The 485665-nt window shown below is 50.7% G+C and overlaps 31 protein-coding genes, 1 long non-coding RNA gene and 5 other non-coding genes across 58 annotated transcripts; 24 read left to right on the forward strand and 13 right to left on the reverse strand.

Annotated features, from left to right (window-relative positions):
* Positions 1 to 5012: 5012 nt before the first annotated feature.
* GRB2 (growth factor receptor bound protein 2) lies at positions 5013 to 57994 on the forward strand. The gene is made up of 6 exons (XM_074607970.1): positions 5013 to 5153; positions 10142 to 10347; positions 45745 to 45842; positions 51615 to 51737; positions 54168 to 54336; positions 55697 to 57994. Exons 2-6 carry the CDS (start codon positions 10270 to 10272, stop codon positions 55880 to 55882), a joined length of 654 nt encoding a protein of 217 aa, XP_074464071.1. The 5' UTR covers positions 5013 to 5153; positions 10142 to 10269; the 3' UTR covers positions 55883 to 57994.
* SLC25A19 (solute carrier family 25 member 19) lies at positions 57992 to 68710 on the forward strand. Its single transcript, XM_074607965.1, has 7 exons — positions 57992 to 59460; positions 60084 to 60230; positions 60657 to 60812; positions 61594 to 61764; positions 62740 to 62923; positions 64089 to 64219; positions 65441 to 68710. Exons 1-7 carry the CDS (start codon positions 58963 to 58965, stop codon positions 65639 to 65641), a joined length of 1488 nt encoding a protein of 495 aa, XP_074464066.1. The 5' UTR covers positions 57992 to 58962; the 3' UTR covers positions 65642 to 68710.
* Positions 60702 to 75960, forward strand: MIF4GD (MIF4G domain containing). Of its 2 annotated transcripts, none has more exons than XM_074607969.1 (6): positions 60702 to 60812; positions 71920 to 72056; positions 72850 to 72959; positions 73260 to 73415; positions 74158 to 74250; positions 74997 to 75960. In XM_074607969.1, exons 2-6 carry the CDS (start codon positions 71975 to 71977, stop codon positions 75222 to 75224), a joined length of 669 nt encoding a protein of 222 aa, XP_074464070.1. In that variant the 5' UTR covers positions 60702 to 60812; positions 71920 to 71974; the 3' UTR covers positions 75225 to 75960. The 2 variants fall into 2 exon arrangements, with proteins under 2 accessions (XP_074464070.1, XP_074464069.1); XM_074607968.1 differs by lacking the exon at positions 60702 to 60812 and adding an exon at positions 69713 to 69816.
* Positions 75961 to 76136: 176 nt separating this feature from the next.
* MRPS7 (mitochondrial ribosomal protein S7) lies at positions 76137 to 79582 on the reverse strand. Its single transcript, XM_074607967.1, has 5 exons — positions 79467 to 79582; positions 78899 to 79090; positions 78526 to 78589; positions 77415 to 77582; positions 76137 to 76936 (listed from the first exon to the last, which is right to left on the reverse strand). The coding sequence occupies exons 1-5, from the start codon at positions 79520 to 79522 to the stop codon at positions 76715 to 76717; spliced, it is 702 nt and encodes a 233-aa protein (XP_074464068.1). The 5' UTR covers positions 79523 to 79582; the 3' UTR covers positions 76137 to 76714.
* Positions 79583 to 79588: 6 nt separating this feature from the next.
* GGA3 (golgi associated, gamma adaptin ear containing, ARF binding protein 3) lies at positions 79589 to 101525 on the forward strand. Of its 4 annotated transcripts, XR_012589965.1 has the most exons (18): positions 79589 to 79671; positions 85173 to 85257; positions 86013 to 86088; positions 86614 to 86712; positions 87511 to 87634; positions 88605 to 88708; positions 89123 to 89203; positions 90373 to 90510; positions 91553 to 91634; positions 92137 to 92253; positions 94260 to 94523; positions 95174 to 95241; positions 95644 to 95966; positions 96488 to 96753; positions 96937 to 97106; positions 97829 to 97939; positions 98734 to 98954; positions 99126 to 101525. XR_012589965.1 is itself a non-coding variant. In XM_074607961.1 (17 exons), exons 1-17 carry the CDS (start codon positions 79632 to 79634, stop codon positions 99234 to 99236), a joined length of 2259 nt encoding a protein of 752 aa, XP_074464062.1. In that variant the 5' UTR covers positions 79590 to 79631; the 3' UTR covers positions 99237 to 101525. The 4 variants fall into 4 exon arrangements, 3 of the variants coding, with proteins under 3 accessions (XP_074464062.1, XP_074464063.1, XP_074464064.1); XM_074607961.1 differs by lacking the exon at positions 98734 to 98954 and having other exon boundaries at positions 79590 to 79671; XM_074607962.1 differs by lacking the exon at positions 98734 to 98954 and having other exon boundaries at positions 79616 to 79671; positions 86013 to 86092.
* A 355-nt stretch (positions 101526 to 101880) lies between these two features.
* On the reverse strand, positions 101881 to 116013 carry NUP85 (nucleoporin 85). The gene is made up of 19 exons (XM_074607964.1): positions 115777 to 116013; positions 115605 to 115698; positions 115366 to 115528; positions 114324 to 114394; positions 113761 to 113804; positions 112930 to 112999; positions 111842 to 111963; positions 111328 to 111462; positions 110620 to 110742; positions 110105 to 110236; positions 108676 to 108782; positions 108302 to 108385; positions 107606 to 107671; positions 107001 to 107152; positions 106794 to 106911; positions 105317 to 105417; positions 103404 to 103555; positions 102667 to 102753; positions 101881 to 102075 (listed from the first exon to the last, which is right to left on the reverse strand). Exons 1-19 carry the CDS (start codon positions 115807 to 115809, stop codon positions 101974 to 101976), a joined length of 1956 nt encoding a protein of 651 aa, XP_074464065.1. The 5' UTR covers positions 115810 to 116013; the 3' UTR covers positions 101881 to 101973.
* A 6554-nt stretch (positions 116014 to 122567) lies between these two features.
* Positions 122568 to 130542, forward strand: SUMO2 (small ubiquitin like modifier 2). Its single transcript, XM_074607971.1, has 4 exons — positions 122568 to 122826; positions 124448 to 124579; positions 127730 to 127801; positions 129360 to 130542. Exons 1-4 carry the CDS (start codon positions 122806 to 122808, stop codon positions 129420 to 129422), a joined length of 288 nt encoding a protein of 95 aa, XP_074464072.1. The 5' UTR covers positions 122568 to 122805; the 3' UTR covers positions 129423 to 130542.
* A 6813-nt stretch (positions 130543 to 137355) lies between these two features.
* On the forward strand, positions 137356 to 148845 carry JPT1 (Jupiter microtubule associated homolog 1). The gene is made up of 5 exons (XM_074607655.1): positions 137356 to 137588; positions 140598 to 140740; positions 141359 to 141456; positions 143395 to 143422; positions 147857 to 148845. Exons 1-5 carry the CDS (start codon positions 137533 to 137535, stop codon positions 148003 to 148005), a joined length of 474 nt encoding a protein of 157 aa, XP_074463756.1. The 5' UTR covers positions 137356 to 137532; the 3' UTR covers positions 148006 to 148845.
* Positions 148846 to 150210: 1365 nt separating this feature from the next.
* On the forward strand, positions 150211 to 156464 carry NT5C (5', 3'-nucleotidase, cytosolic). Its single transcript, XM_074607865.1, has 5 exons — positions 150211 to 150434; positions 154843 to 154943; positions 155028 to 155088; positions 155860 to 155974; positions 156061 to 156464. The coding sequence occupies exons 1-5, from the start codon at positions 150246 to 150248 to the stop codon at positions 156201 to 156203; spliced, it is 609 nt and encodes a 202-aa protein (XP_074463966.1). The 5' UTR covers positions 150211 to 150245; the 3' UTR covers positions 156204 to 156464.
* A 900-nt stretch (positions 156465 to 157364) lies between these two features.
* ARMC7 (armadillo repeat containing 7) lies at positions 157365 to 159355 on the reverse strand. The gene is made up of 3 exons (XM_074607866.1): positions 159060 to 159355; positions 158835 to 158978; positions 157365 to 157865 (listed from the first exon to the last, which is right to left on the reverse strand). Exons 1-3 carry the CDS (start codon positions 159142 to 159144, stop codon positions 157528 to 157530), a joined length of 567 nt encoding a protein of 188 aa, XP_074463967.1. The 5' UTR covers positions 159145 to 159355; the 3' UTR covers positions 157365 to 157527.
* Positions 159356 to 164957: 5602 nt separating this feature from the next.
* SLC16A5 (solute carrier family 16 member 5) lies at positions 164958 to 174601 on the reverse strand. Its single transcript, XM_074607596.1, has 5 exons — positions 174410 to 174601; positions 173257 to 173504; positions 169080 to 169223; positions 167205 to 168068; positions 164958 to 165543 (listed from the first exon to the last, which is right to left on the reverse strand). The coding sequence occupies exons 2-5, from the start codon at positions 173474 to 173476 to the stop codon at positions 165302 to 165304; spliced, it is 1470 nt and encodes a 489-aa protein (XP_074463697.1). The 5' UTR covers positions 173477 to 173504; positions 174410 to 174601; the 3' UTR covers positions 164958 to 165301.
* Positions 174602 to 182559: 7958 nt separating this feature from the next.
* Positions 182560 to 193184, reverse strand: KCTD2 (potassium channel tetramerization domain containing 2). The gene is made up of 6 exons (XM_074607402.1): positions 192833 to 193184; positions 191179 to 191287; positions 190417 to 190508; positions 189627 to 189722; positions 186655 to 186780; positions 182560 to 186062 (listed from the first exon to the last, which is right to left on the reverse strand). The coding sequence occupies exons 1-6, from the start codon at positions 193127 to 193129 to the stop codon at positions 186033 to 186035; spliced, it is 750 nt and encodes a 249-aa protein (XP_074463503.1). The 5' UTR covers positions 193130 to 193184; the 3' UTR covers positions 182560 to 186032.
* Positions 193185 to 193206: 22 nt separating this feature from the next.
* On the forward strand, positions 193207 to 196495 carry ATP5PD (ATP synthase peripheral stalk subunit d). The gene is made up of 6 exons (XM_074607403.1): positions 193207 to 193342; positions 193884 to 194012; positions 194704 to 194800; positions 195679 to 195750; positions 196095 to 196157; positions 196292 to 196495. Exons 2-6 carry the CDS (start codon positions 193891 to 193893, stop codon positions 196421 to 196423), a joined length of 486 nt encoding a protein of 161 aa, XP_074463504.1. The 5' UTR covers positions 193207 to 193342; positions 193884 to 193890; the 3' UTR covers positions 196424 to 196495.
* Positions 196496 to 202508: 6013 nt separating this feature from the next.
* On the forward strand, positions 202509 to 202581 carry TRNAR-UCG (transfer RNA arginine (anticodon UCG)). Its single transcript has one exon. It is a non-coding gene; the product is annotated as a tRNA-Arg (tRNA).
* A 204-nt stretch (positions 202582 to 202785) lies between these two features.
* TRNAR-CCU (transfer RNA arginine (anticodon CCU)) lies at positions 202786 to 202858 on the forward strand. The gene has a single exon. It is a non-coding gene; the product is annotated as a tRNA-Arg (tRNA).
* A 3943-nt stretch (positions 202859 to 206801) lies between these two features.
* On the forward strand, positions 206802 to 206874 carry TRNAR-UCG (transfer RNA arginine (anticodon UCG)). Its single transcript has one exon. It is a non-coding gene; the product is annotated as a tRNA-Arg (tRNA).
* Positions 206875 to 207682: 808 nt separating this feature from the next.
* On the forward strand, positions 207683 to 207755 carry TRNAR-CCU (transfer RNA arginine (anticodon CCU)). The gene has a single exon. It is a non-coding gene; the product is annotated as a tRNA-Arg (tRNA).
* Positions 207756 to 208543: 788 nt separating this feature from the next.
* TRNAR-UCU (transfer RNA arginine (anticodon UCU)) lies at positions 208544 to 208616 on the reverse strand. The gene has a single exon. It is a non-coding gene; the product is annotated as a tRNA-Arg (tRNA).
* Positions 208617 to 209226: 610 nt separating this feature from the next.
* Positions 209227 to 212132, reverse strand: MRPL58 (mitochondrial ribosomal protein L58). Its single transcript, XM_074607129.1, has 6 exons — positions 211923 to 212132; positions 211499 to 211535; positions 210777 to 210836; positions 210018 to 210100; positions 209740 to 209909; positions 209227 to 209446 (listed from the first exon to the last, which is right to left on the reverse strand). Exons 1-6 carry the CDS (start codon positions 212088 to 212090, stop codon positions 209362 to 209364), a joined length of 603 nt encoding a protein of 200 aa, XP_074463230.1. The 5' UTR covers positions 212091 to 212132; the 3' UTR covers positions 209227 to 209361.
* On the forward strand, positions 210043 to 271302 carry HID1 (HID1 domain containing). 2 transcript variants are annotated; one of them, XM_074607126.1, is made up of 20 exons: positions 210043 to 210161; positions 210765 to 211025; positions 247563 to 247712; positions 250099 to 250269; positions 253035 to 253148; positions 256004 to 256110; positions 257239 to 257355; positions 258105 to 258327; positions 258725 to 258781; positions 258878 to 259018; positions 259434 to 259524; positions 260208 to 260359; positions 261659 to 261737; positions 262372 to 262536; positions 263715 to 263942; positions 264433 to 264566; positions 267653 to 267733; positions 268118 to 268209; positions 268544 to 268702; positions 269141 to 271302. In XM_074607126.1, exons 2-20 carry the CDS (start codon positions 210990 to 210992, stop codon positions 269202 to 269204), a joined length of 2361 nt encoding a protein of 786 aa, XP_074463227.1. In that variant the 5' UTR covers positions 210043 to 210161; positions 210765 to 210989; the 3' UTR covers positions 269205 to 271302. The 2 variants fall into 2 exon arrangements, with proteins under 2 accessions (XP_074463227.1, XP_074463226.1); XM_074607125.1 differs by lacking the exons at positions 210043 to 210161; positions 210765 to 211025 and adding an exon at positions 239124 to 239343.
* Positions 213202 to 235857, reverse strand: CDR2L (cerebellar degeneration related protein 2 like). The gene is made up of 5 exons (XM_074607128.1): positions 235432 to 235857; positions 222773 to 222885; positions 221280 to 221428; positions 220154 to 220318; positions 213202 to 218351 (listed from the first exon to the last, which is right to left on the reverse strand). The coding sequence occupies exons 1-5, from the start codon at positions 235508 to 235510 to the stop codon at positions 217466 to 217468; spliced, it is 1392 nt and encodes a 463-aa protein (XP_074463229.1). The 5' UTR covers positions 235511 to 235857; the 3' UTR covers positions 213202 to 217465.
* LOC141751004 (uncharacterized) lies at positions 235734 to 237934 on the forward strand. Its single transcript, XR_012589843.1, has 2 exons — positions 235734 to 236576; positions 237242 to 237934. It is a non-coding gene; the product is annotated as an uncharacterized LOC141751004 (long non-coding RNA).
* Positions 271303 to 274233: 2931 nt separating the features above from the next.
* OTOP3 (otopetrin 3) lies at positions 274234 to 279297 on the reverse strand. Its single transcript, XM_074607625.1, has 6 exons — positions 278907 to 279297; positions 278021 to 278157; positions 277206 to 277264; positions 276449 to 276567; positions 275167 to 276098; positions 274234 to 274404 (listed from the first exon to the last, which is right to left on the reverse strand). The coding sequence occupies exons 1-6, from the start codon at positions 279295 to 279297 to the stop codon at positions 274234 to 274236; spliced, it is 1809 nt and encodes a 602-aa protein (XP_074463726.1).
* An 8954-nt stretch (positions 279298 to 288251) lies between these two features.
* On the reverse strand, positions 288252 to 293388 carry OTOP2 (otopetrin 2). The gene is made up of 6 exons (XM_074607925.1): positions 292983 to 293388; positions 292372 to 292508; positions 291650 to 291708; positions 290845 to 290978; positions 289508 to 290397; positions 288252 to 288422 (listed from the first exon to the last, which is right to left on the reverse strand). Exons 1-6 carry the CDS (start codon positions 293386 to 293388, stop codon positions 288252 to 288254), a joined length of 1797 nt encoding a protein of 598 aa, XP_074464026.1.
* Positions 293389 to 296762: 3374 nt separating this feature from the next.
* On the forward strand, positions 296763 to 307192 carry USH1G (USH1 protein network component sans). 2 transcript variants are annotated; one of them, XM_074607708.1, is made up of 3 exons: positions 296763 to 297096; positions 304790 to 306031; positions 306778 to 307192. In XM_074607708.1, exons 1-3 carry the CDS (start codon positions 296933 to 296935, stop codon positions 306779 to 306781), a joined length of 1410 nt encoding a protein of 469 aa, XP_074463809.1. In that variant the 5' UTR covers positions 296763 to 296932; the 3' UTR covers positions 306782 to 307192. The 2 variants fall into 2 exon arrangements, with proteins under 2 accessions (XP_074463809.1, XP_074463808.1); XM_074607707.1 differs by lacking the exon at positions 306778 to 307192 and having other exon boundaries at positions 304790 to 306035.
* Positions 307193 to 324916: 17724 nt separating this feature from the next.
* On the forward strand, positions 324917 to 330815 carry FADS6 (fatty acid desaturase 6). Of its 3 annotated transcripts, XM_074607748.1 has the most exons (8): positions 324917 to 325026; positions 325279 to 325339; positions 325493 to 325643; positions 326422 to 326588; positions 327124 to 327304; positions 328132 to 328319; positions 328909 to 329088; positions 330091 to 330815. In XM_074607748.1, the coding sequence occupies exons 2-8, from the start codon at positions 325283 to 325285 to the stop codon at positions 330238 to 330240; spliced, it is 1074 nt and encodes a 357-aa protein (XP_074463849.1). In that variant the 5' UTR covers positions 324917 to 325026; positions 325279 to 325282; the 3' UTR covers positions 330241 to 330815. The 3 variants fall into 3 exon arrangements, with proteins under 3 accessions (XP_074463849.1, XP_074463848.1, XP_074463851.1); XM_074607747.1 differs by having other exon boundaries at positions 324922 to 325026; positions 325279 to 325643; XM_074607750.1 differs by lacking the exon at positions 325279 to 325339 and having other exon boundaries at positions 324941 to 325026.
* A 2657-nt stretch (positions 330816 to 333472) lies between these two features.
* FDXR (ferredoxin reductase) lies at positions 333473 to 344555 on the forward strand. 6 transcript variants are annotated; one of them, XR_012589922.1, is made up of 14 exons: positions 333481 to 333547; positions 334534 to 334646; positions 335758 to 335853; positions 337113 to 337235; positions 337804 to 337917; positions 338440 to 338541; positions 339878 to 339985; positions 340198 to 340282; positions 340937 to 341136; positions 341456 to 341627; positions 342106 to 342279; positions 343006 to 343172; positions 343310 to 343430; positions 343621 to 343752. XR_012589922.1 is itself a non-coding variant. In XM_074607715.1 (13 exons), exons 1-12 carry the CDS (start codon positions 333502 to 333504, stop codon positions 343134 to 343136), a joined length of 1464 nt encoding a protein of 487 aa, XP_074463816.1. In that variant the 5' UTR covers positions 333473 to 333501; the 3' UTR covers positions 343137 to 343172; positions 343310 to 343630. The 6 variants fall into 6 exon arrangements, 3 of the variants coding, with proteins under 3 accessions (XP_074463816.1, XP_074463815.1, XP_074463817.1); XM_074607715.1 differs by having other exon boundaries at positions 333473 to 333547; positions 343310 to 343630; XR_012589923.1 differs by adding an exon at positions 341837 to 341930 and having other exon boundaries at positions 343006 to 344555.
* Positions 344556 to 351375: 6820 nt separating this feature from the next.
* On the forward strand, positions 351376 to 366492 carry GRIN2C (glutamate ionotropic receptor NMDA type subunit 2C). Its single transcript, XM_074607547.1, has 13 exons — positions 351376 to 351691; positions 355786 to 356209; positions 357874 to 358469; positions 358991 to 359105; positions 359695 to 359906; positions 360034 to 360202; positions 360553 to 360706; positions 362000 to 362125; positions 362219 to 362448; positions 362628 to 362788; positions 363344 to 363531; positions 364074 to 364306; positions 364703 to 366492. The coding sequence occupies exons 2-13, from the start codon at positions 355802 to 355804 to the stop codon at positions 366122 to 366124; spliced, it is 4014 nt and encodes a 1337-aa protein (XP_074463648.1). The 5' UTR covers positions 351376 to 351691; positions 355786 to 355801; the 3' UTR covers positions 366125 to 366492.
* A 3457-nt stretch (positions 366493 to 369949) lies between these two features.
* TMEM104 (transmembrane protein 104) lies at positions 369950 to 415569 on the reverse strand. 2 transcript variants are annotated; one of them, XM_074607549.1, is made up of 10 exons: positions 415456 to 415569; positions 413979 to 414088; positions 411836 to 411957; positions 409833 to 409914; positions 408411 to 408513; positions 407917 to 407997; positions 403360 to 403459; positions 402288 to 402393; positions 386245 to 386338; positions 369950 to 373666 (listed from the first exon to the last, which is right to left on the reverse strand). In XM_074607549.1, the coding sequence occupies exons 2-10, from the start codon at positions 414021 to 414023 to the stop codon at positions 372906 to 372908; spliced, it is 1494 nt and encodes a 497-aa protein (XP_074463650.1). In that variant the 5' UTR covers positions 414024 to 414088; positions 415456 to 415569; the 3' UTR covers positions 369950 to 372905. The 2 variants fall into 2 exon arrangements, with proteins under 2 accessions (XP_074463650.1, XP_074463649.1); XM_074607548.1 differs by having other exon boundaries at positions 402288 to 402396.
* An 81-nt stretch (positions 415570 to 415650) lies between these two features.
* On the forward strand, positions 415651 to 420803 carry NAT9 (N-acetyltransferase 9). 5 transcript variants are annotated; one of them, XM_074607742.1, is made up of 7 exons: positions 415656 to 415733; positions 416426 to 416512; positions 417296 to 417405; positions 418335 to 418475; positions 418697 to 418756; positions 418925 to 419019; positions 419110 to 420803. In XM_074607742.1, exons 2-7 carry the CDS (start codon positions 416436 to 416438, stop codon positions 419254 to 419256), a joined length of 630 nt encoding a protein of 209 aa, XP_074463843.1. In that variant the 5' UTR covers positions 415656 to 415733; positions 416426 to 416435; the 3' UTR covers positions 419257 to 420803. The 5 variants fall into 5 exon arrangements, with proteins under 5 accessions (XP_074463846.1, XP_074463843.1, XP_074463844.1 ...); XM_074607743.1 differs by having other exon boundaries at positions 415657 to 415733; positions 416431 to 416512; positions 419110 to 420754; XM_074607744.1 differs by having other exon boundaries at positions 415708 to 415743; positions 419110 to 420754.
* Positions 420804 to 422584: 1781 nt separating this feature from the next.
* NHERF1 (NHERF family PDZ scaffold protein 1) lies at positions 422585 to 432782 on the reverse strand. Its single transcript, XM_074607926.1, has 6 exons — positions 432342 to 432782; positions 425972 to 426133; positions 425025 to 425178; positions 424413 to 424453; positions 423830 to 423928; positions 422585 to 423725 (listed from the first exon to the last, which is right to left on the reverse strand). Exons 1-6 carry the CDS (start codon positions 432732 to 432734, stop codon positions 423561 to 423563), a joined length of 1014 nt encoding a protein of 337 aa, XP_074464027.1. The 5' UTR covers positions 432735 to 432782; the 3' UTR covers positions 422585 to 423560.
* Positions 432783 to 434881: 2099 nt separating this feature from the next.
* Positions 434882 to 451601, reverse strand: RAB37 (RAB37, member RAS oncogene family). Of its 3 annotated transcripts, none has more exons than XM_074607487.1 (9): positions 451254 to 451601; positions 445171 to 445281; positions 438598 to 438639; positions 438378 to 438444; positions 438239 to 438291; positions 437742 to 437807; positions 436923 to 436979; positions 436582 to 436658; positions 434882 to 436473 (listed from the first exon to the last, which is right to left on the reverse strand). In XM_074607487.1, the coding sequence occupies exons 1-9, from the start codon at positions 451311 to 451313 to the stop codon at positions 436368 to 436370; spliced, it is 639 nt and encodes a 212-aa protein (XP_074463588.1). In that variant the 5' UTR covers positions 451314 to 451601; the 3' UTR covers positions 434882 to 436367. The 3 variants fall into 3 exon arrangements, with proteins under 3 accessions (XP_074463588.1, XP_074463587.1, XP_074463589.1); XM_074607486.1 differs by lacking the exons at positions 445171 to 445281; positions 451254 to 451601 and adding exons at positions 440728 to 440838; positions 442874 to 443088; XM_074607488.1 differs by lacking the exons at positions 445171 to 445281; positions 451254 to 451601 and adding an exon at positions 442874 to 443035.
* A 5474-nt stretch (positions 451602 to 457075) lies between these two features.
* Positions 457076 to 460709, forward strand: LOC141751243 (CMRF35-like molecule 7). The gene is made up of 7 exons (XM_074607688.1): positions 457076 to 457240; positions 458077 to 458406; positions 458740 to 458872; positions 459393 to 459508; positions 459810 to 459850; positions 459958 to 460068; positions 460339 to 460709. The coding sequence occupies exons 1-7, from the start codon at positions 457198 to 457200 to the stop codon at positions 460411 to 460413; spliced, it is 849 nt and encodes a 282-aa protein (XP_074463789.1). The 5' UTR covers positions 457076 to 457197; the 3' UTR covers positions 460414 to 460709.
* Positions 460710 to 466317: 5608 nt separating this feature from the next.
* LOC141751384 (CMRF35-like molecule 7) lies at positions 466318 to 468409 on the forward strand. Its single transcript, XM_074608031.1, has 4 exons — positions 466318 to 466491; positions 466878 to 467213; positions 467677 to 467755; positions 467983 to 468409. Exons 1-4 carry the CDS (start codon positions 466458 to 466460, stop codon positions 468356 to 468358), a joined length of 825 nt encoding a protein of 274 aa, XP_074464132.1. The 5' UTR covers positions 466318 to 466457; the 3' UTR covers positions 468359 to 468409.
* A 3943-nt stretch (positions 468410 to 472352) lies between these two features.
* Positions 472353 to 473407, forward strand: LOC141751338 (CMRF-35-like molecule 4). The gene is made up of 3 exons (XM_074607929.1): positions 472353 to 472463; positions 472583 to 472927; positions 473098 to 473407. The coding sequence occupies exons 1-3, from the start codon at positions 472424 to 472426 to the stop codon at positions 473250 to 473252; spliced, it is 540 nt and encodes a 179-aa protein (XP_074464030.1). The 5' UTR covers positions 472353 to 472423; the 3' UTR covers positions 473253 to 473407.
* LOC141751339 (CMRF35-like molecule 6) lies at positions 473401 to 474444 on the forward strand. Its single transcript, XM_074607931.1, has 3 exons — positions 473401 to 473613; positions 473742 to 474161; positions 474257 to 474444. Exons 1-3 carry the CDS (start codon positions 473574 to 473576, stop codon positions 474439 to 474441), a joined length of 645 nt encoding a protein of 214 aa, XP_074464032.1. The 5' UTR covers positions 473401 to 473573; the 3' UTR covers positions 474442 to 474444.
* Positions 474445 to 474452: 8 nt separating this feature from the next.
* Positions 474453 to 480188, forward strand: LOC141751337 (CMRF35-like molecule 2). 2 transcript variants are annotated; one of them, XM_074607928.1, is made up of 7 exons: positions 474453 to 474802; positions 474931 to 475275; positions 476026 to 476167; positions 477013 to 477119; positions 477636 to 477688; positions 478282 to 478419; positions 478681 to 480188. In XM_074607928.1, the coding sequence occupies exons 1-7, from the start codon at positions 474763 to 474765 to the stop codon at positions 478816 to 478818; spliced, it is 963 nt and encodes a 320-aa protein (XP_074464029.1). In that variant the 5' UTR covers positions 474453 to 474762; the 3' UTR covers positions 478819 to 480188. The 2 variants fall into 2 exon arrangements, with proteins under 2 accessions (XP_074464029.1, XP_074464028.1); XM_074607927.1 differs by lacking the exons at positions 478282 to 478419; positions 478681 to 480188 and adding an exon at positions 477800 to 478069 and having other exon boundaries at positions 474658 to 474802.
* The last annotated feature ends 5477 nt before the right edge of the window (positions 480189 to 485665 follow it).

The following is a 485665-nucleotide window of genomic DNA, read 5'->3' on the forward strand; positions in this document are numbered from 1 at the left end:
TATGCATTCTGTTCCTAATGCTGATGAACATTGTGGCATTAGTTTATTGTATGGCATTAGGCAAGCCTTCTATGCCTCTGTTTCCCCATTTAAAAAATATGCATATTTATATTGTTTATATGTGTATACATCTATTATATTTCTTTGATATTGTTGCCCTTAACACTAACACAAAGCTGCAAACTAAAATTAAACTAAATCGTCAGTATACAGCAAAGTAGTTGTCTGATTCATTCACTATCCTACTCTCTAAAGAATAGACACAGAAAGCAAATTTGGACAATTGTTTTTTTTCCTTAGCTTTGCTGTCCGATTCTCTGATTAGTACTGTCACACGATGTTCCAGATACAGGCATGGGGGGAAATTCTGTATCTAGACCAGAATCCTAGATCTTGAACTAAAGTTTTAGAGAAACTCTAATAATAGTTAAGTCTTGTAGATTCCATCAATGGGCCAAGGTTGTTTGGTGACCATTTTAATACTTAATTATGAATGAAGGGGATTCATTGCCTTTTCTATCTGTAAGTAGGATCTGCAGGTCTGTTGCATGTGACCTGACTTAAGACTAGCACCTAGATGCTAGGTATTCTCAAGTTATTTAGCATCTTCCTAGAGCACGTCATACTCATTGCTCTTTTGTTGCATCAGGTGTATATGTGAAGCAACTTATGCTCCAAGACAGACTCAAACAGGTAGTAAATAGAATAGTTTTGGATTTTATGGCTAATGTCCCTGGCTTGATTATTACACTGAGGCCAACATGGGTTGACGTGAGGAGAAAAAAGGCAAGAAGGTAATGTTCATGCAACAAATATCAACAGCTCCATTCCCAGCATTCCCTTCTTGCTATGCCTACATTCCAGGCATTCCCCTTTTTGCCGCACCCACTTTATTCCTGCTCATCTCAGACAGAGGTACATAGCAAGTCAGTTCCCCTACAGCTGTCAGAACTGTCTTATGGCATTAAATTTTCAGCTTGCAAGAAAATTGATCAGGGCTGTCTTGAGTTATCTATGTCTGTTCTACATTCCCCATAGCAGATTGTCCGAATTGTTTTCTATGGGAGGAAGCTTCCTCTCTTGGTTCATCCATCAGACTGCTTAAATACAACTATGATACCACATACAGTGTTATGCTATGTGAACCACAACAATATAACGCGAAATCTCAATGTGAAATTTTAAGCATCTTCAGATGTGTTGAACCAGTTAAGGTTTTGCTTTAAAAAAAAAAAAAAATCACTACAATTCTTTGAAATCAGGAAATGCATCAGAGGAAGAAAGGTGCATGTTAGCCATGTATTTTATCACAATTACTGTGCCAGATGCCATTTAAAAAAAATGATTACAGCAGACACAAAGTTCCTTAAATTGGCAATTGTGTATTGTAGTTCATGATGACTGCAGATTCTCATGTCTGAGGAGAATGGGCTTAGGAGCAAATGTGGAGACTACAGAAAGGATGAAGTGAGACATCTTGGAGAGCTCCAGCAGAAAAGCTTCCTCTGCCTGTGGTTGAGCAGATGCAGAGGCTGAAGCATGTGGAATGTAGGGTTAAGCCACATCGTTGTAAGCAATTTCTTTGCATTTCATAAGTTTGTCAGGAAGCTGATCTGCTGTGAAATACCGTGCTGATGAAGCAAGGACTTGCTCAAGGCCAGAGGTTCCTTTGTTAGAGCTGAGATGTGATGTCAGATTCCAGCAACCACCGAGTAGTTCCTACTCATGAATGACACCCTCCTGTTTTATCTTTGATACTGACAGTATCTAAAGTACTCAGATGTTAGATTTCTTACTTTTGATTGATTAGAAGCCTTAAAGAATTTGGCCTCATGCAACTTTGCATCAACTTAACCTCTATGAACTAAGGAACTACCAGTTAAGGATCACTTTGATCTCCACTCTAGCTTGGATTTTTCTTGTTGCAGCCTCTGCTCCACCTGAGAGATATGATCACATTCTGGGCTCTTTCTGTGTCTTGCATTATCACCAGAAAGATTCTGCTGTAGTTAAATTTGCTCACAATGCACGCAGAATATGGAGACCACACTAGCTCATTCTTTCATTACTGTGTCAGTTCACAAGCTTTTAACTTGTGTTTGCCAATAGAGAGAACAGATATGAATCAAAGCTAGAGCAAATATTTTCTGACTGTGAACCCTTTCTAAGTTCAATAGCTCTCCCAGTAGTTCCCAGTTGCTCTTTTGTTTGAGGCAGAGGCCCCTGGGCTCCAATTTAAGCTCTGACGCTTAGTTTTCAAACCACCTTTGAAGTTGCATGTGTTGATGCTCTCAGCAAGTGGGAGTGAGAGGTCACTTTTTTTATTCCTTTAAAAGAAAAGAAACAGTCTAGAATATCTTCCTGGTTAGCATTTAGCTTCTTGCGTCAGCCCTACAAGGAAGTACATTTACTTCATACAGTAGCACTAAGATGGTGACAAAAATTAGGAACGGGTACATCGTATCTCTTTAGTAGATTAGAGTTAATAGAGTTGCTCGTCTGGAGAAGCAGTATGTTAAGACAACATATGCTAAGTTCATGCATTTGCTGTGACAACACTAGACAAAGTTAATCTTCAGATGACAAACAGTGGGAGTTCTGAGTCCTAATAATGCAAAAGTTTCCATAATAATTAAATTCCACTGCAAGGACACAGGCATTAATGGAGCATAGTTTAAAGACTGTGTCAAGATAAGGCACGTATTATCACTAGGGTTTGTCTTCAGTAGCATTTGTGTTAACATAACTGCTGTTACTGATGTTAAACTTCATGTCTTCAGTAACTATTGTCTTTAGTCAGTAGCATGGTATTAATACGAATATTCCAAGCAGCAATTTTAAACCCTGAGTGGCTGCTTACACAAAAATACAGTTTTTAACAAATATTCCTCTGATCTACTTATAGCAAAAAAGTATTTATTTCCCCAGACTGTTCTGATATGTTTAAAAAGGTATCCATAAGAAATGTCAGACACCAAGATTTTTTTCTTACCCTTAGTGCTTCTTAAAATACTCAGAGCTAATCTTAGGTTATACTTTATCACCACAAACTGTCATAGAAAATTCAAGCAATTCCTAGACTACAAAAAAAAAAAAAAATTAAATTGATCCTCTAGCAAAACAATGTCTCTGCTGCCTTTTTCACCCTTGCTTTCAGCTGTGCCAGGGTTCCAGCTTTTGCTGTAGTGAAGCTGCACTGTATTTGCACAATAAGTTGTATATTTTTATAAAGCATTAACTTGTTTGCAAGCTGGGAGAACACTCTATGTTAGTTGGTTTGCAAGCAAGTATATCTTAGCAACTCCTTTATCAGGAATATCTTGCCTTAACACTTTGATCTCTGCTATTTCTAAAATTTGTTGCTTGTTTGATTTTCTAGGACTGCCCTTTTAAAGTTGGGCAGCTGCAGCCTCTTAAAGTAGCTATCATTCAACTGGCAGCTGTTAGCCGTATCTGGCTTTTCAAGTCCAGCTAAAAGTAGCTGCTATAACTTTTCTGAGAAGATGTTATTTAACTTATAGAAGGCTTATGACCAACTTCTAAATCTTCATTTTGAGGTCATACATGAAACCGGAGATTCTGTAAGCCTGTTCCAGGAACAAGTACTGGGGACTTGAGGGATCTTAGAATCTAGCTCGGATTTCATCAGTCTTTGTCATCCTAGATGAATCATTTCTGCATCCTCAGAAAGAACGCCTGGAACATTTGTAAGATCCTCAACTCCTGTAGCTCTTTTTCTCCACCCTTTCTAATTTTTGAATGAAGTATTGTGAGAATTCACACCTTCCCCCAACACCCAAATCTGGAGAAAATGATCTTGCTAAGGGTTTAAACCACAAATTTCATCCAAAAATAACCTCTCGGGAATCTTTATCAAGCTGCTTAAGTATTTGTAACGAGAATGTCAGCAGGCAATGTTTGCAGGGTTTGTAAACCAAATTGTCTGAGGTAGCAGTATATATTCTGATGTTATTCTAATCTTGGCATGGATGAAACTGTGACACCCCCCTGCAGAGTACAGCTGGGGTGATCTGTGGGGGGAGGTTGTGTGAAAGGAAAAAAAAAAAGCGGGGGGGGAAGACAGTGGGTTTAATTGGAGGCTGAAAATATGGATCTCTGTCATAAAACAAAGTATCGATTATCTACTGTGCCTAAATTAGATGTAGCCTTGGTCCAGAATAATCCTAACTTGACCTGAGCCCAGATGTGAACTCTGCAGCGTCCTGGGGTACCTGCTGTGCTTGGACCCCACCAGGGTTTAGGCCTCAGCATCTTTTTGGGGGTGTGGGAGTGGGGAGCAACCTATTGGGGGGGGGGTAACCCCTATAGTTGGCTCATCCTTTCAGGGGAGTGGGAATACGCTTGTAGAAAGCCTCTAGGTCAGAAACAAGGTTTCCTCTCCAGAGCCAGAGGAAAGCTTTTTTTATTCGGTGGCTTTATCGAGGAATCGAGCCCTGGTGTTTACCTAAACAACTGCTTTACTGTACGTTGTAATTAGCCTTTTCAAGCTAGAAGAATGTTAGGAGGGTCATGTAGTTAAACCCTGGAATTAGTCGCCTGTGCAACCTGAATTTTGCCCTCTGTGCATGTTTTAATTGCCATGTGTGATCACGCTGTGTTTTTCCTACAGCCTGGTGCCTTCATCAGCGTTCGGGAAGGATGCTCGGTGTTGAGTAATGGCTCTACCAGCAAATCCTTTACCTAAACCCCGAGTGGTTTCACCTCCAGAAGCCTGTACTCGTGGCCTCCTCCCCCGGGGAGCTAATGCAGCCCCGGTAGAGCACGGCCCGTACCGGAGCGACGCTCGGTACCTCGCCTGCCACCGCTCCCGCTCGCTCCTGCTCAGACGGCGCTGCGCACGCGCGGTGAGTCCTCGCCCTCCCGCCCGGATGGCGCAGGCGCAGCTCCCGCGGCGGGCGGGCCGCCATCGCGGAGGGCGGCTGACAGGGCCGCTCTCGCGAGAGTTGCAGCGGGAACGGCGGCGGCGGCGGAGCAGGCGGCGGCGGCGGCGGCGCGGCGGGCGGGGGGGGGGCCGCGGGACGGGGCCGTAGCGGCAGCCGAGGCGGCGCTGGAGGGGCGGCCGGGCCGGGCCGCGGCGGGCCGGGCAGGCGGCGAGGACCCTCGGGCGGGGCGGCGGCCCCCAGCGCTGCGCGGTGAGTCGAGGGGGTGTGTATGGAGGGCGGGCGGCGGGCCGCCGACCCACCCCCCCCAGCTCCGGTGAGGCGCGGGGAAGGCCCTTCCCGGCGGGGCCCGGTTCCCCTGCCCACCGCGGGCCTTGCAGGGGTGGGGGACATGGCGGCGGGAGGCCCCCGGTGCCGCGGCCTGGGCCCCGGGGGTGTTCCGCCTCCCCCCGCTGCGCTCCGCGGGAGCCGCCTCAGCGCTGCCCCTGCGCCCCGGTGCTGTGGGCCCGGGCTCTGCGGGGCCGGCGGGGGTCGGAGTGAGGCCCCGGGCTGTGGAGGCGTTATCTGCTGGGCGAGACTGCCTGTCGAGGGCCGCGCTCCCTGTTTGGGTCCGCCGGACGGGTTTTGGTCTTGGGTCGTTTCCCTCTTTGCCGTGCGTCTGTGGAGGGTTGGCCGGTGATGGTTATTGGGACTTATTTTTAATATTCCCCGGAAGAGTTCCATAACTTCTGGCCGCTTCCCGAGGTTAAAAGGTTGTGAATACCCTGTAGGCAGGTTAGCATCCATACCTCTCTTTCTCCGAAGACCTTTCGGGTCATGTTTCAAATGTGAGTTGCTATGATAAGAGGGAGACTTTTTTTCTCTTAGCCTCTTCTTTCTCTTCTGAACTTCCTGCTTGAGATTCAGTGTTGGTTTTGTGGGATAAGGTTTAACTTGGCAATATAGTTTCAAATAATCTGCAGAAGACAAGGATGCAGTCTTGTTAACTCCCACAACGTCTGACTCAGACATCTCTTTTATAACCTAAAGAGAAAAATACTCTGTAGAACAGTTAATAACTGTGAGAGCAATTCATAGATAAGTATAGTGTTTAGGGAAGTTCATTCCTTGTTTTGAAATTATTAAATGTCTGTGGTCAAGTGCAAAAATTTGAAGGGTCACAGATTGTTAATCATCTTCAAACACAGTGTTGTTTGTAGTCCATTTCTGGGCAAACTTAGGATATTTGATATGAGAATTTGTGCCATCTTTTATGATGATTAAGTAATGTAGTCTTTTAAGTATTTCATAATACCAGGCAACCTTGTAACATTTGAAGCTGCTATATGCAGTTTAAAATAAGAAAAAAAAAAGTGTCAATAAATAAATTCTGGCAGAGGTGAAGTTTTCTATTGTCTGATAAAATAATTTGATCAGGTAAAAATTATCTGTGCTTTGTGCTGTAGCTTAGTTTTGTAAGTGATATCTTGACTCGTCTTCTAACAAGATATTCTTGAGGAAGTTCGTATGTATTAAGCTAGTAGATCACGAGTAGCATTTATGACCCTGAATGTTCTAGCTTTTATATGTTGATAATTTAATTTACATTTTACCTCATTCATTTATTATGTTATACTTCCTTATTTGGCAAATTTGAATTAGTGCTCTGCCCTTACAATTTTTTCTTTCTATTCTTTTGTCTAGAGCCTGACACTTAACATTTCTGCATGTCTTCCAGATGATGTATCCACACATTTTTCTTTCCGCTACCCTCAGTAATGTTTTGTCCTATAACAGCTGATGAAGCTTAGGATTTGATTCTTTGCAAAATCTTCCACTGAATGTATCTTCTTTCTTCCCTCGCTTTGGCTTTTCTAAACTGTCTGTTCTTCTGTTCCTGCCCGTATCACTTTCCAGAAGAACAGTAAAACAGTGGAAAGAGAACAATGAGAAAGCTCTCTCTTGCTAAAAAAAAAAAAAAAAAAAAAAAAAGCTGTTGGTAAGAGCAGTGTAAAAAGCCTACTTTTGCCTGTGTTTTTTGAAATAGCTTTTGGAAAGAACGTGAGAATTGTCTCTTGTTGGCTACAGGAGGTTTGTATTTATAATTACTTGTATTCCATCCTGAGCTGCAGCACTGTATTGCTAATAAAAACTTACTGTTAGCTGCATCTGCTGCCTTTTCTTCCTCTTCACCCTGTCAGATTTCTTAAGAGGAAGAGAAGTATCTTTCTCCAAATCACAGTAAGGCAAGAGATAAAAAACATACTGATATTCTTAGAAATCTTAGTCATTTCTCTTAGGATCATCTGATAGTTCTTGTAATGGGTATTCATTGTATTCACGTTTCGACTGTTATTCATTCATACCTGTCTTACTCAGTTTGAAGTCTGTGGAGCTGGGGTATTTGCAGTGTGTCCTGTTGCACTGCCGTGTGCCTAAAGCAAATACCTACAGCTGTGCTCTCAGTGGGTAGAGACCTACCACTACTTCCCCAATAAGCTTGTTTTTTCCCTTCTTGTGCGGTGGGTTTGTTTGTCTTTTAATATTATGTGGCTGAATGTCTATCAGAACTTATTTAATAAGATCAGTGAAGAGCAAATGCTTTCTAAGTTACTTAAAGGGAGTTGATGTTCTAAGTTTACCTTTTCTGACATTAGCTGTGTAAGTGTCTTGGTTTAATATTTTCAAAGCTTTTCCCTAATTTATGTGTAACTTTCATGCCTAAACTTCAGCTATGCTTTAGCCTAAAGTCAGGATGGTTAAAGTTTTGTTCTACACTGCAGCTGTTGTTAGTGTTGTTACCTAGAAACATCACTCCTTTATATGCTGACAATATATTATGATGGTGGTAGTAATATGAAGGCACATTTAAAGAAAATTGCGTGATGAATCTCTCTTTCATCTTGAATTGTGCTGGAAAATTTCCCAATGTTGTACTATTGCTAGGCTTAGGGAAATGCCGGTATAAGTTCTTGGAAATGCTGCATCAGTTTCTCTAAGTTGTGTGTTAACTCCTTCAGTTAAAAAAAGTTCTTAGATGCTACTGCAGTACCAGCTAGTAACACTTTTGTACCCCAAAGAAAGGAACATTTAGCAATTGGCAGTAATTTCTTTCTTTAAATGTCTTGAGCTTATAATGTATTCTTTAAGTTGTGCAACTTGCTCTTAAGTTCTTCAGTTTGGAAGTTAGGGTTTTCAAGCAGTATTCCCTTAGCTGATGGTGTTTGCATGCCCATATGATGGTACCCATCTTCAAATGTAGCATTGTGCTGTTTGAAACACGAAAACCTTGCTGCCAGCAATATTTATCCTTTAAGAAGGAATAGAAACCAATGACGTACAGGACATGTAGACAGTATGCTTGAACAACTGTTTGCATTTTCCATTGCTTTATATGCAATCATTCGTGTTGCTCCTTGATATTGTTGTAGTAGTAGAAAATTATAAATACCATCAGTTAAAAAACCGAGAGGCCTGGTTAGAAAGATGAGGAGATGGTGAGCTGAACACAATAGATGCCGGCAAGGGGAAAATGCTCCCAGCGAAGGGAAGTAATTGTTGCTGCTTGTATGAGTATGCTTGTGTGGTGTGGAAGACTGACATCAGAAAGACAGATGCTTTTTCATCAGCATTGAAGCTAAAATGAAGTGTTTTAGAACCATGAAAATGTAACTATGATGTGCTTCATGGTTTTAGTTCTGCATGTCGGTCAAAGCTTGGATCCAGTATATTCATTTCCAGTAGCTGCAGTGGCAGAGGCGGATTGTTTAGTTGCGATCTTGGTGGCTGTTGACAGCTTTGTCAGTCTTGCTGATGCTTCAGCAACGCTGTGTAGGCATACCAAAGAAAACCCCGAGCCCTGTCCACACGGGGACCTCACTAAGCTCGTCTTTTTTTTTTTTTTTTTTTTTTTGATGAAGGTAAATCCTGTAAATACCTCTTCTCATTCTGCCAGTTCCCTGTGATAGAAATCTCAGTTCTGGTGTTTGCCTTGGGCTTCATTATTTATAGGGGAGCTGGAGGTTGGGCAAACACGGGGCTCATGGAATATAAGCATGTTAATTGCTGAACTGCATTTATGTAACGCAGGTTTTTCTCTGAAATGAGAAAATACTATTGCCATCTGCTGCCTTTGCATATAGCAGGGCTCTTTCTGGGCCATAACCGCAGAGACCAAATTAGCAGGTGCGTGGGTTCGCTGGTGTTTGTCAGGTCTCTTCGGTCTTGAATTGCCATTGACAAGTACCAGCTCTCTGCTGGTTCTTCACAGGGGTATTCATGATGGTTTTTAACTTACAGACTGTCTTACTCGACTTTTTTCTGATCCCTTGCCTTCTCTGCTATCAAATGTAGCTGGAGTTAGATTAAATCCTTCTTATTCTAACCTGAGATCAAGATAGAAGCCTTTTAAATGGTTTCAGAGTGTCTATATATGCCTTGCCAGGTTTGATGTCACTTCTTCTCTGGGCCCATAAGAGATGCTGAACTCAAACTTACTGATTTTCATGCTGTGCTTATGGAGATTTTTTTTTTAACATGTTCTGCTGCTCAGGACGCCGGAGTTTCAGGATGGGTGCTTTTGCCCAAACTTTTGTCTCAATGTGATGTTATTTTAGGACACTTTTTGGTAGGCATTTCAATTCCAAGAAATTCCTATTATAGAGGACCCTCAGGATTCTTCTCTGCTTTGCCTAGCTTACTGTATTTAAATTGATATGAGCTGTATGAATGGAAAAAACCCCAAATTATCTGTGTAAGCTGCATCTCCAGCATGGCCTTTCCTAGTGGGGGAGAGGAGTGCGTGGCCCTTTCGCACCCTGGGATGGAGCTGGGGGGGTTCCGGGGTTCTGTGTCCCGGGAGGGCCGTCCCGCCGGTTCCACCCCGCTGTCGTTACCGGTGCAGGAGCCGGTGCCTTCCCGGGAGAGGCGGTCCCGCTGCCGGGCGGGAGAGGGGAGGACCGGCCCTCCCGGGGCGGTGAGGCCAGGGCGGGCCCTGCCCGCCCGGCTCCCCCGGGGCGAGGGGCTGGCGGCTCCTCCCGGCGGGCCGGTGCTGGCCGCGGTGCCGCCTCCCGGGGCCGTCGTGGCGGCCATTGGCCGCGGGACGTGTCACTCGGGGAGCCGGGCCTGGGCGAGCGGCGGCGGGAGGAAGCGGCGGCCGCGCCGCGCCGGGCGGAGGGAGCGGCCCTGGGCGCGGCCCCGGCCATCGATCCGTGCCACTTCCCCTAATGGCCCGTCTCTTCCTCCTCCTCCCCCTCCCCTAGGGCGGATCGTCCCCCGGCCTCCCTGTATGTGAGAGACGGGGCCGGCGCCTCGGAGGGAGCCGGGCCGCGGGAGGAGCGGAGGCTTCGGGGAGCGCTTCCTTCCCAGCGCCGTGCGCGGCAGCCCCAGCATGGAAGCCATCGCCAAGTACGACTTCAAAGCCACCGCGGATGACGAGCTGAGCTTCAAACGGGGGGATATCCTTAAGGTAAGTGGAGGGTGCGGGCTCGGAGGTTCCCTCTTTCGCTCTCCGCCTTTCAGCTTCTCTCCCGAGTCTCTTCCTGTCCGTCAGACCTGACCCTCTTCTGCGTCCCCAGCAAATGCCATCTCCCGTTTAACAGGGTACCTCAAGATTTCTTTAAGAGCAAGGAGGGGGTGTTTTGTTTCTGTGTTAAGCATGCATCCAAAAGTCTCTCATTTATCTCTTCTGAGACTGGAATATTTGAAAACTTAGTCATGAACATGGTAGCAAAGAAGCAGAAGTACAGGATAACCTCTACACTAAATTCCCTTCTACAAGAGGAAACCCCTTAAACTAATCAAGATCAATTTTGTATTCCTTTCCTTTGCCTCCTGCCAAGGATTCCAATATCAAAGAACAGTGATTAGATTATTTCTCAGTAGATAATCTTTTAGCATCAGGCTGTCAAATATTGGTGCTGAGTTTTATCTTCAGTCCTGATGAACTCGAGTGATAAGCTTGTGGCTGAATATTTAATGGGTCTGTGAAGATATAAGTGGATGTTGGAGTGCATTAGAGGAATTTTGGTCTATAGTTCTTTCAATGTATCAAAGCCTTTTTAGGCTTCATCTTTGCTATATTAAAGGAATTTGAAAAATACTTGAATTTCTAAAACTTTATTTGAAAAAAAAAAAAGGACATGCAGAACAAGCCCAAAATTTTATCTGGGGGACAAGTAAAATATAGTGATTTGGCTTCATTGAAGCATAGCTCTGAGCTTTGTTGCTTCCAAGTAATACAAAACATATTGCAGAATGTTTTAACGGAGTTTCATTCAGAGTCAGTATTTCTCCATAAATGTATAAGACGGACTTTACCTTCCTAGAGGGATGTATTTAGTATTAAAGTATTTTAAGCTGCTGCTTTCTAAAATGCTTTGAGTAGAAACTGTTTCGAGAGGTGCCTATTCTGCAGATGCGAGGCTGTATCTTTGTGTGTGCTGACAAATCAAGTCCTGCAGACCTCAGTGGGATTACTCATCTGCTCAGAATTTTTGCCAAGGAAGGGTTGGATTTTACTATTTTAAAATAAGTTGGGAAAAACAACCTCTGTGTGTAAACTTAAAATGCATCTTTTATAGCTGATATTTCAATAACATAACTGTGGCTTTGTTAAAAGTGCAGGAATATTGTGTGGCCATCAACAGCTAAAGGTTGCAAAAATGCATCCTGCTGTGAGATTGTTAACTTTTAAAATAATGTATGTATCATACATGCCAGGCCCGTAATTGGCCTAAAAATGCCTGTTAGACCTGTACACCTCAATTCCAGTGTTTATGTAAACTACCAGAATATTTCCTTTTGCAGTTTTTAAACATCCCAGACTGTCAGTATTTTAGAAGTCTTCTGTGATAATCTTTCTTTTTCTTAACCTGAGCTGTATTATTCTATTTTGGGTTACTATTAGCTGCCTTTAGCTTTTGTAGTGCATTTGAAGTAGAACACAGCTGAAATAACCTTGTAAAAAATGCTGAACAGGAAGGAAAAATATAGTATGATGAAATATAGTTTATTTTAAAGTGTATTTATAATTATTTTTGTCTAGTTTGGTATAGGAGTTTGCTGAAGTACATGAAAAAATGTCTTGTAAAATTTGTGTTCATTTAAAATATTTACTTCTCTAAGAATTAAAGGAAAAATAACTTTTTTTTAGACTTTTGAAAGTTTAGTCTGTGCTAAAACTTTCAACTGTGTACAGTGTCCCAGTTGCTAACAGTAAGACCTTCTTGAGTCCTTGCCACTTGATGTCATCCCATAGATAGAAATTTTGTCACATGGTGGTATGTATGCTGTTACACTACAGTAATCATTGTATTTTTCCTAGAATACAGAGCGGGATTTTCCTACTCTAAGGATGCAGCATGGTAAGGTTCAATGTCTAAAACTGGCAAATTTCAGACAAATAAGCCAACAACAATTAGAATTGTTACAGTTCACTTTACTCAGACTGACAAACTTGTGGCGCGTTGTCATTTTGAAAGTCTGGTTCACTTCAAGTGTGTTTCAGGTTGTGGAAATTAATTTCTGTCAGACAAGCCAGATCTGTTTTATTAGTGCTTTGCTCATGACAGAAATCTCAGGGTATCCCATTCATGTGCCTCACGTGATCTGTCTTATTAATCCGGTCAGTCTTGCTGCCCTCAAATGAATTGGGAAGAGAAATAAACTTGTAACGTGTTGAATGCACCTGTGTGCCTTGCTCTTTAGGTATCCCTTGCTCAGATGTACATGTAACTTGATGTGTAGTGAAGACTTCTTTAAATCTAGCTATTAGATACCTGTCTTGGTGCACCTCTGGAAAGTCAAGTTAGTTTGATGGCATAACATGATGGCAAAAGATTGTTTCGCAGAGAAACATTATACCTCGGCCACACTAAGGAACGAACAAAATTTATAACGCTTCAGTTCCCACCCTTTAAAAGTTCATGTTTCTCTTTATGGGGAGAGAAGGCAAAGATGCACCCTGTCTGACTCCCTCTGACTTCAGCAGATAACTTGCCTGTGATGTCATGGTGCCATTACTGCTGCATACCCACGTATTCGGGACTTGATTGAATAGCATTTGAAGTGTAGCCATTAAGCTGGTTGTTAGTAATCTTGTGGCTGGTTTCCAAAAGTGAGTGAAGATAGTTGACCTTTGGCTTGCAATTGTAAAACAGCTGAGTGAAGAGGAAAAGTGCTTGGCCTTTTCTTTTGTGGGCACTATATGGTAAAAGCTGCTTCTATGATTTTTGTAACCCTGGCAGTATCTGCATCCCCTTACCCTTTTGTCTGGTGGTCCTGTAGCAGTGTGTGGTATTGCCATGCAGGAGATGCAAACCGACAGCTTTAAACTTCTTAAATACACTAAATACTACCTGCTGAGCCTTTTCCAGAAAAAGGAAAGGTTGCTGCTTCCTTACGTGTCTTCTGATTACAGTACAGTGCTGCAGCTCTCAAGATCACTGTTTTCATGTGCTGGTGGTTGTTTCACAAAAGCTTGTTGGTGACTGGCATCTTACTGGGGGCGTGAAGATAACCTGTCCTGTTATTTAAAAAAGTGAAAAAAGGAAACCAAGGGGTTCCTACTTGAAATTTTGATTTACTGTTTCTCACTTTGAATAGCTGGTGATTGTCATGATGCTTTTTCAGCCTTTTCCCCTTTCACTTGCTGTATTTATTGAAGTTGGCAGTAGTTAACTTCAGTCTCTGTCCATATTTGTTATTCAGGTTTTATGTCCCCAAAATCTGTTGTATTTCTAGCAGCTTCTGGTTTTGTTGGCCTTTGTGCTAATTGGCAAGTATCCAGAACTAAAGTGTGTTAATACTTGCTGGTGGTTTGTCAGGAGCAGGGGAGAAGGGAAGAAAAATCTTCATTCTTTGTCTCATCTCATCATTTCTTTTCTCTGTTCCTCCTACACCTAATCTGAAGTGTACAGTTAATACCATGATGCTGCGATAACTGTTTCTGCATGCTTAATGCAGAAGCACTAAACATGTTTATGGATATCTTGAATGTCAGAATTGTGGTGGGTTTTTGTTTTTTGTTGTTTTTTTTTTTTTTTTTTTTTTTAAAAAGCTATAGACCACTGCTTCGTTTCCTCTTTCTCCTCCTTCTGTTGTAGGGTTGGGGCATAGCTGGAAAGTGATCTTCTGAAGAACTGAATAAGTTCCTGTTCTCAGTAGTTGTCAGTATAATTAATTCAGGGGGACTTAGAGACGTTTTTATGAGTAAAACTATTCAGGTGGTGTTTTAAATAGTGGACCTTCATAATCTTTAATTTTGGGATTCTCACTTTTGTGTGACGTGCAAACCAGCTGCCCTATATGCTAAAAGAAGGAATTCCTTCGCAGGGTTTTGATCATTTGACAGTTTTGTTCAGCAAAGTCAAGGTTGGTTTTCTTTTCCCTACTCTGATCATGTACTTGACAGTCGGTGCAGGTTCAGTTCACGTGATTGCTTACCACCAGACTTATTTTCTTTCTGTCAGCCTTTAAGAGGATTGAGCGTTTGCAAACAGTTGATGCTGAGATGGCGTTTTCAGTTCCTGCATGAAAAACATTTTTCTGTGTCTGGATACAGTGAAACAGTTTTGAATAAAGGGAGGAGTATGGTAAGCAAGGGGAGCACGATCTCCTCTTCTTCCTCATCCCTTGTCTTTGATTTCACCTGTGTTGGCTGTTATGTCATGGTGTCTGCTAGAGCAAAGAAATTCATGGCTTGCTGAAGAGTAGTGCAAAGACTTCCTCTGTTTTGGGTAAAATTGTCTTCACTCTTATCCTTCCTTTCCTTTCCTCATGCACCTCCTTCATCTTTCCCCATTTTTTAAAGGGGATGGACTCAGTGTGATCTTGATGTTTTTAATAGTGAGAAACAGTTTTCTGAATTAATGATTCAGGCAAATTGCAAGCACTGTGCGCTTTATAGTGAAATAGGTCAAATATTAGAACAGGTTGCCCAGAGAAGCTGTGGAATCCCCATCCTTGGAGATACCCAGCCAAGTCCCTGAGCACTGTGATCTAATTAGGCTTGTTTTGAGCAGGAGGGTGGAGTGGGTGACTTCCAGAGGCCCTTCCAGTCTACGTTATTCCGTGACTTAGCTGTGAGTGTCAACTCTATCGTATGTGATGGTTGATACACTTAGGTCATGTTCCTTGGCTGATGGCCTTGAACAAAGATGATATTTTTCATCAATGTGTGATCGATATTGCCATCTAAGAAGACGAAACTGTCAGAAAATTAAAGATACTCATAAAGACAAGTACAGTTATCTCAAATGTACTTGATTTGTCGTTCTGGCAGTTGGAGATCAGTGTTACAAAAAGATGCTGCTATGAGAGCTTGCATTCTTCTGTCTGCCCAGCTATTCATGGGTATTCAATGCCTATGTTTTTAGTATGAACTTCTCAAATGTTCTTCCTCTTATGTATGATGGTTATCTGGAGGAGGGATGTGTTTTATTAACCAACTGTTCTAGGCATTGGGGGGAAGGGTTGTGGGAAGGAACTACATGACCTCCACAAGGTGCATGTGCCTAAAAAAGAAAATGCTCATGTTCTGTATTGTGAAAGAGTCTGGACCTGCTTAGAGCTGAGATTGCATTGCTGAAGGTGTCTGTGCAGAAGCATAAACGTGGAGTATTCCAGACTGAAGGTGTAAAGTGGTGTTTGAAAGCAAGGAGTAAACACATTCCTTCTTAAAAATGGCATCTTTGTTTTTATTTAGTAGCTATTTGTGCTGATTATTTAAACTCGTCACTGAAAGCAGAGAAGAAGTAGCTCTTGTGAGCTGTGTGCTACCTGAAGCCTAGTGGAGTTTTGAATGTCAAACAGGACACCGATTAAAGCTAGTGGTCAGCTCAGCTAATTTTATTATATTGACTTAACATGTATTGCATTCTATTATAACCGTGGAAATGATGCTATGTTGAAGCTCCAGCTGCCTTTTGCCAATTTAATAGAAGTGCTATTGTTACAGCTTCTCTGTGAGGTCCACCTTTTCATAACACTGGTGTGACAGACTTCTGAAGAGTGTGAGCATAGACATATCAGCAAATCAAATTTTGTCTTGCTAAATTATCTATCTGCTTTGTTTAATGTGTGTCGAACTGCAACCAATCTGATGTGCTTCTGTTCTTATTTACTAGCAACACAAAAATGTGTTGAACCTCTTTGGTTCAGTGACATGTCTCGTGATAACTATCTGATGAGAGAATGTCTGAGAATTTCAGGTTAATAAAATCTGTTATTCTGAGGGACATCCCAGGTGTTAATGGGCTACCTTTAATTTAGAGGTTTTTTTCGATGGAAATGTAAAGCTTGATCACAGATGGGGGAAGAAAAGACGGATTATGACTTTCAGTGGCATGTATAAAGGAATGATGCTGTCATAAATGTAGTATTCATAGTTTTCCAGTCTCTATGCAGAGCCCTGCTGATTGGGGGGGGAAAGAGGGATCCTGCCTGTAGTGAAATTCAGGCTTTTCTGATTTTTTACTCTAACCGATAAGGATCCAACTAAGCGAGAGGAGATAAGGAATCCAATCTGTCTGTGTATAGCTCAGCCTGGCATAAGCAGTGAACTATATGACCCCTTGGTAAAATCCCTTGTGCTTTAAAGTTGCCAGTGGGTGTATACCAGAAATCAATAACTAAAGCCTAAACCTCAGGAAAAAAAAGCACTGGCAAACCTAATTCTGTTTCTTTGAAAATTAAAGACAATTAAGCATTAGTCCCTTAACAACACTGGAGACAAAAATCTTATAATCTCACATGGAGCAAAAAAGGAATGTAATTTACCAAATGTGATGAATTTTACAATATAAATCTAAACTGGAAGAACTACAAAAGATAACATTAGGACACTTTCACGGTTGCTGTGAGACTGAACTGTTGTATTAATTTAAGGCTATTATACTGATGATGCCAGATTTCCATACTTTACTTGACAGCAGAGTGTTGTTAAAGCAGTAAGCAGAACTGAGAGGAGTCTGTCTCACCTCTCTGCACAAAGAGAGGATTATGGGGATGTCCGCACTGCGTAGTCAAGAGATGGGACTGTATCTTCTGTAGCTATATCCAGGCTAACTTTCAGGTAGCTGGAATAACGATAACCCATTATGGAATTCAACATGATTTACAAAACTTACACAGGACTGTGGATGATTTACTTCATGCATTAATGTCTGAGCTAGCTACCCTGGAGGCCTTAATTCCCAAGACGTGTAGCAAAGAACAAGCCTGTTTCCCTTCTTTCAGTGCGGGTGGGATAGGTGCTAGCCAGAGAGATGAAGCTGTGACTTGTGAATGTAATGTTTAGGTAGAAAGGTGGCCAAGGAAATGCATTTTTTCTTCCTCTGATGCCTAATCTTAAGGACTTAGAAACTGATCTTTTGTGTAATAATCCATGTCACTGGGGCACTGGTGAGAAGAGGCACTAGGTCTCAATGTTTTTTATTTTTACTTGCTTTATTTAGCATTTTATTGGGAAAGCTGCCTTTGATCTCTGACATTTCCAGTTTTCTCTGAAGATTCTGTTAAATTCAAAATGCAAATGAGTAGGGGACTTGTATGCATTCTGCATTTCTACGCAGATCAGCAAACTGATACTGCAGTAGTTTGATACACAAGTTCTTATCTGCAGCTTTATCCCACAGCAGTTCTTGCTCTTCGTTTCCTTTGCTGGCCCTGCAGCAGCAGTTAACGTTATCTCCCAAGTCGGGCAAACATCACTGACTAGAATATACGCAAGGAAATAAAAATGTGTTTTTTTGATGCTTTGGGCCTTGGGAGAGAAAGTACGATAGGAGAATACTATCGATTTTTTTGTTATCTACAGTGTGGGGAATGCTGTATAAAGTTGTTCTTTCCCTCAAACATCCATATCTTTTTTGATGGAACAGCAGCATCGTTGATCTCAATCTGCCAAGCTTCAAGCTGCACTTTGTTTGTCACGTTCTAGGCTCATGGCCTGTTGCTGAGTATTTAAAGCGCTGCTCATGAGTGGTACGTGCCTTCAACTTTGAAGTCATCTTGTAACACCTCATAAGAGTAGGTGTTCAAATGGAATAGAAAAACGGTTGTGAAGCAGACTGTCTGTGGTGAAGCCTGAACTTGTTCCCATGTCTTCTATGCATGATTGGTGCCACCATCTGACAACTCAAGTGAGAATTGGTTTAACAAACTTTAGAATGTGTTTTTTCGTGGTGACATGTGTTAACACATGGGGTTGTACAGCTGAGCTCTAATAGAGCAAAAAGTGAACTGACAGTCTCCAAAACTGCTCATGATAATTATTTTTAGGATATTTATTATATTCCTGAAACCCAGATGCTCTTCTACAATACTTCCTGATTAGTTACTAGATGCATCGGAAATCTGCATTTTAAATGGTTGTGTTCCTAATTTTCCTCAGACTATTTCTCTCTCTACTAAAATAATAGTCTTTTTCTTTGGGTACTAAACAAAAGCCCATTTAAAAAAGTCTTAAATATCTCAAAGAGCCTAAGAGGGTTTTTTCCCTTAGGGAATGATTGCTCACTTGGGTTTCTGTACCTGATCTTGGATCCTTTTGTCTCCAGTTTTTTGAGGTTATGCAAACAAACAGACAGTCCTGTTATTGAAGATTCATCAAATTGGTTGGTTTTTTGGTCGCTTGGGGGCAGGTCAGGATGGTGACTGGAATAAGGCAAAAGTTAGGACAGCTATTTTTGTCTCGGAAGCAGATTGTCAGCCTCTGTAGAGTAATTAATTTATAACTGTGATGTTCCAGCGTTACTGACCTTTATAAATAAAATACAGAAAGAGAATACTTAACAGAGTAGATTTATTCTGTTTGTACCTGCTGAATTTAGCTTCTTTGCATGCATTCATGTCAGAATGCACGCTTTGTCGTGAGCTGCTTGTTGGCTCCACTGCAGCTGGACCTCATGCAGAGAGCAGAAAGCATTTATTTTTTTTCAGTTCAGCTGAACTGTAATTATACTGTTAGTCTCTAAAACCTCTTATTTAAATAATTTGTCTCTGGAATTCATGCTTACTGCATTGAGCCAACCTACTTCTTGCTGTAACTTGTACTAAAACTCTACAGGTTTACATGTGGAGGAAAAAAAAAAGTGCTGCTGTTATGCAAAATTGTTTCCCTTGGGAGGAAAGGGGGGAATTCTTCATGAGTTATGTATGAGCCAGCAGGTTCCACTAATCATAGCAGCTCTGCTAGTGCAGAAGACTTGTGGTCTAAGCTAGTCAGCCCTCTGGTTTGTGAGAAATTGGCACAAAATTTTAAACCATGCAACTCTTGCTGAGATTGAGTATGTTTTTCCATTATAAATCCTTATGTGCAGTCAAATTTTGAATATTCTTTTGTTATCTACACTTCTTTAGCGTAAATATGAAAGTGATATTTTAACTGTTTGATCTTGCTTTTACTTTCTGCTGTTAACAGTAGATTTTGGTCTGCTTGGAAAGAGCTATGCTTAGATTCCAAGTTTGTAAGTGAATTTATTTCAGAATACTAGGAAGGATTTTAAGGTGCAGAAGTGTGCGTCTTTCACTAGTTCCTCTGGAAAATCTGCCACTTCTATGTAAGAGGTATTTCCCTGAGATCCTGTGTTGTTCAGGTCTCGAGTTCTAATCTTTACTTCTACTGGGGGCATAACTAATCAGGAAAAACTGCCAAATACTTTGGGGGAAGTAGGGGAGAAAGCAAACAAGTGTTTAGAGTGTGTCCTACAGTTGCAGAGGAAGGGAAGAAACAAATGCAAGGAGGAAAATGCGGAGGAGGAAGTGGCAGCTGTAATGGAGACAACTACAATGAAAACTTTTAAAGGTGAAACTTGGCATTTAAAATATCATTTTTCCCAATCTTTGCCTACAAACAGTACTTGAATTCTGGTGAGAGGAACATCAGCTTGACAAAGGTCCTTGTTGAGGCAGTATCAGGAAAACCTGTTGTGCGTATATTCCACAGCTAAATTTTCTATTTCTGTAATGTTTTGCATGTCCTTGAAGAATACTTTGTCAAGACCTATCCTTAGCCCTGGAAGTGATAAAGCATGGACTGGCAATTCAAGCTTTCTTCTGACCGCTGGAATGGAAGAAGCAGAAGTTGCTTCTGCTTCCTCCTTGCATTCACTTCTGTTTCTTAAAATATATTTTGCACCAGTGCCTCTGCCCTACCTCTAATGAAACTATAGTTTGTCGAAAGCTGATGTGTGGCTTTGTCTGTTTTGACCGTTTGTACCAGGGTACTTAAACCTTCTTCCAACATCAAGCTGTCTTGATGCTTCCTTACTCCCTAGCAGGAAGTGATACATTCCTTGTTTGGCTTTTTTTTTTTCCTGAAAATTGCCTTTTAGGTTGAGAGTGTAACTTGCTCTATGCCAGGATGAATAGATGAAGACTGTTGTGATTTTATGTAGGAAGACCCAGGTTGAAACTAACAACTGTCTTTACAGGGTCACAAAAAATAGAGTTAACCAAAATGATTATAGTTTACCCAGCTTTCCTGGCTTCCACCCCTTCTTTTGCAGCTTGTGTCTGGAAATCTTGCAAGCTGTTACTTTCAGTTTATTTAGGTAATGTAAAAAGAAAGACCTTAGGTAAAAAGAGGCTTCCAGTGTTTCTGTAAACTTTCTTACGTTTTGTTTTCCTTGAAAAGCTTGTGTTTCATTCCACCTGTGTCTGGATTGCAAATATCTGCATGATGCTGCAGTAAGATTAGGGACACTGTTGATGCTCTTTGCCTTCTGAGTAATAAGTTTCTCCTAAAGCTTATTTGTTGAGAAGAAAAATTATTTTTCAGCTTTCAAAAAAGCTGACGTTATTAAACATAAGGCAATATGTTGATAAAACGGCCACTGTACAGCCTGGTCAGCTACTGAAATCTACCCTGGGTGACACTTGGGAGTTGCAGATTAGCGTCCTGTGGAAGCGTCTGAGCTACCCCACGAGAACTTAGTTCTAGGCCCTTTTGGGCTCCCTAGTTTAAAGGCCTCACAAAGCAAATACGATTATACCATTTTCTTAGTTTACTTTGAATCTAACTGGATTTAGCTGGTTTTGTTCAGGATTGCAGTCAAAAAATGACAAGTCTGGCCATACCTAATCAAACTCTTGCAAAACCAGCTGCTTTCCCTCAGTCATGTTCCCCAAAACTCCTAATTTACTAATTGGGTGGTGAGGGGACATCATCCAAATGAGTGGAGCTAGCTCTCATGTCCCAGTGCAGGGAAGAAGGAACGCTGTGGGAGCATGCTTGGCTTTGGCAAGGTTTTTCAGCGCTATCATAGACAGATTTGAGCTGACCTTTTACACAGCCCTTGTACCATGTTGCCTGAGTAGCCTTCTCCTACTCGCTGTTCGTTGCCACAGATAATATTAAGTTTATTATACCTTTATAATGGATTATGCTTTAGACTTTTTCCTGTGGAAGTAAACTCTAGCCTTCTTGATGTTAAAATACTGTCATGTACCATTCTGGGAGCAATTCCCATCTGAAGTGAATTATATGCCATTTTTATGATCAAAAGTAACAGAAAACTCTTTATGCATGTAATGTTCCTCTATTATTCTCTGAATATCTGTACTGTTTGCCATTAGAGACTGGGCTAGATGGAACCCTTGAGCGTTGGCTGTATTGGATGAGATATTTAGCACTTCCTCCTGGTGTAAGGCTTTGGCTTCCTATAGCCAAGCTTTAGTGTCTGTCTCAGCTGGAGGCTGTATTTGGACTATGGTGTTTTAGCAGCCACTGATGGCCACACCTTCTGTGCATCTTTCTAAACCCGTTTTGAGTCCATCTATACATTATAGCATTAAATTCCCATAATGTAAACATGTACTGCGTGGAAAAAGTTATTACCTTTGTTGGTTTGAAACATGCTACCTGGGAATTTTCTTGACCTCTTTTTCCTCTTCCGTCCCCCTCCCCTTGCAAGAGACAGTAGGAAAACATCTCTCCCTGTACTTCTTATGGGGAGAATAGATTTGCAAATGTCTTTTTGTCTTTGTTGCTTTCTTTCCGAGAAGAAAATTGGGCAGTCTGATCTCCTATAGTGCAAAATACGTTACATATTTCGATTTATCCTTGTTCCTTTCTCAACTTTAGTTCATTTTAGTATTTAGTATTTTTTGAGATGGGTTGAGTGTAGGTACTCAGACACAGAACACAGTACTGAGACACAGAACAGATTTCAGTGTCAAGATACTTGTTTTGATTCTTTCTTAACAGAATATTAGGTAATATTTCTAATTTGTTTTCAGATTAGTACCCCCATGATTCCGGGATATTTGCTGAGGAATGAAGTTTAAAACCTATAGCTTCATATAGTTGCAGTTCTTTGGGGTTCTTGGTTGTGTTTTTCCTCATGCATGTTATTTTGCATATTGTATTTAATCTGACATTCATCACTTGGTCTTCTAGTATTAAAAGCTATCTGTGCAACTCATCAGTTGTAAGGTTTGAGTATGCTCAATTACTGTCTTTGCGAATTTTGCCACTGCAGCCCTCAGATGGCTTGTGAAGCTGTTGAAGGTGCAGCCTCTCCTGGGATCCCTGTGGCACAGCCTCCTTCCCTGTGGACACTGACTCTTTGCCTTCTGCGTTAACCTTATATTAAGCCACCGAGGGGGGGTGTTTCTGTGTTGTTGATGAGTACGTTTATGGAGATGAGTAGCTGAAAACGTTAGATTTATTTTTTTTAAATGATGCAACCCACATAAAACCTAGAAAAGCCTGAGTCTTGGCCTTGCAGCTATTCTAGTTTATCTCAATTAGTGATTCATCTGTCTTCTGTACAGAGTTATGTTTTTGTTCTCTCTTGCCACTGATTAAATGGAGGTCTGAGGTGAAGACTGGTTTTCGCTTTTATAGCTTTGCCAGAAGAGCCCAGCTTCCAAACAGCTGCTTGAAAGTCAACTTAATTGGATAGCTGCATTTCCAGGGAGGTTTTATGGCTGCATACTAGCAATATTGCCGCAAACCAGCTGGGACCAACTGGCATCTGTCATAATGCAAGATATCTATTTAATATCTTTAGATAAAGCCTGATCCTGGTTTGTGAGTACATTAGGGAGATGGCTTCCACATATTGAGGTCTTCCCAGAACTCCACTTTTGGGAAGGTTTTTGAATGCATCCATGCTAACGCATGGTTTAAAAATCCCATTTTGTTGTGTAGGAATGATTGATCCCTGCTCAGGGCCCTGGGGGGGAGTTTTTTGTGGTCAAGGCATTGATCTCCTGATTGGAATCTCCCAGTAAGGGAGAGTTTTAGTGCCTCAGCTTTTACTGAGACTTACAAGGGGGATATTGCGCTACTATAATATACTTGGGAGCTTAAAATTAGTGTGTGGTCAAATAATATACCCTAGAGTGTCAGTGACCTGCATTATGATATCCCTTCCACGTTATTGCAATGGAGCCATAACGAGTTCTATTCTTGTTTTAATTTGTTCTTGACCTGGAACAGGTCTTCTAATTTGAGACACTAATTAGGAGATGGTTTTAGTTATCTCTGATCTTTTCTATAAAGAATTTGGTGCCTCAGCTGTCTTGATTCTGGAGCAAGTTACTGCTTTTGGCATTTAGTATCTGCATTTCTGCATTATTCATGTAAGGACACTCTTTGATTTTCTTTTTTGCCTATAAGCCAAGAAAGCAGCAGTAGACTTCTCTTGTAGAGATCGCTGGTGTTTCTAATAGTATGTTACGTTTTAAAAAACAAAACCGAAACAAACAAACCCCCCCCCCACCCCCAAACATTTATCTTACTTATAAATTTTATATTTCTCTGTTCCTCTGAGATATTGTGGGTAGTGCATCTTTTTAAATTAAAAAATGATTCCTTTGTTAGTATAGTGTTTTTCTTAACTTTGGACAAGTGTTTCTCTTCTCAGTCTCACTTGGTGTGAGCAAATACCATTTAGATCTTCTGTTTTCCTTTTATGGAGAGAATTGAACATGAACTAATGCTATTTTATTAGCCCTGAGTGAAAGAGGAACTTGATAATTTAAGGGGATTTTTTCTTAAAGTGTCACTTTGACAAGCAGATGTTGCCCCTTTTTTTTTATGCTCCTCGTTTTCCCCTCTTTCCTTCTCTACAGTGTGTGATTCAGAAGTTTACTTTCAGTAAGCCCTCACAACTGTGGTTTTAGGCTTTTTCTGAGGTAGAATGTAAGTTAAACTTGCTTTAGGGTTCTTGGGCCTTGCACTTTCCCAGTTGAAGCCAGAGTAGGAGCACTGTTCCGACACTGGAATGAGTATGTGTTCCAGACCATCAGGCAGGTCTCTGACATGCATGTCGTCCATACTGTGTGGTGGTCATCTTTCCTTCTTCATCAAAAGAGGGGGTTATTGGTATCTTTCTACTTTTTGCTATTCATAATGGCTTTTGGCATTCCGTGTGGGCTGCTTTTTGGGGTTAGATGTAGAGCATTTAAACCTGATAGCTTTCCTTGTTTTAAAGGAATGATCCTTATTCTTCAACATCTAATTCCTTGTTTGTGGTTCACGTGTCCTCTCCAACTCTATTGTTAGTTATCAAAGCATGTTCTTTCAGTCTACTGAGAAGTGCATATTTTAACATGGTGGGGTGTGTGGCTTGCTTTTCTCTTTGAACAGTTCATCTTTCCTGTTTTGCCAGAAATTGTTGGGCTTTTATGGTTAAATTGAGACCATTGTAATTCTGAATTTTGTTATTCCAAGAGTACAGAATTGTGGGTGTTTCATTCTGCGTGCTATTGGTTCTCCAGAAATTGAACCATAATCTAATGATGAGTTTGGAGAAGGAAGAAAAATGGATTAGTGTTAGAATGAATCAACACTTTTAACTAAGGCCTGTTGTGACCCAAAAATAGGCTAAACTTAAATGTCATTAAAAGATTTCTGGGATATAATAGTTCTTTATGCCATAGCAGACTGAAAACAATTATACATTTTTTTCTTGAGGTTACCATGAATTAAAGATAAACATGAAACATTAGTACACCAACCCTACTCTGTGTTTTTATAGAATTCGATGCATTCGCCCTATTGACGTTTAGATACACTAAAGGCAGGAGTCGTGATGAAAGCACTGAAGAAGCTTCGTGCAGGAAAGGCTGGTGTTTTTGGCAGTTGTGTAAAAGCTGGGGTTGATTGTGGATAAGTGCCTTGCCCAAGTCCTCCTGATAAAATGACTGAGGGTACAATGTTAAGAATACTGACATACAAGTTGTATTCCTCGTGATCGAAGAGCTGAGGAAACCTGGAAAAGAAATGAAAGGTTTATATCTGAAATAAGTTGTTTTGGGCACTTTGTAGATTTCGAAAGGTAACTGGGCATAACCAGTTGGTACAATTTAACAATTTTAAAACCCAGTAAAAGTAGAAACATTTCTTAAAACAGCCTGTGAAGCAGAGTTGTGATTAAATATGTTTTCACAAAGGTTATTTAGCTGCAAAATCCACTGAAATCCATTTCTTCTGGGCTTTTTCTTTTTTATCTGGTATCTTTGCTTTCATGACTGCCTTTTTGAAACTTAAGTTTGCTTCCTGCATGCCCAGAAGTTTGAATTTGGACTGTACCTGGTGTCTTTGGCTAACAAGGGTCTTTCAGTACATCTGTTATTTGAAGTCTTTATCTCTTAGCAGAACCTGACCTGGTGGAAATGACCAAAATTGCTGGGTGGAAGCTCTGTTATATCTCATAACAACCTCCAGCGGTGGCTTGAATAGTCTGTAAGAATGGACTGTTTGAACTGTCTTTGAAGTTCAGGTTTATTAGTGCAACACCAGCATCATCCTGGTTGTTTGGTGATTTTTTGTTTTGTTTGTGTTTTGTTGGGGTTTTTTTAAGTGTGACTGACCTGCTAGGAGCTGCACCCGTCCATTGAGACATGGGCGTGAGAAAACGGCAATGTGCCATCTCAGGCCTTTGAAAGCAAGTCCCCTAAAAATCTTTTTTCCATTAAAGGGCCTCTTTATTATCTTCTCTTTTCTACCTCATTCAGTGTTACCTGGACAGGAAAATCACTGGTGCAGTTTTACTGTACAACATTACATTAGCATCTCCTGTCTTCTTGTTTGGCTCTGTGTTACGAGATTGCAGACATGTGAAGTGTTTTTAAGTGGATATCATGTTCTAGAGACGATTGTGCAAACTGCCTTCAGTTTGCTTAGTTTGATATGTACGCTTATGCTCTCATAAAGATTTGCAGGATCTCTCGGTGTGCTTTGCATTATGCAAATGTGACAGGAATGAGTCAGACGATATTCAGCATTCTGATCAGAAACCATTTGCGAGTATCTTCCTCTTGTGTGTGCGTGTCCCACTAGAGAGGAAGTCTGAGCAGCTTTGCAGTTACTGGAAAACAAGAAGAGTTCCTGTCTCAAATGCTCTTGCTCTCTGAAGATCAGCCAGACCAAGTACCTGCATGTTTCCTCTCTAGTTCAAGATGTTGCTAGACATAAATCAGTAAAAACAGATTAAATAAACTGTATCAATCAAAAATATGCTAAATTAAAACTGTCATTCTGCAACTGACAAATCTTTCTTCTCTGATGAATATAGTTGCAGTTCCTTAGTGGTAAATAAGTGGTTTAGGTGCCTTATGTGGTTTTTTTAACACTGTGGAAAACTGAGTTCCTATGTCATGCTAAGCCAAAATGTTGTTAGTTGTGTGTGTTGAAATTGCTTTGTTTCATGCAGGGAAAGATAAGCTTCATTAATTTCTATTTATTTTAGCCAATGCCGATTTATAACTGAATTTATAATCTAGTTATGAAGGTGTCTTGATATAAGCAAGGGTTTGTTTACATTTAATTGAATTAAGATTCCGATAAGGAGCAAAAAATCATCCCTGCCAGGAGGCTGAAGTTAACACTATTTTTGGTTTTGCTGTTCTGTTTATGTGTATGGGATTGTCTGAGCAGCCCCGCGGAACTGATGTGATTGGATCTCCTCTTCCAGCTTTCATCAGTGAACCACCCCAAAATTAAATGAGTTATAAGTGCTTTTGCAGATCTGCGTGTCTTCCCCACAAAGGAGAGTTAAATTTAACATTTTAAATGCACTGATAAGAGGTGAGGCACCAAGTTATGCATATGTACAAACAGGGTTGAAGCAATAGAGCGAGCTTTGCGTGGATACCAACCAAATTATTTATTGTGGCTGCGTCTATATAATATGTTACAAAATCATGAGGGCTTGTGAGAGTGTGAACAGGCGTTTTGTGGGCTGAATTAAGACATGCTGTAAAATTGCGGGCTAAGAGCAGATGCATGCAAACTGCTAATGTGCACTAAGAGTTATGAGAGTAATTAGTCTGAGCTGACAGGTGAACCCGCTTGGTAAGAGATTGGATCTTGTGGTGCCCTTTTTTTTTTTCTTTTGCTTTTCTCATGTCTTTGCATAACTAGCTTATGATACTGCTACATTTCGCATTGAATCTCAAAGGTCTCATGTTGCAGGCTTTGATTTAGAGAACCCAAGGCTTTTGCTGACTTACAGGGTACAGCTTTTTTTTCTGAAAAAAGTCAGGAGCTCTTAGCTGCTGGAAAAATAATTTTCCATTTATCTTACAGCTACCAGTCTGTTTTTAATTCCTTGGGTGATTTCTTGCTTACCTCTGTTTCCCGTAACAGTGTTATTTAATCTCAAGGCATCTTCCTGATCCTATTTAGTGCTAAACTATAGCATGCTTTTTTTTTTTTTAAGTTTCCCTATTCCTGATTCTTGGCCAGGTTCCACTGAGGTAGCTGGATAGTGGCCACCATAATCACTCTCGGATACCTTGTATATCTGAGGCTGTTTCATGCTTCCCCTCTCCCCCTGTCTGTATTCATACCCTGCAGAATAGAAGGGCCAAGGGGTCATTCCATGCTGCATCTCTTTAATATGCTGTCTTAAACCAAGATTAAAACTGTCCTTTCCTGCAACTGCTTTCTGTCAAGCTGGTTGCAGATGCAAATTGCTACCTTAACTGTGTTTATCCACCTTATAGTAAAAATCAATAAGCAGTCTCTAGTCATGTGCAGTTTTGAGATCTTTATTTTTCAAATGGTTGGTTCTTTACTTGCTGTGTTTCCAATTAAAGCATCTGGGAATGGTATTGGCTAGTCTCAGTAAATTAGTCTCTAAACTGGTCTTTACTATTCCACAACATATTAGAATTACATTGGTGTATTACTTATTGTTTATGTAGGATGGATTTGCAGATGCCTGATTCTCCCTTCCAATATGTTATATTAGAATTGGTTAAATAGGTACAAATCTAGCAAAATATTGACTTACAGCTATGGTGAACCTTGAAAAGCTGCCTATTCTAGGAAATTGGCCTCCTGTTATCTCCGATTTCATACTTTTTCCATCTGTCTCAAAATGAAGAGATTAGGGCTGATCCTAGCTATGTGTGTGAGGCAGATTATGGTAATCTTATTACTCTGATCTCATTACACTTAGTCTCTAGATTTGAAAATGTCCTGGTTTTAACCCTTTCTTCAACAGTTACCAAGAAAATTAGTGGAAAAGGTAGTTGAGGTGTGTTCTGCAAACTTCAGGCTGAATGTTTATATCATCGTGAAATAACGGAGCTCTCAAAGACTTTCCTAGAGTAATACACTTAGTTGTTTTTGGTTTGGGGCTTGGTTTGTTGGGGTTTTTTTCTGCGTAGAGAGACTATCTAAAATGATAAGTAAATGAACTTATTTCAGTTTCAAAGGATGAAATTCACCCTGTATAAAAGCCAACAAATAAGTAATGGTTATTAAGAATTCTATTTTCATTTTTATACTTTGGGGAATCTAAAATAAGAGCACCTTCTGGAGATCCTTAGTTCATGATAGGTCAGAATTATTTTTTTCTATCTTTTTCTGAAAAGAAATGGAATTTCCCAGAGCTTTGTACCAATGTTTGACATGCAAAAATATAAAACTTAATATGCCTCCTGATCTCATTACAAGTACACAGAAGTTAATGTAAGATGCTGGAAAATATGTAGCTGTGTATTTTAAATGGAGGGACAACTGAATTGGAGCACTGAATTCCCTAGCTTTTCAGTATCTACAGCACAGCTTCGCTGTTGTTCCTGGGTGGTCAACTTAAATTGATTGCAAAGGGTTAACTTCCTAGTCTGTGATGGAGAAAGGGGCTCTCTTGTGCACTGGGCTAATAAGTTTTACTGAGACCACTAATGCAAACGTTGTCAGGTGGACTCAAGGATTACAAGAGGTCTTTGTCTTAAGTTTGTGGAGGAAGCTACGTCCTTTCTGCACAGTTTCAGGCACCAATTACAAAATAAGTGTTACTGCTTCTTCAGGCTTGTAAATGAAAAGAAAGCAAAATGACAGCTGTTAATTGTGGGAGTTGAAAAGCAAATATGATTCTCTGTCTTTAAGAGATTTGTATTTCACAGTAACTCCTGTTCAGATAGATTCATATGATATTTGAGATTTTATTGTACTATACCGATGGACTTCTAGATTAGATACCACAGGGAGCTCTCTTTAGAGCATTTGAATATTGCTGTGACTGTTCTACTGGTCGTCTTTGACCATCAAGCATATTTGCAAGTTCCTATCCCGAAGTTGCATTTGGAGGACAGGGGAGAGGATCAGAAAGGAAGGGGAAAAGTTGTATTAGTATGTCAAACAAAGCTGGGATAGAAGGAAGCAAGTTCCTTCTCCTTCAGTGTCTGTTCTGTCATTTTTATAGGTCATCCAAATTGGACCATTTTGTAGAACGGTATGTATTGTTACACCTGGTTTTGCTTAGAGAGAAGCACGCGATGCAGGAACATCTTTTAAGTTGCTGCCCCAAGTGCTGGAGTACATTCAGTGTGTAACTCTTAATTAGGCTTCATTGTTTTGTAGTACAGGGACCACTTGAGCTTTTCCTCTACTTGTTAGTTCCTGTGCTCTGTTGATAAAAAATTCACGTAAGTGACTGAGCTCCATTGAGACTGAGCAAGTTGTGGAAAAAATGGAGCCCTTGCAAATTATGGGGTTTTTTCTTCACCCTGTTCAGTCTTGGCTAACTTCTCAAACACTTGGGCCAGCACAGGGTGAGGGTGGAGAGCGCAGAGGTGAGAATGAATGGCTTGGGGGAAGAAAGCACTGGGAGAAGCTTAACTTAGCTCTGTCACAGACTTATGGAATCACTGCCTTGGGGACATGTCTTCACAAACAGGATATTCTGTTTTGTGTGTCACTTGTGGTAGTGCGGACATTTGTACAGTTGCACTGTGAACTGGACAGGGAAGAGAGCTAGCAGTGGAGAGGGCGTTGTTGGTTTGTTTTTGTTTGGGTTTTTTTGTTTTGTTTTAGCTAAGGTTGTCTTTCATTTGGTTTTAAAGTAGTTGTGCTGCCTGCACTGGGGGAGACTAGCTTTGGCGTGGGAGTCGGATCAGCGTACCCTAAGCTGGCACTGCTGCTGAACGCTTTTACTGCTGTCAAACTGCAGTCTTAGTTCCTGCCTTGGGCTATACATTTGGCTGAGTCTCATGATGGCAGAGCAGCGTTCTCTTGGCGATTATAGAGCAGCCCTTTCTTTTTGTAACTTGAATTATTTTTCTTGCTGTTCTCAAAAACTCCTTAAAAATTTGCCTCACCAAAATGCTGCTTCTATTGTGCATTCACACTGGGTGGTGATGGTTGTTTTGCTTTGAGTGCTGAGTTGCTGGCAATGTTTTAATATATTTTTAGATAACAGTGAAGTATTTGTTTTTCAAATGAGAGGTAGGAAATTGCAAAGAATAAAGAATTGCATGAGCTGGCTTAGTGATAGCATGCCTGTTCCATTTGGGGTAGTGGAGGAGGAAGGGGGAATAGATGGTGATGTAAGGGCTGTTGCAGTGACACTCCCCCATTAATAACTTCTGTGAGGAGCTGCAAAGGGTGGAAGGAAAAATAAAGATGTTGAGGATTCGGTGACTTTGACGCTTGACATGACTCATATCTTCTCTGCTGTAAGAGAAGGATAATTCAAATTGAGTGTAGTGAAGCCTTACTGTAGAAAACGCAAAATTTTTCTTCCCCCCCCCCCGAGCTTCATTCTTGACAAAGCAGGAGTTAGACTGCAGTCAGTCTGAGTAAAGGGTTGTCTCTATAAACGAGAACCATAAGACTCCTGCATAAAATTCTAGCAGAGTTGTGGGAGCTCTGCATTCATGGAGCAAGTCTTTAATTTGTGGTATCTGTTGGTTTAAGGCAACTGCAATAAGCCTTACATCTGAAAGATTCACATAGCCTTGAGATTGGAGACTGATTTTTTTCTTAACATAGTAGAAAATTGGAGGGGCTTTCAGCAGTACTTTAAGTTCTATTTTCTGGTCTAATTATCACTAGTTAGTCTTTTCTGCTCTGCCAGTGTGTGAAGTCTGCTTAATAAAGATCTCTGTCTTCTGTCCCACAAGCATTTATATCATTTTGTTCTCCATCAACTTGCCTGGTAAATTTTATGGCCAAAGACAAATTATGCTTTCCCAAAAGCACAAATGCAACTGCGGTTGCCCTTCCTAACAACAGTAGGAAATACGGCTCCTTTGCATGGTGTGACAGTTGTTTGTGGAGGGATTCTCAGATCCTGGCCAGAGCACCGATGTTGCTTTGCAGAAATTGCTCATAAAATCCTATGCGGACCTTCTAAAAGTAATTTTCATTTTTCATCTCAAAATGAGATTTCGATGCCATTTACTTCACTTTCGGTAGGATAGGGATTGAAATGCAAGGGTGGGGATTTATAGATGCATTTTCAAGTTGGGGAAAACGTAGTTCAAATAGATGGTGATAATACTATTCTTAGATCACTAAGGCTGTAAAACCTTTCTGGCGCTAACAGGAAATGGCAGACTTCAGCTTCATCGGCCAAAGTCATCAGCCTTTGCAGCTGGGCTCTGAACTGAATAGTGGTGACATTTGGGACAGCTGTCTCAAGGTAGTGGAACGTGGGCTTTTCCTTCTTCTGTACTTTCAAATGCAAATTGTGGAGTATGCTCTAGGGACTGGTGGAAGCGTACATGTGTTTTAGATGTGTAAGAAATTAGTAAATATTGATTGTTCAGTTGCTGCAGAAAGGATGTTGCACTTAATGCTCACCTGACATCCTCTGTCTAATAGGTTTGAGTTTTGTGCACTGGTATTAACACGTATTTTTTAAACATCTAGTCATAAAGCCCTGCGCTTTCCCACGTGTGTAGTTTCGCAATGTGTAGTTGGATGGAAGGGATGATTTTTGCTATGCATGTCAGTGATGTAACACGTAAAGAATTAAACTTGTCAGAAGGACCAACAGCAGTCATTCTTGAAAGTGCGGAGCAGAAGAAAAGATCTGATCGGCCCACCAAGTATTATTTGTAAGTGTGTCCCTGAACTTGGTAGCAGTTTCATGCATGAAGTCTGTGGGTTTTTTTCTTTCTGTGCTGCAAAAATCTTCAGATGTCTCTTGCCAGGATCAGGATGAGGATTAGCTTAACCTGGCTGCCTGACCTGCAGGTAACTTTTCTTTCCATCTTATTCATTACAGGCTCCAGCTTCATTTTGTATACAGCTTGAAAAAAAGCTGTTGTTACCCAAATTAAGTCTTATCATCAGAAGACACAAATACCTCTGTAAGCCTCAGCTGAGTCCCTCACTCCCGCTTCCCCATTTCCCCTCCTCCCACTCACAGTCAGTTGAGTCTTGGGGTTTTTGCTGCCCCTTTGCATGACCACCCACGTGCACCTTCTTGAACTCCTGTCCTCTTTTTGCCATAGTCTGCTCTGTTTAACTATGCCTAGATAAAACTTCAAGCAAGTGAAGCTATTAATTCTTAAATCTGTAAGTTTTGGGGTTGTTTGTTGCACAAGAATTATAGAGCAGGCCTTTTTCTGGTTTTTTTTTGTTTTTTTTTTTTTTTAAACTGGAACGAAGGGTGTTTCCTTCATGGCAGCGCCTGCTCAAGCAGTCCTGCCCTATTCCTTTCCTTCCCCTCTTCTCAGTCGCTTGCTTCAGTTCCAGAGCTGTACCCTGCACTTGCTGATAGAAGTATCTGTGTAGCCAACCAGTCAGCTGAGGCAGGTGAAAAATACACCACCTCCCTGAACTGTTTTGCAGATCGGTTCCCCAATCTGTTGAACTACACGAGTGCCTGTAACCACTGCTTGGAGGGCACGTGGGAGGGTGCAGCCACACAGCAGCGACTGCATAAACCAACTCAAACAGTACTGCTGCCAACCATCTAGCCACCGCAAACTGATAGTCTAGCCTCTGAGTTTGTAGCTGGGTTAGGAATTCATGCTCAGTATGAATTAACTGGTAAAATTGTTAATTCTGAGGTCAAGAGGTGTGCAGTATCACTATTAACAATTTAATTGCTGACTGTTTTGAGAGATGCCTGCAAACATCCTCATTCCTGGATGCAGGCTTAAGTCATCTGGATTTTGGCTTATAGCTCTGTCTTCAGTTGAATAAGTGTTTTGCCTTTCAAGGTGTAACTTAACAACTGTGGGTTTTGAGGACGATCAGTAAGAGACTTGAAATGTACAAAAGTTCAGTAATACCAGAATAACTAAAGTGTTGCATAGCTTTTCAAATATATATATTTTTTTTTTTTTTAAATATGGCTTATCAGGTATAATTGACCTAGGGAACTTTGTTCTGTAGATAATTAGTTGTCATATTATTCCTGATATCTTTCTGGCAAATAGCTGACTAAGACTGTTTCACATTCTGTAAAATTTACAATGCTAAAAAATATTAAGCAATCAATATTAAATGCAAGTTATACTACTAGAATCCTAAAGCATTTAAATGCTAAAGCCAGATGAAGGAAACTTAAAGTTTTTAATGCTCTGTTAACTTGTCCACACTGTAAAATGAATGCAAATAAATACTGTGATAAAACAGTTTAAATAAAACCATGCATTTAAAGGAAAAACATTTTGACGATTATCTATCTTGTAAATGTGTGCCAATTGCACCGAAACCCTTTTTTTTTTTCCCCACATAATGTTGCTGATAGCCAGCAGGAGTCTGCCTCTTGTCTTGATCTTTGGAAGCATGTTGGACCTTTTTGCTCATGTGGTTTCAATAGCTTTTTCACTGCAAAACTATATAGAGCAGCTGAAGATCAAGTTAATTTACTTCCTTTAAAAGCAAAAAATGAAAGTCTGTGTTTTGAACACTTGAAACTTTTCTCTAAGGCCTTTATGGGTTGTATCTTTTCTTAATGTGTTTTAAAATGTAGCAGACAGTGTTTCTAATTGTATTTCCCACGGAAATGTAGTTGGGTTTTGGTAGTGGTTTTGGGTAACCTTTACATTTTTTCCTTCTGGCTTGCTTTGTAGCTGGCAGCTAACATTGGTATCCGTCTTGCTGTCTTGTTAGTCACTTAAACTTGCTGGTGTATCCTGGGGTATCAAGCCTAGGAGTCCACTGACATTGTCAGCCTGTTTTGTAAGCAGCCAGGGAGACCTTATTTAGCTAAAACCTGCTTACTATGGGAGGGATTGTAAAGATATTTAGAAAACCACAATCAAGCTTAGGGTAGCACTGTTGCACTTGAAGGCTCAGTGTGTCTTTCCACAGTATAATCTTAGGTATAATACTGCATTAATGAACTGGGTGATGAAATAGGGCATGCTTATAATATTTGTGGTGATGATTAGTTGAGTTGGGCTTATGCACACTGAAGATACAATTTAAAACTATCTTGATGGTTTGAAGAAATGTATTCTAAAATCAGGAAGATGTTCCACAAGGGTTAATGTACTGTCATACACGTAGGCAGAGATAATCAGCTGCGCCAATAAAGGATGAAGAATAACTAGCTAGGTATCAGTTCCTCTGAAAATACCCCAAACCTCACAGTGGAAAACTGGTTGAAATCAAGGTGGTGTCATACTCTTAAGACAAGCAAAACTCATGATGAGATGTATAGACAGGGCTGCAGTACCTATACAACATGCAAAGAAATTCTTCAACTCAATGCATGTAAGGCCTTGGCTGTGAAGCACTGTAGTTTGAAGTCCATGAGGCATCTGTAAATCTGCCCTCTAGTCACATACCCTAAATCTCTGATCAAAGATTGATTTAAGTCCAGGCTGTTCTACTAGCAGTCATCTTTCCTCCTGCCCAGCTTTTCCAGCGCTGGAGTAGAGGTGCCTTACATGGTGTGGTATTTTTGCAGGATGCCAAGTGAACTGAGCGATATTGAGCTTTGGTGGCTGCAGTCACCTTTGAAGGTTTGCGTTACACAGCTGTTCGTAAGCAGTTTGTCTTCCTTAACACATCCTTTTAAGACTTTAACCTGCTATTACCTATGTACATCATAGCAACTTTATTGTGTACAAACATTAGAATGGGTGTATTAGAGAACCTCTTACATGGAGCAGTTGCTCGGTGTCACTCCGCAAATAACTGTTCCTATCTCGTTAAAAGAGAGAGGTAAATTGCTTGAGTTTGTGTGCTGGGAAAAGTGGTAATTAAGAATGAAAGTACAGGAGTGGAGTGTTGGACTTGATGGTTCCTTAGGTGGTGAGGTATAGAAGAGATTATGGTACATATCCTCCATGTGGAATAGAAAATATGACTGTCTTAATTTCAGCATTTCTTATCTTTCATTCTTGATAGAGGAGTTCTGGGGATTTTATATTTTTAGAGATTTGGGGTACTGAGCATGAGATGATTAAGGGCTGGTTGTTTCTCTTGCAATACGCTGTTCTTCAATGAAATGCAAGCCTTTTCTTGTCCTCTGCTGAATGTTTTAGTCATATTGACTGCTGTGGTGCGTTTAAAGGCAAGGTGTTGGACAACCAGCAAGGGACTCTGCGTTCTGGTCCTCTGGTCCTAGCTCTGTTGGATAATCACAGAGGAATTGTCCTGGTCTGTGAGACAGGTGTATCTGCTTCCTCAAAGGTGGTGATAAATACATTCTCTGGCACTGCATTTTAGAAAGAGATATCAGGACAAAATAGGACACATGCAAATAGAAGAACTATAGGGCATTCAAGTAAAATTGTTATGCAAAGCAGATTAAGACTGGATTTCACAAGCAATGAATCTAGTTGATTTATGGACTGTCATGCATGTGTATTTCCCTAGGGTATTTTTCACTTTTACTGTATGTGACCACCTTCATTTGTATTGTAAAACTAAAAGGGCAACCACTGCTGGAATGACAAGCATATGTTATGAATGCTTGTTCTCCATTACCTTTTTCGGTTTTTTAGTTTGGTACACACCATCAAGTAATGGTTTACAACAGAGCTGGCATGAGAGAAGTTGTGTGAGTGAGAAATGTACAATTTTGAATGCTTGCAAACTGCCACAAGACCACTGCTGATATTTCTGCAGTGTTCCTCTGTTAATCTTGAACACAACTCTGAAACACTTTCATTGGAATGCTTGATAGCTTTTTTTGTTATCATTTTCTGGTAGAGTGACTTTTGACTTTCATCCCTCAGAGCTTGTGCCAAGAGCTCTTACAAAAGCCTTACAATTTCATTAAAGGCCTGAAAAGTTGCAGTTGGTTATACTTGGATAAATAGTCTAGAGCATATGATAACAAATGTATTTTATGCTTGGTGTACACGCTGCTAAACTTGAAGGGATAGCTGGAAACAGCCCCTCTTTTAAGAGGGCTTGGAATTAATAGCATTTGTGTTAGCAGATACAGGAATAGAAACCAGGAGAATTTACTCTGACCGCTAGGTAAAAGTAGTTCTTTCAAAATTTGTGTTCTCAAAGTTGAGTTTTAGATCCTTAAGGCAATGTATACTCTGTTCTTTATGTACACATGTGCATATATGTGTTTGGGTTATTTTGGGGTGTGGTTTTGGATTTTGAACCTTTCCCAAATAGAGCATGTTTTTACTCATAATTCAAAGTTGTTTTCTTTCCTTGGTAAAAAAGAGGGGAGGATGGCATAGAGCTCTCTAGGCTTCAGAGCCTAACCTGTTCTTCAGTTTGTGTGCTTCACTTTTGGGACCTTGCTCAAACCTAAATTAAGCAGTGCTAATCTGTTTACTTTTAAATAAAAGCTCAATGAGGAAAGACACCTATTTGCAAGCAAATGACCATCCCCACTAGTACCTGAGTAAACTAATCCACACTGCACAATGGAAAACTGATGAAATGCTGTGCTCTTCAATGCTTCCAAATTGGATGTGGATTGGATTCGAGATTAAGGAAGGATGTTTTGTCTTCTGTTTCCGTGATAACATCCTGAGCACTACAGCTAGTTATAAAAGGTGGCTGGTCCTGGTCTTTAGTCAGTGTAAACTAACCCTTCGTCTGTTAGGGAAAAACAACACTCCCCTTCCTCTTTTTAAGAAACTGCTCTTGTGAAGCCCGTAGCATTCTGCTCTCTACGCGTGCAAGCCAAGCGTGTGCAAGCCAAGCTGTGGAGCTTAGGCTGTGATAACGATCTTCTCCCTTTTTTGCACTCCATTTTGATCAAGCACTGAAATGAGACCGTGTGTTCCCTGCACCATCCAAATGTCGAACAGTCATCCTTACGTTATGAAAGTTCGTCAGAATTAGCATTCACTTAAGCACCATAAAAGTTGCTGAACATAAAATGAATCTCACTTCTGAGAGTTCGTGCTGTTACTGAAACACTTGCGTGTCTTTTAGATGAGGGAAGCCTAATGAGAACACTAGCTGTAGCTACTTCTAGCTCTGTAAAGCTATATTTGTTCGAGTCGTAAAATCACCAATACTGACTTTTTACTGCAGACTACTGTTCTTTCTATAATGGAGATTTTGCATCAACCCTCTTGAAAACACGCACGTTGTAGCATCTATAGCTTAACCTTTATACAAGTGGTAATAGTGGGAGGACTAATTTGAAGAAAATTCTGTAATCGCTGCGGCTGACGTCTCGCTATCCTTCACAAGCAAAGTAGGCAGAACTGGTGAACTTGTTATCATTTTACCTCTATGTGTTTGTGTTAGTGGAAACTTCCTACACAGGGGGAAACTTCATTGAAGACAAGACCTGTGGCAAAGTTCCTTTGTTTGGAACGTTGTTGACTCCTTCCAGGATCTCCATCAGACATTGTGGAGATCACTACAACATACTTTAAAATACTGTGGTTTTTTTCCTTCCATCTCTTTGTGCCACGTAAAACAAAAACGGTGAGCCATAGGAAAAGAGAATTGTTGTTTATATTGTTCTTTTTTTACTTCTTTCTCTCTTTCTTCTATTATCTTAAATAAATAAATAAGTCTTCATAATTGAAGGCTTTTGCCAGAAGGGAGGTAGTAGTACAAGACTTGCAAGGCCTGAGAGGCAGGGTAAGGTAGTCTGGGCTGAGTTCTGTCCTTGTGGCTAGACTTGGTTGTACCTCAGCTAACTTAAAGTTGCCTCAAGTATTCTTGTGTTACATAGAAAAAAAAGAAAAAGGAAAAAAAAAAAAAGAGGTGGTTTTGACGTGAAAACTTGAATGATAATTCCTAGCTACACTCCTCTCTTTGGACTTTGCTTTGTTACAACGTATTTTACTGTACTTGCCAGACAGGGTTACTGTGGATTTCTTGACCATTGTATCTCTCTCTCTATCTGGAGTTTTGCATGGTGAAATATTGCGTGGAATTGTATTTGCAACTTGCCTTTATCTCATGTAGTTAAAGGTAACATCATTTCCTGTAATCCTACCCAGTTACTTCTCCGCATCAAGGCTTTCTGAAGGTTTGGGGAATTATGGATTTACCTATAAATGTTTATATGGAAGGAACCTCCAGTGAGGAGTAGATTTGTGCAATGGACTTGGATGACAATATTATTTACAGTTTGGAAAGAGGCGCTTAGATCCTAGAGTGGCCTTGTCCTGTGGCTTTCGCTGTCATTTTTGGTTTGTTGTCTCTCAGCTTTGTCTTCTGTTTTGCTTTGGACTAGTTTCCAGGTTCCTTCAAGATGAATAGAAATAACTTAGTTTCTTTGAGAAGAAAATATGTCTAAAGACAGCACTGTGTAACCCAGACACTAGCTTTTTGATTTGAACAGCTTCAAAATTTGCTGTCCTCGATTCCTGCTTTCAGTTGCTTGGCCACGCTGTGGTAAACGCTGTCAGAGTGAAGTAGAAATCGTCACTTCAGATAAGGCTTCTGACAAAAGCACCACTTGAGGAGTAGGGAATAAGGGCCCTTGTACCTCGTGTGTGTTGTGCTGGGAAGAAGTTCTGAATTTTTTTATTTTTTTTTTTAGTTTGTATTTTGTGCTCTTTTTGTGCCTTTATAAAGATCAGGGTAGAAGTGTTTCTGTAGTAACACTGAGAATTGGGGTGAGGGTGAGAATGAAAACCTGTATCCATAAAACATTATTGTATTCTATTACAATCTATATGCATTATTTAGGTATTATAATACTTGGTAGTTGAGTGCAGTTTAAGAAACAGTCTTTCTCTGACTGTTCCCAGTGATGCTTGCTCAGTGGTTTTTAAGCTTCCCACAGCTTTTTATATCTGTCTAGAGAGCGAGTATTCACAATCTTAAAAGCATGTCCAAACATGGTGCTTTAAGTTTTGATCTGAAAAATGTGGATATTTTGCATTTCCTATGCGTGATTGTGACAAATTGAATTTAAGGAAAAGCCTAAAATACTTTAGCCGTTATGTGTTCTTGAGCTAGTGACCTTAATTGTCTGATGTATCTTTTTGCATTGAATGTTTAAATTGAATGTTTAAGTTAATTTTAACTGCACTGTGTGTCATGATGAGTAAACCAAGAAAAGCAAAACTCCGACGTGGCTTGACCTGAATTACAATGCCATTTTGACGTGCAGATTACCCTAGGTCTCCTTAAGATGCCGTTTCCACTGCACAGCCGCCTTGTTGATGGTGTTAAGCAGCCAGAGTGAGGATTTTGTGCAACCCGAGGATGAGGCAGGGAGCTGCAGGTTATCAGGCCACGTCGTGGGTTGTCTTCTACAAAACCCTGAAGAGATGAATTTGCATGTTCTGTGGTGCCATTTGCAGTAAGTTTGTGGGGAAGAAAAATGTTATATAATGGACTGTGTTGAATTTGCTCTGTTGAATCCAGGTGTGGCTTCCCGTAAAGCAGTGGGTGCTCACTGGTCTTGTAGCTAGTCCGTATTTTTTTTTGGAGCAGGAAAGGAGCCATTTTTCTCTAAAATGAAAAGCTGTGTTAAAGCACCTCTGTGGTGGGAGGGTGAGAACCGTCCTCCCAACCACCATTCCTCCCCGGGACAAGTAACTTCCAGGCTTAAAAATTCAGTTGCAGAATTGCTGCCTTGGAATCATTTGTTCACTTCTTAAGTTTTAATTTCTGCCCTAGTTTGAGTGTTGTGAGCACTTTCCTTGAATTCCTAAGACTTTGGGAGCGTTTCTAATACGCTGCATTGTTTTCTTCGTGGTGGTGTCAGTGCAACTTTGTGAAGGAGGAAAGCCGCGTTGGCAGCTAACAGGTTGTACTTGTTACCTTCTGTTTCAGTTAGCACAGCTAGAACCCGAAAACCTTACAGTTCAAGGAAAAGAGGGGGCTCAGCCAAAACTCACAGCCCTCACTGAACAAGTTTCTTGGGGTTTGTCTCTCCAAAATCCAAGCATTCTGATGAATTTGACTAAATTTGCAAGCACATAAGTACGTTTGAGGCCTTATGTTTAGTTTCATGTTTGCATATGGGAGTCAGCTTGAGAGTTGAGATGCCAGATCTGCTTGTTATATTCTGGTTTAGTGCTTGCGTGTTCCTGAAAGTTGTTTTTAGAAGATCAAAACTGGTGTGCAGCAATTCACAAGGTGAATTCTAAGCTGTGCTTAGAAATATTCGCCAGGTATGGGGTTGAAAATGGCCGGGAATGCTTGTTGTGTGTGAGCTGTTCCGGCTAAAACTTGGTGACTGCCTTGCTGTGCGGCTCTTGGGCAGTGCCACTTCTCCATTTCCATGGGAACAGATGGGCTTTTGTTGGTAAGAGATCTATTATCAAACTGGGAAACTGATGGGCAGTGGTTGAGCCACTATTACTGGAAAACAGGGCTGACTGCAGACTGAGGACGTCACATGGCAGTACATGTTCAAATGTAGTGGCTAAAAATATATATTCTTCCTTCTTCCTCCTCTCAGGCACAGATGCCCCAGTGTGAAAGGAACAGTCGCTCTGGCGTAGACTTGATTAGATCTACAGCAGACATGGGGATTGGCTGCAAAGGAATGCTTTATGTTTTGAGCTATACAAAGAGCAGCAGGTTTTAACAGTTGTTGAGATAAGTGTTTGTGACATTTCGAGTTTTTGTAGACTCTGAAGGCTGTCTCAGTTTGGAGCAGTGAATTTTAAGTTTCATCTTGTTGCTTAACTTATTTGTATTTATTTGTACTTGGGGAAGTTTTCAAGGCAAAATCCAGTGGTACGTGCAGTACTTAGACTAAATTTTATAGCTTTGGTAAGTCTGGGAAAATCTTACCATAGTTCATTTAAGAATCTTTATTTTTCTTAGAGGCATAGCACTGGTTTTTAAGTATCCAGATGATAAATTTTAATCCTAATTATTATCTGGAAATCACTCGGAGGACAGTTGGAGGTATGGGATAGACGGATTTACTGGATGTTTTTTTTAAAATGTTTTGCAGCAAAATTGTTTCATTACATAAAGTCAGTTCTTTCATTTCGGTGGGTTTACAATTTAAAAGAAAAGAGGGCAAAGTCAGATGTAAACGTCTAAGCCAGATAACAGCAGTGCAAAGAGTTCTTATGTGTGTTCCCAACTTTTTAGTTGTATTTCACTAATGGCTGTTAGTGGCATAAGTTTTGTGGAAGCTGAAATTTTACATGACTGTTGTGTAGTTGTCATAATAATAGCTACCTAACTTCATAGCAGCCATCAGAATTCCAGCCTCGTGCATGTGACTGCAAAGTTGTCCTGAACTTAAGGTACTTCAGTACAAGTCATTTTTGCTTGACTATAAACGTTGGGAGCACCTCCAGTGGTGTCTATTTGAGACGCTGTCAGAAGAAACGATTTTGTAGATACCTGTTGTGGAGGTGACTTCTTTTGAAATGATACGTGAACAGGGAGCTGTGTAAAGAAAACAGCAAGTTCTGTTGCCTCTGGAAGAACGCGCAGTGGAGGAGCAACCCAGCAAGGGGAAAACAAGGGTGCTTACAGGGTGACTGTGTGTGTATAAGCCCTCTGGTGTATAATCCAGGGCATGGATAGTCTGACTGTCTGCCAGGGCGTGAATGGAGCTGTGACAGACAGTTAAAATGATCCTAGAAAGGACAACCGGCTATGAAGGTACGTCAGTCTGGGTGTGAAGCAGGAAAAAGTCCTTGGAGCAAACAAAGCCACTGGGGGGGCGGGGTGGGGTGGGGGGAGAAGCTGTGGAGGATTCATTATTATGCCATAAGTGCCCTGAACAGGTTGTACATGTATACATGTAGGCAGTTCACCTTACTATGCCTTTTATCCAGCGGTTTTGTTTTTTTTTCCCCGCTCACAAAGCTTACTGTGTGCCTCAGCAATGCTCCCTCACTGGCATTGGCTTCAGGCCAAGCAGTAATGAGTTACCCCAAGCCCTATGTGATTTGCCTCCTCCAAATCTATTAGCATATCTTCAGAGCAAGATAAAACTCATTAGAATAATTTACATTTGGGCATTAGAATCTCTAATAATTTGTAATACCTACTGCCAAAAGCACAAGTATGTGGTATTGTCCTTCATATGAAGCTACAATTTACCCTTTTTTTTTTAAATCTTCAAAAAAGAACAGACTACTATATCCCTTAATTGTTCTCTGATGGTAATGAAATGAGTTTGTAGTACACAATCTTACCAAAGATTTGATCCATGCCATCTTTGATAAAGGAGTGCACACCATTGCGTAAGATTTGGCTTATTAGAAATCACATCAAAATGTGTCACGTTTCTGTTCTATTGTATTGTAAATTACTCTGGTGATGGCGGCTGAGGTATATAACAATCGAACTTCCTGGTCATTCGAGCTATATGCCAAAATCTTTGCATGGCTGAGTTGTGGATCTGGGCTTCAACCTGTACTCTCTGTCTCTATGTAATTCACTTTTTTACGTATCTGTTTGCAATTTCCGTCTTCCCTGCTCAGTACCCCAGAGCTGCCTGCTGGTGTCATCTACCTGTATTTTATATTCTGGAGTTGAATCAGTTTCTGCACAGAAGGCTGTCTCGCAGTTGGTACAGTGGTGGTGAGACGTGCACTGTTTTCTTGCTTAAAGGCCCCTCAGCAGCCATCAGCTGATCTGCGCCAACTCTCCATGTGCAGCTTTTTCTCTCGGAGCCTCTAACAGCCACGCTGGAACTGCTTGCGGCCTGTGGTCACGTTATCCTTGCTAAATGCCTGAACCGTAATGTACGCTAGAATGATGCTTGTAAATAAATAAACACAAGCCCAAGGTAGTAACTGCACCAAAGATAGCTTGGAATATTTTTATTTTAGGGTCTTTTAAGTATTAAAGTCTCTTCAACTGAAAATATCCTGAATTGGGCTGTAAAGGTGCATATCTTTGCTCACCTAAAGTTCTGTAGGTGTGGACCTGCTACTGTGCCGGTTCCCCCATGGAGGTGCTGGCACCTGGGGCTGCACACCCTGCCCTCGGCCCCTTCGGCTGGGGTTAAGGAACAGGCAGGTAACTGTGACCCACTGGAATTTGCTGAGGAGATTCAGATTCTTTTCTTTTTTTGCTTTACTGGATTTCATTTCAGTAGCTTTTGAGGTTTTTCTCTTTTGTATGTAGCAGTGAGCAATGAGGCAGATTAGGGTCTTGATATGACACTTACTTTTGAAAGGCAGCAAACATTGATCTGTAGAGTTTAATTTTCTTGAAGTACTCCCATCAGCTATAAGACTTTTAAGGCCTGCGCTTGCAAATTCTTGTCTGCTTTTCCTTTTATTTATTTTTAATTTCCTCTCATCACCATTCCAAAAAAAGAAACAAAAGAGATGGGGGGGAAAAAAAAAAGTCGGAAGCGGCAATAACTGCTTATGAAGATTTTGGGTTTTAGGCAGATATCTTCACCGTAACGGTGTCTGTATGTAATATGTGATCTCTGGATCTGTGTTCATGTTGTCTTTCTCTTTGCATTTCCTCATCTTCCTGTATTCAGGCAATCAGGCAATGCTAATCATGTGATACTTTTGTGACTTGAGGCTTTAAGTACATTAAGTACATTTCTTTCTTTCTTTTTTTTTTTTTTTTTTAACCTCGGATACAGCTTTTTGTTGGCCATTGTCGCAAAGTTAAAAAGAACTTCAGAAAGCTGAGAAGGAATGAAAGTGCTTGGGGAAAACGTTGTGGTGCTTAATTTTAAAGGGGGGGCAGGTTCTGTGTGCTGTTTACTTCTAGAACCAAGTAAAACTTTTTTGAGGAGAAGTAGTTTCAAACTATAGCATGGCTTTATTTACAGAACATAATAATGCTTTATTCAAGAGACTAGTTTCAGTCAGCACACCAGGCTTACCTATTGCACTGTACAATTTGACAGAAACTCAATGAAAAATAAAGCACTGAAGATTTTAGAGCAAGTATGCTTTGAAGTATCAACTTGTGCTTTTTAAAGCAGCCTATTCACTTGGCTCCTCTCTTGTGACTCCTATCTTTCATTCATTTTAGAATAAAGTTATAGTAAGAAAAGTATGCCTTAAAAAAAAAAAGAAAATCTTTGTTCATCTACATTTGCTGTTTGTATGTGTTTAACTTGCTTTATTAACATAAAAAAATGCTCAACAGGCAAGTCACTGTTTCTGCCGTCCAGTTTAACCTGGTTTTAACTTGTATCAGCAAAACCAGCTGAAGCTGCCAGTTGTATCTGCGTTGGGCCTGTGCTAATGTTGTCATGAGGGAGTTTTTTTTGTAAAATTCTCTATAATACAGATGTTGCCTTGAATCCTTAATTCTAGGCAACCAGTGCAAGTGTAGAAAAGCTGGATGAAATCACATTTAGAATCATAGAATCATAGAATCGTTGAGGTTGGAAGGGACCTTTAAGATCATCGAGTCCAACCTTTAGCCTACCCTGACAAAAGCCACTTCTAAACCGTGTCCCTAAGTGCCCCATCTACCCTTTTTTTAAACACCTCCAGGGATGGTGAATCCACCACCTCCCTGGGCAGCCTATTCCAATGTTTAATAACCCTTTCAGTGAAAAAATGTCTCCTAATATCTAATCTAAACCTCCCCTGACGTAACTTGAACCCGTTTCCCCTCGTCCTATCACTTGTCACCAGGGAGAAGAGGCCAGCCCCCATCTCTCTACAACCTCCTTTCAGGTAGTTGTAGAGGGTGATAAGGTCTCCCCTCAGCCTCCTCTTCTCCAGGCTAAACAACCCCAGCTCCCTCAGTCGTTCTTCATAAGGTTTGTCCTCCAGACCCCTCACCAGCTTTGTAGCCCTTCTCTGGACACGCTCCAACACCTCAATGTCCCTCTTGTAGTGAGGGGCCCAAAACTGAACGCAGTACTCGAGGTGGGGCCTCACCAATGCCGAGTACAGGGGGAATTTATGCTGAAAGCATTAGGTTTGTCATCTGAATTCAGGAAAAAGTGATTGTTAGAAGTCATAAATAATCAGAATTTCTTGCCTTGCAGATTTTGGACAGGATTTTTCTGGTGATGACAGCCAACTTAATCTTTGGCGCAGACCCCAATCCAGTTACGTTGTTAAAAGTACCTGTGGACTGACAGTGACTTTCTTACTAAAGTATGGGGTTTTGGCACTAAAGTCCTTCGGCTATTTTAAACTACTTGTCCAGCTTTTTATTCACCACAGTTCTGAATGCTCATGAGATGCGGTGGAGTGGGATGACTAGCACCATTTTTTATAGCTTCATCTTACAAGAGCAGTCTTTGAAACAAGAATGGGAAGAATAAATTAGTACCTTCATCAGTTTTGCTGTATCTTGAGATGTGGTAAGCTTTTTTTGTGTGTGTGTTTCCTTCAGGTTTTGAATGAAGAATGTGATCAGAATTGGTACAAGGCAGAACTCAATGGAAAAGACGGCTTCATTCCCAAGAACTACATAGAAATGAAACCACACCCGTAAGTAGAGCTTTGGTGATAGGCTCCCCTGATCTTACTTTGTGCATCCTCTCAAACAGAAGGGAGGTTTGCTGTACTCTGCAAAGCGTACCTTAACCAGATCTACCAAAATGTATGGATAGATAAAGGATGGCGATCGAGTTGTATCTCTGGCTGCAACTTGCATTGTTGTGCACTGTAACTCATTTCACAGCTGGCTATATAGCAGAGTATTTTGGAAGCTTCTCTGGTGGTTGCTCCGGTGCTTTGCTGTAGTGTCAGACTGACTGACCTTGGGGGTAGCAGGCCTAAACCAGCAGAAAACACTTTAGTAGAGAGTTGTCACCACCACTGCCCTGGGGAAAAACAGTGATGGTTTTCCTGTGATGATTCTTTATTTTACTTAGCGAAGCAGATAAGAGTAAAAATTGTGGCATTCAGAGCTCACCAGAAAAATATTTAAGGATATTTGGAGCTGTACTTTAGTATGTCTGTGTCACATCCTGACTATAGAATCACAGAATAATTTAGGTCAAACAGGACCTCTGGCATCCATCTGGTTCAACACCTTCCTCACAAAACAGGCCAACCTCAAAGGGTGCGTACTTTTATGTGAGTATAGTTGCATTGATTTGCAGCTGCAGAGAACTGTATTTGAGTAACTACTTTGAACATTTCCTCTTAGATATAGAGAATCTGGCATATGAAAACAGTAGCATTTCATGTCTGTGTATTTTCTTCATGTCACTTCATGTATTTCTGCTGTCTTCTACTAAACTCTGGTTCTGTCAACCTTTGGGATCCTTCAACATCTGAACAAGAAAGCAGCAACCTCTGGGTAACCAGGTTCAAAGGGGAGAAAAGGTTTAGGAAGGAGCAGCAAAACCTGTAATTGGGGTTTTTACAAGGAGCTGTCCACAAAAACTGATGATTGATTTGTTAATTGTTGCCTGTAATTATATCATGAAGATATTGCAGTTAAATCCAATAAAGAATTATTTTTCTAAGGGCTCTTGAAATAGGAGGAAGCTTTTGAGGGACTCTGTCCCAGGAGGGAGAGGAGGTATACTGCTTTAGTGCAGCCAAGTGGGAATTGAAGCAAGCACGCACAGGAAAATTCTGAAATTGTTTAAAGCCTCATCTGCTGCAGTAACATGTCTGTTTACCCTGATCGTGCTAGTCAGCTGGGGATCACAAATGTACATTGCAATTTCTCTCTCTCATTGATTTGAATCATCATGCATCTTCTTATAACAGCAGGCATTTGAGTTGTACTGCGGTGATGTCTCATACGATGATCACTTTGTTCTGTAATCATCCGTGGTATTTTGTTTTAGAGAGTTGGAACTGTCAGTTTTTTGCTTTTTCATATCAAAGGGGAATGAACAATATCTGAGCCTGCAAGTGGGAGAATTTGGTAGTGTTTTTTAAGTGTAGTTAATTTGACCTTTTCTGAAGATGTTTAAACTGCTGATGGCAGCTGGATGGAGTTAGTGCCATGTGTCAGCAATGCTGGGAGTCTTAACTAGTGCATTAACAACCCTGGGAAATTATGCAAAAGTTTTTATAGTGTAATGTTAGCTTAGCTGTAATGCAGAGCTCTCTAAGTAGTCCAGCAGGTCATACAAAAAAGCAAATTACAGGCAGCTGACAAGGTGTGAGAAAGAGAATGCTCCTTTTCTCAGACTAGTATCAAACTGTGGTGTGAGAAGGTGGCACAAGAGCTTTTCAAGACGATTTGGAAAGAGACCAACTGAAAATGGCTTTAAATCCTGTCCTAGGATCTGAGACTTAAATCCTCCAGCCCCATAGCTAGTCTTAAATGCAGTGTTTCTTCTTGCTTTTATTTTGCAAAGCTTCCAGTTTGCTTTGTAACTACTAGCAAATGAAGCTGAAAGGAAAATGTGGCACCTGTCTGTCACCAGCTGAGTCACCTGAGTTCTGAAGGGTTAATCTAAATTGCCACATCCATTAAGAAAGTAAAGATTTATGTAGACATAGGCATGATACTCAGAGAAGAGCTGCAGGAAGCTCTGGGCAGGGAGGCTTCCTGTGAAGGCACAACAGTGCAGTTCAGTGGCAGAAATACCTTTCTCTCTTTAGGGAAGTATGGGAAGAATTTGCTGTTTATGAAATGGCCTGGATCAGGCTCATGGTGTGTGTATCTCAAGTGTTTGTGTTCATAATCAGCTTTCCTTGAAAATATTGCTGAAGTCTCACTTTGCAGTATTGTAACTTTCATGGAGGAAATCGACCTTGCTAAATGTTCGTGCTAAGTAAAGCCAAAAGAATTCCAAACTACCGATCGAAATGAGTCTGAACGCAATGTGAACTTCGTGTTGTACCAATCAGTGCATCTCCCTCTAGCCGTGCAGCATCAGCAGTAATGCCCGGATTTGGTTTTGCAGTGCTGACTGGGTGAGTTTCACCTACGTTACAAAGCTAGTTGGAGACAAGTGTTATCAAGTTTAGCCCTTCAGCAAGGAAGCTGTGGGAATGTTGTGGTCAGTTTATTTGGCCTAATTCTCTTGGATATGCTGTGATTTTTTTTTTTCCAATCATTTTGTAGAGAAGATTCATATGTGCACAACAGTTCTGATGCTTTACAAGTGTGTTATTAAGTAGACAGTAGTCCTTCAAAATAACTTTCTTTGTTTCTTTCATCTATGGTGGTGTTTTTTCATCTTCTTTATATTTAGAGTTTGAGATCCTTTTACTCTGAATGGCTAAAGTGCTAGTGAAGTCATAAAACTGCAAGGGAGTTGAAGAATTGTGAAAGATTTTTAGTCTTGCTATTTAAAGTGCCTTAGAGCTGGCAGAAAACTTCATTTTGGAAGTGTTACTTCCTTTAATCGAACATTAATTGTACACTTCTACTTTGTAGTGATTCAGTAAAATTTAGGGGGAAAATAGGGTATACTTCTGAGGCTTCAGGAAAGATTGTATAGAAGGTGAGTTGAGCTCTTTCAGGCTTTCCTTCTATTTTACAGAAATGGGTGAGGTGTTTTGGTTTTGTTTTAAGATGTGGCTTTCATTTCGAAGTCACGTGTGAGTAATAGATAATTATTTGAGAACTAAACAGAATTAAAACACTTTCTAAACAAGAACTGTGGCAAGATATCTAAATTCGTAATATAAAGCTTGCTTTATGTAACATTTGTCAGAGGCAAAATTCAAGACTTCCTTATCTTTCTGAAAATTGTGCCAGAAGCCCAGGAAACAAAATATTACCTTTGAATTTTGAAAGAGTTTCATGTAATGGTTTCTCTTGGTTGATTTTTGAAGGCAGCAGAGTACAGTGATGGACAGGTAGACAGTCCCTCTGCTGTCTCTGCCACCACCCTGAGTACCGAGAAGCGTCGCAGATGCTAAACCACCAGGAAAATTACTAAATGCCGTGAAGTTCTTTAGCACTGGAAATAGGATGCTTGTGGGAGAAAGCTTTTTCCTTTCCATTCCAGGGGATAAAAAGTACACAACAAGCCTTGCAAGCAAGTAAAACATGTCTAGGTGTTCATGGAAACTGAGTTTGTAAACAAGATGTATCATTTTCAGTGCCAAAATGCTTTTCATAATGGAGCTGCATAGCTAAATGGAGTGAATACTCCTTTTACAAGGGGGATGTCCTAGAGTTGTTTTATTGAGTATGTTGCATATAGTAGAAATATGTCTGTGAACTCATCATCCTTGGTAGAATATAGGGATGTGGTTTTGTGTAGCCCTCTATGGTGAGCAGATACTGAAGACAGCCATTTAGAGGAACGAAGGCTGCCAGTAGCTGGAGAGTCTGGAAATCAAGTAATCGGTCCTCCTTCAGCTCTAGAGATAGGTGCTTCTGAGAGAGGGAGATCTGGTGACTTTGTGACTTCATGAAAGCTTCAGCTTCTCTTAAGAACAACTGTTTCAGGGAGGGTTCTGCAACTTCTGTCTTTTTGCTGCACCCAAACCTTCACTGTAGAGAGTAAACTTTGTGAGTGGAGCTCTTGTTATTAAGTGCGCTCCTCTAAGGTCAGTCATCTGCAGGGTTGGAGGCTGTGGTAAGTGCGTGCTTCTATCCTGTGTGATCTGTTACTCAGAACTGAAAGCTGTACTTCTTGGTTGTCAAGATGGTTCTGCTTTTCCCACACCATGTGACCTACCACTCAGCCCTTGCGTGCCTTTAATCTTGGGTTAGTCTTGAAATGCAAATGCAAATGTGGGTAAGAATCCCATGACCAGGGGCTGTTGGTCAGTGCTGACAGTCTGGTTGCCTGGGGTGGGTTCAACCCTCGGTGTCATGGAGGTGGTCAGCCTGCGGCTTTGAGTTCTGTGCAGCTGTCAAGAATTTCAGATGTGGCTTCCATGGTGCAGCTGTTTCATGTGACTGCTTATGTGAAAGCTGCTAGATTGTCCCAGCTGCAGGAGAAAGCAAGAAAATAGGCTACTGAAACAAGTATTATCAGCATCTTTCCTAGAACTGAATTGCATGCCAGCTCAGCACTCCTCTGCAATGAAGCAGAGAGACCTTGAGGGAACTTTCCTGACTTGGTCTGCATGTAACTCTGCTCCTGGCACCTGCCACAGCTTTCTGGCACATGATGCCTGTCTTTGACCACAGTGTTCTCGTAGGGGTCAGAAATATTGGACTCTGGGCTGCAGGAACAACCAGCTGCTGAATGAAGCTACTCATCTTCTCTGCTGTCTTACCACCTGATCTAAAAGAGACCAGAAATTGGTTTTGATAGAAAATGCTCTTTTCATTTGTGCAGGATGGGTCAATCCATAGACAGGATCTTGTTTCTACAGCTGTGATGTTTCTGAAGAGAAACCTGTGAGTGAACTCCCAGTGTTTCCTTTGCATTTTGCAAATACTACCTTTTTTTAAAAAAAAAAAAAATAAAAAATATATATCTACCCACTAAAATAGTGGAGTTTGTGCCTAATCCTTAATAACTTAAATTTTCCATAAAGTCTGCTCTGCAAATTGTGGCTAAGGCATGGGTGGGTTCTCCTTAGAAGGCATAAGTAATAAAGGAGACTGTGTAGTTACTCCCCACTGATTCTGTTTGTGTACTAATAGTGAAATAAATGCTGCTATATCAAAGGAAAGTTCAATAGTGACCAGCCGCCAGTGCAGGACTTCTTTGTTGTCTCTGAGTTGATGTTATCATACAGTTTGGACAATTAAAACTTTGCATGTAGAGACATCAGACTTTATTCCTTACTGATAGAGGAAGGGACTTGACTTTCTTGCTTCACCTAGGCATTTAATCTGTTTTACTTTAGGTTATGAGGCCTGATAACTAAGATATCAGTGCAGACCACAGCAGACATTTTAACTTTGTCCAAGGTTGTAGCCAGTTCCCAGGGTAGTCGTCTTAGTCTCACGAAGCAGGACTTTGCTGTGAAGCAATTGGGTACACTAGGTTCTTGTGATGTTTTATATGCTAAACTGCAGATACAATGGGGTGCAAAACAATATGAACAATGCATTAAATTTTGAGCAAGTTTTTTTTTTCACCTGTGAAAATGAATCTTGTAATTTGAGGATTTTACTCTTACCACATTTCTTCTTTGCTAAATTGGGTGAAATAGGGCTATGGGAAGCACCTATTTATCAAGTCAGCGGTTGCTTCATTGCCAGGACAAAACGTTGTGAAAAGCTGCATGGTTCAGCGGCCTGTATTGGAGTGAGAGTGAGATGCAGTGTAATTATTTCTGTTAAGAATCATTTAATCTCTGTGAATATCTACATCTGGCTCTTCCATTAAAATTCTTAACTTTCCCTATTGTCTTCTTTTCCTCACTCCACAGGTGGTTTTTTGGAAAGATTCCCCGGGCGAAGGCTGAAGAGATGTTAGGCAAACAGAGACACGATGGTGCCTTCCTCATCAGGGAAAGTGAGAGCGCTCCTGGGGACTTCTCCCTCTCAGTCAAGTAAGTAATCCCCAGAAGCAATTGTGCGTGGTAATCAGGCCATCTACTGCTCATTTGGACTTGTGGATAAAGGACAGGTGACTGTCAATGCTGAGGAGCAGGAATAATCTGCCAGATGCCCTGTAGCATTCCTGTTCTTCCAGTGATACTTATTTATTCACTCTTTAATAGAACAAATACACACGTTCTGGTTTGTAATGAGCCTACAGGGCTGACCAGGTGGCATGTTGTTGTCTGGCTTATGTAGTGTCAGGCACTATCTGTTGATTAGTTTGTGGATCCATTCTTCCTCCTTACTGCCACAAAGTGCCCGGTGTGTATATGTTCTCTCCCATCCTCCTTCATTCCTCTTTTACAGTACAAGTTCTTACTCTTTGTTTTCTCTTTGTGTAATACGCTTCAAATATGTTTTTCATGTCTGCTTGGCACAATCTTTGGGGATACTCATGTTATCTAGGACTGGGACTTGGAGCTGTAAAAACAGTTCTCATCCTTGAATAACCTTACTAGAAGTTCTGGCTGTCGTCCAGCAGGAGTTCCTGCTGGTTTAGCATGGCCCACAAATACTATGCTACTGTCTTGCCCACTTGATGTCACTGTAAAATAGAGGTACTAAGAACTTGAAAGGGTATATGATGTGATTTAACTTGGGTTGGGGGTGGGAGGGATTCTGTCCTCAGCAGTTGATTTTTGCCTTTTTCTTCCGTAAATTTCCCTTTTCCTAACAGAAATTAACGGGGTTTTCTTCAGAATCCTAACAATTTTTGATTATTCATGCACAATTCCTAGTTTGCTCTACTTTCTGTGGCTACCAGTGATCTGTCTTGGCAGGATTTTTTTTGTTGTGGTCATCTTTGGTCTGTAACCAGATTTTTATCATCCTGTACAGCAGCACTGAGTCATGACAACAAACTGGATTAAAACCACTGATTTTGAGATGTTTATATTTCTGTCTTGGATACAGTCATCTAAGCTGGAATACTAGATATGAATGGAAGCTTCATTCCAGAAAGCGCATTCCTTTAAGAAACATAAAGTTACGATAGCATAGCTCTGCCTGCCTGTAACATAGTGTTGCCATCTGGTGGTGATTTCTCAGTTGACTTTATTCTCCCGTGTTTCTTTAATTTAGAAGAGTCTTTTTCCTCAGCAGTGGTCTGCAGGATTTGAAATGGTGAGAAGCTCTCAGGTTGAGGAAGAGAGAGCAGAGGCAGTACTCATGAGTTGTTTCATGTTAGCTTTGTAGCCAAGATAGTGTCTACTTTTTCAGCCAATGTATAGAAGCTGTGCATACCAAGTGGGGAACAGTTGTCTTCTGGTTTTGGTGTTTTAGACTGAAGTAAAAATACCCCGATGTGCCATTCGTCTGGAAGATCCCAATGGACCTCATCATAGTTTCCCTTTTTTCAGAATAAAGTTGTTAGAAATGTAGCTTCAGCAGAACGCCTTCATTTGTCAGAAAGAATTGTTAAGGCAGAATTGAAGTCACTGTGTTACGTGTGCAGCATCACCTTTTGAGTTTTTTATGTTTTCCTTTGTCTATTTTTTGGTGATTTTGTTTTTTTTTCTTTAAGGATCAGAGAGATCCTTTTGTTTTGCAAGACAGTCTTTTGCATAAGTCCAGACTGGCTGCCAAAACAGACAATCCTACCCTCCCTGTGGCGGTGTTTTCCCAGCAGTTTACCTGTAATGGGACTGGTGCTTACGAATTGCAATATCACACACAGCCAGTGGTGCTGTGTGAGGGAGGGACTGAGACGGGGAGAAGTACAGGACCATAGCAAGAGTAGCACAAACCTAAACTGGCTCAGGTCAGTTGTGAAATCGCTGTGTGTGAAGAGCTAAACCGAAGCACTTCTACTGTTTGACTTCGAAATCTTGCATTTGGGAATGTGGAATGGAAGGCACCGTGGTGCAGCTACTTTAATGTGACCTTGTACGTGTACTGCAAAAGTCGATGGTATGTGTCCAAGGTGTTCTGTGCACTGTCTTCAGCAACTTGAGTGCCTGCATACATACATCAAAAAGTACATGGACTAGATACCAGCTGTGTGGCAGTGTAGTGTAAAATAAAAAGTTGAAATATTGCATGTAATCCAGGAGAAAGTGCTGTGAGACCAGAAATCCTTGACCTCAAACTTCTGCAGATTCAGAGTGGTTGGAAAAGCTGGTCCTGTTATAAGAAAAGCACATATGAAGCTTGCAGGACTTATTTCAAAATTAATTCAGTATTCGGATTAACAAGTGGTTTTCAGACATCTGTTTTACAGCAGCCAAATGTTATCTATATTATCAGCATTGTTTACAGTTTTCATTGTGCCCTGAAGGACCTTTTTGTTCCAAACTCTGTGCTGACAATTACAGAAGAGGGGTACTCAGTGACTAATAATGTGCTTCTTATTTTTTGTGTCCTTCACTCCTTCCTCCTAGGTTTGGAAATGATGTGCAGCACTTCAAGGTGCTTAGAGATGGGGCTGGCAAGTATTTCCTCTGGGTGGTGAAGTTCAATTCTTTGAACGAGCTGGTAGATTATCACAGATCCACATCTGTCTCCAGGAACCAGCAAATATTTCTCCGGGACATTGAACAGGTGCCACAGGTAAGAGAAGTATCCTCATAGAGTGCGCTTTTCAGACTATTGGAACCACAATCTGAAGTGAGATTGCATCTTAAAGTAAATAGGATGGAGAGAAGCCGAGTGACATTTTTCTTGTCTGTGGAAGTGTATCTTTAGATACCACAGCCAGAATTATACTGGGAAATAAGCTGGATGTTTGTGCAAAGCCGCCTGCCAACTCCCTAGTCTTCCCTGGGGTTCTGGACAAATGTTACTGTTGCTGCTTGAACATTTGGCTTCTTTTAATGTTTATAGATACTCTTGCAGGAAGGTCATCTGATTCCTGTGACTTAAAAATGGGTTTACTCCTGTTTTAGGACACAGTAAGAAAGGATAGTTCTACTTGTACTGGCTTGTAGCCAGAACTGTACCCCTCTGTAGCCAGTGAAGCTTTGGTACTGGTCTCTCCTGAAGAGGTGGTTACAGGTAGTAGCATATGGAACATCTCTAGCCTGCTGGTTCGGATCTAACCAATGTTAAGAGAAACAAAAATGTACTGCTAAGTGCCAGCAGAGCAGCTTGTGTGTATCTAGCTTTGTTTTGTTCCATTTCCCAGGGCGATCAAAATACATGTAACTGTATCTTTTCTCAATTTTGGATAAATTCTTTTGCCTCTATGTGCAGCATTCTAGTTCTAGCTTGAAGACAAGGAGTGTGGAACTTGTACTGTTCTCCAGGTGCCACAGTTTGTCTGAATTAACATGTAGCTCTGCGCTGTCGGGTCAGTGATAAACAGAGGATGAGAACACAGCTGACTGAAAATGAGAAACATGAAGATACCTTCCTAGCCTCACAATTTTAAGAATGCAAATGCATTTTAAATGAACTGTTAGCTTTTCCGTAAGAGTGGAAGTCTTTGCTGACCAGGCAAAACGCTCTGTGACAGAATTTCTTGATATTGGAGAGTTTTAAGGAAAATGTGTAAAATGCCAACATCCAGTTTTTAGGGGGAACTTTATGTATTACAGCATTAGGTAGATTAGTAATATTTATGGTCTTGGTGAAAACAGGGTGAATAAACAAGACCATTATATTGCAATAGAATACAGATTTACAGTAGGCCATGAAGACTGGAAAACAGTAGGAAAACATCTGAGTCATCTGCTGTCTTTGTTTCGGCTCTTTCACAGAAACTTGACTTTTTTCAGAGGTCTTCTATAGACTGTGCTTTCCTGTTTTATCATCTTGTTACAGATGTTGGAAGCTGGCTTGCAGGGAAATGAAACAGCCCAAATGTTTATTGTTAAACTCCGGTGTAAGTTAAGCTGCTGCCTGAGGGAGCAGGTGTCTGTAGTGCTGTGGATGATTCTCACTTTGTGTATCTTTTTCTTTCCCCTTTCAGCAACCAACGTATGTTCAGGCCCTGTTTGATTTTGATCCTCAGGAGGAAGGAGAGCTGGGCTTCCGCCGTGGAGACTTTATCCAAGTCCTTGACAATTCTGACCCCAACTGGTGGAAGGGAGCCTGCCACGGACAGACGGGCATGTTTCCACGCAACTATGTGACCCCAGTGAATCGGAACATCTAGAGATAAATATTAGAGATTATTTAAAGAAACCAGAGAAACAGTAAATACACATACAGAGCCTAACTGCAGCCAGTGACCTAAAATCACACGGCGATAAAACCTGAGTCACCTTTCACCGTGAGGTGATCCTCCTTCACTCAGTACGGAACTTCAGGGGCCGGGGGGGGAAAGAGTTCAACTTACACACCAAAACTTATCTTTAAAAAAAAAAAAAAAAAGAGAGAGAAAAAAAAATGAAAATAACAAATTTCCTCAGCTGCTCCTGGGTTACCCCCTTTCATTCACTCTTCTTGTTTCCCCGTCCTCCTCTGTCCATCAGTGCATGAAGTTTTAATGCCATATAAAGTCCTAGCCATGCAGTTAAAGGAAAAGGGAGAAACTCTGCTGGTATTTTCTCTCTCTGCAAACGGTCTTCATTTGACATGAAGGGACATGAGAGAAGAACCAAATCCACAGTCCTGCCTTTAAAAAAAAACAAAAATCATCAGTCTCTGCTTTTGCCTTCAACATTCAGCTCTTCTTGCCTGGGAAAGATGAGGTGTTAATCTAATTTTTATTGTCTCTTCTCCTTTGGCACTTTCTTCTGAAGCTCAGCAGCTTCCAAGCAGGGGAAGGGAGAAGAGTTGCGTGGCTTTTTGTTTGTTCTGTTTATTTCTTTTGAGTTACAGAGCTGCTTTGAGAAACTCCAACGTACAACTGAAGTCTGTTAATGCTGTGCTGACAGCTTTTTTGTTTTTTCTTAAAGGTGTACGGTTGAGCACATTCTGTAATTTTTTCCATAGTGCCTTTCCCTTATTTTCTTTTTTATTATTTTTTAAGTTAAAAGGACAGTCCAGAGCTTTTCAGAGGGTTTTTTTTTCTGCCTATGTGTAAATAAATACTTTTCGGGGAAGGATGTAAAGGAGGGTGGTTTTATCAATGGACACTTGAGAAAAATCTACAAACAGAGATGGAGCTTTAATCTTAAGATTTGTCTTACTGTTCAACTTTCCTTATTCCAAGGAAGATAAAATCAAGGCATTCAAGTGGCAACTTGGGCCACTCAGAGGTGGGGAGCTGCATCCAAGAGCTTCAAAAGAAGTAAGAGAAAGGGGGAAGTTATGACCAGGGAAAATGAGAAAGAGTATTTTGGGGTGGGAGGGCTAAGGGGGGAATTTGAGAAATAATAGCCCTGAGATGTCCTATAAAATGTACATTCCTTTGATGGAAAACTTTATAATGCAGAGAAACCTCAAGAAATAGTGCTTGAAAAACCTTTATGCTATTAGTGAATGTTTCTACGTGATGCATGTAATCAGCCTGTCTCTTTGGCCTGGATAGGGAATATTTGCAGTCGTGTTGCTCTTGAAAAGTGGGGTCGGCATCACTGTTCTCCCGTTTCTCCTCCCTCCTCAGGTCAGTGTTACTGTTGAAGTAGATTCCCCCCACCCTGCTCCCCATTCACAGCAGGCTGTGTGATGACTGTAATCCCCGCACCATAACGGCATTTATTGTGGCCATTTGCTCCTCCACCAGAGGAGTGTGACATTAAATTGGACAGAAAGGAAAGCAATCAAGCCGCACCGCTCTCTGTGCCAATCTTTAGTTGTGTTATTTTTCCTTCTGATGGCCATTTGGCTGGATCTCTTCACCCCACCAACGAATCCAAAAACTGCAGCGGAGATCTCCTCCCGCCCTGCCTGAGCACGGGCAATCTTTTGTTGGAGGGTGCCTTTTTTTGTACTACGTGTTACAAATGTTTTATTCCTGAGATGGACTCTGCCTTACTCTTTAATTTTCCAGCAGATGAAAGAGAGAGCTATCCTGTAGAGTATTACTTTCTCCCCCTCTCCTTGCTAGCTGTCACTCACTTTCTTCCTTCTTTGTAAAGTGATTGGAAAAGGAATCTATGGCATTCTACACCTGGACCATTTGATTGTTTCCTTATTTTGGAATTGGTGTATATCATGCAGCCTTGCAGACATATGTCTTGTGTGTGTATATATATTAAAAAAAAAAAAAAATCAGTGTTTAAATAAAAAAAAAGGCCTATGTACTTAATCCTTTAACTCTGCAGCAGCATTTGGTAGATAGTAATTAACTGTGAATAATAAATATACATTGAATTCTTCACTTGAGCATCTGTCCGTTATTTCAGTTAACTGACCAAAATATAACTGATTGACCTAATTTTTAGGCTGTTGAATTGCTACGGGAGGGAAAAGCTGTAAGGTGTGCTCTGGCCTGAAGCTCTTGTACTCTTTAGCGTTATAGTTCAATCTCTGTGTTTCTGGCTGAATTCATTACTCTTTCAAGCAAAGTCACTGGAGAGCTGTGTCACTTGACACGTGTGACAGTGAGGAGGGGGGAAAGGAATGGTCGTGTCGCTTCCAGGACGGAAGGCCATGTGTTTGTTGGCTGAGTGGGAGGGCAGCACTTCACTATTTCTTCCCTTGCTTTATTTTCTAAGCTTTTTGCCGAACTGCCCAAGCGTCCCCGTGGTACAGACTGCAGTGTTGTGAGCAGAGCGATACACTGGTTCTTTCTGGAGTGCCTTGCTGAAGGCTGGAGGGGTCGATGGACGGGTGACTCGTGTAAGCCCCGCTATCGTGGGAGCTGTCGCTCGGCTCCATCGCTGCTGTGCGGGTTGTTTTTTGTTTTTTCTTGCCCGAAGAAGTGGAGCCGCTCGGTTGCGCTAGGAAGGTGCATGGGTGGTTCTGTGGGCTGCTGCTTGGGAGCTGCCATTCTGCTGGCTCTGCAGCTGCTCCCCTGCCTTCGCTTGGGTGCAGAAAGCGCCTGTGAATTTTGTAGTCGATTTTTAATAGGAAAAGGCCCACACGAGGGTTTGGGTTTTTTAACAGTTGCTCTTAGTCATTGTGCTCAAATACAGATGTAGTCAAAGTCTCTGTGGTTGCTCAGAAATGCCTGGGTATTCCCATGGTTTTATTTTGTGCCAGTAAAGTCAATATAGAAATGATTTGCACCGCGGTTTGGCGCTCTTGGCTTTTTTGTAATGCTATAACAGAACATGTTGCTCAAAACTGGGTGCTATTCGTACCTTGGGTATCTACTGGAGAGTGGAGAAAAATCCTCCTTTCCTTATGCCTTATAGAGGGATGAAAAATGTCTGTTGTGACTGTGACTGCATGATGTCAAGGCCCCGGTGGGAGAACTGCTGTAGGCATGGCGTTTCTTCACGGGTGTGTTCCAGGTGCTGGGTCAGCAAAGCTGGTGGTGGGCTGCAAAAAAAAACCAAAAAAAAAAACCCCAAAAAACCCCCCCAAAAAAACAACAAAAAAACCCCACAAACAAAAAACCCCAACCCTAAATCCCGGTTTATTTGTCTGCCAGCCGCCGCATCCACGGGAGTTCAGGGCCCTCCGTGCGGGCGCTGCTTCCCGACGCCGAGCCCCCGCCATTTCGGGCACGGCGCTCCCCGGGGCGCCGCTGTCGGACTACATCTCCCATCGGCCCCCGCGGCGGCGCGCAGGCGCAGTGCGGCGCCCGGGCGCCGGCGGCGGCGGGTGGGGCGGCCGTGGCCGCGGTCAGGCAGCGGCCGGCGGCACCGCCCGCGGTTTGGCACCGTATCTCCCTCTCCGGTACCAACCGCGGGGCAGGGGGGGCTGTGGGGAGAGGGGAGGCTGCTTATGAGAGGGTAGGGATTGTGGTGAGGGGGTTCTGTGTGGCCCTTGGGGTGATGGGGTGGCTGTGGGCCTTTGGGGTGAGGGGAACTTTGGGATGGCGGGTGTCTGTGAGGTGAGGGGAGCTTTGGGATGGCGGGTGTCTGTGAGGTGAGGGGAACTTTGGGATGGCGGGTGTCTGTGAGGTGAGGGGAGCTTTGGGATGGCGGGTGTCTGTGAGGTGAGGGGAGCTTTGGGATGGCGGGTGTCTGTGAGGTGAGGGGAACTTTGGGATGGCGGGTGTCTGTGAGGTGAGGGGAGCTTTGGGATGGCGGGTGTCTGTGAGGTGAGGGGAACTTTGGGATGGCGGGTGTCTGTGAGGTGAGGGGAGCTTTGGGATGGCGGGTGTCTGTGAGGTGAGGGGAGCTTTGGGATGGCGGGTGTCTGTGAGGTGAGGGGAGCTTTGGGATGGCGGGCGTCTGTGAGGTGAGGGGAACTTTGGGATGGCGGGTGTCTGTGAGGTGAGAGGGGTGAGGCTATAGACTCTTGGTGTGGGAGGGAGCCTTTTGGTTGAGGAGGGCTCACCCTGTCGCCCTGCCCAGGCTGCGGGGACACCAGGAGGCATGGTGGGCTATGACCCTGAGGCTAAGTGCGTCTCCGTGGTGGAAGCAGCTGCAGCAGGATCAGCATCTGGGTTCGTCACTCGGGTCCTTGTCAGTCCGCTGGATGTCATCAAGATCCGCTTTCAGGTACCTTTCTCTTGGCATGCTCAGGGACGGGGTGAAAGAGCCCTTGCGTAAATACAGGTTATGCAAGGTAGCAGGGCTATCTTGTGTCCACCGCTTCTATTTATATAGCTTAACTTGTGTGTTTGAATGGGATCTTGTGTTTTTCATACTTTGTTTTTCCTCTGTTTTTATGAATGATCTCTACTATCTAACTGAATTTCACCATCAGTCCCTACTGATTGCCTTTGTGTTGCATGCATGTTTTTACTCTTTTAGAGCCCTATGTAAATAACATCTCAAGTCAGTTCTACATGTGATTCTGTGGGAAGGCAGAATGTCATTTCTTAGCATTGGTTGGCTCACAGGGCTATGAATTCCTGAATTGGACACTTGAACCTTCTTGAAATGTGACATAGAATTGAAAATATTTTCTCTATTTTCCTCCAGCTTCAGATCGAGCAGCTCTCCTCCAGAAGCCCAGGGGCTAAGTATCATGGCATCCTGCAAGCTGTACAGCGCATCTTCCGAGAAGAGGGGTTGAGAGCCTTCTGGAAGGGACATGTTCCTGCTCAGTTGCTTTCAGTTGGCTATGGAGCTGTTCAGGTAAGGTGACCAGACATCTTCTGGGCCCAGCATACATACATAGGACTCTGCTTTGCTCCTCTTCAGACTGGCTGCATAGGCAGATGCAGAAAGGTCCAGGTTTAAACTGTACTGATGCAAGCCGGCTCCAGTTTCAAAGATGTGTAGTTGTATAATGCGGATGTATGATTCTTAAGTTAATATTCCTGAGCTTGCTGAGCAGCATGCCTGGAGTACAGCTGGAGCAAACTGAGTTCTGTCTGTATCTCGTGTCATAGAGAAGCTCTGTTAGTTCCGGACTCTTGGCTTATGTTCATGTTCCAAGCCTGTGTAGTTTTTTGCTTTGGTTCACGCTGTCACCCTAACAGCTTGTTAGTAAAAAAAACCAGTTAAACTGATGATGATGTTTTACACAGCATTGTTATGCTTAATTTGTAAATATTAACAACGTGTTTTATGAGCAGTGGTTGAAAGAATAAGGGGAAGTATATCTGTAATACAGCAAACACTCTTCAAGATACATAGAGCATTAGCATAGGTTTTTCACAATTCTAAATGCAAGATTTAGCAGAAGTGTTAAGAACATGCCAAGCATTCCCCAGGCTGCTCAGTGATTATTACAAGGTATTCTTTGAGCACATGCTGCACCAGTTTGCAAGTTGGGAGGGACTTTTCAAGGACAGAGGGAGAAGGTGGCTACAAGAGGTGGGTGGAGCTCTTTTGGTGAAATGAGAGAGGAGTGGGAGATCCATGTCAAGGATAAGGATTGACTCCTTGACCTGTGTGTGTTTGTTTCTGTAAGTTCATGGCGTTTGAAAGCTTGACAAAACTGGTGCATAACGTCACCTCATACAATGCCCGCGATTCCTTTGTGCACTTCGTCTGCGGAGGACTGGCTGCTTGCACAGCCACTGTTGCAGTTCAACCTGTTGACACGCTACGCACGCGCTTTGCTGCTCAGGGTGAGCCTAAGGTATGGTTGAGTATTAATGCTTGAAATTATCATCCATAGCAGTAGCAATATTTCATGTGTATGAGTATAGGTAGTTTGAAAAGTACATAACAGTCTGTGGGTTAGCATAAAGGACCAGGTGGTGTTATTGGGCAATGTTTGCACTGTTGCCAAGTTATCCTCTGTGCTGTTGACACGGCTTTCTTACTTATGTTTTGCTTCTCCTGATTGTGTTTGACTCCTGACAGGTGATCCAGAAAGGAGAAACTGTCCTTAACAGGATAACTCAATTTTCATTTTGGCTGTTGGCCATTTGTAGAATGCACTCCCCTGGCTGTCAAACATTGTGTGTTTGAAACTTTCCACTTGCACAGAGTCATGTTTAGATAATGGTGGCGGTGATACTTGAAACCAGTCACCTTTCCCCTGCGTTTCATGTTCTTATTTATGCAAGAATTGGTCTCCATGCTAATTAGGTCTGTAATACCTAGATTTATATGGGTTTGTATCAGAGCCATTTCTGGTTTTTGACTTAGCCTGCAGTAGAATCACAATATATATCATATGAATTCTGTTGCAGGAGCAAGCAGAGCTGTTCAGAGGGAAATGAATAATCATGTCTGTGATGCAAGAGGTCTTAGGCCACAGCTTTCAGCTCCCTGCCTTGTTTCTTCCCCTCAGAAGCACAGCTTCAATGTGGGATACAATGTCATCCCAGGCCTTTCAGTGCAGAGCTAATGATTGTTCAGTTAGTCTCTTGTGGCTCAGAGGTAGTTTTAGGTTGTCAGCTTACTTATAAGAATCGTAAGGGCTTAGCTGAGAATACTGTGTGAAGATGTGCGAAATCACTCTGTTCATCGCTGTGTGCTGAAAATCAGTCGATTGTATTTTGGCAGTGGGAAAGGCCTGCCCTTGTTACTGGGAAATAACCTGACCTTTGGTTTGTTGTTTCTAAGCCTGTTTCAGTAGAGAGTCAGCCTCTTCTTTATTGTCTAGATCTATTGCAACCTTCGCCATGCAGTGGTGACAATGTACCAGACAGAAGGGCCTCGGACATTCTATAGAGGTTTGACTCCCACAATCATTGCTATCTTCCCGTATGCTGGTCTCCAGTTCTCCTCCTACAACATCCTGCAACAGTTTTCTGAATGGGTGATTCCAGCTGAAGGCGAGAAAGGAGGTAGGCCCTTGGGACAGTGATGTCTGTGATCTGTAGAGAAAGAACGGGTGAATGCTAGTTTTGAAGACTGATGTAAGCTCAGTTTTCTGTCCCGTCGTCCTTTTTGATGTAACATTTGAAAAGTATCTCCATTTCCCATCTCTCATTCTTATTCCTGCACAGATATTGTGAAAGTGAAGTTTACAAACAGCTCCTGTTATGGAATAACCATGATGGAAATGTGGATGGATGGGAAAGTGAAGTGTCACAGGCCAGGGTACTCTTTCTTGAGCTGTATCACATTACTGATGCTGTAGGGAGAGGACAGTGCTGGCATAATCTGTCTCTGTTTCATTAGTGCTGTGGGAACAGGACTCTTGGATTTCCTCAGGAAATCTGCCTGCAGATTCCAGCACAGCTCTTACAGAGGAGGATTCATGTAGCCTGATTTAAAACTGCCGAGCTCTTTATTTGATATTTTTATGTTGATTTCTGGCTCCGTTATAAAAGAACCTCATCCTGATGTGACCTGTCAGCTTGACAGTTCTAATTACTAGTGCCTCCCTGAGAGGGACTGTATGCAGCATCAGTGTGTTTTGGTTCCTCAATGGAATTTCTTCAACGGAGGAACTAGACTTTTCCATATCATGTCTGCATACTTACTTTCAGGTGGCAGAGGCTGATGGTGGCTGTGTGCTGGGAAGTCACGTTTGTCAAGAAAGTCTACTATCACAAAACTCATCTCCCACAAGCCTCTGAAATCATCAGGCAGTGTCAGCTTGTGACTTACTCCAATTCAATATGTCAATATGAGCAATCAGGAGTGCAAGATTTCCAGTGACATGGCTTTTACTTGGGGGGCATAAAACCTTTTCCATCCATTAGCGACAGGTTCTCTGGTGACTGGGGTTTTTTTGTGCAATGCCACTTGGTAGAGCAAAAGTATAAATCAGTGTGATGAACCAAGAAGAGCTGTTACCCTCTGGCTCCAATGGACATTGTGAGCCTGATACAATAAATACAAATTGAGGTTCTGTCGCCCAAACTACGCAGAAGAGATGATGTAACTTTAAAGGGCCTTCTTGTGAAAAGTGATTTTAACTTACCTCTCATGGTCTTTAATCAGAACTCCCTGCTAATCCTCTTTTTTCCTTCTCCGCTATCCTCTCCCCTTTCTGCTTCTCAGGCAACGTTAAAAACCTTGTTTGTGGCAGCTGTGCTGGAATCATCAGCAAAACTCTCACTTACCCTTTTGACCTGTTCAAAAAACGACTGCAAGTGGGTGGCTTTGAGCATGCCCGGGCAGCCTTTGGGCAGGTGAGAAGTGTTGGAATTGACTGATTTTCATAAGTATGGATTCACATCAAGACAGTCCAGAGCCAGTCATCACCAAAATGCGGTGATGATTCACCAGTGGTACCTGTTGTGTTCATGTTCGGGTTGGGAGCTCCCAGGGAACTTCTGGGAGCTGAGCATTGGTCTCGTGTCATAACGGGAATAGCTGTATGAATATATTGGGTTAATTTTATGACATTGTCCAACATACCCATGCTCTGCCTTCTCATCCGTCCCATCAGGTTAGCTGTCTCAGAGCTGGGGATGCGTTAGGCAGGCAAAGGGGTTTCGACTTACTTTACTTTCCTAGTTGCAGCTTGGTATTTCTGATTCAGGACCAAATTACTATCAGAGGATGACACTAGCTTTATGCTGGGATCGCCTGGCTGTCAGGATCCTTTTCTGCAATTAATATTTCGATAGAAGGAATGGGCACCAAGTGTTCAGCACATGTCTTAAGTACCAGAACATCTTGAAGTTTAAAGCAAATTAAATACTTCCAGTGCTTTCTGGCACCATCCTTAACCATCTTGAAATATACTGTAAGACAAATACAGATCTTTCAAGGAGCTATCTCTTCTTTCCATGAAATGTGAAAACTTTCTTTTTTTCCTTCAAATTCCTTGGATCTGAGAAGCAAATCAGTCTGTACCTCAAGAAACTGTGGGATAGGAATTTGAAGTCTTAACCTACTGCTTTGGATGCTTTTCCTCTTCCAGTGAGGTACAGAATTTGGTTTTAATATTGGTGTGTCACAAGATGTTAAACCTTCACAGTGTGACACAATGACATGCATATAGTTAATTTCGAGACTTCAAAGGGCTGTAGCTTTGTTTTCTTTCTGTCAGAAAACTGAAAAGTTCTCCCTCCTTACAGAGTGAAAGGGATGGAAAACAGTAGCAGCACAGTCTGAAATAATTACTTCACAAACTTGTACCATAAATAATACATGCTGTTGTAGCATAAAGATTTTATGGCCATTCAATTAGAATGATCTGCGTAAGCCATTGCTGATGCAAAATATGTACTTTTCCTTTACCCCACTCTACAAACTGACTCTCTGAAACTTTCAGTTATAATAATAGCCAGAAAGGCATCCCCAGGCTGCCATTTAGATTATGTTTTTGTGGTATATTTTGGGGCTCTCTATGTTCTTTTCCAGGTAAGCGCTCTTGTTTAAACTTTTCACTATTTCTCTCACAGGTACGGATGTATAGGGGTCTCCTGGACTGCATGAGGCAGATCCTGCGAGAGGAGGGCCCGGGTGGATTCTTTAAGGGCCTTTCGCCCAGCTTGCTGAAGGCTGCTCTCTCTACTGGCCTTATCTTCTTTTGGTACGAGCTGTTCTGCAGCCTCCTGTGTACCCTGAAGAGCACCGACAGCACTACGAGGAAGGAAGGCTGAAAGGGGCATGTATGTGGCTACCCGGTGTTCTCCTGGAGGAGGGGAAACTGATGGCCTCGCTCTGTCATGAGCACGTGGGAAATGTCAGAGCTCCCAGAGCTCCACCAGCCTGTAGGAAATCATCTCCTGGGACCAAGCAGAAGGAGAAGGTGACTGCAGTTCTGCTGAAGACACTGAACTGCTTTGCTGGAAGCTGTTCAACTGAGCACTTTTTTTCTCAGTCTCCTCTAATATCAGCACACATTTAGTGGGAGGAGTGAGAAACCAAGCAGACAACTAGAGGCTGTGCTCTGAAAAGGCACCCCATAAAGTGGGTGAATTCCTGTGCTTGCCCTGGATCACAGAGAGGGATCCTGGCCTAAGTGCTGCTTCAACAATGTCACGTCACTTCCTGTCGCTGCATCCGCACAGCTTTATTTCCTTGCTTATGGCCTGCTGTTTGCACCATATTCTTTTCTCCGTCTTGCACAGGCAGCTCTGTCCTGCTGTTGTGAAGTCAGTTAAAACCTCTTTAGTGTGCATAGAACTGCGGGTTTTCCTTTTACTTGCTGTCAGCTGGTGCTTCTTGATTACCACTCGCTGGCTGCACATTCTCAGCCACCTTAAACAGAATATTCTAGTGGATCACGCTGACCCAAACTTTCTCTTTCTTTAACTCTGGTTAGCTTGATTGTATCCTAAGTGCCCATTTATCTTCCTGCATGTCTTGCCATACATCTCTTAGGGTTTTGCATTGCCTCTGTCACGCTTTTTACCTGCAGGTTAAGAATCCCACTCGAAGGGGATTCAATGCACAAGCCCAATTCTTACTTCAGGGTTCTTTGCTTCAATGCAGTGAGTAGCCAAGTGCTGTGTAGAGTTTTAGAAATATTTAGTCTTAAGTTGGAATAATGAAGGAAAAGTCCTGTGGAAACTAGTAAATGTCTTTTTTTTTTTTTTTTTTTAATACCACCTTTGAATGTTTCTAGCAAGTATTTCTGTAGTGACCTCAAAACATTTCTGAAACTCAGTCCTACACTGGTGCTAACAGATAAAAATGTTTTGACAAGTTTAGCTGGAGTGAGGAGAGTGAACATCAAACTGGAATTGGTTGGCTTAGCGTGGTGTTTGACGAGAAATGGATGATTGAATTAGAGCTGGAAAAGCATTTATCTGGAGTTTCAAAGATTTTGTGAATGGTTAAAAAAAAAATCCCAACTCCTCTGATTATGCAACAGGGCAAAAGGAAAACTACTTTCTTCCTCCTCTTTTATTCTGTGTTTTTTCAAGCTGAGCAGGGTGTGGCTGGACCAACGTGTGGAAGGCAGACTTCCGAGGAAGAGCTGCTGTGATAAAAAAGCATCTTAGTCATCTGGCAAGCGGTGGATAGGGCAGAGCACTGGAGTTATTTAGAGAATGGTTTGATGGCTCTTCTCTTAACGGAGAGCTTTTCGTGGCTCTTCTGCAATATTCAGGGTGTTAGTTCCAAGTGGCTTGGCCAAACTCCAGCGTGACCAATTCCATTCTGTTGACACAACTTCTCCTGGTGGTTTTGAGCATATCAGCATTGCTCACTTGTCCTGAGCTATTGTGAGAGGCTGTTTTTAAAGAGCAGCTGTTTCACTGGTGGCTGAGATGTCTAGAGAGATTCCTCGCAAGCCCAGGCCACGTAACTTTGTGTCTGCTGTGGTTTGAGATCTTCGAGTGCACAGTGGCTGTTTCACTGCAGGTGACTTTGAGAGCTACATAAAATTAAATTCACTGAGCAGTGCCAGTGTCAGGCAGGAGGCTAATACGTGAGCCTCGAAGAGGGAGTGATAGCTGCATGTACTCTAAAAATGGGCAGTTTTGCTTAGAGGAGAAAATGCAAAGAATGTGGAGTAAAGTTTCCTAAAGTGCCTCAATCCTATTGGCATTTTCCTGTTATTTAGGCTCTTGTGAGATTTCCCCAAAATGTCCTTAACAACATTTTGCCTTTGTTCATTTGTCATCTGTTCTTGGAAAGACATCATAACCAGTAATGAACTTAGCCTCATGGCATCCTTCTGAAGGAGAGATTTTTGAAATGGCTCATTTCAAAACAGACAGAAACAGGTTGGGGTTCTTACTGTCTTTTGGCTGCTGGTAGAGAGGAATGGTATCATGATTAGCAGGGAGAGGACTGGCTGCAGTAAAAAATTTTCTGTGCTGACCTAGTCTTCCATAGGCAATCGGGACTCATCCAACCTGTCTAAACATTGCAAGACTCTTGTTTTCCATTTTATGTCAGAGCTGCTGTTAAACTGCACAAAATAGGAGGAAACTGGTTAGGAACTCAGCAGTGGGAATTGCGGTCTCTGAAATAGGGGGTGAGTTGCTTTGGTTGCCACAGTGGCAAAGAATAGAGAACAGAAAACTGCTCTGCTAAAATGATGTTCGAGTGTGCCGTGGAGCTTGAGCTGATGCAGGCAAACTGCTTTAGGAGCCTGCAACTTGGCTGCTCCGCAGAGAGGGCAGCAACGGAGAGTCTGGAGCAGCTTCAAGTGACTGAATGTCGTGGGTGACTGGCTGTGAGACTGCACCAGAGTTTGCCCCTTGGGATGGCTGGGATTTCGCTCGCATGTAATCCTATCAGCAGGGATTTGCCTTGCCTGCAAGTCACCTCACAAGCCACTCAGCAGTTGCGTTTGTTTTCTGCTAGTGCCTTTTACCATCAGAATAAAGCACTTTAGTGGGCAAAGCATTCAAGGCAAGTTGCAGTGTGGTTGTTGGGAGATCCACCGTTGCTCTTAGCTGGCCTCAGACGAGAGAACATTGACGCACAAGTTGTGTGCTGAACACACTGTGTCCTGCTCTCAGGACGCTCATCCAGAGCTGCATAGCAGCATTTTTGAAAATAATTGAATGTTTTACAGTCAGGCTTGGAAGAGATTGTATTTGATTTGGGTTTAAGTTTCTCTTGTGATGTAGAACTGTAATTTTCTGCGGCATTTTGCTGTGTTGCCTGGGTGGATCTTCTGCAGCTGCTGTTGTCTGAAAGCACCCGAGCACAATGCGCACAATGCGTGCCTGCCTTTGAGAAAAGGTACATTAAAGATTTTGTTATGCTCATGTCTGGCTGCAATTTGTTTATTGTTTTCCTCCTAGTGCCTACGCTCAGCTGGACCCCACAGGGCAGCCGTGTCCCTCCTGTCACACAAAAGGGCAGATAGTCGGAGCCCTGAGTGTGGGGCTGCAGGAGCTGGCTGGTTTTCCCTTCCCATCACTGGCTCCTGGGTGCTTGTCACCATCAGACAGAGCTGTCCTGTCCCCTCTGCGATGCGGGCTGATGCTGTGGGTCTCACTGTTGAGAACTGCACCAAGGGGGATCGGCCGAGGGGGTTTCTGCAGCCCCTGGGGTCCCACCACTGTCCCTGAGGGGGACTGTCGGAGCCACGGTGGCTGCTCCTGAGCCATCCACCTCTGTGGATGAGTTCAGGCTCTGTTTGTATCAGCCAGGTCATGCAGCGCTGCAGAAAACGTTCCCAAACTGCTCATTCTGTGTTTCCAGAGGCTGTTATGCGGTTTCGGCAGCGTGGCTGCTCTGCCATCCTCTAAAGGCTGCAAAGGCTTCTACCCCTGAGGGATCTTTCCCTGTGAAATGACTGGGAGTTTAGAGAGAAATCATGAAGTTTGTTACGCATCACTCGGCTCTTGTTGCAGTGCATCTCCCCTTTACCAATTTATTTTTTTCTTTACCGATTTTTTTACGCCGCTGGGCTGCGGCCTGACCCGGCCCGGAGAGGAGGGCAGAATAAACGCGGTTTTCGTCCGGAGAGCTGCGGAGCCGTGGGGTTTCCCCTGGAGAGCCCGGCCGGTGCTCGGCGGGGGATCCCCGCGGGGACCGGGGCGGGCGGCGGGGGCGAACCGCGGGGCAGCGGCGCAGCCGGCCGTGCCCGGGCCGCGGGTGGGGACGCCCGGGGGAGGCGGGAGGCAGCCGGCCGTGCCCGGGGGGGTTTCCCGGAGGAGCAGCCGGCCGTGCCCGGGGATCAGCCCCGCCGTGGCCCGGTGCTCGCAGGCGGTGGCGCTGCCGTCGCTCTCCCGCCCCGTCCCGGCCCGTCCCTCCCCCGTCTCGGGCGAGGAAATGACCTAAGAGGAAACCGGGGCCGGGGCGGCGGGGCCCGGGACGCTCCGGCGATGCCCCGGCGGCCAGAGGACCCAGCGGGGGCGGCCGGCAGGTCGGTGGGGCTGCGCCCGGCTCCCCCTGCCCTGCTCGGGGACACCGGCGGGGGGGGTGGGCTGCCTTCCCCGGGAGCCCCCTCTGTCCGGTGGCCCCGCGGCTTGTGCCGCCTGTGGAGCGGTTCCCCGCGGGGCTGGAGGGAGGCGAGGCGGCGGCGGGGGTTCCGCGGGGCTCCGGTGGGCGAGGAGCCCCGGGCTGGAGGCGGCTGGGCAGGGGTGGGACGGGTGGCCCCCGGGCGGCCGCTCAGCGGCGGCAGAGGAGACCCGACCCGCTGCTCTTCTCCCTCCCCTGTCCGTGGCTGGGGCACGTCCAGCCTGTCCCACCGGCTGTGAGCCCCTTAGGGTAGGGCCCTGGCACACCGGCCGGCTGGTCGAGGACCTGAACCCCAACCACATCAATCCCTGTGACCGTCGTCTAGTGGGGACCACTTGCAGAGAGGAATCAGCACCCATGGGTGATGCTGTGCCCAGTGTCACCCACTGCCACCAGCCCTTCAGGCAAGGTGGTGCTGGCAGCAGGATCTCTAGTGCAGATGAGGCCTGTCTGTTTTGCACGTCATGGTTTGCTCTGGGCAGAGTTATTTGGCACAGCAGTTCAAAGCAGCCGTGCCTGTCCCTGGAGCCGTGAGGATAGATGCTCTGGGAGAGGCGCTGGGCGGTGGTGTCAGAGACGCTGCCGGACGGGCTCGGGCGCTTCCTGCTTCACTGTGTGGGGCGCTGAGCTCTTGCCAGGTTCCTTCTGCACGGCGATGCTGCTGGTGGGACACAGGGCTGCTGGTGAGCCTGGGCTGGTGAGCTGGCAGTGCAGAATGGCGTGAGTGCAGGTACGGAGGGAGGGAGATGGTGCAGAAGGAGGAGAAGTTGGCTGGGAAGGCGTTTACCAACCAGACGCGGCACGGAGGGTACCCGGCTGCTTGGGAATCCATCAGAACAAGAAAACTCTGTGCAGGTCCTAGGGCAGGTAACCCTGCACAGGTGAGAGCTTCGGCTGTGAGAGCAGCGTGAGCAGGTTGTCACCCCAGTGGGGCAAGGTCTGCCCTGGGCCTCGTGGGGAGGGCAGAGATGGGCCTCTGCCTGCCAGCGAGCTCCACACTCTGCTCTGGGTCACCACATGTTGTGCCATGGCTTCATGGCAAGTGGCGTGTCCGAGGGGTCAGGCTGCCTGCAGTACATGTCCTGTGCATCTAAAGGGCAATGTGCTCTTTGGCTTTAATCCGGGAAGGGACCTGTTGCAGAGAGGGGTGAGTAATGGCCCAGGAATTTTGACAAGCTGGCAAAACTCATTTGGCCAATTGCCTTCTCCTGTTTGTGCTGCTCTGGCTAGCCTGGCATTTTGCATCCAGCAGATCATCTGGTGTGCGCGTCAAAGCAAGCCCTTCCTCTCTGTGCCGTGCATACCCTCTTGCTGCCTTTGCTGTACCAAGAAGCAGAAGAAAATTAACCTAGAGATTCTTTAGGAGCACCGTTGGTACTGCAGAGAGCTCTGCTTGACTGCAGGGGGGTGAGACGGGAGCTGTTGGTGTTGGGGATTTGGCTGCAGAGCTTGCTGTGCCTCATGGTGGGCAGAGGGAGCCTGGCTCCGGTGCAGGGGAGGTGCTCTGCTCGCTCCAGCGAGTGTGCCTGGGATGCTTTGGAGCCGGTTTGATTCTTCACAGGCTTTTGTGCGAAACCAGCTGAATTGGTGTTTCAAAGGCACAAGGGAGCGTCTGCGTGGGGTGCTCCTGCATGTGCTTGCCCGTGATATGGCCACAGGGAAGACTTCTGAGGGGAGATGGGTGTATTTGGGGGCTGCCTTGGTGTACTGTCCGCTTTGAACCTGCAGATGAACAGACTGAAACACATTTTTCATATCAGAAAAATGTAACAGCTCTGAAGATGAAGTCCTATCATAGGCTGGTAGGAAGCAAGGCTTAAAAAGATGTGGGAGTGAGGTTTTTGCTCTGATCTAGTGCCGGAGTTGTGTGCCTTAATAACAGGAGTTTCCTTGGGGTGGGGGGCTGTCAGGGTAACAGCCTGTGCTCCAGCACCAGGTGGGATTTGCCAAACGGCTGGGTGAAGGGCTGCCTCTCTGCCCAACTAAGCTCTGTGTGCTCTTTCCCCAGGGACTGTCACTAGCCCATCCGTTGCCCTGACTCTTGCCCTTGGACAAAGCCAGTCATGGGGGAAACGGGCAAAGAAGAATATAAAATACAGTCATTCGACAGCGAGACTCAGAAGCTGCTGAAAACAGCCCTCAAAGGTCAGGAGGCTTTTTAGTAGCTCCTTTGCCGTGCGCAGCTTGACTGGCGGATGAGGCTGGATGCTTGGACCCCTTTAAGGAATAATATTGCTAAGCATAGAAAAGCTGTTTCGTAAACGTTGTTCATCTGTGATGGGTCCCATTGGTGAATCTTCTCTAGTCTTTGCTCCCCGCCTCTTCTTGTTCCCTCTCACCTTCTCCCCGATGTTTAATGGTACAGCTGTTCAAACTCAGGTTTTCCCCGATTTCTGTGTGCCTGTCTGCTCTCTCTGTGTACTCTCTCTGTATACCTGCTCTAACCCAGCATCTCTCCCCAGATTTGGCCTCTCTCCCCTTTCCAGTCCCTAGTTCCTGCTCTCTGCCCCTTCCCACTGTGGGGCCGTCTCGTCGTCCTGGCCCCCGGGGCCTCCTGCTCTCCGGTCACGTCTCTATTCAAAGCCCAGTGGGAGTTTGCACACCTGGCTCCCACTAACCCAACTTTGAAGCAGTGCTGCGATTTCAGATTCAGATCAACTTCTTGGTTCCCCACGTTACCTGCTTTCCTCCATCACTTTCCCATCGTGATGGCTGTGCCTCCAGCCTGGGAGGACCGTGCACCTTTGGAGATGGTATCTCCAATGCAGCTGGTGTGCAAGAGGAGCTGTGTCTCTTGATGTAGGAGTGAGCGTGAGGTTTTGCACCATGTAACATGGTTGTACTGGGCCCTGCACTGACCTCGGTTGCTTTTCAGGTACCCCAAAGCAAGCAGGGCACAAAGGGTGCTGGGTCCTGACAGTGTTTCTCTTCTCTGCAGACCCCAGCAATGTGAACCTGGAGAAAGTGGCCAATATTATAGTGGACCAGTCCCTCAAAGACTGCGTGTTCAGCAAGGAGGCAGGGCGTATCTGCTACACCATCATCCAGGTGAGAGCTCCTCGTGTCTGGGCAGTGAAACAAATTAAGCGGTGCAGGTTGTCCCTAAGCTTTGTCCCAGTCCTGTTCTCTGACTCCTCAGCCACCTTTCCTCTTCTGCCACTTGCCCCATGCAGTGGCACCACCCGGAGGAGCCGCGGGCAAGCGCAGGCTGTTAGATACAGCTTTCCTGCCTCTCTGGGCGATCGCAGGAGGGTCTCTTCATGGTCCTGCATCACCCAAGTGCCAGCATCCCCCCACCCCTCTCACACCCCCATTTCATCCCTCCATCCTGCTTTTGTGGGCTTGTAGGCAGAGAGCAAACAAGTTGGCCAGAGCATTTTCCGGAGGAGCCTGCTGAACCGGCTGCAGCAGGAGTACAAGGACAGGGAGGACCTGCGCTCCCGCTCACTTCAGGCATGGATCTGCTACGTCACCTTCATCTGCAACATCTTCGACTACCTGAGGGTAAGGAGGCGGAGCAGGAGCACCCGGCTGCTGCTGCCCAGGCGTGCCAGAAGGGCCTGGGCATCCAAAGACCCCAGGGCAGGGCTGTTGGATGGGTGTTGTACAGAGCCCCAGGGCCGTGGGTCAGCCGTGGGGGCCAGAGCCGGTTCCCAGCATGAGGATGCTGCTGGGGCTGGAGCTACTTACGGGCAAGCGAACAAGCTTAGAGAGGCAGAGACGTCTCCGGGAACAGTTGCAGAGTCTGAGCTTCCTCGTTTTGTACCCAGTGTTTGAAATCCCCTGATTTGCCTGCTCCCAAACGTCCCAGATCAAACCAGTTTAGTTGCTGTGAGGTTCTGGGGGAGACTGTGGCTGCTCGCATCATTTCTAGCCCGTGTACTGAGAGTTTGTCTGCAAGCCTTTGCTGCACTGTGCGTACTTGGATGCCTTCTTGCTGTAGATGTAAAAATGATGCAAGAAGAGCTACAGGCAGGAAAAATGCTGTTGCAACAAGTGTATTTACCATGACTACCTGCTTACATTTAAAAATAGATGTTTTTTACATCATTTGTTCAGCTTCTGTGTCTCCTGGAGACTCGAATGTCTGGTCTCCTATATAAATCACACAAATACGCCATTTGGCAGCACAACAAAATTCTGTTCCCTTCTCCTTTGAAGAGCAGCGAGGGAATGACTATTTAAAATAGCTGCAGAGTTCTCCCTTTCTGGCCCTAGGCTGACAATGGCTCCTGCCTCCTTACAGGTGAACAACATGCCCATGATGGCTCTGGTGAACCCCGTTTATGACTGTCTGTTCCGGCTGGCGCAGCCCGATAGCCTGCGGAAGGAGGAAGAGGTGAGTGCAGGGATGTGGGCTGCTAATGTGCATCTCGTCCTGCCAGGGACCAGCAAAAAGCACAGCCCAGAGGGGGATGTGGTCCCCGCATCCTGGTGTGGAGGAAAGCTGCCTCCGCGGTATGTGCTGGAAGGAGACCCGCCGGACAGGAGGGTTTGCAGCCTAGAAGGAAGCAGGATGGAGATGCAGGTTGTGGCTCCCTGGCACAGGCTGCATGTCCTCCCTCCGGGCAGCTTTTCTCCCTATTGGGCCCTTTGGGGTTTTTTCTATTCTAGCACAGTCCTCCCACCCTTGCAGCCCATCAACTTTCCCCTCTTCTCCAAAGACCCAGTTAGTGCCCCTGTTTCCTGCAAAAAAGTGGACCTTCTCAGAGCTTCAGCTTCCAGCCACTTCCCTCTGTGTTCTTGGAAGCACCTCCTTACTCTGACCTCAGCTTCAGCCTTGCCAACTCCTCATGGACATCTTGCAGAAAATTAACAACTTTCCACCCATTGTGGATGCATTTCTCTGGAAATTTTGTGTGAGAGCCAGGAGAGTTTGGGATATGCTTTTCCAGTGCTTTTGGCACAAGAGACATTCAGCTTCTCCTGCCTCCTGGATCGCAGTGACTTGGCGAAAGCAGAGCCATCCAGAACAGAGGGAACAGGATGAGCTGGTCTATAGGTGACCGATGGGGATCTCCACAGAGATGTGACAAAGCTCCCCATTCCTTTGTACTCAGCCATCTCCTTCTCTTCCTTCTGAAGGTGGACTGCTTGGTCCTACAGCTCCATCGCATCGGCGAGCAGCTGGAGAAGATGAACTCCCAGCGGATGGATGAGCTCTTCTCCCTCCTCCGAGATGGTTTCCTCCTGCAGGAGGGGCTCAGCTCCCTGTCCCAGCTCCTGCTGCTGGAGATCATCGAGTTCCGGGCTGCTGACTGGAAGATGACGGATGCTGCCCAGAAATACTATTACAGCGAAGTGACGGATTAACCTCTCCACAGCAGAGGTGGAGAGATGTGCCCAGCACTTTCACCAGCAAGCTTCATACCAAGTTTGAATTTCTTTTCACATTAATGTTTTTCTAGCACTTCTTGTAAATAGGATTTATACTGACTAGAGCCTCTGGGCACGTAACTGCCAGGCGGCAACTGGTGCTAGCCTGACTTTGGAGGTTGGGAGGGGTGGGAAGGGCGGGGCATATTTAACCCAGCAAGTTCTCCCACTGATTTGGTGTAATATTGGGGTGCTGTCAGCAAAGGGCAAGGAAGGATTCTATCTCAAACCTGCATTTTAGATGGGTGTTACGACAAGTGCAGTTAGGGCTGACAGCGTTTTTGTTCACCTGAGAGCCTGCAGAGCTGCGGGATGCAGGGGGGAATTCTTTCACAGCCCAGGTTCTACCTGGTTCTCTGGCACAAGTCACAGAAAACACTGTGGTCTCACAATCAGCTCAACCAAGTGCTATTTTTCCCAGACTCCTAGCACACTGGCTGCACCGGCATGCACACAGCCTCCCCCACGGGTCACAAGCCGACACCTGCAGCAGGACAGGTCCCTGAGCAGACATAGCTAGGAACAGGTTTTATAAGTTTTATACAATAACTGTCATGTTTTTTCAGAATTTAGCAAGTTTCCACTATGGTATGTTTCTTATAAGAATGGGAGAGGAAAAAAGGAACAAAATAGTCTATTGAAGGATTTTTTTCTAATAAAATTTTTCCGCTAACACATGTCCTGCTTTCTCTCTATGTAGCTGCTGAGCTATGAACAATACTTAAAGGCCTGATTGAAGCCTTAAGGCTGCAATACTACTTTTCTCCTCTGCTGTAGGTTGTCAGTGTGGCTTTACACAACAGGGTAGCTGGAAAGAGCAGTGTGAGATTCAAGCAACAGAGACAAAGGTTTGGAATCGAGAAACCTTCCCCATAAAACTGGTTTTATTTTTTGTGTTAACATTCCCATCAAATCTGTGCAGACAATGTTGCTGATGACCAGAACCAAAAATCAAAAAGGGCCTTTTACTGCCTTTTGTACCAATCAGGCTAAGGCTAGTTATGGTATAGAAAAAAAATCCAGCTCTGCTTTTAGCTGTGCAGCCAAAAACATTGCTGATGATTACAGGAGCAGAGAGACTTAAAAGTCCCCAGGAAACAGGTAAGTGGAAGATTATTTTGTACAGCATTGCTCTAAGAAAAACATGTAAGGCTTGTCTTCACAGGAAAGTGATAGAGAAACAACTAAAGCATCCACACAGGGGTCGGTAACTCTTTCAGATTCACCCTTCTCCCATCCAAACAAGCACAAAGGAAATGAACTTTGTGGGGATGGGATGGGCTTTCCCTGGCTTAGTTCAGAAGCTGTGTGGAAGGGATCTTTAACCTTTCTCTCTTCTCCCCAGCTTCTCCCAGGCAGGCGGCCCTGGGGCCTCTGCTCTCCAGGCCGTGGTGCTGGTGGCATCACGTCCCATGCACACAGAGTCCCTACCACCAGCGGAAGTGGGCGTAAGCCCGGTTGGCCTCTGCCATCTTGTGCAGCACGTGCTTCTTCTTGATGATGGGCCCTTCGTTGTTGAAGGCCTGGAGCAGCTCCTGGGAGAGTTTCTCAGGCATAAGCGTCCGACGGTTCTTGTTCTCCCTGCACTCTGTGATTAACCACTTCATGGCCAGGAAGCGCTTCCGATTGTCCTTCAGAGGGACCGGGACCTAGGAAAGGTTTAAACCGTAAGTTATGGCACTGTGAGGGTGCAGTAACCTGCTCTCCTCCAGCAGTCACACAGGCCCAGCTGGACACGAGCAGATTTACACCGTGCTGTGACTCCAGGCCCAGCATGCTGCTCTCTGCAGCGAGACCAGCTCCCAACAGCTGATCTGTGCCAATTCACCTCCTCTGTCCATAGAAACTGGCCATCGCTACCAAAATACAAATTCTGATCAGCCTTGGGTACTGCTGGCAGACACTGGCCTTTGTAAGGACTTCTGCCCTATTCGGGAACTGGATCCAGGCTGGTTTGTGCTAGCAGAAGTGGGAGGTGGTCACCATTCCCCTGCACTGAATGACAGAGAAATGCCTCCACATCTCATTTTTCCATCAGGTCTTGAGTGTTGCAGAACCCATGTTGCATCTGCTTCCCTAGCTAATTCTCTCCTGACCAGATGCGCTCCCAGGCCACCCCTCTTTCACCTGGTAGGTTTTGCCTCCTTTTGTGATGCTGCTGAGCCCAATGATGGGCTGGCAGTTTTTCAGAGCCTGGTGGAAAATAACGTAAGGGTTGCATTCAATTGCCTCCTTCTCATCTTCTGGAGCTTTGTGGTACTTCTCCAGCTGCTTCCTCTTAATGGCCTCTAGAGTCTTGGGACAAAGACAAGACAGAAGACATGCAGAGCAGATGGATTATCCTACTCCATGAAATTACATCACTTTTACAAGCACACCATTTTCACTTGAGCAGCTGCTTTTCTAGCCCTATAGGCAACAGGCCAGTCAGGGATTCTCTAACTCAAGTTTCACTTCACCCTCTTACAGCTCTTCAGTCTCTTTATCAGACATTGCATTTAGGGTGAGGGGAACGAATAGCACAGACCTGGGCCAGGAGACAGGGAAGGGCCAGGGACAAAGCGGAGACAGAAATGCAGGTCTGTGTGCTCTAAGCATCCTCCCCTCCAAAGCCTGGACTTGAGAGCCCAGATCCTGTGTGTTTTCCTGTCACAAGGAATCAGCAGTTACTTGAGGAACATTTGGGCAACGTGTGTCCCCGTTTCAAGGGCTGGGACCACCAGCTAATATCAGTTACTGTAGGTCACAGCAGGGGTCAAAGCTGTGTCATATAGGTGACATGCTTGTGGGACTTCATTGACAAGGCCTGCAGAAGATAAAGCAAGAGCTGGAAGTAAGATCTTTTGAGAAAATTATGCTTTTAAGGGCAGACTGAGTTTAAGGTTTAGTGGTGGACTTGGTAGTGTTACGTTAATAGTTGGACTCAATGATCTTAAGGGTCTTTTCCAACCTAAATGATTCTATGATTCTACATGAGGTCCAAAAGACACTGAAGAATGGAAAGAACTTTCTCCACTAAGCTATCACCACCTGGTCTGTGAGCTGAATGAGTCTGGGGCTCTTACAAAATGTACAACTGTTCAAGGAAATAATGGTGTATTGTGTATGTAGAGGGAAATGTATAAGGACGCAGAGATGACCTGAATTCTGGTAATTCCTAATTCCAATGGGCTTGACGTCCCAGCCTTCCATTTTGTATTGTTTTAACATAATAGCAAGAAGAAACCTGAGTTCTCACCTGAGCCATGAGGCTTCTGGCCAGCACTTTATTTCCATCCTTCATCATCATATTGGTGAATTTACTGTAAACACAAAGCCAAAAGTGATCTGTTTTAAATTCCGATTTTATCATCCACAGAAATAAGCTCCCCCCTTGTGGTGTTTCCATGGTTAAGTCTGGGTGCTGCTAGATCTGCTGTAATTACCTCTAATCACTGTCAGTCAATGGACTGGCTTTGTGGGAAAAGATTAACCTGAATAAACGGATTGTGCTGTAACACAAAGAAACATGCAGCACAGCAAGTGGAGGCTGAGGACAGCAGAGCTCCCAAGCGCTTTGGCTCCATGGGACCTAGCTGTAACAGCAGTGGAGACGAGATGCTTTCTCTGACCTGATCATAGGGTCACTGAACACAGAGCTGGAGACACTGGGAGGAGCAGCTTTTATGGGTTGAACAGCCTTAAGCTCCAGTTTTTCCTTTTCCTCCTCAGACAGCTCCTCCAAAGGTTTCTGATACAATTCCTTGTTCACTTCTGGCTCTAAGAAACTGGGGTTGTAGCGACTCCATCTCACCTGCGTCAGCCTGCAAAAGACAAGAGAAGGAGGGTTGTAAACTGACACAATTTGTCGTGAGGGGGACACGGGCAGATGCCAACACATCTCAGAAGGACACGTTAGACTTGAGAGGCGTCTCCTCTTTCCCCTCCATCGCTGCTTCTCTACAGCAGCAGAGCCAGAGGCGCAAATCAACAAGAAGGCCCGTAGTTTCGCTGCAAAACCGCCAGGCAATGCCCACGCCAGAGGGAGGGGCAGCGCCAGGCCTCCCCGCCGGGCCCTTCGGGTCCCCATGGGCCAGCCTCCCCGCAGGCCTGACGCCGCCAGGTCCCAGGCTGCGAGTGGCTTATCCGTGGGTGTCCGGGTGCAGCGCACACCCCGCCCGCTCCCCCGGCCCCGCTTACCGGGGCAGCCAGGCCTGCAGCCGCCGCCTCAGCCCCGCCGCGCTGGGCGCCGCCATCTTCCCTCCGCGCCCGCTGGGGGGGGGTGGGACGGTCCTCGGCCAGGCCCCGCCCCTCCCCGCGCGGCGCTCGCGCGGCCGGGGCGTGGCCTCGGGGCGGGCCGGCAACATGGCGGAGGCGGAAGGGGAGAGCTTGGAGTCGTGGCTGAGTGAGTACCCCGAGCCCCCCGGCCCTCAGCACCGCTCCCCTCAGCCCGTCAGCCTTCTCTGGCTGGGGTCCCTTAGCCCCCCCGACCCCGTTCCCCCCGGCCTGGCTCTCCCCGCTCAGCCCCATGGCCTCATGGCATCCCTCCTCCCGCCGCTCCCCTCAGCGAGGCGGCGGCCCCTGAGCGGGCTGGGGCCGTGGCGGTGCCGTCCGTGGGGGGCTGTGAGCACTCCGAGGGCGGTTCCCCGGAGCAGGGACCTCCGGCTGCGCGGGATTGCGCTCTCCGGGGCGGGGGGAAAGGGCTGAGGCCTCCCCTCAGCTCGCCCGCCCGGGTGTCCAGCGCCCTCGGGGAGATGTAGGACTGCGGTTGTAGGGGCGCAGCAGCGGTTCGGGACCGCTCGTCAATTTGGTTGTTGGGAGGTGTGAGGAAGGGGCAGGTGTAGCTCATGTTGCTTGTGCACCTGCAAGGCTGTGGCTCTTTCTTTGACCATGATGGTATGTGTCTGTCCCTGCTGTCTCTTCTTCCCTCGCCTGGGTTTTGGTTGGCTAAGCGTACAGCCATAGTGCTGTTCACGAGGTTCAGAACTGTAGGGATTTTCCAAATAAATTGCATTAATGTGTTATACAACCATGCTTTTCAAGCAAACAAATTGTGCTTTATGCCTAGCTGTGTTTTCAGGGTAGAAGTTATGGATGTCCATTCCATACAGACTGGAATATTCAAAAATCCTTTGTGAAGATAAGGTATTTTTTTATCACAGAATCTCCAATGTTAGGGACAGGGGAAAAAAATCCCATGGCTTGTTCATCCACAGCCCTTGCTGAGTATCCCCTCATCGTGTGTCTGTCCGTGAACTGGCTGGCTTTTGGTCTGTTGGCTGTACAGAACCTGACCCAGCACTGGCAGATCCAGAGGTGATTCTTGAATGAATCAGTCATAACAGTAATTGTGTTTCGTATATTGCATGCACAGGGCCTCCTGCTGCTGTCCCTGGGAGGTTATCCTGCATATCCCTAGCTTGTAGATTTTCTTCTTTTTTAAATAGTTATTTGTTTGATTACAGCAGTGAGCGAATTTCTTAAGTAGTCAGCCAACAGCAGAAGATGGTCATTACCTTAAATACCTTAGACTATAAAATGTGTTATCCTTTTGGAGTTACATTCCATAAACAAGCTTAAACAATTCTCATCCTTACTTGGTATTTTTATATAAAATTCAAACACATACATGGTATCATCATCTGTTATGGGAGTTGCTGGCTAAATGATGTTTGCGGCTCTTCTCATTTTAGGTCAGTCCCTTTTGTCCTCTTACCATTTTTGCTCCTCCTCTGAACTCCCACAGTTTGTCAATATCTTTTATTGTAGCCAGCGAGACACATGAAGAAACACCCACATTCCTTCCTTTTAATCTTTCTCTAAGGAGAACTGACTCACCAAGTTCAGCTTGTGTGTGAAAATATCTCTAGTAGGAAGGATATTTTAGGTTGTATAGCCTGGAAAGCTTCCTGGCTGTTTGTTTTGTGGGGTTATTTTTTAATTGTGGAAGTTAAGAGAGAAGTTATCTCCCTTGGCTAAGCAGTAGGATATTCTGCACCAGAGAACATATGCTAAAGGGCAGTGTTGCAAAGGCCTTACTCACAGTAAGAAATAGTGCGGTGAGCCTGATTGCAGAGGTGTACGCATTTTTCAAGGCTCGAGTGTGTTGCTCTCTCATTTAAGAGGATGCATTTATGCCAGGTCACTGCTACAGTGATTTGTGCTGGTGTGATTATATTGCTCCTCCCATTGTAGGGGAGCACAGAGCATTTAGTGTACGTAAATTACTGGAGGAGTCACGCAGACCAGGAAGGCAGAGTGCAAAGGCTGGTGCATCTGAGTGCTTTCACCAGCCCTCCTGAGGTTTTCTTTCTTGTAACCATCACAAAGCTGCGCCGTGTCTAATGCTAACCTTGAGGGTGTGCACCTGCTGTGCCCTTACTAAAGGGAAGGGCCAGAATTGCTCAGCAGCACAGCCAACTTCCCAGTCCTGGAAAATTTCTTATTGTCAATGATTTTTTTTTTCTGTATTGGTGATATGTGGCCTTCCACATTGCCCTGTCTCTGTCATCAGGTGGAGTCATAGACCCATGAAGTAACATCATCCTCATGTCCTAATACTGCAGCAAGACCTGCACTTCAGCCAGTGATGATCTAGCATCTTCATGTCTCCTGCCTCATTTCAGGCAGCTGGGATGAGGAAGGTGATCCTTTCTATTCTGTCTCTGCCAGCGGGCTCTTCTTCTGCATTTAGCTGAAATAGAAGAGGAGGTTAGAAAATAATGTCAGTTGTACAAACACAGCTGGATCCTTTGACTTTAATGCTGCCTTTTTTACTGCATCCAAAAGGAAACTTACTGTATCACACTCATGTCGGGCTTAGGCAATGTCCAGGCATGTAATAGATGCAGATGGATTAAATAATATGATGGTCTTAATTTTGTTTTTCCTTGTGTTGTCATGGGTCAGCATTCTCCTTCTCCTCCCGGGGATACAAACAGAATCCAACTGTTAGACTCCAAGCTTGGGCTAAGGATTTCCGATTCATATGCTAAGCCTGACCTGGGGAAACCCTTTGTTGGGATGGCTTTTGTCTCATTTCAGTAGAGAAGTAAACCCAGGAAAATATGAGCATTCATTACCAGTCAATTAATGGTCTGTGGTTCTCTGCATTCCAATGTTGTTTCTCTATAGAGAAAATAAGCGCCTTTGTTTCATATCTAATGATGCATCTGAATGTTTACTCATTAGCGTTTCAGGGTTTAGCAGAGCAACTGAGGGCTGGATGGCTCTGACACTTAGGCCAAGCATGAAACAGCTTTATATGTCCTAAGCGCAGGGGTGTCTGAAAGCTAAGGCAGAGATGGTGGCAGGACCGGGGTAGTGCTGGGACTTTTGTTCCCAGGTTGCTAATTCAGATTCAATTGGTTGCCAATGTGAAATGGGATTTTTAGGATGGGACCTGGTGGACAAGTGTCTGTGAAAGCAAACTTTATATTTGCTACCAAATGGGCCTTTGTTGGCAGTTTCAACAAAGAAGCCAAGGATTTGATATTTCAGAGAACCAAACTCTTCTTCCTGGAACAAATCCTTTTATATAAGGGCTGAAGGATATTTATAAGGCAGTGCAGAAGAGCTCCTTGGCCACATTTTAAGCATTCTGCATAAAAATAGGGGATTTTAGGTTATGCCTTCATAGATGTGGTGCAGCTTTATGTAGGGGTGTCCTGAAAAGGTTAAGCAAGGTAATTTAGCTCACCTGGGATGCTGTGCTCATGTGGCTGTACTGAGATAGATATCCAAATCAGTTTAGCTATCTATACAGGCTGGTGCATTCTGTCATGCAAGCACATAAATTTCCAGAGCCAGGGCAGGACATCTGGACAAGCTGGTTAACTTTTATGAACTGGGCTTTCACATGGAGATTTTATGAATGTTAGAAATAGGGAGTTTCTTCATGTGGATCATAACATCCCTTCAGTAATCTCTCTCTCTCCTTCTGACACTTTATTATGTTTATGTGAGAGCTTTTGGTGCAAAACCTGAAATGAATCTGAACCCAATCTGAGAGTGTGAAATAATCCAGTGTCATTCCAAGAAATCTTGGGAGATGTTTGGAACAGCTTTAAAATTAACACTTGGAACATGAAAATGTTGGTTACATTTTCCTGTTTGTACCAGATCTCTTTCCTAATTTTAGGATGTGCAACCAACAAAGAGTTCATTTAGTTGAGTGTCCTTACTTGTTTGTGTTCTTCCTGTATTTATTATATAAATTCCATTAACTCCAGCCAAGAACCGCATTTCTTTCATCTAGACCTGCAGAGCAGCAGAGGTGCTTTGGAGCACCGAACCATGCACAATACCATTTGACTTGCACGAAGAGGCTTTAGATTGTTGTAGGTCTGTGGTTTCATGATGCTTCCAGGGTGTTCAGCAGTTGTGAGCGTGGTAATAAGGTTTAAGTGCCTCATGTTTTGAACAGTTCCTTAGCTCTGCAGCAGCTGCGTTTTAAACTAAGCCTGCCTTGAATCTCTTGACTTCAAAAAATAGCTTGGTAGCTTAGCTTGTACAACAAGATGTGATCCTACCATTAGTCCTCCCTGGCCTTTTGCTTATCTTGGGGTCCCATGAATGTCAGCAGTGGGCACAGAGGTTCACCTCTGCCGGTGCAATCCATGGAACAATTTACAAAATTGCTTTACAACTATTCTTTCACAAGGAGGAAAATAGGAGCAAACCTTCTAGGACTGCCACAGTAGGAGGACTAAGGTGCACCATGAAAGTGATGTTTCAGAGTAGATATTTAAGACCTGTTTTTATCTGTTTTGCACCTATGGAAAGGTAAAAGGATATGTTTTAATGATGATAAAAAATGACACTTTGTAATGTAGCATGTGTTTATTTCATTATGCTTCCCTCTGTGATGAAAGTACAGGGATGTGTGCTGTTTTTTTCACTGACCTTCTTTCCCTGTTCTATACTATCTGGCTAAGCAATATTTTCTGTGTCTATTTCTATTGTATTAAAATTTTGAGGAAGGCTTCTTAAATGCCAGCCCTTAGATGTATAGCTACAGTGTGTTGTTTCTTCCCTTACAAGAAAGAAAAAATCATCACGTCCAGTCATCTTGGCTGGAAAATTAGGTTAAAGCAGGAATCTTGTTTACTGTAAATTCAGTGCTCCATCAGAGTTAAGTAGAATACATGGAGAAGATGCCTTCATAACAAAAAAAGATGCTGATAGACTCACTATTCTGCAATCAGTACAATAAGTGAGGTCCTGGTATCCACGGGAGGATCCTTCAGGAGCCTGAAATAGCCCAGTCAGTAAAGCATCGGTCTTCCTGTTTGAGCATACAGGATTTGAATTCCCGATCAGGTTGCAGGCTGTGGTGTTTATTACTTACAAGAACATCTCAGTGTATAATAATAAATTTCAGTTCATAATTCCCAGGAGAAATGCTAAGGCATCTAACAAATCAGCTGGCACTCTAAAAACAAGCATTAATGTTAAATGACTTATATTAAACATCTGATGTTCCAGGTCTTCTACAAAACTCCCAGGGAATACAAAAATAACTTCCTGTGTAGAAAGTGTGAGGGTTTAGCCTTTAAGGAGTTTAATGGTATAGCCAAATAGAAAGAGATAACATTTCAGGCAGAGGGAAACTGTGTGAGCTCAAATATTGTATCTTGTACTCTCATTTGGAGTATGGAAATAGCGTGTTTCTAAGTACTTGAGATTTGGCACCTGTTTTTTTGGAAAGCAGTGATTCTTGCTGGATATTTGGATGCCTCAGCCTGGGGACACCCTTTTCCCTGAACAGACATACGGTGTGTGAACTTCTTTCTCCTTTTTTTATAGTTGGCAACAGATGTCAAATGTTTTTCTCTAGGAAATGCATGACCTTTTATACTGTTTCTTTTGCTTAATTGGTAATATGTTCTCTTTCCCTTACCAAAGATAAAGCCACTAACCCGTCTAACAGGCAAGAAGACTGGGAATACATCATTGGATTCTGTGACCAGATCAACAAAGAACTTGAAGGGTGGGTGTCCCAAACCACTCTAGACTTAATAGATTAACATTCACAGTTTAAAATATATAAGTTGATCATCAAACTTATGTGTTTTCTTTTACATATATATAGATAGATATTGCAAGGATGATTTGGCTACAAAAGAAACAAGATGCTGTGAAGTGTGGTTTCTCTTCTGTGAAAGGCAGCGTGGCTTATACACAGACCGAGCACTAGGAAAATGGAAATTCTGAATCTGCCTCTAATGTCAGCCTCTGCAGCTGCAAGATTCTCAGCTAGCCAAACTCAGTCTGTTTGCTAGTTGGTAAAATGGGGTTGTAACTCTTAGTGCCTGATGGGGCTTCATGTCTTTAAAATCTTCACAAGGCTTAACTGAGGAAACCTCCTGGGTCACAGCATTCCTGTAAGCTAAGGAATAAGTGTTTTCTTCTGGAAAAAGGAAACTAATGCAAGAGAAATTAAGTGATTTCCTGGGTTGGGGACTGTACTGGGAGTTGTTTGGCCCCTCCCAAGCAGGAATCTGGACCTGCTGGCTCGGACTACCAGCCGTCGCTTCCTTTCATACGTGTAAACAGGCTTACAAAGATGCCCTGAACATTTCTTGTTAGTCTTTGTACGCTGATGGAAAGATAAAAGGTACTAAATGGTATTTCCTTTCAATTATGTGAAAGATATCTTGTTTAAACAGCAGAATTTGTGAAAGTCTGAAAATACATCAATGTGTCCACCTGTTTTGTTTGTAATGGGGACCTGCTTTGTTTCAGGCCGCAGATAGCTGTGAGACTCCTGGCTCATAAAATCCAGTCGCCACAGGAATGGGAGGCAGTCCAAGCTTTGACAGTAGGTAGTCCTTACCTCTCCTGTTAAATCCACTTATACACCATTTGACATCATCTGTGCAGAGTATAAGGGGACACAGTGTGTCAGTGGGGTTAGTGGGGCTGGTGGCTGGTTCTGGGGCTGAATGTCCTGATTTGCCTTTGCTAGGAGGGATTGGGCAGTGAGAGGGAGCACAGTGACATAATTGAAATGTCCAATTTGCTCATTAGCAATAGAGCAGTCAGAAATAACTCTCATTTAGTTTAGCTGCTTTCATTTGTTATCTTCAGTCAAGATTTGGGTTCATTGTTGTGAGACCTAATGGTGAGGTAACTCTGACCCATGTGTATGTGGTGGAGGGTGGGAGACCAGCCTGTCTTGATGTGTCGCCCCTAAAGAAGGGAGATTCATGCCTGTCTCACAGAGCAGGAATCCGTGTCTTACTGGCATGGGTCCATCAGTTCCCCTGTAAGCAGAACACAGGCACGCTGTTACTGAAAAGTTTTGGTGTTCATTTCAGCCCCTGTTTTTGTTACTTGAATGCAGGTGCTGGAAGCTTGTATGAAGAACTGTGGGAGAAGATTTCATAATGAAGTAGGGAAGTTTCGCTTTTTAAACGAGTTAATAAAAGTTGTGTCTCCAAAGGTTAGTCCATGAGCCTTATGGCTGTCTTTACGTTTTGATAGGCCTCCGTAAGCTACAGGCAACATCCAAAATGTTTGCGGTGCTCTGTCTGGCTCATTGCATTTATTAGCCTATACTCAAGAGCATTTGTTGGCTAAGGTTTGGGGGTTTTCTATGTTCTGCTTACTGTTTTTCTCAGTAAGTTGTACTTACTTACCATCAGTATATAGTCTCTGTGCTGTTCTAATCCTTCATGTAACTCAAGGGCTTCTAAAGCTTAGGCTGTGTTTTTTTTAAAAAACAAACAAAACCCCAGCATCAATGCAGCAGGGGTGTGATGCAGAGGTGAGAACAAGGGACTTAGCAACACACCATGGAGTTCTGATCCTCAAATCTGGTGTTGACTTGCTGTGTAAAGAGTGCTTGACTAAGTCCCTCAACATCCACGATCAGTTTAATGTCATGAAAAATAGACAGAGGCACCCCACAGCATCATTGATGCAGCCAAGTATTCCAAGATTCTTTCCCGTAAGACAGTAGCAGGGGGGTGGTTATCTGTAGTGCTGTAATTTTTAAATAGCAAAATCCTGAAACAAACAGAACAGCTGCTTTTTCTTTTGCTGAAGATGATAGTCACAGCTTCTCTTTACTGTTATTTCAAATATGTTAGAGGAACATTTTTTCCTCTTAATAAGACGTATCTTAGGTCATGTTGGATTATACACCTTTTAACACTGAACTCCCATTCTCTGGGTTTGGGCTTTATTCTTAAAAAGAAATGAAGACTGTGGAAAGTTGAGATCTTTTTCCCACTCTTAGTACCTGGGAGACCGGGTCTCGGAAAAGGTGAAGACAAAAGTAATTGAATTGCTGTATAGCTGGACAGTGGCATTGCCAGAAGAATCCAAAATCAAGGATGCCTACTACATGCTGAAGCGACAAGGTAGGAAGTCAGTTGCTCATTCGTGCATTCTCTCCAGCCTGTGCTTTAAGCAGGAATGTCACAAAATATACAGCTTCTAATTACATGGGGTCAAGGCAAGCTCTGAGAGGAGACAGAACAAGGGAGAAATTCCCTGAAAAGCTTCTCGTTATCCTTAAATGCCTTGGGCTGTCTTGGGTTGGCTTTTTTAACTAGTTTAGTTAAACACCTTGCAAATATTTTTGTTTTGATTTGCAGGGGCTTTTTTTGAGTTTTTCTGGAACTTGTGATCTAGATTTCAACAAGTCTAATTTAAAGTGAAATAAGAGCCTCCATGTAGCCTTTTGTGTTCTTTTAACTAGATCACTTTACAATTGTACCTTTAGTTTGACTGATACAAATTTCCTATGTAGGCACAATGAAAAAAGCTCAGCTGAGAAGCATGCGGCTTCAACACAAGAAAAATTAGTTCTAGCAAAGCTCTTGAGATAGAACACGAATCTAGGGGTTTGACAATGGAACAAGCAGGAAGCTTGGCTCTTTCCCCGCTTGTGGTTGGGAGTCTGCTCATCACCCCATTTTGCATTGCTGTCTGCTTTCCTGCTCAGCTCATTTGTGCAAACAAATGTCATGCCCTTGCGTTTGCACAAAGCTGGGTTGTCTGAGACTTTGCTTAGTGGTTCAACAGCTAATGTGAAAGGGGGAAAGACAAATAGTGGAGAGCTATTGATTATACTGAGCTATTAGAGGAGCAGTATGAACATGGCAACACAGTTGCTGGGGTTTTGGCCTTTATCAAAGAAGACTTTCTTTATTTTTCCAGCCAGCGTGCTCAGTGATTTTGGTCCTATATTGTTCATTAGAACAGTGCGCTAGTATCAGTGGACGGATTGTCTGCGTGTTCACTTTGATAGCAGCCTGTGAATAACTGGGTGCACTGCCTGGTGTGACTGCATGTGCAAACCTATGTGGGTTCCCTTTCTGCTTTCAGGGATCGTTATGTTTGATCCTGTGATTCCTGCAGACAGAACGCTGATTCCTTCTCCACCGCCTCGTCCCAAAAACCCTGTGTTTGATGATGAGGAGAAATCCAAGGTACGGTGAAGACTTGTATTGTAATCACTAGTTAAAAGTGATTACTCAATGCATATTTGGAATAAGGAAGTAAAGTATACTGATTTGGCTTTTATTTTTGGGGTGGTGGTGTGTACTTTCACAGAACTCATTACTTTGTCCACCTACCTAACCTGAAGTTAAGAAAAATTATCTAGTGTCAGAAGTCCCTGAGATTTCACAGATATGTGTTGTGTAGAAGCAAGAATACAGCAACTCACGTAAAATAATAAACCATAAATGACTCCTGCTGAAATCACTGTAACTATGAAAACAGTGTAAGCTTTTTAATAGTAGGCTCCTTTCCCCTGAATTGTTCACTTAGATTCCTTTTGCTGCTTCCCTTTTCCAAAGGATCTTTATTTGTTTTCTGAATATCCTCTTCTCGTCTTACAGCTTCTAGCTAAACTGCTGAAAAGCAAAAACCCAGATGATTTACAAGAGGCCAACAAGCTTATAAAATCCATGGTGAAAGAGGTAAGAAATTCCTGTAGAATTGGTCCCAGTCAGCAGTCTGCTTTCCAGATTTTAAATAATTTGACTCCAAAATGGTGGAGAGCTTTAGGATCATGTGAATGGCAACACCTGGGTTTTTGAGGCTCTTGGGAGCATTGTGTTAGTACGTTCCTTAGTTAAGTTGTGGAGACTGAATGAGACTGACCATCAGTGACGTCCAAGCTTTTATTATTTTTTTAAAACACATGACACCACCAACTTGCATCTAGTCCCCATGGTTAACAGCATAAAGGGGTGCCATCTGATGACTTAGTATTATATGAATGTATTGAAATTTTGACTCCAGCTCACAACTGGGAGATGTTTGTATCACAAAAATGTCTACAATTATTGTCTCTGGTGGAGGGCAGAGCAAGGAGGGGCAAGGATTGAATGCCCCTTGTTGTAATTAACTACATTCTCATCACTCAAGGCGGTATTTCAGGTATTTTCAGGGTTTGGTGGGAGCATCGCAGTACCACCCCTGGACACTGAGGACTGAGTCATTGGACCGGTCTTCTCACAAGCAGGCTTCATGGAAACACCTTCCTGTTTGTAGAGCTGTGATGCATCCCCCCATGGCAGTCATTGGAAACCCTCAGTCCAGGAAATGACTCACTGTGTTTCTGGCAAAAAAAAAAAAGGACAGCTTCTAGACTGAAGAGGATGTATAGGTTGCTGCAGTGTTTCCATTCAAGCTTCTCCTGTCCCCAGGGCAGACTTTAGTTGGAATCTCAAATCAGAGATGGGTGGATGTTTTCGACCAGAGAGTGCGTGTTGTTCCTAGTAAATGTTTTGCTTCAAACACATCTTTTTCATAAAACAGTATCAAGTGACAAAAAAAAAAATCTTGTGAAAAGGTCAGAAAGGAACTTTTGGGAATTTTTCTGTTTTTAGTGGTGTAATTACACATTAAAGTGTATTTAATGAGACTTTTTGGAAATACAGGGTTTTCTGTCATTTCAGAATGGTGGTGAAAAGATAATAAAATAAGCAAAGCTTCACATGAATGGAGAGTTTGGGGTTTTTTTTTCTAGCTTAACTTTAAGTAGACATTACTTGACATGATTTACAGATAATACCTGCTGTTGTGATACTGTGGCCCTTTACAGGGAAACTCACTTTTTATGTCTGTGTTTTACACCCTGAAGGATGAGGCTCGGATTCAAAAAGTGACAAAACGCATGCACACGCTGGAGGAAGTAAATAACAACGTGAAGCTGCTGAATGAGATGTTGGTTCATTACAGCAAAGAGGACTCATCAGAGGCCGATAGAGAGCTCATGAAGGTGGGCCTGAGGTGCTCCTTCTTCCCTGAAATCCTGCAGTCAGACCTTTCTTCTTACAGGCTTGAGTTTTACAGAGAATTGCAAATAGGGCAGTAAAATGGAGCGCAGTGGCGAGAAACAAGAGCAGTTGTTGGAAACAGCAGGAAAGAAAATAACCATGTTTTTAACACCTTTCACCAAAGGACTCGGTGCCCTGCAAGGACAGTTGGTAATAGTTTGGTTTTGCACATGCTTGAAGCGAGGTACAGCTGTTCTCCAAAGATACAGTGGCAGAATCAAGAAGCTGCAGTTTTCAGTTTTCTCCTATTAGGACACACTGATTGCAGATAATAACTGTCCCTCACAGCACTGCAGATGGGTAAACTTAAGGCTGAATGGGACATAAAATACATCCTCCCCTTCAAAGGAAGAGTTTTAGCTAGTGTTAAAAGGTTAGGAGAACATCAAGAAGGTAAAAATCAAAATAGACACCAGGGATGGTTGGATGGGCTCAGGGCCTTGAAGAGTAACACCTTATCTAATTAAAAAAGTTAAACCTACTTGTGTTTAACAACAAGCTCCTGAAACGATGGTAAGGAGCTTAAGAAACTGGCTTGTTTCTGTGAAGCATTTTCTTCTTGCCACCTTTCTTCTGTGTGGTTGCAGACTCTCTGAGTACAGGTTGCAGCAGAATTGAAGCATAATTGTTGAAGCACAATTCTGCTCTTCCTTGGGCTTTTAGGAACTACTGTAATACAAGGAAGGCACATCTCTTCTGGGCTGGAGCTGGCTGTAAGTGCTGATGCGAGGAAGGACTGAGAGATATGTGGAAAATGCAGATTGTGTTTAGACTCCCAGGCTAATGTAATGCTTCACGGCTCTGTAATAGGGCAGGGACAGGGGATCTTGGTCGTCCAGCCACACTAACGTGTTCAGCACAGGGAGACTGGTTTCTCTGTTCTGGGTTTTCCAGTGCGTGCCTGGGGAGTCGTTCTGTGCTGACTGGTATTGCTGACAGTGGCTCCTGGCTGCTGAAACCCTTTGTCCTAATCTGTCTTCCTAGGAGCTCTATGAAAGGTGTGAAACCAAAAGACGGACATTATTCAAGCTGGCCAGTGAGACAGAGGATAATGACAGCAGTTTGGGTAAATTAAGTTCTACTTTTCCTTTTTTAATTGCTTTTGTGACCTGTGACTGTGCAAGGGTTCAGCAAGGGAATGGCTGCTGTAAAGATGCCTCTTGACTGTGAATACACTTCACTTTGAGCAAGCAGATAAAAGACAAGATCCTTGCCTCTTTATGCCTATCGTTTAAATTCAGGCAAGGACTTGACAGTAGAGTTGGTGGTTAGGGGAGGCTGGGGGTGATAATGGGGGACAGCTGCTGCTTTGGGTGGAAAAGGGAGTTGCTGTGGGGGAAAAAAGCCTTGGACTCATTTTTTCATTGTTACTGTAATGTGCACAGACATAGAAAGGTCAGGATATTGCTTGGAGAAGTATGGCAAAGACAGAGAGTAATGGAGCTCATAGCCAAATAATTATGCTTTTTTTCTTGCTGATTATTTAGTTGATAGCAGAGTACTCTCAGGATTAGCGGGAGCAAAGTTACTAAAGTCTTGGGGGTTGTTTTTGTCTCTCTTGCATGTAGGGGATATTCTGCAGGCCAGTGACAATTTATCCCGTGTGATAAATTCCTATAAAAAAATAATAGAGGGTCAAGTGATCAATGGTGAAGTGGATCTCCCTGTGATGTCTGTAGTGCAAGGTGAGTTCCTGGGAAGCCAACTGTTTAATTTTGAACCCTGCAATTCAAAGTCTTTTGGATGGGGTTTCCTATTAATGGCGGTGAAGTAGGCTATTGGTCGTTCTTGTGGCCAACAGTTTGCAAACCAGAGGGGCACAAGACAGCTCCTAAACACTGGATAGGCAATTCTGGACATGAGCAACAGTGTTGCAGCTTTATATTTTCCATTTCCATGTTATTGAAACTTTTGATAACATCAGTAGCAAACCTGCATCTGAACAGTTTGTGTGGCTGGAAGTTCTTACACATTTTCCTCTCCACGTTTGTCCTGTTTATTAATGGTGACATGTAAGAAGAGGATGATTTTATCAAAAAGACAATAACAGCAGAGTGGGAGCCAGGCCGGGGTCCTGCTTTGCCAGCAATTCCATTTGCGAATTTGCCAGTCGCCCACTTTACACTTCAGTTTCACCATTGAAAGCTCTGGACACGTGTGGCAGAATTACCCTTTGAGAGTCACTTACACACTTCTGCATGGAGAGCAGCAGAGGAATGCATATGCTGTCTCATGGTATCTTATTGGGACAAGACTGTCCTAAAGATGAAGGGAATTCTAGATCCAGATAGTATGAATCTTCCTCAGCTCTCTAGTTCTCTGGTAGCCTTTGTTTATTGTAATTCTTTAGGATCTCCCAAAGCCTCACCGGAGCTCAAAAGATTTTGAAAATACTACGCATTATGCTACAAGAATCCTAGAATCATAGAATTGTTAGGGTTGGAAGGGACCTTAAAGATCATCTAGTTCCAACCCCCCTGCCATGGGCAGAGACATCTCCCACTAGATCAGGTTGCTCAGAGCCCCGTCCAGCCTGGCCTTAAAAACTTCCAGGGATGGGGCTTCCACCACCTCTCTGGGCAGCCTGTTCCAGTGTCTTCACCTCATGGTGAAGAACTTCTTCTTAACGTCCAGTCTGAATCGACCCATCTCTAGTTATAATCCATTCCCTCTAGTCCTACCATTACATCCTAAAAAGTCCCTCACCAGCTTTCCTGTAGGCCCCCTTGAGATACTGGTAGGCCACTATAAGGTCTCTTCGGAGCCTTCTTTTCTCCAGACTGAACAACCCCAACTCTCTCAGTCTGTCCTCACGGGAGAGGTGCTCCAGCCCTCGGATCATCCGCGTGGCCCTTCTTTGGACACGTTCCAGCACGTCCACATCTTTCTTGTAGTAGGGGCTCCAGAACTGGATGCAGTACTCCAGGTGGGGTCTCACCAGAGTGGAGTAGAGGGGGAGAATCACCTCCCTCGACCTGCTGGCCACAATTCTCCTGATGCAGCCCGGGATACGATTGGCTTTCTGGGCTGCTAGTGCACACTGGCGGCTCATGTTGAGCCTCTCGTCCACCAGCACCCCCAAGTCCTTTTCTTCAGGGCTGTTCTCAAGCCAGTCACTGCCCAGCCTATATCGGTGCTTGGGATTGCCCCGACCCAGATGGAGGAGCTTGCACTTGGTCTTGTTGAACTTCATGAGGTTGGCGTGGGCCCACCTCTCCAGCCTGTCAAGGTTCCTCTGGATGGCATCCCTTCCCTCCAGCGTGTCAGCTGCCCCACAGCTTGGTGTTGTCAGCAGACTTGTTGAGGGTGCACTCTATGCCACTGTCCATGTCACTGACAAAGATGTTAAACACGACCGGTCCCAGTGCTGATCCTTGAGGGACTCCACTTGTCACTGGCCTCCACTTGGGCATGGACCATGAAGCACTGGGGAAAGAGCAGCGGTTGGAGCAGATGTTGATTTTCAGATAGAAATTTCCTAACTATCTGTCTTGGTTTAAGTAGCTTGTGGACAGCAAATGGCTAGGTAGAAAGCATGTGGGCTTTCTCTGTTATAAAGAGCCATAAGCCATGATTAAATGAGTATCTGTGTTATCTAAACCACCTCTCTGGTAATTTCTTCTGTACATGGGGTTTGCTCTGAGCCCTTTGCCTTCTTTTCCTAGTAGTGCTCTTCTCCTGTCCGCTGCAGGGAGTAACTCCACAAGTAATCTCAACACCCTCATTGACCTTGCTGGATTGGATGTCACCAGCACCCAGCCACCTCCAGTGCCACCCGCCACCCTGACGCCAGCCCCCACAGTAGCCCCAGCAGAAATCCCCATTCTCCCACCTCCTCCCCAGACGTTTGCACAGTTGCGGAGCAGTTCCTCGAGCCAAGTGGAAGCTGCACCCGCTCAGCAGAGCAGCACGGCCAACTCCCTCTCCCTGCTGGATGAGGAGCTTCTGTGCTTAGGTAAGGCTCTGAGGGGCCCAGAAAAGGGCTACTCAATCCATGCCTAACAAAGACTGCTTTCTTCCTTCAGCATGAGTGTGAGGGCTGGCTGCGCATGTGGCATGCCTAAAAGGAGCACGAGATGCCTTTGGCTTCTAGAGAAGTCCAGGGGACACTCCCTTGCATCATCCTGAATATAAGACCTTGTCAGTGAGTCAGTATTAAGAACTCAGATCTTCCCGGAGCGGAGTGCAAGTGAAATAACTGTTGAGTGTAACTGCAGTCTGATATCTGTAGGTGCCTGGACGTGCAGGCTGCAGTTCGGTACAGATCTCACCCCTGCCTTTGCGGCTGTGCTAAAGGGCAACGTGCCTTAGAGGGGTTGTATATAGGAGCCTGCAGAATGCCTGCCTGTGCAGCCCAGATACGAACAGCAGAAAACACTGCAAATCAGGAAGGGTTAGAATTGCTGTGTGCAGGGGGTGACTGTCAGCTACTGCTGCTGTCAGTCTTTTTTCCTCATCATAGGCTTGCAGCTCGTTTCAGTCTTTTACCAGGTTCTTGGGCTCTGGCAGAGCTGTATTAAGTAGTTTGGTACCAAAACAATTGCCAAGGGACGACACCTAACTCATTTTCTTCTACAGTCACCTACTTGTTATTTTTCCTTTCAGGCCTGAATGACCCAGCCCCTACAGCAGTGAAGGAGACATCAGAAAACAACCAGTGGAGCATGTTTGAGGTACAAAAGGAGTGTCTTGGAGGAAGGGGAGGGAGGGATTGTCATTGTGGGAGGTCTCAGGACACGCTCTGTCACCTTGGAGAAACGTGATCACACATACAGGCAGAGGGGCAGCTGTTCCTGAGGGGAAGTTTGGCTTAGCCTTAAAATCTGGGATAGCTGTGTCTGAACAGAGTAGATATCCCTGAACCTGGCTTTCTCAGTTTCCCATCTGACCCCCATGATGTTAGCACTTCCTTTGCTTAAATTACAGATCAGATGTAGTCCTGACATAGGCCACAGACTTTGCTGCTTGCCACCCAGCACCTGTTTTTGCGGTAAATCTCTCTCCCTCTGTAACAGTGCCATCTCTACAACAGGGGGTAGCAGTGAGTTAGAGCGTCTGCTTGTCCTCTCTTTCAGAATGACCAGTTGGACCTGGATTTCTTTAATCCGAAGATGGTGACTGTTGCTTGCAACCCTGCAGGGAACCCTCTTCTCCATCACACATCACAGACGACGTGTGGAACGTCAGTGACGTTGCCTTCTGCTTTCACAGCCTCTCAGACTGCTCCCAGCATCCCAGCACCAAGCTCGGCACCATTTGTATTCTCTGCTGGACCGGCTGCCCCTGCAGGGCCTCCTAAGACTATTCCAGCTGCTCCTGGGTACTTCAGCTCATCTGTGGGGAGCAGTATGTCACATAAGATGGATGCATTGGGACAACTCCTTGAAGAAAACAAAGGGTAACTCAAAGTCCTGGACTTTGCTTTGTCTCTGCAGTTAGAAAGCTGAGCTTTCTGCAGGGTCGGGTTCAACTTTCTGGTTTGGTAGAAGTGTGTGACTGGGATTTTTCTTCTCGGAGGGTTTCAGTTTACAAACTAGTATGAGGGTCCCACCTCCAGGAGGGAAATGCCGGGTCTGCTACGTAGAGCGCAACAGCTGTTCTGTTGCCCGGTCCAAATGCGCGGTGTAAAGTTGAACAGGCTGCTAAGTACAGAGGCCTTTGCCCATCTTAGCTTTGCCCACCTTCGCAAAGGTGGGACTCTGCTTTCTTCTTGACTTAGAGAAGTGATGCCTAACCCTATCACCACCACCACGTCCTCGTAGCTCTCCTCCTTACATGAGACTGTAATGAGACACAGGCTCCAGTTTGGCTCTGGGCCACTGCTTTGTCCTCATGATCTGCCGTTATCTCTGGGTTTGTGGTGAAATGCCTGCTTCCCTTTCAGCTCAGTTTCCCATGTTTTTTCTGTCTCTCTTCCAGGACTGCCACCCAAGGCATGGCAACACCTGCAGTGTTCCCTGGGGTTACTTTGACAACCACTGTCACCTCTGCTCCGTTAATAGCACCTGCAGGGCTGCCAGCCACTGTCCCTGGAGCCCCTCCCGTTCCTTTCCCGAACAGCTGCACTGCTGGCTCAGGAAGTCCTCTCTTCCAGCCAGCATCGTTCCAGCAGCAAGGCAGTCCCATGAAAGCACCTGAAATTTCTTTGGCCAATGTCCATGTTCCCTTGGAATCCATTAAACCCAGTAAGTATCTCAGGTTTTTCACCTTTCTCTGAACATTTTTTAAAAGTAAAGCTTCTTGCCAAAGCTTATGAAGCAGAGAGGAAGGATGAGATGTCCGAGCCGAACAGTCAGATTACCTAATGCTGCTATAGCTCGTCTTCTGCAGCATAAACCTGCATTTGTCTCCCCTTCTCTCTCTTGTAGGTAGTGCCCTCCCGGTGACAGCGTATGACAAGAATGGCTTCCGGATCCTCTTGCACTTTGCCAGGGAGTGCCCGCCGGGGAGGTCAGATGTGCTAGTCGTGGTGGTCTCAATGCTGAACACGGCACCGTTGCCTGTGAAGAACATCGTGCTGCAGGCTGCCGTGCCAAAGGTAGGGACACGTGGCTCAGACCCTCGGCGACCTGAAACTGTGCTTTTGGGAAGGCTTGGGTATGAACTTAGGGATTTGGGACAGCCTGATTCTACCTTTCTACAGGCTGTGCTCTGCCTGTTTCCAAAACATAAAGGTGGCTGTGAGAGGCAGAAAACACTGAATAGGATAAGTCAAGATATGCAGGTCATTAGTGTTCTATTTTTCTTGCTGTCTAAGCTCAATCCAGCTGTGTCTGTTCATGAGGGTGGCTCAGATAGCACAATGGCAGGACTGTTACATGGATAGAGCCACCCTTGAGGTCTTTAGAATCAGAATTTTTAACAGACATCCTAAATCTGACAATATGTTCCATTCTACTCTTGCTGCACCTAGATAATTTTGGATGGCCGGCTTTGTGTTTTGAAAACTGGCCCAATCTCAGCTATGATCTGCCTACCGTCCTGAAGGTGCTTGCATTAAAACCTTTGACACAGGAGCACTCAGGAAGGTGCTGTTGGTGTTCACCTGACCAGTGCTTTTACCCTGGGATGTCTTGTCAGTCTCCCTATTCCTGTGATGTTGTGCGAGCTGGGCTGGCTCTTGTTTCCTCATCCTCGTATGTGGATTGATTCTCTCCAGTTTGGATGTGTGCTGTTATCTCCCCAGCCCGTGCATCCATCTTTCATTGTCCCCAAGGTAGGAGATAATCCCTGAGGTTCCGTTTTCTTTTTCATTTGCAGTCCATGAAAGTGAAGTTACAACCACCCTCTGGCACAGAGCTGTCTCCATTTAATCCCATCCAGCCGCCTGCTGCCATCACGCAAGTCATGCTTCTGGCAAATCCTACGAAGGTGAGAGGGGCAGTGGGATTTAACCTGTCTTTTTCAGACAAATTTGATGTAAGCTGAATTCTACAGGGGAGCTGGACCAAACATTTCAGCAGATAAAGCTGTTTATTCCTAACTTGCCCTCCAGAGGTGGTCACTGCTTAATGTTGGTGTTTCAGTTCAGGGCTAGAGGGAGGCTGTTCAGTCTCTTCCCCAACAGACTGTCAGCAAGGAAAGGTATGAGAAGGAGCTCTACATTTCTCCCAGCATCAGTCGTATGAGGCTCCACTTTAAAGCTAAGTAGCAATCAGAGCTGTATCAGGAGTTTGTCTGACTCCCTTGTGCACTGGAAGTGCCTGGCTTTTGGTGATAATTAGATTGATGTCAAATTAGCTGGTGCTGTAGAAATACTTTTGCTGTGCTGAGGCTATAGCCTGACAGGCCTGAACCAACAGACAAATGTCAGATCATGTCTGTTCTGTTATTCTTGGAGGATGTACCTGGGACCAGTGAAATGACGTGGTTAACACTTTCTGATCGTGCTGGGAGCATCTGAGTAGCTGCGTTTACTCATTTAAGTAGCCTGCTTCGTAAAGCTCAAAGCCGTATGCTGAAGTAGTTTATAATTATTTGACAAATGTAGATGTTACTACTTGAGAATTACAGCAAAAGAGTCCTCAAAGTATCAGCAAAAAGTTTTGAGATCCAAAAGGATAAACGTCAGAGGGGTTTGGTGGGTTGGTGAAAAACTTTTGTGAGGTACATGGAGATCCCCTCAGTGAAGGACTGATTCCATTTCCTCCTTCCTGTTTTACCAGGAATTTTGCAGAGGAGGAACTGTTTTATCTTCCTCCACGTGATGAGGAGTTTAATTTTGAAAATGCTGAACTATTCCAGCGGCATTCCTCAGGCTCACTGGAGAGCAGCTGAGCAATGGGTGCTGGCCACATATGTCCAAACTATTATCACAGGTTATTTGTGCTTTTCTCCTACTGGTCCCTGCTAAGCAATAAAGCTTTTGTGGTATAAAAACTGTAAGGTAAGTAACTCAGGTTTGCCAAATAGCTGAACTGCTCCACGAACTTACCTTGGCCCTCTTCCCCCCTGCTATGTGCAACAGAAGTCTTGTGCCCCCTGTAGAGCTGTAACAGTGAAGTGTATTGTTCGGGAGCTGTTCTCATGTTGCTTTCGGGTTTTGTCTTTCCTGCAGGAGAAAGTGAGGCTGAGATACAGACTGACCTTCACGCTGGGAGACCAGCCCAGTACAGAGGTTGGCGAAGTGGATCAGTTTCCCCCGGTAGAGCAGTGGGGGCATCTATGACCTTAGGACACTGCCAGAGACTCTGTGACAGGACCAGGAAAGGATCCCGCAGGACTGGAATGAATGTGACGCGGGGAGGGACACACATGCTATCCACTGGTGACGTTCAGCTTTGTTTACGTGTCCTGACCACTCTGCTTGTAGCTTTAGTCCAGAATGTTTTGCCCCACGTTGAAGGGGTCCTGGGACATTTATGCCAAGCATGAACTGAGCGGCAGCCAGTAACGGGCAGCGCTGGCTGCTTTTATCTTGACCTCTGGGTGAATCTGGTTCTATCTTCCACTCTATTAAACTTGAAGTTATTGTATTTTGAGGGGAGACCTGTCAGCAGAAGGGGATTTAGTTGGCTTGTTCCCGTACTGCTGTCCAGAGATACCTACAGGCTGGCGGGGTAATGATGCCACCAGGAGCTTCCTCAGCGCAGAGCCCTTACACGTGCCCTTCCGCGGACTTTTACCTCCTCAGTGCCAGACTGGACCCGCTAAGCATGTTGAGCAATAATGCTGGCTCCGTGAGGGAATGCTTATTTTTCACACTGAAACGGCGCTTAGCTCCCTTCCTTCCCCTGCGCTGCTTCATTCCCAACAGCCAACGTAAGCAGACCCTCGCTCTGTGCTGCGCGACACTGCTGTATCTTTAGTTGCTATATTTATTTTATACTGCTAGCGGCCTCCCTGTTGTGTCCATTTTGGGCAGCGGGGGCTGAGTTTTGTATGCAAATGGTTACACTGGTTATTTTTCTGCCTTCATCGCCTTCCATAGTGTGGGGAAAAGAGGAAATGCGCAGTGAGGAGGTAAACAGGGCTGGAAAGGAGCGGTCGGTATTGGTGGAGGACGGCACCTGGAGTGCAGAAGCGTCTTTACAATCACTAATCAGGTGCAGTGACTGAATCCAGGGATAAGGAGAGATGCCTCTCATGTCCCCTCATGCGGGCAGTATTATTATGTAGTTGAATACTGTGTTTTATTGAGATGAGTAAAATGACATACAAGATGTAAATAATAGAGCTATAGGATACCTAAATAGAAACAAGCAGATGGTGAAAGGAAAGAAGGCTCCACTGGGCTGTGATGATGCATGTGCTCGGTTTAACGCCCTGTTTTATTTGTTCCTTGTATTAAGTGGGTAAGTGCAATTGTCTCCACAAGGGGGAAAGCAGTTTTTCTGGACATCAGCGTTCTGCGCTCACGGGGGGCAGGAGAGCTGACCCCTCTAGCTACAGTCTCAGAAACTAGGTGTAAATCACTTGAACTTGGTTCCTTCTCCCTCCCAATTTCCAGTCTCAAGCAGTGCCTCAACTAGCTTTGAGACAGACTGTTTTAAATTAACAGGTGGTTGGTTTTTTTTAACATCCATTGGCAAAAGCACAGATAGGGCGGGTCCTCGGACGCGAAGCTCAGCATTTCTAGCAGTGCTGTCAAGCAACAGCTCTTCCCAAACTACGAATGGGAGCAGTCAGCTCAAGTGCTGAGAAAATCGGCAGGAGACCCCTGCCTGTTGTAGGAAGAAAACTCTGGAGGAGAAAGTGCTGCTGGAATTAATTATGGCTGTAAAATCCATTACTGCAAACGCAGCTTGGAGTTATTTATAGTTGAATTTTCTTTACTGTGTTGCGAAGTAAAAATCACTAGAGGTGGAAAAACTCAGCGGATTCGAAAGCCTGAGGTCCTACTCAGGGGCTCCAGGCAGTTGTAGAAGCCCCTGAAGGTGGAATCAAAGTTTGGCCAAGGAACTTGCTGTAAATTCCTGGTCTGAAGCTCACGAAGACCCCAGCCTCGTCAGCTCCCCGTCAGACAAGGCAGGCGAGAGGGATGGGGTACGTTGTTTGGATCCTTAAAGAAAGCAGTTTTAAATCAATGGACTGGGATAGGGGACAAGGAGAGGATGCTTTCTGCCTCAGACATGTTCTTGCCAGCACTTTAGACACAGTAGGCGCAGGGGTAGTGCTTAGGTCCCGGCAGCGTGTCCCGAGGAAGCAGGTTTCACTGCTTTAGATGCCTACACGTGAATCTCACTGTGACTCTGAGGAAGTCAGAAGAGCGCACGTGCTCTCTGCGGAGCAGCGTTGTTCTCGGTGTTAACGGCAGCGCACTGCCCGCGCCGTACAGCCAAACGGAAAGATGCTGTAGTCTTGCTGCGTGGCAACGCGTTGTTAAAAGCTTTGGAAATTAAACTATGAATGTTCCTTGTCTGTAGGGTGAGGTTCCTGCTTCATACCGAAGAGCCGTAACTGTACATACATCTCAAATGCATTTGTTCTCTGCATGTTAAATAAATTGTTTTCCCTACTTTGCGCTGTGGATAGCTCTTACTCATGACTGCTCCTGGAGACCAGTGCCGTTTCTGGAAATCCTAAAACTCAACCCATCAGCTCAAGACCATCCAAACTAAGCAAAAATGGAGACGTTGCTGTTTTCTAAAACCCCAGCGGTTTAAAAGGTGGGCTTAATTTCAGTCCTGGGCGTTAAAGCAACTGAAAAAGGCAAGGTAACACCATTGGTAACGCGGTTTACTTTGCCAGGGGAGGGCTGCCAGAGCAAGTTAGAACAAGCAACCTTAACATTTTGATGCAGCTCCTTCTCACAAGTTACGTTTATATTTCTTTAAAGTTATGTTTATGGAAGACAAGAACGAATCCCCAAGCAATATGCAAAACAAAACATTTATTCTTAGAAAAGCAGTCAGGTTTATGTACAGTGAGCCACACAGGATGAGTAAAATCACATATTGCTGTCTTCACGATCCTTCCAACGTGCCTTCTTTGACGATGACTCGTGCAAGATTTCGTGCAAGAGCAAGTCTCAGCATTTCCACTTTCACAGTCTCCACGTCCTCATCCTAAAAACGAGCAGAGTTTGGGTTACGCTGCTACACGCAGTAATGAGCTGGCAACAGGTTCTTTTTCAGAGTTTTGGAAAGTACAGATGCAGGTCATTAAGAGGAAGAGCGTCTATGTATTTACCTGTCACAGGGACCTCCTGAGAAGAGCAAAAGCTACATTTCCTACTTTTAGATCAAGACAAGAGAGCATTGCCAAGCCTTTTCTTTTTTTGGCAGCTGCAGGGGTTTGCATGTGGAGCAAATGGCTCCCTGTTCTGCGCCTGGAACGTTTCATAGCTCGAGCTGTTAGACGGCAGCATCTCAGCTTTTCATTTGCAATTACTTTTCTTGGAAAAGCATCTCAGTCCAGTGACAGCGGAACAGTGAGGAGTGGCAGCACTCCTGTACTGGCTTTGCGGATACTTAAGTATCCGTCGATGATGCCTCATTTGGCTGGCCTTTAAAAATAACACCACATACCAGCATCAGGAACGCAGCCTCTCCCCTTCTCTGCCCCCACGATGGAATATAAATTTAGAGTTTGCTTTCCCTGACCCTCCCCACAGCCCCACCGATTCGTTATCCGGTTGTCCTCAAAAAAGGAGCTACCTGGAATTTCTGCTTATCCGACTTCTGTGCTGTCAGGTCCTCCAGGCACCGCATCAACTCGTAAGTCTGCTCTGCTGAAAATACCACCTGTGGAAATCAAAGTATTTCCTGAAAATAATCAAGTTTAAGGACATCACAGAGTCTGAGAAGATAACTCAGTTGAGAGGAAGGGAACACTTTCACGCTCCCACAGATCCGGTCTGACCCTTGAAATCACAGGATCAGAGGCTAATTCAGGCTGGAAGTGACTTTGGGTGGTCTCTAGTGCCACCTCCTGTGCAAAGCAGGGCCAGCTGCGAGGTGAGGGCGGGTTCTCTGGGCTTTATCCGGTCACGGGTCTGTAACTGCTAAACTGTCATTTTCTTGGTGGATCTTAAAGCAAAAAATCAGCTTCAAAGAAGGAAGCATGCTAGAAAAATCTTCAGGCCAAGTACCAGAAGGAACTGGATGCAGCGTGTACTTAAATTATCGCATGTATGTATTCTACTGTTGTTTTCTAAAAGCAGGGAACCAAGTTAAGAGTTGATTGTCCTATCCTGGGTCCTGTGTGCTCCCGCTGACAGGACACTTGGAGAGTTTTGCAATTCGGGAACTGCCACGAGCAGTTCTTTTGCACTGGAAGTGCAAGTCCTCGCCTGGGGGCAGAAAGGGGGGTCTCCGATTTGAGGCACCTTCTCAGGAAGAAAAGAAAAGAAAGGCGCGAGGGGCTCTTTGTCTTGTGTGACCAGGCTGCTCACCTCTTTCTGCTCCAGCAGGGGAAGGGCATCTGTCAGCAGGGTCATCCAGAAGGAGCAAGGAGCAATGTGAGCCGTCATCAGCATCAAAAGCAACCTGGCAGCTTCAGAGAACCGCTTCTCCCCGTACAGCCGGTGGAACTCTCGGTACTTCCCTACACACGGGTGTTGGTGAAGGGTAAAAAGCGTCAGTGTCTGTCAGTCAGACCCGGGTTACTGGTGGCAGGAGGTCCGTTTGCTCCCACGAAGGCTGTGGTAGAATCACCCCCACCTGAAATGAGTCTCCAAAGCAGCCGAGTCTGGGGGAATGGGAATCTCGTGCATGAAGAAAGGTTCAAATAGAGGCTGGCTGAAAAGGCAGCCAGAACCTGTCACTGTTCTTGGTAAGGTCTCCTGCGCGAACCAGCCTGTTCGCTACCTGATGCTGCCTGGTGCTGCGTGTTTGCAGGGAGAGCTTAGAGACACCAGTGGTGCCTGCAAAAACCAGGAGCAGGCGGGGAGAGAGAGGCAGGGGGTGAATGTTGGTTTTGATATTGCAGAATATCAGGAGGTCTGAAAGGCTTCATTGTCCTCCTGACTGTTTAAATGGAAACTGAGATCTTTGTTAATGTGGAGAGTTCTGCTTTCGTTAAGAATGTTAGATCAATATCCAGCACGTGAGAACTGGCTGAGGATGAAAGTGAGTTTTATTCCGTGGCTTTGTTTTATATCCACTGAACTGTCAAAATACTGGAAGTAATAATTCCCATTCCCCTTTAACTAATGCTTGAGCTCAAGATGGGAAAGTTTTCCAGCAAAAATACACTGATGTGTCTAAAACCTCCAAAGGAAAGACAAGCAGAAATATTTTCAGGCCTTTTAGGATTTTTTATAAAAAGCAGAAAGGGAGGTAATTTCTCTACAAACACAGATTATAACACAGTTACACAACTAAACTACAAATCTTTGGGGCTGATGCAGGGGTCACTGGGTGACGCTGGGCATACAGAGAGAGGAGGGATTACCAATTTGGTAAGTTACAGTTAGCTTCTAAGCTTCATTTGGGATAAGGTTTAAATGAAGGAAATACAGTTCCAGTTTTGCAAGGTTGGACCAAATGGGAACAGATGAAATTCAGGATCACCCTCACCGCAGTGCTGGTGTCAGCCAGAAGGGGGTCGGTCCAATTGCCAACAGCTATTCCAAATTCCTATTAGATTTTGGCCCCAGTAATTGGGCTTGCTAACAGCCACAGCTCCAGAGAAAGGTGCGTTTCAGCTCCATTTCCTGCCTTGCTCCGTTAATCAAAGGCCCCAGAGCAGCTGCAGCCAGATGGGCAGGTTACCACAGCCCGCGCTTGTGCCAGGCAGGAGAAGGAAGCTGCGGTATGTAAAGGAAACAAGCTGGGGGCCCTCCGCTGTTACTTGGCACAACTGCTACAGTGAAAGGGTAGGAGAGATCTTGTGTTCGAGTGAGCTTGAAATTGGCACGCTGAACCAACACAAGATGTTGAGATTTTGGAGAACTTTACGAAGTTAGTAAAACTATCACGCTGTCAAAGTAACTTAAACCAGTGGTTTTCTCTTCTAAGGAAGCCCCCTAAGGTCTTCCAGATTGTGTTTGTTAATATTTCAAAGTCTCTGTGGATAGTGACACAGTCTGGAAAACGACTAAGAAAGGGGAGGCCTACAAGTGGCGGAATTCAAGACTACCCTGCTCGAAGCAGTGCAGAACAGACGCCTACTGTGAATGCAATGGGAAATGCAGTCCCCCGGTAGCAAGAGGGCTGCATCCCAAATCACCTTCGCTCACTTGCCTTCCCCTCATCACTGAAACAGGATGTAGCCAGATGGAGGAAGAGGCAAATCCAAATAATTCTGTGGAGTGAACTGTGTTCTAAATAACAGATTAGAATGAAAACTGTAGATGCTTCTTACCAAGAAACGTTAGCCGGTCACTAAGCAGCATGGATGGTCCCAAATTATCAATGAGGTCTAAGTCAGAGAAGCATCCCCTTTCACAATAGTCCTTAAGGAATCTAGGGAGAAAGTAAAACACAATAAAAGCTTAAAGGGGAGAACATCGTCCGCATTCATTTTGCATCTCCTATTCCCTTCCCAGAAAGCTTTACTGTACAACTGAGTTCCATCTTAATCAACCTCCCATGAGGCTTTCAGAAGACATCAACATGTTTCCTCAGAGTGGCCAATGAACGGGTGTAATGTGTGTTTAACAGACGTTTTATTTATTCTTCTAGATTTTGTGGTAGTTGAGATCTATTCTTTAAAAGGAATAAGTGAAGGAAGGAGCACAGGAAGCTGAGGCTGGTGGATGCATAAGTAACACTCCCAGATCATAACAAAAGCTCTATTTTTCTGCTGTGTAAAAATGTTGATAAGCAGCAGGAACAAAAACAATTCTAAAAGCTTTTCATCTGTTTTGTCACAGCCTTCATTATGCTGCTTTTTTCAGAGCTGCTTCCTGTGATGGTTTTCTTTCACCTTCTGTTGAAAGAAATATAATGATTCCCACTCCCTCAAAGAACTAATGAAAAAAAAAAAAACACCAAAAACCCAAACCAGCAATCTCTTACTACTCCTTTTTTTTCACTGCTGAAGACAGAGTATTGCCTGGCCACCTACCCAGAGTGTAATTTCAAAATTATACTCTAACTATGCAAAGAGATTGATACCTGCCTATTTCCAATTAGCAAAAAAATACATGACATGGATGGCTAGAGATTAAAAAGCATGAAGAGAGTTGCCGTATCTTTTGTCTAGGCCTAAGCTAAGTGTCAGCATCCTCTTGAGTTTTATAACAACCTTCCCACCCCTGCAAGGTCAGATATTGTGACAAGCTTATGCAAAACCAGGGACATGACAGAACTTTACTCTTTGTTACATATGTTCTAGCTGTGGCTTGAGATTTTTTTTGCGAATGGTGGCTTAAGTAACGACTCCTGACTTGTCTGAGATTGCACTGTGAACTAGACTGGTTAAAATGATCTGCTGAATAAAGGACAGAAGGGGAATATCCTCTGCCCAAAGCAGTTCCCTGTACAGCCCATCAAACGGCCGTGTCACAGCACGTGAAAGGGCAGTGCGTAAGACAGAGAGATTGCCAGAAGAAATGTTTATCAAAGCAAGGTCTAAGAGGATTGGACTGTTAGATAAAGCCAATCTGTTTCATCTCCTGATTTCATGAAGTAAAACAGTGTAGAAAAGAAACAGCTATGGGTACTGTAGATGAGAGTACCCAAGGATGTAATTTTCTAGTCCAGAAGCAGGTACTTGGTCTGAGGGAAAGACAATCCCAACCTGCCCGCAGCAGGAGCACGGCAGAGCGGCTGCCTTCACCCCTTCCGACCGCCCCGCTACAGCAGCAGCAGCCTGAGAGCTGCTGACTCAGACTCACCGATCGGATATCAGTGTAGCAAAAGCCGCATCCTTAGCTCTGATGCTCCAGGACAGGGCAGAGCCCAAGCGATTATTCCGCAGAGCTTTCATGGCCATGATTTTACAGATGCTACGAACTTAGGAGAAAACACAGAAGAGGGAAATAATTAGCTTCAGTAGTTTCACTTGTATCGCTACAAAACGATGAGATTTAAGAATCAATCACCTTGTTCATGCATCTGTCTCTGCTCGCAGATCCTCAGCACTTTGAGGGCCTTCTGTTCTGTGTTAAGGGGTATCCGTTCAATATGAAGTTCCAAATACACCCTGCCGTATTCTGGACAGTGGTCAAAGTAATCTACCCCCAGCTGCCACAGGCTGAGAGGGGGAAAAAATCATCAAGAATTCCAATTGTATAAATCTTACAATAAGCAGAATGATAAAGCCACGAGGAGAAGCTGAGTCCGCATTAATAACAGTTAGCGCTGATTAACTTAGTATTCAGCTTTTACCAGCTGCCTATTATGCAACTGTGGAATACCTGCCTCTCACGAGTGCTTCGGTGCAACTTGCTCTGTACCAAAATAGCCACAGTGGCAGGAGTAATTCTGTCCTGGTCAATACGCTTTGATGGGTTCTAACAGCGAGCTTTTGTCTTTCATTCAGGAAAGGGAACGTGCTGGTGGTGTACGATCCCTTAGGGACACCTTTGCTGAAATTCTAACAGCGGCTTCTGTACGTTTTGCTGTTTTACTTCATTAACACGTATTTAGTTGTTTTGGTTGCCTCCCTGTTAGTCTGTCCTCTGAGTTCAAAAAAAAAAGTTGTTACCTGTGATGGGAGAAGAGTCCTGAGGCATACTCTAGCAGAAGGAATTCACGCATATTTGAACCAAAACTGGGGAAAAGAGAGAAAAGAAACAGGCATTATTATTTGTACCTCACTGGGAAAAAAATGCTGATTTTATTTCACAAGTACTTTTAATTTATGCAGCATGTTTTCTCATGGGCTATCTTAATAAGCTTTGTACCTCAGGCCTAAGCATGCTGGTCAGCTTTCTCCTTGGGGAGACCTGCCAAATATTTACAGCACTTAACAAATATAACTGAGAGAAAGTGCTTTAAGAAGCTGAAACTTCAAGGGAATTCAGATAGCAAAATTTGATTGCTCAAACTTAAATTTATTCGGAACATAAATACAGAACTCTTTTTAGATGAGTTTCTCACTATTCCAAATAATCACAAAGATTTGGGCCCTTGATTGTATTTCAGATAAAATTATATTTTAAAAAAATATCCCAACACTGTACTGAGGCACTGTAGAGTAGCACGTCAAATTCATCAGGTCAGCAACTGCTGCTGCTGCTCAGAGCATCTGGGCTGCCTGTAACTTCAGAGGCACATGCAGCACCTTTACTCTCCATCCTCTGTATATGCCCAAGTTGCTCCTTTTCGACCAAAACCCACATGCTGTTTCAGTCATCCTTGCTGCTGGGCGTCTGAATAATCAATGCAAAGAAATACTTACTAGAGATTGTGAGACTGCAGGATTTTACAGTGATCGAGCAGGTCAGTCAGATGAGCCACAAACCACCAGTTGCTCAGGGCAATGCTGTATTTGAAGCAAGCAAAAGAAAGAAAAAAATAAGCCTACCACTGCCAAGGAGTGGGTCAGGTTTTCCACAGGCGTTTCTTACCAATACAGAAACTGTATTACACAGTAAAATGTCTGGTTACAATGTCCCAGACCTAACTGCTGCCTCCTTCACATATTCTTGCTAAATTCTTTGAAAGGATGATGAGGTGGGCTGTACCCATATCCTCTACCCCAAGTACTACTGGAGTGAATGCACACAGAAGCAATACTGTAAAACTAGAGAATCAAAAACCTTAAAACTCAACCTGCATTCCTTGATCACTTGATGCATCTCAAATTCAAAGGCTGCCATTAAAATCGTGTCTAGAGGCTCAGGGCTGCTTTCTCCACCCAGGAACAGGTCCATACTAGACTGTGGAATGAGATTACAAGACATGATAAATGCAGAAGTTGTGAGATGGTAAAAGGAAGACATTTGGATGCAGCAGCCTCGTTTAGGTTATTTTATGGGAAATAGTAAGTCATAGAGGCTGAACACATTAATAAAACAGATTTTTCCTTATTTTAGCATAAAGAAACCAGGAAAACTATTTGCAGGAATAAACCGGTAACATTAGACACTGAAGAGACTGGGTCTTCAACAATTATTTGTCCACTGTATCAGTCTCCCAGTCCACTTACAAATTCCCCCATCAGAATGAATCTTGCACTGGGGAAGAAACCGCTACAGCACGATGACCAATGTCAATTGCTACAACGTGTTTGAAATGACGGACAAAAAACCTCTAATCACTGTCCATCATGATACAGAAGAGATACATCATGTCTTGGAAAGAGTGAAGAAGGATGGAGAACATCGAAGGTGGGAAACTCTTTTTGGGTGGTCACCAACAGCTACGGTAATCTATGATCGCGTGCTCCACCCAGCAGTGATGCTGTTAGCCCGTTACTTGTAGTAATTTTCTATATGAGACTACAGGCAATAGTCAAATGCCTTGAAGAACTTCAAGGGTTCTTGACGTATTAGCAGGAATGCTCGCATAAAAACAAAGGGAAGACTGTAAAGGAATATGGAATATTAGTGGTTTGGTTTAAATAAAATTAATCGCTTAGTGTTAGGCTGCATTGCCGTACTACTTATATAGAACTCAGCACAAGTAGCTAAAGTTGCTGAAGCCTTAGGCCGCAAGCTGTGAACTTTCACCTAGATAACTTGAACTTGTTTCGCACTTCTACTTAGTTACACAAAGGAAGGCCCTGAGACCGCTACAAACCAGGAGATAAGGAAGCTACTACCGTTAGCAAAGGCTGCAACCCGACAAGAACAGTTAACGGCCCCGCTGGAGACAGAGAGAGAATCCAATGAGGAATAAGAAGACCCCAGACCATAAACTACCATTGGACCAGGTGGCATGTGTGAGGCACTGAAGAGCGCAAGGGGCGGATGCATAGATCTTAAGGGTATAATTGCCCAGGAATTTCTTTGTTTTGGGTCCCTCTGCAGAAGCACCCAGCTTGAGCTCTCCTTGCTGCTGTATCAGTCAAATTATTTTAGGAGGGATTTTTGCCAGAGACTCTGCCACGGCAAACCTAAGGCAAAGGAACTTCTTTAACATAGGAAACGTCTTACAGGTACGTAGCTGCTGTAAGATGTCAACCCTCCCAAAGTTCTTCTTTAAGTAACCCTTGTGTGCAAGAAACGGTGAAGAATGTAAGAATAATTCTACCGCATACCTGTGCATAAAACCGCAGTTCCATTGGCTTCACGGTTGGATGGGAATACAGGAGTCGGGTAACCAGAAAGTGGTACCAAGTAGTCATGAGTTCCTTTTTCTCCAGTATGGCATCCTCATCTCCCAGCAGGATCTAATGGGAGAAAAACAGGAGTAATTCTGCAAATTCAGCAATGTACACAGCTGCATTGTAACTCTTCAGAGGCATTACTCCGATTTTGCAAAGTTGAGAATTGAATCAAAATTAAATAACAAAGGACAAAGACCTTCTCAGAGCTCAGCTTCCTAATCAGTCTTGTGGCCTTGGACACAAAGAGAAAACAATCCGCCCAGGCTTGCAAAGACTGTTGCAAAACAAAGAACGCAGTACAGAAGACTGGCCTGAAATCTCCCGATTTAATGAACAGATCATCCAGCACACTCAAGTTACTTATGGCTACACGGGGCTCCTGAAATACACGAGGATGGATACAATACTTGTCCACAGTTTCTTTCCTTCCCAGCAAAAAAACACACCTTGCAGATGGATTCCATGTGGGAATTGGAAGCAAAAGTTCCATCCTGTAGATAGCGCTGACATTCTTCATGCCAGTGCTGCCATTTCAGCTCCATCTCGGTCAGTGTCTGGGTGTTGCTAAGCTGAACAAAGAGAAGATACATAAAATAAAGGAAACACCAAGTCAAATCACAACAGGCGCTTGAGCTGAACTCAGTCATTCATTCTAAAAAGCTAAAAATGGGGCTGCCATCAAAGTTTTCCTGGTTCTACAGCTTCATTTGAAGTCTCTTATTCCACCCACCTAAATAAGACAAAGGAGAGCCTATGAGAGATTACCATGATGCAGCTGCAATTTTTCCTCCACAAGGAGATCACTGCAACAGAGGGAAACCCTGCTGGAAAAGTCTTAAGAGAATGTTCTGTACAAGAAAATTCAGACGAGAAAGTTTTAGACAACTGGATAATGTGTCCTGCTGCAAAAATGATCTTTCTAACTATGTAATTTTGTCACCTAACAGGTTTTTGCCTGTATGGTTGGGTCTTTTGAGCAAGTCAAGAACACAAGTATTATTACTGTAAAGGATTAAGACTGAGATATTTTAATGGTCAACAGGCAGGATGTTACAGGAGCCGCAGCAGAGATGAAACAGACTGGACTAATCCTGCCATCCCTCTTCTCTCTTTTCCCAGTGGAACTGCATGAAAAAAATCCACTTTGTACATACACTGGGCATAGGCATCTTCTTCATCAAGTCGTCCAAGATTTTGTACATGTTCACTGATGTGGGATTGGCGCTGGCTTCCTTGGAGAGCAAGTGCCGTGCTTCATCCATTCGGCCTTGCAGCACAAAGACATCCACCTGAAAAAGCCACCTGTCTGTGAGCACTGCACGGCGCAAGGCTACAAAATACCCAGGAGGAGTATCAGAGGGGAACTTTAACTTGCGATTCAGGCAAGTTAAGTGGAGTTAAAATGCTTAAACTGTAGGCCCTACTAATTCAAGTACACCGTGTAAGTCTTGACCTCTATAAATCATGAAAGTTGAAAGGATCAGGACGGGAATGAGGGCAGGATGATCATAAGAATGGCTTCATCTTAAAACCTATGCAGGCAGACAGTAGCAGTGTCCTAGCTATTAGTTCCTGGGACGTAGTCTAGTGCCAAGTGGGGAGGAGGAAGACAAAACACACAAGCGTGAATTCTCATGGTTGAAGAATCTTATAGGTGACTATACTCACCACGTTCCAGAAGAGCTCGTGTTTCGATGGATTTTCACTGCTCAGAACTTCACGGACCATGTTGTCCACATCACAGACATGAAGTCGAACCCAGTCGAGGAGGCGAAGCAGCAGGGGACCAGCTTTATGCAGAGGAGATTTCATTCTTTTAGTTCCCAACTGTTTGTTCCCAAACTGCTACTTTACATGCTTCTAACCTTAATGGTCTGACAATCACTAGATGAGGTTTACTGATTGGATTTCTACATGCCATACTCAAATTAAAAAGAACAGAGTTCCTTAAGTCATCAGGCGGTGGGAGAACCAGGCTGCTGACAGATTTCTCTGTGGCAAATTTTAGACAGAACAGCAGCAGAGTCCAGCAGAAAACCCTAACCAGTTACTTGAAGAAATAAAAGGTGAGCGATTGAGATCATAAATCTTGCAATGACAAAAGACACATAGAATGTTTCTGTTTAATTTAGCATTAACTCATTATTGTTAACTGAATATGAGGAGGAAATCTGGCACTAGGTGATTAACTTTTCTTAAGTAATCTACAATTTGTGAATCTGTCTTAGAGTTCTGGGACTGTGCAAGAAGCATATTTGTTTGTATAATCTGATTTCCTTAAAAAACATTTACTGCTTTAAAATTATGGTGTAAACAAACTGACTTCAAAAATGGCATCCTGAAGTTAAACGGTATCCTAAATGACATCCTAAAGGAGTTGCACCAGATAATGCATAAATGTTAGTTGGCATCAATGTATTTGATGCTTAAAGATGTGTTTATCCTTAGAAGTCAAATAAATTGGCAACAACTTTTGATATCCCTCTTCTTCACTACCTTTCTGTTAAAAAGACAATTTAAATTGTAGTGAACTACATGAGGGGGAAAAGTAGAAAGCAAATCTAATAGCTTGACATAATTCAATATGAAGAAGGCAATTTACTGAGGCAGAAGAGGTATTAAAAGGCTTGTTGGCACTTGTTGTGTCTCTAAAACATATTAAAATATGACAAAACGGATGCTATACACATTTTAAACAAATAAATAAGCAAACAAAAAGCCCTTCAGTCTTAACATCAGGATAGTTCACTGCTCACCTGCAGCTGCTTCAACAAACAGAATCTCACACAGGTTCCAGATCAGCTCCATTGCAGAGAGAATAGAAACCTAAAAAAAAGCCGGGCCACGTTTCAGATTCAGCAATTCTTCCAGGTGGGGTTTTTTAACCATATAAAGGCATCTGCTGTCCATAGCAATCAGTGAAGCTCAGTTCTTATAGACAAGAGAAATGTCATAATGACATTTCAGAGACACAAATTAAAATACAGAAACAGACCCCACTTCTCTACACCCATTCAGCTTAGAAGATATTGAAGCTGTTTGTGTATTGAAATGCAATGATAATCTGTCATCGGTGGGCAATACTAAATAGTACAGAAAGTGTTATTTTTAGCCGTTTTGCACTCCTGAGATTTAACAATACAAACAGCAAAGGAAGAAAGAAAGGCCAATGAAGCAACATCACTGCAGCTAATAGGACAAAACTACTGTGAGCAATCTGCTCTTCCCATGACACTCTCCCAGTGTCTGGAAGTTCATGGTGAACATCTAGAGCTTGCTACGAGGCTCAGATGCAGTTCACCGGAGTGTTTCAGAGGTGAAGTTTCAGACAGGCAAGTACTGGCCCACAGCTGCCTTTAAGATGACAAGAAAACATCACACCTATAACACTGAATACATGTTTAAGAAATGGCACTGAATCCAGATGTTTTAGAAATAAAGGAGCTAACTATTCTTGGTCATGAAATGCATGCAATATACTAAGCCAGAGTTAAATCTAAAATGCCTTACTGCCAGTGTTGGCCTTCATAAATTTACTAGCTGGTGACTGATGTTCAGTTGTGACTACATGACACGACTGCAGTTACCTGAGTGCTGTACTGGCTCTGCAGGGCAGGGTCCCGGGCTGAAACTGAGGGAAGAATAAGGCAAGTCAAAGAGCAACGTATTTACCTTTCACAGCCCTTTTGGGGCTCATAAATAAAGACAACAGTACCTGATCACTCATCAAACACAGACCTAAATGAGTGCACACATGGCAAAGCTAACTTTTATACAAAACTTTACAAGTTTTTTTTTTTTATAAATCCTGTACAAATCTGGGTATGGCCGCATAGCACGGATGGAAGGGAAGAGCAAAATCTCCCACTTTTGGGGGGAGCAAGCTGTTAATTTGGACTCAGTTTCCCATAAAACTGCAAAGACTGCAAGTCCCCAGAAAATCAGTTATAACACAGTGGAAAAAAATAATCTCTGAGACCAGATTTACAAATCAACTTGTAAATCTCCTGAAAGGAAATGAAGTCTTGATAATTACTGAAATCTATGCATGCTATATTACAGTAGTTGCATTAACTTACAATTGAAATGCTACTTTTATAATCACAAATAGCATTTCCTTTTATTGCGGTAAGAGAAGAAACAAACTTACTAGCTGCCTGGTGCATGTCCTCCATACAGGCTCTTATCACCGATCGGTAGTTTTTACTCACTTGAACCAATCTGCCAAACACAAAAAGGCTTTGTTTAGAGAGAGCTGTTTGAGTTTCCGTCTCATGCCTGTTGTCTGCTAAAGCCTTGCGGGTTTCTCTGCAGCAGTGGATGCTCCCAGCACTTGGGCACGTGGGAGCATGAATCCTGTGGGAGCCAGCAAGGCTGTGTGTAGCGGTTGCTGGTGGTATGGTTTAACCCCAGACAGCAAGTAGGACCACACAGCCGCTCGCTCACTCCCCCAGGTGGGATGGGGGAAAGAATGGGGAGAGTAAAAGTGAGAAAAAAACTCCTGGGTTGAGATAAAGGCAGTTTAATAGGCAGAGCAAAAGGGGCGCACACAAGCAAAGCAAAACAAGGAATTCATTCCCTGCTTCCCATCGGCAGATGGGTGTTTAGCCATCCCCAGGAAAGCAGGGCTCCATCAGGCATCACAGTGACTTGGGAAGACAAATGCCATCACTTTGAACATCCCTCGCCTTCCTCCTTCTTCCACAGCTTTACATACTGAGCATGATGTCATACGGCGTGGAATGTCCCTTGGGTCAGTTGGGCTCAGCTGTCCTGTGTCCCCTCACAACTTTTTGTGCCCCCCCCCCCCCCCCGACTCCTCGCTGGTGGGGCAGTGTGAGGGGCAGAAAAGGCCTCGACTGCTCAGCAACAACCAAAAACATTAGTGTGCTACCAACACTACTGTCATCCCAAGCCCAAAACCACAGCACTACAACAGTTACTAGCAAGAAAGTCAACCCCATCCCAGCCATGACAGCTGGCTATGTGCCCAAAGGTGCTGGTCAGCAGGGTTACTGGAAGGATCAGGGCTTTGTTTTGTAAAATTACCCTAAAAGTGGCATTTTTTTCTGCACCGCTACTGAGTACTGCGGTTCTGACCAGTCTGGGTTGCCGAGTCAATGGCATTTGCCTGGCTGGAGAAGGAGCAGGTCGGCGGGGTCCTTCCCCCCTCCCGCTCCCCACCCACTCACTGCGCCCTCCTCGACTTCCCCGCCAGCTCCTCCTCGCTCCGCTGGAGCCCGATGAAGATCCCGTGCGACTCGTTGAAGAGTTTCCTCAAGGTCTGGATGTAGATGTCCTGATCCTTGCGGACCACGAAGACGCGGGAGGAGAGCTGCCCTCCATCCCCGCTACCTGCAACGCAACACACCCCGGCTCAGCGCCCCGGGCGGCAGCGCCCGGCCCGACCCCCCCCAGGACGGGGACCCACCTCTGCGGCCGAAGAGGGTCTCGCACACCAGCACCTCGGCGGGGCCCCAGGCGAAGCACAGCTGTCTGGCCGACGGGTCCGCACCCGGCACCACCTGTGAGGGGACGGCGGCCCGTCAGAGGCTCCCGCACCGCCCCGCGCCGCGCCCGCACCCCCCCGTCCCGGCCCTCACCATCAGCGGCGGCTCCGCGTCCAGCTCCTCCATGGCGGCGGCCGCGCTCCCCTCACGCCTCCCGCCCGCCGGGCCGCGGGGAGGCCCCACCGCGGCTGCCCGCGCCGCTGCCTGCTCTGCGCCCGCAGCTCCGCCGCGCTCCGGCTCTTCCCCGCCGCACCGCCGGCACCGGCTGAGGCGCCGGCCCGGGGCCGAGGGAAGGGACCGGCGGAGCTCCGACGGTTCCGGGCAGGCGCCGGCCGCACGCCCCGGAAGCGCTGCCGGCTGCAAAGGCCCCGCCGGGGCGGGACGGGCCGCGCTCTCGCCAGTCGCTGCTTCGGGCGCTTCCCTGGGGCCGCCCGGAGTCCCGTCAGGCAGCGGCTGTGCGTTGCTGGCGCGCGGGGCGAGCTCCCCTCCCAGCGGCCCCGCGAACTCCCCAGGCCTCTGCCTCCGCGGCCCGTGGGTGCTGCCCCTCGCAGGGCCCGGGGTGAGAAGAAGAAGAAGGAGGAGGAGGAGGAGGAGGGAGGGAGGGAGGAAGGGAGGGATGAAGGAGGCTGCCCCTTCATCTACTTCATTTTCTTGTCTCGGTGGTTTAAGCGCCGCATGGGCGCTCGTGCTGCGTGGTGTTAGACAGCACTGTTTTCGTGTGCGCTCCATTGCCTCGTAATAACCAGTTTCTCTTATTTCTCTACGCGCTTCAAACACTTGCAGGTGGATGAGCCTCCAGGTTGATGAAGGTGACATTCTCTGGAGCAGAGTTGCTGGAGCTCTTGGGCAAGCTCATTGATAAAGCTGGCAAATGAAATGGTGTGCAGAGAAGAGAAGGCTCCGGGGAGACCTTAGAGCGCCTTGCAGTATCTGAAGGGGGCTACAGGAAGGATGGGGAGGGACTTTTTACCCAGGCATGTAGTGATCAGAGGAGGGATAATGGCTTCAGACTGGAAGAGGGGAGATTTAGATTAAATATCAGGAAGAAATTCTTTGCTGTGAGGATGGTGAGCCCCTGGCCCAGGTTGCCCAGAGAAGCTGTGGCTGCCCCATCCCTGGAGGGGTTCAAGGCCAGGCTGGACGGGGCTTGGAGCAACCTGGTCTGGTGGGAGGTGTCCCTGCCCAGGGCAGGGGTGTGGAACTAGATAATATCTTCAAAGTCCCTTCCAACCGAAACCATTCTATGATTCTGTTACTTCAGTGGGTTGCCTGCGGGTTGGAGAAGGACTCATGATGAAGCATTAGATCGGTCACAGCAGGTCGGGGAGAGGTGCTGTCAGGTGTCAGAACAACTCTGCTGTGCCTTATTCGCGTACCCAGGGTCGTGAGATTTTTTTTCCTTCTCTGCCTAGCAGGGGTCAGGGTGGTGGTTCAGACCCCCTCGAGAGGGGGCAGTTTCCCTGCTGAGGCTGCTGGAGGCTGCCTAATCCGCTCGCTGCTAACTTTTGCAGCTCACATACCGATGGAATTGAACTTGAGTATCTATGTTAATAACTTGGTGTGATAAAACACTAACCGCACGCTGCACCTTTCCTTCCAGTCTGCTCTCCTTCCCATCTCTGCACACTCCTCGCTTTTTGCCTGTTCCTCTCAATAACAAATGTATTCAGTGATACACTTTTTAAGAAAAATATTAGCAACACTGTCTTGCTGAACTCACAGCCAGAAGCAGCCAGTCCCCCTCAGACTGGTGGTTTTCAGAGAAGCTCACTAAGAATTAATTTTTCAAGATAGCTTAAATAATTCGCTGTCCTCATATGACAAATGCTGCAACACTCCACTGCTGGACTGCCTTTTTTTACTTTATTGGCTTCTGCATCCATCATTTGCAATAACAGTAAAGCTAGCAGTTATCTGTGGTAGGAGCACGCTGTGCTGAGAAAAGGAAGTGGTGTCTGTTCAGGTCAGTCGGGAGGAGCACCTTGTTGCAGGCCTGAAGAACTTAAATCTTGAGAAACCCACTTGAGAAACTAGGACTCATCAGTTTTAAGAAAGCTCATCGTCTGTTGTGGGTAAGATCCTGCATTTGGGGGGAATTTTGGGATGTGCATGTATTCAAATCTCTGTTGTACAAAGTCAGATTCATCTACTGTCTTGCAAAATGGCGCTGCTCTATGCTGCAGACTGCTGAGGATGTTAGTGCTGATATCTAGATCCAAAATATCCTTCCACGCGTTACTAAAATGGCTTCAGATACAAATCAAAACTGGGTGTCTGAAAACCCAGCAGTGAGGGGTCTTCTGCCACCATTCTTCAAGGGTAAGGTGCTCCTCCTGTAACTGCATCAGTTTCTTGTGACTGGTAGAAGGACACTTCTAATGGCTTATGCTTTCAGACTGGAGAAAAATACAGAGCCCACTGCTTGTATGGGCATCGTGATTAAAAGCTACTAATGAATTAAAATGCATAATTACTATAGAGCTGGGTAACTTTCTTCATGGAAATTGGAGACTTGTCTACCAAGTGAGGTCCTTGTCAGAAGGATGGGAGTCGCTATTTGTTTTCCATGTAGTGAACCTATGGAGTTCTCTCCATTTGAACTCGTTTGTGTATCAACCGTGATAGCAGAACTTGCCACCTGAGGCTTTCCTGGGGACTCTCAAGTACCTGGAGCATCCCTGTGTTCTTTCACTGTGACGTGTGTGTTTCTCTTACTTTCCTTTTATCCTTTTCCACATAACACTTGTCTCTCTGGACCACTCTGTAGGGAACCATAGCCCTACCTGCAGGGAGAGGCAGCCAAAGGCTGATGGTCAGCATTTACCAAGTACAACGATGCTAGAGAGTGCTCATCAGTCTCACTGGCCTTATTGTGGAGAGAGAAGTGTTGATGGCTGAGGTGGTGGATCTAGGAGAGGGACAGTGTCTTCTGCTCCAGGATCCCACCTGTGTAGAGACACTAGAAGCTCGTCTAGGAACTATAACTCTTTGATCCTCTCCTGCTGTCTCTTGGCACGTCTTGCTTACTCACTAAAAATGCAAGTGGCTTTTCATGTCTGGAGCCACTGATGCTCTTGAACTGATAAGGAAAGTGGCTGGTTCCTGGAGAAGTCATCTCGGGAAAGGTGAGTTTTAGTATGAAATCTTGGAATCTCTTAGTCTTCCTTTGAAGGTTGGCTGGAGGCCTGCACACGTCCAGAAGGGAGACCTCCTTGCACGCCTTGTCAAAAAGGCTTCTGTGCCGGTCCAGTCCATGTAATTAAGTAGAATTGGGAACCACCATGTCAGCATGGAACTTCATACTGCTCAAAAACGCTTTGGAGTGCAGGCTATGGGTCTGGTGAGGAAGGCAAAGAAAAACTGTTACTTTTTTCCAGTCAGAAAAAAAAAACACCAAAAAACACCAAGAAACCACAACAAAACAGCAAAAAAATCAACGCCTGATGAGGAGGGGAATTACTAAATTGCAAAATAGGAGGTTTGGAAGCTATTTCATGACCTGGGGAACAGAGGGATGGATCAGCATCACGATCAGGGAAGGCACAGAACAGGCAGTGCCCCAGGCAAAAAGCGTTTTCTGTTCCCGGTGCTAAATGAGTATTAACGAAGAGCAAGGCCTGAATAAGCCACTCGGACCTTCAGGGTCCAGGCTGAGAAAGCAGCTTCAGCCCTACTCGCTTGCTTACTCATTCAAATAACTATTTGCTTCCTATTCTGTGCAAAATAACACAGTTTTGAAGGGACTGGAGGTGCTTTTGTAGGCTTATGCTTGCTAATGTGCCGTAGCACACACTTGTGTTACTCCACTTGTAGCTGCCTTAATGTCTTAAAAATCTTAATGTCTTAAAATCTCCATGTGAAAGGGAAGGTATGTTGAATGCCCGTGTTTCCTGCCCTCTTCAAAAGAGGGTGGAGAAAAAAGCCTAAGAGACTTGTAAGATCTAGATATATCGTGTTTTTTCCTTTTAAAACTGCTGAATGAAACAAGGCATGGCAATATTTTAGGAAACAACACGTGGAATTTTTTGTTTTCCCAGAGGTGGAATTTCTCTGGTATTCTCACGGTGACGCTTCCCCATTCACTTCCCTTCAACTCCGTGCGTTGAAGAGGAGGAGCTCAGAGAGACAAAAAGCTTCGCCTTTGCTCCCCTCTGCTGCAGGACAGGGTCCTTTGTAGTTCCCAGTGTGGCTTCTCCCCTGCCGCTCGCTCCGAGCGCTGCTGTCTAGCTGGTTATTTCTGCGGGTTTTAGCACTCTGCTTATTGTTAGCTCCACTGAATGTCATGTATAATGTGAGTTTCCTCTGTTGCTATGAAAGAAGAAAAGCCATATAAACATGAGGTTTGTAGAAACCTGCTCGGTGATTGGTGGCAAGACCAATGGTGGTACAACTGAAACAGTTTTCAGGGTTTTTTTGAGCACGTATAACTTCCGCAGTGGTAGCGAAATCCCATACGTTCTCATAAAATTTAGCATATTTTCCTGCCTCCTTTTCAGCACATTTGTTCTATTTGTGATGCTGGCCTTAATGTATGTCTCATTTAATGCCATTCCTGTGCTCAGTTCTTTCATGCCGCTCTCAGGCCTTGACCAGTTTCATCCCATCTCCCAGAGAAATCCTCCTCCTGGACCTGCGGCACAGAGGTCTTCAAAGAGGGAGGGGGAAGAAGCGACGAGAGCAAGATAAAACAGGACCATCGAGCAACATCAGTCTTGTGACGCCCTTCCTCACAGCGGTCGCTTCTCTGTGATCTTGCATCATTTCTGAAAATAGAACTTAAGGTCCTTTGGGAAATTACACTTGTCTTTTGTTCTGTAAAGTCCCCCATGCGTTTTGAGTCTCGCTTAAAAAAAGCCATGTACGAAGTGGAAGAATAGAGTGGGTTTTAAGATGCTTTATTTCCTTGTCCTCACATATAGTCCTGCTTCTTGGTGGTGATAATGGACTTCAGAAGGTCCGTTATCCATTGGCATTGACCACTGCTCTTCAGAGATAAAATAAAAGGTGAAGGGAGATTGTAGGAGACTAATACACCATCGGACTGCACGAGCGGGATTTGTACAGAAGCATGTTGTTTTCTCTCGCCACAGGTGCTTCTTGCCATCCAGTAGCTTAAATAAAAAATAATAACATGACTAATTAAATGCAAGGAATACAGGCAGGACGGACTAACTGGAACAGTCTTTTGATGATAAATCAAGGAAAGTGACACAGGTAGGAGTGGAAACTAGGGTTTGAGACTTGGATACAATTTAGAACAGTGTCTCAGCTGCCTTCCTGGGTCAGACCAAGCTCTTCCACTGCCTCTGATTTTTTCCAGACCTGACTCATAAAGACTCTTGAGAAGGGGTAAACTACTAAAACTAAAAGGTTCTATGAAAATCTAGATGAGATTTAATCTTTCAGAGCACTGAAGCAGAGGGAAAATTTTACAATATATGGGAGCCTAGTCTACAAGGAGCTGGTAAAAGACTTCGCTAGCCGTGTTTTGTGGAAGCTCAGACGCCTGTGTGAGCCATCTTCACTGCCTCAGGTAGGGCTGAGGCTGTCTTATTTTCTCAGCTGAGGACTCGGGAAGAGGTTCGGCTTCCTGTCGTCTTCTTCAATTTCTAGACAATTGCAATAAAACAAAAAACTCCCTGTGAGTCCGCGCTTGGAAGGGAGGTGCTGGGATGTGAAGCAATGTGACAAAAAGCAGGGGAGGGGGATCGGAATCCACAGTGAGAAGCAGCCTGGATTGGCTCCTAAATTTAGTTTCTCCTCAGTTGATGTTTCACTGCTTGAATAGTTTATTCTGGACAAATCCCATCTTATAACTTCTCCGGAATGGTGCAGGAGGTGCGTTACGCGCAGGCCTGGGTTTTGTCATGCCAGAGCCGAGGGCACAGGTGGCCACGCGGCCACCTCTGCGTCATTCACCACACGGTGCCGTGCCGGTACCGACGGATGCCACCTGGTAAATCCATCCCCAAAGGATTTACAAGGGTCATTTTTGTGGTGTTTCTTTTCCACCTGTGTGCCGTAGAGAAATAGTTGACAAATGATGGCAGCGGGTGTAACATTGATTGAAAAAAAGGCTCAGAAACTGTTTTGTGGGAACCTGTTCAGTGAAATCCCTGGAGTTATTGAGGATTTCCTCCTCCCCTCCATTGGAATGAACTTGAAGGAACCGCACCATTAGTAGCACATCCTCTTAAGTTATAATTTTTGAGGTGCTGCATCATGGCCTTAGCTTGTGGAAGGGTCTTTGTAAGCCTTGACTGCAATTGTTTTAATTATATTCATGATGCATTTTTCACTTGCAGCCGAGAAGTGCAGCGGGTCTCGGTTCCCTCTGCACAAACCACACGTATTTTGGGGCACACTCATGCCTCACCTTCCTCAGGGGGGAAGGCCGGGGATTTCGGAGGCACAGAGGACGGCTGTCAAACCTCACAGCCCCCATCGCCCTCCTCTGCACAACAGCGAGGGCCATGAGCAGGGGGTGAAAACGTGTCAGGCTCGAGGAGGCCGAGGCGGAGGGCTGAGGGAAAGGTGCCCGCGGGGAGCGCGCAGCAGGCCCCGTGCTGAGGTGTTGAAGGGGGTGGCGGCCCCAAGGAGGCCGGGCCTGGGGGCTGGCGGGGAAGGGGGTGGTGGCGGCGGCGGAGGACCCTTCCCGGCCGGCGGCCATTTTGCGGAGGACAATACCCGCCGCACGGGCAGGGCCCGCTGCGCCCGCCGGGGCGGGGCGGGGCGCGCGCCCGCCGCGCGGGCCAGGCCGCCCGCCCGGGGCGCGCGCACGCTCCGCCTCCGGCCGACCCGCGTTATGTAACGGCCGGGGCGCGCGCGCGCTCCCTCCCCCTCCTCCTTCCCTCTGTCCCCGCCCCCCCTCCCCCCGCTCCCGCCCGGCGGGGCCCAATGGGCGGCGGGGCCGCGCCGGAGGGGGGGCGGGGGAGAGCCCGGCGGGCGCGCGCACGCACGGGGCAAGGCGCGGCCCCGCGGCGGTGCGTGCGCGCTCCCTGCCCCCCCCCCGCCTTCCCCTCTCTCTCTCTCCCTCTCTCTCCTCTCTCCGCCGCCGCGCTCGGTCGGTTCTTCCCCCCCTTTGTGAGGCGCTCGGAGTGGCCCGGACATCGCTGACTCGCCATGGCCGACGAGAAGCCCAAGGTGAGGCAGGCGCCCTCCCGCCCCCTCCGCCTCCCTCCCCGCCGCCTCACTTCGCCCCTCAAGGCGGCGGCGGGAGGCCAGGCCCCGACGGCGGGCCCGGGCCCGGCCCCAGCCAGCCAACGGCCTGGGCTCCGCCGCGCCGGCTTTGCGCGCCATTTTCCTGCGCACCCAGGGCCGCCGCCGCCTTCCCGCCCCGCCGGGGGAGGGGGGCCTGGGCCGCGGCCGCGGCCTCCCGGGGCGGGCGGAGGATCCCCGGGGAGGGCGGCGAGGAAGGGGGGGGGCCCGAAGGGGGCGAATCCAGGCTCCCTTCCCGCCCTCCTTAGGGAGAGAGAGGCAGGTCCGGAGGCGTTTGCTGCCGTTGCCTTCCTCCTCCTCCTCCTTGCGGGGCCGGATCCGGCCTCCCCCGGGCCTCCGGGGCGCAGCATCCCTGCTGGTCACCGGCCTTGGGCCGGGGCACTCGCCAGCCCCTTCCCGGTCGGCGCTGGCAGGAGCGCGGCGGGGCCTTTCCGCCCCGCTCCCTGCCCCCTTTGTGCCGCCTCCCGCCCCGGCGCCCCCGGCCGCGGGAGGGGCCGCCCGGGGGGGGCTCCCGCGGGTCGAGCCCAGCGGATCCGCGTGGGGCTTCGCTTCGCAGCAGCAGGAATTCTAAAAAACAAAACAAAAACCCAGCCACAGCGAACACCCAAGCCCGCAACCAGCCAACGCCGCGCTGCCGCCGTTCTCTTTTCATCCCCAACCCACCTCCCCCCCCCTTTTTTTTTTCTCTCCCTCATTTTTAAACTGAGTTTGAAAATACTAACGGCGTGCGGGGATCTGCCCCGCGGCGGGGACCCGCACCCCGCTGGGCCATCCCGCAGCCTCCGGCCGCTTCTCCCAAAGAAAACAAAGATGGAAATGCTGCCGGGCTCCTCGGGGGAGCTGGGCAGCGCTGGATCTGCGCCTTCCCTCTCCCCTGGCAACTCGGGATCAGAGCAGGAGCCACGGAGTTGAAAGTTGTTTCTCTGCAGTTTCTGCATGTGGCTTCTAATGGAAGCGAGAGGATCGGACGGCTCCTTAAGCAGGGCTTTTTCTTAAACGTTTTCTGAAGGAGAAAGCTTGGTTCTTCTCGTATTTTGTTACCTTTTCAAATACAGTCCTGTAAGGTATCTTGAAGTTTGCTTCAGAAGTACCTCAACTGGTACGAAAAAGTTTGAGATACAGTAAGAAAGAGACTTCCTAGTGGTTGAGATCATAGTTATAACATAAATAACTTTATTCCTTTGATTGGGAACTGTAGTGTTGAATATTATTGTGCCCTTGATAGAAATAACTTTTTCTTTAATTTGTTGTAAAACAGCTGGCCTAGTAAGTCTTCACTGCTACTTTGCATGTTAACCACTCTCAAGAATGACAGCTAAGATTAGTAGGGCTTGGGGGTTTTTTATGTGTGACTTTTTTTTATGATTTTCAAACAAAAAGTACTGACACTTATTTCCTAATTCAAAGTTTTCAAGTTGGTAAACACCTATAGCATCTGTATTTCCTACTTTTTGATGACCTGTTGCACTTTGGTAAAATGTTAACTTCTTGTTTCTTCCCTTTTAAAAGAGTGTTGGTTTTCTTTTTTCTTTTATTTCCTCGACAGGAAGGAGTGAAGACTGAAAACAATGACCACATTAATCTGAAGGTGGCAGGGCAAGATGGGTCTGTGGTGCAGTTTAAGATTAAGAGGCATACACCACTTAGTAAACTAATGAAAGCCTATTGTGAACGACAGGTATGGTTCTTGTATGATCATCAGGAGAACCAGTGTCTGGGGGAGAGGGGATCTCCAATATAGATGAAGACAGTAAAGTCTTAAAAGTGCGTAAATATGCAAAATGATAAAGACTTAACAGAAACTAATTGTGTTGTGGAAAGTATATTGTTCTTAGGATCTCTTATAGAGTGGACTGACAGGGTTGTGACAGGAAATAGGTAAAATAAAGATCTGTTGTTATCTTTGTGAAATCTGCATTGGAAATGTAATGTAGGCTGTTGGGAGGCAACTGTTACTCTACTGCTCAAAAATATCAATATGGAAAGAGTGGGCTAGAACCTGCAATATGAACGTAGGATAGAGAGCTGCGTAACTATCAGAGGTATTTTAATAACTCTGAGTAACTTCTTGGTCTGGTCATAGGTTTCTGATTTGTTAGCTTAGTATTATTGTATTAAGATGAGAGAATATCAGTGAGTATTTCAGGGTTGAGAGGTGTCTAATGTCTAGCTTGAGAAGGAACTCGTACATCTAATGATGAGCTTTGTTTTTTCTCTTGTGGCCTAGTTGTCAAATTAATCCTCTGAGGAACAAAACAATGTATTTTGCTAGTGCAGTGGCAACTGCAGCCACCCTAGCAGGTTGCAGGCAGCTATCGCAAGTTTTAAAAACGCTCGTATAAGAGTAGTGCTATTTAACACTTTCTTACGAAGCTTTTGATTAGGAAAATTTTGTCTCTGTTGTCCGTGATTTTTTAATGAATGTCTGCCTTTAAAAAGTTCCATCTTCACAAAAGTGTTTGGAATTAGGGAAGGTTGTTTTTAAACACAGATATTCAGCGATACTATCGAATACAATAAAATCAGTATAAAATACTGAGGTAACTATTTCACCACCAAGAAAAACAAACTAATTCATATAGAGCAGTAAAACCTCTGTGATACAAATAAAGACAGGGAAAATCGGCTCTTACTGAACAGGTGAATATGGTCTTATTATGGGTATTCTGGGGATAAATTAGTGAATGTTTGAGGCTGTGGGCTCATTTTTCCTACCTCTGTCATGCAAACTCATGTTATATTATGTAAATCGCTGTGTATTGCTTTTTCCAAACATAAAGTGTAGTTATATCTGTCTTTTTGGGAGTTTGAGGATTGGTTAATTGTTTGTAAAGTCCTAGGAGAGATGATCTTAGAAGTACCATTTATACTTCAGTTACTTGGATGCAAACAAAAGTAAGATTTTAAAACTTTTCCCCTAAACTTCTCATCTGCTTTAAAGAAAAACCAAAACCTACAAAAAAAGCCAGGTGTCGATTGGAGAGAAAAGAAAAAATCTTTAGAATGGGAGACATTTTTATGATTTTGGTTTTAAGCTAGAAGGTATACAAAGGGTATTTCTGTGGAGATGGACTTGTCTTTGAATTTTATTTCTTGGCTGCTTACTTCTCAAACTTTTATTTAAAAGCATTTGTTCTCCTTATCTCTAAAAGTTAGATTCTGTTCATTTTCCTAACTAGGCGTACCAGATCTTAAAATCCTTAAGCTGTGGACTTTAGATTTAATTTTGGAGAGGTGGAAGCTGTGGATAGTAGAGAATTTAGCAGCTTCAAAGAATGAAAATCATGTATTGCATGTAGTAGACCTAAAATGGAAGTAACTAAACCTTGAATGATACATTTAGAAGATGAAGACTATTTGTGATTACTGTAAATGGGGGGGGGGGGTGGAGGGAGGGTGGAAATCATCCATGGAACATACTTAATTTTTTGTGGATACTGATCTCACCAAGGTACAGGTTTTCAGTATCTTTTCAGCTATCATTTATTCAGCTCATAAAGTTGTCAAGAACCTGCAAAAAAGCAACACTTTTGGAATAGGAGATACATATTTTAAGAAACACAATGTCTGAGAAAACGGCTCAAACCAAATGTTGCTGTGCAAAAATGTGTTGCTGCCATGACACTTAGCCACATGGTTCTCTTAAACAGGGTGATATTCTGAGTGAGCACTGCAGAATCTTAGTCATGCTAGAGAAGGCATTTTGCTGTGAACTATAAAGTCTTACCAAAAAGTTTATTCATATTTATTAAAATATTTTTCCTGACAAGTCAACTTCTCACAAATAGTTACTATATTAAGTTTTCTTTGCATTACATCTGCTCTTGCATGGCTAAAATGAAGGTTTCTTTTCTAATTCAGAGGTGCCAGAGAAGCACCATGCAATCTATCAGATTTACCTCAAAACCAAGTAGGCTTCTTGAATTTTTAGACACTCTGTGGAGGGAGTAGATAGAACTGGGAAAGAAGTAGACACCAAGGTTCTTGGTGCTGGCTGTATCCTCCAGCTTCAGTCATCTTCCTTTGTAGAATGTAGCGTGCTGTAGAATACCTTTGAAAACAGAGTTGTGAGTTTGAAGCTTTATGTTACTAGTAGAAGGGTTTGTTGCTCTTTAGTAATCTTTTTGAATCTGTTGGCTCAAGCAAGAATGAGTAGTAGTCTTCCGGGGGTGGAAGAGGTCAGCAAAACTACTGTTATGTGGTAGAAATGTTAGTTTGAAATACTACTCAGTAGTTTCTGGAAGTAGATGCCTTTTTTTATTGATTTTGAAAGTTTCAGCTGTGCATGGAAAAACTTTGATCCGTTGATTTCTTCTAACTTTTTGTCCTTGAATTCCTATTAACTATTGGCTACTCTGCTGCTGCAGACTAATAGATAGTAGTTGCATTTCTGGAAAAAAAATTAGAATACCTTTGCTTTTGGGGAAAATGAAAAAGGAGTATTGAATATTAGTGTTTGACATCTGTTACCTAAAGTGTTGCACTTAATTTTTAAGTGAATTATTGTTAAAATGCACTATAAAAATCCTGGGCTTTGGGGTGAGGCTTGCATGCTAGAAATTGCTTTATTTTAACTTACAGTCAGTGGGGGCACTGTTGTTCTCTTAGTTATTGGACACAATGCAATTTTTAATACAAAACAGATTGCAAGGATTTGTAGTGAAATGCCTTAAAGACAGTGCATGAGGGGAGTATGAAAACTATATCATGTGTTATGAATGGTGGCTTTTAATGATTATGCTGCAATTTCAGTGACAAGTTCAAGAGAAAACTAGTGAGTACTTTTACAGCAGACTTACTTCCCTTTGTGTTACTTCTCTTTGTCCAGGGGTTGTCAATGAGGCAAATCAGATTCCGGTTCGATGGGCAGCCAATTAATGAAACAGACACACCTGCACAGGTAAACAACAGAAGCAAGATTAAAGAACTGTATTTGAAATTTGCTGCAGGAGTTAATGCTTCTGTTTCATATATAATACTTATGTAGTTGTATATATTAGTGATAGAACTTCATCTTTTTTTTTACCATTATTTTGGTATAATTACTTTAGAATTATTGGAAATGGAATCTAAGACTACTTTAGTGTTTTGAGTAGTAAGTAGGTATCACTGTAGTAATAAAATAAGAAAATGAAGTATAGTGTACAGATGGTGAATCTTGTAAAACCGTCACTCTATTGAGTCACAGCTCTGAGATGAGAATGGGTAAGTTAAGAATTGAGTTTTTCCTGAAGCGATGACTTTATTTTTTTATAAAAGTTTGCCAGGATGTTATCAAAGGTCCTGTTTGTAATACAAAAGTCATTTTCTGTTATTTTAAGCTCTGTTTCAGCAGCATAAAATTTAAGGCATACTATGAAGTTTGGGTTGTCTGTTTGTAATTGGTTAAAATGAAGGCCATTCCAAGAACAGAATGGTTCGCTGTTGACTCTTGTGTATTTTTCTGTACTGCTCCACGTAACTCTGTTTAATCAGCCTTTCCAAATGATACAGTTTTTTATGCTTTTCAGAACCACTTGTTACAAAATAAGGGACTGTTGTTTTTAGATTTATAGTAGATCTGTATTTTCTAAGCATTTGCTCCCAAGAATGTGCCTCTTATGGCTGCAATCGATGCAGTTTTTTAACTTGGAATACTGATAATTGAGGCAACAGGGTGCTTTTCTCTCCATCCGTGTTATGCTGAAGCTAAGGTTCAGTCTATTTATAGCTGCGGTAAATGCCATAAACCAGTTTGATTTCCTGGAGCAGAAATTGAGACTGTTTAGAAATATAACTGACATTAGTTATAGCAACTCCATCAGTCTTGGTACAGGTTTTGTCAGTAGGTAACATTAACATCCCAGGAATATCAACGGTGAAGATTACAGTGAAAAAAGAGAATTATATTAATGAAGTATTGCTGTTCCTGGACAGCAATTTGTTACATTGTTGACCATGTAAAGTGTTTTTAATTTTTTTGTGCTTGCTGATGTTTGGTTTTACTGCCTGGTTGGGCTAGGGACCTTAATTATAGTCTGCTTTCTTTAGTGCTGTAGCTGAAGCCACTTGCACATTTGAACAACAGCAGCAAAGTGGAATTGTGGCAATGTTCTAAGGTAAAACTGAGGAAATAAATAGGAGAAAGAAGATGCAATGGCAAAGTAGGCAACAGAATGAAAATATTATGAATGCTGATCTTTTCCATAGGAATCATACAATGCACCCTGAAGTTACGTAGTAGAATTCATTCTAGGACAACGGTTATCAACTGGCATTTTTTTTTCCAGGCAATTTCTTTGCTTTTGAGTTACAGTGAGGTAGGTTAAATGTACAAAGTGATGATGATGGAGGGGAGCGGGGCTGGTCTAGTTAAGTTGCATAAAAAATAAACATGAAGATAGGAAGTGTAAGAACAACCCAGCCTGTAGTAGAGATCTGAGAAGAGTTGAAAGCCTTTTTTCTCTTTTCTGCTGTAGTTGGAAATGGAGGATGAAGATACAATTGATGTGTTCCAGCAGCAAACAGGAGGAGTTTACTAAAAAAAACAAACACACAAAAAAAGAACCTGCTACTTTCCTCTCCAGAACTGTGCTCCCACAGACGACACATTCACAATTAGAAAAATGAGACTTGGTTCAGCCACATCCTGACTACTGCAGTATAGTTTTCTCTCTTCTCTCTCTGATTTTTTTTCCTATTCCTTCTATTGTACATAAAGTAACTGGTGTATGTGCACAGACATAATGCATATTTTTTTTAACTATAAATGGCCAATGGTATGTTTTGATCAACATTTAATGGAGATGGGGTGGGAAAACAAACTGGTTCTGTGAAAATGCCCCTTTCTCCGTTAGTGGCATGCTCCTTCTACTTTTATCTTTATATTCCAGTAAGTTATTTTGCTCTCACTGTTTAAAAACAAAAACCTTGCATACCTTGTTTGATTGGATAATTTCAATGTTTTTCTTTTATCATTGTAAAACCAAGGACAATTTTATAACTTTTTTGTACGTAGCTGTTACATGTAGAGCAATCTCTGTCTAAGTAGGGGTAAATTACTCTTAAAAAAAGAAAAAAAAATCCTAGATAGTTTTCCCTTCAAGTAAAGCGTCTTGTTGTTTAAATAAACTTCTTGTTTAAAATAACCAGTTTTCTTTATTTTTCTGTGGAATAATAGTACTCAGCACTTGTATTTCTTTCTCTGCAGCACTTTATGCTTCTCAATTCTCAGCTTTCTCTGCGGTAAGTAAGCATAATCCCCCTTTTACAGTCAGAAGACTGTTGGAAAATGAAAGGCTTCCTTGAGACCTCTCAGTCAGTCAGTAGTTGAACTGGAAATAGAACTCAGTTTTGTCTTCTTTTGAATTTTTTTTTGTGTGTGTGTGTATGTTCTGCTAAGCCAAAAATGTTTGATTAGGCAAACTGCAAAATACTGCATTACTTATTAATGCCTTTGATTTGAGCTCTTTTTGTCAGTCTTTAATAGAAACATCAATATTGTTGTTACAGTAGCTTATTTAAAACTCTGTATTTGAATGCTTTTTGATGTAAACATTAAGTTTAAAAGAGCAAATAATTTCGTTACCCATTCAGTTTACCATGGTATCAAATGGGAGATACTTGGAAATGTAAAGCAAAAATAAAAAATTGAGTTCTGTTTTTGGGTGTATTAGCTCTGGTGGCGTAGATTCCAAGCTGTGCTTTACCATTGGGGTGTTTCTGCTTAAAAGGGAAAAAGGCTTGAAGTACTGAAGGGAGCCAGTGACAAGGATTTTTTTTTTCTTTGTTAGTCTTTCCCACAAGGCTGCTGTTCTTGAGTTTCCTCATGGGGAAGTTTAGAGGTGGTGGTGAAATCCATGGATGTTCGTGAAAGATTATATACCTGCCTGCTCAACAGCCCCAAAGCATTCTCTGATGTCCTGGGAATGTTCTAATATTTTGTAGCGTTTTCAGTAGGTTAGTGCTCTTTTAGGCATTAACTCGTTAGCGGAGCTCACTTTTAGGTGGTAGTTTTTCTAACAGTTAGTTCAATAAGTGATTATTACGTGAGAGGTCTGTGCCTGATGGATCTGGAAATTCTTTAGCTTTGTGGTAAAATGACGGCTCTGTGCATTTAGCTGATGGACAGTGATCTATTTGACTTCTGTCAAGATTTTCATGCATTTGATATTGAATTAATTGCATCTAATGGAGGTATAAGAAAAATAGTGTCTCTTTTTGCAGTTGCTTTTGACTATGTAGCTGAAGAATGTAATCTTCTGTACGCGTTGTTTTAATTCTAGGAAATTCTACTGCTAAGTAGATTATTTCTTATTCTGGTATGTATCATGTAGACTTCTGTGGTATAGTGCAAGGTTGGAATTCCCTCTTGTGAACAAATGTTTTCATATCCAAACCCACAAAGGCCTGGAAAAAACTACTTTGCCGGGGGGGGCTGGGGGGAAGGGGGTGGCGGTGAATATATTTCAACACCTTTCATAGGTTAGATGTGGAATACATTGCTCTCTGGCTTTAGAATCTCTGGCTTCCGACCTGGCTAGACTGCTGATAACTGTATAAAATTCTTTCAACTTGATGTCATGCCAAGACTTTTCCCAGGAGAAAGCCATCTTTATCTTGTTTGTCCAAAAAAAGATGTTTGGACTTGCTTTAGTTTCTGAAGAAAGGGTGAGGTCTCCCTAAATACAATGTTTTTTCAGCCCAACTTAAGACTGTGAAGCTCAAAACTTCCTGTTGTATCTTGCCTGCTGTTTTTTCTTTCCTCAGGCAATGTAAGTCAAGTGACAGGTGCTGAACAGCACACTTTCAAAAACAGTGTCTTAACTTCCTGAATTAGTAGAGTGGTACGTCATCTGTCATGAACTTCAGTGCAGGATTTTTATAACATAGTGTTCAGTTAATAAAATTAGACCATCTAACACAAATTTTCATTAGCTTACCAAAATTCCTCTGGACAAAAATGAAAAACATAAGGCTTTCGTACCTTTTGAATTGACGTGACAGCTTTGGAAATACTCCTTAATTCAGCATAAATTGAAATTTCTTCTGGTATTTGGCAACAGGCTATTAAAAAAAATGGAGAGGCATCGATCAACTAAATTTCTCCATTTCTAACACCTTTCTGCCATTCGCCTGAGCTTGCTCCTCATATTTCTGAAATAGTTCCTCTAACAGTGCTGAATGGTGTTTATGTAAGATAGTGACTGCAATCAAAAACTGATAAAATGGTCTTTCCTGAGAGATGTTTCTTTGATTAGATCAAGAAACTCTCTAAGATCTTAAGTGACTTAGTTCCTTAAGAGCTTCAAACATTTAATTTCAATTAGTCTACCAAACTGTTAAGTGGACTGGCACATTCTGGTACATGTTTGTGTACACAGCAATGCAGAAATACTAACCTGCTTTTTTTTTTTTTTTAAACTAATTTTTTAGAACTCTTCTTGCATGGTCTTGCAAATACTCTCCTTATGACAGAGCCTGTTGCTTGTCAGTACTGCTCCTCTGCACCTTAGAGAATTTACCTGCTGACTCCTGTTTGCTGGGACCTAAGTGGTTTTGCTGCGACTTCACTAAGAAAGCTACTGCTGAGGGTGGTGATTCAGAAGTGGTACAAAGTACAGGGATATAAACAATTTGGATCAAATATTTGGAGTTCTCTTAGCTGCTTGGCCTGGCTTGATTTGTAACAGTTCTCATGTTTAGGTAGCCTAATGGACTACTGAAGTCCAAATGTCGGAGGATAAAGGAAGACTGGGCAAAGAGGTCTTGTCACGCTAGTTGGGAGGTAAGTTTTTCATGTTTATTAAACAGCTGGGATCTTTCAATAGCCTGGGCAAATTATATTATTACCCACAATTTTCAAATAATGTATTCTAAAGTGATTGCCATGCAATTTAGTTACTACTCCTCTCATGGTTTTTAAATGAAAAAGAATGGAGTAAGTCATAATTGGATGCAATACTCTAGCAAGTTCTTGTGAATGAGAAGACCTTGCCTTTAGCATTTGCTGGGTCTCTAATCCCTCAAAGAGTTTCAGTTTCAGTGGTGGAATGCACACTAGCAGTTATTTAAAAAGATGTAACCAAAATTGTTTGTTTCAGGCACCTAAAGTAAGGCATTTTTATTCATGTACGGGGGTGACAATGACAGATTGAAAGCACAGCTGGTTTTGGTGGTACCTTTAGTTAACACCTGAAAATTGCTGCCTTAGTTTATCTGCACAGTGGGGATAATATTGATCCTTACAAGAGCCCTATTAAATGGGTATTAAGTGGCCTGAGATGCTGGTTCAACGGGGGTTCTGGGAGGGCAAGGCTGTTTGGAAATGGAATACGCTAAACTGCCAAGAGTGTAAGGAAATACTCCAAGTGGTAACGTGAGATTCTTGTACTGCCATAGGGAGGTGTTCGCAACAAAAGAAAACCCCCTGAAGTAGTACGAGGATAATTGCTGCTTCAAGATAACTACGATATCAAAACAGATACAGGGGCTCTGCCAAAGGTTATGGTCAAAGCCAGATTATTTTCTCGCAGGAATATTCCTTTCCTAGTACCTTCACTTCAAGACTTGGGAGGCAGACGATGTAATGCAAGTGCTGTCGTTCTGTCAATTGGTTCCATTGTGACTGTTACTGCAACATTAATGAAAAGGTATAATGTGACTGGCTTAAAGAAATAATACTTTCTGTGCTTCAGCCACTTGGAAAGAATTGAATTTCTAAGGAATAGCAATTTGTTTTCAAAGCTAAAAATGAAAAAATAGATGCTTCCTTGATCATCTTCTATTAAATTGAAAGTGAACAATAAATTGAAGGATTTTTATTAGAATTTTAGATTGTGGCCACTTCTCGGTACACTTGTATCAGCTGGTGTGATGGACTGTTGTGGAGTAATAAAAGACAATCTAAAAGCATTTAAATAACTTGAATTATTCTTAATTGTATTACCACTGTAATCTAATACGTTTCATTCTCTGGATTACTGAGGTTTGTTCATTCTGGCTGTTAACCAGTTGCCACGCTGAACGTGTTCTGATAGTGAATAATTTAATCCTCTCATTTATCTTGCTTTTTTGTACTTAGTGTCAGAATGAATTGGTAGTACAGCACTTCTCCCTGGTGGTTAGGAGGTAGGAGCGTGAGGATAAACAGGAGATGGAGGACTGGATTTTGATCCCTGTTTTCAGGGATGGTTGGCCTTCAAAATGCTTAATTACAGAGGTTTCCTGTTTTTTTTCACTAGTAGCATGGGACCGATGGTCTTATTCTAACATGGAGATGGTGGGGGTCCAGCTGGTATTTAAGAACTGGTTTGAGTCCCTTTGAGGGGAAGAGTTTTCCTCTCTTTCTGAAGAACTTCAGCTTGTGCAGGAGGGATCGAGTAGGGCTGGTGGTGTTCTCGCTGTTAGCAGGGATCCCAGAAGTAATGAGGGTTGGTGGGGTGCTGTAGGAAGACAACAGAAATGTATGAGTTGACGAGGAGCTGCAGGCGGGAATGAGGACTATGGGAAGAGCTGTAGGTTTTAACAATTTATCCTGATATGAGGATGATTTTGGAGCCCTGGGGAAGACGAACGCTGTGGAAGTCCAAATAAATGGTAAATAGATTCTTGCTCCTTAGGAAAGGAATATTGTCTGGGTGAACATGGCTGCAAAAGACACCCTTTGTAGTGAATTTTGTGCTGGTTTTGGTGGCTTAGATCCCTCCCTTTCAGCATCCAGTCCATAGATCTCATTAAAGCACAACTGATGCCCTGCAAGAGCTCTTGATTAAGAAAACTTCACAGTTTAAGGAAAATTGGATAAGACAAAAGTGGAATGAAAGGAGCTCTTTGAGGACTGTCAGGACACCGACTTCCCCTTCCAGGGATGCTTACCTTTTTTCTACTGAAGAACACTGCTTTGGAGTACACTGCCAGACGTGGTAATACTGGATGCCTGGACAAAAACAGCAGCATGAATCGGTCACTCTGCTTTTTATGTTCTTCGGAACTAGACCTCTGCAGCTCCGAGAGATGTCTGGGCATTGCAATTCAAGTCTCCTTCCCAGGTGGTAACTTACTGTTATGGACTTTACCTGAAGATGTAGAGAGGCACCAAAGCAACTTTCACAACTTGCAAACTACAGTATCTACTTGGTAGGACAAACGTTTGAATCTGTAGGACACCAGTCTTCCACTGAACTTCCACCCTGCATCCTTTCATATGTGAAAGCCTTTGACCAGCTGCAAATCCAGCTGTAACAAGGATTATTTATTAGCTGATGCTTACTTCTTTTCTTCAGCTGTGAATTAATTGGAGGAAGAAGAGAAGACAGATTGAGTCAAAACGTCTTTTTTGTACGATGTGCTTGGAATAAAGAAAGCAAGCACTTTGTGACTGCTACAAGTTTCAGAGACTGGTGTGAAGAAGAAACCCTTGGTCATGGGAGGATGACCAAGCTGAGGCATTTCTCAAACCAATGGTATCTCTCCTTGCCTAACCCTTGCATTTCCTGCAGTCTTGTTCAGACTTCCAGATGCTTTTTGCATTCGTTGCCGGATGAATTTCAACAACAGGTGGGATTGTTTGGTATCTAGAGTTTCTCAGACAGCTGCTGAGAATTGTTTTGGTCAAACATCATCGTTCCGGGAAGGATGGTTGAGCCCAGTTTCTGTAACAATCTTCATAAACCCTTTCATCTTGTTATGGGTAAATAATCAGCAGAGCAGCTTTTATTTAAAGACCATCCTGCAGTCTGGACTGCAGTGGGGTCCCTTAGAAATACTGAAGCTTTAGAATTTTAAAACTAGCTTTGTCAGAGGGAACGGGTTTTTCTTCATTGTGCATTTAAAAAATGGCTCCGTATGTCTCAGGGGTACAGATTTAAGAGTCAAATCCTGTGGGTTTGAATAAAAAGCATTCAGATGACAAAATACTTCTGAAAGTTCCCGAGAGAGCAGATGCTTACCTTTACGCAAGTAGGTATCATTTGACTTCTTAATGCCCAAGCCTAAGGGATAATAGAATTAAAACAACTGTGTCGTGTTACTTAAAATTTCCCTTTAATCTACATCTAAAGATGTGACGTGACAGAGAGTTCCCTGGGGACCTGAATAATGGTTGGGGCTTTTTTTTTTTAATAAGATTTTTTTTTTATAGATTAGAAAAGATAAAATACCATGGTCCTGTTTGTGTAGTTTTAGCAGTTCAGCTCTTTTCTGAGTTGTGTTAATATTAAGGCTGGTGGTAATTCAGACACTTGACCTCATGTTGGACATAGAGTGAAATAGCAGAAACAAACGTTGCATTTTCCAGACCAAAAAGAAATATTTTCTGGAGAAAAGTGTTTTGGGGGTATTAAAGGATGTTATTAGGGTGAACTGGGAGGGGTGGATTGAACAGATAGGGTGTTTCTTTCCCCCTTCTCCATCTTTATGCAAGTACTGATTAAAATAACATTTGCAGTGGGAGGTCCTGATGCGTTAATTTTTGAGTAAAAGTTCTGGTGATCAAGGAAGCATCTGCACGTCTGAAAGCTGCAGGGAGTTCAGTAAGCTACCAATTCCCAAATCAAAGGTGGGTTTGACAGGTCAATGTCTGACATCTGGTAATTTAAATGCTGGGCTGTACGAGTTTTGTGCTGGCACTTGGTGGAAGACACGTGGCACAAAAGCTTGCAGCCTCCTGCTGTTAAGACACAGGTGAGCAGTGTTGCTGGGCTTTATTCCATTACAATTAGGCGAGTCCTTATTTTATGGGGTACGATCTGCTGCTCCAAAATTGTCTGAAACTGCAAATTATTGTGTGTTCACCTGAGGTTGACAGGGTTTCACGCTGTCCCTGCTGCAGCAGCCCTGCATCTCCCCGCAGGCCCTTGGGTGTTTCTCCAGCCTCTTAACGCTGCCTTGCACGGACACCTCCCACACCTTGATGGCCTCAGTGTTGTTCATCCATGTGCTTTGGAGTGCCACCATGACATCCTCTGAGGCAACTTGAAGGCTGGTGGGGGTCAGGCCGCCTCCCAGCACAGCGATGAGGGTCTCGGCGGGGATGGCCAAGCGGAGTGGGCGTTGGTGACCGGTTGGTAGCTGAGGTGATGTCCGCGGAGGTGGCTTTGGGGACACGGCGGGGTGTGTGTGGAAGGGCGGTGGAGGGCGAGTATCCACCCCCTCGCCGGGACTCTCCTCGCGGCGCGGCCGCCCCTGGCCGGGGAAAGGCCACCGCGACTTTTGTCTGGCCTCACGCGTGGCTAAGCCAATCACAGCGCGCCTGACATGAGCGGCGGGCCTCCCGCCAATCATCAACAAAGGGCGCCGCCGCCCGGGCACAGCCAATCACCGCGGAGCAGACGTATTGCTTCGCCAATGAGCTTTTACAGATGAAGCAGGGCGCCTCAGAATAGACAGTGAGGCGGGCCAAAGGGCAGAGTGGCAGGGCGCGGTCGAATAGGAGCTCGGGATTGCGTTTGAATCATCCAATGGGAAGGCTGCTGAGGGGCGGGCCGTAAGGTTGGTATAAAGTGAGCGGCCGGGGCGGGCGGCGGCTGCAGTTGTCACCGGCAGCAGCGGGGCAGGCAGGGGGGAGGGTGAGCCGTTGCCGGGACCGTCACTCCCCATTGGCCTCTCAACGGAGCCCTTTCCCCTTCGTCCGTCTCCTCCGTCCCTGCCGCCATGACCACCACCACCACCTTTTCGGGCATGGACCCCAGTGGCAGGAACAGCTCCAGGTCTGGGGGGGAGCTCGGGGGCCGTCGGACCGGGAGGGCGGCGGGGCTGAGTGCGTTCGCAGCGGAGCCGTCGCTCCCCCCTCGCCTCAGGGCCCGGCCGGGTACGGGGTGGGGGGGGAGGCGGCTCTGAGGGGGGTGACGGGACGCGATGCCGGGTCCGGGGGTGACGAGGGTGGGGGCCGCGGCCGCCGGTCGGGCCGGGGCTTGTTCCTCTTCGCCTTTCCCGGGCGGGTCGGTGGGAGGCGGCGGCGGCCGCACCCACCCGGGGGCAGCAGGGTGGGTCGGCCGCGCTGCCGGGGGTGGTGGTGGGGCGGAGGGGGGGGGGCCGTGCCCTGCCGCAGCTGCCTGGGGAGGGTGTGCGGGAGCTGCAGGGGTGGGAGATGGCGAGACCCACCCCGGGCCGCCCGGGTGTGCGTGTGCGTCCCTGCCTCTCCCGAACAAAGAAGGGAGGCGACTCCCTGCGCGGCCGCGCAGCCACAGCGCGGGGGCGGGCGGCGGCGGGGGGGGGGGGAGGATGGCACCGTGCACCCCCTGCTCCCCACCTCACCCCGCCGCCATCCCCTCCCCGCGGCGGCGGGCACCGTCCCCGTCCCTCGGCCTGGCGGGGGCTGGGTGGGGCCGGGCGGGCTCCATTGTCTGCGCTCCGCGGCTGCCGCCGGCGGCTCCGGGCCCCGCACGCCGCTGCCTCGGCCGACGCCTCGCCCCGCCCGGGGTGGCCGTGCCGAGGAGCTCCTTCCTGCTGCTGGTTTGACCCTCGGCTGGCAGGGAGCATGCTCCGGGGCGGGGGGAGCCTTTTCTCTCCCCCGCCCTCCCCCGTCTCCGACCCTCGGCCCGGCTCCCGGGGGGCGGACGGGGGCTGGGGCGCTGCGTCTGGCATTTGTTGGGGGGGGGGGAAGCCGTAGTCTGTCTCGAAACAAAGAAAACTTGGCAGGTACGTCTGGAAAAGGTGCACGGCGCTTCGTCGGGCGTCCACGTTTCTGCAGGAGTAACAGCTGGCTCGGAGAGGATCGTGTCTTTTTTCTCCCCCCCCCCCTTTTTTTTTTCTTCCTAAACCATAGCGGCTTTTTTTTCTATAAGGTTTTGGCCTGACAAAGCGGATGTATCCTGTTTGCGTTTCGCTTTTTGGGGTGCATTTTAAAACAAAGCAAAAAAAGCCAAGCCCAGCCCTTCACAAGAGTGTTTGCTGGATGAAGCTGCGGGTGAATTTTCAGTGTGCATCACTGGGGATCAGCTGCAATTTTAAGAGCGGTTCATTGCTTGACGTGGTAAATAGTAGCTCTGATGAAGTATGTTACAACATCTCAAAACTGTGAGAGGCTTCTAATAAAATCTGTCAACCTCTAGCTGAGGTTGGCAAGAGACATCATTCTTTATCAGTTTCAGTGATGGCTTTTTTTCCTAAGATGTGGAACAAGCCCTCCTTTGAGCAGCCTGTTCTTCAAATTAGGAAGTGCAACAGATGTAACTAAGAAAATAAACCTATACAAGGCCGTTTCCTCAAAAAAAAAAAAAAAAAAGAAAGATAATGGAGTGATTCACGACCATATCCCTTTAATTCAGAAAGGAGACAAAGCAAGTCGTAAAAATGTTCTTGGATTCTTAAAACATATTATACAATCTATCGGGATCCTCCCATTAGCAGCTGAGCATTAGTAATTAGATCTTAGGAGGAGAGTTTTGTAAGGAAAAGTAGTTTGCTAGTTAAGTAACACTAACTATCCATGCCAAACACCTTTGTGAATTTTTCCTTCCGTTGTGGTGTTTGGGCTCTCTAGGCTGGAGAAGCGTTTTTGTGTGGCATCTGGAATGTAATAGGCACAAAGTCTCAAAAGACCTGAATGCTATTACTGATGGTGATGAGATGTAACATCAGAGATGTTCTTTGTGGTGAATTCCTAGGTTTGGTGCCTTAACAAGCTGTGTGCTGTTCTCTGTTGCGAAGTTTGAACTTTAATTCAATAAACTATTTGAAAAGAAGATGAAGTGTGCACTTTTCTAGCTTGTTCTGGTCTTCATTTCAGAGCACTGGATGCCTTGAAAGCCCAGTTCTGTTGGTGTATTCACATCTCTCTGGGGGTTGTGACAGTTCTCATATGGCCTCATACATTTTTGTTCTCCTGGCTTTTCTCTAGCTTCTCCAGTTAACACATCAGCCTTGAAAAGATCTCATGATTTAGAAAATAAGATCTGAAGAAATTTACAAGTCAAGATTTATTTTGTTGTTGTTAATTTGTGCAAGTGGAAAGCAGACCACAATACAGCTCATGAAGTACCAGACAGGCTTCTTTCGTGTCTGTCTAATAGAAGATTGTTAGATTTAGGTTATATATCTCGAGCTTTGTGCACGTGTGTCTTCTAATAATAGTCTAACTTAAAACTGTTTAATTGCACCTTTTAAGTCCAGTCCAGTACTGTGCTGCAGACTTGAGGGTTTTTCCGATGGAACAAATCTAGATAAAGGCTGCAGCCCCGAGTCATCAGTGATGCAGCCAGTACTTTTGGCTCATATGCCAAACTTTAGTCTTTGCTGTGCTGCCGGTTTGAAGATTAATGTTAGCCTTCGCAGGGTTCTCTTTAAAAAGCTGGAATTCAGTATGCCCACATGTTTTTTTTTAATCTTTAATTGGCTCAGACTGAAGACTGGTAGCAGCAGCTTTTACTGACACTGAGTGCAGCAAGGGCACAAGTAGCATACAGGAGCATTTTATTTTTGTAAGTGTCGCTAAAGAGAAGAGTAGTGGAGATATGGTGCCTGGGTTGAATGCTGGCAGGCAGCTTGCCTTTATAGTTCACATCATGCACCGAAGACACGATGGGTCTGCGTCATGCATTAAAAGCGTAATGCAGTCATCTCGTTTGCTTTCTGTTTGGACAGAATTTAGCCTGAATGACTGGCCATTACAAGAGCCAATGATTATCTCTTGGCTTATTGTCTTGTTTTATATGTTGGAGTGCAGCTTAGCAATGGTAGTGGTACAGGCAAGGTTGTAAAGCTGACTCTCTCTCCAGAGTGCTGCGTCCTCCTGGTGGTGGATCCAACTTTTCCTTGGGTTTTGACGAACCAAAAGAACAACCCGTGCGAAGGAACAAAATGGCATCCAGCATCTTTGGAACTCCTGAAGAAAACCCACCTTCCTGGGCTAAATCATCGGGTAAGAATGTAGTGCTTTGTTTCCAGATCTCCTGACGTGCGTTAATTCATTTTTTGTATCAGCCTGAAGCTGCCGGTGGTTCAGTGTGGAAACCAGAATTCACTTCCTACTTGGTAGTGTAGCGCTATAGATGATGTCGGCTTGCATGGGGTTTCTTATTTCTCATTTCAGATTGCTTCCAGAGGGTTTTTTTTTTTTTTATGAAGTCTTGGGCATAGATGTTGCAAGCAGAGAATTGTATTTTGAATGCAGTTTCTCCAAGTTAATCAAGTCACAGTAAGATGAACTCGTGTCTTAGTATTTGGAGTAGCACTAATTGGTCGTGCTTAATCAGAGGAAGTTTAGCTTTGTGTTGTACTCGCAGCTGGGATAAAGCTTCCATTTCAGCAGAGCGCTTCCAGTATCCCAGGTCTTGGGAACCCTAGTTTCCATCTGTTTAAATGGCACCCTCAACGGCATGAGATGCTGTTGTAAGCTTTCATTTAAAAAAAGCTTTCATTTAAAAAACATACAAACAACACGCCAAACGGCCAAACTCCCCCAAACCCTGACTGTTTATGATCGGTTTTCCCAGTAGGTTTGTCTTGCAAACTGATTAGAATCAATCTCTGCTTGTAGGGACTAAGCCAGGTGAAATCAGAGAACACTGTGAATCATCTGGACCACAAAGAAGAAACTCAACTGATGCAAACTGCGGAGACTTTGTAGATCCTAAGGTCAGTCCGTTAACTACTGAAGAGCCTGATAATGGGACAATTCGTGCTCTGTGTGTGATTACTTTATCACTGATGTTCACACAGTTGGAAGCATTGTAGGATTCGAATCTGTTCTTTTCCTGAAGGTTCTCTTTTACACGTGATAGTCTCACAGTGTTTTGATGAAGGGCTGGGTTTTTCTAAAAGGACTACTTTCTAGAGCTCTTAACTCTTATGGATGAGACAGTAACAAAGTGGTGTGAAATCCAGCTTCAGCCATGTGTAATTGTGTGTTTTGATAGATTTAACAAACAATAGTTACCTACAACAAACTCTGTGTGGATCTTTTGACCGACAAAGGACTTGGTTTCACATTCCAACAAGTACTCAGTAGCATGAATGCTTGTTTTATTTCAGTTACTGACTTTAATAATACCATCACTTTTTATGTTACCTGCCTGCTTGGTGGCAATACGGAGCATGATGTGCAGTGTTAACATGGGTTTTGCTTGCTGAGTGATTACATTTAAAGGGGAAAACAGGATGAAGAGTAACAATTCCTCTGAATTTAGGAAAATTCAGGAACCTAGGGTAGACTGCACTTGCATAAACAAATTCTAGAGGGGGAAAAAAAGAGACCTTGTTATTTAAAGCTCTCCAGCTTTAGGTTTTCTGCAGAGGACTGGGTAGGTAAATTGTTGATCTCAAATGCTATGGGAGATACCTTTTCCCTCATGGGTTATAAACTCTTAAGTTTTATTTTTATAATTGCCATAATTCATCACTTTAACCCATTTTTGTTATTAATAGGCGCTTTGAGCCATGGAATTGTTCTTTGTTGCAGAAAATGTCTTGTTCCAATTTAGCAAACAGAAGTGAGATTAAATTTATAGCTGCTACCACGGAAAACAAAAATAAACTGTTTAGTCTAATTCTATTTTCTACTTAATTGTATTAAATACTGTGGTTCTCAGCTTTGCAAACAGATTCTTCCAATGCGGAATACTTTAATTTTATGCAGTAGTTACAGCCACAGACAGCAGAAGCTGGAGCTCATGTACTGTAGCCCAGTCTGGGACTTATGGCAATACATTTGCATGAGTTCCTGTGCATTTATATCCTGATGACTGCAGTTTCGCTATGTAATTAGCAATATTAAATCTATGAAAGTTGATGAAAGCGCATGTAATTCAGGAGCCTTGGCTGCTGCTGGAAGACTTTCTCTATCTTTGTATCAAGTTGCAGCCTGTGAACAGATTGAGTATGAAAAGAATGTTTTGCTGTTTATGTAATGAAGGAAACTTTTATCAGTAACATTGCAAAAAAACCTCATCTGTATTTCACAAATGCAGTTAAGTATCCCGGATAGAACAAAAGCTCTTGGCCTTGCTAACAGATAAAAGTTGGAAAGAGTCGCTTAGCAGAAAGCAGGGGACGCTGAACTATTGGTAGTTGCTCACAGTGTAACTTTCTTGTCGCTGATCCTCGGCAGTTCCGATGTTCTGGTTACTGTCGGTGCTGCCTCGTGGAGGATGCTGTTTACAATAAAGTGCTCTTGCTCACCCACATCCTTCATAGTGTGGGAATAACAAGTATGCCACATGTTACAGGTCATCAGGATTTCTTCAGTAGTATCTGTTTAAACTTTTAAAAGGATGTTAGGTAAATAAACAGCTAATGAAATTAAATTAGTCACTCTGTAAGAACTGGTGCTTACAAACCCATGGTATTAATCTGCAGAAATAGGTATGCAGAACCCACAGTGCCACTCCGATATCTGTCCCGAAGAGCATGTTACTGGTCTAAAAGTGCTTCATGGGGTCTGTCACTTGGGAAGTGTTGCTAGACAGAGCAGCGTGCCCGACCACCCTGGTCATAACATGGAGTACTGAGAGCCCTCTCTGGAGGGGGAAGATATATTGTGAAGCGTGAGATATAATGTGTTTCTCTCTCTTCTAGGGAGGAGATGGCGGTGTTGAAACTTCTGGTGAGTAACTCCTTCGGACTCTTCTAGAAAAAGCCTTTCTGCAGTTACGTGCTTTTGAAATAGAAGAGGATATAGGATATATCCTCATGTGTTAGGAGAGAGACAGCTTGGGGTTGTCCCTTGAATCCATCGGGTCAATAAGTGACCTGACTATCTCAGTGGAAGCATGGATATGGAATGAAACGGCGGAGGGCCTGTTAGTCATCAGGTTAAAAATGAGAACAGTCTTGTTCATTTATTTTGCCAGCAGCAGTTGGTGTCAAGATTTGTTTAAGTACTAGAAGGCAAGGTGGATACCATCTTGCAAAGAGTTCAGTGATTGAAACTGCTGTTATAGTTAGTAGCTTATAATTAAATAGTACAGTCAACTTAGTGGATTTTAGTTTAGCAATTATTTCTTTCCTGTTGTCTTCTCATACAGGAAGCACCACATTCACAGAAATAATCAAAACCAGCTGCTACATCTGAAAGTGTGCATTAACTAGCTTTTAAGATCCTGTTGCTTTTTAAATGCTGATTTTTGCCAAGGCAGTTCATATGCATACTGCAAATTTCATGTAAAGGGAGCCATTTCCCCTAGCAGCAGGCATGTTAACCTTGAAGTGTTTTTTCTAGCTGTGAGGCTGGAAATCTCTCCATTGTAAGATTCACCTTAAGAATAGCTTACTTCCTGATGGGAGGAATGTGTATGTTGACCGGGTACTTTCTAAGTGCTACTTTCAACACCTAAGAGTTGTGGGAGATCACTAGAGCCATTAGCAGTTCCATGTCCTGAAAAGACTTCAGCTGGGAGGGTGTGAGGTTTTCCAGAATGTTTTTTAACTACCTCCTAAGTGGTATCTGTTCCCAAAATAAGTTTTGCTTCTTTAGCAGGCCGCTCCTCATGGAACTATACAGGCTTCTTTAGGATTTCTTTCCCATGTCTGTCTGGTCTTAATTAGCACCGGAGGCGTTTAGAGTTTATGCCTCGAGTAGGAGGATGTGGTTTGATAATAGAAGTAAACTGATCTAAGGGCTCTGCTGCTTTTCCTGGTGCTTGTTTAAACCAGCTCACCATGGGTCAGATGAGAGCCTGCAAGCAGCGGTGAGGCAAGAAGAGGTGGATGGGAGGATGCAGAAATAGGGCTGCCTGGTGAGGGTGAGCAACAGCTGACTGAAACTTGGAATACAAAATGATATTCCTCACTCCTAGAACAAATTCCTGTTTTCACAGGTGTCATACTTGTTGGCTTTTGGTTTATTTTTCTGGTAGGTGACAGTGGAGGAAGTTCTGTCAAGTACCAAGGAGATGTATGCTGGGAGGTGGTTTAAAAAAAAATAAATAGTGTTACTGAAGAGTAACTGGGATTGTCTCCACTGTTGTGGCCGTGACTAAAAGTTACATTTGTGAAGATGGTCAACGTGAAATAAAAATGACAGGCAAATGTTTGAATGTTAAACTTCCACTGGTGTTACTTAGGAAGGAGTATAAAGTTTATGCTTCCTGGACATGGTGTCTGTGGCAGATAGTGAGAATTTTAATGAATTGTTAAATTAATTTATAGCGTTGTTAGCTTTGGGTATCGTAGCTTAATGGAGCACAGAGCCTTGTTGAGGCCACTGTGCCACACCACCGCTTGACGTTCCTGCTGTGTGAGATGGCAGACGTGAGCTGGTGAACATCCCACCTGTCGCACTTGGGATTTCATACTTGATGTTGTAGAGCTGTCTCTGGGGCTTGAAAGGGACTGAATGAATACGCCTCCAAATAAAAGCTGTCTGCTTACGAGTTCATAGCATAACTAGACGCTTAATAGGTTTCCATCATTAAAAAAAATGTTTGTTCTTCTGAATTTGGAAATCATTTTCTGTATGTAACTGATTATAAAACCCCAGGTAGGTGTCAGGTGGGGCACATGTATTTGTTTAATCACATCTGTCTAGGGGAAGAAAACCTGTTGCTTTTGCAGCAGTGTTCTGGCTGCCTGTTTTTTCCTGTAGTTCCTTTCTGCGCATCAAAGTTTTCAATGGTTTGCAGTATACTCAGTAGAAAGCTGTTTCAGAGATTATACCCTTCCTGATAAGGGAAGAACTTTAACACTTGATCTGATCCTGTTGCATTTACCACTTCAGTTACTAGGTTAGCAAACTTATCTATAACTTATTTATGTAGGAAGTACTACTGTGTATGTCAGCTGGTTACGTGAGCCTCTAAATGCTATAGAAACTTCCCCAGCGTCTCCTGTGATAGCAATTCTTGTTTCTTTTGTGATTCAGTTTGCACTGTGTACTTAATGAATGTGACTAGCTCGGGAGAACTGGACAGCACGCCATTGACTGTCGCCAGGGACTGACTTTCCGTGACACACAGGAAGGTGGAGTCTGGCGTTTGGTGGACAGCCCATCACCACGAGCACTGCGCAGCGCTGGGGCTGGCTGCGGAGGGCACGGACAATGCAGCGTTTGGCCCTGTGTGTGCAGGGGACACGGCCCCCGTTGTTCTGGGCTTGCTGAGTAAGCAGGCGGTGGTACGCACGAGCCACAGAAGCTTCATGCTTAAAACTTCACATTAACTGTTTTGTTCAGATGTGCCTGTGGGTTTGGGTTAAGGAATACAGCAGAGAATCTATATTGGGGATTATTTCTGATTGCATGGAGATTATACGAAGCTGCCAGAGTTCTTTGAGAGTATTACAAGCATGGATACAGGGCGTTCAGTGGACACAAGTGGGTTTTCAGTGTTTCTGATAAAATTCTGCATCAAAGATTATTTAAGAAAAAAAATAAACTGCGTTGCCACAGGACTGGAGGAAAGCTGTTTCTATAGCTAGGAAGGTAGCTAAAGAACAGGAGGCAAAGGGTAGGGCTTAGTTAGTGATTGCTTTTCAGGTTGGAAAAATGAGCCATGGGAAGCGATGCTGGGGTTAGTTTTATTTGGTGCCTTCATCCATGACTTGGGAAAGGTAATGAACAGTGAAGTCTCCAATTTTGTGGGTGATATTAGCTCTTTCAAGTAGTCAAATTGTGCTGATGGCGAGAAAATCTCGCTGTCAGGAGGACTCAACTAAATAAGGTAGGCAGATAAAATGGTGGCGAGATAATCTTTGTATAAGTAAGTATGAAGTAATGCATCTAGGGGACAAAAAAAAAAAAAAAAAGCCCAGACTCTTAAACCATGCCAGTCTTGCGTTCAGCTTTGTGCAGCATTAACTCCCAAGGTCTGCCTTCAGTCTCGTTACTGAAAGTTCTCTGAAACGTTTGGAGGTGCCAGCAAAATATTGAATATCATCAGGAAGAGGACGGGAAACAAGAAATCCTTTTGCCTCTGTAAACAATGATATGCCCACATCTTGAATTGTGTATATGGTCCTTGAAATGGAAAGACCAGAAGATTGTAGTGATGGTAAGCAAGGGCAGAGGAAGGTAATGGGAAAGGTGAGGGGGTGCTGCAGCTGCCTTACGAGGAGAGGCTGAAATAGCTGCGTCCCTTCAGTTGAAGACAAGGCTGGGGGAGAGGCAATACGATCGAGATGTACCAAATCATAAAGATGGAGGTTAAAGTGAATGTGCAGCTGTTCCCTGAATCCTCCAAAGCAAGAACTAGTGATCATTAGACAAAACTCTAAGGGGTTTGTTACAAACAGATGAAGTATGTCTCCACAGAGATGGCAGTGAAGCTCCACTCCCGTCACCCCGCCAAGTATCAGGGGGCTACTTGGTGCCGATTTGGGCCTTTGGCTCATAACTGATTGTGTTAATCTCTGTCAATGTGGGGTCCTAATGTACTTGCTGTGCTCATGAATGAATTGGCAATGAAGCAGATATATTAGTTATTTGCTACAGTATCTAAAGTGCTTCCTGTGAAAAATTCCTTCTGTGTCCTGTCTTCACTTGTTGCCCTCAGAAGTATTTAAAATAGATGAAACTATCATGCGCTTTCCAGGGAATGTACGATCGGAGCCTACCCGTGCATGGCTGTTCCCTGTCTGTTCTGTGCGAAACCTCAGAAGTGTGTGCCAGATCCTCTTCCCCCTAGTTCCGAAACTGGGAATGTAGTTTGAATCTGAGCTCTTGCTTACAAGTACTGGTGCTTCTGCGACTTGGTTTCCAGCACCTGCTCAGACTTGAGTTACAGTTGTCATGGTCGTATGCTGACTAATATCTACAAGACTTAAGCTGCTTATCATTAGAAAAAAAAAAAATAAATTGCTGGGGTCCCCTAATAGCAGCTGAGTCAATGTGGCTCTTGAATGCCTGAAACGGAACCGTAAGGCATCGGGGCTCATCCGAAAAACACTTCTGAGGGCTGAAGTCGGTGCTGCCAGCAGGTTACAGCAGCACTCGAGTGTGGCTCTAAGCATGGGGAAAACTCACAGGAGCTGATCTGTCTAAGCCAGCGAAACATCTGGCTTTCATCATCCACATCAAACACTTTAAAAGCTTCTTTTCTTCTAGAAAACACTGAGGCTGATGTAGAAGCTGCCCCAGGTCAGAATGAAGAAAAATCCCTGCCTGCTGCACCTGTTCCTAGCCCAGTAGCACCAGCACCTGCACCATCCAGGAGAAATCCACCCGGTGGCAAGTCCAGCCTAGTCCTCGGTTAAACCTTTCCCTTCCTGACTGTTTTGAACTCGTGTCTGTTTCTTTCCCCCATGCTTGTGAACTGCACAACTTGAGCCTGACTGTACATCTCGAATTTCTTTCATTAAAAAGAAGCACTTTATGTACTCCATCTTTTTTTTTTTTTTTTTTTTTTTTTTTGAGATCAAGGGGTTGGGTTTTTTCCACTTCTGTCCTGTGTTTCCCCCAGATCTACTGGAAGTGACATGAGTGTTTTCTAGTGGTAGACTTGAGGGAAAGCTTTATGAAGTATAGTAAAAGTAATTCAAAGGAGAGTAGATTGGTTCTAAGTGTGCTTAGAGGGTTTTTGTACTGAGATTTTTTTAGAACCCCTTAGCTTTACAAGGGTCTAGAATCCTGGTAAAACAGGCCAGCAAACAATCAGCAAGAGCAGTCCCTTCCTCCACATGTGGGATTTGGGGATCTAAAAGGCTTCATTGACTGCATGTGGTAAATGCCTTGAACCCTGCTGTGCCATATAAATCATAAAGTGGTTAGTGTACACCATGCTGCCTTTAAAAAAAAAATCTGGATACTGGACTACTATGAAGCAGGGTATGTGCCAAATAGAGGGCTGACGACCAGAGCCGCCTGGCCTAATGCTAGGAGGGGATTTCTTCAGACTTTATTCAGTGAAGGTGGAGTGGATCGTATAAATAAATAAAAATTACAGGGCATTTTTTTTACAACTGACTCAATGCTGTGCATGATCATGCTGGTGCTTGACCATGAGGTGAAAATCTCATCCTTTAAAGTGTGTGTTGTAATTTCACAAAGCTGGACTGTTGCTTAAAAGTAAATAATATAGAAATTTTGAAGCAGTGTTTCCTGTGTGGGTTTTATTTCATAGGTTTGGTTTTGCTCTGTTCTCAGTTGTCCTTGTCCCAGCCAACCTGCCAGAGAAGGAGGGTTCTTACACCTTGAGTTCACCATCATGTGCCCTCTTCCCCTGAAGAAAGTGTCTGGCTTATCTCTTCATTTTTATCATCTAGATTGGAGAAGCATGGAATATGGCTGGATATAAATAATCCATTTTATCCAAAATTCTTCTTTCAAGAAAATGGAGGAAATGAAAGTTTAGTCTCCTCACCAAAAAAAAAAAACAAAACCCAAACCAAAAACGGCTGACGAGGGAGGAGGGGTGGGAGGGAGACCAGACTATGAAGTTCTCTACTGTCCTGGAGGGAATCTGTAGCACGATAAGCCGAAGCAGCAGAAATGTGCAGAACTGGTGTTTCTGCTGCAGAGAATGTGCCTTTTCCACCCTCCTCCTGGAGGAACCAGCGCCTACAACTACCCCGGCTTTCCAAGCTGGTTTTGGAGAAGCCCTAGCCCTAGGTGCTTAACTAGAAAACTGGGTTTGCTCTAATGGGCTCCTCCTCTCCTACATAGGATCTCAGAACGGTTCGGGTTGGAAGGGACCTTAAAGGTCACCCAGTGCCACCCCCTGCCCTGGGCAGGGACACCTCCCACCAGCCCAGGTTGCTCCAAGCCCCGTCCAGCCTGGCCTTGAACCCCTCCAGGGATGGGGCAGCCACAGCTTCTCTGGGCAACCTGGGCCAGGGGCTCACCATCCTCAGTGAAAAAAATTCTCCCTAATATCTAACCTAAATCTCCCCTCTTTCAGTTTAAAACCATTACCCCTTGTCCTATCACTACGCTCCCTGATAACAAGTCACTCCTCAGCTTTCCTGTAGCCGTTTTAGGGACTGGAAGGGGCTCCGAGGTCTCCCTGGAGCCTTCCCTTCTCCAGGCTGAACCTCTCCCAGCCTGCCCTCACAGCAGAGGGGCTCCAGCTCTCGGTCATTTTTGTCTCCTCTGGACTCGCATCGGCAGCTGCCGTTCCTTCACAGCAGGTATGAAATGCGGTGTGGCTCCGTGTACATCATTCCTGCCTGTTTTCTACCCTCGGAGGAGGAAAACAATCAAACTTCATTCCCTTTGCAAGCCGCGCAACCGGTGGAACTTGTTAGTGCTCCTTTACGGCTGCTGAGACCTCGGCCGAGCGCGGCCGCCTTTCCCTCGGCCGGGCCGTGGCAGCGGCCCTTCACCCGAGAGGAGCCCAGAAGCGCCCAGAGTCCCCTCTCCGCCCCCAGCAAGCCGTCCCGGTTCCCGGTGGAGCCCAGCCGGGGCTCGGGCGAGGGGATTCCCCCGCCGGGAGCGGGAATGGGCACGGCCGGGAAGGGCCCGCCCCGCTGCCGGCCCGGGGCGGGCGGCGGTGGCCATGGCCGGGGCCGGGGGGGCCGGTGCGCTGCGGGTGCTGGTGGACATGGACGGGGTCCTGGCCGACTTCGAGGGCGCCGTGCTGCGGGGTTTCGTCTCCCGCTTCCCCGGGGAGCCGCGGGTGGAGCTGGCGGAGCGGAGGGGCTTCTCGGTGCGGGAGCAGTACTGCAGCCTGCGGGAGGACCTGGGGGTGAGCGCGGCCGGGGACGGGGAACCGGCGGGTTGGAAAATGGGGAGGGAGCTCCTGCTTTACCAAACCCCTCTCTCCCTCTCTCCCTCTCTCCCTCTCTCCCTCTCTCCCTCCCTCTCCCTCCCTCTCCCTCCCTCTCCCTCCCTCTCCCTCCCTCTCCCTCCCTCTCCCTCCCCCTCTCTCTCCCTCTCTCCCTCTCTCCCTCTCTCCCTCCCTCTCCCTCCCTCTCCCTCCCTCTCCCTCCCTCTCCCTCCCTCTCCCTCCCTCTCCCTCCCTCTCCCTCCCTCTCCCTCCCTCTCCCTCCCTCTCCCTCCCTCTCCCTCCCCCTCTCTCCCCCTCTCCCCCTCTCCCCCTCTCTCCCTCTCTCCCTCTCTCCCTCTCTCCCTCTCTCCCTCTCTCCCTCCCTCTCCCTCCCTCTCCCTCCCCCTCTCTCCCCCTCTCTCCCTCCCTCTCTCTCTCTCTCTCTCTCTCTCCCTCTCCCTCTCTCTCGTTCCCTGGGGGCGAAGGGAATCTCCTCTTCCCACCGCAAAGCAGAGGGGAGGGTTGGTTTTTATTTTTAAGGGGGTGCCACAAAGGGTTGTTTGATGCTAACAACAGCCTTAATTTGTATAGTGATAATTCATCTCTCGGGGGAGGGTGGGCGGGGGGGGAGGCTGTTGCCAGCCCTTTAGAGAGAGGTGTGTGTGCGGGAGTTGGCCATGAGTGATTTAGTTATACAAATAACTGGATGTAACTATTCACTGAACCCTCTTCAGTGTGTTCTTTACCCACTCGTGAACTGCCCTTGCCATGCAGCACTACCAATAACTTACCTAAAGCTCGCTGAGCTCTCCACAAGTGTTAATGTAGCAAGAAATATAAAAAATATATATGGGTTTTGTACAGCTAATAAAACCCCGTATCTGTATCATTCCCTGTGCGTGCTCTGACAAGCAAAGCGCACGGTAAGCGATCTGGGGTAGTATGTAAAACGCTTGTGGTACACCCTACGCCTGTGCAAATTGTTGCTATTTTTAATGTTTGCTAATGACTTGAATGAATAGGGGAGACATTTGCAAGGCAAAATGAAAAATACCGTGAATCCGGACTTCACGCTTCCTTCAGGCTACCGCAGGACCATCAGGGACTGTAAGAACACGGACAGATGCTGAGCCAGGCTGTGCCGTGCGCTGCCCCTGAGAAGTTCATTGCTAATTTTGGGGTCGTGTATTGAGCCTGTAGGGTTTTTTACTGCTAAGAAATGACAATTCACATTAATTTCCCTCCTGCTCCATAGGGCGGTAGGGGCCCCGGCACCAGTGTGAGGGACGGGAGCGCTGGGTCTGGGCAGCATTTCCACAGGCTCCAAACTGACCGAGCTCTAACTGATGGCTATTGATGCTCAAAATTTAGCAGAACTAGTAAATATAGGGACTAGGCATGATTTGTTTATCATTTTATATAAACAAACATGATTTATTGCTTGAGTATTCCTTGCGTGATTCCCATTTGGGTATAGCAGGCAAAAATACTGCAAGTAGTTTAAGGGGTCGTGGCTTTTTATTTGGACAGTCTACAATCTGATCTGTCCTGAAAGTTGTGTTCTGTTCTATTTCTGGCATTCCCATTCCCTAATTTGGTTCATGCTCATCCTGTTCCTTCCCAGACCGCAGGTGTGTCAATGAAATAACCAGATAACTGGTTTGAATCCCACACGGACCAGCACTGGCAGAAAGCTCTTATCTTGCTGTTCGTTATTAGCTTGCCTTCCTGAGGGAATTAGGTTTGTGTAGTCGTGTTGTGTGTCTGTCTCCTCCAGTAACCTCTGGATCTCTGGGCTGGTTTAGGTACATTTGGCAGAACAATAAAGTTTTAAATATTTGAAGCTCCTTCAGGTTTTATGTAAATACCATGGCTGGTTAACCCAGACAGTTTCAAAAAAGGATTCGACGTCCCCAGCAGTGGCAAAAATTTCTAGAATTGTTTTAAGTATTCCAAATGGGAAAGCTTAGGGATAGATATAATTCCTGTAGTTTTGTATCCGAGTTGTTTCTTGCTAATGGAAGTTAAAAGCGAAGGTTCAACAGTGATGGGATGAAAATGAGGAAAGAAAATTATTTTATTTTCTTTTTCTAGTAACTTTTTTTTTTTTTTGGACAAATGGTTTTTTGGTTCTAAGAGTCATCAAATCAAATTCCTTTTTCCAGCAAAGCCAGACATTCTTGTGACGTGGTGGAAACTTGCCAGCGTCTAGTGCCTTGCTGCAGGATAAAAGAGCTTTCAGGCAGAAGCCCTGATTCTGTAATTGAATCTCCTCGGGAAGAGCTCCAGGGAATTGTTGCTGGGATCAGCTGGGCTTTGCATGGAAAGAGAGATCTGGGCAGATGTGATTGCCACGTCTTCACCTAGACTCCTTAACCTCTTCTGATTTGCATGTGAAACCAGGCAGTGCTTCCAAATTTCTGGCTGTTGGTTTATGAGTATCTGTAAATTACGCTAGCTGGGTGAGCACTGTCAGCTGGGAGACTTGGTTAATGCTGACTCCTCGTTGCTGCTTAATTGAAATGGTTTTTATGTTGATGCTCCACCGGTGATACAGAGCAAGGAGATCATCAGCTGCACGATAAAGTGATCTGGTACAATTTCTAAGCAAAGCTGCCAGCCTGCCTTTGAAGAATACTTATCAAGAGCTAAGTTTTCTAAATTATTCTGTGGTATAGGAACGTAAGACTTTAATACTTGCAGAAAAATGCTGTCTCAGCACCTCTGAAATTCACTATGTGACCCCAGGGAAGGTAAGATTTGTGTGCCTTAGGGTAGAAGAGATACTGGAAGCTCAACCTCTCTCTCTGAAAATGAAATTTAGGCCTGGAAGTGGACTTAGCCCTTGTGGCTGCTGCTGCGGGTGCTGTGGATGGGCTGCGTGATAGGAGGGGCCGCCTGCTGCAACCTGCACCGAAACGCTCTGATTTAACACAGGCCGCTGAACGGTCACCGGGTAGAAAATTTTAAAATTAACTAACCAGAGTTGGACTCAAACCAGTGAACTTCCTAATAGTAAGGGGTGCGAGAATGTCTTATCAGTAAACTAAAAAAAAAATAAAAAAGGACTGGAAGGAGAGTCCTACCTAGAGGCGCGGGAATTGCCCTGGAAATCCTACTTCTCCTCATAGAGATTAAAGATGCCACTGTACTGTATCATAGTAAATTCCTTTTACCTTTTTGCACCCTTTTTGTCTACTTTAGCCTGGGAAAACATTGCTCCTCCAGTAATATTGTTTCTTTCCTACTTAAAAATGATTATAACTTTAGGGAGAACCTCCTTTCCCACCTGTTTGCCATTAATGACTTCTCTGATTCCTGTGGCATCCCACACGCTTGTACGGAAGGTGGGTTTACCACCGAGAGCAGGTGCAGAGGGAGAAAAGATAAAGCTGTGATCCCCTTAATCGCCCTGCTCCGTCCACTGCTAAGGTTGTGTGCTGGGGGTCGGAGGAGGGGAGCGGTCGGTGGGACCCACCCGAATCACCACCAGCCCCGGCTGGGACTCACGGAGGCGCACAGGTCAGTTGATAAAGCCCAAGGTTCTTGGGGCAGCACAGGGATCCACCTCTGAATCTCCTGCCGCTGTCTCACACCCTTCTGAGTAGACTTTGCACCAGCACGTTATCACCGAGGAGCAGCTGGCCATGCCGAGGTCAGGATCTGCTCCTTTAATGACTGTTATTGTAGTGTGTGATTGAAAATCACAGAAAGCAGCGAAGAAACGTAGTTTTCCTAGCACTCTTGTCCTCTTCCTTCCCTCTTGCTGAGCTGTTCTGGTCTGAAAGGGTTAACCCCAAATGCATGGCTGTGCTGACCTGGCCCCTCTGCTGTGTATGGTAATTACCGTGGTCACCATATTGCCCTGTTTGCTCTGAAGGAAACGAGGGCTATTGGGGGGTACATGTGTCTACCCACGCGTCCCTGGTAAATTCTGGAGCCGTTAAGCAAATTTCAGTCAAATGTGACAGAGGAGCAGAAGCTTCAAACTTGTTCCTTCGATTTTCACAAGAGTTGGTAGAGAGAGACCTGCTGGGAAGGGGCGAGGCGTGAGCTCTCCCTCTCTCAGTCGAGCCGTAGGTCAGCGCCACGTTTGTGTGCTGCTCATGGAGATGCTTGGGGAAACAAAGCCAGGTCGGGATCAGCTCTGCCTCCTCGCTCCAAACGAGCCACCCAGAGTAACTTCTCCTTGTGTTCCCGGGCTGGACTTTCCCCAGAGCCCTAAAGGTGAGAAACTTTATAATCCACTCTTGGTGTGAAGCGTCACCTCACTCTCTAAAGCAATGGCCCTTTGATGGCTGTTACACGCGGGGTAACTGGGCAACTGTTGTGCACAGAGCTCGGATAAAAGCATAAGTGTTGCTAATTGTCCTCCTGTCTCTTGCAGGATAAGGTAGCCAGTGTCTACGAATCGCCTGGCTTCTTTCTAGATTTGGATCCAGTTCCAGGAGCCCTTCAAGCTATGCAGGAGATGATCCGCATGCAGGAGTAAGGAAACTTTGCACTTTGCAGCCCTTTGCCATTATCTTACGCCTTTTCCCCTGACTGCTAATGAAGGCTGTTTCTTTTCAGCACTGAAGTCTTTATTTGCACAAGTCCTCTCCGGAAATATGAGCACTGCATCGTGGAAAAGGTGGGAAAGAATTTCTTCTAGTGGTTTTAATGCTGCTTTTGCGAAGCCTTGCTATTTCATAGCGCCCAAGTCAGGGTCATTCATTTATAAAGACAGCAGCTGGCGCAGGCTGCCGGGTGTCCCCTGTGGCTGAGGGGCAGCTGCCCGGACACAGCAATAGTGTAGGACAGGGAATCTCGGAGTGCCCCGTGACGCCAGCCTTATTGTGGGGCACGTGACCCCTCTCCTCTTGGAGATGGCTTATGACACTGGGGCTCCAGCAAAGGAACGGTTGCAGCATGGCGCAGAGGGATGGGATATTCCCAGAGGATTCCACACTGGAGGCTCCTCAACCGACAAAACCTTGTTCTGTCTAAATCTGGAGCCTGAGATCTCCAGCTGTCCTGAAAGAGGCCGATCCCGAGTTAAGAGGAGGCTGTAGCGTTGGGATTAGCCCTGTTTGCCACTGGCACAAGAATGGAGGGGGGGACCTCAGTCACTGAGTTACCGACTTAGATGGGCACAATCTGTGTGCTCGGGGCCAGCAGCCAGTGCTGCTCGCAAACTCGACAGCGATTAGGCACGGCAAACGCCGTGCTGACTGAGGGCGGTTCAGAGTACGGGTTAAATCAGCATCCTGGGCCACGGCCAGTCTCCGTGGCAGGGGTTCGCAGACACAGATGTAGGTTTATGGGGGAAAAGATTGCTGTACTAGGGCTGATCCGACTTGAGCAATGTGCAAACTCAAAAGTGTGGCAGAATTTTCTCCTTTCTTATTTCTTGCCTCTGCAGTATAAGTGGGTAGAAAAACATTTGGGACCCGAGTTTGTGGAGCGGATTATTCTAACCCGAGATAAGACCGTTGTATCTGCTGACTTGCTGTTTGATGACAAGGATACCATCAGAGGTTTGAAAAGCATTTGCATCGCTTTCTGTTAGCTTGGGGAGGAAAACCCCTAGCTGGCTCCAGCTCTCTTCCCTTGCCCTCCTCAGGCGCGGAGCTGAACCCGAGCTGGGAGCACGTCCTCTTTACCTGCTGCCACAACAGGCACCTCCAGCTGCAGGCACAGCGCCGCCGGCTGCTCTCCTGGGCGGACGATTGGAAAGGCATCTTGGAAAGCAAGCGCAGGCAGTGATGCGAAAAGGGGATGCCGTGCTCTTCCCGCTGACAGGGAAACCCGTTCCCTGGAGGCAGCGAGCGCCGTCAGCCGGGCAGGGGCATTATGAGGGGTCAGTTATAATAAGAAATGAGTTGCCCTTGTTGAACATGCTGCAGAGCTGACTCCTCTCCAGGTCTGTGGAAGAATTGCTCTGCATTCAGTTAATTCATCTCTGTAGAGTTCTGGATGTTTGCTGTTGGTGAAGAGAAAACTATAAAATACAAGCAGTTGTGGGTTGTTTTTTTGTGTGTGTGCTTTTAACCTCACTCCTATTTGGTTTTGGCTGACTGGAGCCAGAGGGGAGGAAAAAAAAAAAAAAAAAAGAGGAAGAAGTAAAGCTCTGAAACTTGAGCAGACACCATGTGGGTGTCTGTCAGGGAGCGCTGTGCTCAACAGCCAAACTCTCTTAAATTTTATGTGTTTAGCCACCCTGGCTTTTGGGTTGCCTTTTGCATCATTGGCTGATAATGAAAGGAAGCCAAGCTGGCTTCAATTGCTGGCCCATGTGCACCAGTAAAGAGCGGGCGAAGGCTGGGCTGCAAGTGCTGTAGAGAAATATTTATGAGCTTATCCAAAACTGTTTACACAGCATTTAAGTTAATGTTTTATTAAGAGAAGGTTTTACGAGACAGCTGTTCTCATGAGCCAGACTGCCATGAGCCCTTTTTTTTTGAATTGTCACCTTTCTCACCAGTGGTAATGAAAGCAAAAACAACTTTCCACTTCCTGATTTACAGGATAGCTACAACCTGCCCTGTTTAGTGATTTACTAGCCGTGTGCCTATGCCATGATGACAGGATGGCACATTTAGTATCAAAGGGATGCAGTAACGTTGCAAACTGCCAGGGCAGGGAAACGCTTTTCTTCTGCAGGAGGAATAAAGTTTATGTGACATTTCAAAGTCATTTGAGTTGATGCTGAAGAGGAGAGCTGCAGCAAAACCAGCCAGGAACCAGAGGGGATATGAGCTGCCCAATAACCCAAGCAGAAAACCCCCTCACTGCTGGGAAGGGTTATCTGTGCAAGCTGGGTGCTGAGCTGCACTTGGCAACCTGCTCTCCAACAGCCATGACCTGTTTTATTTTAAATATTTGCTTGCAGTTTTAGCTGCATGCTTGGCCTGACTGACATGGTAGTCCTGTACCATCCTCTTTATTAACTAAAATCCAGCGCTGGTATGACCAATTCCCCTCTTTAATGTTGTTCTTGACGCACTCTTGACCTGCTGAGCAGAAAGTGGAGGCCTGGGAAAGCAGAGGGAAGTCTCCCTCTCAACAGCTCTGTGCTGCTCTGACAGCTTCAGTCCTTGGGGAGAGGAATCCCCACCGCGGTGTGTTTGCTGAGACTCCTGGCCTCTTCCACTTGCGGCGGTGTGCAGTAGTCCTCCAGGAAGACGGTTGCCAGATTGCTTAACCTTCTGTTGGCCGAGAGAGAGAAGCGAAGCATGCACTCCACCACTGGGAGAGCCGTGGTCTGCTGGCGCGACTGCGGCGTTGTCAGGTACATCAGCGTTGTGACTGCCGACATGACCGTCTCCTCATTGGAGCTGGAGAGGCAGTTAATTACAGGCTCTACCCCGTTTGCCTCCAAGATGTAGTCTTTGTTAGTTTTGTCCAGGCACAGGTTACAAAGACCGCCTGAAACAGCAAAAGAAAATGTCCGACACGTGCAAGACAAACTCTTCTCTCTACACCCTCATCTTTTTCATACTAAGATTCAAATTCACTGCTGACTCCTTTTTCCTAATACAGAAATAAGCATCCAGATTTTCTGTGAGATTTGACAGAAAATTCTTAACGGCTTCCTGGGCAGCGTTTTCTTGGTTCTTTCCAGAGATTTTCCACCAGAACATTCCTCCTCCTGTATGTCATTAGAGGGCACTGTTACTGCTGGACATAACCTCTTCCACAGAATGAAGAATTCCAGCATCGCGTAACATGAACAGAGGCTACAAGCCAGCAGTTCACTGCAGATGTTTTAGGGAACAGAGATAGCGGGACTAGCCAAGAGGTACAGAATATTTGTAACTGAAACCTTAAGGTGCAGCCATACCCTGGCATAGCTCAGTCACGAACCTTAAAAATCAAATATATTTATTATCATCTCATGAAATCACTCACAATTAGGATCTGGCCCCTTAGCTTATGTTCAGGCCCTGACGAATCACTGTAAGGCAGTTCCTCTGAGGACTTATTAAAACATTTCAAGTAAGTATTCCAGAAGACTGGTTGTCAATAGCAGAATGGTAACATTGGACCTATACATTACACATGGCAAAATTTATGTATCAATGACTGCCACTCTCTAGGACAGATTTCATTAAAAAGTGATTCGGGTAGTGTTTACTTACAGTCTGGCGGGAAAACCCTTTCCAGAAAGCATCTTCTTTAAGCACGGCAGCTCTATGAAGATGAAGGGGAGATGCCTCCCTCCTACCTGTCTGCCCATTCCACTCATTCGCCACTAAACCAGCCTGGCCAGCACGGCGTGGGGCTGTTCTTGCAGCACAACCACCTGCCTCTCTGGGGGAGATTAACCACCAAACCCAAGCGCCAGGCCCGGCATCCCCTGGCCCATCATCCCCTCCCTTCAGGTGCAGTCCTTACCAATTGCAAACTCCACGAGGGTTTCACTGTCTTCGGTGAGGGTGTCAAGGAATAGATCCAGGACCTGAAGCTGCCGGAGGTACTCGTAGTTTTTGGGATCGTAGGCGAAGTTGGCCAGGTTTGCCAGCACCTGCTCCTTGGCCTCTGCCAACAGAGAAGCGTCAGGTGTGTGAGGAAACATGCTCAGCCTGAAGAATATAAGCAAGCAGCAGTGCCGGGGGTTACCTTGGCTGTCTGTCACCTGGAACTCCGTGACCAGGGCCTGCAGGTACTCCAGCCGCCCCAGCTCCATCCCGGGCCCAGCAGCCATGCCATGCCCTAAGCTCAGACGCTAAACGCCCGGCGCCTGTGAGACACCCAACCCTCGGCCCTCCCTTCCCCCGGGCCACCCCCCTGCGGACTGGTGCTCGCTCACAGCCGCACCGAGTCCGGCGGGGAGGAGACGAGGCGGCGGCGAGGTGAGCCGCGGCTGGCGGCGGCCATCTTGTGGGCGTGGCGCGAGGGGCCGCCATCTTGTGGGCGTGTCGTGGCGGCCGGGCTCGCCTCAGGCGGGGACCATGGCGGTGGTGGCTCCTCCCCCGCGCCCGGCGGTTGCCGGCGTCATGCGGCCGCCGGGGTCGGCTGCTGTGGAGCGGCCACGGAGGAAAAGGCGGTCGGCTGCCGAGCTGGGGTCCCCGGCGGGGGCGTGGGGCGGCAGGCGGGTGCCTTGCAGGATGTTTTCTTCGCTTTTGGACTGTGTAACCTGTTAACGATCCCTGCAAATAAATGAGTGCACCGTGGTGTGTGGTATATGGCAGAACTTTGATGTTTATAAACACTTGGCTCCGGAAAGGAACGAAACTTTCCTCACTCGCTAGTTATTTACTCAAAAAAAATTTCACATGTATGTATTTTTTTTTCCTGATCAATTTCAATACCGCTGTCCTTCCAGGTTCTCCAGTTAGTTGTGGTGGTGGATGAACACCCAGCTGTGGCCCAGGCCGTGATGCTACTGACCGGCTCCGCGGCCCAGGGGCTCGACCCAGGGGTGAACTGGTTCTGGACCGAGCTGCTGGCAGGGTCTCGGCGTCTCCCGAGGCGGTGGATGTTCACTGTGGTAAAATACGGGACACGCAGGTGGTAAAGCGATGGCTGAGGCAATCAGGAGGGCAAGGGTGCTGGAGAGGATAAAGAGTTTACTTAGTTTCAGTTTTAATATGGGATTGCAACCCCTCGGCTAAAGAAGGACAATGGAGAGAAGTTTTTTTGCCTTTTGTGAAATGGCAAAAGGAGTAGAAGCTGAGGGAGAAGGTAAAAAGAGGGCACAGTATGTGCACAGTGAAATAGATTACCTGGAGGAAAAAAAGAAAGATGTGATGCGAAGGAGAAGTGAACTGAACCAGCAGCAGGTAATTCCACCCTGGTTGTACAATGCCCTGGCCTAAGCACAAAGCAGAGCAATTACACAATTCTGAACTAGCACAGTTCCAGCGAAACCACTGTGATTATAAGCACTGCAAGTGGATTCAATTGTGGTTCACATCATGTAAATATATAAGGTAAAGGTACACGATCATCATAAATGGAGGGGTGAACTGTGAAGAAATTTGTGTTGCTTTTATTAAAGCAATTAAATACATGGAGGTTCTTCTGCAGATAAGGTAGGAAACAGGCTGTGTGCAGATGTTGTCTTTTGTATTATCTCAAATGTAGTTAATTTTCATATAAAGCAAATTGAACATGGACTGATCTGTCAAATTTGTGGCATCAGTGACAAGCGTGTTGGGCTGATAATCTCTCCTACCACACAGATGGGTGTACTAAAATATCTGCCCATGATCACATTAAATAGAAGGATGAGCAAAGAAGCTACACTGAATGCAGTAATGTTAAATCTTTTGACGTTGCGATGGTGTGGGCAGACGGAGAAAGTGAAAGTGAAGTTATTTATTTCTACCTGGTATAAAAGGTTAAGCCAGACCTGCGCTAGCAACTTCAACTCTTGTCGCAATTATCGGCTTAAGTTAGTGCATATATATATGTATGTGTATATCTATGTATGCGTGTATATATATGAAAATGATCAGCAAAGGTGCTACAGGCTACTTCTATATTAGAACGTTTTTCTAGTGTATTATCAAATCTCTTTTAATGTATGCCTTTGTAAGTGGTAAGTGTTGACATACTTTAAAGCCACATCTGTCATTACACAGAAAGTGAATGACTAATGTGAGAAAGAGAAAGCAAATACAGAGGAGCTAGTCAATACAAAGTGATGAAGGATGTTGGGACTGACTAATAAGGGGTGAAAAGCAGTATTTAAAGAGGAAAAATGCAATGGCTTCTGTTTGTAAGTACTACATCTGTGGACAGTAGCAGTAGGAACTTTGTCCCTTGGAATGGTTTCACAGACGGCAGTGTTTAGCAAAGGCTGGAGTGTCTGTGCTGGCTGAGGTTCAGGTGATGCATCTCCAGGTCACGCTATGCGGTGCGTGGCAAGAAGTAATCAGGAGGAGAGTTACACCTCTTCTTGTCTTCCTGGGAACTGCAAGCTGTGCTTCTTCTTCTAGCCTTTGCCTTTTATTGAGTTTAATCAAAACTGGTTAAGAGATGTGAGAAACATTTTCCATTTAATTTGCTGTGCTGGAGCTGCCTCCTGGAGGAGAGTTTGATAACATCCTCTGGTTTCGTAGTCCTCAAGAGATTTTCCGCAGGAGTTGCAGACCGTGTTAGTACTGCTTACATGACCTGCTTTGTTACCAGCCGTGTGCTCGTTGTCTTTGTGCTGACTTACTGCAGGGAGTTTGTCCTGATCATCCAGAAAGATCACTTGGCAGTAGGCAGAGTTGGCTGGGGTATGTAAGCCTCTTGCTCAGGCTGTTTACTTACCCAGTATCGGCTATATTGTTTAATTGTCTGAATGCTCCAAGCACTTGCTGTTTGCCAGAATAGTTAGCACAGAGTGGGCTCGTACAGCTGGGTTATTCACAGCTTCACCAAACTTAGAATTCAGTGGATTTTTGTCTCTGGTAGTTATGTTTCTTTTCTTGCAGTTACTAGCCAGGTCTGCAAACAGCATGCCAGGCTTGTCATTTAAGTGATTTTGCATTTCTGAGGTGCTTCAGAGTGTGTAAGTTTACCGTGACCTACCTTTGGGTTTTTATTAAACTTTTCCAAGAATTACATTGGCAGAATATCTAAGACTTTTAAGGATCATGATCTTGCAATATTTCAGTGTGAACTTCCTGGTGAATGTTTCATTGCAGTAAGGAAAGGTGCTTGTTGCAAAAATGCTTACCTTGCAAGGTTAATAATACTTTAAATGATAAAGGGAGCAAGATATGGTAAGAGGGGACTAGGTGAGCGAGCAACGTTTATTTATGGTCAACTTTTGCTCTGCTAGTTCTCAGTTCTCGTCTGGCTGAGGTATTAGTGTTTGTCCATAATTACAGCCAGGGTTATTTTGCTGTCTGTAGGTGTTAAAAAAACCTCATGCTTTGCGGGTGGTGCTAATTAAGCTGTGGTTGCCTTGTGTAATGGGATGACCTTAAACTAATGAAAGGAACTTTTATTGCTTTATTTTTCTTCTGGGCCTCAAGATTCTTAAGGACTGAGTATTACTGCTCCTGAAGGATAGCTCTTAGGGCAAATATTTATTATACTGTAGCAATCTCAGTATTGCATGGTCCCTTCAATTATGCTTTACAAAGCTCCTGCTCGAGACAGCTTGGACCACAGGTTGAAAAGAGGGGTAGAAGAGAAGAGCTGTGGAACAGGAGAGGAAGGGGGGAGTTTTCTCTATTATGGGAGCTCACACACCGTATTTACCTGTGAAAACACAGCCTCAAGTGTTCCTGTTCTCTCTCCAAGACTTGTTTCCAACCTGTGGGTTGTGGATTACTTCTGAAGGGTCGGTGGAAAGGAACCAAAGGAGACAGCCTTGTTTTCAGGCAGCTTATATTCTATAAGGCTGTTAGAAAGTTTTTTATCGACAAGTTGAGAAATGTTAAAATAATGGATTTGTGAATTCATTGTTTTTCTTCCCAGAAACTCTCTGCCTCTGCAAATAAGTCCTAGTGACCCTGATGTTGAGTCTGGGAGTAGCAAAAAGCAGTTCTATAAGGCACTGGAGTTGCAACTTTCCATCCTAAATTATCTTGTACTGCTGTGCCCAGATAAGAAATAGTCAAAACTGAGATTCTTTGCCATGGTGTAGGAGGAGCTGATCTCTGTGCATCAGCCTCAGTTGGTGAGTACCTCACCTCCACCCCTGGTATTTTGCGGGCATGCGTAAGACTATATATTTGCTTGCTCATGAGCCAGCTACAGCTAAATCATTACAGGTAGAGCAGTTGGCTCCACAAAGGAGATACATTCTATTGCTCCTTCAACTAACCTTTGTTTTCCTGTGATAAATGTTGATGGGTTGTAGCTTACACCATAGCTTGCCTGTTCTGCCCAGGACATTTGCAGCAGTGTGAGGATTTGGGACAATATGACACCATATTTCTGGAAGAAAACAGAAAGGGAATGTAGAAAGGTGAACAGAATTTAAAATTTAAGAATTACACAGAGGAAAAAATAGCAATCTGTTCAGCTGCTTGGCTGTTTTATTTGCAATAGCTAGAAGAGGTTTGGGACTTGATTCCTTTTCATTGGTTTGTTTGAGAGGGAGAAAGCCCCATCTTTTTCCCAGGAACGCAGAGCAGTCATTGTTTCGGTAAGCTGAGGAGCACCAGTCCCTGTTTACTTTGTAGTTATGGACCATGTAAGTATTACACAAGTCAATAGACACGTATGACAAGAGATTAGATTTGTATTCTTATTTAAGTATACGTTTGATCAGGAAATGCAAAGCCTGCTGGTTCAGTAATCCTAGAGTGGTACTGAAATACGGAAGTGGTACGGAACCCTTCTGAAGGGCTGATCCTCTTCCACTGTAAAAGCCAGCTGTGAAGCCATTATAGTCTCTGAAGACCTTAGAGTCAGTTTTCCAGTGGTTTCATCCAGTGTGGGGTTTTTTTGGTTTGTTTGTTTGTTTTGACTGGGGAGCCCACAGCTCTAATGAAAACGGTGGTTTTCTAGCTCGGAATTTGGTGTAACAGTTCTCAAGATAAGCACTGCAGTTGAGTTGAAAGCTGTTGCTTCTTCCATTTCACTCTCATTTTATGCTTCTGTCTTTCAGATGGTTCTAATGTGTGGAGTAATCTTCATCTCCAGTGCTTTGTATCTGCTTCTGTCAGAGCAGGAATGATACAGAATACAAACAGTTTGCAACCCGAGCTGATGCTGAGGGAGGCTGGAGGTTGGTGCAGCTCTCTCTTAGTACGAACAAGCGTAACTCCCAGGAGTGTAGCAAAAAAAAGCCACTTACAGTCAAGGCTGTATGGATGTGAAGGTGAGTAACGCTGACTCTTCTCAGTATATTTTCCTCACAGATTTATTTGTCAGTTGTGCTTGTGCTTATAAGACATGTAAGTTATGCTTGTGCAAACTTCTCTATAATGAGAATGCTGGTCTGAGAGTCTAAGACTAAAGAGCTAAATTCATTTACACAAGGGGGAACTGCAGTGGCTTTGAATTTAGCCCTATATAAGGATGTATACACTTATTCTTGGGTCTAGTAACACCTTCTCTCCCCCTTCCCCTCCCTCCCCCCAAAAAAATGGTTCCCAGTTAATGCTGGCAAGAAGTATGTTTACGCAAGCCATGAATCCTGTTTTATGATACATCAAGAAGCACTTGAGATATCACTAGTTATACAAAGGAGGCACTCTAAGGTTTGGATTTTTTTTCTTTTTGATGCTCTGGAGTTGAACTTCTGAGGCTTTGAAGATGTCCTTGGCATGAAGAACTCATATATATACCTTGTAGGAGAGAATCTTTTATCTTACTAGAGACTTGGCTGAGTTCAGCAACCCATGCAGCAGCCTCCATGTAATATTTAGAGACGTGGAAAATAACAAAACACTTCTTGTGGAAAGTGTTTATCTTGCCAGCCCCTATATGGGAAGCAACCAGGAAACTTCATATAAGTCTGCACCAAAATTGCATGTTCAGACGAGGCAATAATACTTCTTTGTGAAAGAACATAGGCATTAATATGTATTGTCCAGTGCTACCAACTGAAATGTGTAAGTGAAATTCCAGTGACTTCTTAAAGGCACTGACTTAAACCAATTGAACAGACACAGCTTTTGTCTCTCAGCGCTGGTTACCATGGCTGTTATCCCATGGTTTGCTTTAGGAAAGCACAGTTCTCTTTGTCCTTTGGCTCTTTGGCTGGCGCTGGGTTCTGGGCTGAGCCTGTGGTCTGGAACACTCACGTGGAGTCTGACACAGCCCCGCAGAGTGGAAGTGCAGGGCAGAAGGATGATGACAGTTGTGGAAAGCAGATGCTTGTTTTCTCATCTGCCATCAGTGCTGCCCCTTGTGTAGCTCTGTACAGGCCACATACTTGTGTTCCTCTTTTTTTTTTTTCCTTCTTTTCATATGCTTGTGATGTACACGACCACTGGAGGGGATTGTGTCTCAGACAGTGGTTCAGTTGGCATTTCATTGTATTGGTATCTGGAGTGGTTATCCAAAGGTACTTTTGAAGCCTCTTTCGACTTGTTTTTTTTTTCCAGAGCGCAGAAGCTGAGCCCCATGAATAGTGCAGCTGATATCAGGAAGAAACTGGAGTTGTAGAAGACATAGTGGAAATCACTAGTTATGTCCACCAGGAGACCTGAAATAGAAGCCATAGCTTAGTAGAAAAGAAGATGCATACTAAAGGCAACTGGGTGACGTTTACATAAATGTTAAACCTAAATCAGTCAGCAAACTGCCATATACAAAAGATAAGCATTCACAGATGAGATGAGTTGAGTTCTCTTCCCTAGTTTCTAGGGGTTGTTTGGGGGTTTTTTGTAGTCACCACCCAGGTGGTGTTTCTGTTTCTATATGAAATATTCCTCAATACACAGAAAAATCATGAAAGAAAGGAACTTGTAACTTTTCCCCAACCTGATGATTAATTTTGTTTGCTCAGCAGAGGACCCCTATGCAACTGTCACTCACTGAATTTTGTAATGAGTGACCCTGTTAGATCCCAGGTCAGAAAGCAGAACAAATAAATAGAGAAATCTCTCAAAAAATGACATGTTAAGCTCTCTAAACTGAAAACTTATCTCTAATAGTGTGTAATCAGGGAGAGGAAAATTCACAGCACAGCAAGCGTTATGAGTGCCCTTAGTGTCAAACATTTAGGAATGTGACATATCAAAACAGTGATTTAACACTAATGTTAGAGATGGAAAGGCGATACTCGGGTCAAATATATGGTGCCTTCTCTATAGGCTGCTTATTTATATGGAAATGCTGGAATAATGTTTGTTTGCTTGCATTCTTCAGTAAAGATTGGTGATGTTTCTTTTCATAGTGCTCTTTTCTTTAGCAGATTTTAGGACTATACATAGAAATGGAGCTGCTTTTACTGCAGTTTGTTTTCACACCTGCCACTCCTATCAGGGATGTCCAAGAAAAGACCCTTTTTTGCACTTTGAGAAAAGTGACTGACACACTAATTCCAGGGAATACAATGAAATATGGTGCATGTTATCATCCTATTCTTAGGCCAGACATTACTTTCCTGATGAATGGCACACAATTCATTGTCTGGAGAACTAAAGCTCGAATTAAGGATTCATGCTCAGGTTCACATTTCTTGCTTTTTAGTCTTTTGAATTTGCTGCTGTACTGCAGGAGCAGGTGCGTCTTAGACAGGCCACTTAGTGGCATTTGGAGTAAACTGTGAAATCTGTGAATAATTTATTGGATTTGGGGTCATAACTAGCTCCTTTCTTGTCTCCAGAGAAAAATGAATACACTCTAGAACTTGGAAAGAAGACTGAACAGAGGCTTTTACTGTAAGGCTCTTGAATAATGTAGAGTTGGTAATAATTCTGATCACAATTAATTTGTTTAATGGGATGTTCGCAATTCCTTGAGACTTCATAGACAGAACAATGCAAACTAGCAAAGCAATGAAATAGTTCATAGTTAGCAAGATCCCAGCACAGTAATTCCTCTCAGTGCCTTGCCACTCACTAAAAAGAAGCTCTCATCACTCCCATGCCTATCAAAGCCGCCTGCCAAGTGGGTAGCTTTCTCACTGGCGGCTGTTGCTGCAGTGATGCTTGGGCAGCAGCAGCAATGACCCTCCTTCAGCTGTGAGAAGGGACTGATCATTCCTTTGCAACTCTCCCTTTTATATTGCTCACTTTGCATAACTCACCTGCCTGCATGGGTTTGGAAACTCCCTCATTTCTCCTCTTTATGGTCCCAAATATTCATCACCAGTATCTAAACAACCAATTTTTCCCTACCAGCTTTAATAGCTTTTCTCACCTGTGAGAGGGGGTCCGATGAGGAGCGTGATACTCTCCAGAACGGTGAAGAGACCTAAAGCACTTGAGAACCTGTCCATCTCCACCACATCCATCAGCACCTGGAAGGTGAGCGCCCCAATGCCACTCATGGCTATACTGAGGATGACACAGTAAATGATGAGCACGCTGAACTCGGCTGAAATGACACAAATGAAATTGCTCAGCCCGCAGAGGAGCACAGCCAGGCTGAACAGGTAGATGCGTCTCCCTGTGAAGACTCTGTGTCCTGAAAGCAGCCCTGTGAAAGGGCGTATGAAGATGTTGATGAGCCCGATAACGGAGATGAGGAGGGCTGCCCTGCGTTCCTCCACCCCATTCTGGATGGCATAAGGCACAAGGTAGACATGGGGTAATGCAAACCCCATCATCATCCAGGTTACTCCAATAGTGTAAATCTGGTAACCTTTGTTTCGACAGAAGATGTCAAAAGCCAGGTACTTCTGCAGCATCTGGAAGCATGCAGTCCTTCTGGTTTGCTGCTGGAGCTCAGGGTGAGGAGATGTTCCATTGGACAGTTGTGCCCCTTCTGCTCTTCTTCCTGGCTCTTCTGCAGGCTTGGGTGACTCTAGTGGTGACTCTGATGCAAGGTGAACTGGTCTCATGATGGCTCCACAAACACAACAGTTCAACAGTATTCCTCCAAAGATAAGAAAAGTGTTTCTCCAGCCCATCTCATCCAGCAAGTATTGAGAAAGGAGCGGCCACAGCGTGAAACCGAGAGAGACGCCAGTGGACGCCATGGCATTGGCCAGCGTTCGCCACCGTACGAAGTAGTAGCCCAGCATAGTCACTCCTGCCTGGAAGCTGAAGCATGATCCCAGACCTAAAGGTAGGAATGAAAAAGAATATGTCAGTGCATGATCCCTCTGCCTTGTCTTAAAGGGTGAAAAGAGCCCAAATCCAGAGTGTACCCACAGATGACTTCATCTACTACTGAAGTATTTCCTTGCCTGCCAGGCTGCACAACCCCCAGTGATTAATACTCAGAAACTTCACACAAGGGATAAAGAAGGATGTTGTGTGTAAATTAAACTCCTTGTGTTCTCGGGTATACTAAATACACTGATCTAAGCTGACATTTGTCTGGCGCACACTGCCATTCCTAAAATTGTTATGGAATTGTTCATTAAAAGCTTGGTTTTTATACCACATGCAACAAGAGGTGCTGCTTTCCTGACACTCCCATCAGGGCTCAGAGAATTATTTGTTTTTCTCTCTATGCAGTGGACACAGCTTGGCTTGCAAGATCCAACAGGACTGGTCCCAAAGTAACCTGGCTGAAGAAATTAATTTCTCTGTGTTAGAAAAAAGCAAGGGTTGAACGTCAGTTGCATAGGAGAAATATTTGGAAAGGAAAAGTTCCAATCTGTTACTTCTGTTCAAAACCAACATGTTCTTTTGTTAGAAAAAGATATCACCACATTTCCCCAGACTGGGAGTGGTGAAATACAAGCCCAGGGAACTTGGGAAGGACATCGTCCCAAAACATTATGTTCAAAGATTGGAAAAATCCTCCCTTCTTCAAAGACAAAAGGCTGAGAAGCTACTAAAAAGAACAGACATCTTTGCTGTCCATTTCGCCCTCTGGAGACCTGTAGCTTTTTCCCCAGAGAGAAGCACTTTCCAGTGAGGTTGGCTGGATGAGGTGTGTGTTAAAGGGGTGTGGAGGGCAAGACTAGCTGCTATACAGTTCCTGCTGCGCTGCGGGGCTTTGGATTTATCCTATTTCACAGATGAACGGAAAAGCGTGAGCACTTAGGCTGGACTCTCACCATTTCCCATCTCTCAAGCCAAGCACTGCAGCTGGGTTTTCCTGTCATTCTTTGGTACTTACCAGTGATGAGGCCGGCTGTTAAGTAAAGCTGGCTGATGGACTGGCAGAAGGAGCTGGACACCATGCCCACTCCGCTGAGCAGGCCTCCCAGCATCACAGCAAACCTGCAGCCAAACCGCTTCACCAAGATGCTGCAGAGGGGCCCTGGAAGCAAAGGAGCAAAAAGGATGCAGTTAGGGAGAAAGGAAATATGTCGTACTTGCTGGACTACTGCAATTATCAAATGATTTAGTCTAGAAACCCTGAGAATTGTCCCAGCAGCATAATGTAATTGGGGAGACAGGAATAGAAAATACATCCCCTGATCCTCCCAAGTGTGTGGTTAGTTGTTAGCTGAAGGGAAAGCTCCTGTGATCTGCTTGGTTTTTGGTCATTAGGTAGGATTTCTAAGCTTTCTTGTGATGGATTTTAGTTAAAACTCTTGGAAATGAAATGGAAGAGGGACCTTCAACTGTAATTCTCTTCTCAAATGATAGAAATTCTGGGAAAAATTTGAAAAAGCAGAGGACTTGTATTTCTATGCCTCTGAGTAAGAGATGCTGAGCAGGGTGATATTTCTGGTTGCATATTTCCACTCTCATTTCACTGTGTTTTTCAAATAATCTGCCACAAGATCTAAGCGGCCCTTGCTGTCCTGCTACCTGGGATTTACCTGGGTGAAAAATCCTTGCAAGAGAAGACAGGTTGGCTCTGAAATAGATCAAGAATGGGAGAAAAATAGGTGTCATTGAGGAGGATTATTTGAAAACATCTGGAGAGGTATATTCACGTCTGCTTGGGAATCAATCTAAGCTTCAGGCAGTAGCATCCAAGCTGCAGCTTGTGGAGTCTTGCAGCTGTCCTGCAAGTCATGTTTCCCAGGAAAACAATAAGATGTTATTGTCAGTACAGCTCTTTGCACATGCCCGTCCTGGCATACCTGCCCCAGGGGTGCGTAGGTTTAACTGTGTCCACTTCCAAGAGGACACAAGCCGAGGAGCAGACCGTGCACATCCCGGTTCCCACTCCCACACCTCCGGCACAAACAGCACAGAGACAGGAGCAAGACCAGGGCGCTTCCGATGGGCAGAAACCTGGGTTTTATTGTGTACAGACATTGCTGGCAGGCTTTACTAGGAAAGAGCTATGTTATTTCTTCAGAAAAAGCAATGAACAAATAGGCACAGAGTGTGTGTTTAAGGTCAGTGAATTCTTTAATATTCATAGAGTTTTGGTGAATTCCAGGAGATTATGGTAAATTACCAGTTTGTTAATATCATTTAACATCCTTCATTTTGGGGTAGGAAAAAATTAGTTCAGCCCTGCAGACTATCAGTGGGAAACACGCTTTTCTCCGCATGCTCTGGCAGGAGACGATCTGAAGGTACAGTTTCTTTTCGTGTTCCTTTGAGGATCCTCAAGGTTTTCCAGGTTTTATTATTCTTTCCCTCTTCTGAACACTTAAGTTTATATAAGGAAATGCAAAATGACTGTAAGCTTCAGAATTAGGAATCAATCAGCATAGGGAAAAATAACCTGTGGCATATTTGTGACCTAAATCAATGTCTGGTTTGAAATAAAATCCACATAGTCAAGTGAATAGTGGAACATTATTAAAATTAGGACTGCAGCTGTCTGTATTTTGATCTGCTTAGGAGATTTTCACCTCAGACTTCAACTGGCCTTTGAAAAAGTGTTCAGCAGACTGATGACTGTGTTTTTCCTCCTGCTGAAGACATTAAGGATGGTACTGCTGTTTAACCAACCCAAGTAGCCAGAAGTCATAGATTGAACACTCCAAAATAATGAGGTTGGCTCTAAAAATCTTCAGGGTTTTACGTTGTTTGTTCCTGTTAACTTGCTTTCTAGGTTTCAAACGTTATTTCTCGCATGCCTGGGGCTTTTGTGCTTTCCTTCGCAAAAATAGTTCCCCAAAAAGTGCTGCGTTTGTATGAGTGCAATCCAGAGAGTTACATATGCATGAATACCTAGGAGCAGGAACCTGTAAGAGCCTGAACTCTTGGATTTCCCCTTTTGGCAACGACCATAGGATCCTGAGGTCTCGCAAATGATTCTTATAACAAAATAATCATTAATCGCTTTTACCTAGGGATATAGCATGGGTAATGAGAAATGTTTGGCTTAGTAAGTTATGAGCTATTGTTTGCACTGTGCCCTTCCCTGTTTCCTGCCACAGCTCTGCTGAGCTGAGGTTAGATCTCCTGCATGGGTCCTTCTCACTGCACTGACCACGCTGAGGATGGGCTGCTTTTTCCGTTCCCCTTCCAGTTTAAAAATTTTTACAACAATTATTTTTTTCCCTTTCAGTTCCTCTGGATTAAAAAGAATAAAGGAGAAGAAAAGAGAGAAGCACCTTTAAGAGTCACTGGTGACATAGCAGAATGCATTTTTGGAAAAGGCTTAAGAGCCAAGATGATGGATGTAAATGGAGAACCTGAATCAAACAGAGCATGGCCCACCACAAAGGAGGTCAGAAGTTGCAGCAAAAGCCATATGTGCCTGGCCTGAGAGGGAGTCTTTTAGCTCTGTTTTTTTGTTGGTTTTGCTTCCTGGCTTACAGTTGTGTTATGGGGACAGGAGCAAACACTCCTCTGCTCTAACAGCCCACAATAGGAGACATAACTGGCAGGCAAAGTAACGACTCTCTTGTAATTCACTGGCTATGCCCTGACAAATTCTGTTAGTGAATATAATTAACATGAGGCTATTCTTTCCTTGTCTAATTTATAACTTTTGGATCTATTTATTGGCTGTCTTTATGTCACCTTTTACTGTGGCTCCAGCCTCCTACAAAACAATTACTTCATTAAAGAAAATAATTGATATTTTCTTGCGGATACTGCCAGACTTGTCCTTCCTAGACATGTTGGGACCGAGCTGCTTCTGAGACCATTTCCCAGAGCCAGTAGGTCCCATTTGGCTCCTTCCCACTAACTGCAGCAGGACCACAGGGGATGGAAGGCAACACAGGGAACACCCAGCAGTTTCCAAATTCCAAGCCCGAAGGACACTTCTCTACTTCTGCTGACCTCCAGTGATAATTCCTCCCCTTGCTGCTTCCCCTGAGGTCTCTTTCCACCTGCATCTTGCAATTCTGGACCCAACTGCTTTTGCTAAGGTGCACACTCTCCCTCCCGTGTCAGGTGGCTGTCAGCCAAGTCCTGCTCAGGAGAGACTGAACCTGCCACGGCCCTCACATCAGCATGACTCAGGGCTCTTCTCTTTTTTTCTTCATACTATAGTATCACCTTTCACCAGCATTGGAAGGGGGCAGGTATGAATTCAGGGAGCAGCTCAGATACTTGTGCGTCCCTGGATACTTTGCTGCTTTTGCCTGGTGAGGTTTGGGTAGTCTGTTTATCAAATAGGCATGGGGATGCACGTGGAGGGGTCAGCAGCAGCACAGGCCACATTGGGATGGTTTCCCACATGGGAATTTGTTTTTCTCTTCTATGCAGAAATATCCATCTGGGTGGGGGATCTGGGGAGTCTGTCCTGTGCAGCCTCCACATTTTCTTTGGGGAAAAAAACAGTGATTCACTCCGCTATCTGCCAAGCGCATCCCTCCTTCCATCCCCCTTTACCTGGAGGGTGCCGCCTGACCCACATTCTGCGTTAATCCAGCTATGCTTACGTCCACCCTGATGCCTGCTTGGGTGTGCGCTCTGTGCCACCGCCCAAAGAGTCGCTTTTAACACTCTGCCTCAGCTGGCAGCCTGGAGGAGCTTGGCTTTTGGCATCCTTTCATCCATGAGGAACACAGTTATCATGTAGCACGTGGAGGGAGATGTGCTCTTGTGGACAGAAGATACATCAAGAAAGAACCCAAGCTCCAGCGCTACCTGCCAGCTTATTCAAAGAGCTGCTATGGGAAATAATTAAGTTCTTGCTGGTCTGGAGAAGCTGCGCTGAGAAAGAGATTCACTTTCTTTGAACAGAAGTCTTGTTTGTCTCTTAGAGTGGCAAAAGGGAGCTTGGTGTGGACGCTTAGCTTTGGACTGTGTGGTCAAAGTGGCTGCGAGATGCTGTGCACTGGTGACCAGCCACTCTGCTTGGACCTCCCCATCCCTTCCACCATCTGCCTTAATAAAATATTAAAAGTGCCCTCATTATGGCCCCTCATCAGCAACACAATTGCAGGAGGTGGTGGAGGGCATTCCCTGCAGGCTCTACTTACCGCCTCCATGCAGCACGGCCACCATGATGGATGGGAACCACGACGTCTCACTATTGCTGGCCTGGAAGTCATGCTGGAGGTCCGTGAAGAAGACACCGATGCAGGAGGGGAAGCCCAGCGTCAGGCCCTGCAGCAACACTGCAGCGAGCAGGACCATCCATGCCCATCCCCGGTCCTGGGGCTTGGCAGCTTCGCGTGCTACAGCTCCTCCCTGGGACATGATGGCTTCTCTCTCCTTCTAAGCTAGCCTGCCGAGGAAGGGAGTGCAGCTACCATGTGACCCTCAGCCCAGCAAACGGACCTACAGAGACAGGCTGGTGGTATTCCCGAGGTTCCAAGGCACCAGTGCGTCCCACACCTTTCGCAGCTGACACTCTAGAACTCTTGCTTTGCATTTCTCCTAGCACCTCCCTTCCTTCTCGCTACAGGATCCTGGCAACAGATTTCTTGAGAAACAACTGCCTTCCCCTTTTATATTTCACAAGGCTGTGACCACAGCCAGGTACAGAACAGGACCACACCTCCTCTGAGGTATGAATTGGCCTTACTTAGTTCCCGCCCTTATTTTCCCTTTCACCTGCTTTCATCATATGGAGTCCCCTTGCTGGCAATTGCTAAGGTCACTCAGTCCTCGTGCTGAGAAGAGAAGGAAAAACTCTGCAAATGCCAAGAAAAATAAAAACATACAAAGCTCGTGTGTCGCAGCAGAGCTCAGTGTGAACCTTTCAGGAAAACTGCACCTATCTACAAAGTGCTAGAGGTGAGATAACATTTTTAAAGCCGTTAATTAATGAGGATCCAGTGATCACAGATAGGCTTTTGTTTTACCTCTTTTTAGATCTAGAGCTTCTTCTGAGAGGTCCCAGTTTTGATTTCTTTGAGACTAGCAGCACAAAACATATAGCAATAGCATTCTCCATCCTCTCCACATGAATAAACACGCATAAAAAAATCTTTGGCAGCTGGATGAGCTCAAAGAAAGTGCCCATAAGGTCACTGCACAGTGCAATATTTATTTAGCACTCAAAGGGTGATTTTCCCCTAAAGCAACAGCTACATTTGAGTTTTGCATGTAGCTTTAAAAGTTAATAATAGCTTGATGTTGCTCATTATTTCAAATATGAAATACGGTGGCAGAAAGTTAGTTTCATACCTCAGGCTGAGACCAGAATTGGCCAAACGAAGGGCAGCGGGCGCGTGGCTGCGTGCACGGCGTGGGCGACTCATCCCCTGTGTGCGCAGCCCCGTCAGCTCATGGCCCACGGTTAGATACTTCTGCTTCAGTAGCAACTAAAAGCTTTCATGAAGTCTTTTGCAATATTAACCTAGGCATCACTTCTGTAAACAGGGCTCTTATGCCGGCTGGCTCGCGGCCAGAGGAAAAAAAAAAGGGCTGGGAATGGAGGGGGCCCCGTGGGAAGGGGCTCTGAGATGCAAATCACGGTGGTGGTGCTCAGCACACTTTAATCCTTTGTCCACTTTAGCTGGGCGCAGATAATGCAACTAATTCAAGTGCTTGTCTCTCTGGTGTGAATTAGCTGGATGACAGCCTAAAACCTCTCCCCGGCAACAGCAAACCTGAAAAAAAAAGAGGCAGAAGCACAGCTCCTCTCTGTTCCCAGCTGCCCTGTCCAACTCTTGAGTTTGTCCAGCAGAAGATCGCTGGCTCCCCTCGCTTCTCCCTGTGCGCCTGGTCGCTGGGGAGGACTCTCTGTGGGGCTTTCATCCACCTTCTGCCCCTGGCTGCAGGACACCCTTTCCTCTGGGCAGCCTGACCTGCACAGTCACTGCGAGGACCCTGGAGATGTGCTGCCAAGTGCCACATGGCCTCCTCACTGCCTTCTGCCTGCACAAAGGTAAAAGAACAAGTTTGTTCCAGCACTGGCTGAGCCGGCTGTGCCACAGCGAACAACAGCGGTGCCGCAAAACCTTGGTTTAACCCTTCCCAGGGTACCTAGATAGGATGGACAGTGCAAACGTGGAGGGCTAGTGCGTGCTTTCGAGCTCCTATGGGCTTGATGTTCTCAGGCAACCTGCTCCTGGTGTCACGCCGTGAACATGAGAGACCAGGGACATCTGTGAAATGCCGGCAGGTTTTGACACACACGGGATTGCCCCGTGCTAAACATGTTGGGAATAGGATTGAGGTTCACAGCCATAGCCACACCTGGGTGGCTACAGCAAACAGTGCGCTTCTGTTGGGAGTGGATGAACTGGTGCAAAGGTCCTTCCCTCTACCAGCCCTGGGGATGGATGGGTGCCCTGGAGAGGACAAGAGGGAGTGCGCTGCCAGTTTCAGCCCTCTTTTCTGGCCACTCTCTGCCAGTCATTCTATTCTCTGATGGGCTAATTTTCTCTTGTTCAAGTCTGAATGTTTCTTCTTCTTTCAGTGACCCCCCACGACACCAGTATCCAAGCCTTCTTGGATTCCCCTGGCTGTGGTGGAGCAGCCCCGGTAGTTGTTGTTTATGGCAGCAGACCAGGAGTGCTCCCACAGTGATTCTCCTGCCTTCTTCCATGCCTCAGTTTCCCTCAGCTCTGCTGGGGGACAAGCAGCCGCTGGGATGAGGGTTGCTGGCTGTTCCCTGCAAGGGCAGGCAGCCCTTTATGCTGAGAAACACAAGGACATTCACGTAGCTCACCTCCTAGGAAGACGTTTATATTTAGCCTGCAAATGATGATGGTATCTATATATCGTGCACAGTAAGAGCTTGCAGCTGGTGGGTACCTCCGTGGCGAGAAGAGCGGCCCAGTTCTCCCCTGCAGCTGCTCAGGAGGGAGACCCAGCAGCAGGGTCCAGGGGGGAAGGCAGGAGTGTGGGCTGGGGGTGGGGGACAGAACCGCTGCCCCCAGCGATGGGGCTGGGCAGGGTGTTCAGAGACCAGAAGATACCTGCAACCTGGGAGCAGGGATGGAAATGGAGAAGACAGTTTCTTGTTCATGGTACGTTAAGTGTCTGCACCCTGCTGTGTGCTGCAGCAGCATCCTCCTGCCGCCCCAGCTCAGTGTGTGTGCTGGACGTGTCATTTATGAAAGTGTAAAACAGCATGCACGGAAGCGAGATGTTTACTGTAAACCAAGCAGGGTGGTACACTGGTTCTTTTTGGGACACTCAGTATCTGTTGGGCGTGGGAAAGCCAAGCACTTCTCTTGGTAAATACCTTTCTAAGTGACTTTTTAAGTACCTTTTCATCCTGAGATCTTGGTTTACTTTGCTGTCCTCTCCCAGCTTATATTATAGCCCAGCTGATTTTTCCAAGGTCACCCAGTACGTTGACAGAAGAGAATCCAGACTTAGCTCCAGTTAAAGCCTTGGCCCAAGTGGTGCAGCCTGGCTACGGGCTTCTGTCTGCGGGATGTCACTTGTCAGCAGTCACTCGCAGCCCTTAAGAGACAGGCAGATGCCTGGGGCTCAGGAGCCTCAGCAGCAGTTTTGGGGCAGACCGTGTGCCTGGAAACCAAAGTGCAAATGCCTCAGAGCTTGCAAATTGCTTTTGAGAAAGGCTAGTCGAATTTGTTCCAGAGATCCAGCTTAGCAAATCGTCTGACACTGAATCTCTCAGAGGAAGTGGGGACATGTATGTGTTTGTTTCTGTGTTTTTTAAAAGCAAGAGAAACTAAGTGACATTTCAGCTGTGGGACTGCAGAGCAGTTTGGGGCAGGGAGTTATTCCAGCCCCAGGTTCGGTCCCACTGTCCGCAGCCCGCTCCGGCAGGCTCCTCCCAAGGGCTGTGGGAGCACCTGAAGGAAACTCCCGCTCTGATCCTTCCCTTGAAGAAACCGAACTCTCCAAGCACCTGGAAACAGATTCCTGGCCTGAGACTGAGGCAGGGACAGGATCTGAACAGCCCTGGCAAAACCCTGCGGACCAGCTCTGCCAGTGCTGAGAAAACAGGATTGTGCCAGGGATGGGGGAAGTGCTGGTTTATCATGAGTTTCCCAAGCAGTTCCCATAGCATCGCTCCCACATCCTCCCCCTGCAAAGGGCATCAGGGTCCTGCCTGCACTAATAGGTCTTAATTAGCCTGACCAGCCTCATCTGGGCCTCTTCCCACACCCCCTCCACCCTATTTGTTCCCCAGCTGCATTTAAGCCCGGCTCCTCGCTGAGATCAGCCTTTGCTCTGTCACTGCTGTTTTCTGCTCTCCTGGGTTGACTTCAGATCTGCCTGGTGCTCGATAATCACTGACAACGTGAGTGTAACACCGGGTGAGAAATCCCACTTTTGGATCTGGGTTTAGCGACCATTAGCCGTGCTGGGGATAACGCTGCTTGGCATGGAGATGGGAAATGGGGGATGAGGAGGCAGCTGGCACCAGAGCGTGCACTGACAGCTCCCATCAGCTTGCAGGAATCCAGCAAGATGTGGCTTGTCCCTGCCCTTTACCCTGGTGGCAATTCTCTGGCTGGTGGGTGGTTGCAAATGGTTTATGTGCAAGCTGGCCCTTGCACTCCTGACCACCGCCGTCCTCCCTGGTGGCTGCCTGTGGCTCTCCTGGAGCCTGTGCTTTGTGCAGTAGGTGGGCAGGTTGGTGCCAAGAAGGGTGGCTTGCTCCGAGGCAACAGGGATGGCTCCGGAGATGAGGCTGAGAAAGATGTGCTTGTGTAAATTCACGTGGTGGCGGCTTTGGGGTGGCTCTGGCTTTCACTGTGTGACACCCTGAGCTGCCACGTTGCCCTGTGCCACCCCGGGAGTGGGCAGAGATGGGGACCGAAGCTGGCACAGGGCTACCCAAAGGGATGGAGGCCTTTGCTAGGAACCTGGCTGATGTTTTTGAGGATATCTGGAAGCTGCTGGTGTTTTAATTCCAGCAATTTCCTGCATTTGTGAAGGTGAGGAGGGTGGTGTGTTCCTTGGAAAGCAGGACTTTTGAAGAAATGGAGTTACCTTATCATTAGCTGTGTGAAAACTCTAGCGAGTAGATGAGGACATGGCACAGGGAGGGGACAATGGGACATGTTGCTGCTGCGGGTGAGAGTCTAAGCCTGCTGCAGCCCATCTCTTCCATGGATTGACATCTGGGGACCCTGAGCAGTGGTGATGGTGATTTTCTGTCTAGCAGATCTTGTCTATCAAACTCTGAATTGTCACTTACCTTGTCTTTTATTAATGAGAAATAGGGGACTTAGTGGGGGAAGGATCAAGATGTGCTTCCCTGCTGGATCCTTGGCGCGGGTGGAGAAGAGGTTGGGGGAGATTGAAGGTGTGCAGTCGAAACTTGTGGAGCGGGGTTTTTAGGAAGCCAGCAGGTTTTTGGGCTCCAGCTAGCCAAGAGAAGCAGCTTTGGCTGTGCTGCTGTCAGCAGATGCTCTGTGCCCCCAAGCCGGGTCCTGCTCAGGTCTGTTGTCCAAGCAGAGTTGCTCCAAGGAAGGTGCAGGTGATGCCTAGAAGTCACAACAGGGCAGGAAAGGAGATCCAACAACTTAGTGCCGACACCTAGGCTCTTCCAGCCCACATCCAGAGGGATCACAATGTTAAGCAGGGTGATTCCTGGGAAAGGGAAGACAGGAGCTTTTCATCCTGATGGAAAACGCAAGTCGCTGTGCGCCTTGGGGTTGTGCTGTCAGGGGTGTGTGGAAACAGCAAAACGTGGCCTTGAGCCTTTGTTTCATGGGCAAAACCTGTTTGGTGTGGCAAGCACGACCATCCCCTTCTTATTTTTTATATGATTCTCTGCGTTCAAATTTTAGATGAAAACCCACTGAAATATTAGGATGAAGATGGCTGTTAGGTATTTCCTAGCCCTTTAGTGACTATTCTGCCTGCTTTTCTGAAACATCTTGAACTCAGTGCCAGGGTTAAGGGCCTGGCTCTTTGCTTGGTTGCCCAAAGAGTTTTCCTCATTTTTAGCCACTGTCATTTGAATTCATCAAGATCACTGGTGCGTGTCTTCCTGGCTGTGCTGAAGGACCTGCTGCCCAGACTGCCCTGAGCTAAATCACTGGTGGAAGGTGCTCACCTTTCCCAAGGATTTTCTTGGTGACGCAGAGACCAGCTGAGGATCTGTTTGAGACCCTTGAGACCTGAGAGCTCCTCGCACTTCAGACTGATGATGGACTTGTATCAGACTCACATCTGCTGAACTCTGGGGAACCCCTAGGAGGGATAAAGGCCTCTAATAGGAAATATCGCCAGAAGGTCAAATATCGATGCCTTTGCTCATCTATTACACCACAGTCTGAAGGCAATTACTAGGGGATTGCAGCTCCTTCTTTACTGTGGTTCAGAGAAACCAGCATGTTCCTCCAGCCCTGGAAGGGAGAGGGTGTGTGGGGTTATTTGCCTCTATGAAAGTTGGGTTAAACCTCCAGTGACTGTCTCAAAACCAGATCTAGGTGGAAGGACGCAACTAAGGTCCTTGTTTCCCAAACAAGTTAGTAAACTGGGTTGAAAATATCTGCAGGCTTTCTGACTGCGAATAGATCTGGCTCGATTACTTTGTTCCGGGTGAAGGTGGGTGGGTAAGTGACGAACTGACCTTCATCTTTAAGCAAGAGCCTGAGGCGGAGCAGAAGAGTGTACGTGTTGTGCAAGATGCATTTATGGCTGTGGCCAGACCTCTGCGCCGCTGGGTTTCACCCTTCCCGACACGTGCGGGGAGGAGAAATGCAGCAGCAGTTTTCTGCTGCTTTTTGCTGGAGCCCCAGGCCAAGCAGTCGGATGCTGATAGACGCCTCGATGTTGCTAAAACCCTTTCCTATCTTTAATGTCAATTCGAGTTTCCTCTTTGTCCACAGACATGAGCGGGCAGGGTAGAAAAACAAATTAATTGTGCCCCAGGCAAAGCTGGCAGGGGCAAGCGGAGCTGCCGGCTGGGGTGACTAATGGGAGATTTGTGGTGTTGTGGTAAGGTGAGCCCCAGCCCCAGGGAGCCAGGTGGCCCCTGACACAGCATGGTAGCCAGGGTGGGCTCAGCCCTGGCGGGAGCCTGAGCCTTTCGTTCCTGAGGAGGGATGTGGGATTGCTCCTTCTATGCTCTTTCCAATGCAGAAAAGGCCGATAAAGGGGTTTTAAAGTTGCTCTGCCACAGCTCGGATGAGTGTGCTGCCTATTGGCTTTACTCTGTGGCTATCGGAAAATCTCAGTGATGTTTTGTTATTCACCTTCCTCCCAAGCACCTGGTAAAGCCACCTGGAGAATTTATTTCCCCCAGCTGCCTCTGGTGCGTAGGAGGGACCAAATCCTGCCATGGGCAGGTATTAATTTCCTTGGGTGTGTTTGTGCTGCTGTCCGCCTGCTGTGGTGGTGGTGACAGAGCCCCAGGGATGGAGCCCCTCACCCACAGGAGCTGCTCATCCCTGGGGAGTTGGCTCTACTGAGCATCCCACATCTTCCAGGGCATCGGTGTTTGGAGGCAGGCTGGGGTGCTCTGACAAACCCAGCCAAGAGCCAGGACCTTAACCTTCTGCTGAGGCCAGTTCTGCTGCAAACCCTCCACCTCTTTCCCTTTTCCTGCTGCGCCAGGATCAAGAGCAGCCTGGGTTTTGGCAACAGGGAGAGCTGGGCTTTGGCCTGGCCCCTGGCAACAGCAGGACCTTTTATTTAGGGTCCATTTTTATTCTGGATAAGGTAACACATTCAGTGTTGCTGCCCGTCCTGCACAACCCCTTACTGCTTGGTAATGCTGGGGCATCACCTCTGTTTTCTGCAGCAAGAAGTAAAGAAATGATTTTTCAAAGGAGTTAAGTGCCTTGGATGGCACAGAGGCCTGGCAGCTCCAGCTCATGGTTTCTGCAGAAACCGCTGAGTGACTCTTGTGTATTCTGCATGGTGATGTAGCATTGTGTGAGAGGAACCGCCTGCCTGGCAGACCTGGAGCTGGGTAAAGATCCAGAACAAAGGCTTTTCCAGCCTTATAGGACAGTCCTGGGACAGAGCAGGGAGAGGTTATGGCTCCGGGCCTGAAATGCCAGGTGTAATTTGAATTTCTGCTGACAAGTCCTGCCTTGTGAACGTGAAGGAATATGCATGTGGCGTCAGCAGTGCCAGCCCTGCAGTTTCCATCTCTGCCCAAGATGCTGCCGGCACTTGAGCACAGCTTTGCTTTGGGCAAGTTCACGGGCAGCCCAGACCTGCAGTCAGGTCTGGCATGGAGATACGGGGATGGGTCAAGGAGATTTTAAACTTACCGTCTTAAATCAACCCACGCTATGTGGTGACTTGGCTCAGCCATGGTTTCTGCCCGCTCCGTGGGGGGAGAGTCTCCTCCTCTTCCACCGCATTGCTGTTAGACCCTGGTTTGGGGATGTGCCAGCCTGCTCCGTTGCTTTGAGGCGGTGGATGGAGGCAGGCAGCGTGCCTGTGGGGCAGCCTGCAGAGCAGATGCCACTTGTAGTCAAAAGACTAAATTAAGCCAAATTTTCCCATTCTTCACTCACATCTTTGTTCCTCCTCCTCCTCCCCCCCTGTGTTGGGCCTGAATGGCCGATGTTAGCCAACTTTCAGCATCGTCAAGGCTTGAGTATCTGGTTCGCCTCTTTGCCTCCCCGCTGCTGGTCCATCTGCTGGTACCTCAGTGTCTCAAGCATTTCTGAGTTGCGATGCTCTGTAAACAGGAAAGAACCTAAACCTCAGCTAATCCACCGCTCCCGATACAGACACAAAACCAGGGAAGGCTGGCAGCTTTCAGGGCAGAGGTAGAAGAGCAAGTATTTAAAACGCCCTCCAGGGTTCCTGGGCTGACGCCACGTGCCCAGGGCAGTCTCTGGCCCAGCAGTCAGCTGCAGGCTCAGAACGCAGGGGGAAACTACCTTTAAGAAACTCCGCTTACTTTTCTCATGTTCACTCCGATTCTGCCTTGCTGGTGGCAAGAACCTTGTGTCTTTGGTCTTGCGGGGGAAGTGGCGAACTCTTTGCAAGCTTCTGCTGATGTTCAGCGCGGGGCTTTTGTGGTGGAGGAAGGGGCCTGAACGGGTCAGGCCTTTCTGCTATGTGTGCTGGTCCAGAGATAAGGGTTTAGCAAACGAAAGCTGACAAAATTCCTCTTCCCTTTCTTAGCTACTCACATTTAATGCTTGTATTGATGTCCTACTTGCTTGTGGTTGTCAGTGGAAATGGTGAGGATAAATGTAAAAGTTTAAATTCTTTTGTATGACAGAAAATTGGAAACATGCTTCAGTTTGCCTTTTTCTCTGATACTAACTCAGAAGGACTCGAAACTCTAATTATATTCTTCTTTTGGCAAATCATTGTTATAAATGGCACTAGAAGCAGGTACCCAATTTTGACATTTCTTTCCCCATAATGCAGTGCTTGTGTGGTGACGTGGCTGAGGGATGCAGAGAAAGCAGCAGGCTTGCTCAAACTTTTCAAACCCATTTCAGAACCTTTATTGAAAAAAAAAATAATTAATCACAGCATCTCAACTGTTATTCAAACACATTTAATAAACAAAGAGAAACAGTAGCAAAGGGCACTGACACGTGACAAACTGTACAAAACCTCCGGGTTTTCAGGCAAACCCGAGGGGAGGAGCCCACGGCCCAGCTGCAGGACTGGGGAGCTGCTCCGTCCCATCGCCCTGCAGAGAACCATGCCCCCTTTGCCTCAGCCCACTCAGTCACCCCTGAGAAAAATCGACTTCTTTTTAAAAATGTGCAGAAACAAAGACACTTTAAGAAGTTATTTCCAGTCTTGCCATAATGGAACAATTTAGGCCACTGGGAAAGTTTAAAAAAAAAACCCCAAAGTGTCATACTCTCCATTCCCAGGATTAATGCTTTATAGTGAACCTTCTCAAGAGGCACAAGTGCTCTTGGATATCCAGTAGATCTACCCCTGCTCACCTACCCTACCCACCACAACGTGCTACCTTTTTTTAGAGTGAATGGGACAAATTTCATCCTAATTCAGCGCTAGTTTTGGTAATAGTTGTGACTGAGTGAAAGGCAATGGAAGGAAAAGCCCTGTCTTGAGCACAGAAGGGATGCAACTGGTGCATAATGCTGGGACCAGCCTTGGTCTCAGGGTAAAGGTGACCTAGCACAGTCAGGAAAGGAGAAATCCTCCACTGGGAATGTACCTGCTCTGGATGGACTGCATGCCTGGTCCTAAATACGGCCCAGGAACTCGAGCGTCTAGTACCAATGATTGGTTTTCTACCATAAACTTGTTCTGTTGAACTTAAAGACCCTGCAAGCGAACCCAAAGGGTCTTCAATCCCCCGGCACATCCTTGCCGCAGAGAGCAGTGCAGGGGGGAAAGCCAAGATGCAACTTCGATAGTCGTTCCTGTGCACATCAGTTAAACTGCTGTTCCGCTCAACTGTGGCTCAGAGGGGAGAGCGATGGCGTAACACGTGCATCAGGCAATCCTCCGGTGGGCTTCACCACGTATGGCATTTTTGGTGATACAAAAAAAAGCAACGAGGTATTGTTTTTATCTATTTGAGCTGTACTGGACTGAGAAATCTCCCTTTGCAACTAGTGTTGCTTTGAGCTCCGTGGTGTGAACAGCAAGGTGCTCAGCTGGCATCGATGTGACAAAAGCAGCTCGACCAGATCCTGTTGCCTTTAGCTTGATATTTCTTGACCAGTTCCCAGAAATTCCCTCCTCTGAGGAAGGGAAAGATGACAGTTAAGTGATAAAGGGCTTTTTAAGCTGCTAACTTGCATACACGCGCTTCTTGATTTCTTAGCTGTGAGCACAGATGGACAATGACTGAGGCTACAAGATACTGACAGAGGAGAGATATCTATACACATCACAGTGTTATTTAGGCCCAGCCAAGGCGTACGGTCTAATCACACCAATAACCATCTCACCACGTTATAAAGAGGGAAGATGGAGGGAAGAAGAAGAGCTGGGTTCTTCAGCGTGATGGCAAGCCAGCTGCATTTCAGCAGCCTGGAACTGACACAAGGTGAATTCAAAGACATTTGGCACAGTCCGTTGTTACCAGGATTAAACTAGCAGAGATAATTAACCAGTCATTCTTGAGAACGAGGCAAAGCCTCCACCGGAGGAGGTACGTTGGCAAAGCAGGATGGGAGAGGACAGGCAAGAGTAGGTACAGGAGGAGTGAAAGGAGGCAGTGCAGCGGTGTCGCTCGGTGTCTTTGCTGCACGTCTTGCTTGCTGAACTGGTTGTTGGACTGTTGGTAACATTCTGCTGCTGCAAGGCCCCGTCAGCAACAAGTGGGAAACCTGCCTAATTCTACGTCAAAACTTTAAGGAGACCACAGGTAGCTGAAGTCCTCCAGAAAGGAGCCCAACTCCTCAGTCCAGGTGAGGAATTTTCTGATACCTTATTGAGAAACATCTGCTCTGAGCTTGTCAATGTCTGTGAATTCCAGCATCTCCAAAGCTTTGCGTTTAATGTCAGTTTGGGACTTGACTCAAAAAGACCCAAGTGCCTGGACGCTTGGGCTACAAAGAACAAAGCCAGGATGAAAGGGGAAAAACATGCAGCAAATTCCTAAGAAATTCCATTTACCAGACTAGGAGGGACATGCCCCTGGTTAGGGATGGCACAGAGTAACAGAGGGGAACCAGTGACTGCAGTTTGGCTAAGATCAGAATTCAAGAGAGGCACAAACGAACATTTTGCACATCCATCCAAGGCATTCCAAAAAAAAAAAAAAAAAGAAACAAAAGTCACAGAAGTCGACACATCACTTTGGACAAGAAACATTACAACAGTTTGGCAACTTTTCACCAAACCCCCCCACCCTGACTCCATGATGCCCCTCTGTAATTTGAGATGATCTCTTAAAGGTGGGGACGTGAGGGGGCTGCAGATAAATCACGGCATGTAAATAGCCTCCGCAAAGGATCTCATGGGTTAAAACAAACCTACCTGCTTGCTACAGTACAAAAGAAATTCTGCCTGAAGTCCTCCCTTGGCGAGAAGGAAGGAGACCGAGAGCCCACGCTGCTGGAGACAAACAAGGCAAAGCTGAACTTGGCAGCAACAAGTCCCCAACCTTGTGACTTTGCACCAGGCTAAGATATGGCCGTGGCAGGGTATTGGAGGGGAAGATGTCACCGCTTTTCTTCAGCAGAGAAGCATAAAGGACAGAACTATCACTCTACCGCTATTCTGGGTGAACACGGGTCTCTGTTTATGCATGCAAAGTAATGGGCTTTGGAAAAAGCCAGGAGCCCGTATGTAATAGTGTTAACAGCGAGACCCGTGTTAGATGTACACACAACTCCCCTCCCCTTAATATCTAAACTCAGCTCTTAGGAATTCAACAAGGAACAAATACAAAGCAAGAATGGAAAAGTCTGCGTGGGTTTTTTTTACGAGTGGTTGTTTTGTTCCTCCTTTTAAAGCCCTGTTCTTCTGATCTGGGGGGGGGGTGCTGGCTAATCAGGAGGGGGAGCGTTGCAAGGTCCCTGCACTTTTCTGGTGGCAGACCTGGGTGCAAGAAATGGCAGAGCTCAAATCCAGATCTTTCCACCTACGCCAGCCTGGGGAAGGTGGGACTGATTACAAGGGCCTGTGGACCTGAGCAACCTTCACAAAGGCTCCGACTGGGAATCCGGCCCAGCCATTGTTGGAAAAATTCAATACAGCGCTGGCCGAGAAAGTAAAACAAATACTTGTGGAAAGGACTATCCAACTGGAAGAGTCTTTTCCTTCCTTGGTTTCCAGGGTAAGAGGGAAGCCTTTGGTTACGACCAGAATTATTCACCATTGGCAGGACAGGCTCGGCTTTGCTTTGCATTAGCTTGGTTACTGTACAAGGGCAAGGTTGCACTGCGGAGAGATGCTCTGCCCGGCTACACTGCCCTTTTGACATCTGGGAGTTTTAACAGAGTGGACACTTGAATTACATCCGGGATCCTCGCTCTTGAAGAATCTGAAAAAGAATAAGAGCTTCTATAAATACCTTGGACAAGTTTAGATGCAAAAGTTCACGTTCAGAGTCTTTGTCTTTTGTGGAGAAAGGAAAGATGGACTAATCTGGGAGTAGCTGGCTGGCTTTTATGCTACCAAAACAAATGACAGGCTGCTTAAAGCCGACTGAGCCCCTTCTCTAGAAATCCTGCTTAGCTGTCTGCCAGGAGTTAAGAATGTCGCCTTTTGTTGCTATCCTGGGGGGGGGGGGGGAAGAGTGGATTGAAAGAAGAAAAAAAACCCCTTGTCTCTTGCTGCAGCATCCCTCAACCACAAAATGTGACCAATCTCAAAGGTCCTCCTATGCTGTCCTCCTTTTTCAAGTCTCTCTCTTTCCACTTATTTTTTTTGTCTTAATTTGAAATATACAAAGAGCTTTAACTCTTGTCCTATAGTAAAACATGAAATCTTCCGAGGGAAGATCATGCATACAGGAGGGAATAGGAAAGCTGGTACACAGAACCGCTACTGCAAATTTTGGATCAGCTAGTGTAAGAAGGGCTTTTTCTTTGCAAAGGAGAATTTAAGTCAGTACGTCTGAGCAGATGCCTTACCTTTGCCTTCTCGCTGGGCTCCTTGACGATGCCATTGGTAGAATTGTTCAGCTCCCTGGACACCACACAGAGGAATTCGGCCTGGTCTTCGTTTCCATAGTTATAGGAAGATCCAATGCTGATTAGCTGCACAACAGGAGACAGCCGAGGTAACTACCAATAAGTCTTGACTTCTGCTTTATTCCTCCAATTGCTTTGTCAGGTAGGACCGTCCAGTGAGACCTCTTCTGGACCTGAAGTGTCCCCCCCGTGGCCTCCCCTGTCACAGGCTTTCCTGTGTCTCTGTAAGGGACATGCCGAGCTCCAGAGCCCTCTAGTGGCACCTGGAGCCCAGGAAGAAATTCCAGCCTGAAACCGTAATGCTGAACACAACAGAACATTTTCCAATTACTGAGGGCAAAAAAAGGAAAACACAGGACAGATTTTGTGATGTATAATGTCAGACACAGGGCAGGCAGGTAGGCTTCCTGGCCCAGACCACACTGAACTCAGGTCTCAATTTGCCTTTTGACTTTGATGTGTAAAAACTGGAAAGGCAATTCTTCACTATAGACAGATGTTGGATAAGAAGGGCACGTGTGGCAAACTGGCACCATTCTTTATGTAGATGCTGTCAAGATGGAGTTTGATATCTGTATAAATAGGATTATATTCTATTACTGTTGTGATGAGGAGTCTGGACTGGATCCAAGAAATCCCATCTGTCTCATTTATCGTTATTACATTAAAAGGACATCCTGGAGTGCAGGGCTAATTTGTCATTTACAACTCAGTTCTGCTTTCCAGATAATAAATCTAAGTAATTGGAAGAAAGCAATGTGAATCTTATCAACTGCGTATATCTAGGAAACTTTAACATGCAGCGTGCGCCCTAACTTCCATGTCCTAATGGATTTTAGAAGAGCGCGCTCCATATTTATAAGAGACAGATGCAGTCAACAGTCTTCCTAGACAGGTTACTATCTATATGGTTACAGTGCAGCTGCAGGATGACTTGGGGGGCTGTCGTACTGACTGACCTCCAGTACTGTTCTAAATAGGTTTTGATGTTTGTGCTGAGAGCAAAAGATAGACACAGGATTAAAAAAAAAAAAAAAAAAAAAAAATCATAATATTTTTTTCTTTTGCTTCCCTTCTCCCTGTCTTGACTGTTTAAGCTCTTGGATATTTCAATACCACTATTTACTCAACAAACACAAAGTATCTTTTGATAAAGATGGTAGCTTTACAGACTACTGAACTGCAGGTGGACAGGAGAACGGATTTCTGTTTAAAATAGCAAATTTCTATTCCATCCTTAATTTAAGCAGGACTGAACGGTACAAGGCAGAGAACCTGACAGGCCACGCGCTCCTCTGGGAACCAAAGCCTGACAGACAATAAGGCTGCAACAGCTTTTACCACTCCTGCCTTTGCTGCAGGTTTCCAAACCGGTCTTTTTGATATTATGAAGTGACTGGATCCAAAGAGCACGAGGGGAGTGTCGTCTGCTCTGTCAATCGCTGGCATCCAGGGTGAGATTTAGCAATAGGCTCTCTTTGTCCCCAGTGTGCAGATCTGTTACCATCTTTCCTAACATGTCTCAGCACACCAAGCGGTGTGACTTTGGCGAGGGCAGAAGCCATGCTGGGTTGCACATCTGGGGAAAGACCTTGGCAATAGGCTGCAGCTGTAATGCGCCTCCCAGCAGGGCGTGTTTCAGCATGGGACATACCCTGCGCTGCACCACCGCCATGTTCCTGCTCTGTGACCCAATCTGGAGCATTTACAGCTGGGGAGAGGCTGTACTGCTGTGTAAAGTCTAGCCCTGACCAAAGTGGCGTATCTGTCTGTCCTCACTACCCTTGGGGGTGTTTGAGCCAAATGCAAGTACCAGGGGAGGGCAGGAACAGCTCCCGATGGTGGGAGCCTGTCGGAGTGGGATGTGCAGGAAGTTTTCCTGGCGCTTGCAGCGTACAGGAAGAAGGAGGCTGGCTGGGATCTCGGTGGTTTGTGCAAAGCAGGACTAGGGAAGAGGAAAGAGTGCAGATTCCTGTGTCGGGCACTGCCTACAGCCGTTTGGTTTTTGGGATGTGTACGTGCATGTGTGAAAGGCAACATAAGTAAATTTTTGAACAATCAAACCTGGGCGTTGGAGAACTGCATTTCCATAAAGCAGCTTGTGGCTCTTAGTCACAAGGTTTCACTACCAGCTCACAGGGGCCAGAGTTTTTGCCTGCCTCTCCACTACGCAATAGGAATTTTCAGGCATTACAGAGCAGATATATATATGAACAAGTGATGCAGTGTGCTGTTGCTAATCCTGTGCCTCACTTCGTGTCAGCACATTTCCTACAACATCCACTTGTACTGAAGCTGGACTAACTGGGAAGACAGCGGGGCTGTAATCCACAGAGCCTGTTCTGCAGTTTCTTAATATAGCATTAACATGCAGGCCAGCTGGTTTCCAGTTCTCCATCCTCCTAAACAAGAGGACCATACTTGATTCCAGAACCAAATCTGGAACTAATGCCATATGCAACTTCAATGACACGCACCCCTGAACCAGGCTGCATCATAAAGGCATCTGCAGGAACTATATTTCTCATGTCACTCAGCACCTCTTTAGCAAATGCAGGAGTTGTGGCTTTGAGCTTCCAGAAAAGTCGCGTTGTGTTTTTTTTCATGGCTCTATTAATTTTCCTGGATAAAACTGTTGTATGGTGTATGTGATGAAATGCAGGAGAAGGGAAGAATTGCTCTGGGATTTGACAAGGATACAAGGAGTCCTGAGAGAAAATGAAATCTCTCTTTGCAGTTGGAGTGAATTCTGCCTTTCCCTTTCTGCCAGTTATCTTGCATAAGTGGGCTGCTGCTCAGTTCAGACTGCTTACTCGGAAGAGAGGAGCAGCGTGAAGCGCAATTCCATAGCAAACGCTGCTTATTCCATATGCAGCTTTCAAAGGGATTCTGCCATTCTTTGGTAATGGTACCTGTTCGAATTTCCACCCGTCGGACATAGTGGACACCATCTGCGTGAGCTCTTCCTCTTGGCACTGCAGGACTCTGTACACATGCTTCACAGGTCCCTGAAGCACACAGAATAAAAATAAATGTGAGTTTAGTAACGGCTATACTAGTATCAAGCTAGGAAATTAATAACCCTCTCTTGCTCTGTTGCTTTGTTATTTGAGGAAGTCTGAGCCGCACAGGCTTTCTGAGGTTCCACCCCTCTGACCATCCCACTGATTCTAAAACAGGTACGTACGGTTGGCACACTTCTCTTCAAAGCCTTCTACATGTCTAAGGGCCAGTGAAAGCAAAACTTCTTTGGCTTTCAATGCAATTTACTGCTTTTTGAATCTGAAATTGAATCTACTGGCTGTGTTCATATCAGCTGAGCAGCAATGGGAAAAATTGTCACAGAGAGACAGATATAAAGGGAAGAAAATGGTTTAGAGAAGGAAGAGTTTGAACTATTCTTTACACACCAAAGCAGTACGTTTTGCTTTATAACTACCCGTCTTTGCTTCTGGCACCTCTTGTTCGACTGCTTATTGTCTTTCCCTGCAGTGGAACAAGATGACTCAGTGGTCTGCTTATAAAACCATAATGGATACTCTTTCCTAGCTGTGCCTTGGATCTATCTAAAAGCATTATTCCCTGTTATAGGTGACTACTAAACCAAAGAACTGCTACTAGAGGTGTCTATGGCCACACGTGTCCTTCTACTGCACTACAGAAAATGACCAATTTCATAATGCAAATGTTCCTGGGCATTACTTGAGAGGTTCTGTTCTCGTTATCCCGTATCCGCTCCTTCACCAGCCGCACAAGAGATGCAATATTGTAAAACTCGGCTTCTTCCAGTACCCCTAGGAAAGGAACCAAAAGTAGAAAGAAATTGTGTTACTGCGTACAGGGTAGAACGAAGATGATTCTGCTACACAGACACAACGCCTGCTCCTGCCTCCAAATCTAGCCCAGACGTGAGAAAAATCCCTGAATGCTGAATAGACTGTGCCATCAATCTCATGCTCTCCGGCTGGAAGAAAATGACCAACTAGTTGTCATCTGCTTTTGTGACTTAGAGGATCTTTAAGAAAGATTATTCCCCTTTCCCTGGGATTATCAGAAACCTCACAGTACAATCTCTATTTTGTTCAGGCAGCCCCATTAGGGGAAGTCACCAAAGCTGCCTGCGTGCAGAGAACTGCTGTCTGTGGGGGGAGAGATGCGCTAATAGGTATTCTGCTCTGCTAACAGAAGCCTTTGAGCTAAGCAGAACAGCGATGGGTTGTGTTATAAGCTGAAGGCTTCTGCTTTCAAGAAGATAGAGAATCTAATGATTTAATCCACATTAATGAGCATCCTTCTGAAAAACTAATGGTACTAACTAACAGCACTACTGGGAAACACAGCTTCTCACACCCTGACACATCGCTGCGTCAGGAACCCTGTGCACCCAGGCAAGGTTCTGGTGACGGTTCGCGGATACTGCTATAAAACAGCATCTGAAGCTCTCGCCCTGTCATTTTCTCTCACCTTCTTCTGCAAGCTCCTTGTTTATGATGAGCTTCCCGTGTCGGAGGTAGTTCAGTATTGGACCAAAATATGTGGGGTCTCTATCGATGAGATACGCCCCTGTCTCATCCTGTTGAGCGAGTACAGGAATGAAGTGGGGATGGTTAATTGGTACCAGCAAAAAAATTATTTCAGTAGAAAACAATAAATTGAACAGTTTCTCTTTGAGAACCTGAATTCATGTGAATGTGAAAGATGTACTAATGACTCCACGTTTAAACCAACATTTTTTTTTTTTTCAATACCTGAACTCAGCTACAAATTCTGCAGCTCAATAATGCTGGCAGATGCTTCAAATGAAGCACTTCGACAAACACAGTTTATATACCTGGAGAGAAAAGCAGGGCTTAGTAGTTTTTCTTCACTGCAAGAACAAAACCCAAAAGCTGGCAGCTGTGTTCTGTCTAAATTTGTTTTGCAGGCTAGTTTTGCTAAGACTCTGGAGGAAAACTGGATCTCTAGTTCTAGCTAACAGCATATAAAAGTTTAAGAAGCTCTTTTTTTTTTTTCTTCTTTCTACCACTGAAAACGCATGTTGCAATGCACCAGCCATGTCTCTAGCAATACAGTAACTATTGCAATCAAATAACCACCAATTCACAAGCAAAGGCATTTCTGATTAAGTCTTTTGTATCAGTCCCTCAAATCACGTTAAACCAACATTCATCTTGCCAATCAATCTGCTCTAAAGCAATAAAAAACTGAAAAAACATTCTGAAATGTTATCTCTACTCACTGATGCCAGTGACTGCTGTTTTGATAACAACCAGGATTTATCTTTTGATTAAGCTCTGAACAGAGTGGCAAGAGACCTGACTAATTCTCCGTCTGACCTACCCACAAAATATTAATAAAATCCTGTGCAGCAGACCCACAGAAAACGTGCAATTACAAAAATAACCGTTTGCAAAATCCTTACGATAAACTGCAATGACTTCAAAACTATCCACCCGTGTAAGGAACGTGCGCTGTGATCTTTAATGACAGCAAAGTGAAATATATTAAAAAAAATAGTACGTGCTCGGGGTGAGAAATCATTAAAATTCCTGTTTCTCGGAAAGTTTTGTTCTAGATCCCCCTCTGCTGTAACCGCTGTGGGAAGGTGCTGGTTTGCTCCTTGAGGGGAGTCATGTCACCACGGGAGGTGGAGGGCATCGGTGCCTGCAGGCACAAGGGGACTCTAAGCCCCGTTCTCTGGGATGTGGCCAAAGCTGTGGCCGTGTAACGGGACATGAGGGACGAGGAGATGGTGTGTGTCAGAGCAGTATGTGTCCCTGGGTACCGCGGGAGTGGAGCTGCCGTGGAGATTTGCCCATCCACGCCACAGGGTCAGGGGCTCTGGGGGCCACAGAGCAGTGCGTGGGGGTGCTGGCCGTGGGGACACCGGCAGCTGGGGCTGTCACCGTCCCCGTACAGCAGGGTCGGGGGTGCTGGCCGTGGGGACACCGGCAGCCGGGACTGTCACTGTCCCCGTACTGCAAGTCGGGCCGCTGCCCCCGGTGACACCGGCTGCCGTGGGTGGCTAAGGCGGCTCAAGGAGGGGCGGTCGCCGCCCGGGCCCGGGGCCTCGCCGTTCCCGGGGTGGGGTGGGGGCCGGCCCCTGCCGCGGCCTCACCTTGTCGGAGCCGAGCTCGGGCCCGTCCTGGCAGCAGAGGCGGCACAGGAAGGACTTGGGCTCCCGGCACAGCGTCTGCCGGGTGCTCACGAAGTACGTGCCGCCCACGTTCAGGCGGACCCACTTGGAGGAGGAGGCGGCGGGCGGCCGGGCCGCGGCGGGCGGAGACAGGGCCCCGCCGGAGCCCGCCGCCGCTCCGGCCGCGCGGGGGCTGGGTGGCCCCGGCGCCCCCCCGGGGCCCGGGCTGGGCGTGCGGCCCCGCGGCGGCCCCTCCGCCGCTGCCGCCAGCTCGGCCATAGCGATGCCGCTCAGCGCCCCCGCGCCGCCATCACCGCTCCTGCTCCTCCGCCGCTTCCGGCCCGCGATGCGCTTCCGGGGCACCGGCGTCCGTCACCGGGAAGGGGGAGAATGACGCTCTCCGGCGGGGGCTCGCTCTGATTGGGCGGAGGGGGCGGGACTTCCGGCGCTGCTCGCGTCTGCTCTCGGGGACGGCGGTGGCGGTCAGTGAAGGTGAGAGCGGGGGCGGCGCGGCTGCCGTGGGGACAGGGGGGCCGGGAGGGGGGTCTTGGGGACGGGGACTGGCCGGAAGACCCGGGAGGGGGATCCAGGATTCCTGGGGCTGAGTAGGAGGGAGCAGGCCGGGGCGGGCCTGGGTGGGGGCGTGAGGCTGCGGCGGGGTTGGGCTGAGCTGAGGAGCGGTATCCCCGGTGCCCCCCTGTGTCCCGGTGTTCCGGTGCACCCCTGTACCCCTGTGTTCTCCCTCCCTCCCGGTGTCTGCCCCTTCCCGGTGTCGCGCCGTCGTTGTCCCGTCCACCCCCCCCGCGTCCCGTGTGTGTCGTGTTCCCGGTGCGTGTCGTTTGTGTCTGTCCTTCCCCCCCCCGGTGTCCTGGTGCGTCGTCCGTTCCTGTCCCCCCGGTGTCCCGTTCGTTCCCACCCCCTACCCGCCCCCCCAGCCCCGTGTCCCGGTGCGTCCTTTCCCCTCCCCGCTGTGTCCCGGTGTGTCGTTGCTGCTCCCTGCCCACCCACCTGGTGTCCTCTCTCCTGGCCGCAGGGGAAGCATGGCGGGCCGCAGAGCTGCCATCAAGGCCATTGACTGGGTGGCCTTCTCCGAGAGGGTGCCCCCCAACCAGAAGGCCATGTTCAACGCCCTGAAGACCCGCAGCGACGCGCTGTCGGCCCGGTGAGTGTCTGCCCCGCTCCTGCTTGGGGTCGGTTCGGTCCCTCAGCTGAACCTTCAACTTTTGCGGTGTCAGCTTGAGGCAGTGCCGGTAACTGTGGGCCCGCAGCAATGTCCTGAGAGGCGTTAAGGCAGGTCACCTTCAAGATAGTCGGTGGCTTTTATAGGCAAATCGCCTTTACTTAATCTTCCCCATAGTAAAACAATAGCTGCAATGTAAAAAAGCTGTTCTGTGGAAGCAGTTTGCTTTGGCACATTCAAAACGTTTTGCAAGCTTTGTTATTCTGTTAAATGCTGCACAAATTCATGAGCCTTCTCAAGTGCTTCAGCAACTGCTGCTTGATGCAAACGTTGTTGGCTATTACAGCTAACGTTGCTGCTTGCCTCTAGCTCAGTATTGTGAAAACAGCCTAATCCTTTCCTACAGGGCTGCACCCGGAGATGCTGTATAGGAGTTTGAAGTGGAGCAGGGCTGCAGGCTGCACTCTTCTTGTCTGTATAGCGAGGGCTATTTCAAGGGCAGAGGGATTTGCAGAAATGGTTCGTTGCTGCTTGTTAATGATGGACCTGAAGATATTTAAACTAGACTTAGCAGGGTCTGCTGACACTCTGGAAAGTAACTGTGGCAGAGCGCAAGTGATAGCGCAGGGTTACTTCTAGCGCTGGCCGTGACTGCTGTGCTCTGTTTCTTTAGCTTGGCTGCCCTGCCAGAGAAACCCCCGACCATCGACTGGGCTCACTACAAGGCTGCTGTTGCTAAAGCTGGCATGGTGGATGAGTTCCAGAAGAAGGTCAGTATCTTTGCGGGCTGGGTATTACTTTTCTTGGAGGTTTAAATGGGGAATGTCTTTGGTGTGAGAAGAAAACACCAGAGTTGACAGAGAAGGCTGGTTTTGACTAGCAGATGCCCCAGCGTTGCATCATGCAGATTGGTGTCGCTGACCTCGAGGAGGTCACTTCAGTGCCATCATTCAGGAGGAAACCTGTGGCACTGTATGGTGAGAAAGTTGGTGAAAGAAAACTTGATAAATTATTTTGGCTGCAGGAGCGAACTCTCGAGTAGTTCTGCTGAAGCAAACGTTTGAAGTATTTCTCTAACTCCCTGAATGGAAGGCGGCGGCGGTGGGTGTGGCTCTGCGCACTGTGAAACCTGTAAAGTTAGCGGATGCCTGCAGGGGTTGCCATCCTCTTTTTAAGCAGGAAATGAAAAGCGTGAGCGGGGCTTTTGCTGAAGGACACGTGGTGTCACTGTCACTATGGAAATTGGCCTCCCAAGGCTGGGAGGACCCGCTGACCTCAGATGGGTCTGGGGACTTTGTCTTTGGGGAAATAAGTCTGTGATATGATAAGTCTTTGATACTAGACTGGCTTGCCTCCTTGCAGAGCTGTGCTTTGCTCTTTACAGAGCTGGGATGAATGTGTGTGGTATTACACGTCCTGGTGGTGGTGTGCAGTGCAGAATAGATTGCTTTAAGCTCGGAGGTGAGCAGAGCTGCTCGTGAAGGACACAGTGATCAGTTTCAGAAAGCTTGTGAACTTAACATGGTTGCGAGCATATCCTAGGAAGAAAGGAAGGAATGCTTCCCTGCTGCTAGGGAAAATGATGTTGGTGTGAAGGATTATTTCAATCAAACAAACAGTATAAACAATTTTCTCTTTCGATTTACAGTTCAGTGCACTAAAGGTTCCTGAGCCAGTGGACACACAAACTGCCAAAATTGATGCCCAGGAGCAGGAAGCTGTAAGTGTGTAACCTGTTCCCTAATGCCGGGGTTGTCTCTGACTTCTGTGAGGATGGGGAGGGGTGAGAGGGAAGGGATGTTCTGCACCTGCATCTGCACAGGCTGGGCAGCCTGAGCTAGAGCCTGGCTCTGGTCTTCACACACATCTCTGGCTTTTGTCTAAGCAAGAGGATCACTGCACGTGGAAGGGTTTGATTATTTGGGATTTGATCAAGATTCTGCCCACTTATCTAGTGTAATGATGATGAATGTTAATGCCAACTTAAGGCGTGGGGTTGCGGGTTTACTCTAGGTCACCATCTTTATCGTAACCGTATTCACCATATCCTCTGCTTCCCTGCAGGCAAAGAGCACTGCTGAATATGTGCAGGCTTCCAAAGCTCGTATTGCCCAGTATGAGCAACAAGTAAGTCTGGACTTTGCTTAGTGAATATTCTCTTTAACCCAGCCTGGCTCACACCTTGTTCTTACTTGCGTGTGCTTTGCTCTTTCTTGCTGACAAGTGTCTTGTAACGTGTTTGTCTCTGCTCTCCCTTCAAGCTTCAGAAGCTCAAAAGCATGATTCCCTTCGAACAGATGACATTTGAAGACTTGCACGAAGCCTTCCCTGAAACCAAACTGGACAAGGAGAAATATCCGTTCTGGCCCCACAAACCGATTGCTGATCTGTAAACTTCTCTGAAAGCGGTTTGTCTAATGACTGTCAGACTCTATGATCTCTTAAATAAAGTACTTTCCCTCCTGTCTGTGGCTGAGATCTTAGACAAGAGGTTTTGAGGCACGTGGAACAATACACTGACTTGCAAACAGCTCACTTTTCCTCGATTTTTGTCTTTTCTACTGGTGAGCTTGTTCTTGTAGGAAGGACCAAGATCGCAGCTAGACCCGTTGATCAGACTGAGTCCTGTTTGCATCTATGCAAATAAACTCTGTTCATGTCTGTAACCAGGTGGTGCAGGGAACGTAGTTCTGCCTTTGCAGGCAGATGGTCGCTCCGGAGCTGAGCGAATAAAGCCGCCTGAGATGCTGGAGTGTGTTTAGTGGTTGAGCTGCGATGCAGTGGGAGGTGTCTCTGGTTCTACAGGCAGAGCTCTAGGGCTGTTTTCTAGGATGGTTGTGATGGTTTAGGTGCAGCCAGTTGCAAAAGGAGTTGAAGTGTTGAGTAGATGCGTTGAGATACATTTTTTTTTTTTTTAAGTTATTTTTTATTTTTTTTAAAAACATCCCAAGTATCAGCCCGCTAATCCCGGTGATCCTGTTCTGTGTTTCCTGGGTTTTTGAATGATGTAGATCTCACTGAAACTCACAGAAACAATAGTACAAACGCTTCAGACTTGCGTCGTTTTATTTAATTATCTGAGGTGGAATTCTTAAAACACCTTTCCTCAGAATCGAAACACCTCCATAGGAGAAGGGCCTTAACTCCTGTTTCTGATGGTCGTGTTTGTGATAAGAATTCCTGACGGATGGAATGAAGGTATCATCCCCCAATTCCACAACTGTTTTATTCAAATACTTCGCTAGCTTTAAGAACATACGTAGTTCTGATGAGCTAAAGTACAAGGCAGTAAGCATGCAGATCCCATGCCCTCTGGGTTTGGGTTTTTAATTTTATTTTATTTAGACAACCAAAAGAACTGCAGCTCTATGAATCAAGCAGGAAAAAAAATCAAGAGTGGAGGGGTCAGAAGTGATACAGTGGAGAACAACAGAATGAGCACTGTGCAGAGCTGGTCTCTAGCTGCTCCATTTTATAGAAATAATAGCAAAAAAAAACAAGGAGAGGAAGAAGTGACTGTAGAGAAGCACCTTCTCCAGCACTGGCAGAAATGGGTCCTGCGGTTGCCAACGGAGCTTGGCCGGCTGCCCCTTCTCCTGGCCCTTCCTGGGCAGGTTCAGCAGCTGGGTGCCCTCCTTGGCGAGGTGTTTCATGCCCTGGTTGTTCACGGCTGTCACCGCCAGCTCGGCGCGCACCTCTGCCAACAGCAAATAGCATGTGTTGGTGTAGCGGGGGCAGTGGGTGACGGATCCTGCCTGGGGCACTGGTTGCCCTGAGGAAACCCACCCTCGCTCCAAGGAACCAGCAGCAAAGTGCAGGTAACCCGACGTTGTTTAAGAGATTTTGGGTGGCTTTACCTGGATGGAAGCTTCTGAGAGCCTTGTCTAAGCGCAGGGATTTGTGCTGCTGGTGCAACAGGAAGAAGGTGTCCAACACAGCCATGATCATGAGCAGGAAGGTGCCCAAGAAGAAAACCACTGCAAACAATACCAAAACAAAGCAAGTCCTTGATGATCGTCATCGTTTTCTTGAATGTAATCCCGTCTGCGTTCGGTTGCTGGGTGGGGAAGGGGGGAAATTTCTAACTCCAGCAAGCTGATAAAGCCCGGCTCTTCCTGATTTCAGGAACATGTGCCAAAACACACAAAGCCCTTCCTTAGGGTTGGTACCTGTGTAAAAAATCAGTTAGTTTTTATTCAATAAACATGGTACCTATTACGGGTGGTTTGTTGGAGGAAGTTGGGAGGATGTTGTTGAGAATCACGGCTAACATGGAGCTGCCGAGGATGATGGCAATCTGGAAACTGACTTTCTCCTCGAGAGAGCTGGGTCCAAACAACACAGCCATATCCAGCAGGTACAGGGCGCACGTTGGGAGGATCAGGTTCAAAATGTACAGAGTGGGTCGTCTCTCAATGGAAATCTGTTGAAGAAGATGGACAAAATTCAGGTGAGCAGAAGATAAGTTACTGCTTTGGGCAAATGCTTGTCCCCCGATGTAGAAAATTATCATGTTTCATACTTTTTTTTTTTTTTGTGGTGGCAAATCGGTGCAATATAATACGAAAATACTGCCGTACCGTGTAGGTGACCACGGAAAATTGTTCATGATCCAGCTGTTCCATGTATTCAGTGATGCTCAGGTTGGTGAACTTCCACTCTCCATCAGTTAGGAAGTAACTCTGGCTGTCCTTCATCATCTCAGCTGGTGACCGTCTCGTCTTCATGACAAGGTCACTTACTGCTTGGGCAGGAGGCAGAGGAGGAGGGAAGTTGGAGAATTCAGGTATTTATTAGAGGTCAGTTATTTCCTCTCCTTTTCCCTCCCAACCAAGGGTGCGTGCAGGTGGGGAAACGCAATGTTTCCCACGCTGCTGGGGTTTCTTAGCCCGTTAGGGAGAAATTAAAAGGGGGTCAGGTGAAGGGACTGGGCTGGACCTCCGGGAATGTGGATCAGAGAGGAAACCTCCGGTGAATTAGGACAGTTGTCCTTTGTGGATGGGAGCTGGGGGGTTTTGTGTCATCTCTGATTATTTTTCAACCCTTCCTGTTGGGATGAACTCTGACTGCAGTTTATATCCCTGAAACTGCCCTTAATTTCCTCTCGTTTCTATGGCCTTCAGGTATGCCTAAAGATCAGTCCCGCAAAATTGTACGTGAACAAGTAGCCTTGTTGCAGGAAGCCTCCAAGTCTCTTGGCTTGTAGAGGACAGTCCCCAGGGGGGGACTCGCCACAGAACATCCAGATGCTTCCAGAGATGTTGCTGGGAAACGTGCCAAAACAGAACGACAGTGTTTTAGTGCATTTTCCCTGACGTTATGTGACCTCAACCCCGCTAATCCAGCGTGAGCGTGTGGTGCAGCTAAGGGAGCCCGGGAGTTAGCCAAGGGTCCATCTCATCTATTCCTCCTCCTGCAAGTTTAGCCCAGCTGTGGTAAAACTCAGCCTGCCGCTGTACCTGGGTAGAGGAACGAAGCTATGCTCAAGTTGCACGTCTGGGTGTCAAAGGGAAACTTGAGGATCATCAAGCTGCACGTTAAGGTCACCTGGAAGGGCTGGGTGGAGTTGAAGCTGCCGTTGTGTGTGACCATCATATAATCCAAGTTCGAGTTTTGTCCGTTCACTCTGGGGGAAGCAAAAGCGGAGAGCGACCGAGCTCCCAGGCGCTGTGGTGCTCCTCAGCCCCACAACAGCCTGGGCTGTGAGTGTCCTCGGGGGGGGGGGACCCTGCGCCGTCACCCACCCTGGGGATGTAGCAGGGAGGAGAGGAAACCTGGGGCTTGAAGAAGGGCTGGTGGGTGCCTCTGGACTAAGGTTTGTAGTAGCTCTGCACCTCCTAAGGGAACTCCTGCCTCTCTCCCCGCTGCTTCCCACCCCCGGCTGGGGCAGGGGCTTGTTGCTGGCTCCACCGTGGCACAGAGCTGCCTCCCCCTCCGCCCCCCCCAGCCCAAGAGCCGGCGGTGGTGCCTGTCGCTCTGTCAGACCCACGGGGATCTGTCCTGCATCTGACAACAAGCTGCTGAGGGTCATTTCATCCCACGACATCGCTGGTCTCTGCCGCTCCCTCAGCTTTCACTACAGCCCAGGTGGGACGTTTCTGGAGATGTTTCAGCATTACAGAGCCACAAAGTGCTTTGGATAAGCTGTGGTCGCCATTAATCTAAATTATGAAGTTCTTGGTCACAGGGAGCTCATGGGAATGGCTTTTAACTGCAGGAGTTTATTCCATTTCCCACAACACCACCAACAGTTTGCATCCATCGTACTTCTCTTAAGCCAGTGGATAAGAATGAAAGGGGAACCTACCGCTCTAAAATGAAGATGGGGGGAGACCAATACGTGCTCGTGGGCAGAATGATTTTGGAAATGTTACAGAAATCCTGCGGGTCCCAGGTTGCAAAAGTGTTTTTCCACTCCTGGGGAAAGAAGTTGCGGGAGAGAAATGAATGCCAGGCTCGGTCCCAGCCATCGTGCTGGGCATCACAGGAGAGAAACGCTCTCGAGGGACCTACCAGGCTCAACACGAAGTAAAAAGTGACCGTCTGGAGCTTTTCAATCTGGAGAGAGAAAAAAGGGAAGGTATTTAGCTGATTTTCTGAGGTCCGTCCAATGCAGAGCCCAGCAGCTCTGCCCTGTGGCTCTCGCAGTGGACGGCAGAGGTTGCAGAAACTCAGGAGGAGAGCTCACGGATCTCGGTCCTACGGCTGAAAAGTGGGAGCATACGGTCCAATGGTTTAAAAAAAAAATAGATTATTGTCAACATTTACATGCCAGCGCCCTGCCAATGTGCGTTGCTGAGCTCCGGCGCTGCGCAGGGGTGTTTTTAGAGCCCGCTATAAAGTGGGCTGTTTGTCTGAACCTGCCTCTGAACTTTTTTCCTGGAAGTAGGTGGGAGAAAATTCTCCAGATCTTCCAAAAATGCTTTCAAACAGCAGAAAGCTGAAGAAGTGGAAGGGGCTGGTTCTCACCCCCGCGGCCTTGCTGGCCCAGCCCTGCCTGGCAGAAGACTCAGACCCCCATCTAACCGTAACAGTTTTCTGTTATAAGGACTCGACAGGGGTTTTGGGTCCTTACCACAGAGAGAATGGCCACCAGCATAAAATCCATCTTCACTTCCAGAGGCTCCTTCAGGTTCTTCTTGGGCAGTATGTGTGCGTGCAGCTTGCTGTGAGAGGAGACGTTCAGGTATTCGACAACATCGTAGTAGGTGCAGACGTACCTCGGAGCAGCCCCTGCTAGAAAATGTAATCCACCGGAATTAGAAAAGGTGGATCTCAACCCGCGAGAGAGAGATGTACCAAAAGAGAAAGCGTATGGAGCGGTGGATACGAAAAACACCCTTGACGCAGGCGAATCCCTTCTCGGATGGATGAGAACAGAATTCCTCAAAGCTCTTCTATTCCTCTTGGACTTACCTGTCCCCAGAGCAAAGGTGAGGATGGCTATAAACGCTCGCTGCATTGTCTCCTGCTTCCAACCAAGGAGGCAAATGGTACCGTGTGTCTTATGAACAGTTCCAGGACACGTCATTTGTTATGCAGAAGTTGATTTGATATTTATTAATGTGGGATGGATATTTTGTAAACAGAAGCTAGACTTTTTATGTATTTATTTGCATTGGAAGGAAGAATTTGCTAATGGTTTGATGCACTCAGCTGGCTCCTGGGAGCAGCCTTTAGTTGTGGTAAAGGGAAAAATAAGGTCATTAAAAAAAAAAAATCCAACAATTTGAGGGAGAGTAAAAGAAAGGGCCTGTCTCCACAAAGAAAAGGCAAGGAGCCAGAGCCACTCAGAAACAAATCTTGTCGCATTTAACAGGGCTGAGAGTCTGCTGCAACCCCACTAAAATGGAATAGGAATTACTGCTTGTGCGAGGCGAGGGGGGCCAGGGGAGCGGAGGAGACGCTGCTCGCCTTCGGGCCTGCTCCTGCTCCTCAGCAGCCCGGGCTGCGGGCGTTTGTGCATCCTCATTTCCCAAAGCACTGAGCTTTTTGCGCATTTTCTGTTTCTGCCTCCTTGCTGATCTCAAGGTTCTTCGCCAAGTCCTCGCAGTTACGATGAAAGGCTCAGAGACTTTGGTTCCTACTTCTCCATCTCTTTCCCTCAGCCGCCCTCTTCTCCATCGCCACCTAGTTTTTCTGCTGTGATTGCGGCAATTGTGGCTGTAAAGTAGGTGTTTTCACCGATTCAGACACTGGAGTCTTCTCAAAGTGCCGTTTTCCCAAGCATTAGAAGAGAAATTCGTCCCGCGTCGCTCAGCCCGGGACATGCAGCCATGCAGCACCCTGCTTCCGCCTGTCCCCCGCGCAGCCCCCGGCCCCTGCAGGTCTGTCCCCCCGCTCCGGCGGTGGCAGCCGCAGGTCCCGCGGTGGGGGGTCCCCTCCCAGCACCGCCCGGAGACCCCGGTGCCACCTGGGGCGGGGGTGGGCGCGATGCTGGGGGTTGGGAGCATCGCTGGGGGGGGCTGCTGCACCGGTGACCGCGTGGCCTAATGGATAAGGCGTCTGACTTCGGATCAGAAGATTGAGGGTTCGAGTCCCTTCGTGGTCGGATCTTTTCCGCCCCAAATTTTAAACCCGTTTCCGGTTTTTCCCGTCTCTCTTCGCGTCTCTCCCCCTCGGTCCGGGTCCCCGTTCCCGGTGCAGCCCGGTCCGCTCCCACCCCCCGGCTCGGCGGCCCCGGGGCTGGTCCCAGTCGCGTCTGGCGGCGTGGGGTCGGGCCCGTTCCCACGGGCCGGGGCGCGTCCTTTGCGCAGCCCCAGTGGCCTAATGGATAAGGCACTGGCCTCCTAAGCCAGGGATTGTGGGTTCGAGTCCCATCTGGGGTGAGCCTCCCCGACTTTTGGTGATGCCAGCCCCGTTTTCCCGCTCTTTCTCCTCTTTTTACTGCCACCCCGACCGCGCAACGCTGCCGGGCCGCCGTCTCCTCCTGCTGCCTGGTGGGAAGACATTCCCCAACATCAGTCGCAGATGTCAATTTAGGAGGTTGACGCACCTGGAGAACCCAGAAGTGGGAATAAACAGGCGCTGGTGAGTGTGTGCTGGTGGGCGCAGCCGCTGGAGACAGAGCTTGCTGGGGGGGACCGAAGAGGGAGGTTGGGGTGGGCCTTTCGGGGCAGTGAGATCTCGCTGTGCCAACATCTGCTGTACATGGTGCTCTTGGGTCCTGGCTTGAGCCACACGGAACTAATTTCTCTTCTAATGCTTGGGAAAACGGCACTTTTAGAAGACTCCAGTGTCTGAATTGGTGAAAATACCTACTTTACAGCCAGCTCTGGTGTGCGGGTTTCAAGGTCTCGGTGTTTCCGAGCTCCCCAGGTGTGGGGACGAGGAGCAGCGAGACCCAGACACTTGACCCAAGCTGCCAACAGGGTTATTTCATACCATGAACAGCACATTCAATCGAAATTAGAAAGTTTGCTGAGGAGTTCTCTCTCTCCCTTGATGGCTGCGACCCTGAGAAGTCCTTGCCCCAGTGCCGGAGCCCCGAGCCCGTCCCTTCCTCCCAAAGCCGCAGCGCTCGCAGTGTCCCACATTGGCTGTCCCTGCGGGGAGCGCACGGCTTCTGCTGGGGGAACGGGCTGGGTGTGATCCTTGTCGATTTTATATTGGTACGAGGATCAATACTGGTTCTTTAGTGTTATTAAGGTTAAGTATTTAGTCTTATCCTATTAAATCTATTTATATGTCAACCCTCAGGTTTCCTTGTTTTTTCCCCAATTCCCCTTCCCGGGTGGGGAGGGGTCATTGAGTGAGAGAATAATTGTCTAAAGGACAACAAATTGTTGTGGGTTCCTCAGACCATAACATCTTGGACCGATGTGGTTCTCTGCTCCCGGCCAGCCGTCCCGGTTTAGTTCTCATGAAATCGGGAAGCAAAGAGGAGCAGCTACAAACTGCCCCAGGCTTCGGTGCAAAGGCGGATGCTGAATCCGGCCGGTCGTGTGTCCCCCATTCCCAGTGCTCAGGTGAGGCTGTTACTGAGGGAATGACAACCAGCTTTTCCCTTGGGACCTGTTAATGGAATGATGGGTTTTGGAGGGGTGTTAATGAAAGGATGGCTCTGGCTGGGGCGTATCTTTCCAGGTGTCCCAGAAGGTGCACAAGCAGAGCAGGTAAAGCTGTTTATTTAGCCGTATGCGGGCAGAGCTGGGGCTGTGCTGGGTCAGGGCCGAGCAGGGAATTTCAGCTGCATTTTCATCCCCTCTGGCTGCTCCCGGTATCATCAGCTGCATCTGACCCCCAACAAAAAGCCGATTGATACTGGGGGATGATTACCTTGCAGGTGTCATGCAGACCTCTTCTCGGAGCAGGCCAGGCTGTAACGGGAAGAAAGCTTTATTCCTCTGCCAGAAACCGCATCTCCGCGAGGGGCTGGTCGCTGGGGTCGCGCAGTTTGGCTGTGCTGCCCTGGGGCCAGAGTCCTCCACGTAAGTGCCTTCGGGATGGTGCCCTCTCAGGTTTAGTTGCATTAAAAAGCTGCTTGGAGGGTCTTTTTGCTACGGAGTTAATGGCTTTTAAAAGGCAGCTGCGGTCAGGGTGATATCACGCTAGTAAAACCTAAAGTGAAGTTTCTTTCTAAGTAATTTTTCTCTGTTAGATGCGGGAGGAAATGACTCTGCTGCCTGGAAAACGGCAAACCTGCCGAAGCCCTGGGTGCTGGACTGCCGGCAGCCCCCGGCAGCCGAGCTGCAGGTCCCTGCGCCGCTCAGCAAACCCTGCCAGTGCTGGGGGCCGGGGAAGGGGCTCGAGGGGTGCCCCCAGGCTGGTAGTACCTGGGACCAGCTGACTTCCACCTCTTTGGGTGACCGGCTTCAGGGCTGTGGTTGAAAGCGTGGCCAGAGCACATTTTTTGCATCCCTCTCACAAGTTTGGAGAGCTTTTGGGTGGCTTTTGGGGGTGTTTGATCACTTGGCTTCTTTTGGGTGGCGTTTTCTTTGCATCTTCTGGAGACGCTGTACCCGCAGCCCCGCTGGGATGCCCTCCTGGCAGCATGGTGACGGGCCTGGGTTGGTTCCCTGCCTGGTGAGAGGGACTTCCATTGGTGATGGCCTTGCTCGGGTGGCACCGGGTTGTGTCCCTGCTGTTTCTCTTCGGTTCCTGACTGTTTCTGCAGTCAGGCACTGGACCCATTTGGACATGGCATCCTCACTGCACATCTGGCACAGTGCTGCTCACCTGCGCCCCCCACCCCAACCCCTCCATCACACCAGTCTCTCCCCATCCGACACCGCTGGGATTTGCACCCTAAACCCTCCCATGCCCTGATTGCCTCAGTGAGACCTCAGGGGGGATGGAGCTGGGGCAGCTGCTGCCTGCCCTGGTCTGACGCCGGCTGCTGCCACCTGCTGCACCCCCCCCCAGAGCAGCCCTTTCTCTCTAGCACATCCCTGCTCAGCTTTCGTTTGATGGACACGCTGGAAAAGACGCACTGGTTGAAGCTGAGCCGAACATACCCCAAGAATCAACATGTCCCCAAAACCTCCCGTGGCTGCGGAAGAGGTTAAAATCCCTTCCCTGCCCTGTGACCGGCTTTGGGAAACTCTTTTTTAGGTTTCGATGAGAAATGCAGGTTTTGGGGAGAAGTCAAGCTGCAGTGGGAGGAGAACACAGGTGTTATTGATAATGAACAGGAGCTTAACGAGGCCTGTGGTGTTTCTTGTTGTGTCACACTGTTATCCTATAGTGGTGCTACGTTACACCAGGTGCCTGTCACCAGCGGCTCATTGACACTGGATGCTGTCATGGGAAAGGATGAGTTATCTCCAGTGTCGTGGCTGTCCCTGTGCTGCTTCATGCCCCAACAGTGCCTGACCCTGGCAGTCAAACACTCCTTCCCTCCTGCTTAAGGCTCCTACACAGCCTTGGCTGGGTGTGACAGTCTTGGCTTTGCCTTTCTGTGGGGCTGTGGCAGGGAATCATAGAATCATGGCATGGTTTGGGTTGGAAGGGACCTTAAAGACCATCCAGTGCCACCCCCTGCCCTGGGCAGGGACACCTCCCACCAGCCCAGGTTGCTCCAAGCCCCGTCCAGCCTGGCCTTGAACCCCTCCAGGGATGGGGCAGCCACAGCTTCTCTGGGCAACCTGGGCCAGGGGCTCACCACCCTCACAGGAGAGAATTTCTTCCTGATATCTGATCTAAATCTCCCCTCTTTCAGTTTGAAGCCATTACCCCTTGTCCTACCACTCCATGCCCTTGAAAAAAGTCCCTCTCCAGCTTTCCTGTAGGCCCCATTTAGGTACTTGAAGGTCACAATTAGGTCTCCCTGGAGTCTTCTCTCCTCCAGGCTGAAGAACCGCAACTCTCTCAGCTGGGAAGGCCTGGACTCACGTACCCCCGGCAGCCGGAGGGTGAGGGTGACCCCAGCTGCTCTGTGTCGGGGGGTGGGTTGTGGATGTCACCTGGGTGGCGTCTGCTCTTTGCGTTTCGGGTTGCGTTCCTGTTCTGAGCTGCTGCTCGAGTGGTGGAGCCGGCAGGAGGAGGGGAATGTCGTTGCTCCAGCCCCCAGGATTCCTGCACGGCACAGTCTCCATCAGCACCCAGGGGGTAAACTGAGGCTGGGGGGGGTCTATGGTGACCTACTGGCACATGGGGTGCCATGGCGGGGAGGGACCCCCCTCCTGCTCACCCCCGTTGCCAGCGTTGGGCTGGGAGGAGCAGCAGCGATCCCAAGAGAGATGGGAATGTGGGCGATGCACGGGGGGTGTCAGGGACACCTGGGGGACCCCCCCCGCTCTCTGTCACTGTCCCGAAATCACAGTTATGGGGGACCACGTGGCCTAATGGATAAGGCGTCTGACTTCGGATCAGAAGATTGAGGGTTCGAGTCCCTTCGTGGTTGTTTTAAAACCACGAGGGAGCCTCGAGTCGTTTAATTTCCTGCCCCGATGCTGGGGGGGTGGGCGGGATGGCGACCGACACCATCCGACGCGGCAAAGACTGTGCTGGGGGCAGCTTCGGGGTGGGATCTGCCCCGTAAATCCCCGGGGACATCGCACCCGGGGCCATTCATGCCCCTGGGGCCCTGCCTCCAGGGGGGTGGGGGCGGGCGGGGGCTGAGCCCCAGCTGGGGCCGTTTACGGGAGGGATAAAAGGGCGGAGGCGGCTCGTTTTAGGGCTTTTCACCGCATCGGGGAGCGTCTGGTGAGTTACGGCGGGGTTGGGGGGGGGTACAGGGGTTCGTGTGTGCGGGAGGGGGTGTCCCTACCTTCCCCCCCTCCCTGCGGGGTGCTGCTGCAAGGAGCCGGGGGGGGTAAAAAAAAAAAAAAAAGCGGTTGCTTCCCCAGGTGGGACTCGAACCGTCAGTTCCTTGCTTAGAAGGCTAGTGCTTTGGCCATTAGGCTACTGGGGCCGTGTAAGGGCCGTGCCCCCCCCACCTCTGGCCCGCGCCCCCCCGCGCTGTGTCCGTGGGGTCCGGAGCGAACGGCCCCCGGTTCGTTGTCCCGGGAACTGCCGGTTTTACGGGGCGGTGGAGGGAAGAGAGCTGCGGGGCTCGGGGGGACGACGACGGCGGTGTCATCTCTTACTTTGGGGGACATTCAAAACTCCCCGTGGGCTGCGGAGGACCCCCCCATCCCGCACTGCGGGGCTGTGGTGCCCTCCGGCCATCAGAGAGTTAAGTTACGGCACCAAAAAACTATTCATAGGAAGCCCCAGTGGCCTAATGGATAAGGCACTGGCCTCCTAAGCCAGGGATTGTGGGTTCGAGTCCCATCTGGGGTGACTCTTTTCTGCTCCGCCTCTTCCCGTTCATGGGGGGGCTCCCCGCCGTGATGAGGGGCCGGTCCCGCCCGGGCACCCCCGTCCCCGGGAGCCTGACGCGCGTTGGGGTCAACACACCAATCCCCGAAGGGCTTTTTGCTCCCTGAAGTGCCCATCTCCTCCCAACCCTGATGTCTCCAAGGCTTGAAGCAAATTTTTGCAAATCTGCCTGTAAAAAGTGGGGAGGGAAGAGCTCAGCAGCGGGTGGTGCGTGGTGGTGGTCTCCTAGTCACGGAGTCTCATCTGAGGCTGTTGCTGTCTCAACCGCTGTTCCTGGGATGGCTTTCAGTGTCGGAAGTACACCTGAAGCAGCGACACCCCCCGCTTTGCTTGTAATGGCCAGGGCACAGCCCGGAGCCGGACACCTTTTCCTGTGGGATGGGGGGGGCTGGTAGCCACCCCCCTCCCAGGCAGGGAAGCTTTAGGCAGTTTTTAGTTTATTTTTGCTCCCCTGGCACAAAGGTGGAGGCAGGGACGATGCCTCAGTGTGCCCCTGCACCCCCCCCCCCCCCCCCAGGCAGCTCATTTGGGGAAGGACGTGGGATTTGAGTTCTCTCAATGTGTAAATGCTGGATTGGGTAAAGGCAGAGCTCAAAAGTCCCCCCTTCCAAAGGGCACCAGCCGCAGAAGAAGTGGGAGCATCCAGAGCCCCACACGCCTCTCTGGGCCCCAGTACAGCTCCGGGGGTGCCCGGAGAGCACTTTCCCCTCTCATTTAGCGTTTTGCCTAAAACAGGACCAACCTCTCCTCACCCCAGGTGGGACTCGAACCCACAATCCCTGACTTAGAAGGCCAGTGCCTTATCCATTAGGCCACTGGGGCCCTACAAAAAGGTAAAAAAAGTGTAATTTCCCGATCTTTGATACCGCTCTGCAGTGAACCTTGGAGAAATCCACCGTATTACGGCACAGAAATTCGTTCTGTTTAATCAGGCTCCACTGAGGAGCGGCTCCTGAAGCCCGTAAGACTCAGCTGAGGTTTTTTGGTTCCGTGTCGAGGGCCAGACCTTCCCCCCCGGTACTTACAGTGCGGTTTCAGAACAGAGAACAACCGCCTCCTGCCAAATTCCTGCCGTGGCTTTAGGTTAATTTAACAAAATGACACGCGCTTTTTTTTGCTTAGGAAACAAATAAACTAAAATTTGAGAAAACCATTTGCTTGAAATGGTGAATACTCCGTTTGCTACTTAAATACGCAATTAGGCTGCTTTTACTATTCCCTTTCTTTTTCCCCCCCAAATCTACTGCTGCTTGAGTTCAGCAGCAGAGGGTGCTCTCAGGGAGCAGAGGGCTGCATGAAGGGGACAAAGAATAAATAAATAAGAAGTAGCTGACAAAAGTCTGAATTTTTAGTTTCTCTCAAACATGAACAGTCATTTTTTTTCTGCAAAACGACTGACAGGCAGTCACAGCACATCATTAGGCTCAAAAGGAGATGTTAAATATTTTTATTTACACTTTTAGAGCATTTTTATTCAATATGGCTCATGAGTTTAGCATCATCTACAGCTGCCAATGCCATTTCTTTAAAAAGACGGGTATGCCAAGGACTTTGATCTCTGCTGTCGTCAGTCAAAGTCTGCCTTCCTGCTCTGTTTTATATTTGAGTGTATCTTCTTCTGTCGTAGTCGCTCACGATTCATTTTTTCCACCCTAAAACAAAATGAAAAGATCCTTTAGTGTACAAGGAAAAGATTTAAATAGTCAACTTTGAGCACAGTTATAATGGAGATTCAACGAGCTGACAAATGTCCACAGAGAATAAAAACAGTCCTTGTTCTTGGGATGCTACCCAGGAAAGCAGTGAAGCTCTAACGGACCAGTGATTTATTTCTTTCAAAAAAAGGAAATCCAAATGAGTATGATTTTTTTTAAAGAGGCTGCAAACTAAATCATGAAACATAATCTGAATCCACCTCAAATAAAGGCCATTTCAATGAAGATACCTCTCTATGAGTTTCTGCGTCGTCTCCTTGGACACCACCTTGGGCGTCTCGGTAGCCTCCGTGACCATGGTTCTGATTTTTTCTAGACAAATCGCCAGGTTCCTCATTTGGTAGCGACTCTCTTCGGAGTTCACAATCAGCTCCCCAGCTCGGTTTATCTTATTCCTGTGCTGAAGAGGGATAAAATGTGATGTGATCGCTGAAACCTCGTGAGATTCCTCATGTCCTGGCTGGAAGGGTGACATTTACAGCGTGGCTGGAAGGGGGAGGGTAGTTACCATCGATGCCATTTTTTGTCTTGTAGCTTCTGGAATCCAGTCTGCTGACGCCAGGTGGAACCGAACCTCTGCCTTGGTATTCACTGGGAGGAAAAACAGCATCTTTTTTTCAATGTAATGGCTCATCTTCCTAAGTTTTACGAGGTAATTTAGTCTGTTTACTGCTGTTGTCCTCTTTGAACACAGGATGATTCCAGTACTAATTTCCTGAAAGATCACAATTTTTTTTCTTGCCATGTTTGTACATACCACTCTACAAGATAAACTCCAAATTTTTTTTGGAGACTCTGTCATGGTATTTGCCTTTCTAGACACTACAAGACTTACTGCTATTGCCAGTCATTAACCACCTTATTTTTAATTTTAACTACCTTATTTTTTTCTGCAATGGCAGAACAGGAAGTGGTTTTAGTTTATTTGAATGAAGCTGAGAATTTATTGCACTGTGAAGTCTCAGACTCCAGTTGGCTTGTTGTATGTTGGATTAATGAGAACAGATAGGCGGAAGCGGTGTTTCCTGTGACACACGTAGCAGCAACAATCCCAGTGAGAGTGTTTCTAGGAGAAATCAATACGGTACCACTGGTCTCGAGCACTGTGAAGACTTAGAAGTTCTGTTAAAACGTAGGGTCACGGTAATGAAAAATAAACATTGGGCAGCACAGACGTGCTCTTGAATTTCAAACTCCCGGTATTTCACCACAAAGTATAAAGAGTCAACTTAAAGATTAGTGTTTTCCCTTCAAGGTCTCTCCTCACCTTTATTGACGTGCTGTCCCCCGGGGCCGCTGCTCCGGCAGTAGGACACAGTCAGGCGCGCTGGAAGAGAAGATCGGCAGCGTGCTGACCCGGAGACGCGGCCCCGGATGGGTCTGCAGTGAACGGGGATGATCCAGGCTGCAGCACGCTGCCTCGAAGGATGCCTGTGACCCAGCGCTGCTTTTGCTCTGGGTGTAGCTCCGTGTGCTGAGGATGGGCTCTGCAGCCCGGAGCCTGACCCACCTCCAGGTATATGGGGTCTATGGGGCACCACAGGGGGATGTGGGAGGTCTAGGGGGGTTTATGTGGTCGATGTGGGGAGTCTGGGGGGGCACCATGGGGGGATGTGGGAGGTCTGGAGGGGTGTCTATGGGATCTGGGGGGCACCATGGGGGAAGATGTGGGAAGTCTGAGGGGGCATATGGGGTTTGAGAGGCACAGTGGGGAGGATATGGGAGGTGTACGGGGGTTTATGGGGTCTATGGGGGGGATGTGGGAGTTCTGGGTAGGGGTTTATGGAGTCTGGGGGTCACCATGGGGAGGGATGTGGGAAGGTCTGGGGGGGTTTATGGGGGTTGGGGGGTGATGTGGGAAGCCTGGGCCGGGTTTATGGGGTCTGTGGGGGGGATGTGGGAGGTCTGGGGGGGGTACATGTGGTCTGTGGGAGGCAGGACGAGCCAGGCACCGGGGCCCAGGAGCATTTCGGGGGGAGCCCGACTCACCCAGGGGGATGTCGAGGGCGGCCGGCTGCGTCTCCTCCTGGAAAACACGGCGGGGTACCCGCGGTTGGCGCTGGGGCGAGGTGGGGCCGCCCGACGGGGCTTCGGACCCGGCCCCGATCGCCGCCGGGGGGACGGTCCCGTCCCGGTGGCTGCCTGGCCCCGCCCACGCCCCTCCCGCCAAGCCACGCCCCTCCCACTAAGCCACGCCCACAACCACATCCAATTGTACTAAGCTACGCCCACCCGCGATAGCCCCGCCCCTTGTGATCAGCGCCGCCCAATCACAATATCAGCCCCTTGCGCTAAGCCCCGCCCACCCGCAATACCGCTATCCATTGACCACGCCCGCCAGCTGTCACTCAAGTGGTAAGCCCCGCCCCTCAGTCTTCCTGTCCCGTTCCCCCCCCGCCCCGCCCCCGCTCACCGGGGCGCTGGCGGTGCCGGCCCTGTCCTCGTCCCGCCGCGGCGGGTACAGCTTGTCCAGGCTGTAGGCGCTCCGGTACTCGGTCCCTGCGGCGGCCCGCTGCGAGAACGGGGCGGCGAGAAGCCCCAGCCGCAGCCGGCATAGACGCCGCAGCATGTACGCCGCCATGTTGGCTCCTGCCGTGCGCCTCCGCCACGGCGTCCCCCACGGAAACGGCGCCCGGGCCCTGCGTTCCGGGGCGGGGCCTGCGGGGTGGGGGGGGCGTGGGTGGGGGCGATCCATGGGGTATGCGGGCTGTACGTGTGGTGTGTGGGGATGCGTGGGATCTATGGGGTGTGTATGTGGGGTCTGTGGAGCACCGTGGGGGGGCTGTAGGAGGTCTGTGGGGCACCTTGGGGGGGGATGTGGGAGGTCTGGGAGGATTTTATGGGGTCTGTGGGGCACCTTGGGGGGATGTGGGAGGTCCAGGGGGGGTTATGGGGTCTGTAGGGCACCATGGGGGGATGTGGGAGGTCCTGGGGAGGTTTATGGGATCTGTGGGGCACCATGGGGGGATGTGGGAGGTCTGTGGGGCAATGTGGGGGTGTCTTGGGGGGGTTTGTGGGGCAACGTGTGGGGGGTGTGTGGGGGTTTACAGGGTCTGTGGTGTTTTGAGTCGGGGATGCGGGGTATCTGGGGGGTTTGGGGGGGTCTGTGGGTGCTGAGGCAGGCCCTGCTGTGGGGGGTGGTGGGATGGCTGGGGATGAGGATACTGGGGTGAGGTGGTCCGGGGGTGGCACGGGGTGGCCCGTGTGGGAGGCCTGGGGGCGGGTGCCGGGGTCTGGTTTGGGCAGGTTGTGTCCTTGGGGCACTGGCAGCGGTGGGGGACAGTGTGCTCCCCCCTGCACCCCACACCTTCGTGAGCCGAGCGGTGATGGATTGGAGAAAAGTGAAGATACATCCAGCATTTTTCCTGTACTCTCTAGTTTTTGCACCTGGGATGTTTCAGATTTTTATCTGCTCGAGTGCTAAAAAGTTACATATACATGTGTATATATAATTATATATATTTTTTAATGCTGTTACAGCAGCACATACGTGTTTCCAGGTCTGTAAAAGAGACGCTGAGGTGGAAGGGGGATGCAGGGGAGTGAAGAACTTGTGGAACTCCTTCAGCTCTTACCCCTGTTGGAGCTGTCAGGTTGGCTTGACAAGAAGGGTGTGCGCTCGAGAGGGGCAGGGACGGCTGTTTCTGGCAGCAGGAAGATGCACGGGCAGGGACGGGGCTGTCATTAGCTCAGGTGTTTTGACAAGAGCTGACGATTTTTTGTTTTGCGCTGTGGGTGAAGTCAAAATGGGTGTTCTGAAGCTGATGGAAAGACAGCGTGTGATCGAGGATCTGAACTGGGTCCCATCCAGATAATCAGCACAAAATCAGGAAACTCGGTCCTCGAGAAAGGAGCAGGTCCCATACATTGATGGTCTGTCTGTCCTGGCTGCGGCCGAGCAGCGCTGGGGGGCCAAGGAGGGGCCAAACCACTTTGTTTTAATCGAATCTGTGTGTCCTGGGGTTCTTCTGCTCTGCTTCCCCCATCCAAACTTGGCTGAAAATGAGATGCTTTAAGGAAAAAAAAGCAAAACTGTCAGAGACAAGTCATGCCATCTGGTGACCTTAATTTCTAACAGGGAACAGGTAAACGTTTGTGATTTGTAGCCAGAGGGATGGGTAAAACATCCAAAGCAGGATGACTCATTTTACCAACTGTTGTCAAACATGTCGGCGTTGTGCTGGTGACACACGCCAAGGACGGTGTCGTTGTGTGGTGCACAGAGGGGCTGGGAAAGGAGCTTGGAGGTCACGCAGGTGAAGCCAGACCCACCTAAAAGGACACTTCTCTGGTTTTGCTTCGTTCCTGCATTGCCTGCTGCAGACATCCAAAGAGCCTTGGTGTAACGCAGAATGATCTCTGCTTGGATGGTTGGAAACGGCTCTCCCCGGGAGGCAGGGCTTGGGATGACAAGGTCTTACTTTGGTGTGACCCAAGGAGAGCTGAGCTCTTGGCATTTAAGCTGGAGCCACGACCTGCCTCAGTACTGGTACTGGCGTAGAAAGCAAGCTGGCCCCATTTGGTGGTGGTGGTGGTCACTGGGGAGCAAGATCTGGAAGGAGCCATCCCTAAAGCGTGATGCAAAAGCTGTTGTGTCCAAGGAGCTGGTCGCTCCCTGTGTGAGTGAGGACACAAGCCATTAATGTAGGAGCAAGTCGGGACTTTGAGGGACCTTCCGGAAGGTCTCCTGTAAGAGAGGGAAACTGCTGAATCAGGAAATCTCATGCTCCGTGAGAATTCAAGCTCTGTACAACCCTTGAGTTTGTGCTTCAAGCGGTCCATCCCTACTTGTAATGATGGGTGCTTCTCTGAAGGGTTATTCAAACTGGTGGTAAAGTAAGAAGGCAGACTAGATCTGATGGAAATGCGCTTGCCTAAATGTCATCTTTCAAATTCAGCATAACACTGAATTCTTGACGAGCTGTGCCCTTGTTGATCTTAATGGTGTGAGCTGAACAGGGTCGTTGGTTTTGCCAAATTCTGAAATTAATCATCATTTCCTATTATAGCCTACTTTTCCTCATCCGTTTTTAATTGCATGCAGTATTTTTCTTTCTGTCTTAAATCACGGGGGCGTGCTATTAAGTAGCTGCTGTTCTCTATTAGCCCGGTTTCTGTGGTTGCTTAATACTCTCTTAATGGAATTGTGTAGTTTTCCTCGGTGTTTTCAAAGCAATTTGAAAAGTTTAGATAGAAGGTGGGATAAAAGACCAGAAGATGCTTATTTTTTCCTCCTTTGATTGCTGAAAGCCTCACTTAAGGAAAAAAAAAAATCAAGTGACTCTGACTCACAGAGTCATCAGGACGTATTTGTACGGCCACTAATATTTTTGGATGCAGAAGAAATGCCCTCAGCACTTTGCTGAACGAACTGCTGATATACGGCAGCTGTGCCTTTGTTAAGCCAAATACTAACATCGTGTTACTTCCATCAGTCATTTTTGGATGTGTGGCTTTCAAGAAAGACCAAAACAAAAATAGCATTTGAATTGCAAGCTTAGAAACGACGCAGTTTTACAGAGACTTCAGAGCTGACAAAAGAAGGGTTTTTTTTTTATCGTGTGGCAAATGTTAGTAGTCCAAGTGCATAAAATGTATGTTATATAAATAATGCAGCAGTATAGTTCGGCATATTCTCTTTGCTTTCTGCAAAGGAGCCTGAAGCATTTTCTTGACCCAAATCGTACATGAAAATCAAAGGAATAACTTTTCTGCTCTTCTTAAAAGTAAAAAGAGCTGTAAAGAAAGTCTCGGCTTTGAGAATCCCGGTGTTTCTTTTTATTTGAGAAGACAATAAAGCATTTGAAAATATATTTAATCTGCCATACGCTTAACTATGATGCTGATTCACACAGGGTTGTTTAAAACGGGAAGCGAAGGCGATTCTCTTCCCACACCTCTGCAGCAACCAGAGGACTGCGAGAGTGACCGCGGGCTGCCTTCAACCAGCATCGCTTCAGGTATTCCCCTGCTGCAAATGTTGAATTAACAGGGGGGTGAACGCGCCGACACAATCAACAACGACGCCTGTGTTGCTGTTCATTTTTATTTATTTTATTTTATTAGACAACTGCTTTCCGTTATAAATAAATAAGGCATGAAGGTTCTCCATACTGTTACAGAGCTGGTAGCCACAGTCGTGCGTACGGCTCCTAATGTTTCTCGAGTTCGGGGCCATTGGGCACCTGAAAAACGCGGAGCGTGGAAGAGGGTGGTGGTGGGTGGGTTGGGGAGGAGACCTCTGGAGCGGGGGTGGTTTGGGCATCGCACTCCTGCCAACTTACCGCCGTGGTGCTCAGCTTAACAAAAGAGGGTATTTTTGGGGGGGTATTTTTGCATTAATTCCCTGGCAGGTGAAAGAAAGGTAGCTCCTCATAATGTCAAGGCCCTAGACTTTGAGGTTAACTACATTTTAATAGTCTGCCCCCTCCAAAGCCAGATTCTCGTTTATTTATCTCAGTGTTGCAAAAATCCCAGCCATTTCCCCAAGATTTTGGGATATAAGCTGGTGAAAATAGAATCCAGATCTGGCCTGAAGTTTGTCTCCAGGCGGGTACAGAATAGGTAGCTTACACTGAACTGCTCGTTGCTTGTGGCTCAATGCTCGGGGTGTTGCCTAAGCTGTGATGAAATGCCGCTTCTCTGCCTAAAACGTGTGTCTGACCATTCAAGGTCAACATCTAGTTCATGAAAAATGGAAACTGGTGATTCCTGAGACTGCAGTGGCCTTTTGGCTGTGTGTTTGCATGTCTGTGGAAGCAAAAGAGAGGAGATTTCAGTGCTGGAAAGTGAAGCGGAACACGAGAGGTGACAACGTTTGGAGACAGTGCCTCAGCCAAGAAAGCTTATTTTCAGCAGAAAACTGAAATCTGTCCTCTCGGCAAGGGAGATGTTCAGAGCTAAAGTGTGGGGCAATGTGTGATCAGCGCTACTGCCAGGGCTGGAGCTCCTGGCGCCGTACGAGTGTGGTGCTTTGTCCTTCTGCTTGCGTGCAAGTCACTGGTAGTCAGTTTTGCAAGCCCATGCAAGCTGTATTTGAGGAGTTTGCTACAATGGGGCAGTGGCAACCTCTTGAAGAGCCCTCAGCACAGAGGGCTGGTACCCAGGCTGTGAGATGAAAGCATGTGTCATACTGTAATAGCACTTCTTGCCTAGCTTATGGGAAAAGCCCTGGTCATCAAGTTCCTACCAGGCACAGTGCTTCACCTGGGCTGAAATACTGGGGCAGATTTAAAGCGAGGAAATCCCATATGCCTACAAAGTCTGGAGGGTATGGACTGAAATACTAAGCGATGCCGATGAAGACAGAACAATCAGTTTTATGTTTCTCTTCAAGTTTTTCCAGTTGCAAGGAGCTTGCATTGTAAATAGCTGAAAAACCTGACTGATAAGAGAAATGGCTTAATCAGCAAGAACTTACTGCCCTTCGGGGAAGGGGAAGGCGCAGACGGAAGTCTCTTGGGTACAAGCGTAGGTTCTTAGCCATAAAACCAAAGTGGAGGGTTGGGCTGGTGTGCTAGAGCAGCCCCTGAAGTTCTGATGGCTTTTTGTTTTACTTTGGAACACTGCGCTCCAGCTGCGGCAGGATGCTGGAGGACATCCAGGCTTTCGCTTGCAGAGAATCGGGCTGTAAGACAAGCTGGAAAGGGTGGAGGAGGTGATTGGTTCTTCTTTTTCCGTGGTGTGGTTTACGTTGCTGTTGTGATGTCTGGCAGCGGCAGCAACTCATGCAGAGATCCGTCATACAGTTTCTGAAATCCTCTAACTACAATGTACAATTGTCCCAACACATTGTCCAGAGCCCAAGCTTAAAAAAGAAACTTGAGTCTCCATGACATTTTCTTGCTTGTAGACCTCTCGAACCTTCAAAGCAGTGGGGCCACGTGGCGGTTCCTGGGGCTGAAGAGAAGACTTGGCTGTTGCGATTGCACGTGGGAGTTTGCAGAGAGGCAGGACTCATTTGCTGCTCTTGTTTTTCACCTTTGTGGCATTGATGTCTGCTTTTGTTTTCTGGATGCGGGAGAAGATCTCCTTAAAAAGAGCCTTGTACTCAGGCTGGCTCTGCTCCAGCCGCTTATCCACCGCCTCCACGTGTTTGCTGATGGTCTTCTCCATGGTTTTCCGTTCTTCCAACTCGTGTCCCTCTCCGCGGAAGTCTCTGAAGGAGCTGTCGCGAGAGATAGGCCGGGATGTTTGGACCCCTGTGTGGCGCACGCTGTCCTTGTGCTGCCGGCATTTGCTCAGGAGCTCTTCGTACTTCTCCAGCAAGGCGTGATACTGCTCGTCCACTTCCCTCAGGATGGACATGCCCCGTTTGCGCACGTTGTTAGCGTGCAGCGTGTAATTGCCCTCGTGCCGGCTCACGGCATCCTTGGTCACGATGGCATTGAGGGCTGTGTCACTGCAGCTTTTCCGGACAGGGTGGTTTGGGGAAGGCGTCATTGATGGCCCATGACTTTTCCCTCCCTCCTCCTCAGAGAGGTCGATGTAGTCTGCTTCTGGGGCGTTATTCAGAGGCTCAAGGAGGGCCTCGGACAAGTTGTCTTCTCTGCTGAGCAAATACTTCTTGACTTGTTTCATCTGTTGGAGCTCTAGGAGCTCTGCTTCCAGTTCCTTGATGCGCAGTTTGCAGTTCTCCATCTCGCACACTCGCTGCTCGAGGTCTGAATACTCCTGAATAACAGAGGTGTACTCTCGCTCAACCCTCTCCTTCCGCTGCTTCTCCTGATTGACTTGGGACCTCAGGGAGTTCACCATGGCTTGGAGACGCTCATTCTCCCTCTCCAGTGGCTTCTGGTTGAATTCCGTGGAAGAGCTGTGGACCTGGAATGCGTCCTCATACCTGAAAGAGAAGAAGGACCCTTGAGAGAGTCTGACCAAGTGACAATCCATGAGGGACTCATTGTATCTTACATGACCATCTCATGGTCATGTAAGTAATTCCACTGATGCCCAGAAAGGAGGTAACCTGAGCTCATTGTGTGAGATATGCCTCCTCCCGTGTGCCAGGAGATCACAAGGTGTGGCTGAGGGTCTTTTGGACACAGAGACCAGGGTCTGTCCCAGAGAACCTGCAGTCTCATTTGATAGCAGTGATCAAAGACAGGTGGGAAATGAAACCCTAAAAGGTAAAAGACTCATCTGGTTAATGGACAAGCCACCGACGTTGCTGTGAAGCAAGGATGAATGTTCAAGTTCTACCTGTCTGAAAGCAGAAGGCTTCGAGTTTTTCCTGCTGGAGTTCATCAGCTACTCACTGCATCGTGGAGTTCACCAACTACTCACTGCATCTGCCAACGACCCCAAGCCCCACCCAGCCAAAAGCCAGAAGCAGAGGCTGTCCCATGTCTGGGACGTGCTCCAAAGAGAGTGGGAGAAGCAAGGGAGGCAGGCAGAGACTTTTGATGGAGTTACCCCTTCTTCTTTGCCTGGGAAGCGATAGCAAGCACTTCCCCCTTCCCTCATGTTGCTGTTGGGAAACCAGATTTTCCTCCTCCTCAGTGAAGTGCCCATGGCATCCTATCTGCTTAGAACAGATTGGAAAAGAGCGAGCGCCGTGGCTTGCCCTGGGAGGCACGGCTTGTGGCGGGGGGTATTGAACAGATTTCGAAGTTAGCGAAGGGCAGCCTGACCTTCGGAGCCAACTGCAGGGCTGCAAACCGAGCTGAGGTCCCGAGGCACTGGGGGGAGAGTGGGACTGGGGGACAGGGGGGGAAAAGAACCACAGAGACATTAAGTGGATTTTGCTGGGGGTTAGGTTGTGGCCTCATAACATCCCCTTTGCTGCTGCAATAAAAGTGTCTTTTGTTCGTATCCTCTGGCAGGGGATGCTTTCAGTAACAAAGTTTATCGATTGCTTATCTATTTAAAGAAGCCTCTGTTATGGACAAAGCTGAGCAAGGAATGCCCTCACGAGGTCAGCGAATTAACACCGTGGCTGGGTTTTAAGGAGGATCAAGCGTGCAATAGTGCTGAAGGCGTTTGCACAACATTCGGCAGCACGTGGCGTATCTTGGTGTGTGACTGGTGCTCTGGGGGGGTACAGGGGAAAATGCACCATCTCAACTGGTTTCAGTGTGCCAGAGGTGCTGGGAGGCAGCTGCAAAGGGAAAACGGGCTGTGCTCGTTCGGGAAGGGAATCTGTGTGGGCAGCTTGAGGCAATGGTCCTCTTCTCATGGTGTGTTATTGGGTGGGCTGGACTGGGAGAGGCTGGTTTGCGCCATGTGGAGCTCAAGCAATGTGTCCTGTCAGGTGAGCGTTCCTGTGCAGCTCCCTGCCAGCAGGCCAGGAGGGTCCCAGCCCGTCCAGCAATGCCTGTCCCTGCAGCCTCAGTGGCATGAGGCATCCAGATCCTCCTGGGCAGCTATTCTTGCCCTCTCAGAAAGAGCTTGTGTCTCTCCATTTGAGGCATCACTGATGCTGGGATCACAGAGGCTCTGCTTTGCCAACGTCACCCGCTCAGGTGGGCGGGTAGGGGGGAGGAAGGTGCTCCCTTCGTCTCCAGCATTGAGTTTCAGGCTCTGATGCAGAGCCTAGATCTCTGTGGGGGTGTATGTGGGGTTTTCTGCACCCCCAGAGGGGCTAGGGAGAGTGGGGGAGATGGGGGAGAAGGCGGGGGAGTTGCTAAAGACGAAGCTCTGTACCTGGGGCTGGAGCACAGCTCCTTAAGGCAGGGGAAGGTGTGGATGGTTCGGCGCCGCTCCCTCTTCTCCCGCCGAATGCGGAGCTGCTCCAAGCTCCGCATTTCCTCCACCTGCTTCTGCAGCTCCTCCACTTGGTTCTGCAGCCCCTCGATCGTTTCCGTCAAGCTGTAGAGAGAGGAGGGAGCACGGATGAGGAGTCAGGCACTACAGGTCCTTGAAAGGTGTTTTTTCCCTGTAGAGAAACTCAGTCTATGGAAGGTGCTTCCAGTTTCTAGCCCTGGGACCGTGACAGCGATTGTTTTTCATGGCAGTGGTTAGTCTTTCTCAGCGTGGTTGGTCTTGAGTGATGGGGGTGTTTGTAGAAAAGGAAGGGGGATTGGAGCAGTGACAAGGGATCGTACTAATTTGAGACCCTCTGTCCTCAAATCAGTTGGCTAAAACTGTCACCTCTGGAGCATGAGCACTACCCTGGGATATCTCTGCGCTGAAAGCAAACAGGCGAGCGATTTACTCTCTTCCTTTTGTTTCTCCTGCAGAGATACACACAGAGAGACCGGGCAGAGATTTAGTTTTGTTCTGGCTGTGAATGCAGTTTGTAAAACACTCTGCTCCGAAACGCCCTCTCTGCCCAGCTGTTTGCAAAAGATGCTGCATTGCAAGGACGTGGCTTAGTCTGTTGTTTCTGGGGATGACCTTGATCCTGGGGCTGGTTTAGGAAAGAAATAGTTATTGACAAACTGGTGTTTCAGCATGGGCTAGCCAGGGTTCCGCGAAATGCTGGATCTGTGCCTGGTGTTTCTGCTGGGCTATGAGCTGGGGACCTCCCTGATAGGATTATGTCCCTCTTTTTCAAGGAAACACACCGGAGGAGGAGGAGAGGCTGCTGTGCCTCTCTCCTGGCAGCTACAGTCACTTCTTTATCCAGCCCTCGTCCCAGGGGTGTCTGTGCTGCGGCTCACCTCTGCTAACCAGCATCAGGGCAATGAGCTTGTGTTGTAAATAGCTGCAAAACTGGAGTGATAAGAGAATGGCTTAAATAGCACGGACACGCTTTGGGGCAGGGGAAAGGTGAGATGAAGGTCTCTTGGGTACAGCATCGCTGCGGCAGGAGGAGGGGAGGCCGTACCACTGTATCTTCTGTTGGGATGTCTTGCTTTCCAGCACGAGCTTCTGGTTAGCGAGCTCCAGGTCCCGTGCTGTCAGGTCCAGCTGCTCGTAGACTTTCGCATGCTGTTCGTTCATCTGCCGCAACATCTCTAGCTGCTTGGTCAGGTACTGCAAGAAAGAGCGAAATGGAAACACTCCACATCCAAAATCCAGGTTGCTTCACAGGCACAAATTCCTACAACCTTTGCTTCCCCTCATAATTTGTTTTGAGGCCGATTTATCCTCTGCCTGGTTGAACCCTCTCGCACAGGTGAAATGTTCATACCCCTGCCCACTGTAAATACTTTTGTGTCTAAAATGTGATTGAACATTCCCTGCCCTCTTTGAAGGGCACTAACCTCAATCTCTCTCTATTCAGCTGCGTTTTTATTCCCAGCACCCAAAGGAAGTTGATATCCCTGGGACTGTGACCCCTCTCTGATGTTGGCTGAAACTGCCCGGTTGGGTACTGGATCGTCTGACAGATCGATTGCAGAAGCTGCGTTTCCTTGGGAATTCAGGCTGAAACTCTGAGTCTGTGAAATGTGAGGAGACTCGCGGTTTCTGCCTGCTCAAAGACCCCTTTCTGTGAGTCTGTCATTGCAAGATTTCATCCTGGGAGAGGGGCATCTACCCAAGAGCTCACCCTCAGTTGGGACCAGATCCCAAATCCTATGGTGGACACGCTCCTGCTGGTGGGGATAGCTAAATCCATCCACCGGTTTAGTCGGCCATCAGCTGTCACATCCCTGCAGCCATCGCAGGAGGCTCTTGTGACCTTGCGGCCCTCCTCTGCCCTGTGTCTTTTTAAATTGGGGGCCGGGGGGTTCTGATCTTTTTTAATTCACAGATCCCTAGAAGTTTTCCAGTGGATGAAAACCCTCTCGGCACAGCAGGTTTTAGCCTCTAAGCTTAGTTCTGTGGGCTCTTAGAAATACTGCCCTGACCCCAAAGGATGCTTGAAACAGTGGTTTGGATTGCAGCTCTTGGAGAAAGAGCTATTTTATGCCTCTAACAAAGGGGGCTGTGTTATGGGGGTGCCAAGGGGCCAGCTGGGAACAAACGCGATTATGAATAACTGGAATCAAGGGAAAGCAGCAGCAGAGCAGAGAGAAGTGCGTGTGAAGGCTGGCAGATGGGCAGGGAAAGGCCAAACGTGCCCCAGATGCAACCTAATGCCAAAATCTGGCATGCACATCTGGGCAGGGGGTAGGGATGTGAGAAGGGGGAAAATCCCGGTTAGTGGGGGAAAGGGACACACTCCAAGGCTGGGATGGGCTTGACCAGACCTTAATCCGCCCCGCTTCAGGCACATACAGAAGGGATTTTAATGCCCCATGGCATATCCCTTCCTTTCTCCTGACATCTGAGCCGTTGGCATTGGTGGAAGCGCCCCTTCCCCACCATCCCCCTTAGGTGACAGTGGTGGTCGAGCACCTCCCGTCCCCACCCCTGGCCCGACTGTGTCCCTACCTCGATTTCCTGCACTTGCTCCTCGTTGGTGGCGTACATCTGCTGCAGGGAGTCCTCCAGCTCTTTGTTGCGCTCCAGCAGCGTCTTCCCCAGCTCCGCGGCCAAATGCAAGTCTGAAAAGCAGATGGGACAAAGCTGCTGCAGCTCCTGCGGCTCCGCCGGTGGGTGTGGTGGGGTCCCCAAATGCCACCGCACCAAACACAGCAGCACATTTGCACAGTGCTGGTTTTATTGGCAGGTTTTGACGTGGATGCGTGTGGGACATACAGGATCTGGCCTCCTTCATCCTGCTGGGCTGCAGGAGCAAGGGGAGGCTGAGGTTGCATCCTCCATGCAACAAGGATTTGGTACCCGGCTGCCTGTATGCCCTTGTGTGCTGCGCTACACACTTCGTAGCCAGGATCAGGCCCATGGGGCTTGGCTGTGGCAGGTATTCAGCACCTCCATCCCCTATTGCCAAGACCTGTGGGGCTGAGAGGAGCTCAGCATCCATCAGAATCAGAGTGAGGGTTCTTAAAGCCCCCACAGGGCCTTGGGGATGCTCTGTAAATTATATTACCTCTAACGAAGGGAGCGCCTTGCCTTCCCCCGTCAGCCTCCATCCATCACCTGCTAATAGACTGACATGAGTAATAAAACCACGCGTGGCCCGAGGGGGCTGGAATCACCTCCCACATCTGCTGCCCTGGCAGCGCTGCGTCGGCCGGGTCTGCGGCTCTTTCCTTGGGGCAGCTCCGGGGTGAGGACAAACCGCTTTGTATTCACCCTCTGCCACCTCCAAATGCCCTTAGGAAGCTACTGAAATAGTTGGACTTTAGGAGAAGCGCATGGAAAAACAGATGTTGACAGCATGGTTGGCTTAAAATACGGGGTTTGCTGCCTCCTGGGTGAAGGAAAAGCCCCAGGACCGTGAGTCCTGTATTGGCCAAAGCTTGAGCCCCTCAGGTGGTGCTGTTTCTGGGCCTGGGGTAGCACAGCTGGCTCTGATAAATCCTCTCGCTTTCACAGAAATTGGTGGTTGTCTTAAAGCCTGACCCCTCCGGTGATCAGGTGGGTTCTTATTTTTCCTGGTGTTTTTAGAGGTGAGTTTCTTGCTCTTACAGCGTCAGACTGAAACTTTGACCTTAAGCCTTCTAGAAGGTAAGGAAACAGATCTTGATGTGTGTTATTTCTCTCTCCAGTATGGTCATCATGCGGTTTTAGATAATTGAGGAGCCCCAATCCTCCAGTGCGTAAGGGGACCTGGGTCTCCTGCCTTGGCGTTTTCTCAGCCTGCCGTAATGCTCCGCTCTAGTCTGTAGATAATGATGTGTTTTGCCAAGGTTCTGCCAGGGCTGAGAGCAGCTAGAATTTCTTCCAGCAGTTAATTTGGCCATGCCAGTTGATTGGGAAAAAGTGATACTTGGTCACTGGGACAAGATGAAGGGGAACCAGGATGCCTAGGATGTATTCTGAGCCTGGGAAAATCAGGGATCTCTCGTACTTCAAATGACACGTCACAAAACAAGGCTCTCACTGACCTCTGGGGCACAAGTTCTGGCCGGGAGGAGGGTTGTTAGTGCATGGGATGGGCTTTCCTGACGGATCATGCTGTGCTGCGGGAAGTGCTGTAATGTTATTAATTTGGCTGATGGCCGCATTTCTTTCTCTGTGGCTCTAGCGGTGCCCAAGGACTGGCTCCCCAGATGTGATGCAGCTGACAGCTGCGCAGTGTGTCCTCGATTCTCCCCTTTACCGCGGGAATGTGCTCCCCAGCTGTGGCCGGCATTGCAGGGTGTTATTCTAGGCTGTGACCTTTTTAATTATAATCCTCATCATTGCACAGTGACCTGCTCTGGGGGCTGCAATCCCGGTTATCAATGCAATCAAGATATTGGCACGTTTCCCAAGGACAGACCTCCTCCACCTATTTTCCACCCTCCCCCCCCCCCCCCACAAGCACCGAATTTCCCCAGTTTCCAAAGTGCCCTTGGGACACTGAGGGTTTGTTACACCAGCTGGGGACGGGGGAACAGCCAGATGCCAGCAGAGATGGAGGAAAATTTGTGCCTTTAAGCTGCTTGGGGCTGTATTTAATGGCACCGCCACCTTGCCAGAGCCGGTGTCGTTGCTGGAGACCGGCACCCTGAGATCGCATCCCTTGCAGCAGGCAGAGCCCCGGCACAGACGCGCGTAGTGAGAGGGCTCCGTGCTGCACTCCAGGTAATGAGTCAAGTGTGTCCCCATCCCTGCGGATTACACCACTGCTCTCCCACCATATGGCATCCAATTTAATCAGCTGGGCTTGAGTTAAGTGGATTAGGCAGCGCAAGATCCTGCGCTGTAATTTAAAGGGCTCTGTCAGCAATAATTTAATGGGGGACATGGGCAGCGTTTGGGGACGAGTGGGAAAGAGGAAAGAACGGGGCTGGGCTCTGAGGAGGAAATTGATTCCTCCTTTCCATTTTGAGCGTAAGGGCCTGGGAGACTCCAGGCTTGAAGGACATGAGGGAGTTGGTTCTTTTAGTGTCTTTTAAGTGACTCAGCTGTCACCACGCACACGCTCACTCGTCCCCGCCTGCCAGCCAGAGAGTCCTCGGTAATCCCATCTCATCCATCTCCCTCGCGCCTGAGTCCTCTTCCCAACCTGTTGGTCTCCCCTGGGCTGTGGGATGTTGGGGAGGGAGGGGTTGCTGCCTGGAAGTGCTTTAATGTCGTCTTCAGACCGGATCCCTCTTGATTTTTTTTTTCACTAACTGTGGCTCTGCACAAGCTTGGGGCACCCACAGCTCCTCTCTTCCGAGACCTCGGAAACCTGACTGTGAATTTTTCAGCAGGTTGTTTGGGGTGGGGAGAAAGAACTATTTAGGAATTTGGGGATTCTCTTTGCGTAACACTGTGGTTTCCCACAATTTTTTTTTGTATTCCTCTTTGCTTCTCTGCTGTCGGATCAGCCAGGCAGTGCTGCAGGACTTGCCCTAATTTAGCAGATATGCTGATGCCTCCCTTCCCCCTCCCTGCCTGATGGAGAAGGAGAAATAAAGTGGTGGGGAGCAGCTGTGCTGTGTGTCCACTCGACGTGCCCGATCCCTCCGCAACCTGCCTGCATGGAAGGCACCACTGTGAAACAGCCAACATTCAACTTAAAAAACTGGGGAGCCCAGTGTTGCCCAAATCCTGTTTGGGAGAAGACGGCGGGTGCAAACTGTCCTGGGCAACACCAGCTCCGTACCCTCTGGCTCTCAATACTGCAAGTGCTGACGTGACCCTTCTAATTAACACCAGCCAAGGAGACACCCCGCATCCCCAAACAAAGAGCAGCACCTACAGAGCCAAGCAGAGGGGGAGGATGGAGGCTGCATTTCCTTGCAAGCTTCCGCGGGAAAGGCGCCTGAGCAGGGAGGGAGGGGAAGAGAAGAGAGACCATATGGTGGGAAGGGAGCTGGAGTTGAATCCAAGCAGCGCTTGGTACAGGGGAGCGTGGCCGGGCAGCGCATCGAGGAGGCAGCCATCCTGGAGCTGCACAGATCATCATCAGCCCTGCGATCATTCTGCTAGCTGTGTGTCACTGAGGAAACTTGGGAAAAAAGAAAAATCCTGATCCAAAAGCTGTAATAGGTTGTCTTTGAAAGAGGCTGAGGAACAAGCTGCAGGGTGTTCCCCCGCTGCAGCATCCCGTGGCAATGCTGGCTCGGGGCTGCCGTGGAGCCGAGTGCTTCCTGGCTGCCCCAGCCTTCGCAGCAGCTTGTGATGAGGCACAAAGAAGGTTTGGAGCAGTTTCTGCCATCCCGGTGCTGGCCTGCATCCGTTTGGGCAGAGCAGCCTTTGCCACAGCTCACTCTCTGGAGGGGGTTTCTCCCCCAGCATCTCCTGGTTGTGGCTTTGGGGGAGCGTAAGCCTGGTGCCGGGCAGAGGAGGTTTTGGCTGCTCTCAGCACGGTGGCGATGCGGTAGTTGTTCAGATGGTCCTCGTAAATACGGCTTTCTGGAGGAAGCCACCATCTGGAGCAGCCGCTTTGGGCTTCCCCCCATCGTCTCCCTTGCATTGAGGGATTCACGTGTGTAGGCTGTGAGAGAACGTGCCCGCTGCTCTGAGCGCAGGTGCGCTTTGCTCCTCACCTTTAAATAACCCAACCTTCTCCCCATCCTGAGGGACCGGCAGACTCGTAGAGGGGCATTAGAAGTCCTTTGGCTTGTAGAGCTAAAAAGCAAAGGTTTATGGTGCATGTTTTTGCAGGTTCTTTTCAGCAAAGCAGCTATTAAGGAGGAATTACTTGTCCCTTCCTCAAGGGTTGGGGCTGGATCTGTGGAAAGGGCTGCTCCTCTCCTGCTGCAGGTGGTGAATTCACCTGGTAAAGTGCAGGGAGGAGCAGAGCTCTGGTGTGGACGTCTCCGGAGGGGGTTCAGGGTGCTTGTTAGCTGATGGATGGGGTAGGTTGAGAGTTAAGAACTGATGTTTAATGCTGTTGACGTTTAATTTAATTGCATTTGCTGTCTGCTCCATTACACACGGGTACTTAGAGTCGAGGGTAGGTGCAATTATCCCTTTCAAAATCTAAATAAATGATGCTATGCTGGTTTACCCCAAGGTAGGGTGTACTTGCTCCTCATTTATTTTTCTTCTTAGTTGCAAGGGATTGTGCTGTCTGGGTATATTACAATGAAGATCAGCTTTTGCGTATCACTTACTGCTGCTCCATGACAGGTGATGGAGGCAATCTGCGTGCTTAGCCCTTGTAAGCCTTTGCAATGGGATGTGCTGGGGTGCAGAGAAGCAAGTGCCATCTGACAGCATCTTGCAAACAACCTGCAGGCATGTCTGGATGTGGTAAAGCCTTTTCAACATGCCTGTTCCACAGATGATAGTGTTTCCCATGACCAGGCAGAGCTTTCAGAGAGCCATCAGGGTTACCGCTGAGGTGTGGATTCTCCATCCCATTTACACTGGCATAACTGGGACATTACTACCCAAATCAACTTCGTGCTTGATGTTCTGTGTGTTTTTTCATGGGGGCCTGCCATTTTGGTGTAATCGGGCGTATGGCAAAGGCAGGGTTTGCTTTGCAGAGCAGCCCAGTGCAGTAAGGGGGGGGAAGATGCCTCTGGCAGGGCCGGGTGAGGGCAGGCAGGGGCTGTGCATGAACTCCCTGGCAGCATGGCCACGTCCTCCCTCTTCACATCCTCCTTTCAAACCGTGGCTCCAGCTGATGTACACGGGCACTTCTGTTAGCCTAAGGAGATTTGCTGGATTTCCTGCTTGTTCTTTTGCTTCCTTTTCTTTCCTTTTTCTTTCTCTTGTATAATCTGTTACGTGCCCCTGGGCTGCCTTTGGCTTTGCAAACTTCCTTGGAAGGGGGGTGCTCAGGTGGTGGCAGGGAGATGCGGTTTGCAGGGGGTTGGGGCAGTGCAATGAGAGCAGCTCCCTCTGTGCTGTCTCGAGTCCCCTGAGCAAAAGTGGCACCACCAAGGAGTGGAAAACCTCAGCAAGGGGCTCAGGGGTGCTCTGTGTGTACCGTTCTGTGCTGGAGGGAAGCCCTCCAGCCTTCTCACCCCTTGCTGCTCCCTTCCTTGCTTTCTGTATTTTTCAGTCTTATTCAGTATTTCTTTTCTATCAGTTCCCTTTTTTTATTCTTCTCAGATGCTCATTGGATATTTTTTTAATTTAATTGATGCGCACCTTTTTCTTTCTGCCCTCTAACATTCTGTGCCCCAAAGCCTCCCTCGTATGTTAATATTTGAGACCTAGGATGGTTACCTCTGCTTAGAAGCTGTATGCGTCTATACACACACATACACAGCAATCCCATCCCCGTGCCCACAGCAATCGATGTGCGTTTTGCCAAGTTGTTAGAGCATAATAGCACAGAGTATGTTATTAGACCATGGTTGGGGCCCCATCTGCGTCTTTCCCTGCTGTTCTCTTATCTAAACAGCCTCGGTGCCCGTGTTTGCCTTGTAGGCTAAAATGGTTTCAAAGGGCTCAGTGACTGGTGGCTCGGAGGCTGATAGTGCACCTGGATCAGAAAGCATCCTAAATACATACATACAAGTGGAGTTGTTGGAGAGAAGAAGCGAGGAAAGAGGAGGGAGAACGGCAGCCAGTGCTTTGCTGCATGCACCCCTCCTCTGGGCGGCAAAGCTCCAGCTAATTAATTACGTGGGGATGCAGAGAACTGTGAATAGAGGCTTTTCACTCTTTTAAAGCTAAAGGCAGAGGCACGTGGATTGGGTGCCATGTGGGAATCTCATCTCCCCAGTGTGTTTTGGGGGCAGGAGGCTGTAAGTGACCCAGGACGGACAAGGAGGATTAGCTCCAGGGGGACTTTACGTGTTTGCTGCTGCTGCACCACAGTACTGTGCACGTGCAGAGCCCCAGGCAAAGGTGACCTGCGAAGGACAGGTCAGTGGGCTTGTGCAGCAGAGCACAGTGCCCTCAGTCATGGGCTGCCACAACCATGTCAGCTCTCCAGCCCTGCTCGTGCTCACACAACGTGTTCTGCTCTGAGCCATTGCTGGCCAACTCGGCCGCCCTTGCTGTCTGTTTGCTGGAGGAGGCAGGAAGGACCACTGATGCTGAGTGGTTTGGTCTCTTGGGGACCAACCAAGTTCCAGCACAGCTGCCACCTGCAGCAGCCCCCAACACCACCACCAGCACTGTGGATGCCAGTTACTCCTGTCTGCCACTTCTCGTACCTCATCCCTGGAGGTATTTAAAAGACAGGTAGATGTGGTTCTTAGGGACCTGGTTTAGTGGTGGTTTTGTCAGTGTTAGGTTGGTGATCTTAAAGGTCCCTTCTAACCTAGACGGTTCTATTCTATCTGCCAGAGACGTGTAGGTATGGAGAAGATCCTTCTTCCACAGCCATGTGGTACAGCTAAATGGAGCAACCAGGCTGACCCTCTGCAGCAACACCAAAAACCTGCCCACCTCTTCTCTAGCAGCCCCTCTGCTTGGCCTTAGAGCATGTCATCTTGCACGTTGCTGCCCCAGTACTGTTCCCTTCCCATCCGCTGCTGGGAGATGCTCTGGAGCCCTGTTCCTCCAGGTGCTAAGCTCACACACAGCCCAGCTGCCTTGTGCCTGGTTGTTGGTACTGGCTGGAGGTGCTGCCCATGTGGGAAGAGGTTCTGACCTCAGGCGAGTGATCAGGGCCATTTGTGGAGCCAGGCAGGAGCAACACAGTGCTGTAGTTTTCCACTCTGAGTTTGCAAGGAAAGGGGGTGATGAAGTACTTGATGTGCTCCCAAGATGATGTTACTTATGTCTTTCGCTAGTCCTGAGCAGGATGCAGAGCAATGCCTCTTTCAGGAGCTCAACACCAAAACCAGTGTCCCCGAAGCAGCTCTATGGCAAGGACTGATGCTCGGGGGGATGGCGTGCTGCGCCTTGCTCTGCCTCCTCCTGCAGACACCAGTGCTCAGCCGTGATCTCCCAGCCTTCCCAGGACTCCGCGCTTGCCTGCGGGCCAAGAAAACTTGGAGGACGGTATGATAATGTCCTAGCTCCAGCTGCCACGGCTGCAGCTGCAGAACTGGAAGGGATCAGCATGGACCTGGATACCACCCACTCAAAGGACTGAAATCCTTCAAGTTAACTGCTGCACTGCACGCAGGATAAACCAGAGCAACTTCCCAGAAGGCTGCAGAGGAACAGGCTGTTTAAACCATTAAAAGAACTGTCACCTCTTGGAGACAAGGTTTACAGCTGTTATGAAATAAATATGGGGAAGAGCAAACCCTGACATAAAATCAGTTTTAAATTCCCAGCTGTGCAAAGACCGGCAGTTGTGTAACATCTGGTCTCGTTCCTCCAGGGTATTTTGTATTGGAGATATTTTCCTAAATTCTTGGCCTGCATTATGTGTTTTTGAGTGTGTTAAGTAGAAGCTTTGGAAGCCTTAATGATGCGTTTGGCGTGAGCACACGGATGTATTAGTCGGGTGAGGTGGGAATACAGCACTGTGCTGCTCTGGGAAAGGCCGTTTTTATCAGAGGAGACGGAGCGTGTGCGGGAGCGAGCAGACTGCGTTAGCCTGAGCGCTGGCGCTACGTTTAGAGGGAGCAGGATCGGACCCTGGTGCTGTCACAGCTCTCAGTGGTTCCTGCCTGTCACTGAGTCAGTGCATCCGCCCTGTCACCAGCCAGCGCTGGCTGGTACAGGAGGAAAAAAGGAGGATTGGAAAATGCCGGGGAGGGGGACAGCCTCCTCGTGCAGGGCTGCCTTGGCTCCCCGTCCCTCGGGCTCAGGGCTGCTGTGGGGGGGATGTCCTTCAGGACTCAGACCTTAAATCCTTCGCACATGGCCTTGCCAAGGAGAAATGGCACTGTTACCTGATTGTTTCAGGTTGGGAGATATGGAAAACAGATTATGTTCCTTTTCTCTTATTTTTTTTTCCCCTCTTTGCCTCTCCTTCTTTCCTTTTCAGCAGTTCCTCTAATTCTGCTCCCTCCCACAGCTGGAAGTATGTGCCTGGGGTTCAGCAGATGTAGGAAGGAGTTTCTGTGAGGCATCAGGAGGGGGATCCTGGAAGTTGCTGTGTTTTCTTCCTCCCTTCACGTAACAGGGGATTCTTATTCTGGGAAAATGCATCTATATATATGTATTCTTTTTTTTCCCTCCCCAGATTTGGAGGCTCTCATCCCTTCCTCAGACTAACCTGTCATCCTATTTCCTTGTCTCCTGTGGCTTTCCTAGTCCCTCTTGTCATTCCTGAGCAGCTCAGCAATTAGTCACTGAAAACTTTCCACTTCCATAAGCTACTACTGTACTGCACTGCTAAATAAGTAAGTGGCTCAGCTACTGCAGGCAAAATTCCGTCCTTCTGGCTTGCCGCTGGGAAGGAAGGACAACGAGTTAACTGCTGTGCTCCTGGAGGACAGGCAAGCTGGGTGGCTTGTCCCCTGAGCTGGACTGCTGGGGTAACTGCACCATTTGGGGACACAATTTGGGGTACCGCCTGCTCCACGGTGCTGTGAATCCTTTGGGCAAGCTGATAGTGAATTGTAGCTCTATGGATCACCCAATGTAGGCTGGGTGATGCGGGAAACAGGCAGGTATGGGTGCTATGTGTCTTCACACGGATGAGTTGGGAGTGGTGCAAGCTCAGCACCTTGTGTCATTTTTCTTCTTAGCACGCAAGCAATCAGATGCTTGGCAGGAGGAGGAGGAATTAAAATAAGATACTTAAATCTGGAGACCTTTAGAGGTTACAGCCGTAAAGTCCTAAGCCTGCATTGCAGATGGTTTGGCCCAAAAGTTTTTGTGGCTGCCCAGAAGGAGAGGACTATCTCACAGTGGCAATGAGATGATGTGCTGATGTACTACCTCTGGTCCTGCTGGCTAACTCAGAGCAGTGTGAGGCTGTTTTATTTACGTGGGAGGAATTGTTCCACCACTTACGCTGTATTTAGGCTCCAGGGACCGCAAAGGTGACTTTGAGAGTCCTCCTCTTGGACTGCGCTCTGCGCTTTGGCTTTGACCTGAATGCTGGTGGGGGGATAGGGAGGCTGGGAAGATCAGGGGATGCAGGGGGGTGACTGCGAGGAGACTCATCTTGGGAGATTGCTGTGGGGGAGATGAATGCTGGAAGTGGCTGGCAGAGATAGCTTCTGGGTCTGGTCTCTGCTCTGTTTGGATCCAGATGTGATTGAGTTGGCATGCAGCCCTTCTGAACACAAATGCTTCTGATGAACAGAAAAGGTGTCCCCACTTATCCCCAGCTCAGACTCTCTAATTTTAGCTTATTTGTTCTCTTGGGGTCTGGCTGCACGTACACCCTGTGCACAGGGTATGATGCAACTGTAGCTGCATCATCAGTTCTCAATGGCTGGAAAAAGGTTCACCATCACTGTATTCTGGTTTTAATGCTTAGAGGCATAGATTCCCCAGCCCATGGAAGGTGAGGCTGTGGGTGAACCAAAGCAGTGCTGACATCTATTCGTGGCTTAGAAAGCCTGGCAATAAGCAAAGCCATGCTATCAGGTAATTGGAGCTCCATTTTTTACCACTTTCTTCAAATCAGTAAGTCTTCCCAGAGGGATCATCATAAGAATGAAACACCTCAGAGGGCACCACTACTCTTTCATTAAGTCTCCTGGCTGGGATTTGAGTCTCTGCTTCTATGTGCTGAGGTGTCTCGGTACAACGCCTTGAACCACACAGGCTTACAGCATTCTAGGGAACAGGTAAAGGAATCTGAGAGGCACCGGCTTCGTTTGAATGAGGCTGGAAGGGCCTTGAGGCTGGGGACCAGATCTTGCTGCCTCCAAGGCAAGTGGTGAGTGCAGTCAATTGCTGTGGGCACTTCAGGGGGAAAAAAAAAAAAGAGTGATTGGGGTGTGTTTTCTTGGGAAAAAATGAGTTATTTCAGCAAGCCAAAGCTGTGTGGAGGATGGGGAGGAAAGTAACAGGTGCTTGGAGTGGAGCTAGAGGCATGATTTCCTCTGTGGCGCTAAAATGGTTAATTAACATAATCATCACAGAGCTCCCAGTTAAGCCATCCGTTGCTTAGCAAACAGTTTTGGATGTAAATGTAATAAATATTTGATGATGCTGTGAAATGACGATAAAGCCCAGCAACCAACTGGTTCACAGAAGAACCTTCTCTTTGCTTAGGTTGCGTCTCGTTTCTCCCACCCCTGGCTCCTAAGAACGGTCTTTAAGCCTATGCTTTTGTCCTCTGCGTTCCTGGCGCTGCTGCCAGGCGTGGGTTTCTGTGCGACCCCGGGCCGTTGGCATGCCGATCCTCTTAGTAATGCCGGCTCGCGACATCATGCTACGCTGGACGTCTTCCACTGTACTTCCACCCCCCATTTCCAAACCAACAGCTTCACGGCTGTGCCGTCACCCAGGACCTCTGAATACTGCTATGGCTCCAATGCAAAGGCACAGTGTATGTGGGCAAAGTCTAGCACTGTCCTTCATGATGCTTTGTGCACCATGCAAATTAATTACGGTGGTAGTTACCCCGTAGGACCTTTCCAGTTGGGTGATTTTAGTTAAAGCCTTCCCCACCTCTCCTTCTGAGTTTGTGCTAGCCTGTGCAGCCCCCATTCGTACAGGAGGCTGCAAACCCCACAGCTGGGCTTTGTTTTGGGTCTGTATTTTCCTCCAGTTCTGTATGTGCTCAAAGGTAGAGTCTATTCCCAGCATCAGTCCACCATCTGGAGGCAGCTATTCTGCGTTTACACTGCCGGGACAGAGCTGGGAACCTGGCCTGCACCGGGAAGGTGGTCTTTATTGTTGTGAGCCAGTTGCACAGTGCCAGTGCTGACTCATGAACCTGACACCGGCGACAGCGTTAAGGTAAAAATCAATCGCTCCCGCGTTGTTCAACACTCCCGATATTCACCCATAGTCCTGCTGTTCCTCAGCCCGCATCCTGCCCCTGGACCGGTGCCCAGGCCCCTTGTGAGCCATGGGAAGACGTCACCCAGAAATGTGAATTTCTGAGCATTCAAAGGCTGCCCTGTTTACTCGGCTGGTAGCTCCATCTCTGTGCTCTGCCCTGGCTTAATTTGAGTGTTGTGTTTCAAAGAACAGGGCCCAGTACCCTGCTATTGATACTGAGAAATTGGGGTTAAAAACCAGCTGCAACAATTCCTGGGGGGGTGGTTATCATTCCATGCTGGGCCTCTGCTCTCCAGCTGAAGTTGTGTAAACTTTAGATCATGACATAATGTACTGGAGTGACGGTGGGCAGAGGCACTGCAGCTGTCCCTGCTGACAGTCAGCAGGCTAAAACAAATATATATACACCATATATACCATACCTATAGGGCAATGTGTCAGAGGGGTACTGTTTTTAGGTAGGAATGACTTTCCCTGCACGTTCACAAATCAGTTCAGTCCACTCCTGGGCCGCTAGCCTGAAACGGGACTTCTTCCAGTTATTTACTTACTGCGTGTTGACTCAAAATATTAAGATAAGCAAAATAAAATTTAAAAAAAAAAGCCCCAAATACCCACAGCCACCCATTGTGTCCTGCCTTAGGATAAGTATTACATAGAACTAGTGCAAATGTCGATACAGTTACTTCAAAACAAACTACTCAACTGAATCTTTATCCTCTAACAAAGCTATTTTTGCTGTTTGAAACTTGTCCTTGATTTTTATTTTTTCTTCTTCCCTGGCTGATTGGAAAAATCTCCAGGAGTAATTAGGTGACTTAGAAGCTGAAGATCCCTTTGGATTTGAGTTTGGATAGCAAAAGCTTTTGAGAGACACTTTCAGCATCCTCAGCTTAGCAATTAATACATCAGAAATAATGTGTTGTTAACTAGTGTGCCTGCTAACTCTACCTGCAACTGCTCCAAGATGAAAGCAATGTCATAACTACCCATGTTTGAGTCTGCCTGCAGCAAGTTTTCTGGGGAACCAGCTTCCCTCTGGATGTAATGCACCAAATTTTTCACCCCTCTGGTGCTCAGGACCCATCTGGGCTCCCTGCCTCTATCCATCGGGTTTAAACTTTCCATGGTGAGGACACTGGTTTGGAGCAGCAGAGCCAAGATTTCCACGGAGGTGCCGCCGCAGGACAAGGCACTGGCTTTGCCAAGGAAACGTGAGTCTTGAGAGAAGGTATCCCACCCTCCTGTACCCAGGATTTGCCCCTTTTTCTGCCCCCCACATCCCCCTGGCCCGCCATCCCTGGCAGCTTGCGGGGTGCCCCCATCCTTACCCTGCTCCAGGTCTTGCTGGTCGTACCAGGGCTCCTCTTCCTCGCTCTGAAACTCCTCCATCCTGTCGGCGCTCAGCATTTAGCACCAGCGCGCCGGGGAGACGCGAAGCATCCGCCGAAGGGGGACCCCGCCGCCGCCGAAAACGCGGAGCGGGGATGGATGCGGGGATGCGGCCTCGGTGGCCCGGGCGGGCCGCGAAGGGGAGGATGGCACGACGTGGCACCCGGCGCCTGGCCGCTGCCTCGGCTCTGCCTGCCCGGGGGGGCGGCTTCCTCCTGCCACCAGGGCCGGGGGAGGCTCCGGGGGGGGAGGACGAAGCGGGGACGTGGCGGCCGGGGCGGGGGGGGCACGGCTTATACGGGGCTGGGGGATGCACAAAGGAAGGAAGAGGGCCCGGCGCAGCCAGGCAGATCCTCTCTCCGCAGCTCGGTGGAGACCTCTAGCATGGAAATGCTGCAAGGAAAGCCGGCGAGAGGGAAGGGGGAGGCGAGGCGAGACCGGCCGCCTCCTCCTCCTTCTTCTTCTCCTCCTCCTCTTCCTCTCCGCCCAGCCCTGCCGCGGGCGTGGGGCTGCAGGGAGGGGGGTCTGGGTGGAAGGCAAGGTGGAGGGAGCTGCCCCGCGGTGCCCTCCTGCCATGATCATAGAATGGTTTGGGTTGGAAGGGACCTTAAAGCTCATCTTGTTCCCTCCGGCTGGGTCCCCGCACCACTGGGGAGGTCCGCGAGGAGCAGGGCTTGCTTCAGAACGGGTTGGGATGCAGAGGGTTGTCCTGGCCCTGCCATGGGCTTCTCGGTAACTCCTCGGGACCCTTCGGTGGGGATGTCAGTGCCTTCTTAGGTTTGGATGGGTTGCTCTTCGAGGTGGGGGTGTTTCTAAGCTCCTTAGCTGGGGCTGTGAAAGGGGAAACACCATACAATCTGCCTCACAGCATCCCCTTAGCGTTGTGTCTTCACTAGCTCTTCCTCTGCCTCTGTGTTCTCCCTGCTTTGCACCCTGATGAGAAATCGGCACTTCTAATGCAGCCTTCTCTCATATTTTTGAGGACGAACTCTTGTGTTTCTTTGTGAAGAGTGGAAGGAGATTAAATTTGAGAGAAACAAGGATCTGTAGAGTTCTGAAGAGGAAACGTGTCTGTTACGTACAAGTAAGTTCAGAAAAGACTTGAGATTTTGGTACTTGCTTTTCAGATTAAGGGAATAAAGGTTAGAAATGTTGGCCTTTCTCCTACTTGCTAGTGTGGAATTTAGAATTGTAGAACAGAGTCATAGAATAGTTTGGGTTGGAAGGGACCTTTAAAGGTCATCTTTGATGAGGTCAGGTTGCTCAGAGCCCCATCCAACCTGACCTTGAATATTTCCAGGGATAGGGCATCTACCACCTCTCTGGGCAACCTGTGCCAGCGTTTCACCATCCTCAGTGTAAAAAATTTCTTCCTTACATCTAGTCTAAATCTTCCCTCCTTTAGTTTAAAGCCATTACCCTTTGTCCTATCACAACAGGCCCTGCTAAAAAGCTTGTACCCATCTTTCCTTTCTTTAGCCCCTTTAGGTACTGGAAGAGGCGCTAAGGTCTCCCAGGAACCTTCTCTTCTCCAGGCTGAACAACCCCAGTTCTCTCAGCCAGTCCTCATAAGACAAGGTCCAAGGGGGGTTTGGTCCAAGGGGGTTTGTTTGTCTTGTCAGCCCTGGAATCCACCAGAGACTCTAAGGTCCAGATTAACTCATGTGACAGCGGGGTTGGATGACTTTTTTTTTTGTCTTCTGTGTGATGGAACTCCCTGGGTTTATTCTTGATTGCATTACCTTGCAGTGGTGCCTACAGAAAAGGCAATATAAGATGTTTACGCACGAGCAGCCAACTGTGCACCCAGAAAAGATGGAATCTTTGTCAGAAAACTCCGTTCAATCCAGCAGTGACAGGCAGCTGGGAGCCCCTGGGTGATTAAAGCCGTGGCTAGTACTCAGCTCTCGTGTACAGCAGCAGAGGACGGATATAAAGCAGGGAATAAGAAGAAATTATAGGTGATTCCTCTCCTCACAGACCTCTCTATAACCATCTACACGCTCCCCAAATTCAGTGACTGTCTGGAAAGTCTTCTGCCTTAATGCAGTTGCAGACCAGAATCCAGGAGTCTCTTTTAACCTGGCATTTATAACTCAGCAAAGATAATCAAGGGCTTTCGGTGTGTCTGGGAGAAAGCCATCTCTGACTGGCTCTGAGATCTTTTTCTAAGCTATTTTTATTCAGAAATGGGAAAAATATCTTAACTTTCTTATGCCTGTCAGTGTTGAAGAGGCATTTGGACAATGCCCTTAATAACATACTTTAACTTTTGGTCAGCCCCGAAGTGGTCAGGCGGTTGGGCTAGGTGATCATTGTAGATCTCTTCCAATTTAACTATTCTATTAATCGTGAAAAGTAATTAATTGTGAAAAGTATTCTGTTCCTAAGAATAAATTATTATCATTTATCTGTATAGTGTAGCCATACTGAGCAAGTGAATGCTTGGATGCAAAGCCTTAGGCTGTTTGGCAGCAGAAGCCAGGTGACGTGGTTTTGTGGAAGTATTTTTTTGCTGTAGGTTTTACAAGAATGTCTCAGATCTGACCTGTCACTCGATAGAATCAAACATCGGTGATTTCTGTACAGGTTATATGCCAACAAATGAGAATTCCCACAGCCTGCCCCAGCTGGGGAGTCAGCACATTGCTTTCTTTTGCAAAAGGATTAGAATTACCTCATTTCCTCTGAAGAAAGGAGGTTTGCAGAGCTGAGCATGTGAAATGTAACTCGGCGCCACCAAAAAGACCTGCCTGCAGTTCATAGAGCTGCTCAGTGCAGAAAACGGTGACGACAGCTTCAAAGGCACCGCTGAGCCGCCTCTAACAGCTGCTTTGAGGTGTTCAGTGAGGGCCAAATCCTGAATTCCCCGTCCCCAGGGTAATAAAACATCCGCTCCTTGCAGGTGGGTAGAATTTAATCAGGGTTAATGGGTCACCACATGCAAGGAGCTCGTCACAAGGTGCTTGTGCAGGGTATTTGTTACAAGCCTGCTCCTTCCTGGCCCCGTGTCAACCCAGGACCAGGGAGAAGCCATTTCCTCTGCATCCCACTGTGCCTCCCGACCATCCCGGCTCGGGGACAGGCTGATGGGCTCTCAGCTGTGGCTAGCTGGAGATGTTGTGGGGCTTGTGGCTGAGCAAAGGGGCTTCGGGGGATAAAGGGTTTGGGCAGAGGGAAGAAAGAATAGGGCAGGATGGGGGGAGAAAGGGGCAAGATGGGGTCGGGGGAAGCAGAACGCAAAGGCTGGGGAAGAAGAGGAGGATGGGGGCTGTCAGGGAAGGCGAGGGGCAGGGGAGACATGGCAGAGGGAGCCTGGGCCAGAGGGGAGAGCGAGGAAGGGCTGGAGGAGGATGAGAGGAGGAAAGCTGTGCTCTGCCACGGGCAATCATGGAGAGGGGAGAAGAGGGACGGTGCGGGGGGAGCACGGCCATGGGGGGCTAAAAGGGGACGGAAGGAAAGGGCTGCCAGCAGGAGGATGAGGGAAGGGGTGAAGCGGGGCAGGGATGGCAGACGGAGATGGGAATGCTTGGCGAAGGGGGAGGAAGGCGCGATGGAGGGCCGGCGGAGGAGGAGCCGTGGGCGGAGGGAGGGATGCGGGAGGAGGGGAGGGAGGGCCGGGACCGGCGAGGCCGGGTTTGACAGGAGGGAGGCAGGGAGAGCCGCCGGCGCGGGGAACGGGGATGGCGGCAGCGGCGGCCCGCGGAGGGGAGGCGGGATCGGCGGCGTGAGGGGACAGCCCTGCCCGCGGCGGCTGGCAGGCCGCAGCCCCGCCGGGCCGCGCCATGGGCAGCGCCGACTCCAAGCTCAACTTCAGGAAGGCGGTGATCCAGCTCACCACCAAGACACAGGTGAGGGGCCGCCATGTCGGGCGGTGGGTGAGGTAAGCGGGGGGGGGGGGGCCGCTATGGCGGGCGGTGGGTGAGGTGAGGGGGGGCCGCCATGTCGGGAGCCGCCCGCCTGCCCTGAGGCGCGGCCTCCCCCGGCTGTGAGGGGCCGGGGATGGTCGGGGGCAGCTGGGGCGGGCGGACAGGCCCCTCTCCCCCGGCCCTGCCCGGGTGCCATGAACACGGGGACAGGGCTGCACGCTGCGGGGGACCCGCCGGGCTCGGGGCGGAGGTGACAGCACCTCTGGGGGCTTCAGCCATGTCTGGCTCTGCTCCAGGCTCTCCCGGTGAGGCCTTGCCCTAAGGTTGGGGAGCTGATGGGGGTCTCTGGGCAGGCTGCTGCCATCCGCCGTATCGCTGGTCTATGGAGGGGCACGAGTAACGCCCGTAAGGCCGTGATCTGCCTCGGGGGACTGGTGGGTTCCTGGGGGCAGCCGTCAGGTCTGGCAGGGCCGTGTCTGTATCACGGCTCTTGCCTCCCCTGACATCTTGCGCTTTGCTAAACAGCGTTCTGTGGTAGCAGACCGAGGCGCTGCTGTCGTGAGGGATGTGCACAGTTTCTGATGTATTCAGCTGCAGGTTTACATCATCACAAGGTTTGGCATTGCCCCCTTTTCTGTGTCTTCCCCCCCCACCCCCCTAAATAATTAGTGGAGATTGAAAGGGCTGTTGGCCATCCATGCTGTTGGGGCGTCCTTTTTGCAACAGATGCAGATTCCATTTGTGACCTGTGAAATACTGCTTTATTTCTGCAGGCTGAAGAGGAGGAGGAGTTAAGTGAAAGAAAGTCAGGACTGTGTATGGGGAAGGTGGTTGCCTAGAGGTCTAACACATGTTGCTCATGTCATGGGAGCTAGTTTAGTTTTTGTCTTAAGTTGGGAGCCCAGCAGCACACTGACAGAAAACCAGTAGACTGTCCTTCTGTCTAAGGAGCGGAGGGATTTTGCTCTATGGAGAGATTGCATCTCAGGTTCTTCTGAGATACAGTGAAGAAATGCTGTTCTGAGCCGCCTTTGGTCGTGAGGGAATAACAGCTGCTAAGAAAACTTGGGGATGATGGTAGAAAAATATTTAATGATGGGGAATGAACTCAGAAGAAATGGGTATAGATGCAAAAGGGGTAAAGGGTAATAGGAGAAAATCTGTGAAAACTCAAGAGATGAAGACTAGGGATGGGAAATGAATCCTAGAAAGTAAGGCTAGAAGAGCCTTTGAGACATTGTGTTTATACTTTGCAAAGCAGTATCACTTCTGTCTGCATTGCTCTGGAATGGCTTTTGTGAACATGCTCTTAAAAACCTTTAATTGTGGATATTCTACAGCATCCCTAGGTAAAAACAGAAGTGGAGGAATTAATGTCTGAAGGGATTATTCCAAAGTCTTTTCTGGAAGCCCATTAGTTCAGAGTATCTTCAGCTTTGGACTGTCCTTCCTCTGCTGGGAAGCATGCATATAAAGTGAGATGGGTGAAAAAATAAAATCAGGCCTAGTTTCTCAGTGCCTGTGTTAGCTCTAGGGATCTTCTCAGTCTGCTGCTCACAAAGAAAATCCTGTATGAGGCAATCCTTCACATCGCTAGCCAAGAAGAGAGCTCTCCCATCCCCCATTTTATTGATGAGTGTAATGAAAGAAGGTTCACTGGGGCCCCGAATAAAGGAAGGAGAAAAAGCTTCATTCTTGGCTGGATTCGTTTCACGTCTTTGTGGTCTAGGTGAGGCTAACTGCCATGTGGAAGAAGGGCGGGGTGTTGGCGCTCCCATATTTACATACTGTAGAAGGGCAGTGGTGTTTGCTTGTGCAGGATGCGTGACTGGACTCTCCTGGGGCCTTCTGAGCTCGTACCAGCAGTAACCTTTGTGTAACCTCCTAGTTCATGAGACCCTGGATTCAAAACCACGCTGCACTAACGGACAGAGTCAAATTCCCACTTCAAAGCTATTAGCTCAAAATACGCTTTGCTTTCTCAGCAGCATGTCTCCTTTTTTGCAGCCTTATCCTCTGACATCAGGTAGCTGGACAAATAGATTTTTGTCAAATCGTTGGTAACATGAAACTGTGACCTTAGTAATGCACTATGCGGTGTTTCCTAGGGCTCCAATGGAAGGAAGTGGTTGAGCAGAAAGCACTGTTCACTCACTGGTGAAGGTTCAGAGTTGGTACTGAAGTTAATTTTTTCTTAAAAATAAGTTCTTATAATCTCCAGGCTTTCCTGCATGTGCAGGGCTTTCCTGCACATCCCTGATGTGCAAATCTCCAGGCTTTTGTTAATTAAAAAACATGAGTGTTCCTGTGTGAACATTTTTAAAAAAAATGAAAATCTGTTAAGGAACATAGCACTTGAATGCTTGTAGCAGATGTGGAGCCCAGAACTTGAAAGTCAAACCAAGTCCAGACACAAATGAAATTGACTTAATTGAATTTTTTAGTTGCCAAAGAGAAATGCTCAATGTGTAAGAGTATTAAAAAAGAAAAATCACTTCAGAATGATTTCAGTGATTAAAAAAGGGCAGTCATACCAGAAGGAAGGAATTAGCTTGTGTTACAGATGTATGTTTATAATCACACATGGAGAAACGGGCTTTAGGATTTTTATATGATACTTATATACTACATTACACTGCACACCTTTAAATTGATAGGGCCCACCCTTTTAATAATAAATCAGGTGTGCTTTATCATAAAGAATGCGTGAGCCCTCCCAAATTGCCCATAAAAATTCTGTCTACTTAACAGGTGAAGGGGAACATAGATTGTGAGCATGACAACTAGCCAGTGGCAGAGCAGGGAACTGAAGCTGGGAGTCTTAACTGCTGGGGAAACACATTTTCTTTTCTCAGCCAGTTGGCTATTAAGTGGTTTCTGCAAGCAACCGACTAGAAGATAAGAATTTTGATCTTGTGTATCAGCTTGTTTGATTTTGATGCTAGCTATGCCTCTGCTTTTAAAGAGACAGGAAGGATTAAACATGAGAGGCAAACTCCTGTCCTTTCTTTATCCCTGATGCGCAAATGCAGTAGTAGAACAGGCTGTTAATTTGAGCCTGATAAAAGTTCATCTTGTGCTTAGAGAGAGGTCCGTTTCTGGTGGCCTATTTCTGATAGCATTCAAGCTTGATTCAAGTATACAAGTCTCTCAGGTTGATCAAAAGCAAAGTTGTTGTCTTAAAAACAAAGCTGTAACTAACACTTCACCCAGCTGACTTTTGTCCTAGGCTTTCCCTTCCACAAATCCCATTTTCTGGTTTCCTTTGCAACACTGTGGGAGCAGAGAACTGGCGACAGACTCATGTGGAGTCTCTCCTTGATTCTGCACTGCTGACTGCAAAGATCCTATAGAAAACATTATTGTTGCTCAGAAATTTGTGTGGAGCTGCTGTCCTTAGCAGCAGGGATGAAATCGTGCTAGTTATTAACGTTTTGAATAAATCTGTCCTCAGACTTTCCTTTTGCACAGTGGCTCACAAACAGGTGCCACGAGGGTGCGTGAATTGCCTCAAACTAATCCACTGACCCTGCAGGGTTGCCTGATGTCCTAGAGCTCAATCAAGTGCTGCATGAATGGCTCTGTGGTCATTACATGCCACAGTTCTGCCTCATTTGGGGTGGAAAGGAGCACCCTGCTCTTACATACTATCCAAGCTTGTGTAGTACTGGCTGGAAAGCCTGGTGAGGGATGAGGGACCTGCTCTGCTGTCGAGTGCCAGAAAAAAGGAGAGTCCCTGCCCCAAACGTCTCGCTACCTAGATTGATGGGGTGCTCAGTTGATGTGTTGGCAAGAAGCAAAAGGAGAATACGGTGAGCGAGACTAGTGGCTGCTTGCCCTCTTGATTCTCCGCTGGCGATTTGCAGCAACCTCAGAATTGGTTTAAGGACAGTCCTCTGGAAGGGATGTGTTGAAGGAATTGTTGGGAATGGGCATTCAATGTAAAGGTGGAAGTCCAGAGAACTCTTGATTGGGAGGAGGGTGCAAGCACTCACCCTGGCTGAGTTTGTGAGGCACCGTAGCTGAAAGAGAAAGCGAAGGTGGTACTATTTAAAGGCTGAGGACAGTACTGAGTGGGGGGAGGCTGTGCCTTGGGACCTTTTCCTGTTTTTAGGACATGGTCAGCTCCACTCTGTTTTCCTGTTTCCTGTGACGTATCATGTTTCCCTGGGGATGGCCTGTTCAGGGCTGTGATTCTCCTTTCAGTAACCGGCAAGATGCTTGCAAACCAAGTGTCTTTCTTTTCTGACTCCTACAGTGTGTGTGTGTGGCGTGCTTTAAAGAACCTGAAATCCAACATTTATAACTATTGGGAAATAAAGACTGGAGGTGTCCAGTAGGACCGGTTCTGCCTTTGTGTGTCCAGCATGCAGGTAGGAGGTCTTTACACCTTGCCCAGGTGAACTGCAGGCAGAAGTCTCCCTCTTTGCCCACACTGAGATGTCACGTCACCTCAGCTCTGCCAACCACTCTGCACTACTGTCATCTCCTCCGTTTGGTGTGGAGAGCTTGGTTCAGGCAGCAGCATCTCTCTCTGCCAGTTACCTCTGTAACTTCAACAGCCTCTGCGGTGGGGTGCATGGGAGGGTCAGGAACTTCCTTTGCTCTCCAGATGTGCTGGTTTTGTTTCCAGAGGAGAGTTGAGCTACCGATCCCTTGATTCTTGCAGCAATGATGAAGTTCTTATTCTTATTGCACCACTGATACAAAGCTGGTTGTCTGCACTGTGTTGGAGGAACGTCAAACTCCTTCTTGTCTGTGTGCTGCAGCTCCCTTCCCAAGAGAGGACACATCTGTGCTGATCTAGAGGATCCAAAGTGGCCTCAGCTCACAGCATTGCTGGTGAGGATTCAGCTCCTCATGAGCTCTTCTGCTTAAAGCACTGTCCAGGCTAGCTGCGGTGTTGTCGGATGTGTTACTGCAGCATGTGCAGTACCAACACTTGTAACTAAATCTTGAAATTTCCAAGTGAAGATCTCCATGGCTGATGAACAAGACTGTTCTAGGTCTCTGTATTTCCCTTCTCTGTGAGCTGGATACAGGTTGTTGGATGAGCTCAGCATGAGGAAATGGATATTTAGATCCCCAGAGATGCTGTGTGCAGAATACAATCAGCTTAAAAACATCCAGTAATGTTCTATCACGGAGGTGAATATTATGTGAATTGAGTAGCTTCATGATGCCAGACTGTTAATTAAAATAGGGGGGCTGCAGGGATGTGAGTGACTCAGTACTGAATCCATGTCCCAGGATTGTACACAGGATACCATCTGTTGGGTGAGGAGCTGTCTTGCTGCAGCTATTCAGAATGAAAGAAATGGTATTTTAGCGTAATCTGCTTGCCAAGATGGCAGCCGTGACATTAATGTGGCTGCAGCATCCAATGTTGCAACTTGGGTAATTGCTTCTGTGCTTCTCTACCTCCATGTAATTTTAGTCAAGAGACCATGTTCTTCAATCCCTGTTAGCTGTTGTGTTACCATCTGTAAAACAGCGGCTGTGTTCAACCTCTGAGGAGGCCTCAGGCTACTGGGACGTAAAAGGATCTGTGTCTACTGGGGGAAAATGTTTTTCTTCTTGCCCTCTAGATGAGAGTGAAGTCCATTATTTATGCATGATCTCCAATTAGCAGCAATTGTGCTCACTGTTGTTGGTGGGAGTGGCTGTGGCAGGCAGCCAGTAGGTACATGTGGCAATTATACATGCGGTTGTGGTACATGGTTAAAAGGGGGTGTAGGAAGTGTAGGCTGTTTCATACATTACATGGATTGGATTTCCAAATACTTGTCTCTCTTTGAGGAGTGTTATTAGAGATGCGATTTGCAAAATGGCTTTGCTTCCATTTAAGCATTTCATGCCCAGGTTACAAAGAGCACAGCTCTGTTGCACACTCAGGAAGCTGAAAGCCAGGCTGTAAACACTTGGCTGTTCCTACAGATCCCTGCTGAGGGGCTGTGATCTTGAACTGTTTGGAAAAAGTTGCTCTTCCCTTGGAAAGGGGTTTGGTGGGAACTTGCTTTGGTGGCCAGGTGATAAAATGAAGAGCGTTTCAGCAGTAGAGCAGAGTTTAAGAAGGTGCGTAAATACGTGTGGGTTTTTTTTTTTTTTTTCTGGTTTTATTTTTAAAGGCTGGGAAGTCGCTTGGGCTGATTGATTGCATGGCTGGAGGGACCAGGACAAGCAATAAGCAGCCTCTATGGCAGCGGAGCGTTAAGGCAGAGAGCTGCAGGGCAGCAACCTGCTATACCAGTTTGGCGGCCAGCTGCCTGCCTGCCCCTCTCACTTTCTGGCCTTTGGGTGGTAGTGACATATCACCTGCTCAAAGACTGTGGCTGTTAATTCAGGAGGTGATAGCAATGGGGGAAATGCAGCACTTCTTAGTGTCAGAGCTGTGAATGAGCTGTTCTCCCTGGAGTCGCGCCTTGGCTGCATTTAGTAACAGCATAGCGCTGGGCAAGTTTTCTGCCTACTACAGCAGAGCTGGGAGTGGGCAGGAATTGTTTAAGTTAAACACACATTCATATTTTTGCCCCTTTTCCATCTGACATGGTAGACCCGCCCACGCTGCTGATTATTGCAGTTAGGGAGAGCTGCTGTTTGCTTTAGAGCTGCTGCATGTTGTGGGCAGGAGGCTCCCCCTCACCCCAAGCTGAGGGCTGGGGGTGCCCAGGCTGACGGCTCTTCTGACCTGCCAAGCGTGTCACCGCACCTCAGCACGGCTGGAGGAACTCCTGGAAAAGCTGCCATTTTCCTCTTCTGACTGAAATTGTGAATCCATCTCTTTCATGCTGCTTGGCATAAATACACGTGTATTTATGCCAGCCCTGTAGCAGCATCCTTGGGCTGGATGAGCGCTCGCAGCCTTGTTTGGGCAATGCCTATCTCTTGGCAAGTATCAGCATTTAGATGGGAAGAGCCGTGCTTAGTTTTAGGCTGGCTGAAAAGTTAAGTCTTTCCTGATCGTTCAGAGCTCCCAGGCTTTGGATGCCTGAGATATTGTCTAATGGAGATGCCTTCTTGTTCAGCAAACAGTGCTGGCATTTTCATCTTCTGGGGAGGGGCAGGTCGTCGCCAGGCTTCCACAGGGTTGGAGACACCCCTGGCCCCGTGTGTCTGAGCCTCTGCTTCACCTTGAATGTCCAGCACTGTTCTCTGGCTCTGCAAAGCCATAAAGGGCAAAACAACGTCCAGTCTGCTTTGTTCAACCATGTATAACCTGACACCCAGATTGTCGTCATTGTTGTTTTGATTTCTAAGTTGATGTCGCTCTGTCAGGAAGAAGCTGGAGGAAATAACATCGGGACACTGCAGCCAACTGTACAGAGCTGTCTTTCCAGCTGCAGTCTGGCAAACAGTTCGTCCTCGTGGCAAGCATCCCTAGCACTGGGGTTTCAGGGTGCGCTTGAGGAGAATCCTTCTTCTCTCACTGTGAAAAGGGGACAACAGTGTTGGTGAAAGAGGGGGTTGTCTGCACCTGCAGAGCCAGAAAAGGTAATTGGGAGAGGTATTCCCAGGCACGAGGAGTGGGCTTCTCAGACCACAGGTCTGAAATGGATTGCTTTTTTTGGTATCTGAGTCTCCTCCTTCCATCTTCCTCTTTGAATTGCACGCTTAGTGCTTTTTAAGAACAAAGCCTTGGCTGCAATCAGCTGCACTGAGTCCAGTTCCCCATAAATATTTGATTCAGAAAGATCAATTTTGTTGCATCTGTAAGTGCTTTGGGGTGGGTCTGTCAGTTCCATGGGTCTGTTCATGCCCTAATGTGAGATGTCCCTGATTGCTTCCTTGAGGCTTTGGTTACAATAGAAGCAATTCCAGTGCACGCTCAGGGCATCTGAAGGTGACAGAGTGCATGACAGCAGCCTGGCCCATGCTCACCAGTAAAGATCTTGTAATACATCCCTAGGTTGTAGACAAGCAGGAGGCCTCATGTATGTTGTGACTCCGTGAAATACTTGGAGAGTCCGATAGAGTTGGTCACATAAATGTCTTGTTGCTCATCCCCTTGCTGAGGGAATTCTCTGTGAGATCAAATCAGTCAAATCCCTGGTAATAAAGAGGTTGAGGTACAAAACCAGTGCCATATGTTTTATTGAACAACTTCTGTGCCCGGTCCCGTCACCAAGTCAGACATAATCACTGACGTTTGGACCTCATGGAATGATAGTTCTGTATCTGTAACCACGTTTGTCTCTTCACAGCCTGTGGAGGCAACGGATGATGCCTTTTGGGACCAGTTCTGGGCAGACACAGCCACTTCAGTGCAGGATGTCTTTGCCCTTGTACCAGCTGCAGAGATACGAGCAGTGAGAGAAGAATCGCCTTCAAACTTGGCGACTTTGTGTTATAAGGTAAGGTTGGTGCTGTTGTCTTCCTTGGTGCTGTGCTAGTAGGGGGCTGTCCCTGGATCAATAGTCCTGTGGCTCCCAAGGGGCGACAGGTACCATATTATTTCCTTGTACCCCATGATGTGCTTGCTTGTCCCTTTCTCCTCCTGATGGTAACTCTGAGCCCATCCTCTCTTGGTTTAGGACTGACCACAGCTGGCATTTACTCACTTAGGAGCGTTTTTTCTCCTGTCCCCTTCCTGTGTTTCACCTTGCCCTCTTGCGTCTTCCCTGCTGTGAAAACTGTTTCCTGCTTAGGTGACTTTGTACCAAGGCTGCGTATTTGTGGTGAGGCTGAAACATCTGATTCCCTCTCTGCATCTAATTGCTCCTCACCATGCATCAGTCTGGCTTTAAGCTCACAGATCCCACTGTGGAGTTTTTCACTATAAAAGTGCCTGGATTAAGTTCAAGGGAGATCTTAAGACTTTTCTTCTTTCTGCTGTGACATCAGAACGACCCTGATGCTGCTTCTGGTGTTGCCATGCCCTTAAGTGCAGCACAGGGGACACTGACTCACGTTTCCTACCCTGCCAAATTTGGCAAAATGTCAAGCTGGTGAACAACAGTTGACGCTGCTCAGGGAACAGCCTGAGACTTACTCTGCCTGGGAGAGTGCAGGTGTTAATTCTGCTCCTGATTTGAGCCATACAAAGAGTAGCCTTGAATTTGTTGTACTGGAAACATTTGGAATGGCATTTTTCCAGTTTTAAATGACTGTTGCAATCCTGTTTTTCTTTCCTGCTCTACAAAATGTGAGTGAGACCTATTGAATCATATTGAAGGTACCTCTGACTGGGAATCGTGTCTCAGACGGATGCCTGTAGTGGATATTTGAGAAAGAATACAAAAATGAGGAAAAATTGAATGGTTCTTCCCTAGTGCTGTCTCCTGGCTTCTGGCAATCAGCAGCTTGGGAATCGAGAAGGGCTGAGGAGACCCGTACTGACCACATAACCTCTGTCTATGTCCTCTTTCCCCCAAAACCAAGACTTAAAGTATGATCTCTTCTCTCTACTGGAAGCAGATGTGTTGGGAGACCTGGTCATTGCAGGACTGTTTGTCCAGGAGTCCTAGATCTTGGGATATCAGGGTCAGAGGAGCCTGCAGACTCCTGCAGTGTTTTTCCTAGGCTGAGGGCCCTGACCTGTGCCAGGTGCAGTGTGCCACTGGACTTAGCAGTGCTGCATGTTTGTGGAGAGCAGAACAGCATAGCTGAAATGTCATTTGCAGTCATGGCAGGAGACTCAGACTGTACAGTGTCATAAATGTGCCTGAAAAAATAGTTAAGCTCAGCCATAGAGTAGTGTGTGGATGGAGACTACACAAACGGCATTTAAATATCCATTAAGTCAATGACGCAGGCTAGCAGAGTCAGTGACCCAGACAGTTTGCTATGAAAATAAGCAGGGACACATGACCTCATGAATTAAAAAGCAGCAAGGTGATCCCTTGGTAGATGTTTTGTCTTTCATTCCCCCTCTGTTTCCCCTTGGGATCAGGGAGTAAGAACAAGTGGGTGCAGCTGCTGGGGGAAGGAGCTGCCCTTTTCTGTCTGTGGGTAAAACCTCCTGCCGCTGCCTCCTGGGGCTATGGTTGCTGCCTGGCAAGATCCACATCCTAGTCTGAAAAACCCAGTGTGACTGTTTTGGTAGTGATCGGGTGGACTGCAGAGACTCAGCCTAGAAGCTCTTTACAGAACAGCAGTCCTACTCACAGGGTGGGTGGGGGAAACCTGGGCTACCACCCTCCTCTGCAGCAGGACCTTGACAGACTCTGCTGGAGGCTGTATCCGTACACTTAATAGTCATAGGCAGCAGCTTAGCTTCCACCTCCTGAGTCAGGAGAGGTCCCTGCTGTAATCACAACAGCACACATAGATCTGTCAGACTTTGTGTGTTTCTGTGCAGTCTTCCCCTGCCAGCGCCTCACACCATGCAGCACAGTGCTGCTGTCTTGATTCTGCCTGCATCTCGTGTACCTGATGCGGCTGATTAATCTGATTTGCTCTTTGCAGTGTGTGGTGTCATGGAGCAGAGCTGGAAGGAGCCTTCTGGTGCTGTGGCCGTCTGTCTCACATGGCACAACACGTGTGCTGTGTGGATTAACCCTGGCGTGTGAGGTCTCTTGCAGTGGGACAGTAGGAATTCAAGAAGGTCTAAGATTGTTAACTATATTTCTGCAGTGGTTCAAACAGCAACAGTGCGTGTACCATCAAACTCGGAGAATATGGTCTCCAAGAACTGCTTATAAGTCTTATGTGAGGGTGTCACCAGCAGGATGGACCTGCCCAACTCTTGCTAACTTGTGTCCAGGCTAACGCTACCTGCCTTGCTTTTGTCTTCTTCAGGCTGTGGAGAAGCTGGTGCAGGGAGCAGAGAGCGGCTGCCACACGGAGAAGGAAAGGCAAATCGTCTTGAACTGCTGCCGGCTCCTCACCCGTATCCTGCCTTACATCTTTGAGGACCCAGACTGGAGAGGTTTCTTCTGGTCAACTGTCCCTGGGGCTGGCCGAGGAGGGGTCTGTCTCTTGGCACTTATTCTTCTTTCTGGAGGGTGAAGGGGAGGCTGCAGCAAGGAGACCCTATACGCTTTTTGGGGCAACTTTATTCCAGTTATTTCTATTTGGACAGAAATTAGGTGGCACCTTCTAAGTTCTTTTCCTTCCTTTAATTCTTGCTGCTTTTCCTCTCACCCTCAGCTGCTTTGTTTAGCAAAGGTTGCTGCATCATCTGAATGCTTCACTTAGGTGTGTAGCTGTAGGAGAGAGCTGGTATGTGAGGGAAGGCTTCTCCAGTATAACCGAAGGTGTGAATCGAAATGAACGTGAGAGCAGTACTAAAGGCTGTGTGACTGTCTTAGGCTGAAATGACCTTATTCCACTGACCAAAATGGATTTAAGTTTCAAGTCAAACTGAAAAAGGGTGTCATTTCCACTGATTTTACGATGCCACATTTAAAGCAAATAGTGCCAGAGAAACTCTTTGCGTCATGACTCAATACATTGCTTATGAACTGAGTGATACAGTTTTAACTGGGGCCTAGCCTCATACGTGAAGCCCACAATTGAACAAGAGTGCTTACAGAATTAGGTACTGTTTCTGGTGCTGTCAGTGATGTGTATAAACTCGGGGGAGTCTTTGAACATCCCTACATTTCCCTGTCTGGAGAGCGGGCACAATAGTGCTCTTCTGTGTCTCTCAGGGTGAAAGTGCTTTAGGATTTCCTGCAAATAGGAGAAATAGTGTTGAAAACACAGTTGAGTTAGCCAGGAATTTGCCCGCTTGCTCCCTCAGCAGCTGCTTACTCTGTGCATAGAGAGCGCTCTCCTATGAGTTTATGAATCTGCAGGTCAATATGGCTGTGCTGAAGAGTGTGGTTTCCCATGAACGTTAAGTGTACTGCAGTGTTTTTGGGGAAGGTGATAAATGATTGGCAGTAGTTGGTATAGTACAAACCTTGCACCTTACTCTGTCTCTGCCTGTCACCTCTAATCTGTTTTGCCTGAGGCCACTTCAAGGGGAAATTCTGGGTGGTGGAAAGGGAAGTCTTTGCCAGCCCTGCTCTGTTATGTGACCTGTGCGATTGGGAGGGTGGTGGTTGTCCATCCTTTCATCCCCGCAGGGGCCAGGGAGTACTGGAGAGGCTTAACAATGGAGGAGCTTGTTTTGGGAACGAACATATGGGGTGCCTGCTGCTCTGACCCAGACAGGCTGCTGATATTACTGTTTTTCCACCTTGTTCAGCACCTGGAAGAGTGTCTCTCAGGCTTAGAGTGGTGGGGTCAACCGCAAGGCAATCCAGCCCAGTGGATGTGTCCTGGGTTTGGGAGCCCTCCTGCTGCGTTGTGCCCCTTGAATGTCGGTGGAACTGTTCTGGTTCAGCATGCTCCACTATTTAACCATGTGCAGAAGCAGCTGTGCGGCCGGCTGAGCTGTCTGGCAGGGGATAACAAATAAAGCCCTGAGACGTTAGGGAGGCTGGGGTTGTGACTAATCTAGAGGCAACAGCTTTGCTGTCTGAGGACTGATTTCTCTCTGGGGAGTGAAGGGGAAGAAGATGGCATGCCTGCACCATTAGTAAATATCTCTGCGATTATCCTTCGCCTGCTTCATGATGCAGTGATGGAGGGCAGAGCTCCTGGAGCATGGGTGCCTCCCTTCTGTAAGGGAGTCTGTGTTGTGTATGGATCTTCTGTTTTGTTCGGTGTCACCCGTTTTGGATGTGGTAGTACCCAGAGCCTGCAGGGACTTTTTTTCTGGCAGCTGAGGTGATGTTAGCAAAGATCATTCTTGGAAAAGAAATCCCCTTGCACACTAACACTTGTCACTTCATCTCTGACTGTGAGCCCAAGTAAAAGCATATTTGCTGTGCTAGCTCCATCCATCCTTTCTGGGCCTCTCCTTACATCCGGGATCTGTTTGACACTAATCTTCCTGCTGTTGCTGAGGCAGACGTCAGAACCATACAGGCTATTATCTCCGTTAGCTGCCTGCTGTGATTTAAGAGCCATGTGTCGTGCACAGGCTGACAGAGGCCTGGCTGAGACAGATAAGCTCCTGCCATTCCTGCTCCCTGCCTTTCCCTCCAGCACCAATGTGTTGTGGGGAAGGCCTCCCATCCAGGATGCTCTTTGACAGGCAGGATCTGGCAAGGTTTCCCGTGGCAACGGCTGCAGAGGAGTAGCCATGCATGATTGGAGTGATTGCTTTGAACGCTGGAGATGGCAAAATCCCCTCTGCTGTCATGCTTGCCCTGCCATGGCAGGCTGAGGTGGTCCCTTGCGTGTTGCATGCAGCCTCTTCCAGTTCTATCACCAGTTCTGGGAAGACCATGCAGGACTTTGAGAGTTTTTATACCTTATTGCTACTGGCTGGCTTCTTCCTGTTGCTGTCTCTGTGCACCATCCAAATCGCCCTCCTTCATGGCTGTAAAACCCTCTTCTCTGTAAATGGTTCCCTTTCCTCTTGTCTTCAGTAAGTCAAGCATTTCCATGTGGCAAGGTCCAGTGCTACTCTTCTGTTTCCCCAACATCTCTAGGCCTTTGTCTGCTAAGTTTGATGTCATTAAAGAGCTTGTTCCTGTTTGGTCATCACCTTCCAGGGGGGGAATTTCTTTCCTCTACTGGATGGGTTTTGTGTGTTTCTCCCTCTTGTTCCTTTGTAACTTCTTGCTTCCCTGCGTGTTCTAGAGGAGTGTATCTTCTCTTGCTGTGTTATACTAGTGTTACTGTGTGCTCTTTGCTAACCCTAGGCTAACAATATTCTTCGATGTTTCTCACTTTAGGGAGATGAAGATGATGAAAATGCCCGGCCACTGGCTGAGTCATTGCTCCTTGCTGTCGCAGATCTGCTCTTCTGTCCCGATTTCACTGTGCAGAGCCACCGGAGGAGCACGGTGGTAAGTTGAATCATGAGATTATCTGCATAGAGGTAGATTAGCTGCATGGTGGGGTGTACCCTGGAAAACCCCATCAGCTTCCTGCAAACCTGCAGGCAGGAAAATATGGAGTCCCTGAGCTTGAACTCACAGTGGCTAACATTGATCAACATTTTGGGTTCACTGTGTGGTGTTTGTACCGTCTAAAACAGATGTTCTGAGACAGCTGGGTGAGTCTCAGTTGGAGTGGCTGGCACTTACCCCCGCACTATGTACAACTCACCCCTCAGGAAAATGTCGTTATGCTGGCAAACATCCGGTCTTCTGTTGTTGCCAGTGGAGGAGAGACCTTTAGCACCTTCTCCGTTTCACTGGCAATTTGGTGCAGTCTGGGTCAGGAAGCAGCAGTTTGCCTGATCACAGGTGCTGTGATTGGAATGAGTAGATAGTCTCTGTTGTGTCTTTCCACCTCCTCTCCCTCTTTCTATCATTACAGCAAAGACAAATGTGTTCTGACCCTTATGGTGACTGTCTTTACTTCAGAGGAGTTCCCTAGGCAGGGCTCTCCTACCAGGTGTGCTAAGGACAGATTCTGGTGCATCTCCCTCCCTCCCTCTCTCTTACTCTCTCCCCACCAATGACTGTGGTGTTTTTTGTAGGTCCAGTCTATAAACAAAAGTGGGCAGCTCTCCTTTTTGGTATAGCTACGAAGTAGACTAAAAAGAAACATGCCGAACCATAGTGTATTTCATGACTGCAAAATTCCCTGACAAACCTGAGTGCTAAAGTGCTTGCTTGAAGCTTCTAGGTAGTAGAAACAGAGTTAAAAATCTGTCACCTGCAGATGAGGGGGTAAGGCTGGATCAAAGCTACATGAATATGTGTTAAGTGGGAGTGTGGCTGAAAGAGATGGACTTGTCTTGTGCTATCACTTGGGATGGATTGCACAAGTGGGAGTGACATTTTTTCCTGGGAGAGCCTTCCCCACCACACCTGTGGCAGCAGTCAGCCTGGCTTTCCAGGACTCTGGGCAAGCTGAATTAGATGATGGGATCATGAGTGCTTCATGTTCCTTGCTGTTAGCTGTCTGTCTGCTGCCTGCAGCCTCTGCAGTCTTTGCCTAGCTGTCTTCCCTCTCTGAATCTGGTCTGATCTGCACTCTTGGGTCTTGCAGGTTAAGAGCAGAGATGGGTACAACCACCTCATGCTCATGGCAGAACAACATATGGCCCCGGAGATACAGATGGTGGTGGATAGTTGCTGAAGCAGAATTGAGTAAAGAGGAAGAGCAGGAGCTGGGAAGGAATGGGCAAAGGACACCCGGGAGCGACCCATACTCTTTTGCTGTTTGACCTCCTACTGAAGTCATCCCTGGAATTATGGCGAGAAACTGGGGATCCCTCTGTCATGCACATATCACTTATTTGCAAATGCTGAGCTCTTTGAAGACATCAGCACCTGCTTTTTTAGGCCTGGGCAACTGCTATAATGTTGCATTACTAGCCATAATGATGGCTAATAACATGCTGTCTCCTCCTAGTGTTCCTGCTTAGTCACACACAGTAGAAGCAGGTCTGTGGATGTAATTGCATTTCTTTGCATGAAGCCTGTGCCTGGTAGCAGATGTTTAAGATTTGATTGTGGAGGGAGGTCTTGGGCACTCCAGTCTCAGCAAGTGTTGTTCTGAGGAGCTTGGTGAGAAACCTGGCAGCAGGTGAGCTCTGGCCTATCTGTAGGAAGTGAGTAGCAAGGCAGGAAAAGCCCAGACTGTGAAGGAAGCTGCAGTTGCTTCCGTGTCAGCAGTAGTTGCTGTCAGCATGATGGTTTTGTGGGAGTCGTGGTTGGGGTGATAAGTGCATCTTGGTTGCCCTCAAACCGTGCTGTCCTGAGATCAGCGCCTTTGTGGGAGGGAGGGAGGTAATGCAATTGGAATCCAGAACAATTAGAAACAGTCCTCTGATCTGCTTTCCCCAAGCACTGAGAGGGGGGAAAAAAAAGGCAGGTGGTAGAATTTGCTTAATTAAACCCCAGAAAAGAGACAGCCAAAGTGTGCCAAGTGCACTTGATGCAAACATATTCCTCTGGGCCCTTGCTCCTGGTCATACATGAAGGGTCGGCAGGTGATTTTCAATGGCTGCTTGTCTCAGCAAAGCTGCTTCAACCCTGACCTGAACAACCACGACAAAGACAGGCAAATTGCTGCGTTTCATCTCCTAAGGTTTCAAAGCAAGAGTTTGGGAGTCATGCCAGCAGCTGTCAAGGGACTGGGAGGGTTCTCACTAGGAGAAATAACATATTTGCTTCTTGCTTTACCCTCTGAAAAGCAAGGCACAGCCATATCTGCTTTTATTATAAATGAGGGTTAATTTGCCACTTCTCCTGCCTTTCAAGTGTAGCCATTGCATGTCACCATTACGTGGGTAAAATAAACATGACGTGTTCTGTGATAGGGTTAAGGTGTTGAACGGGACTGAACCCCTGTGTGGTGCTCTTGATCTGCAAAGGAAAAGCCCTGAGCTGGGCTGTGTTTCGTGAGATGTGGAGGAAAGGAGGAGATGGTGATGCATTCAGTAATGAGAACGTTCTCTCTGTATTTTGGCATTGGGTGACCCTTCCCAGTGCAGGTGGCTAGCGTCGCTCCTTAGCATGCTAGAGGAAGGCCCTCTGAGCACGGTGCTCAGTACCTGTTGAAGATGAGAAGCCCTCTGTCAGGAGTGCTCCCTGAGTGGGGATGATATGTACAGTCTGAGTGTTTGGATGCTTTGCTGGTTTCTTCGCTATTGCTAGAAAGAGCGGCTGAACTGCCTTGGATGCCACTAGCGCTGTCAACTCTTGCTCTTGCTTTCTGTGGTCCAACCTCTTATTTGTCCCCACAGGACACAGCAGAAGATATCCACTCCATTGACAGCTGTGAGTACATCTGGGAGGCAGGAGTGGGCTTTGCTCATTCTCCACAGCCTAACTACATCCATGACTTGAATAGGTAAGAGGGTCTGCAAAAGCAGAATGGAAAGAAACTGGGCTCAGGAGAAGGGGATCTGTGGGAGATGGGCTCTCTTTGCCTTCTTGGGTATCTGTGATTCCCAAGGCGCTTTCTGCTTGCTCCTTTCTGAGCTAACGGGACTGGCAACACAGGGGAAAAAAACCCAAAACAAACAGCTGACCTTTTGAATAGCTTTTTGTAGTATGGTATGGGAGTTGGAGTGTCTGCCACAGGAACTGGCAAAACATTGCTGCTTTGAAAATGCCTAGGAGCTCTGCACTGTACTTCTTTTGCATAAGGCAGCAATTCTGCTGAACTTCGTGCCAGTGACAGCAATATTGCTTATGCAGTGTGCCCAGGTGGCCAAGAAGGCCAACAGGATTCTGGCTTGTATCAGGAATAGTGTGGCCAGCAGGAGCAGGGAAGTGATTGTGCCTCTGTACTCGGCACTGGTGAGGCCTCACCTGGAGTGCTGTGTTCAGTTCTGGGCCACTCTGTACAAGAGGGACATTGAAGCGCTGGAGTGTGTCCAGAGGAGAGCTACCAGGCTGGTGAGGGGTCTGGAGACCAGGTCCTATGAGGAGAGGCTGAGGGAGCTGGGCATGTTTAGCTTGGAGAAGAGGAGACTGAGGGGAGACCTCATTGCCCTCTACGACTGCCTGAAAGGAGGGTGTGGAGAGGTGGGTGTTGGCCTCTTCTCCCAAGTAAATAATGACAGGGCCAAAGGTAATGGTCTGAAGTTGCGGCAGGGGAGGTTTAGGTTAGATATTAGGAGGAATTACTTTACTGAAAGAGTGGCCAGGCACTGGAACAGCCTGCCCAGGGAGGTGGTTGAGTCACCATCCCTAGAGGTGTTTAAGAAACGTCTAGATTTGGCACTTCAGGGCATGCTCTAGTGGCAGAGGTTGTAGGTTGTTTGGTTGGACTCGATGATCTTAAGGGTCCTTTCCAACCATGAAGATTCTGTGATTCTGTGAAATGAAATGGGCTTAGCTCTCTGTGGGGAGGACTTTCTAGATGGGACTTGAGCCTTCCTTATGTGTTGTTGTAGCAAGTGATTGTGCCTTTTGCACCCAGTCCCTACTCCTGAATGGCTTCAGGCCTTGGCTTCTTCTTCCCTTCTTTCAGGACAGAGCTGCTTAAGCTGCTGCTGACCTGTTTCTCTGAGGCCATGTATCTGCCTCCCTCCTCAGACAGCAGCAACACCAACCCCTGGGTGCAGTTCTTCTGCTCTACGGAGAACAGGTGAGGGTGAAAGGTCGTGGACGGGGTGCCAGGGGGAGAAATACTTTCAGATCTCTTCTATGGAGTATGTTGGTAATGGGGGACCATAGGACTTGCTACCTCCCACATCTACCAGCCATTGTCCTTTTTCTTTGTCCCTGTCTTACGTACGCCCCATTAGCATCTGTGCTTGGTGAGAATTGTTCCTCAGCAGCAAAAGGAGAGACTGAGTGTGGTGCCCACTGGAGTTTGATGCAGGACTGAAACCTGTCCTGTGGGAAGTGGCAGATCCTGTTCTCTGCTGTAGACCCTGTTCCCTGGTGGGGATTGTGGCGTGGCGCTGCAGTGGGTGGTTTGTGGTGTTGGTGACGGGTGAGTGCTGCCCTCTAGTGACATTGTCTTCCGTGGGACTTTCAGCTCCCTCATCTGGGGGAGCACAGTCCTGGCTGAAGGCAGACAGTTTTGTCTTTCCAGAGTCTAGAGAGCTTTGGGGTCCTGTCCCCTTTTTCACACTGCTGCGCAGGATTCCTCTGTGAGGCCACACGGCCTTTTTCACCTCCCCTTCCCTCTCAGCTGTAGTCTAGGAGACCAGCTGGGAGCTGGAGTGTCAGCTCTTGTCTCTGGGCTGCTGAGTCATGGGCTGCTGTCATAGGTTAGAGAAGATGCTAGTGTTTTGTCACGACCACAGACTTTTGGGGAAAGAGATGACTGCCCCTCTGCAAGGCAGCACCTTCTGCTTCTGCCTTCTGAGAACATTTTCTCCTCCCCAGACATGCGCTCCCACTCTTCACCTCACTCCTGAATGTCGTTTGTGCCTACGACCCAGTGGGTTATGGCATTCCTTACAATCACCTGCTTTTCTCCGACTACCGCGAGCCCCTGGTGGAGGAGGCAGCCCAGGTGCTGATTGTCACTTTGGACTATGACAGCTCCACCAGTTCAAGTCCCACCGTGGACGGCACGACCACTGGCACAGCCATGGATGATGTGGATGTGAGTGACACTGGTATCTGTATTTGCTACTCTCCTGAACTCCCTGTGGTCCTCTTACACCAGCTTGCATTGAATGTTGACCTGTAGGGCCCATCACTGCTCCTCTCCTTGCAGTCTGCTATCTCTGGCCCAGTCCGGCTTCTTTCTTGTAGGTCATTAAACAGCTGTAGATGACCAAACCACTAGGTTTTGGTCACTGACTTCAGTCAGGCGCGTGTAAGTGAAAAGCCGAAAAGCCCCTTTACTCTTCACTGAGGTGCTCTGTCTCCTAAAACTGGATCCTACAGAGAGTAAATCTGAAATGAGAGGCATTAGTCCCCAGAGCCAGCGGTTACGCTTGACTTCCTGAGTAAACCTTGTTGCTAGTAAGCATGTCACTCCTTGTCTTTGAACGCAGCCTCCCGGACCAGACAATCTGTTCGTGAATTACCTCTCAAGAATACACCGAGAGGAGGTAACGTGCTCCTATCCTGAATTATTTCCGGTCTGATTTCATGTTGATTGCATTAGCCCTGGGCCCACTGCAGTCTCTTTCCTGGTCTGTCGGCAGGATTTCCAGTTCATCCTGAAAGGAGTGGCCCGCTTGTTATCAAACCCGCTGGTCCAGACCTACCTGCCAAACTCTGCCAAGAAGATTCAATTCCATCAGGAACTCCTTGTCCTCTTCTGGAAACTGTGTGACTTCAACAAGGTGTGGATCTGCTTCTTGTTGAGCTTTGCCACACCTTGCCTGTTGCCCAGAGCCTGGTGTGGCTCTGGCTGGGCTGAGGCCTGTTGAAGGGCTGTGGGCCGGTAGTTAGCAGTGACTTTGTGGTGCTCTGGTCAGCAGCACTACTCTCTGCTGGGTGGGCTGGGGGGGTCTGACTCCAAGGAGAGCTTGTGAGAGAGGCTGCGGCTCCTGAAGGTCAGTGCTTGAGGTAAATGCAGGAGCAGATGTTATAATAACTCTACAAATAACACTGGAGTTGAAGCGCTGGTGCATACGTCAGCCGTTCTGACGTTCTTGAGAGACTTAATTAGCTTGAGGCTACCTGGCCTGAGTCCTGCAGATGGTGCAGAAAACCAAATATGTTTGTGATTGTCTGAAATCCTCCCCTTTCTTCTAGAAATTCCTCTTCTTTGTGCTGAAGAGCAGCGATGTTCTGGACATCCTTGTCCCAATCTTGTATTTTCTCAATGATGCCAGAGCAGACCAGTGTAAGTTGGTTATTTTTAATATTTGGGATGATTTGTGCTTGACAGTTGAGCTAGAATGTTTTTTAAGATGCTTCCTGCCTACCACTGACGTGCGACAGGATCACGAGTGTGTGTTCCTAGCCTTCTGCAGGCATGGAGTAGAACGGTTCATTTAGCTGTGTGTTAATGTTTGTCACAAACTAGAAGCAGGACATGGTCTATACTACAACACAGGGAAGGGAGATCCTTAGCATGTGTTAACTCATTTTGAGTCCTTATGTCAAAAACTGTCCCTGATCCCATGAAGAGGGAGAAATGAACAATCTGCCTTTGCCTTGGGTGTAAATCAGGCATGACTCCATCACTGGGTAGTGGAAAGTAGTAGTCAGATATTTACTACTATGGCGATGGGTTTACATCGAGAACGTAATGAAGAAAAGCACGATATGTCCAAGACTTCACATTGTACTGTCCCCATAGACATGCTTGGGAAGGACACTGGCACTGGCAATGGAGGGAGCTCTATGTGGGATATCCCTTATCAGAATGGTCTGGTTTGTGCAGTTTTTCTTTCAGTCCCATAGTGTTTCTCCTCTCTCCTCACTGCCCTTCTGTCTTTAGGAGTCCACTGGCCTCACTGTGATGTGTGGTGGTTTTTTGTTTTGTTTTGTGTGGTTTTTTTTTTTTTTTTTTTTTTCCTGCAGCACGAGTGGGCTTGATGCACATTGGGGTTTTTATCCTCCTGCTTCTCAGTGGGGAGCGTAACTTTGGGGTTCGACTGAACAAGCCGTATTCCGTACGAGTGCCTATGGACATCCCTGTCTTCACAGGGACACATGCAGATCTGCTCATCATAGTGAGTATAGCTCCAGCAATTCTTTTCTGTACCTCTTAACTCCTGTTTCATACCTCCACAAATAATTGCCCTCCTTCCTCCTTCAATATACTCATCCTTCCTAGATTGCCAGCCCACTGAGTAGCTAGAAAGTGTGTGGGATACATCCAAGCACTGGTGGGATCTCTGCACACTCTTGACCTGAGGTGTCCGGCGGTGTGTGTATGCATGAGCCGCAATTCTGTCTGCGTGAGATGATCCAAAAGAACAGGATCCTGGATGGTGCTGGACTGGTGTCTAAAGGACTCTGGGACTGGCATGAGTGGGATTGGTGTGTGGTCTCTAGCAGACTTGATTGCAGGTGGAGAAGGCAGGAAATCTGACTGCATTGCTGGCTCTGTCCCAGGTAACCGGAGTTGTGTGGAACACGTCTGTCAGAATGGGAACACCAGTGGTATGAAGCTCAACCCTACAGCTTTGGGTTGCTGCAAGATTTCATTCATCTTTCGGTCTGTAGTGCTGCGGGCCGCAACAGTGCCCACAGACAGCTGTGTGTTTTGCAGTACCAGACTCAGGTGGCACCCTGCTGTCATGTTAGTGCTTGTTTGCCAGAGAAGAATCTCTCAGCAGCTTCTGATAAACCTCCAAAAGGAGATTCCTATTAGAAGGAGTAGGAAGAAATGTGCCCACCAGAACTGTTCTTGACGCTAGTATTTTGCTATTACCTTCCATTAATCTTATATCATCTGTGCATTTTCATTATACTGTAGGTCTTCTCTACAGGCGTGCCAGCTAGAGGTGGGAAGGCCAAGATTGGGAGTGACTGAACTGGTTGTGAGGCAGTTGAATCTTTCCATATCTAAGGGTATAGTTAAGAAAAATAGGACAAACATTTGAGTTAGAAGTTTGCACTGAAATCAAATGTGAAATGATTAGTTCTGTGGCATTTCAAGCAGCTATCATTAGGGCTTAGAGTCAAAATCCATTGGAGGTGAAGGTGTTTCTTACTTCCTGGTGGTTTATTTTTGTTTCAGGCTGCCTGTGCATTTTGGAACAGCTCACAGTCAGTTTCTGTTTGCAGTGTTGTAGAGCCCTAATCACATCCCTAAAGGATTCCTTGTAAATGAAAGCTTGTACTCCTGGAGCGCAGGTCTGCAGTGAGAGCAGCCTTCCCCACCTGTGTAATTGTGGAGTGTGCAGGGCCCTGCCTAGGAAGGAATGGTGTCAGGAAGCGATTAGTGTGGGGGTGGCACTGGTTTTGGTTGAGAGGGTGCTTTCAGTGAGGTACTGCCTTGCTCAAGAATTCCTTCTTTACCATAGGTCTTTCACAAGATCATAACCAGCGGGCATCAGCGGCTGCAGCCTCTCTTTGACTGCCTGCTCACCATCGTCGTGAACGGTAAGCGCTGTGTGCGGTGGGAAACCACAACCCGTAGAGGAGACAGCTCTGGCTGCTCTCGCTCCCCTCTCCCTGAGCTCCTACCTGTGCCCCTTAACATCGACCAGTGTCAGCGGCTGCTGCTGGAAACTGATCCCTTCCAATCCATGCTGGAGGCGGTCAGACCTGCCTGCAGGGTTACTGCCTGGGCTCAGGTGGGACAGCAGAGTCCCTGGAGCCTCTCTGGGGTGGCAGAAGGGCGTTTGCCAGAAGGCCTGGTGAGGGTGGTGGCAGTGCTGTCGCTCTCCAGCAGGGAGTGCCACCTTTCTGTGATGGCAGTGGCTTCCCTTGGGCTTAGTGAGTGTCCAGGTGGCTCCAGTTGTATAAGCTTTTCAGGAGGCACACCAGAGATGATGTTACTAGTGTAAAACTACACAAGACCCTCTAAAAGCAGAAGTGCCCGCTTTTACTAGGCAATATCTCTGTTTAACTTCTTATTTTTGAAAGTGTTTCTGTGGAACCCTGTTGGGCTCAGCTATTCCATGAGGCTTTCCCAGATGTGCAGGGTAGTAAGAGCAATATTTTTAGTGGTGTATTTATGTGAATAAATACACCTTGGTTCTTTCTCCAGCTTTCATTTGTTTGCCTTCCACAGTGTCTCCATACCTGAAGTCTCTCTCCATGGTGGCTGCTAACAAGTTACTGCATCTCCTGGAGGCTTTTTCCACCACTTGGTTCCTGTTCTCCGCTGTCCAGAACCACCATCTTGTTTTCTTCTTGCTGGAAGTTTTCAACAACATCATTCAGTACCAGTTTGATGGTAAGAGACTGACTGCTGTATTTAGTGGGTTTGCACTAGTTTGGTCCAAGAGAACATGAGATGGAAGTTCAGAGAAAGGCCAAACAGATGACAGAAGGGGAGAAGTGTAGAAACTACTACATGGAGACTTGCCTAGGGTTGAGAAGTTGGGTTAGTAGGTAATCAGTGTTGGGTCCTGACCCAGACAGGCTGGGTTAGAGCAAAATAAGATGGCAGCTAATTATCAGCATAACATAAGCCTCCTGCAGACCAGAAGATGAAGTAGGCAGGGGGAAAGGAGAAGGGAAAGTGAGCATGTAACACTGAAGTTGTGACTGGCTGGATGCTGCTGTGAAACTGCCCACGTCGCTCAACAATGTAGGTGAGGGCACAGAAGAACTTCCATCTCGTTAAACAGTTAAAAATGCCTCTCAGTTCTACTCTGTCAAGCCTCTGGAGCTGAAGACCAAACAGCCCCAAGTTCTAGCACTTGCTGCCTGTCTAAGAAATGCCTTATCCTTTCCCTCTTAAAAGCGTGAGTCTTTTATCTCAAGGGGATAATAGACTGAGGTCCCTTAACCTGCTAGGGGCTCCTATTTCTCCCTGCTCAAAATTTAATGTTTTGCTTTAAAACTGCAAATCAAGACTGGCCATTCTGCTTCCCTAATGGAAATCTTGCAAGTGGTGATTGCCAGGTCCTAAAACAGCCTTTGTGGCTGTGATTTTGTGTTTTATTTTAGGGGATGGTTTCATTCTGTTCTCTGCCACCTTGCAGACAGTAAGAATTCTGGCCTTTTGGCTTTCCTATTTCAAGCCTGTTTCTCCTCAAATGGAATGCCCCGATTTGTTTTGTGAGCTCTTTTGAAGGTGGTGGAATCTTGGATAACAATCTTTTCCTCCAAAATAGGTGCTAATATGTGGTTTAAACTCTCCTTTTCCTCAGTTGTTTGAATGTCAGTTTTGAAGCTATTTCTTGTTAGCCTTCCAGACTAGGAAGGATTTCACTGAATTTCCTGTGGATAAGAGAATATTGAGCTCTGCTCTTTCTTCCTTGTACCATTGCCTTTGTGGGTGGAAGCATGGCTCTCTGAGCTTGCGGCGTCTCCACAATCGTGCTTCATGTACCCAGTGAGCTGTGCTGTATTGGTAGAGCTCTTTAAGTCTTCCTTTTCTGCTCATTTTGTTGCTGTGATTCCCAGGGAACTCAAATTTGGTCTATGCTGTTATCCGCAAGCGGAATGTATTTCACCAGCTGGCCAACTTACCCACGGACTCACAGTCCATCCAGAAAGGTCTGCAGCGCAAGAAGAAAACTCCCGAGCCTATTTCTCGCACCAACTCCCAGGATGGGGTCTCCATGGAAGGATCACGTCCTGCTGCCCCTGCTGAACCAGGGACGCTGAAGACAAGTTTGGTGGCTACTCCAGGTCAGCTTTAGTTTTAACAGGAGAGAGGTTTGTTTTCTCTGCGAGATATGGTGTGGGCTCACCCTTTCACTGGGTGTGGGAGAGATTAAGAGTTTACATCTGTGAATAACTTACTGCCTCTCTGTCTCAGTTTCAGATCAGTTTGCCCAAGCTGATGACAAACAAGTTAAAGTAAACTGCCTTTAGTTTCTATCCTCTCAGACTTAGTGTCCACGTGGCCATTTGTCCTAATCTTGACCTCTTGGCTCAGTTTAATTATACCCATGTGAACTTGTGTTCCTCTTACATGAGGGAGCGTTTTCCTAGAGACAGACTCACTCCTCTGGGGTGATGAGATCAAGGCTAGATCTTGCTTCTTCTGGGGAAAGGAGAACATTTCATATGCTGGCAGATGCGTAGGGTCTGTGCATGGTAGGGCAGAGAAGAACCCCCTGCTTTTAAGCGTATTTAATTCACTTGTGTTTCTGAGCATTTTCTCTTTTAAACACAGGAATTGACAAGCTCACAGAGAAGTCACAGGTATCAGAGGATGGGACCATGCGTTCGCTGGAGCCAGAGTCTTCACAGCCTCCCCCAGAGGGTAACCTGCCCTCAGCTGTGAGTGATGGGGAGCCCTGGAGCGGGGTAAGGCCAGACATTCTGGTGCGTAGGGAAGGTGTAGGGCTTGGAGTGGTATGAAATAAAACTGGGGACTTTAGGAGAGGTCTGGTTGGCCCTCTGAAGAAAGACATCATATTAGAGGCAATATGCACACGCGCGCAGTGCTGGAAAACACCATGGTACTGTTGCATCATCTTGGGTGTTTCATGTTTGTCCTAGTGACACAAGAGCTAGGACACTAGAGGAGTGAGCTTTCTCCACCTTGAAAGCAACTGATAGAGCAGCAAGTGCGTAATTGGAAAGGGACGTATTCCTGATCCAGAAGCTTTTAACTAGGTTCTAACTGCTGCTTCTTTTTCCTCTCCTTCCTTTCTGGGATGGAGAACTCTACCAGAATCTTTTGGATAAGCTGGTATTGTGAAAAATGTGTTCCCATGAGGGCCTGGCTGAGATGCTGCCCTCAAAGTGGTGGCTGATTGGCCATGCAGATGATACAGAGGCTTTGCAGTCTGTGAATCAAGGCTGCGCTGGCCTCCTAGGCCTCTGGTGGCAATGTCAGCCTTCTGGCATTTGCTAGTTTTCCCCATCAAGTTATAAACCAGCCGTCTTCCAAATTCAGTGGAGCAGCAGTCTTTTATTGCTCTCTGACTCAGTCCATGTCCTTTCCTGGCCAGTGTCAAAAACCTCCAGGCTGTCTTGTAGGAAGTGTATTACGAGGGCTGTCCTGCACACCCTTTCTTCCTTCAGCAAGGCTGCATTTGTACACCTAGCGCTGCTTCATGCTCTGCCTAAGCATTTACTGATCACAGAGCCATTTCATTGCAGTGAGAACACCGCATCCACTCGCACGGGGAGGCATGGCTGCACTGAGGTGAAAGGCATAGCATTCACAGCTTTTTTTTTTTTTTTCCCCTCTTACTTTTCTCTGGAATGGCCAAATTGACACATCAGCTCTTGCCAGGTGTGGAGCAAACTGGGCAGGAGGCGATGAGCTGGGATGAGGTGATGTGTTTTAGCACGGGCTGCTATAGACCGTAGTGGTGCTACAAGAATCTTTCAGTCTGTTTTGCTCTTGACATGCTTTTGGCTGAGACAGTACTGCAGAATCGGGGTGCAAACGGGGGATGCTTGCAAAGGCATCGCAATCTAGTGGAGCAGGCTGAGGACTCCCATACTCTACCCTTATGTCCTGACCCTCTCTGCTTGTTCCGCGTACGTGTTTGAGCCTGTGGGCCTTTGGTCTCAGACAGATGGTTCCCCATTAGCTGCCCCACCTGGCTTCAGCAATGTTATTTGCATGTCAGAATGTTTGTGGGTGGGGGCCAAAAAGCAGACAGGAGGTGAAGGGCAGTAAAGCACTGGGTGTGGGATATGCTGTGGGGAGAATTGTGACTGCTATCGCATGGCGCTTCAGGTAGCACACACCTGTCTCCAGGGATTGTGGTGTTTCAGACTGTCTGAATGTTGTCATCTTTCTGTGTTCCAACCTACTGACTTAAGATAAATGAATTAAGAGGTACTGGATACGTTTTAGGATACCCACCCTTATGACTGATTTAATTTCCTTCCTTTATCTGTTGTAATATTCTCCTCTTATCAGTCATAACCATTTCAAAAGTGTCTCATGAAATGTTCGATGGCCTTCATATTTCAGTGTAATTCCATCTTACCTCTCCTAAATGTGTCAGCTGGCTGCCAGCATTTGGATGGCAGCTGTGAGGGAGGAAGGGCTGTGGGAGAATGAGGAGGAAAGAGGAAGAAGGTGGGGTCATCCGAAGGAAATTAGGGTTTTTTTATGTTTTTATGAATGTTATTTTTAGAAGCTTGAGGAGGACACTTTACTGAAGCTGAACAGGCTGAATGATAAGAATGTAGCTGCAAACATTGCAAAATAATATTGCTGTTAAGGCTTTGAATAAATTGGAATGAACAGAATTCCCAAATATCTTGGGACCGGTTCTGCTTATCCTTCCTGGCCTTCCCTGGTACCAGATGAAGGCCCATGGTCAGCAGGATGTATTAAGCACACAATTAATTCTGTTGCCAAGAGAGATCTTTGCTTAGAACTTGCAGAAGAAAGGTTTTCATCTTCCAGCAGCCCATGAAACATAATCATGCATCATGAGATCTCTGTGTCCAGCAGCTGGCTCGAGCTGTTCCCCAGTCAGAAAGGGACTGGTACGGCACTGTCAGCGTCCAGTGGATTGCAGCACAGCTCTGTCCCAGGCCTGCTGGTTGCAAAGGTGACGTGTGAATGAGTCCATGCATGTGGAGGTGCAGGATGGCTGTTGGAAGGAAGCGCTGTTCTCATTTGTTTTGTAGAAAAGTCAGCTCTAGGTTGTAGAAATGAATGGTCAGGGTGCATTACAAAAGGGAAAAAGCCTCTCCATTTTTACCTTGTGCAGACATTAATAGTGATTTTAAAGAGTTATTTCCTTACCACCGTGAATATTTTGAGCTTTCCTTGGCAGACTTCTAAAGCTAGGGTGACAGTAATGTCTTCAGTATAAGAGAATTTAAAAGAGAATGATGGCGAGAAAAATAGTGAGAGAATTTGGTCTTGGACTTCTGATCAGAGCTTTCCAAAAAGTGACTAGTGTTGGTGTTTGTATCTGGGGGTATGAGTGTATTGTTCCTTAAGAGGCAGGGATTGTTTAGGTAGGAGCTGCTCGCAGCCCACCCTCGGAAAAATGCTGTTTAAGATAGTCCAGGATGGGCACCAAAAATCGCAGAGATACTCAGTAGACAGAGTTCTGAAAAGCTGTGGCCTTTAGCTGTTTAGTCTCTGTGCTAAAGAAAGAAGCATTCCTGAACAGTCTTTTGTTAGTCCCGTTTTAACTCTCCCACCGTGAATTGTTCCAACAGAGTGTCAGCAGCAGTGACTGGACTTGTGACCTTGCCACAGGGTCCTACAACTTAACACCATCAAATATTGCCCCTCACTGGGTCAAAGCAGTTTCAATGAATGAAGGTCTGGTAGGGACAGGCTGAGACGTTTTTTACCAGCTAGGGGAAAGTCAGCAGAAAATGGGTTCTATTTCTTGCTCTAGTGATTCGCTTTTTGATTAGTTTTGTTGTTTTTTTTTTTTTTAAATAATGTTTATTGATAGGAAGCATCACATCCCCGACGAGATCGAAGGCGTCTCTCTAGTGCATCCTCCAGTGGACAGTGGACCCCAACTCCTGACTGGGTAAGGAAATCCGGACTGAGGAAATAAATAATGAGGAAAAGAGTTGTGTCAGAAATGCTTTCCTTACCCCCCACCCCAAAGCAGAGACTCCTTCAGAGCAGAATTTCCCCATGGGGAATGTCTTTGACGTGTGATCAAACCTCCAGTAGTAACTACCATCTGCAAAGAAGTATTTTGTTTTACCTGTTTTAAATATTGGGCTAGTTTCATTGAGTGGCTCATAATTCTAGCGCTCCAGGCTTTATTGTACTGCTGTTATGCACTCAGTTCATCCACTGCCATCGTGGGTTTTGTAAACATCATTTGCTGTAGAGATAATGGAGATAACTGTAGAAAACTACTAATGCAGTGCACTAATTTCCCTGCGGGCTTTCATATTTACAGGTGATGTCTTGGAAGTCAAAGCTTCCCCTGCAGACAATCATGCGGCTCTTACAGGTGCTGGTCCCTCAGGTGGAGAAGATCTGCATTGACAAGTAAGTACATTTTTGAAGAGAAAGGGCTGTGCAGTGTGTAAAGAGCTCTGTGAGGTTGGCAGAGTTTTATGAATTTGGAGGGCATCTAGGGGAAACCTTGTAAAGTATAATTGAAAGCGTTACAGTCTCAGCAGAGGAGATATTATTTTGTTTGCCAAGCTTCTTGTTTGTCTGATCCCTTTTTAACTCTTTTTTTCAGTTTCAGAGGAGAGAGTGTGTGTTCTTCGTGGCCACGGTCACTGACTCTATGTTTGTTCAGACTGAAACTTTGTGCTGCTGTTTTGGGGGCATCTATGGGACATGCTAAGGATGTTCCTGATCTGTCTCTTTGCAGGGGTCTCACTGATGAATCTGAGATCCTCAAGTTCTTGCAGCATGGCACACTGGTGGGGCTGCTACCTGTCCCTCACCCCATCCTCATTCGCAAGTACCAGGCTAACTCGGGCACTGCCATGTGGTTCCGGACCTACATGTGGGGAGTTATTTATTTGAGGTAAACCAGCTGGGTGCAGTCTGACTTTTTCTTTTCCAAACTTTCTGGGGCCTGTAAAGAGAATTGCATGCACTCTGCCAGCTCTGGATTGTCTCATATTTACAGGAAAGAAAGGTGGTGTTCCCTTGGAAGAGACGTTGAGCAGGAGACATGAAGGGAGTTGTTCTGGGAGTGCTGCTTGTTTGGGAACTGCCAGCTTTTCTGTTCCCTGCTGATGCTTAGAGGGGATGGTGCAGAGATTTCACGCAAAGCTCTGGTTTTGTGGGGCATTGTAGATATTGTCATCCCTTTCAGGCCCATTGTCTCTCAGCCAGTGATTTTCTCTTTTGCAAAGTTGAAGGCATTCCGTATAGCCGTCTCCTGTAATCTTGGCTCTGAAATTTGAATTCCATGTACCTGGCCACAGGGAGTAAAGTGGATCTTGTCTTTCTCTCACAGGAATGTGGATCCCCCTATCTGGTATGACACAGATGTGAAGCTGTTTGAAATTCAGCGGGTCTAAGAGAGCACTTACCTCTACTAAGAGAAACACACTGGATCTAAGGACTGCTGTGTGCCGCTTCGTCACAGCTATTCCTGCGTTTCATATCCAGCTGAGAGACCAAAAGGACAATCACTTCATTTACCTCCCTGTCATTTAAAGCTTTAATTGGGACCTGCTTGGACATCCCTCCCCCCAGCTCACTTCTCTTCCCTCACCCTTCACCATGAAACTTGAGTGAAAGATGTCTAAGGGATTGTCCATTGTTGTGGTTGCACTAGAAATCAGACTGTTCTTAGCTCTTCTGTTCCTCTTTTGCTCCTGGTTGTGGTTTGGAAACCAATCTGACCCTGTCCTTGCCCTGGTCAGAGTCAGTGTTTAATTGAAAAAGACTAGCTGTACATTGGGTGCAAGGGAGAAGCTGCTATTCCTGCACAAGATGGGGTTTGGAAACTGCAGTTGCTTTCATGTGGCTCCATAAAGTTTCCGGAGCATCCCTTCTGGCTGCAGGTGTCTCCCTGGTGTCTCAGTTGCATATTGGTAGGGAAGTCTTTCACATCCAAATGAAAGTTGCTGAAGGAAAACTCTGTGTCTCAGTTACAAATCTCCCTTCTCCTTTACTGGAAAGCTGCTTAAGAAGTTTTGTAGTAGCTGGTGCTTTGGTGTGGCATGATAAGTTTTTCCTTGGCTTCCAGGCCCAGCAGCCTGACCTTCATGGTGGGCTGTTGCAATGAGTGTGTGTTACTTTGGAAAGCCCTGCTTAATCCATGTGGGCACACAGGGAGGAAGGGACTGGCTCAGTGAGATTAAGGAGAAGAGATGTGACTGTTAAACTCCCTTAGTCTTCTGTTGGCTGCAAGGACAGTGTCACCTGGGTTTGAAAGGGACCATATCGTTCCATCTGTGCCTGGCAGGCTGATGCAGTGCAGGGAGTGGAAGGGTCTTTTGCACACTACTGCCTAAGGCAGGGGATTGAGGAAGGCACTCAGGGAAGTTGTAGGAGGAATTTGGAAGTTGTAGGAGGAAAAGCATCTCCATGTCACTGGGGAGCAGAGTGTTCTGAGGCAAAGTTCGATTCTTCAGGGCATTTTGCTAGTGGCCGAGTTATCAGATCTTGAATGTATTGGGTCCCAAGCAAGCTGGGAAGCTGGAATTAGAATTGGTGGGAGACCTGCTGTTGCTGGCTTGGGGGTTGCGCATTGGCAGGTGGAGACATCCTGGGGTTTGAGTTGGATTTTATGTTCTGCTGGGAGGGGCTGCTATTTTAGACCTGCGTGGTCTTTGGACAATGGAATGTGAGGGGTCCTGTCATGAACTAAGACCTTTCCCTCTCCACCAAAGCATAGTCCTTGGTGCTCTGGTGTTCAGACTCTCAGGAAGATCACTAGCCATGAGCTGTTTGCTACAGTTTAGAACCAGTGAAATCACTCCATGGAAACTGGTCTCGCACGTTAAAGTAAGGGGACATGTATGGCACACTCTTCTGTGTCTGTAACCCGTGCCGAAGTTTTGAAGCTAAAGCAATAGCGACATGACCATCTTCTCCTAGAGAGAGTGCTGTGCTAGTCTATTGCTGGCTTGTAGTCAGGTAATTTCCTCCTTTGGGTGCTGAAAGGGGACTGGAGTCCCAGGCCAGCTCAAAGCTGAGATAAAGCCTAAGGGGTTTTCTGAAGGATAAGAAATATGTGAAATAAAGAGAGATTTATTCCCCCACCCACCCTCCATCTCCAACCCACTTTGCCATCTATCACTACTGCCATCCTGACCCCATCTCTGTTCGGATGTAAACAGGGTGAGGTCTCTTTTACCTGGAATCTCTCTCGTATATAAGAATGTGATTTGGTGGGGCCAGCCTCTGATTGTATGGCACTTGCACCTCACAGCTGGAATGGGGCATCCTGCGTCCCATGCGCTTGCCTCTTCCCTCCCATGGATCTGCTGGTTCTCATGATCTCTTCCATCCTCTCTTTTCTGCTTTGTTTCTTTGTGAATTTCTCTGGAAAATTTTTGTTTGTTTCTTGGTGTTTGGAGTCTGATCCTTGTTCTGTGGAAATCAACTTGCACTGTAAACTATTTGCTTACTTACAGAGAGAAAGATAAAGATTATCTGAAACACGCAGTTGGTTGCTTATTTTTTTTTCCCCAGAGAGGTTTATAATCTTGTTTATCTTGTGCTGGAGTGATCTGTGCTACTAGGAGACCGTGTGCTGGCTTCCTCTGCAGTGTGTGGATTTTTTTTGTAATCAGAAATGAAGATTGAACTCTGGAAATCAAGGCTGAATTTTGTGGTTTTGGCCATTTCTGTGCTTACATCATGAGGCACCATCCAAGGTAACTGCCTCAAAGGGTACAGAAGAGGACCTAGATCAAACAGGATCAAGTCTCTTGACTTTGTGAATCATGTACTAACACCTTTGTGTAGTTGAGACCCATAAAACAGGCACCCTGGCCCTGGGAGAGCTCTGGAAGTCATTCACGGATGGCAGATGACAAAGGAGCAGGTGGGCCACTGACATGTGGTGGCTGTGTTGGATTCAGGAGTCACGGCTACCTCGCTTCTCACTAGGCTTTCGGAGTGCTGTCCCCAGCCCCGCTGTCAGCCTTGTGAAGGGCCTGAAGGCAGTTTTAATTTCATGCAAACTGTATTCATGGTTTTATCCCTCCTGGGGGTAGATGCAAATCAGTCCAGAGCTTGAGTCACGTAGAACTAGATCCCTCTGAAGTGAAAGGGTTGAAACTTTGGACCCCATGTTTCTCTTTGGCCCGGAAGAGTGCTTTTATTGTTGCTGGTTGTGGGATTTCTTAACCGTTGTCTGCAGTGTTAGAACTGGGTGTTTTTAGAAAAGGACATAGAGGGCCTTCACCACTTACCTGATTTATGGTGGCTTTGTGTAAGAGTTGGAGGGGGTGGGCTTCATTCCTGTTTGTGCCGAATACAATCATGTATTCGGGTAGTCCATCCTGTTTACCAGCAAGAAATCACAAGCTGACTTTGCTTTCGGTCCATACTTGTGTGTAGTATCCATGTGACTTAGTATTTATAGCTCAGTGGGAGACCTCCAAAGTCACCTGCTCCGTGGAATCTGAGTAACTTAAACCGTGTTTATCTATTATATTGCAGATAAAATCCCGGTCATGGATTTGCCCACGAAGTACATCATTGCATGTACCCAGGCTGTCAGTAACTAAGAAGAAGATTTGAGATCCTGTTCATCATTTAAAAGGGCCAGACCTTGGCATGTATTTCCTGTAGATCCCTTGGGACAAACTGTGAAATGAGAATAATAATTAACTTTATTGGAGCCTAATTTATCCAGCTGTTATTTCTCATGACATATTTCTGTTGACACAGGCCTAAGTAAAAACACTTACTGGGCAAAGTTCATGCTTGTGCAGTCATTCTCACTTAGTTTCACAGAAAGGTGCTATCATTGCCTGAATGCTGAATCCTTAGGAGAGTGGGATGTGCGTGGTCAGGAGTTTCTAGCTCTCGGCAGCGTTACTGTCTTGAGAGAGTTTGTTTTTCTATGGGATCACCAAAAAGCCCCATAAATAGGCTTCTTCCCACACTGCTTCTGGGATTGATTTATAGAGGAACAGAAGCAATAATATAGGGTTTTTTTTACTGTGTCTTTTGTACCGTGCTACTTTGGCCTTGGTTAAGAGTCATGAAAGATTTTGATAGCAACAAATGGAATGATTGTATAACAAGGCTCGCCCTTAAACCTCATATAACCTCTGAACCCAAGAGTGGTGTATGTCAATGGCAGTTGGTTTTGAATCTGGTCTTTGGTGAGTGCAGAGCAAACCCAGAAATTTCACAAGATACACGTGAAAATTCAATCTCTCTTTATTTCCATTCATCAGGCTTTGTATTTGGGACCCATAGTCACAAGCCCCCTGCTCTCTCATGTGCTTTCAAAGCAAGCGTCTCCTATGGAACAAGTACAAATGGGTCTTTGATCAGGCACCACGCTGTGCAACTATTCCCTTACGCGCAGCGCACCTTGTGAAATGTTTGTGGATGTGCAAAGCAGCAGTGAGGATCAAAGTGTTGGGGTAGGGAGGGATTCACTGTAGTATTTGTCAGTAGCTCTTTTTGTGACCTAGCTCTGCACGCAAGGGTGGACCTTTGCTAGTACACGCTGGTGATAACGCCATGCACAAGTAGCATCAAGTAAAGACCAGCCATGGTATTTCTCTAGTGCTTCTCACTTGAGGCTCTGTGAGTGCCTGTAAGGAGAAATAGCATTTATTCTCAGTAAGGCAAGGTAATGCTATATCTTCTGTTTTCAATAATGGGAAAAGGTATACTGAACCAGTGCAGGTCTGAAGGCCTGTCCTGCTCTTCAGTACTGAGAGCTGCAAGAGTTTGGCACTTCAGTGGGGCTGGGTCCTACGGGACTCGTGTGAGTAGGTGTGCCAGATGTCAGCACTGGGAACAAATGGAAACAGCCCCTGTTCTGACCATTACAGCAGCTACCAGCATGATCACCCTTCTGAAAATGATACAAAAGGCGTATGTTTGGTTTGTTTCTGAATGACTGTGGGTTTATGTGCTTCTGCTGTGGCTGGTACTGATATGTCTCTTCTGTGCTGCAGGAGGGTGGGTTGGTGAGCGGTGGTGGGGCTGGTGGTCCTTGACTGTGGATTTTTGAAGTTCTGTGGAGTGTAGGTTAGTCTCTGTTGCTTCTGTTGAAGGCTGCTCTTGCATTCTTTCATCTGGGGGATTTCAATAGGAGCTGGTAAAGTCCCACTTACTACCATAGAGCATCCACTGGCAGACTACTGAAAAGTACCAGCATCCTTCCTTAGAGCAGTAAGACAGTTTGTTTGTGGGCTTTGAGTCTATTCTCTATGGAGAAAAAATGGTAATATAAATCAACCTCCTTTTCTTCTGAAACTCAGGGAGGTGTTGTGCAAGGAGAAGTCAAAGCAGAATCTGGAAGGAAAAAGCTTAAAAGCTTCCACGTGCATATCTGCTGCTTACTGCATCTTTGTTCAGCATCATGGTTTCGCCCCAGCCTCTGGGGTGGGGAGTCAGCTTGGTTCAGGCTGTGATGTAGACCTCCAGGAGCCCCCCAACGGAGTGCATTCGGTAGAACACACCCAGCGGGAGGCCAAAGTTCACAATCGCAAACCAGGTAGAGTAGCCATAAAATGACTTTTCCAGTCCATTCTCGAAGACAGGGTGAGCCCCGAATGTGGGCATGACCCAGAGCTAAAGAGGTGTAAAAGAAAAAGAACAGAAGTCAGAGGATGACAAACTGTCTCCTACCTGCACTCGAATCTCAGCACTGGCTCAAGTGATTGTAGGAATATTTCAGGAGTATCAGAGGAGTCTCCCTGCCAGGGAAGAGAAGGAAAATCCCCTAGTTATGCTGCTGACTCCTTGCTGTAAGTCAAATCCTGTTGAATTCCTGGTAACCTAATGATAGCCTCATTCTGCCCCAGGCAGCTTCATCTTTCTACAGGATTTCACTGTTTCCTTGGCCAATTTGTCTTCACTGGATTAAGGCTGCATCAAAGATCCATGTTGATTCAAGATCCCAGAGCACAGTGTACTTTACTGGGTGAGTTTCAATCCTGGAGACTCATGCTTACAAAGACTCACTGCTGCTGCCTCATGTTTCTCCACCTATCTCATGAAACACCCATAATGAGTTTGATAATTTTTTCAGAGGCTAAAATTTTGTCATGGAAGGATTTATTAGCTGTCTCCTTCCTGCACCCAGGAGACCTAGCCATATTTGACTCTTAAGTTAAAAAAAAAAAAAAAAAGACCTTATGAAGACCTAATTATGGAAGTGGAGTATTAACAGCAAAAACAGTCTTGATTTGCCTCACCAGTAGTTTGAAACATGGTAGGTAAAGGTGTCTCGTCTGGAATAGCATCCAAAGAAAAAGACAAGGAGAGCATGTCTGTATCACAGGTCATGATGGCTTAGCCAAGCTGTGGTGTAGAAAAGAGAGTAATACTTACTATGATATTGCACAAAACCAAGAAGAATGAGATCTCCCTTAATGCTCTTCTCTTCCAGCTCAGGTGAGAATAACTATGGATATAGGACAGAGAAACTTTCCGGATCTCCTGTCCCAGCTCCAGCATGTTCACTCCTCTCTGATCATAGGCTTCATGATTCTGCCCTTCTTTCATTTCTTCCTCTTTGTCAGGAGGCATCTGTGTGTGCTCCTGGTTGCTGCTTGTTGTGGTTTCCTCCTCACCAGGTAGCTCTGAAGCCGCTGCTTGGTCCTTAGCATGTTCTGCATGTGTGGCCTCACTCGCTGCTACAAAGGGCTGTCGGTGAAGCCCATCAATGATGAAGACATTTTGGGTGATGCTCTGAAAGATGAGGAGGACAGAATGGGACAGGATGAGACTGTTCAACAGGTCCCTGGGGTTAGTGGCCACAATGGCAACAATAGAGAAGTAGGACATGCCGATTTGGCCAAGGGCTGCCCCCATCAACAGGATCACGTCCAGGCTGCGGGTTGGGTTCTTCAGCGTGTCCAGCTCCTTTTTTTCTAAGGCATGGATGATTGTTCCAATCACTGCGCCCACACTCATCAGGGGCAAAAGCACAATGTAGTAGGAATAATAGATCACGAAGGCCTGGCGGCTGGGGACTGAGCTGGTGGCCTGGATCTGGTACATCATAAAGACACAGATCCCGATGATTACAGCAATGGTGCCCAGCAGTGGCCCAAAGACCACCCCCTGGAGCCTGAACCTGGGCTTGATGTGAGGGACATGGTGGTCACTGATGCGTCTCCCCACGTTCTTCCACATGACGTACAGCACGGAGCAGCAGACGAGGCAGTACTCGGTGTTGAAGGGGTAGAGCAGGATGTAGCCCTTCTGGAAGACTTTGCAGATGGTTGTGTTTGGGCACGTGCACGAGGCAGTCTCATTGCCTGGAGCATGAGAAGAGGAAGGCAACAATTAAGAGGGACATGGCCTGGATTTCATGGCTATCTTTGGGAGTTCCTTGTGTGCAGACACAACATCTGTCTCTGTGTATCTCAGAAACAGTGATCAGTAGGAAGTTAAGTGATTACCACTTGGTCCTCAAGGCTGCGAGGATTTAGAATAACAGAGTTTAGCAAATGTCTTTTTCTCAAATACATAGTGCTGCTTCTGGTCAACGCCATAGGTGCTGGATGAGAGAGACATCCCTTCCTTCACAGTGAAGCCCCCTCTGTCTCTCCCTAGAAGTCATCTATGGCAGCCTAACACAAATAGGGATGTGAAAAAGGAGCCTTGCCTTCAAATCGCTGCTCCACCTCACGCAGCTGAGACTCGATCTCCACGTGAATGGTGTCGTTGGTCACGGCCAAGAGCCAGAGGAGGAGGTTAGTGGCTATGGTCAACATCAGCCCACACCTGGGAGAAGAGAAAGGCAGTTCTACAGTATGTTGCCTGGTGGAGAATGTTTGTGACCTGGCTGTGTGTCCACCTGCCATGTGGTGCTGCCCTTTTTCTTGCTTACTCATGCGCAGATGGGTGCAAACACAGTGCATTTGTGCCTGTTCTGCGTGTGGGCGTTGGTGCGTGATTTTGCACACCTGAATACAGCTGAATACACTCCCGTTTGGGCATTTGCAAAGGAGCAGGGCAGACAATGCCAGGCTTGCTGGTGAAACTGGCCTAAGTCTGGGCGCAGTTGGGGGAGGAAAGGCTGAGACATCTCCCAGTGATAGGAATGGGGAGGCCGCCCACCCTCATCCCCTAGTCCCTGAATTGATCCCTGAGCCATGCAGCAGGAAGGTGTTTGGGGTTAGGAGGAAGCAACAAGCTTTGCAGCAGTCCAAGGCACAAGTGAAAACCGAAGGGAGCTGGTGAGCTCAGGTCAATGGAAGGAGCATGAGTCTGGTCAAGTCATAGCCTGGTTCTTGTGTGATGCACGATATGGAGAGTCTGCTAAGATCAGCTGAAGACAGCTCTAGCGGGAATAAGGGAGATTGTAGACAGAAAGGAAGTTTCTTTAGAGAAGTAGAAGGCAGTTTTTCCCCTTTTTGTACCTGGTGAAGTTGTGCTGGACTTGAATGCAGTCCTTAGAGTGATGCCACAGAAAAAAAGCCTGCAAATCGATCACAATAAGGACATGAGCAGGGTGCAGCTGGCAGCCTGCCGCACGCGCGGTGGAAATGGATAGGCAGGCGAGAAGGCATGTGTCCAAGTGGGAGCAAACCTGCCTCTGTGTGTGGTACAGGGGTATGTGTGTACCTGCGTGTCAGTGTTGGGCATGTCCTGGCACCCTTAGGTGACTGCAGCATGTGTGTGCCTGCACCTAATGCAGGTCTAGGAGATCTGCTTTTCTCTGTCTTGTATAAACATGGGTGTTTGCTGTTAAGATGGGAGCTAGTTTACTTTTCAAATACGCCTTTGGGTCTGGAAAGAAGAGAGTTGGTATCAGAGTAACAAGTTGCAAACGGTGTGGGACACTTGTCTGCAAAGGATTTTGTTGGGGGGCTGCATTAGCAAATAGAGAGAGAGACGTCTCGCCAAACATCGCACTGACAAAACCTGAAATTTCCCCTCCTCTCTCCCTACTTTGATGCTTCAGAACAAACTCTTCTGGACCCTACAGTATGTCAGGTATTGCTAGAGGGACTTCTTTGTAAATCTTACTACTTCATCTCTCCGTCTGGCACATCAGGAGTGTGGATGGGTGGTATTTGAAATGGTGTGAGATACTTTAATGCTCATGAGAATGCCTCGTGCACTTGTGCACATGAGAATGCCTTTTCCAAGTCTCCCCACTCCTCCCACCCCTCGGGCTCCCAGGAATGGGACAGAGAGAACAAGCGAGCTTTCGGAGGGTAACGTACAGTACCTGGGTCAAAATAAAAAAGATTTCAATGCTGGGGAACACAATTTCCACCCTGGATTTGCACTGGATGAGAATTGCGCTGTAGCCGATCTGAAACACGTTCAGGAGGATGCTGAAACTGGCGAACAGCAGCACTGACCCTGGGCAAACAGCAAAAGCAGCAGTAAATAAACAAAGATGTGTCTGTGGAGCATCTGAGGCTCGCTGGGGACTGGAGACCTTATGCTGCTTGGATTTGGGTGGAGCTGGAGGCCTTTCCATTTAAAAGTCTCACGATTTTGAGAGAGGGGGACAAAGGGGAGCCTGATTCCTGAAGACCATGTGCTAATTAGAAACTCCGTAATAGACCAGAAGCAGGGCTGCTTGGAGAACTTTAATTTCACAAAGTGGGTTAACTACTGATGGGAAATCTCCCAGGAAAGCCTGGTTGTCACTGGGATGTGACTCACTGGCCAGGAATCTTCCCCTGGAAACAGGACTGCTCTGATGTTACACAAGGACAAGGGTGGCATGGGGCCACTGACGCCTTGGAGGGTAAACACGGTGGTTCTCCTCTTTGCAAAGTGGCCATGCCTGAAACCTTCCCTACGTCTCTCCCACTGTGCTTTGCTGGGAGATGCCTGGGTTCAGCTTTAGGAAGGGACTGCAGAGTGAGGTTGCATTGGAGGCTGAAGGGGAGCCAAGTTCAAGACTTTCCTGGCTGCTCTAGTTCCTCTCTGTGGTGTCATCCACTACGCCCTTCTCTTCCCCAAGCCTTGCACCACAAGCTAACTACGTCTCCTGTGGCTTCTAGCTCTTTTAATAGTGGGGGAGTGACTTCCTTATCTTCTCTATCAAGCACTGAGAAGAAGGGGAAAGGCTTGAGATAATAAATAAAAGTAGAACTCACCCCGAATCCAGATTGGCCCAGCGTGGGAATCCCGGTACAGCACTGCGTGCGGCTGCCGACTGGTGCCCAGCAGGTAGTAGATGATCCAGCACAGGCACAAGACTTTGAGGATGGAAAGCAGGATCCAGACGTCTGCCAGTGTGATGGCCACATGGTTGAAAATCATACTGCTGATGAAGGCGCTGCCCAGAAACACCACATTCATGGCCAGCAGCCCTGAGAAGAGCTGCCCAGCTTTCTGAGCTTGCCTGTCCCTCTGCTGCACTGAAGAGCAGTGACGGTACAGCCAGAACTTCTCATAGTGGATCGTGGAGGTGTCTGGTGGGGCTGAGGCTGGCCTGCGCTTGCAGTGATGGCAGGGCTTTTGCTTTGAGACTTTGTTGCCTGGCATGGCTCATCTGCCTGGGGGTCACCTGCCACGTTGAACAAAGGGGAGGTTAAAACTAAAAAGGATGGTGGGGGGGCATGCCGAGAGGTGCTCTGTTGTAAAAGCCACTTGTGTGGTGGCCTCCCTTGCTTGCTTTGCAGCTTCCCCTTCCCTCTCCAGAAGCTGGATGAAGGGGAAAAGAGATTGGTGTTTAGCCCAGGTTGGGTATTGAATTTCCCAGTTGGATAGTCATTGCGGGGCACTGGGAAAAGGTCGTTCTGCCAAAGGCTGTCCAGAGACATCTGCATTAAAACAGGTATTTGATGTCTCTGCCCTGCCCCACCAGTACTTGGAGCTGTTGGGACCGGAGGTGACCAAATTGTTCCCATCCTCACCTTTCACACCTCCTCTGCGTAGAGCCTTGGATTCAGGTTTCCTCCTTTCCCTTTGTTGCTGTAAAGATTAGGTATAAATAGAGAGCAAGCTCAGACCTGCTCTAAAATTAAGAGCTGTTTGATTTTGGTTGATGGGTCCACCCCCTTCCTTGTGTTTTGGGGCTGTGAGAGTTACCACCACACTCCTCGTATGATTGCACAAATTGTGGTAGAGCTGGAGAGAATGAAAGAAAGTCTGTAAGTTTTGATCTAAGTTGCTGGGAAAAGATGCAGCCTCCCACCCAGGAGGGCTGAGAATGGGACAGAGTTAACACCTGGGGTTTTTTTTGTGGGTTTTTTGTGGTTTTTTTCTTTTTTTTTTTTTTTTTTTTTCCTTCTTGTAGCACAGAGGAAAAAGCACAGAGCTGTGAGCACTCTGACACGGAGGAGCTTGAGGAATTTGCCCAGATGGACAGCCAGAACCTGGGAGCTTTTCTATCTAGTTTTTGGAGAAATCTCAGTAGGACTGTATTGCCCATGCGAGAGGAATCTCCTTCCTCACGTACAGCAATCAGGCAAGCTCAGCTTCTCTGTAGATTCGGTAAATGCAAAGGTGCTTTCGCTCCAGGGAGTGACTCTGGCTGCGGTGGGGGTGGCTGGAGTGAAAGCAAATCCTTGAGATGTGTTTGAGGGTCAGGGGAATTATATGTAGTTGTCTTGGGGCTTTGGGGGAGAAGTTGTCTGAGAAGGGGTTGGAATTTCAGTGCTTTCCCTTGCCTTTGCACGTGCACTGAGGTGCTCTGTCTCTCTTTGTCTCCAGGGATTCGGTGCGCTTCTGTTAGTGGAGATTGATCCTAAACTCTTCTCCATTTGGCTCCAAAACTCTCCTAACTTAGTAGCGCAGGAGCAAATGCCCACGCCTCACCTAGGGCCATAACTACTCTGCTTTGGGGTCAGGGGAGGGAAGGGAGAGGCCATTAAATCAGAAGGAACAGATGGAAATGCACCCGGGCTGCATCAGGAGGTACCCAAGCTGTCCACAGCAGCTGCTGCCATGGACCCAACCTCTTCACCCCACCACCGTGTGCGGCTGAGAGCAGCCGAGCCCCAGCCCTTACCTCCCTGCAGCCTCCTGCTGCCAGATGAGTGGGAGAAGCTGCCGGTGCCGCCTCGGTTACAGCCGATGTTAAACCCACTTGCTGGAGTGCCACCAGGATGCACGGCGAGTCTTTCCAAGGGACCAAGACGTAGGCAGAAGCTGTCAGGGCTGCTCCCCGCTGAATGCGGCCTCTGCTCTCAGCCCATTGATTTTTTCCCTCCTTGTTTACTTTGGGTCTATTATTGTCATTACATTAATTACGCAGTGAGAAGCTCTGGGCTCTGCCAAGGGCAGCCAATGGCCATCAGCTCCTTTATACACCTGCTGGGTTGCCCCATGTCAACAGCCTCGGCGCATGATGTGCCAACTGGTAAAACCACAAGCTGCGATGACTAATTTGTGCCAGAGCTCAGGCGAGCATAGAACTAATCTCCTGGCACAGGCTTGTGCTGGGAGCACTTAGCCACACTGCTTTGGATAAAATCCACTTGAGTTCCCCACTCCCTTGTTTTTAGGTAGATCTTAAAATATTTTTTTTCTCAAGCAGACCATTACTTTGTGCCTTTATCCAGGCCGCGGGTACCCAAACTGACCCAAAAGGCAAAACTCACAGTCCAGCCCAAGTGAAGGGATGATGCCAATTTGATGCACTTCTGGCAGAAATGTTCCTTCTTTGGGGGCTGACAGTTATGAGCTGTTAATGCTGATTTCAGAGCCAGACCCTTGTGTGCAAACCCCACAGGTTCAGCCGTGTGGGGTCGGTAATGCTCCAGATGCAAGCTGTACTGTCCCTACTCCCTTTCCTGTTGCAAGGCAAACTGATTTCTGCCTTGGGACTCCATGGTGAGCTGATCCCCTCCTAGTGTTGTGCCTGGCAATGGGGATTTGGTGTTCCTGGCTGAGCTGGTGAGCCCAGAGGGTCCATCAGGAGAGGATGGACCCCTCCATGGAAGGAGAGTTTTCTGTGTGTCCCAGAATGAACCCCCGAGCCGTGGTGTTCTTGCAGCTAGCAAACATGTGAGTTGGGAGTTCAGAGCCATGAAACACTTCCCAAGAACCTGATTAGGGGTAGGAGTGGGTGGGGGAGCACAGGTTATCATGTGTGGGGATGTGATGAAAGGGACGGAAAACAAGAGTGAAAGGGGCCCATTGCTCCCGGGCAAGAACACCTGGTGTATGCCAGTGCAGCCGTTGTGTTTAATGCCTGCCAGCAAAACGGTTGTGTTTAATGTCTGACCGAACCCTTGCATTGCTGTGGGAGAGCCCGGATGCTTTGTTCTGGGCAGGTTTTCATGAATATGCATGGCTATATTTGTTCTACCTTCCCTTAAAGCATCAACATCTCCAGCCTGCTCAGGGGACCACGTCCTTGCGTCTCGCTTCGATGCTCTGGGATCCCCTGAGTGCAATCGGGGTCTCCTTTCGGTGCCTGGCTCTTCTCTGGACCCCATTCTAGAGCTTCGCAGGGAACTGGGATCTCCCAAGAGCCATTTGGTGGCCTCCTTGTTGAACAAAGACGGCAGTTTACATGTGAGATGTTAACAAACTGGGATGTTTTTCAGTGCACGTGGCCCTAAACTGGGGTGACTGCAGAACTGGGAAACGGAGGCAAAGAGTCTGAATATATCCTGGGGTAAATAAGTTTGAGTGGAACTGCAGGTTTTTCCTTTAAAGGTGGGTCTGAAATAAAGTGCTGGGGCCTGCTGTGCCCCAGTGGTTTTGCCAACGGGACTGTGCATCTGGGCTGAAAAGATGAGGCGTCCTTCCTAGCCTGACGTGCCCTCTCCTGGCTTTGGAGCTGAGATTGAACCCAGAGGAGTTGTAAAGCCCCAGGAAACTGGTTAATCCTCCTAATTTGGCCTTTACATTGAAGAAGAATGGCTGTTTAACTTGAACGTATTGACACAAGCGTAACCAAGTCATTAGGTAAGCGAGCATGCAGGAGAGGGACAGGAAGGGAGAGGATCAGTTGAGAACTGATCACATAAATCACTGCCCTGCTCTGCCCTGGGGAAGCTGCCTTTACTCAGAGGCTGGGAGAAAGCTGCTAGACGTTAGGAGTGATGTTTGCCCCTCTATTATTGGTAGTCTGCTGCTTAATGGCGTTATCTGTGCACTTAGCAGTAATAACACCCAGGCTGGGCCAAGCGGATCTGTAAACAGGACCTGGGGAAGGAGGTTCATGCTCAGCTGCTGTGTTTGTCCAAAGGCCTCGCGACTCCCTGGCCAGCCCACACCCTTCCTTTTTCTCTGCCGATAACCGCGCCGGCGACGTCTCCTGCGGGCTTGGTGAGTCTTTTTAGGATGACTGTAAAGAGCAGCCTCATCCAACATGGGTGAGGGTGAGCCATGCTGCACCACCGCAGCTCCATCCCTCGCTTCGGGAGAAGATGGGCTGCATGCATACGTGCTGGCTCCACTCACGAAGCACAGCTTTGTATTTTCCCTGCTGACCCTCAGTGCTTCGACCTCCTGCTGGCGTTGAGTTGCTGCTTGCTGGCAAGGACCCCACTGCCATGGTCCCTGGGAAGTGCTGCCTCCACCACCACCTCCTGCCCTGTCTCCCAGCACACCCCGGAGCTGGTCCTGCTCGCAGGCTGCACCTTGCCTTGTGCTGCAAACCCATCCCTCAGCTCCACACTGGTGACCTCCTCAGTGCATCCACTTTCTAGCTGCTGCGTTGACAGGTAATAATTAACTTGGATTCCTCCCCTGTCTCTGACACACCTCAGAGTAAATCACCCAGATAAAAGGCTTATTTTTTTTTTTCTAATAAAACAAAACTCGCCCTCAAATAACAGATGATTAAGAAGCAGAGGAGGGGATGCGAAACACTGGTAGCAGTGGGATAATGACTCAGTTCTTGCCTTGATTGAAGGCTATGGCCTTCCCTGCTTTTTTCTGAGCGGTGATTTCTGATCTCCTGCTCTTTGGCTCTTCCCCTTCTTGCTGCTCTCCCTTGCTGGCTCCAGCACCGCGTGTCTCAGGCCAGGGTCTGGATCAAGACCTTTTCGGCACTCGTGCAGTGGCTGGAGTCCTGTGACTGGATCTGCAGGGCTGGGCTCTTAAACCTGGCATCCCTTGAGGAGTAATTTTTATTGGTGGGGTTCAGTGCTCCCACCAAACCTCTGTGGCACAGCAGGTCCTCAGCTCCCTGGCAGGCCAAGGAGGCTTTTATACCAAAGCCAGCGAGACTGGAAGCCCCTGGCAAGACATGAGAGCCCCAGGGCAGCCCATTGCTTTCCTGTAGCTCTTCGTTTGCAACAGCTGCCATTTAAACAGTCACCCTGAGGCACATCATTGTCCCTGTTTCCCACCCCCTAATGCGGATCTGATCTCTGTTCCATAATTGATGCAATGGCAGGAGCAGTCCAAAGGATGCTGCCAGTGACCTCAGTGCCCAGCCTTATTCTCTGCTCTGACGCAAGCTTTCACCCAGCTCCCGTGCCTCAGTTTCCCTCCTTCCAGGTGTGGAAGATGGAGCTAATAGCAGTGACTTTTTGCAGGGATCTGTCATGAGGATGTGTGTACAAAGGACCGAGTGGCTCTTGACTGGCAGGACCCCTTCACGGTCCTTATGTTTGGGGTGTTCTCCCCTCCCATAAAACTCTCCGTCAGGGAGACGTGTCCCGCAGTTTAACTGGGCTGTGAGGAGGTGTGTCGCGGGTCTGGAGTGAAGGGGGTAGTGATGGAGGCGCCACCACCAGTGGGCTGCATCGCTTGGCAGCGTGGGGTCCCAGGGAAGGGCCTGGCTCTGTGTGACTATGGTGTTCCTCAGGGCTCAGGGTTGGGACCATTTCTGTTTAACATCTTTATTGATGATCTTGATAAGGACATAGAGGAGTGCGTCATCAGTAAGTTCGCAGATGACACCAAGTTAAGCGGGAGTGTTGATCTGCATGAGGATAGGGAGGCTCTACAGAGAGACTTGGATAGATTGGATCGATGGGCCAACACTACCGGTATGAGCTTCAACAAGGCCAAGTGCCAGGTCCTGCACTTGGGCCACAACAACCCCATGCATCGCTCCAGGCTTGGGGCAGTGTGGCTGGAGAGCTGCCCGGCAGAAAAGGACCTGGGCGTTCTAATTGACAAGCGACTGGACATGAGCCAGCAGCGTGCCCAGGTGGCCAAGAAAGCCAATGGCCTCCTGGCTTGTATTAGAAATAGTGTGACCAGCAGAAGCAGGGAGGGGATTGGCCCCCTGTACTCAGCACTGGTGGGGCCACACCTTGAGTATCGTGTCCAGTTTTGGGCACCTCAATACAAGAGAGATACCGAGGTGCTGGAGCGAGCGCAGAGGAGGGCAACGAAGCTGGTGAAGGGCCTGGAGAATGAATCTTCTGAGGAGCGATTGAAGGAGCTGGGACTGTTTAGTTTGAGGAAGAGGAGGCTGAGGGGAGACCATCACTCTCTACAGCTACTTGAAAGGACGTTGTAGAGAGGTTGGTGCTGGTCTCTTCTCACAGGTGATTAGTGATAGAACAAGAGGGAATGGCTTCAAGCTGCAGCAGGGGAGGTTTAGACTGGACATTAGGAAAAAATTCTTCACAGAAAGAGTGGTCAGACACTGGAATAGGCTGCCCAGGGAGGGGGTGGAGTCACCATCCCTGAATGTGTTTAAGAGTCGTTTAGATGTGGTGTTGGGGGATATGGTGTAGGGGAGAACTTTGTAGAGTGGGGTTGATGGTTGGACTCGATGATCCCAAGGGTCTTTTCCAACCTGAATGATTCTATGATTCTGTGACTAGGACATGGCAATGCCTGCTCTGGGGGTACACCCGGGTTTGGGAGACACGCCTGGGATGCTGGCTGTGCTGAGGAGTTGCACAGGGATGTTTGGCTGATGTCCATCAGCCTTTTGCTGATGGAAATCAGGAGGTCATCCTTTTGCACGCTGACTGACCACGAGCTGATACGTTCTGGGTAGGCAATCCTTGAGCATGCAGCAGGACCCATGTTTACAGTGGAGTTTTCTTAGGGTTTGTGGTGTGGGTTTTTTTGCTTTATGGACTTGTGGGTGCTCACTTTCCCTCTGCCCCCTTTCTCGGGTATATAGAGAGGGTTCACTGATAGATGCTTCCCTATCTGCTGCCTCTCCCAAGATGCATATACGTGGCTGGAGGGCAGAAGAACAACACAACCCTTGGCTGGAAACCCTTGCCGTCCCTGCGCTTGCAGCCTGGAGATGGCTCAGGTTAGTAAGGGCCCCTTGCAGAGCTTGTGCTGTCCCCAGAGCATTTTGGTTTATCCCTATATGACTGCCTGTGGTTGGATGTTGTGGTTCCTGCTGACCCACCACCCTGAAGCGGTTGATTTGGGATTGCCTGTATCGTTGCTGCTCGGGCTGTCGTGTGGTTCTCCTTGCACCCACCATGAGTTTATTTAGCCTCAGAAGAGCCCCTATGGTCTTTGTCCAGAACAGAAGAGCAGTTCAAACTCTGCGCTGCCTGGCTCAGTGCACCCAGCCCTGGGAACCTTGGACCAGCAATCAGCATGAGTGTCTAGGAGGAAAATCCGGTGTGCCCCCCAGGAACAGGGGAGGTGATTAGAAGTGTTTTCTGCCCCTCTCTGAGCTCAGCGGCTTGAGCTAAAACAATGTCTAGGGTAGTGCGTAAGACTGACGTCTGTGCACCATTTACATCTCATTTCTGACTTAATCTGTGGCTCCCGCAGTTAAAATTAATCAGGCTTTTGTTTTATGAAAGGTAAAGTTTCTAGGGAGAGATCGTATCTTTACCACATCAGTGGGAAAAAGAGAGTCAGGCCTTTGCTGGGTTGGTGGGGCTGGGGAGGGGCTGCCTCGCTGTTCCCAGGCTCGGGAAGGGAAGGATTGACCCCTTCCAGAGGCGCTGGATCAGCGCAGTCCTCTGGGAGCAGGCGAAATCAAGGTTTACTCCATCTTCTACCCGCCTCAGGAAAAGGCTGCTGGCTGGCAGGCTGGTGTCAGACCAGCCAGAGGCACCGGTCCCTTCTGGTTTGGCGATCTAGGTCTGGAGGGGAAAGGTGGTTTGAAAGGGCTGACGGGTGGAAAATCGCATCACTCAATTTCAAGTATCATGATTTCCATTTATTTTTTTTTTTTTCTTTGGCGGATGCGCACATGTCCGTAGGAAAAGGCTTGATGAATCCTGCCACCTTTGCGGTGTTCTTTATTGGAACAGTAAACCCTGATGTCTCAGGGTACAGACAAAGCTCAGCTGTGCTGTTTTGGCATGCTTTCTCCCAGCCTGGCAGCGTGGGCTTTCTGAGGCTCCGCTTGGACTCTGGGTACAGCAGAGGACCCATTTCTACCTCCTACAGCCCAGGAGTCCCGCTCTGAAAGCCCCCTCAACCATACAGTGCTTCATGGAGAGCTGCAGGCACCCAGAAGCCTGTGTTGGAGCCCCCCCTGCTACGTGCCCTGGGGCTGCCTGGGTGCCGGGGGCGGACTCACAGCCTCAAAGCCCACACAGGCTTGAGGATGCAGCGAAAACATCCCTTCGGGGCACGGGAGATCAAATTGGCCGTGGCATTACGGATTGATTTCTGTGTCACAGGGCACAGAAGGTCCCTTCAGGAGTTCAGTGTTACAGTGAAAATCAATAAATAATTTTGCGTACAAAAATGTTTATATATTATTTCTTTTTTTAAAAAAATCATTATTTAAAAAAAAAAAAAGAAAAGAAAAACAAATCTCTTCATCGTTCCCCAGATTGTATTGCCCATATGATCTTTATGGCTTTTAAGCTCCGATTCAGGAAGATTGTGGAAAAAAGTGTGCTTAGAGGAATCCCATGTCAGGGCCAGCCCAGAACCAGATGCACAGCTCTCCTGTGGAGACGATGTGCCCCTCTGGAGGAGGAGGCTGCAGTGATGCCTCCCTGAAGAGGAAGGAAAACAGCAGGGTCTGGTGCAGGGAAGGGTCAAGGGGGACAATATAAATGGGCAATACAGAGAGGAAAGATTAAACTGTTTCCCGAAGCCTTTGGTGGTCACTGGTTTGTTTTTCACATCTCTGCAGGGGAGTGGTTTCCAACTGGCCATACCAGAAGTTGAAGTGGTTTCCTTTTCTTTGCCTTCCACGCCTGCGTTAGCCCCTCATACCCATGGGTCTCTGCAGGCAGGCACCGGCTGTCCGAGGGCGCCAAGCACCCGCTGGAGAGTACGTCAGTGGCGTGGAGTGAACAGGCTTTTAAGAAGGAAGGTGAGTCTCTTTGCATGAACCAAGGTTAATTACCATGATCCTACTCTGGGCACCTTCCTTTTTTTTTCCCCTTTTTTCTTTTAAGCTTTAAGAACTTCAGACACACACATGCACATCCACACACAAGTAGCAAAAAAAAAATCTGGACTATGTTTGGATGATCTTCACTGACAGTTCATAAATGCCCCAACACTGCAAGGGGACGTGATTTTAGGCAGTGCTAGGGACCCCTTGGGACATCTGGGCAGTCTCCCATCCCTGGGGTAGGAAGAAGGTGGATTGGTTGAGGAGGATCTCATCTTCCTTGCAAGAGAGTTCTTTAGGACATGATGTAGACCTCCAGCAAACTGGCCACTGCATGCATTCGGTAGAAGATCCCAAAGGGCAGGCAAATGTCCACGATGGCCGGCCACATGGAATCACCATAGAAGTTCAGTTCTGTATCATTGTCAAACTGGGGCCGGGCACCAAACGCTGGCATGATCCAGAGCTGTTTGAGAAAACGGGAGAATAACAGCGCAATGAGAAAGTGTGTGGTACAGTAAGCACCTGCAATCACAGCTACCAAGGGATGGGAAAAGAGTGACCTTCTGAGCATAGGACCAATGCTAGGAGCCTGTGTTTGCATTAAGATCAAGTACAATCTAGTGTTGTACCCTAAGACTAGTTTCAATTCATGCTCAAAGACAGGTTTGAACCAAGGGCTGAAGCACTCACCAGGGAAAGAACTCGAGCATGTTGCGTGTTAGCGTGAACCTGGCCTGTTCAAAGTCTTTGGATGGAGCAAGCACGGGTAGGGCTGAGCTGGCAGCAGCCTGGTGTCCCCAGGCTTGGTTGTGTATGTTGAGCTCAGAAGCCCAGCCAGCATGCACATCTGGTTGCATGGGGGTTGTCAGCCCATTCTTTGTGAGCTTATGTGTAAAATTATTTTGAGGGCATGATATGACTTGACTAGCTGGGGATTTGCAGGGTCTCTAGGGGCATAACGTGTGCTTCGCTTCTTTGGAGGTGCAGCTGCTCATGAAAGTGGAAACCCCAACTGAAGTTGATTGTGACCAGTTTTTCCTCATAGCATCAGGATCAGGGTTTGGACTCCAAGGCCATGGTTTTGAGAAGACTCATGCTGTCCTTTCTCAAGAAAACCCAGACTTTACCCCAGGTATTTGTCACTTTATACCCTTTCTTTGTTTGGGGGTGTAAGAGAAGGGTTTAATGTATTTTATGGCTTGTAATAAGCTATTCTACATATCCGCTAATATGAAATAGAAATACTGAAACTGATTGTTCTCTTTTACCCATCGATTGTATTGTCTGATGTTCTGGTGATAAGCGACAGTCTCTGTCAGTATAGCCTAAAACGTCCTAACTCCGAGGCAGTTGCTCTTGCTTTTCAGTGACAAAAGAATCGCAGCTATCACCACATACAAATATAAGTAAGCGTGCTCCCTGTATATTGGAACCACAGAAAGGACTGTTTTGGCACAGGCTGAGTCCTTTCCTTCACAGACACTTCTCCCTTGTGCTTGCCTTCCTCTCCCCCCGCCCTGAAAAACTTTTCTTTCTGCATGTACTCACTATGATATTGCTCAGCAGGAGGAACATGGAGATCTCCCTTAAGAACTTCCTCCTCCAGTTCATCTTCTTGGGGGCGGTGAGGGACCTCACGAAGTCAGAAGGATGGATGGCTTCAGCACCAGAGGCAGTGCTAGGTGCCAAGGTGCTGCCACTGTCAGGCACACGGAGGGACACTGCATTGATGTTGACAAAGGTGAGTCCATAGAGATCCTTCTGGTGAGAATCGTGCTTGTGGTCTTCCTTGGGAGGTTGCCGATGAAGGCCTTCGATAATGAAGATGTTCTGGAAGGTGTGCTGGGCAATCATTAGGAGGGCATAGGTGAGGTTGAGTGCGCTAATAGCGTCCCTTGGTGTGCTGGCTACAATGGCCACAATGGAGTAGTAAGAAATAGCATACTGCCCCAAGGCTGCACCCATCAGCAGGGCCACGTCCAAGGTCCTGGTTGGGTTCTTGTGCCGATCCATGTCTCTCTTGTCAAACCGGTAGATGACAGAGCCACCAATGCAGACAAGAGACATCAAGCCCAGACAAACAATGTTGAAGATGTAGTACATGGTGAGTGCTTGGCTCTTCTTGCTGGATTCAGTGCTGGAATTTACCTGCACCTCATAAAGAATAAGGACTCCCAAACCACTCACCAGAATGATGAGGCCCAACACGATGCCTACAAAGAAGGTCCTTCGGAAAAGCCTGAACTTCAGGCGGTGAATGTGGTGGGAGTGGTGGTCTATGAAGCGTCCAACGTTCTTCCACATGACATAGACCATGGCAGAGGCAAAGAGGCTGTACTCAATGTTAAAGGGGTACAGCCAAAAGTAGCCGTTCTTGAAGATCTGGCAGATTTGGCTGTTGCAGTTGCATTCTTCAGCTGAGCTACTTCTCATTCCCGCTGAAACAAGATAAAAACACATAAATGTAGTGGTGTTAAAGCAAGGAGCCAGACTTCTTAGCAGCCCTGAAGAACTGGATACTTAGTCAGTGAAAAACAAGACCAAAAATAGAAGAATATGTGATCACTTTGAAAACAAGGACACCTCAACCTCAGCTTTCTAGTGCTCGTGTTCTTTCTGAAGAAGTTAGGTGACAGGTTAAATCTCTCTTTTTCCTTCCCTTCTTCATTCCCATCCCATTTTACAGGTCCTTCCACCTTTCTGACTCCACTGTGATACAGGTTAAGAAATGAGCGTTAAGACCCGGCTTTAACATACCAGCTCTGTCAAAGGCACCTTCAGCTCTAGATAGGTTTTAACTCTTTCTCAAGGTCTGACTTGCAGAACAATTTCTACCTGTTGGGCTCTCTCCCTGGACCAGATGGTTCCACAAATGGGCAGATTACCTTTCATGAGCCATCTGAAGATTTCTTCTGTCACGTTCTTCTTCAACTTTGAATGCGCTTTGTGAACGGACTCATCTGTCACTGCTGACATCCACACCGCTAAGTTTGTAGTCAGCGTTAGCATCAAGCCACACCTGCAGAAGAAGAAGAAAGCTCGTGAGATTAAAGCAATGGCTCTAGGCTGTGTTGCTCTGATCCATATTATAGATGAGCATGTGCTCAGAGGGACTGTGGGAGCTGCCTGAAGTGGTGCAAGGGCTCTAGTGGTCGTGGCAAGAAATCTTGACCCTTGCTTTGCTGCTCTTGCTCTCTTCCTGGTTTTTTGTCCATGTTCATGAGAATTAGCAAGGCTTGATTCCTTTTGTTGGTTTTGGAAGCACTTCTCAATAATGAATAGATTAATACGTCTGGCTTGGTCTCCAGTAGATCCAGTCTTGCAGAAGTGAACAAGATCTTGTTTTAGCCTAAGGCTTGCCCACTGTATTGTTGTCTTCCCCAGGGAAGCAAAAGTGAGACATGAATCATTTTGTTTAACGATAATTATTTATTCAATACTAATCTGCTTTGAGTAATGCTCATATTCTTGAATTGAATCCAACCCTGCTAGGTTCACACGTCATGAACCTCAACTGCTCGAGCTGGTATCTAGAGCTAGCTGGAGACTTGCGCAGGTTTAGTTTTGGTCAGCACTGAGGGAGACGGGATTATGCCCTTGTTGCATCTTAGCTGTGTGAGAGAGTGCAGTGGGTTTGTGGTGGCCCAGGTCTTCCGGGCCAGTGGGATTCAAAGAAAAGTCAGTGCTCACCTGGTAACGTTCAGGTGTACGTGGACACAGTCTTTGGCAGAGATCCACAGGAAGTACGTCTGGCAGGGGCAAGAAAATAAGTTGTTATTTCCAACAAAGCAAGAAGGCAAATCACATCATTCTGAAGTAGGGAGCTTCCTGCTCAGCAGAGAGCAAGCTGGAACCTCCTTCACTTGGGTCCGTCTGGGTCCAGCCTACTAGCCCATAATCCTGGCCATTTTCTGGACGTGGTTTGTTCTTTCTTTGTGCCTCCTGCCCTGTCCCACTGACATTGCTCTGCCCATGGCCAGCCCCTGTTCCTGTCTAAGTTGTCCCTATCTGACCTCTTCCCTCCTTGGTGTTGTCCCAGAGCGGGTGGTCCTCTGCGTAGGACTTCAAACTGCCAGGCAGTCCCTGCCCTGGCTGTCCTCCTCCCTCTCTGTTCTTCGTAGGAAAGGAGACCTGGCTGGATGAGGGCTGCTTAGAGTCTGTGACAAGCCATCCTGGCATAACCCAAAATATCACAGGGTAAGATCAAGTTTAAACTAATGCCTTCAAGTGAGTTGCCACAGCTGGAAGTTGTGGTTGCAGGGAGAAGATATTTGCTGGGGCTGGGTGTGGGGCAAGTTAAGTCACTTGCATTTTCTGCAGGAGGAAGTGAACTATGTCTGTGAGATCAGAGCTCCTTCACCTGGTGGCTCTGTCTCTCTACTCCTCCCTGAGACAGTGCGCAACCACCTCACCTGGACGACCACGAATATTGCTTGCACAATGGGGTAGATTATTTTGATTGCAGACAGGCAGCTGTAGAAGCTTGAGTAGTATCCTATTTTGAACACATCCATGACAAGGCTGAAAATGGCAAATAGGATCAGGCCTCCTGTTGAGGAACCAAAATACTTGTGGTTGGACAGATGTATGCACATGTTCACTAATGCAGATAGAGGAGAAGAAGAAGAGGAACTATTGCCATGGAGAAGCTTTGCTTCTACCTGTCTTTCTTCTCCCACCACCCAAATTATATTGGCACCAACAGAATCAGACAATAATTTTGGCCAGAAGGGATTTTCAGTCAACCCTGTACCCTGACTGGGGCTAACAGCTCTTGTAAGAGTGATGGCAAAGCTGGGAAGAAACCTGATATAACAGAGATCCTTTATCCTTGTGGGATAAAGGGAGACCTGGCACTGAAACCAGCGGAGGGACTAGGAGCTAACCTAGTTTGGTGCCGTGTCCCAGCATAGGAGGGGGAAACTGCCCCAGATGCTTGCTGTTTCCCTTGTAATAACTGATGCCCTCATGAAATGTTCACCCTGCATATCACCTCCAGCCCTAGCCCCCTGAGAACTCCTACCTCTCAGCCAGATGGGCCCAGCGTGGGAGTCTTTGCAGAGGATGGCATCTGGGCACCGGGAGGTGCCGAAGAGGTAGAAGATGATCCATATGATGACTATCAGCATCATGACAGTCAGCAGGAAGAAGACATCGTAATCGTGCACGGCAATCTTCTCAAAAGCCCCGCTGCTCACCAGCGTGCAAGCCAGCAGAGCTAAGTGCACGGCCAGCAGGATGGAGAACATGCGGCCGCCTTTTTTCCACACTTCCTTGGAGGCAGGAGTGGAGGGGGGCTGATGAGGCTGGTGGCTGAAAGACGCTATCTGACTTGAAGCCAGGCTGGCTTTGTCATCCTTGTGTCCACAGCCCATGCTGGAGTTGGGGTGTCTGATCTCGCTGTCCTTCTGCACGGACTCTTCGGTCATGGTTCAGCTAATGCCTTAGCTGAGGGTTAATGCTGTTGGGAGGAGAGCCCCATGAATGAGAGGCGTCACTTCATTTTGAATAGTCCAGGGCTGGACCAAAGCAGGACATGTGATGAGGAGGAGAGCACGTATCAGAGGAACGGGGAAGGCTGAGACAAGGACCACAAAAAGAGGGATGAGCTCATTTTTCAACCATTCTCTTCCCTGTTCCCTGAAGGCTGTATTCTTGCTTAAGATGCTTTTGCTGGGGGAGATGCCAGGTCAGTGTAACAAAGCATGCCTAATTTCTCACGCAACGTTTAGTTTTCATTGATGCAAGATATTGGAAAAGCACCAGAAAAGCACCCTCAGGATCAAATATCCTGGGGCAAACGGCCAATGTGGTTTGATTTCTGAATGTCACCCACTAAACATTACGAGAAAATGTCGTACTTCCTGGCTAGGGAACAGGCCACTGAAAGGTAAGAAAGCCCCGCGAATCTTTGGATTCATAGTTTATACCAGTCAGGATGTGAGCTATTTCCTCTCTTACTCCCTCTAGAGCCCCTTGGCCATGCCAAGCTTGGGACTTCATTGATTCTCAATGAAAAACCTGAAACAAAGCAAATTAACTATTCTAACAAAGTCAGTCCACCAACCTGTTTTGCTGTCTGGAATCCAAATCTCTGCTCTTGCCAGGCTATTGGAGAAGTTTCCCTGTCGCTGCAGCTTGGTCAGCCAAAGAATTTATACCCGTTGGGATGTCTCTGTGATTTATACCATGTCTGGAGCTGACAGCAGTACTTCGTGGGCTTCTCAGAGAAACTCATGTGATCCATTTTGTGCAATAGCTGATTTTGGGGAAGCAGGAGAGAAATGAGGAGATAAAGGTTATTTACCCAGGGAGGGCATGAGGTGACAACACTGCTAAGCATGGCACGGACCGCTCGGTCCCAGGGTCATGGTCGCCATAGAGCAATGCCACCCCATCAGACACGTCACCCTACACACATGAGATCTCTTCCCTTGAGCGAAGATGGATTAGGTGATGCACTTACCTGTGCTGATGATTTTTGGCTTGGCTTTCTGTTTAACTGAGCACAGTAAATATTGTGATATTGTGCCTCGCCCTGTACTATTCCCATCAGTACACTCTATGCCTGGAATGTTTTTTGAGGAAAAGAAAGAAATTTGCATTTCTATCTAGTCAGCGTCAAGGGCAGCTCAATCTTTTCTCACCCATGGTGACAACAATGAGGAAGGTTTAGTACTAGAACGGGGCAGGATTTGGGGACTGGAATCCATGTTACCCTTTGCTGGCACACCGCCTTTGACTTTTCAGTGTGCGATCACCTTTCTCTGGCCCTCAGGAGCTTAACTTCTCTCCTTTCAAGGAGGAACAAGTCATATTACAAACTATGGTGCAGATGAGATTCAAGCATTTGTCGGGTGAGGGCAGACTTTTTTGCTCAAGATCTCTTTTACCCCAGCTGTTATAGTTCGATGGGTGTCATAGGGGGACCCAGGGCAGTTCTGAGTGGATGGGGACAGTTCTCTTCCTTCATGAGGATGCTTCTATTGCCCCCTCTGGGGCAAGCACAGAGATGGGGCAGTTTGCTTTCTCAGTCCCATTCCTGCCTGCTCACCACTGTGCTTTTTGCAGCGCTACCGTGAGAGCATCAAACTGAACGACGGTGTGGGATGGTGAAGGAGAGCTCAGGATCTGCTCTGCAGCCCAGGGAGAACTTCATGTGTCTTTCCCGTGCTGCCACCAGCCGGCTGCCACAAGCAGTACTGGGCCTGCCCTGCCTGGCCTCTGCTGATCCTTAGGCCCTCCTCTTTGGGGTGAGCAGTCGATCTTTTCTCTGTCTGTAGCCTTTGCCAGGGGAAGCCCAGACTTCCCTGCGGTGAATCTGAGCTGATGATGGTGATATTTTGTAGAGGCCAGAGGTTCAAAGCCCTCTTGGACTAAATGCACTGATTTATCCTCCCTGTTTTGTCCTTAACAGTCAGTAACAGAGGAAAGAGTGTTTACTGCCTTGGGCAATGCTCCCAGTCCCCCTGGGAGCTACCAATACAGCATAACAAGCTTAATTAGTAATAATACAAGAATCATTAAATAACCTCAGTAATGAATTGCTGACGTTACTATGCTGCTTTTCACCTTGAAGGATCCAAGCGCCAAATACCTCGATGTTTAGTACAACCCGTCAGGACTCGCCCAGGGAGGCTGAGCAGGTGAGTACGAATCTGCCGGTGTGAGCAAACCATGCGAGGAGCGGACCCTCCCTCTGGTGCCCTTACAGGTGTCGCCAGGCAGCCGGGATGGTGACTCTGTGTCGGTCACCCAGGGGTTAATCACTGCAGCTTGCGTGGGTGCACCCAGGGCTGCATTTGGGCCACCCTGCTGTCTTGGGGCTGTGACAGCCATGTGCTTTGGTCAAGGTCCAGGCTTGGCTCCATCTCTCTTAACAGCAGAGGGTGCCCAGGGCGCGGGAATGCTGCCCTGGAGGCATTGCCTGGGGCCATCCAGCTCCCCGCAGGGCTCACCACAGCCAGAAATTCTGTGTCAGCATAAAAGACGCTGGAGGCCAGACACTGCCCCTCTACATCATGGTAGAAATACTGAGCTACAGACAGGAGCAGGTTTGCTTTGGGGGTTTTTTAGTCTCCAAAGAGACGAGGAATGGAATTTTTCTAGCCTGTATGAGTTACTTCAGGTTATCACAGGTTCCTGTTGCACAGTTCATTGTGCAATTCCCTAGAAAACAGTCCTGTGGGCACAAGCAGGTTAGTGAGGGGACAGGGATGGTGACTGGGTCTGCTCTTGTCTTCCTAGTGACACTAGGGCTGTGTGTGTGTGTGTATATATATATATAGATGCATATATATGTAAAACTTTTTTTACCAGCAAAAGCTGAGCTATGAACACCCCTGGGGTTGCTTTGAAATGAGGGGCAGTCACCAAACTGCTCTCGGCCACCTCTGCATGGAGCAGGAGCATCCCTCCACGTCCTTGCTGCTGCCCTGCTCTGACGGGGCTGTGAGTGGAGGCAACGAGGGCTCACTCTCCATCAGCCCACACTTCCTCCTGCGGCTGACCCTCACTCGAGAAAGGGGTAGCTACGGCGGGGGATGCGTGGGGAAATCAGGCAGGATACAGCCCATGAGCCTTCCTGGCAGCCTGCTCTGCTTTGGGGACACACCGACCTGGAGAGCTGTTGCTGCATGACCCTGTGCCCTTAGCGCTTGGCTGAGCCCGACGCAGTGATGCTGCTTAATTGGAGCTTTTAATGCGCTGTGGAGCTGGTGCGTGAAAGGTTTGTTGCGAGGAGCCGTCAGAGCTGGAGGATGCTTAGGACCCAGGGGAAGCGCTGAAGAGCCCGGCTGGCTGGGCTTGGAGGAGCTCCTGCCTCCCCGGCCAGGACTTCTCAGGTGTCCTGCTACGGCATCGCTGTGCGAGGCGAGCTGGGCCCTCCTGGCAGCTCCCCCTTCCCCACATCCATGCCCATCCTCTGAGCCCCCCCTGGGCACCCATGCCCTCGCCTGGGGACTGATCCGCACCATGAACGACCAGTACCACCGAGCAGCCCGGGACGGCTACCTGGACCTCCTGAAGGAAGCCACCAAGAAGGACCTCAACTCACCGGACGAGGATGGCATGACCCCGACCCTATGGGCCGCCTACCATGGCAATCTGGACGCCCTGCGCCTCATTGTCAGCAGAGGGTGAGTGTTGGCGAATGCACGGCGCTGGTCTCAGGGGACAGAGTAGCTGGGACCCCGTCTTTCCCCCTTCCCTGCTGGCAGGTCAGCATGGGTGCAGGTGCCCCACAAAATCATGGCTTTCGTCCATATCACCCCTGCTCCTGTCCTCCCCTTTGTTGTTTTTCTCTCCTTGTGGTGCTTTGAGTCTAATCCAACAGAGTGGTCTAATAACCACTCTGTGTTTTCCCAGCTCTCTGACCCTGTAACTTCTCCTGCCCCAACCCCCACTTGCAGGTCCCCAAGTGGGGCTGGGTCCCCCCTGGAAGTGCTTTGCAGCCCTGAGTCAGGTCCTGTAAAGACAGGGAGAGCTGAACTGCATGCACATCGGGTCGCTGCCAAGAAAAAAGCCCTTTTAAATGAGGGGGCAGAAAGAATAACTGCTCCTTCTGTCCCAAGAAATGCTCGCACAGAGAGATGTGTACAGTGCCAGCTTGGCAGCAGGCGACACTTGTCTGTTTTACCCAAAACAAGATCTTGCTTTTACCCAAAGCAAGATTTGACCCCCGGGCATCCTGTCCAGCACCTGGAGCCCAGGAAATTCAGGAGCAGGTTCCCCAAGAGCAGATTTCTTTAAGCCCAGTCTCCCCAACAGGGGCTGCTCGATGCTGATGTGTCTCTCTTGGTCCCTCACCCTGGGATGCCAAATCTGAGGGTCTCTGGCTCCATAAGTGTGGATGTGGTGGGGAGAGGGGAGTGGGAATGGGGGGGCTTGTCAGGTTGGAGAGCTCTAGGTCTTAGTGGTGGGGGAACTGCAAAAGAAGGTCTGTGCTAAGGAAAGAGCTGCCATTTCTAGTTCCTTCCTGAGCAGCATGTGGCTCCTGTTCTTACCACCCTCCCAAGGGAGCATGTCCCAGTGCATCCTTCCCACTCCGGTGTCTTTTCTGAGCACCTCATCTAAAGGCATCCAAGGTGGGGTGGTCTCTGCCTTGTGTTGAGAGATTGGTGGTGGTGCTGATTTTGATTTATTTCTTTCTAATATTAAGGAATAGTGCTGAAGTCGGCTGCCTGGATGGATGTACATCGTGCTTCCTTGGAAGGGCTTTGCTTCATGTTGGGTTGGATCTCAGTGGGGCTGTCAGATCCCAAGCAGGGATTTTCTGTGTCCATCCTGGGTTGCGTTTGCAGCTCTCACACCCGATCAGCTGCATTTCCACTGTGCTTGTTCCTGGGGCCTCAGCATCTCCTGATACTCTGGTCTGCTTGTGCAAAGCCTTCATCCGGCTCCCCTGGCCCTGGCCAGCTGTGCTTACAGACAGAGCTTCCCTGCACATTGCTGTCTTTCTGTCGTAAAGCATTTTCTTTTCAGATCCTGGGGTCAGAAGGGCTCTGTACAGAGTCACTTGGAGAAGTCCTTGAGTGCCTGATGCAATAGGAGTGTGGTCAGGAAAAGATTATTTCGGAGTCCGGAGGGGAGAGAGCAGGACGTCACTCGGAGCGGTGCATCCTGAGATGCCCCTGGGGTGAAAGCCCTGTGATGCTTCCCTGGGTGGGGGCTGTGGGATTTACTCTGTACCTCTCGGGAGAGACTGTGCCCAGCAGAAACCTGCTCTGAGCTCTTTCCGGGAGGGGAATTGCCACCCATGGCCAGAGAGATGAGGGCAGGAGGTCTGGGGATAAAACCCCAAAGTTAGAAATGGTTCCAAAGACTCTTTGATAGCCAAAAAGCCAGTCTGAAAGGCCCATGCCGTGGATGAACGCCCCTCCTGGAGGGGCGTTCATCCACGGCATGGGCCTTTCAGACTGGCTATCTCTTTATATCATTATTTCTCTGTATATTGACCACCTCCACCACAGGACACCCTGCAGCACCGCTGCCTGCCCTGCCATCCCACGCATCCAGGCCAGCAGTTTCTGGCTCTCCACGAAGCCCAAGGGCTGCTTTTCCGCGGAGGGGCCCCTTTTATAAATTCACGTTGGATTAAAAGGTCTTCGTGGGCTCAGTCTTGTCCGAGTGCGGCTTGGTTGCTGTTTAATTAACAGCCTAATATACATTTGCTCCTGACAGGGAAAATAGCCTGGCAAAAGCCCAGTGCCCTTTATGTGATGGACGGCGGAGCAAAGTGTGGGGCTGCGGGATGCATTTACATCCGTGCATTCATCTCCGTGTGTCAGATCCTTGCCCAGGACCATGCGGAGATCAGCGAAGCCGCCTTGCCCCGTGCTCAGCTCGGTGCGGAGGCAGGCACACCTCTGCTCCCTGGGCTGGCTTTGGGTCTGCGAGAGGCAGGAAAGCCCCAGCCTGGGGACAGGGGTGACAGAGAGGGGAAATCATGCCGGACCCAGGAGAGCCTGTGGGCAGATCCTTTAGTTTTCTGCTAGCGCTTAGGACGACATGTGCAAAGGTATTTAAGTCTTGTTCAGAGATGAAACTTAATTCTGTGTTGGCTATGTTGCTATTACACCTGCACTATAATAATTGGAGGGCAAGAGGGAAGACCCCTGAGTGTCCCAAAATGTCAGGGCGTTTTTCTCTGTCTGGCCTCTGCTGTCAAAATATTCTTCCTTCGGCATGGAAAGCCCTGCACTGTGAGGCAGGAGCATGTGGGACTGTGGCACGAAGCAGTGCCTGGGGGAGAGGAGGCTTCAGGGCCGGGCTGGCTCCGTGCAGGGACAGGGTGGGAGACGGCTTCAGGGTCCAAGGGGCCAGTTAGCCTCCGGCTGGGTTGCAGGGGGATGCCAAGGCACAGGGGGTGATGGGGGAGTCTTGGGGCAGGAAGAAACACCAAATCCTCCTTGCCAGTGCTGCGTGGTGCTACTGGCCCCCAGACAAGCCGTGAGATTGAGCGCTGGGGCCAAGCTGTTATGAAATGTCCTAGCGAAGCCAGCTGGAGGCACCCTGAGAGAGCAGGGCTGTGGGAGGGGGCTGCTGGGGGCAAAAATCATGGCTGTGATTGTCATGCCCTGTGGCAGGCCAGGCTGAGGGACACTTAGGATTATCTAGGCTCTGTCGTCAGTGAGGGAGCCTCATCCATGTGCCTGCGTGTTCAGCAGGTTGTGGTGTAGGGCTGAAATGGGGAGGGGGAAAGAAAGCGTAATAAATCGGTTAGTGGATCCTTGAGGAAAGTTTGTCGTCTCAACTGTCACAGAAGGGATAACGAAGCAGGCTTATTGCTCTGTCCATAGCAGCCAGTGGTGTCGTCTGTGGCTCTGTGCCACCTTTGCATGGGGATGGAGAAAGGGTTTGGGACGGAGGGATCAGCAGTGGCTCATCCTTCTTGTTTGCAATACAAAAAGCCTTTTTCTTCCTCATGGCTGGGCTCCAGCGAGGGAAGCAAACTCAATTAACATGATGGCTGGGAAAAGGCAGGCTAACTGGCATTTAGCATTGCAGCTTTTCAGAGAGAGTAATTCTTCAGCATGGTTCGTTATGAACTGCTGTGTCAGTGGCAGGCATCAACCCAGTTCCAGTTAACCATGGGTTTGGGGGCCTTGGCTGAGAACAGCCAGGACTTTCTTGCCTTGGAGTGGACCACGGGAGAGGTGAGGATGTGTCTTTCTTCTAGATAGGTCGGCAGTCAGCTTTGTCACCTGGCATTTCTTTGCAGAGGTGTGCCTCAGTTTGCCTTCTTACAAAAACAGGGGCCATGGATGCCTTGGGTGTTAATGGCAGAGGGCTGCAAGGGGGCTTGGCAGTGGGTTGGAGGGGACGAGATGGCTCCTGAACATCAGCCAGACTGCTCGAGGGAGTCGCATCACCCCATCTGGGGCAGGGTTGCAGTGGAGATTGCAGCAAGGCACGTGAAGGTGATGTTCATCCTCTGCATGCCACAGGGCTGCCGGCCACGTGGGTGCCAGGAGCAGTGCGGCCGTGTTGGTGAGAACCTTTCCCTGGGCAATGACCTGCAGGTGAAGGAGCAGGGTGGAGCGCTGTCGCAGTGTCGTCGCTTCCGGCACCTGAGCTGGCTGCTTGGAGTCAGCGTGAGATCTGGGCATGGTGAAGCGCTGAGCCGGTAGACATGCCCCTAGGCACTGCCGCAATACAACTGGCATTAATAATCACCAGCAACAATAACTGCTCCCCTAGCTTTTTGCTGGTCCAAGAGGCAGAGAGCCCTAAGATGAACCTCACCTATAGCATCTGTGCTGGATCTTTGGGAGTCTGAATTTCTTGGAGAAAAGCTGAATCTTTGACCCACCACCACCTGGAGAAAGCCTGGGATACAGGACCCACAGCTCTTCTCTGGTTCCAAAAACTCATCTTTTCTGCTCATTTCTAGGCTTTACTTTGGTCATTGCCCTGACTGGCTATGCTGAAGCTGGTTGGTTTTTCCTCAAGCCATAAATCATTTTTTCCTATATCCAAAAAACTTTTCACAGGAGCCAGAGGTACTTTGCACCCAGCTGGCTCCCAGTCCAAGGGCCCGATCCTTCACGCACAGCCGTGAGCCAGGGTGTGAGCCAGCCCATTGCTATCAGAGGAACTTCACACGTGCAGCCAGGGAAGGACATAGGTAAGCGCTGTTGGATTCCCCGGCTAATTGGGATCCCATGGGAGAAGTGGAGGGGAAAAACCAGCAGGAAGGGAGTGAGTGCGCGTGTCACGGTGCAAACGCAATGACTCAGGAGATGCACATGTCCACCTAAGGGGCTCAATTAGCAGCGTTTTTAATAATGATTATTACGGGAGTTGACTCAGTACTCGAAAACGCTTTGAAGTTGAAAAGTGCTGCACTTCACACCTGTTATTAAAATACGTTCCCACTTAGTGGACCCTGCAGTCAGCATCTCCTCATGCGCAGCGCCCTGGAGGTGAAGTTTTGCTGGGACAGACACCTGTCAGAGGGAGGGCCTCATGTTTATTATCTGTGCTGAATCAAACACCTCTACTTTGCAAGTCATCGTTGTTCTTTCCTTCTGGTGCATTTTTAGCGCCTGCGGCAGACATTTATAGGGCAAAGGGACCTAGGAATCTGATTTTGCTCTAATACCCTTTTTTCTAGACAGTGGAAATGTCCAGGGAAAGCTGATTTTGATGCTCTTCCCCTCACTCACTCTCTGAGGTGGTGAAAAGCAGGAGGAAAGCAGACCTTCCACTATGAATCCACCAAGACCTCCCTGGCTTTGCTCTTTGCCACCTGAACAAGACATACATGAGAAGGGGGTGTGAGATATACTTTATAGATCAAGCATCCCTACGCTTGGCTTGGGGAGCAAGATTATTTCTAGCGAGTCCACAGCTGAGTCACTGTCCTTATCATGAGTCCGTGTATGTGTTGGGACCCTCGTAGTGCCCTGGCGCATCTGCCCACACATGTTGGACACACATGTGCCCATTCAGAGCACACGTAAACAAACCAACAACCCTTCACGCGCTGGAGTCCCACCGCCAGCACTGGCAGTTCCAGTTTCACTGGCTTTTTAATGCAGCTCCATCAATAATTTACTCCTCTCTTGCAATTCATCAAATATTTATCCTCCCCATGAATTTCCCAGCCTGGACATGTCACTACGAGGGTAGGGGGGGGGGCTGGGGAGTTACCGCTCCTGGAAACTCGGCATTGCCAGAGCACCAACAATTCCCCCTCCTTCTGCTGGCTTCATGGCTTCTCCTCCTGTGATCGCCTGCCCTTCTCCTCCCTGGAACCCATCTTTGAAGCCTTTCTGTGCTTCTATGAGAGATGTTGAAGACTCTGGATACAGAAGTCCTGTGGGGTTTGTGTGTCTTTTTGGCCCTCACACAGTTTTGAACCTTTTGACTAACTTGCTGAATTTGCCAGCAGGCTCAAGGTTATACTTACTAAGTGTCTACAACTTTTGTGAACATATGTGCATGGTGGAGCTACTGTTGATGCTCTGACAAGGGGAAAGCTGAGCGCACCTCATAGCAGCTCTTGGGGAATACAGCCAGAAAGCTCATCTGGATCTGGGTCTGGAGCTTAATCTCTGGACACTCTCTTTATTGTTTCTGCCTTTTGCAGAATCATGTCCCTTCAGTATTACATAGCTGAGACATCAGCAAAGCCTGAGGATTGTCAACCAGACATCCCACCGGCCGGGTGGCTCTGCCCCGGCTCCGCTGTTCCCTGAACAGCAGAGTCCAGAGCGGGCAGCAGGGAGCCCACCTGTGCTATGGGACAGTGAATGTGCTGGTTGAGGCTCTTACTGGGTCTTGTGCACGGGCACCAGTGATGAAGGTATGAAGCTGGCAGGGGAAAGAAGTCCCTCAGCTCCTGTGATCTCCACAGTCTTTTTCTGCAGAGGTTTTCAGACTCTTTCAAGTGAGACAAGCACAAAACACGTGGGGTTTGGGAGGGGGTTCTGGGCTCTGCTGCTCCCAGCCCTTGTCAACACGGGCCCTAAAGCAGCAAGGACCAAAGTAACATGTGCTGAGGGTCTCAAGCGTGCGTGCACCTTCCAGACTCCTAGTGTCACCAAGGCTTGGAGCTGGGTCCTCGTGGCAGAGGGACAATGCTTGGTTCCTCTAGAGCTCATTGAAAGGATGGAAAAGGGCAGGAGCTGTGCTGAGCCAGAGCTCTGCCAGAGCCCTGCTGCCTGCGGGGAATTGCTCTTGAGGGTGCTGGAGCTGCACAGCCTTAATAAAAGGCTTTGCCTTATCCCTGTGCACGAAGGGAGGGCGCCTTGTTGACAGATACTGCTGCTGGCTGCATCTCATTAGCACACGCGCTCGGGCAAAGGCTGGTGCCAGCAGGGGTGTGAACACTCTCTTGTTTCAGCAGATCATAAATACGGAGGAATGTCAGGAGCACGGACTTCCCTTCAGCCCTACGTTTGTGTCCAGCCTGTCACGGGAGGCAGGAGGTGGGGGGAAGCGGTTGTGTCCCGACAGCAGCTTGCTGGGGTAGGGTCCGGCACAGAGTGAGAAGAGACGCTAACGGCACTAGTCGAGTGTCTAGCTCTTGAGGAGTGCAGAAACCTAATCTCCACTTTCTCTGAAACTGGATTCTCAGGAAGTGCTAATACCATTGCCATGCAATTGAGACCAAGCGTGGTACAGCAAAAACCCCCATAAAACCCCAACCCCGAGGCCAATGCCAGCAACTTCGCTCTTATTCTCTACTGACAACGTGCCCTCATGTGCCCCAGATTTCCCCAGGCACCAATGAACAGGAGGGTGGGAAGGCGCGGCAGCTGGTGGGTTTCAGAACCATTGCTGAGGATGGCCATTTGATCGTGGTGCTACCATCATGGTGGGACCCCATGGTGTCCCACACAGGATGTGGTATGTAGAGAGGTATTTTGGGATGTCTCTCCACAGGATCTGAATGAAGCCAAGATTTGAAGATAGAACCTGACTAAAATTTAATGGGATATTTGAGATTTGAAATTTTATAACAAGCTTAAGGCCTGAGCTGGAATCAGCCCCATATCTCAATCTCAGTTCTGGGCTACTTAGGATCTGGCTTGCTTCCCTCCAAAAGTTCGTTTGATGCAGGCACGTATGTCTCCTGAGAGACATATTCATGTCATGGGAATTACTGCAGACTTGCATGTCAGGCACGTGATTCCATGTCAGTGGTACACCCCTCCAGAAGACTCCCTTAAAATTAAGCTGTGGGGGCCAGAGGTGTGTAACTTCGTATTTTGAGGAGATGACAGTTCATGGTGCTGCTTTGGCCCTGCAAAACTGGGAATATCTCAGTAGAGCCTGTCAGCCATGCCTGCATGCTAACCAGTTGTTTTTCTTGTTGTCTAGGGGAGATCCAGACAAATGTGACATCTGGGGGAATACCCCTCTCCACCTGGCAGCAGCCAACGGCCACCTGAACTGCCTTTCCTTCCTCATCTCTTTTGGGGCCAACATCTGGTGCCTGGACAATGACTACCACACCCCGCTGGACATGGCAGCCATGAAGGGGCACATGGAGTGTGTGCGTTACCTGGACTCTATTGCTGCCAAGCAGAGCAGCCTCAACCCCAAGCTGGTGAGCAAACTGAAGGACAAGGCCTTTCGGGATGCAGAGCGGAGGATTAAGGACTGTGTGAAGCTGCAGAAGAAGCACCACGAAAGGATGGAGAAACGGTATAGAAAGGAGATGTCAGATAATTCAGACACCATGAGCTTCTCCAGCTATTCGAGTAGCACCCTAAGCAAGAAGTTCCAACACATGTCTTTGGTGACTTCCCTGCCATACTCACAAGCCACCATCCATGGCACAGCCAAGGGAAAGACGAAAATACAAAAGAAGCTGGAGAAGAAGAAGCAGGTGGATGGGACATTCAAGATCTATGAGGATGGGAGGAAAAGCGTGCGGTCTCTGTCCGGTCTGCAGCTGGGGAACGATGTCATGTTTGTGAAGCAGGGCACATATGCCAGCCCCAAGGAGTGGACTCGGCGTAATATTAGAGACATGTTCCTCACGGACGAAGACACTGTATCCCGTGCCATAAGCGACCCGGGCTTGCACATGGACTCAGCTCACTCGGAAGTCAGCACCGACTCTGGCCATGACTCCTTATTCAACCGCCCCGGGCTGGGCACCATGGTGTTCAGGCGCAACTACGTCAGCAGCGGGCTTTTTGGGATCGGCCGGGAGGACGCTGGCACGCTGGGTGATGACAACGCAGATGGGGTAGGTGTCAAATTGCGGAGCCGCCTGCAGCGCTCGCCAAGTCTCAACGATAGCATTGGCAGTGCCAACAGCCTGCAGGAGAGGAACGCAGAGGAGCTACCCTGGGATGAGGTGGAGCTGGGTTTAGATGACGATGATGAACCAGACACCAGCCCCTTGGAGACTTTTCTGGCTTCTCTGCACATGTTTGAGTTCATCTCCATCTTGAAGAAGGAAAAGATCGACTTGGAGGCCCTCATGCTATGTTCAGACAATGACCTGAAGAGCATCAATATCCCATTGGGCCCCAGGAAAAAGATTGTGGATGCCATCCAGAGGAGACGGCAAACTCTAGAGAAGCCAGATGTCATTGTAGACACTGAACTGTAAGTAGGAGACAGGCCCTCTGAGCGATTAAACCCTTCAACAGGTGGAGATGTGGATAATGTAAGGTCTTGTTTTCAACCCACTTGGAAGAGTAGGAGTCCAGGTAACCTCAGTGCTTCTGTGTGTGGGCAAATTCCTGCTTGTGTGGAAACGATGAGAGTTCGGAGAGGTGGCAATAGCGTTAGTTCATTACTCAACAGCCCTAATGTGGCTGGGCCGGACGTGAAGCCTTTGTTTTGTTTCATAACCTATATGAATGCAGACTGTGCTGTGGTCTGATTCTTCTGAGTCCCTGTAGCTGGGATTTTCAACCATACTCAGGCTTGTCTTGACTCTTCACCTTCTGAAGGCGTTAGGAAATCAACCGCAATTCCCGGTGGGAGCAGGCTGACGGCAGTGCCCAGTGGCATTGGGAATCCTTCCCCAAATGCTTGAGATCTTACTCAGGTCTTTGGAGATTGTGTATCTGGATTGGAGTTGTTGCTGTTTTATGGCGTTGCCAGGGTTTGGTTGGTTTGGTTCAAAGGACTGTGTGCCTACCATAGAGGTGAAAAGAAGGCATCAGCCTGGGTCTCCCCACCGTCACGTCCACTGACACCCCAGTGTCCACTGTGTCGTTCAGGCTTCCCAGCCCTCAAATATCTGTGTGCTTCTTGCTGGTTTTACAGGCTTTCTATACAACCCAGTCTTGGGTCCTCATGGTGCTGATAGATTTTTTTTTTTTTTCCTCTCTTTCCTTTTGCAGATAGCAGCAGCATCTTTTTTTTTCATTTTTTATTTTTTCAATGATCAAGAAACAAACTCAGTTCTAAGTTGCCAGAAAACACAAGCCAGAGACTCTCTTCCTGGGGCAGCTGAAAGCTACAGCCATCCCCACCAGTCCCTCTGGACTGCTCTCCTGCTCCCTCGCTCTGCTCCCTGTCTGTGCGATGCTCCCAGGCGATACCTGGGACGGAGGGACGACGGCTGAGATCAGACCAGGCAGCTCCAACCTGCCAACCTTGAAGGGACAACGGTCACCGGCTTGCTGGAGGAACAAGTGTGCTGCCCAGCCGGCTAGGACCCTGTGCCGTCACGGGCTGAGGGACCACAGGAAGCCATGAACTGAAGGAGATACGCGATGGTATTTTCAAAGGGAACCAAAATAAATAATTACACCCATTCTTTCTCGAGCAAGTGGTTGATTTGGGTTTGGACCAGGGGAGCAGGGGGATGGGGAGTGCTGGCCTCTCTCCTGGTTCTTGGCTGCTTTGGTACAGTGTTTGATGCTGTGTTTTTGGAAGGGAGTTTTGATTACTGTGATTTGGGGCTGTTCAGCTTGAGACGTGCCAGCCCTGACTTCTGCCAGCAGGTGCCCAGCGTGTCTGTGCGTCCAGTCTGTGCTGCCTTCAGTGTGACAGTCTGAAACGAAGATGGTGTTTTGAATGTGTTGGTAGTTGTCTTCCAGTGCGCGGGTCAAATGGCTGTTCCAGGGAAGCAGCATTTCTGCCCTATCTCTCCAGGGCATGGAGCTGCATAAGCAGTTTGTGTGTGAAGGGCCTGGAATTTCACCTCCAGGAGCTTCCCAGGACGATGTGCAGCACCAGGCTGCAGCCCTGAGCCTACTCCAAGCGTCCCTGAAGCATCAGCACTCAAAACACAGCCCAGCTCCAAACAGTAGCATTAGTTGTTTTCCATAGACCCATCACATCTCTTGCCGACCATCTCACTCACTTTCCAAGCCCTCAGCTCCCAGCTTCGCTGCACTATTTTCCATACATGATCTACTGGCAGCTCCCGGGTGGCAGGAGTGTTTCTGGGGTGCAGCAGTGGGCTGGCAACCTGCGCCCTCCTCTGATCCCGCAGTGACATATCCTGACCGGAGAGAGTCGCCAGCCCCTTGCCGTGGGGCGCTGGCAACCCGTCTGTTCAGGCTGTGATGCAAACTACCAGATCAGAGAAATGCCGCACGGTGTTACTGGTACTGCTTACCCAGCCTTATCTCAAGGATGCAAATGATAAGGAATGACCTGAACGCAGTGACTCCTGGCAGCCTGTATGTGCTCAGCCCAGGTCTGCCTGGGGTCTGGACCGTGTGTGTCCCTTTGGAGCTGTGGAGGCTGTGTTTTTTCTGTTTGGAGGATGGGGATTTGTTTGGTGTGAAGCTGTGCTGCTCCCTGCCTGCGCGTGCCTTGAAGGGGTGTGTGTAGGAGAAATACTCTTTGCAAGGTGACTCGGTCCAACTGGTCCCCAAGCGGATGAAGCCCCACCAGGAGTGGTGTGGGCTCACTAGTCCCAGCCTCGTGCCACTGCACACAGAGGTGCTTCAGCATCAGCTAAACACCACCGCGGCACCCAAGGCCCAAGATCTTTCTGCACGGATGCAAACTGAGAAGTAGCTTTTTTAAGTGTTTTTTGGAGATAAAAGGGCTTTTATATTTGAATTTACAAGTTCTGCCTAACTCTTGGCTTGACTTCCAGGCAAAAGGGCGAGCGATCAGATGTGCTGAGTCGGCAAGTTCTCCGTGAAGGCTGCACACGCCGGGCCCCAGCACTGTTTTCTTTGGTCCCTCTCCAAAGCCTGGGGCTGCTATCCCAGCAGGGAGAGCGGTGCCTGGGCTTGCTAATGTCACAGCTCCCTCTGCCGGGACCGGGGCTGGGAGAGCAGGATGGGACCCACTGCCCGCTGTGAGGCAGCAGGGATGCAGTGCGGCACAGGGATGGATGCCAAGTCCCGGCTGCAAGCAAGACCTGTAACTCAAGGCCAGTTGTCAGGTGAGGTCACCGGTTACTGGGTGAATATAGCCAGTTACAGGATAAATTCACCCCCTTCCCCATGCTTCTGCCCTTGCTCTGGATAACCGGCAGAGCGCCGGCTGCCTGCCACGAACCAGCTCCCAGCTCCAGTTTCCCTGAGGGTGAATCGTGCCTTCAGGTTTGTGCCGGACACAGGAGGGGAGCGATTCACCCTGGTTCGTATAGCTGTCACTCCAGTACAATGGGGACCAGTTTACCCAGTAGATTACAGGGAGAAGCGGATCTATTGGCTTGGCACCTACTGGGGGAGCCTTTTGCGGGCTGGGCACTGGGATGCGGTGGGTGTTTGGGGGCTGCTGGGCAGCTGGGGTTTGCACGCTCCCTAACTTTGCCTTTTTGCTTGGGAGCACCCGAGCAGTTGCTGATGTTGGACTGATGCTGATAAGAGATAGAAATCCCTTCTGCCAACTTGTCTTTACTCCAAAGAGCCAGTGGTAAGGTTTGGTGACATGATGGTACCCAAGTGCCATGCACAGCTAAGACCAAGCCCAGAAATGCCGCCCAGGATGTTCAAGCCCCAATACAAACACGATCACCTCCACGACTGCAGGGAAAGACCAAAACTGAGCTGTGGCACCAACACAGCATTGCAGAACCCAAGAGATGGGCTCAGGCCCACGGCTGCCCCAGGTGGGGTGACGAGGGTGGTCTGCGGGCATGGGGGTGGCTGTCAGAGGTGCCGGTAGCCCCAGGGCAAGCCAGAACTCTTTGGGCTCGTTCACCTTGCTTGGCTTTGGGTTTGGTCCTCAGTTTCCAACCAGGTTGTCTCCCACAAAACCTGGGGACTCAGTCCTCGCAGGACAGGGTGTTCAAACCCCCCCGGCCCAGGGTTGCTGCATCCTGCTGGACTCTTGATGGAGCTGGGCTCTGCTCACCTGGGCACGGAGAGGGGATGTGGCTGTCCCCGGGTCCCCAGCACAGCCAGGCTCTGTCGCTGCTCTGCCTGTCGGCAGCCCAGCCTCCATGGGGGAACCTCGCCAGTGCTAATTGCATCTGCTCCGTGGCTGAGAACAACAAGCTCCTTTCGGAGAGGGCACTTGTGAAAGCAGGGTGGAGGCCAGGGCTGGCACACCCTGGAGAACACCCTTAAATACCCTCCCAAACAGAAACCCAGCCAGGCGGCAGGTCTCCCGGACCCAGTGCTGCCAGTGAGCAAATACCGGCCTTCGCCCCTGCCTGTGGTCAGACCTGGTGTGGGTCCCACTGGCACCATGGTGGCAGCGGCAGCATCTCCCCAGCAGGGAACCTGTGGCGCTGGGGGATGGTCATCCCTTAATGCTCCAAGCCATGAACGCCAAACCCCCTCTGTGCTGCTGCCAGCGTTAAATTGGTCTTCCCAGCAAAACCAGTCCCCTGGGTTTAGCTTGGATATATAACATTGCAGTCCCCAACAGTGCAGGTGGTGCCACGTAGGGAGCAGAGGGAGAACAAGGGGCCGTGCCGGCGGTCCAGCCACAGCATGGACACCCCATCCTTGAGCCAGACAACCCCAGGAGGAGGAGCGTTGCTCACAGAAGTGGTGTCGATTCACAGACTCTGCCCTTATCCCCATGTGGCTGCAGTGAGGGGGATGTGTTGGCATTCACTGTCACTCAGATGCTTTTCTCTGCCCGTCTTTAGGTGCTGGCTGCGCCTCTGCACCACTGTCTGGAGGAGGTAGAAGGCAGGAGAGGTTTCAGGGATGACCAAGGGTGTGCAGTGATGGTGTTGGAGATGCGGATTTGCAGGCGCTGAGTGAATGTTGCAGCATTCCTGCTCGGCTAACGGCTACCATGGCCACCCCGGGGGAACCAGCTGCTTCCCCAGGCTGCCGGCAACACCAGTTACTGGCCGCTCCCTGTGGGCAGCACGTGTGCTTGGTCACGCCATACTGGGCTGGCATGGGAACCGAGAAAGGACATCACCTGCAGGACACCAGGTAGGTTTTATGGGCAGAGGGGACCACAGGGAGGCACCTCCCTTGGCTGGGAGCTAGTGATGGCTGTGCACACCAGAGGGTGACACTGGGGTCTGGGACCTGCCAGGCCATCAAGGGCCATTGCACGCCACCTGCTTAACTATTTCCTGCCCATCCCGCTGGGGATTCACTTCCTGGCCAAGCGGCTGAGTAACGCTGGGCCGCAGGAAGGTGGAGAGCCGGGACAGAGGTGAGCGGGAAGGGGCTCCATGCAGAGCACCCACGGCACACCCCGGCTTTGCTGTGCCTCGCACCGTGCCCCCCACCGCTCCCGCGGTAACTGAGCACAGGGCTGGATGTGGTGCCGACACGGCATTGCCTCACAGGGGCTTTGCAGTGGCTTTTGGGACCTTCCGTGGCAGTTCCCAAAGCCAAAGGCAGCGACATGGACACGGCTCAGTATGTCCTCCCTGAGAGGTGCCAAATGGCACAGCAAAGTGGGAGACATGGAGTGGTGTTTTCTTTTAACGCTGGCTTTAGGTATTATCAGAGTGAATTATTTTCTACGTCTGCTTCATGCAATTCATAAATTTTAGCAAAATATCAGGTGATGCTGTGGATCCTGCCACTGAGTGTCTCAGGGCTGGAGTGAGCTCCCTGGTACCCATCATCCCAGTACCCATCGCCCGGGCTTGCTCTCAGCCGCCATGGCTGGAGGAGCACAGAGGCCACTGAGCATCCTTTGGGGGAAGCTGGGACAGAGCAAGATGTGGGGCATCACCGGTGCCCCGGACCCCTGCCTTTGGTGGTCTGTCTGCAGCGCCTGGTGCAGGCAGGTTCGCTGGAGGTGCAGGGTGGGGAGATGTTCCCTCCTGGGTGTTGAGCTAAAATCCCCGACTGCCGCTGAGTGAGGGTGAGGAGCTGGGCAGCACCTCCTGCGGGGCTTGGCAACGGGCCAGAGCACAGGTTTGCTCTGTAATTGGGGAATTGTGGCTGCAATAACCTCTTCCAGCCTCCGCAGGGGTACGGAGCTGTTTCTGCAGAAGCCTGCAAGGAATTGCCCCTGCTGTGAGACCCCTCCGAGCCCCTTGGCACTCGGGCTGGGTGGGCTGGGGGGTGTGGGGTTGCCCGGAGCTGGAAAAGCCAGACTGCTGGGCTCCTTCCCCAACAGCATGGAGAGAGGAAGGGATCTGAGGGCTCACAGCAGGAGAATTCAGGCTTGGGGGGACAATTGGTTGGGGTGAAGATGTGGCTGCGGACTAGGTACATGGTGTTGGTCTGGATTCATCCCACTGAGCACGCATGGTGCTGCAGGGAATAAGTGTGCACCAAGCACAGGCACTGCCTGATCTTTGTCTCCAGCTGCTGAATATCCCTGGTCCCCCCATGACACCCAGGCTTCTGGCTCACTCTGTCACGGCCCTGAAACCAGTGGTGAGGTCAGGATCGTGCCCAGCACTGCTGGTGGGGATGCCAAAGCTGCAGGAAACTGTTTTAGGAGGACTGGACTCCAACCCCAGCGATGGAGCTGGCTCTGTGCTGCTCCGAGTGCCAGGCTGAGGGCACTGAGCATCCCTGCACAGCCCTCAGCAACAGGGCATCTCCCACGTGAACCGGGGGTGGATCAGCAGGGGACACGTGGGTCTCAGAGGTGACGGTGGGTGGGAAGGGGGTGGGAAAGCCTATGTAGCTGGGACAATACCGACACTTGCTCCTCGGTAGTGCTGCTCGTCGAGACAATGCGGTCATCTGGGGTAAACACCGGCACTGCAGGATTGGTGCCCTGGATGGCCTGTACATCTTGCCCTAGGTGCTTCGGTGGGTGGAAGGTGGGTGATGAAGGTACCGGGGGGGCTGTGGGACCCCCGTCTGGCGTGTGGCCAGGCCAGCACCCATCGGTACATGTGCCATGGTGCTGCCTCCCCTGCGGCACCACCTGCCCCATGGCACTGGGGTCGCCTGCTCACGGCAAAGCCCCACGATGCCAGCCTGCATCCCCGGGTGGCTCTGAGGACAGGTGGTGACTCCGGCTTTCTTCACTATCTCCCAACCTCCTGCTTTTTCCAATGGACAGGGACAGCCTTCCCATTGCTCCTGTTCCCTAATCTTTGCTTAAGCTTTAACATTTTAAGATGCATTTTGACGACAACTATGTTTTCCTGTTGCAGGACACCGAGCTCCAACTCACCAGTACTCTCTGAAGCCAGCAGAGCCACCCAGCCCCGAAGGTCCCAGTGGGACCAGGAGCAGCCGTCACCAAAGGAGACACCCAGGTGAAGGCTGGACCACCTGACACAGCGCGGGACTACACCGGGAGCAGCAAGCACAGGGCTGGAATCCAGCCCAGAAACCACCTAAATCCAGGCAGGAAGTCCTGTTCAAGTATTTAAGCCCTGGTGGGGAATGGGTTTCCTTGGGGTCCCGTCCCCGGCGAGGCTGCAGCTGCCGGTCACCAGGTGGAGGGTGCAGCAGGGACCACCGGCAGCAGTGGGCTCAGCAGGGCACCGCTCTCACCCAGGGACGGGCTCTGGCTTGCAGGAGGTGCCGGGGGTGGATGCGGCTGCTACAACATCCCTTTGTTCCCCACCCACTATCTCAGCTCTGGGAAGTGGCGGAGCTTGGCTGGCATGGCTGTGTCACAGCAAAACCCGGTGCTGGCGGCGGGGACCCTCACCCACGCTCATCCCCGCAGGACACAGCCCCCGGATTCCTCGGCTGCGGTTTGGAAATGCACCCACGGACGGGATGGCCGACCTCAACACTTCCCCATCCCTGGTTTGTAGTGCCACCAGCCATGCTCACGGCGCGGAGAAGCGCAGAGGAGAGTGTGGGAGCTCCAACCAGTCGGCAAAAGGCCTGAGCTGGGGCAGGGAAAGGATCCTGGCAGACGGCCTGAATGCTGCCGTTTACCTCTGCTGTGATAAACCCACAGCCTGGCCCTTCTCCACAGCCACAAACAAACACCGAGCTTGGGACCACCTGCTTGGCTGCCGTGCCAGCACCCGAGGGTGGCTGCGGGCCATGGCACTGGGGTCAGCCGGGGCTGCTGCCCCCAGACCCCTCCAGATCCCTGCCACAGCTGAGTTCCCACACAAACATATGTTATTTTAGCCACCCTCGGTGTTTTGGAGCACATGCCCTGGGGCGGGGGGCTTCTTTGGGGTCCCACGAGGCCAGGGAAGGCTGAGCAGCACGACTGCCCACCTCGGGGTATGCACGGGGCAGCCATGGCTCCATCCCTGCCCCTACCTCCGGAGCCGAGAGCCCATCCCTCATCCCTGCTCAATAACCGAGCTAACGAGAGCTGCTGTCAACAAGTCTGCAGCTCCCCAGCCGGCGCGGGGAAGGACGCCTTGCTCGAGAGACCCAAGAGGAGAAACCTGTTTCACTGACCTTGCTCCATCACTGCCTTCCTGGCTGTGCCGTGGGTGACCGTGGGGCTGCGGCGAGGGGCGAGTGGCTCGGCCGCCCCTCAGGGGCTCGGCGAGGAGGAGGAGCGGGGCTGGTGCTGCATCGCTGGCAGGTCGGGGTGCCGGGGGATGCGCCGGGCGGGAGAGCGAGACCCGGCTCGGCCGATGCCGTGTCTCAGCGTGGCTCCTCGCCTGCCTGCGGAGCCTTGCTCCACCCCTCATCAGCTAATAAAGCCTCCGCCGCGCCGGTCCCTCCTTTGCCACTGACTCACGGGCTGACCTAGCCCAATCCCCTAACTGCCCCGCACCTCCATTTTCTGACCTATAAAGCCAGGCTCATTCCCGCCGCTCTCCCGCTCCTTTACATAAGAACACCGAGTGCCAAAGCAAACCCTGCGGCGCTTTGCAACCCACGAGTGATGCCCCAGGGGCAACAGTGGGCGCTCAACAGCAGCGTATGGGCTCAGTGGCCCGTGCCCAGGGGTGTGCGGACCCCAACTGTGGGTTTCGTGGCTGCCCTCGAGGCCACTGGCAGGCAGCCGTGAGCTGGACGCTGGTTGCACCCACAGGCAATGTCTCCCCAGGGGTTTTATTCATGTTTTGGGGGCTTGGAAGAGGAGGTGAGCAGCGCGTGCTGTTCTTGGCATGGCATCCTGATGGGGAATGCCTTTGCCCTGCTGCCCTGGTGTTTGGCACAGCTCCAGCACCCCGAAACCCGGCCGGTCGGGTTTGGAAAGCAGGCCAGGGATGGCTGGGGAGGTGGAGGCTTTCTGGACTGTGCTGGGCTGCGCTGGGCTCCTCCACTGCCAGCCAGGGAGCAGCTCTAGCCCATCCTGCCCCTTGTACCCTGGGAGAAGCATGAAACCATCCCTTTTTTGTGTTTGCTTCCTAAGGTGACTGGGAAGGCTGCTCTCTGTGGAGCAGGACTGTGCCTCCAATCTTCCCGAGGTGGAAGACGAGCATCCTCAGGTCACAGCAGGGAACAGGTGACAGCACCCACCAGCATCCCCATGGGAAGGCTGCTGGGCGGGGGATCCCATGGGGGGACATAGCAGGCACAGAGATCCCCGGGAAGCGGGACCCTGGACCTTTGGGCCCCAGAAGCAGCCGTGGGGCCTGGGCAGGGAGGGAAGCAGGAGCTGGCTCAGCCGTGGCCCAGCACTGCCTGACGTAAGAGGTTACACAAGCCCATGCAGGCAGGGTGCCGGCAGCAGCCCCAGTGTGTCTGTGACTGGAGCTCTGCTCCCAGTCCGGAATAATGCCTGCAGGAATGGGGACAGCCCTGCCCCATGCTGGGCATCCCTCACGAAAGCCCTGGGTGGCAGTGGCACCCTGGAGCGGTACCCACGAGGGATGCTTCCTGGAGGAGCGCAGCGGGGCTGGGCAGCACCCACAGCAAAAGCCAACCTGGAGAGGAGGGAAGGTGGTCTGGTGGTGTCCGTGTGCCCGAGTGCCATGTCTGGGGGTGGCTGGGGAGGGGGGCAGCAGGTCCCTGGCCAGTGGCTCAGGGGCTGTGGTAGGAGCAGGGCAGGGGGACCGCTTGCCTGGAGTGAGTGGGTGAGAGAGGGCACAGAAGAGCGAGAGGAGCCTGGACAGTGCTGGGACATGGTGTTGAGCTGGGTCAGCCCCAGGAGTGGGGAGAGGCTCCCTGACCCCACAAGGAGACGTTTTGGAGGTGCTGAGAGGGGCCCGCAGGTGCCAGCGGAGCAGCACGCCTCCTCGCCCGCCGGCGCTGGGTGATAGATCAACCCCCGGTATTCCAGGCAGCCGGCCGAAGGCGTTACTCACCCGGCCCAGGGCTGCGCTCAGCTCCGCCGGGCAGGAATGCCACGTGCTCAAACCGCCTTTCCCAGGGGAGGACCAGCCCTGCAGCCGGGGACAGTGTCCCCAAGCTGGGGCTGGCTTTGACTGTGTGTGGGATGGAGGGGAGGGGGCCAGGCACTGTGGGTTCCTCCTGGGTGGCTTTCCGTGACAGCGGTGATGAGCAGGTCCCTGGCCCTCCCTGGACATTCTGCGGTCTACTGGAGCCGGAGGAGGATCACCATCCCTGGGTCACCAGGGGCTGGAGGAGGTGACATGGGATGGCTGCCTTTCTGAAGGGGACCGTAAGCTCCCTTCCTCACCCAGGGACAGATGATGCCAAGAGCTGTGCCCTGCCCTGACAGCAGGATAGGGCCACCTTGGGACTGAAGGCTAAAATAAAGCACCTTTTTACACTGTTTCTTCCTGAAAATTATCAGGTATGTAAGAAGGAGGAGGAGCTGGCAGCAATTGCCATCTCTCCTCAGATGTCCTCCCCACCAGCCCTGCCACCGGCAGAGCCTTCCCAAGGGGCTGAGGACAAAGTCCCCGGCGCTTCAGTGGGGCAGGGGATGGACACGGGAACCCACTCACAATATCACTGTGGATTTGTCTTCTGGAAAGGTAATTTGGTTGACTTCTTGCTATGGGAAAGGCAGACCTGCTGTTTGTGGGAAACAGGTTGTGGAGATGTTTTTTGCCATGGCTGACAGTGGGTTTTCTCCCCGTCTAGAGCAGATGGAGGGAAATCCTGAGTGGAAGTGGCTCAAGGGCCGGGAGAAGCCATAGGTCTACACACAGGCTGAACCTGGGGTGCTCCAAGGTGACTTTCCGTCAGCTCCAAGGACGCTGGTTTGACTCCTTTTTCCAACAAAATATGACTCTTAGCCACCCCTCTCCCAGAAAATTTCCCGGATTTCGAGAGGCATCACCTGTGCCATGTACCAGCAGGCAACATCCTGCTCGGGAATTGGGCTGCTGCTGGGCAGCGGGGCTATTCCAAGAACCGCCTTCGTCCTCGCTCAGTAAATCCTTCTATCAGCACCTTGCCTGGCTCAACCTGGCCACAGCCCAGCCGGAGACGTGGCTACGGGACAGCTCCTGTGTTTGCCAGTGGATCCGGCTGCCCACGGACTCCCCGGGCTGGCGGGTGCTGGGGTGGTGCCGGTGGCACCTCGTGAGCCCTCTGCGCACTTCAGGGGAACCCTCTGGGCTGTGCCAAGTGCCCAGTGACGCTCGTCCTGCCACCACAAGCACCGTGGGAAGTCGGTCTTATCTCACCTTGCACCATGCTTGGCTTATTGTTGATTGTTCTTTTCCCATTCACCAAGAAAGGAGGAAAAGACGCTTACATTTTCTGCAGAACTGCTGAGTCTCTGCCCAGCAGCCCCTGATGTGGCTCTCCTGCAGCAGCAAGGGCCCTCCGGAGGGACAGTCCCAAATCCCGGCCATCCGATGGACCAAAAGAGCCCTTGATGGATGAGGTTTTAGGGCTGAGCTTTTGTTTTCTTTGCACCCAGGCTCGTCCCTGTGGTCCCTCTCCCCCTGTGCCCTCCAGCCCAGCGACTCCCAAAATTGTAGGACTGGCAACCCTGCAAACTCAGCAAGGGTGGTGAGGATGGCTCAGAGGACCCCAGGCCCCCTGAGCTGGTGACAGCAGCCCGTTCTACTTGCTACAGCAGCTCTACCACCCACAGTTAGCCCTAACCTGGTTTCTATTCTAAGCCTTATTTATTTTTTTTTTTTTCATGGGCCTCCTCCCTCTTTCGCTTTGCCCCACTTTGCCCTCCCGATGGCCAGCCCGGCTGCCGCTGACCCCGATCCTAGCGGGGCCTCACCAAAGTGGGTATTAAACTGCACCGGCGAGGTTTCTTGGGTCAGGGTGGCTCCTGCTTCCTCGGGCTGGGATTAAGGAGCAGGACCTTGGATCTGTCTGCAGCAGCTCTAGGTGGGAGGGGGAAAGCTGGAGGAACGGGGCTGGGGAGACTTTGCTTTTGTGGCAAAACCGGTTGCAGGATTAGCAGCTTTCCTGGCATTTGTGTCTTCCTAGGAGGCTGCAAAATACCAGTTTTCGGGATGCTGAGGATGGGGGACGTCTTCTTCACCCAGTGCTGCTGGCAGAGTTGGGGATGCATCCACGTGCCAGCCAGAGACGACCTGCAGCCTCCTCTGGTCTCCTTCAGATATTCTCTTGGTGGACTGGGATCCGGAGCACCACTGCTCCAAAGGTATCATTAGAAGAGTCCCTGTTTTTCCAAGCTAACTGGTTTTATGGGTCCGGCCGTGCTGATGAAATACCTGCCAGGCGGTGTGTGAGTTATCCCTCTGGCTGGCAGGGTGCATCTGGGCGCTCGCCTTGAAGGAGAAACAAAAACTGCCCTCGGTGTGGAGGCAGGTTCTCAGGGCTCCAGTGGGCTGCCCATGCCCAGCGGGAAGGATGGGCTCTTCCCCGGGGGAAGGTGGGATCAGGGGACGCTCAGCCCCAGAGAGTCATCCCCCCTTGCCTGGGGCTGGGCTGCCCCATGTGTAATGGGCAGGGTGGACACACGGGGTATTGGCAGGATGTGTCCCCGGGCCTGGCAGGAGGATGGAGCCTGTCTGTGCCTGATGGAGCTGGGACAGCAGACCCCCTCCCCAGCCCCTCGGCTCAACCGTCGCCTCCCCGCAGCAGCTGAAAGCAGGGAAGTAGGTTATGGCCGTGCGAGACCTGGGGAGATGGGGGTGCGTTCTTGGAGTCCGGCTGGATGTGGGCAGCCCTTTGGCTCCCGACCAAATTTCCAGCCCAAAGGAGTGACACAGTGTGTTGGCTTCCCACCCCGGCCGGGCAGCTCACTCCTTCCCAGGCTCTGCCTCCTGGGCACAGCGGGTTACGTCAGGGACCCGGCCGCCCTCAGCTTCCCTCCGGCTGGAGCGGCGAGGGAGCAGGCACCTGCACCCAATTGCTGTTGGCACCCGGGGTGGCACCAACCCGCCGTGCTGGGGCAGAGCATGGTCCCGTGCTACCCCTGGTGCAGGGGCTGCATCGTGCAACCCCTCCCCTTGCTGATTAGAGCCATGCATGGGCTTCTTAATGAGCAGGGAGCTTTCCATCTTGCAGGCATTCCTGGTTTGCATGAATTCAACATCTCCTCCTGATCCTACAAAGGGCAGCGACAGAGTCACGATGCAGGTACTGGTCTGTGCCCGCCTTAGCTCTGGTTTCTTCAACTGGGCGAACACAATGGCCCCACCAGGACATGTCTAAACATTCCCACAGGGAAAGGCAAGGGGGTCTTTGCCCTGAACTATCCCTTCCCTCCCAGCTCCTCTCCCTTCTGGCCTGTGAAGCCGGTGGTGGGAGCTGGCAGAGACACCTGGCCCCAAAAAGCAGCACGGACAGTGGTTCTGAGCTGCCCCAGCAAACGGTCCTCACTCGGTGACGGGTCAGCCTGGGGTGCGAGTGCCAGGTAGCGCCGTCTCCGGCACAACCTCACCGGGGTCCTCATCCTCCATCCACACGCTGCCATGTGCCGAGGAGGCTGGGAATGTCCCTCTTTCCTAGAGAGGGCAGAGGATGGAGCCTGGAGTTATCTGCCTGCGCCGAGCGGTAAAAGTTTCATGTGGGCGGCTGCCGGGGAGTCGCCGAGTCGGGCGCCTGCCTGCGGGGACGTGTGCGTGGCCACCCCCGGTGGCTCTGGCCTGGGGGCTGGGAGGGCACCCGGGAGCAGGGGGGTCTGGGGTTGGGTAGTGCTGTGGTTACAAGTAAAAATGTATTTAATTTCTGAGGGCTGGAGGTGCAGCATTGCACCCAGGAGCATCTTTCTGATCACTGGCTGACGACGACACTGAAGCAGTGGCCAGTTCCCTCCTTGGGAGCCATTGCTGCCAGGACGGGACACCCCAGCCCTTCAGGAGGGCTCGGCCATCCCTTTGTGGCACCACCGGCGGCAGGCTCGGCGTTTTGGAAGCAGAGTGGGATGGAGCCTGCGGCATCTCTGCCATGCGCCCGCATTGGGTAACACCTGGCCAGGCGGTGACGCCAGGGACCGAGGGGTGGGGGCAAGCAGTTTCGGTCGGGGCAAGAGCAGAGGCACCCAAACCAGTGATTACCTTCGCCCTGAGCTGCTAAGTGGAGGAAGTCTGTGATTAGTTGACACCTCCAGTCAGGCTTTGGAAATTAAGCTGGGCTGGAGCAGGGGGTGGATGACAACTGCTTTATTCACTGCTGATATATAAAACTGAAAACACGTTCTGGATACGGTATCGGGATATTCTGGCGGCGGTGGCTGAAAGGGCTCATGGTGGATACACAGTGAATCCCTGGGGGAATTTGGGGTGCTCATGGGCAGGGGTGGGTTTTGGTTCTGTGACTCTGAGCCCTGGGCAGGGATGTCCAAGGGCTCAGGGCTGGGTTTTGTGCTGGTTTTCACGTGCAATTGGCTTTGAATAAATCTCCTGCACCAGCTGCAGCTGTGGGTCTCACCCGGCCCTGCAGCCTGGGGATGGCAGGGACTTAAACCCGGGGCTTGTCCCTGGGCTTCAGCATTCTGATGTTTGCAGATGGCTACTGAAAAGGGGAGAAGGGAGAGGGCTGTGTTCCCTCTGTGGGGTAGCTGATGCCAGGCATGTGTCCGACCTCACGCAAGGAGAGCCTCCTGCTCTGCACAGGCAGTCCCATGGGTCCATCCCCGCTCTGCAGGCAGGGGATGCTCATGGTCCATCCTTGCGGCACAGCAGCACCCTGGTCTGGCCAGGACATGGAGGAGCACCATCCTGACCACAGAGCCAGGAGGGCTCAGGACCTGCTGCACCACGTGGCCCCTAAATCTCGCGGCATGGAGGAGCTAAGGTGACTTCTCCATACCTGGCTGCTGCTGGGAGATAAATTCCAGCTCTTCTCACCATGGGGTGAACATTGTTGAGGTTTAGCAGGGCAATCCCCAGTGGGTGACACCCCAGCACCCGTCAGGGGGTCAAACAGGGATGAGGAAGATATGGCAGCAATGCAAAGATGGTGTGAATGACACTGGGGGTGTGGGGCTTGCACCCGATTTCTGGCTGGGCAATGCCTTTTGTGGGGCTCTGCCATTCAGCCGCTTTCCTCCTGAGGTGCCAGGGCAGCACGAGGCGGCATTGGACCAACACAGAGTCTGGATGAGACCACCAGCCTCCGACCGTGGTGCCTCTCCGGCAGCCTGAGCATGACCTGGGACGGGGCAGAGTGGCTTTGCCTGCCCCATCTCGCCACCGGCCGGTCTGTGCCACGCCAGACGGTGCAAACAGATCAGCCAGATTAGCCAGCACTGGGATCCAGTTTCTTCCCGGAGCTGCTGAGCACGAGCGGGAAGTTTTCCATCACCTGAAGTGGCTTGTTTGTGCCCTGCAAACAGTGAGACGTCCCGGGCTGGGTATTTACTCAAGGTTAAAAGCATGGCCTTGCCACGTCCTGGCGGGGCTGGGAACACGTGGGCTACCAAACGGCTCCGGCTGGATCCGGCATCTTGCTGCCCCCACCAGCTCTGTCCCAGCCTGGCACCACCATGATGGGCACAGACACCCCTCATGGCAAGGGGACCCCAGGGAGAAGCTGCAGCTGCACCCAGGGTCTTGGTCCCTGGGAGGGGACGTTGCACCCCATGGGCCGGGGCTGGGTGTCTGTGCCACCCCCAGCACCCATCGAGAGCTCCTTGCCCTGGCTTTGTGGATCGGGCTGGGTGATGCTTTTTGGGAGCCCACCAGCCTGGGGCTAAACATCCCGAGCTTTTGGCAAAACGACAGCGAGAGCAGCAGTTATGCAGAGCTGTGACTCCCTCTGGTGCCTGCCCCGAGGCTCCCGAGCTTGTCCTTCGCTCTTTCTTCACCCCACAGCCCCAGGGATGGAGAGTTTGGGGTGCCCCGGCTGGCCGTGGGGCACCCCCAGTGTGGGTGGGTGGGCGAGCAGGGCCGGGGCCAAGTCCCCGGTTTGGCAGTGGGCACAGGAACTGCTTGGCCACAGATGTGCCAAGCACCCTTCTGCCAAGGCCTGAATTTGGGGGTGACGGAGCTGTTTTCAGGGGTGATGGAGGCAGGGCTCTGCCTGCAGATGGAGCTCCTCGCTCGGCCGTCGGGCTCAGGGAGAGGGTTGGGGTGAGGTGTTAAACCCCACCAATTTCTCCTCCTTGAGGACCCCGTGGCTCTGCCAGACCCCAAAATGAAAAGAGGATGGCGCTTAAGCTCTCCCTGCTGGGAAGGGGATGGTGGTAATTAGTCTCTCAATAAGTTAATTACCCAAATGTGCTTGGCCTGAAAGTGTGGGGGGGAACCCCACCCAAACCCAGGTGTTAAAAAAGTGAATCTCTGCTGCCCCAGCAGTGCCAGGGGAAGGAGGAATGGCTGTTTTGGGGTGTCTGGCTGCAGAGGTGCTGATGGTGCCCCACTGCAGCCTGGTCCTTCCTCTCCTGGAGGAGGAGGGTCTGGAGGATGGGTGGCCGTAGGGGCTGTCGAACCGCTCCTGGGTTTGGGGCTGGAAATAGCCCCTTTAGGGGCTGCAGTGGGCTCTGCCCCATGGGCTGGGGGAACCCGGGGGGGTCGATGGGTAGCAGTTGTGGCTGCTGTGTCCTGCCAGCCTGGCATGTGTGCCCATTCTGAAATGTCCCATTTTTCCCCTCATTTGGGAGCAGTGACGTGGAAGGATCCTGCTGGGGTCCAGGTCTGGCCTTTCCAGGTTTTTTTCCAGGTCTCGGTCCTGGGGGCAGAGGGGCTGGCGGTCGGACAAGGGCAGTGTTGGGGGTCTGATCCTGGGGGCTCCCTCGGGGCTGGCAGCTGCCTGCAGGGCAGCGGGGGCTGCCCGTGGGACCCCCGCGCTGCCTGGGGAGAGGGATGGATGCGGCGTTGGCAGCAAGAGCTCACTGCTCCGGGGATTATGCTGATCCCTCCAGCCGCTCTGCTGCACCGAAGGATTTCTGAGTCTTTAATGTGTTTTTCCTGCTAAATTGGAGGTGTTTGCGTCCACGGTGCAAGGGCCGAGTCAGCATTTGCTTTCATCCCTGAAATCTTAGTGGGGTCAGTAGGTTTGCACGGCTTGGCCTGCGCGTGGTGGAAAATCAGATGTAAATCGGGGTTTAAAAGTTCATTTCAAAAATGGAGCTCTGCAAGGCAGCTAGAAGCAGATTTAGGGCTACAAGCCTGAATTTTCCGTCCCTCCTTATGGCTTTGCAGACTCTCCTTACGGCTGCTGCTCCTCCATGGGCATCGCGAATCCCACCTTTGCTGCAGCTCGAAGCAGGAGGCTTTTATGGGTTTGTTGCTTTTCCCCAGAAGCCAAAACTCAGCCTCTCCCGTGTTGTTTTCAACCCACAATTTCTTCTCTTTTCCCAGCTGTCCCTGGTCCCAGCGGTGGCATGGGACCGAGCGATGCCACATGCCTGCCTCTGCCCGTGCGCACCGGCACGCTTGCCACTGGCTGCGGTGGGATCCTGATGGCTCATGTTGGTCTTGGATGTGGGGCTGATCCCCACCTCCTCCTCCTCCTCGGCTGCTGCCACATAACCAGTTCTGCCCTTGTGCAATGGCAGCTCCGCCACCACTCACCTTTGGCCACACCGAGCAGCAGCCTGGCACCCTTGGCGCAGGGCTTTGTCACCGTCCCTCGTGGTGACGTCCTAGGGGTGATGAAAGTAACAGGCGTCGTTCAGGACCGGACCCACTCAGCCCGGCTCCCTTTGGGTCCGACACCCACCTCCCCCCAGCCCCGCAGCACCCATGGGTGCTCTCCCCGGCCGCGGGCTTCCCTCGCTAACGAGCGGGTGATGAAAGCCACGCTGCCTATCGGAATGAATCACCCACCTGGCTGCAGCTTGCTGGGCTTCGGTTGCCGCTTTGATTCGTTAGTGTCCCTGGCTCTGGAAATGATCTTTCATAATACAAGCTCTTACACCAGAAATGAAACCTCAGCAGGTCTCTAACACACCCTCAGCTCTGCCCCTTTTGCAGTAGGTGTGATTTTTTTGTTTCTATTTTTTATTAATTTTTTTTCCCAGGGTACGGTGACAATTCCCTGGGGCTTGGTGCAACCTGGGCATGAGGTTTGCTTTCCTGCGGCTTGCTGCAGTGATGTGCTGTTACTAGAGGTGCTGAGCCTGTCCCAGTTTGGGCACCCCAGTGATGGGTATAGCAAACCTGCCTTGCCTATGGACTTGCTAGATGTCAGTGTTCATCAAGGCTTCGGTGGATCAGTTGAGCTGATTCGGGTTCTGGTTAGGAGGAATAATAAATCAAGAAGAAATTCCGCGCCCCAGCAAGAAGTGATGTGTTTTTAGCCTTTTTGGGTAAAGAAATGGGGCTCAGGAAGTGCCAGTCTGTGCACGGGCGTCCCCAAAGCTTTCAGGGTGCGTGTGCTGTGTGTGGGCGATTAGTCATGAGGCAGCGACGGAAAAGGGAGGAAATTCTTGGGAAATTCCTGAAAACAGCCCAGGAGAGAGAAGGGACAGTGTGCGGGGGAGTCAGGGCCGGGTGCGATGGCTGCTGGGCAGAGATTGGGGGTGACCAGGTCCCCTGTGGGTGTCCCTGGGCTCAATGTCCCCCTCCACAGCAGGGAGGAGGGTGCTGAGCAGACAGGCAGGCGCAGGCAGACGCGCAGCCATGCACTGGCCCTTCCTTCCCACGGCCCGCTCCTTGCTCTGGAAAAGGCCGGTTTTCTCCCCAGAACGGCTCCCTGGCGGGATAGGCAATATTTGCTCCCCCTCCTCGGCAGAAGCGGAACCCTATCCCTGTCCTCTGCGTTCCGCTTGGGTTTCTCGGAGCTATTTCTGGCACTCAGCTCCTTCTCCTCCAGCGTTTCCACTGCCTCTCTCCATCTTTTCTTTTCGGCTCCTTCCCTCCTCCGCCCGCCCTCGCCTCCCCGTGCCCTTGGCCGAGCGTCCTCCCCGCGGCCCCGCCGCGATGGCCGCCCCCCGAAACGGGCCGCCGAGGCGGATTATTGCCATCGCTAATCTGCATTCGCCCTCCTCCCCGTCCTCCCCCGCTCCTCCCTTCTCCAAATCGCTGCTGCTCGGCACCGGCGTGCGGTGTCGCACGGGCTGGCCGCCCGCCCCGAAAGGGCCGGCGTGGGGAGAGGCGCCGCGGCGGGGCCGGCGTGAGTAGGGGGCTGCGGTGGCCGGGGGCTGGCCGGGGCGTCCCCGGGGAGGGAGGCCGGGTGGCTCTGCCGCTGTCTCCGCTGGCCGCCTCCTCCTCGGGTTGTTTATTTTTTTTCCACCCCTGCCCTTCCCGTGTCCTTCGGCGGCAGCGGGAGCGGGGAAGCCTGTCCGCAGCGGTCGGGGTGCTGTCGGGGGGCGGGGGGGTGTCCCCTGTGGGTGCTCCCCAACCCTGCGTGGGCTCTGCTCGGCAGGGAGATGCCGCTGGAGGATGGGGATCCGGCGAGGTGGAGGGGACAGCAGGTCAACGGCGAGGTGAGCGGTACCCCCCACCCCCGGGGGACGGGGGACCCCCCTCCCCGGAGCACAGCCGCTCCCGACGGCAGCAGGAGGGAGGCGATGGCAGAGGACTGGGAGCCGGGGCCAGCGCTGGGTGACAGCGACGTGACCCCCGGGGGGGTCCTGCAGCGAGCGGGGCAGGAGCCGGGCCGGCGTGAGGAAGCCTTGATGGCCGAGCTCTCGGAGCTGGTGCAGAAGGTGGTGAAGAGCAGCAGCTGGTGGGAACGGCACGGTGTGGACATCAGCATCCTCGCCTGCAGCTTCCTCCTGCTCCCGGCAGGTAACACGGCTCAGCGCCCCCCCAAACCGTGTCTGGGGGTTCTGGGGGGGCATGGGGGGGTGTGTCTCACTTCCTCCTCACGGCTTTTGTACCGCTGGTACAACTTCATTTGTGCTGGAAACCTATTAGCAGCCTATTAAGCCTGTAACAAAGCCACAATAACCCCTTCACCCTGTGCCATGGGGTACCCTGCCCCCGCTGGGAACCCACAGCAGGTGACAATGGCACCCAGGGTACAGCCTGGGGTGAGGGCACAGTGCCCGGGCAGATGGGCACAGGGCAGGATGGGGAACGACGTGTCCCATCTGTGCCCTGCCATGGAGCAGGGAAACCCTTGTGGTTTTGGTGCTGGTGGCCCAGACGTGGTGGGTGCAGGTGGGCACAGGGGACCGTGGTGGGAAAGCTGCAGCTGGTGCCTTCTCTTGCTTTTGAACTCCGGGGGATGCTGAAATCCTGGCAGGGTCATATCCGTCACCAGCAGGGTCCTAATCGGAGCTGCGGAATGGGACCTGGCACCAGCAGCACCCATTCCATCGTGGCTGGAAGTGCCCAAACCTTCAGCACGATGGCGAGCGTGGCTGGTCCAGCCACGCAGGGCGGTGCGGAGGGAAGCTTCCCAGCTTAGGCACTTTAAGTACTTGTAACTATGTCTGAAAAACAGGTTTAGGACAGCAGCTAACACGCTTGGGTGTAGCAACACCTCCAGCCCGGCTCGGAGGTAAGGAGGGCTGCAACATGAGTGCGTGGCCGAGCTCCTGCCCAGCTGGTTTCTCCACAGGGTTCCTGTGCCTGCGGTCAGCCCAGGCCATCCCTTTCCTGGCGGGTGTCCTCACCCTCGGCGTGGTGCATCACACCCTGACCGTGAAGGGCAGCCACCTGGCCAGCCACAATGCCTTGACTGAGTCCAAGTCCTGGGGCAAAGTGTGGGCCGTCTTCTTCATCGAGGTGAGTGTGGCCAGGGGATTCAGGTGGCAGCTCCCCACAGAAGACCCATCGGCATCTTGACAGCACCCTAAGCCCTTCAGGAACAGCCACAAGAGAACAAGATGGCTCCGAACCCTTCCTGATCCATGTGCAGGAGAGTTAAATGAAAAGCAACACTACACCAGGGAGCACCAGGAACATCCCTGCTTGTGGAGCTTTGCCTAGAGGCAGCGGGGTAGGGGCTGAACCCCTGATTGGGGACAGCCCCTGTGATGTGCTGGGCTGTGGGGGTTTGTGTCGATCCCCTTGGCCGCGGGGCTGCAGAGCAGGGTAACACATTGTGGGGAACGGTGGGAATGGTTTCCAGTGCTTAACTCTTAAGAAATCCATTTCCAGACTGGTTTGGAGCCTGTGGGGTGCAGAACATCTCCCCTGGGTGCTTCTTTCTGGGTGCAGAGCATCTCCCCTGGGTGCCTCTCCCACGAGCCCAAGCCAAGCAGTTCTCAACCCTGGTGCTGTGGCTGTAGCATCACCTCTCCTTTTTCTTCCCTTCCAGCTCTGCTCAGCCTTCACAGCCGAGCAGGCCACCTACAACCATGTGAAGATCCACCATGGCTACACCAATGTCATCGGCCTGGGGGACTCCAGCACCTGGAAGCTTCCTTTCCTGAACCGCTACATCTACATGTTCATCGCTCCTCTCGCGGTGCCCATCATAACCCCTCTGGTTGCTCTTGGTACGTGGCCCAACTGCCTTGGGACGGGGTGTTGGGTATGGTGAGCTCGTCACTGTCCGGGTTTCACGCCACCAAAGGGTCCTGCTTTGGAGGCATCGCATTAACTACGTATGGTAACTACCTACCAGCCTAAGGCATGACACAGGGCTGCAGTGGAGGCAGGTGATGCTGCATCTGCTCCAGGGAAGGCATTGATGCATCTCTCCATTCTGCTGGTGCTCAGAAAACACTTCACTTTTTCCTATGTTGTGTCAAGAGTTGAACGCTCTGGCAAAAGCCATCATGAGCCTGAAGCACCCCAAATTTGCTCTCCTGTAATTCAGACCCTTGGCCATAGCAGGTTTCAGTGTCACACATAGGTCTCTGACTGGTCAGAGCATCACACGGGGTGCGTTTGGTGACTATGGGGTGGAGGCACGGAGGTCTCTGGGGGCCGGGACACAATGAGCTCGGGCAGACAAAGCGGCGACTCGGGGGAAATAACGGTGCCAGCAAACGACTGGGGAGAAGAGCCAGGAAAGTCGTAAGAGGCTGAAGAAGCCCAGTCCGTCGGGCAATGCCAAAACACAGACAATGACTTGGCAAGTTGTAAGAAGTGAAGATGCAGCCAAACCCCTGTGTGATGATGGACCCTCTGAGGGGGCAGCAGGTCAGCAGGGCTGGGGGGTTTGGGCCAACCTGGAGGATGGGGAAAGGGAGATGAAGAATGGTATGGAATGGGATGGGCTGTAGGGTTATCAGCGTGCCGGGCAGCCTGGCCGCAGGAGCAGCGGTGGTGGGGAAGCATCAGCACCTTGCCCATGGGCTGCCTCTTCTTCCTTGTGCAGATTTGTTGAGGAACGTGGAGTGGAAAGCAGCTCTCCGGACCCTCTGCTGCATGTTTCTGGGTCTTTACTGCCATTACTGGCTGCTTCTCAACGTCTCGGGCTTCCAGTCGCCGTGGTCTGCCCTGCTCTGCATGCTGCTCACCCGCTCCCTCCTGGCCCATCCCTACATCCACGTCAACATATTCCAGGTAGAGACCCGAAGCTCAGAGGTGTCCCGATGGTGCTGGAGATAGGCCAGCCACCACCCAGCGGTGGTGACATAGCCCTGACGCTGACAGCTGGAGCTTGTGTCAGCTTAAAAGGCAAGCGGCCTTGGCTGTCACCTCCCTGGTGCCGATGTTGTCATGGGGAGGTCAGGCTGGTGGTGCTGGGATGGAGAGTGGTGGCCCTGGGAGAACGTCAGGGCAGATGGGTGTGAAGGGATGGAGCGTGATGTCCTCTGCGGTGGCTTGCAGGGCTGGGGGGGTGGTGTGTTTGCAGGTGTAGGTGCAGTTGGTGTTGCAGGTCCTGGGGTGGCCAGAGGCTGGCGGCACAAAGCGCATGGGGGTTGGGGGACAGAGCCCGGGCGCTCCTCAGTGGCTCCATGGACAGACGAGCACAGGATGGAGTGACTTCAGGGACAAAGCCAGCTCTGGGGTTGGCAGCCAAACCCCAAGATGTGGCTCAGCCTGGCTGGCGCCTCCGTGCCCTTGCATGGCCGGAGCCATGCTCTGCTCTGCCGGGTAGGGGCTAAGGGGGTGGCGGGTACCACAGGGTCCCCACCTCCCTCTCCCGCAGCACATCGGCCTCCCCATGTTCGCGGCCGATCGGAAACCCAAGCGGATCCACCTCATGAGCCTGGGCGTCCTCAACCTGCCCCGCAACGCCCTGCTCGACTGGTCCTTCGGCCACTCGCTCATCAGCTGCCACGTGGAGCATCACCTCTTCCCCAGCCTCTCCGACAACATGTGCCTGAAGGTGAGACAACCTCACGGGGCGGACGAGCGTGTTGGGAGGTGACACAGGGACAAGATCGTCCATCTCCCCGCTGGGCTGCTGCAAGCCATCTCCTCTCCCTGCCACCGGACCTCTCTGTGCCGCTCCCCCCATGCTAGAGACCTCTCGCTGCTTCACATCAGCCCCTAACCCACCTCCCTCCATCCCAGCTCCTGTTTCTCCCTCGTTTCCACTCCCTGCACCTTTCCCGGTCCGGAATCCAGCCTGCAGCAACCTCCCAGCAGCCTGGGATCCTCCTGACTCATCCCTTGGGAAAGCACCTCGTGTGCCACGCTGTCTGACGCTCGTTGCAGCCGTCGTCCAGGCAAATCCCCCTATAATTTTGGTCGTGCCCTTACTTGTTGCTCCGAGGTGTGGGGTGTGTTGAAAACGTGGGCTCCGAGCGCTGCCCCGGCTCAAGGGGATCCCAAGGCAGGTCCGTGCGCTGCCCTTCAGCGCTTATTTTGCGCTTATTTTCAGCCTGAAGCCGGGAGGAAAATTAAGTAATAGTAATAGCAAGAGCAGGAGCACCAGGGGGTTTCAGGTCGCGGCCTTTGCTCGAGCTTGTGGGGCCGGTAGGACCTGCCTCCCACAAAGGGGTGTTGCAGGGAAGGGGTAATTAAGCTGGTGGCAGCCTCCCCGCTGAGCGCTGAGCCGGCTGTACCGGCACGTGGGGATAACCATGGGTGCAAGTGATGAGCATGCGTGACTGGCCCTCATTAAAGCCTCGTTAGGGCACCTCTCCTAATCTAGAGCCCTGCAAAGGTGTTTTGCCAGGGTGAGCTCCCCGTGTTGCTGCAATTGGAAACCACCTCGCTCTTAATTTTCACAGCAAAGGTGTTACAGCTGGTGCTCCATCTCCAGCCCCACGTGGGACGGGTTTTCTGGGCACGTCATGGGGAGCTCGGCGATGCCTCCGGCTGGGAACCTTGTACAAACGCCAGGACGTCCCACGTGGAGGTGACTCTGCCTTTGCTTTTGCAGATCAAACCCGTCGTCTCCCAGTACCTGAAGCAGAAGAAGCTGCCGTACAACGAGGACACCTACGCCTCCAGGCTCCGGCTCTTCCTGCAGAGATACGAGGAGCTGATGGTCCACGCTCCCCCCATAACGGAGCTGGTGGGCATCCAGTGAGGACGGGGCCCCAGGACTCGGGGGGGCTGTTTCCCACAGGGCACTCGCAGCAGGGACGGTTTCAGCAGGACGGGGGGGGGACGGACACACGCCTCCATAAAGCCAGCGCATAGGAAATGTCTCTCCCCGATGTCTTGCTTTTGGCTAGATCGTGATGCATGGAGCCACCGCAGGAGGAGAGCTGGGCCGTGCAATGCTGGGGACAGAAAAAGGGGTGTCCCTCCCCCAAGTTATTCCCAGCCAGGGCTTAATTTTATCCACTCTGCTTTCACGCTTGGGGAGAGGAACTCCCCGTCTGCTGGCTGGGGCCTCCCTGCAGCAGGTCCGGGGGGATGTGGCTGGGAATGCGGCACCATGTCCGGGGCATCCAGAGCCGGTTCCCGGCTGAAAGGTGCCGGGATCTGTAGGATGGGGCTGCAAAAGTGTGGTCGGGGGCTCAGGGAAGGGGTGGATCGCGAGGGAGGGGGCTGTGTCACTGCTGCCTGCGCTTTGCCTGACTTTGGGGTAAATCAGTCCCCTCTAGGAACAGCGATTTGATAAATTCAGCCTTAACACGTTGAAGTGGATCTTCTTTATTACGGAGTTTTGTTGCTGGAGCAAGTCGTACTGGTATTCCGCAGCGGCTGAGGGAAAGACCCTCATCCCATGTAGGGTATCTGCACTGGGGTGCCGGAGGTGACCCCAGACCCGATCGTTGCTATTGCAAGAGTTTAGCAGGAGAATCACCTGCTGGAGGCAGGCAGGTCTCCAGGGCTTGGGAGACTTTCCCTGTTTAGGGAGGAGGAGCGCAGCCCGCTGAGCTGCTGCCAGTGGGTGGGATGCTCACGTGGCCGGTTCCAACCCCTCCGGGACACCGTCCTTGGCTTTTCTGGGGCACTCTGCTGTCCCAAACCTACGAGACCCATGACAGAGTCCAACCCAGCGTCACGGTGGGGAGCTGGCAACAGAAAAGGCAACCGGGCCAGCTGGGACCAGTGTGGGAGTCAGCGCTGGCCCCGGGCTTTGCTCTGAGCCTGGGGTTTCGCTCCCTGATTCCTGCTGTCCCCCAACCTGGGCTGGGCGCCCCCCAGCCCCACAACAGGGATTTAGAGGGCTCCACATGGCAAATGTGCCCCAGGGCACCGGGATGCTCTGCCCTGGTCCTGGCCCATGGCAGGGTGAGGGTTGCGGTGGGCAGCCCGTGGTGTTTGCCCTCCCGGGGGCATCACGTACCCCGTTCTCATTCACCAAGTGTGGGGACATCCTCAGACCCACTGGAGAAGGGTCCCTGTGTGGCCACTGTGACGTGGGGCTGGAGCCGGGATGGCCACGGTGTGTCTCTGTGCAGCAGATCCAGACTTGGGGGCAGGGAAAGCCGGCCCTGGATCCATCCGGTGTTACCCCTTTAGCATCAGAAATAGGGAATTACTGGTTTATCCTGGGCCCGGGGGATGCTGATGGCCTGGGCTGGTGGCATCGCTGTGTCACCTCTAACTGGCCCCATGCGGGTTTATTGATCCGGGACATTGTGAAACATCCAAAGGGCAAATCCTCGCCCTTTGAGCGTGGGTTACGCTGGGTCTGTGGGTGGGGGGAAAGCTGGGGGAGGGCGGCTGGGCTAAACGGTCCAAGTGGTCCTGGGGTCACCCGAGGCTTGAGGGCAGTAGGGACCCTCCCCAGAGCTGCCCTTCCTGCCCCCGTGATTAGTTTCTTAATTGAGCATCATAGCTAAATTTTGCTAAATGTGCCAAATTAATGGGGCTGCAGCAAAGGGGGGGTGTGAGGGTGCATTAGCGGGGCTTTTGGTTCAGAGGGGGTCATCTCAGCCTCACGTGTCCCCGCTTGGAGGGAGCGGGGTGGGCACAAAAATGTTCTTCCTCCTCCCCCTGTTGCAAAGAGAACGGTCCCAAAATGTTTCTAAAGCGTTGGGGGAGGAACAGCCCTTTCCGCGCCGGGGTTGCCTGGATGTTGCTTAGCGCAGTGCCATCTAAAGGCAAGGGCTCGCAGGCCCCGCAGCCAGCGGGAGGCGACTTGGGATTTGGGAAATATGCGAGTCATTTCCCGTCAGAAATATAACCTCAGCAGAGGTTAATGGGGGAAAGGGAGATTTCGGGGGAAAAGGGAGATTTCGGGGGGAAAAGGGAGATTTCGGGGGGAAAGGGAGATTTCTGACCTGCGCTCAGACACTCCACCCCTCCCCACCCCTCAAATTTCTGCCTCGGGTGATGCCCCAAATTTAAACTCAGCTCTTTTTGCGGGGGGTATCACTGCTGGTATTTGGAACGTGACCTCCAGCCTCGCCTCTCCGGGTGATGGCACGGCAATGGCCGTGTTGCGCTAAGGCTGGGGACTCGGAGCACGGGCACAGGCTTTAAAGCCATCAGAAATCCTGGTCCTCGCCGCAAACGCCCTGGAGGAGCGGGTGCCGACGGAGGCATATGGCCAGCTGCCGTTCTCAGCATGCCTTTGCAGAGAGCCATGAACCAATTTTCAAGACCGTGCAAGGGAGCGTCTGGGTTTTATGACCCTTATTAAAATCAGCTTCTAGCGGGTAAACTCCTCTTGGTTTTAATTGCTTTTAAAAAGCCCCGTTAGCGCTCTCCTGCATGCTCTGGCATCTGTACAACCCTTAAACATCTCCTGGGCGCGCTCCCCGTCTCCTGGGATGATTTCCCTGCCTGGTGTATTGTGCAGGGTCATGAAGCGAGATGGGGTGCTCCTGTGCAGGAGGTGTGAGTAGTTGCATTTGAGATGAGCAGAGTGATGGGGATTAAGGAGATAAGTAAGCAGGGACGGTGGGAGGCGTGGGGCAGGAGCAGTATTTATATCCGCTGCCTCTGGAATTAATGTTTTATCCTTTACTGAGGGGATGCTGCAGGTTTCTCCCGGCGAGGGGCAAACGGCTGCACAGGGGGTTGGTAAAAATCAGTCTGAGCTTCTGTTTCCCCCGGGAGACCTCTGCAGTTAATTGCTCTTGGCAATAAAGGGGCGCAGGCAATTAGCGGGCGCAGGGATGGAGCCGGTGCGGGGAGACGCGGAGGCCTTGCCATAGAGACCGGCGGCGCGGGCGGCCGCAAAGTGGCCTCTCCCTCCCGCCGTACCTCTCTATGGTACCGCGCGTTTCCGGGTAGCGTGATCGCAACCGCACGTCGCTATTGGCTACAGGAGTGGAGGCGGGGCTACGCGGCGCCGTGGGGGCGGGGTTATGCCGAGCGTGGCGCTCTCCCGCCTCTCAATTGGTGGCCGGGGAGGAGGGGCGGGGCTCCGGCGGCGGCCGCCGGGATGGCACCGGGCGGCGCGTGCTGGAGGGGTGGTGTCGTCCCGCGCGGTGAGGGGTGGGGCCCCGCGGCGTCACGGGGACACCGGCACCGGGGAGGGGGGGTCGTGTCGTGTCGTGTCGTGTCGTGTCGTGTCGTGTCGTGTCGTGTCGTGTCGTGTCGTGTCGTGTCGTGTCGTGTCGTGTCGTGTCGTGTCGTGTCGTGTCGTGTCGTGTCGTGTCGTGTCGTGTCCCGGGACCGGGGCGTCCGGGGGGAACCGGTGCTCCGGGCCTGCAGAGCTGGGGGGGGACCGGAGCTCTGGGCCCCGGGGGAACAGGAGCTGCGGGGGGAGCTGGGACCGGGAGAAGCGTGGGAACCGGGGCTCCGGGCCTGAAGGGCTGTGGAGGGGAACGGGGCCCGGGCGAACCGGGGCTGCGGGGGGAGCTGGGACCGGGAGAAGCGTGGGAAACCGTGGGAACCGGAGCTCCGGGCCCGAAGGGCTGCGGAGGGGAACCGGGCCCGGGGTAACCGGGGCTGCGGAGGAAACCGGGACTGGGGGAACCGGAGCTGCGGGGGGAGCTGGGACCGGGAGAACCGGGGGAAACCGGGACTGGGGGAACCGGGGCTGCAGGAGCCGTGCCTCGCAGTCCCGTACTGCAGCCTTGGGGGACTGAGGGACGCAGGACCGGGGTTCAGACCGTGCTGGGGACCCCCCGCCCCTCGGGCCGGGACTGGAGCCCCCCAGTGTGTGTGGCCGGGGGGGTCTCCGTTGCAGTGCCTTCTGGCGCCCTTCTCCGAGGCGGTTGACAGCCCCACCGTCCCCGTCCCATTCCAGCTGTACGCGCCAAGGCCGTGGGCTTGGCCGAGCGCGGGGGCTGCCGGCCTTGGCTGGGTACATAAACCCCGTCCCTCCTCCATCGCCCGGCTGGGCGCCATGGCCAGTGCGGGGGGACGAGCCCCTCTGGGTGGGTGCCGGGCTGGAGGGAAGGGCTGTGGCCGGGCCTGGGAGTGGGCACCTCAGGTGCCATCACGGCCTCTGTGTCCTTCATACCTCCAGGTTTCAAGCGGTGGCTGTCGTCGTCCTCCTCCTCCTCCTACGGCCCAGCTCCCCGTGTCTGCGTGGTGGGCAGTGGGCCCGCGGGCTTTTACACAGCTCAGCACATCCTCAAGGTACCAGGGTGGGCTTTGGCGATGGATGAGGGTAGGGAAACGCCTGCAGAGGGGGGCGTCTCCATGCTGCCTGGCTCAAAAAGGGTTGGGGAGTGGGTCTGGGGGCTCCCTGCCCCGCTCCAGCCATGTTTCTCTTGTTGGGGGGCTGCTTGGGGCAGCTCTGGCCTCACAGAGTCTTGGTCCCCTTCGCCTGGGGTGGGCACTGCTGCCCCCGTCCCTGCCCTGCCCCTGGGCCATCCAGGCCAGACCCAGGTTCAGCACAAGTGATTTTGCTGGAATTAATTTAGCAGCAGAGACCTGCCTCGCGCCGAGCTGTTGTCACCCGACCAGGATGACATGAACCACACGTTAAAGGGAATGTGCAGAACCTGCTCTCCTGCCTCCCCCAGCTGAATTAAGGCACAGGGGTGATCCTTTACCCGGTGTCTGTAAACATTAGTGCTTTGGGTGGTCAGGTCTCTGTGGGGAAATGAGACCCGAGCACGGAACTGGGCTGCTGGCACTGACCAGAGATGCAGCGGCTTAACCCCGTCATTAAACTGTGCTGTGTTGTTTTCCAATACGTGTTGGAAAATAGCTGTTACTAAGCCTCAGGGACAAATTTCAGGGCTGCTTAATCTCTGGGAAGAGGCTGACTCAAAACACACGATAACAAAAGCCTTGCAGCAAAACGACTGTCTAAAAGCTCCGACCCTGAGGTGACTCAGCTCAGGGGAATCTCCGGGCATGGGCATCTCTGCCAGGGGCTGGCAGATGGCCTGGGGGCTCCATCAGCACCCAGGGTGCTGCGCTGGGTGCTTCCCAGCCAGCGTGGCACCTCTTCCGTCAGCCCCCCAGGTATGGGATAGGATGGAGCCCCCCGTGAGATGTGCTTGATGATGGTTGGGGTCATGTTCTCTGCTGCACCTTGCGATCTGAGCTGGCAGTAACAGGTACAGCATCATCCTGTGCACGGAAGAGGCTGTTTCTGACTTAAGGGACTTGATGCATCCCTCCCTCCTGCCCCGTATTTCCCCCAGCAGCAGGCGAGTGACGTGTGTCCCTCCTGAGCTGCTGGGCTCGTGTGGCCTTTCGGTCCCTGTCCCTTAACCGTGACTTCCTTCTCCTGCAGCACCATGGCGGGGCCCAAGTGGACATCTATGAGAAGCTGCCTGTTCCCTTTGGGCTTGTCCGTTTTGGGGTGGCCCCCGACCACCCCGAGGTGAAGGTTGGTGCTGGCTTCCCCCGGCCTCGTGTGTGCGGTTGAACACGGTGATGGTGGTGGGTGCAGGCGAGGCAGTCGCCGTCCTTCGTGGTGCCTCAAGGCTCACTGTGGTGTGGAGCTGTCACACTGGAGAGGTCCAGATCTCCTCCTTGTCTGTGCCGAGACTCAGCAGGGCCGCGGCCGGGTGATATGGGACATCTGGCATTAAGGCTCTGGACAGCGGGTCAAAAGCAGGGGCAGTGCTGCTGTGGGTGCTGGTCAGCTTGGCCTCGAGCGAGACCAAGGATCACGGATGGGTTTCTTTGTACTAGAGAACTTTATGCCATCAGGATCTTGCCCTCTCGCTGCAGTTGCTGTTTGCTCAGTCCGCACTCGTTCTGGGTGCCTGGGAATACACAGATCTGCTGTTAGGGGTGATGGAGTTGGACTGTAGGTGCACACCGGGGCAAGGAGAAGTTGAACCAAGGAGCTCTTTGAAATCAACCGTTTTGCCTTGCCTCACAGTGGGTGTGAGTTGTACCCGGGGTGTCTGCCGTGTCTGAGCCGGGGTGGAGGTGGTTGGAGTGGTAGGACACAGGAGGTCCAAACACAGCGATATCTTCCAATGGTTTCCTTTAATCCCTGGAGATCGTCAGACCAAAACGCCTGGATCCCTTTGAGCTGAGAGATGAGGAGTGGATGTAACGGATGTGAGTTTGGGGCAGTGTCTGCAGTACATCCCGTTACCAGGCTGAGTCCGGCCGGAGCTGTAGGGGAAGAAGTGGTTGTTTTGCTGTGTAGCCCCGATAGCTCACTAAAAAAAGACTTTGGGCACCGTCCTGCCCTGTGTTCTCTCTGGGTGAAGTGGGTTTCAGGAAGGGTTGAGATGAGAGGCTGGCAGAGGGGGTCCGGCAGGCAGCACGCTTGATGGAAGGGGTTGTTCAGTGGGACTCTCTTGGAAACCTCACCTTTGGGAAGTTTTCCCCTACAGCAGGGTTTATTCGGAGGGTCTGAAGGTATTGAAAGGGTCCTGTCCTCCCCAGGTGGGTGCAAAAGATGGATCTTCCTTTCTACAAGGGGTGGTGGAAAGAGTGCCAAGTCACAGCTGTGCTTATCTCCCCCTGAATGATCTGTGGCTGTTGGTAGATAAGAATCTTGGAATAACTGACTCAGAGAGGGGGAGAAGCATCTCAAGGCTGGGGGGGCCGGGAGATGTCAGCAGCGGGCCTTGGCCCCGGCTGTGGCTCGGACGTAACTCCCCGGTGCTTGTTTGATCTCGGCAGAACGTGATCAACGCCTTCACGCAGACGGCGCGCTCGGAGCGCTGCGCCTACTACGGAAATGTCACCGTGGGGAGGGACATCACGGTGGCAGAGCTGCGGCAGGCTTACCACGCCGTGGTGCTGGTGGGTACCGTGCCCCGGAGCCAGGGCTGCCTTAGCTCCCTAGAAGTCATGGGGAAGGTCTACAGAGCTATTCCCCACTGGGATCTCGGGAAGAGGGTTTGGCTGAGGCGTTTCTGGGTGCCTTATTACCGTGGTAAACTCTTCCCAGCCTTGAGATAGCTTAGATGCTACGAGGCTTGTCCAAAGCTTTGCAGAGAGCCTGTGTTAGTGCATGGCATCAAATGCAGCTCTCTGAAACCCCGCTGCAAAGGGCAGCGCTTGAGGAACCTCTTCCCTGTGATGGCCAATACCTACTTCAGCCTGACACGGATTTGTCCCTCCTGTTCGCTCCTCAGTTTGTCGTGCTCTGCCTTGGCCCAGGGAGGTCAAGTTTGGCTCTGGAGCCCAGGGGGGTGGGGTGGATTGAAGCCCCTGTGCTCAGGCTGTGTTTAACCCCTCCGTTGGGTATCCCGACCCTCGGGAAGGGTTGGCAGCCATGCAGGGTCCCTGGCAGCAGGTGGGAGATTTGTGTTTTGGTCTCAAACCCTGCATGCAGTGACACCTCTGACCGTCTCTGCTCCCTCCTCAGAGTTACGGTGCTGAAGATAACCGGGTCCTGGGGATCCCAGGGGAGAACCTCTCCGGTGTTTATTCGGCCCGAGAGTTCGTGGGCTGGTACAACGGGCTGCCCGAGAACCGGGATGTGAGTACAGCCGTGTGTTTCCCTGCCCTTCCTCCCCGTCCTGCATCCAAACACAGGCATTCAGCTCCAGATTAAGTCCTGAAAGGCCTGCAATTGGAAAAGATTAGCAGGCACCACATTAAATCCTTCTTAGATGGTAGAAATGTGAACAATTTGCACATCAGGGAGAGCGGATTAGCCGGCTCTGTAGGTTGGCAGCACGTTTTGGACGGGCCAGATGGGAACCTGGGGGGAGTGGTGCTCTGCTTTGGCCTGAAAAGGTTTTTTGGACAAAACAGCTCCTTCCCCCAGAGATGTCATCGCAGGAAGAAGGGGAGAGGGATCGGCTGGGGTGCCTGGAAGCGGCTGTGTTGCTGTGTCTGCTTGGGGTGGAGGCTGGTGTGAAGTTTCCCCGTCTGCATCACCTCTTTTGGGGGAAAGGAGGGGTGGAAGTGAATTCGGGTTGTAGGAGCAGGTCCGAGGGGGTGAACATCATGGAGGTCAGGTGGATTTGCTAACGGGCAGGTCTTTCTTTCCCTGCAGCTGAAGCCTGACCTGAGCTGCGAGACAGCGCTGATTCTGGGTCATGGCAATGTGGCACTGGATATCGCCCGGATCCTCCTGTCCCCACTGAGTCTCCTTAGGGTGAGTCATGGGGGTGCTCCATGCTGCGAAGGCAGCCTGGGGCCCAAATTCGCTCCCTGCTGGGTGGGTGCTGGCTCCTGCCCATCTCAGCAAAACCTCAGACGCTTCTGTCTTTGGAATCTTTCCCCAGGGAAGGCTGTTGCCTCTTGGGTGCACCCTATGGATTCACAGTCCGTGGGGAGTGATCCGCAGCTGCAGATGTGCCTTGAGTAACACTGCAGAGCCCTCTGGATTGCTGTGCTGGTACCCAAAATATTGGCAGTTGAGCTTCATCCCTTCCTTTCCTGAGAAGCAAAGGAGGAAATGCTCACCCTTTTTCACCACCAAACTAGAAGCTTCTCCTGTTGGGATTTTATGTTTTTTTTCTACTGCAGCTGAGGGTGGCAGCTTGGTTCCTGCTGGGAGAACTGGGCGTACTGGTGGCTGGTACAAGCTGGGGGACCTCTCCTCCCACTGCCGTGCCCCCCTGTAGACAGCTGGGAGCTGGTGAGCACCAGCTGCTCCGTACAGCTGCTGTCCCAGATGTTGGCAGCAAAGGCTCTCCCTCCTGGAGAATTGCCATGATGTTTGTTACAGCTGTGCAACAACTTCCTGTATTAATATCTAAATTAAATTTAAAAAAAAACCCAACCAACTTGGAGGCACTGCCAGCCAGTGGCTAAAGCCAGCTGGGAAGCAGTGCTGTGAAGGACAGGGCACTGGGAATGAGTGCCAGCATATGCAGGCGGTTTTCTGTTACGAATATTGGTCTGGAATGTTTTATCCTGGTTACCTGGTGTCCCTCCCATCGTGTCTTCTCTGGAAAAGATCTCCTTGTGATCTAGATACGTGCACATGATTGAAACTGAGCGTGGCGTTGCTGTGAGATGCCAACAGTCAGTTGAGCCCTGGCAGCGCTTGTAGCTGCCTGGGGTGGGGAGGAAGTGATTTGAGCTGTGGTTTGCAGTGGGTTTCACCCAAATGCCTGTATATCCTGAGCAGGGAAGTCACCCAACAGCGAGATCACCCTCCAGGCACCCCAAAAGCGAGATCACTGGACAGCTTTGCTCCGTTAGCCCCAAGGTTAACCTGCTGGGGTGGATCCCCTGAGACAATCTCACGGGGTGCTGGCTCGTTACCTCTAGTGCGTTATGGCCTCGGAAAGTACATTCAGTGATGAGGGACCAGCTGTGCAAATAGCTCTGTGCAAAGGGAGATGACTTGTTTTCCATCCCCGCCCAGGCTCTCTGCCTGCACAGCCTGCTTTTCTGCTGATGTTTCACCTTCAGAGGCTGTGCCTTCCCCTCAGCTCCCTCCAGATCTGCCCTCGTCCCACTCTCCTGTCTCTGTCTTGCAGAAGACAGACATCACTGACGGCTCCCTGGCAGCTCTTGCCTGCAGCAAGGTGAAGCGCGTCTGGCTGGTTGGGAGGAGGGGACCTCTCCAAGTTGCTTTCACAATCAAGGTGAGGCTGGGGGTGCTGGAGGGCAGCTGTGTTTCCCGGGGCTGCGCATCCCTGGTGGACAGAGATGGTCTAGGGATGGATGGGAAACTCGGGTGCCCTCCTTTCTATACCCGTTTGCTGGCTCCTAGCCTGGACTGCTGGGGAAGGGGGCCCGGGGCCATTGGATTACCTCTCTGTGCTGGAGGTAACATCTTCCTGCCTGCAATTCCCAGGAGCTGCGGGAGATGATAAACCTGCCTGGTGCCAGGCCTGTCCTGAATCCTGCTGACTTCACGGGCCTCGAAAATGCGGTTAAAGGTGAGGGAATTGTGCCGTGCTGCTCCGGACGGGGACTCACCTTGACAGGCGAACATCCAGGAGTGATCTGGAGATGCTCAGAATGCGCATTAGAGAAGCTCTTGCCCCGTCCTTAATGCATGGCGTGTGAAAGCCAGGTGACGATGGTGTGGCTTGTCCTCAGAGTGCTAGGAGGCCACAAAGACAAGGGAACAGACTGTGTCTCTGTTTGTGCAGCCAGTTTGCTGCTTGGGAGTGATGCTTACGCTCTGAGTGATGAGGGCAGGAGGTTCAGGAGGGCTGGGGGAACCTTGCAGGAGCGATCCCAAGGCTGTTGGTTTAAGAGCTTCCTGCAGAGCTAAAAAGAAAACACTGAGTTCAAGGGTGTCCAGAGACTTGCTCTTCTCCACAGGCTGCTGCCTCCGAGCACCCGCAAGACAGCAAAATCGCAGGCTTTGATTTGTGTGTCCCACTGGCCTCAAGCCTCAGGAGCTCTCCTGGTCACTTTGACTTGCAGTTTGTCATCTCAATGGCGTTGGACTCCCATTGGCGTGACAAACTCCAAATGGACACTCACATACCGCTGAAACTGCCTTGATGCGTTCTCGGCTCTGTGCTGTGTCCTGGGGGGCTTTTGCTGCGGTTGCTGCCCTAAAGCTCCCTCTTTCTTCCTAGATGCCCCCAGGCCCAGGAAGCGACTGACTGAGCTGATGATCAAAACAGCCCTGGAGAAGCCTGGGGAGAAGACGCTGGAGGCACAGGCAGCAGCCCCCCGGGAATGGGGGCTGAAGTTCCAGCGCAGCCCCCAGGAGGTGCTGCCCACCGCTGACGGGAGGCGGGCAAGGGGCATCCGCATGGCCCTGACCCGCCTGGAGGTACGGGCTTGTGGGGGCTGGTGGTATGGCCCTAGCAGGGCTGCAGGGATGGAGCAGGATGCCCTGCAGCCCTTGGGAATCTCTCCAAAGACAGCTTTGTGTTCCCTGGCTGGTTGGAGCAGCCACTGGCAGGCTCTCAGGGAAGGTGGTGGCGCTGACAAGAGCCTTTCCCCGTCTAAAGGGAGCTCTTGCCGTGCTGCTGCAGAAAGGCCTTTAGGGAATACCCAGGGATCAAGGATGCCAAAGGGGACCAGAGGAGGCTGCTGCTTTGCATCTGGTGACTGTCTGGTGGTCAGCAGCCTCTTCCTCCCTCTCTCAGGGTTCGGGTGACTCCGCCAAAGCCGTCGCAACTGGAGATGTGGAGGAGCTGGAGTGCGGGCTGGTGCTCAGCAGCATTGGCTACCGGAGCCTGCCACTGGACCCGGCAGTACCCTTTGACACCCAGCGCGGCATTATCCCCAACAGCTCGGGCAGAGTGGAGGGTGTTCCAGGTCTGTATCCACAGGGATGTCTGTGGGATGTGTGTCAAGCGCAGCTGGTGGGTTGGGGACATTGGAATGGGAAGCTCTGGTCACCAAGGGCGCTGATACAAGGCAGTCGCACGCCTTGTCAGAGAGTGGAAACTGAATAAACGAGCTCCCTGTCAGACATTAAGACCTGGCCTGTCCCCAGCTCGCATTAGGGGTGTCTGGTTTTGCAGCAATCAGCGCTGAAGCTTACGGTGGTTTTACTGGTCCTTGGAGTCTATTACTGAAGCGATACAGCCCATATGGCCGCTTAGTGCCGATCTGCAGGTACACAAATTCCTGTGACAGCACCATAGAAGGGTCGCACTCTGTTCCCACTGCAGGGGTGGGTTCTTCCACTGCCCGCAACTTGATGTGACACTCAGGGACAGGGCAAGGACTTGAGCCAGGAGGGTCCATGGCCACGTGCTGGACCAAGCCTGGCTGCTGTGTGCCTGTGCAGGTCTGTACTGCAGCGGGTGGGTGAAGAGAGGACCCACGGGCGTGATCATCACCACCATGAATGACAGCTTTGACACTGCCCAGTCTGTGCTGGAGGATCTCCAGGTGGGCGCGCTGGACGTGTCCACCTCCAGAGAAGGCTTTGGGGCCGTGGAGAGCATCCTGCGCAGCCGAGGTCAGTGGTGGGGGTGTGTGTGAGCTGCTGTAGCAGCTGGGGTGCAGGTGTGATGCAGCCAAACTCCTCCTGGATCTGGGTATCCTGGGGCAGCGAGTCCTGCTGGCCACTTCTGGGAGCAGAGTCTGAACCATGGAAACGCATTGTGCTGCTGTTTTCATTGCTCCGAAGCCCGGGGAGAGGAGGACTTGAATTCCCTCAAACTTGCCGTCATTGCTAAACTTAATGACTGGGTTCTGGGAAAGGCCATTAAAAGCAGCACGGACCTTGGGTAAAATGTCCCTGTCAGCTGCCTAGGCAGTGAGCTATTGCTCTTGAGTGGTTTTTCCTAGCAATCCTTCTGGGCAAATTGGGGGAAAGATTAAAATGCCCAGGAGAGTAATTTGGTGTTGCTGTGTTTAAAGGCATTCCATTAAAGTGTGTGTGTTTTGCCTCTTAACTGTCTGAGGCTTAACAGTGAACTGGAAGTGTTTTGTCCCCCAAGGTGATGCCGGGCTCGCTGCTGTTACAGTTTGCAAAGGTCTGACTGATCAGAGTCGACTGGAACCTGCCATCCCTCTCCTCGCGGTGTTAGAAATTATTATTCCTTTGTGAAGCTGAAGTCTGACGCCGTGTCGGAAAAGGGCAGGGTTTGCTGGCACGTCAGGTCCCTGCTAACGGGGAGGTGAGGCTGAACTTGTTTTTACTTGGTTAAGTCCTCTCTCCTGTCTCTCGCTGTCACCCCAGGGGTCCGTCCCATTTCCTTCTCGGACTGGGAGAAGATAGATGCTGCTGAAGTGGCAAGAGGCAAAGCTGCTGGCAAACCCCGAGAGAAGATAGTGGATCCTCAGGAGATGCTGCGGCTGATCGGTCACTAAAGCAGCAGCGATGGGAATGTGGCGCTGGTCCGCCTGGTACTGTCCTGGGGCGACGCCAGAAGGTTACAGGCAGGGCCTGCGAGCACAGGGCTTGTGCCCGGGGCTGGTGGCCACTCTGGAGAGGCATGTGACACTTGAGCCTCTCTAGTAATGATAAACTCTGGGTTCCCAAGGTGAATGTCTCAAACCATCTGAGGCTGCTGGCTGGCCCCACGTCTCCGCAGTCGGCTGCCACTCCTGGGGGTGATTCTTGTGATTTGGGTCCTTCGAGCATGAACAAATTGGCCGGTACAGGTGAGGGAAGATGTGCATGTCGCAGGAGTCCTGGCCAGACACTTTCGCCCACGGCAAGTCGCAGAGAGAAGCTTCCTTGTGACTTGCTGCCTTCCCTTTAAGCCTCAAGCCAAATGGCTTCATTGCCTTGTCATTCGTGCCCGAGCAGGCTTCTTTTAATAATAATTGTTTTTTAAATAAACTCTTCCAGGAAAGCCAAATTGGACCCGCTGCTTGAGTCTGGCTTCTTTGTCTGTGACTGCCTTAATCCCGGAGCAGCCAGCCGAGCGCCGTGTCTCCCGGGCCGTGTCCCAAGGCAAGGCAGCTCCTCTCGAGCAGGGAGGGACCGGCCGCTCTCCGCGTGTTGTGAGCTCTAAACAAACAGACAAGGGCATTGCTGTGCTTTCTGCCTCCCACGATTAAACCCCGGCAGAGCCTGGGTTCTAACTGGCGGGGTGGATTGGGGTAAAAGCGTGTAACTGCCTTGTTCAGGATCACGAGGGATCCTGTGTTCCGTGGTACCTGCGAGCGCTGACTGGTGCAATCAATGCCTTGAGCCCTTTCCCTGCGTTCACTGGGGGTTTGGGGTTTTTTTGGCCTGTGTCTTTTGAAGCTTATTAAATGCTTCTTTTAGCCCAAATTGACTGTGGTGACGGTGTCAGGTTTTAAACCAGATTACAAGCTGTGAGCCATAATCTCCTCTTTATCCGGGGCGCAGGGGCCGCGTGAGCGTGGCCCCTTCCCCTGGCTGTCCTGCCACCCACGCTGTCCCTGTCCCCCCGCGGGGGGGGACCTGTGTAAATGGTGACAATGGCAGTTGCTGGTGGCTGTGTGTTACAAGTCAATTAGGCTCCGTGGTGGAGGCAGAAGGTAAATGGAGCCAGTGGTTTGTCTCGGGTCCACGCTCAAGCGTTACCCTCTCCCATGGCAGAGGGCTTGCCCACCAGGCACCGTACTCCCACCCATCTCTGGTCCAACCTTAGGGAAGGAAGATCCGTGGCTTCTCTCTCTTTTTCTTTTTTCTTCTTTTTTCTCTTTTTCCCTTTCCTTTTCTATTTAAATCTCATTTGCCAGCTCATTAAGAAACTCAGGAAATGTGATACTGGGAACTCGTACGCAAACGAGCAATAAAGCTTTTGTCGAACAGCTGCTTGTGTGATGTGGCTCTCGTTACGTCTCAAGGCTGATGCAGTCCTAATGCTGAATTCTTGATCGGGAGATTACATCAGCTCTGGGTTCGGAGGCGAATAAGCGCTTTGGGAAGGGGGGTGTGGAGGCGAGGGGGTTGCGCTCAGGGCGGGGAGCAGCCGTTTTTGTAAGCTAGCCCAGCCAGAAATGTGACGGGGAAGGGGTGGTTGTGGCTGCATCAAATCTGCAGCTATCGGGAGGTGATGGGCTGGCTCGTCCCTGGGGTTTTCTTCTACATCACCTTGAGCTGGGTGCTTTTGTAGCCATGGCAAGGCCCCAGTGCTTGCACTGAGCACGGCAAAGAGCTGTTCCCAAACCGGTGATGCTTCAGGGTAGTGTTTGGGCTGTGGCAACAGCTTGGGGAGCGCCTGTCTTTACTGAGCCCAGTGTCCTTGCTCAACCCAGAACTTGGCCAAGGCCCTGGGGTTAATGTTGGGCTGTGGGAAAGCCATGGGATGATCAAGGTCAGCGAAGGGCAGGGGTGGAGGACTGAGCCTCATGGGCAGAGGAAGGATCATTACGATTATGTAAATCCTCATTCAATACCTCCGACTCCCCCTTCCTCTGCTGCCTGCGTCCCCAAGCCGGGTGTCCCACTGCCTCCCCATCACTGCTGGTGCGCTCCATCCTTCTTTACGGGGACCGGGATGTGTCCGGCTTCCCCGTGAAGGTCCTTATCCCCGGTTGCCGTGTCGTTAGGTGGCGCTGGGAGGCTGGTAACGGGGAGCAGAGAGGGGCTGGAGGGGTGACCTGGCACCCCGGGGCTGGGGGTGTGTGTGACCCCTCTCTCACTGCCCGCAACGCGCCAGCCGCCTGCCTGGGCTCTGACCTCCCCTTCACGCTCGGCTGCTGCTTTTAGGCGTGATTAACCTTGTGTTTACTCCAGGTATTGTCCCCACCGTGGTGGTCTGAGGGGGTGGCAAGCGGGACAGCCACCCTGTCACCCTCCACTATCCCGAGCAGCCGGAGGAGCAGCTCCAAAGCCATTTTCCACAGTGGGTAAAGGAGCCAGGAAGGCAACGCCGTGAGTGACACCCGTCTGCTGTTGGAAGGGAGCCTGAAAAGCTGAAAGTCGTCGCTGCCAGCTCTTAATGTGGACTTCCCTGCTCGGATGAGTTATAGCTCAGCTTAGCTTTAGTGAGCCTGCACAAAGCTGCTGGAGATCAGCATCTGGTGAGGGATGGCCTCCAGAGCAGCCGGGTAAGGCTGCGCCCTTCCCTTCCTGCAACTTTCCTTGGTGTCTTGTGTGCCACTCCCAAAGGTGGCCGGGCTGGGCACGGAGCAGAGAGATCCCATCACGGTGCGGGGTGATTGCACAGAGTAAATGCTGTACGGTCGGGTCTTTGCAACCTCCTGCCGCTGCTTTGCGCTGCTGTTCCTCAGTTTCCCCAGTCTGTAGAGCTCTGCAGCTCTGCTCTGCCCCAGGGCTCCTGCCGTGCATGGGCTGCCGGGCAGCTTGGTGTAATCCAGGGAAGAAAAAGGTCTAAAACACTCCAGAAGCTCCCGTTGATGCTGCATTTTCCAATTACACCTGGGAGACAAGTGCAGAGCCTCTCGCTGGCTTTGCTAATAGGCTGCTTGCTGAACTTGGCCTTTTCAAATGAGCATTTAGAGCCTGTGAAGCAGGAGGTTACCTGCGCTCTGGAATAAGGGGAAAACCAGCTGGAGTCGGGTCTCTGGCCCAGCAGCGAAGAGCTGTGCTGCCATTTAGAAGCCCCCTCACACGATCAGAAAAAACGGGTGAAAAAGCTTTTCAGCAGCATGGCTAATAGATAATTTTCCATCCCCGTCCTCGGAGTTAGCGCGGCTGCAGAGGCGGCGTCCGACTTTACGCCGTCCCCAGCCCCTCACCGCATGAATCACCGAATTGCGGCATCCGCTGCTGGGAGCCGGGGTGAGTCCGTCTGCGCCGGGGCTTCGTCGGGAACAGATGGCTCTGGAGAGTGCTGACTTCAGCGCTTTGGCTGAGCTCAAGCATCGGCCCCTGCCTCTACCCTCCCCTCGCCACTCGCTCTCCCAGGCACATCTCACACCTCCTGTGCTCTTCTCTCCCTGTCCAGCCCCGGGCAGGGATGGCGAACAGGTTGGGGTTGGGGTACCAACCACTGGGGTCACTGGAGCAGGTTGTCAGCCCCACTGTGCCCAGGGAACCGCTTCCCTCCTGGCACAACATCTCCGAAAGGACCCCAAGTGCATCCTCGGCTCCAGACCCACCAGAGGCTGGTGGTTTCCACTCCCAGCCTTAGAGACCCAGCCTTCACGGGGCTCTGTGCTCCCCGAAGTCTTGCCCGTGGTGGGAGGCTGTGCCGGGGTGGGCAGTGGTGTCACGGGGGCCCCGCAGCGGCTGCAGGATGGCTGCGTGGGGCCGGGGGTTTTCCCTTTGCTTGGGGCGAATTGCTTTGGAAATCGGGGCTGCAGAAGCCCCTTTCCCGAGGCTGGGAGGGGAGCAGAGGTGAAGGAGATGTAAACTCCCAGCAGCTGCTTTGAGGAGCTATTTAGGGATACGACAGCAGCAAATAAAGTTGTTGGAGGGCGAGGGCTGGTTATGCCCCAGGAGGAAGCGATTTCCTCCCTTCCTGGGAAATTTCCATTTCCAACCTGCTGCCTTTGGCTGCCTCATCCCCAACCTCCGGGGCAGCCCGGCAGGCACATGCCACCCCGGGAGGAGGAATTATCCCTGCAGGGATGAAGCCATCTCTGTTTATTTTAGCTCCCTTAATTACCGTGAGGGTGGGACATGGTGGCAGCGGAGCGGAGCTGTGCCGGATCTGTGCCGTGCGTGCACTGTGCCCAGCACCCTCCCCATGGCCTCTCTCCCACCTTTCTCCGTGCTCTGCTTTCTACCTCAGTTGCTTTTGTCACTGCTGGGAGCCACGATACTGGCAAGCTCCGTGTGGTTATTTAAGCACCGAAGCCCTGAATACCCTATGGGATGGAGCAGACAGGGGAGGTGGGGATGGTGCCTGGTGGGGGTGGCCTTGGGAGCCTCCACGGGCAGGCAGAGCTGCCGGAGAGAGGTGACCGTCACCCATGTTTGCTTGGGTGAGGTGGGTGCCCAGGTGTAGGAGTGGCTGGGCTCAGACCTTCTTATTTTTTGGCTAGACTTCTGGGGAAGTGGGGTTGGCAGTCAACAGGCAAGTCTGGGATGGATGCGGGTCCAGGGTGGGTGCAGGTCCAGGGCTAAATCTCTGGTCTATGTCACAAATGTCACCTGCAAGACCCAGCGCTGGCAGAGATCTGGGGGTACAGTGCTGTTTTCGCCCTGTCCAATGTCGGATGCCGTTAGCGGGATGCAGGCACCCCTGTCGCCCAGCTGCCACCCTGCCCTTCTGGGGCCAGCGCTGGCTTTGTGTTGGCAGTGCACAGACCCAGGTCCTCGCCTGCCCAAAGCCCTGGTTTAGGATGCACTCAGGTTAAAAATTTCTGGTCAGGCTTCTCCTACAAAGAGGAGGCTGATGGCAGAGGCTCGCCCCGCAGAACCAGAGATATTAAAGACACTGGCTCGAGGCTGTGAGTGTGCCTTGAGGGGGGGGATGCTGTGAGTAGGGACTTAGGTACAGGTTTATTCTGGGAGTTGATGGGCTCCAATTGACTCTGCAGGGCTTGGGGGGCTGGAACAGATGGGGCTGGGGTAGGACGCCCTGTGCCGTGCTTTACCACAGGTCTTGGGATGCGAGATGCCAGTGGGGTTGCGAAGGGGTGCAAGGAGCCTGCGTGGAGCCCAAGGCACTTCTCCAACACCGGTGCTGGCTTGGATGGCTTAGTGTAAAGCTGCACTAACATCGGCCCCCCTGACGTGGTCCTCCGCGTCCCCCTCGCACTCCCAGCTGGCCATCAGAGGGATCTTCCCTGCAGGAGGAGGCTGCACACCGGGAGTAGTTGGAGCATGGCACCTTGTGTTTATCAACATGCTTTCAGAGCCTGCTGCAAGAAAAGACGCCGGGGAAAGGTAACAGGGTGATGGAGAAGCCAGTTGTGCTCTCTCTTGTCCAGGTTGAGCTGTGGGTGAGGGACCTGCTGGGACACCGAGGGTCCCATGCCGGGATACCACCCCAGCGGTGTGAAGGAGGAGGATGAAGGAGGGCAAAGGCAGTTTCGTGCCCGTGTTATCCCCACCCAGCCCAGAAAGCTGAGCAAAGAGGTCACAGCATCCCCAGAGAGGGTGGCACCGAGGGGCCGGGGAAGTCAGAGGTTTCCAACCAGGAGGAAAAGCCCAGCCGCACCTCCTGGGGTTGTGGCCTTCATCCTGGGGTGCTGTTGGTTCTTCTGTTTCAACCCAGACATTTGTAGCCATCAAAGCACGCTTTTTGAATGTAAGAAGGACTTTTGTTGTTTAAATGCACGGATAAGGCGTTTTGATGATTCCAGACCAGCTCCCATAAGCTGCATCATGGCGTGGTGGCCCAGACCCAGCAGTGGGTTGAATTTGGGGAATCGCTACATTTCCCCCCAGAAAAATGTTGTGGGTTTTTATTGAAGACGCTGAAGGACTTTGCCAGGAAAACTGGAAACCTGGCGCCAAGCTCTCAGCGCAGCCACTCGCTCTGCACCTGAACTGCGAGCCGTCGGCCAGGGCTGTAGCTGGGTTTGGCTCCCAAGGGAGAGTAGACATGGCTGGGAAGGGCCTGGCATGTGTGTTACCACCAGTCCCTGCCCTCTGCTGCTTGTCCCCACTGCAGACATCCTCCAGCTGTGCCCAGCTGTGTGCCAGACCTGGCTTTGTCTGTCTGCCCCATGTGTGGGGTTTGGGCTGTGATAGGGGTTAAACATACCATGGGACGGAGATGCTGGAGAGTCATGGGTGCGATAGGGGAGCCAGGTATTGCCCCAAGGTGGGGGGCGGGAGTGTTGCTGTAGCTCCCCCTTGTCCCTGCTGCATGCTGTCAGCTCTGCTGGGAAACATTTTCCCCATGAAACATCACTGGGGCTGAAATAGGTGGCAGCCAAGACTGTCTGAGGGATCCAGCCCAGGAAGCAGCCGGTCTCAGGGGGGGTAAATGAGGGTCCTGACCTCCCGGAGGGCACAGGAGCGGCTCAGGTTTTCTGTCCCAGCCCCAGGGGACCAGGTCCCCTGAAAGCGGTCCCCCCAGGCCCGGTCACACCCGACCATGAAGGTGACAGAAGGGGTTAAATGCAGCCGCTGCCACTTTCAACAGTTAAACCCAAGAGCCACCCTTTTGTTGTCCTGGGAAAAGGATTTGCGGCATGGAGGACCTGTTGCTAACCCTTAAATCTCCTCTGCTTGGGCAAGGGAGAGGCAGTGCTGCCAGAATCAGGCAGCAGTGGGCAGCCGGGGCGGCCTGAGGCTGGGGGAGCTGAACGCGGACAGCAGGTAGCTGAAAGAGCGGGGCAAGGTCCCATGTCCCCCATCGTCCAAGCCTCCTGAGGTCTCCTGCAGAGAGAGAGAGTACGAGCTGCTTTTACAGCTGTTAAAATGAAGCCCAAAATGCATTTTTCCCTTTCCTCTGTTTTTTGGCACCTCTTGCAATCCCGAGGTGCCCCGAGGGCAGCCACAGCACCCGGGCAGTGGGTGGCTGGGCTGCCTCGGGGACAGGGACGGTATGGGGAGGTCCGGCAGCTCACGGCTGACCACAGGGAGCAGGTTTTTAGGCAGGTCAAAACCTTTCTGGAAACGGCCTTTCCAGGCCCCAGCAGCTACAGGGATGCTGCTGCAGGTGGCTGCAGTGCCAGGTTGGGTGGCAGCCACCCGACAGCCCTAAATGACTTTCTTTCGGATGGCTGTGCCCCCGAGCTGGGCATCTGCACCTGGGGAAGGCAGGAGGGCAGTGCCTGGCCACGGGTGCTGCTGGCTCCCTGCACCAGCAGATGCTCTCAGGGCGATGCTCGGCATTTTGGTAGCTCTGAGCCGGGGTTTTGGAGGAGATTGTGGAGCAGCTGCCCCCATGGCAGAGCCTGAATTGGGCTGCGGCCCCCGCCGGGAGCTGTGGTCCCTTTGCCCGCAGCCTGGCTGCCTGCAGAGCACGGGCTGGTTTTGGGGCAGACTAGGCACCCAGCCGGTGGCAAGGGGCCCCTGGGTGTCTCCCCCCTTTCCTTTGCTGGGTGTCCCCCCTCTCGCCCCCCCAGTCTGGCTTGCTCTAAACCAGTGCTGCAGGATCAGCTGATGCTTTAATACTGGCCCTGGCGACAGCTGGAGGATGCTGCTGCCTGCGGGGGCTTTGCTCTCTGTCACCCCCCTCCCCAACTCCCCATGACCGATGGGGACCTTGGGGCTGCCCTCTGCCGTCTGGGGGGCACCAGGGGTGGGCAGCTGGCCAGTCCCTACCAGTCCCGTTAGCAACGGGCTGGAAGGTATTTAGCGGGGGTGATGAGTCCAACCGCAGCCGTTTGCACCCCTCCAGCTCTTCCTGGGGCTGGGGGGGCGGGCAGCGCCCGGCGGGGAGCGGGGGTTGTAAGGACTGTGCCGTTTTGCGGTGGGTTTTCCCTATTTGGGAAGAATAAGGGGGTCGAAGGAAGGGGAAAGTCTTGCCCCTTGCCCTCCCCAGCGCCGGGGACTGGCCGCGGGTGCGAGGGGAGGCGGGCAGGTTTCGGCAGGGGAGGGCTGCCTGCCTCCATCCCCCCCCCGCTTCCCTCCCCGGCTCTGGCGGCCAGCCCCGAAGTTGCGGCGAGGCGGGAGGACACACGTCCTGTCCTTCCACCGCCCCCGTGCCTCCCCCCCGTGCCTCCATCCATCCCCGCAGCCCTCCCCAGCGCCGCCGGCTCCTCCCGGCCCGTCCCGCCCGGGCAGCCCCTCCGGTCCCGGTGCGGGGGGGAGATGGCTGCCGGGGCCCGGCGGCCGCCGAGACACCTGCTGCCACCGGGCCCCCCCCCGTGCACACCCGCTCCGCTCCCGCTCCCTCCTTCCTCCGCTCCCGTCCCTGCCTCCAGCCGCCGCTGCAGAGCCGCCACCGCCGCCTCCAAGGACGAGCCGGGACCGACGGCGGCCGCCGGACCCCCCCGCCAGCCGCGGCGGGGGCCGATCCTACCCCGGGGGACTGCCCCGGAGGGGGAGAGGGCTGGGAAGAGTCAAGCCCCCGGTGGGACGCGCAGCCCCGCCGGAGCCGCGGGGCATGTAGGCACCGAGCAGCGGCGGTCCCGTAAGTACCGGGCGGGCTGGGGGCAGCCGGGTCCCCGACGGGCTCTGCCGCCGCCCCGGCACCGCCGCCAGTAACTTTTAGGGATGGAGGGGGGTGTTTGGGGGGGCTTGCCCTGGCCATTTCCCTCTGCCCCAGCATCCCCCCGCGCATCCCCATCGCCGAGAGCTCCCGCTTCCCGTCCCGGACAGCGGATGGGAATAAACCTTAATTCTGGGCGCTGTGATGGGGTTTTTTTGGGGGGGTGAGAGGCAGGAAAAAGAGAGGAGACCTCCCTGGGTGCCACCAGCCCTGTCCCCCCCCCGCCACCTTGCGTAACCCAGCGGCAGGCAGGGCACTTGGCGTTTATTTTTGGTTAATCCATATTCGACCTTTTTAAGCTGCGTTTCGGTGCGTGCGTGTGCGGGGCCCTCACCATCACCCTGGCCCGCAGCCCCCGGCCCACAACTGTTGCTGTCGGAGGCACAGACGAGGAAGAGGAGGGTGATGAGAAAGAGGAGGGTGATGATGAGGAGGAGGGTGATGCTGGGTGGTGGCAGATGAAGGTTGAAAGGAGACAGTGCTCGCCAGGGGCTGCCGGTGCTTTTCCCTCCCGAGTCATCCCCCTGCGTGGGGACAGGGGCGGCGATGAGTTGCCTTTGTGGAGGTTTTCCTGCTTTCCCTCCTTTCAGGGGGTTCTGTCGAGGTCTCCTTGCTCCACAAGGATGTCCTCCACTCGGGCAATGACAAGCCCTGGCACAACCTGGTGCCCTCCCCGGTGACCCCCCATCCTCCCCGCACGGCTCCCGCCAGGTTCAGGTTTGCTCCGTCCTTTCCATCTATCGGCAGCGGTTCCCCCTCCCCGGTGCAGGCTGCGCCTCCCCTGTGGTTTCGGGCTCACAGGCTTTTTTGGGGGGGATAAGGTTTCTCTTTCTTGAGCGATATTTTGCATTTCGGGATTTTATTTCTCCCTTTCTTGAGGTCAAAATATCTGCATGAGCTCTCCCCGTCTTGGAGCAGGGGAGGGAGGGATGGAGACAGGATAAAACGGAGGTTTAAAATTTGGAGCAAACTTTCCCTGTTGCATTAAAATGACATTTCAGGAGGTGGAGGGAGGTAAGGGCTTGATTGGTGCCTTTAGCAGGAGGTTTCTGTGAGTGTTTGGTTTATTAGGTGAAGCTGTGCCTACGAAAGAGGTTAACCTGCTCAAAACTGCCCCAACGCAACAAAAAACAAGTGCCAAAGTCACTGAGCAGCTCCGTGGGTGCCCTCTCGTCCCTGAGGAGGTGGCATTGCCCTGCCCGGGCTCCCAGCCGGGGCCACCTTCCTCCTGCTCCAGCCTGGCCACCGGCTCTTCGCCTGGCTGGAAAACCTCCCTTTTGGGAAGACATTTTCCCAAAGGAGCAACTCCGCAGTGCGTGCTAGAAGAGATTGAAAAAAAAGTGGATTTCTTTTTAAAGTCCATGGGGGCTTTGCTGTGTTGTGCCGAGCCCAGGAGCAGCCCCGGCTCTGGCAGTAGCGCAGGGATGGTCTCGGTTCCTCCTCTGCCTCCACCAGTTTCCTGCAATTTGCTTTCCCCACCATCACCCCCCCCAAAATTAGCATTTTCCCGCACCCCTATAGCTCGCTCCTAGAAAAAAAACAAACTGGAAGCACACGGAGTCGGCTGGGCTGGAGGACCTGGCTGCTCTTCGCATCCCGAATCCAGCCATTTTGGAGTAGCCCTGGCTCCGACCTGCGCACGGAGCCCCTGCCAGCCATGGGCTCGCTGGCCCTGACCCCTCCATCCTCCTCCGCAGCCACCAAGGGCTGCGGCAAGTGGCTGGCCTCCAGCCGGCAGCGCCAGATTCCCAGGAAGGATGGAAATCCATTCCCCTGTTTGTCTCAGCAATGGCGGATCGATGCGGCGTACCCGTGCCCACCTCCTTGCTCTGCCATTGCCATCACGCTGCGAGGGAGGGGGATGCTTTCCACCTGCGGCTTGGTCCGGTGGGAAACTGGTTTGCCCCAACCTGCTCCCAGTTGCCGTCGGGAGCGGAGCAGCCCCTTTGGAGGCAGCACTTGGTGGCACGGGAGGGTTTTGCTGGCCCGTGCTTCGACTGCTCGGTGCTAGAAGAGGCTCCTGAGCGCAGGGAAGAGCTGGTTTGAGGAAGAGGAGGACAAGGGCCCGGGATGGGTGAGGTGCTAGGGCTGGTGTGAGCGAACCCGATCACTCACCACGAGGGCCTGGAGTATATTTAAATGTCCTTGAGGAGGGCTCAGACGGGCAGAGCTGCTGGGAGAGCGGCTCTGTTTGTTTTGGGTGGCGTGCTGCTCCCCTTCCTCTCTGCTCGGGTAGCTGATGCCGGATTCCCGATGAATTATTTATCATGGGACTAAAAATACTCGGGAATTCGCAGTGAGGAGCAGGCGGTGCGGGCCGCCCCGCCGCTGGGCTGGCCGTGCCGGAGCGTGGGACGCTGCCAGCATGGCATGACTCACCCGCCACCCTCTCCGGCCAAGGGGCCCCGGCTGCGGCCATCGGCGTGGCGTCGTGGCTCCTGCAGCCCGGCTGGCTGCGATGCGGGATGGTGGGGGGGATGCAGCCGGACAGGGTGAACCCCCTCGGGTGATGGTGGGTGCTGGGGGTGGATGATCCCCTGCCCAAACCCATCTGGCCAAGTGAGATGCTGGCCCGTGAGCGTTGGTGGCCGGCTGCCTGCCCAAGCCCTGCCAGCACCCATGGGGTGCAGGAAAGGGACGTGGGGCTCATGTCCCCTGTCTCTCTGGAGGGGACAGCCCTGGTGCTCAAATCTGCATCGTGCAGCTCTTGCAGGATGCCCGACCGGGCAGTCTTTGGGTTTATTTCCTGCATTTTCAGTCCAACATACTGGCAGTGCTGAGTCCATCACAGCGGCACGGAGGGGTGTTGGGGTGCGGGTCCCTGGGGCAGCCCAGACCCCAAAACCATCCGGGACTCAGCGAGGGGCTCCTCCGGCCGTGCCGAGGACGCGTTAAGCAACAGCAGCTTTTAATTGCAAGTGACGTTTCCGAGCACCAGCTGGCATCTTGCTGCATGGATTGACACTGCCGTGTGGCTGGTGCCACCACGGAGGCCTGCTTGTCCCCCTCCCCGCTGCCTGGCATGGAACCGCGGCGGTGGCCCTGGGGGCAATGGAATTGGAGGGGCTCAGATGCCCCTGGCCATGGGTCCTCACCATGGGTTGATTTTGCTGGAGGGCTCCGAGCGGGGGGTGAGCTCCAGCACGGGGGTGCATTGCCATGGGCAGGGACATGTCCCTCCCCCCAGGGACTGCCACCCTGCCTGCAGCGAGCTGGGCACCCCCAGTCAGTGGGAAATTGGGGACTGTCAGGGGCACGTTCCCAAACATCCCCCCGAGCCTGGCTTTGGGGTGCAGCTGGCAGAGACGCAGTGCGGTGGGTGTCCCAGGGGGGTGGGTGATGCCAGCAGGGAAACGTGCAATCGCGGGTAAAGATGAGGAGGAGGGGGAAAGCTGAAGGATGGTGTCTGGGGGAGAAACTTGGAGATAAGGGGCCAGCCGGGCACTTTGGTCGGGATATGGGAAGTGGCAGCGAGGGAGCTGGGGCAGGGGGACAGGCAGGGGGACGGGCAGGGAACCGGCTGCTCCAGTGACTGTGTGGTTTGCAAAATCCCAACATGGGGGTTGCAGAGCTGAACCCCCCCTCAAGGGCAAAGCCTCTGAATATTGAAGGTGGCTGTCAGCTGTGGAGGGAGGCTGCTGTCCCCGTCCCCAGCCACAGGGGCGATAAGGAGCATCGTAGCAGCGATGGCTTTTGGGGAGGGCAGAGGGGCAGAACGGGGCTGGGAGGGGAATGGTGGTGGTGGGATGGAGACGGGGTGGTGGTGGGAAGGGGAGACTGACTGCGAATCGTTAGTATTTGGTGAGGATGGGGACAAGGGACACGGCACTGGGGTGTACTGTGAGTGCTGGGTACAACTCTGTGGTCAATCCTCCACCATGTCCAGCCTCCAAAGGATGAGGTTCCCCCTCTCTCCCTGGCACCAGCTGCCGCGGGGCGGTGGGGAGGGTTGGGGGGAGCGGGGCCAGGGGTCCTGGCGAGTGGCCGGATGCGAGGGGCTGTGTCCCATCTGGCAGGGACGCGGCGGTGGACATGGGCAGAGCGCCGGCGCACGCTCTGCTACTGTCGATGGTGCTGGGCTGCTCGGCTGCCTTCACGGACCTCCTGCTGCCGGGCCCCGAGGAACCCGTGGTCAACGTGGCCGTGGTGTTTGGGGGTACGTCCTACCCGCTGCACATCCGCTCCCGCCTGAGTCCCCAGAGCTTCTTGGACATGCCCCTGGAGATCCACCCCATCACAGTCATCGTCAACAACACCAACCCCAGCACCCTCCTCACCCAGATCTGCGACATCCTCGCCAGCCACAAGATCCACGGCATCGTCTTCGAGGACAACGTCGGCACGGAGGCCGTGGCCCAGATCCTTGACTTCATCTCCTCCCAGACCCAGGTCCCTGTCATCAGCATCAGCGGGGGGTCTGCTGTAGTCCTGACCCCGAAGGTGAGGCGTTCACTGGGTTTTTTTTCCAGTGGGGGGTGGGAGAAATGAGGGATTGTTAGAGAGGGGCTGAGATGGGGTGTGAAATGCTGGATGGCAGAGGAGCTGCTGGGCTGCAGCGTAGGGACTCGTGGTCAGGAATAGGCAGTGGCTATGGCAGTGTGGCCGACTGGGGTGGTAGGAGGTGGGAGAGGACTTCAGGGAAGGGTCCCTGTCGGTGGGACATGGGAGGGGACTTCAGTGCCTGACGGAGGGACCTTCCCTGGTGCCCTGCTCCGCATCCCCTCCAGGCTGTGCCCACTATGGGGTGCCAGGGTCGTGGCACTGGGGCTGCCAGGGCAGTGGCAGGGTTGGCATGTACCCATCCTCCTCCCTCCATGCCCGCTGTGGCTGGATCCAGCCCTGAAATGTCCGAGCAGGCAGCACGGAGAGGCCTCACTCGGCTGCGGCAGTCATCTCAGGTGCACCACAGGCTCAAACAGGATTTTTGGCTTCTCTGCTCTTTGCCAGCATCAGACACTGTCGCTGTCACTGTCACTGTCACCTGCCTGCCGGGAAGCGCTGGTGGCAGGGAGAGCTGGAGCGGGGCTGGACGATGCTGGGCGGGCAGCGATGGGCTGCAGCGAGGCTCCTGACCCTGCTGGGGTGGAGATTTGGGTTATCTCCTCCTGGCTGCTCATCTCACCCTGGTCTGGGCACCGGAGGGTTCCTGGCACTGACTCCTTCCCATGGCAGCAGCTGCCCCCGGGGTGGAGACCCTGCCTCTCCTCGAGGCAGCATTTTCATGCTGTGACCGCTCACAGGTTTTGGGGTATAAACCCCCTGGATGGCACCTCGGCAGCCCTGCCTGCCCCAACTGGTGCTCCTGGACCACCCTGAGCTGCTGCTCGCTGTGGGAGGGCGGCAGTGGGTGCGGAGGGCTCAGCTGGAGCCCCAAGTGGTTAAAAAATAGCTGTGGCTTTGCTATGGTCTGGGTGTTTTCCTGCAGCAGGGGTTGGGTATTTTGGGGACAGTGGAGGGACCCATGCGAAGGCTCAACCTCCTCCTCCTCCCATGGATCCAAGGTCCCCAGCAGCCCCCGCTCCCCAGCTGGGACTCCCTGGGGCTCACCCCTCTGGCCAGACCACCGGGAAAAACTGCTTCTCTGGATGTGGAAGGGGTCTGGGTGGCAAAACGCCGTTGCCTGTGTGCGACCTTCTGCAAATGCCATTCGCTGAATCATTTAAGACAGAATCAGATCAATTAAAGTTTGCTAATGAGAGGCCAGATGGCCGGGGAGGTGGGGTGGGAGGGAAGGAGCCACACGGGCTCCAGCAGCAGGTAGCGGGTCGGAGCTGGGATGGGAGTTACTCGCCCGGCAGGGCCTTTGCCCCCCCTCCTTCTCCTGGTTTAAGGAGAAATTACTGGTCTCCTTTGGGAAGCACTGGATGAAATTTTGGTCAGCAAGCTGAGAAACAGAGGAGAGGCCATAGGGCCTGACCCTTTGTATGGGATGAGATTCCTCGGAGACCACCAGGGGATCGGTCCCATTTTGTCTGTCTCCAACCCATGGGCCACACCAGTTCATGGCTCCCTCAAACCCTTCACGGTGGTAAATTCAAGGTGACTTGCACAGGAGACTTGGACCATGGTGCTGGAGCAGCCCCTGACCCCTTCTCCTCCTGTAGGAGCCTGGCTCAGCTTTCCTGCAGTTGGGTGTCTCCATCGAGCAGCAAATCCAGGTGATCTTCAAGGTGCTGGAGGAATACGACTGGGGCTCCTTTGCCGTCATCACCAGCCTCTACCCGGGCTACAACATCTTCTTGGACGTCATCCGCTCCTTCACGGACGCCAGCTACTTTGGCTGGGAGCTGCAGGAGGTGCTCACCTTTGAGATGAGCCAGGAGCGGAGCAGCTCCAGGACACAGCGGCTCCTGCGGCAGATCGATGCCCAGGTCCTCATCGTTTACTGCTCGCGGGACGAAGCCGAATACCTCTTCACCATGGCAGAGCAAGCCGGCCTTGTGGGGCCGGGATACGTCTGGATTGTGCCCAGCCTGGCAGTGGGCAACATGGAGGTGCCACCCGCCTCCTTCCCAGTCGGCCTCATCAGTGTGGTGACGGAGAGCTGGAAGCTGAGCCTGCGGCAGAAGGTGCGGGATGGGGTGGCCATCATTGCCATGGGGGCAGCCAGCTTCTTCCGGGCCCACGGCTACCTCCCGGAGGTGGGATGGGACTGCTGGGCTCCCGCCAGGGCCACTGCCACCAACACCAGCTTCTACCGGTGAGGCTTGGAGACCCACTGGGATGGGTGTGAAAGGGGGGGGGATGGGGAAACAGAGAGGCAATGGGTAGGGGAGGAGGAGGGTGGAGCTGGCGGGAAGGGGGATGGTATTCGCTGTGGGCTGCAGACGGTGGTCTGTGCCTCTCGACGGTTTGTCCTGGAGCATCTCCCCAGAGCAGCCCTTGCCTTTTCCCATGCTTCTCTGTGACCCGGGACCCATGGGGACCCCAAGGGGTGTTTCACTGCTCTGTTTTGCAGTGTAGACGTGGCACCTCAGGGCTGCAGTGGCAGACTGTGCATCCCCCACCCCACAGTGGTCCATCCTTGGTGCCTCCTTGCTGGCAGGGCTTTCTCCAGCTCCCCACTGCCCCTTGTGTAGGGCCTAAACCTGGTCCCCAGCTCTCAGCCCCATGTCTCTCTGTGGGACCTGAGGCAGCCCAGCTGGAGCCTGAGGAGGAGGAGGAGGGTTGTATGGGGCTGGGCCGCATGGCCAGGGGCTCACAGGCTCTGTGTCCCACCAGGCACCTCCTCAATGTGACGTGGGAGCACAGGGACTTCTCCTTCAATGAAGGTGGCTACCTGATCAGGCCCACCATGGTGGTGATATCGCTCAACCAGCACCGGCTCTGGGAGATGGTAGGACCCCCAGACCTCCCCCGGGACAGGCACAGTGGGGAGGTGGCTGGGTAGGATGAGCCTGGGGCTATGCACGGGCTGGGGTCCCACCTTGGGGTAGGTTGCCCCATACAAAACCCATGGCTGGTACCAAAGGTACCCATGTTGGTGTGGTGGGTCTTCACGGCAATGCTGGGCACCAAAGCTCTGCCAAGAATTGGGTTTTTTTTCCCTGCAATTTGGCTGAAAAGTTCCAAAAGAGGCAAAAATGCAGGTGCCCACTTCTAGGGAACAGCGGCCAAACACCCAGACCTGAAATGAGCTGCGTAGAGGGGTTGTATTTCCAGTTTAAAAGCATCTTGGGTGAAGTTTGGCTAGGTTTGTGATCACTCAAGCTTGATGCTTGGAGTCCTGGAGGAAACACCTTGCCCCATTATCAGTGGGCGCATGGGGAAGGGGATGCTGAGATGGGGCTCACCACGGCTGAGCTCCAGCCTAACGATGCTCTGGGAGAAATGAGCCTCAAAGGCATGGGGAGGATGAATACGGAACCCCATGTAACCCCCAGAGCCCCTCACCAGGGTGACAGTGTGCTCTTCTTTGGGGGCAGGTGGGCAAGTGGGAGAAAGGCATCATCCATATGAAATACCCGGTGTGGCCCCGCTACGGCTCCTTCCTGCAGCCCGTGGCTGATAACCGCCACCTGACAGTGGCCACACTGGAGGAGAGACCCTTCGTTATCGTGGAGAACACGGACCCCAGCACCGGGGTCTGCGTGCGCAACACCGTGCCCTGCCGCAAGCAAACCAACTCCTCCCAGAGGTGAGCAGCAAGGATGGAGATCAGCAATTTTGGTCATGGTTCCCTGTGCTTATGGTGTCCCAGAGGCACCAGGGTAGCTCAGAGCATCTTTGGTTGGAACAACCCATTTTTCCTGGTGTGGTTTCAGTGGCGATGGCCTTGTGGATCCCTACACCAAGCTGTGCTGCAAGGGCTTCTGCATCGACATCCTGAAGAAGCTGGCCAAGGCAGTGAAGTTCTCCTATGACCTCTACCTGGTGACCAATGGCAAACATGGCAAGATCGTCCGTGGGGTCTGGAACGGCATGATTGGTGAGGTAGGGGTGGGCATGCCCCGGCCTGGGGCTTCCCTGCCGAGATGGGATCGGGGGTGTCTGCGGTGGGACTTGTCCCTGGGCAGGGGACAGCTTGGCACGAGGAGTGGGGAGGTGTAATTGTAAATCATGGTGCTTACGGCCAAGGCTTGGTGGAGGAGAATGAGCTGGGGAGTCAGCTGAACATTTATGACCCCACAGCTGCTGTGCTGGTGTCACTGGTCATTTAGGAAGCTAATATTAAAAAAAAAAAAAGACAAAAGTTAAGGTTGGACATGCAGGAGATGGGGAAGTGGTCTGGGGCCCTCTGCCCGTCCATTTGCCCATCCCAAGACCATCTACCCCTTCTCCAGGTGTACTACAAGCGCGCAGACATGGCCATTGGCTCCCTCACCATCAATGAGGAGCGCTCCGAGATCGTGGACTTCTCCGTGCCCTTCGTGGAGACGGGCATCAGCGTCATGGTGGCCAGGAGCAATGGCACCGTCTCCCCCTCCGCCTTCCTGGGTGAGCCGTGTGTCCCTCTGTCCGTCTGTCTGCAGGTCCATCCCACGCTTCCGACAAATGCGAATTAGAAATATTATTCGGTTTTAATAACTTTTAAGAAAAAAAAAAAAAAGCCTAAGTAATAAGGGAAGGAGATTTTGCTGCCAGCTTTGGGGCTTCCTCCTCCCCTCGCCTGCATAATCCTTATATTATGGAGAGGGAGGCTGGGATCGGTGGTTTCCTCCTCTTCATTACTTGTGTAGAGGAGGGAGGACGTGGGGGGAAGACGAGGCGGGGGTTTGTCAGCTCTGAGCTCGGCTCTGGGGACCCCTTCTCTGCCACCCTCACCAGAGCCTGTGGATAAGCCGGGTGTAGGAAACCGCCGGTGCTAAAAGTTTTATTTAATGAGTTTTAAAAAGGCAAAGCTGCAGCCTGGGAAGGGGAGGGGACTGGCCAAGGTCGTCAGGAAATTCAGTCTGAGAGCTCCAGCGGGGCTTGAGGCTCTCGGCAAGGGCACAGCGGCGATGTGCCGGCTCGGCTGGAGCCGCTCGTGCGGGGACGGTGCGGGTGGGTGCGGGTGCCAGGGATGCCGTGGGGTGGGGGACATCACCAGCCTGGGCACATCTTCCCCTCCTGTCCCCCCCACGCTGCGGGGTCTGACTTCTCCCTGAAGCAGGGGTCACCTTCACTGGTCCCGAGGAGAACGGGAGCATCCTGCCCCGGTTGGGCAGGGCTGGGGTCCGCGGTCCCCTCGCCTCCTGCCTCCCGCGCTAATGAGCCACATCCCCATCAGGAGAGGCCTCTCCTCCCTGACAGCGAAGGACGCGCTGACAAATGGGCCTCGGCAGCTGCATGTTGAGGGCTCGGATGCATCCCCACCGCTCCCGCTCATCCCAGGCAGGCAGGGGTTCATCGCCCACCCCCACCTCCTGGAGGCGCTCCCAGAGGCTCTCCCAGGGGGCTGGTCCCATGCCTGGTGCCAGAGCCATCACAGGGGACAGGCTGTGATCCCACTGAAAACCCTCCTGCTGATGACCCTGGAGATGGGCAGTATCTCATTAGCATCTCCCCGTTGATGAAAGCCTGATTTTGTTCAGGTGGGGAAGCATGGCTGCATCCCCCAGTCTCGCAGCATCCCCCTCCCTTCCTGATTGATTCCCTGTGGATCTGCTTGGCCGCGGTGCCCCTGTCTCCTCTCTGAGGAGGGGCAATATTCAGGAGGATGAGCCCCGTCCATCTGGGAGGGCTCTTGGGGGCTTCCAGGGGGCTGTGGGGTGTCCCGGAGGGGCTGACGATGTCCTGCTCACCTTGCAGAGCCCTATAGCCCGGCCGTCTGGGTCATGATGTTTGTGATGTGCCTCACTGTGGTGGCCATCACCGTCTTCGTGTTCGAGTATTTCAGCCCTGTTGGCTACAACCAGAACCTCACCAGCGGCAAGAGTGAGTTGGGGGAGGCAGGAGATGGACAGGGGTTGGGGGGGACACATCCCCGGGCAGGCTGATGGCTGTCTCCTCTGTCCCCTGTCCCCGCAGGGCCAGGAGGTCCCACCTTCACCATCGGCAAGTCGGTGTGGCTGCTGTGGGCTCTGGTCTTCAACAACTCGGTGCCCATCGAGAACCCCAAGGGCACCACCAGCAAGATCATGGTGCTCATCTGGGCCTTCTTCGCCGTCATCTTCCTTGCCAGCTACACTGCCAACCTGGCCGCCTTCATGATCCAGGAGCAGTACATCGACACCGTGTCAGGGCTGAGTGACAGGAAGGTGGGGCTGACAATTGGGCTGGGGAGAAGCCGCAGGTGTCACTGCCAGATGGCTGGGCACGGGTGGGTGGGTGGATGGAGGGCTGGGTGTGGGGAGGGGGAACATGCTAGGGACATGCTGGGCACACGGCAGGGACATGGACACCACGTGATGTGGCTCCCTGGGGCTCCCCATTGCAGTTTCAGAAGCCGCAGGAGCAGTACCCCCCCTTCCGCTTCGGCACCGTCCCCAACGGCAGCACCGAGAGGAACATCCGCAGCAACTATCCCGACATGCACACCCACATGGTCAAGTACAACCAGCGCTCCGTGGAGGACGCCCTCACCAGCCTCAAAATGGGGTATGGCTCCCCAAAATGGGGTACAGCTCCCCCAAATTGGCTACGGCTCCCAGAGCTGGAGTACAGCTCCTCCAGATGGGACACAGGACCCCCCCCAAAATGAACTATGGCTCCCTGGGATGGAGTACGGTGCCTCCCAGGTGGGGTAGGGCTGCATCAACTGGGGTACAGCCCCCCCACAAGTGAGATATGGGCTCCTCAGGCTGGGTACAGCTCTCCCAGATGGGGTATGGTCTCTGCATCTTCCCTGCATGAGGTACTGACCCCCCAAACAGGGTACAACCCCCTGCAGATGGGGTACAGCTTCCTACATCTCCCCCCAAAAGGGATGCGCCCCCCCCCCAGGTGGGGTATGGCTCCCCCAGGTTGGGTACTTCTCCCCAAAGTGGGGTTATAGCTCTTCAAGATGGGGCAGATACCCTCAAAGAGGACGCAACCTCCTCCAGATGGGCTACAGCTATCCAAAAGGGGCAAAGCTCCTCCCAGAAGGGGTACAGCACCCCCAAAAAAGGGCTGCTGTCACCCCCCTCACCGTCATTCCCCTTGGTGGGGCAGGAAGCTGGATGCCTTCATCTACGACGCAGCGGTGCTCAACTACATGGCAGGCAAAGACGAGGGCTGCAAGCTGGTGACCATCGGCAGTGGGAAGGTGTTTGCCACCACGGGCTACGGCATCGCCCTGCAGAAGGACTCGCGTTGGAAGCGAGCCATCGACCTGGCCCTGCTCCAGTTCCTGGGAGACGGTGGGTGCCCGGACGAGCTTCTTTGCTAGCCCTATCCCCATCCTCACCCCACCCTTGCCTGGCAAATTAACCCAGGCAGCAGGGCTTTGGTCCCTAGACCCTGTGTGGCCTCCACGGCTTCTTGCAGGATGGGCTTCTCCACCAGGTCCTTTCAGGGGACATTAAATCCAGCAGCATCTCTCCAGCTGGGCACTGGGGGGGGTCATTCCCTCTGAGGTCCCTCCTCTTCCTGCAGGTTGTAAAATCCCAGGGATGGCCGTGCACAAAATCTGAGGGTCGGGAGGAGAAACCTGGGAAGGGGACGGCTGGCTGGCACATGGGTGGGGGACAGAGACAGGAGAGAGCCCTGGAGAAGGACAAGTGACTGGTGGGATGCTCAGGTCAAGGGCAGCAGCAAGGACTGAGCTGATAACAGCTCTGGGGGCTTGGGGGTGGCTTTCTCCTCCTCCAGCCACAGTGGGGTGGGCATGGGCAGGGGCTGTGCTTGGGGACATGATGCCTTGGGGGACCATTTTCATCCTCCTGTGTGTGTCTGGCCCCAGGTGAGACCCAGAAGCTGGAGACGGTTTGGCTGTCAGGGATCTGCCAGAATGAGAAGAATGAAGTGATGAGCAGTAAGCTGGACATCGACAACATGGCCGGGGTTTTCTACATGCTGCTGGTGGCCATGGGGCTGAGCCTGCTGGTCTTTGCCTGGGAGCACCTCGTCTACTGGAAGCTGCGTCATTCCGTCCCCAAATCCCACAAGCTTGACTTCCTCCTGGCCATCAGCAGGGTGAGTGGTGCTGCCAGGGGCTATCGAAGGGCCCAAATGTCCTCCCATGGTGTCACGGGGATGAGCACGGTGTGGTGGGCATCATCCCTTTGACCCGCATGGGAGGGACTGGAGATGCTCGTGCTGATGCGAGCTCTTGGCTGGGGAGAAAAGACAGGGTCTGGGGAAAGAGTTCAGCCCTGGGAATGACTACATCCATATTAGCATCCCTGGGGAAAGGGGTGATGGAGGATGGTGTCACCCACCCTGGCAGTGCTGGGCATGATGGAGAGGGGACATAGGTGCCATCAAGACATCTCAGCCTCAGCAACATCATCTTGACCCACCAGGGCAGATTCTTGGAGGACCCCAGTGACCCTGCTGATGGCGGGTCTCCCCCCTTCCTTCTCTCCGCAGGGCATCTACAGCTGCTTCAGTGGGGTGCAGACCCTGGCGAGCCCCGGGCGGGCGCCCACGCCCGATGTCACCGCCAGCTCGGCCCAGGCCAACGTGCTGAAGATGCTGCAGGCGGCCAAGGAGATGGTGTCGACGGCCAGTGTGGGCGGCTCGCTGGAGCAGGCCACCCGCACCATCGAGGACTGGAGCAGCCACAGCGAGCGCCTCCAGACCACCTTCTCCCTGAGGACACCCCAACTGGTGGTGCAGAACAGCACCGGCGCCCACCGGGGCCCCCCCTACAGCACGGCCCCCACCGAGAGGCTGGGGAGAGCCAGTGCTCCCAAGGGTGCTCCCCTGGGGCTGCCGCTGCCGCAGCCCATCCCCGTGGACTCACGGCTGCCCGGGGAGGAGAAGTGGAGAGGGACAAATGAGCATGTCCCCCGCCTCCTCCACCCCCTGAAGTTTCGGGATGGCTGTGCAGGGGATGAAACCCTCCTGGGTTTCCCCCACCTCCTAGTGAAGACCACCTCCCCTGGGGGCGATATTGGGGAGCAGGCACTGATGGGGAACCACATCGGGGCTCCCCTCCCGCCTCCCACATCCCCCAGGGACCTCCCGCCGCCAGACATCTACAGGGAGCACAAGCGGCCATCGGGAAGGGGGGAGCGGCTGCAAAACACCCCCCTGCTCCCAGGAGATGGGGGACAGAGGGGCTCAGGGACACTGCCCCAGCTGCCCTCGGCGGCAGAGAAGAGGCGGGAGGTGGGCAGCCCCTTCCTGCCTCCATCCTGCCCCCGCGGAGCCTTCCCCAAAGCCACCAGGACTTGCAGAGCTGGGGGCGAGCTGGCCCGGCCGGAGGCTGCGGTGATGGAGCGGGAGAAGCCGAGCCGGTGGGCGAACTCGGCCAGGGTGCCCGGGGAGCGGGGTGAGAAGCGGTGTACGGGGGGGGTGCGACGCTGCGGTGCTGCCCGCCTGCCCGCCCGCGCCGACGTGCCCGACCTCTTCCCCGAAGCCGAGGCTGGCTACGGCTGTGGCCCCCGTTGCCCCCAGGCCACCAGCCGTCTGGCACCGCGCTCACCCATGGTCAGGCTGCCGTCCTACCGGGAGGCTTGCCGGCAAAACCCCCGTGCCACCACCACCACCACGCCGGCGTGCGCGCCGTATGCCTGCATGAACTCCTATGCCAACCTGCCCCTCTACCTGGGGCACCTCTCGCGGGGGTCCCCGCTGCCCCGGGAGCACCCTGGGGTGCTGGCGGGCTGTGGCCGGGGGCCGGGGCGCTGGGCCGGCGGCTGCAGAGACTGCGGGAGGCGTGGGGAGACGGCCTTGCTGCGGGCAGTGGGGACAGAGAGGAGGGACCCGCTGGTGGCCCGTGGGGTGACGAGTCCCTGCGCCGGCGGGTCCTGGCGGCGGGTCTCCAGCCTGGAGTCGGAGGTGTGACGGGGGGGACAGGGGGGTGTCCGCACCCCTCTGCCTGCCCTTTGCCCCGGTGTCACCGTGGGCTGGCCAGCGGCTCCCGGCCGGGCTCCAGCCTCCCGGGGTCCTGCACCGCCGGCAGTGGGACGCTCCAAGTGGCTCGGCGGGTCCCGTGCGCTTTTTGGGGGGGGGGTCAGAGGAGCCTGGCAGGGGCCGGGGCACGCTGGCTTGGGCTCTCCCCGCAGGCAGGGCTGGCCGGGGACTCGAGAATGCCAAACTCATTGCTGACGTGTTGCCGTCACCTTTTGGTTTCATTCAGGGGACTCGAAATGCCATGTCCAGGTCATTAAAAAGACATTTTCAGCCAGCTGGGGACCCTTCTTCCATCCGCCGGCGATGAGACCCGGGCTGTCCTTGGCTTTACCCCCATGTCACAGGGATGCCTGTGGTCCTGTATGCCCTGTCCCCACTCATGTCCCTTTACTGCTGAGCCCTGACACAGGCTCATCTCACTGGTGGCAGCCAGGCGAAGGCAAACAGCAACTCATTAAACCGTGCTGAGGGCTAATTACTTAGAAGCCATGAGGCTGGAGCCGAGCACCGAAGCCAGAGTTACCGCACCCTGCTTGGATTTTGGGGTGCTGGACACGGATGGCTGCGAGCTCGGGGCAGGGGGGGTGAGGAATGCTCCCGCAGCTGCAAACCAGGCGGGCAGCCCCAGGAAGGTGTGCCACAAGGGAATGAGAAAGGGAGGGGGAAAAAAAATAAAATCCTCCCACCTTCCCAGGGCTGATGGAGCCATAAATCAGGTGCAATAGATGAGCCGCGTTTAATTCTTCTCTTGATGCCCATGTCTCAGGCAGCCCTGGCGGGGTGCGGGCAGGGGGCCGTGATTCACAGCACCGGGCAGGGGAGAGGGGGTTTGGGCAGCGGGAGCCCAGGCTGCTGGGGCTGGGGCAGGGGCCACGGCTCTGCCAGGTGGTACCAGCCCCATCCCAGGGCAGCACCGTGGCTACGTAAAGCTGCCCGTGGCCGGCCGGCCCAGGGAGATGCCAACCCTTAGCCTCTCTCACGGCTGGTTCAGCATTGTCTGCCTGGATGAACATCCCCCCTAAGAAACTGCGCTAAAGCTCCATTATTTTTTTGGGGGGAGGTTGCTGGCAGCCACTGAGCAGCCAGGGCTGGTAACAGCGAGGGGACGATGGCGGGGGCTGCCCCGCGATACCCACTCAGCCCTGGGAATGGCTTCAAAGCCCTGGGGGGGGGTCAGGAAGGGACTGGCCACGTGTGGCCCAGTGTCAAAAGCATTGGCCATGTCTGTCTGTCCATCAGTCCATCCACCCATTTGTCTGGGGCTAAATCCAGCCAGTCGGGTGTCCCCCCCACCCCATCCCCCAGCCTGGCTGCCATCACATGCTGGTGCCAGCGCTTTAATTCGCTTTACTTATTTATCATTGCAATTGTCTCTTAATTGCTTTGGCAGCCCCTCAGAAGCCTGGTGGCGAGGGAGGGAGGTGCTGGTATATAAATAAAGGCCATAAATAAATAAACAAACCCGGTTGAAGGCTCCGGGATCCTTGCCGGGTTGCCCCAGGTGATGGCACCCATTTGCCCCGGGTGGCTTTTACCAGCCGGGTGCCCTGGATGTCCCTGGGGGGTGACAGGCTGGTCCCCAGGAGGCTCCAATGTACCCTGGGGAGTTTTCCCCCCGATTGTGCATTTCTGGCCCAAGGAAGCCAGCGCACCCTGCAGCATCTTTGGCTCAGCCGGGTTGGGGCCGAGCCTGAGCCAGGGTTGGGGCTGTGAGAACAAAAGGGAGCAGAAAAGCGAAAAAAAAAGAAAGAATACCAAAAATCCCCAACCCACATTTTAAATTAATTAGTGATGTCCCCAGTGACTCAGCAGAGGCCAAATGGATTTGCTTCATGTTTTATTGAAGGGTTCTGCTGCGGGAGGCTGAGAGCAGCGAGGGACAGGGGGACGGGGGTGCTGTGGGGGGGTCCCAGGGAAAGCAGCCCCCGGGATGGGTGTCAGCACCCGGTGTAAGGCTGGGGACGGTCCCCTGCCACCACGGTGGCATTTGCATATCATCTTTATATGCTAATCGGGATGGAAGAGCAGCACTTTTCTCCCCTTCCCAGTGCCAGGTGGGAGCTGTGTAACACCCCCCACCCGCCCCCGGCCCTGGGACCGAGGAGGGGCTGAGCCGCTCCTGCAGCATCCCTTCACCGGGGACAAATCTGCGGGGAAGCAGCAGCCTGGAAGCACCCTCTGACCGGGCTTTCCAGAGCAGGGGTTGGGTAATTTAGTGCTTAACAGCCGCTGAGGGATATTATTTCTTTTTGGTGAAATTGTCTAATCAATCACTTTTTAATTCAGCCGGCTCCGGCACCCGTGCCGCCCTGGGACGCTGCGGGCTGCCATTTATGTGCAAAGAGAAAGAAATACAGCTGGCTCACTGCTGGCCACTCGCCTCCTGGGCTCGGTCCCGCTGGGGGGGAGCAGGCATTGGCCCCCCGGCCGACAGCCTCCCCTGGCACCCACCCCCTGCCTCTGCCGGCTCCGGCATCGCCATGGCATGTTTTATTTCCAATGCCCCCATCACTCAGCAACGCAAGACTCAGCCTGCCGAGGGAAGGGGGAAGAAGGCAGCCCAGTGGGGATCGGCCACGGGGAAGAGGTTTCCGATGGCAAGGACATGCTGGTGCTGCTATGGGGAAGTGGTGGCCCCGGTGAGGGAGGGGGCAGCTGGGTAAATCACGAATGGTACAACCAGAAAAGATACGGGGCGAGGAAAGCGTTGGTCTGGGTGCGGGAAGAGCAGGATGTTGCCATGCTTATGCCCAAGGATGCTCAAGGGAGCAGCAGGCGCAGCCACCTCCTGGCTCCTGCCTCCTGTCAGCAGCACAAAACCTTCCCCGGGGTCCCATCTGGGCACCCGCCAGGGCACAGCCCCTCCCTGCCCCGCTGCGTGGCCACGCATCACCCGCCCCAGGCCGGGAGAGCCCTGGGGGCCACAGCACCCCGGGGAGGTCAGAGGAGCCAGCTGGGTGCCGGCTGCTCACCCAGTGGAAGAAGCCCTTTGCCCCAGCACGAAGCCGCCCGGGCATGGCTTCGGGCTGCCGGCAGCCCCCGTGGCCAAGCCCCTGTGGCCGGGTGCCCTTCCCCAAGCTGCCGACAGCCCCTGGGGTCTGGGGAAAGGCCAGCGAGCATCTTCTCACAACCCTTCAAACAGCGAAAGTCCCCCCCCCCCACAAGTGACACACGGCTTCTCAGTGATGTTCACGCCTTGTCTAAACCTGCCTCTCAAGCTCCAAGTTTTTATTTTTCCTTCCCTGGCCGTTGCTCTTCGAAGTGCTGCAAAAGACCGAATCAATCCCCGCTGCCAGTTTGATCTCAGATTTACAGCCCAAGCCCCGAAATCCTCCACTGCTTGCGAGGTCCTTCGAGAGAATCACAGCAGAAAGTGTTTATTTCCATCATAAAGATCCGTTTTAATATTTTAACGTAAATCAAGCTGCGCTTTATGGTGATAATAAATTCGTTGGCAGAAACTGCCTTTGCAGCCCGAGGCGGTGAAGCAATTCAATTTGTTTGGTTTTAAGTGTAAAGAGCCGTAATTGAGAAGGGGAAAGTACAGATGTTTTAATTGAGTTTGCAGCTACCACCTAGAGTTGCAGGAGGCTAATAGAGAAGAGGTGAGGGTCTCTATTAGCCTCTCCGCTTGCCATTTCTCCTTAGCCTGCAGCCCCATCAGTCATGGCCATCCCCCCCCTCCCAGGAATAGCTGCTCAGTGCATGCACCAGAGGAGGAAGGGGGTTGAAAAAGCAGCCAGACTAAACCAGATGTATAATGTACATTTTATTGTTTTTAATCCCACTTTTTGAAAACTAATTACAGTCAGGACAAACATCACGTGAGAATCTCTAATAACGAATTGTTAGTGCTGATAACGGCCAAATAAAAAATAGACTCGTTGGTGATGGGTGAGAGGAGGGAGCTCCTGCCCCACACTGCGCCGGGGTCACTCAGCGTCCCCCCAGCCCACCCCCGGGCAGCGCTGGCTCCGCTGAGCCGTCCCCTTCCCGCTTTCTCCAGTAATTTTTAAGGCATTGCTATGTCATGTTTTGTATGAAAAATGTTCTCTCCACCGTAGAGCTTCTTTCCGTTAATCACCCCCATTTCTTGGATAGATTTGTTTTGCTGCTGTGCGAGGACAGCGGGCGTCTGGGAATTTGTGGTTATTTATTTAAGAAAGCACTGGTGCTCCCTGGGGACCAGAGTCCTTCTCGGTAAGGTACCACGGCAGAGGCTGGGGTCATGATGCGAGCCCTCATTGCGCCGCTACATCCAAAGCCTGGACCTAAGCTGTTTTTAGAGGTAAGGCTCCTTAGAAGTCTCTGCCACGCCATGCCGAGGAGGAGAGGTGGCCACCCAGGCCAGGGAAGAGAAGGCACATCTTTAAATGGAGGAGGTGCAGGAGAGGGGGCGCCAGGCTGGGCTCCCTCCCACCCCAGGCAAGGCAGGCAGGAGGCTCCCCTGTGTGACACAGGGGCAGGAAGGGAGGGAGACCAAGGGGGAAAGGGAGGAGGATGAGAGGAGATGAACTAACAGAGAACAGCCCCGTTCTCTGGCTGGCAATGAAACGTGAAGGCAAGAGATGGAAATGGGCACTTGAAGGGATGGAGGCTGAGCCAAGTGCCTCGCAAAGGGCAGGCAGCGCCGTAGGAAAGGGCTCAGCCCCCTCCCTAAACCCACACCTGCGCACTTGTGCAGAGGAGCAGCCCCAGCAGCCCCTCCAGCTTTCCAAAGGCTCATTTCATCAGCATTAAATTCCTCCCTCCAGCTCTGCCCAGCTCCCAGCTGCCTCGCAGGTGGCTCCCCACGAGCTGCCCCATCAATTTGCCCTCCAACCTGCGCAGCTACTGTCCCTCTTCTTCAATGAGACACCAGCCACCTGTAAAATAACTTGCTAATTTGGCACTGAAGATGCCACATCAGCTTCCCCGGAGCACTTGGGTTTGTTTAAACTCACTAGCGAGGGCTGCCAATGCCTGTTTGTCTCATCCCAACCAGTCCCCCGCGGATCCTCTCCAAGCAGCTCGGCAAGGACACAGTGGCGGTGCTCAGGCTCGAGAGGTGCAGGGTTTTACTTTAAAAGCCATGAAGTGTTTTTATACAGCTCCAGGTACTTGCACATTCCCCCAGGAGGAGCACTTCAGGTCATATGGAAACAAGAAAGTCCTACTTGAAAACAGAGCTTGATTAAAAAGAGCTGCAGTTCAAAGCTTGCTTTAGTGAGCGGTGACACTTAATACTGCAGCAAGTGCAGAGGGCAAGAGGATCTAACGTTAAGTGACATGCACCTGGCTTTGAACCTGCTTTAATAAGAGGGGGTTAAGATATTTCAGGTGAAAACTTTTTAAAGTTCTTCCTTTTTTTAGAAAAACCCATATGATCTTTGCCCAAGGGTCTCTGAGCACAGGACCTGGCCCTGTTGGTCTCTGCGTGGGTATTACAGCGACCACCAGAAGCCTCAGCAGCAGAGACTCACCAGCAGCGCTAACCGCCCATGGTGAGAGACAACCCAACCCTCAGATAAGCTGAACGGGACCAGCGCAGAGCCCACCTTAGCCCTGCACAGGAGGGGAAGAGGGGGAGATTGAGCAGGGTTTCTGATTTTTGCTCTCCCGTAGCCCTTGGGAGCTCTGCTCCTGCAGGCAGGGAGGGCTGAGCCAGGGCACTGCCGCTGCCTCCTGGCACCAGCCCATTCCCTTCAGTTAACACCCACCTTGTTTCAAGGCTAATTACCCAGCACGGGAGGCTGGAAACACATCAGTGTGCACAGCCAGAGCTCTCGCAGGCCTCACGCGTGTCAGGACTGGATAATTAGCATTTCCCCAGCAGACCGGAATCCTGGCCACTGGAGTCAGGGTCCGGCCGGCTGCACCAGCCCCATGCAAAAGTGAGGAAGGGAGAAGGGCTCTGGGGCTCCACACAGGAGCCGAGGGACACAAGGCTGCAGTTTCCTCTCTGGGGGCGAAGAGCTGTGTCCCTGCACGCACAGGGGCAGAGCTCTGGCTGGCCGGGGCTGCAGCAGCACAGGAGAACAGGATGAGAAGTGTGAATGTAAACCCCTGGGCTGCAGAAATCCAGCTCTAAGCAAAAGACCCCAGCTCCCAGGCAATCCATGGTGCAAAAAAACAGGTTAATGCCTCTAGAAAAATAAAGTGTAACAGCACACAAAGTTATTTTTGTCTGAATTAGGGCTATTCTCACCCTAATGTCTTCCCTCATTGGTACAGGAGGTGGGTTGGGAGGGGTCTCGGCTGACAGAAGAGACTCATTTCCCCCAAACTCACACTGGATTCTCGACAGCATGTCCCTGCCTTTGGGAGAAGGGACATTTAGCTGCTTAGTGTAGTGAGCGGCCAAGGCTGGCTGCTCTCCCGTGTGCTGAGACCTGCAGCACAGAGAGCCGCTGGAGGGACAGAGAGCGATGCTCCAACAGAGCTGAAGGCAGAAATGGCCGGACACTGGTTAATCGTGCAGACTGCCAAGGGCTCAGCCCCATGGCTCTGTATAGCGGGTCTGAGAACCAGCACTGTAACAAGGCCGAGTCCACTCTATCCACACCCAAAACGGAGTGAAGAAAGTCTGTGTCCAGGTCTAACCCGTGCCACCAAGCCGATGGCCTGGAAAATTCCCTTCATGGTGCCTATGCCCACCCTCCACAGTCCCAGAGGGGGAGCTGAAATGCTGAAGTCTCTGGAGCCCAGGAGGGAGCGTGCCGCTACCCTCACATCAGAGTTTAGACTCACTCAGGACAATGTTTGCCGTCACAAACACAAAGCAAGAAAAGCCCCATATGAGCACGAACACAATCCAGAAGGTGTGCCGGAAAGGGGAGAGGTGCTTGTTAACCGTCCCACTGCCAAAGACCAGCTGAGTGTCCTTCCGACTGCAGTACGCGAGGAAAGCAGGAATGAGATACTGGATCCCATTCCCAGCATAGGCTCCCGTGATCCCCACCAAGGACTCCAGATCGTGGGTGCAGAAAGCCACCAGCACTGGGGGAATCAGCGTGATGGCAGGAAAGACAATCCTATCCACCACCCACGGGTAGGTCCCCCCTTCTCTGTGGAAAAGTGTCTTCCAGTTGTTGCGCAGGGTCACTGCGATGATGGGGAAGTTGGTGCTGATGGTGAAGACAGGGAAGAGGCCCAGGAAGTAGCGAATGAAGGCAACGTTGATGATCTCGCAGTTGGTGAAGTTGAGCGTGTACATGTCCATGAGGGTGTCATTGCGGAAGCAGTAAATGGCAGTGAAGGACAGGAGGCTGTAGAAAGCCAGGATCAGGACGTAATCGAGCAGCACGAGTTTGTTGACGTGCTTCTTCTTGGAGATGGGTGTGATGAGGGATGGCAGGGAGTGCTGGCACATGAAGGAGTAGACGCACACCCCAAAGAGATTCCGGATGCCCGACAGCTGGGCCATGGATGGGTGACCTTCAGCTTGGCCTCTGCTGATGCGGATGAGGGCCAGAATAATCATGAGGATGAAAGCTGGAGAGAGAGGGAGGAAAGGTTACAGGTCAAGCCCAGGTCTGCACTCCCCACGACCCTCATCCCATTGGCACTAGCAGTCTTGGCACCAGCCCTCTCTCCTGCTCCACAGGAGCATCTCCTTATCTCTGGAGGTGGTGGTACATCAGAGGCAAGGTGCACAGGAATTAATCACGACTTGCTTTCAGTGCTAGTCAGCAGATACGGGAATGGGCTCAGGAACGCCTTTGGCAGGCATCTCCCTCCAGTCTGCTTCCTGCAGGGACTCACCCTCCCACCCGGATAGCAAACGGTGCTCTGGGCCCTTCTGAAGATTAACACTAACACGGCTGTCTGAGCCCGTCACCCTGAAGGGTCTCAGTCCATGGATGCTTCTGCCACACACCTTGGATAAATATCACCATTTAGAGATGTTTGAGCTTTGATGTTTGACTTTGAGACTTAGAGATGTTTGAGCTTTGACCTCCAAAGGAAGAGAAGATTAAACCTGGCTGCAGTCAACCCCAGCAATATTCCTACACATTTGCAACTGGACTAATGTTTCCAAGACCTCACCTATGTACACAGGCAGATGCACGGGAGCAGCCGCAGCAGCTACCAAGCTTCCCTCTCCCTGCGATCTGTCAAGCACGATAGAGCAAGAACTAGCCAGCCATTTCCCGGGCAGGAGGAACAGGCTGTCTGTAGTTAATCCCAGGGTAGCGAAGCCAGTCTGGAAGGGACTAAAGCAGCACTGTAAGACTGCTATTAAAATTCATCACTTCTAGGCACAAAGTCTGCTCGTCTACCCTTCACTTATGTCAGGGAAAAGCCTAACAACATTTTACAAAGCTTATCACAAAAAGCGACGTGCTATGGACAAAAAATGAATTGAGGAGATTGGGCTAATGCCCTTATTTACTCCGCTGGTGGAAATTTGAGCCAGAAGCAGTTACTGCTAGACTTTTATTCCTAGCATGGCACATAAAACCAGCTGAAAACTAATTCTGGTGTCAGGGAAATCACATCAACCTGGGAAAGATGATCATCAGCTGCTGGAGTTAACAAGGAACAGGGGAAAAAAAGCCTTGCCTGGCAGGGCAGCAAGCAGTAAGATTTACAGTCTGGTGCTGGCAATGGATGGGCCACTGTGGCTTGTGCAAAGCTGTCTCCTGCACTGTTTTGAGGCATCGGAGCAGATCCTTGAGTTATCAGGTAATGAAAAAAATAACAAAACGCTGAGACTACCACTATAGAGAACTTTGAATGTCATAAATATAAATACAGAGGAATTAAACAGAGCAGCGCACAGTCCTGTTGCCAAGCCCGCAGGAGGCTGGCCACCGGCACTGTGAGCTGGGCAGGCTCACGGTGGGGTGACAATGAGACGGGGCTTACTCTGTGCCCAGTACTGCTCTGCCTGACATGGGCAGCTGGAGATGGGAAACCCTGGCAGGGACAGGACTGGAAGGGATAGTTACAGACCAGTTAGCAAGCACTGCCTCTTTTGTCCCCAGCGAGACCAGATTAACCTTAGTTGAACATTGTCTCCCGCACACTCCCAACGCTCTCTGAAACCCAGTTTCTCCTCTCGCAGCAACGCTCCTTTTCTTCCCGCGGCAAACACCAGCTTCGTGATGAGCCCTTACCAAGCCACACACCGCATTTCAGCTCCTGCTGCCTCAGGAAATGTCTCGTTTCCAACTGTTTCCCAGTGACAGGGCAAATCCATGAGCACTGGACTGGAGAGATGACAGCACCTTTGTGGCACCATGAGGGCCGGGCCACTTTGGGACTGTTGGGCTCTATTTACTTCCCCAAAAGCAGCCACAGAGGGCTATGGAAAGCAACAGCTCATTGCTCTGGGGGTGTGTAATTCCCCTCGCCTTCACTCAAGCCAGCAAGCGAGGGGCACTGAGAACACAGGTAAGGTTGTTGTTCTTCCCCCATTGCTCTTGCAGGGGAGACGCTTGCCAGCCATATCTGCTATGGCAAGATAGCCTGAGAGCTGTGTTCCAGGTGATGCGACATTGGCTGCGCTCCCCAGGCTTGCACCGGCTACAAGGAAGAGAAGGTGCTCTGAGCAATAAGACAAACCAGGTTAGGCAGCTCTGGAAATACACTGAGACTGTTCCTTGCCTTCTTGCTTTGGAGAGGGGGTCAGCCTCTGCAGCCCAGTCCTGAGCTGCTCCCGCACCTGGACTAGATGTAACTGCAGAACTCTTGCACCTCTTCCCCTGCACAGGCGACAGTAAATCTCCACCTGCTCTGCTCAGCAGAGTGAAGAGTGAACTATTTCCATCCCCCAACTCACTCTCGCCATCGGCTCAATGCCCTGCTTTCCACACCAGCGCTATTCTGTCAGAGGGCACTGAAGGAACAGAATTCCTGTGGATTCCCTAATTGATGGATAGAAGTCTTTCACTTAAGCAGATAGAATTCTTAACTTTTGTTTTTCCTTATATATTTCTTTCAGAAATTAAATGTTATTAAAAGTTACAAAAAGCGATGATCCAACACTAAGATCTAAACTGATACTGTTCCCAACAAGGCAAGCTGTGCTCCTCCTGCCCCAGCATGGGTGCTCTGCAGATGCATGATCCTTGAGAGTAGCGGTGCTGGCTAAACTGGAAACCTTCCCTGCGCAGTTCCAGCCCCAGAGAAGGCAACAGCAGCCCTGTCCCAATGGTTGTGTTTTCTCTCACTCCCTGCGGCAGAAGAGTCTCTCACTCCTGGAACCGGAGAGCTAAAACATTTGCATGCCAGATTTATCTGCCTGTCCCTGGGAGGAGGCAAGCCCAAAAATGAAACTCTGAAACCTAGTTATGCTGGATGATAAATCAAGATGAAAAGAAGATGACAGACTCTGACTGACAGGCAGCTTTGAGCAGGCAAGAGGCAGCTCAGGATCCTGCAGGTACACACAAAGCTCCCGCTCGCGTCCTCCTCTACACGGGACACCAGGCTGAAGGCAGAGTCACACCACACTATTTCAAGTCACCTACAGCTGCCACATCAACTGTCCAACAGCATTCCTTCACCCCAAGGACCCTGGCAAAGTCAGACATGGGTTCCTAAAAAAAAGCCTCAATCTGTTACCTTACATGCAGGACAGACGATATATGCAACATGCTCGAGGGAGGAAAGACCTTCAGATACCATGACCAACAGCACCCAGAGCCACAAAGGGAGGTGGACAGCAATGCTACCATAGGTTGTTAGAAGTTACATGAAGATTTTGTTTTAAACCTTGTTTTATACAAGTGCCTAAAACGCAATCAAGGGTTTTGCTTGTCCTGATTTTTCAACAGTGCCAGACCCACTCCAAACACACACACCACAGAGAAGCTTTGTAGTCAACAAGGCACAGAGGACAATTCTGCTCATCTCATCTTCTCTCCTCTAGAGGTTTGAGCACCCTTTTTACTGAAGGAGGTAAGTGAAGCTCTGAGGGGAAAAAAAAGGGGCGGATGCCATAAAGGAAAAGTTGTGAGGAATCTCATCACCACTGTCCAACTGCCTCCCCTACAGACCCCTCCTCTCCGTCTTTGAGGAGCAAACACTGGCTCTTCTCAGACAACACAGACCTTGCAGACAGCTACTGCTGCCTGTCCTGCTCGACTCAGGAGGTGCTGATGCAGAGACAGGGCAGCACTGCTCTGGTTCTTGCAGGTAGAAGAAGGATGAATATGAATGAGCAGACATCCAAATAAGAACACTTTGGGAAAATATGGGAGTCTGGGGATATTAAAAAATACATTTTTGTGAGCTTTGATAGAAGCTTAACAGAGCTGCAGAGAAGTGAAGATAATTTTAGCCATTCTAAGTTTAAGGATTGTTTTGCAGAGTCAGAGCAAACACATTTGTAAGTGACAAATGCTGGTTTGTACATGAGCTTCATCTCTCTGCAGACAGACCATTGCAAAAAAAAAAAAAAAAACCAAACCAAAAAGCTGTCCAAGGCTGAAACACATTTCCCCCCCCCTCTCCTCCATTGTGGTAGGTTTCTGGAAGAATTACTGGTGCTCAGAATAAGTTTCTGGCTTAACACCCTCTTGCATCCTGGCAAGACACTATGCTTTTGAGATGTTTCACCTAGTGGCCCACATCTGCCTCTATATTGGCATGTAGAAAACAATGGAGAAGACTCTGAGTTGAGCCACACTGGGAAACAGGGAGGAGAGAGATGTGCTGTCATGGAATTCAGAAAGAGGTGGCTTGGCAAGGGGGAAGCAAGCTCTGAAGTGAGGTTCTGCAGAACCATGGTGTTGGATAACCTCCCTGTGATCCCAAAGGGGGGCCAGAGACAGATGTTGCCTCCCAGGTTCAACAGTGAACTTCAACCTTCAAAGCATTGGTCCCAGTTTAAACAAGGGTGGTCTTACTGGCTCTAGAAAGCATGGGGGCAGAGAGCCACAAAGCAGGAATGAGAAAAAGAGTTACTGGGGAAAAAAACAGAACAGAACGAAGGTTACATGACAACCACCTGTATGTTAAGGGTCAGAAAGGTAGAGACAAAGGAAGAACGACCTCGAGCCACATTATCTCCAACTCTGTCCCTACTCTCGTTCCTCCTTCCATGAGGAAAGCCTGGCGAGAACATCACCGTACCTGCCTATTATCCCTTCCACGGACCCAGCGAGGCAGCGGGGTGCAGCCACAGCAGCCCGCCATCAGCAGAGCGGCCCACGCCTGGCTGCTCCCCTACCCCCACCACAGCCATTTGTTTAAGCAGGCGCTGCGTTGCGCTGCTGACACATTTGCAGCAGGACCATCCGTCACTGCCGGCTGACGGTGTGACAGAGCTTTCTTGTCGAAGCGGAGAATCAATATGCCAGGAAATAATGATAATGAATCACCCTTTCAAAACTCATGCCACTTGCTTCCCTTTTCATACATTAGGTGGCATGATGGATTCCAAGAGGAAGACGTTTTCATGAGCTTCCTGAGCCTATTCTCTTTGGAAGGAGGAAGATCTCTCCCCACCTTAACTTTGATCCTGATCTTCCCATCAAGCTGAAACACAGCAGACCACTCCTAAACAGAGGAACAGATCTCATTTAGTTTAACGTTAGGCAGCTCTTTCAAGACAGAGGACATAAAAGCAAGAGCATCTGCTCTGTACATACTGAGCAGCACAGCATCATGTCAGGACAGTCTTACCTTCCGCATCCCTACCCAACACTTGTGTTGTCTATTGCATTACTGATGTCTTTCCATGATGCTGGTGCCCCCCCTCAGAGCCAGCTGCCTTCTATCAGTGTTTTGAGCAAGTTTAAGAGCCCACTGCAACTCCGGAACTGCCAGGCATTACGGATGCTGGGGCATTTGAAGTATTAAAGCACGGCTGGGTTTCACCATGCTGACAGAACAAAGTACCTGAAATTAAGACATTGATTCTTAAATTTAAGACTCAGTTACCCAGTTTTTCCTGCAGAAGCTACATCCTGTCACTTGTTTGTGACCTCCAGCTCTCTGTAAACTCCAGAGCAGCAACTGATAAACTTCTCCAGCCTTCAGAGGAGGTTTCTATATGAAATGTCAGTAAAGAGGTAACATGAAAACCAGGTTTGCTCCATCAGATGTGGGAGCTGGAGTAGTTAAGGATCAGCTTTGGTAATGACAGAGCCTAAAACACCGTCTCTAGGAAAATGAAAGATTTACGAGAGCAGAGACTGTGAGGAAGCAAGATGGATATGTTCATAGAAGACAGCAATTCTCTGGAGGGAGATGTCAGAAGAAAAGAAGGGAAATTACTTCCCAGAAGAAAGGTATGAGCAGAAGTTGTGGGACATCAGTGTGGCTCCTTCCTCTAATGGAGAGCAGGGACTTGCAGGGATAGTGTTATCCTCCCTGCCCCAAAGCCTAAGGCAGGGTCTACGTGGCAGGGGTCTGTTGCTCACAGAGCAGGAGAAGCATAGCCATGTGTTGGACACACTAGGAACACAGAAGTGTGATGCCAGTAGGCAAGGAAAAGCCTCTCGGGCACCTCCAGTTGCCCTGCCATCTCACCCACTCTGCCAGGTTTGCCTAGCTCCTGCTGCAACCGTCTCAGACGCCACTGCTGCCCTGGCCTCAGACCACGCAGAGCCTGTTTTGTTCACGAAGGGAAACTTTACTAAAAAGCACCACCAGGATTTTTTTTGGCTGTCGAAAGTGGTTCAGCAGGGTTTCTCTACCGTAAAGGCATTATTTCCTGGCTTTTCTTCATCATCTAGGGCAGGGTTTGCTACACAATAACCAAGATTTACAAGTAGCCTCCCCTACTGTATAACAACTCCTGCTGTGAAACCAGTGGAGCTGCCCCTTCTCAGCCGGCATCAGCTGGGCTCCGCAGACATCTGCACACCAGTAACAGTTCACAGGGAGCAAAACAGTTCTGCACTCTGGTGTTTATCACGGATGCTTTATCTCAACATATGGGAAGGAAAGAGCAGCCAGCGAGGCTTGTTTGCTTCTGGTGGAAAATTACCCGCGTAGTTTATTGTCCTCTCTCCTCCGGTCACCTTTGGCAGAAGCACCATAAAGCCTCTGCAGCCGGGACTCAGCTCTGAGCTCTGCTGTTGACTTGGTCTATTAGCTTTGACTGTCACTCCTCTCTCCATGTGAGAATTTACTCTTGCGTGAGAAAGGAATAAAACATACTTTGGTGTCACCATGAGCCTGTGATAGGGTTGTGCATGGTTTGGAAGGCACTGACTGCAGAGCACCCATGTCCCATGAAATCCAGATGCTTTGCAGCCTTAGACATCTTCCCCATCCTGCCTTGTGCCCAAACAACGAAGTTTTTATCAGCTTGTCCCAACAATACACGTCCTTTCACACTCCAAAAGGAGAGTAGTTGCATGCCATACATCCACCGTGAAAACCTGTGTGGGCACCACCATCCAGACCCTTTTGCAGGGCTGAATGTGTCCTTACATTTTCAGCTCCCCTTCTCCAGCTCTCAGACCCATCAGTTTGTCTCCTGCTGCCTGGATAAAGTGCTCTTTTCAGGAACGTCAACTCCTCAGGCAGGATCTCAGTGGTCCTGTCCAACACCGCACGTCATTCTCCATCTGCAGCTGAAGCTAACAAGGCTCTTTCACTCACAGAGGCGCTGCTTCACCCCACTGCCCCCCACAAACAGCACTGAAATGAGCTCCTCATCAGACAACTCTGAAAGCAGGCATGACAGAAGCACAGCCTTTTAACTAACTCTTCATAAATATATTCACTTCTCCTAGTGAATTATTTACCCCAGGCTCTGGCAGCAGCTTTCTCCGCTCCAAAAGGGATGCAGGAACATGAAGTAACTTTGTTGAAGAAGCTTGTCAGAATGAACATGCAACAGTGTCCTGATTTACAGTCCAAATCCCTCTTCCTTGCCACTGCCTTATGCCTTGCAAAAGGAAAGGGACAGAGATCGAACTGGTCCCTCCTTACGCTGTCTGCCGAAAGCTCCGTTTTTGATGCAGAGAAGAGGCCACCTTGAAGACTGTGGACACTGGCAGACTAATCCCTCTGCAGGAGACTGGAAACACAGAACTTCTGATAATTGTCCCCCCCTCGTATATCAGCCTCTGCTGTAATTCCCTGTCTCTGCAGCTGGAAGGACGTTGCAGAATGGTTCTGGGTTTCTGCACTGAATCAACTCCAGCACGGCTGGATCAGCCTGCTAAGGGTGGCAGCGACAGTCACTACAGCAGCTGAAACCTGCTCACAAAGCGAGACGGTCTGAGAGCAGTTCTCTGCAGAGAAGTGCTGGGGAGTTCTGTAAAGAGCAGGATTCTGGTGGAGAGAGCAGAACTACCAGAGAAATCAGTAGATACGGAAAGTCAGCCTCACCAGCATGCTTGTGAAGAGTCCTTTCCTAGCTTCGTCCCTAAAAGCCTTCTACCAAGTACTCTGGAAGGGGAAGGGATGGAGAAATTAGAGCTTAACACAGACTTCTTGGCTATTCTTGTCCTTTTTCCCTCCATCTTCCTGGCCAGGGGAAAGAGCTAGGGGAGAGATTTTATTTCTGCGCGTATAATTGGGAGATCATAGTTTGGGCACGGTTGGGAATGCTCTGTCTCAAGGGCTGCAGTTACTTGAATAGATGTGGTGTGATCTGACGGTGCTGCAGGGAGAGAGAACTGAGCCTGCAGCAACCAAACCTAGAAGTTTATTCCTCTATAAAATGTCTCTTTATTAAAATACAATACTTTCTAATAACTACCACATAGCATCAAGAGCAGCACATAGAGCAAATGTCCCACGTGGGAGCTATCTGGAAACATTTGCCAGAGACTATTCAATAACAGCAGTGATAATCGTGCTACCAATGTCTTTAAAGCCAACAGTCCTCACCTATAGAGCTGGGCATCTCAGGCTGTAACAGGCTGCAATTAATCGGGTTAGCTGCTTAATACACAATAGCCCAATGTTAGCTGCTGAGCTCCACCAAGCCCTGTCCTTTTGTTATCTTTCTTAATCCATATCCTTTCCCATGACGCTGCTAGACAGTTATTATCCAATATTATCCAATAATAAAGAGGTAGGGCTGTGCCCGAGCAACCTGTGTCCCCTCTGCTTTGAGAGGTGCATCAGACTTGCCTGGCTTAGTGCCTTTTGCTGTGTTGTGCCCTCCAGCAGCTCACCCCTAACACCACCCACTTGATCAGGACTGAAGAAAGGAAGGGAAAAAAACCAGTTAGATATTCAAGTCTCTTTAGGGAGCAATCCATTGTCACCACAGATTTAAACCCTCCAGGCAAAAAAAGCCTGAAGTCCAAACAGCAGAATTGGAATACCAACAGCTGTAATTTATTGATGGCTTAGTTGGTTTAGTCTTCTGCAGGAGACGCACTGTTCTGAGAACAGGTGACCTGGAAACAGGCTCCAAAACTGTTATAGGACTTGGGCTAGTAACAGCTCCATACCTGCAAGGCTGAGGTGGAAGGGAAGGGTTACACTTTGGGGAAGGAACCCTTCCCATCCCGAGGGCACAATTCGTCTTGCTGATGTACTTACCTGGTCACCCAGTCTGGGCCCTGCCTCTGCTCTTAGTAGCATTGCTCAAGAGCTGAGTGAGCCAGCAAGGTTTTAGCCCTAACTCAAATCAGGGCACCATTACCATTAAGCACTGTTACCAGGATTTAAAACATGTGATTTTTCCCAACTAGCCCTTTCTCCAGGGAAGCACAGATGACAGGCTCCCTGTAGCACCCATTAGGGTGGCTGTGCTCACTCTCCCAAGGCAGTCTGGGCACATGTTGGAGAGGGCTGACAAAGCAGGCTGAGGAGATCTGCAGTTGGGAAAGGGACGAGAGCTTGTGTAGGCAAACCCTTACACACCCGCCAGCTCCCAGGGAACAGAGATCTCTAAGCACAGATAAGGCCAGCAGTTCAAGCTCCAACTGCTGCACTGAATTTAACCACTGGCGCACACCCACGTGAGATGGCAATCAGTTTTGGAGCCAAACATGTAAGCTGTTACTCTTGAGAAGGCTGCCAACAGCTCGACGGCTCTGGAAGCCCTCTCTGCCTTCAGCCCCACTCCACCTGGAGACGCAGATCCACCCTCTGTGCCTCTATCGGTCCTGACAGGGAAACGCTTCACCATGCCAGCCTTGTTTCCAGATGAGCTCTCCGTGTTCAGCAGGCCCAGACAAAGAGAGCCCATCTGTCTGGGCTGTCTAGCAGTATGGTACTTGGGCTTGCAGGCTCCTCCTTCAACTTTCTCCTTTTAGAGACTTCAGAGGTACCTGTCCTGGCTAGTCCCTTACCCTGGGAGGAAAGACACAGCCAGATGAAGGGCGATCCCTGCTGCATCTCCATGTTCTTTAACTGTCCCATTTTTAATTTCCAGTTCAGATTCCAGTGTTTAAGACTGTATTTTGTCAGTGACAGAATTAATTTTTTCTTCTCCACAAGGTGTGGAAAGAGACCGCTGTAGGCTTTGTTAGCTGATGTGCTGCTTGTGACGAGCACGGGGCTCTGGAAAGAGGCTAGTGACATTTGATTATCACTTAGATCAGGAGAAAGAGGGAAAGTAACTTTCAAAGGCAAGGCTGACACTGTTACAAACACCAGCAGAAATGACCTTCACACACAGCTAGCTCTCCCTGCTGCCAAGAACCATCCTCTCAGCCACTGTCATCTGAATCGCCAGTACACCTGGGGCAGTGCAGCTTTACAGCAGCCACTGCTGCTCCAAAATCCAGGGACTTTTCATGGAGCTGGGGAAAAGGGTATACAGTGGGTCCTGCAGTAGGCATGCTGCAAATCCTGTCCTGGCCTCCCAGCTCAAATAGGATTGATATTTTTTCAAGTCACGATGCAGAGCATGGGTCAGCTTCCCCATCCACACCGGGCCAGCAGACACAGGTGAGCCGAATAAGCCACTGTCTGTGTGGGAAGTTTTCAGCCAGCACAACAAAGAGGTAGGCTGGCAGCTCCAGTGTTCAGCTTCGCTGCTCAGAGCGCTTTGCGGAAGGAGAACAACCTTCAGCACCACAGGGCTAAAATCAACTAAAGGAAGATAACGAAAAAGCAGAGATTATAGCAGGACAGAGTCCACATCTGACCATTGGCATTCAGACAGGAAGAGTTCAGGAGACCACAAAATACCAGCCGAGACCATTCTTTGGGATCTAAGCTTTCTAAGCACCACCAAAAGACCAAACCACGCTTCAACTCTCAGACCTGCTTTTGGAAGAGGGGACAGCGGTGGTGTGAGGACATGGGAGAAGTCAGCTTGATAAACCTCAGCAGTATGGGATTCATCCTTATCCCGGAATTTGCAGCAAGAGCTTTTCTCTGTTCCCTGTATCACATGGCTGTTTGATAAATCATCTTTCCTAATAAATCTATCCCTCATTGTACACATACGGAATCCGTTGCTCTAAGTAGGCACTGAGGTGCTGTCAGGGTCATTAAATATCATTATCTGGGGCAGCTGTTCCCCAGCGTGCTGACGCAGGAATCAATCAGCCTAAAGCATGAATTTCCCCTACACTTCTCCAAACACTGCCTTTGTCCCTCTCCATCAAGCGATGAAAAAAGTGAAGCAGTTCTGCCTTCACGCCAAGGTTTAGCAATCTTCATACTGGAAGGTGCCGGCTAAAGGGAAACCAATGGCAGATCAGGCAGACGTCAGGTTGTCAGAAAGACAGGATGAGGTCTGACTGATGTCTTTACCAGAAAAGAGGAGGCAGGGTGATTGGAAACAGGCCAGTGAGCTGAGCAAAGATTACTTTAAAAAAAAAAAAAAAAAAAAAAAAAAAAAACAAAAAACCACACAACAAAAACTAAAACCACCCCAAAAAAGCTTCCTTTAATAACCCTTAATGAGATAACCTCTTTCTCTGAAGAACATGGGGGCTTTCAAGCCTTTCACGTGTTCAGACAACAAAAGGGAAAAAACAGACATTCAGGATTTCAACACCATCTGAGGTTGGGATTTGTTAACTCAAGCTGTTCAGCATCTGAGACTTGAGGGCTTAAAATCCAACCTCATTTTCCTGGGTGACGACTGCCTAACCCCATCTCAGATGTCCTACAGAACAGAGGATCTCTATTCCTCTGCAGTGACCGTCAGCCACTTCCAAAAGGATCACAGGCCTTTGAACTCACAGAAAAGGGACTATACACAACTGAAGTCAGGTCAAGTGTGTGTGTGCAGTGGGAAATAGCCTGAGAATCAGCTTTTCTTCCTATTCCAGGTCAGTGATGGGTATAAACAGAGCTGATTCTGTGTTTGAATGGAGCCACGAACCAGGAGACTGTTAACCTGCGAAAATGCTGCTGGTGCTGTAATACCCTCTCTGTTGGCCCTGAGTATCAGTTACTCCGTCTAGGTTACACAAAACAAGACAAACCTCAACTTAAGCCTCCATAACACACACACTCCTCAGCCTTTAAGGGCATGTACCCATACAAGCCAGAAGCATCTTTGGATGACAAAGCCACTGCAAAGGCACAAGAAAAAGTAAGTATGTCTAATTTCCCTTAAGGGAATTATCTGTCTTCCCAGAAGTTCTTGGCAGTAAGATTTTGGAGAGAGCTCACGAGATCAGGGCTTCCCAAGGACAACACGTGTTGGTTTGGGGGTTTCCAATGCAGCACATCTTAAGCTAGAGCAAGACCCAGGAAAAAAAAAATGCAAACAGATGATAAAACTAAGGGTGGAAAGTCTGACAGAAGTGCCTTTTCTTCTCAGATCAAAACAAAGATTGCTCAAAATCTGTTGTACACATGCTGAGAGAATGAGAAATTTACTGCTGAACACCAACTGGTAGGTATCACAGTTAGCTGCCACCCGCTCTGCCCCCCCCCAAGGAGACTCTTCCAAATCCTTTCTGCCTCTCAGGCAAACCAGATTAAAACTTCATCTACCAGCTCATGTCTGATTGAGAACAATTTGTTTTAATCAAAAATTTCATCCTAGAACAAAAATCCTTTTCCTCAAAGATGTATCAGGCCTGGACAATACTCCCCAAAGAGGTTGTTTTTGCAAGCGCTTGCTTCCAAACAAGAATATCTTGCAAAAAAAACCTCCAAAAAAATAACTATTGGTAACATGACTCAGATCCCATCTATGGTAAAGGGGTGGCCAAGACTCTGCCAAGACTCACCTATCCATCTCATGAGGGATGTCATGATTTGAAGGTACTTGGTCTTCTGCACATTGAAGAAGGTGAAAGGACCCAGGAGGAGAGTGAATGCTGCCTGGAAGGACAATAAAAACACACATTAGATTAAAATCCAGAAATTCTGCCAGCAAGACAAATTTATCAGTAAAGCAAGTCTTGCCTTGAAAGTTCACCTCCAGACACGACTGTCTGTCATGGAGCTTTCTTTGTTGCTTAATTTTACAGCTAAGTTGGCCGAGACACAGGGGGTCAAGCAAGCTGCTTGGTATCAGAGAACATGCCTCGGGCAGGAGTAGAGCACAGGATCCTCTTGGCTCTCAGACACTTGCTATCACTGCTGCGGCATGCCTTTACTGACACATTTCAGTAAAAGCTCTCAGTGCAGCTTTATGGAACATTAAATATTAAACTGTGGCCTCTTTGTCCAGATACATGCTCAGTTTAGGTCTGGATAGCAATAGCTGTGACCAGTCTCCTCGCATTAACATTGATGGGGTAGCTTTGGGGTGTCTCAGGCTGAACAGCAATGGAGCCAGGTCCGCCTGGAACATTTTTTCCCCACACTTTATGTTGCTTGTTTTACAGCATAACAGTTAAGCTGTTGACTTGGAAGCTGAAAACCTGTGCAAAGTGAGGGGGGGAAACAAAAAAATCAGAGATACTCATAAGAATGAGCTTCACGTGGTGCAGGAAATTAAAGACACTGTCAATGAGAAGAGATCTTTCTTCACTGCCCTCTTAGTTGTATATCGAGAGACACTGAGTGACACTCAGAGATCTACCTAGCCCAGAGAAAAGGAAAGGCTCTACTGCAGGAAGACAACAGATCTTGACTGAGGTCTGAATGTGAACTCGGAGAAGCTACTTGTCACAGGAAGACAAAATGGGTGTTACAGAAGAGAGCCCTGCCTGCGATCCATGGGACGGCACAGGCTAGCAATATACTAACGGGTCCAAAAGCTGTAAGCAAGCAGTATCTAGAAAGCCACAGCACGCACAGTACAAATCTGAGCATCCCAAAAGGATTTTCAAAGACAAATACTCAACATTAATATTTACACATTGCTCTTTTCCATGACTTCTTAAAGCAGTTCAGAAAAAAGGTGTCACCAGAAGGGAAGAACTGGGACTCGAAAGGGCAGATACAGAGCCTCAAGGTCTCTGTCGACCCCAACAGAGTCAGTGGCAGAACAGAATCCAAGCTATTTTAAGACTAGTACAACCCCAAGAAACCTTTTTTGAGACAGTTTCAGAATATCTGCAAGGCAAATTGGAAACGCCTTGCATCACAAGTATTCTCAGATGACTGAAGTAAACCCAGAAGGGGACCAGAGGAGAGAACCCTTGGTTTCACACGTCGCTCGGTCAAGACGTATTCTGACCTGAGGCCATGATTTACACCAAGTCTTGTTTTTTCTGCTTGCAAAAAAAAAAAAAAAAAGGGGGGGGGGGAGGGGACGACAGGAAGCACGCACAGAATTCATATTTGTGAAGCAATTGAGGATCCTTGGAGGAAACACTGAAATCACACAGAATACAACAACACAGGCATAACTGGCAAGACTAAGAGCTAAACCAGCCTTAATAGTTGAGACACTTTCAAGTTTTAACACAGAAGCAAACCAGCAGGTTACAAGTCTCTTTTACTCTTCTCCCTCTTTTTCCTTTCTTCTAATCAGGAGCTTAACTCTGCTCTCCTGCCCTCTACAGACTGCCACTCCATCCTAGGATAGGCACAAACCCCAAAGGACTAAAAATTTAGACTTGAGAGATCTAGGTCAAGGACCCAGAGCAAACCAAGTAGACATCAACTCTCTTACTCAAAATTTTTCTGAAGTTTGTGACTAATCTCTTTCAACCTCCCCTCCCAAAGCACACACTGCTCAACAAGGCCTCCCTTCAAATCACGTTAACAGCTCATGCGTCAGAAAGAGCTAAAACAAAGAGAGACGGACAAAGGATGGTGATAATTAAGGAACAGGTGTCTTCCGCAAATTAGAATGCACCCGAACCGATTGGCAAAACAGTACCTCAAACCATGGCAAGGACTGACAGGAGATTGCCGAGCATTGAAGCAGCTGGGTCTGAAACCTAGGGTTTGTCTGAAGCACTGAGGAAAGAGCTGCGTTAAAGTGGATTTGGGGCTCTGTTGCTGAAAAACATCATTAGGTGCTGGAAACACCTGCGTCTCCTATGTGCTCCCCAAACAACTGCTAATGAAGCAAAAGGAATTTTTCTGGATGTTACGCTCCACTTCTGCACTTATTCTCCGGTGCTCAAGGCATCTTAAACAAGTAAATCCATTGAGCAACTCCTCGTACCCTTCCCCTCCTCTGTGGGCTTTACTACTCAGCTCATGGGGAAGAGATACAAGTCCTTGTGCCTGAATGGTTGGAGTCCCCTCCCATCCTTGAAGATGATCAGCGTCTTCTGTTCTTAACAAGATCCTGGAGCTGGTCCAAAGGCACCAAGTGAGAGATGAATTCAAGTGCAATAGAAATGTATTACCTTTTCCACTTGACGCCCATTAGCGAACCAAGACTGATATCCACAGATCAATACAAACGATGCTAAGGCCTGGAATGAGATGAGATTGCCCCACTCTGCAGGGACTTGTGCCAACCACTTTTAGGAAGGGAAGCCACAGCGCACACTGGACTGCTTGAGCAGAGGAAGGCAGGGCAGAAGAGGACATTAAACAGCCAGATTAACATCACTTCAAAGTGAAATTGCGTACAGCTCCACAGGATTCAGCACCGGTCAGGAAAGAGGGATCAGTTCCTCACCAATAACCAGGACACAAGGGACAAGGATTCAGTCCCTGGATTAGAGCTAATCTCATCATCAACCCTCAGAAGAGTCCCAAGGCCACGAAACCTATTTAGAAACTTCCCCAAGAGGATGAGAAGAGACCATGATGCTTAGAGGGAGGATGCCTACTTTCTCTACCTCACTGTGCCAGACACCTAAATGCTCTTCCAAGCCATTAAGTTAATTACTTTCATAACTTATCCCTAAGGAAAAAGTAAGCCCAAATAAGCACCTTAGACATATACCCAAACTTTCCACCTGATGTTCTCCAAGCTCAAGTCTCCCCTAGAGGGATATAATTTACAAAGTGCTTCATTACACATGCTATTCAAACAATCCAAAACCTACATAGAGAACTGCGCGCCAGATAGATAGCAAATATGCAGAGCTCCGGCACATCAAAAAGCTCTCCCAAGTTTTCTGGTTCACCTCTTGAGCCAGCTGAGATGATTTCTAGGAGTTTATCGTTCTATTCCTAAACCGCAGCAAATTAATCTGAGGCAGAATAAGCATAGTCTACTTTGATTAAAGATTTTTCTACTAATGAAGTGGTTTTCTATTAGAAACAAGCAGGTGTACATGGCTGATTCATTGTTAAACTTAGGCAAGGTAGGGGAATCCTCCCTTTGGCTAAGAAGGAACATCAGATCTATCAATTGCTGTTTATATTCACAGGATGGCAGAGAGAAATCTCTGGTTTTGCACAGACTGGCTGTTATGAGTGGTTCCCCAATTTCTCTCCAAGCTCCTCCATTAAATGGGAAAGGCCAGACAAGCAGCCAGGCTTGCTGCAGAGGCAACACGACAAATAAATGCAACAGACTCAAAATTCTTTACTTTCCTTTCTCACACTGAAAAACAGCATGAAGATCCAGCACATTAATGACTCCCTGAAAAACAGCATTTTTCTTGCTTTCACTGACGTTTCCAGTCAGAAAATTAGAAGCCAGCAAGCGTAGAGGGAAGAACAGCAGCTTGTCACCCTGAATTACACTCTGCCCTGCAGGCTAGCAGGAGCCACAAGCAGCACGCCAGCTTGCTCAACTCCTGGAATGGTCTTCAAATCCATTCCTCCCACCAAGCCAAGCCACAACAGCACAGGCACCAAGGTTTGGGAGCTTCTCTGAGCCGGCAACTCAGCTGCCACCACTTTCCCAGCCTCTGCGCCTGTCAGCTCTTAGTATTTCAAAGTGAAAAGTAGGCTGGTCAACTCCAGTCTTCTTGCCACCGGGGAAACTAGCTGGGGCTTACCATGCCCGGAATATATTTTTATATATATTTAGATATTTCTAAAAGTATATTTTATTAAAGCTCTTATGTTAAAACTTGGTTACATAACCTTGTTTATTGGCTTATCTTAAAAAAGCAAAAGTAAGATCAAGCGTTAATAGGACATCTGGCTGGTTTTATCAGCTTAGTTTCAGCCAAGAGGACCACCAAGAGAGCTCTCAACCACTCCGTGATGGCCAGCTAATGCCAAGAGTCTTTCAGCCAGTCAGAGGGCTGTACTGACTAAACAGGTCCTTTATTGACCTGAAGGGTCCATCTATCACTCTGAACCAGTACAGTTCAATAGCTTTCATCTGCTTCCCAGCACGCAGCTTTTACAGAAAAAGCCAATACAGCTCAGGAAGCGCAATTAGCATCCCAAACGTAGCTGATACATGTATTAGATGCAGTAGTTACAGCATTATGGCTAGTGCCTGCATACATTTGCAAAAGGACCATCTGAAAGCCAGCTTCATTCATAACTGTCATCAGAACTTGCTTGTTTTCATGCTCCACAAACTCATCTGTAAGAATTGCATCTGTCTTTGGTGCTTGCTGAGTAGTGAGTTAAAAACAGTAGCTACTGTTTCTTGTTGATTCAGAGCCCAGAAACCTTCAGATGGCGGAGTAGAAGCAGGGTATTTACCTGAACAAAAGTGAGACCATGAAGATTAACTTTGTTAAATGCAGCAACTACTCCAGGAGCAGAGCAAAAACAGTTTGGGAGCTTTTGAATAAATGCATTTGTGTGGCACAGGGCTATCATACCAATGTGAAGTTAATAAGTCTCAGATATCAGGGCAAGGATCCCTCAAGTTTTAATATGGTAAAGAGATGTTGTAGTTATCTCCTTAAATATCTCCCTTTGGGCTGAGGCCCCAACCACCCTTTCCTTTCCGTCCTCCTCCCAGCCTTCCTCACCCTCATTCAGAACCAGAATTCACTTCAAACCAAATCCTTCCTTGGAGGCTTTTGCTTCTCCTTGATAGAAGGGGCACCAACATCCCACACAAACTTTATTTCAGGGTAGTATCAGCTCCACCTCTGAAGATATTGATGTTTAGATTTCACAACTGTTGAGCAGTAGTACCTCCCCCCCAAAGGACAGGGCAGCAAATAACCCTACTGTCACAGGGAGCAAGCTGACATTTAAAAAGAAAGTTACCAGTTTAACAAACTAAATCCCTGTCCTTGGTAGGCTTTGACACCTTGGCTGGGAAGCTGAGTTGAGTGCTTTATACAGGACTGTAGGTATGCAGCATTCCCACAGCAAAGCTGGATACCGGCAGGGAGACACAAGCTCTACTGAATGAGCACCTCCCAGAGGAAGCTTTGTTTGAGTCAGTGCTCAGACACAAGGAAAGTCTCCTTGAGCACGGTAGGAAAAAGCAGACATTTCACACACACTGTCAGGAGTGGCAATTCTGACACCCGTTCTGCTTCTGCATGATGTCCCTGAGCTCAGAGCTATTTCAGAACCCAGGTAAGTGCTAAAAGGGACAGACAAAACAGTACAATAAAACCAGTCTGTGCAAGTACAGAGATCCAACAAGATGTTAGGAGATCCAGGGACTGGCTGCTCTGTTCCCACCTGAGGTACTCTCCTCTAGAGTGTGTCTAAAGAGACATGTAGAAAAAAAAAAACCAACAAAAAACAAAACTTGATTTACCAGCATTGACACAGGTCAGAGGTTTTATCCCAGGCTGGAAGCTTGAACCAGACCTATCGTCTTCAGTAGAGTAGTTTCTTATTAATTGGTGTTGCTATTCACATCCTCAGGGAATTTTTAGCGCTGACTTTGGAGAGAAATATTAAATGCAAGGTGCTTTCCCCACTCCCGTTTGGGACTCCTAGATAAAGAAAGCAGAGCTTTGTAACATTTCAGAGCTACTTGCAGCTACACCAACACCTACCTGCAGCCTCTGGTAGCCCCTCTGCACCCACTTTGAGTTGTGACAACTGCTACGCTACCCAGCAGCAGGCTCCAGTTGTTCATGCCAGGGCTTCAGTGCTTTTCAGCTAAAACACATCAAGGGAAAAGGGTCTCGAGCAACACGGTGCCCCCTCTGCCATCTCTCCTCCCCTTCGCTAGGGTGACAAGGCCACATTTCTCCCGTATGAGCTCATATCTCAAGCTAGAGAGCCAGATGGCACATCAGTGAGGGCGGCAATCCAAGCTTTCGTTGGTAGAGCTTTACCCCTTGCAGTGGACAGTACAAATATAAATACATGAAAGGAGCCTGATTGTTCAGGAAGGAGCTTTTTAGAGAGCTAGGGAAAAAAAATAAATAAAATTAATAACAAAGCTGAAGATCCACAGCCTCTCAAGGCTGGAGGCAGAGCTGCAGCAGGGGCTGTGCTGATAGGCAGCAAGTTATGAGCGGACAAGCAATTATGAAGCTCTTAAAAGTTGGCTGAAAAGAGATAAACCAGCCACAGAACAAGGATTGCTCAAAAAAGTTGAGAGGCAAGAGGGATTTTAACCTCCAGATCCCCTGTAGAGTCAGGAAGTCACAACGGAGGGAGGATGCAACCGCCAGACATCCCACAAGGAATATTTATAGATAAAGAAACAAGGGCAGTTACGCTTTGAGTACAGCAGGCATCTGCTGCCACAGCAGCTCCAGTAATTAACGTGCCGCTCTCGGGACACCTGGCAGAGGCTTACAGTCATAACTCACACGAAGCAGATTGCTGGCACCAAGGAGCCCTCACCCACCTTTCTCCCCAGTACCTTAAGGCAGGGAGGAGGTATCCTCCAAGAACTAAGACCTCAGCTGCTGCCAAGCTGGTTTTTGACAGCGAAGCAAGCGGCATTTCACCCACCCGCACCCACACTACCCTGTAAGCTGGACGGGCTTATCATGGTTCCTGTGCCACAGCACTTCCAGTGTTTCTTCCAAAGTGGAAGACCTTCTGCAAGAGATGGAAAGAAGCACCTGTATCCCCAAAGCTACTGACTTTAGTGGATCTGAATATGATCTAGATATTTGCAAAGGCTCTAATTCAGCACCAGCTTTTGATTTTGACTGCCCATCCAGCAAACGAGTATACTTGTCCCAGCTAATGTCCTTGCAAGCTATGATCTTGCTGGGCGTTCAACACACCAAGGACCAGCCGGCAACTGAGCAGCCTCTACACGTAGCTCTGGGAGGTCAAGGCAGAGGCAGCACATGGGATGGCAAGGCAGTACCAGGGGGTGCTGCTCTCCTCTCCCCACCCTGACTTAGGGCCACAGTCTGTTTCTGGAGCTGGCCTATCTACGAGCACCAGGAACTTTCCACTTTGGAAAGAACACCCCGGAAAACCAGTTCTGCCTCCTCTTGAAGTGAAGAAATCTGGGCACAAAATGTTTTCAGAAAGTCATTCGGTGCGAGGATTGCAGTCCCTGGCACACCTGGGGTGTGCAGGATCACAGCCAGCGGCAAGCTTGCACTCTCCGGGGTAAATATACTTCCATTATCATTTTTCACAAGAGAAAGATGGAGGCCAGCAATAACCCCGAGGTGACTGGCATCTAATTTTTCATCATTGGAGTATTTATGGCACAGCCATTTGCAGCATCTTGTAATCACTTTACCGCCTCCTTGACCCCTGGCTCCCCCTTATTCTGCATCTCCTAATTGCATTTGAACAAGCAAGAGGGAAGCAGCAAAGTGGATAGATGCAGGAGAGCTGAATGGTTGGTTTGCGATACTTGGAAGGACAGCAGAGGAGCTGCAGAGCCAGATCTGGCTGTACCCCCCCACACCAGCTTGCTTTGACCTCCCACAGGCTATGAAACAGGAGCCTTCCTCCTTCCCGACACTAGGTAACCTTGAGGAGTCATCCCTTGCCTCCCCAATTTATTAGCATGGTACAAGAGATTAATGAGTTCCCTCCAACAAAGTGTGAAGGCATAAACATCATACACAGACACTGCTCAAAATTCTTGCATATTCATAGCCTCTCCTGGCAGGGTATTGGCAACTACAACAATATTTACATTGACTACAAAAGCCCCTGGCTCAGACAGCATAAAGCAAGGGAGAGATGGACCAGCGTGACATGGATGCACAGTGGGCCCTGCAAACATATCAAGCTACAAACTGCCAGGGTTAGGAGGTACTTGGGTTCAGCAAGGATGACTGTTCCTGAAGGCCACTAACCCCTTGTCTACCACAACACGAACAACGCCTTCCACCACTGAGCCATTATTTTTCCTCTTCCCCCCCGCTACAAACTTCTCAGTTGAGTTTCACAGGGCTCTTCAGCTGCCTGGAGGTAGTTTCAGGGACAGCATTATCCCGATCACTGTGTCAGGCAGAAGCTGCCTGAAGGAAAAGAAAATGTTCCACGCTGTGTAACTACTTCGCAGCAGCGCAAAAGCAAGGGATAAAGGCTCGGTGCCTGGGGCGAGCGGGGAGTCTGCTTGCTCCTCTTTGCCTTCCCCCTACAGCACACACCAAATTGGTGCAACAGGCTTCAGAGATCAGCTCTGCCTGAGAGCATTATACCGATCCAACTTACAAGATAAATCCCAGCTGCATTATTTGTATTTATAGTCCTGCTTACAGAAGCATGAGCCACGTGTGGGATTTGCTGATGTAGTCTGAAAATCCACATTTTTGGACAAAAGCGTCAGTGATCTCACCCAGACATAAAGTGCAATTTAGGAGGATGTTAAGAAGTTGCAGACTTATTTAGGAATATAAAGAGATACCCGTCTGTTCAGAGCTCTTTTCTCCACAGCCTCTGGTAATGTTCAGAGCGGCAAAACTGCACAGTTCCGCAGCCCTGGTACTTTCTACCTGTATATTAAGGAACTAATGATAACTTCAAGATCAAGACTGCTGTCTTGCTTGGTGAAAAAGCTGATGTGAATCAGGCAGGCAGCAAGGCCAGACCTCTGTTTAAAAGAAAAACAAACAAACAAAAACCCCAACAACTGGTGTTGAACCACTGAACAAAATACTGGAAAATAGGCTGTTGAAAAAAAGGCTTGTATTGCATCTCCCAGGGGAGTGCTTAGCTGACTTAATGGGTCTTCTCCAATTCTGGTTTCAAGGGTGCTGTCACTACCACCGCACAAAATAACACTGCACAGGGGAAATGCATTTATTACTTATTTTCTACAAAAGTGTCCCAAAAAATGAAAGATCTGTGAGTCTGCTGGAACAGTCTAGTCCAAGAAAGGAATTTTAAAGGGCTTTAAACCTCTACAACTTGTGTAGTGCATGGGTGATCACAAACCAATATTGGTTCTGACACCTGCCCTCTTGGTCTCCAATATCAAGAGAAAACAGTGTCAGCTTTGGTGCCTTGCTGCCTAAGTGAGCACACTCCAAAGGACAGCTTTATTTAGGAAAAGCAGCAGCACGACCTCTCAGCCTTGCCAGGGTGGCTCTGCTAGGCAGCAGAGGCTGTAGTTTGAGCCCAATAAACAGCGTTGGTGAGTGCATACCCACAGGAAGCACACAAGAGCGGAGATATATCTAGAATCACTTCTTTGCCCAATTTGTTTAGATGGCTTGCTTCCAAGGTTCATGCCCACCATCCATCATCACATAAGACAAACCAAGCGTTAAAGTGTGCAGGACACTCATCTATAGGGAAGCCAAGTGCATCTGAGCTCACCAGTGGGCTCTAACCACCACACCAACCACCTTGCTTCTCTTAAGGGCCGGTAACACCTGCAGCACAGCATCCTTCCCTTCCACACAGCCCTTCCAGCCAGCTGCAGGTGGCAAGGGGGGAAGGATTTGCCCTTTGAAAAAGCTCAGTGTCCAAGTGACAGCACAACCCAAGCTCCATTTAAGCCAAAAACCACTTCTCATTGTGAAGTGAACAGACAGCTCTGTGCAGAAAACATATTCCAGTCCCCTGCACTATTGATTTTCCTGTGAAAAGAGACAAACTAATCCTTTAAACTTAGCTGCTTCAATCCATGGTCTCTCAGTTGCTTCACTATTGTACCAAAGGCTGACTCTCCTGCCCAGCTGTAGCAGCAGGGAGGCTCGTCTTTTGGCTGATGTTTCTTTTACTCAAAATGCAACCAGTTACAAGGAAAGCAAGAAAAATCACACACCAGAAGCTGAACTCCAGCTTTTAGGTCACCAGTACAACAAGTTTACATCCCACTTTCACAACACTGCACTCCTGCCTCTCCTCCTGCCAGGTCAGAAAAGCCTCTTATTCACAAGGCCAGTTATTATCTGAAGTTCCCTTTGCATTAGGGAACACGAGGGGTGTGGGAAACTCCGAAAGAGCTAGTTTATCTGTCACAGGCATATGACGAGTGAGCAATTGAAAGAATTTATTGACAAGCCCATAGAAGAGGAATGGACCAGGAGGAAGGAGGCAGGATTTATGCCATATTAACAAGGCTGTGTGCCAATTTCAACCTTATTAGTTCACAATAAAAAAGCTAAGAATTGCCTTCCTGTCCCACACCCAGACACCATTTATTTTAAATGAACTTGGCTCCTGTCCTTCTTCAACCACTTCAGAGCAAAGCAGCAACTTAACTGACCTTACTTTTTGGAAGCTGACTAGATGAGGCATGAGAAGACTCCAATCAGCCCCTGAGACCGGGCTTTTGGCCAAGCAAAGCTGTATTTCAGAGGCACCTGTAACAAACAGTTAGGGCTAGTGATATTTATGCTTAATGCAGTACTAATTCCTCTCCTGCCACAGCAACGGCTCAAAACCCAGGTGCCTGTACATACAGAAATGGCATAATATTCTGGACCCTTGAGAGGCTTTTACCTATTTTGAAGGTTTTCAGAACTGCATCTACGCATAGAAGTAGCAGCTGCCTTTTTTGTACATTTTTTTCTATTTCTGTATCATAATAAAACACACCAAAGCATTTGTGGTAGGGGTTATAACACAACACCTTTGGCAAGAAGGTCTTACCATGAATAACTTCTTATGGGATATGCTAATAGTACCCCAGTCCTGCTGCATCCTTAATGTAAACTGGGATAACCTGGAACTTAGCAATGCTACAGTTTTAAGCAATTTATTTAAACAAGATGATGACTTCACACCAGCAAGGTAAACTTCCATTAGCTTTTCTTCCTTTCCCCTGGTTCACCCTGGGAGCCCAGAGCAGGCACCACAAACCTTTTTGACCAATGTGCTGTGAAACCAGCCCTCCTTGCTCCAGACACCTCCCACTGAAGCTGCTACCTTCCCCACCGCTGGTTCTCAAGGTCTGTAGACACTAAGACCTGTAAGAATAAATATCCAGGAGACAGCAGCTGTGACCCATTTATTACCAGATGCTGCTGCAGGGCACAGCTGAGGAAGGCAGGGCAGAGGAAAAGCACTTGCTGCAAAGGGAACAAGCGGAGCAAACCCAGGTGTCCTTGAAAGAAGCACTCTGCTTGCAGCACCGCTCCAGCTCTGTTTCTCCAGCTCCCAGTTGGCAAGAGACAGCTTAGATCAAGCATGGATGTTCAAGTACTGCCACGAGGGCTCCCCTCATATCACTGCTGGGAGGTAAAAAATAAAACAAAAAAAACCTATGAAGCCCACAGAGGCCAGAAGGCAATAACAGACAAGAGAGGCCACTAGAGTCTCATGCACTGAACAAGCTGATAAAACTGCTCTAGTGCAGGTAAATGTATCTGAATGGTCCGCTTTGACACTAAAAAAAAAATAAAATCACAGATACCTTTACCCCGAGCAGAGGGTGCGCACACACTTGCGGCACAGTCAGAAAGGAGAAATGCTGAGGAGGGAAGCAGAGCACGTACATCGGCAGCACAGAGCACGACGCTCCAGCCTACAGCCAAAGAGGGCTGGGAAGGCAGCACCACGCCGAGGCAGACGGGATCTACATCAACACTTATCAGTTCAGCCTTCACATTTGCCGATTAAGTTCTGCTGGCACTGAGCAATTGTACGTGTCCTCAGACTACCTCCTCACCCCCTGCACAGCCTCCCGTGTCCGCAGCCAGGCCCCGCTCTGGTCGCTGGGTATTCTGATCAGAGCGTCAGGCTGGGGTGACATTGTCCCCTCCTGAAGAGGCACGGTAAGCGCCTGCAAGCCCGCTCATTTTATTCACTGCACAAGCACGTTTCCAACTGGGATAATCTCCATTAAACCATCTGCGCTCCCATCTTTGCTCGGCCTGCACCCGCTGGGCTGCCTGCGATACTGCAGCATCTGTGAACCGGCAAAAGCGGATGCCGCGTCCCTTTCCCAATCAGCTAAAAAACCAACAGAGACTCAGACAGAACAGATGCACCTGGTAGCTTTGACGTGCTACTGAGCCAGGCTACCAAGAGTACCTGTGCCAGTGCCTCCTCTGAAAGGCGTATGGCTCCCTCTGAGAATTTAAGCCATTTCCTTTCCATCACGGGAAGACACCATGTCCCAAACTGCCAGAAGAGGAGGGCTGAGAAGAGAGTAGAGGTTTTAGCTACAACGGCTGCCCCGGTGCAGAAGACAAGCACCATTTGCCAGGTCATGAATACATTTTGGATCAGACACACTCCATGGCTGCTGATCCCCAGGATTTAATCTCTTATTTATCTCAGTATCTGCTTTCTAGAAACAGGGACTATCATGTCACATTCCTACATCACTGGAACAGAAAGACAAGAAAGTGTTATGATGAGAGATCTGAAACTTAAAGCCGCTGCCTCTTCCCTGCAGCCTACACAGAAGATGTCCAGCTGACCTTACAGAAGCCATCATAGAGCAACTGCATTGAAGTGTGAATTCAGTGCGGAGAGAAAACTTGACCCTGTCCTTAGCATTGCCATCGAAACAGCCAAGGGACTCAGGAGTCACTTCAGCTGTCGAGGACATGACAGCGTGGTGACAGATCTGAAGCGAAGACAGAAAGCCATCGATCCGCTTTAACTGCAATCAGTGCTTGCCTTCAACAAGGTCGCTGGGCCATCCAACACACGCCTTTCTTCCATCCGATTTGCTGTGCATGGTCGTGCCCTCACAGGCGTGGAACAGCACGGCAAAGTTCATGGGTCACCCAGGACTCCGACAGTCCCAAAGAGGAGGCAAATATTAGCAGCAAGTGATGGGACAGGAGCAAAAGACTATTTCAGTATTTCCTGGTCTTGCCTTCACTTATTTGGTTTGCAAGCCTTTATTTTCCAAGGCAATTTACAAACAAGAAGCAAGATAACCATTTGTTCAGACAAGGGGCCCAGTGGTCTCTGAAGACTCTGCAGTCACACTTAGGTGTGAAATTTTGGAGTAGCAATAAAGATGCTGAACAGACAAGCAATTCTCAAGAGAAGGATTAAATCTGTCTAAATATTCTCATTATGTACATAGTTTTCAGCTTCCATTCACAGTGATCAGACCAGAGACAGCTTCCAGAGGCCTCTTTGGACAATAAACCGTGAAATAGGATTTTTACATCACTCATTATTCCTCTCTCCACCCCTAGCTCGAAGGGTCAATGTTTGAAATGGATTTTGTTGAAAAGACGATGTAGCATTGAGAGAGAGAGTCGACAGGAGGAAGGCAGCACAGATCTTTGGCAGACTAGTGGTACTTGGCACAGGAGAGCTCCCATTGGCACCATCTTCCCAGAAAACCTCAAATAGATTATTTCTCCTGGTAGTCCAAAAAAGGCTTTCTGTAGGGCCATGCACAGAGAAAGAAATACAGCACTACATCCAGAGACCTGCTTCACTGGAACAGGCAAGAGGTTCCAATTACATCCACCCATCTTGCTCCTAAAAGCCACTTAAACCTAAATACTGTGCTAAGACAAGGAGAGAAAACTAAAAGGCAGGCATCTAGGACAAAAGGGCTGATCCAAAAACTCAGCTGCTTTCTTTTGGGATCGCAGTGTCCATCTGTCCCCTTGCCACAGGGGAACTCAGCCTGCAAAAATAGACCTTGTTTGTCCACTGAAACGTGGAACCTGAATTATTCCAACAAGCAAGTATTCAAAAAAGAAGTCAAGAAAACAGAGCAAGTTCCTGGGACCAAGAGAATAGCTATGCTCTTGATGCATCTCACCCCTCCTCACTTTCATGTTGCCTTTTCCCCTTCAGACAGGCAGGTTTCATCTTTTCTTGCATGTCCAAGACTCCATTTCTATACACAAGAAGCCTGGACAAAGTTTAGAGAGATAGTTACAGTGTTTTGCTATTAAATGTTTTTGCTTGAAGTCAAGCAACTTCCTACCCCTGCCCTCCCATCCCCAGGTTTCTCTCAGAAAATTTAAGAGTTCTAACTAGTGGTTTCTGGCTGTCCACGTTGCAAACAGGACAGCAGGGGAAGACATCAACCAGCACAGACTTTTCAGAGGCAGCCTAAACTTGAAGACAGTGTCAGTGCTGTGGGTCTGAATGTTTTATAAATCATTACATCCCTTATCCCTCTCTAGGGAAGACATCATCATTTCTGCCTTCTGGAGAATAAAAACACACAGGTTGAGCAAAGAGTGGGACCAGCAGAGCTGGAGGTAGAACAAGTCCCAGTTTATTCCCAATACTCATCCAGGAAGAAGTATGAGAAACCTTAGCAAAACCCCAAAACTCAGAGATAATAATGCTGACACCCAGCAGTCTCCCGAACACAGTGATTTTGGGACACACACCCCCCCCCCAGTAACCCACCACAGACCAGTACATTCTTCCACAAACAATCCTTTCCTATTTCCAAGGGGGAGCAGAGAAAAGCACTGAAACCCTCATCTCAATTACTGAGCAGGGAAGGATTAACCACCAAAGACTTTGCAGATATTTATTCTCCAAATCCACAAGAGAAGACAAGCAGAGGGAAAAGCTCCTCTGAGAGTTATGTACACAGACAGCAAGTCTAATGCTTACACAGTCTTAATTTTTTAATTTTTCAAGTCCTAACAACAATTATCTTCATGAATTATAGACATAATATCTGAGAGATGCAGGCAGTAATTAATGCATGTCTGCCTTTTCTGACTAGCTCCTTCTGCTGGGTCAGGGAGAGTTATTGAAATTCCGGAAGGAAATCTTCAATCTTCTGGAAGTTTTAAAGAAACAGACCAAGACACAATTTAATAAAGCAATAATATTTCTCTTAAATAATTAACTAGGCTTTGACATTCACTAATATTTCGGAGGCCCAGCTCTTACTTTTGCAATAATGCTGGAACAAGTGCACTCAGGGATGTGATCCACTGCAGGTCCAAAATGCACTAAACTGCAAAATTGCTGCAACTAGCCTTTGCCCCTGAATTCCTCTGCAGACACACAACCACCTTCACTCCTTTTCCTTAAAATTCTCACCGAGACACTTAACAGACGCCACGCTCTGCAGCGCCTCCACACCTCCCTCTTCTCATTTTGCCCTACTGACATCTGTCTCCAGGTATGAGCGCTCAACTCTCCCCAAGCTCAAGAGAAGCAATGTTTATCATCCTTTGGGAAAAACCTTGGTTTCGCAGCAGAACCACAGCACAGTAACAGATGCAATAGACAATCCTAAACTAGACAGAAAGCTATTACTAAAGCAGCATATAGCACTGAATGTTGTTTAAGTGGGCTGTTTCCATCATCTCTCAAAAAGCAGCTTCTCCTGCAGCATAAACAGTTTTATTCACATGAAGAATGCACTCAAGAGAGCTTAATATATTCGAGTATACTGCCAGCAATTACCTCAAAGCTACAATTACTTAGTCAGCCACTGAAAAAAAACTCCACCCTTTGGCATGGACGTATCACCTGCTTAAGGAATACAGAACTACACAACAAGAACAGAACTCTACTTAAACTCAAAATTATAAGGATTATTCTGACAGCCACCAAACTGAAACACAGTCGTGTCACCAAGGATAGAGAGGAGGTATTTGGCCAATAAGGCCAGAATGAACCATAAGCTTCATGCCTCTGTTGTTTACTTGAACCACATCATCTCTACAGGAAAAAATCCCTCCGCACCAGAAGTAAAGCTTAAATGGAAATAATGGTCATCCCAGTTTTAGAAACTCACCAGATACAGCCTGTAAGCATCAATCCGTCGAATTGGCCCCCAGCACTTGTCCGTATCGTTATACTTTGTGCCATCTCCAACACTGCAAGAATGGTTGCCAGTGGCACTGCTGGGAAAGGAGGGAGAAACAAAAGACAGTAATTAACTCCTAGCAGATGTCTTCCCCTCTCCTGTATTCAACAAAGAGGAACAATCAGAGACCTGAAGTGTCCATTTCTCCCCTCCCTCCCTGAACACCCTTTCTCCTTATATTTTCTGGACTGTTTAACACAGCAAGTCACAGAGTACCATACATTTAAAGGCAAATTCTTGGATTGCGTACAGTTATTTACAAGTTTGGTCATTTGGTCATCAAGCTATCAGGTTTAGGTCATTTACGGATCACTGCAATTTTCCATTTTCAAGTCATGAGTACAAATCCAGCCCAGCACAGATTTGATCAAACCAATCTCTTTCATTATCTATTTCTTTGAGAAAGGAACCGGTCTCAGTCGAGAGCCAAGTCCATATAATGTCACCACTTGCTAGTCACAGACTTGGTAAGCATCACACCTCTCAGCTCTCACCCCAAAAGACAGAGAAGCTAAAATATTGCACAGAGTATGGCAATCAAACCATAGGTTTGATACCAACAGGCATTGAGCAACAAGTCCCATGTCTGCAAGGTGCTGAATCATAGAATGGTTAGGGCTAGAAGGGACTTTGAAGATCATCTAGTTACAATCCTCCTGCCCTGGGCAGGGACACCTCCCACTAGACCAGGTTGCTCAAAGCCCCATCCAGCCTGGTCTTGAACACCTCCAGGGATGGGGAGTGAAGCTGGAAGTACTTCACACCTGAGGACTCATCTGAAATCAGATCAGCTACTTTTCAGGCAGGCAGCAGGCACTCGCGCGGGGAATATAAAACAACTTCACCTTCCCACCCACAAGTGATGAGCTGTCCTTGAGCCATTTCTCCACTCTTTTTCAGAAAGCAGAGCTGATCCCAGTCAGACTTATGACCCCATCAAATCCAAAAGCCTGCTCTCTTCTCTGTTAGCACCCAGCCCCACAGCGGTAAGCACACTTACCAGGTCACTTGCATGAGAGAGACCGGTACAGCCGCTGCATAGATTGCCAGGTCCCCATAGAGGTAGATAATTATGCAGAAATAGAAGAGGTTGACACCCACTGTAGGAAAAGGAAATATTGTACAGAACCCTGTAATAAACCCTGCACTTCAAATACACAAATGTTTTTCAAGGTCTTAAAAATAAATCACCATCCTCTTACATAGTTTACTTCTTTCTGCAGCAAACTCCGCCCAAGGGTCACATCAGCAGCTTAGGGAACTTAACCACAGCATGGGAACTGATGGGACACGAGGTGCCTCAGAGCTCAACTCTGCCTCCTTCGACATCTGTCCCTGACACTGGGCCCTCTGGTTCAAGCCCATCCTCCAGTCACTGGCCCAGACCAACAGGTCTCACATAAGTCATCTGCCAGATGAAGCTGTCAGCTTGGAACAGCCACAGGCAAACATTTAGCTGATGCTCACAGACTTGGTGTGAGCGCAGCCTGACAAACAGTGAAATGAAGAGAGAAAATGCTTTTAGTCCTCTGCGATTCCAAACCCTCTGCTTCCAAACATGCAGGACTTTCACATTAGGAATGTGGCCCCACAGAGTTCAGGTTGCACAGGGTTGAAGTAGAGCTGCTTTGATTCCTTACCATCAGCAACTTGAGCCAAGGTTCAAACCTGCAAAGCTTTAAAACTCTTTCTGCAGCCCTCTTAACACCCTAGTGCCACACTGTATGCTGTTTCTGGCCCATACTGTTTTTTTTTTGCCTTTTTTTTTTTTTTTTTTAAGCTTGTCCTGCCTTCACCTATGAGGTGAAAAAATATCTTACACAAGTTAATTGGGTGCACAGAACAGCCTTACTGGAGCACAACATTGCTGCGGAGGGCTAAAATCTGCAGGGATAAAGAAATGCTTGATGAGACCCCAGGATTCTTTTCTTCCAAGTGAGTCAGTATAAATCTCACCAAGGAAAAACAAACTGGACCATATTTTAGTTGAGATACAGCTGAGCTACAGAAAAAAAAGAAAGCTTCAAATTTATTTCATTTAGGAAGTTGACACTGAAGGAAAACAGCTCAAGGAACCTGCCCATACTTTCAAGTTGCGATGCCACATGATGCTTAATTCTAATGCAGCGTGGGCAAATCAATTCACATCTCCAAGCCTCGCGTGTGACAACTATCAAACAGGGAGAGCGTTACTACAGGAATATTTCTGATATTTCTACAGTGCCTGCATGCCCCAAAGTTTTACCATGTTTTGCCATCATACTGCCCCTGGATCTCTGGATGTCAGGAAACATTAACAGGTGTTCTCCTTCATTCAAATAAATTCAATACACTTAGCATAAAACATTCCAACCAAAAAAAAAAAAAAAGTGGGGGCTGTATTGGGTAAGTAGCAAGAAAATTTCCCTGCTTCTGTAAAGCATCACACTAAGCCAGTATACTAGAGTTGTTCCTGGTTTGTCTAAACAGACAAATGGAGATCTTGCAAAAATTGTCAGATGATTTAATATAGTTCCCCCTTGTTTTCTTCCTCTGAAAGATTTGAGATGGCTTCAGTTGAGGAGGCTCTGCATTGTTCTGAAGACGGCAACAAGCTACCTACCAGTTTTCTCCAATTTCCTATTAAAAAGGTTTGATGATTATAACAAGTATCTGACATAGCACAGAAGCTGCAAGACACACTAAGCACAGGACTAGACAGACTCAGATATAGATTCTGTTTTGGGGATCTGATACTGATCTCAGGCGTCAGTTACCCCCCCACACACACAATATAAGACTAACACGGCCAGCTAATCCACAGCAGCACCAGCAGGAACCCACCAGCACACACTATACCCCCATTCCAGTGCCAGCTTCTCTATCTGTGGGAAGTCCAGGTGACAGTCCTCTCCCAAACTCGTCCTCTTGAAGGCAGGAAGACTTCAGCGTCAGTTCTTTTATAAACTGCTACAGACCCTCCCTGATCAATACTTTCATTACTGGACACAAAACGGGAAAAAAAAAAATCAATGACTTCCTGTGGAGAAACAGTATGATGGATGTGCCTAGAATCCATTATTGCAACAAATGACTGCTTGGTCCCAGAAGAAAGCACCCAACATCACAAATTAAAAAAACAAAAAAAAGCAGTTCTTCAGAGCCAGCTCTTTTGAAAGAGTATACAGGCCCTTCACAGCCTAAACCTAAGGCAGCTCCCTTTAAGAAACCAGACAGTCCGAAATTGAGATTTATCCCCAGCTTACCACCCAAGACTGCAGATTCAACTCCTGTCAGATTGTTGAAAATAAAAATCAGTCAAGAGAAAGGAGCAGAGAACTCTCTAGAAATGAGAGGCTTTGAGGTCTATTGCAAAGCTCCCGCCAGCCTTCCTGCTGAAGGCTGTAAAGCCCTCAGACACCTTTGGTTTGGATCCGTACTTCGTATATTGTGAGCAAAACCCCACCCAGACCTTTGCTAACTGTGAAACTGCAGAGGTTGGTGCTTGAAGCCGGGAATTCCCAAGTGTGGGCCAGTTTCTCAGCCCTAGGCAGTAGCAACTGGTCACTGAGCAACTGCCTTTATTGAAGATCTTTCTGTGCAACTGTCAGAAGGAAGCACTTCAGCAAGGATCTGCAGAGGGAGGCACTCGTCTCTTCTCCCCGCAACCACTCAGCAGACCAGAGGGTGTCTCTGAACAAGGACCCAGCAACAGCATAAGGATGGAGCTTCATTGCTGAGCACAGGGGAAGGGAAAGCAGCAAAAGACTTACAGCTGCCCCAGACCCTTCACTGCGCATACCTCATCTCATCTGGAAGTCACAAGTTGTTTCGAGCTACAGTCTGTGGCTGTTCCAGCTGCCTTCCTGCAGAGAGATTCATCCCTGTGCACTGGGCCGAGTAGGTCCTGGGGAGGATCCCTAACACAGAAATCAGATAACTCTGGCTAAAGCAACATTAAGAAGAGGGATTAAGATTTAGAGTCCTAAGCAGTTTATATCACTTCGCTAGGAAGCATACCTCAGTGCCTGATGGGAGAGAGGACATGCATTTCCAGCACCCTCTACTGGCTGAGCAGCAGCCAGCAGCAAGGCAGAGAGGTCTAGAAGGCAACTGCTCAACACCTGGCTGGCTTGAGGGGTCATTACCATCTCCTCCTGTGAAGCAGGGGCCTTCCAGAACTTGTTTGTGGGAGCACTCTGCCTCCTGTGATTCCCTGAGCCCTCCTGCAGCGGAACAGGCATCTACAGCTGATGCTGCTCAGCAATGCTGCTAAGCTCTGTTATACGGCGCTTGCTCCCAAAGCACTTCATAAATATTCCTCCCCAGAGGATGATCGAGAGACAGGGAGGTGTCCACAGTATTCTACAGATGGCAAAGCATACAAGCAAGAAAACTTGCCTAAAGTCAGAGCAACCCAGCGCTGCAGGCAAGACTAGGAAAAAAGCATTTCTGAGTCTCCAACCCACACTCACATCACCTCTCCTCCTCTGTGACTAGAAAAGTGGCAGCCTGATCCAAGGTGAATTATTTTGATAGTCCTAAATCATTTAAATCTAAAACGGCCCAGAAGAGGCACAAGAAAATAAAAAAAGTTTTCTCAATTGGACTTTAAAATGAGCAATAATATAGTTCACAGAATCTTCATTCCTTAAGGCCAGCTTTCCTTCAGAGGCAACAGTCTTACACTGGCATAAAGCTGATGTAATTGTAATGGAAAAAACCAGCCCATTGCGTCTTTGTGAAGTGGCCAGTGAACAGGAAAAAGTGTCACTTTCCACAAGAAATGAGGCCTGACAGGCTCAAAACTGCACAACCATGGTGTCTGATGATTTTCTGGCTCTGCACAGCATTTCAAATGTACTGTTTTACCAGTTTCAGAATACCTAACATTGTAGTTTGCATTTCTATCGTATACAGCAATGGACATGGCGTTATTGCAGTATGATTACAAGTTTTTTCCTTGGCATACAAGAGAATTTAAGAGCAAAACCACCAGACATCTGCCTATCATACGCACACCAGGGACCCTTTCAGCAGTCCTTGTCCCAGAAGCTCTCTTGGTGACTCCCCAGACTGGCAATTCTCAGAAGCTCTCCCCAGAAGTCTCTTCTTCAGACTGATACTTATGGAGTTCAGGAGGGCCCAAACACCTTATTTTCAAATGCTACAACCAAGATGGAACTAGCGAACACTACAGCTGGGCTCTACTGCTTTAGACAGCAAAGATCAGAAGATAGATGCAGTTCGCAGTTAGGTTAAGGGCAGTCAGAAAAGGCACTGACTTACACCTACCTGCCTCAAAAAAACTGGGCCCACAATCTGCAGTGTTTTGGCTAGTTCTGCTACAATCACAGCATCTTCCCCTTCATGCAGGTTACGGCCCATAAATACTCTTTGTAGAAAGACTACATAGGGGCATGACCACAGTCCACAGAGAGAAGCAATGACACTTTTGGGTAGAACCATTACAAACTCAGGAGGCAAACCCGCACCGAGAAGCACACAAACTTAAGGAAAAGCCATACACACACATGCAGGGGGACTGAAGGGACTTCTGAAAATGTGAATCACGTACCTTTATTAAAGAACATGGAAGCCATCTGGCCCATTTCCACCCTTTCAGTGATTTCAAAGATATTGGGTGAACCACGTCTCTCTGCAAGTTGAAAAAGAGAAGGGTTTCAACAAGTCCCTCTAATAACCCTGGAGGCCAGACTATCTGAACACACTCAAGAAGCTCTAGCAACAGTTTGAAGGACAGTATGTATGACTCCAAAGCTGCAGAGTCACTGGTCCAATTACTCTGCTGAAGTTGGTTTAAAAGTGTTTTCAAAGTAAGATGTTCTCATCTTAGTGACCTAGAAGGAAAAGATCTTTATCAGACTGCAGAGGCTGAACTGAATTCTCAATGAGTCTTATCTTGCAAGCGCTAAGGACTTTGCGATGTGAACACATGGAATTGAGTGTGAATTGGACAGAAGGGTCCTGCTCCACTTGCTGGAGCCCACTGGGACGCTGTCTGCAGAGAAGAGGTCTTGGATCCAGTGAAAGCATGAACTGGGTACTTACGAACTGACAGGATGGGTCGTGTCTCTGCTCGCTCGTAGCCATCTTGGAGGAGAACATCACTGTCAGATACTCCAGAGGATGAATCCTCATCCTCATCATCCTCCTGGAAGAAAAGACCAGACCACTGCTGAGGTGTCTGCTACCCACAGTACAGGCTGTGGCACCAGCACCACCACTGTCACGCTCTCACTTCCAGAAACTCAAAGGTCCCAAACAGGGATGGGCAGGACATGCACACAAAGGCAATACGAGGAAGCCCTTGGCCCGGGCTTGGGATGCTGTGGAGTGCAGAAGAGGGCACTAGCAGAACAGGCTAAAGACAGTGACAGGCTCTGCTGTCCTAGCAGGTCTCACACACTGCAAGAGTGTCCAATTCATGCAGTGATCGGTGGCACAAGGAAGTTAAATTTCTGGTAGATCTGCAGAACTGGTAAAAAATCCAAATGTATACAGTCTTAGCCAGTCAGAACCATGGAATCACAGAATTTCAGAGTTGGAAGGGACCTCTAGAGATCATCTAGTCCAACTCCCCTGCTAAAGCAGGATTGCCTAGAGCACATTACTCAGGACTGCATGTAGGCAGGCCTTGAAAGTCTCCAGCGAAGGGGACTCCACAACCTCCCTGAGCAGCCTGTTCCAGTGCTTGTCACCCTCACCGTAAAAAAGTTTTTTCTTGTGTTTGATCGGAACTTCCTATGTTCCAGCTTGTGCCCGTTACCCCTCGTCCTGTTACTGGGAACCACTGAAAAGAGTCCAGCTCCATCCTCCTTAAACCCACCCTTTAGATACTTGTAAACATTAATAAGATCTCCCCTCAGCCTTCTTTTCTCCAGGCTAAAGAGTCCCAGCTCTCTCAGCCTTTAACAGACACTTCTATCTCATAACTCCAACCCACTAGCATACAGGCAGAGATCTAAATCAGTACAAACAATTATGCCTTGCACTGATCCAGAAAAGCCACTAAAGCCAACATCCAAGAAGCCAGAAGTAAATTTTACAGCAAGGACTGTCCACTCCCTGGGATACAGCCCAAGTGGCAGCAAGGACATTCTAGCCTGTCTCAGTTAAATGACCTGAGATCAGTAAGGATTTATAGACCTCAGCACACTCCAAACAGCACCAATATATTGGCTGCCACCTCTCCACATTCACTGAGTAGCGCTTCTGGGCAAGGAGAGCACAATCAGTGAGAAATGTGAACAGCACAAGAGATTTTTCAAAGCAGGAGCAGAAAATCCTGTCTTTAATGAGCAACCCTACAGGGAACTAACAGTCATATTTAATATAGCAAAGTTAAGTACAGTAGAAATTTATTCCTTTAGAGTTACTAATGAGGCAAGGCAAAGATGCAGAGGAATCTCAGGCAAGTCCTACAGGATAAAAGAACAAGACAAAATGGAAAAAATTAAACTCCACACAAACCTTGCGTTTCTCCATTCTCTTCCATCGCAGCTGGGCATTTGCAGCAGCCATGGCTTCTACCACAAAGGTTGTAGTCATATAGCTAGAGATAGAAATTTAATTGACATCAGTAGTAGTCAAGAACTATCACTGCACAGAGACAGAGAATTATTCTCATCTGTTTGTAGGGGCAAACAAACAAACAAGACCAACTTTTTCACCACCTCCCCCCTGCCCCACACTGTAGTTTTGGTAGTGTTACATCTCAGTTTGCTGCACCCTTCTGTCCTTTAGATTAAGGTATTCAAGCAGACCAAAAAATACAGTAAAATATAAGATGCCTTCAGATATAAGAAGACACTACAGATACCTGGAAGGCACCATCTGAGTGTTTCTTGTTAAAAGGACGTGTACAACTAACACAGTACTGTTGCAAAGCTTATTTATTAGGCCGCGTGGCAAAGGTACTGTGGTCCCTTAAAGAATCTTACAAATGGCATCAGAAGCAAAGCAGCGATACAAGACCAAGGGGCAGATAACACATGCATGCAAATACACTCTGCTGGAGGTCAGGGGAAAAGCTGTCCAGGGAGACAGCAAGAGCCACCAATGGCAGGAATATCATTATCTCAGCTAAAACCAGGCCTATAATAAAAAAAAAAAACAAAAAACCACAACCTCAAAATCAATTTTTTTTTTAAGGCTTTAAGTGTTTTCTCACTGTTTCAGGAACTGGACTCACTTATCAAGCTCAAATGAGAGGTTAGTTTTGCAAGAATAAAAGCAAGCAGCTGGGTCCTGAGGCACATGTAGCAATTTCCGCATAGACTTTTCTTGGCCTGAAGGGTCCCCAGCAGGCAAGAGGAAGTCACAAGCACCAGAACAAAAGCAACAGCGCAACGCAGCTCCCAAGGCATGTAGCTCTTTGAGCTGCGTTTTCTCAATTTAATCCGGTGCAGTTTTGGAGGTTTGTGCGCTTCTACTGACCTTGAAGGACTGTCTGGTGGTGGTGAGTTTCATATACTTAATTCACACTTTTAAACTAATGCATCTAAAAGGAATTGCTTCCAAAGTTCACAGTTGCTCCCACAGTTTACATTTTATCAAGCCTTTGCAGCATACAGCTCCAAGGTGGGGAACTTACAAGCATTACTACTGTCAGTACTGACTGTACAGTACCTCTATATAGAAGCACCTAACGATCTGAAAAGCACTGCCTCCAAATCAAAGGCACATTCTGGCTGACAGAACTGGTTACCAACAAGACAGGAACTTCTAAATTCCATTCTTACAAACAGCAGGAGGGGACTTTATTTTACTTTATTTTAAAAGCAAGCAGGGATTCACAGTCCAACAGAAGATGGCAATTCTGTTAATAACTACTTAGACATCAGTGCTGTATCAACAGCCTTCAGCTCCACCTGCTGCTCCAGCAAGGAGACATCTGGGCAGAAGCTCATGGCCAGCCAGCGTGAAAATCATGAGACCGGCTCCAAGGTCTCAAGCAGCAAAGGTGTGTGAGGGGAATAAGACAGGCCTGGCTATACAGTAATTTGTTTTCCTGACACTCTTGCAGCTGCCCAGAGCATTACCAAGAGCCAAGAGAAAACTAACATAACAGGTCTGCATCACATCTGCAAGCCACAAAGCAGAGAAATGTACCTGTGTCAGCTGTGACTTGGTTAGTGTTTGGGAAACTGATCCATGACAGAGGCAAGCATGGGATGTACCCACAGGGAGGACAGTGTCAAAAAAGGAAGCTGAGAGAAAGGTCCCAGAAGACTCTGGACTCGAGAAAACATCTTTCCTATCAGTCAGGAGATGGGATGCAGTACCATATTGCTGGCAGTCAGAAAATGCGTCCCTCCAAATAAGGTCCACAGGCAACACAACTGCAGAGACCAACGCTCGAGCAGCAGACCGACTGGATCACTCAGAAAAGCAGCAATAGTCTTAGCACTGTCCTTACAGCTCCACCCAGCTGAAGCCCCTCAACCTCCTAAAGACACATACTCACTTCCTACCTCATAAATCCCAGGAACATTAGGAGAACGAGGCTGACAAGCCACCCTGCCGTCGCAAAGGCCTTTGGCATGGTTAGGGCTCCTGTCCCAACGATGAGGTTGAACATGTAAACCAGACCAACCTGCAATCAACCACATAATCCAACGTGAGAGTTTGCAACTGCACCAGAGACCATCCAAGACACCTCACATGCACATTGATTTAAATGGAGAGAGCAATCTTTGAGCAAGCCCATGCTATAAATGAATACAGGAGGGGACTGATAACCAAAGAGAACAAAGTGAGTGTCAGCACATCTCTGGAGAAACCCACACTCCTCTCCATTTTTCTGATTATTTTTTAAATTTATTTTCTTCCCAACTTTTAAAGTTAGAAAGCACGTGAGCTTTTTGTTTGTTTGTTGTCAAATCCACTGCCTTCTACCAGAAGGGTCTAAACTGCAGGTTGGGGTCTTTCCTTATTTTCTGATCTGAACCTAAGTGGTTATGACTACGTACATGAGTTACCGTTCAGATTCTCTTGTTCTTTTTTATTCTTAATCAAGCAGGAAATATCCAAACAGAATTCTAATTCAAAGCCTGCTTGACATTTTACCAGCAGGCAGCTGAGTACACTTTGAAGAAGGGAGTTTATTTCTGGAAAGGAAAGGATTTTATCCTCTCTTGCAATGAGCTTTTTTTCCTGCCTGGGGGCAAAAGATAACTGTGCACTTGGACAGGGACACCCCCCCCACCCCCGCCTCAGACTATCAACTTAGCTGAATTAAAGATCAAAAATTGCCCCAAAGTTGTTTTTTTTTTTTATAGGTCAGAGTCTCTCTAGAGGAGAGCCAGTAAAGAACTATGTCCGAGTACACTTTTCTGGGTGTGGAGCAATTAATATCAGGAGAACTATTCCCCAGAGATCCTGTGAGCATTCCTGCCCTACATTCACTGACACAAGCACAGCAAATTCATCTTTTGACAGGTCTCCCACAAGGATGGAAAAAAACAAACAAACAAAAAAAAAAATCAGCCATTGCAGCTTGCAGGAAAGTTCTTTTCATTCAGCTGGCAGAGCAGTCATTCCCTGAGCACAACACAAGTGCCCAGGGCCATGACTCACTCTTCAGTGAAGGACTCTTGAAAAAAACACCTCAGGTGATTTTCCTTGACTTTGGTCAAGTAGACAGCAACGAGAACGGTGCCTGTGTATTCAGTCTGGCTAGACATCTTAAGGGAAAGAGAAGAGAGTCATAGCCTTTGAGACTAGACTTTAGGAAATTCATGCAACATTAACATAGCAACGTAAGAGCAGGTGACACTAAATCTTTGGAGTCCAGATGTCCCAGTTACTGTCTTGTTCTCCGTTTTCTCAGTTGTGACCTATTTCTGCAACCTAATACCCAGTTCTTCTAAATTCAATCGTTAACACAGGGATGAAAGTTTTAAGGCATTTGAAAGCCAACACACAGATTTCAGGACTGGTTCTATATTTAGTGAGTTCACTTCAGAAAAAAAAAAAAATAATGTTTGCAGAGCGTTGTTTTTAAGAGCTGACGCTATATGAGCACCCGTGGCTATGAAAACCAGTATTTCCAGTAACATGGTAAAACAGTAATTGGCTCTGAAATTTCACAGGACACCACATTACAAGGAAGAAACATCTTGATTACTGGTTATAAGTGAAGTGGTTTAAAACAAATTACTACAATAGCTACAAATAAGTAAACTTTATATAACATCTTCCTCTGAATGTCTTAAAAGCCAAAAGAGAGAAGCAGAGTGGGACAGTTTCCATGTTACAATCCCCTCTATTTATGCTAGCTTCATGTGACAATTTGGGTTGATGGAAACATTAACAAAACGTAAGAAAAGTGGGCAGAAGGATGCAAGAGCTGGTATGGGGCATGAAGCTCTTTTTAACACTTTTAGAACTATGCCTTAAGCAGACATTGTCCCTTTATAGTATATATAGTGATCTGTGATGTAAAAAAAAAACCCCAAAACTACAAGTACTAAGCATTTTTAAGTACCCTTTGACCTCCATCATCTCTTGAAACACTGATGTTATGTCCACGGGGAAGCAGGAAATGAGAGCACAAGATTGAGGAAAGAGTTTTTTTAAAGACTTGTCAGCAAAACCACAAACAGCAGTACTTACGTAGGGAGAGTAAAGCTCTCCTGTGTCAGTAATGCCACCAGCCATGTTGAAGACGGTGGGGGACTCAGAGCAAAGCGAGGAGTGTGTTTTCAACTTCTATTGCCTTTAACCTGGGGAAACATCATAAAGTTGTGTTAGCTTTACTGGAAAGAGGAGGAACTCAGGAGTCAGCTTTTGGACATCGGTCTTCTAATATTTGAACAAAAGAGGATTTCAGCAAGATCTTGCAATTCGGACAGATATACCCCACTCACCAGCAACACTTGGTTCAATGCTCTACTGAAAAGTTCTCATAACCCGTTAAACTAGTTTAAAAGTAACCAAAAGGCTCTGCCCTTTCACAGCACATGATGACCAAACGTCACCTTCCCCAAACAGCCAGAGGGGCCGTTTCAGACACTAAAAGCTCAAGAGGAAGAATGCCTGCCTTGAGGATGATCTCATACTGCTGCGTCTCATGAAGCTACTACTCTTAGCTAGCACATGCCTCCTACAAATCAAAGCTGTAAAAAAAAACCAACCAGCCTACAGTGTCTCATCATACTTTCAAGTAAAGAAAAAAGCAGACAAATAAAAATACTGGACCTATGAAAAACAAACAAACAAGAAGTTTTGTTACACGTATCAAGGTTTCCAAAGCAGAATTATTTGGGAAACTTAACATTGCCTTCGAAAAACTACAGGGGAGAGGAAGAACCCAAGTGTTCTGAAAGGTTTCAGAGTATATAAGTAATCAGGGGTAGATGAATTGTTTAAGAGCTTGACCAAATTTCTCATAGTTCTACACATACTCCTACTTAGCTGTACCAACTGTGACAAATCATCAGCACAAACTTCACCAGCTCAGAGCACTACTGAAAAACCCAAACAGTTGGTAAGCTTACAGACACTAACGCCAAATGAGAGAAATCACTCGGACAGCAGAGCTCACCCCAGCCACAGCCAGTCCAGCCCTCCGAAGAAGAGGCCAAACATCACCTTCTACAATGGACCTCAACTGAAACCACAGGGGCCAACCTCATCAAGCCAAGAGCAAGCAGCACGACCAGGGGCACAGGGAGGCCGTGTCTGTGCGGGGCACCCGCCTCAGCCCGGGAGGGGCCCACTCAGGGCCTCCGGAGCCCCCCGGCCCCGCCACTTCCCAGCTCCCCCCGGGGCCTGCCCCCGACCCGGCTGCGCTGCCCTCCCAACAGGCCCTTCCCAGGGAAACCCACCGCCCCGCTGATGCCCGCTACGGCCCCAAGGGCCCCCACAGCCCCCCGCTGTCCTGCGGCCTTCACCCCCCGGCCAGGGCCTCGTCTCTCCGGCCCACCACCGCCCCACACCAGGACCCCCCTAGGCCTCACCCCGCCTACAGGACCCCCATAGGCGTCACCCCGCGCTCTCCCTCACAGGGACGCCCAGGCCTCAGACCAGACCCGACCCGACCAGACCCGACCCGACCCGACCCGACCCCACACCGGGACCCCCCCAGTACCTGACCGGCGGCGGCGCGTGCCGGCAGCCCCACCTCCCTCATCGCGGGGACACTTAGAGCGCAGGCGCCGCCCACGGGGCCCTTCCGCGCACGTGACCGACTCCCGGGGCGGGGGCGGGGACAACGCACCGACGGCGATTGGGTGCTAGAGTCACGTGCGCGCCGGCGCGGCAGGGGCGGGGCAGGGGCGGGGCAGGGGCGGGGCGATGACGCCAGCACCGCTTGGGGCGGTGGGCGGGGCTCTGCGCGTGCGCGGGAGGGCGGCGCGGCAGGAAGAGGTTTGCTCCGGTACCGGGGCCCCCTCGGGCCCGGGCCCTGCCTCCCCTCGGGCCCCGTTCTCCCCTCAGCCCCGGGGTTCCCCTCCGCCACGATCTCCCCTCAGCCCTGGGGATGGCCGCAGGCCCCAGGGTTCCCCTCAGGCCCCGATCTCCCCTCAGGCCCCGATCTCCCCGTAGGCCCCAGGGTTCCCCTCAGCCCCGGGGGTCCCCTCAAGCCCCGATCTCCCCTTAGGCCTCAGGGTTCCCCTCAGCCCCCGATCTCTCCTCAGGCCCTGAACCCCCTCAGCCCCGGGGGTCACCTCAGGCTCCACATTTCCCCTCAGGCCCCAATCCCCCCTCAGCCCCGGGGGTCCCCCTCAGACCCTGATCCCCGCTTCATGCCCCAGATCTTCCCCCAGCCCCAGGGCCTGCGGTGCATCAGAGCAAGGCACCTCCACCACCACCTGGGTCATGAAGCATTCAGTGGCCCCTGTCAGGGCAGACCCCCTGCCGCTGTTGGGTCCCTGAGGGCAATGATACAGCCCTGCCCTGGGTGGAGGGGAGCAGGGGAATGCGGAAAGGTTGCTGTGTGGGGGATTGGAATGAGCTGGGGCTTGTCTGCACGTGAGAGCGGCCAACGCTGGATCCCAGAGGGCTCCTCGGGGAGCTGTCCCATCCCTTGGCTTCCCTGGAGACACGGGTCTCTCTCTCAGTGCAGAGGCCATGAAGATTAACCAGAACACTGTGCTGCAAGGACAGAGGGTGACCCTGGTGCCATACACTTCTGCGCACGTGCCCCGGTATGTGGTTCCTGTCCTCCTCTGGTACTCTGTGCTGTCTGGTTCACTTCTCTTTCTAAAGGGAATGTGGTGGTCAGAAAGGGTGTTGGCTGGAGAGCTGCAGGGCCCTCTTCCCCCAAGGAACCACACAGCAGAAAGAACACTCGTAGAAAGGCAATCAGTTTTGCCCTGTGTGCCCTGCAGCAGCATCCCTGGCAGGTCCGTCCCCTTTACCAGGTCTGCTGACAAAGAAAACTTCATCTGTGCCACTGTGTACCCACAGAAAGGGAAATACCTGTCTGAGTGAACCGCTGACAGTTTTCTTTTCGTTGATGTCTTTCCCTGATGGCAGTGGAAGAGCAAAACTTCAATGTGTAAAGCCAGATGGATGTTTGATAAATTAGAAGCAGGCGTGCAGGCAGTTTGTAAAGTGTTGGCCTGGCAGCTGCAGCCTCAGCACAAAATGCCAGTATTAGTCACTTTGTCAGTGCCCTCGAGATGCTGTATCCAATCTCAATTGGGATGAAATGCACCGGAACTCCATGCTCAGTACTTTTAAAAACATCGTTTACATCAGGCACTCTTCAAACTACAGGATGGACAAACTTGCTAAATTTCCATGGAGAACACCGATTCCTGTGTTAGATAAGGGAGAGGGGTTTGTGGATACTTTTAAGTTGCCATGAATGCCAGGCTAGATTTTCCAGAACCGGTCTATGACAGCCTGATCCTCAGAACATTTGCGGAAATCAGACTGTGATGCTGTAGCTCAGGCAGTGAGCTGGTTCTGGGTCTCATTGTCAGGTACCATGAGTGGATGCAGTCAGAAGAGCTGCAGCGCCTGACCGCCTCTGAACCCCTCAGCCTGGAGCAGGAGTATGAGATGCAGCGCAGCTGGCGGGATGACGCAGACAGTGAGGATCTTAAACATTTTCTAAGGGTGGGTGGGAGTGATGAGCAGGTCCCTTCTGTCCTGTAAAGGGCCCACGATGAGCTGAGAGTGCCCAGTGAGCGGGCTGTATTTGCTGAAGCAGACGGGACATGAGACCTTCTACAACAGTAGCTTTGAACTGGCTTTCTGTTTATAGCTGGTATATGCTCAGGGAAGTAGAGAACGTCCGGAGCTGCTGGTGTCCTTTTTATGTGTGCAGTTTTTCAAAGATAGCAGAGATTTACTTCCCACAGCATTATCTGCTGACTGCTGCACAGTCAACACTCACCAGGTCTGATCATCGTAAAAAGGTGGAAGGGGGTTGTATTTTTCCTTGAGAAATCGAATGACTTTATAATTACCTGGTTGAGGTGTGCTGACAGAATTAGTTCCCTGGCTCTCCTACAGCTAATGAATCACTGCCCATAAAAGCCTGGTAGAAATATAGTGAGCTGCAAAATACTGAGGCTGGCAAAGACCTCAGTCTGGAACATTTGTCTTAGCTGGCATTAAAAGCCTTACTAAAAGCAAAAATAATATGGACTAGGTGAATCACTAGTCTCAGTCTCTTGTGCACCAAACAATTCTTTGCCCAAACTTACTGCAGAGCGGGACAAGGCAGGGAGACCTCAGCCATGGGGTGAAAGTTTTCATGCTTCTTAAGTAGGCTCTTTCTGGTGTTCGTGTCTATGTCACCCCCACAACGGGTTTTTTAGAGTATTTCTTGTATTTCTAGGGGTGGGAGCAGGCACACTTGGCATGGGAGGCATAATTATTAGCTCTTCCTCACCATTAACGTGTGGAAGCTGTTGTTCCTTTGTCCATTGCATGCCTTTCATTTCATCCTTCAGTAATTTGTGAATAATTCTCAGCATGCCCTGACAAAAGCTGCTACGTTTTTGTTTTTCTCAGAGTGCACCTTCATTGTGCTGGACAGGGAGCGGTGGTCTGGGCAGGCGCGTGCAGAAGAGGACTGCATGGTGGGGGACGTGAATCTCTTCCTCACCGACGCTGAGGATCCAACTTTGGGCGAAATTGAAATTATGATTGCAGGTCAAGTTCTGCTTCATAGCTTGCACCTTTGCCGCTGGGGCTAAAGCCAGCTGCAGACAGATGTTACGTACAGCAGCTTTGTATTCTTATTGCTTTACCATGGCTATTCAGCCCAGATCAGCATCCTTTGCTGGTCCACCTCACAGTCTCTTCCGAAAAGTGTCCAGAATGGCTGATTTGTCTCATAACTGGATGTTGACTTCTGTGGCTCTCTCTTTCAGAGCCCAGCTACCGAGGCAGAGGGTTTGGCAAGGAGGCAACTCTGATGATGATGTCCTATGGTAAGGGTGGCTCAGTGCATGGGAACGGTAGTACAGTGGGGATATTCCCAGTGATACAGACAGGGTAGTAAAGGGTGCATCTGCCCCAGAAATTGGAATCCTGTGCTTTCATAGATGTAGCAGCTGAGCAGGTAATAGAAACGCTTTTCTTTCTGGTTTCTTTGGCAGGAGTAAAAAACCTGGGGATCAACAAATTTGAGGCTAAGATTGGTCAGGAAAATGAAGCCAGTATCTGCATGTTCAAAAAGCTTCATTTTAAGGAGGTGCGGTAGCAGCCCGTCTTCTACCCAGAGAACGTGAGTGGCGTTTGCCCGGTGGCCAGGATTGAGCTGCTTTTCCTCTGTTTGATACAGGTTGCTGTGAACAGCGTTTTCCAAGAGGTGACGCTGAGGTTGGATGTCAGTGACCAGGAGAGACGGTGGCTCCTGGAACAGACGAACCATGTGGAGGAGAAGAGCTATGTTGAACTGAAGCTGCCAGCCGGGGTGCTGGAGACCTGACAGACACATCCAGACACAGGCCTGGTTTCCAGGGACGAATTGGACGCTGTTGCGAGGTCTGGGTGTGGAGGACACTAGTGAGCCAAGCTGCACTTAACTGTTTTCATCTGTCTCCTTCGGGTACTTTGTCATCTTGTCAACTTCGCACCTTGTTGCATCAGCCAGGAATACTGCCTGAAATTTGGACCTGGAAAACAGCCACTAATTCACAGGCTTGACCAGGAATGACTGTAACCTTAACACACTGTTCCAGCAAAGCCTAAAATCACCAGCAGTTAATTGATTCCTGGTGTGACCAGTTTCTGAACAAGCAACACCCACTGTTCCTTCTTCCACTGCCCTTAGATCAGGATTCATCAGCTCGACAGAGGCAGTCTCAGCGTGCTGGTATCTCAGTCTGTTTTCTCTTGAATAAAAAAACTGATGAAAAAATCTGAGGTTTCCCCAGAGCTATGTGGAAGCAGTGTGGCTCAGCTGCTCACTTTGCCTGCTGAAAGGGCGGTTAGAAGTTGTAAAGGACAGCAGAGACTCTGAACCCTATTTTCTGGGATGCGGTGGGTTGCAGGGGGACACTGATGGGTCGTGAAAGTGAGCAAGTGAGCACAACCAAAGGGCAAGTACTGTTAACGTGATGAAAATTATTGATACCAGCCATCCAAGACTAGAGCAGAGCCTAACCGTGATCGCTGCTTAACAGGGGGAACTGGCAGCTGCAGGAGGCTGCTGAGACAAAATTCCTTGCTGAGTTTCAGGACCGTGCTTTGGCACGCTGCTGCCTGTTAAGAGTGTGGACCTGTAAACCTCAGGCCGTCAGTGAAGCGATGTTGCACTTCATTTTACCAGGCTGCTTTTATGAAAGCAAGGAGGGGGAGAACACAACTGAAAGGAGATACAGTAGCGATCCCTTTCTTCAAGAAGCTCAGGACTTGCTCTCCTGAGCCTGAAGGCTCCAATTGCTGCTCTCCAGTACGATGAATGGGGGAAAAAATATCTCTTACTGGGGACAGATATATTTAGGGCAGGAGTTGGCCAGCCGCACTCTGCTGTGATACAGTTGAGTTCTGTTGCTGAAGAGGCACTTGCCTGACTCCCACTGGACAGACCTTTTAATGCACTAGCTCAGCCTGACCTTCCCTGCCCTATGCAGCATGTTATCCACAGCAGGGAAGCTTGGTAAGAGGAGAGGACAGAAGGTAAAGGAGGATAACTGACGCTCCTGCATGTTTTCCCACTGTAATAGCAGCTAATTCTAGACCAGAAATTGTTTGTTGCAACTACAAAGTATCAGGTAATAGCTTTCAGATTTGCCCAGGGGCGTTTTTATCGGAGATTGGTAGACTGTGGAATTTTTAGTGTTGCTGTGCCTGTATTTTTAGGACCTGGGGGTTTTAGTTTTCCAATTTTAGTTCATTTAAATGCATTATTCCTGGGACTAATATTAAAACTAAGTGTGGGAACAGCGTATCATGGTATTTTAAACAACAAGTATTTAACGTGGATTTAGTTGTAGCAAAAGCTTTGTGTGGTAGTAAAGTGAAGAGTGGCTCTACTTCCAGCTGGGATTACCATGACGAGGGCTACTAATCCTCATGCTCTTCGTCACCTGCTGCAGGCAGGAATGGATTCTGTCCCCCAGAACAAGATTTGCAGAACCTGACGGGTGAACTGCTCCTTCCATGGAGCTTTTCACCCCTCTGCCAGAGAAGCAAGGTCAGACTAGCAGGAGAAATGTAGTTCAGGTGGGATTTGCTCCCCCCTAAAGTGGCCAAGGTGGGAAAAATAATTTCTTTTAACCCCTGCCAGGGCTGAGGCGGGCACAGTGAAACTGTGCAGCCCTCCCCGTCCCTGCTGCAGCTCCCCATGCCCGGCCGGTTGCTCTGGAGCCGATGAGCTCCCCGCCTGGCATCCCTGGTCCCCCAGCAACGCCAGCGCGCTCCCCCGCCTCCATGGGCGGCTGGGAAAAGCCTTCGCCCTGGCAACCCGAAACAAAGTTGGGTCTGTCCCAGAGCCACATCCCTGCCCCGGGCTGGGGAGGGGAAACCCGGCAGGGCTCAACCAGAGCTCCCACAGGGAACCAGTCCCCAGGCTGCTCTGACCAGGCAAAGAGCCAAAAGATGCTCCTGGGACTGGCCGGGTGCCCCCACTCCTGACCCATATGGGCAGCCCCAGCCCACGGCATGGCACGTTGTCCCAGGCAGGGACACCCTGCTGGGCCCAAGCGAGTGAGGGTGGAAAAGGAGGGGACAGGGGCTTACCTGCACGCAGCAGTGCTGCCGCAGAGGACGCGACTTTGGAGGATGAGGCAGGTTGAAGTGGGCTCCCCCAGCTTCCAGGGGGGAGTGACAGCCTGCACGTCCCCCGAAGAGCTGGTGGCACGTTGTCACTTGGGCATCATTTGAGCTGCAGACCTCTGTGACCACTCGTCTGCTCAGGTAGAGGGGCTTGTCTGGAGACTCGGGGTGCAAAACAACGGTGAGCAGAAGGGGAGGAAGCAAAGATGCTGGGCAGAGGCCGGGGCTGAGGGTCCGCAGCACACCACAGCCACTGCAGAGAGCACAGCCCTGCCTTGTCCCTGGGAAGCCACCATCCCACCCTCCCCGGTGCAGCTGTGGTGCCACCATTCCAGCCCTGCTGAGCCCCCCAGGCACAGCATGCCCCCACCCTCGCCTGCCGTGGCAGCAGGGCTTAGCTTGGCCGTGTATAAGCTGCCACACACAGGCTTAAAAATAGCCCTGGGAAGTGGGCAGGGTGGCAGAGCCCTGGGGACACCCTGACCCCACCATGCTGGGTCCCCAGTCCCTTCCAGCTGCAAGACCATCACCAACCCCGCGCTGAAACACCTCTCTGCCCTGCTTTCCCCTGCTTCGCTCCCCACACAGGGCCAAGGATCCATCAGTTTACAGGGACAAGCAACCTTCTCCCCACCAATCCCCCCTGCCTTCCCCCAGCCCAGGATGCAACCCTGGGGCTCGGGCTCACCCCAAAACCCCCCAGAGGGGCTGGGTGTAGATTTAGGCTGCCCCCAGCAGAGCTACCACCTTCCAACCAGGCCAGCAGACACAGATTAGAGCCTCACACCACACATACACACCCCCCCCCCCGCACTCCCCAGGGGATTAGAGCCCTTTAATCACCCCAAGGCATTAACCCTCCCCAGTCCCCCCAGCCTGTCCCCACTGGGTGCTGAGGGGACACCCAAAACAGCGCCTGTATCCCCCACCACTGGGAGCGTTACCTGCCTCTTCCCCCAGCCCCGGCAGTGTGGTGAGCCCCCAGCGAGCCCCCGCTCCCTCAGGCTTTGGAAGGATTTAGCCTTAAACCGGACACGTGAAGTCAGGAAGGTTTATTCCAGTAAACAGAATTTCTCTTGAGCTGGACAGTATGAATAACACCCGATCGCGAAACACAGAAACAAAACATCCACAGGAAGAATTTCCACAAAATACATTTTTTAAAAAAAAAAATAAAACAGTGCGATTGGAAAACTCTTATTCTGGAAAAAAAACCCAACAAACCCCAGAGTCTATTGAGAAGCTTTTAAATTAAACAGTGTTGGATTCAGACCCTGATCAGCTCTGTCTCCTGGAGCAAACAGGAGCAAAGGAGAAAATTATTGCTTGCTGCGCTGGCTCCAGACACCCTCTCCTCTCCCAGAATAGCCCTGGGGCAGGGTGCTGGGGGCTCCCCGCTACACCAGGCACCCGTGTCCCTCCTGGCACCTGCTGGGACCCGGGAGGTGAAGGGACAGGGTCATCGTGGACGGAGCTTGCCAGGTGGGGCTCAAACACCCCGGGGAGGAATCGCTGTGCTCGGGGGCCGGGCAGGTGGGGGTTGCTAAAATTTGCTAAAACAAGTTTTGCAGTTAAAGGGCAATTTTGGGGGGGTGTGGGGGGAGGCTCAAACAGAGGTGGGGTTTGGGGTTGGGGAAGAGCCAGGGAACAGCAGGGATCAGAAGTGTTGGGCGTTGGGCCACCCCAAATCCCCAACCCCCCCCCGAACCCCTGCTTGTGCTTACGGGGGTGTGCAGGGCTTCAAGGCAGGGCTGGAAGAGCACCCTGGGGATGGGCTCACAGTCAGGGGCAGCCCCCCAGCACCCCCCCGGCACTCTCTAGCCTAAAACCATTGCCCAGGACCCCGTCGGCAGGGGATGCCCACTGGCCACCGAGTCCCATTCCTCAGGTCAGGGTGGTGGGGAGCAGCCCGCATCCCCGCTGGGAGCCCATGGCAGGGAGGAGGGGGATGCAGGAGAGGTGGGTGCAAAGCCTGGGGGGGCGCAGTGGACCCTTGCCCCCACCCCAGGGCCTTCACAGGTTGCTGAACAGTTCGTTTTTCTTGCTCCAGTCCATCTGGGGTGCCCGCTTGCTGCTGCGCTTCTGGTGTGCCCGCTCCTTGGCCACTGCCAGCGGGATGTCAAGGTCCAGGATGGAGCCGGACGCTGAATGGCGCTTGTCACCCTCCTGTGTGTTGGGCTGGGGGGCAAGAGTCTGCATCAGCTCCACCATGCCCCCCGGCAGGGGCTCAGCCCAGACCCCACTTTCCAGCCACCGCCTCCCCCCGGTACCCCCAGCCCTACCTCGCTGTGGGTGTTGGTGGAGTCAGGGGACACAGCCAGTGGCCCGGGACTGGACGGGCTCTCGGACACTGAGTTGGACCGCAGCTCTCCACTGTTTTCCTTGGGGGGGGAGCAAGGAGTGAGTGTGAGCGGGGCAGCAACAGTTTGGGAACAGCCCCCAGAGCTGCAAGTCCCACCCAGGGGGCCACAAAATCCATCCTCCCCACACCTAATCCCCTGTGAGCTCCAGACTCATAAATACCTCCAGCGCCGCCCATCCAGGGCGGGCAGGGATTAAAGCCTGGCCTGACTGCCCTGGGGAGGAGGAGGAGGGTGGCTGCAGGGCTCGATGCTGCTTCCCTGCAGCATCATGAGGATGGAGGAGGAAGAGGAGGAGGAAGGGAGGCATTGCAGCCACCTCCATGACACTCAGCCCCACAGACAACCCCCTTCCTGGGGGGGCACCTGCTTATACGGCAGCCTGGGAGCACTGTGGCCCTTGGTGGCATCACCCACCCACGGGCAGGGGGGACACCTAAACAGGCAGGGTCCCTGCCTGGAGAGTGGCATAGATGGGATTAAATGCAAGATGAGGCGCTCTTACCTTCTCTATATCACCGTTGGCAACTGGTTCTGGCAAGGGACCTGCAGGGTGAGGACACAGGTGCTGGGTGAGGATGCATTTGCTCAATCGCCTCCTCCCTGCCCCCCCTCACCGGTGGGGCACAGCAGCGCCCAGTGCTCACCCAACTGTCCAATTTTTTAACCCATCCCTTGCAGCCAGCCCCGCAGCACGGGGGGACACTGCTGGGCACCCGGCACATCCCCGCGATGACAGCCACGACACAGACCCCACTGAGACCCTCCTCCCCGTTCTCCTGAGGGCCACAGTAACAGCAGGGAGGAGGCCACAGCTGAGCCGAGGCTGTGGAGGAGAGCGAAGGGCGGCTGCTGCCTGTTCGCTCCCCAAGCCATAAACCCTGCCAAAGTGCGACTCGGGGCCATAAACCTGCCTTCTCGCAGAGCCCACGTCAGCCCCACTGCCCCAGCACGGGGCCCTCAGCTGGGCAGGGAGATGACAAAGCTGGGAGACGGGAGACCTCCACCTCCCAGGGCTTGGGGACTGCCCCAACACTCCTAGGTTTGGTGACAAGGTGACACAGAGGCAGCAGACGTGGCACAACCCCCCCTCCCTGCAGCACAGCCCCCAGCCCACCTGCCAGGTGCTCCTCCGAGGGCACCACTTTGCACTTCTTGAAGAACTCATCCGTGAGGACATCCACCACCAGCAGCCTGGTCTCGTCACCGCCCGCCTTGATGGCTGCCACCACGTCGGCGTGCTGCTTGCCCTCCATGCACACCCCATTCACCTGCGGGCATGGCACCATGTCACCACTGGGGCCAGGGGACATCTGTCCCATGGGAGGTCCACGGAGGGGACGAGTACCATCCTTGGTACCAGTCGCAGCCCCAGCACAGCCACCCGACAGCCCCCACAGGTATCTGCAGCCTCGCAGGGATTAGTGGTGAAGCCAGCAATATCTCATTAAAAGCAGATTTTCCTTTTGAGTGATTAGCACAGGATCGCACAGGCAGAGCTGGCAGGGAACAGACCAGGGCTGGTGCAGGAGATGGGCAGCACGGGCAAGGTGAAAAGCCCTTGTGCCATGGCACGGTCCCCAGAGACTCCAGAACTGCCCCGAAAGAGGCAGCAGCCCCAACGCCCTGGAGAGCAGCGGGGTTGGAGCTCAGCCGGTCCTTGCCCTCGTGGGCTCACCATCCCTCTTGGCACAAACCCCGTCCCCACCCTGGTCAAGGCCAGCAGCAGGGCTTGGGGCCATCCTGCACCTTGTCCTCAGCCTGCCCCACCCCAGGGACACTCCTGCTCGGGGCAGGGGACTGCACCACCGCTGTTTAACCCACAGCCAGCTAATTAGTGCTCAGCCCCAGCCCTTTGGGGTGCTGCTCCCGCCGCCCGCATCCCTGGGTGGGGACTGGCAGGTCGGTGCAGGTCGGGCGGCTGCATCGTGAGTCACCGCCGGCGCCGGGGACAGCGTGCACCATCCCGGCAAAGGGCAGCTCCCTCCTGGGCACTGGGATGTGAGGGAGCACCAAGATTTTTGGTGATATGCCACCCCCAGCCCCCCCCCTGCTCCAGCATACCTCAATGATGCGGTCCTGGGGGGCCAGTCCCGACGCCTCCGCCGGTGAGTCGGGGTCGATGGCACGAATGTACTGCCCGGGGCGGCTCTTGTCACTGTGCAGGTTGAAGCCATAGCCATTGGGACCCTTCTTTATGTAGCATAGCCGAGGCCGCAGCTCCTCCTGCAACAGGGACAGCCCGTGGGAAAGGTGCTCCCGGAACCCCCAACACCCAGGGACAGAACAGGACCACCAGACGCCTGCTTGGGTGGCAGGGACACCCCCCTTGGGTGGCCGCCTGCACCCGCAAACAGCTTGAGTTGCGACACAGGGTGCCAAAACACCCTATGAACCCCAGGCTCTACTTAATCAATTAGGTGCAGGGCACAGTAATTGCAGCGAAACATTAAAGAAACATTATTATGTGTGTCCACGCTCTTCCTTTTGGGATCAGGATTGCAACTGCCACATGAAGGTGGAGGAGGAAACATAGCCCAGGCTGCTGGGAAACACCCCAACCCCACCTGGGAAGCCTTTGCTACCGGAGAAGTCTCAGCCACCGGTGCAGGTCCCCTCCATCACCCCCTTGCAAGCTGCAGCCCCCCTCCATGGCAAACCCAGCCATGGGACCAGTAGGATCCCCCGCCCCAAAGCACCCTGCAGCCGACGCAGGCAGGGAAGGGGCACACAGGGCTTGGGCAGGCAGCTGGGATGCGGGCGGAGCAGCCCTGATGCAGAAGCACACCCCGGCGCGACCCTCCATGATTGCAAAACTGAAACCAGCTTGACCAGAGTGGTGCGACGTGGGATGTTCACCTCTCCAGGAGGCAACACCCAGCTCATCTGCACCTGGTTTCAGCCTGACCTGCGGATCCACCAGCACCCGGAGACCAGGAACCCAACTGGGACGTCCATGGCCCTGCACCCGCCCCGCCCCGAGCCTATTAACAGCGCAATACCCCACCCCGCAGCAGCAGGGGAAGCAGGAGCATCCCCAGGAGTTTGGCAAATAGGAGCTGCCTTGGCTCACCCAGCAGGCAGTGGGATGCCCTGGGAAGCATCAGAGGAACCAGGCGAACCAACCGCCTGTACACAGCGTTGTCAGAACTGCTCCAACCCCAGCACCCAAACACCACTGCTACATATTTATATATAAAATGGTTTGATCCTGCCTCAACCACCAGCTCCTGGACTTTGGCAGGGCTCTCCCAGCACCCAAGCTGTGCTTGAGCTCCTGAAATATTCCTCACCAGGGGGTTTAATATTTATCGTGTCTTCCGAGATTGTTTGTTCTCCTTTGGTACCCATAGCATCACTGCAGGAATTTCCCCTACTGTATCCACACCGTGCTGCCCTTCACCCCTCGCACAGCATACTCCCTTCTCACCATGAAATCCCCTGTGCCCGCTGCCAGGAAAGCCTAGTTCCTGGGGTGCTGGCACAGGGTCTGTCAGGCGCCAGGGTGACGCAATGACAATCGCTAAGCCCAATACTACAATAAAACCCATCCTCTTGCACAACGCCTTCCTGCAGGGTCAAGGCCGGCACCCGCCCCGGCACCGCTCGCCAACACCCTGGGGAGGGAGGTGCACGCAGGCACCCAGCCCAGGCTGCCAGGGAGCGGAGGTGAGCACGGGACACCGCGGTGAGTACGGGACACCGCAGCACTGGCAGCCACCCAGCACCCGCTCTACCCATGGCTTGGCTGGGCAATGCCCAGTGCAACAGCCCACATCTGCACCCAAGGAGCTGGTGGTGTCTCCTCCGCAGACCGACAGTGGGTTCCCTGGCTGGCTGCAGGACTGTGACACCTCAACTTCACCCCACACACCCCTCAGTCCCCCCCCATGACAGAGGGCTGGGCTGTGGACTCTGCCCCCGTACCCGGGTGGCAGCAGGTTCATGGGGTGCCCAGGCTGCTGCGACTGCCCCCTCCACCCAGGCAGCAATCCCTAGCGAGGATGGGGACAGGGAAAACCCAAAACCAGGCCAAAAAGCAGGAGCTGGTGGAGCCTGGAGGAAGGCAGCACCTCCCCGGGTCCCTGCCCTGGCCCCGGGAAGGGAGTTCGGGCTCTGCGAGCACCCATGCTCCCGGTGCCCTTGGCAGCACCGTGGGGTTGCTCCATGCCGATAGCTCGGGACAAAGCCGGAGGGAGCACCCGTCAAGCGGCGCTGGCAGCGCTCCCGGGCAAGGAGGACGAGGGAGGACTTTGCTCCCATCCATACCAACAAAGCAGCGGCAGCCTGGGCTCCCCGAGACACCGGGGCCATGAATTCGGGGGGGCTGGGAGTCCTGCAGGATAGACAAATGCCTTGGGACAGGTCATGGCAGCGAGGAAAACACCAAGCCCTCAAGGGCGGCCGGCGAAGGCAGGAGCACCCAGTGCGAGGGCAGCCCGGCTGAGCCGTGACCTGGCCCCCCCAGCAACCCCCAGCCAGCAGCTGGCAGCTCCTCCAGCCCAGTGTGCCAGGCCGCCTTCGCCCTCCCCAAATCCCTCATGCCAGCAGAAACCCTGCAGGCAGCCACCCTTCTGCCTCTCTGAGAGAAAAAATAAATACAAAGATAAAATAAAATATCCTCCAGCGGCTGTATCCTGCCCCTCCATGGGGCAAGCACCCCGCGGGGGCATCCCTCCAGCCCCAAAGTCCCCCTGGCCAGAAGGGACCCAAGATGAGAGGGTTTGGAGTCCATACCCAGGATGCGGAGCCGGGAGCGGGACAGCAGAACGGAAACATCCCTAATTTCTATAAGCTTTTGCGTCCTCTCCTCCAACGCCAGCCGCCCTCCCACTGTGCTGGGGCATGGATTAGCCAGCAGAGCCTTGTTAGGAGCAATTACAACCTCCGGTGGGGAGGGTGGTGGGGGAAGCTGGACTCAGCTCCCAGCACGGACATCCCGTGTCACCCCTCTTCTCTGCACCTGTGGGTGGCAGAGGGACATCTCCTGCCCGCAGAGATGCCCACTTGGGATGGGGAGCTCAGTGGCATCGCATCACTATTCCTGCCCTGGAACAGGACTTGGGGCACCTCCAGGAGTGTGCCAGCCCATCCCTCCCCAGCACCTTCGGCCACCCAGCAGGACCAGCATCCCCAGGGACCCCAACTGCACGGTGTGCCAAGACCCTCTCCCCATCTCCCAGCCCCCAACGGCAATTTCAGGACAGCTTTTCAAGCCCCAATCCCAGAAAACTCCCCGCAGCCCTACAAGTAACAACAAGCCTGTCGGCAGCGGCATTCCCAGTTACTCAAAGAGAAACACAACGGCTCCGAGGACACCCGGGCCAGCAAATTCACACGGGTCCTGAAATCTGGCGCACGCATTCAGGCTTTATACAAAGGGGATGCAAAGCAGCCTCCTCGCAGCATCCCCGTCACGTCCCGTTTGACTGGAGCTGCTTTTCATGCAGCTGCCTAGAGAGGAAATTTAATTCATTTCCTAATTAGACACCAGCTATCCCCAGTGCAAAAGCTCCCAAATCGGGGGAGGGTGGGGGTCTGCTCCTTGTTGTACCCCAAAACCCACCCCTGCGAGGCTCACACGGGTTTTACCGGGAGGGATGAGCGTTGCTGGAAAGGAGGGCTCTAATTTAGCACTAAATTTGCAAGAGGGAAGCCCGGGGCCGGCAGGAAAAGCCTTGCCCTGGTGAAAGCAGCCCCAGCCCGTGCCAGGGTGCTGGGCTGGCAGCCGCCGGCGCTGCTCTAACGCCGTGTGGTTTGCGTGAAACTTTCTCAAGACACTCCCGAGGAGCAGCTGAAGCGTCCGGAAATGCAGGCCGGGGGGGAAATGAGCTGTCAGGGCTCGCAGCCGAGCGCTGGGGACAGTCCCCATGGCGCAGGGCCCCCGGAAGCGGGGGTGGCACCGGGGGTGTAAAACTGTCACCTTGCTGGCCCAGCGCTGCAGAAGAGGGATCAGCTCCCCGGGTGCCTCCAGGAAGGCTCAAAACCTCCACCACAGCATCAGGGGGATTTGCACACCCAGGGTTTTACAGGAATGAGAAGGGAGCCCATGACGATCCCCCCCAAAACCTCCCTAGCGCATGCCAAGCCCCGGGAGCCACAGGGGTGTCCGAGCCCCCTGGTACAGGGTGTTCCTGATCCTGCAGGATTCCAGCGGGGTTTGGAAAGAGGTTGGATCCTGCTGGAAGGTGGGAGATGTGAAACCTTCGCTCGGTTGTGGGCAGGGTGGGGGTGCTGCTGGCCAGCTCTCCCAGCAAGCGACTGTCTCCAGGCTCGTTAAGCAAATAAAGGCAAGTCCAACCCGGTAAAGCAAACAGAAACTCTGACACATGCAAACCTCCCGCTCCCCACCACAGGGATCCTGAGTGAATCCCACCAACCTGCAGGCTGGGACGGGGCTGCACGGGAGTGGAGTGACAGGGACCGGCTGCCCGCCAGCAGCCAGAGAACAGGCACGCCAGTGTGTTCCTGGCTCGCCGGAGAGAAATCCCTTTCTGCTCACTCTGGCTTGGCTCGGCATCCCGCCCGGCATCTTCCCATCCCACTTGGTGGGCGCCCGGCTGGGGCGATGTCTCCAAACCCACTCGCCTTTGCTCTCCTGCCCTGCCCCCAACCGCAAGATTTCCTGCTACCTGTTGAGAAACCGTCCGGGGCCGTGCGGCAATGTCACCCCATGTCACCCGCGTCACCCACTTCCTGCTCCTGTGTAGAGAGAAACCGCCCGCGGTAACTCTGTACAAGCTGCACCCCAAGATTGTGGGGCATCTCCAGCTTCCCAGGCTCTTGACATCGCTCTGGCCGGCACAGCCTCTGCCAGCAGGCAGCGACCCTGCAGTATGTCGGGGCCCGGTCCCTCTTGGGGACCACACGTCCTCAGCCCCCCCCAAGCCTGGCAGGGGACTCACCTGAGCTGCGTTAACTACATCCCTTTTATTTTTTCCAGCCCATGGAGAGATCTGGAAGTGGAAAGCACAGCACAGATGGTGTTGCTGCCCCGAGGGAGTGCTGGCACCATAACATACAAGAGGGCAGGCACGCTCCCCGCCACGCAGGGCAACTCTGCAGCCCAGCACGGGGCCAGAGCCGAGGGACCAGGGATGCCACAGGGGACAGCGAGCAAGCAGGGCAGGGACAGGGGCATAGCCTGGTTGTTCCCACCTGAACAACCCCACCAGGAAAGTGCTGGAGCAGTGCTTTACCTGGGCAGGGATGAGGCCAGTGCCCTACAGTGGATCAGCCCAACTGGGGGCAGTGGGCAGCCAGCACTGGGCTAAGTCCAACAGGAGACAACTAATAAAAACACCTGATCCTCAGCAAAACCCTGCATGACAACAGCTCAGCAAGGCACCAAAGTCCGCCTGGAGCTCAGCGTCAGCACTGGGAAGGCCCCACGGCACCAACCCTCAACCAGCACCAGGAACTGGGGCTCAGCCCATCCCACTGGTCATCACCATGGCTGGTCTTTGGGAACAGGTCATATGAGCTCGCCAGAAAGTCCCCCACCCCGGGGACACCAGGTGCCTCCTTTCCAAGACCACCATCCTCATCTCTGTCGTAACAACATACATACATTTTTGCTGGGTAAACAAAAAGCAGTATTATCTCCAGCAGCCCAAAGCGTCTCTTAGGAACTGCTCCAGGCAGGAAAGGTCAGCTACTTCTCAGATCCTCACCTTTCTACATCACTTTGTTTGTGCAACCACCAACTCCCACGCGCCGCTTAAGGCCGACATTCCTGAATGAGTAAGTGTCTGTACACGGGGACAGACTGATGGGATCGATCCCCACAGCCCAGGAAGGGCTCCACCATCTCCACTCCACAGCAGACACCAGACACACTCAGGGCACCGAGTGACTGCCACCAACGCCTGCAATCACAGCCCCTAAAAAACACCCTCTGCCACAGCTTTTTTGCTGTATTTTGGAGCCGGTTAATGCCAGCCGCCTTCAGCCCGGCCCAGGGCTGGGCTGAAGCTCACTCCCTTCACTCCCTGTTGCTTTTCTCACCCCGTTTTACCGGCCCTGCAGCACAAGGAGGGCCCGAAGGGCTCTGGGACACGACGGGCTGCTCAGTTACAGGTCCAAACAGCCCCGTGCACCCACCTGCCCCTGCTTGCCACCCAACACAGCTGGTAAAGTATTAAGTAAAAAAAAAAAAAAAAAAAAAATTAAAATAAAAAAGGAAATGCAACAGGGCGAGGCAGGGCCCGGTGTTCCTGTGGAGCTGTGTTTAAAGCAAAGCAAAAAAGAAAGAACCAAGAATGAAACCGCACAGGGCGCCCGGGGGAGGCCAGGGAGACGCGGCGGCGGCGGCTGCTGCTGCCGCTCGCCCGGCTGGAAGGCGACGGCGACTGGGAGGTCCCACTCCCCCGGACACCCCCCTTTCTCCCCAAAAACTTTTTATCGCCCCAGCCGCCCCCGGCCGCCCACTTACCCGCTGGCCGCCGCCGCTGGGCTCCCGCACCGTGGGCTCCACCGGCTCCGGGGCCTCCTGCCCGCCGCCCACGGGGGGCTCTGTCCCCGTCCCGCCCCGCTTCTGCAGCTGCTCGTCGGCCACCGGGTCCACAACGAGGAGGCTGACGACACCGGCGGCGGCGCGGATGCGTTCCACCACCTGCTGGTGGCTCTCCCGCTCCACGTTCTCACCGTCCACCTCCAGCAGCCGGTCCCCGGCCCGCAGCCCCGAGCGCTCGGCGGGGGAGCCCGCCTCCACCAGCCGGATGAACTGGCCCGGCTTGCCCTTCTCGCCGTGCAGGTGGAAGCCGTAGCCGTCCGGCCCCCGCTCCAGGCGGCAGAGCCGCGCCGCGGTGGCCCCGCCGCTGCTCATGGCGCGAGCGGCGACGACTTCCCCACACCCCGTCCCCACCACCCGCGCCTCTGCGCTACCGCCCCCCGACAGCCCCTTTTATACTCGGGGCGGGGCGTGGGGCGCGGCGCCGCCAATCGGAGAGCGGGGCGGGACGAGACACGCCAAATAAGGAACTCAAAGGGGAGTTGTTAAGCAAGCGTAGGGGGTGTGGTTATGCAAATAAACAAAAGGGCGGGGCGTATGCAAATATCATCTCCCCCCGCGGGCCGTCCCGGTCGCGGTGCCGGGGTCCTGCCGCCGCCGGCCGTGGGGCCTGATCGCTCCCCCGTGAGGCCGGAATGCTCCCCCGAACCATCTCCCTCTCTTCCCGTTGAGCCCACCGCCTCGTGACCCGGCTCTGCCTCCCCCTGGGATCACCGCAGGCCGCCCCGACGGCGGCTGGAGACCGGCAGGGTGCTCCCCGCTGCGCCCGGGGCACGTCCCCGGTGCACACCTCGGCCCCTCGGAGCCCCGTCCTCCCCGTCCCCTCGCCTGGTCCTCGAAGGCCGCCCCTGCTGCCGTCCCCAACGCTGCTCTGAGGCGGAGGGCTGGAGGGGTGCTCGGAGCTTCAAAAGTGAAATAAAAACCCCAAAATGAAACTGCGTGGGAAGGCGGCACGGGAGGCCGCGCTCGCCGGTACCCAGCTGTGCAGCGGAAATGAGAGAGCAGCCCCGCTCCCCCGAGCAGCTCTTAGCCCCCACTCAGCACCCTGGAGCTGGGGGACCCGAGGGTGGGGAGATGGGGGAAACCCCGGGGGGATTTGCTCTGCCCGGCCCCGTGGTGCTCTGCTTGCAGTCTCGGAAGCGAAAGTGGCTGCAGGGGGTTATGAGAGTGTGAGATCCTGGAGTTTCGGGTCAGCCAGGGCATAGCAAGGCAGCAGCAAGCCTGGGCTGCTCCGGCACTGCAGCAGGGCTGCTGATACCAGGCAGTGCTGGCCCCTGGGATAGTTCCAGGAAGGGTGGCACAGAGGTACCATTGGTGTCTCTCAGTGCCGGGCTTCAGGGCCTGGCTGAAGTTCAGGCTGGCCAAAGGTCCTCAGGGCAGCTGGGATCACGTTTAAACGTGCTGCAGCCGTGCGAGCGAGGAGGTGATGGCAGCTCCCGGGGGCGCTCTGCATCAAACCCCTGCTGCAGGGACCCCGGCAGCCGAGAGACCCCCCCCTGCATGGTGGGGGGTGGCCATGCTCCAGCTCCGTGGGGCCGCGTGGGGAGGGGAGGGTGGGCTCATTTGTTTCCTCCACTCAGCTGAGCATTCACCCGCGGCTGCTCGGCCCTGAGAAAGGCGGCGGAGAGGAATCCCACGGCGGCCAGCGGCAGATGCCTGCAGAGAGGAAAACCAGGGCAAGCGTGTTGCGGTACGGCCCCAGGACGGGGGGGGGTCCATCGCCTGCAGCATAAACGTGGCACAGCCCTCCCCTTGGCAAGGCGGTTGTGAGCGGCACGGCCCCACAAACGTGTGTGTTTGTGGGGGAGACGGAGAGGGACACTTTTAGGGAATGCTGCCCTAAGTCAGGAAACAAAACCCATCTCTAAGAGGGCTGGTTTGAGCACAGGACCGCGATAAGGAAGAAAAGTGGCAGCAAAGGAAACAGCTGGAGCTGCCTTTTGGGTCCAGCAGAGCCCGGCAGCGCCTGCGGGATGGCAGGGTGCAGGCAGCACCCTTGCACCCCAGCTGCCTCCTCCTGCCAGGGCCCTTTGCAGCTTAGCCTGACGTTAAGGGAGCTCAGGCTGGAGGGGGGAGAAAGCAGAAAAGAGCCAACGTCTGTTTGTGTTGAAGCCATCCAGCATTTTTTTGCAGACATCAGCCAAGCGGCAGCAGCAATGCCATTGGTGGGAAGACAGAGTTATTTGGGGAATGCTGGACTCCGCACCATGAGAACAGCAGGGGAGGAGGTTGGTTTTAATTTAACAGGCCATGTTTACTCATCTCCTCTCACCTTTGGACTGTCTGAAATGTGCAACGAAAGCCCCAGCTGGGAGGAAGGGGCTGTGGGTGCTTCCCCCTCCCCACAGCTGCTCCTGGGACGCCCCCAGTCCCGCTGCTCTGCAGCGCCCGGGCGCAGCAGCCTCCCACGTCGCAGACCCGGGGCAGGGATTTCTCACGCAATAAAAAACCAGGCGGATGCAAAGCCTCGAAAATACCCAGCTTTAATGTGTAAACTTGCAAAGAGAGACCTGGGAGCAGAGCAGAGGCGAAGGGGGCAGCGGGGCCGGTGAGAGATGAGCAGCTCAGGCGCAGGGCCAGGCAAGATGCTGTAGGGGACGGATGTGCCGGACAGTCCCCAACTCCTACGTGCAGCAGCGCCATGCCCTCCGCATCAGCTCTTCAGCTACGTAACCAAATATCCACCACCTCACCACCCTCGGTAGTGCTCGGGGGAGCTGGCAGTGTGCCGGGGGGGTCAGCAGGGCCAGGCTGAGCACCGGGGATGTGCAGCAACGTGGGGCTCAAGCCTTGCACCCTGTGCCTCGCCGGTGCCCAACGTAGCAGCGTTTGCTGGCTGAAGCATCTCAGGCATCTGCTTTCCAGAGAGTGGGTTTCAGCTGCTATTTGCCAGTGGCAGGAAGAAACTGTTGCATTACATGTGCAGCGAAGGGAGAGAAACCCAGCCCGCCCTGGCACCCGGCAGGCACAGCAGCCCCAGCTACCGCGGGCACCTCCACCCCACCAGCTCCAATCTGCACGAGGCCGGAGATGGTTTTGTCTGGAGGAATTGAAAAGAAAAAGTCTTTTCTAGGTTAAAAAAAAAAAAAGAAAAAAAAGTCTTCAACTCCTGTGGCTACAAGAGGGGGGAAACAAAGGTTTTTACAAATTGCCCTGTGTGTTAGGATTGCCCCAAGCATCACTCGGGCACTCCCAGGGGAGCTTTATTTCTCACGCCAGCCGCAGGGGAAGGGAGCAGGCTTGGCCAAATGCTTCCCCATCCCGGCCATTCCCTCTGGCAGAACTGGGACACAGCGGGGACGTTGCTGCCCTCATGGCAGCAGGAGGATAAAAGCCGACAGCAGCAACCACAGCAGCAAGGAGCCACGGCCGAGCGTGGGCACTGGCTGCACCCGGGCATGGGGCAGCTTGCGGGGCAGAGCTGAGGATCCCTGGAGGGAAACCAGAGTCCAGCAGCTCCGGAAAGGCATGGGGCTGGATTGAGCCCTTCCAGCCAAACGAGAGCAGTGCTGAGAGCTGGGATGGCTGCAGGGGAGGAGGGGGCCAGGGGCTGCATGGGGGCCTTCCATGGCACACACACGTCCCCTGAGGCCACTCCAAGTGGCCCTCAGCTAGGCGCGGGGCCATATTCTGCATCCTGCTAGGGTGATGGAGGCATCACCTGCTAGGGTGATGGAGGCCAGGTTGGCAGCCACCACAGCGCAGTTATTCCCCCAGTGGCACACAGTAAGCTCCAGGCATTGCCTCGCAGGGCAGCAGGATCCGGCTCCGGGGTGCTGGTGTGGGGGCGATGGCTCTCCTTGTGCAGGCTTCGCTCTGCCGTATTGTCCTGTCCATGTTTGGCTCGTCAGAGCCTGGTTCCCTCGGGTGCTCGAGGGCAGGATTGGGCCCCAGCTCTGCCTCCCGCCTGCCTGCGCCCCTGGGGCTGCCGGCTCCTCCTGGCCACTCTCAGGCGAAGGCACAGCAGCTGGATTTCTTCTTCTGCGACTCGATGTAGTCATGGATCTGGAAGCGGGGCTCATCCGACGGCTGTACCGCGCGCTGCTTCAGCTCCCTGGGGTGGTGGGGCTGTGTTATCCGCCCCTGCCCGCTCCAGTGCCGGTGCAGGAGGCGGTGGGGCTGCAGGGGATACTTCCCTTGCCCGGGTCCCCCAGGTACTCACTTGGCAATGGCCAGGAAGGCCAGCTCCACGTTCATGCCTGTCTTGGCACTCGTCTCCATGAAAGGCACACCATACTCCTGCAAAGACAGCACAACCCCATCAGTGCCAGCCCCAAAATGCCCTCCTGTCCCTCCGAATTGTCCCTGTCACCCAGCTGAGGCTTTGGGACAAGGTACCATCCCCTCCCTGCCTTGTCCCAGGTTTTGTGTGCAAGCAGCTGCCACGCCACCCGTGCTAGAGCCAGGCACATCTGGGCACCCATCAGAGGGGATGGCATGGATGCATGGGGACCCTGAGTGACAGGCAATTGTCTGGGGAGGCTGCAGCCCGCCATAGCTCACCCTGGCCAGCGATGCTCCATCCTCCGTCCTCACAACCCTCTCACTGCTCACGTCAGCCTGCCAAGGGAAGGAAAATGTCATCGCATACCAGGGCTAGCTGGCACCCCGGGGGCATGTGGCAAGCAGGCAGCGTGGGGTGCGCAGGGGGCTGCCAGGAACTGGGGGCATCAGGGACCCAGGAACATCCAGTGCCCAGAGGAGAATCCGAGAGCAGTTGAGCATCTGACACCCGGTGGCATCAAGGATGTGGGGGGCCAACTGGGACATGGGGACCTGGAGCAGCATCCAGCACCTTGAGGCATCCAGGACCCAGGGAGGCTTCTGGTACCCTGCTGGGCACCGAGTACACAGCATCATCCAGGATCCAGGGGGCATCCAGTCCCAGGGGAAAATCCAGTACCCAGTTGGGCATTGGGCACCCGGCAGCATCTGGGGTCACCGGAGAGAATCTGGGACCTGGCTGGGCATCTGGGACTTGGGGCTATCTTAGATCTGGGGGTGCATCCAGGACCGGGTGGGCATCCCATGTCCAGCAGCATCCCATACCGGCAGCACCCCCTGCGGGAGCCTCAGCCTCCTGCTGCCCCCTACTGGCTGCCGGGGACAACGGTCGCCCCGGCCCCCCCAAACCTCTGGGGTCACCTCTGGGCCTGACTGAGCCCAGGAAGCAGCAGAGCCGGGTGAAGGGTGCAGGCAGGGTGCTCCAGCAGGCAGAGCACCCACTGAGTCCCACCCCTCCACAACCCAGGGGATGGCAAGGGCAGGGTGGGCACAGCACAGCACAGGACGCTGTGGGGTGAAGGGGGACCCTGCACGCACCTTATTGCCCAGCAGCATGATGACCACGTCCTTCTGGGCGTACTCGTGGATCTCCGTCAGCCAGGCCTGTGGGACAGTGGGGCTGGGTTGGGGTGAGTGGTACCCCCGTCCCTCCCCTCTCAGCCCTGGCACTCCTCCACGAGGATGGGGAAAACTAAATTTTTTTGGGCATCATTCCAGCATCACAGCCGAACAGTCCTGAAAACGCCCTGTCTCCTGGCTACAGCCCAAGCCTAGACATAGTTCACGTCCATCCCAAACCACGTTTTCTCCCTCCAGCCATTTACCACGTCCTTAAACAAAACTCACCCAGCCGTGCAGCGCCCAGCCAGGCGTCCTGGGGACGAGCTCCCAGCTGGCTCGGTCTGGCTGAAACAGCCAGTGCTTACGTGTAAAACAGGCTTCAAACTGCCCCAAACACCCAGCAAGCCACGCAGGGCACCCCCGACCCCAGTCCCCAGGGAGAAACACGCTCCTGACCGACGGCGGGGACTCACGCGGATGTTGTCGAAGGACATCTTGCTGGTGATATCATAGAGCAGGAGCAGGGCTGGAAGGAAAGAGGCAGAGGCATTGCCCCACTGCAGGGATGGGCTGCGGATGGTTTCCCCCGTCCCTGACGGACCCCAAACCCACCTTGGGCATCCCTGTAGTAGGCGTGGGTGACGCTGCGGAAACGCTCCTGTCCTGCCGTGTCCCAGATCTGCCGAGAAGCCGCCCCGGTGAGAGCGGGGAGGGGAAACCCCCTGGCTGGGGATGCCCCCGTGGCTCCCAACCCCACCGGACCACCGCGCTCAGCCTGGGGAGGGTTTCCAGCAACCTGGCTGGGAATTGCTCACCCCCTCCCAAAGCTCACCTGCAACTTCACCTTCACACCGTCCACGGCCACCACTTTGTTCTGCAGGAGAGAAGGAGACCACGTCCATCAGCCCAAAGCACACTTTGGTGTGGGTGCCGGCCAGCCCCTGTGTGGAGCCGGCTGTGCCCCAGCCCCTCGGCTGCTCTCCCCCAGCCAGCGGGATGAAGCCAGGCTGCCCACGGGGCTGGATGTTGAAGCCTCATTGCTTCAACCCCAGTGCTGGGGGGGCTGCGATGCTGCGTGGTGGCTACAGGGACATCCCAGAGCAGCATCCCCCCCATGCCAGGGTGGAAAATGGCAGAATCAGGCCCTGGTGGAGACAGGACAGCAAGATCCCAGCCTGCTTTGGAGCCGGTGCCTCGCTCATCTCCTACAGCCAGCACTGCTGTCCTGTGGCTCGCAACTCCCCTAATAAGCTGGCTAAAGATGCGGGCTCTCCCACAAAGCCCGGGGACACCGACCCGCTCTGGCTTGCGCCAGGTAGCCCTGGGCTTGCAGCAGCCCCTGCCCACGTGGCCAGGGGAAGTTCGGCAGAGCCGGGGAAGTGGGGAGGTTTTGCATGAACTACATGCAAATGTGCATCTATTAATAACATCTTGGCATGCTTTTTTGTTTGCCTGCCATAAAGCCCTGACCTTTTGCCAGGATTCCTTTGCTCCATGTGCCAAAGGAACCACCGCTGCCCTAAAAATTTGGGCTATTTGCAGAAATTAAGGCTTTTGGGTGCTGCAAGCTGCCTGGGGATGCTCAGCAGGTGATGCGGGGTGTCCAGCTCAGGTTTTCTTGCTGGTGGGAGCTTTGCTTGACCCTTAAAGGTGGTTGCACACACTGAGCTGAGGTTGCAGGTAGCACACAGGTTTACCCAGCATGGCAGGAGGAAATCTCCTGGGCCATAGTGGTTTACAGCCAGGCAGCCGGGCTGGGACTGGGGAAGGGAAGAGGAATTTTCAAGTGAGTGAGGAAGGCAGTTATCAGGGCTCCAAGCAATTGCTGTACCCAACTCAGAAGCTCAGGGACTTCTCTCCAGAGGCCAGAAGAAAGAAAAACAGGAGTTACTAAAGGGCTATTTTAAGCCTCTTAAAGAATTGTACTTGGAGGGATGAATCTGGAAAGAGAAGACCCCTATAAATAATTTCCTTGCCTGGAATTGTTTGAAATGGAAATTCAGGCCATGCGAAGATGACAAAAACTGAGAAAATGGGTTGAATAAAACAAAAACATGCCCTAGAAGACTGGAAATTACCTACCATGGGCTGCTGGAGGGGACACCTGCACAAGGTAGAGCAGGTATGTACGAGCTGGCAACACCCCTGGGGCCACCATCGCTGAGCCCAGCAGTGGGACATGGCAGATTTTCCTTCTTTCATGATTTTATTGGAAGGACAGGCCACAAGACCCCTCCAAAGCAAACCCACAGCCCTCTCCCCCAGCCCTGGTTCACCAACGACCCCCCAGCTCCCCCCTGCAAGCCAAGAGCAGCCCAGGCAGCAAAGGCGGCAGAAAAGCAGAGCCGCGGCCGCTGCAGAGGCAGAGGAAGCGCCGACCGCACTCGACACGTGTCGGCAGCCGTGGGCAGAGCCCTGCCTGGGGACATCCCCGTGACTTCCAGCCTGATGAAACGCCGCTCTGCCCTGTGCTGCAAACAGCTCTGCCTGCCCGTGCATCCCCAGAGAGACCCCGCAGCTGAAATTTCGGTGAACAGAGAGCAGCAGGAGGGTTTAAATGGGATCCAGTGACCTTAACAACTCCTCGTCAGCCAGTTTCACCCCTTTCAAGGCACAAAATTACAGCAACCAGTGTTTGTCCCCGCCAGCCGTTGGCCTCAGCCCGCACAGTGGAGCATGCTGGCCATCCACCGCACGCACCCAGCCCACGCACCCAGCTGGGATGAGCTAAACCAAGGCTTTTTGCTGATTTAAATGCAAGAGGTGACATCCCCAGTGGGCTCTTCTGTCTGCTATTGCTCTCCCAGGGAGAGGTGGAAGGGTTTCAGCAAGTGCCTGCAGCTGGTTGGGAGATTATTTGGGGTGCGGAGGCTGGAAACCCCTATCGCCCCTTCCCTGCACCTCGTCCTGGCCAAGGTGTGGGTCAGGGCAGGCGAGGGGCCGGCAGCTGTGGTGGTCTCACCCGGAAATCTATGCCCACGGTGGCTATGAACGTCCCGGAGAGAAAGGCCCCGTCTTTGAACTGGAGCAGGAAGCAGGTTTTCCCCACGCCCGAGTCTCCAAGTAACATCACCTGCAAGATGGGCGCAGGGAGAGGTGTCAGCAGGACAGGGAGGGGGGCAGCATCCCTGGGTGGTGCTGAGCCCCCCCCACCAATTCCCTCTGTTTCTTTCCCTGGGGCTGGTCCTGGAGGGTCTGGGGAGCCCCATGAGGGCTGGGGGTGGGATGAGACCCCCGAGGGCACAGCCAAGCGATGCCGCAGGGCAGCGGAGCAGCCCCCAGCCACAGGAGAGGGGGAGAGCAGAACAGGAGAGCTGGTGGGAAAGCAGGTGCCTTGGCAAGAAGAGATGGCTCCTGGCCGACTCCCAGCCCAGGAGGCTCCTGGGGAACCAGCCGCAGCTCCAGGACATGTGGAGCCACCTCCGCCCACATTTTGCCCCCGGCCTGGGTGTGTCCAGCCCAAGGGCTGATGCATGGCTTGGGCAAACCCCGCCGTGTCCGGGACTCTCGCCCTGTCGGTGCCCAGGGCCCTGCCTGCTGCAGACACCAAAGCAAATATGGTGCCTTTTCCCCTCCTGCTAAGCAAACAGGCTTAGCCCAGGCTCCCCAGCCACCCTGGCACCGCCGGACCTGGGCAGGCAGCAGCCAGGACCAATGCTGGTCTTGGAAAGCACAGCCTTACCCGACACCCTGATGCTGGGATCTCCTCCCTCCTTGCCAGCAGCAGTCCTTTACTGCCCGGAAATAATTAACCTGACGCTGACTGCATCTACCCGTTGCCTAAAAATGGCAGTGAACAGGACTCCAGCAAGAAGGTCCATCCCCGCAAGCCCACCCTGCCGGGATGCTGGAGCCTGTAAAGCAAACCCCCACAGCCCAGCTGTCCCTGGGCAGGGTGAACGCCGTGAGCCCCATGGCCACCCTCCACAGGGATGGCACAGCAAACGCCCTGTGGGCCAGCACAGCCAGAACTGGGGGCTGGAACTCCTGCCAGTTCACGCTTTGCTCGTCAAATCCTCCCCCAGGACACCCCTGCCCAGCCCAGGCTGGGAACACCACCCAGTTCTGCCACCACCTCGCTCCAGAGCAAGCTGGCAACTGATTTCCTCCCTCTAACACAAAAATCTCCCTCCAGTGTCAGATGTTGAAAGGAGTCAGAGCAGAGATGATAAAGGGGAGGGAATAAAATCAGTTTCGGGAAGGTGGCAGCACACGGGACTGCTTGGGAGCCGGCTCAGCAAGGCGGGGGGAGGTCTCAGGGCTGGCACCATCAGCGCTGGACTCAGCCTGGGGCCGCGTATGAAATTTTTCGGGTAAAAAGTTCATCTACCCTGTGCATCCCCTGCGCTGCTGGGGAAAGGAGGGAGCTTCCCCGGGGCAATCCTCGGCCAAGCTGGGCTGGGGAAGACGGGGGCACTCGGAGAGGACGGTTCCCACCCCGATATCTGGAAGGGGCGCGGGGGTGTTTGCAGTGTGGGGGACTGCAGGCTGGGTGTGGGGCCCTGGGCTGGCTCGGGTCTGGGGCACACACCTGCCCCCCTCCCCAGTGCCCTTGGGCTGCAGTGACAGGCTGGATGGGGTCTTGCTTTCCCTGTCCTGTATCATGGGGGGCACCGCTGTCCCGGCTGGCAGGAGCCCCCCTTGCCTGGAGAAGGGCAGGGCGGGCTTTCAGATGGCAGAGCTTGGCCGTGCCCCCCCACCCTCCAGGAATTCCCACTGCCCACCAAGACAAGAGCCCTGAAAGCCCTATTCCTGCAGCTGGGCCACCGGGACCGGGACCCCCATTGCCACTTCGGGGCAGGGACACACCCGGGACAAAGACCTGCCCCCCCGCCCCTGGAGCAGGGACCCCCCCCAACCCCGGGGCAAGGGCGGTCAGGGCTGGGGGGGGGCTCCGCTGGGACCACCGCCTCCTCCCCCTTCCCCTTCCCCGGCCCGCAGCCGCTTCCTGGGCGCGATCGCAGCAGCGGAGGAAGCGAGCGGCCCCGGCCCCCGCCCCCCCCCCGGATCCCTCCCGGTCTCCCCCGGGCTGGGGGGCGACCCCAACCTCCACCTGCAGCGGGGCTGGGGGCGTCCATCCCTGCTCCGCACCCCGCGCCGCCTCCCACCTTGCCGGCCAGCTCGTAGTCCTGGGGCAGCGCCGGAGGGACCCTGCTGCCCGCCGGGGTATCCCCGCTCCCCGCCGGGGGGGTCCCGCTCCCCGCCGCCCCGCCGGGGCCGCTCATGATGCTTCCGAGCGGAGCCGCCGAGAAGCGGCGCCGCGGGGCCAGCGGGAGTCACGGCCCCACCCGGCCCGCCTTCCTCCTCCTCTTCCTCCTCCTCCCCGGCCAATGCCACCCACAAGGCTGTGCCCCGGCCGCCTCCCTGCCCGGCCTGACCCCGAGATGAGGAAGAGGAGGCTCAGGGCTGGAAACCTTCCCCCCAACACCCCTACGCTGGGGACCCCGGGTGCTTGGGTTCACAGGGGCTCGGTGGCACCGGACTGCAGGCAGAGCTCTGGCATGTCCCTCTGGACACACGGATGGGGAGAGGAGGAACCGCTCACCCCACAAATGAACAGCCCCCCATCCACCATGGGGTGCAGGGATGGAGACCCCAGTGCTGCCGAATCACCCCTGGCCACACCAGGTCAGTGGGGACAGCAGGGACACCAGCTCCCACTGCCAGCCCACCAGCCCACCCGAGGGTGGGGGGTTTGCCCCATCTGCTGCAGCCCCGACGGCTGCCGAGCTGGGCCCCAGGTTAGCCCCAAGGCACAGAGAAGCCGGGAAGAAACTAGAAGCAGCGGCCGTTAGCCGGAAGCCGCGCGCTGCGGCGAGCCGGTTCAGCGGCGCCTGCGTCTCAGCCGGGATGGCTGCCAGGGCTCCCGCTCCCGCAGCAGCTCACAGCCCCCAGCATCCTACGCCGGCGGTTGGGGCCCAACTCATAGCGCGCTTCATTTGGGAAAAGTCCAAGTGTGGGAATGTGGGAGAAGTCCCGGGAAAGAGCCAGGGATGTTGTGTCACCCAAAAACTCACTCCACAAAATCCCCTCCAGGTCCATGCACTATGGCTGCTCAGGGTTTTCAGGCACCACCCCACGGACAGGAGCCCTCAGCCCCCTCTGATTTATTTTCCCTGGGATACCCAGCCCGTCACCCCCATGCTGGGGCTAATCTCAGTGCAAACCCCCCAGCCCCGCTCAGGCTTCTGGGATTCAGGCGTGTGGAGCTCCAGCGCAGAGCTGTGCCCCTCGGAATAAGGCCGCGGGTGGGTGTAAGGCCACACATGGCCCTGGGAGGTCCGATGGCAGAGATGCTCCCTGCCATGGCACCCGCCTCCGCGCCTTCCCCGGCTGCCTGCTCCTACTCCAGCCAAGCCTTCCTCTGCCCCTCGGGAAAGGGAACCTGTATTTCCAGTCCCGTAACTGCACTCAGACCACGCTGGGGGATTTATAGTTTATATATGCTTTTTGGCAGGAAAGCGCCCAGAGCTGGAGGCACTCGTAGTTCCTGGAAGCTGCTGAACTCCCCTGCAGCTTGCTGGGGAGCGGGGCTGGAAGGATATGGCAAACCGTGCTAGTGCTCACGGAGTTGCCTCGGCAGGAAAAACGCCTGGCTGAGCATCACCTCCACTCGCTGTCATTTGCTGCAGGACAAACGAGGCAGCCGGGAGCTGGCAAAGGTCGGGAGCACGGCTGAGCCTCCTCTGCCTGCCCAGGGCTCGGCACTCCTGCGGTGTTGGCTCTGGGCTGCTTGGCCCCGGACTCCTCATGCCAGTATCATGTGTTTCCCTGCTTCCTTGGCCTGGACTAGAGAGAAAATCCCCGTGGCTAATAGCCTCTAGCTGAGCCCCAGCCTCACCACAGCTGCTGGAGGGATGCCGGTCTCACTGTGCGGTGAGGTCCCAAGTGCTGTCTCTGTCCTGGGCTCCGCTGGGAGAGGGGACGCACGTGCTGGAGCCACTTGCTGGCCCCATGGCAGCTCTGCAAATAGCACTGGACGGTGGCCGAGTGCTTTTCCCAGGCACCGCCACCATCTGCCTGACTTCTTGCAAGGGCCCCGGGCCACACAGGCAGGACACAGGCTGGCTTGTCCCCAGGAGAACGGGGCTGCTCTGAAGGCAGCTTTCCGGGTGCAATGCAAAGGGCTTTGCTCAGGCACGGCCCCACCATGGGTTTTGCGACATGAAGCCTCATCCATCCTCCTTCCCCCGCCAGCAGCCTGAAGTGTTGCAGGCCCCCAGCTTGCTGTCAAGCACACAGCCAAACCGGGCCCCTCATCCAGCAGCAAAGCAAATTCTCCCAATTCTTTGTGCTTAGCACCGCTTAGAATCATAGAATCATAGATTGTGATTACCCAAGTAAAACTGGTCCCACAAGGGTGAGGGAGGCTACACAGCCCAGGGACGTGGGACTGGGCTCTTACCGTAAATCCAATGCCCACGGTGGCAGAGAAGGAGCCAGGAATGAACTTGCCCTGGTCAAACTGGACCAGCAGAGACGTCTTCCCCACACCGCTGTCTCCGACCAGGATCGTCTGCAAGGACCAGGTAAAGAGGCATCAGCGTGCGGAAGCAAGTGATGCCTGAGCTAGCAAGGACAGCGTGCGGTCGGGGGGCAGGCATTTGGGGAGGGGATGCCGGGCTTGCAGCAGTGAATAGGGCAGGATCTGGAGGGACCAGCCCAGCCCCAGCCCATGGCAGAGCTGAGCCCCGTGGCACAACTCCACTGCACAGCCCCGCTTGGCAGCAGATTGTCCCCACAGGCTGCCAGCGCCATGGCCAGATGGCTGGTCCTGCTGCTTCCTGTCCTTTGCTGTCACCTTTGGTCCTGTCGCCTGCTCAGGGAGGAATTTCCACCTCTCTGACCATCTCTGTAGTAAATGAAACGTGTCCCGGGATGAGTCCTGGGCCCGAGCCCTGCTGTGCCCTCTCCGAGAGCAGAGGGGTGGAAGAGAAAGCAAAGCACAGCCCATCACGGACAGCGAGCAGGAGAAATGCTCCTGCCCCAGCTCAGGAAGCTGCCGAGCAGAGGCAGCCTTAGCTCACACAGCCCTGGCAGAAAATCTCTTTGCAAGGACTTTGGCGGCACTGGATTAGGTCCAAAACCGTTTAAAAAAGACATTGTCTCCCGCAGCTGCTGCACACAGCCACTGCCAGAGCCACGCAGCCTCTCCAGGGCACCGGGCTGTCTTCAAGCTGCATCAACACCATGGACCCACAGTGCTCCCCTCTGGCAGGGCGCTGGGTTTGAAGTCATGGAGCCTCTCTGTCTCTCCAGCCCCGTGTGGGAAGCCCCAAGGCCCCCCCACAGGGAGCAGAGCTTGCGTCCCCCAGCAGAAGGGACGAGGGAGCCACGCAGGTGTTGGAGCTGGGGCATTGCCAGCGCCTCCCATGGCCCTGGCACCCACACCGCATGCCTGGGGAGCCCATTCTCCTTTCTGCTCCTGCCTGCGTTCCTCCAAACCCCCAGACGAAGGGAGACCAAGAGTGCAAATGCAAACCCCTCCTTCCCCTTTCTGCTGCTATTTGGGTTCTGTTGACAGAGCCACCAGCACAAACATTCCCATCCTTTCAGGAAACCGAGGCACTTTCAACCTTTTCGCAGGGACACAAGTTAAAATAAACATTCTGCTGACCGGCTTCTTGCTCAGAAGTGGTCTTGGCTCCGCCTTTCAGGACATGGGTGTTCCTGTAGCTGCAGCCCTGGTGAGCACGGAACCGGGGGTTCAGGGCAGGGCAGTGTCCTCCTGTCACTGGTCCCTCTGCCACCCCTGAGCCGGCAAGGTGCTGGGACTGAACCTCCCCACTCTCTGCCTCCACCTGTGCCACACTTTGCTGCATTATTTTTTCCCCCTTTGTTTGTGTTTACATCAATGCAGCTCCAGTGGTCCTGCTCCACCCCAGGACACCGCAGCCTTTCGTTCTCACCCTGCGTGACATCGCAAAGGTCACTTTTCACCTGCCAAATGGGATCTGTTGCTTCGGCGTCTTCCCAATGGCCAGGGGAACCTCTACACATGGCCAGTCTCGTCTCTCCATCACTTCCTCTGCACCCAGGGTCCCCGGGGTGAAACCCAGCCTGGCATCACCTCAGGCACTGCACATACCTCCTGGTGAAGCGCAGGGCAGGTGAGCTGGAGGAACATGTTTAGTCAAGTGCCCGAACAGTCCTGACAGATCAAGACCTGATTTTGTGCCCCAGGAGGCCGTGGGGAAAGCAGCCACCAGGCACGGGCCACAGCACCTGGCACCATGGTTCCTGCCACCCCACAGGCCCCAAGGGGGTGGGATGAAACCAAAAGCCAAGGAGCTGGAGGACCACAAACAAAGCAGGAACATGGACTGGCAGGAGACCAGCATCCTGCCTTGCATAAATCACCGCACCACAACCTGCCTGGAGCCTGTTAACGCCGATACGCTTCAGTGAAACGCTCGCTTCGGTGAATCAGCGTTTTCCCTTGGAAAAAAACATCCCAAACCCCAAATGTCTCCTGGGAAAAGCCTGACCTGCTGAGTGGAGCTGTTGGCAGGATGGAGCCCTGCACCTTCGCAGGGCTGAGAGGCAGCAACACGTGGCCAGACCCACAGCTGGAGATTTCTCCCTACTTCCTAACTAGACACCAGGCTCTTTGCGGGTTGGTTGTACATTCAGAGCAGCCTCGTGGGCTGGGAGCCTGCGCAGGAGCTGGGGGGATGTTGGGAGGCAGAAATCTCCGGGTGAAACCCTTGAGCATAGGTTAGAGGAGCTGGGTCACCCCTTTCCTGGCGAGAATTTCCCTTCCCAGGCTCCCCTTGGCTTTGCCCTGGGGTCCAGGCACGTTCCCCATGCAGAGAGCAGGATCTGCCCCGGAGCAGCCACACAGGGAAATACACCAAGAGTTCATTACTGTGGGGCTCCTGCACCCCAGTGTTGCATTTTTTGGTGCTACACAGCAATCCCAGGTAAAATACTGGTGCTGGGAGGTGCAACAAGATCAGCTGCACCCTGCAGCGCTGTCTTTGGGAACAGTTAATGCAGAGAATGGCATTAATTATGGAGGCAAGAGAGCTGGCTGGAAAGAGCACCAGAAAGCCTCCAGAGCCCAGGATTTACAGAAGAACATGTATAAAAGGCAGACTCCCCTATCAATAATTTAATTGGGATTTATAATAGAGACAACTCATGAATTGCTTCATGACTTAATAATAATAATAGTAAAAGCTGGCCTGAATCAGCCAAGAGACTTTCTTAATGACTTTCAGAAAAGCTCACGGGCTCTGTGGAGGTACTGCATGGTGGAAACCACCATGGCCTTCCTGGCTACAAAATAAACATAAAAGAAGAATAAAAACCCCACCGCGGAGTGGATGTGGCTAGCCAGCAGTCGAAACATCAGGTTGGACATGCCTGAGTCATGGTAGCATGAAGCTTGCTAGCAACGAAGCTTCTTACCTGCCCTGCATCTCGCCAGCACCCTCGGCCACAGCCCAGCCTCCCCAGCCACCCCCTCAGCACCCTGGGTTTTCCAAGGGGTTTTCCTTCGCCTGGAAAACTTTGGCCAAAAAGTTCAGAGATTCCTTTTGGTGCTGCAGTTCCTCTGTGCACAGCGGCATGGGGTTGGAGGGATGCTTTGCTGGGGTGTATACACAAACGGGCTGGCCAAGATCGGGAGACCTGCTTGGTGACAGTCCCAAAGCACCGCTCCTGAGCCCCAGCATAATCAAAGCAATTCTTGCTTCCAGCTAAAGGAAATTATTTCCACTGGGTGGGCAGAGTAACCTCACTTCCCCACCACCCCACAGCTTGCCTGCTTCACGGACCCAGCAGAAAAGTGGGCACAGCCCCGAGCAGACCTGTCTGCCAGCTCTGCCTTAGTGAAAGAACAAATATCCCTCCCCACACCTCAAATTAGGGGCTTTGGACTAATTCAGACCTAGACAAAACACCTCCCATCAAAATCGCTGCTGGCTTGGTGTAGGTTGCACAGATAAGGCAGAGTGATGGGGCAATGAAGGCAAATCCACCCAGATCTTCCCTACCCGTGCTGGCAGCCAGCGAGCAAAGGAGATATTTTGGTCTAACGTGCCTAGGGAAGAGAAGTTTTCACAGCTGTCAAGGCAGCATAGGGAGGTGATTGCTGCATTTCCAGTGCCAGCCAAGCAGGAGGAGATCTGGCATAGCACGTGTGGGTTGAGGTTATCTTCCCAGTTCATTTTTGAGCATTAGCATGTGGTAGGGGGACCTGAGATAAATGTAGCTAGTAGGAGCCTGATGGGGTAAAACCCCAGTCCTGGGGGGTGCAGGGAGGGAAGAGGTGCCCTCTGTGGGCTCTGATGCTGCTCTCAGAGAGTTGCTGAAGCCCCAAACCCAAAGGTTTGCTCTCAGGTCAGCAGGATTTATTGCAGTAAATTGTGGCAATCGTGTACGTGCACCCCAGCACAGCTGCCTGCAGAGCTCAGCCAGGACACAGCAGTGGGAGATGGCTGACAGTGAAGCCGCAGCTGCTTTCGGCCCCTCGTCACCCCGCTCTCACAGTCTCTCAGGGATGCATTACACAGACTTATTTTTACCTGCTCTATATACAAAATTGCGCTGCCTCTTCTGTGCTCCAGGTCAACTTGTATGCTGCTGGATGCTGCCTCAAGCTGTCCTGTGCCACAGGGACACATCAGGGCTGTCTGCACCCTGCCCAGGTGCTGTTTTACCAAGACCAAGTCCCTTACACTGGCTCGAGCCAGAGCCCAGGGCCCTCTGCCAGCCCCACTGGGCCCATGCCCTGGCACAGGCTGTATTTCAGCCTTGTAGACATGAGCTCTAGGGCTGCACATCAAACAAAAACTGGCTCAGATCTCACAGGGGATCCCTTTTGGCAAAGCCCCTGCTAGCACCTTGGATCAACAGCACTGCAGGGGGACATCCCTCTCCCCTGGGGCTTGTTCCAGCTAAATGGTTCCAAGCATGCAAGGGGAGGAAGACCTATTTGTCAATGAGTTAAAACACCTGAAAGCAGAATACATCATTTTGGGCCAAATGAAACTTTTCTGGAACAGCCCAGAACAAACCTCTGCTGTTTCTGCTTTGATTTGCTCCTAGCCTGTTTCCTCCCCTGACCTGAGTTTAGCCACCAACCAGAAATCACTTAACCTTTGCCTCCAGAGCACAAAGCTCTCTCAGGATTTCTCAGCACATCTGAAATGTGATTCCTTGCTCAGAAACGAGATCTAGAGAGGTATTTACTGCCTCATATCCCTGAAGTGAGAGCAGGCTTTTTTCTGCAAGACAAGCAACCCAGCCAGGAGTGGCAGCAAAATACCAAGGGAAACAGCAGGAGAACATGGGACTGGGATGGTTATTTCCCTGGGCAGCTCTTCTGCCTAGAGGCTCATTTCCAGCAATGTTGCTCCTTTACTGCAGCAGCTCATTGTTGGAGAAGAGAGAGTTAAGGCTTTGCAAAGAATCAAAGTTTCTTGAGTCATCCCTGGAGGCATGTCCTACGTACTCGGTGTACAACAGAAATGAGACTTGGTAGTAATTGATATTTTCCTGCTAATCAAGGGCTGGGCATTTTGCCCTGAGTAGAGTAGGATGCAAAATAGACTGGGATTTGTGAAGAGGGATGCACACAACCCCAGCCCTTTCCCCTGCCCTCCTCTGCCCCTGCTTTGCCCCTGTTCCCCAGGGGTGTTGGTCCCTGCACAGTCACCGGGGACTGCAGCAAAGCTGTGTGAGGACAGCAGGAAGGAGTGATGGGTGGATCTGGCAGAGACCAGCATCTTCTCCATGTCTCCTGGAGTTGCAGGGCAGCGTCTGACTGCAGGGAGCAAAAGCCGTGCTCCAGCAGAGCCTGCAGCAGAGCCTGAGCCACCCAGGTCTTGTGGGGACAGCAGCAGCCCTGGCCACCCTCCATCCAATGTGGAGTTACAAAACGCAGTCCCAGGGACCCCGCAGAAGAGAAGTATTTTAAAGCAAAAAGGGCAGGGATGGACATCTCTTGGGACACCACTAATTCATGGCAGCGAAGTCTCAGGTTCTTAGAATGGCTCTGTCAAAGAGAGCTCTGGGGTGCAGTTCCCCCGCCCCGACCCCCTGAAGGGTGCACAGGACAGCAGGAGCGGATGGACGCCAGCTGCAGGCTTTGATGTGGGGCTGGCCCCTTTCCAGCTCTCCTGCCTGCTTTGCTTTGCAAACAACCCGATCCTGCCGCCCCCCTCCCCACAAGTCACCCGGGAGGTGGCAGTGACCGGGGCTGGGACCGAGCCCTCGGGTTGCCCAGCACCGCTCGCCGCGGGGCGAGGGGGGCGAAAGAGCTGCAGCCGCACCCCCACCCGCCAGGATTGGGGGTGGCGGGTGGACCCCACTGGGAGAAGAGGAGCGAGCAGGGGAGAGGGACAGAGTTCTCTGGGGAGGTTCAAGCAGGCGCCCGACCGGCAATTCCCCTCCCGCCGCCCCGGCAACACCCCCCCGCAGTTTGCGGCCCCCCTCCCCGCTTCCTCCTCTCTCCAAGCATCGCCGCTGCCCCAGCCCTACCTTGTGCAGCAGGGACTCGTTGTAGCCAGCCCCCCCCGAGCCGGCGGCGTGGGTCTGCATGGCCGGGGTGCATGGGCCGCCTCCGGCCGCCGGGGGAACCGGGCCGGGCCGGGCCTCTCCTGCAGCACCGCGGACAGAGCTCGGCTCCGCCTTCAGCACCGCGGACAGCGCCCGCCCCCCCCTCCGCCCGGTGGGGTCCCGTTAGGCCGGCCCGGCCCAGCACGGTTTGGTTCGGTCCGGTTGGGTTCTATTCGGCACGGCCCGGTTCGGCTCGGTCCGGTCTCGATCCCCCGCAGGACAGCAGAGCGGTGCCTGGCTCCTCGCCGTCGCCGTGCCCGCCCGGCTCGCAGGGTTCCCCCGCCCGGAGGAGGAGGAAGAGGGGAGTGAAGGCTGGTCCCGCCTGGGGGCGGGGAGGCCGTGAGAGCTCTTCTTCACGCAGGCAGTGTCCGTGGCAGCTTCCACACAACCGTTGGTCCCTCTCCAACTCCCCCCCCGCCAACTCCGTCTGCCGCGATAGAAGCCCTCCCCCCGGGTCTGCAAAGAGCCCGGCGCTCCTTGCTCTCACTACCGGGAAATGCAGCCCTTCCTTGCGGGAGGCGTCCACAGGACACAGTCAGGTGGGACTGGAAGGCAGCCCTGGGCGGGGAGGTTTCCTGCTGCCAGCTCCGATCAGTTGCTGAGTTGAGAGCACAAAGCCAGGTCTGCTGTGCTGCTTGAGCCGTGCTTCACACCCAGCTTGTTGGTATTCACATTAGGGAGCCCCACACTTGCACCAGAGCTGCTCCGGCCGACACTCCTCCAGCCATCAGCCCATACAGCTGATGGGCTTCCATGGGCAGTGGCAAAGCACAGACCTGGGTGGTCACCAGGGTTAGCGATGTGTTACCCCAGGGAGGGGCAGCGCCTTGTGCTAGACAGGCTACTTCAGCTTCTTTATGAAGCTGGTGCTAACCTGAGCCTGGCTACCCCAGCAGCTCCCCTTCAGAAACCCACTGCATCTACAGAGCCCAGTTAGGAGCCTGCTTGGAGTGAAAACCAAATTGTATTTAGAACCTGGACAAATCTGTGCCTAAACCTGGAGGTGCCAGTCGATATCTCATAGAGATCCTTTTATTTACAACTCCCTTTAGAGCAATCTGGTGTTGTTGATTAGACTGGAAATAAATTAATCTTTACTGAGAAGTTTATTTAAGAGACTGAATTCGATCTCCAGTTCCCTCCTTCCAGATCAGCAGACGGTCCCAAGCCAGAGGAATAGACCATGTTTCCAAGAGCCATCTGCACCTGTCCAATTGCTGTTTGACTGCCTGAGCCTGACTTTGCTAATTATATCTCCCCATTATTTCCTCTGACATCAGAGATGGGTCTGCTGGATCAGATGATTGGTCTTAACAGCCAGAAAAGATAGAAAGCAACCCAGAGTGTCAGGGGGTTTTCAGGCTTGCCCGAGGCCACGAAGCTGAACCCAAGCCCAACACAGACCATCCTGTAGCCAGACCGCCCGGTCTCAAGCACTGGAAGCTGATGACCAGCACAAAAATAAGTGACATCATGAGCCACAGTGTCTGGATCAGATAATTTACAAGTGGCAAGGCCAGCATCATGGTTCAACATAGTGCACACACTCCACAGCAGGTAGGAACAGGAAGACAAGAGCAGCAAACCTCAGGGAGACTTCAACAAACCAGGGGAACTCTCTCCTCTTAAATACACTGAGAACTTGTCAAAACCCCATGGGTGTCAGCACAGTCCTTTCCATTGGTGCCCCAGTGCTGTAATGGCCCCGAGGGTGGAGACATCATGCAAACATGTCTTAAGTGCATACTCAGCCTTCTTCTGGCCCAGCACCTACACAGAGTGCAGTTACTGCCCCAACACCAGCTGCCTGCTGGGTCACACAGACCCCAGAGACCCAGATCTGCTGCAGGCGCTGTGCGACTCTGCCCTGGGCACCCAAGATGTGCTGCTGCTCAGACAAACCTCTCCCAGGGGGTGGGATGAAATTAACCCCCAGTGAAGTGGGGAGGAACATCCCAATGCACCACCAGGTCTGAGGCTCCAGCCCTGCTTACCTCTGGAGGGGTATTCCCAGCACATCCCTGCTGCAGGAGAGGCTCTGAGAGCATCCTCTGACCCATCTCAGCTCCAGCAACATTTGTCTCCCTTTTCTGAGTTGTGAGGGAGAGCAGCGAGGAGCTGCTGCTGAGTGAGGAGACCCTCATAAAGCCAAATTCTCCTTTCCTACCGCAGGCACTGGCGTTACACCAGAGACGCATTTGGCCCTGCAGGCTTAACAGCACTCAGGAGGAAGTCAGTTTTCCTATCTATCATGATATCGCCAAGTGCAATGCAGCCTAATGAGACAACACAGATCGCCGGCAAAAGACAAGCATCAGCACAGCCTGGCACCGCTCCAAGGGCTTTATACTGCTTTATGGCTCTGTGGGACCTGACCCCTTGCAGATAAGTGGTATCAGCAGCTTTAGCAGAGCCCAGCAGCCCGACACCTGCATCACCCTCCTCCCCTCACACACCAATTAATGCCTTTCCCCACCATCCAAAGCAAACCACTTGCTCTCCCAGCCTCCCTCAGTCCCTTGCAGAGGTTCCTGGGAACCAGCGAGCAGCTTATAGCCCTGAGCGAGTGCTGACCAGCTGAAATCAGTGCAGAGCAATGAAATCAGAGGAAATGACTTGCAAACGGCAGCACTGATTTCAAACAAACCTGCAATTTAGCCCCATTGTTTGGTCTGCTAGACTGTATCTCTGATGGCTTAATTACTTGTCTATTTGCCTTGGGAAGTACAACTATAACAGTGGAAAATTTACAGCCAGCTCAGGAGTTTCTTCTTCACTGTCCTCTGTGCCCAGTCCTGTTCATTCTCAGTCCAATGCCACTGACCCACTGTAGTATCTCCCTGATCTGCCGTTACAACACTTTCTGGGGGAGATCTGAGCCCCACGAAACTCATTCCTTCCCTGTGAACTAGGGAGGAGCCAGAATTTCACCCTTGGAATCTGTTGAATTTTGCTTTCTTAATTTCACTGTAATAACTGACCCCTGCCTTAGCCTTCTCTGACTGAGGAGTCCGGCCTAAGGCACGGCCCAGGGTAAACCTTCCACCACCACAAAGCCTGCAAGGACTTCTCTCTCTTACTAGCTTTGCTAAGTCAGGAGATCTGGGAATGATCTGGGTTTATCTTGGTTATCTGAGATGGCAGTGGAAGGGAGAGATCAGACAATGCATGCTCAACCAACCAGTACTAAAGGAGCTGCATTAACAATTATTATATTCAGCCTTATCTCCTAAGGACAATTTCACCAGAGATGCCAAATCTGCCCATGAAAGCACAGTCTGAAACAGGCAGATTATTTTTCAAAGGTCCTAGATTAAATAACAGAATCGGATGTTGGAAATGTCATTGAAGCCCAGAGCAGAGGAGGACTCTGGAAAGACTCAGCTGTGGCGGTGGGCAGTAAGGTGGGATAGGGGCTGGCGCTGGGTCATGCACCGAGGGGGGTCTCCACACTCTGCCTGATCAAATTACTGCCTGTCCTAGGAGGGCTTTGAGCTTTTTTGTTAAGGCCACCACTAGCGACTAAACCTTGCCCCAGAATCTCTCCAGAGACAAGGCAAAAGCAGCCTCTGATCATGTCTCTCCCTGCTGGGCAGGGGCTGGGAACCACTGCCCGCAGGCAGGCGCTGGGCTGGGGCTGCAGGAGCGCAGGTGTCAGCTCATCTCCCTCTGCCGTGTTCCCATCGCCAGCGATTGCTCTGCTGCTGCTGGGGCCGCTTTGCTCACTGCCACGGCTACTGAGCCACACGCGAGTGCTTGCTCCAGCCCCAAGTGTGGCTGAGATGAAAAGACGAACTGATTTGTCCCTGTCGGGATGCATCAATGGGATTCCTGAGAAGAGTTTCAGCAACGCTTCTTCTCTTACAGAATAGCCTTGCCTTGTGTTTCCCGAGCCACTTGCTGCTGGAAGAGATAGGGTCTCGCCTCAAGTGCAGGGCAGGACCCAGCTCTGGCCAGGCAGGACCTGGCTCTCCCCATCAGGTCCCCCTTGCTCTGCCCATGGCAGGGAGGGCAACATCTTCCCAGCCACAGCCGCCCCGCAGAGCTGCTGGTGCAGAGCCCGGGACCTTCTCCTGCCCTTTGCTGCAGCCTACTCCACAGGCGGCTGCATTTATTCCTTCCCCCCCGGGGTGTCTGCAGCACCCCAGTGCCTGTGCCCCAGCTGGAGGCTGTCGGGGAGGGCTCTGCGGTGGGTGTCTCTCTGTTTCTGCAGGGGACCAGGCAGCGCGGCTCCGCACCATGCTCTGCTGCATTAGTTTCTGTCTGAATTGCTCCACTCCCTTTCTGCTTTCATCACTTTCAACATGACGCTCGCTTTAATTGGAATAAATATTGCAGCCCCTCGTGTGACAGAGCCTCTCACATCAGCACTCCAGGGTTCCTCGCCCCTGCCCACTCCCATCTTGCTCTTCCTATCCAGGAGCACGTTCACAGGCTGCTGAGGTGGTTTCAGCCTGAGGCACTGAACTGGAGCCACCCCCTTTGCAAAACCCTTATCAACACCCTGCACCCAGCATCCCCGCTGCAGCCAGGGCCCCTTCGCTCAGGCAGAAATATCAGGGTAAAACCTCATGTGGGAGTTGCAGCTTCAGTGCTGGGCGGCTGTAAATCACTGCTGTGTCCTCGAGGGCAGGAAGAAGATCTGCCTTCAGCCACTGTAACGGAGTGAGGAGCTCTCTGGAGGGTAACATGGTCCTGGGGACTGTGATGCTGGGGGGGAACTGGCCCAGGTCTGTGCTGGGGGTCCCAGGTCTGTGCTGGGGGTCCCAGCCCTGCGCTGGGCTGGGCAGCTGCTCAGCCTGCTGAGAAACCAAACATGAAACGAAGAAAGGGAAGGGGAAATGATACCTCTCATCTGATGGTGACAGCACGGATGTGGCTTGGAAAATTCCTCCAGCATGTCTACCAAAGTGGCTGTTTGAAGAAGTGCTTCTGGCTGCTTTCGGGTAACCATGCTGCCTTCGAAATATCCAGCCAGCAAATGCCTCTGTAGGTGCCTTCCCTGTGCATGTTCCAGCTGGAGCCTCCACCTCTGAGACACTTCTCCCAGTCTTCCTCCCAACCCCAGGGAATGGTGGGAAGGGCTCTGTGTGCTTTGCTGGGCAGCAGCAGGGATGCAGCTTCCCGGTGCACATGCAATAACCCTCGCAGGGTAAGTTGGTGTCTGCCTCTCCTGCCTAATGGGTTCCCAGGTGAGTTGACGCCTCCTTCTTTGTGTTTTGAAGAGCTCAGTCCTCTGCCATGTCCCGCAGCTTAGCACCGCTGTACATTAGCGGCTCTTGGGTACCACCAGGAGTGGACTATCACCAGGAGAGCTGGTGCGTGACACCTTGCCAGGGATGAGCTCTCCCACCCCAGCATCTGCACTCCCGGTCACACCAGGGCTGGATCGGGACAGCACAGACTCCGAGGCAGATGGAAACCCCAGCTCCTCCAGCTGCTGCTCCTCATGTGTGCATCCCAGAGCAACCCAGCACAGGGGTACCAGCAGGAGCAGAGCATGGTCCACTGGCCCATGATGGTTTGTCCATCCTCAGCTTGTCCATCATCATTTCTCCTCTTCAACATCAGGTTTTCCCCTTTGAAAAGCTGAACTTAGTTTTTCATCAGCCCTGAGCGAGTTTGGAAAGAAGTGTTTGGTGCGGGTATCCCTGGCCCGTAGCAGCAGCGGTATGTGTTGCCCCGAGCTAGAGAAGTGAGGCAGAACCCACGCCCCGGGGGAAGTGGAACCAGGGCAGGAAGCCGAGAAGCGGCAGCGCAGCCGTGAAGGGCTCCTTCGAGGGCGTCTGGCACTTGGTACGGCCACTGCTGGGGACTGGTAACGCCGGGGAGTGAGGGCTGAGCCTGCAGCCACCCAGTGAGCGGGATGGGGGAAAGGTTCCTGGTCTGGACCTGGATTCTCCTCCCAGGTAAGAGCAGGATCTTCTCGTATCAATGGGAGCGGGTAAGGGCTCATCAGGGCTGTGCCAGCCTTCCAAAATCCACATCCTCATCCAACAGTGATGGAAATGCCTTGTGGATATATTTCTTCCCTACTTTCCCCTCTGCCAAGAACTGATTAACTATTTCAATCCCACATAGAGGCTGGAAACATTTTCCAACCCACAGACCCCTAAAAACACCCCACGGGAGGCTGCAGGGAGCCTGCAAATCCCGTGACCCGCCGTCTGCCATGAGAGCAGCAGGCAGGGGGGGCAGGGCAGGCAGGGTGGGCTTGCTGCCTTGTGCTTGCCAGCAGAGATGGCCTTTAACAGAAACCTGAGCGCTTTGGGGTGAGCAGTAGCATCCCAGGGGGTTTGTCTTTGGGAGAGGGCAGAGGTGAAGGAGGGCAGGGGGCTGCAGACCGAGGGAGATATTTAGAATTTCTTCCTTTTTTTTAAACCTGAGCCTGGGAAAGCCTGGGGGGGGCCTGTCCTGCCCAGGGCTGGAGGGGCAGCTCTTCTCAGAAGAGCCCACTGGCAGAAGCAGAAGGGGGTTTCCAGGTACCGGGGTTTCATCGGGAGGCTGAGACCATGCGGTTTCCCCTGTGCCCTCCCTCCCTCCTCGGCATCTGGCCCCACATAGCCTCCCTCCACCTTGAAGCCAGAGCCCTGGGCTGCAGCCCCACTGGCTGCAGAGAGTTTTTCTGGGAGCAGCACGAAGCGGCTTGCATGGTAGGGGGACAGGCAGTGGGCTGGGGACAGGGGGAAGGCTTGTGCGTGGGCTTGTGCTTGCCCGCAGGCTGGTATGGCCTCTATCCCTGCAGGATGCTGGGCTCTGCAAGGTCCCAAGGAGGTGAGCGGCTTCCCGGGGGGCTCCGTGGAAGTACCCTGCAAGTACAAGCCGGAGCTGGCGGATGCCAATAAGTACTGGTGCAGGGGCAGCAGCTGGTTTTCCTGCTCCATCCTCGTTCAGACCACGACCCCCAGGAACGAGGTGTTGTGGGACAGGGTCTCCTTGCGAGATGACCCCGTTCACCACATGTTTGTGGTGACCATGGAGAACCTGACAGTGGAGGACAGCGATCAGTACTGGTGTGGGATCCAGGTAACCTGGTATGACCCCATGTTCCCCGTCATGGTGTCTGTTCTCCCAGGTAAGCTCCTGACGTGGCCGTTCTGCTTTGATGGAGGCTGGAAGTGCAGAGGAAATGGAGGCAGGGGAGGCTTGGGAGAGAGGACGGGGAGAGCTGGGGATGGAAGAAATTCCCCTCCCAATTGCCTTCAGTGATCCCCCAGTATCCACCCCCTCGCTCCCACGGTGTACACAGCCTCCCTGGAGCGACACTTGGCATTTCCCAGCCACCCCCCATCACCTCCCTTCTAGTAGCCTCTGTGGCCCTGAAGCCCCCAGTCACCAACCTCAGCTACAGCCCAGGACCAGCTAACACGCACCACGGCGCTTTGCTTCCCATCTTTTTCCACCACAGTGCCCAGGAGCACACAGTATGACCTTCACACGACACAGAGGGAAGAGGCCACATCTGCTCCTACCTTTCCATGGACTCCCCTGGAGCTGGAAAACACTGTGTCCATGCCAGAATACAGAAGCCTGCAGACTAGGTGAGTGCCAGGGCCACTGGGGAGGAGAGGGTCTGTCCCCAGCACAAGGACCAGGCAGCCTGAGGATGCAGGGTCCAGCTCCAACGTGCCCACAGGGCTTTGGGGCCAATGGGGCATCTCCAGAGAAAGCAAAACGTGATTCTAAGGGGACTGCTGTATCCCTGGATGCTGTAGGACTGTGCTGTTTGGGGGTCCCAGGGTCTTTGCCCAGCTCCCGCAGGGCTGGAGGGATTCCCAACACCCCAGGCAGGCCTGTGCTGCGTCTGGGCATTTGTCTGTGGAGGTGAGGGATGAATCTGTGCAACTCACTCAGGCCAACTTGGCCAGATATTGCACATACACGTGCATGATTCTGTGGCCAGGAAACCTGGGAGAAATCCTTGGAACATCCTTGCCAGTCTGGGGAGTCTCATAGCCCCTGGGTTTGTGCCAAATACAGGCACGAAAGCCCTCCCCAGGGCACAGGGCTGCAGAAGGGGCAGCACAGAGGGGCAGTTAACAGCCTTTTCTCCCCTCCTAGAACCCTAAACCTGCTTGTCCTGTTCCTGACATCCGCTGCTGTGCTGGTGCTGGTGCTGGTTTTGGGCGTCATCATCTGCCGTAGGATTAGAAGGGCATCACTGGAGAAGAGCAAAGGTACAAGTGATCTGGGGTTCCAAGCTGTGGCCCTCCTCTGTGGGGGGGTCCCCCCAGCACACCACAGGCTGCCCTCCCGCTCTCATCCCAGGGGTGAGCAGGGCTTGGGGCGAAAGGGGCTGGAGCCCTCCCCAGGACCCGCCATGGTCCAGGAGCTCTTGGCAAAATCAGACCAGACTTGAGGTTGCACAGGAGACGATGTGACACCCATGGGGAAGGGCTCAGGACCCCCCCAAAATGCTCCCTTTCAGCAAAGGGAGCTCTGTGCTGGTCTGACCCATTTCTCCTGCACTTCCCCCAGCGGCCCAGGCCATGGAGAGGAGAAGGGCCAAGGACCTCCAGGTACTGCAGGTGGCAAGGCAGTGGGATGGGGGTCTGGTGATGGCTCCACCACGAGGGACCCGCTGCCTGGAGCCCGCCTGGTCCCCAACACACCTCGTCACCTCCAGGTCCCTTCAAGCTGGAAGCGAGCAGCCGCTTCCAATAACATCTACATGAACAGGGAAAGGGAGCTCAGCTTGCCTGAGGATGACTATGAGAACAGACCGGCCAAGTGGCAGGTAAAGGGGGCTGGGGCAGCTCCCCGAGCACGCAGCATGTTACCCCACGGGAGCTCCTTGCTGCCAGCCCCACGGTGAGGAGGAGCTGCCCGGCTTTGGGGTCACACTCCTTCCCCCACACCAACCTTTCCCTTACCTTTAACCGCCTGTCCCAGGCAGCAGCTACCAAAACCTGTAGGAACTGGCATTATGTCGACATGAACTTTTAGGGCTCTGGCACAGGCAAACCTGCAAAGTGCCACAGATCTTCACATTTCTCCCCCATTTCAGGACTTTGAAAAAGAAGACGAAGTTTCGGTTTCCAGAGCTCCAAATCTGCAGCCGATCTACATGAACACACGCTGAGCGGCTCCGCTCTTGGCCCCTCGCTGCCAGAATCCCCGTGTCCAGGAACGGGCATCCCCTGTGGCTCGCCCGACATCGAGGATGTGTTTCCCCACTGCTGCTCGAGCTCTCTCTGCTTCTCCTGTTGAGATTCCCCGTATCCTGCAGAAGCAACCCCAGTCCCCTCCGTACCACATGAGACCGGGGACCCTAGTGTCCCATGGGGTCCCGCAGCATGACACACACGCCACCAGGCCAGCAGTGCTGTTTGTCCCCACCCTGCCATGAGGTTATTAAACAAGATGAGATCAGAAGGTATGGGATGTGTTTAAAATATCCCTCACTCAGGGGTTAAAAGCCCGTCGTTCGTGGTCCTGGCTGTGGGGGACCAAGGGATGCTGCTCTCTGGCAGCCCCTTCTCATGCTCCTTGGTTCTTGTGCTCAGCAATAAGGAGGAAGTGGAGGTCACCATTTGGTCTGAGATATGACCTCCATCCCCTTCCTGGCCCTGGTGACTCCGAGGCGCCCCAGGAAGGAGGTGGTGGTACAGCCAGTGAGGCCACCCATGTTCCCACGCAGCCCTCAGACTTGTACTTCTTTATTTTTACCTCGTTGGTACCTCATTCTCTTCCCTCTGGCTCTGCACAGAGTGAAGGGGCTGAAGGGGGATGGAGGGAGGGTCTGGTGGTAACCTGGCTGCAGGGGGTCCCATCCTGCTGCCCCCAGCCCGGCCTCCCATGCAGACGTCAGGATTTCGGCTGCATATCCCAGGCTGAGGAGCTGCGGAAGGAAATGCCCCTGTTTGGGTAGATCTCGTCATCTACACAAATATAATCACCCTACTGCGAAATGGAAACCTACGCATCAGTTTTAGAAAGAGGAAGAAAAACCACAAGGATGGAAAGAAAAGGAAGTGGGGAGATGCTGCATGAAGGGCCTGCGGACAGCCCTGCGTCGGCAGGACAGCACTGGGGCAGCCACGCCAGAGCCGGAGCTGGGGGGAAGCTCAGCTCCATCCCCGCCACAGGCCAGGGGAGCTCCTCCAGGTGCCACTTGCACAACCCAAGCTCATCGTCTGCAAGAAGGTCCGCTGCCGAACGTGGAGGTGGAGCATGGGGGGAGCTGCTGCCTGGACCAGCTCCAGCGATGGAGCCATGCTCCCAATTTTTCCACTGAATGCCAGCTTGGTCATACCTGGGATAAAAAAGCCAGAGAAGGAGGAGGAGGAGGAAGTCCCACATCATCCCAACCATTCTGCCCCAGGGGGCACCATCGGCAGAGCTGACCCCCAGCCACCCAACTGCAGCCCTCTGCACCGTACAGCAGCTCCGGGTGATGTCCGGATCACTCCCGCTCCCCCCTCTCCGTAGGTCTCAGGTCCCCCACTCCCCCCCACACCAGCTCAGTGCTGCAGACCCCAGCAGAGGCTGAGGCTGGGACCAGGCACCCACACCCCCGAGAGCTGCTATGTCCCCACCACGTCCCCCTCAGCCAAAACGCAGCCCAGGGGCTGAGCTGACACCCTCCGAGCGCCTGGGAGGCTGCACCCATCCCGGAGTCCCTCCTCAGCCTGGCCGAGGGGGAGCACCAGGACATGCAGCCTCCAGCACACCCAGGAACACAAGGTGGACTCTGCAAAGATCAAAGCTCCCGTGCTGGTTTTGCCCCATTTTGTTGTTGGAAGCTCTGTTCAGCTCCTGTGTTCCAGCACCTCTCTGCAACAGCTATTTGGGGTGAAGACCCCTCCCCTCCTAAACCCTCCTGTCAAGTGGGGTGCATGGGGCCATGTCCTGTTTCTGCAGCTGCCCACCCTCCCTGTTATGCTTCAGGTGTGCCAGTTTGCAAAAAGCGTCTCAGCAGCTTCTTACCCGCAGCAAAAACCTCCCAGCCCCAAGGCGAAGCCTGGCCAGATAAAAATAACCCGGCAGCAGAGCAGCGCGCTTCGCCGCTGCCTCTTGCACAAATGAAAAAGCAACAAAAGAAGCCAAAAGCACGCATCAGCTCAGCATCCTCCAGTTTGCTTGGGAGGCTGATGCTCGTGAATCTCCAGAGCAAAGCTGGACGATGGGGATATCGGCGGGCTGGGTCTGGCTCCTTCTCCCAGGTGAGGACAGGTTCCAACCACGCTGGTGATGCTCCTGCTCCTGCTGGCACCAAGGGTGCTGAGCCCCCCCCAGGGGCACGGGCTCCCCGCTGGGCACCGACAGAGCCAAAGTCTCCCATCACCGCAGCCTCATGTCTGGGACTAAACGTTGGCAGACGGGGTCTCCCCCAAAGCGCTTCTTTCCAAAGGGAGCCAAGAAGGAGAGGCTCGGGGGAAGGCTGACTTTGCAGCCCTGTTTCTCTCCTGGTGTCACTGTGGGTTTCTTTGCAGTTTGCCAGGCTCTGGTTGTCCCCAGGGAGGTCAGTGGCCGGGTCGGGGAGACGGTCTCCATCCGCTGCTGGTACCCCCGGGGCTACGAGGGCTACAACAAGTACTGGTGCCGAGGGGCCAGCCGGGACTCCTGCCGCAAGGTGGTGGAGACGGAGGGCAGTGAAGCGCCCTGGCAGCATGGCCGGGTCTCCATCCAGGACAACCATGTCTTCTGCGTGGTTCTACTCACCATGAAAGGCATCTCTGAGGCGGATGCTGGGAGCTACTGGTGCGGGATTGAGAGGATGGGCAGGGACCTGATGGAGCCGGTGACAGTGAGGGTGGTTCCAGGTAAGCCCTGGTGTCCAGCCGGCTGGCAATTTTGCTGGCCAGGACCCTTTTTTTGGAGAGGCCACTGGCTCATGGGCCAGCAGTGACCTGGGAGGAAGCAGCAATGCAGGATAGAGCCCCTGGGCTCTGATCCAGTTCTACCACCCAGTATAAACTAGTGGCAGTGGATGGGAGGGGTGACAGGCTGCTTTCTTCAGAGGATGATCACAGATGCAGGCAGAGTGTGCTAAAGCCCAATGCAGGGTCCAGCCCCGGGCTGTTTTTGGGGCTCCCAGCACCCATCACCGAGCAGGCAGGACGGTGGAGCCACCGGCTACACACAGCAGTGAGCACTAATGCTGAGCCCCAGTGCGGAGGCCAGGGAGCGCCTGCCAAACCCAGCCTCCAACAGACAAATGATACAATATTTGAGTTTCTACACAAGGAAAAGGGGTAGATCCAACCTCACTGGCCTTGGGGAAACCTCTGGCTCACGGCGGGTGGAGAGATGTCTCGCCATGGGGAGACACAGCCCAGAGAGGCGAGGGGGAGGCAGGGGGGCAGGCAGGCACAGACAGGGTGAGTCCCACAAGGATGCTGGCAGGGCAAAGGCATGTGCTGGAGCGGACGCAGGCAAGTATTTGTCTGCTGCTGGAGGAGATGTGGGGGACCCATGGTCACTTCCAGCCCCTAGTTCCCACCAGGACCTTCTTTTATGCAGCTGTGCTGGGTACCACGGCAGGTCCCCAGACCACCCCTACCCCCTGGATCTCCACCACCGTGATGGAGCATCCCCCCCCCACCAACGCCACCACCAACGCCACCACCACAGGGTGAGTCCGGGGCTCTGGGGCACAGGGTGGGCACGGGGAAGGATGGTGGGCTCTCACTGCCTCAGGCAGCACTGGGTGCCCCTGAGTGAGGGGGCTCAGGGAGACACGCAGGGTCTTCATCTATCAGCCCAGGCATTTGGGAGTGATGCAGTGGCAGAGACCAAATTGAGGTCCCAGGCTGCTGTCCTGCTTTGCCTCCCACCCCACGGCTGGCTGCAGAGGGGCTGGGGGAGGGCAGCAACGTGCAGGGCACTGCAGAACAAAGCCCCAGCGTTGGGAAGGAGAGAGCCAGCCCCGCTCCTCTCCTCTTGCCTCCATCCCCAGAGGGCCAGCCCTGAGTGCCCTGGTGCCCAGCGTGGTCCTGCTCTCCCTCCTGGCTGCCGCAGGCTCTGCCGGGCTCCTCTATGCCCTGCGCAGGAGGAGGGAAGGTAACGGCACCCACGCGTGCCCCGTTCAAGGCACACCCCTCTGCCTGTCCCAGGACCTGGGGGACAAACCCAGAATGGGCACAGGGCTACAGGGGGTTTCGCCCTCCCAGCGACACAGAAACGCCCCCTCCATGTCTCTTATTTCTGGCACACTGGCCCCTCGCCCCAATGCCCCCACAGCCCCCCGCAAGCCGGGTACCGCTGCCGAGCCGGACCATGGGCCCATCTACGACAACGAGCTGTTCCTGGCAGAGGTGAGGGCCCCTGGTGCGGGCAGTGCGGGCAGCGCGGGCAGGGGCCATGCAAGGCGGCTGCTCACCCTGGGCAGCCCCCGCGCTGCCCACCCGTGCCCAGGGCTGCGGGGACATGCTGCCCCATTGCCAGGGTGGCTGCTGTGACACGGAGCAGGAGGCCAAGCCAGAGGACCACGGCATCTACACAAACACCCTGTGTCAGGAGGAGGTGATGGGGATGCCCAGCGGACATTTCCCAGGACAAGAGGTTTCCTACATGTTCTAGCAGAGCATCCCTCATGGACAGAGGGTCTCTGCGGGGCTGCTGCCGGGGATGTCCTTGCTGCAGCAGAGGAGGCGAAGGAGCGCTGCAGGAGGCAGCTGCTGCTGTCCCATCACCGTGGTGTCTCGGTGGTCTGACAGCCTCTGCCCGTGACGCTGGAGCCCAAGGCCATGCTGGCACCGTCCCCTGGCCTGCAGGACCCCGAGAGCCCCCTGCCCCTGCGTTGCTTTGGCAGATTGACCCACGCCTCTCGGCTGGCAAGAAACCACATCCCTGATTCTTCCGCAGGCTGAGGAGCGGGATGTTTTCCCAGCTCAGCAGCAAACAGATTGTTTTGGGTTCAGATAAATCCAATAAAGAAATTCCTCTGCAGGGGCTCAGTCTGGAGGGGAAAGGGGACAATCTGCTGTGCCCACAGAGCTGCTTCTGCTGCTTTTGTCCCGTTTGGGGGTCCCCAGGGCACCCCGGTACTGCTGGGGCTGCGTTAGGAGGAGCCAATGGGACATGGCACTCAAAGTAAGGAAGACAAGAGCGGCTGGGGGGCGGCTGGAGCCCTGGCTGCTCATCCTTTCCAGGCATGCTTATCAGCAGAAAGCAGGTTTGCAGTTCCCAGTCACTTCTTGGTTTCAGAACTTGCTGCTATTTGCAGTGACTCAGTTCACAGCCGGTCAGATGGTTCACTGGGAATGAATGGGTTACTTGATCAGAAGGAAAACCCAGAGCTTCCTCTTGCCATGGTGTGGGGACAGGGGGGACAGGGAGGGGATGGGATCAGGGGAAGGAGCAGCCTCAGCCTTCAGCAGGACCCGGGGTTCGTGCTTTCTGCTCTTTCCAAGGGGCATCAAGGAAAGAAGCCGTTGGCAAGGCAGGTGCCAGGGAAGTGGCTTTGCTTTTTGTGCCTGGGTTTCTAAAACTTTCGGTGGAAACATTTAATTTCAGGAGAAAAACAGTGTTGTCACTCAAAACCCATAGCTGTGCCAAAAAAAGGCCTTTTGTGGGGGGGAAATGAAACACTTCTGCTTGAGAAAATGAACAAAAGCAGCCCAGCTCGCACTGGCAGCTGGCTTGGGAGCCGGGGAGCAGCGGTGCAGTGGGGTTGGATCTCCATCACCCCAGTCCATCACGACCAGGAGAGCATCCCAGTGGTCCCAACCGGTCCATCCGCAGGGGCTGACCTGCATTCACCCTACCCTGGTCCCCGGACGCCTTCTCTGGCCTGGTCCCCCTGCGAAGACCCCGAAGCCTTTTCTACGGGCTTCGAAGGAGGGAAGGGGCGGCATTCTCTGCTGGGACAGGCATCGCAGCAGAGGAGCCCACTGCATTTTGGCATTTTGCTGGGAACCAGCAACTGTTTCAGAACAAAAGCAGAATCTTTCTCATGAGACACCCCCAGGGTGAGTCACGGTCCCTGCGCAAGGGAGAGGAAGCAACCGCCTTTAAAGGCATCCAGGGTCTGTGAGTGAACACTGCCCAAGGAAGCAGCCGGAGAAAGAGGTTTGGGAAACTCCTGGGAGGCCCCGGTGCGTATGAACCCGGCTCCATCCTGCTGGACGCTTTGTGAATAACTACAAGGAAAAATCCGCATCGGGAGTGAGAAGCTGGAAAATGAGGATTTTCCTGGTTTGGACGCTTTTCCCAGGTGAGACCCAAGAGCACAGGTCAGGTGGTTCCCACGCCATGGGCTCTGGCAGCTCACTGCAGTCACAGCAGGAGCCCAGCGGGTACTGTCCTTTTCTGTGGCCACCAAACGGCTACAGGGGGTGATCTCTGAAATGTGCTTGTATCGCTTTCATATGAACCCGGGTAATAAGGCTTTTTGCCCATTTAATTACACGGGGGGTGCTTGACGGGGGCTCTTATTTAATGACCGGGGACATCTCATCTCATCTCAGCAGCGCTCCCTGGCACAGCAGGTGCAGCCCGCCTTGGGACAGGGTGCCCCCGAGCATCCCGGGCTCATATCCCTCCCAGTTCCCTGAGGCGATGCCGGTACCTGCTTGTGGCACCTCTCCCTGTCCCCCACAGGTGGCTGGGCGGTGACAGGCCCCACGCAGGTGACTGCCAAGCAGGGCGACTCGCTGACAGTGTCCTGCAGCTACAAGCCGGGCTACGAGCTCTACCCCAAGTACTGGTGCCGCCCTGGCTTCCTCTGGTTTTGCTTCACCTACATCGTCCAAACCAATGGCTCAGAGGTGACGGTGACACAGGGTGGGGTGTCCATCAGGGACGACCACAGGGCACGCTCGTTCACGGTGACGCTGGGTGGTGTTACGCCGAGGGACGCAGGCTGGTACTCCTGCGGGGTGAAGGAGAGACTGTGGTTCAACCCGTGGCACAGCACCGAGGTGACGGTCTCTGCAGGTAAAGCCGGGCCGGGAGCAGAGCAGGTGTGTTCGATGGAGCCTGTCACTTGGGACACAGTGCTGGGGACAGGACCTCCCCAGCCAGGGGAACACAGGGGCTGTCAAAGAGGGAACAAGCTCCTTGCGGGCACCGAGACCCACTGGAGGCTGCCCCAGTGCAAATTTGGAGGAGGGACGGAGGGGCATGTACAGAGCTGCATGCAGAACAGAGCCTCTGCCTTGCTCCTGTTCAGCATCTCTGCTTCCACAAGCCCGTCCGTTGGCGTTTCCAGTCCCTCCCAGTAAAAACCCTCTTTTTCTTCCTCCTCCTCCCCATTGCCCAGCGCATTGCCTGGAGATCCCCATCTCCACCTCCTGCACCTCCATGGCCAAAGTCTCGGGGCAGAGACCCCCTGTGCAGGGGGCAGGATGGGGGGTGGGGGAGGTGTCCACTTTCCTCTGACTCTGTGTTTTCTTCACAGCTGATTCAACCGTGACCAAACCCAGTGACGTGACCGCGTTGGCCACCAAACCCCTGTGCTCCGCGGACTGTGAGAAGCTGTGAGTCAGGGCTTGGGCTCTGGGCAAGCACCCAACAGCATCCCCCAGCCTAAAACACCTTTTCCCCTGCATGCATCCCCCAGCCCTGGGTCCCCTTGGTTGCGGGAGTCCCAAGGAGCATCCGGGGGGCAGGTGGGGTGGCCGGTAGTTGTGCAAGTGCCCCAGTCCCCATCCTTGGTGCCCAGACCCTGCTCAAGCTCTAGCATCGTCTCCTTTCTCCTACCCAGGTCCCAGCTTAGTATCACCCACCTGCTGCTCTTCCTCAGCGTGAAGGTGCCCATGGTGCTGGCCCTGGCATGTGGGGTTGTGTGGGTGAAGAGCCGGTGCAGGACCCGCGACGGGGAAAACCTACAGCCCTTCGAGGTTACCGGCAGCACCGGGGCACCGGGCTCCCCACCTACCCCAACCACCCCGGAGCCGCAGGGACACCCTCCTGTCCCCTTGCCCCCCACCCTGCCAGGGCTGCGCTACCCATCACGGACGCCCCGCGCCGGGAACTGCTGGGCACCGGGTGCTTCTCCCTCTGTGAAGCCTCGGCCCCTCCTGGAAGCCCCTGTGCTGGAGAGGGGAGGGTCTGGGGCACAGAGAGCTTGCGTCTGCTGAGCTGGAGCTGCCAACTGAAGACAATTTTGCAATAAAGCCTGGGTACCCTGCAGGTGCCTGTCTGTCTGTCTGTCTGTCCGTCCGCCTGCTCCCTCCTTCGGCTGCTGGCACTGCCCGGGATGCTGGTGGCTGCCGATGCTGATGTGTGGGGAGGTGTGGGGACATGCTGAGGTGTGACTGGGGGGGACTTGGGGTCAGAGGGGGCCACGTTGGTGTCTGCTGCACCACGACCCAGTGCAACCAAATGCCCACCTCCAGCTGAGCGAAAGCCGGGGATCAGTGTCCTTCCACAACTGCCTCCTCCACTACAACAACTTTCCACCTTGAGACCGAGACCCAGCTGCACCATGGGGCTCCTTTTCTCATTGCTCCTACTATTTTCCAGGTTCTGCATCTCCAAAAAGCGGGCACCTGCACACTGCTGAAATCCTGCCAAAACCCTGCTTTTTGCATGTCCTTGTCCCCCACGGAGTGGCTGGCACCAGCAGCCATGCCACAGAGAGCAGCGTGGCCACCTCCATCCCTCCTCAGGCTACTCCAACATTTCATGGCGCAACCAGCTTCACCGGTGTGTCGTCCCCCCCCCGAGAGCTTTAGAGGAGAGTTGTTTCTCCTCAGCTTTGTTTAAGGAACTGAAATGCCTGGGGTGCCAGGAGCGGGCATGAACCAGGAACTCACCGTCTGATACAGCCACACGTGGCAAAACCTCTGCTGCAGACACAGCAGTTTGGCTGCCCGGGAGGGAGCGAGCTGGGGACCCCGGCCCTGTGCCCCGTACCTCACTCTCCCTGCCGCCCTCCTGCCCTCTCCTGCCAGGTAGGTGCTGGGAGTCCACAGGGGACGCAGGGGCCGGGGCTGCGCTTCCAGCCGCCTGGGTCCCAGCTCCTCGTTTGTTGTCTGGAGGGTTTGAAGGGTCTCATCTTCCTGGGCCTGGCCAGTGCCACCTCCTGAGTGAACATGCGGGAGTGGGAAAGCTCCAAGAAGGAGGTACCTGGGGAGCAGGTGGGATCTTCCATGTCCCCAGCGTGCCCCATCCGGGGACAGTCCCTGGCACTGTGAGGTGGGGCAGCCCTGCCCCAGAAATACCATGTGCAGAGAGGATGGAGGTGGCAGCTCCAAGGCAGAGCCACAGGGAAACGCAGAGCTCCCAGGTTGTGCCCTGCAGGGGAAGGGACCCGAAAGCAGCTGCACAGGGACACCCAGCGCCCAGAGCCCAGCCCAGGTGATGCTCAGGGCAGGGACCCTTCGCCCCCGAAGAGCTGCTGTCAGGGGCCAGAGTTCAGGGCAAGGCACAAGTCAGGGACAGGGGCACCTCAGTTGTGTCTCCACCTAGGAACACCCTCAGCACCGCTAAACTACAACCAACCATTGGCAATAAAGCTGCCTCCTCGCCTTCACCAAGGCCAGAGGTGCGATGGTACCAGCAGCGGGTCTGCGTGCAAGGCTTTGGTCTGAGCCAGGACCAGCCCATGGCCATAGGAGAAAGTCCCTGTGACACCCAGTGTGGTCCCTGCGCATGGGCTGCATTTTTCCTGCCTGTCCGCAACTGTCCCCAAACTCTCGTTCACCCCTTGGAGCTTCTTCCAAAGGGTTTGCCCAACCCGGCACAGGCTCAGCAAGTCGTTGATGTGTGGGAGGGAGCATGCTGGGGGGGACTGGTACTTCCAGGGGACAAGGGATGGGGATGAGGAGGAAGCCTGGAAAGACCTGATCGGGGCATGGGGCTATGTCACGGATTGAGTGATGCACTTCACTCGTAAGACAGAAGCGGCAACATATTTATTGATAGAAAACAACAACTTAACAAAGTTTGATAGTAAATGCGACAGTGGTTTAACAAGATTTGATGGCAAGGTACACTGCATAGAGGACAGGAGCAGACAAAACTGTCCCTCCCATTGAGACGAGGTTCAGAGAGGACACCCTGGCTTTTGAAACTCCTTCTCAAAGAGGGGTCTGGGTGCCGCTGGATCCATCCAAGCCCCAGACTTGGCCAATGGCTTATGTCTAAAGTATTAGACCTGCACAATCACTCTGAGTTATAATCTTAGTGAAGCTTCAAAGTTTAGCATACTATTGGCCACAAGGGATCTCTCAATCTCGAGAAGTAACCTCGAGCGGTGTCCCCACTCAAGGCGGGATCCTGGCGTGCAGCCCACTGCCGTGCAGGAGAGCTCAAAGCGCTCTTGGGCTGTTCACTATTTGTGGGGGCAAGATTATTGAATTATAGTCATATTCACATACTGACCACAGTACCAGTATTATGGTTGGGTGGGTGCTTTTCTCAAGTTAGCCCTTGGCTATTGTGTTGTTATCTCTCTCCCCACAACCACGCTGAGCTGGATGCAGCCATCACCATTATGACCACCACGGGTGGCTATTGCTTGGGCAGATTACAGGAGACGAAGATCAGGTTGGGGGTGGGGAGGAGCACGCCATCACAGGCTACTGAGCCGCAGCAGAGGGGACAGCCCGGTGCAACATGCTGGCCAGGGCAGCGGGGATGGGTGCTCATGTCCAGCTGCACAGGGCCAGGGGGCTGGGGCTCCTTCTCTGGCAGGACTGAGCCACCCCTCAAGAGGCAGCTCGCCCCAAGGCACCCTGCCTGGCTGGAGAGGCTGGCCAGTGTGGCAGCGAGGCAGGGAGAGGCAGGACTGCACCCCACTGTGGGGGCAGTGCAGGCGGCAGAAAGGGGAGCCCCTGGGGCAAGGGAAGGAAAGGGGGCAAGAACAGGGCAGCAGCACTCAGGGGACACTGCATGGATGAGCTCTCAGTGACCTGGGAGGCAGGAAGTCAGCTGAGACCAGAGGAAACAAAAAAAAACCACACTCTTGCTAAACCTTCAGCAGCAACGGAGTTGGTACCACAGGCAGAGGAGGAAGCCAAGTCCCAGAGACCCAACAAAAAAGGAACGTGAGGGGCATGGCCCAGGCCAACCTGTCCACGTGGCTTCTGCTGCCACTCACCTGGATGCTGCTGCCAGGTAGGGCTGTGAGGACCCCCAGGGCTCAAGCCCCACACTGAACCGGCGCCATGGGGCAGGACGTGTCAGTGCAGTGGCAGCACTCCCATGGCTCCGTGTGTTCCGCAGGCTGCTGCGTGCTGAGGGCTCCTCACACCGTGTGGGAGTTCCCGGGGGGATCTGTCTCAGTGAAGTGCACGTATTGGGGTGGTTATAAGATGAAGCCAAAATTCTGATGCAAACCAGAAACAGATTCTGACTGTGTTGCTGACATGATCATTACCACGAAGAATCACACCATGATGAGGCAGGACCGGTTCTCTATCCAGGACAATCGCTCATGGCGGGTGTTCACAGTGACCATGGAGGGCCTGACCAAGGGGCTTGTGGGCACCTGCCACTGCGGGGTGTGAACAAACACAACAAAGCATGATAAGTCTTTCAAAGTGAAGGTGATCGTGTTGCCAGGTCAGTCCCCGCACTTCCACTCCGCTCACAGCACCAGTGACCACCATGTCAGGGGTCCGCATCCGGGCTGCGGGAGGAGATGGTACCCGGGGTAGGGGGGAGAGTGACAAGGGCAAATCACTGCCTAGACGCACCTGCTGCATCTGTGCCCTCTTCACATTTGCAGGCCCGTCGCTGGCCCCTACCCTCCCTCCGACCATGGACGCTCCACAAGGGCCCCCCGACACGTTCCACTGCTTCCCGGTGGTGGCCGGGCTGCAGGTGCTGGCGCTGATAGCCATGAGCGGAGCCGTGCTCTGGGTCAGCCTGCGGAGTGGCTGAGACCCCAGCGGGGATCCCCTGGCCGCAGCCGGCGCCGCTCCGCTCCGGGACGCCACGGCCTCGACGGCGAGGGCGGCGGAGGCAGCACCGGGGCTCCGCCGGGCCCTTCCCACCGCCGACGGGGCTGCAATAAAGCTTCTCCGCCACCGCCCCGCGCCTCCGTCTCTTCTCTGGGGCGGCCCCCGCGATCAGGCAGCCCCCGGGGTGCCGGCGCTCCGCCCCGACGGGGCGGGCGGTGCCGCGGGGGCTGGCCGTGCCCCGCGGAGAGGAACCGGGAGCGGCAGGACGCCGAGCTCCGCCATCCGCCAGCGACCATGCAGCTCCTGCCGCTGCTCGCCTGGACGCTGCTGCCAGGTAATGCCGGGCCGGAGCCCCCCCTGCCCCGGAGTGGCGCCGGGGGGCGGCCCGACGCGGGGCCGGGGGCGGGCGCGGCGGCGGCGGCAGCACTCCCGCGGCTCCGTGTGTCTCCGCAGGCTGCTGGGCGGCGGTGAGGGGTCCCGGCACCGTGTGGGGATTCGTGGGTGGATCCCTCTCAGTGAACTGCACGTACGAGCAAGGCAATGAGATGAAGCCGAAATTCTGGTGCTCTCCGACAAGCATTTTTTTTACCTGTGATGATGACATCGTCATCACCTCGATGCATCATCCGGAGGTGCGGCGGGACCGATTCTCCATCCGGGACAATCGCTCACGGCGGGTGTTCACGGTGACAGTGGAGGGCCTGACCGAGCGGGATGCGGGCATCTACCGCTGCGGGGTGCGATCGGGCTATCCCCGGGTTGACGAGAGTGATGATGTGGAGGTGATCGTGTCCCCAGGTCAGTCCCTGCACGTCCCCACCCGCCCGCACAGCACCAGTGACCACCACGACGGGCATCCGGGTCCGGGCTGCGGGAGGAGATGGTACCCGGGGCGGGGGGGGAGAGTGACAAGGGAGGGTCAGTGCCTGGACGCACCCGCTGCATCTGTGCCCTCTGCAAATTTGCAGTCCCGTCGCTGGCCCCTACCCTCCCTCCGACCATGGACGCTCCACAAGGGCCCCCCGACGCGTTCCGCTACTTCCCGGTGGTGGCCGGGCTGCAGGTGCTGGCGCTGATAGCCATGAGCGGAGCCGTGCTCTGGGTCAGCCTGCGGAGCGGCTGAGACCCCAGCGGGGATCCCCTGGCCGCAGCCGGCGCCGCTCCGCTCCGGGACGCCACGGCCCCGACGGCGAGGGCGAGGGCGGCGGAGGCAGCACCGCGGCCCCGCCGGGCCCTTCCCACCGCCGACGGGGGCTGCAATAAAGCTTCTCTGCCACCGCCCCGCGCCTCCGTCTCTTCTCTGGGGCGGCCCCCGCGATCAGGCAGCCCCCGGGGTGCCGGCGCTCCGCCCCGACGGGGCGGGCGGTGCCGCGGGGGCTGGCCGTGCCCCGCGGAGAGGAACCGGGAGCGGCAGGACGCCGAGCTCCGCCATCCGCCAGCGACCATGCAGCTCCTGCCGCTGCTCGCCTGGACGCTGCTGCCAGGTAATGCCGGGCCGGAGCACCTCCTGCCCCCGAGTGGCGCCGGGGGGCGGCCCGACGCGGGGCCGGGGGCGGGCGCGGCGGCGGCGGCGGCGGCGGCAGCACTCCCGCGGCTCCGTGTGTCTCCGCAGGCTGCTGGGCGGCGGTGAGGGGTCCCGGCACCGTGTGGGGATTCGTGGGGGGGTCCCTCTCGGTGAACTGCACGTACCAGCGCGGCAATGAGATGAAGCCGAAATTCTGGTGCTCTCCGGGAAGCATTATTTTTGCCTGTGATGATGACATCGTCATCACCTCGAGGTATCATCCGGAGGTGCGGCGGGACCGATTCTCCATCCGGGACAATCGCGCACGGCGGGTGTTCACGGTGACGGTGGAGGGCCTGACCGAGCGGGATGCGGGCATCTACCGCTGCGGGGTGCGAACAGACTTTCCCCGGGTTGACGAGAGTGATGATGTGGAGGTGATCGTGTCCCCAGGTCAGTCCCTGCACGTCCCCACCCGCCCGCACAGCACCAGTGACCACCACGACGGGCATCCGGGTCCGGGCTACGGTAGGAGATAGTACCCGGGGCGGGGGGGGAGAGTGACAAGGGAGGGTCAGTGCCTGGACGCACCCGCTGCATCTGTGCCCTCTTCGCATCTGCAGACCCGTCGCTCAACTCGGCCCCCACCCTCCCTCCGACCAAGTCCCGCCCGCCCGCGGCGGGGACGGACGCTCCGTCGGGGACCCCCGACCCGTTCCGCTACTTCCCGGTGGTGGCCGGGGTGCAGGTGCTGGCGCTGATAGCCATGAGCGGAGCCGTGCTCTGGGTCAGCCTGCGGAGCGGCTGAGACCCCAGCGGGGATCCCCTGGCCGCAGCCGGCGCCGCTCCGCTCCGGGACGCCACGGCCCCGACGGCGAGGGCGAGGGCGGCGGAGGTAGCACCGGGGCTCCGCCGGGCCCTTCCCACCGCCGACGGGGGCTGCAATAAAGCTTCTCTGCCACCGCCCCGCGCCTCCGTCTCTTCTCTGGGGCGGCCCCCGCGATCAGGCAGCCCCCGGGGTGCCGGCGCTCCGCCCCGACGGGGCGGGCGGTGCCGCGGGGGCTGGCCGTGCCCCGCGGAGAGGAACCGGGAGCGGCAGGACGCCGAGCTCCGCCATCCGCCAGCGACCATGCAGCTCCTGCCGCTGCTCGCCTGGACGCTGCTGCCAGGTAATGCCGGGCCCGAGCCCCCCCTGCCCCCGAGTGGCGCCGGGGGGCGTCCCGACGCGGGGCCGGGGGCGGGCGCGGCGGCGGCGGCGGCGGCGGCAGCACTCCCGCGGCTCCGTGTGTCTCCGCAGGCTGCTGGGCGGCGGTGAGGGGTCCCGGCACCGTGTGGGGATTCGTGGGGGGGTCCCTCTCGGTGAACTGCACGTACCAGCGCGGCAATGAGATGAAGCCGAAATTCTGGTGCTCTCCGGCAAGGATTATTTTTACCTGTGATGATGACATCGTCATCACCTCGATGCATCATCCGGAGGTGCGGCGGGACCGATTCTCCATCCGGGACAATCGCGCACGGCGGGTGTTCACGGTGACGGTGGAGGGCCTGACCGAGCGGGATGCGGGCATCTACCGCTGCGGGGTGCGAACAAGCTTTTCCCGGGTTGACGAGAGTGATGATGTGGAGGTGATCGTGTCCCGAGGTCAGTATTTATGAGTCCCCCCCGGTTCAGCACTGGTGTCTTCCCCCCCAAGTGTTGGGAGTGGGAGTTGCAGGGAGGGTCAGCCCGGAGGAGGTGGGTGCCCAGGCCCCGTGGGGCAGACCCAGGGTGTGTCATTGGGGCTCAGCCAGCTGCTGCCATAGCAGGTGCCATCTTCACCCATTCACCATGCCCAGGTCTCACCACAAACCCTTCTCAGCGCCTCAGGCTGAGCCACCCTCTGGTGTGCAGCACCTTGCCCTCCGTGCCCCATTTTCCCCTCTCATCAGACCCTGCTGTCCCTTTTTGTGCTCTCCTTGTCTTATTTTAAAACACCAGGGAGTTCCTCACTCCCTCGCGCCACCCCATTTCCTGCTGTGGGCTCCAGGCTTAGGGAATATCCCTCTCCTTCCCCTCGCCAGGGACCAGCCCCTGCAATGGGACAATTTTATGGGGTTATTGTGTTAGTACCGGGTTGGGCACGTGGTGCCAAATCTCCTTCCTGCCCTGGGTGAACTCTGTTGCGTGCGTGCATGCGCGTGCACAATTTGGGGGGAGTCTGGGACCACAAAAAGCCTCCCGGGCAGCGGGTTACAGCCCTCCCAACTCGGGGAGCATGCTCTGGACATTGCAGAGGGGACCCAGCATCTCCTGGTGTGACAGTAAGTGGGTCACTTCTAACTCACTGCAAAACCCTCAGCATTTTCCCCCGTGGAGGCGGGGATTCCGACTGACCTCTCCTCTTTGTTGCAGCTCCTTCTTCCCCCACATCATCGTCCTATTCCCCAACCACCAAGCACCCCAACTTCACTAGCTCTGTATCAGTCCCCACGCGGACAACTCCCCAGGGAAAAACTGTGCCACCAGGATCTAATCCCCGCCTCCACAACGACCAGTGAGTACCAGCTCCTGCCTGCAGCGGCCACCTCCCTCCATGAGGTCTCTGGTGCAGCTGGAGCCCCGTGGCCCTCTGGGCTCTTCACACCTCCCTTAAGGATTCTGACCTCCCACTTTTGTCTTTAGAGACTGGTATTTCATCCTCTCTGCCAGCCGCTCCACATGGAAAATAATCCCAGCACCCCTGGTTGCTTGGCCCTGGCAAAGCCCTGCTTGTCCCCTCTCTGTCTTGCAGCTTAAGCAAGGCACAGGTTATCACCATGCGAGAACTGGTTTCTGGCTGCAGCGCTGACCCCGTTTCCTTCCCCAAAACTCAGACAGACCATTTGCTTGTGGGAAACCAAGTGCTGGGCTGGGTCCTGTTCTGCTTTGTAGTCACATGCAACCCGGGAGAGATAGTTGTCAAAGCACGAGACCGGGGTGGCAGAGCTTCCTCCCTCCTGTCCTGCCTCTTGGAGGTGATGCAGGAAGTGGGCAAAGCTGAGGCTTCCCATCAGCACACTCAAGGGGTAGGTGACACATGGACCTTGCCCGGTTGCCCATTACAAGGTCAGCAAATAGTGGAGATAAACCAGAGCAAAATGAGGTGCAGGAAAAGATCCTTAAAACAGCGAAGACGCAGCAGCTCTCAGACCCAAGTGCTCATTTGCTTCTGCAGTTTCCAGTCTGCTTTGCTCTGTCCCCAGCCTGCAGCCTGCCCGCGCACCCCCCGGGCCTGCTCCCCTTCCTCCCCGCGGTGAGCCCCATCACCCACAGCCGCTCCCTACGTCTGCTCCCTGCTGGTTCCTCCCGACTCTGCTTCTGAGGACAAGTGTGAGAACAGAAACCCTTTTCTTTCTGCAGCTTGGACGTGGTTGTGCACATCCTCACTCCATGCATCGCAGTGGTTCTTCTTTTGCTTGCAGCTGCTGCTGGGGTTTTGGTAATATTGTCCAGGAAGAGGAAGAAGGGTAAGCAAAGCCGTTGCTGCCACACACACCCTGTTTCTGTACCAGCCTGTCTTCTCCTATAGTTGTTTTTTCCTCTATATTTTTTTTTCTCCTCCCTTCCCTCCCTGATCCATCCAATTCCATGGTCCATCACTAAGACCTCCACCGAGAAGGTCTCCTTCCCCTCAGGGAGCGGTGGGACCGTCTCATGGGTCTCATCACCTCTCGGGATGGGTGCTGCCCGGCACAGCACCCGCTTGCGTTTGTCTGGGCGCTGCTGGCTTCTCCAGATGTGCTCGGTTCCACTAGGCTTGATGCAAAGTTTAAGGCCAGTGTGAAGGACGGGGAGGGATGGGAGGGGACATCACCAGCTGGCAGGTGGGGTCTGGTTTTATTTGAAGAGCTGTTCCAGTTCAGATGGTTGCGTCAGGTTCCCTTCCTGCTTTACTGCAAGATTTGCAGCAACAGCACAGTTTTGTAATACATTTCTTTTCTCCTGGTTTCACTTGTGTCTGACCATGTCTGTGCTTCATCCAGCCCTCTCCGGAGCAGCTGTAGAGATGGACGGGATACACAGCGCATCGCATACGGTAAGGAAAACCGCGCGAGGTCTTGGAATGGCATGCTCTGAGCTCGCCTGGGGAGGGGAAACGTTGCACCCTGAGCTGAGCAAACAAGCTGCCTGATCCGATTGCTTTCAGCCAGGTTCATGGCCCTTTAGGCTTCGCGGGATCCTTCGGGCTCCGTTCGCCAACAGAAAGACCCGACCAGAGATTTTGTATGACTATCGCAGAGTATTCCTGGGAAGGGAATTTAGGACTGGGATGAGAGGTTCCTCCCCCAGCCCCTCCAAGCAGGGCAGCTGCTTCTCTGGGTGAAACAGCCTTGGGAACCTGCAGCAAAGCACACCTGAGGAGGCAGCTGATCTTTGCTCACTGCTTGGGAAGTTTTTTCTGATGTTTTCTGCCAGCTTTCGAGGAAGGGCCAGTGTCACAAACCAGATTTCCCCTGGGAAATGTTGAGCCAGCCCTTACAGCGGGTTACGTTTTCCCCCAGTGCTCCTGCAGCTCTCTTGGCTCTCACCAGGAAAGGCAGCAGGACGGGAGGCGTCCCCATCCCTGCGGGCTGCAGGTAGGGGAGCAGGGGTAGGGTTAAGAGCTCATCCCTCTCCTTCACATGTCAGGGAGCGGACAGCTTGAACTACGCGGACATTAACCACCGTGCAGGCACAGCCGAGAGCCATTTGTACAGCAATGCCGAGGCTTTCCGCCGCTCAGCAAACACTGTGACCGAATACATGGCGGTCAAGCACAGCAGTAAGGTAGGAGAAAGTAAAGCAGCGCCGAGCTCGAGGTGGAGGGTGGAAGGCTGGGGCAGGTGGGCGACAGTGTGGGCAGCGGGATGGGTTGGTTGGGTGCAGAGGGACATGCCACGCTGGGGTGCAAATGACCCTGGATAATGTGGGTGACCTCTCCGGTCTGCTTCTGGGTTCCTAAAGCAGCTGAGAGAGGTTCCAGCAGACGGCGTTGCCCTGGAGCAGCCTTGCGAAGGATGTTTTTTGTTTATCCCCCTCCTTTCCCAGCATTTGGAAGAGGAGAAAGAAGTTATATATGCCAGAGTGTCGCGGTCCCAGCAGCCGGAGCAGCAGGAGATCTACGCCAACGTGCCATCAGCCCCACTGCCCAGAGGAGAGCCCTACAGCACAGTGCGGAGCATGTGAGCCGGTCCCTGGCCCCGCGGGCTGCTCCTGTGGCCACCAGTGCCAGCGGGACACGCTCGGAGGGTTGGGCTGGCTTCTCGCTTGGGCAGGAGCCGGCTGGACAGTGGAGCTGCTGCTCTCATAGGCTCAGACGTTTCCTTGGAGCAACCTCAAAGAGCAGGAGGTTGAGCAGGAGACACGGAGCGGGATGAGGATGAAATCGTCCCCCTGCATTTGGAGACCTCACCTGTACAGTGCCCAGGCAGATAAAAAAAAATAGCCCTTGCAATGGGGTAGCCCAGGCCAGAGACCGGCCAGGCAGGGTGTGGAAGAGCCCGGCGGTGGGTGGGCTACCTGGCTTCGTGCACCCAGAGCCAACCCCGCTTGCCCCTTTTGGCTGCGTTTTTCACATGGACTGGGACTTCCCAAACTTGCTGCTCTCCTCAGACTGACTTCTTTTCAGGCTGATGCCATCAGGCAGAGCTGGCAGCTCCCGGGAAGCAGGGCAGCGAGAAGTATTACATCCAAATGCATTTGTTATATCCAAACACTGACTCTCCGTGCAAATAGGGTCTCGGTGCAAAGGAGGCAGCAGAGGTGCTCTTGTCCCTCCTGCGTGGCTGCTGGGAAGCTGCTCCCCCAAACCCCCTGGTCCCACAGTCCCCAGGGAGGTTTGCTCCTGCTCTCTCCCCCCACCACCACCCCCAAGGACCCCTTGGCTGGGAGCACACGGACGGGCTGTAGCCGTCACCCTACTCTTCTCTGCTTTGCTGATAATTTATTTTCTTCTGTGTGAAGTATCCCTCCTTTATCAGTGACAGCAGCTGAGAATCTGATAGGGTCTAGCGCCGCGTTCGGCTGTGTTTGTACAGCAATTTTCCACCTCACTAAAGGGTTTCTTTGCAGACTGTCACCCCCAAAGCGGGTCCGGCCCCTCGCTGCTGCCCAGGCGGACTCCAGCAGCGTGGGAACCCAGATCGTTAAGGGGAAGGACTCTGCTGCTCCCGCATGGACCTGCACATTGTCCTTCCTCTTTCCCAGCCCCACTGCTGGGACACCGGTCCCCACGGGATGTCCCACGGGGCCGCGCTTTGGGCATGCTCTTGCCCCCTGCGTGCTGGTACCCTCCTCTGTGCATATTCCCTCTGCTCCTGCCTAGTGCCGGGCAATTCATCCATCGTGACAACCCGCTCCCCCGAAAAGCAGGTCACGGGGGTGGGCGTCTATTTGTGAGGCCGAGCTGGGTGTATTTCAAGGCTTCGTTTGGAGAGAATTCATTAACTTGGTTAACCACCGCAAAGCTTTGTTTCGGTATTTTTGTAATTGTTTTATGCAAGAAGCCACGTGGAGCATCCCTGCTCTGCCATAAACCAAAGGCAGCTGGAAGTAAATGTCTGTGGTACAACAGTTGTGGTTCCTATAGGTTATTCCTATATAAGGTTATATTTCTACATAAGCAGAATTCCTCCTGCGTTCGGTCAGGAGCTGAACGCACGCAGGGAAGAAACAGCGATGGCACAGACGGGCATCATTGCAATTTGTAATGAAAACGAGCATCCAGCCAGATTCCAGCCGTTGCTGGGAAGAAAAGGGGAAAGCAAACCCCTCCGCATCCACGTGGACAAACTTCTTCTGCCACAAGTTTCATGTGGAACTGGGGAAAAAAAAAAATAATCGTTCCTCCTGCTCCTCCATTTATTACTGGAGATAATAACAGCCCTTCTCTGAAGGAGTCGGGAGGAGGGATCAGTTGGATATTTTAAGGTAACCAGGTCCTATTATGCCATATCTGGAGGTAGTTTTTATGCTGTAAAAAAAGGAACTAAATGGCTTTCTTAAATTAAAGCCCTCGCCGTAGCGCTAAGGCAGAAATAGCTGCTGGCTGCGTGATGGAGGGGGGGCGGGGGGGTGGAGGGTGCGGGATCCTCAGGGCGTGCAAAGGTGGGGTGGTGGGCAGCACCTTCTGCAAGAGCCAAAAGCAAGCACCAAAGTTTTAATATCTGCAGACTTTCAAGTTTTCTTGGGTGATTTTAGGAGGGTAAGAAATTTGCCTTTTCTCCAACGTTAGTGGTGTTTCGGGGCAGAAATAACGCATGGCGGGCGAAACCTCTGCGCTTCTGGCGTTGGAAGGGCTGAGTCCCGATGGAAACAGGGCTGGGAGCAGAAAACCTGAGCTCTTCCATGCGCAGGGTCCCATGCAAGTGGTTTTGCCCAGAGACATGAGTTTTCCCTTGCTGTGGGCGTTTGGGTGCTGTAGCTCCGTGCGGCCGGGCTGGTTTCAGGGGCAGGGATGCTGATTTACACCCTGCAACCAGCTCGGCCCAAAAAAATCATGATTTCTGAGCTCTGGCTGCAGGAGTCAGCTGAAAGTGATGTCTTACCCTGGTGCACAAACCTTCCTGTAACTCGTCCCTTCCTGAAAGGGGACAGTGATTTTTCTGGAAGCACCCAGAGCTGCTTCTCCACCTCCTCCTCCCGGCAGATCCCAGCCCTGGGCTGCTTTTTTGGAGGACCTGCAGGGCAGAGCCCGAGCGAGGAGGGACACTGGGAGGAAGACGGATGCAGGAGTGTTTTGGAAATTCATTTTCGGAGCCAGGGTCAGTTTCTAGTGCTGCTGTGCGCTCCCGGCAGTGCGCCTCATGGGTGAGGGAGCCGGGAACAGCCAGGCAGGGATGCTCCCTGATGTCCGCCTCGTCCCGCAGAGCCCCGCTCCTTTCTCCGCCCTCCCTCCATCACACTCCTATTTCACATACTGAATCCCCTGTAACTGGTTCAGGTGTGAGGGGGATGACTTTTGGAATACATATATACTCTCTAACAAAATTTGCTAATGCTCAGGGGTGTCCAGCAGCAGAGAAAAGTCTTCCCTTGACCAGGGTGGGAAGGCAGGGAGTCAGAAGTAGCAACTGAGCCTTACAGAATGTTTTGGGTTAGAAGGGACCTTAAAGATCATCTAGTTCCCACCCTCAAGCCTTGCTGGAGAGAGAAGTGGTTCCTGGGCAAATGGGGAGCCCACGTGAAGCTGGGGAGAGAGACCAACCCCAGCAGGACAGAGCTAGGAGAGCTCATTAATGAATTCCTGTAGGCTTCAGCCCCCAATTAGCATGGAGAGGTGGGCAGAGAGGATGGTCCAAGCAGAGAAGGAACTTTTCTTCTGCTCCTGCCACAGCGAGATTTTAAGGAAGGGGAGACCATGAAGGCAAAGCCTAGCACAGAGCCCTCACTAAGGAGTCGGGGTGCTGCTGCCAGCCCCGCTTTTGTGCCCCCCCAGAAGCAGGAGAGCAAACGAGGCAGAGCCATGGGGCTACAGATCCTCAGGCAGGGGGAAAGCTGAGTTGGGGTGCGGGGGGGCAGCCGTGGCTCTGTAAGCAGGAGGAAGGTGTCTGTCTTCTGCTCCTCGGGCTTTCTTTGGCTCTGGGCTGGGTTAAGCCACAAGGCTGACCCCGGGGGTGAAGGGAGCCGAGGGCTGCGCAGGTGGAAGAGCTGGCGCTGGGGCTGAGGTGTGATTGCGGCCGCCGGTGGTTTTTCTAAGGAAGCTGTGCAGTAACTGAGTGTAAATAACTCCCGTAATAAATGGGTTTGGTCACGATCTGGTAGGAAATGGAGCGTTGCATGAGTGGCAGGTGAAATGCAGGGGAGGGGGGTTATCTGGGGGGTTCCTGGGTGAAGTCACACGCTTTACCCCCCTCCAACCATGAACTAGGGGTGCACCCCAGCTTTCTGCTCCTGCCTCTCCAGGGAGGATGGCAGGATTTGGGGAGCACCTGCATCTTTCCTTAGAGCATTTCCTTCCTCTCCATCAGAAAGCTCGAGGCTCCCTGCTCCCCCTTCCCCAGGGACGTGTGCTGGGGCAGGTACCCTCAGGAAGAAGCTGGCGTGGGGGAGCATGAGTCTTGCACCCCCAGGGATGGGCAACTTCTTCCCAAACTGCTCTTGCTACCCGGGAAACTGCGCGGTGACAGGCTGTGAGAGTGCCTCCGACTTGTTTTTGATAAACAGCTTCTAAACACTGTTAAACTGTGATTTGTCTCTCATGCCTCGCAAGGTGAAGAGCTGGAACAGGGGAATAACATAGTGAAGACCAAGCCTTTCCAGCAGAGGAGGGATGATGAGGGGTTTTTTGCCCATTTTACGGACAAGCTGTGTGTTTTCTGGCTTGAGCCTCACTTACGCATTGCTCAAAGCCCTGGTGAGGGAGCAGCGCTGGGGCAGAGCTGTGCCCATGCTCACCGCTGGCCCTGGAACCGCAGCCTGCCCAGGGACGGGGCACCCCAGGCTGCCCTTTTGTTACATGCTGGGAGGTCTCACTCTTGCATGTGGTGAGCCTTTTCCTGCCAGTGTGGAGATGCTGAGACAGTCCTGCATCTCTCAGCCTTTATGGGCATGGACCACACTGCTCCTGTACAAGGGAAATCATAGAATCATGGAATGGTTTGGGTTGGAAGGGACCTTAAAGCCCACCCAGTGCCACCCCCTGCCCTGGGCAGGGACACCTCCCACCAGCCCAGGTTGCTCCAAGCCCCGTCCAGCCTGGCCTTGAACCCCTCCAGGGAGGGGGCAGCCACAGCTTCTCTGGGCAACCTGGGCCAGTGTCTTGTCACCCTCACAGGAAAGAATTTCTTCCTAATGTCTAATCTAAATCTCCCCTCTTTCAGTTTAAAACCATTAACCCTCATCCTATGGCTCCCCTCCCTGATCCAGAGTCCCTCCCCAGCTTTCCTGGAGCCCCTTTAGGGACTGGAAGGGGCTCTAAGGTCTCCCCGGAGCCTTCTCTTCTCCAGGCTGAACCCCCCAACTCTCTCAGCCTGTCCTCACAGCAGAGGGGCTCCAGCCCTCGCAGCATCTTTGTGGTCCTCTGCCCAGGGAGCTTTCAGGAGCTCAGGGGGCTCCCGGAGCTGCTATCACCACCCAGACACTGCTTCCGATTTCCCCACCTGAAATATCTTCCCTCCCCCAGCAGCTTTTCCAGGGGATAAGCAGGGTTTGGCCGGCGAAGCTGTGGCTCCTGTGGCCAGGGTCTGCCACTGGCACAGCTCTGCCCTGGAGCCCAGGTCCCATCCCAGGGCACTTCTGCTGCCTTCTCTCCCCCTGGGAGTTCGCCAGGAGCGCTGCTCGCTGGGCGGGTGTCCTGGGAGAGGTTTTGAACCATTTCAGGTTTTATCGCAGCACAAAGAGGAATGGGGTGGGTTTTTTTTCTTAAATCAAGCTTGGCAGCAGGACAGGTTTGTGCAGCCCCAGCCATGCCCACGCCTCCACACAAGTGTCTCCTGCCGTCGGGGCTGCTCTCGCTCCGACAACCATAAATCATCGCATGGTTTGGGTCCAAAGGGACCTTTAAGGGCCATTTACTCCAACCCCCTGCCATGGGCAGGGACATCTTCCAGGTTAGGGACAATCTAGACCAGGTTGCTCAGAGCCACATCCAACCTGACGTGGAATGTTTCCAGGGATGGGGCATCTCCCACCCCACTGTGTGTCCTGCTTTGTGCGACACAGGGTTTGTTTCTCTTCTGGTAATTTTACTTTTCAGTAAGGTCTCTTCTAAGGCTTGGGAAAACGGCACTTTTAGAAGACTCCAGTGCCTGAATTGGTGAAAATACCTACTTTACAGCCAGCTCTGGTGTGCGGGTTTCAAGGTCTCGGTGTTTCCGAGCTCCCCAGGTGTGGGGACGAGGAGCAGCGAGACCCAGGCACTTGACCCAAGCTGCCAACAGGGTTATTTCATACCATGAACAGCAATTTCAATCGAAATTAGAAAGTTTGCTGAGGAGTTCTCTCTCTCCCTTGATGGCTGCGACCCTGAGAAGTCCTTGCCCCAGTGCCGGAGCCCCGAGCCCGTCCCTTCCTCCCGAAGCCGCAGCGCTCGCAGTGTCCCACATTGGCTGTCCCTGCGGGGAGCGCACGGCTTCTGCTGGGGGAACGGGCTGGGTGTGATCCTTGTCGATTTTATATTGGTACGAGGATCAATACTGGTTCTTTAGTGTTATTAATTATTTAGTCTTATCCTATTAAATCTATTTATATGTCAACCCTCAGGTTTCCTTGGTTTTTCCCCGATTCCCCTTCCTGGGTGGGGAGGGGTCATCGGGTGAGAGAATAGCTGTCTAAAGGACAATAAATTGTTGTGGGTTCCTCAAACCATAGCACTGGGCAGCCTGGGCCAGTGTCTCACCACCCTCAGCATAAAAATGTTCTTCTTTTTATTTAGTCTAAAACTGCCCTCTTTTAGTTTAAAACCATTCCGGTGGCTTTGGGGCAGCAGCAGACTTGGCACCCACCCCTGGGCACCCAAAAAGCAGCGTAGGGGTCCTGGTGATGCCTCCCGCTGCCGACAGCCCCCCGAGCAGCGCCGGGGGGGTCGTGCGGTGCAGCACGGCCCCGGCACCCTGCCTGCGGGGGGAGCGGGGCTGCGGGCGCTGTCGGGGGCAGCGGGCACCGTGTCCAGCCCCACACCGCTGCGACGGGACACCCCGCACCTCCGCATGCATGGTGTGACCCCTGCACACGTGTGTGCCGCTCACACCCCCCTGTGCTCGCAGGCGCGCGCCCGTGGGCACGTACATGATGTGCACACACACGAACGCGCTCATAGATACGCCCCTGTGCACACACATGCGTGTGTGTACGTGCCCACAATACGTGTGTCCAATTACACGTACATCACGGGCACGTACATCACGTGCACACACGTGAACACGCTCATAGAAACGCCCCTGTGCACACACACACACGCGCGTACGTAAATACCCACGATACCTGTGTCCGTGTACACACATCATGTGTGCGTGTGCACATACATCACGTGCAAGCGGTCATGCTCAGGTACATGCCCCTGTGCACACACATCCATGTAATTAAGCACCCGCAA

Source organism: Larus michahellis, chromosome 14, assembly GCF_964199755.1.
Source record: "Larus michahellis chromosome 14, bLarMic1.1, whole genome shotgun sequence".
Lineage (NCBI taxonomy): Eukaryota > Metazoa > Chordata > Aves > Charadriiformes > Laridae > Larus > Larus michahellis.

Coding starts and splice junctions, on each gene's coding strand:
- GRB2 (XM_074607970.1), top strand. CDS start 10,270: ATGGAAGCCATCGCCAAGTACGACTTCAAAGCCACCGCGGATGACGAG. Junction 45,843..51,614: donor ATAGAAATGAAACCACACCC/GTAAGTAGAGCT, acceptor CTCACTCCACAG/GTGGTTTTTTGGAAAGATTC. Junction 54,337..55,696: donor ACATTGAACAGGTGCCACAG/GTAAGAGAAGTA, acceptor TTCCCCTTTCAG/CAACCAACGTATGTTCAGGC.
- SLC25A19 (XM_074607965.1), top strand. CDS start 58,963: ATGCCTTATAGAGGGATGAAAAATGTCTGTTGTGACTGTGACTGCATG. Junction 59,461..60,083: donor GCACCGTATCTCCCTCTCCG/GTACCAACCGCG, acceptor CGCCCTGCCCAG/GCTGCGGGGACACCAGGAGG. Junction 60,813..61,593: donor TTGGCTATGGAGCTGTTCAG/GTAAGGTGACCA, acceptor TGTTTCTGTAAG/TTCATGGCGTTTGAAAGCTT.
- MIF4GD (XM_074607969.1), top strand. CDS start 71,975: ATGGGGGAAACGGGCAAAGAAGAATATAAAATACAGTCATTCGACAGC. Junction 72,057..72,849: donor GCTGAAAACAGCCCTCAAAG/GTCAGGAGGCTT, acceptor TCTTCTCTGCAG/ACCCCAGCAATGTGAACCTG. Junction 73,416..74,157: donor ACATCTTCGACTACCTGAGG/GTAAGGAGGCGG, acceptor GCCTCCTTACAG/GTGAACAACATGCCCATGAT.
- MRPS7 (XM_074607967.1), bottom strand. CDS start 79,522: ATGGCGGCGCCCAGCGCGGCGGGGCTGAGGCGGCGGCTGCAGGCCTGG. Junction 78,590..78,898: donor TTCAGTGACCCTATGATCAG/GTCAGAGAAAGC, acceptor TTGTGTTTACAG/TAAATTCACCAATATGATGA. Junction 77,583..78,525: donor CCAGAAGCCTCATGGCTCAG/GTGAGAACTCAG, acceptor CTTTGTCCCAAG/ACTCTAGAGGCCATTAAGAG.
- GGA3 (XM_074607961.1), top strand. CDS start 79,632: ATGGCGGAGGCGGAAGGGGAGAGCTTGGAGTCGTGGCTGA. Junction 91,635..92,136: donor GGATAATGACAGCAGTTTGG/GTAAATTAAGTT, acceptor TCTTGCATGTAG/GGGATATTCTGCAGGCCAGT. Junction 95,242..95,643: donor ACCAGTGGAGCATGTTTGAG/GTACAAAAGGAG, acceptor CCTCTCTTTCAG/AATGACCAGTTGGACCTGGA.
- NUP85 (XM_074607964.1), bottom strand. CDS start 115,809: ATGGAGGAGCTGGACGCGGAGCCGCCGCTGATG. Junction 111,463..111,841: donor ACGAGCTCTTCTGGAACGTG/GTGAGTATAGTC, acceptor TGGCTTTTTCAG/GTGGATGTCTTTGTGCTGCA. Junction 102,754..103,403: donor CCCTGCTGGAGCAGAAAGAG/GTGAGCAGCCTG, acceptor TGATTTCCACAG/GTGGTATTTTCAGCAGAGCA.
- SUMO2 (XM_074607971.1), top strand. CDS start 122,806: ATGGCCGACGAGAAGCCCAAG. Junction 122,827..124,447: donor TGGCCGACGAGAAGCCCAAG/GTGAGGCAGGCG, acceptor TTTCCTCGACAG/GAAGGAGTGAAGACTGAAAA. Junction 124,580..127,729: donor AAGCCTATTGTGAACGACAG/GTATGGTTCTTG, acceptor CTCTTTGTCCAG/GGGTTGTCAATGAGGCAAAT.
- JPT1 (XM_074607655.1), top strand. CDS start 137,533: ATGACCACCACCACCACCTTTTCGGGCATGGACCCCAGTGGCAGGAAC. Junction 137,589..140,597: donor AGTGGCAGGAACAGCTCCAG/GTCTGGGGGGGA, acceptor CTCTCTCTCCAG/AGTGCTGCGTCCTCCTGGTG. Junction 141,457..143,394: donor GAGACTTTGTAGATCCTAAG/GTCAGTCCGTTA, acceptor TCTCTCTTCTAG/GGAGGAGATGGCGGTGTTGA.
- NT5C (XM_074607865.1), top strand. CDS start 150,246: ATGGCCGGGGCCGGGGGGGCCGGTGCGCTGCGGGTGCTGGTGGACATG. Junction 150,435..154,842: donor GCCTGCGGGAGGACCTGGGG/GTGAGCGCGGCC, acceptor TGTCTCTTGCAG/GATAAGGTAGCCAGTGTCTA. Junction 155,089..155,859: donor AGCACTGCATCGTGGAAAAG/GTGGGAAAGAAT, acceptor TTGCCTCTGCAG/TATAAGTGGGTAGAAAAACA.
- ARMC7 (XM_074607866.1), bottom strand. CDS start 159,144: ATGGCTGCTGGGCCCGGGATGGAGCTGGGGCGGCTGGAGTACCTGCAG. Junction 158,979..159,059: donor CCAGGTGACAGACAGCCAAG/GTAACCCCCGGC, acceptor CTCTGTTGGCAG/AGGCCAAGGAGCAGGTGCTG. Junction 157,866..158,834: donor CCTCGTGGAGTTTGCAATTG/GTAAGGACTGCA, acceptor TTGCTGTTTCAG/GCGGTCTTTGTAACCTGTGC.
- SLC16A5 (XM_074607596.1), bottom strand. CDS start 173,476: ATGTCCCAGGGAGGAGCTGTAGCACGCGAAGCTGCCAAGCCCCAGGAC. Junction 168,069..169,079: donor AACAGCCGGCCTCATCACTG/GTAAGTACCAAA, acceptor TCCTACCTTTAG/GTCTGGGATCATGCTTCAGC. Junction 165,544..167,204: donor CATCGGACCCCCTCTCACAG/GTGAGAAAAGCT, acceptor CTTCTATTTCAG/GTCTCCTGGTGGACATAACT.
- KCTD2 (XM_074607402.1), bottom strand. CDS start 193,129: ATGGCCGAGCTGGCGGCAGCGGCGGAGGGGCCGCCGCGGGGCCGCACG. Junction 190,509..191,178: donor CAAGGAGCTTGCAGAAGAAG/GTGAGAGAAAAT, acceptor TTCCTTTCCTAG/GGGTACTGGAAGAAGCCGAG. Junction 189,723..190,416: donor ACGAGAACAGAACCTCTCAA/GTAATGCCCAGG, acceptor TGTGTGCTTCAG/GGACCTGTGAAGCATGTGTA.
- ATP5PD (XM_074607403.1), top strand. CDS start 193,891: ATGGCGGGCCGCAGAGCTGCCATCAAGGCCATTGACTGGGTGGCCTTC. Junction 194,801..195,678: donor TGGATGAGTTCCAGAAGAAG/GTCAGTATCTTT, acceptor TTCGATTTACAG/TTCAGTGCACTAAAGGTTCC. Junction 196,158..196,291: donor TTGCCCAGTATGAGCAACAA/GTAAGTCTGGAC, acceptor TCTCCCTTCAAG/CTTCAGAAGCTCAAAAGCAT.
- MRPL58 (XM_074607129.1), bottom strand. CDS start 212,090: ATGGCGGCGTACATGCTGCGGCGTCTATGCCGGCTGCGGCTGGGGCTT. Junction 210,837..211,498: donor CGCCCTCGACATCCCCCTGG/GTGAGTCGGGCT, acceptor CTTCTCTTCCAG/CGCGCCTGACTGTGTCCTAC. Junction 209,910..210,017: donor GACAAAAAATGGCATCGATG/GTAACTACCCTC, acceptor ATCCCTCTTCAG/CACAGGAATAAGATAAACCG.
- CDR2L (XM_074607128.1), bottom strand. CDS start 235,510: ATGCTGAGCGCCGACAGGATGGAGGAGTTTCAGAGCGAGGAAGAGGAG. Junction 221,429..222,772: donor AGCAAGTGCAGGAAATCGAG/GTAGGGACACAG, acceptor TCTTTCTTGCAG/TACCTGACCAAGCAGCTAGA. Junction 220,319..221,279: donor TCCCAACAGAAGATACAGTG/GTACGGCCTCCC, acceptor CTCTCTCTACAG/CTTGACGGAAACGATCGAGG.
- HID1 (XM_074607125.1), top strand. CDS start 239,278: ATGGGCAGCGCCGACTCCAAGCTCAACTTCAGGAAGGCGGTGATCCAG. Junction 247,713..250,098: donor TGGCGACTTTGTGTTATAAG/GTAAGGTTGGTG, acceptor TGTCTTCTTCAG/GCTGTGGAGAAGCTGGTGCA. Junction 259,525..260,207: donor TGATGCCAGAGCAGACCAGT/GTAAGTTGGTTA, acceptor TTTTTCCTGCAG/CACGAGTGGGCTTGATGCAC.
- OTOP3 (XM_074607625.1), bottom strand. CDS start 279,297: ATGCCAGGCAACAAAGTCTCAAAGCAAAAGCCCTGCCATCACTGCAAG. Junction 276,099..276,448: donor GGTGGAGCAGCGATTTGAAG/GCAAGGCTCCTT, acceptor CTCATGCTCCAG/GCAATGAGACTGCCTCGTGC. Junction 274,405..275,166: donor TGGTTTTGTGCAATATCATA/GTAAGTATTACT, acceptor ACACCTCTTTAG/CTCTGGGTCATGCCCACATT.
- OTOP2 (XM_074607925.1), bottom strand. CDS start 293,388: ATGACCGAAGAGTCCGTGCAGAAGGACAGCGAGATCAGACACCCCAAC. Junction 292,509..292,982: donor TGGGCCCATCTGGCTGAGAG/GTAGGAGTTCTC, acceptor GTTCCTCAACAG/GAGGCCTGATCCTATTTGCC. Junction 290,979..291,649: donor GTACACCTGAACGTTACCAG/GTGAGCACTGAC, acceptor CTTCTTCTGCAG/GTGTGGCTTGATGCTAACGC.
- USH1G (XM_074607708.1), top strand. CDS start 296,933: ATGAACGACCAGTACCACCGAGCAGCCCGGGACGGCTACCTGGACCTC. Junction 297,097..304,789: donor CGCCTCATTGTCAGCAGAGG/GTGAGTGTTGGC, acceptor CTTGTTGTCTAG/GGGAGATCCAGACAAATGTG.
- FADS6 (XM_074607747.1), top strand. CDS start 325,283: ATGCCGCTGGAGGATGGGGATCCGGCGAGGTGGAGGGGACAGCAGGTC. Junction 325,644..326,421: donor CTTCCTCCTGCTCCCGGCAG/GTAACACGGCTC, acceptor GTTTCTCCACAG/GGTTCCTGTGCCTGCGGTCA. Junction 326,589..327,123: donor GGGCCGTCTTCTTCATCGAG/GTGAGTGTGGCC, acceptor CTTCCCTTCCAG/CTCTGCTCAGCCTTCACAGC.
- FDXR (XM_074607714.1), top strand. CDS start 333,502: ATGGCACCGGGCGGCGCGTGCTGGAGGGGTGGTGTCGTCCCGCGCG. Junction 340,283..340,936: donor CCTCGAAAATGCGGTTAAAG/GTGAGGGAATTG, acceptor CTTTCTTCCTAG/ATGCCCCCAGGCCCAGGAAG. Junction 341,628..342,105: donor CAGAGTGGAGGGTGTTCCAG/GTCTGTATCCAC, acceptor GTGCCTGTGCAG/GTCTGTACTGCAGCGGGTGG.
- GRIN2C (XM_074607547.1), top strand. CDS start 355,802: ATGGGCAGAGCGCCGGCGCACGCTCTGCTACTGTCGATGGTGCTGGGC. Junction 356,210..357,873: donor CTGTAGTCCTGACCCCGAAG/GTGAGGCGTTCA, acceptor CTCCTCCTGTAG/GAGCCTGGCTCAGCTTTCCT. Junction 364,307..364,702: donor TCCTCCTGGCCATCAGCAGG/GTGAGTGGTGCT, acceptor TTCTCTCCGCAG/GGCATCTACAGCTGCTTCAG.
- TMEM104 (XM_074607548.1), bottom strand. CDS start 414,023: ATGGCTGGTGGCATTACTGACACAGGAGAGCTTTACTCTCCCTAC. Junction 411,958..413,978: donor GAGAGCTTTACTCTCCCTAC/GTAAGTACTGCT, acceptor GGTTGATTGCAG/GTTGGTCTGGTTTACATGTT. Junction 386,339..402,287: donor ATGCTTACAGGCTGTATCTG/GTGAGTTTCTAA, acceptor TTGTCCTTCCAG/GCAGCATTCACTCTCCTCCT.
- NAT9 (XM_074607742.1), top strand. CDS start 416,436: ATGAAGATTAACCAGAACACTGTGCTGCAAGGACAGAGGGTGACCCTG. Junction 418,476..418,696: donor AATTGAAATTATGATTGCAG/GTCAAGTTCTGC, acceptor TCTCTCTTTCAG/AGCCCAGCTACCGAGGCAGA. Junction 419,020..419,109: donor AAAAGCTTCATTTTAAGGAG/GTGCGGTAGCAG, acceptor TGTTTGATACAG/GTTGCTGTGAACAGCGTTTT.
- NHERF1 (XM_074607926.1), bottom strand. CDS start 432,734: ATGAGCAGCGGCGGGGCCACCGCGGCGCGGCTCTGCCGCCTGGAGCGG. Junction 423,929..424,412: donor CCAACGGTGATATAGAGAAG/GTAAGAGCGCCT, acceptor TCCCCCCCCAAG/GAAAACAGTGGAGAGCTGCG. Junction 423,726..423,829: donor CCACCAACACCCACAGCGAG/GTAGGGCTGGGG, acceptor CTTGCCCCCCAG/CCCAACACACAGGAGGGTGA.
- RAB37 (XM_074607486.1), bottom strand. CDS start 442,990: ATGAGCGGCCCCGGCGGGGCGGCGGGGAGCGGGACCCCCCCGGCGGGG. Junction 438,640..440,727: donor CCGTGGGCATAGATTTCCGG/GTGAGACCACCA, acceptor TCTCTCCTGCAG/AACAAAGTGGTGGCCGTGGA. Junction 438,445..438,597: donor GTGTGAAGGTGAAGTTGCAG/GTGAGCTTTGGG, acceptor GCTTCTCGGCAG/ATCTGGGACACGGCAGGACA.
- LOC141751243 (XM_074607688.1), top strand. CDS start 457,198: ATGGGGGAAAGGTTCCTGGTCTGGACCTGGATTCTCCTCCCAG. Junction 457,241..458,076: donor GACCTGGATTCTCCTCCCAG/GTAAGAGCAGGA, acceptor CTATCCCTGCAG/GATGCTGGGCTCTGCAAGGT. Junction 459,509..459,809: donor ATCACTGGAGAAGAGCAAAG/GTACAAGTGATC, acceptor CACTTCCCCCAG/CGGCCCAGGCCATGGAGAGG.
- LOC141751384 (XM_074608031.1), top strand. CDS start 466,458: ATGAGGATTTTCCTGGTTTGGACGCTTTTCCCAG. Junction 467,214..467,676: donor CGAGGTGACGGTCTCTGCAG/GTAAAGCCGGGC, acceptor TTTTCTTCACAG/CTGATTCAACCGTGACCAAA. Junction 467,756..467,982: donor TCCGCGGACTGTGAGAAGCT/GTGAGTCAGGGC, acceptor TCTCCTACCCAG/GTCCCAGCTTAGTATCACCC.
- LOC141751338 (XM_074607929.1), top strand. CDS start 472,424: ATGCAGCTCCTGCCGCTGCTCGCCTGGACGCTGCTGCCAG. Junction 472,464..472,582: donor CGCCTGGACGCTGCTGCCAG/GTAATGCCGGGC, acceptor GTGTCTCCGCAG/GCTGCTGGGCGGCGGTGAGG. Junction 472,928..473,097: donor GGAGGTGATCGTGTCCCCAG/GTCAGTCCCTGC, acceptor GCAAATTTGCAG/TCCCGTCGCTGGCCCCTACC.
- LOC141751339 (XM_074607931.1), top strand. CDS start 473,574: ATGCAGCTCCTGCCGCTGCTCGCCTGGACGCTGCTGCCAG. Junction 473,614..473,741: donor CGCCTGGACGCTGCTGCCAG/GTAATGCCGGGC, acceptor GTGTCTCCGCAG/GCTGCTGGGCGGCGGTGAGG. Junction 474,162..474,256: donor GCATCCGGGTCCGGGCTACG/GTAGGAGATAGT, acceptor TCGCATCTGCAG/ACCCGTCGCTCAACTCGGCC.
- LOC141751337 (XM_074607928.1), top strand. CDS start 474,763: ATGCAGCTCCTGCCGCTGCTCGCCTGGACGCTGCTGCCAG. Junction 475,276..476,025: donor GGAGGTGATCGTGTCCCGAG/GTCAGTATTTAT, acceptor TCTTTGTTGCAG/CTCCTTCTTCCCCCACATCA. Junction 476,168..477,012: donor CCCCGCCTCCACAACGACCA/GTGAGTACCAGC, acceptor TTCTTTCTGCAG/CTTGGACGTGGTTGTGCACA.